Here is a 576,716-nt window from a genome sequence, read left to right as displayed (position 1 = left end):
GAATCATTGCAAAGAAACTCAAGGCGAATTACCCTTTTGCCTAGTTACCTTTCACTTTTGGCAACCCCAAGTGTTCTATTCATGTCCCCATTTTCTATCTCAAGACCAGCTTCACGCACACACACACACATACACACACACACAGCCTTGTGGGATGATTTAAGAAAAAGTATCTTTTCCTATTGCCTGGCTCAGTTCAAAAGTCAGAGAGGCATTTGCACTAATAAGTAAGCAACAGCAAAAAAGCAAAAAATCCAATTTAAAAATGGGCAGAGCAACTGGTGCAGCGCTCTGGAAAACAGTGTGGAGGTTCCTCAAAAAATTAAAAATAGACCTATCCTATGACCCAGCAGTAGCACTGCTAGGAATTTACCCAAGGGTTATAGGAGTGCTAATGCATAGAGGCACATGTACCTCAATGTTTATAGCAGCACTTTCAACAATAGCCAAATTATGGAAAGAGCCTAAATGTCCATCAACTGACGAATGATGGTTTATATATATGACGAATATATATGATGAATATGACGAATGATGTGGTTTATATATACAATGGAATACTACTTGGCAAGGAGATAGAATGAAACCCTGCCATTTGCAGCAATGTGGATGGAACTGGAGGGTATTGTGCTAAGTGAATTAAGTCAGTCAGAGAAAGACAGACACCGTAAGTTTTCACTCATATGTGGATCTTGAGAAACTTAAAAGAAGACCATGGCGGGAGGGAGAGGGGGGAAAAAAAGTTACAGAAAAGGGAGGAAGCCAAACCATAAGAGACTCTTGGATACTGAGAACAAACTGAGGGTTGATGGAGGGGTGGGGGAAAGTGGGTGATGGGCATTGAGGAGGGCACCTGTTGGGATGAGCACTGGGTGTTGTATAGAAACCAATTTGACAATAAATTATATTTTTTAAAAAACTGTCAGTATTAAATGACAATATAAACATTGTCAAGATTCACAGGATTTATGCTCTATTATAGAATTAAAATGATATCTTCTGTGATTTGTCAATGGGTTGCTTCTTCGAAATAAAAATCAATAAACAGATTATCATACAAAAAAAAGAAGATGTGGTTTATATATACAATGGAATACTACTTGGCAATGAGAAAGAATGAAATCCTGCCATTTGCAACAATGTGGATGGAACTGGAGGGTATTTTGCTAAGTGAAATAAGTCAGTCAGAGAAAGACAGATACCATATGCTTTCACTCATATGTGGATCTTGAGAAACAGAAGACCAGGGGGGAGGGGAAGGGGGAAAAAAAGTTACAGAAAGGGAGGGAGCCAAACCATAAGAGACTTTTGGATACTGAGAACAAATTGAGGGTTGATGGAGGGGTGGGGGAAAGTGGGTGATGGGCATTGAGGAGGGCACTTGCTGGGATGGGCACTGGGTGGTGTATGAAAACCAATTTGACAATAAATTATATTAAAAAAATAAAAAATTAAAATGGGCATAGATCTGAATAAACATTTTTTCTAAAGAAGATATACAAATGGGCAACAGGTACATGAAAAGGCACTTGACATCACCAGTCATCAGGGAAATACAAATCAAAACCACAATGAGATATCACCTCATACCTATTAGAATGGCTATTATCAAAAAGACAAGAAATAACAAGTGTTGACAAGGACGTGGAGAAAAGGGTACACTTGTACACTGATGCTGGGAATGTAAATTCATGCAACAACTATAGAAAACATTATGGAGATTCCTCAAAAAAATTAAGATAGAACTTTCATATGATCCAGCAATCCCTCCTCCAGGTATTTATCTGCAAGAAATGAAAACATGAACTCAAAAAGATATATGTACCTCCATGTTAATTACAGCATTATTTACAATAGCTAAAATGTGGAAGCAATCTAAGTGTCCATCAATAGATAAATGGATAGGGAAAATGGAATTATTATTCAGCCATAAATAAAGAATGAAATCTTGGCATTTGTGATGCCATAGATGTACCTTCAGAGTATTATGCCAAGTGAAATATGTCATACAGACAAAGACAAATACTGTATCATCTCCCTTGTATGTGGAATCTAAAAACAAATAACAACAACAACAAAACCAAACTCAGAGAACAGATTGATGGCTGCCAGGGGCAGAGGATGAGTAGGGTGGGCAAAATGGATGAAGGGCATCAAAAGGCACAAACTTCCTGTTATAAAGAAGTAAGTCATGGATGCAATGTACAACATAGTGACTACAGTTAATAATACTATATTATATATTTGCTAAGAGAATAGATCTTAAAAGTTCTCATCACAAGAAAAACTTGTAACTATATGCAGTAATGAGTGTTAAGTAGACATTGTGGTCATCATTTTACAATATATAAAAATACTGAATCATTAGGTTGTATACTTGAAACTAATACAATGTTATATGTCAATTATACCTCAATAAAAAAGTGAGTAAACGTCACTGGCAAGAATAAGATAAATCTATAATCATTCAAACTCTGGTGCAAATTACTGAAATCCTATTGCCTTCCTCCTTTATGTCTATCCAAAACTTCTTCATACTTTCCTCCCTTATGTTTCTCATGGATAAGCTCTGAGTAGCTACTCTTAGGAAGCAGATATGTGTAGACACTGTGTGTACAGGGTAAACCCTGTACACAACGAGTTTAACAAAAGAATATTAAAACCAAACCATAGGAAACTAAGAATAATAATATAAACCTATATTTTATATAGGTTTTTATAGCTTCTTTAACATTCTTTTTTCATTTACCTTTCACACAACTCTTTGAGGTAATATTATCTCCACCCTTTTTTATAGATGAGAGAAAGAAATTAAACACCTTGCTAAAGAAGGAGATCTGGACTTTGAAAACCAGATAGAGAAATCCTAAAGCTAAGTATCTTTTACAATGCCAAGGCATCTCTGGGAAAGATATCCCTGAGATATCTTGGAGAAAGGCATCCATGTTTGTGTTGTGTTTTAAGGCATCTGCTACCATTACATGACAAAATTTGGGAAGTAGCAGAGGTAATTATGGAAGTCTAGATACAAGAAATAAGAAAACTAAGGATGCTTTCAAATGTAGACAAGTCCTTTAATCTTCCTCTTTCTACTTTCTTTTAAGTCTTCCAGATTAAGGGAAGTCCTCTTCCTTCATCTGGATCATTTTAACAACTCCTTCAGTCCAGGGTTAAACGGTCTCACAGCCAGGGTGAAACAACTGGCCTTGCTTTGATAGCAGCACCAGGCTGCTCATAACTGGTGGTTCCATGGCTAGAGGATGTCCAGCTCTGGCCTGTGCCCCTCTTTATGAGTCAGGGGACACCTTAAGGACATCAAGGTGCCCTACAGCAAGTGCTAGGAAAGGTCATCCAAAGAGCGAACCCTTATTAATGTCTCACAAAGTCTTCCACAGCCCTCGAAGTAGTACTTTCATTAATATTCCCATTTTCAAGTGCAAAAACTGCAGAGGTTAAGTAATTTTCCCAAGGTCACGCAGCTACTTATGACAGAGCAGGGATTTTCACCCAAGCATCTGGCTCCAGGGTCTGGGTTCTTAACTAAGCACTCTTAAAAAACTGCATCACACGATGTAGGAACCCAGGTGCATTTATTCTAGGTAACCTAAGACATGGTGGTAAATGAACTTATTTCGCTTGAACAGAATAGGGTACTAAATGCAGAACTGGGGCTAACCATAGAAGTTACAAGCAGATTTCAAGTAAGTATAACTTTCAACTTTCTAAACACAGATGTCAGCCCTGATTGGGATGCTTTCAGCCTCAGCTGTAAAAACTCAGCTCAAAATAGCTCAAATCAAAAAGGAAACTGTGGGGCACCTGGGTGGCTCAGTCCATTACGCTTTCAACTCTTGATTTTGGCTCAGATCATGATCTCACGGTTTGTGGGATCAAGCCCTGCGTGGGGCTCTGCACTGGCAGCACAGAGCCTGCTTGGAATTCTCTCTCTCCCTCTACTCTCTGCTACCCCCATCCCTGCGTGTGCGCGCGCTCTCTCTCTCTCTCTCAAAATAAATAAACTTTTTTTAAAAACTCCTGTAACAGGTCTCCAAATACCATTTAAAAAAAGAAAGAAAACTAAGAAACTGGAGCAGTTTCCTAGAACTAAAGAGTAACTGGAAAATATAAGGGTGAATAGGCATGGTTATATTCAGGTACTAAGATGATATCATGAGCAATCTGTCTCTTTCTCCATCTCTCAACTAGGCTTCCCTGTCTATTCACAGTGTGCTCAGACAGACTCTCACCTTTTGGGCAGAAATATCACCAACAATTCTACATTCATATCATCCTCACAGTTGTCAATCCCTCTGGGAACTCACAGAAATTAGCAGTTAACTCTGCCTGTTGGCATGGGGTAGAGAAATATGAGAGGACTTTACAGAGAAGGTGAGTTTTACATGTATCTTGGTGATGTGCAGGAGTTTCCCAGGAGAAGGATGCGATGTGATAGGCTTTCCTATATTTGAGGTACTGTTCCATACAGCTTCAGTGTACTGGAGCATGTGGAGGACCAGAAAGATGAGGGCAGCTACCTGATTAACTAAAAGCTTTTTTGCATATTGACCAATTTGTGGAATGGCTAATTTACTAAAAAATCACTTTGTCAAACATTCAATTAATAATTTATCAGATGTATTGATTTGCAAAAAATAAAGAAAGAAACCTTTTTGACTACTTATATGAAGTTTACAGCAACTTGTATTGGATCAGTAGTCTTGGCTGACCAACTTTTATGTTGTTTTCAGAATAGTATTTTAAGGAGTATTCAGTTTGTTAATGTCTAAGATCATATTCAGGCGTGGGAGTTGTCTCCTTAGAACTATATTTAATATTCAGAAAAATCTACTTTAATCAATGACCAAATGTCATGTTTCATATGGAAATTTTTTCAGTTTCCACTGATTTCTTTCAACTTTTTCTCACTTTCCTGAATATCTGCCACATTTTGCCTAACCTAATTAAAGACCTTTCTCTTCGGAGAAAGTTTTCACCTTCTCTGCTCAGATTTCATTGTTCCAATACTTAAGATCTGTGCCCTTTGATGTGAGGTTGCTACCTGACCTCAAATTAATTAAAATGAAATAAGATTAAAATTTCAGTTCTTCAGTCATAAAAGTTACATTCCAATGATCAGCATCAAGCCACATATGGCTAGTAGCTACCATATTGAACAGCACAGATAGAGAACATTTTCATTATTGAAAGAAGTCCTGACCCTATCTTTTCTCTAGGATTCTATCTTTGATTCCTTCAGCTCCATGCCCCACAGCTGCTAATGAGCTAGACTCCATTCTTGCCCCTGGTTTCAACTCCCCAGGGCCCTTCTGGGTAGGAAGGGAATTTGGAAAGCAAAATCATCATTGATCATTTCCGTTGTGTCCATTTTCTAGCTTAGCAGTAAGATGAACTGTTCTAACATTTGAAGGGTCCCTGTGTGAAATTTTCTAGGGAATGATCTAGGGAGAGTAGAAGGAAGAAAGAGAGGGAGACAGACAGAGGAAGAGAGAAGGTGGGGAAGAAGGGGGAGGGAGGGAGAGAGAAAGAGAGAAGGTGGGGAGGAAGAGGGAGGGAGAGAGAGAGGGGTCCTCTTGTCAGAAAACTCCTTACTGAAAATATTAATTCCACTAAAAGCATCAAAAGAGCTTTTTTTCCCTTAGAATGAAAAAAAAAAATACAGCTGGATAGCAAAATGGAAGGCTTGAATGAACATTTCAAGTCCTACCTGTCACAAGCCATTAGTTGAATTGCCTAAAGAAATCCCTTGACAAGTATAAGTGCTGTTTTTATGTTAGAGAGCTTCATAATGTTGGCCACAAGAAGAAATTTCTCCACAAAAGCTCTTTCTGTTTAATAAAGTGATTTGTTCCAGTAACAGTGATAATAAAATTGCTGAATTGAAACAGGATTGTTCAATGAAGACATGAATCCAATTTGCTGGACTAGTATGATTACACTTTTATCTCTGTGTTTACTCATTTGTAGAATTGCTACCAGTCTTTTGATATGCAATTAATAGGATTAATCGTTTTCAGGACCAGAAGGCAGTAAGAGGGAATGGAAACTATCCTAGGTGGCCTGGCAGCTATGTGCCCGCCTCTTTTTAAGGCTGTGCACCTTGCTGGCTGTGTGCTACAGAATGATAGGTTGATTGCCTTGCCTTGTCTTTTAAAATGATATTTCTTTTTCCAATGAAAATTTCTTTGAATAATTTTATCTATGGTAATTTATGTTCCTCCCCCACTGTAAGTTCCTCAGGCAGCTGACGGTACAGCCTCATGCCCAGGAAAACGAGGTAAAGATTAGCAACAATTTTCTAAAATTCTACTTTTGAAGTGACCTATCTTCCCCATCTAATCCTATATTAAAATTCTTATTATCACTATTGGTAAATTTAGTAACAGAATAAAAAAAATTTACAAACTATTTAATTCATTGCCTGAAAATTTTTGAAGGCTTAGGTATATCATATTAAGCAATTTTGGTGATAGTTTACATATGCTTAATAGTTCAACATTTCTTTTGGAATGGTGCCATCTTAAATGCTCAAAGGGACTAGTAAAATCATTGGGTACACAAAGTAAGATTTATTAAATACATACTACTTTTTTGTGAAGATGTTTGTTTTGTTTGGTTGATTGTTGGAGTGTGGGTGATTTTCTTTTTGTAACAGATCAAGAAGTCAGTGTCTATCAGCTACCAAAATATTTTTATTGAACTATATTTGACATACAATATTATATAAGTTTAAAGTATAAAACAATGACTTAATACATTTATGTATTAGAATATGATTATCATTGTAGCATTAGCTAGCACTTCTATCACTTCACATAATTATCATAAGTGCCTACCAATGGAAGAATAGATAAAAAAGATGTGAGAAAGAAAGAAAGAAAGAAAGAAAGAAAGAAAGAAAAGAAAAGAAAACTGCTCAGCCATGAGAAAGCTACCAGAATATTTTAAGAACAGACAATTATTAGCAGACACTGGTATCTTTGCCTGAGTTCCTAATAAATAAAGTGTAAGGTAAAGTTTTGTGCTAATGTTTTATAGAGGGTATAAACCCTTTATAAATGAAAAAAAAAAATGAAGCTAGTCAGGGAAAGGGGGAAAGCATATACAAGGTAATATGTTACCAAGAATCACTGATGGCTTAGTCATGCTGAATATCTCCTTATCCAGCTACAGGGAGGATATAGGGAACCACTATGTCTTAGAAGTTTGTCAGAAGAAAGAATCACAAGCAAATGTCCACTGGTTCCTTTCTAACACCTACCGTTCATTAGTCAAAGTTCTGTCACTACAGTGTTAACAACCCTTTGCTTCCCACTTGTGTTGTTTGGTACCTCAAGGAAGTCACTGGGGAATCCAGAGACCCCCTGGGTCTTGTTAGATCAAAATATGGTGACTTATCTGCTGCATTTTTCCATGGGCCCACTGAAGACCATGATGGAGACCAAACACTCATCCACAGACATTAGAAGATGAGTCTGTGGCACTGGAGCTTTACAGTCCCAGGAACATGTCAGCAGTCACTGGAGTTGATTTGGCTGGGAAGCAGGGAAAATAATCAATGACTGGGGGGATAGGGACAGGCAGATGGGACAGAGCTTAACTGGAGCAATGCATAAACTGAGTGTACATAAACTTGTACAACTGGCAAGTTAAATCTTTCTGAAGATTTGTTTCCAAAATGAAGACAAGCATCTTCCCCAGGTCTTGACCAAATGTAAAAATTGTCAAAATACTTGTTTTACTTTCCAAAATGGCATCTCTTAAACAACATTAAGCATTAAATAGAGTATTTACATCATTGTAGCTGGAGTTTACCTGCTATCACTTCAAATATGTGATCTATGTAGTCAAGATACCCTCCCAAAATGTAAAATGGTATAGCTACTGTGGAACACAGTGTGGAATTTCCTCAAAAAATTAAAAATAGAAATACCATATGATCTAATAATTCCACTACTGGATAATTACCTAAAGAAAATAAAAATACTAATTTGAAAAGATATAAGCACCTCTATGTTTACTGCAGCATTATTTACAATAGCCATGATATGGAAGCAACGTTCTAAGTGTCATCTACAAATGAATGGACAAGGAAGATGTGGTATACACATACACACACACACACACACACACACACACACACACACAATGGAATATTATTCAGCAAGAAGAAGAAAGGAGTAGATTGTGCCATTTGCACCAGCATGGGTGCAAATGAATAAACAAACAAACAGAAAGCAGAAACAAACCTATAAATACGGAGAGCAAACTGATGATTGCCAAAGGGGAGGAAGGCTGAGAAATGGCCAAATGGGTAAAGGGGAGTGGGAAATATAGGCTTCCAGTTGTGGAATGAATAAGTCACGAGAACAGAAGACACAGCATAAGAAAAAGAGTCAATAATATTGTAATAACACCGTATGGTGAAAGATGGTAGCTACACCTGTGGTGAGCACAGCACAACATACAGAAAAGTTGAATCACTATGTTATACAAGTGAAATTAATATAACAATATGTGTCAACTATATTCAAATCAAAAAAAATTTAAATACATCCTCCCAAGACAAAAACAGGGATTACTGAGTTATTCATCTATGACTTCAGGGCCTTGAATGTGGTAGAAACTATTGGCGGAATGAATGAAAGAGTGAATGATCAGCCAGTTAGTCCAAAGCATCTGCCTGTCTAGCCCTATCCTTATTCCAGCTCTGCCTGGGTTTACTGAATATGACTAAGACACTGAAAATGTAACTTCACTTTAAAAATAATATTCCAGAGAAATGAGTCAACATAGCGGAGAAGTAGGGGGACCCAAAGTTCCCTCATCCCTCAAACACAAAAGTATTGAGGCCAGAAGACTTGTAATTCCAGGAATCTGGGCTACGGAGTGACAGAAACATCTCCAGAGGCCCATGGGGACAACTTGGCGGGCCAAAGGTGTGTGATTGAGAACTGGGAGAGATAAAACATTCCATGCTCATGGATTGGAAGAACAAATATTGTTAAATGCCAATACTACCCAAAACATCTATACATTTAACACAATCCCAATCAAAACTGCACTGGCATTCTTCTCAAAGCTAGAACAAACAATCCTAAAATTTGTATGGAACTACGAAAAGACCCCAAATAGCCAAAGTAATGTTGAAAAAGAAAACCAAAGCAGCAGGCATCACAATCCCAGACTTTAGCCTCTACTACAAAGCTGTAATCATCAAGACAGCATGGTATTGGCACAATAAAGACACACAGACCAATGGAATACAATAGAGAACCCAGAACTGGACCCACAAATGTATGGCTAACTAATCTTTGGCAAAGCAGGAAAGAACATCCAATGGAAAAAAGTCTCTTTAGCAAATGGGGCTGGGAGAACTGGACAGCAACATGCAGAAGAAAAAAACTTTCTTACACCATACACAAAAATAAACTCGAAATGGATGAAAGACCTAAATGTGAGACAGGAAACCATCAAAACCCTAGAGGAGAAAGCAGACAACAACTTCGTTGGCCTGAGCCGCAGCAACTTCTTACTTGACATGTCTCTGAAGGCAAGGGAAATAAAAGCAAAAATGAACTACTGGGACCCCATCAAGATAAAAGGCTTCTGCACTGCAAAGGAAACAGTCAACAAAACTAAAAGGCAACCAACAGAATGGGAGAAGATATTTGCAAATGACATTTCTGATAAAGGGTTAATATACAAAATCTATAAAGAACTTATTAAACCAAACACCTGAAAAACAAATAATCCAGTGAAGAAATAGGCAGAAGACATGAATAGACACTTTTCCAAAGAAGACATCCAGATGTCCAACAGACACATGACAAGATGCTCAACATCACTCATCATCAGGGAAATAAAAATCAAAACCACACTGAGATACCACCTCACACTGGTCAGAATGGCTAAAATTAACAACTCAGGAAACAACAGATGTTGGCAAGGATGTGGAGAAACAGGAACCCTCTTGCACTGTTGATGGGAATGCAAACTGGTACAGCCACTCTGCAAGACAGTGTGGAAGTTCCTCAAAAAATTAAAAATACAATTACCCTACAATCTAGCAACAGCACTACTAGGAATTTACCCAAGGGATACAGGGGTGCTGATTCATAATGGCACATGTACCCCAATGTTTATAGCAGCGCTTTCAACAATAGCCAAATTATGGAAAGAGCCCAATGTCCATCAAATGATGAATGGATAAAGAAGCTGTGGTTTATATATACAAGGGAATACTACTTGGCAATGAGAAAGAATGAAATCCTGCCATTTGCAAAAATGTGGATGGAATTGGAGGGTATTATGCTAAGTGAAATAAGTCAGTCAGAGAAAGACAGATGTATGTTTTTCACTCGTATGTGGATCCTGAGAAACTTAACAGAAGACCATGGGGAAAAAATAGTTTCAAACACAGAGGGAAGGAGGCAAACCATAAGAGACTCTTAAATACAGAGAACAAACTGAGGGTTGGGTGGGGGGCAGGGGAGAGGGGAAAATGGGTGATGGGCATTGAGGAGGGCACTTGTTGGGATGAGCACTGGGTGTTGTATGTAAGTGATGAATCACGGGAGTCTACCCCCGAAGCCCAGATCACACTGTATACACTGTATGTTAGCTAACTTGACAATAAATTATATTTAAAAAATAATAATAATATTCCAGAGTATAACAGTAGCATTTCCATTTTCACATTTTAGTGGAGATAGGATCAAATATTTTCCACTAGCCTTGAGTCTCCTCCCTAGTTGCTTGGCAAGTTTGCTTCTTTAATTGCCACATCTTGAGTAGTAATTTTGGTATTAGGATATTAATAGGAAAATATCTTTGATATATTACATACCACTCTATAAAGCCACTACAGTGTCATGTGTCTGACTTTAATCAACCACTGAACAATTGCAAAACATTTCTTTTTCCAGGGTATTCTCAGTGTCTTCTCCAGCTAGTGAAGTTCTTTATTCCCACATAGATAATGACCTTCCAATCAAAGTAATAGTGTCTAAAAATCTTATTTATATGGGTACCAGAGAATACAATGGACCAGAAGTTCACTTTTAGTTTACATGCAGCTAGTTCTCACTTTTCACAGTAGTATGAGACCATTAAAAAGACCTTACTAGCTGAAAGCATGTAAAGCAATCTCAATAACCGACAAAACAAAAAAAAATCATGATGGTCCCATAACATATAAAAACTTTGTCTAAGTGTTAAAAACACTCTTAATATAAGATACAAATTATATAATGGGCATTGAAGACGGCACTTGTTGGGTTGAGAAGCGGGTATTGTATGTAAGCCAATTTGACAATAAATTATATTTTAAAAAGATATAAATTATAATAAAATAAAAAATAATAAAACTAGTATTTATTTAATACAGGTGACCCTTGAACAACATAGATTTGAACTATACAGATCCACTTATACAAGGATTATTTTGGTAAAAACAGTACAGAACTGTAAATGTATTTTTCCTTTCTTAGGATATTTTTTAATAACATTTTCTTTTCTCTAGCTTACTTTATCATGAGAAAGTATATAATACATATAGCACAAAGTATGTGATAATCAGCTGTTTATGTTATAGATAAGGCTTCAGGTCAACAGTAGGCTGTCAGTAGTTAAGTTTGAGGGGAGTCAAAAGCTATAGGCAAATTTCCGAGTTTGCGGGGGGGGTCCATACCCCTAACTGCCACACTGTTCAAGGGTCAACTGTACACTGTAATTCAAAACATCAGAAATATTAATGTTTTATTCCTTTGTAAAACTCTAAGAATGGTTTAGCAGTACTTGCTTCCTTCTTTTCATATACAAGTAAGCATCTTTTCTATGCAAATAAAAATAGCTGCTAAATTATAAATAACAATAAAATGCAAATTAAATAAATGGTAAATTCTAAATAATTGATAAACTGTCATATTCCTTTCTAAGTACAAATCAGCTTCCAATCTTTTGTCCTTTGTGATGCCAATGTTGTGAATTATCTCTGAGAGTTCCTTTAATGTGAATTTTTTGCCAATTTCACTTCATCTAGAACTTATTGATCCTTTTCATTACAACCACTTTCCTCATTTACTTTGGTGAGTTTCCCTTCACTAAGCTCCTCTGATTGCATGTTCAAGGTCTCTTGATTAAGGACAGTGTCATCATTCTCTATCAGTTTTTTCTTCTATAATTCCATTTAAGTTTGATTTGACTTTCACTTCTAGGGTCATCACTTTTCATTCTTTGTTGCAATTTTATCTTTGCTGGCCAATTCCCTCTGTTCTATTATACATTTTTATAAAATGCCACTTGGCTTGGTCAGTCTCCTAAATCCACCATGCATCTACCCTTCAACAAGAGGGTGTGTTGTTCACCACTTGTCTCTGGCACCCAGCATGTTGCCTGGTACATAATGAAGGTGCAATAAATAGTGGGGAAAAAAATGAGAAGGCAATACAACTTTGCTGTCTGTGCATGAGCTTAATAACAGATGTTCAATAACCAATCAGTGACAGAGTTTGAAGACAGTGATGATTGGCTACTGATCATAACACATGTGTCATTTTCCTAGTGATTTGTAGACTAAAGAGTTAGCACTGAATTTTATATTTTATGCAATTATTCAGTTAATATACCATGGTAACACAAATTTTAACCATGCTGTTGGGCATTACTAAGTAAACCAAGTAACTAAAATATATTCATATCAGAACCTTGCAGAGTGATTATTATCTATATTTGATATCCATGCCTTCTGAGTCTGCAAGAGAACCACCACAAGATATGATCATCTTAGCCAAGAGATACACAAAGGACCAAAGAACATATGTGACTTTTTATTGCATATACACACACACACACACACACACACACACACAAACACACACACACACACACACCCCCACTAGAGACTGTGCCTCAGCTCATGGATACAGTGGTTAAGTGTATATGTTTTGAAATCTGACAGAACTGAGTTCAAATGCTATTCATTCTCTCATCAACTCAATTTCTTCACATGTTTAAAACTTTACCTCAAGGAATTGTTGCAAGGATTAAGTGAAATAATACATATAATATTTTTAATCAGTGCCTGGGTCATAGTAAGGGTAATTAACTGGTGTTAATGATAAGTAAAAGTAATGATGGTGGTCATCACTGTTGAGTCATGGTGGTATGCTAAAAGAATAATGAAATATGGAGATGTAAACAAGAATAGACCTAGAGTACTGAATTGGAAAAACTTGAGATTTCCAGAAGGCTATTATAGTATAATTTTATAATGAACTCATAGAACATTTACTCTGAAAATCTAGAACTTTAAATAGGTTAAAATACTTCCAATTTAGAGAAAAATGAGCAAATAAGCTTTGACATCCATCCATGCCAAGTCATGATGCCAAAAAAGCATTTATGTCTCCATTGTGAACTTTATCCAACATCCATTTACCAGTTCCCGGTTTGCAAATCCAATTGCTGTAGGATAGGGATTTGAACAGCAAAATTGGCAATGTTTTAAGCTTGTAAATTGGAGCTGTCAGGATGATAGCACAATTGTAGAAAAGAGTTTGAGTTGCCCATTTTAAGAGCTTACTATGAATTTACCTTTGAGCAAAGTGACTTTCATTAACCATCTCAATGTCATACACATTTGGGAAATTTGAAGGTACCATATGCTAATTACAACAGGTTAAATTTACTTAGATTAAATTACAAAAAAATAAAAAGACTAGCATTATTCAAACAATTGAAAAGTCTTTGACTTTTTACTGCTTTATTTCCTAAAGTATGTTCTGTGGAACACCAGTGTTCATTGTGATACAGTACGCGTTCCTCATACTAAGCGGGGGCTGGGGGAGGAAGTTTCATAGTCATATATCTAGAGATTCACAATGTGTATTAGCATACAAAAGACTGAGGGCCCCTGTTGTTTAAAAAACTTTTTAGATGAATCACATTTCCCAAATATACTGACCCTAAAACACTTTTTATTTTTTAAATATTGCTTTCCGGGGTGCCTGAGTGGCTCAGTTGGTTAAGCATCCGACTCTCAGTTTCAGCTCAGGTCATGATCTTGCAATTTCGTGAGTTTGAGCCCCACATTGGGCTCTGTGCTGACAGTGCAGAGCCTACTTGGGATTCTCTCTCTCTCCCTCTCTCTGCCCCTCCCTTGCTCACACCGTCTCTGTCTCTGTCTCTCTCAAAATAAATAAACTTAAAAAAAATAAAAACTAAAAAAAATTTTTTTTAAATATTGCTTTCTCATAGAATATGGTGTTTTATGTAACAGTTTTGGAAAGCTGAACAAAAAGTATAAATGAACTAGGGATTCACATCTGGAGACAATAAAGAGGTTTTAATGGTACTTCTGTGCTATATCCTTGAGCATACACACATTTTTTTACATAAAATTCAGATAGTTTTCAGCAACAATTCACAAATGATCTGCAAATTTACCTACAATGGTTTATTCCTGATACAACTTCCCCTTCCACTCCACTCCATTTCATTGTCCACATTGGACCTGCTCTAGTCCTTAAGAACCACTTTTCTCTTTGGACAGAATTTCTTAAACAGATTTTTTTAATGTTTATTTATTTTTGAGAGAGAGAAAGAGAGAGAGAGAGAGACAAAGACGAGCATGAGTGGGACAGGGGCAGAGAGAGAGGGAGACATAGAATCTGAAGCAGGCTCCAGGTTCTGAGCTGTCAGCGCAGAGCCGGACACAGGGCTCGAACTCACAAACAGCAAGATCATAACCTGAGCCAAAGTCGGACGCTTAACCAACTGAGCCACCCAGGCGCCCCTCATTGGACAGAAGGTCTTGCTCAGTCATTTTAAATGTTCTTATAATTCTCTTCATCAAAAAAAACAATTTTTGGGAGGGAGGGAAGATGGCGGCGTAGGAGGACGCTGGGCTCACCGCGCGTCCTGCTGATCACTTAGATTCCACCTACACCTGCCTAAATAACCCAGAAAACCGCCAGAGTATTAGCAGAACGGAGTCTCCGGAGCCAAGCGCAGACGAGAGGCCCACGGAAGAGGGTAGGAAGGGCGGCGAGGCGGTGCGCGTTCCACGGACTGGCGGGAGGGAGCCGGGGTGGAGGGGCGGCTCGCCAGCCAAGCAGAGCCCCGAGTCTGGCTGGCAAAAGCGGAGGGGCCTGACGGACTGTGTTCTGACAGCAAGCGCGACTTAGCGTCTGGGAGGTCATAAGTTAACAGCTCTGCTCAGAAAGTGGGAAGGCTGGAGGACAAAGGGAGGGAGAGCTGCTGAGCCCCGGGACGACAGAGCTCAGCTTGGCGGGGAACAAAGGCGCTCACCAGCGCCATCTCCCCCGCCCATCCCCCAGCCAAAATCCCAAAGGGAACCAGTTCCTGCCAGGGAACTTGCTCGCTCCGCGCAAACACCCAACTCTGTGCTTCTGCGGAGCCAAACCTCCGGCAGTGGATCTGACTCCCTCCCGCTGCCACAGGGCCCCTCCTGAAGTGGATCACCTAAGGAGAAGCGAGCTAAGCCTGCCCCTCCAGCCCCCGTGCACCTTGCCTACCCACCCCAGCTAATACACCAGATCCCCAGCACCACAAGCCTGGCAGTGTGCAAGTAGCCCAGACGGGACATGCCACCCCACAGTGAATCCCGCCCCTAGGAGAGGGGAAGAGAAGGCACACACCAGTCTGACTGTGGCCCCAGCGGTGGGCTGGGGGCAGATATCAGGTCGGACTGCGGCCCCGCCCACCAACTCCAGTTATATACCACAGCACAGGGGAAGTGCCCTGCAGGTCCTCACCACTCCAGGGACTATCCAAAATGACCAAACAGAAGAATTCCCCTCAGAAGAATCTCCAGGAAATAACAACAGCTAATGAACTGATCAAAAAGGATTTAAATAATATAACAGAAAGTGAATTTAGAATAATAGTCATAAAATTAATCGCTGGGCTTGAAAACAGTATAGAGGACAGCAGAGAATCTCTTGCCACAGAGATCAAGGGACTAAGGAACAGTCACGAGGAGCTGAAAAGCGCTTTAAACGAAATGCAAAACAAAATGGAAACGACGACAGCTCGGATTGAAGAGGCAGAGGAGAGAATAGGTGAACTAGAAGATAAAGTTATGGAAAAAGAGGAAGCTGAGAGAAAGAGATAAAAAAATCCAGGAGTATGAGGGGAAAATTAGAGAACTAAGTGATACACTAAAAAGAAATAATATACGCATAATTGGTATCCCAGAGGAGGAAGAGAGAGGGAAAGGTGCTGAAGGGGTACTTGAAGAAATTATAGCTGAGAACTTCCCTGACCTGGGGAAGGAAAAAGGCATTGAAATCCAAGAGGCACAGAGAACTCCCTTCAGACGTAACTTGAATCGATCTTCTGCACGACCTATCATAGTCAAACTGGCAAAATACAAGGATAAAGAGAAAATTCTGAAAGCAGCAAGGGATAAACATGCCATCACATATAAAGGGAGACCTATAAGACTCGTGACTGATCTCTCTTTTGAAACTTGGCAGGACAGAAAGGCTTGGAACGATATCTTCAGTGTGCTAAACAGAAAAAATATGCAGCCGAGAATCCTTTATCCAGCAAGTCTGTCATTTAGAATAGAAGGAGAGATAAAGGTCTTCCCAAACAAACAAAAACTGAAGGAATTTGTCACCATGAAACCAGCCCTACAAGAGATCCTAAGGGGGATCCTGTGAGACAAAGTACCAGAGACATCACTATAAGCATAAAACATACAGACATCACAATGACTCTAAACCTGTATCTTTCTATAATAACACTGAATGTAAATGGATTAAATGCGCCAACCAAAAGACATAGGGTATCAGAATGGATAAAAAAACAAGACCCATCTATTTGCTGTCTACAAGAGACTCATTTTAGATCTGAGGACACTTTAGATTGAGAGTGAGGGGATGGAGAACTATTTATCATGCTAGTGGAAGCCAAAAGAAAGCTGGAGTAGCCATACTTATATCAGACAAACTAGACTTTAAATTAAAGGCTGTAACAAGAGATGAAGAAGGGCATTATATAATAATTACAGGGTCTATCCATCAGGAAGAGCTAACAATTATAAATGTCTATGTGCCGAATACCGGAGCCCTCAAATATATAAAACAATTACTCACAAACATAAGCAACCTTATGGATAAGAATGTGGTAATTGCAGGGGACTTTAACACTCCACTTACAGAAATGGATAGATCATCTAGACACACGGTCAATAAAGAAACAAGGGCCCTGAATGATACATTGGATCAGATGGACTTGACGGATATATTTAGAACTCTGCATCCCAAAGCAACAGAATATACTTTCTTCTCGAGTGCACATGGAACATTCTCCAAGATAGATCACATACTGGGTCACAAAACAGCCCTTCATAAGTTTACAAGAATTGAAATTATACCATGCATACTTTCAGACCACAATGCTATGAAGCTTGAAATCAACCACAGGAAAAAGTCTGGAAAACCTCCAAAAGTGTGGAGGTTAAAGAACACCCTACTAACGAATGAGTGGGTCAACCAGGCAATTAGAGAAGAAATTAAAAAATATATGGAAACAAACGAAAATGAAAATACAACAATCCAAACGCTTTGGGACGCAGCGAAGGCAGTCCTGAGAGGAAAATACATTGCAATCCAGGCCTATCTCAAGAAACAAGAAAAATCCCAAATACAAAATCTAACAGCACACCTAAAGGAAATAGAAGCAGAACAGCAAAGGCAGCCTAAACCCAGCAGAAGAAGAGAAATAATAAAGATCAGAGCAGAAATAAACAATATAGAATCTAAAAAAACGGTAGAGCAGATCAACGAAACCAAGAGTTGGTTTTTTGAAAAAATAAACAAAATTGACAAACCTCTAGCCAGGCTTCTCAAAAAGAAAAGGGAGAGGACCCAAATAAATAAAATCATGAATGAAAATGGAATTATTACAACCAATCCCTCAGAGATACAAGCAATTATCAGGGAATACTATGAAAAATTATATGCCAACAAATTGGACAACCTGGAAGAAATGGACAAATTCCTAAACACCCACACTCTTCCAAAACTCAATCAGGAGGAAACAGAAAGCTTGAACAGACCCATAACCAGCGAAGAAATTGAATCGGTTATCAAAAATCTCCCAACAAATAAGAGTCCAGGACCAGACGGCTTCCCAGGGGAGTTCTACCAGACGTTTAAAGCAGAGATAATACCTATCCTTCTCAAGCTATTCCAAGAAATAGAAAGGGAAGGAAAACTTCCAGACTCATTCTATGAAGCCAGTATTACTTTGATTCTTAGACAGAGACCCAGTAAAAAGAGAGAACTACAGGCCAATATCCCTGATGAATATGAATGCAAAAATTCTCAATAAGATACTAGCAAATCGAATTCAACGGCATATAAAAAGAATTATTCACCATGATCAAGTGGGATTCATTCCTGGGATGCAGGGCTGGTTCAACATTCGCAAATCAATCAACGTGATACATCACATTAACAAAAAAAAAAGAGAAGAACCATATGATCCTGTCAATCGATGCAGAAAAGGCCTTTGACAAAATCCAGCACCCTTTCTTAATAAAAACCCTTGAGAAAGTCGGGATAGAAGGAACATACTCAAAGATCATAAAAGCCATTTATGAAAAGCCCACAGCTAACATCATCCTCAACGGGGAAAAACTGAGAGCTTTTTCCCTGAGATCAGGAACACGACAGGGATGCCCACTGTCACCGCTGTTGTTTAATATAGTGCTGGAAGTTCTAGCATCAGCAATCAGACAACAAAAGGAAATCAAAGGCATCAAAATTGGCAAAGATGAAGTCAAGCTTTCGCTTTTTGCAGATGACATGATATTATACGTGGAAAATCCGATAGACTCCACCAAAAGTCTGCTAGAACTGATACATGAATTCAGCAAAGTTGCAGGATACAAAATCAATGTGCAGAAATCAGTTGCATTCTTATACACTAACAATGAAGCAACAGAAAGACAAATGAAGAAACTGATCCCATTCACAACTGCACCAAGAAGCATAAAATACCTAGGAATAAATCTAACCAAAGATGTAAAAGATCTGTATGCTGAAAACTATAGAAAGCTTATGCAGGTAATTGAAGAAGATATAAAGAAATGGAAAGACATTCCCTGCTCATGGATTGGAAGAATAAATATTGTCAAAATGTCAATACTACCCAAAGCTATCTACACATTCAATGCAATCCCAATCAAAATTGCACCAGCATTCTTCTCGAAACTAGAACAAGCAATCCTAAAATTCATATGGAACCACAAAAGGCCCCGAATAGCCAAAGTAATTTTGAAGAAGAAGACCAAAGCAGGAGGCATCACAATCCAGACTTTAGCCTCTACTACAAAGCTGTCATCATCAAGACAGCATGGTATTGGCATAAAAACAGACCCATAGACCAATGGAATAGAATAGAAACCCCAGAACTAGACCCACAAACGTATGGCCAACTCATCTTTGACAAAGCAGGAAAGAACATCCAATGGAAAAAAGACAGTCTCTTTAACAAATGGTGCTGGGAGAACTGGACAGCAACATGCAGAAGACTGAAACTAGACCACTTTCTCACACCATTCACAAAAATAAACTCAAAATGGATAAAGGACCTGAATGTGAGACAGGAAACCATCAAAACCTTAGAGGAGAAAGCAGGAAAAGACCTCTCTGACCTTAGCCGTAGCAATCTCTTACTCAGCACATCCCCAAAGGCAAGGGAATTAAAAGCAAAAGTGAACTACTGGGACCTTATGAAGATAAAAAGCTTCTGCACAGCAAAGGAAACAACCAACAAAACTAAAAGGCAACCAACGGAATGGGAAAAGATATTTGCAAATGACATATCAGACAAAGGGCTAGTATCCAAAATCTATAAAGAGCTCACCAAACTCCACACCTGAAAAACAAATAACCCAGTGAAGAAATGGGCAGAAAACATGAATAGACACTTCTCTAAAGAAGACATCCGGATGGCCAACAGGCACATGAAAAGATGTTCAACGTCGCTCCTTATCAGGGAAATACAAATCAAAACCACACTCAGATATCACCTCACGCCAGTCAAAGTGGCCAAAATGAACAAATCAGGAGACTATAGATGCTGGAGTGGATGTGGAGAAACGGGAACCCTCTTGCACTGTTGGTGGGAATGCAAATTGGTGCAGCCGCTCTGGAAAGCAGTGTGGAGGTTCCTCAGAAAATTAAAAATAGACCTACCCTATGACCCAGCCATAGCACTGCTAGGAATTTATCCAAGGGATACAGGAGTACTGATGCATAGGGGCACTTGTACCCCAATGTGTATAGCAGCACTCTCAACAATAGCCAAATTATGGAAAGAGCCTAAATGTCCATCAACTGATGAATGGATAAAGAAATTGTGGTTTATATACACAAGGGAATACTACGTGGCAATGAGAAAGAATGAAATATGGCCTTTTGCAGCAACGTGGATGGAACTGGAGTGTGATGCTAAGTGAAATAAGCCATACAGAGAAAGACAGATACCATATGGTTTCACTCTTATGTGGATCCTGAGAAACGTAACAGAAACCCATGGGGGAGGGGAAGGAAAAAAGAAAAAAAGAGGTTAGAGTGGTAGAGAGCCAAAGCATAAGAGACTCTTAAAAACTGAGAACAAACTGAGGGTTGATGGGGAGTGGGAGGGAGGGTAGGGTGGGTGATGGGTATTGAGGAGGGCACCTTTTGGGATGAGCACTGGGTGTTGTATGGAAACCAATTTGACAGTAAATTTCATATGTTAAAAAAATAAATTAATTAAAAAAAAAACAATTTTTAACTCATATGATTAACTCCTAGCTCAGTGTTGAGAACACAAAAGATATATATGCTCTGGTACTTGGACTCAAGAGCCTTACAATTAAGCAGGAAAAGCAAAACTAACACTGTGAAGCAATTAAAAAAAATAACTCCAGAGGTTTTTAAACAGGATAAAAGATCAATATAAGTTAAGAAAAGTGGAGAAGGCTTTTTGGTGGAGATGGACATAAGCATATGAATAGGATGTAGGAAAGTGTGGTGGGAGAAGGAACAAGATTTCAGAAAAAGGTAAAGAATGACCACAGCCAAATGGCAGGAAGAAGGAGTTAGAGTCAAAAGATGTGGGGAAAAAAGATAGGCATAGCAGTCTGTTTGGAGTAGAGCATTCATGGTATACACAGAAAGAAATAATTTAGGCTGAATACAGTAGACTCCAGGCAATAGAAGGTTCTGATCACCAGATTAAAAATCTGAACTTGTTTAACTAAGCAGAAGGAAGACATGGTCAAAGGACAAGGTCATAAATTTGAACCTAGTCAAAAAATAACCAAATCAATATTCTAGAAAGATTAGTCTTGCAACTCACATGGAGAGGTTGGAGAGAGAAGGAGAAAGAAACCAAAGGCCAGGATTCAAAGTAGAATACTGTTGAAATAAATCATGTATTAAAACTCTTGACAGGTGGGAATAAAATAGGATCTAAAATAAAATATGAATCTACAAATTTGAGGTTACAAATGATAAGATGTGGTGTGAGAAAAGGATAGATTTCAATAAAGCTTCAAAGCTTCTAGAATGGAATATGGGTGATTCTGCAAACTAAGTTTTGGGAAAAGAAGGTAAATATTTACTAAACAGGAAATGAAAAAGCATCTCTCTGTGGCTTTCTAATCTAGTCTTCCATAATTTAATCTCATTTTATATATCCTATGTTATTCCCCACTACCCAGTCATTAATTTAACAATTATTTTATAAGCATCTGTTGTATGCTAAGCAATATTCTAGACACTGAAAAAATAAAAAGATGTGGATGTCACAGTTTGAGGCAAAGGATGGAGATGTGTGATAGATGTGTAAATAAGTAATTAGAGAATGTGAAATTTCTCAGTGTATTTCCTATTTGCAGGTTAGAGGGTGTAGGCACTAAAATTTATTGAGTTCCTAATTTATACTAGGCCTTTTAGATTTGTCTAAATTAATTCCTACATCAACACAAAGAAGTAAATATTGCTTTCCTATTTTTCTTGATAAAAATCACCGCCTACGACCTTCTGACCATATAGAACCACTGAAGACACCAGCAACATGAAACCCCCCTGGAAAAAATTGCTTCCTCTCTGGGTTAACTACAACTACTCAGGACTCCTGGATACATGGCAGCAATCCTTCATTATAAGGAGAATAAGGCTTGCCAAAGCCCTTCAAAGCCTTCAAAGATTCTACCCTAGGACCAAGATCAACTAACCATCTTTCCAGGACTTAAGATGCATGAATTTTTTCACACTTTAGCATCTTGAACTTGGGACAACCAAAGAGGTATCCTATTTTTCTGGTAAAGAAGGATCCTTTTCATTCATCCAGGGGTCCTTGGTATCTGTGTCAAGAGAGAAAGCAGTGAGTTGTTCATGGAAACTGTTATTTTTTTGCTACCATTTTTGTGATATTTTCCGATCATGGAGGTTGCAGTTCACATCCAAATGAACCATCTCTATAATGACTTTTTTAAGCAAGTATAAAATTGCATTGGAGGGGCCCCTGGGTGGTTCAGTCAGTTAAGTGTTCGACTCTTGATTCTGGCTCAGGTCATGATCTCACGGTTTGTGACTTTGAGCCCCACGGTGGGCTCTGCACCAACAGTACTGACAGTGGGGAGCCTACTTGGGATTCCCTCTCCCTCTCTCTCTGCTTCTCCCCCACTTGTGCACTTGCTCTTGCTCTCTCTCTCTCAAAATAAATAAATAAAATTTAAAAAACTGCATGAAGGATTTAGTTTCTAACCCACATTTTATTATCATCTTTACTTTATTAAATACAAGCAAGAAAATGTTTCCTTAACAAGTAAGAATCGTTCTGCAAATATTAAACATTATTTTCAGAAAAACATATTATAATTATTGTGCTATCAGGGTGGATTTTTTTGTTGGTTTTAAAACTTGTTTCTTTACCATTGTTTGCTCACAAAATTGGAGATAGGTAGACTTCCATATTTAAACCTTCTCTCCATACATAAAATAAAATGAGGACACTGTGGCCAAAATGAATTTAACCCCAAAAGTTTCATTTTAAAAAAGTGAGAAATAAATATTAGCAATTCTCCACTCTGGGAAGTGTCAGGCGCTAATGAGCCTAAGAGAGGAGAAGCAGCTTGGCGCATCCACATTTTACTATACAGGTAGCCAACTCAGCTTTTTAGGTTTTGTCACACTGCCAGCATTTTTGCTTGGCATGACTTCAAGGGCTTTATGTGTCCAATCCAAGGCAGCCCCCTTCAGGATACATGAGCCAAGCTAACTGCATGCAAACCAGGCCGGGTCTTGGAATCAGTTTATACAGGCATGTTGTCAGAGAAAGATGTTTATGTGTGTGAGAGTCTTAAAGGACTGAATAGAAAGATCAGAAGCAAGGTTAAGCAGAATGGGGCTGGGAAGAATTCCACATGTCCTTAGAGGACAGGCAGAGGATAAAAGAAGGTACAGTAGGGAGGCAAAAACAGAAGTGCATTCTTCACAGTCTGGCTGGCAAGCCCCGCAACAGTGCCATTCTTCAAACAAAACCTCCCTTGGCCTCAGATCCTACACTGGTCATGCCAGCTCTATTGATTTACACAAAACCTTAAAGACTTTGATCAGCTACCAAAATGCAAACATTTTAAGCGATGCCCCAAAGAAGCTTGTTTAAAAAACAGTTGATGTAAGGGTTTAAAACAGTCCATTAACAATCTCATGTAGAAATGTATATACATATATGCCTACTCATGCATGCTTCTCTGAAGAAGAACATTTTTATAGTCTATTAACAATGCCATGAACTTACTAGACATATTCACTGCAAATCCAGGGAAATGTTCTTTATTTGCAAATCTGAAGTCGAAAGTAAAAAATTAAACACTTCTTTCACTGAACCTCACACTCTTTCCCACCCAAAAAGGGAAAATGGACATCATATTCTACTCACCCATCATATGTGAAAGGGTGATTTGTAGCTGGGTCTATTCAGACCGTAAATTCTTTCACAGACTAGAATTTTAGGATATGAATTCACCACATAATTTTAGAGGCTTACAATATTCAAGTGATCATTTCCATCTTTTTACTTCTTATTGAGTGTCCCAGTGCTTGCCAATCTGATAAATACCCAGTACATTATTACAGGAAAATGGCTGCTGGAAATAATGCCCCACTACACATACTAAATGCCAGCCTCCATGGACCCTGAGGTCTTTCTCGACCTGAAGAATTGACTCAGAGGGATAGCTGGAAAGAGCATCTGGCAAGACTTCTAACTATGAAATAGGCAGCCGGGAGGTCTAATGGTGTGGCTCCTGTACGTTAAAGAAACTACTGGGATGCTTGGATGGCTCAGTCAGTTAAGGGTCCAACTCTTAATATTGGCTCAGCTCGTGATCTCGCGGTCGTGAGATCAAGCCCTGAGTCCAACTTTGTGCTGACAGCATGCACCCTACGTGGCATTCTCTCTCACACTCTTTCTCTCTCTCTCTCTCTCTCTCTCTCTCTCTCTCTTAATAAATAAATAAATATTTTCTTTAAAAAAGAAATTACTAAATAATATTTGTCTGCTTTGAGTCATCTGGACTCTATATTTATGGACCTGGTGAGTTTACAGAGTTCTATTTTATACACATATAAAAATACGTGTTTCATCCATTCTAGTAGAATAATAGTACCCTAGGTCCAAACGACTCCTTAAAAAACACACATATACACACACATGTATTTACTGGTCCAAGTTTTCCTAACAAAGTCACTGTGAATAAACTGACTTAGGACAGGACACAACAGTGACCAAATGTGGTCAGCTGACTTTCAGCTAAGCCTTCCTCCAGCTGGAAAGTCAAACAGCAGGACAGCAACTTCCTAATTTAGAGTGATGCACTAGCCTGAGAAGGCAGGGCAAGGGGCAGCAGAATTTCAGTTCTTTCGTTCTCAAAAGAAGTTCCAAACACTGTTTTATCTCGGTGACTTCCAGCCCTTAAGTTCCAATTGATCTTAAGCCCATGTGTTCTGCACTGAAGTTCAGGGCTACAGAGATGCCAAGAAATTTTAAAACAGATTATCATCTCTGAGCTACAAATAACACAGGCCTTTCCCAGCTCTTTACTGAATAAACTGCTTCCAGAAATAGCCAAGCCCCCTCTGAAACCCACATGGAAGAGACGTACCCTCCAGACTAACAAACACTTAACAAAGACTTAGCCAGGGTCTCCCCTCTGTCAGTTCAAGTTCTCCTAACCCGATTCACCTATATGACTTCCCTTTCACTCTCCTTCTCCAGCTGAGAAAACTTCAAAGCTGCCTTCCTTGAATTCTCTACCTTCTTATGCTCCTACCTATGCTCAGGAGAGCATTAGAATGCACGACCTCCCCCTTCATTGTAGTGCTTGCAAAGCTTTTGCTATATTTAACTGAAGTATTGTGTTGTATGTCTATTTAATCAGCAACATATGCAAGTCCTCTTAAAATTCTAAAGACAAAGAAATCCAGAGTCAACACCTGTTTTCAAAAGGCAGTGCTATAGAGTGGTTAAAAGTTGCTGCTTCTAGAGTCAGGCAAACTTGGGTTTACAATCAGGCCCAGTTCCTACCAGGTAAGCAGCTCCTGGCAAGTGCTGCATCTGTTTGAGCTCTGTGTTTTCATGTACAAAATGTGATGGAACTACCTCACAGGAAGTACTTCACGGGATTGTGGCAGATTATATGCTGTGTGTAAAAAAGAGTCTAGAATTTACATCCACACAAAAACCTACACACAGATGTTTATGGCGGCTCTTTTCATAACTGCTAAAACTTGGAAGCAACCAAGATATCCCTCAGTATGTGAACTGATAAATAAACTGTAGCACATCCAGACAATGAAATATTATTCAGTACTAAAAATAAATGCTCTATCAAGCCATGAAACGACATGGAGAAATCCCAAATGCATATTAGTGAAAGAAGCCGATCTACAGTTGACCCTAGAATGACACAGTGTTGGGGGTGCCAACCCCCTGCAGAGTTGAAAATCTGTGTATAACTCTTGACTCCCCAAAAACTTAACTACTAATAGCCTACTGCTGACCAGAAACCTTGCCAATAACATAAACAGTCAATTAACACATATGTTATATATTATATGAATAAAGTAAGCTAGAGAAAATAAAATGTTATTAAGAAAATCATAAGGAAGAGAAAATATATTTACAGTACTGTCGTATATTTTGTCCAAAAAATCTGCATATAAGTGGACAGGTACATTTGAAACCTATGTTGTTCAAGAGTCAACTGTATATGACATTCTTTAAAAGGCAAATCTATGGAGACAGTAAAAAGATCAGTGGTTGCCAGGGACTGGAGTCAGGGCCACAGATGAATAAATAGGTGAAGCATAGAGCATTTTTAGGGCACTGAAAATACTCTGTATGACACTATAATGATGGATAAATGTCATTATATATTTGTCCAAACCTATAGAATGTACAACACTAAGAGTGAACCCTAAGGTAAACTAATGGACTTTAGGTGATTATGAGGTGTCCATATAGGTTCACCAGTTGTGCCAAACATACCACTCTGGTGGGGGATGTGAATAATGGAGGAAACTATTCATGCATGGGGGGCAGGGAGTATATGGGAAACCTCTGTACCTTTCCCTCAATTTTGTTGTGAACCCAAAACTGCTCAAAAAAAAAATGAAGTCTTTAAAAAAAAATGTAGCCCATGTTTCCCTTTTCATGATTGCAGGACAAAAAAAAAGAAGAAAAACTTTCATGCTCAGCAGCTGCCTCAAGTAGACAAATATGTACAGAGTAAAAGGTTTACATAGAGTTGTTCAGTTAGATTGCATGGGTTTGAACCCCAACTCTACCACTTACTTTCTGTAGATCCTCTATGATTCTCTGCTTCCTCATCTTTCTCATCTCTAAAATGGAGTTAGTAAGAGTACCTATCTCATTAAGTTGTTGACAGGATGAAATGAGAGAGGGCTCGGAAAATGCTCAGCCAAGTACCTACAACACTGATATTAGTTAAGGCAAGCAGACTGAAAGCAGGAACCAGAGCACAGCTGGTCACTAAGGTATTTGCAACCTCATGGGAAGGTGCTGGAAAGGAGGAACAAAATTGGAATGAGGGAGAGAAAGGAGCATTATTGGCCTCAGACAACCAAGAGTTACACACATCCATTAGAAGGCAAGCTCCCTAGGGGTGCCTGGGTGGCTCAGTCAGTTAAGCATCTGACTCTTGATTTTGGCTCATGTCATTATCTCATGGTTCATGATTTCAAGCCCTAGATCAGGCTCTGCACTGACAGTGTGAAGTCTGCTTAAGATTCTTGCTTTCCCTCTCTCTCTGCCCCTCCCCTGCTCTCTCTCCCTCTCTCTCTCAAAAAATAAACTAAAAAAAAATTTTTTTAAAGAAGGCAAGCTCCCTAGATCAATAACTTGATGTCTGCCCATGCAGATGGGGCAGTACAGAAAATACTGACTTTCTTCGTTGTTTTCTCCCATGGATATTCACTCCTATCACTTGTTCTTCCCAGAATATTTCTAAAATAATCTTAAATGAAAATAAGACTTATCTTTATATTTTAAAGCAGCCCATCTGACTCCTATACTGACTGCAACTTGAGGTGGCTAAGTCCTGGGCACCGCAGGGAGCTCTGAAAAAAACCGTGTCCAGCTGATTTGCCAATCCTCTCCATCACCAACCTCCCTCTGTGGCCAAGGCAGTTACAGTTCCTAAGCCCAGCTAACTTCTAGTCTCACATTCTTGCTATTGTATAGAACCTTAACAAATGACTTCATTATAAAGTCATATGAGTGATGCAAAATGGTAACACGTATTTTTGAAGTTTTAAAACTGCCGCCCAAATGCTCAGAATGAATTTATCTCTGATTCCATTTCTAATCTTCATTGGAATACTGTGACCTTAGTCAAGTCTTTCCATCTCTCTGAGTGCTACTTTTATCTGTCAAAAAGAAGGAGGAGGAAGAGGAGGAGGAGGAGGGGAGGAGGAGGAGGAGGTGGAGGGGGAGGAGAAGGGGAGGAGGAGGGGGGAGAAGGAGGAGGGGGAGGAGGAGGAGGAGGGGAGGAGGAGGAGGGGGAGGAGGAGAAAGAGAAGATGAGGATAACTTTTAGACCTAAGTCCTAAACTACTATGATGCACAATTCCTTGACCCCCTATAGCCAAGAAAGAAGGCAGACATTTCTGGTTTGCCTCTGAAACTCTGTGTATCCAACTTGGTCTTAGAAAGGTAGTGTGGGAGCAATGGGTGGCTCAGTTGGTTAAGCATCTGACTTCAGCTCAGGTCATGATCTCACTGCTTGTGAGTTTGAGCCCCACGTTGGGCTCTGTGCTGACAGCTCAGAGCCCCGAGTCTGCTTTGGATTCTGTATCTCCCTCTCTCTCTCTGCCCCTCCCCCGCTCATGCTCTGTCTCTTTGCCTCTCAAAAGTAAATAAACATTAAAAAATATTGGGGCGCCTGGGTGGCTCAGTCAGTTAAGCATCCGACTTCAGCTCAGGTCATGATCTCACGGTCTGTGAGTTCGAGCCCCGCGTCGGGCTCTGTGCTGACAGCTCAGAGCCTGGAGCCCGTTTCAGATTCTGTGTCTCCCTCTCTCTCTACCCCTCCCCTGTTCATGCTCTGTCTCTCTCTGTCTCAAAAATAAATAAACATTTAAAAAAAAATTTTTTTTAAATATTAAGAAAGGTAGTGCAGCGTGGTGGTTAGGCATGTGGCCTCCAGAGCCAAGCTGCCCAGTATGACTCTCAGTTCTGCCACTCCTGTCCTCACCACCTGAAGGCTCAGCAGACCCCTGTGGTCTGACAGAGAGTTGTAGGAGCTGGTGGTTGGAAGTAGGAAGGTCTGTGTGGGCAGGAAGGGTGAGTGTAGAGAGCACTAGGCAGGATACATGCAGTTGTGCCAAACTCCTCTTGGGGGTGATAGGAGAATTAAATAAGCTAGGATCCAAAAGGGCATGTGTAGAGTCATGTCTGGCACAGAGTGAGCACTTCTTAAGCTTTTGCTATTATTATTGGGATACATCAGAGGCTCTCCATAAATACTCACTCTGCTGAAATGAACATCAGCATTGAGCCAGACACTTGACATATGTTATCCATTTAACTGTCTAACAACTCTGAGAAGAAATTATTATCCTTATTTTGTACAATAAATAAGAAAACAGACTCAGGGAGGTATAATAATAGACTCAGAAGAATAAACTGATGGTCAACACCTAAATCCATGCTAAAGTGCAGTGTTATCTACTGAGTAATCATACATATTACATTGCATTTTTATGACTGTCTATAAATATATAGACAATCAGCTATTTTAATTCCATTCTCTAATAACTGAGCATCACTTTAGAAAACTGTGAATAAAGTTTGTTGAGCTATTTTTCTATGAACGTGGAAGTCTCCCATAATATCCCCATGACTCTACTAGGGATAAGAATATAAGCTAATATGGTCATTTTAATTAAGTCTCATATCAGAGTCCAGTCAACATTATTGTCTTTCAATCAAAGTTCCTTGAGTTAAAGTAACAGAAACATCAAACTTGCCTGGGGGGGGGGGGGGGGAGGGTAGAAAGGAGATTTATTATAAGAAAATGGAGAGAGAACCCCAGGGAGGGAAGACAGCCAGTTCTCAGGGGACCAGAACCAGGACCTGCAAAGCTGGCAGGAAGGCAGCAACTACTCTTGGTTCTCTCCCTCTTCATGGGCCCCCACACAGTCTCGTATGTCTGCTTCTCTCTGCTTCATCTTTCTTTGCTGATCAACTTTCTCTGCTTCTTCAAGCACATCCCCATCCACAGCTCCTTACTCAGAGCATTCAAGTTCTGACTCAGGTTGAGACTCTCAGTCCCAATTCAAATTCTCAAAAGTAACCAAATAGAATAGGAATCCCAAAAGATACACATACACACACACACACACACACACACACACACACGTAAATCTAGACAGCTATCTCTAGCTGTCTCTAGCAAATGAATTGCTGCTACTCTGTCACATCTGCATCCTTTATTCTATCAGAATACTCAGGAAATTCTGAGTGTCTTTGAAGGGGAGTCCAGTTCTCAAGTATTCACAGTGAAAAGAGAAAGGAAGGAAAGAAATTTTGAAATTGGACACATTTGAGCTCCCAGAAAATTGCCTCTGAGCAGCAGCTGAGCAGGGGGCTGAGAGTGTGCCTTTATGTGTTGTGTAATCAGATGGTGATGAGGGAGGGGCCCTGCCAGGCAAGCAAGCCAGCCAGCCCACCAGGAGCCCCGGGAATAGGGAGCAGTCTGCTGTAGAATTCTCTCACAATGGCCTGGCAGAAATGGATGGTCCACACAGGGAAGGATCAATTGTAAAAAGTGGAATTAGTCATTCTAAATCATGCAGCTGTGGTCGAAGGGAGCTCTTCTAAAAATCATTAAACAATCATGTATTCCTATTGATTTATTCAAAATACCTTGAGGGAAAGCAGATTAAACACAAGGTAAAAGTAAGCTAATGCAGATTAAATGGATGAAGGATGGGCCAAGAGTTCCCTAGGTAGTTTTTGTACTAATGAGAGGAAAATTATATGTACACTATTACCAGGATAAAAGGGTCTATTAGAGGTCTTTTGCTTGACATATTTATGTATTTCAAATACTAAGTAGCATAGTGAATTAGGTTTACTCTGGACATTTGTTATTTTTATTGCATCTCCAAAGTGATAAACAGAGTTCTCTGTCGAGGCCAGCATACTGCCTCACTCTGGGAAGCCCTGCCTGAATAGACAGATCCCAGTGCCAGTGTGATTCCCTGAATGTCATTTATTAACAAGTCCAGTGCAATTCGACTGCAAGGACAAGGCTTTTAAAATCCAGGAACAAATGTGTAAGCTAGAAGTGGAAATGACCTGCAGTACTCATAATGCCTATGCCCTGGACCATATCTGCAGATATCCTTTCTTCCTCAAGTGAGACTTACTCAAATGCCTATCACGTTAGAAAACCAGAAATGTGATGTGTAAGTTACACATTGTTCTCATGTGTAGTTGATACAGCAGGTGTTATGATCCTCAGAGGAAGAGATGGAAGCAGAGAAATGGCAAATGAGGAGTCCAAGAAACACAGCTATTGAAGATTAGAATTAAGACTGAAAACGTTCTCTTCCCTGGTTCAGGCTCTTTCTGCTATACTGCACCCTAGTGAAATCTGCATTTGTGGTCCACTATTTCACAAAGAGTATTATTATCACTAAATTCTTTGAATGTTTAAAATCAAAGGATTGTTCTTCCCAGCCAGTTCCATCCTTTGTGTTCCTTATGCCCATAATCATCCCTATTTCAGTTGACTAGAAAATCACATTGGCTTCTCATCATCCCTCTGGATAAAAGCAATGAAATTCCAGCTGATGCCCCTCTACTCTTTACTCCTTCAAATTCTGCACCACACCGCCAGCTTAGTCTTTCTAACATAATGCTTTCATCATCCTACTCCCTATTCATAAAATCCAAGGAGATAGGGTCAGGTATCCATATTTCTCTTCTACTCAGTTTGGAAAGATGTCATGGAAGGCTGAGATTTAGGCTGGTTTTAAAAGAGATCACTTGTAAGGGAAGCCCTTCTGGTTGATGGAGCCTGTGTTGGCTTGAATTTTGAGTGGATAGGTCAAAAAGAATGGTAAGAAGATTTTATGGTTAGAGCAGAAGCTTAAAGTTCAGGAGATGGAGGAAAGAAAAATTAACCAGAGGATGCACAAGCAGAAGAGAGCATAAGACTGAGGACTGTGTGTTAAGGACAACTCATGCCATGTAGGTGATATCATTGGCAAAATTCAACTAGAACCAATGGAAACATTAACCTCACTTCATTCCAGAGTAATCACCTTATAAATATAAAGATACTGCATTGGTTTTCAACTCTACAAATTCTCTGACCCCACTTAGATTTTCTAGATCAAAAATATCTAAGAGAAAAACCCACAGGTGTGTGGTTTTAGAAAACTCCACATTATTTTGAGGCATAACCCACTTAAAAGCCTCTATGTATTGCTTTTTAGACTTTTCTATCAGCCATCTGTACTTTTAAGAATTGGTTTAAATCCCTGATGAATATGGATGCAAAAATTCTTAATAAGATACTAGCAAATCGAATTCAACAGCATATAAAAAGAATTATTCACCATGATCAAGTGGGATTCATTCCTGGGATGCAGGGCTGGTTCAACATTCGCAAATCGATCAACGTGATACATCACATTAACAAAAAAAAAGAGAAGAACCATATGATCCTGTCAATCGATGCAGAAAAGGCCTTTGACAAAATCCAGCACCCTTTCTTAATAAAAACCCTTGAGAAAGTCGGGATAGAAGGAACATACTTAAAGATCATAAAGGCCATTTATGAAAAGCCCACAGCTAACATCATCCTCAACGGGGAAAAACTGAGAGCTTTTTCCCTGAGATCAGGAACACGACAGGGATGCCCACTGTCACCGCTGTTGTTTAATATAGTGCTGGAAGTTCTAGCATCAGCAATCAGACAACAAAAGGAAATCAAAGGCATCAAAATTGGCAAAGATGAAGTCAAGCTTTCGCTTTTTGCAGATGACATGATATTATACGTGGAAAATCCGATAGACTCCACCAAAAGTCTGCTAGAACTGATACATGAATTCAGCAAAGTTGCAGGATACAAAATCAATGTGCAGAAATCAGTTGCATTCTTATACACTAACAATGAAGCAACAGAAAGACAAATGAAGAAACTGATCCCATTCACAACTGCACCAAGAAGCATAAAATACCTAGGAATAAATCTAACCAAAGATGTAAAAGATCTGTATGCTGAAAACTATAGAAAGCTTATGCAGGTAATTGAAGAAGATATAAAGAAATGGAAAGACATTCCCTGCTCATGGATTGGAAGAATAAATATTGTCAAAATGTCAATACTACCCAAAGCTATCTACACATTCAATGCAATCCCAATCAAAATTGCACCAGCATTCTTCTCGAAACTAGAACAAGCAATCCTAAAATTCATATGGAACCACAAAAGGCCCCGAATAGCCAAAGTAATTTTGAAGAAGAAGACCAAAGCAGGAGGCATCACAATCCAGACTTTAGCCTCTACTACAAAGCTGTCATCATCAAGACAGCATGGTATTGGCATAAAAACAGACCCATAGACCAATGGAATAGAATAGAAACCCCAGAACTAGACCCACAAACGTATGGCCAACTCATCTTTGACAAAGCAGGAAAGAACATCCAATGGAAAAAAGACAGTCTCTTTAACAAATGGTGCTGGGAGAACTGGACAGCAACATGCAGAAGATTGAAACTAGACCACTTTCTCACACCATTCACAAAAATAAACTCAAAATGGATAAAGGACCTGAATGTGAGACAGGAAACCATCAAAACCTTAGAGGAGAAAGCAGGAAAAGACCTCTCTGACCTTAGCCGTAGCAATCTCTTACTCAGCACATCCCCAAAGGCAAGGGAATTAAAAGCAAAAGTGAACTACTGGGACCTTATGAAGATAAAAAGCTTCTGCACAGCAAAGGAAACAACCAACAAAACTAAAAGGCAACCAACGGAATGGGAAAAGATATTTGCAAATGACACATCGGACAAAGGGCTAGTATCCAAAATCTATAAAGAGCTCATCAAACTCCACACCCGAAAAACAAATAACCCAGTGAAGAAATGGGCAGAAAACATGAATAGACACTTCTCTAAAGAAGACATCCGGATGGCCAACAGGCACATGAAAAGATGTTCAACGTCGCTCCTTATCAGGGAAATACAAATCAAAACCACACTCAGATACCACCTCACGCCAGTCAGAGTGGCCAAAATGAACAAATCACGAGACTATAGATGCTGGAGAGGATGTGGAGAAACAGGAACCCTCTTGCACTGTTGGTGGGAATGCAAATTGGTGCAGCCGCTCTGGAAAGCAGTGTGGAGGTTCCTCAGAAAATTAAAAATAGACCTACCCTATGACCCAGCCATAGCACTGCTAGGAATTTATCCAAGGGATACAGGAGTACTGATGCATAGGGGCACCTGTACCCCAATGTTTATAGCGGCACTCTCAACAATAGCCAAATTATGGAAAGAGCCTAAATGTCCATCAACTGATGAATGGATAAAGAAATTGTGGTTTATATACACAATGGAATACTACGTGGCAATGAGAAAAAATGAAATATGGCCTTTTGTAGCAACATGGATGGAACTGGAGAGTGTGATGCTAAGTGAAATAAGCCATACAGAGAAAGACAGATACCATATGGTTTCACTCTTATGTGGATCCTGAGAAACATAACAGAAACCCATGGGGGAGGGGAAGGAAAAAAAAAAAAAAAAAAGAGGTTAGAGTGGGAGAGAGCCAAAGCATAAGAGACTCTTAAAAACTGAGAACAAACTGAGGGTTGATGGGGGGTGGGAGGGAGGGCAGGGTGGGTGATGGGTATTGAGGAGGGCACCTTTTGGGATGAGCACTGGGTGTTGTATGGAAACCAATTTGACAGTAAATTTCATATATTAAAAAATAAAAAAATAAATAAAATAAAATAAAATAAAATGTTTATCTGGAAAGTCAAAAAAAAAAAAAAGAATTGGTTTAATAGCTGATAGAACTCCATGTTTCAATTAAATCATAAGTTTCCTTAGACAATGTATCTCTAAGTGGCTCTTCTTATCTACAGAACAGAAATCATAACCATATGCATGTGAATAGTCTAGACAGAAACCAAGAGAAATACTCTATTCTTGCTACAAGGATATAAACATTGTCATATTCCTGCCAGGTGATTGCGTTCTTTAAGTGTCCTATGTGTTAAAGCTAAAATCTGAGGAAATAATGCTGTGTTGGCATTTTCATAGCACTTAAACTCCACAGATATATTCATTCATTTGGCCTTTGCTACAGCCTATAAGAGAGTCAAGGTGATATTATTATTCCTAATTTGCTGATGGAGAAACTGAGATTCAGTGATACTGAAAGACTTGTTCAAGTAAGTAGTAACAGAATTTAAACTAGAACCCTTCTTCAGAACTTAGTCATCTAGTCTTTTTTGTTAAAGCATTTTGCCACTTCTGGGGGGAAAGTCATACTTATTTATTGAAAGGATAGTATACGTGAGAATACCAATAAAAGGAAACTAATACCACAACTACAATTTTGAAAATAAAGCCAATATAACAGGAAAAAATATGCATAACATAAGAAAAATGTTTGATTTTGACCCCAAATGCCTTTCTTATCTTCATAATTAACCTAAATGTCTGCTAGAACAAAACTATAAACCTTGGTGTAACCTTTAGTGTTTTTTTTTTAAATAAAACATCCTAGAGTACTTTTTCTTGAGATATGTAAGATTCACACATTTGTTCAAGTACATAGATTCTGATTCAACAGTGGTTCTACATATCTTGCTATTCTCTTAGTATCTTGAGTAGCAGGTACTCCTGAGCAAGTGTTATCTGAAATTCTAAAATTGCTGATCTCTGAAACAAAACATATTTCAGTTGTGGATTTTTAATAAATTGAGATGAAAGTAAAATTCACTCCCATCACCCCTCCTGAGGAACCAAGAACTCTTTTTAAAGTACAGAGGGGCGCCTGGGTGGCTCAGTTGGTTGGGCGTCCGACTTCAGCTCAGGTCATGATCTCACAGTTCATGGGTTTGAGCCCTGCGTCTGGCCCTGTGCTGACAGCTCAGAACCTGGAGCCTGCTTCAGATTCTGTGTCTCCCTCTCTCTCTGCCCCTCCCCCATTCACACTCTGTCTGTTTCTCTCTCTCAAAAATAAACATTAGAAAAAAAATTTAAGTACACAAACTCAAGTCTATCCTTCTACTGTAAAGAACATTTCTTACTACATTTTTGGTAAGGCAATAAATACTCCAGAATAATCTCCAATACATACTCGCAAAGATTAGGCTATTTAATATCAGTAACAAAAACAAAACAAAAAGAGGGAAAAAGAAAAAAGGAAAGAAAGAAAAGACATTTCAAAATTTCAAACTTAAATACATGTAAGACAGTCATAGCAGTATTTTTTGAAAGGAGGTAAATGTTATATACATATTAAATAATGTCAAAAGCATTATCACTTTTTAACGGGCTGGACACAAGTCTAAAAAAAATTCCAATCTGAACTATGGTAAATATTTTTAGATATCCACCTCTAGATTTCATCAAAAATTTAAATACAGATTGGGGCACCTGGGTGGCTCAGTCATTTCAGGGTACGACTCTTGATTTTGGCTCAGGTCATGGTCCCAGGGTCGTGGGATTGAGCCCCAAGATGGGCTCCACGCTTGAGACTGAGATTCTCTCTCTCTCTCTCCCTCTGCCCCTCTCACACACTCCCTCTCTAAAAATAAATACATACATACATATATAATTTAAATACAGATTAACAGCAATAGGATACCCTTCAATATAGTATTTTGATAAAGTATTAAAAGGAGTTAACAAAAATTTCAGGGTGCATATATGTATTAAGAACTAATGCTGTTATCACTTCATTCATTTCCAGATCTTTTCTGTGCTTTTTAGATATCAGCAACACACACATACACACACAACACACAATGGCCTTTATTGTATCTAAAGTTATCTTGGACAAATCTAGATAGTAGAAGCAAAGATCTAAGAAATGTTTGTCTGGTTAAAACTGCTTAAATATCAAAGAAATCACACAGAGAGTAGAAACACCATCCTAACACACATCATCAGTGGCGCAAAACACAAATTGTCTATTCTGGTCTAAGATAACATCCTTTTCCCAAAATCACCAAATCATAATCTGGGCTGCAATACTAATCAAAAAGAAAAATATGTGTTCTCCCCCATTTTGCAATAAAGAATGAGCTTTCAGATGGTGCAATTCAAGAAGGGGCATCAGAGAAATGAATTCTTAGCTCAGGAGGCCCTACCCAGTTGACAGTATCTTTTGTCCTTTTTTATTGTGGGGTGGGGAGGGGGACTGTTTCACTATGGTCATGTAGGTCCGGGACAGGAAAGGGCTTTCTGCTTACTGAAAATAAGTTCTATTCACAACTGTGCTCTTTCAGAGTTTGGCTGTCCACAATTTCTTGGACGCTGTTAGAGTTATAAAATAAACACTTCCAAGATTGTTTTCTTAAAAGTCAGTCCAACATAAAATAAAATGAAAAGAACTTCTGAGTCTTCAGTTCAACATGGGTGCATTTAACTAGGAACATACCTTTTTCTTCCCCTCTTTGAACTTCAGATTGATCTTTGTTTTTCAAAGTCTCAACACTGGCTCATTCCACTGGAGACTTCTGTTTGATGGCTGACTCTATCCTCAACTCTGGGACAACATTTGGATGTCAGTTATTTATTTAAGATCTGAATTCAGGCAAATACTGAGACAGGTGTTTAGGAACTTGAGCAGTGGTTGAGTAATTATAAAGCTTAAATCAAGAAGGAACCTCAAGGGACATATGATCTGGCCAGTAGCTTCAGCAGATGAGGTATTATCCCATTTTAAGCTGGGACACTTGAGGTGTAGAAAAGGTAGGTTCATTTGTTAATGGATGAACAGTTATTTAGTTAAGGAAGATAGGGGGAAAGGAAGATGAGGTGGGGGAGAATTAGATCGCAAATTGTCTGCTTTTTAAAAAATGCACAGCTTCCACTGCATACAGAACAATCCGTGTCATCCATCTACCATAAATTCAATCCTAAAACTATAGCAAAATAAGTGACAACTTGGATTCTAATCTAATCACACAGGCCTAAGTTTGAGCCTTGTTTCATCTATCCACTGGGCATAAGAATGAACAAGTTACTTTTAGAGTAAGAAAAATAACAGAATAGGTATCTCACAAGGAGAGATTACGTGAAAATTAAATAGGAGACTACATGTTAAGTGTTTATCCCAAAGTCTGGCACGTGGTAAATGCCTAAAATTATTAGCTTTTGTTACAAACCAATAATTATAATCTGCCTGGCAACGGTAACTTAATAGTGATTATTTGGAAGCTTCTGATAATTCCAAGACAGGAAGAATTGACTGCCTCCAAACAGGTAAAAAGGAAAAGGAAAGAAAACAGATTTCTCATACAGTAAGTTAGCATAAGCTCCCAATAAAATGGGCCCAGCTGAGGTCCTGGCTGAGGATCCAAAAAGGCTTTACTTGATTTAATGAATCATATGACCATGAGCAGATTTAACACAAAGGTAATGAAGTTTATTTGCGATCTCTTAATTGCATAGGCTCCTTCCAAATCCTTGGCAGAGGCCCTCCAATACGTTCAAGGAGCACTTGGATATTTTCTCTTAAAGAGTTCTCCTGAGTTATATAAGCTTCAGGTCCCCAAAAACTTGAATTTTTTTCCTGCAATGGTGACCTGTTTGTAACTCCTTGAAAACTGAACAAAGCCAAAGCTGATATAATTGTGGGCAGATGTCTTCTTCATTTGGCCTTTATGCTTTTCAAGTGCCTTGACACCAGTCCTTGATCAAGGAGAAAGGGTCAGGTTACTGTTTTGCAGTACCAGAAAGTAGATGGCTCCTTCCAGGAATGTTAAAACCCACAGACTGGGAACAGCTCCAGGGAGTTCTGGATCAGGTGACTCAAACAATGACCTGAAGGAGTTTATTTCAAAATCCACCCAAAGAACTTGAAGTGAACCATTTGTTCACTTAGTGACTACTGAGGAATTAAAATGGGCCATCGTGTGGAACCTAAGAAAGACACTTCTTCCTGGGTAAAAAGTGGTTTTGGAGTCTTCGAGAGAACATGCCATAGTGGCATGAAATACACAAGGCCTGTTCAGGTGAACCTATATCTGAACTTTTTGTTTCATCCTTGAATTCCTTCTGTAGCCCTACTCTCTGACATCCTGGCTTGATCATTAATTTGCAAAAAGGATGCAGTGGGAAAAAGAACAAAACATTGACTGAATTTTCATAATTTGAGCAAAGCATCATGGCAGCACCATATATATCCTGTCATCTCATCACTGCAACCTCAGAAGTACTGCCTCTCACAAAGACACAGAGGCCAAGAGAAGTGGGAAAAGACAGTGAGTGATGGAGCTAGGATTCCAACTCAAAATAAAAAATAAAAATCTAGACATTAAAAATTAAGTTGTTTTCTTGGGGTTTATTTACTTATGGCACATGCTCCATTACCACAAACAGTAACATAAAAAAGGAGAAAAGGGAAACTGTGGGGAATGGAAGGATTTCTTCCTTCACTCTCTTTGACAATCTGGACCTACTCCTTAAAGTCATCTACCTCCTTGGAGTGGAGAAAGGCAAGAAGGTGAGACAGAAAGGAAAAAAAGAATAAAGCAAGGAGAAGGAAAGGAAAGAGGAGAAATGATGGGATAGAATTTTGAGAATGGTTTGCACCTTCCTGGAGTAGTAGAATCCCAAAATCTGGAACTAATTTTAGCAAACTAAAATTTAGTTTTAATTTTCTTTTTTTAGTTTTAATTAATGTTAGTCAATTGGATAATCAAAATTTGCTAGACCTGAGTTCAAATTCTGGTTCCAATGGCATGATGTTGGGCAAGTTACTTTATCTCTAAGTTTTAATTTCCTCTTATGTAAACTGTGTTTAAAATAGTGCCTATTGCATAGGACTGTCAAAGGATTATATGTGTTTATATATGTAGAACATTTTTTAAAGTGCCTGGAACACCGTAAATAATAAATGTTAGCAACCATAATGTTATGGAGGAATTCTCAATTTGACCATCATTCTCTTTACCAATGAAATTGCACATGCAAACTGATATAATGCAAGCATTTGTTCATTAATTCATTCATCCTACAAATTGTAAAGTGTACATCCTGGATGCTGGGGATACAGAATGAAGAAGACAGACCCAGTACATGCCTTCTTGGAGCTCACAATCTGAAACATTCTTTATTCCATCTAAAATGAAGAGAAAAAATGACTAAATCTTTCATTTTTTTAGTGTCACTTCAGATGAACTTCCTTACTATAGTTCCGTTAGTTGATGGTACTAATTGCATATAAAGCACCCAGTAGTTCTCTGCCCGTTTCAAAGTGGTCTTTGAGAAGGGTGTATAAGGTAGCTCAGCAGGGTGCAAGCTGCATGCAATTATTTCTTAGTTAATCCCTTTAGGGATAAGTCTACTTGTTAAGTGTCAAGATAGAGTGTCTAACATGGGGGAGGAAAAGCCTCGATTTGTATTGGTTCATGTGTTTCGTATTGCCTGGTGAGCCTCAGCTCTTCATTTTCAGGGAAGTGTCATCGAAGAGACATCTTTGTGTCATCTAACATGTGTTTAGTGATTACTTTATCTGTAAGTGGTGAAGATCATACTAAACGATTGCTTCCTTTGTCTAGTTAAAGCTGACAGGGTTGTCACTACTTTGGTGATGGATTCAACACCCCAGCTTCTTTTCACAAATATGTCTTATTCTATATCAGAGAAATAGGAACGGTTTGAGAATGGATTTAGCCAGCAGTAGACAAAGGATTCAACATCACATTCTTGGAGTCAATATTAGAAAAGGAAGGTTTACTGAAAGTTTGTCTTTCCTCTATTCCACAGCCTAGAACTTGTTCCCTGATTTTGATGTCAAAGTGGTTAATATAGTCAACTCTTTAAAGCTAATTTTTTTGAAGTGTTCGTAGAAGATGGTTGCACCCCTTCTTCCCCCAATTCCTCTACCCCTTCCAGATAACAGATGTGAATTCAAACAATGCCTCTAGGGTAAGTATTCCTACCTTAATGGGCAAAAATGACTCCAGTGATCGGCATTTTTAGCCAGGATAGATAGGAAATCTAGTCATGGGGAAATGATATTGATAAACAAGACTACCTTAAATAACAAACAGACATAATAATAGCAAAAGAGATGTTTGAAAAAACATTTGAAAGTGGCATTTTTATTATACATACTCCTTCTTGTTTGGAATTAGTTGGAATCTGAGTATTCTTCCTCAAAGCCATTTTAATTACTTACCCTATTTGAAGGTAAAGACAATGCTCAGCTTCTAATACAAGCTAGCTTATCACATAGTTCCTTTTTTTTGTCAATGAATGGGTAATTTCAGATACTGGCATTCCTTGGTTTTTATTTTTCTGCTAAGCTTTAATTCCACCATTTAGTTCCCACCTTGGAAGAAAATTCATGGGCTAGAGTAAGATGGACAAGATCTTGGCAAAGAAATATATTGAAAAAGGCCAGGGTCTCAACAGAATTATGTACCTGGTGCTAAGAAGGGAAGGAGACAAGGAAGTTGCTGAAGCAGGTGGAATAGAGAATAGGAATGGCCAGTCAACCAATCAGCAATGAACAATGAAAAGGTCAGGCTACTTTTTGAGCATTACCATGTCTTTCACAGGCTAAAGTGAGCATTAAAATTCGGAAGCCTTCCTTGCTTCCCCAAATTTAGCAAGAACAGAAAATGGCGCCACACCAAGATTGTTATGATAGTTAAAAATGATTTGAACATCTGGGGGTAAATATGAGGTCACCCTTGGAGCACTGCCATCAACCTGGTCACGCTCACCACCTCTCTCCCCTCCCCTCCTCCACTCTTTCCCCTCTCACTTCATGTATATCCACGGGGCAGTTGCCTGATAAATCAGACAGAATTCTTCAAAAGGCCCCTGAGGGGCTGATAATCACAATAAATATTACAAGTTTGTCCTCACATAGACCTTTCTTCACAAGGCCTTCTAGGCTAGCCAGTTTAATTGTTATGACTGCTCTTTTTTTTCCTCTCTCATATGGGATTGATGAAGCACAGTGGCTTTCCTGAGGTCACCTAGCAGGATGGGGTCCCTACCAGAAGTTTCCACACTGCCTAGAGAATCAGTGATGTTGCAGAACACAGCTCCTCAAGAGCCAACAAAAATATGTCAGTGGGTTTTACAAAGGACTTTTTAATAAAACAATAAAATTCATTCCTGTAACAAGTCATTTTATTGCCTTTGCTATATTATTTCAGTGGGCTCCACCAACACCAAAATAAACCAAATGGGAAACTAAATTTTGTAGTGCTTGCAGCATGAATAATCCTAAGTGGTGATTAACTACTTTCTAAAAGTATAGAATTTTAAAAATAAAATCCACTTTGCCATTTATGTTCTTGAGCCAATAACAATTGGTATGTACTCTCCTAACACAGTGATACTCAACCAGGGGCAATTTTGTCCAGCAGGAGACATATGGCAATGTCTAGAGATATTTCTGATTATCATTACTGGAGAAAAGGTACTATCAAATCTAGTGGGCAGCGACCAGGGCTGTTGCTAAACATCCTGCAGGGCATAGGGGTGGCCCCCCCACAACAGAGAGTTATCTTGTCAAGAATGTCAACAGTGTCAATACTGAGATACCAGTAGCCTACAAGCAGAAGCGAGAATTGGAACTGAAAAGAGAGAAACTGGTTCAAAAGTTTCCAGGTTTCTTCCCCAGATCTGGACAGCAGGCAACTACTCCATTGTTATTCCCACTTTTGCAGTAAACCCTCCAACTTCTATTACATCTCTCTGTATTTCCAAAGCAGAGGCAAAAATATTTTTTATTTTGTGGTTTTTTGACTTTGTGATAGAAAGGGCATCATGCTGTGTATAATCTCTGGGGACTGATGCTTTTTGCTCCAAATTATATTGCTGATGTGTATCTATTTTTGAGGCCAGCTTCAGTTTATTCATTTTGACTGCTATATACTATCCCATGGTACAAATGAACTACAATTTATTTTGATCAATATTCAGGTGGTCTGCAGGCATTTGCTACTATGAACAGCACTCTCATAAACGTCTTATATAAAACTCATAGTGTGCATATACAGCTTTCTTTTCTGCAAATATATATAGGCAAATAGAAAAATATGGAATTGTATGCACCCAGATATTAACAATGATTATATTGTGGGAACTTTAATTATTTCAGTAATATTATTTAATGATTTTCTTCTTGTTCTTATTTGTATTTTCCATTTTTTCTACAATAAACATGTATTTTTTCTAACAAGAAAAATATTTTTGGAAAGAGAGAGACAAACCTAGAACAGATTCTTATCTATATATAGAGAAGAAACTGATGGTTATGGGGTGTAGGAATTGGGTGAAATAGGTGATGGGGATTCAGGAGTGCACCTGTCATGATGAGCACCAGGTGATGTAAGGAAGTGTTGAATCACTATATCGCACACCTGAAACTAATATAACACTGTATGCTAAAAAATATACTTCCTAAAAAGCTACGAGATCAGCGTGCCTGGTTGGCTCAGTCAGTAGAGCAAGTGACTCTTGATCTCAGGGATCATGAGTTCAAGCCCCATGTTAGGTATACAGATCATCAATAAATAAACTTTTTTTTTCTAAGTTGAAAAAGCTAGGAGATTGGCATTGTTTTATACAATGAAAACAGTCAAATATGCACAAATATCTGTAAAATTGATATAATGCTATCTCATTAAGTTTAGCTTAATCCAATCTATAGAACATTCATGAAATTGTTGTTTTGTTTAACTTCAAGTTAGACTTTAACCAAAAGTAATGGGCACATCTAGACTAACCCAATTTCTGAATTTGCCCAAACACATACAGAGTCAAAAGTAGACAAATGATACATAAACTAAAACCAAAAAAATAATGTCATGACAAAAAAAAAAAAAAAAAAAAAAAAAAAGGTGTTAAAAGCCAAAGAAGAGCAACCCTCTGCTTGTCAAGGTCCTTATACTTAATTAAAAGGTCAACTGTATCTCAATAAAACTAAGGGGAAAAAATCCACCTTCCTAGAAAGAAAAAGGCTGCTTAGACTTACAAAGATACAGGTAAGTGGTAAAATGTGAAAGTAAATTTTATATTATCAGATAAATAAAAACCTGCTACTAACAACAAAATTAATTTCTATTCCCCCTCCCCTCCAAAAAAACCCCAGTATAAACAGTACATCATCCTCAAGTTTGCAGTCTGACCACTCAGAATTAAGCCTGGTGATAATAAATCATTACTATTTCCAGCCTATGTGGGCAGGTAATGGCTGAGGGGTGATGCAGTCCCCACTATGTAATTATAATGTAGCGGGAAGTTGCTTGTTCTGCCTTACTGCCTCCTCCCATCCACAGAAAAGGAAACAACTGACTTCAAGAGAGGGAAGCTAGAATGGAGGCTATGTCCTCAAACATTAACCAAGAGAGACTATACAGAAATGGTTTCTCTCCTTGCTCCCATAAAAAGAAACAACACCCTTTCTAAATAAGTTTGTCAAAGAAAACACAGGGGGAGGCCAGAATTTGGCATTTTTTTCTTTAATTTTCCATCTCATTTTTTCTGAGTGGAGAAAATCTCAATGCTTACCTCAACACCAAAGGATTTTTTTTTCCCTTTCTACACCACAGAGCCAAAACCCCCTGGTGTGTACAGTGGTTGGAATTATGTGACCTGAAACTTGAATGAGAAATGTCACACAAGATAAAAAGAGGCATGAGGGGGTGCAGAATGGAAGAGAGGTGTGACTCTGGCAACAATTCATCTCTGAAGTCCAAAAAGTTTTTCCTTCAGAGAAAATGCCAGTCCCACTGGAAGCGAGAAATTATAGAGTGTCAGCTACTGTCAGGTATGCTTCTTTTTGTCATTGTAGAGAAAAACAGGCAGGTGGCAGGCTTCCTGCTCATGCTTCTGCATGAGGTGGTCCAACTGTGCACACAGACACATGCAAAAAGACAGCTCTGCAGCCTGAAAAGATACTGGACACAGAAAGCTCATGGTGTTTGCCAGAGGTCTTAAGGGGATCTTCTATTTCATTCCATAGTAATGCCCTTTTTGTTGACAAAAGTAAATTGATGATAGTCAAGAGGGAAGCATTTGGTGGAAAAATTCTGTTGACCTTCTCAGATTGAATTTGACCACAGAACAGGATACCAGCAGTTGCAGAAATGATAGATTATTGTAATGACTGCCAGAATGGCCTTTTGGCATGTTTAAATGGCAATAAATTTCACCAGGAAGAAGGCAATTTTACTACTTTAGAGCAGTAAGGAAACACGGTGTTTAAGGTGTAAATAAATCGTGGGTCATTAACAGCAAGCATATTCTGTCCATGGTGCAATTCTCAATCAGTGGCTATTCATATTTAATTCAATTACGTGGATTTACTTAGCCAATTATGCTTTTTCGTTCCAGGTCACAGACTTCTCAGGCTGACAATTTTGCTCTTTTCCTGTCTCCCTTATGTCCATAAACACAGCCCTACTTTCTCCCTCATTTTTCCTTCCACAGGTACATAAAACGATCAGGGTAGTTCAATAATGCTAACTCACTGAATAGGCTACTGAGATGATTAAATTAAAGACTGATCTGCCTTGTGGTCTTTTCCTTGGCTCCAAAATCCCCTCCGTCCCTCGCTCATTAATCTGGCTCGGTCCTTCACTGAACTCTGCCATTAAAGGAGGAGGCGGGAGGGAGAGGTGTGCAATGAAGTTTGACATTTCCTCAAAAATGATTGTATTAAAACCCACTTACATTTATAGCTCCATCTCATTTGAGAATGTTAATAAGTTGCAATTTCATCAAGAGAAAGGTATTGGGATCTAATCAAGTCAAAGGCTTGCTCACATTGGTATGGATCATGCTTCTGAAGCATCACTTTAAAAGGTCATTTTTAAATACAGCTTAGGTGATAATTAACAAAGTTCATTAATAACAATATGCTTGTGAACTACTTAAAACATTCGGGCTCCATCTGTATTATCAGTTTGAAGCCAAATTCAGCTCACTTCAAGCCTGCATCAGCTCTGATCACAGGAGCAAAATTCTGGAGACACACTCGAAATCAGTCTGGTCAATACTGCACTCCCGAGAACGAAATTAGGGTTGAAATTGGGTTGGTCAAACAAGAACAATGCCTCCAAAAGTCTATATCTCTTTTTATACTAAGCACAGCGTGGACTGTCCTTTCTCAACATGACTGAAAGGACTGTCCGGGTGATTAGTCCCAAACCTCACTATTCCATCTAAACTCAGGCACCTAGGTTTATTTCTGCTGGCTTTGTGTTTCCTGGAATGTTTACTAAGACCACATTGGAAAGCTTTTCTGCTCCTATAATTTTGTAAACTGCCAGGAACATACCAGTAGCCCCAACCACCTTTATGCCAAAAACACCATTTTGTTTATCTCAGATTAACCCTAGGCGTAGGGAAACTCTGGGCAGTTTACGTGCAACATGGGGGATACAGGATGCTCACCACGTTGAATTACTGACCATCCCAGAATACCTGCAATTGGCTTCCCAAGTAGAGATGGAGGAGAAAAAACAAGAAGATATTAAAAAAGGAAAGCCACCAGCTGGGGAGTTTATAGCCACAGAAAAGAACCATTAATGTAGAGGTTAGAATTTTAAAAATGATTTGTTAAATCACCTTCTTTTATACATGAGGAAGTAGAAAACTCAAAGTCTGAGTGGCTTTCTCAAGGCCAACAGGGTTTGGTGACAAAACAGAAATAGAACAAGGACTTCTGACTCCTAATGCTGACTCCAGTGAACAATATGTAGGAAGAACAAGCTACTGAAAGCACCACCAAGCTGCAGCGCGATCAGCAGACCTAAGAAGCAGCTACAATCCAGGGCCGCAGGACCCTGAGAAAACCTGCAGGTGTCCTCACGTCACCCCTTGGCACAGGGTTCTGTGCTCACAATTCCTGAAAACAAAGGTCTAGTGTGTTTGGGTTGCAGGGGTGGGAATGCAGAGTTTTCCAAGTCTACATGTCGTTTCCAAGGCCCAGGCTCATTTTTGTCATGATTGCTAGAGAGATAAAAAGGAAACCAGGGAGAGCAGGATATTTTTAGACTACAGGACAAGGTTATCTGGCTCTGACTGAGATAAATGTGAAGGGTCAGAACCTTGCCAGTTTTCACTGCAGTAAGTCGAGTTGACCACATGTGAGGAAGACGGAATTTTTATAGAAGTTGTCGACATTTAAAAGCACATAGTCACGTGCAGTGATAAGTCAAGCCTCCCGTGTTTTTAATGGACTTGTCTCCCAGCCTCACTTCGCCAGCTGATGATAGCCTTATCTCCTAGTGCTCAGTTAACACTCCAGCTAGATCTACCCCCAGTCAGGCAGACCAAGGGGAAGTCGGCCTATGCTCCCTTTGTTTACCATCTCTGACTAAGCTAATTGTAGGTTCGTGAAAATGTCCCTGCATGAGAGTAATCATGACCACAGGGAAGGTAATGATGTTGACGACGATGATGATGATGATGATGCTGATGCTAGCATATGAGGTGGATACAGACAGCTTTCTCTACTTACTGACGGGTGCTAAACTATTAAAGCAAATAGCCTGAGATAAGATGTAAATGAAGGAACCTGAGTCAATAAATGACTGTTTACTTCACATCATGAATAAATATGGTAGCCCTACGAACAAAAAAAATTCATTTTCTCTCTGTTTGATTTCTACTTGGTTGGCTTTATGATTTGCTTATTTTGTCAGGTTGATCAGGTACAATTAGTATGTCTTTCTAACAATGATTAATAAGTCTTCAGGTCAACAAAGGGCAATTAGATGTGGGGTACATTATACCAATACAGTGTGAAGGAGACTTATTATTTGATCCTGTGCTGTTAGTCATATGCATGGTGTCAAAGACTCCATCTACACCACAGCAATGAGGGAGAAAAAGCCATTCATTCGAGTGTAGGTAAGAGACCCTTTAGTTTACTGCCAGCACAATGCTCCTGAAAAGGGGATGTTTTGAATTGGCTTTGTGAAGATAACATCTACTGAGCAATTAACACAATACAGACACCGTGTCACATGTTTTATGTGCATTTTTATTTAATTCTTACATTACACCTATATGATAGGTTTGCAAAAACTGCTTCTTGCTCATCCATACCCATTCTCCCTTTTGTCTTCAGCAATAGAACACTAATTTTATTCATGGTGACAATATTGGTAGCTAAAAAAGACATTTTCAGCTTCCTTTATAACTAGGAATTGCCATGGGAATAATTTCTAACCAGTAAGTTTCATGAAGAAGAGTTATTTGGGATTCAGAGATAGTTTCTTAAAGATAGTTATCATCGCCTTTGCCCTTATTCCATTTTTTCCTTCCTTCTGTCTGAAAAACAGATGTAATGGCTAAGCTCCAGTAGCCATCCTGGACCATGCATTAGGACATTAGAAGAGGAAGACAAAAGGAGCCTCAGTAGTTCTAATGAGATCTCTTACAAGGAGAGAAATAAAGATCCATCTCTTTTAAGCTACTGATCTTTTGGATTTTCTATTATATGTAGCCCAAACTAATGCTAGTATAAGAGGTAAAGGTTCTTATCAGGTCCATTATAGAGATTAGGAAATTGAGGCTCATAGTGGCAGAGCTGGAATTTGAGCCAAGGCTGTCTGACTCTGGAGTCTCTATTCTTTTTTTTTTTTTTAATTTTTTTTAATGTTTATTTATTTTTGAGACAGAGAGAGACAGAGCATGAACAGGGGAGGGTCAGAGAGAGAGGGAGACACAGAATCGGAAGCAGGCTCCAGGCTCCGAGCTGTCAGCACAGAGCCTGACGCAGGGCTCAAACTCATGGACCGTGAGATCATGACCTGAGCCGAAGTCGGACGCTCAACCAACTGAGCCACCCAGGCACCCCTGGAGCCTCTTATTCTTAATGCAGTTTATTACTTATTAAGAGCAAATTGAACTGGCAGCCTCCTGCCCTTACTCCTCACACTCTTCACTAGAGCTATCTAGGATTTGTTTCAGCCCTTCAAATCAAACAGACCCTGCTCTATTTTGCTTTAGACATATACATATATTATTTCCTTTGAATGGTAAGTACTTCTCCCTGTTCTTAGCTGGATAACACATACTTGGCATTTAGAACTTGATTTAGACATCACTTCCTGTGAAAAAACTCCCCTGATCCCTCTAGTTTGGTTATGGTTTCCTCCAATATGCCACCAGAGTTCTCTCATTACTCAGCACTTATCATTCAGCATTAACTCCCAATAGACTATGGGGAATGCACTGTGTCTTCCCTTGTTATCTTGTTTACTACCAGATGGAACAGAGCCTGGTGCCCATACAGAGCCAGGAACAGCACTTGCTCCTACCAGCCAGACAAAAAAAAAAAAAAAAAAGACCTTATCATTCATAGGGTGTTAGGCATGTTAGGCAGAGTACTCAGAAAGGTCTTGTCTCAGTAGTGAGGAATAATTAGCCCTGGACTAGACACGGCTCTGGTCCTACCCAAATATATCTTAACTGTGTCCCAGAACAAAGCTGAACAGTATTTTTCTATCTGGCACCCTATCAAACAATACCAGGAATGCAAAAAAGCACAGAAATATGATGTATATTGATACAACAAAAAATGATGTCATAATTATGTATTCTCTCTATAATAAGAGAAAAAAATAAGTTAACTAAAACTGACCCAGATGTTAAAATTAACAGGTAAGGTCATTAAAACAGTTTTTATAATTATCCAAAATTTAAGCAGAGACCTGAAAGGTTTTTTATTTTTTTTAACGTTTATTTATTATTGAGAGACAGAGAGACATAGAGCATGAGCAGGGGATGGGTAGAGAGGGGGGGAGACACAGAATCTGAAAGCAGGCTACAGGCTCTGAGCTGTCAGCAGAGTCCGATGCGGGGCTCGAACTCACAAACTGCCAGATCATGACCTGAGCTGGAAGTCAGTTGCCCAACCAACTGAGCCACCCAGGGGCCCCAGGAAGTTGTTTTTTTTTTAAGATCCAAATTCAGCCTCTAGAGGTTTATGAAAACTATAGTGTGTAAGATGAAAAATACACTTGATGGGATTAGTGATAGATTACCTATCACAAAAGGATATATTAGTGAAGTTAAAGACATAGGAATATTAACTATCCAAAAGAAAACACCAAGAGAAAAGGCATTTTTTTAGTGAAAAGATTATCCATGAACTTGAATAATCTCAAGCAGCCTAATATATGTGTCCTTGGAGGCCCAATGGAAAGGGAAGAGGATAGAAAAAAATTGAAGAAATAATGGCAAATATTTTTTTCCAAATTTTATAAAACCTATAAATCCACAGATCCAAGAACCGCAAAGAACCACAAGCCTAAGAAACTTGAAGAAAACTCTACTAAGGCATATCATAATCAAATTGCTCAAGACCAGTCATGAAGAGAAACTTCAAAAGCACCCAGAGCGGGGGAAAAAGTCACTTCCCATTCAGAGGAAAAGAAATAAGAAAGATGGTGATTCTTATAGAAAAATCATGCAAACAGGAAGACACCAGTATCTTTACAGTATTGGAAGGAAAAAAAAATCAACCTAGAATTCTATACCAGCAAAAATATGTTTTAAAAATGAAAGTCAAACAAATATATGTTCACATATACAAAAGTTGAAAGAAGTATTAGCAGACTCACACTAAAAAAAAAAAAAGATGCTAAAGAAATTCCTTCAGACAGAAAAGAAAACGATAGCCACTGATAATATGGATCTGCATAAAAGAATAAAGAACATCAGAAATGGTAAATATAGGTGTAAATATGTGACTTTTTTCTTATGCTATAAATATCCTTAGAGGGTAACTGTTTAAACAAAATATAAAAAACAGTGTAATGTGCGGTTTTTATAAAGTAAAACTTCTGACAACAATAGAATAAAGGTAGGAAGGGGAGAAATGGAAGTAAGGTTCTTACACTATACATTAGGTGGTATAATATCACTTGAAGGTGGAGGGTGGTAAGTTAAATATGTATGTTGTAAATGCTAAAGCAAGTATTAAAATAACAAACCAAAGAATTATACCTAATAAACCAAAAGAAAGGAGATAAAACATAATCTTTAAAAAAATGCTTAAGCCAAAATAAATCAGAAAGAGAGAGGGGGAAAAGCAAACAAAGCATAAGACAAACAGAAAATAAAAGGTGAAATGACAGACTTAAACCTGATATCACTAATCACGTAAAATGTAAATGGTCTAAACACTGCAGAGATTATCAAACTGCATTAAAAAGAGGAGACTAATTACATGCTGCTACAAGAAACATACTTTAAAGGTAAAGAAACAAATAGGTTAAAAGAAAAAAAATGGAAAAAGATATTCCACACTTAAGCTAAGCCCCCCAAAAAAGTGAGAGTGACTATATTAATATCATACAAAGCAGACTTCAGAACAAAAACTATTAGCAGGATTAAGAAGGTTATTCATGGGGCACCTGGGTGGCTCAGTCAGTTGAGCATCAAACTTTGGCTCAGGTCATGATCTCACAGTTCATTAGTTTGAGCCCCACTTCAGGCTCTGTGCTGACAGCTCAGAGCCTGGAGCCTGCTTCTGTGTCTCCCTCTCTCTCTCTGACACTCCGCACCCCCCCCCCCCTTGCACTCTGTCTCTCTCTCTCTCAAAAATAATAAACATTAAAAATTTTTGAAAAAAATGATAAAGGTCAAGTCATGAAGAGGACATAGCAATCCTAAATGCTTATGTGCCTAATAACATAGCCTCTAAAAACATGAACCAAAAACTGTTGGAACTACAAGGACAAACGGACAAATCCACAATTATAGATGGAGATGTCAAATACCCTTATTTTAATAATTGATAAAACAAGTTTACAGAAAAATCAGTGAGGATCTAGAACACCTGAATATTATCAACCAATTTGACCTAATTGACAATTATAAAACAATCCCCTCAACAACAAATACTCATTTTGCCAAGGGTTCATAGAACATTTTCCAAGGTGAAGACAGCAATGGAGGAATTTAAAAGAGCACAAGGAAACTTCTAGTCATGATGGATATGTTCACTATCTTGATTATAGTGATAGTTTCATGGGTGCATACATTTCTCAAATTATAACTTTTAAATATGTGCAGTTAATCATTTGTCATATCTCAAAGAGGTCACTCAAAAAATATATATGCATGGATGTACATATACACACATATACAAACACACAAACACATATATATACAAATACATACACACACACACACATATATAGCATTATTCTTTTCTAAATTTTTTTTAATGTTTATTTTTGAGAGAGAAAGAGAGTGTGAGCGGGGGAGGGGCAGAGAGAGAGGGAGACACAGAATCCAAAGCAGTCTCCAGGCTCTGAGCTGTCAGCACAGAGCCCAACTAGGGGCTCAAACTCACAGACTGCAAGATCATGCATGACCTGAGCCAAAGTCAGAGGCTTAACTGACTGATCCATACAGGTGCCCCAGTAGTGTTCCTTTCTGACTTGATTGATCTTTTCTGGGTTGATTCTAAGGTAACAGGTAAGATTAACCTGTATACCTCTAAAATGACCAGTGTATGGAATTCTCTATCCTAGACTCCATGAGCAATCACTTGAACCATTTTCTCACTAACATCCCCTATAAAATTTTGCCATATAATTTACGTGACAAATATCCAACAGTAGATTAGTTCTATAATCTCCCATCTTCGGTCTAGATTTATACTCAGGCAGCAGAGTATATGGTGAAAATCACTGCTTGTGTGCACAGGTGTCCGATACCTGGTTTTCAGTCTTCAGCTGATCCTCAATCTTCATGACAATGCTCTACTTCCATTTTATTTCTCTTTCCACCTGGAATGCTTACCTGGTAAACTTTTAAGAAGACATACACATTATCTCTACCAAGAAGCTTTCTCTGATCCCCTCTCAAGTCACAGGAGTTAATCCATCCAAGCTCTATGCTACTTCTGTACCTATTATGTTTGTTTTCTTCCCTATCCTCCTGGAAAGTTAGGACAAAGTCTTATAGTACTTGGCACATTGTAGGTGTTCAATAAATGATTGTTAAATTGAGTTAAAGTGACTATTTTAGCCACTGCCACACCAAAAGGTTTTGGAGAAATCAGGGACTAGAAAGTGAGACACTAAATATTCATGATGTTGACTCCAACTTTCTGTGTGGCTGTACTTAATAGGCATAATTTTGAAATCTGAATGAATAATTCCTAGGAGCCTTTAGTAAAGAGTACAGTATATCCAGCAGAGATAAGTTCTTCCTCCAAATTAAAAATAAAAAATATAGAAATGTCCTTTCTTTCAAAAAATTTAACAAGATCCTTAAAAAATACTTTAAAAATTCATTAATTATATAAAAGTTTCCCCTATCCTCCTCATCTCATACAACCCTGTCCCAATGTGGTTTATTGGGTTTGGGTTTTTAGAAAGAAAGAAAATAGCCTTATACAAGTCAATGATAGCATTCTTTTGGTGACTTGTTGGAGTGTCTCATCAGCTAGAGTGTCTTATGTCTCTTTCTGGTAGTACAGTGGGTCCCTGGAGACAAGAGGTTCTTATTCAAACCCACACTGCTCAGTAGTGTAGGGGCTAAGAGCACTGGCTTTGGAGATGGGTTGCCTAAGTCTTTTGGGGGAGGTTGCCTAGGCTTAAGTCCCAGGACTACCATGTGATGCTGTGTGACCTTGCATAAGTTAATTAACCTCTCTATACCTCAGCTGCATGATAAGCAGTCAGTGGATGTTAACTGTCATAATAAGCACTTAGTAAACACATATTAATATGAGTGGCAGTCCTACAGTAAGAGAAAATATACTATAAGCTATAGTTTTAGGAGCCTAATAAGAAGTAGGTCCTATATAGTTTGGGTAGATTTTCCTACCCAAAAAAATATTTCACGACTCCTATACTTCCACCATAAAAAAATTATTTTGAGTTAAACTGAACTCTGTCCCTGAGTTGTCTTTTAACTATTAGGGGTAACATCATCATCATCACCATCATCATTTTAATCATTATTACTATGTTATGTCAATTTGTCTTCACAACTATCCTGTGATCTCAGGACTCTTTTATTTCCATTGGACAGGTAAGGAAATGGGACACAAGAAGAAACTTTGCCCAAGGACACAAACCAATACTGTGGTGGAGCTAGGAGCCAGGAATTCTGACCTCTGTCCCGATACCTAGAGGCACCATGTCTATTAGTCATTCATTGATGAAGTAAATATTCATTGTCTTCCACGTCCCAGAATCCACGTCAGGCTCCAGACATAAGGGCGCTGAACACTAGGCAGCAGGCAGAGTGTACCCCAAAAAGCACAGAAAAGAAGCATAAAAGGGAGGTGGCTGGGAAGTGTGAGCTACTTAGGGAAATGAAGGAATACAGTTCTATCTTTGGTTATCTCAGGTTTCTTAATGGTCAAACTTAGAATTTCCCGTAAGATCCGGCTTCTGCTTTAGCCATGTGTCCCGTGTTTTTCAGTGTAGCATCTGGAGCCTGTCTGCCCAACTAAAGGTTGGTTCCATCACTTACAACCTATGGCAAGTGTCTGGTCTAAGCTCTTTGGGATCTCACCTCTAAATCAGGGATGTAAACCCTCACAACCTACCTCACTGAACTGAACTGTTGGGAGAATTAAATAAATGAGTCCATGCAGGTAGAGCACCAAAACTTCTCTTTTTAACTTGAACAACTTTTTCCAGAAAATTTGGTTCTGACAGCCCATTTGGTTAATAATTTGGAAGTCTTTCACCCAACCAGGTTAATTTAAACTTCAAAGAAAAGAATTTCCTATTGCTTTCTCCTTGAGAAAAGGAGGTAATGTGCTGTTCTTAAAAGACTTCTAAAAAGACAGTTAAAAATGTTTGAGCAGGGGATGATCCTTTTGAAAAAAGAAGCTTCAGGTCCCTGTGATCTAAACCCATCCTCAGGTCAAATACTCCCCCCTCCCCCCGCAGCTATTTGGAATTACAGTAATAGTTATCTTTGGTTGACTGACCCAACGAGCAAAGAGCTATGAGCACATTCATTTAAAATTAAAAGGAAAAAAAATCCTGAAATCCCTACCGAAATACTGGTTCTGAAAGACTTCTTAAACTCAAAATCAAGCTCAATTAAATTTCACATCTACTTCCATTCCATCTCAGCCCCAAACTTATGCTTTATTCATTTATTATTTATATTAATAATTATTTTTATATTCACTATTTTTATTTATATTTATTGTTTATTTATAGCTCACTCATCATGCAATATTCATCAGGCTATAACACGGGTTTTGATGGAAAGGTGGACTCCTGTTTCATTTACCTTTGTAAATATTTCAAATGGGTAGCCAAAATGCACAATTCCTCCATTTTTACATAAGCTCCTTGACGTGTTGGGTTATGAAGTGCTACAAATTCTTTGCTATGGGTTCCAAAAGAAGTGCTTATTAGAAGTTCCCCAAATGTCTCTCCATTTAAGAAGATACTCATACATAGAGATTATTTCACTCATTATACTCCAACCAGGAACAGGCCTCTCCAAGCAAACTAGAGGGTTTATGTTAGAAAAACTGAGTCACAGACCAAGCAGAGGAGTTAACTGCCATGCCAATTTGGAAAATTTAGTTTGTATTTATCTCTATGTTGACATTAAATCTGGTTTAATAGTATACTCAATCCAAGTATTATACAGGACCACTATAGAGATGGAAAATTCCAGTCACTTGAAGAACCAATGATTACTGAACATTATTTACATTACATTTTATAATTTAATGAAAATTATGTTTGTGCATTTGTCTCCACTCATAGAATGTGAATTTCTTTAACACAGAGAATATGCATAGGTGTTTATGAATGAGTCTGGCAGCTAATCAAAGATCTAGTCACTAACAGTAGGATTTTTTATTTTATTTTACAGAGAGAGAGCCCAAGTGGGGGAAGGGCAGAGGGATGGAGGGGGAGAGAGAGAGAGAGAGAGAGAGAGGGGATCTTAAACAGGCTCCATGCTCAGCACAAAACCCGACATGGGGCTCCATCCAACAACCCTGGGATCATGACCTGAGCCAAAATCAAGAGTCAGACACTCAACCAACTGAGCCACCCAGGAGCCCCAGTAGGATTATAATGTATGAAAACACTTTGTTAGTGAATCAGAACCATACAAAAGTTTGTTCGACTCAAAACTACCTATAAAGAACCAATCCATCCTTCAATTACAAGTACCTTAACACTCTCCACTTGAACATTCTATAATAACAATGTCAGTGGCAATTAAATGAGAACTTACTGAGTAAGGCCTGTTGCAAATGCATTATATTTTCATAAATATATTGGCATTTAAACTTCACAATGTCCCTATGAAACAGATTTTGCCTATTTTTACATAAAGAAACTGCATTTTGCTTTGTAAGTTTTACTCTTTTTACTAAGACATTTGTTGTTCTAAATAAACAATACAAAGACACCACAAGATTTCAAACAGTTCATGTAAGTTATGTATACCCTTTCCCCTTGTTCCCTGGGGAAATTATAAAATTGTACTCTTGGAGCACCCAGGTGGCTCAGTCAGTTAAGCATCCAGCTCTTGGTTTTGGCTCAGGTCATGATCTCACGGTTCTTGGGATAGAGCCCCATCAAGCCCCGTGTTGGGTTTTGCACTGACAGTGCAGAGTCTGCTTGGGAATCTCTCTCTTCCTCTCTCTCTGCCCCTCCCCAGCTTGTGCACACACTCGCTCTCTCTCAAAATAAATAAATAAACATTAAAAAATAATAATAAAATAGTACTCTTATTTCAGGAGCAGCATCTATTCGAGGTAGGCACTTCCACACTGCATTTTGGTTTTGGTCCATGCACAATAAGGAATTATTTTATTTTTACTATAAATGCTGTGTCTCTTTAGCAGGTCTCTTGTTTAACTCTCTCCTTGACCCTCTTTGACTTTTTCATTAGGGAACAGGCAAGTAAATGGGAAAAAGTCAAACCCAACATTTATCCTTTTCAGATATTTTTCTGCTGAGTTTCACATTGGTCTCAGACATTTGTTGAACTATTTGGAACATACCTGGCTCACTGCACACCACAAAAGTTCATCTGAGTTGGCATATTCAGTAATTACAATTGTACAGTGTGCTATTCTAAATGTAATTCCATTTATTTAAAACCACCTGTATGGAATTTAACTAGAAGCTTAAGAAAGAAGATTTAATGACTATATACTCATGATTATTCTGGATAACCAGTATCTAGCACAGTACCTGACACAGGTAGGCACTCAGTAAATATGTTTTTAATAAATGAATATTCTATTACCCCTGATTCTAAATATTCCCTGCCAACTCTGTCTTCCCTTATACCACTAATAAGAACAAATTCCAATCACAGTCCTATTACGTAGCCCTTAAATTAGCACGTGTGTACAACAACCAGAAAGGATGTCATTGCTTAAAAGGATAAAAGGAGCCTGGCCAGCCAGACACACCACTTGAACGTTCTCCGGATCACAAACAGCTTATCCTTTGGGATGAGAAGAGAGAAAAGAGATTAGGAAATGTATTCTCAATTTCATGGACAGTGATCCAGTACTTTTTTGACCACAAATCCCCGAGGACAAGTATTAATTAAAAAGATCATTGCAGAAGAGCTTTCAGAAGAGGACATTAAAACTAACTATAGCTATAGGGAGCAAACATTTTCAACTCTTTCATATTATTTGACCCAAAGGACTTTTTCCTTCTATGTAACAATTGTCTATAAACTTCCAAAGAAACCAAGAGATGATGCTAAAAAACAAGATGGAATATATAATTTTATTTTGCACTTATCTCTAGCATTGTGTCTTAGAGTCAGTATTTCAAACTACTGGTATTTAAATAAATTGTGGGCATGGTTGTATTTCCCTCAAGCTGTCACTTCTTAATAATTGGCCCTGTTTATTGAAAGCTAAAAATGAAGTATAAAAGGAAGAATTATTTTATTTGCAAAGCACCCACTAACTATGGTAGGCTGTGTCCCAAGTAAAATACTTCAGAGTTGATTTCATTGTTAAGTTAGGAAAAAAAAACAACCCATGTATACCTATAAACACTGATTTATTCTCTCTGATGACAAAAGCTAAATTAGTCTAAAAATTATGAGTATTGCATTTGTAAGTACTTCTGTGTTACAACTACCCCCACCTCTTTAATCAATTTGCCATTCCAAAGTAAAAAATGATTTAGGAAAAGCTGTCAAAAAGAAGAGAAAGAAAATCTAATCTGGGTAAGTTATTAAGAAAACTGGTTCTTTGAGTCTTTAACATTTAAACTGTCCTTGGAGATTCAGAAATGAAGGTATGAGAGGGCAGGGGGCAGAGGCTAGAAAGAGGGGCTGGATGCCACCACGAGCACCATCTAGCCCTACGGCAAAGGGAGAGGGAGAAGAATGGGGCAGGGAAGTTACCGGCAAGGGATAAAGAGAAAAAGCAACAGAGACAGGTGGCCAAAAGAACAAGTCTGAGGCATGGGCATGAATAAGGGAAAAGACAAAGGGGAAAATGAAAAGTGGAGGAAAAGAAAAAAAGAAGTAGAGAAGGGGTCACGGAGAAAGAGAGGGAGAACAGAGGGTGCCCGCAGGGAGGAATGAAAAGGAGAGACACCCAGAGAGACAGAACAGCTCCTCCATCATCAGTGTTGCCTTCTTCATCTTCGTCTCTGTTTTTTTCAGATGGCACACTGACAGAAGATTAATTCAAGTCAGCTGCTGAAAATAATTATTGCATTATGGGAGCAGTAATCATTATTTAGAACATGATTAAATATGTCTGCACCTATTGACTCTGCCTATGATTTATGTATTTGTTTAGTCAATAGTCTAATGTAAATGATGTAATTAATTATAGATGGTGGTGTCAGGTCATTGGTGAAAACAATCTGAGGAGAACAAGGGCTCTGTTTTTTTCATGACAGATGCAGAGAGGGGGGGTGGGCTGAGTTGAGGGAATTCCAGGGGAACTTTTTCACGTGTGAATGGCGGCTTGGATCTCAATTTGCATGTTGTCTTTCTCTTGTTCAGCCTTCGTTTAGAAATTGAAATAACTTGTTAAGCAAAGGGGAAGGGAGCACATGATTGCCAAGAGGACGCCTGGGACTTGGGCGGGTGAGGAGGTAAAGAGCCAGCTGCTCCCTAACACAGGGGAGCGTGGCACCATCATTTACCGCTTCATAAAATTAAATGTTTTCCAAATTAAATCAGTAGGCAGTGTGCAGGAGGCCTACTATCTCTAATAACAATTTTTCAATCAATATTACCTTGCCGTCTGAAATCTGAGCCGAGAAAGTTAGCATGGGTTGGGGAGGGCACCCTGGGGGAGGGCAAGGAGAGGAGGTGGAAACAAGGTTTGAGTACTGAGGCTTTCAATCAAACCAAAGGTTTAAAAAATATAGATATATATGCATGGTGGATTCGCCATCACTGTGAGTCTATTCCCCGTAGATTTTTCTCTTAACTGATAATTCGGTCAGTCACATTCCTCAGAGGGAGGTCACAGGTCACCCCAGCCCCTGTCAGGCCTCAGAGAAACCATTTCCATTTTAATGCCACAGCTATAATCTATCAAAGATGTGATGTACAAGATACAATGAATTTAAGTGGTCTTCATATATCACTGAGCTTTCATGCCTTCACCTGGGTAATAGTCTGAATTACTCTCCCTACCTCACAATCTGTCACCCCCAGTAAAATAACTGCCATGCTGGTGTTAATGGCAGATTTGTCCAAATTGGGGCCACAGTAGCCAAAGTCATTCTGCATCATAAACTTTAGCATTCAGTGCTTACCCTGGAAAGGGCCCTGTAGCTTAAAATTCTTCTGTAAATAATTCTGCAGACAGGCTCCGCTCATGTTTTTATTTATAAGCGCTAAAATAAATCTAGCTGGGGCTGCACACAGCCTGCCTTCTCCATTTCCCTCTATCTAGTCCTCCAGTCCTCTCTCTCTCTCAAGCCCATCTAATCTGACCTGTCACTTTTCCCCGAAAGGTGTCTAATAGACACGGGTCTCTTCCTTAGACAATAAACACAGCAGAGTTCAGAAGACTCAGCTCATAGTTAGTGACCTTCTCTGCAACTCAACCATTAACCCTTCTTATTTTACCACTGCGTAGTAAAAGTCCTCTAATTTTACCACTAAGGAGTAAAAGTTGTTGACACATATATCTCCCCCCTAAACTATCCCTGGCTGTGAGACTAGTGCACTGCAAACCTCCAGAGGTAGGGGCTCATGCATCACCTGATTCGAGTAGGTTCATGCATCCCTCTCTGTTTCTATTTATTTCACCAGTTCCATGGTCTATCATCACCACCATCCAATCCACTATTTTACTTGTGACTTTCAAATCAAGGGGTCAAGAGCTGGGTTTGGACCCACTGTCTGAGTTCCAGATGTTATCTATCCTAACCTGGAAAAGATCTGCCATCCCACCAAGGGATCCAAATGATAGAAGAGACTCAACAGTGATTGATCATTTGGATCAAAACCCTTGGATCAGACGAAGAAAGACAAAGAAAGATTAGGACAGTTGGATACATGTACTCCTCTCACCAGAGCTCCTGAATAAACATCTTATGATGGTGCACCGCCTATGTCTGAGAAAGTCAAAATACTTACACAATATTGAGAGCAGACCTTGGTTTCTATGCATCAGTCTAGCATAAGAATAGACTCTAAATGAAATCCCATAATACACTGCAGAATTTCCAGGAAAGAGGCGGTTTTATTTTATTCATAGGTCACCTAGTACTAGAGCCACCCAGTGCTTATAATTCATAACCACAGATAAATGTATGAAGGCTGTTAGTTTTCGAGAAGACTCTCTGCTTCTATGTCACTTAATGGCCTTTCTGTACCTTATTCTCCATATGTGAAAATTGGGACCATTAAGACTCATAGACATTTTACCTCTCAAGGCTATGAAAAGGATTAATGAAGTTAGGTTTATAAAATGTCTTGGGCCACTCACTCTTCCCAAAGGCTATAGATTTCTAGAAATGGAGGCAAAGCTGTCTAGAAAGCTGATGGCTTGGTTAAAAGGCCAAAAACAAAGTCAATAGAATTGAAATTATTTAGGAAAGGTTCAGACAGAACATGGAGCAGCAATTACTCCTTCAGGTTTCAGAACGATTGTATTTAGCAACAACAAAAGAGTCTGGCCCTCCTGTTTCTGATAGCACTTTCATTAAGGTAAACAGTGTATTATTCATGCTGAGGGTTTCTCCAGCAGGCTCTGTTTGCTTCCACTTTATCTGAGCTTCTTTGCAGTGAATTGTAAACTCAGGAGATGTAAATTAGAAATATGCTCCCAGCCAGTCAGAATCAATGAAAGCCCTTTCCTTCAACTAGAAAGAAATTGTAGTAAAATGACGTTGAAGGAAAAAATGTTCTTTCAGTGTTCTTGAACCCACCCTGGAGCAGACTTTATTGGACTCTCCTCCGGTCCATTCACCAAGTATGTTTTTATGCACATATCATATAAACACATACTGTAAAAAGATGGCCTCACTCCTACAGTCACATCTCAACAGGCCTTTGAAGAGAGAGAGCACATCCCACAAGCATCAATATCCCAGTGAAATCACTTTTTCGTAACTCTGCACACTTCTTTGCCTGAAAGATTCTTTAAATTGTTAACAGATATAAAAAAAAATCATTTAACCTGATTCTCCTCTAGAATTTGCACAAAGAATTCCAAAGAATCCCAAAAAGCTTTCCTTAAAAAGATATACCCCGATTTTACCAAGTAATTAACTTCACTTCCTTAACATGGAAAGAACTGAACAAAGAGTTAGCAAATTGTATAGCCCAATATATAGAAAATCATCCTAGATTCTCAAAGAACGTAGTGAAAATGTCCATCTAGGAAGCACCTGTCCATCTCCCCTCCTCCCCCAACCGAACACTGAAAGGACAAGGTTTAAAAAGATAATGAGGTATGTGCTGATAACACTCAGATTTTCTAAAGTTGTTGCTTTTCCTGTGGGAAAATACTACCTTGTAAATCAGGACGGAAGCAAGGTTTCACTGACCCCACATGTGTACACTTTAGTAGTTTACAAAGCTCATCTGAGGCATTCAGGGTCAGATCAGCAAAAACCCTGCCACTCTTTATCTCCCAAAAAGATTTCAGCCAGAAAGCCAGAGCTCTGCACTAGTTCTGAACACATGGATAACCCCCTTAGATCAGTGCTTCTGAAACCTCAATGTGTCTAAAAATAAGGCTGCCAGATAAAAGGATGCTCATTTGAATTTCAGATCAACAATAGTTTTTTAGTACAAATATGTTCCAAAAATTGCATGGGATATACTTATCCTTTAAAACGTTGTTTGTCTGAAATTCAAATTTGACTGAGGATCCTGGGGTTTTCGTTTGCTTGTTTTTTGTGTTTTGTTTTGTTTGCTAAATATAGCAATCCTAGAAACAAGAATTATCTGGATGTTTACAATGTAGATTCTCAGTCCCCAAACTACATAGATTTGGATTTGATAGTTCTATCACAGTGTCAGGAAATCTGACTTTTTAAGTAAATACTATGGATGATTCCAGTGCAGGCAGACTTGAAAACCACTCTTTGAGAAACATATCTTAAATGGTGGAATGTTCCCTGATATACCTTCGTGTATCAGTTGCAAAATGTTTTGAATTTAAAGGTCCTAGTTATTATAACTTTGCCACAGGAAGTCTAATATGTTGGTCCCCTTTCTGAAATCCCAAAAGATAGATAGAGTCCTTGATCTCCCAGAGGGGATAAGCACAAACAATACGAATTTCTGTCAAGGGATAAATGGAGCCTATTACCTCTTACTGGTAATTTTCCTTTTTCACATATAGAATAAACTGATTTCTGTTGCTGTATTTCTTTTGCAACTTGGGTATTATTTACAATAAATTGAATCCTTTCCATGCTTGACATATTACACTGATCTATGACTTTGCTTTCATTTTGTCCTGTTAACTAGAAACCCACTTCATCATGAAATATGTTCCTCACACTTTCCTCCATAGTGAGTAAAAACATTGATAAAGCATCATAAATTGTAGGTCATTTCTCAAATGCTTCCTGTTACAGTGAGGATTGGGAGAAGGAAAAGTAAGTACTGATCAATGGCCACTTGATAAAATTTATGCTGAATGTATGGACAGAAAAGCAATGGATGTATTAGAAGCTGCATTATAAGATGCTTGCTTCAACATCCAGACTTCATTCTTTACTCCATAATGCCAAAGGCAATTCAGCCTCCCTCTCTCTAGCAAACCACCCCCTGCTCCCAAAATAAATTAATTCATGAAAACTTCTAACAGCGAGTTTTGCCTAAATCAACTAGATAACTGAAAAGGAAGTAATATGCCAAGCTACCAGGATAGCTACCCCGTCTCCCCCTTTATTCTGTGTAAATCTTGGGTACATATTGTTTGGACCAGAGATTTGAAAATAACACTGACCCTAGAACACACAATATCTCCAGTGTAATGAGATATACCAATTCACTGTGTGCCAATAAATCCACCAGACGTTTTACCGGTATCATCTCAGGCTGGATTTTACAGGAAAATTTTAATTTTTTTAAATATTTTATTTATTTTTGAGAGAGTGCACACACATGTGGGGGAGGGGCAGAGGGAGAGAGGGAGAGAGGGAGAGAGGGAGAGAGGGAGAGAGAGAGAGAGAGAGAGAGAGAGAGAGAGAGAGAGAGAGAATTCTAAGCAGGCTCCCCACTGCCAGTGCAGAGCCCAACAACCTCGGGCTCAATCCCAGGAACTGTGGGATCACGACCTGAGCTGAATTTAAGAGCTAAACACTCAACCGACTGAGCTACCCAGGCGCCCCAAGGATGATGTCTTTTAAAACCTATTTCAGCTACATTGTTTCCCAGTACTTTTTAAGCCCTAAGTAGAGTATTAAATATCTGAGATCCTTGAATATCCCAAGTAAATGATGCCTTACTTTGCTGTAGTACAATATCCAATTTATCAACCTTTCCCTCCCTGGAAGCTGTGCCTTAGTAAAATTAAAATGTTCTTTATGAGTAAATTCAGTTATGAAAATAAGCACTCACCAATATGCCCCAGTATTACAATGGCACAGAGTACTGAGTCCTAAACCCTGCAATGTTTAGGGTGGCATATGCCTTAGCACAAGAGGCTAATTATTCCTCTGCCAAATCTCCTCAGCCACATATTGAGGAAAATGAACCTGCCTCTCAGGATTGGTATGAAGAATAGCTTATAAAAATGAGTGCGAAACCCTTCGCAAATACCAAATGCCATATGAATGCTAAGTAATAATAAAGATCTGTATGAATGCAGTGAAACAGCCCAACTTCCAGGTGCTTTTTCAAACTGGACACCAACCATTTAAGATTCATCCATCATTCACCTTCAGGCATCCCTTTCTTTATGAAAAAATAAAATGGGCTGTCTGCATTGCAAGGAAATGGAAAAATTGAATTTCAAAGCATATAAGCCCCCCATATCTTGACCATTCAAAGTAATGAGTTATGTTATTTAGTTAATGAAGATAATGCTCATGAAGTAATAAAGGGGAAAAAATACCAATTCCCATCATTATTCTGCTCAGAGGGCGCAAGATTCTAGCTGGTAGATTTTGGAAACGTCATAAAGATACATGGCACATAGTATCACAGGAATAGTCATTGTGCCTATTCTTAACTCCCCCCAAGAAGCCTCAAGCACTGCCAATGTGTGGGAAGAGAGGGAGAAGCAGAAATACAGTGTTCATAAACAACATAACAATGATGATTGTCATTCTGCAGTCCCTTGAAACAAGAAGGATAGAGAAAGAAAGAAAGAAAGAAAGAAAGAAAGAAAGAAAGAAAGAAAGAAAGAAAGAAAGAAAGAAAGGGAGAGTGGGAGAGAGGGAAGGAAGGAAGGAAGGAAGGAAGGAAGGAAGGAAGGAAGGAAAGAAGGAGAGAGGGAGGAAGGGAGGAAGGAAGGAAGGAAGGAAGGAAGGAAGGAAGGGACTCTTCTCCAGCAAATCGTTTCATCCAAAGACATGATTGATTTACTAACACTTGATTTGACAAGTTGTAGTCACTCCTTACATTATTTTTTCCCCTTTGTGTTCATTTGGGGAGCAAAGATTTATTGCCTCTCCTGAAAAGGACCACGGATGCACTAGAAATAAGAATTAATAGGTTTTTGTTTCCCATTGCCCATCTTTATAGAAAAAAATTATTTGACTAGATTCTTAATTATTTTTGGTCCCAAAATACAGTGAATCTTTCTCTATAATACTGAATAAAATGTGGAGATAGAAGCAAACAGTAGTCATGTTGTAGGGCAATGGGAGATGATACATTTAAAAGTCAAATCCTCTCCCTATGTGAAATTTCCTTTCCACACTGTCAATAGCCCCTGTCACTGGATTGTCCTCCTCTTTAAATGTAGTGTGCATAAGTGTGCCACACATATGAGCCATATTGTATGCGGGTTTGCACTGAAGGTACACTAAGAAAAAATTAAGATTTCATTAATAAAATGCCAAGCAATTATTGTTCAATAAAACAAAGAGAAAGAAGAGGCTTGATCTTAGCCTGCACAGATACGAAGTATCTAATAAAGTCCTCTATGAAACAAAAATAAAGCCAGAAGAGCCAGGGACTCTGCCCACAGACGTTTATTCCTGGGTGCAAAAGAAAATAGTGTGTGTTTCCTCCCTGTTCGTAGATAAGTCTAAAGAGAAACAGGTAACGTTTCTTCAACATGCAGTACATGAAACTAATCTTTATGACTACTACTATGTTTTATCACTGGTAGAATAGGTACAACCACCTGATATATGCATATTATATGCACATACGTTCTTTTAAAGCAATCCTGCCTCTGGTTGTCAAAACAGCAGAAAGCCTCTCAGCATTTCCATTATAAAAGCTGATTTTCAGGGATTTATAACTAAACTAAAGATTTCCTTGAAGGTGAAGCAAGAATCACCAGGTCTCAGCTCAAAGCAAAATTTTGCTTTCAGTTTTCTGGGAAGTTTGGTTTGGTCATTATCAAGTTGTGGAAATGCAAAAATAAATAAGTCAAAGCTTACAGGGATCTGGCTTTTTTTGCCTTTTCTAAAAACCCTCGTGGACCTTTCAAATAGCTTGGTTATCTGAAATGACATTTAGTCCAAAATATGGATTTCTTTCTTAAAATGGCTGCAACTTTGACATTTAAAGATTGGTTATTACACATGCATAGAAGCTGCTTCTCCAAAAGATACTTGGCAGTACTGAGCAATATTGTATGTATCGTGCATACTTAATGCCCACTTTCCAAATGACCTCCTCCTATTGCTGGGAGGAGGAAACAGCTCTTAACAGGAATGACAAATATATTACCAATTTGATTACTGTTTTATTATATTGTACTCATTAAAGACTGCTTGAAGAGTAGCATAGATTAGGCAAAAATTACTGAATTTCATGCATGATTCTAAAAGTAATTATTTACTTCCAAAGTAATATTAAATGGAAACCTTAAATATCTTGCCACTGAAGGCTTTTGGAAAACTACAACAGTGGCTCTTTACAGGGTCCAGGGACATAAAAGACAATAAGTAAGATCGGGATAATGTTTAATAAACATTCAAAGAATGAACCATTGTAGTTTTACTCAAAGAGGACATTACATTCCACATGCTCTGCAATGTATTTGAAAATATATAGATTTCAATGAAATCTAAATAGTCTCATTTTTAAAAATAAAATTTAATTCATTCTGACTCTCACTTGCATGGTATTTCTTTCCCTTAATTAAAATACTTACATAACACTGGGAGAAATGGCGTGATCAAGGGGTGCCTGGGTATCTCAGTTGGTTAAGCATCTGACTCTTGACTTTAGCTCAGGTCATGATCTTGCAGTTTGCTGAGATGGAGCCTTGCATCAGGCTATGCACTGACGGCAGAGCATGCTTAGGATTCTCTCTCTCCCTCTCCACTCTCTTCCTCTCTCTCTCTACCCCTTCCCTTCTCTCTTTCTCTCTCTCAAATAAATAAACAAGCAAAAAAAAATATTTTAAAAAGTGATCAAAAAGCTTTTGCAAAGTCATTTGAATACCATCTCCATGACAAATCTAAATCTTTTCTGAATTTACAAAGTATTTAAAAGAATTTTCATTTGAATATCATTGACACACAATGCTACATTAGTTTCAGGTGTATAGTATAGTGATTCAACTCTATACATCATGCTATTACTATGCTTACCATAGCATAGGTGCCATTTTAGACAAATTCTTTTGAAACAAAGACATTACTAGTCAAGACTCAGGAACAAGGCTAGCCTAAGAGCTATGGTTTGACCATAACTAATGAAACTGGTTTGGTTTGTGAGTTTATTCTTTTTTCCTGTGACCCTTAAGCCCAAGCTGAAAGCAACACACACACACACAAAAAGGAGTATGGAAAAATATTTTTTAGAATGGAAGCATGATGGGAATGTATGACTATTTTCAACTCATGAAGCAAATATTACATGCCTACTGCAGGCCAAATTCTGTGCTCAGTGCTAGGATCAAAAAACACTGGTCATCTTCTCAAACTTTTTATGGCCTACAATCAATAAATTTTTATTCTTTTAAGTTAATATTTAAACATAACCATATGCATGTTAGCCTATAACATGTACTCATGAAACTACAAAATGTAGACAAGAGACATTTCAGTTCTTGTTTTTGTTCAACAAAGTTAGTGAGTCTTTGGGAGGGTTTGAATAAAGGGAGAAAGGTGGCTGCAGCATCAGTCAATAACCTGTCAATAACCTGTTTTCTCGGCTATCTGAACTCCTTGGGGGGAAAAAAAATACATCAAGTAAGAATCTGTTCAACTGCTTGACCATAGCATAATGGATAAAAATGGTATATAATCCTGAAGAATTTTCTAGTTACAATGTATGTTCACATACTTTTCCCCTTTCCATCTTCACATTATGTCTGAGATAGGGAGGGTGTGTATTATCATTATTTTGTAGAAAAGAAACTGAAGTTTGGAGGCTAACCACACAGGAAGTGACAACTCCGGGACTGGTCAGGAGTATAGAGACAGTAAGAAACAATAATAATGGGGCCTAAATGCAAATCATTCTGAAGTTTGGATTGTCAACAAATCTTTTTACCTTCCAACAAATTTATGTTTTTGTTTCTTCCATTCGGTAGCTGAGGCTGTTATTCACCTGCCACAATTAAGTCAGCCAAAACATACTGCAGTCAATATTTCTGATGATCTTAGATACTGGTTGAGAAGTAATCAGTTTAACTTCACAGTAAGACGGCTTGGGCATTACAACATTGCTGGCATCTGACTTTTTCTGCCATCAAAGTAAATTAAAACCAAGATATTTGCTGTTGAGGTAAAGAGGGTGTTTGAGTGCTTGAATCACCCAGAGAAGCTATTCATAGGTGTAAAAACTGTTTAAAACATGTCTAATCTCCATGTTACTCAGCCTGTGTACATCATCACTGAATTGTGCAGCAGGATAGAACTGAAGAAATAAATAATTGCAGTAAATTAAAATAAAGAAAATGGTCCATTTACCTCTGCCTTTTCTTGATTCTGCTCTTTAATCTGTAAGAACAGAGGCAGATCACTTATCTCTCTAGAAAGGACACATGGCTGCATTATATATATTTAACATACAGAAACAGAGTGAACACAGATATACAAAGAGTGTGGATTATAGTAAAGTATGTAGAGCATTGAAAAGAACAAAAGACTTACAGTCAAATTCTGGACTCTAGACCTCCATCCAACACTTGCTGGATGACCTTGATCAAATCACCTCTCAGCCTTAGTTTCCCTCTAGAAGAAAATAAAACGTGAATAATGATAGCATCCTGCCAGATCATGAGCAAAACAAAGTGAAAGCGCTTTGTAAACTATGCAAAGGACTGTACACATGTGAGGTATCATTTTTAAAGTATTTTTATTATTATTTTCATGATCACAAGGGATTCTTTTTAAATGTAGGTTTTTAAATGCCTGAGAAAATGGGGCAGTCACAGAACCATGACTTTAAACAAACTTTATTTGGGCGCATGACTGACTGGCAATTGTGTGCAATCATTTTAGCTGTCACAGGCCCAGAGAAATGTGGGAGAGCTCTTCCATGAAATGTTTATATTTCATAAACAAAATGATGTGCTTAACAGTCAGAGCGATGGGAGGGTTCCGGCTAATGCATTTTCCAATGTGTGAGGCAGATTATTAATGCGCTCCAGTAGCTGTTAATTTCAGTTTGCCGGAATGATTTATGGGGAGGTAAAGGAGAGAGACATAATCTAATTGAGATCAGAATCACTGTTCTAGCAGCAAGGCACCAGCATGGGCCCTTGGCACAGCAGAATGATTAATATCTAATAAGCAAATAATCCGTTAAATTATTATAAACATTACTTTTGACAACTCTTTTGTTGGCAAATGAAAGAGGGAAAAAAAAGAAACAAAGAAACAAAAGATCTAAAAATCACCACTTTCTCTGATACTGTAAAGGCAGATTTTGTCAGAACATGGGTGATGGATATCACGACGGATTTGAGTGTTATCAATTTTAAGCACCCTGGGGAGAGATTTTTACCATAACATGAATGACAACTGAACACCCAAAGCAAGATCACTTTTCAGAAACAAAAATGAGTAACACCAGTTCTTAAAGTGTGGTTCCTCTTACACACTTATCATTAGCCTCTAGTAAGTATGCCAGTCCCTTGTCACTATGAAGGTAATCATATGTAGAGCCTAAAAAAGAGAGGTAAACATCCCCTATCACATCAGTTCCTTTTATTTTTTTTTCTAATATTTCTTTTTTTTTAATTTAGTGAAATGTACACAACATAAAATTTACCATCTCAACCATTTTTAAGTGTACAATTCAGTGGCATTAAGTACATTTATATTGTTGTGCAACCATTTCTGTCATTCATTTCCAGAACTTTTTCATTCTTCAAAACTGAAAGTCTATACCCACTGAACAACTCCTCATTCCCCTTCTACCCCCATCTCCAGGAAAGCACAATTTTACTTTTGTCTCCATCTACTTTTGACCTCTAGGGAATTCATATTAGTCTAATCATTCAATATTTTTCCTTTTTAGATAGCATGATGGCTCATCCATGTTGTTCCATGTGTCAGAATTTCCCTCCTTTTTAAGGCTTAATAGTATTCCATTGTATGCATATACCATATTTTGATTATCCATTCTTTGTTGATGGACAGTTAGGTCATTTTCACCTTTTGGCTACCATGAATAATGCTGCTATAAAGATGGGTATATACAAATATCTATTTAAATCCTTGTTTTCAATTCTTTTTTTTTTCAGCTTTATAGGGGTATAATTGACAAATCTGAAAGATGTTTAAAGTGTACAATGTGATTATTTAATATACATATACATTGTGAAAGGATTCCCCTCATCAAGTTAATTAACACATCAATCACTCCACATAGTTATTACCCTTTTTTGGCAGTGGAGATTGGGAGGGATAACATTTACATCTACTCTGTGCTGACAGCTAGAGCCTGGAGCCTGCTTCAGCCCCTCCCCTGCTCATGCTCTGTCTCTCTCTCTCTCAAAAATAAACATTAAAAAAAAAAGGGAACCTCAACCTTATTCATATTATAATTGAAAGTTTGTGCTGTTTTACTAATTTCTACTTCTCCTATTCTCATGCTCCAGGAAACCACTTTTCTACTCTGACTTCAACTTTTTTTTCTTTTTTTAAGATTCCACATACAAGTAATACTGCGCAGAATTTGTCTTTCTGTCTGGCGTATTTCACTTAGCATAATGCCCTTCAAGTCCATTCATGTTGTCACAAATAATGGGATTTTTTAAGGCTTAATAATATTTCATTATATATATATATATATACACATATATAATCACATTTTCTTTTCCTATTCATCCACCAAAAGACACTTAGATTGTTTCCATATCTTACCTATTGTGAATAATGCTGCATCAAACATTGGAATACAGACATCTCTTCAAGATGGTTTTTTTTCTGGAGAGTATAAAAGTCAACTATGGGGCACCTGGGTGGCTGAGTCTGTTAAGCGTCTGACTTCAACTCAGGTCATGATCTCACAGTTCATGAATTCAAGCCCCTCACCAGGCTCTATGCTAACAGCTCAGAGCCTGGAGCCTGCTTTGGATTCTGTATCTCATTCTCTCTCTGCCCCTTTCCTGCTTGTGCTGTCTCTCAGCACAAGAGACCTATCATTATTCACGTTTTATTTTCTTCTAGAGGGAAACTAAGGCTGAGAGGTGATTTGATCAAGGTCATCCAGCAAGTGTTGGATAGAGGTCTAGAGTCCAGAATTATTTATTTTTGAGAGACAATCTCAAAAATAAATAAATGTAAAGGTGAATCTACAGGAGGGAGTTAAGATGGTGGAAAAGCATGGAGACCCTGAGCTTGTCTTGTCCCTGAAACACAGCTAGATCAGCATCAAACCATTTTGAACACCTAGGAAACTGATCTGAAGATTAACACAACAATCTGCATAACTTGAGCCACAGAACTCTATAGGTACAGGTGCAGAGAGGTGAACTGGGGAAAAGAAAAGCTGCAGAGGGCAGGGAGCTTTTTTTGCAGAGAGAGGACAGAGAAAGGAAAAGGGAGAGACTGCTGTGCACCAGGATCATGGAAGAAAAGTACTCCCCCAAAAGTAGCTGGAGAGAAACAGTGAAAACACTCTCAGGAAAATGAACAAGAAATCTGTTCCCCAAAACCATTGATGGGAAGAAAAACAAGGGTTTCCATACTACCAGGATTCTATAAACAGTGGGGCGCAGAGTGTGAAATTTCAGAGCTCTGTGCCTGGAGGTGCTCTGGTGAGGAAGTGGGATGAATCCCCAGAAGCAGGCAGCGGGGTCTGAGGGGTCCGTGTGCCTCACTGGGAGAAGCAGTTCCCCTGCTTGGAGTGCATTTGGTAGAGGCCATAGGGCCTTCCCACAGGCAAAGCTCCCAGCAGACCCGAGAGCAACCATGTTTGCTGGTATTGGGACAAAGACACTAGAGTGTGGTGAAACCTGGTGCCAGCTGTGTGTTGTGGTTTGCCATGATCTCTGAACTTCTGCCACTGAGCAACTGCACAGACATTTTCTGAGGCAAGCCAGCACCCAGCCATTGCTCAACAAGACTCTCCCCTCGAGAGTTGGTGCAGGTCCAAGCCGCAGGGGTTTCTGAAGTGTAGGGTTTTGAAACACAACCCCAGCTGAGATAAAACTCTGGAGGGAGGTGCTGCCTGGCAGGAGGACAGCTTGGACATGGATAGGGTAGAGGTGGGGAGGGGACAGAGGCCTGAGACAAAGGAGGGGTGCTTGATAACTGGTCCATGAGAATATTAAGTTCCTGTACCAGAAACTAGGGAGCTGGGTGAAGTCACATCCACCTCTCCCCTCATCCACATGGGTACATGCTCATGCACACCACACTGATCCACTCCAATAAACTAAGCAGTGCCACCTAGTGGAGAATGGAGCCATTACACCAAGGCCCACCCAAGTGTACCCTCTTAACATATCCCCTAGAAGATCAGCACAAGTATTTCCACCTGCTTAGTGTGTGGACTATAGAGTGCTTCATAATTCCAGTTCTAGGGGAATGTGGGTGTAACTTCATTCAGGTTTAATTCTCTTTGCTGATTTATTTTTGTTTTCTTTGCTTCTGTTTTTGCTTACTGTTTTCTTTCTTCTTTTTTTTTTTCTTTCTTTCCTTCCTCATTCTTGGATACAGAGATAAAATTTAATTTTAATTTTTATTTGTTTTACTTTATTTTTATTGTTTTAAATTTTTATTCTATTTCTTTTACTTCATTTTATTCTATTTTATTGTATAATTTTTTTAATTTTTAATTTTTTTCTTACTTTTTTTTTTCTTTCACTTTTTTCTCTGTTCTATCAAGTTTCCCTAAACAAACAGACCAAAACACACCCAGGATATAGCCTCATTTATTTGATATTTTTGTTTTATTTTTTAATTTTTCAATTTTTATTTTTTACTTTATTTTTTTTCTTCCTCCAAAATGACAAAACAAAGGAAATCACCCCAAAAGAAAGAACAGGAAGAAATGACAGCCAAGGTCTTAATCAACACAGATATAAGCAAGATGTCTAAACTAGAATTCAGAACCACAATAATAAAACTAGCTAGGGTTGAAAAAAGCATAAAATCTCTTTCTGTGGAGGTAAAAGAAATAAAATTTGGTCAGGACAAAATTAAAAAATGCTATAACTGAGATGCAATCTTGAATGGTTGCCATGGCAGCAAGGATGGATGAAGCAGAGCAGCGAATCAGCAATTTAGAAAATAAAATTATGGAGAATAATTAAGCATAAAAAAAGGAAACAAAGGCAAAAGATCACAATTCAAGACACAGAGAATTCAGTGACTTATTAAAATGGAATAATATCTGAATCATAGGAGTCACAGAAAATGAAGAGAGAAAGGGGCAGAAGGTTTATGTGAGCAAATTATAGCATAAAACTTTCCTAATCTGAGGAAAGATACAGATATCAAAATCCAAGAAGCACAGAGAACTCCCATTAGATTCAACAAAACCAACCATCACCAAGGCATATCATAGTCAAATTCACAAAATACACAGACAAGGAAAGAATAATGAAAGCAGCAAGGGGGGGAAAAGTCCTTAATCTATAGGGGAAAACAAATCAGGTTCGCAGCAGACCTATCCACAGAAACTTGGCAGGCCCAAAAGGAGTGGCAGGATACATTCAATGTGCTGCACTGGAAAAATATGCAGCCAACAATTCTTTATCCAGCAGGGTTATCATTCAAAATGGAAGGAGAGATAGAGTTTCCCAGACAAACAGAAAGTAAAGGAGTGTGTGACCACTAAAGCAGCCCTGCAATAAATTTTAAGGGGGACACTTTCAGTGGTGAAAAGACAAAACCAAAAAAGACTAAAAGCAACGAAGACTAGAAAGGACCACAGAACATCACCAAAAACACCAACTCAATAGGCAACACAATGGTGCTAAATTCATATCTTTCAGTGCTCACTCTAAATGTCAATGGACCAAATGCTCCAATCAAAAGACACAGGGTATGAGAATGGGTAAGAAAATAAAACCCATATATATGCTGCTTATAAGAGACTCATTTTAGACCTAAAGACACCTGCAAATTGAAAGTAAGGGGATGGAGAACCATCTATCATGCTAATGGTCGATAAAAGAAAGCTGGAGTAGCCATACTTATATCAGACAAACTAGATTTTAAAATAAAGATTGTAACAAGAGATGAAAAAGGGCATTACATTGTAATTAAGAGTCTATCCATCAAGAAAACCTAACATTGTAAAATATTTATCCCCCCAATGTGGAGCACACAAATATATGAATCAATTAATCACAAACATAAAGAAACTCATTGATAATAATACCATAATAGTAGGGGACTTCAACACCCCACTTACACCAATGGACAGATCATCTAAGCAGAAAATCAACAAGAAAACAATGGCTTTGAATGACACAGTGGACCTCTGATGGACTTAACAGACATATTCAGGACATTTCTTCCTAACGCAGCAGAATACACATTCTTCTTGAGTGCACATGGAACATTCTTCAGCATAGATCACATACTGGGTCACAAATCAGCCATCAACCAGCACAAAAAGATAGAGATCATATCTTGCATATTTGCAGACCACAACACTATGAAAATCAAAATCAACCACAAGAAAAAACTTGGGAAGATCATGCATATTTTGAGATTAAAGTACATCCTACTAAAGAATGAATGGGTTAACCAAAAAATTAAAGAGGAAATTAAAAAGTACATGGAAGCCAATGAAAATGAAAACATGACAGCCCCAAAATTCTGGGATGCAGCAAATGTGGTCATAAGAGGGAAGGATATAGCAATCCAGGTCTTCCTAAAAAAGGAAGAAGGTCTCAAATACACAACCTAACCTTACACCTAAAAGAGCTGGAAAAAGAACAGCAAATAAAGCCCAAAACCACCAAAAGAAAGGAAGTAATAAAGATTAGAGCAAGAATCAATGATAAAAAAAAAAAAAAAAACACAGTAGAACAGATCAATGAAACCAGGAGCTGGTTCTTGGAGAGAACAAACAAAATTAATAAACCTCTAAGCAGATTGATCAAAAAGAAAAGGAAAAGACCCAAATAAATAAATCACAAATGAAAGAGGAGAGTTCACAACTAACACCATAGAAATACAAACAATAAGAGAATATTATGAGCAGTTATATGCCAACAAATTGGGCAATCTAGAAGAAATGGACAAATTCCTAGAAACATATAAAATGCCAAAACTGAAACAGGAAGAAATAGAATATTTGAACAGACCCATATCCAGTAAAGAAATCGAATCAGAATCAAAACTCTCCCAACAAACAGGAGTCCAGGACCAGATGGCTTTCCTGGGGAATTCTACCAAACATTTAAAGAAGATTTAATACCTATTCTTTTGAAGTTGTTCCAAAAAATAGAAATGGAAGGAAAACTTCCAAATTCATTCTACAAGGCCAGCATTACCTTGATTCTAAAACCAAATACCCCACTAAAAAGGAGAACTACAGTTCAATTTCCCTGATGAAAATGGATGCAAAAATTCTTAACAAGACACTAGCAAACTGGATCCAACAATACATTAAAAGAATTATTCACCACAACCAAGTGGGATATATTCCTGGGATGCAGGGCTGGTTTAATACCTGCAAACCAATCAATGTAATATGTAACATTAATAAAAGAAAGAATAAGAACCACATGATCCTCTCAATAGATGCTGAAAAAGCATTTGACAAAATACTGCATCCTTTCTTGATAAAAAAAAAACCCTCGAGAAAGTAGGGATAGAAGGAACATATATCAAGATCATAAAGGCCATATACAAAAGACCCACAGCTAATATCATTCTCAATAGGGAAAAACTGAGAGCTTTCTCCCTAGGGTCAGGAATGTGACAAGGAGGTCCACTCTCACCTCTGTTATTCAACAAAGTGTTCAAAGTCATAGCTTCAGCAATCAGACAACACAAAGAAATAAAAGGCATCCAAATTGGCAAGGAAGAAGTCAAACATCCACTCTTTGCAGATACAATACTCTATGTGGAAAACCCAAAACACTCCACCAAAAGACTGCTAGAACTGATCCATGAATTCAGCAAAGTCGCAGGATATAAAATCAATGTACAGAAATCGGTTGAATTTCCATACACCAAAAATGAAGCAACAGAAAAGAGAAATCAAGGAATTGATCCTATTTACAATTCCACCAAAAACCATAAAATACCTAGGAATAAACCTAACCAAAGAGATGAAAATTCTATACACTGAAAATTAGAAAGCTTATGAAAGAAACTGAAGAAGACACAAAACAACGGAAAAATATTCCATGCTCATGGGTTGGAAAAACAAATATTGTTAAAATGTCGATATTACCCAAAGCAATCTACATGTTCAATGCAATCCCTATCAAAACAACGCCACTGTTCTTCCCAGAACTAGAACAAATAATTCTAAAATTTGTATAGAACCAGAAAAGACCCCATATAGCCAAAGCAATCCTGAAAAAGAAAACCAAAGCTGGAGGCATCACAATTCCAGACTTCAAACTGTATTACAAAGCTGTAATCATCAAGACAGTATGGTTCTGGCACAAGAACAGACACATAGATCAATGGAACAGAATAGAGAACCCAGAAATGGACCCACAAACGTATGGCTAACTAATCTTTGACAAGGCAGGAAAAAATATCCAATGGAAAAAAGACAGTTTCTTCAGCAAATAGTGTTGGGAAAACTGGACAGCAACATGTAGAAGAATGAACCTGGACCACTTTCCTACACCATACACAAAAATAAACTCAAATGGATGGAAGACCTAAACGTAAGACAGGAAGCCATCAAAATCCTAGAGAAGAAAACATGCAACAACCTTTTTGACCCAAGCTGCAGCAACTTCTTACTTGACATGTCTCCAGAGGCAAGGGAAACAAAAACAAAAATGAACTATTGGGACCTCATCAAGATAAAAACTTCTGCACAGTGAAGAAAACAATCAGCAAAACTAAAAGGCAACCGACAGAAAGGGAGAAGATATTTGCAAATGACATATCAGATAAAGTGTTAGTATCCAAAATCTATAAAGAATTTATCAAACTCAACACCCAAAAAGCAAATAATCCAGTGAAGGAATGTGCAGAAGACATGAATAGACACTTTTCCAAAGAAGACATCCAGATGGCTGATAGACACATGAAAACATGCTCAACATCACTCATCATCAGGGAAATACAAATCAAAACTACAATGAGATACTACCTCACAGCTGTCAGAATGGCTAAAATTAACAACTCAGGCAACAACAGATGTCAGCAAGGATGTGGAGAAAGAGGAACTCTTTTGACTCTTTTGCATTGCTGGTGGGAATGCAAACTGGTGCAGCCACTCTGGAAAACAGTATGGAGGTTCCTCAAAAAATTAAAAATAGAATTACCCTACGACCCAGCAAATGCTGATTTGAAGGGGCACAACACATCCCAATGTTTATAGCAGCACTATCGACAATAGCCAAAGTATGGAAAGAATCCAAGTGTCCATCTACGGATGAATGGATAAAGAAGATGTGGCGTGTGTGTGTGTATATATATATATATATATATATATATATATATATGTGAGTGTGTGTGTGTGTATATATATATATATATATGTGTGTGTGTATATATATGTGTATATATATATATGTGTATATATATATGTGTATATATATATGTGTGTATATATATATATATATATATATATGGAATATTACTCAGCAATCAAAAAGAATGAAATCTTGCCATTTGCAACAACATGGGTGGAAATAGAGGGTATTATGCTAAGCAAATTAAGTCAGTTAGATAAAGACATATATCATATGATTTCACTCATATGTGGAATTTAAGATACAAAACAAATGAACATAAGGGAAGGGAAGCAAAAATAAAAAAAACTGAGGGTTGCTGGTGGGGTCTTGGGTGGGGGGAAGGGCCAAAGGGGTGAGGGGCAATAAGGAGGACACTTGTTGGGATGAGCACTGGTTGTTATATGTAAGTGATGAATCCATAAATTCTATTCTGAAGTTATTATTACACTATATGTTAACTAACTTGGATTTAAATTACAAAAAAAAGTTTTTCAAGATGGTTTTGTCTCTTTTGTATATATACCCAGAAATGGGATTTCTGGATCATATGGTAGTTCTATTTTTAATTTCTTGAGGAACCTCCATACTGTTTTCCATAGTGGCTATATCAATTTACATTCCTAGCAACAATGCACAAGAGTTTCCTTTTCTCCACATCCTTGTCAGCATTTGTTATTTTGTGTCTTTTGGTAATAGGTATTCTAACAGGTATAAGGTGGTATCTCATTGTTTGTAGTTGGCATTTCCCTCATTATTAGTGATGTTGAGCACCTTTTCATACACCCTTTGGCCATTTGTGTGTCTTCTTTGGAAAAAAATTCTAGTTAGGTCTTTGTCCATTTTTTAATTGGGGGTTGGGGTTTTGTGGGGGGTTTTTTTGCTATAGATTTGTATGAGTTACTCGTATATTCCCATTGCACAGCTTGCCATTTAAGTTTGTTGATGGTTTCCTTTTCTGTGCAGAAATCTTTGATATAGTCTCACTTGTTTATTTTTGCATTTTTTGCCTTTACTTTTGCTGTGAAATCAAAAAAAAAAAAAAATCATTGCCAAGATAGATATCAAGGAATATACCTCTTATGTTTTCCCCTAGAAGTTTCATGTCTTTTCACTTCTTACATTCAAGTTTTTTTTGTTTTTAATGTTTGTTTATTTTTTAGAGAGAAACAGAGCACAATCAGGTGAGAGGCAGAGAGAGAGGAGATACAGAAGCCAAAGCAGGCTCCAGGCTCCGAGCCTCTAGCATAGAGCTCAATGTGGGGCTTAAACTCACAAACCATGAGATCATGACCTAAGCTGAGGTCAGATGCTTAACTGACTGAGCCACCCAGGTGTCCCTATATTTAAGTTTTTAATCCATTTCAATTAATTTTTGTGTATGGTGTAAGATAGTTTCATTCTTTTGCATATAGCTGTCCAGTTTTCCCAACACAATTTACTGAGACTCTTTTCCCCACTGTGTATTCTTGGTTCCTTTGTCTTAAATTAATTGACCATATCTGCATGAGTTTATTTCTGGGCTCTCTATTCTGGTCTATTTATTTATGTGTCTCTTTTTATGCATTATCATACTGTTTTTGATTACTGTATCTTTGTAATATAGTTTGCAATCAGGAAGTCTGATGCCTCCAGATTTGTTCTTTCTCAATACTGATCTGGCTACTCGTGGTATTTTGTGGTTCCATACAAATTTGGGATTTTTTTTCTATTTCTATAAAAAAAAATACCATTGCTTTGAATCTGTGGATCAGTTGGGGATAGTATTTTAACAATATTTTAATAACATTAATTCTTCCAATTCATGAACACAGAATGTCTTTCTAATTATTTATGCCTTCTTCATGCCTCTCATCAATGTATTATAGTTTTCAGTGCACAGATTTTTTTATCTCCTTGGTTAAATTTCCTGTTTTCAATTCTCTCGGGTATATATACCCAGAAGTGGAATTGCTAGGTCAGATGACAATGCCATTTTTAATTTGATGAGGAACCACCATACCGTTTTCCATAGCCTCTGCACCATTTTACATTCCCACAGCAATACAAAATGGTTTCAATTTCTCCACATCCTTGCCAACACTTGTTATTTTCTGCTGTTTTTGTTTTTAATAATAGCCATCCTAATGGTTCTGAGGTAGTTTCTTCTTAAACAGGTCAAGTTATTTAATCCGCTTTGTTCCTGTCAAAGGGCCCAGTAAAAACTACTTTAGTCTTGGGCCTGCTCAGGGACTTTTGTCCTTTCTACAGTACAATATGTATTTAGCGTCTACATTATGACAAATATAGACCCCCTGAGTACACACCAACTAGCTGAGGAGAAAAAACCATACTGAAATGAGTAAAGAACAGGAAAAGAAACCCCTGAAGAGGTCAGAAGGGAGTATGTGCATTTGATCAGGTGCATGCATGTACAGCCTTTTTCACCACGACCCAGAAATCCCAAAGCTGTTATTAAGAAGGACTCTCATGCACCCTTCAAGCCTTATTTCATCTTCCTCTACTTCTTCTTTAAAAATTCCCTCTGGACCTCTATGTCTCCAAGATTAATCATGGCTGTTTGAAGCAGCACACCATTGCCCATTCCATTTCCTGCTCCATCTCCTCATCCTGATCACAAATCTAAATCAATAGTCTTCCCTAGTGAAATAATTAATTCCTCACTGTATCAGTGTAAAATATCTGAAGTCTAAGAAGAGCAACTCAGACACCTATGGGTGTGGTGGCTCTAACCTCTTGTCTCCCACTCTATTATTGACATTCTCTAGGGCATGGACAAACTCATATCATTTCTCTTTGCCTCAATTTCTTCTTTCATAGAGAGGGAACAACAGAATTAAGTCACTAATTATGTTGAGATTTTTTTTTTATGTTGAGATCTAATATGGAGACTGATGCCTGCTTTGAGACTTTAAGATATCTCTAACATTACAATTAGCATTAAAGCTAATATTAGTAATCTAAGAATTTATTAGCCCAGGGGAAACATTAATAGACTTGGGATTATGAAAGATCTACCAAATAATGGGTAATTAAATATTTGGGACATGGTTTTATATATAATGTACAAATCTCTTCCCAATGATAATAAAGTCATCACAAAATGTCTAGTTAGGTAATACTACCACAGAAGCTGTATGAAATCATTTGTCATCAGTCTGGGTTGTCTTCATAGAGCTTATTAAATCTGAACAATAGAACAGTAAAGAAACAATATCTACATTTCTAATGAGAGAGCCAAATTGGCAAAGCAAGAACTTTCAAGTATTCCTAAAATCTTACTGATAATGCTTTTAGAGATATTCCCAGAATACTATGATAGTATATTTCAACCTTTTTCCTGAAATTCATCATGTAAGATGTGTCTCTGTCAAGAATGCCAGAAGAGGACATCTCTCTTCTTCACACTTAAATTCCACACTACACACACAAAAATGGTTCTAAATTCTTTCAAAACTCTCTAGATGTACACTACGAAAGCCAGCTAAAAAGATAATCAACTTTCTAGACAATCTTTCCATTCTTGCTTCCTCAGAATCCCTGAATAATTCACAGTGACATTTCTCCCTCACAATCACTAAAGGATTGAAGTTGGAAATAATATTTAGAAATCCCTAGCCCAAGCCTTTATATTATACCTCTTGATTATGGGAGAAGATACCTCCTCTAAAGGTTACAGACTGGCCACCATAAAATTCTAAGGATATCATCTTTGCAAAAACTTAAGAGTTTGAGAATCTCCCCTAAGGCCACTAAATCAGCTCTCCCCTAAGGTATCTAAAAAACCTTGTAAATATCAGAGCTTGAAGACACCTTAGAAACATTTTCCAGATGTAGAAGGTAGGGCTTACAGAAGTCACAAAGTTTATAAGTGAAAGAGCCACGACTATAAACAAGAGCTCAAGTCAATCCACAAACCTTTCCACTTCTCCACACTGCTTTCTCACCAATTCTATCTGATTATCACTTATTATTGCTTTTTCCTGCTCATTCAACAAATTTAACTGGTTGAATAAAACACATTTGAACTTAATTCATTCAATCACTGAGCACTTACTACATGCCATGCACTCTGCTAAGCATTAGAGTCAGCACCATGAGTGTGTGGCAGACCTGTCCTCATGCATTTATACTCCAGCAGAGAAGAAAGGAATTAAGCAAGTAAACAAAAGTTTTAAGTAGAATCACACATCATGATAAGTGCTATACAGTTATAAGATAGTCACTAGGAAAAACAAATTTACATTTGGGTGGTCAGAAAAAAACTCTCTGAATAGGTGCCATTCAAACTGAAGTGAAATGTGCAAACATACAAAGAACTGGGAAAGAGTGTTGCAAGCCGACGACTAGCATAAAGGAAAGTCTCCTGGCACAAAAGGACCTGGTGGGTCAGATGACCAGAAGAGAGTCCAGTGTGGCTGGGATGCAGTGAGAAAGGCAAAAAGAGGTATAAAGTGAGGTTATAGAGGGAGACTGAAGCCAGAGCAACCAGGATCATGTAGGCCATTTTATAAGGTTTGGTTTCATTTGAAGAGTAATGGAAAATCACTGAAGGTTTTAAGCACATAGATGATGTGATCTGCTTTATGTTTTGAAAAGATCACCCACAGCAACAAATGGGTAGAGAACAGAGTACAAAGGAGTGAGTATGGAATCGGGAAGAAAAGACAAGGCTCCAGCAATGCCCAGTTGAGAAATGAAGTAGAGCTGGTAAGAGCTGGAGATGTATAAAGTGAGTACAGGAAATACACTAAGGATGACTCTTAGGTAAAGTCATGAGATGGTGCAATCCAGTAAACTGAAGAATTTTGCTGTCACTTTGCTTAGTCACCTGATGGTGAAAACTTCAGGGATGTGTTGCTCTGTAAAGCCAGAGGCATAACTAGAAATTAGAAATATCTATGACACCACCAAGAGAATGACCTAAAGAGGTTCATCCATCTCTCCTATTGCTAAGCATGATTCCCCCATCAATACCGAAAAGAATGGAAGAACATGTCCCTGCATTAATTACAGAGCATTGATTATAATCAGCTCATTTTGGTAATTCCACACCCCTCACTCCAGAGCTTTCCAAATGCCTGCCAAGTAGCCAGCAATTCACTCGTTAAGACCTTCAGAGAGCCTATAATCTAGTATAGATGCACTAAAAATTTAAGTAAGTGGGAGAAAGAATTCTGGACAAGGTGTGCACTTTTGAACATCATCATATAACACACTATCAACATTTTAACACTTTGAACAAAATATCCATACTTTCCTATTTCACAGTTACATACCTAAATGAAAATTTACTCTTTTTCTGCACATAATCCAAATATGCCTAGCCTCCAAAAAAAGTGTTTCATGGTACTTCCGAGAGCAACACCTATATACATTACAATAAAAAAAACACACTTGGTATTTGCATAGAACCATATGTTTTAAAAGCACTTTTACATACATTAGTTTAAACCATCTGGCAATATCAGTTAAGAGAACAGATAATATTATCCTTTATTTTCAGCTGAAGACATTATGGAGAAAAACTTTTGACTGAATTTAAAATGTTTATCTCCTTTGCTCTACTAATTCCACAATTTACCCTAAGGAAATAATTAGAAATGACAAAGACATTTATGTATAGGCTGTACACTGAAGTATTACTAAAAAAGTAAAACACTGAAAACTTAATTTCCCCAAAATAGGGAACTGCCTAAATAAATTATGGTATGTGTGGTGAAATATTATGTAGGCATAAAAAATGATTTTGTTCAAATAGTTAACAATATCAAGATGTGATAATGACATAACACTCCTAAAAGCAATAAGGTTAAAAATCTATATATGTAGTTGTTGGTTCTCAAATTGGCTCCCATCCATTGAAGGCAGGGAGACCCAAGAAAGAGGCAGACAACTCCAGATTGGTAGGTACCAGGTTAATAAACAAGAGAACTTACTTAGGAAGCTTCCCTTAGGCAGCTGCAAGACAAACAGATCTCTGCACCTGTCTGCCAGAATCTTAGAAGTTTATATAGGGGCCTTAATAGGATTAGGCACATATATTGTCCACATGGTCTCAACACATTGCTCTCTCAAGGCTGTGTCCTTGGGGCAGCTTCTGGCATGGGGAAGACAAGTATAACACACATTCCAGGGAAAGGGGAGGGAATGATTGCCTAGGTCCAGCTCACAGGTCAATTAGTAGTCATGTCCTCTGGATTACCTCCTCCAACAGTAGTAAAAATATTTCAAGTGTGTTAAAAAGTAAGTACATGTATATGTCCAGAGAAATATCTAAAAGGAAATAAACCAAAATTAAGAGTAATTATTTTTCAGTGATTGAATTGTGGTGTGGGTTCAGAGAAGGGAAATAATGACCCAAGTTCTCGCAACTGGTAATGATAGTATTTATTGAATATTCCCTAAGAATTTTGCAATAATTAACTCATTTAGTCCTCAGAATCTCATGAGAAAGAAATTATTTTCTCACATTGTACAAATGAAGAAACTGAGGCACAGGTGGTTAATTTGCCCAAAGCAACAAAGTTGCTACAGAGCAAAACTCAAATTAGGACATCAATCTTCTGATTTTACCTCAGGTGTCTTTTCCCAGTCATTAAGCTGATTTCATCATACTATTCCAGCTGAGGTATTACCAGAGGGTATCTATGGTGATGCACAGGAAACTATCCACAATTCCTCCCAGAGAAAATTATTTATTCCAATTTTCAGCTAGCTCAAGAGATTTTCATGTACTTTTCCATTTGCAGGTTACCCACCAAGATATTACGGACCTACTCATGTAAAGCTGTTTCCAGTCAATTCAGAAGGCACGTCTTTGGTGTAACCATTTAATCATTCCCAGATAACTCTAGGGGTTTCCTCAGCATGAAAGACTCCAGAATTTCTGTCATCCATTCTCATCTTTCCACCAATCTACGACCAACAGAATAGAATAGTTTTACTGAATACAAAAAGCTTTTGCCCATTAAGCCTACTTTTAAAAATAATTAGCGACCCAAAGAAATTTACACATTTAATGAAGTCTCTATCAAAACACCAATGGCATTTTTCACAGAGCTAGAGTAAACAATCATAAAATTTGTATGGAACCACAAAAGACCCTGCATTCTAGAAAAAGAAAAGAAAAACTGGAGGCATCACAATTCTAGACTTGAAAATATACTACAAAGCGATAGTAATCAAACAGCATAGTACTGGCACAAAAACAGACACATAGTTCAATGGAACATATTAGAAAACCTAGAAATAAACCCACAACTATATGGTCAATTTATCTTTCACAAAGCAGGAGAGAATATCCAATGGGAAAAGAATAGCCTCTTCAACAAATGGTGTTGGTAAAACTGGACAGCAACATGAAAAAGAATAAAACTGGACCACTTTCTTATACCATACACAAAAATAAATCCAAAATGGATTAAAGACCTAAATCTGAGGCCTGAACCCATAAAAACCCTAGAAGAGAACACAGGCAGTAATCTCTTTGACATAAGCCATAGTAACTTCCTTCTAGATATGTCTCCTAAGGAAAAGGAAACAAAAGCAAAAATAAGCAATTGGAACTACATCAAAATAAAAAGCTTATGCACAGTGAAGAAAACAATCAACAAAACCAAAGGGCAACCTATTGAATGAAAGAAGATATTTGCAAACGACATATCTGATAAAGGGTTAGTATCCAAAATATAAAGAACTTATACAACCCCACAACCAAATAGTCCAATTAAAAAATGGACAGAAGACAAACATTTCTCGAAAGAAGACATCCAGATGGCCAACAGACACATGAAAAGATACTAATCATCACTTACCATCAAGGAAATGTAAATCAAAACTGCAATGATATACGACCTCACACCTGTCAGAATGGCTACAACCAACAACACAAGAAACAGCAGGTGTTAGCAAGGATGTGGAGAAAAAGGAATCCTTGTGCATAATTGGTGGAGATGCAAACTTGTACAGCCACTCTGGAAAACAGTATGGAGTTTCCTCAAAAGTTAGAAATAGAACTACCATACTATCCAGCAATTGCAAAACACTAATTCAAAGGGATACATGCACCCCAATGTTTATAGCAGCATTATTTACAACAGCCAAAATATGAAAGCAGCAAGTATATATGTATGTATGTTATGTATCAGGACCTGAGCCAAAACCAAAAGTCAGATATTCAACAGACTTAGCTACCCAGGCACCCCTTATTTGAAATATTTTTAAAGTTTTAAAGCTTTAAAATGTCTAAGAGTATGGTAGAAAGTTCATTTGCTATCACAAAAATTATACATTAAGTTTTTATTTAAATTCCAGTTAGTTAACATACAGTGTAATATTAGTTTCAGGTATACAATATAGTGATTCAACACTTCCATATATCACCCGGTGCTCATCACAACAAGTTCACTCTTTAATCCCCTATTTCACCCATCTCCCCACTCATCTCCCCTCTGGGAACCATCAGTTTGTTCTCTATAGTTAAGAGTCTGTTTCTTGGTTTGCCTCTCTCTTTTTTTCCCCCTTTATTCATTCATTGCTTAAATTCCACATACGAGTGAAATCATACCGTATTTGTCTTTCTCTGACTTATTTCATTTAGTATGATACTCTCTAGTTCCATCAATGTTGTTGCAAATAGCAAGATTTCATTCTTTTTTATGAATGAGTAATATTCCATTGTATGTGTATACCACATCTTCTTTATCCATTCGTCAATCGATGGACACTTGGACTGTTTCCACAATCTGACTATTGTAGATAATGCTGTCATAAACATTGGAGTGCATGTATTGCTGTGAATTAGTATTTACAAATGCATTCTTTTGCAATTGCTGAATTGTAGGGTAGTTCTATTTTTAACTTTTTGAGGAAAAGTCCACACTTTTCCACAGTGGCTGCACCAGTTTGCATCCCCACCAATTATGCACAAGGACTCTTTTTTCTCTACATCTTCGCCAACACCTGCTGTTTCTTGTGTTGTTGGTTGTAGCCACTCTGACAGGTGTAAGGTCATATCTCATTGTAGTTTTGATTTACATTTCCCTGATGATCAGTGATGTTGAACATCTTTTTATGTGTCTGTTGGCCATCTGTATATCTTCTTTGGAAAAATGTCTATTCGTGTCTTCTCAGTTTTTAACTGGATTATTTGGTTTTGGATGTTGAGTTATATAATTTCTTTATATATTTTGGATACTAACCCTTTATCAGATATGTCATTTGCAAAAATCTTCTCCCATTCCATCAGTTGCCTTTTAGTTTTGTTAATTGTTTCCTTCGCTGTGCAGAAGCTTTCTGTCTTGATGAAGTCCCAATAGTTTATTTTTGTTTTTGTTTCCTTTACCTCCAGAGACATGCCTAGTAAGAAGTTCCTGTGGCTGAGGTCAAAGAGGTTGCTGCCTGTGTTCTCCTCTAGGATTTTTATGGTTTGGGGCCTTACATTTAGGTCTTTAATCCATTTTGAATTTCTTTTTGTGTATGGTGTAAGAAAACGGTCTAGTTTCATTCTTCTGCATGTTGCTGTCCAGTTTTCCCAATGCCATTTTTGAAAAGACTGTCTTCCCATTAGATATTCTTTCCTTCTTTGTCAAAGATTAATTAACCATATATTTGTGGTATAGAAAAATTATTCAATTTTACATTTCCTTTTGGAAAGAAATTTGGTTAAATCTATTAAAATTTTAAATATGTTAACCCTTTGACCTCCCAGTGATTTTACTTCTAAAAGGTAATCATATAAGTATACTTAAAGATATGTGCACATATAACTATATATGTAATGACACTCAATACAGCAAAATTTGCAATAAAAATGTTTTAAAAATTATGAATAGAAAATTAATTATGTATCATAGACTACTTTGCAGTTATTAGAATGATGCGGATCCATGTGTACTGGTATGAAAAGAAGTTCAAGATATATTATTAGCATTGTTATTTATTTCATATATATATTTATTATATATGTATACATATTTCAAATTGTGAATAATTGTTATCTTTGTGAAAATTAAAATTACTGAGGCCATTTACTTTTCTACAACATTTTTAAATTGTCTAAATTATTTACAGCAGCATTTTTACCTTTGCAACTAGAATAAATAATAAAGGAGCAAGCCCCAGGATTTAACAGTTATGTGCTTATCATGCATTTATTATTATTTATTATACACTTTTTATCCTTTTTACATCCTGATGTCATACTGCTAACATAAACTAGACTAGCTATCCATATACACCTATATGATTGAACATCATTGCTCAGTCAAATGCACAGGAGGTATTTTATTTGGGTGTCCTAACAAAAGGAAAGGCTAGGATAGAACACTCCAAAACTGAACTGCTGTCTTCCACTACACTAGGTTGAGGAAAGTTGTAAAGTAAAAAAGGTAATCTAAGTGTGCGCATGATATTTATTACTAGCTAGAGCCTTGGACCAAAGCCTGTTGGGCTCCTATTATGATGAACTAGGCTGGACCATGCAGGAGCCTGCAGATTTATTCAGTTACTTTAGTTTAAGACCTAAACCAGAAAAAAAAAAAAAAAACCATCTTCTTGCCCACTTTCACCCATACCCACAAAGCTTATCTTGGCCACCCACCTTCTCACCTTATGAGAAGGAAGACGGACAAAACAGCACCATCCCTTCTTCCAAAGGCCCAGCATGGAAAATGCCAAAGCTTCCTCCCAATGTGTCCTTACCTCTGAGCCCCAGACTGGCCTAGCTTAGCCTTCCAAGAGTGAGGGCATCCCCCACGTAAAAGATACCTGGAAGCTCTACCTAATCCCCAAGTTTCATGGGGCTAAGAGAAAAAAGCATTTCAAACACAGATCCAAGAAGAAGGCACAGCCCGCATTCAATTGTTTATAATATTTTCACCCTTCCTACTAAAAATCCCAACTAACTGCATTTCTTTTGACAAGTGTGTATGCCTTAGTGTGTGTGTGTGTGTGTGTGTGTGTGTGTGTGTGTGTGTGTGTGTGCATGTATGTGTAAAACGTTGGGAATAGGGAGCTCCTCCTAGTGGTTGGAACACATGGTCATCAGGTTCAAAACTAAAGCCCATATTTTTCTGTTTTCACTTGTTAATTTAGGAATATTTGAAGGGCAATGAAATTGAGGGGTTGAAAAAATGATATCAAAAAGGAAATGAGAGAATGACTGAAGGAAGCAATGGTTGTTCTCTCTTCTTGCATGAAGAACTGAGGAGAATATCAGTCAAACCAATGGAAACTTTGTGTGACAAGTGGATACTTCTGGAAAATCAGCATTTAAGGTTGAAAAAGCCTTTGTCCCAAATCAGTGAGTCAAAATGATATCTATACTTTGTCCCAGAAATTGATAAAAATACAAATATTTATAAGCACTCAATAAATATATTTGTTTAATTTGTTGAATAAAGGGTCTGAAGAGCCAAACCGCCTTAAGAATTGGGTTTGATTCCTAAGATCTTTATTTTCTATTATATTTAGAGTTCTGTTGGCCTAATGACTTTTGGGAGTTATCCATCGGCAAAATTCTCCTGGAGAAAACAACTGAATTTTGAGCTACTTTAAAAAACAATAGTTTTAAATACAAAAATATATATAGTCTCTTGCCTGAAGGCCCCAAGGAGCAGCAAAACCCATACAGCCCATGACAACTTAATATGATTTGAGGAATGTTAAAGAGATAAATCTAAATATTTCCTTCCAGGACTATTCTAACATTTCATTGGATTCACTGCTAACAACTTTTCAAAATCATTTGCATTTTCCTTATAACTTTTGACCAACTGGTTGTTCAGATTAGGATAAAATATAGGATTGTTTGAGGAGGACTTTAATTATGGAAAATCTCTATTATTCTAAACCCTGCAAATTACATTTTTGTAATAAATGGTGCACTAAACTTTCTTTTAGAAAGGAATTATAAATTGAGATAAAATGTTTCCCATGTTTTTATAAGGTTAATAAAAAGTAGACTCACCAAATAAACTCACTTTAACATTAGTGACTATGATAGTTGTGGTCTCAACTATTTTTTTTAAGTTTATATTAAGAGAGAGAGAAAAAGTGCATGCACACATGCACAAGCAGGGAAGGGGCAGAGAGAGAGAGAGAGGGAGAGAGAGAACTCCAAGCATGTTCTGTGCTGCCAGTGCAGAGCCCGATGTGGGGCTCAGACTCACAAACCATGAAATCATGACCTGAGCCAAAATCAAGATTCTGAAGTTCCACCAACTGAGCCACCCAGGCATACCTTAACTTCTTTTTTAGAACTCTCATGAGTCTAAAATGTATAAAGATTTAAAGTCTTGCTAAATCAAGCACTTGAATCAAACTTTGTGGAAGGATTAAGGTGTAGCAATTCACTTAGCTTGTACAGACCATGAGACTCTTTATTCTCTGCTTGTTTGCACATGTACAGATTTTTATTAATGTAATTAAATCAGGAAGCCATCAGACTGAGGTGGTTCTGATGCTTTGGTAGTCTACATAAGCAAACCAAAACTTAAGCCAGAGTTAATGCACTCCAATTCAAGAAAATGAAACCTAAGAACAACCAGTCACAGTCAACCAGGCTTTCCCAAATTAAGTAACCACTTAAGCTATATTATAGCCAATGAAGTCCTTTCTTTGTTTTGCCTCCCCTACCTCCTCTTAGTAGAGTGCTCCTAACCACCTTTGGTTTGGTACTGGCCAATTCAAATTGATGTATATTCAAATAAACTAAAAAGAAAAAAAAAATTAATATGCCTCAGTTTACCTTTTAATATCCTCAATACGGAACTGAAGTCCCTTAAGGAATCACATAAGGTTTTCTGTTCTAATAAAAATGAGTAGTACAGGGGCGCCTGGGTGGCTCAGTCGGTTAAGCGGCCGACTTCGGCTCAGGTCATGATTTTGCGGTCCGTGAGTTCAAGCCCCGCGTCGGGCTCTGTGCTGACAGCTCAGAGCCTGGAGCCTGTTTCAGATTCTGTGTCTCCCTCTCTCTCTGACCCTCCCCCGTTCATGCTCTGTCTCTCTCTGTCTCAAAAATAAATAAACGTTAAAAAAAATTTTTTTAAATAAAATAAAAATGAGTAGTACAAAAGACATAAACTTATTACTCAAGAAAAATCAAATTCCACAGCATAACTTTAGTTTTAATTTAGATGCTACCATAATTTGTCTACAAACAAATTTTACCTTTTGACTCACAATCAACTAATAATTAAACAACAAATATTGATTGAGTGAATACTGTGTATAAGAGAACATTAAATAGGTTAATCTCTATAGTCATGAAATTTTAGTTGGCACCCCAAAGTTAAAAAACAATAGGCAATAAGTACCCTCACAATCTAAAAAGAGATGTCACCATGTCAATTTTTTTAACCTTTATTCATTTTTGAGAGACAGAGAGACAGAGTGTGAGTGGGGGAGGGGCAGACAGAGAGGGAGACACAGAATCTGAAGCAGACTAGGCTCTGAGCTGTCAGCACAGAGCCCAATGTGGGGCTCGAACTCACGAACTGTGAGTTCATGACCTGAGCTGAAGCTGGACGTTTAACCAACTAGGATATCATCATATCAACGGCAGCCCTACTAAAGGGCTGCTATCAACCAGTACTATCGATCCCTATCACGAGAACAACCTATTCTCACTCAGAGAGATGTTTACCAGGTACCAAATTTTTAGCCTCAGCAGTGTAAGTGAGAGAAAGCTCACTGAGAAAGTTCTAATGAGAAATCAGCATGTTTAAGGAATTGCAAATTTACAGACAGGATCTGCTTCTTACCTGGTGAATTTGGAAGGGAGAAAGTAATCAACACATGCAGACAAACCATGGCAAGAAAAGAAAGGGAAGCAGGAATTGGGCAAACTAGGCTCCTAGAGTTTTACACAGCAAAAGATGTTATGTTTCTTACAAGCCAAGTGAATGCCATCAAAGGAAGGTGAGTTTATGCATGGCCTCTTGGAGTGAGCAGATCCCAGAAGACACTCCTACAAGAGTTGAACTTGGGAACAGGAATTGAAGGAAGTTCACAAGAAGTATACCTGGAAATACTTATTGTTCCAATCAGAGAAAGGGGTAGATCCCCAAAGAAGCCTTCCAAAGAGCCCATAAATGTACCCCTGAAGAGACCCAGCATGTGGGTGCCAGGCACTCCACGACACATGACAAAATTCTACCACCAGACCCTTACCCACGTCTGGTGTTCCTTTTATCTTTCTTCCCTTCTCCTCATGCAAACCCAAAAGCAGCAGTAGCAGCACCAGGATTAAAGATGGAGTGGGACTTATGTGGATCCTGAGAAACTTAACAGAAACCCATGGGGGAGGGGAAGAAAAAAAAAAAAAAAAGAGGTTAGAGTGGGAGAGAGCCAAAGCATAAGAGACTCTTAAATAAAACTGAGAACAAACTGAGGGTTGATGGGGGGTGGGAGGGAGGGGAGGGTGGGGGATGTGTATTGAGGAGGGCACCTTTTGGGATGAGCACTGGGTGTTGTATGGAAACCAATTTGACAATAAATTTCATATATTGAAAACAAACAAAAAATAAAAAATAAAAAGATGGAGTGGGAGGGCCAGAATGAACAGTGAAATAACATGCTAGTCTCCCTTCCTCATTCAGTGCCTATGCCACAAGTCAGCCATGACAGAGACTGGAAATGGGCAAGTTTTGGACTGGATGTGAAATGATCACAATGTTCTTTATAATTGAACAATATTTTTTAAATTAATTAAAATAAAAATTAAAAATATTTTTTAAAAAGCTATGCAATCTAACTAAGATGCCAAAGGGACAAGGAAGGAAAAACAAGGTGAATGTCAGTAGTTGGAAGAAAACAAAACCCATTTAATAAACCCATTATTTGTGCAAAACACGTAGCTGGACATAGCAGGAACTATGAGATAAACATGATATGGCTCCAGTCTTTGAAAATCTCAAAGTCTAGTAAGAAAGGGGAGACATATTCATGAATAACTTGAATACAACAAAGAAAATATATGAGCTATAAGATTAGAGCAGTGTCATTGCACTGATGATTCTGTGTCCCTATGAATTTGATCACAACTCTACTCTTCTGTCCAAAACTCTAAAAAAAAAAAAAAAACCTAACCCTATCCTAGGCTGAGAAAAAGAAATGAGGTAATGACAAAATAATTGTTTGTTATAAAAGATATTACAAGGAAGATTTACAAATTAGGCTAAAATTAGTTTTAAATTTTAATTGTCTTCATTTAGCCATATAAATCTATCCTTTGTCACCACCAGTAATTGAGTTATGTGTGAAAGAGAACTAAATGTTATAATTGTTTGAAAGTCAGGGATGAGAAACAAAATTACTACTATTTACAAATAACAATAGTGTGAATACTTACAAAACCTAAGAAAACCAATTGAAAAGAATGATACATCAGTATGAGAGTTCACTAAAGTAGCTATTTTTTTAAAAATTAGTATTGCCTATGCACTAACAACAAACAGCTGGTAAATAAAGTAGTCCCCCCTTATCCACAGGGGATGTGTTCCAAGATCCCTCGAGGATGCCTGAAATGCAGATAGTGCTGAATCTTAGTATATACTATGTTTTTTCCTGCACGGAGGTACCTATGATAACATTTAATTGATAAATTAGGCACAGTAAGAGATTAACAACAACTAATAATAAAATAGAATAATTAGCTGAGTTGGTTAAGCATCCTGACTCTTGATTTCAGCTCAGGTCATGACATGAGTTTGAGCCCCTCATCGGGCTCTGTGTTGACAGTGAGGATCCCGCTTGGGATTCTGTCTCCCTCTCTCTACCCCTCCCCCACTCACGCTGTCTCTGTCTCAAAATAAACGAATAAACTTAAAAAAAATAATTAAAAAATAATAGTAAGCTAAAATAGAATAATTATAACAATATACTATAATAAAAGTTATGTGAATGTGTCATCTCAAAACACCTTGCACTCACCCTTCTCCCTGTGCTGACGTGAGATGATAAAACGCCTACGTGAAGAAATGAAGTACTGGGAATGACGCAGCTTCCTGACGCAGAGTTAGGCTGCTTTTGGCTTTCTGATGATTCGTCAGAATCATCTGCTTCCTGCCAGGGTTGACTAGCGGGTTGCTGAAACTGCCGAAAGCGAAACTGAAACCACGCGTAAGGGGAGATACTCTATAACGGAAGAAAGGACAGCTTACTGTTAGAGAAGATCCTGGAGGAGATACACCGCCGGTTGACCCTCAAACTGAACCTGGACAGTCTACTCACCGCATCCCCTGTCCTTGGGTTGTTCCTTCTACCCACCATTCGCACAGTGGGGGTCATGTCCAAGGACGCAGCCTTAAGAGAGTAATGTGTCGCTCAGATCATCTGTATGGTAGATGTGACTGAACCCATGGGTCAGGCCTCTGATTTAAGATTCTGGCAGGTGGGTGCAGAGATCTATTCATTTTGCTGCCACCCAAAACAAGCCTCATAAGTAAGTTCCCTTGCACATTAAACCTACCATCTACCAAACGGGAGTGGTCTGCCTCTTTTCTTCTGTGTATGGGGGCCTGTTTACAAACCAATACATACACAGTAACCCAAAGTACAAAATATCTAGAAATCACACTAATAAAAGCTGCTGGACCTCGTTTTTTGAAAACTGTATCTTTGTATTGACACAATATTTTAAAAGCATCATGCTATTTTACTGGTGGCTATTTTGTGTGCCATTTTAATCTGGAACCAACAGACTTTGTCAGAACAAAATGCGTGACATATGCTAAGACATGATCCAATCAATGGGGGCGCATAAAACATGCTACTTCACACACATAGGTACCTGCTGCCTGTAGTTCTGTTACTGTTTATATCTGCGTAACACAAGAATTCTGAAAAAAACCATTTTTCACAATTCCCATCAAAAAGAAAAAAATAAATATCATGGTGGGTTTATAATTGTAAGCACTGTATTATTGAATATAGTTCTGACAAGAGAGAACTCCCACTATCATTAGGCATTGATGCGAACCAAATTCCCCACTTAGACTTTTTACATAACTGATGATTGGAAGAATTTCCATATGCTGGCTTCTGGTTCTGCACATTTTAACTCTTCTTTCTCCCCCATTACTCATATATTTCCAGAGGCAGGAGCTGCAGGATGTGTTCATACTGAAATATGATTTCTGTCCTTGTATCTTCCCATCACAAAGTATATCCATGTAATAGGCTGTAGGGGTATCCCTGGAAACCTTTCCTATTCCGGGACTGCTAGGAATAACTTAACTATACATGGAAATTACTCTGAATCTCAATATGTGTCCCATTAAATCCAAACTAAATGATTTCCCAATTCAACTTCCCTTTAGCCAGGTATCAAAATTGCCTGAGGGGCAGTGTAATGGAAAGGCAGCATAAGTTCAACAATGAAGGGATTTGGAATTTTAAACTAATGGAGGTTTAAATATCTTACTGTTGCCTGGTATCATAACCATTTCTGGATGAATAAAAACAGAATCTTTCCTTCTGCACATATTCACCTCCTTCCCTGATTCCTCCTCCACTTGGAAGAGAAGGCAAGGGGACGGTGGTATTTGTCTAGGCCCCATTCTGTTCTTGCTGAGCCAGACTGTTGTCGAGCCAGACTGTTGTCAGGCTCTTGGTTACAGCGATTTTTACACCACAGTATGGATCATTCTGTTTTCTCATGTGATTTTTCCACCTAGTCAATAAAAATAGCTTGTCTCTTCTAAATGTGGTAAACTTTTAAAAGCTCTGATCTTTTCTTACCTGATTATGGCACCCTCCAATCTGAAAACAAGAAACAGCATACATTCTGGTTGTCTCACAGTAACTACTACTGTTTCTAAAACCAAAATCAGAGCAGACACACAACTGTAGTTTGGGAGGCTGGACTTCTACAGTTCCACAATCTGTTTCTCCTGTTAAATAATCCTCAGAGCCTGAAATGGAGAAAAGGAAGGACAGAAGCACAAAATGTATCTAGTTAGCGACATGTTGGGGCAACGAAATTCCCAATTTTCTTTTCTCTACACACTATTCTTGCTATCCAGGAAATCTCATCCATTTCGGTGGTTTCAAACACCACCTATATCTCAATGACTTCAAGTTCTATATTGGAACTTCCTCCTAAGATCAAAATCTATTTATATAATTCTTATGGAACATTGTAACTTACATATAACATGTCTTAAATGTAACGTATTGTCCCTTTCAAATAACTGGTATATATTTCTTAAAAACGAAGACATTCTCTACCATAACTAATTATCAAAACCCAGAAAATAATATTGATTCCATGTTACTATCTAACCTACATGAAGTTGTTCCTATTTTACCAATTATCCCAATAATGTTCTTTATAGGAAAAACAAATCTCTGATCAAATATCACACATTGCATTTAGCTGCCACGTCTCTTTAGTCTCATTTAATCTAGAACAGGTCCTTAGTCTATTTTTTTTCATTACGTTGACCTTTTAAATATCTTTTTTAAATTTTTTTAAATGTTTATTTATTTATTTTTGAGAGACAGAGAGAGAGAGAAAGTGAGCAGGGGAGGGGCAGAGAGAGGGAGACAGAGAATCCCAAGCAGGCTCCATGCTGTCAGCAAATAGCCCGATGTGGGGCTCAAACTCACTAACTGTGAGATCATGACCTGAGCCGAAATCAAGAGTCAGACACTTAACCAACTGAGCCACCCAGCTTCCCCATCTTGACCATTTTTTTAACTTTTTATTTATTTATTTGAGAGAGAGAGAGAGAGAGGGACAGAGGGAGAGAGAGAGATAATCCCAAGTAGGCTCTATGCTTAGCACAGAGCCTGAGTGGGACTTGATGCCACAGCCCTGGGATCATGACATGAGCTGAAATCAAGAGTTGGATGCCCAACCGACAGAGCCACCCAGATGCCCTTACCTCAACCATTTTTAATGAAACTGGCAAACTATTTTGAAAATCTCTCAATTTGGTTTTACCTGAGAATTCCTCATGACTATATTAAAGCTAGATTATTTGGCAGTATTAACATGGAAGTGGTGTTATGTCCACTTCAGTACATCATGTTTAAGAAGCATATGATGTTCATCTGCTCCATTACTGTGATATTACCTTTCATCACGTGGTTTCTCCACTATAAAGTTGCTATTTTTCCTTTGCAGTTAATAAGTATTTTGTAGAAAGATACTATGAGACTACATAAATATCCTGTTCTTCATCAAACTTGTACCAAGTAGCTTCTAACATTTATTGATGATTCTTGCAGGAATCAATATTACCATGACATTTGCCAAATGGTAATTTTTCTGACTCCATCATTCTTTCTGTATATATCATTTGGCATTCTACTCTAACACAGTCTTTCCTTTTTCCTATTTGTTTATATCAGTGTGGTCTCATGAATACCTGTGTTATTCAAGGGGTGAAAAGTTATTATGATCATTTAAATGCTCAGATTGTCCCAGTAGGAGTCATATAGTGCTTGTATATACAACAATAAACCACCCCCCAAAATGATAGAATGAGTGAGCCCTCATTAAATGCCCTATCCAATCCCAGCTTTGAAAGAACTTATTGTGGGACTGTATCTCTGGCATTCTTTCTTACATATGTCATTTCTATGCACTCACAAAAGTAATAGTAAATCATAGGCTAACTGTATTAAGAATGTACTGTGTGCTGGGCAGATTGCTAAGCACTTTCCATGTATTACCTCATTTAATCTTTAAAAAATAAATTCATAAGATGGACATTATTTTTATAATGCCTATTTTACAACTAGGGAAACTACGCTTCATAGAGGTTAAACCACAGCCAAGAAATAGGAAAACTGGGGTTTGAACCCAGGTCATTTGCCTCCAAAGATTTTATCCTCTGAGACATTCTTAGGTCTTAGACTCTTAAAGAGTAGACAGAGACCGTACTTGGTAAACACCCAAATGCCTACTTCCTAGACTTCCTTCTGCATTCAGAAGATCAGCCTAGCGTAGTACTTGAGAGCACAGATACTAGAGTGAGGCCACCTAGATTCTATTGCATGTTCTTCCATTCATGAGCGGTATGATTTTGCCTTCCATGAGCTTCAGTTCCTTTCTATCCAAAACAGAAGTAGTAGTAAGAACACTTCACAGAACTGTTTTAGGAATTGAAAGGGATCATATAGGTGGAACGCTTGGCTTGGCAACTTGGCACATAGTAGGCATACGATAAATATGTTTTTTGTTTTAAATGCTAAGATGGTCACAGAAAATCTCTGCTTGTGATTTTTAACTTTAGCTACACCTGTGCTATGATCATCTCTTTGATGTAGCTTTTAGTGTTTCTTCCAAGAAGCAAAAAATATTTATTGCTGCCAAATGACTGCTATGTTCTGACTTCAGAATGTCTGAGACCCTGAAAGCTTCTACATGAGTATCTTCAGATATTTTGCATCTAGTCCAAATCTGGCTTTCATGAGCCATTAAAATCGAAAGAAACTTTAAATCAAAAAATAAAAGAGACTTTTCCTAAGCTTAGCCTCACATTAGCATGTGAGAGAATCTGCATCAGCAAAAATCTTTTTTTTTTTAATCAACCTAAACCTCTGACTAAATTAATAAGAGTTGAGTGTGACCTTTAAAATGCTAAAAAATACAGTTCCCAGTATAATTCTTGTTCATCCCCGGACCGAACCATTCTCATAGTAAATTATGGCACTAACAGCTGGCTGCCAATGAAGTCAACTATTAATTGTATGTTCGCTGCACTGCCTGATATAAATCAATATGAGTAATGAGCAATTGTCCTCAGTCTATAGATACACAGATCCTACATTGCAAAATAATTTAAGGTTGGCTGTCAGCCTTCTCAGACTAGATGTCATTTGGTCTTTGCTAAAGATACAGCAAAAACGAACACACATTGAAAACCGCCTGATCTGTCTCTGCAGCAAACTTCCAGTCATCTCTATAAAAATGACAACAGAAATGATTTTTGATAGTGTATTAAAATAAATAACTTCTATATCTTTTAAACTCCCAATGGAATCTGAAGAATGGGCCTCAGGGTGTCACTGCTTTCTGATCTCACACTCTCAAAATTCCCTCTGTCCATGTCCTTCTACTTTTCCCATTCCTTCCTATTAAACCTGCTCCCCATATTCACAAAGGCCACCAGCCTCCCTGCTTTCCTGCTCCCTGCTTTCCTGATCTGGATCACCTGGCCGAAGAACCAAGCGGCACTCGGCAGGCACTCGGAGGGAGGTCTTGGCAGGCAGGAGGTTTATTTCACACGAGGCGGGTGGGGCACTCAGAGATCATTCTCAGAAGTCTGAGTCCCGAGCTAGCAAAAGCAGAAGGAACAATTTATAGTCTGTTACTTCCGCATTCCGCATTAGCAGTAATTTGGTGCGCTGTAAGCGGGGTAGGAAGAAGAACCCAGAAGGGGAGTCTTTGGTCCGGGACTGGAATTTCCCTATCAGTCCTGTCCACCATATTGTAACAGATTTTTCCCTATCACCATTACTATCTAGCTTCTTTTGTTTCTCTACCCAGTTTCAATCCCATGGACACTAAGGAAGGGGTAGTGGCACTCTCATTTTACAATTGACCATTCTCACTTTGAGAATTCCTTACACTAAGCCACCCCAGTGTTCCTCATCTCTGACTCCAGGATGGCAGAATATTGCCAGGGAATATAAGGAAATGCCACTGACAGAATCTATCGTACACCCACCTCACCTAACTTTGATAGGGCCTCCATACAATTCAACAATTTTTAAGTGCAGGTTCTGCAAAGTGGCTTCTAGGAGATCCTTTCATAATATGTTGATGAGTATTTAGTGTGGGTGGTAGATTCCATGGTTACTTAAGCTTGAAAACCACTGGCTTAAATGAAGTTAAGCTCTTTTCTGCAGAATTTAGTAGAGCCAGGAGTGCAGTGGGGATTTCCAGAAAGGGATTATATATGCACCATTTCCCAAAATATTTGTCTAAGGAAACATTTTTTTTCCCAGTACATCCATAACTCTAGTATACTGTGAAACAAGTTGGGGTATGATATAATAAATCATCTCTTATTAACTCCTAACACATCTGTTCTGAACCATGTTAAATAGATTCTGGTACCAATTCCAACATGGGGGAGGGAAGGTGCTGCACCAACAAACAATTCTCAGACACCGCCTAGACGTCCTACAATTTAACACAATCCTGACAATATCTATCTAGAGATAGCATCAGATTCCACAGGGTAAGAGTTTAGTCTTACAAGACTGCTCCCCCTCAAACTTTAGATTCCATTTGCAAGCCCAAGTTGTTACCTGTGCTTCTGACCAACTGGCTATAAATCAAAGGTTCCCGTGACCTCCTCCTTGGGTTTGATTAATTTGCTAAAGCATCTCACAGAACTCAGAGAAACAATTTACTTGCTAGCTCACTGGTCTATTATAAAAGGATATGACTCAAGAACAGCCAGATGGAAGAGATGGCAAGGTATAGGTGAGGGCACTGAGCAAGCATGCAACTCTCCCAGTACCTCCATTTGTTCACCAACCAGGAAGCTCTTCAAATGCTTTTGAGTGTTAATAAATGCTTCATTTACATAGATATGACTGGTTAACTGATCGGCCATTGTTTATTTATTCAACCTCCAGGCCCTCTCTCCTCCCAGAAGGTTGGGGGTGTAACATTAAAAGTTCCAACCCTCTAATCACACGGTTTTCCCCACTGGCAACAAACTCCCATTCTTAGGTGCTTTCCAAAAGTCACTGCATTAACATAACAAAAGACAACTTATACACTCTCAATACTTAGGAAATTCCAAAGGTTTTAGGAGCTCTGTGCCAGAAACCATAGAAGACCAAATACATTATTTATTAGTTTATATCACAATATCACACATGTATACTCTAAAAATTCCTGATCCATTCTTACCTTCCTGGTTGTAACAAATGACTTAATTTACACAGAAGCTGAAGACTTCTTCACTTGAACTCTTCAGTTCACCGGCTTTTCCCCTTCCATTTCTTTCTCTCTTTTCTCCTAAGCTGAAGAAGCGGTAGAGGTGCATGCTGGCAACTCACCTCATATCTTAACACTCCATTCCTGTACCCCATCTATAGAAACCTCCTTCATTTAGCCACCTCACTTCCTTACACTTGAATCTCATATCTACAAACATGTCAACACTCATCTTGGCATAAAAATCCTGTCAACCACCTATCTAACTGCCTGTGACCTCTCACTGTCCCCCTTCCTATACTTTGGCCACCACAAAACTATTCCCTGAATGTGCCCTGTACTTTCTTGACTCCGGACCTTGGCTCATACTCTTTAGCCCAGATATGATTATTATCATCTTTCCCATCCTGAGTGCAATTCAACTCAGAACATTCCACAACCCAGGCAAACTAACAAGATCTCTTTTACCTCTACTCATCTAATACCTACCATGTTTTATTTTGTCTTGTATTTTTAGAAGCTATATAGAAGTTTCTAAGTCATATTTGTTGAGCTATAATTTAAGTATATATGTTGAGAAATTTTGACAAATACATACATTTGTTTAATCATGACCATAATCTAGATATATGACATTTTTCCATGACTTCGAAAAGTTCCCTCATGACCCTTGGCAGTTAGTCTACCAGTTAGCATCATTTAATAATGATAAAATTATTAGCTCATCAGAATGACATAAAAATCATAAATGCACATATATTTCAAAGCAAAGCTGCAAAATACATGAAAAAGTGACAGAATAAAGGTAAAAATGGATATTTCCAGTCACAGTTGGAGGTTTTTAAAGTTAATTATGTTTTAAATAATTTTTTTAAGATTTAAAGCAGGGAAAAAAATTGTTAATACTTACCTACACACTTATCATTTGTTTCATTACTTTCTGTAGATCCAAGCTTCCATCTGGTATCATTTTGCTTGACCCTGAAGAAATTTATATATATATAAATATATATATATAGCTTGTCATGAAGATATGCTGGTGACAAATACTCTCACATTTTGTCTGAAAGAAGAAAACTTTTGCTTTTCCAGTTGATAGTTTTTCTAGATATATAATTCTAGATTGACAGCAACACTTTAAAGATATCATTTGTCCTCTGGCATGCACTGTTGCTAACCAGAAGTCTGTTATCCTTTTTCTTTTTTAATGACTTTTTTAAGAGTAGTTTTAGGTTCACAGAATAATCAAGAGGAAGGTACAGAGATTTCCCATATGTCTTCTGCCTCCACACATGCACAGCCTCTTCTGTTATCAACAGAGCGGTATATTTGTTACATCTGATGAACCTATGTTGACACATCCTAATTACCCAGAGTCCGTAGTTTTTATTACAGTTCACTCTTGGTGTTGTACATTCTATAAATTTAGATAAATGTATAATGACATGTATCCATTATTATGTAGTATTTGACAGAATGTTTTCACTGCCCTAAAAATTCTCTGTGCTCTACCTATTCATCCCTCCCTCCACCCCAACTCCTGTTAACCACTGATCTTTCTACTGTCTCCATAGTTTTGTTTTTTCCAGAATGATATATAATTGCAACCATATAGTATGTAACCTTTTCAGATAGACTTCTTTCACTTAGTAACATGCACTTAAGTTTCCTCTATGTCTTTTCATGACTTCATAGCTCATTTTTTTGGCAGTGAATAATATTCCATTGTCTGGATGTACCATAATTCATTTATACTTTTACCAACTAAAAGACATCTTGGTTGCCTCCATATGTTGGCAATAATGAATGAACTGCTATAAACATCATGCATGGGTTTTTGTGTGGACATAAATTTTCACTCCTTTGGACAAGTACCAAAAAGCACAATTGCTGGATCTTATGTTAAGAATATGTTTAATGTAACAAACTGTCAAACTGTCCTCCAAAGTAGCTGTACCATTTTGCATTCCCACCAGCAATGAATGAAGAGCTCCCATTGCTACACACCTTTGTTAACATTTGGTGCTGTCAATGTTCTGGAGTTTGGCCATTCCAATAGATGTGTAGTGGTATGTCATTGTTGTTTTAACTTGCATTTCACTGATGACATATATGATGTGGAGCATCTTTTCATATGCTTATTTACCATCTGTATATCTTCTTTAGAGACCGTTAAGGTCTTTACCTCATTTTTTAATCAAGTTGTATTCTTATCATTGAGTTTTAACAGTTCTTTGTATATTTTTGATAATGGTCTTTTATCAGATGTATTCTTTGCAAGTATTTTCTCCCAGTCTCTGACTTATCTTCTCATTCTCTTGACATTGTCTTTCACAGAGCAGAAATTTTTAATTTTAATGAAGCCCAGCTCACCAATTGTTTCTTGGATGGATTATACCTTTGATGGTGTATCTAAAAAAGTCATCACCTGGCCAACAGACACATGAAAAGATGCTCAATGTCACTCCTCATCAGGGAAATACAAATCAAAACCACACTCAGATACCACCTCACGCTGGTCAGAGTGGCTAAAATGAACAAATCAGGAGACTATACATGCTGGAGGGGATGTGGAGAAATAGGAACCCTCTTGCACTGTTGGTGGGAATGCAAACTGGTGCAGCTGCTCTGGAAAACAGTGTGGAGGTTCCTCAAAAGATTAAAAATACATCTACTCTATGACCTAGCAACAGCACTGCTAGGAATTTACCCAAGGGATATAGGAGTGCTGATGCATAAGGGCACTTGTATTCCAATGTTTATAGCAGCACTTTCAACAATAGCCAAATTATGGAAGGAGCCTAAATGTCCATCAACTGATGAATGGATAAGAAGATGTGGTCTATATATATACAAGGAATACTACTTGGCAATGAGAAAGAATGAAATCTGGCCCTTTGTGGCAACGTGGATGGAACTGGAGGGTATTATGCTAAGTGAAATAAGTCAGGCAGAGAAAGACAGATACCATATGTTTTCACTCATATGTGGATCCTGAGAAAATTAACAGAAGACCATGGGGGAGGGGAAGGGGAAAAAAAAAGTTACAGAGAGGGAAGGAGGCAAACCGTAAGAGACTCTTAAATATTGAGAACAAACTGAGGGTTGATGGGGTATAGGAGAGAGGGGAAAGTGGATGATGGGCATTGAAGAGGGCACCTGTTGGGAAGAGCACTGGGTGTTGTGTGGAAACCAATTTAACAATTAATTATATTAATATAAAAAAAGAAAAATGTAAAAAAAACAAATATAAATAAATAAATAAATAAATAAATAAATAGTCATCACCATACCTAAAGTTATCTAAGTTTTTTCCAATGTTATCTTCTAGAAATTTTATAGTTGTGCATTTTACATTTAGGCCTATCATCCATTTTGAGTTAATTTTTGTGAAGGGTGTAAGGTCTGGATCTAGATTCATTTTTTTTTTCATGTGGGTGCCCAGTTGTTCCAGCACCATTTGTTGAAAAGACTCTTTGCAGGTCATCTGGGTGGCTCAGTCTGTTCAGCCTATGTCATTATCTCTCAGGTTCATGAGTTCAAGTCCCACATTGGGCTCACTACTGTCAGTACAGAGCCTACTTTGGATTCTCTGTCCCCTTCTCTCTGCCCCTCCTCCACTTGCACTGTCTCAAAAATAAATAAATGTTTAAAAAGAAAAGAAAAGACGGTCTTTGCTCCATTGTATAGCCTTTGCTCCTTTGTCAAAGACCAGTTGACCATGTTTATGCCATGTTTATGTGAGTGTTTTTCTAAGCACCGTATTCTGTTTTATTGATCTATTTGTTTATTCTTTCATCAATATCATACTTTTTTCCTATAGCTTTCTAGTAAGTAGGGGTTGTTTGTTTGTTTGTTTTAGTGGCAGAAGGACAGATTTTATCAAGTCCCTCAACCCTAGTTCTCTTTCTCCTACACAGTCTAGGTTCCCCCAGAGACCCCAGATCTGATAGGCAGCAATAAGACCCACTATGCAGCCAGCAGGGGTATCTCTACAGATAGTACAGGGTTTGTGATGTGCTGGTGCTTGCCACCTCCGAAAGGATGTTCCCACAGGATTCATAGCCACACCCAGTATGTGTGGTCAGCAACTCCTCTTTGCCTTATACTTGTGGTAGGCACAGCCAGCCTTCAGAATGGTCTTGTCAACGTGGCCACCTCCAGCCACCACACCAACATAGTTCTATTGGCTGAAGAAATGACCTTGATTTCTGAGGTGGCTGAGGACAGCTTCACTTGGGTCTTCTTTGGTCTCAGGGTTGTGGGAGATGAAGTAGCATCATTCCCAGAGGCTGGCCAACTTGCCGAGTCACCAAGCTTCTCCTCCAAACAACACACAATGGTGACCTTGGGCATAGTGCCCACTAGGAGCACATTGCCTATGTTGAGCTGGGCCTTCTTGCCACAGTACACAAAATGGCCAGTGTAGATGCCATTGGGGGTGATGAACAGCTCCTGCCACTTCTTAAACCAGTACAGATCCCAGAAGACTACCTCGGTGAGGGGTGCACCTCCACCCTGGTCATGAATGATGTCCTTCACGATGCCCCTGATGTAGCCCAACTGTTCTGCAAAGTCCATGGCAAGCAGACATGCAGCACCCTTGCCATGCTTCATGTGGGCATGGAACACTGAGCCAGCATCCTTCCTCTACCCCAGAATTGTGTGGCCCATGGCAGTAGTCTGCTACCCCCATAGCTGGAAGAGCTCTAATAAGTTTTGAAGTCAGGTAGTGTCAGTCCTTTGACTTTCTTCTTCTTCATTATTGTGTTGGCTCTCTAGGTTTTTCGCCTCTCCATATAAATGTTAGAATCAGTCTGTCAATATGCACAAAATTACTTGCTGGGATTCTGATTGGATTTGCATCAAATCTATAGCTCAAGTTGGGTAAAACTGATACTACCACATATTGAGTCTTACTATCCATGAATATGAAAGTATCTCCTCTATTTATTTAGTTCTTTGTTCTTGTTAATCAGAGTTTTATAATTTTCCACATGTAAATCTTGTACATATTTTGTTAAATTTATACTAAGTATTTCATTCTTTGGGTGCTGACGTAAATGACATTAGGCTTTTAACTTCAAATTCCACTTGTTCATTGCTAGCATATGGGAAAACAATTGACTTTTACATATTAACTTTGTATTCTATAACCTTGCTATAACTACTTATTCCAGTCTTTTTGTCAATTCTTTCAGAGTTTCTATACAGACAATCGTGTCATGTACAAAGATAATTCTATTTCTTCCTTCCCAATCTGTGTATCCTTTATTTTCTTTGTTTGTCTTATTGCATTAACTAGAACTTCCAGTAGGATGTTAAAAAGGAGTCATGAGACGGAACATCCTTTCTTTGTTCCTGATCATGGTAGGAAAACTTCTAGTTTCTCGTTAAGTATGATGTGAGCTATAGATTTTTTGTAGATATTATCAAGTTAAGGAAGTTCCCTTCTATTCCTAGGTTGCTCAGAGTTTTTATCATGAATGGGTGTTGTATTTTGTCAAATGCTTTTTTCTGTATCCATTGATTTGATCATGCAGTTTTTCTCTTTTAGTCTCTTGATGTGATGGATTACATTAATTGGTTTTTGAATGTTGAATCAGGCTTGCATACCTGCGATTAATCCCATTTGGTTATAGTGTATATCTGTGGTCTTTTTAATCTTTATTTCACTATACATAATGTGATCTGTTTCTCTAGTTGCTCTGAAAGTTTGCTTTTTGACACTGGTTTTCAGTAGTTTAATTGTGATATGTCTTTATCTTTATATTATTTCCTTAATGTTTATTTTACTTGCCATTTGTTGACTATGTTATACCTCTGGGTTTGTACATTTTCTCAAATTTGGAAAATTCATTATCCTTACTTCTGCAAATTTTTCTTCTGTCCCATTATCTTCTTAGACTAGAATTACATTCATATTAGATTTCTTAATATTGTTCAGCGTTTTTTTTCATATTTTCTTCTATCTTTCAACTTCAATGTTTCCTATTTCTAGATTTTCAAGGTCATTATTTTTTCATATGCAAGATAAACCTGTCTTGCAAATTTTTTAATTTAAATCTACAGTTAACCACTGAACAATGCAGGGGTTGAGGAGTACCAATCTCCTACACAATTGAAAATCCGTGTATAGCTTTTGACTCTGAAAAAGCTTAGCTACTAATAGCCTACTGTTGACTGGAAGCCTTACTGACAACATAAAGAGTCAAGTAACACATATTTTGCATGTTATATGTTATTATATACTGTATGCTTACAATTAAGTGGCTAGAGAAAATAAGAGGTTTATTAAGAAAATCATGAGAGAAAATGCGTTTTCACTACTCTACTGTATCTATTGAAAAAAATACACATATAAGTGGATCCATGCAATTCAAAACCTTGTTTTTCAAAGGCCAACTGTATACTTTTAATGTCCAAAAGTTTCATTTTGGTGGGGTTTTTTAAATATTTATTTATTGAGAAACAGTGTGTGTGTGTGTGTGTGTGTGTGTGTGTGTGTGTGTGTGTACACACACCCATTAGCAGGGGAGGGGCAGAGAGAACAGAAGAGAGAGAGAATCTCAAGTGGGCTCTGCACTGTCAGCACAGAGCCCAACATGGGGTTCAATCTCATGAACCATGAAATCATGACCTGAGCCAAAATCAAGAGTCAGATGCTTAAATGACTGAGCCACCCAGGTGCCCCATTCCATTTTTTTTTTTTATTTTCCACTTTCATTTTCATTGTGTTCATGTTTTCTATTAAATCCTTAAAAATATTTATACTCGCTATGTTGAAGTCTTTGTCTGCTAATTCTATTACCTCTTTCATTTCTGGCTTTGTTCTATCGACTGATCTTCTAGTCATGGTTATGGTCGCACATGTTTTTTCACATATCTAGTAATTTTGATGCTGGACATTGTGGATATTACACTGTTAAGGGATAGATAATTTTGTTTTTGAAATTTGTCTTAATAATAAGATAAACTATAGCATAATCCTTTTAAGATTTTTTGTTTAAACTTTGTTCAGGTAGGTTTAGGAACTTTACTCTCAGACTAATTTAACCTTGTTATTGAGGTATGACTCTTCTGAGGCTTCTACTAATTGCCTCAAGTGTTCAATCAGATCTCTCTAATCTGGCTAGATGGAATTTGGTCATCTTTCTGCCCTATGTGAGCTATTAGATTTTTTTATTTTATAGCCCTCTTATGATACATATTTTTCTTCCTGACTTCATAAACAAATGTAGTGATAGGTATTCACTCAAAGACATTGAGGGCCACCTATGCAGGTTCAAGACACTCTCTTGGTCTGCATTGTTTGTTCTTCTCTGGTACTCTTTAAAAATTCAAGCTATTTTAGCCCCCAATCTTTGTCTCTTCAAATCACTAAATGTAATGTGCCATGTTTGAGTTCCTCCTTTCTCTGCCACCATTTAAAAATTGCCTCTAGAGACTGAAGCATTTACAGGGCTCATATTTTTCTGTTCTTTCAAGGATCACAGTCCCGGACTACCTGTTGTCTCGATTCTGCAATGTCTGAAAAGATTTGTTTATTTTGTCCAGGTTGTTAGCTGTTTATGGTGGGAAGACAAGTTCTATACCATGGCAAGTCCTATCATGGCCAGAGCACATGTATAAAACTTTTTGCTCTATTAAATTTGAATAAATAGGTCATTTCATTGATTGACATTTCTTTTCCAAAATGTTTAATATCCTTAATACATCTTTAGATAAACATGTGCCTAAAGGAAAGAAGCATTTAAAGACAAAGATCTTTATGAGCTTCTCACAATGGATCTAATACGGTTTTCTTACCACAATCATGAGTGCAAAAAGCAAGTCAAGGCAATTTTTATAACAGTATCTTCTCTTGGTTACAAAAGGAAGTTATTGGCTCTCCTCACCTGGAGGCTCAAAAAATCTGAACTCTAAGCACTTTTCTTAGTTACTGACTAGATTTCTATATCCATTTGATTGAGTAACAGGGACTGAGGGAACTAAAATTGATGTTTAAAGGTATATACAAATAGGGAGATGGTAATTTCAGAATTATTTAATATGCATTTAAGCCTCTAATATTTGCTTCCACCTAGATCAGGCAGGTAACCTAGAAGGTTGAAAGGATAAGCAGGGGGACTTGAAGTAAACTGAGGCCCATCTCAAGAGTTCCAACAGACTACGGACATGTGGGATGCAAAATAAGTGTTTTCATCTTTCCAATTATTTAGCCCAAGATAGAAATCTTAGAAATGTAAATATTTTAGTGGCGCCTGGGTGGCTCAGTCAATTAAGTATCCAACTTTGGCTCAGGTCATGATCTTGCAGCTCGTGGGTTCCAGCCCCACATTGGGCTCTGTGCTGATAGCTCAGAGCCTGGATCCTGCTTCCAATTCTGTGTCTCCATCTCTCTCTGCCCCTCCACTGCCCACACTCTGCCTCTCAGTCAAAAATAAATAAACATTAAAAAAAAGAAGTGTAAATATTTTATATGAAATCCCCCAACATATGAAATTTGGAAATTAATTTAAAACTTAAAAACATTCTAAAAACAGTGAGATTTAACCTCCTGGCCACCACTGCACTCTACTGCTCTTCTTCCATTCCTGAAATCAAACATTTCAGGCAACATTAATAATTAGGAGCAAAAACAATATGTAGCAACTCTATAGAGGACTTAAAGGGAAGGTTCAACAGGGGTTGAGATCACCATGTAAATGATCACAAGACATCTATAACAAGAACCTAATACCTTTTGTGGAGAAGGAATGTTCATAAGAGATATCTTGACATTAAATTTCCAAAAGGTTTTTATAATATTCCCATGAAAATCGTTATTAAAATTGAGTCACTTTGAGATTAATGGGGAAGGATAAAAAGCTAACTTAAAAGAAAAAGAAAAAATTGGGTGGAAATAAGTGAGTATGCTTTTAGTAGAATAGTTAGAAAAATGTTAATGGAGGAAAGCTCTTACAAGTTGTTGAGGCATTATACATTGAAAACTAGTAAAATAACTGTAGAAAGTGTAGAAACTTTGGAAAGTTATCATCAGTGCATGAATCAAAAGTGTGAGAGTGGAAGATAAGCTTCTCTAGGGTGAGACATTTGCTATCATCACTTCACATGTTTAAGTGTAGAAATTCAACATTAAACAGGTTGCTTATTCTTCTTAAATATTCTGTTTGCAGTTATAGTAAACCCGACCCAAAAGAGAAGCAGATCTAGAAGAGATGTATGGAAAGCCAAGCTTTCAGCTACTGGGTAACCAAAGAAACATTATCACATTTTTGTCTCCTTTACATATAAAAGTAACTATTCATCAAAATGTTAATATAACAATATTAACGGCATTTTGAAAGCTGTATATAATGCCCCAAATTTAGATAAATTGAATATCTAAATGCAATTTAGCACTTACACATTATTTGTTAGCTGTAGTCAAATACCTGGTTTTATGCATGAATTGAGAAGACAGTTCCTTTCTAATTTCAGGTCATTATCTGGGAATCAGAGCCTCTTGAGGGCCAAGCCCATGGGCTCCAAGACCTTCATCTACTTTGATAACAAACATTTGTGACTTTTTCTTTGCTTCCTATTGTTTTTCACTTTCAAATAAACAAAAAAACCCACTTATTTACTCTTGACTTTTAAAGATAATTAAAATGGTGGTCTTTTGACTCATAGTTTTCTTACTTTATAAGAAAAGAAACAAAAATTTAAAAAGTCATGGCAGTATAATACAAGTTCCTATATTTAACCCAATTGTCTCTTCTTTAATTGAGAGGACTTAAGTTTCCTTATCCAACTTTCAATTTTCACCCAGCTCAAGAAGCTGGCCCACCTGTATCCTGTCACTTGCCCTTTCTAGGCCTGATTCATCTATTAAAGGAGGAATTTGAATTGGATTACCTCTGAGATTCTATCATTCAGTCAAAGTCTATAAAATTTCAACCAAAGGCAAAATCTGATTTGGATTTCCAAAAATAACAGCTTACAATGGAAATTGTTCTCTGAAAGAGTTATTACCTCTTCTAGGAAAAAAAAAATACTTTCAAATAACATTTATATACAAAATTTAATGTAGTTTTCAAACAGATATAAAATAATATTATCACAATAGTATGTTAAGGAAATTTCCAAATATACATAAAAAGTACTAGGCAGAACATCAATGCCCAGTTAATGGACCTACAAGTGATTGCGAGCCTTTCTAGGATTCTGCTGCAGTCAAGAGTACAAAAATATTAAACATCAACCCAAGAGACACAGAGTAAATAAAAATTAGCAAGAGTATCTTACTTTCATTCAAAATTATAAGTTATGCACAAAATTCTAGTCCCCACAGCACAAAAAAGCAAGCCTTGGAGAAATACTATTTCAATAATAAATGAATGGGGTGGCTGAGGCCATAGTCTTTGAGGTTAAACTTTTCTAAAGTAAGACTGCTTAGTTTTAGTGACAAAGGGTGAAGGGGAAAAAAAATCAAAGTTATTATCATTTTAAATGGAATGGACAGCTTAAACATGAACTCATTAATCAAACCCTAGAACACCAGAGTTCCAATTGAAATTGGAAAGAGGTTTTTATAGAGCAAAGGAAGGAAGATAGCTAACATGGAAATTCTTACTTTCAAGAAATGAAACAGACTGGAGAAAATATGTGTGTGTGTGTGTGTGTGTGTGTGTGTGTGTGCGCGTGTGTGTGTGTAATTTCAATGCAATTTGAGATAAGTTGAGATTTAATTTAGTGAAGATGTACCTGTTATTGTGTCCAGAACAATACTAGATATGACAGAAATGTTTAAAACATGGACCTTCTCCCCAAGATTTATAATCTGTCTGAGAGAAGTGTACATTCATGGATTAACAATTCAGAGTAGGCTGCTAAGAGAACAGAGTTATGGTGAGGTATAAATCTAACCTTCTAAACTTTTTTGATGGCATTGTTAGAGATGAACGATGCTTGACCCTTGTTCCTTATGTCACACATTCTTAATGAAAACTATAATATAAACTATAATTTTCTCTTCACCTATGACTCTATATTTCATGAACTAAAAAAATAACCTACAAGAAAATAAGAAACATTAGCAAAAATACAAAAAGGCATAGAAACTAGGACACACATAAGCCCCACAGTGATACACAGTAGAACATTAGTGTGCCAGTCTTCATGGAGGGCCAACACAGTAAGGTTGGCTTGGAAAGGCAGTTAGCTTAGTGATGAAGAATACGGATCACGGAGTCAGCCTGCCAGGGTTTGGATTTTAGCTTCAGCACGGAAAAATTCTTAAGCCTTCATTACTCTCAATTTCCTCATCTGTAAAAGGAGGATAGATATTGTGTTAACCTCACAGAGTGGTTATTGAGATTAAATCAGAGAATCTATGTAAAGCACTCAACACAATACCAGGCATATTGCAAACACTCCTGAAAATATTAGTTATTACTAACAACACATCCTTGCAATATAGACAACAAAGAGTCCCAGTTATTCCATTAATAACTAGTTGAGTTTATAGAGTCCTTTCATTTCTAAGACAAGAGAATTGGTTTGCATACTTGTAAAAAGACAAGTGAAAACTCCAGTAAGAAGCAGAATAAAAACATGTATGAAAAAAACGCATTGTAATACATAAAGTGGTAAACCCATGTGGGTTCTTGCTACACTAACAATTCCTGTGCACCCTTCTGAAGAGATTGACTGCCTATATTTTTGTCTGTTTTGTTCACAGATGGATCCCAGCACTTAGAACAGTGATTGGCACATAATAGTGGTCATTAAAAATAATTGAATGAATATCACATTTCTGTAATTCTGAACTTCATTTTGTTTGGTCTTTTATCTCTCTGAAGTCAGTATAGATGAGGAATCTGAAGGCCTAAAAGTAGTCATGTATACTGTATCGGTTTTCCTTTGCTGTGTAACAAATGATCACAAACAACACCCACTTGTGCACTCATGGTTTTGTAAGACAGAAGTCTCACTCTACATAGCTGGATCCTCTCCTCGGAGTCTCACTGAAAAGTCTCCAGGAGAGAAGTCTTCCACGCCTACTTGGGTTGTGTGGCAGGTTTCGATTCTTTATGATTGCTGAATGAAGGTGTCCATGTCCTTGCTGGCCGTTATCCTGCTGCTCTCAATTCTTGGAGGCTGCCTACATTCCTTCCCACATGGCCCCTCCATAAGCAGGTCACAGTATCTCATCAGCAGAGCCCTTCATGGCCAGCGGCAGGACCCTTCTCACTGTGTATCCCCCACCTGCTCCCCCACAAGTCTCTCTGACATCTACTGCTCATCTGCTAGAGAAAAACTCTACTTTTAAAGGAAAACCCAGATAATCTCCCTTTTGCTACAGAATGTAGCCTAATCAAGGGAGTGATAGCTCATTATAATCAGAGTTTCCACATATACTTAAAGGGGAGGGGTTTATGCAAAGGCCAGGGTCATTGTAAATTATTCTTAGAATTCTGCCTACCACAGGGGCACCTGGGTGGAACAGTCGGTTAAGCATCCAACTCTTGATTTTGGCTCAGGTCATGATCTTTCAGCTCAGGTCATGATCTCATGGTTTGTGAGTTTAAGCCCCACATTGGACTCTGTGCTGACAGCACGGAGCCTGCTTGAGATTCTCTCTCTCTCTCCCTCTCTCTCTCTGTCTCAAAATAAATAAACTTTACAAAAAAGAATTCTGCCTACCACATACACTATATTGTATGGACAAGAATACACTGTCATAATATATTGGTGAATGTTTTAAAAGCAGGTGATAGAACATATGTCTAGGATGATCCTTTGTGTTTTAATTAATGTGCTTAAATATGCAAGAAGAGGGTCTGACAGACCACACACTAATCAATTCACAGTGGTTATCCCTGGGAAGTGAAAATAAATCTCTCACAATAAACATACAGTATCCTTAAAATTAAAACTAATGAAAAAAGGAAATAGAAACTGACCCTTTCCCTATACTTTTTTATCTTTTTTCAGTGCAAGTTCTAAACACTTGTTTCTCCTCCACTTTAACTCGGCTCACCAATAGCACCACAGATCAAGTAAAATAATTTCTTCTCCTTTATAGCATCTTTCTGCAAGAGTTTTACAGACATTTCCTTATGAATCATCTCTGAGTTCTTGCACCATGTTTCCCCAGATTCTTTGCTTAAGGTTCAGAAGACTCTGTCTTCATGGTCCCAAAGGTAACAGGAGCTTATCAGTTCTGCAAACCCCACTCTCCCACACAATGGACTCAACACCGTCATTTTTATCAAGTAAGCAAGGTCTCATCTATGTTTTTCTGCCCAAGGAAGGAAAATAAAACCTCAGAAAACCCTCCAGTTCAAAGAAAACCATTGTGCTGTAGCCGAGCATAACTGCACAAACCACGTTTGCAGCAGTAGATTGGATTAGCTGTATATTGTACAATAAATGAGTTAGAAATCCAAGCAGTAGGTGCGCTGATATTTTGTTGTAAAATCCATGTGTCAAGAAGTATTTGACAAGCAGTATTTCCATACTTAAATTGAGAGATGGATTGAAGCCTGAAAAAAAGCAAAGGGAATGTATTTTGTAGTTGTCTCTTAAATCGTGTTATCCACTGATAGAGTTTTCCCATGGAAAAAGCAATCCCTCCAATATAGAGAGACTGCAAGCCAAGAAAACAAGCTTTAATTAAATCAGTTATGTTGTATCATATCATGTGAACAATAGGCGTCCATAGCAATCTTCCCATGGAAAAATTAAATAAAGCATATTTATAATTCAAATGTATATAAACATGGTTGGGGTACCTCATACATTGCCTGTCACCTGTTCAAAAAACCCTCTAAATTCTAAATATAATGGATTCTTGGCTGGGGTTAGAGATATCAAAAAGATTTTATAACATATTTAAACTTCATTCAGATTTCTACCTAACCTTCTCAAATAAGCTAGAAAAAGTCCAGAAATAGTGGTCTTTTGTCAGTACCAGCCCCAACTGTGATTATCTACTCTTGCGGTTTCAATAATAAATTTCTCATTGTGCCCTGGTATCTCCCATCTTTAACTACCCACACAAAGCCTAGATGGCTTCACATTTTTTGAAACTACCACAACAGCACAACATATAAATCAAAAGCAATATAAGTATTAGCAAAGAAGAGCTAGTCACCTTGAGTAACTTTCCCTAGCTACCTAGTAAGGTTAGGAGTGAGATATATTTTTCAATGCGATAGCACTGTGTGATTGTTGTTACTATGATAGAGATTTTTAACTTAAAAATGCATGTTTCATCTTCAGAAAAATTTCTCATCCAAATCTTTCAAAGATCTAAGCAAACATTCATTATTCTATACATTATTATGTGGAAGTGTTAAAAGCCAAAAGCGCTACATAAAATTTTTTTAATTATCAATATTCCTAGTGTTTAACTTCCAAAATATGTTGGATGCTGAGATAAACTGAATTTTGGGGGGCACTTGAGTGGCTCAGTCAGTTGGGCATCCAACTTCGGCTCAGGTCATGATCTCACGGTTTGTGAGGTCGAATCCTGCTTCGGGCTCTGTGCTGACAGCTCAGAGCCTGGATCCTGGATTCTGTGTCTCCCCCTTTCTCTGCCCCTCCCATGTTCATGCTCTGTCTCTCTCTGTCTCTCTGTAATAAATAAACATTAAAAATTTTTTTAAAAATTAAACTGACTTTTATAGTTTTCTAGTTAACTAACAGGTGGGCTTCAGCATTCTATCTATTACTTGAACATGTTCACAAATATTTCCCTCAACGCTTAATTTACTATGAGAGATTGAAGAACTGGGTTTAGTTAATTGTATAATGTCCCTTTAGGGCATGTAATTAGTAAAAATGGGTCACAAAGAAGCCAAAAGACATAACCACAGCAAGAAAATACAGCAAACAGCAGAAATGAGCCATATGTTTTAATCCTCAAAGTTCCACTTCTCATGTCAAATAAAAATTTAAATAACAGCAACTGAATTTCTTAAACAGCACAAAATCTGGATAATAAAGATACCAGTGAATCAGTCAATATAATGCTAACTGATTAACATTTAAAATCTGAAATCTCAATGGATTATCACAAAGGATATTTCTTTCTCAGAAATATCAGGTTCAGGGAGGAAGGGAGAGCAGGAACTCCATGCAATCATTCAGGGACCCAAACTGATAAATGTTGTCATCTTCAACTATTAGCCATCAGTGTCTCCCAAAGAATAAACATCTAGCCAGTAGCTGAAGCAAGAGGGAGGATGGAACATCATGGAGAAAGTGTTTCTGGATCAGGCCTACAAGTGATATGCATCATTTCTACCCACATTCCACTGGCCTGAACTCAGTACTATGGTCACATCTAAATACAAGGGGGTAGGGCTGGAAAACATGGTCTATCTGTGTGCCAAAGAAGGAAGAAAACTGTGTTGGTAGACTGCAAGCCAGTTTCAGTCAAACTACACATGCTCTCTTAACCCCCATTCACAAGAAAAAAGGAAGAAAACAAACATCAAGAACAATTTAAAAAACTAAAGTTTTCTTCTAACAGGGCAATTTAATCTGGCTTTTCCAGAACTTCCATTTCTCCAAGCCATTTCAGCCCCAACGTTTGTTCTTGTATTGGGCGGTATGTCCATTCATATGGCATTCAATAACAGAAGAATCATAAAATATGGAAATAAAAGGCAGAGGCAAAAACTTATGCAATTCAGTGCTCAGAAGTTTGTGGGCCAACGTGATTTGCTAATCCACAGACTGTGCTCCTGGAGAGGAGAAGAAGGGGGAGTTCACAATCCACAAACCAATTTGTGTTGTTTCTGCAACACTGCAAAAGTGCGACTCATGAATATGCTAATGAAATTGCAATGAGAGTTTTGGCACTATTTCATCACCTCAACTAGATTAGAGAGTAATAACACTATGGGTTTACATGTCTTCAGAAACTGCTGTGGTAGTAGAAAAAAAATTAGATCTGTGATATTTATAATGTAACAAAAATTATAACCATGCTACAATAAAATAATGATAATTATTTTATGTGTAAGTAATAGTTTGCAGCACACACACACAACAGTTCACTACTAAGGTCATTCACTGCTTTCCATGTTTATGCCTCCTGGTGTTAATGTGAGTCTATATTTATGAATGGGTCACATCTCTATGCCTTCTTCCAAAGATAGGAAAGAGATAAAAATAGAAATATTAGGAGGAAATTTTTCATTGGCAAGGCAGGAATCCCCTCTTTGTAAGTATTTAGTACCTTTTTTTATCATTGATTATGGTTCTAAGGACAGAGGGACTAACAAAAATCTATTCTTACTTTTAAATTCCAATTGCTAATGTAATAGTCAAACTATATCCTGTGACTCTAAAACTGTCCCACACTTCAAGCCTATTTAACAGTTTAAAAATGCATTGTTTTAAGGTAGTGACCTATTCAACAGGTTAGGAACTATAGACAGACAAAAAGATTAAAGATTAAATGAAAAGTCTTCCACATCTTCATTAATCAGCCCAAGCCAAAAAGAGGCATCTGAGCATTTTCTCCACATGGCATTGAGAATGCCTAATAGGATCGGTCAGCTGAGCTCACCCCCTGCAGTATCAGAATTTATGCTCGGCCTTCAACTTCCCAGTAGATGTTCTCATTAGGAACCACAAGAAGCAAGAGAAGATATGGAGAATAAAAATCCATAGGCTCCAGGATTTGGAATCCTCTCTGATCTCTAAGAGATGAGGATGTTGCTCATTCCATAAACTGAGGGAATGCTGTGGATTTTCTCACCATGTTTCACAGGCACTTTATAAAAGAAAAGACACTAGGGTTTCTTTTACATTTGTTTAATCAAGAGTGAAAAATGTTTTTTCAGATTAGTAACGACCTATGTTTAAGAGACATGTAGCTTCTAAATACTTTCATAAACATTATCTCAAGTATTACCATCCGTCCATCAATATGAGGCTAGGCATCCACTATTTATGATGTTAAATATCCCAACGTGATGAAGTTATAAGGCTATATATATATATAGATCTTCAGTACCTCTGATATGTCCACTCAGTTTATTATTTCAAATCAATAAAAAAGTTGTGACTAGCTCCAGTGACACTTTCAGAGTATCCCTGACCCAGAATGTCTTCATTTTGAGGACAATTAGGCACTATTAAATAAAGAAGATTTTGCTTTTAAGAAGTTTGCTGGGATCCAAGAAATGGAAATAATTCATTCTAACTGTATATAAATAGCACTGTACACATTTGGGCTTTTATATATTTATATTTGTGTGTGTGTGTGTGTGTGTGTGTACACACGTGCGCACACACACACACACACACACACTCATGGGTGGGGGGAGGATTGCCAAATTGGAAATTATCTTTGAATTGGCATGCACTGTGAGTTCTGTGCTTACTTTGATCCCAAACACACACCTAATCGCCTTTGGTGATACAGGGTCATAAACAAGTTCAAGGTTGGGATTTAGCAGACTGGAGTTCTAGCTCAAAATCTTCTAACTTGTTAAAGAATAATGACTCAGTAATGTCAAAGAGCTCTTTCAACTCTGAAATTCTGACTCTGCTTTTGTTGTACCTTTGGAGACCTGGATTCTAGGGTCCTAAACATGTCTCCACATTTCCTTGGATCTCATTTTGCACAATGGTAAAACTATTTTATATGTGCTTTATCTCACAGGGATAATCCAGGGACATTAGTGTTTCTGCTACATTTGTCAATCTGAAATATTTGAGTAATGATTAGATTACTCTAGGAAGCTTATAATGTGGATAAAACAACCTTAGAAAGAAAAAAACACATAGCACCAGAAAGGATCATTTATATAGAGGTTGATTTATCTTTGTTCCTGTTTAGTCTCTCTTTGGACTGATCATTTGACCAAAACCTTCAGTGGCTTGGTATCAAAAATGACTTCAAGAAATAAAGATTGAAAATTAGAACTATGAAACTACTTAAGGTGAAAGAGTGTTGTGGAGTGGAAAGTAATGTAGAAAAATGCAGGTATATGAAACACTAGGATTTCTTAAATGTATATGTCTACAAAGGAAACTAAAGGATTTCTTTAAAAAGTCAAGAACTCTTAGTTCTAGTTGGACCATAAATAAGTAGCAGATATTCATTCTAACTAAGTAACACTTCCTGAAAAGCAGAGTGTAAATATGATTTGATTTAGTAGCACCATCTAGAATATTTATACTATGTTATGGTTCTTAGACTCTGGGTGCTGAACCCCTTTGAGAATATAATGAAAGCTCTGGATCCTCCCTCTAGAAAAACACACAGGCATGCAATTTTGCATGTAAATTCAGGCCCTACTGGGCCATGGACCACAGGTTAATAACTCCTGATTTACAGTGTTACAGCCCTGTTTATAAAGTACCAGGGCTCTTGGATCAGAAGAGTCTGAATTTGTAGGGTTATTTACATAAATTTGCATACTCTATTCAATCTGCTCTACCTCTATGTTTATAAGATAAATTATTTAGTCTAACCTACTACAATAGTATTCAAATTCAATATCAGTGACATGATATACATAAAATCCTTTAGCAGATTTTTAAACCAATCAATTTAATCACATCTCACAACTGAAGCATAGCTAGAAACACTTTGGCTAAAATGAAGATTGCTCTGTGGGCTTTCATACAGTGAAGCCAGGCACACCCCGGCTAGGTCTTACTGGAAAAAGGCCACAGCCCCTTTCCAATGTTGCATGTACCCCGTGCAGCCCTAGAATGTGATGAAACTGCCTTTGGTAGTTTATTTACTAGCTATCAAAGCTATTCTTTCATTACCTTCAGAATGTAATGGTTATTTTATGAAGACTCATTAAATTTAATGAGATACAGCCATGTTTACTGCTATCCTATAAAATGGTGGGTAGGAGGGAGACCCATCTTCAAACTGACTTGCTTCTATGGAGTACCAAAAATAAAATGTCAGCCATTGCACTGTACTCAGGAAGGCGCTTCAGAATTCAGAAGTCACGCCCAAGAGTCAAAGTTGATTAGGGTCATAATGACCATTGTCGTTCTTATTACAACCTGGCCTTATTAATAATAATGGAAAACTCATACAACTCAATAGCAAAAATACAAATAACTCAATTAAAAAATGGGCAGTGGATCTGAATAGACATTTTTCCAAAGAAGACATACAGATAGCCAACAGGTATATGAAAAGGTGCTTAACATCACTAATCATCAGCGAAATACAAATCAAAACCACAATAAGATATCACTTTATACCTGTTAGAATGGCTAAAATCAAAACGGCAAGAGATAACAGGTGTTGGTGAAGATGTGGAGAAAAGGGGATGCTTGTGCACTGTTGGTGAGGATGTAAACTGGTATCGCCACCATGGAAAACAGGCTGGAGGTACCTCAAAAAATTAAAAATAGAGCTACTATATGATCCAGCAATTTCACTTCTAGGTATATACCCCAAGGAAATTAAAACAAGATCTCAAAGCAATACCTGCACCCCCATGTTCACTGTAGCATTATTCACGATAGCCAAAACATGGAAACAACATAAGTATCCATCAATGAATGAATGGATAAAGAAAATGTTTTATATAGTATGTTATATCTATAAACATGTATTTATGGATATATAAATGTGAAATATATATATAAACATATACATGTATTTATAACGGAACATAATTCAACCATAAAAAGAAGGATATCCCACCATTTGCAGTAACATGTATGGACCTGGAAGGCATTATGCTAAGTGAAATAAATTAGAGAAAGACAAATACTATATGATCTCACTTATAGGTGGAAGTTGCTAAGAGAAGGGTGCCTGGGTGGCTCAGTCAGTTAAGCCTCTGACTTGGCTCAGGTCAAACCAAGGTCAACCATACTCATGGTTTGTGAGTTCGAACCCCGCGTCAGACTCTGTGCTGATAGCGCAGAGCCTGGAGCCTGCTTCAGAGTCTGTGTCTCCCTCGCTCTCTGCCCCTCCCCCACTCGTGCTCTGCTTCTCTCTCTGTCTCTCAAAAATAAATAAACATTAAAAAAAGTTTATTAAGAAAAGTTGCTGAGAGTAAATCTTAAATTTTCTCACCATAGCAACAACAAAAAATGATAATTATGTGAGATTAATATAATTAATCTTATATGTGTAAGAAGTCATCACGCTGTATGCCTTACACAATGTTATATGTCAATTATATCTCAATAAAGGTGGAGAAAAAATTGTAACTGTGAGGGTCATAGTAGTAATATCAATAATAATAACAGCTACCAATTTTTTAAAGATTATTTTATGTTTCTTTATTTTTGAGACAGAGAGTGGGGGAAGGGCAGAGAGAAGCCTGACACGGGGGCTCAAACTCATGAACTGTGAGATCAAGACCTGAACTGACATCAAGAGTTGGACACTTAATCAACTAAGTTACCCAGGCACCCCAACAGCTACCAATTTTTGCATGCTTACTTTGTTAGGCACATTACATATTATCTCACTTAATTTAGCTATGCCGTTAGCCATAAAGCAAGTAGATGCAACATTTTCATATGCAATCTGGAGCCTCAGTACAGTCTAAAAAGTTGGGACATGATGCCTCATAAGAGTCCCGTACAAAAGGCCTAGATCTCAAAGTAGAACCATGGCAAAAACTAAGAAGAAAGTCCAGATCCACTCTTAGGTACAAGTTCTGCCTTGTAATTTTATAGCCAGATCTCACAATGGGGGCATCCTGTCTTAGGGCTCACCTAAACCAAGGGCCACCAGTCTACCAGTAGTGACCAAGAGCTGAAAAGTACTAACGAAGTACCACTTATATCAAGTCTGAACGCATGGAATTTGGAGATAGGATTTGCTGCCTCTGTGGTCCATCATGCTGCAGATGAAATCTTTAGCTGGCAATGGTGATTGAGAGACCATACATTTTAGATGGCAGGCCTTAGAGCAGATTTTAGATTTTGTCATATTTAATATATGAGAATTAAGTCCTATGTTAGAAATCAGGATAATTCCAGAATCTGAGTGATGGGTATATTCATTGCATTACCTTAATTTTGTCATTCATAAAGGGGAAAAAAAAAAAAAACTATGCTGGGCCCTGAAATTAAGTTATATGTCTAACTGACCTTGCTTGTCTCCTCTTTTCTTTACTTTTAACCTTGTTCCAGAGACTGTCCAACTTCAGAGGCACTCAAAGAAGGACAAAGCTGTTTGGAAGGCAGAACAGGAAACTTCCATTGCTCTCAGTCCAGATTCATCCCCCTGAAAAAAATCTTCCACAGTGTATAATGAATACTGACCATCTGGAAATAGAAATATTTCTATTGTCTAACTATTTCCAAATATATTTCTAATTGATTCTAAATATAAGCAGCTTGTCCCTGCAATCTGTGACCTGCATGTGTCCCAGAAAGTTGCATTCCAGAGGCCAGGTAGAAAAACAGTCTTGATGAAGAAACACTAGAACAAAATGTGTACTTTTCCCTTCAAAGGATTTGGTCCAGCCAAAAGGGGAAAGTAGATGAAACAAATAAAAAACAAAACAGTGCTGAGGTATGGAGTCTGAATAACAAATCCTCCCAGTTACCAAGAAAAGTAACAGTGAAGTAGGATGCTTATCTGAAACTTTCAAAATTACACTGAACGTTACCTTAACTTTTTTTGTTTGGGGGGCACCCGTGTGAGCTAATATGATATAATTAACAGTCTGCCAGTCAATTTATTAAGAAAGAAGTTTATAGGAGTGACAGAGTCCCATAAGAAACTGTCCCTGGAAATTACAAATCTTTTTTTTCAGGAGCCAGAAGGAATCGTTCAGCAAATTACTTTACCATGGCTGTAATGGGCATCCTGTGATCTACTCTTACATCTCACTTAGTTGCCACAAAGGACTTCCTAACTGCAGAGATCAGGAAGGCCATTTACATTTGGTGGTGTTAACTGTCATACACACCATGAGACAGTTTTAATTAAACAACCCCGATATTATCCTACTCAATACTTGTTTATTAAATTCTTGTGTGAGTTAGCTACAAAAACTTATTTATCATAGAACCAAGTAGCTATCTACATTTGCTAGGCCTTCTCCTTCTATCATGTTAAACTATATGAAAGTATAGGTGCAAATTAAGATAGGAGTCTAAAATTATGAGAAAGAGTTTATAAATAAAGCATCTTAAAATTATGTGTAATATGTCCATAAAGGGAGCATAAAGCAGTTTAACTGATTTAGAGCCTGAGTTTGAATCCAGATTAATACTTCTGTTAATCTTGGTCAAGTAAGTAATCTCTCTGAGGCTCAGTACCCTCATCTGTAAAATGGGCATCATAATAATACCTACTTCGTATGGTAATTGATAGGATTACATGAGATGATGTAAAGTATGTGAAGATGTGTACAGTCTGTTGCTTAGTGTCTGGTATATAGTGAGCACCCAAAAAGTGACAAATATTGCTAAAATTTGGGAAAGGGAAACTTAAAAGTTATATTTCCAAAAAGTTATTTTTACCATTCTAAGAAATGGGCTACAATCTCTAAGGAAACTTTAAAGGGTAAGGCAAGATTGCCTATGCTTATTCAGATGAAGTTGAGTAAAAGTCTATTCCTGTTTTAATGCAGTGATCTAATTAACCTTTTGCCAGTATTAAAATGACCTTGAGCTGATCTTGTGACCTCAAATGCTTCATGTTGTTGACTTTAAACCAGCTTTTTGAGATGGTCAGAAATAGCATCTGGTGAAATGGACAAAAGGTCATATTCATTTACTTTGTAATAAATAGCAAATATATTTTGGATTACCTGCTTATAAATAGGAAGAAATGCATAAAATTCATTTGTCAAAGCAAGTAAGGTATTACATAAAGAATTCAGAATAAATCAAAAAATTCCAAAAAGGATCCAACATTGATTTTTGGTCTCTTGCCACATATTTATACCAGGAAGTGATTAAATTATTCATTTTTATAAACTAAAGAAATACATTTCCAGCTAACATTAAAATGAAGTAAAGATGCATCTAATTAAACAACACTGATTTATCATCATAAACATTCCTGTCTCAGGCAGAGAAATCACTGAGCTATGATGAAAGGGAAAAGATAAATGTAGCTTGTGGAAATGTCAGAACTGTAGAACTGTATGATTTCTAAAACTCTTTCTTGTTTTACAAATGTTTATGCTTCAACAACCAAAACTCTGGTGACACCCTCCATGTTATCGACAAACTTTAGGGTGAATGGCTCAAAAATAGCCTCTTTGATCAACAGAATCACATTGGGAAAATTAGTTTCAAAAGAGAATCCCAACCATGTATAATATTACACACATTGTTTAACCAAAGCCAGTAGATACAACTACATTTGATTTTTTGTACCTCTTAGTGAAATCTTGAGGGGGGTGGTGGTCACACTATCAGTAGAGCAGGTTTCTTTCTACTCATACAAGTCTAAGTTGAGTTTCATTGTATGTAATAATCATAATTACTCTTGATACAGCAGAAGTAGCTGTATCTTTTTTACTTACAAATTCCATTCATCACCTTAATGTCCATTTCCATTTCAAAAGGACAACAAAAGGAAGACATGAAAGCATTCAAATATACTGTTAATAGGTGTGTAGTCTAGAGTCTTTTTCAAAATGAAATCAAGTTCAAACGCCTGCCTGTCCAGCATTGTTAAGAAAGATTTGTAAAGCATCATCCTATTGGAAATATATCCAGCTTCTCCCTCTTCCCTGTAATAATTGTTAAGCTATTTAGTCAATATCTGGCATCTGTGCATGGTTACATTATGCAGAAGCACTTTATGCCTCCAGTGATCATGTAGGGCCATCACTCGCCTTGTATTCCTCTAAGCTCAAATGTTTAGCTCTGCAGCAGGCTCATTCAGTTATCATTTATATCAGTTATTGGTTACAAACTGATCATTCCAATCCCTCCATTATTAATTTTTGTATTGCCCCTCAGATCACGCCCCATTTTTCAAGCGGTGTTTCAGAGCCTAAATCGTTTCTTCCTGCAAAAAAAATCTAGCCATAAATGCCTACTATTTGTAGTGCATTATCATTTGTAATGTTCTAATTATTTTACATAATCAATAACATCAAGTCCCTTTTCTTGGGGACTTTCTGTTTATTTACATTTTATTCTACACACGTCAGTTTCCATCAAGAGCAAAACCGATTTTCTTGTCCTGCATCTGCTCTCAAGACAACCTTAATTCACCATAAATCTATTTGTGTTCACTACATAGTTAGACCTACTTGGCTATGTTGATGCAATCTTAGGGCCAAACATGTCTTGTTCTGCAAAACAAGACTTAAGTATAACAAAATGTTACTCTGATGATGACCATGGTGACCAGAGGTGGTGTTTTATTTCATTGTTGTTATTTTTGCAGAGGCCTCTGTTTATGATGTGATGCATTTGGGCCTAAGCACATTAGCTGCATTATTCATTGGGTACATTTGTCAGAACATGCATGTGTATAAAGAACTAATGATCCATATTAAATTAATGGCGCTATAAAAAAGAAAAATACTCCATACAAGCAGCTATGTCAGAAACTACAGACTTTGATAAACCATAGAAAGGACCTAATCAGATGAAGCATTGGACTGTTCTGTCTCCAAAATTACATTTCTAGAAATGTACTTGTACACAATGTTGGTTTTATTAAAACAAATTAATTCAGTCATTAAGGAATCATAAGGCAAGTGTCTCATAAGTCAGGACCTCCAGTGTAACAAATTGATTAAATGACTGTGTAATAGTCTCTTTAAACAAATCTAGTGTAACAAGTTAATAGATCTGCTCAATTACCATGCTGGGGTGATGAGGATGTGGGCGACTCTCTCATTAAATCTGGGAGATTGTTCTTAGTTTTTTCCCCTTTTCTCTCTATTTTTCTGTGAGGGCTGTGTTGTGTTTTGGATTTGAGGTTTATTGTTAGGCCTCTGGAAATTGATTGTTCTAATGGCAATTAAAAATAAAAAACTGAATTTGATGCTGCTGACTTCTTCAGTGGATTTGTCAGCCGCTGCTACAGATCGGTGTCCGCCCACGCTTCCCTTTATCCACCTTAAACCCGGGCGTTAGCTGAAGAGTTTCGGGACACCACTACCGCCCCCAGTCTGTCTTGCGTACGTAACATTGCAAAGTCCCTCCGGGATCAGCCTAGCGCTTTCCCTGGTCTAGCAAAATTTATAGCAAAGCGTTCTAACCAGGAAAACGCGCGGCCTGGGGTGGGGGTGGACGGGGGTGGGGGTGCAGAAAGGGGTGGAGCCAGCAGGGGGCACCTATGTTTCTTCTGAATCGAAAGCTTAAAGGAGGTGTCGATTTCAATAGAAACTTCCCCCCCAGGCTTTTCTACACACCAGAGGGAACTTTGCCCGCAAGTCCCCGGGCCTTCTTGGGCATCGCTTGCTCCTTCCCGATCTTCTGACCGGGAGAAAACTGCATCTCAGAAAGCACTTGAAGTGGGGTGAGGCTCCAAGTGCGGTTAGTGTGGACTGAGAAGTAGCCTTGATGGGGGCAGGGGGAGAGCTAGAGAGAAAGAGAGCGAGAAAGAGAGATTTGGAGAGGGAAAGAATGGGTTTTGACCATAAACTCTCCATTGACATTTCTCTCTGGTGAATGTTGAAATCCCGGAGCCAAAAGATGGAGGCCAGCTACAGAGGAGCTCTGGAAGCTTTCCCTCTCCTAACTCTGAGGGTATCTATCCAGGGCTGATTCTGGGGTTGGGACAGGGCAGAGTGACCTCGAGCCTCTTGCCTTTTCCGAGGTGTGGGTGCCCATGACACCCTTGCGCCAAAAGCCCTGGGAGAAAAATCTATTACCCCGCTGCCATTTTGTTAAGTGTTTGCTCCTGCGATGTGACCCTGCCACTTTATCTGTTGGTTTTTATTTTCTGAGTGCATGTTGCCCATATGTTACTCTAATAGTTGCTATAATTCTTGAGCAATGGGGCTCGTATTTTACGGGGCTGAATTAAAAAGAATGCACTTTAATAAAAACCTGAGCAATACACTAATGGCCTGACATTGATATATTTGCATAGAAATGAATTATACGGGCCTGCTTGACACGACTTTTAATAAATGATTGAGGAGGTTATTATAGGGATGCACTTTGGTGTGTGTTAACAGGTTATTTTAGTGCATCCGTAGCCAAAACCGGGAGCAATACAGTCCCGCATACAGTTACAGGGTACTTTTTTGTCTTATATCTTGTGACATTTATTGGGACCAATCCGTTCCCATATTACGGTCGCAAACTATATATTATTAACCATTCGTAACGCTCAATGTGAATGGAATCGGGGGAAATGAAAAAGAAAAATGAATCCACCCCTCCCCCATATGCCCCCCCACCCACATTAGACATCAGGGTAGTCAATAATGAGCGTTTTATACCAGGAGCCCTCATTTCGAAAGTTACAGAGGGCTAGTTACTCTCGACTGGAACCCGGCAGGAAAAGTGGCGGCTCTCCCAGGAACCGCAAGGCGAACTGCTGCTGAGCAGAGGCGATGAGAAAAACCATCAAATGAGAAATTGTCTGGGGATGTGGATGATTCAGGAGATGACCCTCCTGGGTCTGTGGGCACATGGGCCTATGAGAGTCTTTCTGAGCCCAAGAGCTCAGACACTCCTTAGATAAGGTACCCAAGAGAATATATTCAAATACCTGCTTGCATGTGCGTCCTTTCGTCCTGTTTAAATTTCTTTTCCTCTTGTGCGTGTACTACCTAGGAAAATATAAACAAACAATATAAAACTTATTTGTAACCGACAGCGGCCCTGCCTTCCCTCCCTGTCTTTCGAGAGACTGCTCAAAAGCGCTCACCCGCGGGGTTTCCCAGCCAGGACCGGGCAGCGCCCACGCACCACGCAGGCATAGCGCCGCCACCACGCCTCGCTGTTCCACCCGCACGGGGTCCGTGCGCTCGCGGAACAGGGGCGCGGGTGCAAACCTTCACCTCCAGCGGACGAGCCCAGTGGAGGAGGAAAGACCCCCACCCCGAGCCTAGTAGGAGGTGGGGAGAGAACAAAGGGCCAAGGTGGGAAGAGTAGGGCGTGAGAGAACGCAACGCCCCGCCTCGCGCATTTCGGGAGGTGTCGCTGTGCCCTTAGCTAAGGATACCTGCCGTTTCGAAAATCATTTGCGACCGGCAGGGGCCCTCTCCCCTGGCGCCACGCAGGGGTGGGGTGCGTCCCCGCAGCGCCGCACCCGCCGCCAGGGCGTCCAGCCTCTGCCCGAACAGATGTTTTCGTCCCTCACGGAGATTTGTAACGGATGTTCAGGACAGCTGGTGGACGGCGCAGGCAACCTGTATCTGTTCTAGAACATACCTGGTGGGAACTGCAAGAGGAGGGAGGTAGAGGCAGGAAGGAGGAGAGTATGGCCAGGGAAGAATCAGGTGTGTGTGTTATGTATGTGTGAAAATATATCCACACACGCGTGCACACATTTCTCTAAATGTATCGTTTAATAGCCCTTTTTAAATGGTGAGGTCCGGCATAGCTGCGGTGGCCTTTATGGTTTCATCGTAAAGCCAACCAAGGGAAAACAATACTGCGCGGAAGCGAGAGCCGGGCGTCTAGGTTCTGAGCTCAGGGAAGAGGGCCCACACTTGCCTAAGAATTGAGAGACCCGGCAACCGCCGCCCCCTCACTGCGGCTCCGTGACCTCGGGAGACCCGAAAGAGCCGACCATTCCCCCAGGGGGCAGCAGTGAAGGGGCAGACGGCGCTCGGAGCGTCGGAGGCCTGCCCGGCCTGCAGGGGGCGCGCTCGGCCTCAGTGGAGGCAGCCTGGACCAAGATCCTGAACGCCGGAATAAACCGCACGGCCTGCAGAGGGCGCGCCCTGGGCCTCGGTGGGCCGTACCGGCGGGCTTCCGAGGCTCAGCAGTCAGCCTGCAAGCTCCAGGTGGGAAAGAAAGAGGGGTGGCCTATGCTTGGCTCTGCCCTGGACACCCCGGTTTCGTTCCTCTGTGAAGCCACTCTGTCAAGTGCCTCGGCAGGAGTGGGGTCAGTCCTGGGGACGGCAGTGTCAAGGGCAGATAGTACCCCAGGGCTTTTAGGGACCCCCACAAGGGGCTTCTCAAGCCCTCTCTTCCGTGGGAAGGTGTCCTGGACGAGGGTCCCCAACTGATCGCACACCTGGGGCGGGCAAGTGGACCCCACAGGCACCTGCAGGCGTGTGCCCAGTATCCCAGGCTGAGGGGCCCGAGGTGGACCCTGCCCCAGTTACAAGTGAACTGAAGCCAGGTGTGGTGACCAGGGTCTTGAATCAAAAAGGAAGGAAGGAAGGAAGGAAGGAAGGAAGGAAGGAAGGAAGGAAGGAAGGAAGGAAGGAAGGAAGGAAGGAAGGAAGGAAGGGAGGGAAGGAGGGAAGGAAGGGAAGGAGGGAGGGAAGGGAAGGAGGGAGGGAGGGAGGGAGGGGAAAGAAGAAGAAAAAGAAGAAGGACTTCCGTTCAGCTGGGTTCAATAAGGAATTTGCAAAGGCAGAACCCGGACCAGAAAGGGAAACGCGGTGCCTGCCACTTCCGAATTCTCTCGAATTTCCTGGGCATTGTCATCCCCAAAAGAGAGGACATGGTGGGGAGTGTCTGCTACTGTGTGGAAATGAGTTCCCTGAGACCCGCTGTCCAGTGACTGGGTTTTAGCTCAATCCAAACCGTGGGAGGGCCGCAAAGGAGAGAACAGGAGAAGAGGGGGTGTGTAAAGGGGCAGTTGGATGGTGGAGGGCAGCGGCCACAGGTGCCCTTTCTGGCTCTAGGGGGAACTTCTGGAAGCATCCAGAAGCTGCAGTGGCTGGCACTTCCTGGGCAAGAGGGATGTGCGATGCTGGTGTCCTCCAAGGCACCACCCTCTGGCCTCAAAGGAGTCAATAAGCAAACTAGAGAAGCAAAACCGATACATTCAGGGAGCTGTAATTGCCAACGTCCATCAAGTGATGCAACGTCCAAGTGATGCCAACTTGGGCATCACCCAAGTAGCGAACACTACCATTAAACCTCACCCTCCAGATACGCTCTGGCCCTCTTGTCTCCCTTTCCAATCGTGGACTCAGGAACCCAGAGTGTGCAAATTAGAAGAACGGGAGAGGACCCAGCTTGATCCTGTGTATAGGATTTCCGCGTGCGGAGCTCCTTTCAGAGCAAATGGCATGAAGCAGGCAAACAGCGTTTTTTAAAACCGTCTTCCCATTTAATCAAAACGAATTCTGATCTGTCTCCTTCTGACCGCTTCCTGTGATTCAAAGGGAGCCTTAACCCCTCGAGCTCCGCATCTTTTCTTTCCAGGTCCTTTTTGAAGCGGAAGCACCGCTGAGAGGTCCAGGCCTTTAGGCCCTGCGGGGCGTCCCCTTTCCCCTCACCTGGACCGAAAGTTGTGGGAGGCCCAGGCATTCGGGCAGACTACTTCAGCCCCGCCTGCAGACGGGACCTCTGAGCACATTCCAAACGTTTCTCTTAGGAACAGTAGTGCGGGTCCGGGAAGTCTTTCCGCGCCACATGTGGGCCTTTTCGCCCTGAGTAAGCGAAGTTTCCTCATTCTCTTCGCGTATACAGACCCAGCTCTTTAAAGACAGCCTCATTTGTGCCAGTAACAGGGGAGAGGTGGGATCCCGGGAACCAGCTCCGTGAAAGGAGAACAAATCTTCCGCCCACAGGTAAAGTAAGAGCCCAGACTTCAGCTGTGGAACCGAGACCCGCGAACCACGCCACCACTCCCCGAGTTAAAGGACGCCCCCATTTCCAGGGAGCCAAGACCCCACACACGGGGCTTTCCTAGGCTGCCCGGGCTCCTATAAGACAGCTGTTGCTGTAATCCAGCTACATGGAAAAAGTACTGAAGAAAAGGAGCTGAACGATGGCTTCAAGTGGATGGGGGGGCGGGATTAGGGAACTGAGGAGTGGCAGGTGGTGACCGTTTTATAGTCTTATTTAAAAGACCTGAGATCTGAACTTACTCATTGCTCCTAGTCCTTGGGCCCTAAATTTGTTCATGACCCTCTCTCAGGAAAAAAAAAAAAAAAAAAAAGAAAGAAAGAAAGAGAAAGAAAGAGAAAGAAAAGAAAAAAGAAAATTAACCTTCCTCTTGGAAACGGAGGTGGTCATTGGCAGTTGGCTTTCAATACGGAGGCTAATTGGGAAGAGTAAACAGAAGACCAGGAGCTCCTAAATTCCCTGTTCTAGGGGAAAACAAAGGGAGTGAACTAAAGAAAACAGCCTTAATTGTAACCTCAGCCAACAGGTTAAGAGAAAGTTGACTCCAGCCCCCTCACCACCACCTAACTGCAGCAAGTTCTGCTTTAGGCTTAGCTCTCACACAGCCTCTAAGAATCAGTTCACCGCAAAGGGGTCTCTAAAGATGCAAAGGTCTCCACAGTGCATCCAGATTTTTTAGGTACTGAGATAGGCATGAGAGAGACATGGAGGGTGGTCAAGAGAAATGCTTCCAAGTCTTAGAGAGGGGAAAACCTAGTTAAAATATGTAGGACTTGGTTGTATTAATTTATATCATCCTAAATTTTTGTCTTAAAGAAAATATTGCTGGAAATCTGAGTTTGCTGTTGCAGACTCTCTGTCTGCAAAGAGACATGAAATCCCAACTACAAAGAGTATTTTAAATGGGCAATAAGTCCTCCTCTTAGGTATTTATTGCTCTATGCATTATTATAACCCATGTGCCTTGGAGAGTGACATACATTTCTACAAATGATAGTTATACTGAAGATTTTATTTTAAAGTAATTATGTTGTGAGCTGGTAAATGAATGTATTATAATACCCTTACTTGATCTTCCATTTTTCCCTAGGAGAATCTTTACACTGAACTCACCCATTTTCTATTTAAGCTGTTCATGCTTGTTTTTACAGAAATTTATCAGATATTTACATATATACTCAGAGCTAGAAGAGGCTCCTGACAGTTTGAACATCATTTCTCTCTGCTTCCAGGCTGGGAAAAGAGAAAGGGTTGCATTACAGGTCTATCATTTTCATTAAAACCTTCAAGAGAAAAAACAAAAACAAAAAACCCTTCAAGAGAATGCAAAGTTCCCTGTGGCTTCACTGTGTGTGTGTGTGTGTGTGTGTGTGTGCGTGCGCACGCGTGTGCACACATTCAAGAAATGTTCGTTGAATACCCTCTATGTGCCAGGCACTATATAAGGAATACAAAGTAAGCAAGGAGTGTATAGTCCTGTGCCTCTGCAGTTCAACTATCTTGGGTTTCAGTTTTCCTAGAGGTAGTTATAGCTCTTCCAATGTCACCCGCTCTGGTCTTTCATGTCTCTCTGAGGGACATTCTTCCCCTAGGTGAAATGGCACAGCACTATACTCATAAAGAAGGAGAAGGAGGAGAGAAGAAGGGAGAGGGGAGGAGGGAGAGGAAGAAGGAGAGGAAGAAGAAAAGGAGAGAGGAAAGGTAGGAGGGAGGGAGGGAAGAAAGGAAGCAGGCAGACTGTCCACCTGGAAGCCATCGTGATATCCAGGTAGACCATAGGTCTCGGGCTGACATAGTCATCTTAAGGGTGCTGAAAGCAAGGTCCCTTGGAGTCATCCAATTCTGCCTTGCTCTCTGTCTCATGGAAGTTAATGACAATGTGCTGATTTCATATTTGCCTTTACAGTCCCTTTTCTCTGTAATTGCTTTTAACAGAATACCTAGGCAAGCACCAGGATGGCTTCTTACACCAGAGCCAATGAATCCCAAGTCTTCCACTGTACTTGCAGTTTTTATTGTTACCCTGGTGCATGACTTCTCTCTGCTGCTATGTTGGAAGGGGTGTACAAGAGTCGAGTAGTCATGCAGGGAAGAGGAACTTTCTGCCCATCAACTTCAGTTGGTGAATAATGTCCAAGCTCATGCTGGAAAGAGCAAGGAGATTTCTTCTTAATCAAGACTTCTTCAGACTTTGGGGCAGGGCATGGTGGGGAAGGGGAACAAAGCTTCCTTTGCCTTTCTAGAGGCTTGCTGCCTCTCTTCCTTAATTCCAAGTAACCAACAGTAGCTTCCAGAACTATTACACTCTCTCTCTCCTGCCTTCTTGCCACCTTAACTTTCTTGGAAACAAAGTCATGTCCCTAGTTCTCAAAGGAAAGGTAAAAGGGGCAATTCTAAGCCCTCAGTCCCTAACTTGAAATCCAGGGTACCTTCTCTCCTTTGCACCTTTTTTTCTTTTCCTGAGCCAACTCCCACTAGGTTTCCCAGCATCCAACCGGTCTGAGTAAAGTTGGAAGTGTGTTTGGGCCATGTTCCATGGGGAGAGAAATAATATTGCCCTGCAAAGCCAGATTCAGGCTTTTCCCATGTCTGAGATTCCCTTATAGGAAACAGCAGTATGACATGTTTAACCAAATTATACATCTATATTATAGGACAATCATCACCTCTTACATTTATATGCCACTTTATACTTTATGAAGCCCTTTTGCTTTTGAGTTCCACAACAACTTTGTGAGGCAATAATTATGAAGATGACTTTGTAGATGAAGAAATGGAAGCTTATCTAAGTTAAGTGACTTTTGGGGGGTCAAGTTATCATCAAGAAATAGAAACCATTAATAGGGCTCAAGTTTTTTGACCCTGATGAAGTTACTCAAGGCTTCTTTCATACCACATGGGGTTATCCTGGTGGCAGTTTCAAATGACTCCGAGTAATCATGAAAGATGCCTTCCTCAAGAGTCTGTCAATACACTGCTCTTTATTCAGAGAACAGAGATAGGTCTGTTAAATACTGTATTAGTTATCTATGCTACCTAACAAATTACCCTCAAATGCAATGGCTTAAAACAATAAACACTGATTATCTCACACAGTGGGTAAGGAATCCTAGAGAGCTTAGATGGGAGATTCTGCCTCGGGGATTATAAGGTTGCAGTCAAGATGTTGTCCAAGTCTGCAATCATGTGAAGGCTTCACTGGGCTGGAGGGTCTGTTTCACTCCTTGCAGATTAGGGCTGATTGTTGGCATAGGCCTCAGTTCCTCACCAAATGGACCTCCCCATACAGTTGCTTGAGTGTCCTTACAACATGGCAGCTGACGTCCCCCAGAGTGAGTGCTGAGAGAGGAGGGAGCTATAATCCCCTTTATGACCCAATCACACACCATCACTTCTGCTTCGTTCTGTTCGTTAAAGTCACTAAGTACAGTCACACTCAAGAATGGGATTAGATCCACCTTTAAAAGGAAGGATTTTTAGAAATATTTGAAAACTACCACCAGTGGTTACCCTTTAAGTTATATATATATATATATATATATATATATATATATATATATATATATATCTCTTTCTTACTTCTCCTGCCACTTTCACTTTTAATAACCTTTCCTTAGTTGAATCGTTATCCTGCACAAGAAAGCAGGGACCAAACTAGGAGCATCCAAAAACTAGACTTTTCATGATGATGGTGGTGGTGGTAATAATGGTTAAGGAATCCATAGCCTACTGCAGTACCTGGTTGACTCAGACGGTTAAGCATCTGACTCTTGATCTTGGAGTCCTGAATTTAAGCCCCACGTTGGGCTCTTCAATGGGCATGAAGCCTACTTTAAAAAAAAATTCCACAACTTACTATGTGCTGGGCACTGTCCTAAGAACATCTACATTAATCCATTTGATTCCCCTAACAATCCTATGGATTAAGTACAATCATCTCCATCTTACAGATGAGAAAACTGAGGCATAGAAAGGTAGAGTCATTTGGCGAAGATCACAAAACTAGTTAGTGATAGAACTGCAATTCAGTTCAGATAGTCTGGTTTCACAGTCTTATTCTCAACCACTAAGTGATCTCCTGATTGTGGTGAAGACAAAACCTTTCTCAGACCCTCTCATTCATGTGGGACCATTTGGATTTGGGAGAAAATTAGTCAAATCCTTACAGACCAGGCAAGGAGCTCAGGGAGGAAAGAAAAAAAAAATCCAAAGGGGATGGGGAAAGGTTTACAAAACTCAAGAGCTGAGCCAGATCCTCAAGCACAAACCAAAGCTACCCATGATGACTACAGGAATTACTATAAACCATGGACCATGTAGGAAGCTCAGATTGGAGGTATGAAACTTGGATGCCTTTATTTGAAGGTGGTTAGACCATCTGGTAATAAAGTTAACAGGTTTTCAGCAACCTTGCCTTTCTGTGATCTACACAAGCAGATTGGTCCCAAACAATTTACTGGTGATTAATAATTTTTTTCATAATTTTTGTATATCCAAAAATGAAACTATATTATATAGGTGTGCTGGTTTTATTTCTCAATTTGATGTGTTTGTCTCCCTTATAATAACCAAATATATGGGATAATGAAATTTTAACATTTCCTTTGGCTTTACTAAGATAAACCAAGGCAATAACACTAGAGAAGTAGTAGGGCTCTTCTATAAAAATAATACTCACCCATTTTAATTCTGTAGTACAAACTCTCTCCCTAGAATAAAGAAAGGATCCATCTTTGAATGTATATTCATTCAAACTAGCCCTTAGTATTCAAAATATACTAAAATAGAAGCTCTAGATGGGGCTTCTGCTTCAGAATTCTGGCCAGGCTCCAGTAGATATTAAACACCACAGAGACATTATGCTCTACTTTTTAAAAGTCTTCAAGTGTGGTACTCAATGAAAATGTTTTATTGAAGCCAGAAAACAAATGACACATATCTAGACATTTCATCTTTGGTAAGCATGATCTGTTGGATCAAAGAAGAAGACTATAGAGTGAACTGAGGCTCTGAGATAAACTTTCCTGTTTGTGGAGCAACCCCAAGCCAAAATATGGAATGCTGAAGGCCAAAATTCAGGAAAAAGCCCATCCCTTTCTCATCCCCTCACATCATTCCTCTACTCCTTCATCAGACTTTACATCAACTGGGAAGAAGGGTTATATCATTCTGTTTCCTGCAGATCTGAAAAAGGACTGTTAGGAATATTGTATTTCTCTGTGAGCTTGCAGTCTAAATACTGCAGAACAAAATACGGACTTTCCTGTCAAAAAAGGAAGTGTACTCAGGAACTGGCTTTTTTAAAAAAGTCGTACTGAAAAGGGGAGAAGAGTATTTCTGCATGTATCTGTCTGTGTGTGTGGTAAGAGCAAGGAAATTTAGTGCAGACAAAGCTCTTCAAATTAGGTTAAAATAGAGTTTATAGATGAAATCTACTGCTTACCTCTGTTGTTATTACATGATCTTACTGTCAATGATTAACAAAGGAGCCACTGTCCCTTTAAGCTATTCAGTGCTATGAGTTCCCAAGTGGAATTTCACCTCTCTAGTGTGTGTGTGTTTGTGTGTGTGTGTCCACTGATGGCCAGCTTAAAGGACAAGACAGTGCAGAACTAGCCAAGTTGATGCTGGTCTAATAACATAGTCATGTACATGACATTAGGCTCCAGAAGTTTTCAAATGCGCACTCAGACTCTCCTGCCTAGTACATTATTTCCAAGAAGAGCTGGCCTCCAGTCCAAACTGCCTGCACACTAAGCAGTGATGAAATGCATGTCTTTCCAGAAAAGAATGAGTGGTTTTCAGTTCCCCCTCTTCCCACTGTCTCCCAAGGAGTGAAAGGAAAAGTGGATTAAAGTGCTCACAAGCTTGGAAAGCCACTCACTTACTATACGACAGTTTCTGGGAAAGGCATAGTACTCTCAGTTACAGAATCATCTGAATATGAACCGAAGAGAAGGTTAAGCACCAATGGAGAACTGAACTTGGACTTTGGGGACTGGGAAAATAACATGTAGAAGCTGCAAATTATAAATCCTGCTGGGACATCTGAGAGACCTAAATAGGGTCCTCCCCTTCCATTCTATATCCTTCACCCAACCTCAATAACTCTCTCTTTTTTAGAAGAAGAAACACTATAAAACAAAAATGAAAAATCATTTTTACCCTTCCTTTTACTACACACACACACACACACACACACACACACACACACACACACAAATCCTTGTTTCTCTTATTTTGTTTCCATGTTGACATTTTGTTGGCTGCATTTTTAAAAGTAGAGGTTGACTGCAAGGGCCGGAGGAGGGGGGCAAGGCTGGGGTGGGGAATGGGTGATGGTGGTCAAAAGCAGAAAACATCTGGAGATGTAATGTACAGCATGGTGACTACAGTTAACAATATTGTATATTTGAAAGTTGCTAAGAGAGATCTTGAAAGTTTTCATCACAAGGAATAAAATTGTAACTGTGTGAGGTGATGGATGTTAATTAGACTTGTTATGGTGATCATTTCACAATATATGCATAATACAAATCATTATATCTTAAATTGATACGTTATATGTCAACTGTTATATATGTTATATCTCAATAAAAGTGGGAACATTTTAAAAATAAAAGTAGTCCATCAGGTCACTTGCTGTTACTTTGTTTTTAAATCATGACCCCTTTAGCTGTAATGACTGGTTGGCAGCCTTAATCAGATGCTTATGGCTGGTTAATGCCATAAAAATTTGGAGTCAAAATGGAAAATGATTCTTACTCTGCCTTGCCTGCCTCGGCTTCCCCACCATGCTAACTCTTTAAAAAAAAATTCTTATTGCATGTACATAGAACTAAATCAAACCAACCAGTATAAAGGAGTACCTAAGTAAATTGTCCCCCACGCACGTATCCCTTATTCCCAGTCTTATGGGACCAGTTGCAACTGGTGGCCAGCTGGAATCCTGGGTGAAAGTAAATTAACTGGAAACGTCAAATCACTGCTGCAGTCAACTGGAAAAAAGGAACAAATACCAGTGCAGCATGGTCCCAGAGCCTGACTCTGGCTGCCACCCACACAACTGAGAGCACTTTAGTGCAAGCATGAAGACCGTGTCTGCCCTATGTATATGTGCCTGTAGGACGGAGGCTAGGCCACCAACTTCACTTCTCAGATGCTCTCAATGTAAACATGAAGAGCTCAGAGGGAATGCTTCCTAAAGGAATTGGAAGAGGTGTCTTCCCACATTTCTAACTTGGAATAAATACTGTAACCCTATTTCCTTCTCGAAAGAAAGCTTCAGTCTTGGTTCCAAGTTTTCTATGATTGATATTACCATATTACTATTACTACTACTACTACTAAATAATAATAATAATACTTATTATATTCCAAGATTAGCATTTCTAATTATCTTGTAAATTTTTGTTTTCTTAGGAAGAAGCAACAAGTAAAAAGTTGCTTGCCTTTTCAAAGCAGAAAAGGGTAAAAAGTAGTAATGAAGTTGATAAAACACTTTCATTGGTTGCAAATTAACCAGTAATAAAGCACACAGTTTTACAATAATAGATTTTCCACAATGCCCTCTCCCTAGATTCTTTCATAAAAAGAGAGAGAAAAGAGAGGAAGAGAGGAAAGAAGGAAGGAGGAAGGAAAGAAGAGGAAGGAAGGAAGGAAGGAAGGAAGGAAGGAAGGAAGGAAGGAAGGAAAAAATGAAATTCTTATTATAGCTAAGACTCAAATTACATCACCCCAGCACAGCAAAACCTCTTTTGAAATATCTGCTTCTCTATAGGATATACACCTCAGTCTTGCTAAGAATGCAAATTTGGAACTTTAAAACCTTTTGGGAACTTCACAAACTAGAGAAAAGAAACAGGGCAGATTTGCATCCTTTCTTTCCATTACACCATACCATCAAGAATATATTCTATAATAATTTCCTTCAGGCAATCTCATTCCCAGTTTTCACAGTTTTTTTTTTCCAAGGGAGCAAAACAGACCCACACTTTCTTTACCTAACGCTAGCCTGAAGAATCTACTGAATTCTATTGATTTTTCTCTCTTTGAACACAAGCTCATTAACCTGAAACACTAAGGGGATAACTATATTTCACTGAGCTCTAACTGAGTGTCTGAAAACAAAAAGATCCCAAGACAGTGATACAGCCCTCTCCCTAGGATTCCTTTTTTTCCACCCCTGCAAAAATTCAGCTACAGAAGCTGTGACATTGATTCCATAACCCTAAAGACTTTCGCATAAGTTAGAAGAAGCTTTCTTTAAATTCATCCTTTTTTATTGTAGTGTTTAACAAAATCAAGGTTCCTGTCTTTCCACCAAATTCAACATTCTTCCAAGCTACAGGGGGTGGGTAAATGTTAACATCAAACAGCAATGCTGTTGCCCCAGCAAGCTTCACTGCCTCCTCTCAGCTAAGCGAGCTAGGGCTCCACTAAGGAACTATCTTGGATATATGGAAATGAGGCCTTCCTAAAACCCTCCAGGGACTCTCTCCAGAAGGAAAAAGCGATCAGGAAAAAATTAGACAACACAGACATCAGAAGCAGCCTTTTAGACAAGTCTCTTCAAGAAGCCATAGGAGTGGGGCTGCATTTCTTTAATCTTTCTAATCCAAAAGAATGAGAGATGCGACCCCATAAATAAATAAATAAATAAATAAATAAATAGCAGCTATTTTACCCAAGAAACCAATATAACAATTTTGTGGTCTTGACTTTTGAGATCTCTGGTGAGATCAGATGATCTGTACCCTTCCATTCAAGGCAACAGACGTCTTCAAACTGTTTTTTAATTTGATTTATCCTTTGAAACAGAAAGTGCATTACATTTAACTGGTCTTGCAAAGGGGGTTCTCTTCTCTTTACAAACCGAATTCCTTATATAAATTAATAAAGGTTAAAGATGCTAATATATCACCATTATTAGCTTAAAAAAGAAAACAATATACATAGTCTATAGTATTCTTATGATACAAAACACTTCAAATTCAATTACAGCAACTAAATGGATTTTTTGTTTCTGACCCAGAGCAGTTGTAACAATTCCCACCATCTACTTTAACACGCATTTTTATCAGAAAGGAATTAAATTAAATACAAGCTATTGTAGCCCCTCCCTCCCCAATACTTTCTTTAAATCACTAATAAATAGCAACAAACGACTGTGCAATTTCAGAGAGGAACAGAGAGACAGGTCTGAGGCCTTCCCTGGTTCCACGTCTTCTACGTCAAGTCCTGGAGGCTGGAGCGGGGCGCGGGGCCAGGGGGTGGTCAGGGACCAACAGGAAGGGACAAAGGGAAAAGTGAGATTGAACAAATCCAAACCCGGGAGAGGAGCGAGAGGAGAGGGGGTGGAGTAGGAAGGTGGGGGGGGGGGGACATTCTTCACTGCGCTTCCCAAATTAAGTTCAAAATAAAAGGAAAACGTGTGGTTTGAGTAGCTCTTAAAGGGGGTAAGGGTGAAAGAAGGAGGGCCGTCTTTTTATACCAAATTCAAAAAGGCATTTTACATTTTAAATATTCACAATAAAGTAACTTCTAGTCAGTGTGACTCACGATTTATTTACAAAGAGCCTTCAACAGGTTGCTTTAGTCGGCACAGCACTTTGTGGGGGGCCCATCTGGGGCGGCCGCCCGCCCGCATGGCTCTGCGGTCCCCGCGCCGGGTGTGGAGCCTCGAAGAACACCTCTGGGCGCCCCCGCCCCGGCCGCCCGCGGGGCCTCGGGCGCGAGGGGGCGGTGCGGGCCCCGCGGCAGCTCCCGCCCGGGGGACGCGTCTAGGGGCCCGAGCGGGGCTGGGAGGGTGGCCCGAGGCGGGTTTCGGTTGCGTTCTCTATGCAGTGCATTTCGTGGACTTCTCTGCCTTCTCCTCCGCCCCCGAGTGTCTCTCTCCCCCTGCCCCCCTCAACTTGTAGGTTAAAAAAATAGATATGTACATCTCAGAAAATAGCAAAGGGCCCCGGCAGGGGGCCGGGTCCTCGGGGCCCCGAAGGGCGGGAAGGCGGGGCGCGCGCGGTCCCCGGGGCGGAGGCCCGAGGCCGGGCAGGCGCCGGGGGCAGCGAGCGCTCAGGACGAGCTCTCGGTCTCGGACGCGTGCAGCAGGAGGCCGCCGCCGCCGCCGCTGCTGGACTTGTGCTTCTTCAGCAGCTGCGTGATCTTCTCGTCGTCCGAGTTGGGGTCCAGAGGCTTGTTGTAGTCGTCGTCCTCCTCCTCGTTCTCCGAGGCCCCCTTGAGCCGCTCGGTCTCCGAATCCTGCTTCTTCTTGGCCGTGGCCATCTCGGCCGCGTGCTTCTTCCTCCACTTGGTCCGGCGGTTCTGGAACCAGACCTGAGGGCCAGGAAAGGGGAGGCGAGGGGAGACAGTTGGGGAAGGAATTGAAGGCCAGCCGCTCCGGGCACACGCTGCTTTGCCCACTTGCCCCTGGTCGTTCCTGCGGGCGGGCCCTTGACAGCCCGCCACCTTCCCTCAGAGACCTCCCTTGTTTGGGCCGCCAAAGTCCGTCTCCACCGCCCCAGCTCCCTCCGGGTGTCAGGCACCGACCAACGGCCTGCCGTTGCCATAGCGATAGGAACACAAGAGTATTGAAGTTGTCAGTGAGCGATCTCTCAGAAGAGAAAAAACTTGGACACTGAAAATAAGTTCCCCTAAAAATGAGTCCGCTTTCCTCTCTCCAGTCGGAACGCGAGAACTTCTCACCTTCCTAAATTTGACTTATCATGACTGTGATTTTATTTGCTATTTACTTTCTGAGATTAAGACTTTCAAACAGCCTGAAGTGTACTTGCTGTTTGGTGTGATTTCCGGGAGAAAGCACAGCATTCGCCCCCATTACCTCTGCTCTCCTTTTCACGTTTGGATATTTGTCTCTTTCACGTATCTCAAGGCTGAATCCACACAAACACGGTAGGTAAACGCGCCCCTCCCCATTTACACTTGTAATGTACCATGTAAAGTTAAAAAAAAAAAAAAAGATTTGCTAAGACCGGAAATCTCTAATCACTAATAATAATCAATATGAATGCATGAAAATATTGAATAGGTTAGCCAAAATCATCACAGAAGTTTGTGTGTGTGTCTCTCTCTCTGACTTAAATGTTTTTCATAAAACCAAATCAAGCTAGAATTTTCATTAGTTATTTTTTAAAAGTGAAATTTTGCTAATTACATTACTTCCCACTGTTAGCATGCCTAGTCTTTCAAATATTATTTTAATTCATTCCTCTCCAAGACATGTATTGTATATAACAAATATTTTAAGCCTATTCACAATGTTTGAGATCATGTTTGGTATACATATTTTAACCTAAAGCATCAGCCATAAGCAACCAATTTCCCAAACATTATCCTCTCTTTATGCATCTCATCCATTTTCTCATCCGTTATGTATTTTATCTAGAGAATCAGAATTGTGAAGAAAGCGATTTTTATTTTCCTTATACAGCTATAATAATTCACTTCCAGCCACATAGACATATTTACGGTGACAAATGAAGACTTCCAGATTACTGTGGTAGGCTCTGTACCAACCACTGCAAAAATAATTTTAACTGTGATGGTATTCTAATGGTCACATACAAAATCACTCCTGAAATGCGTTTTATGATGCTTGCCCCCCGGGGGAAATACACTCTAACCAGCAGACGTGGCTAACAGTTATTCCTACTTAATTTAAGAAGCAACAATATTACTAATGAAAACAGACACTCTCTCCCCCCCAAAAAGTCCCAACTATAATAAACTGAAGAAGAGAAACAAAAGGGAATACAGGAAATATAGGAAACCATTAGATTTCATTTACCTTGATGGCTCAATCCTTTTATTTTTCAGGGAAAGATTTCTCAGATTTGATTCCCTGGAAATATACTGTATAACTCAATTATAAGATGTGACATTTTAATTATAAAATGTCACAGACTGTAACATATCTCACAAGTGTTGATAAACTTAGAATTCTTTCATAATACAATAATAATGTCAATTCATTTGGAAAATTGCTATTCCAAAGTTATGGCCTTCAACTAAACTAAAAGTAGATTCATCCTTGCAAAGTGGTTGGATCCTGTGGATATTGTTTTAACCTGCTAGTTAATATAGTAGCTCTATCAGGTTGATTTACATCAGGAAATCATATAACTCGCGGAGCCTGAATTGACAAACAAAAGCTTGAATATCCTTACAAATAGAATAAATAGGAGCTATCTAACTGGCCTGATCTATTCTCAGGGCTGATATTTCGGTAATGCTTTTATTCTCTAATAATGGCGAGTTCCCCCAGCACATGCTGCTATCTAGATTAACCTAATTTCAAAGGCGGGGGCTTGATTCCTTTTGTTCATCAACAGTTTGCCCGCCTGGAGACCCCAGGGCCTTTGTAAGCCCCACTCCCACCCCTTTCGCTGATTTCATCTTCCCCCCTGGCTCCTCAGATCCGCACCCCCGGGCGGCTGTTTGTTAGAGGGTTTGCGTGTGTGCGTGTGTATGTGCGTGTGTGTGTGTGTGTGTGTGTGCGCGCGCGCGCGCGCTGGGGATTGGGAGGACATCCCTCGACGTTTGCAAGGTCCACTCACCTTGACCTGACTCTCCGTCATCCCCAGCGAATAGGCCAAGCGAGCCCTCTCGGGCCCCGCCAAGTATTTCGTTTGTTCGAAAGTCTTCTCCAAAGCGAAGATCTGCTGGCCCGAAAACGTGGGTCTCGTGTGTTTTCTCTTCCCGTCTTTGTCCAACAAAATGGATCCTTGATCTGCAAGAACAGATAAACAAGGGAAGGGGAAAAACGATCGGTTACAAGCGGCTCCACTGAAAATAAACGAAATCAAAAAACAATGTTTTTTGGAAAGCTTATTCTTCGGCAGACATCAGAAGTATCTGGCGCTTCCAGCCCCACCACGCGTCTCTCTTTGCCTTTTTACGCCCACCTGTTTTTAAAAGCCGGGTGTGTTTGGAACAGCAGTAAATAACCTTCTACCGAACACAGACGTCAAACAGAAAGGGAGCGCATTGCTGAAGTTTGCCGGAGTCGAATCGCCAGGACCGAGTAAATTGAGATGCGGGGGAAAAAAGCCCTTCTCGCCTCCCAGTCCAGTCGGTGCTCGCTTGGCCCCGGGGACTTTGCATGAGGATGGCTAGTTTTGTTTTGTTTTTCCTTGAACGCTTTCCTAACCTGTGTGGGCACAACAAAGGGCGCCTTGTTTTTTGCACACAAGAGAGCTAAATCGCCCCCAAGTCTAACTAACGCCGCTGCGGCCGAGGGGGGAGGGGGTGCCGCCTTTGTTGGCGGTCCCTACTTGGCCATCAAAACGAATACAATAAAGTCTCCCCGACACCCTCACCCTCCCAGGCCGCCCTCAGTCCCGAGGCTTCCCAAGGGAGACTCCACTTGGCTCCCGCAACTTATCTTAGTTACTGCCGCTCAGCCACACCAAAAGAGGTCTGGAGACTTAATGGAAACTTGGAGCACTTGGTCAAAAGCAAAGAACAGAGCAAGAAAAAGACCTGGGCAGGGCCTCGAACTTCACCTGGAAGACTAGGAGCCTCCGCGGCGGTGGCCAACTGCCCAGATGATTAGACTGCGGGACGCCTCGGTTTCAAACAAGGTCTTGGTGGCATGTGCATATTCCCCAGTCCTTCTCCCGCCACTTCGTTCTTCCTCTGGTTCATTTTCGTGTTAGGATGTTGAGGGCCACGATGCCTCTCAATATGTTCAGGCTCAAGGCGTCCCAGCCCTTCGCCACCCTCCCCCCCCCCCCACCGGGGGGCCGAGGCAGGTGAGAAAGCTGAGGCCCAGAGGAGAGGAATGGCCCGCATTGACGGCGCTTGCTCCTGCGCCTGCCGCTGGCCTGTCTTCAATGGGCTCACCCGGCCCGAGTGTACTGGAAAGGGGGAGGGGGGGTGGGCTCCTCTAAGGCAAAGAGGTTAGGTGGGGACACCCTGGGCCGAGACGCACAGCAAATACATGCGCTCTGCTCAGGGCTGTGGAGGGCTTGCCGCTGTCGTTCCCCACAGATTCTCAGAGAAGCCAGTTAGGCTGGCGGAAGGTGGAGTGGGGCCCTGGCCGATAGGCGGGAGCTGAGAAAGCAGGGGTGTAAGCGGGGGCGCAGTGGCCTCTCCTGCCCTTCCCACCTCTTAAACCCAGGCCGGGCCTGAGTTTCCCCTCAGGCTGTTCCAGAGTAGCCGGGGCCTCGGAGGACACACACGCCCAGTACCGCGTTGTTTTCAACACGGACGCACGCACACCCGCTCCGCGAGGCTTGCTGGACACTTGGAGAGAGGGGGGCGCTTGGACGCAACCACGCGAGCTCAGGAAAGCCAGAATCCCTCAACGAATGCCCTGACCCAGCCTAAATCGTGCGATTCTGGGCTGCCAAACTACTAGGGAGCCAAGAGAGTGCACCGATCCCCATGCATACCAGGGGCCAGGACCCAAGAGCGGGCAGAACACGCACAGCTGGACTCAGGGGATCGTACTCACGAGGGGTGCAGGCCAGGCGCGCGTCCCTCCAGGGTGGGCTCTGCATAACTCCTGGCCAGAAGATGGGCGTCCGGCCGGGCAGCTCGGCCAGCGGCTTGGGGTACCGACCTACGGCGGCCACGGCCGCAGCGCTGGGGCTGAAGTAGAGCCCGGGCGGTGGCGGCGGCGGACTCAGGCTGCTGAAGCGGGGCAGGCCGGCCAGCAGCCCCGCTGGGGATGAGGCAGCGGCTGCTGCAGCCGCGGCAGCCGCGGCAGCCGCCGAAGCGGAAGAAGCGGAGGTGGACGAGGAAGAGGAGGAGGAGGACCCCGAGGGCGAGGCGGAGGGCAGGGCGGCCCCTGAGGCCACCGGCATAGAGGGCCGGCTCAGGATGTCGTTGATGCCGTGTGGGGTGGCGGCTGAGAGCTGCTGTGGGGGGCTGCCCAGGGACGAGAGCCCCCCCGCGGTCGGGGGCTTCAGGCTGCCAGGGTTGTGAGCGCCCAAAGGCGGGGAGGGCGACGACGAAGAAGACGAGGAGGACGAGGAGGAGGGGGGGCCGGCGGGCAGCGGGGGGTACGCCGCGGGGTACAGCGGGGTCTTCATTTCGGCCATGCTGTGCAGGGCAGCCAGGGGCGGGCTGCTGAGCAGGAACGCGCTCTGCCGGGTGCCCTCCATCGCCCCCACCGCTAACATCCCACGGCCAGGCCGGAGCCGGCAGCCACACAGCGAGGGCGCCGGTCGGCGTCCCGGCGGGGCTCAGGAGAGTGAGAAGTGCCGAGGGCGCGAGCGTGGAGTTGCTCCGCGCTCCCGGAGGCGACCTGCCAACTGGGCCGAGAACGCCGCCGCCGAGAGTTGCTCTCGAAGCTGCGCAGCAGAAATGTCCAAACACGCCACTGGAGAGGCAGTGGCTCGCGGAGATCAGGGGGCGTCCGGGCGCGTTTGGATGTCCTTTCGCTCCTGGAGTTCCTGGATGCAATCTTGGTCTCTTCTCTCTTCCCCACTTTTCCTTGCTTCTCAATGTGCACTACTTCTCATCTTCTCCCCCCAGAGAAATAAGCAAAACAAAACCCAGGCCGGCCCCAGAGTTTGCAACAAAGTTAAGAGTCACCGAATCTCCGCTTTGATGTTGGAGTGTGGGGACTGGATCGCTTTCTTTGGGGAGGTTCAAAGGACTCCAGGTTCCGCCGGACGCGCTCCTCTAATCTTACTTGGCTGCTCTGCTCTTTCGCGGCGAAGCTGATTCGCACTTGGCGCTCGCTGCGCGCCGGGAGAGAGCGCATCCAGCCCGCGGGAGGATCTCGCCTCTGCGCGGACTTCCTCCGCCGGTTCTGCCCGGGGCCGGTGTGCCAGAAAGGGCAGTGCCACCAATCCCCGCCGCTCCCGGATTCGGCGCGCCAACCCGCCTTCTCCTCTGGGCCACTGGGCACTAGAGTTACAATATTGAAAAGAAAAGCGGGGAGAAAAGAACAGAAAAGAAAAGACTAAGTGCGAAAAGTCTGACGGCTTCGGTTACGGCTCCGCTCGTCTGTCCACTTCTGCAAACGGGCCTGGCGACCCCCGCCCCACCCCCCCAGCACCCTCTCTTCTTCTCACTCTCCGCCTTTGCCTCTCCTCTCTCGCATTTCTTCGCGGCTTTACAGGCTTCGTTCTTCTAAGCCCTGTCCTCTGGCCAAGCTGACCCTCTCCAGCGCTTCCACTCCCTCTCTCTGTTCCCTCCTCTCTCCTCTCTCCCTCCGGGCCTGACAGTTCAGATGAAGCTCTCAAAGGTAATAAAACATTTGCATCACTCCCTACCCTCCTTTAGCTGGGGGACAAAAAGGAGGGGGAAGTGGGGGTCCAAAATGAGAACTTTGAGGGACGTCACACGGAGGCGGCCGTGAGGGGCGGGGCCGAGGAGCTGGGTGCAGGCCGGGGGCGTAACCACCGTCTCCAATTGCGCGCAGCCTGGGGCCTCGCGTCGCCTACTGGGCGCGCCCACCCCGGAGCGCCGAGCTCTCTGATTGGCTGAAGAGGACGAGCCGTAGTGCCGCGCCCGCTTGGTTCCCGCCTCCTCCCGTCTCCGTCCCTTCTGTGGGTGGGGCCAGGGGGCGGGGCCTGGCGAGTGGTGCGGTTCCGCCTTGGGGCCAGGGGACGCCTCAATTAATTGTGTTAAATAAAATGGAAAAGTGGCGGGGGGAGCAGAGACGAAGAGGGTATTACTTTTTAAAGAGAAGAATAATGAAAACCCAGACCTTTTATGGAAAAGCAGTTCATATTCTTCCCTCGCCTCCCCCCTCGCCTGCCCGCGTCACCCTACCCACCCCCCCTTTCCCCTACGAGCTCGCGACGCCTCACCTCGAACAGTCTGGTCCCTTGTAAAATGGAGCTAATGGAGCGGGCAGCCGGCGCAGCCCTGGCCTAGCTCCTTCTTTTGAAGGGATTAATTAAAGGCCATCTGGGCTCTCTCAGAATTGTGTAAATTAATTTGTTGCTCCTTAAGCCTATAGATGTCCTTAATCCCCTAGTAGGCCGAAGGATCGTCCTCGTCCATTTTTGCCACCTTCCTCTTTCCCTCTCTGTTCTTTCTCGGTTACTTTTCTTTTCATTCCTAGGTCCCTTCGCAATGTTACAATTTATAGATTTACTCAACACACAGAGAACGGAATCAGTTTAATAGGAATATTTGTTTCTCATGTGATGTTTAGACCTGAGAGGAGTGAGCTCTTTTTTTTTTTTTTTAATTTCCTTCTTTTGATTATTGTTGTTATTTGTTCTGAATTTACACGGGAGCAGAATCTCCAAAATTGGAGTCTATATACAGAAGCATGTAGGTACCCCCTGGAGACTGTAAGTGTTTGAAAACCATCTCTGAACCTGTAGCCCCTTGCCCTCAACTCCAGGGTTGCTTTGAGAGATGGAGATGTCCAGGCTTCCAAGCTGTGGTGATCGGACGTCTAAGATTTAGGAGTTGGAGAGTGGTTTCCTTTATTCCCTCTCTATCTTCCATCCCTGGTCCCTAGTAAAATGATCTTGAAATTGCTGGCAGGGTTGAGCTGTACAAGTGAGAAGGAGGAAGACCCCTGAACATTCTGAGATTTCAGGATGTTGAAGTAACACACCATTGAGGGGTGGTCATTAGAGCAATTTGGATGAGATCATCAAGTCCAAACCCAATTCTTAGAAAATAGAAATAAATATCTCAAGAATAAAATTTGAGTGGCATGACCCATGGGTGGAGTTTGGCTGTGAGTGCCAAAGCACTCATATGGGTCAAAGCCCCAAAACCCAGGAGGGCTTATTCCATTTTGATAACCCTCATTTCTAACACTTTGCTTTTTTAAGAGTGGCAGCTTGAGCTTGAGATTTTTTGGTTTTGGTTTTGGGGGATTTTTTTTTTTTTTTTAGTTTTTTAAGTTGTCTTTTAAAAATGTTTTTGTTTACCCTTTGACACTTTTATTATTCATTTCTGAAATCAAAGTAATTTTGTTCTTACTTGGTTCCCTCTTTCCTCTCCACCCTTCTGCATTAACTTCAAGACTGAGCTAAATCCATCACTTCACAGACATTAAGAATCTGACCTGCGGGAAGATGAATTCTTTCCTCCGCATGGATTATGCTGAGTCGGGCAAGATGAGAGTTCCTGCACGGACCGTCTACATTTTCTTGCGGGGATGTTCTGCTGGGCCGTGGGTCTAAACCCCAACACCCTGCCGTTTTGGCCAGAAGACTGCGACAGAAGGATGAGGTAGCCCCGGCCCCTGTGGCTTAGCTGCTGGGGCCCCTCCGCCTCTCGCTTCGTTACAAACGAAACTTTTTCTTGCCTCGAGAGATCCCAATTGGCGGTGACACACAATCTCCCTCCTGGACCCCGCTACTGGGCCACCAACGATCTCCTCATATTCCACCAGGACACCGCATTCTCAAGAACTAGGTAGGAATGGAGGGGGGAGGAGGCTGGTGATCCCCAAATATTTCAATATCCAAAAGAGACTTCCCCTTTATTTCATGTAAATATTGTGACCTGGGAAAGAATTGGATATTTTTCTTTTTTACGTGTAGTATCTGATATGGGGAGGGGTGAAGTAAATAAACAGAAAACTGAGAGAGAGAGAGAGAGAGAGAGAGAGAGAGAGAGAGAGAGATTGATTCAACTCAACCAACTCGGGTCAACTGACTTTGGTAAATAGTTGCAAAGCTGGGTGCAAGGCGGCTCCACCGTTTGCTCTTACTTATCATTCACATTGAGGAGTTAAAATAGCGGCATTTTTTCTTAACTGTTACAATAAACAAACTCTGGGGTCTGTGTACCTCGATCCCCGGGGGGCGGGGGGTGAACCCTGGGCGCCTGAATCCCGCGTGGGGTCGCTCATATTCCAGGCGCACGCTGCACTGAAGGAAAGCGGGTGCCTCCAGCCTGGTGCTGGTTGTCATCGATCTGCTCCGTCTGTCTCCAGCTGGGAGTGGAGAGAGCCAGAGGCGTCTTCAGAGGGGGGTGGTCTGCTTCTGTCACTCGTAGGGAGAGATGGCCCTGCCCCTGCAGGAGCGTTACCACCTTGGGGGCTGAATGTTGGAAGAGCGGATCCTGACACTGACCAGGGAGGCCAGTTTCTGATTCGCGCGGTCTTACACGCAGCTTACAAACGCCCTAGAGAGTCAGGACTTTCCCTAAGGGGACCCCCAGGACCAGCACGCCTTTCTGCCCACGACCTAGTAAAGTCAGACATTTCCAAGTCCAGCTAGGAGTAGATGCTAGGAATAGAACGTGTAACACGTGGTCGCCCCCTCGCATCTCTGCACAGTACATATATTGCGGGGGGGGGGGGGGGGGGGCTGTGTTTGAAAGCGAACGATTTGCATTTTAATTGAAAAATTAATGAAAGAGTGAAGCGTGTTGGCATATTCTGAGGTTGCAAAAAGAGCTAAAATGGTAGGGATGAGGAAGGCGACGCGCCTCCCTTGACTTTCTTGAGCCCCTGAACAAATGGACCTGTTTTCAAGTTACTGTTGTTCGCCTGCTGCTACTGTTACGAAGCCTGCGCGATCCTCTTGACCACCCTACCCCTCGGTCTAACCCTTGACTCAGAAACGCCTAGCGCATTTTGATACTTTTGCTTTAAGTTAAAGGAACAGCCACTAAATTCAGGGTAACTCGCAGAAGGAATGCAAATGAAATCTCAGCTAAATGTACTAAAATCCAGCAGTCGGGAATGAATGGTAACTCTTCTTCCCCAAATATATCAAATGTCGGGGTACTCAAATGTAGCCACAAGAAGCCTATTCTATACTCGCAAAAGGCCCGGGACGCGGGCGGGAGGTGGCGGGTATGGAGGGAATTACGTGTGTGTTTCAGGCCAAAAACCTGTCTGAAATGTGTTTGCTTGAATTGCCTAGATGACTTCTTTAATGACTCCACTTCGCCAGCGAGTGGGGCCTGTACCGGCTGAACCCGGAGGCTGGCTGGGTTTATGTTAGTGTTGTAAGAGGGGTCGATCCGGCGGCTAAGTACAAACACAAGGGAGAAAGAAGAATGTCCGCAAGCTTGAAACAAGCTGGTCTCCGAGAAGGAGAGCAGGGGAAAGGGAGCGCATGTCTGTCCTCTTGGCCTCCTGTAAACGCTGTGAGTAGGAGCTGGACCCTTGGTTGCTTCTGCTGACCAGCGACTAGAAAGATGGTTTGGGAAGCGTTGGAGCCGGGAGGGGGCCTAGAGCACTGTAGGATCCTGCGGTCCGCGCTCTCCCAACGAGGAGACCAACACAAATATGGGAGGGAAGCGACTGGGATAGATGTGGAATCCACTACCCAGGAGATCTCGAACCCCAAGCGAGAACATCCCTCAGGGATCTTCCAAGCGGTAGCATGGCCCTCCTGCTGCACAATCGCAGAATATGTACTCAGTTCTCTTGGGGGATATGTGCACTCTGAAGGGAGGGTTCTGAAATGTCCCAGAAGATGGAGAATATAGAGCCCAGAAATGCCCGCAATATCAAAACCCAAATTCAGGAATGAAAGAGTAAATGCAAGAAAACACCAAATACCTACTGGTCTTGAACTTCAGCAAAGCACATATGTATATATATGCATATGTGCATATGCATATGGGTGTGTGTGTGTGTGTGTGTGTGTGTATAAAATCTCCTCCCCTCCGGCATTTTCCGCAGGGACCCCTTGACTCCAGGGAACCCCTTTGCTTAGGAGTATATTCTGGAAAACGGGATCGGGTGTGGAAATCATGAGCTTGAAGGAATGTCTGTAGATTCCTTCACGTTCCTTAAGGAATAAAGTGCTGGTCCGGTGTGATCCAGCAGATTAAACAGTGTCTGGTGTGAACAGCCATGAAAAACTTTCACCTGTATAAATAACGTCCACTGAACGTTATTTAGGTAATTTTAAACGAGTCTGTAAGTTAGTTTTTCTTTATGTCCTGCTTAAAGTTGTTGCCTCTGACTTGGGTGTGTCACACACGTGCGGCTCCTGATTCTTCGTGGAGAAAAAGTTCTTTCATTTGAGTCGTTGCTTGGTTTACAAGTGTCTGGGTCCTTCTGAAGTCCCTTTTAAAGAAACCCTGAGCAGCTACCGCCCTCTTGTGGAAAAACTTCTTAGCGTTTCGTTCTGTGTAGGGAAGACCAGCCTCCCCGGTTAAGTGCTGGATTTATTATCTCAGTGAGGCGGTCGGCCTTTGTTTCACAGCAGCGTTCGTTGATTAGCATTTACTTAATTTTTTATCGGAAACGCCAAATTCATAAAATGAAGTGTGGGTCTGACAGTTCTAGCTTTTTCAAATAGCAAAAGCTCTCTAAAATGAACATTTAGATTTTAAATCGTTCTTCCTCTCCTACCCTTCTTTACGCTCCATTATTTGCCGCAATGGTGATATAACAAACTTCTATTTTTATTTCTATTTTATTGAAATTATTTTAATTTTCTACTTTTCTTCCCCATTTACCAAAACAATGCTGTGCCCACTACAGAACACATGGAAAGTGGAGACAATTATAAAAACACAAAGAATGGCCCGTAATCCCACCTTCAGGGGCAAATGCTTCTGATATTTGGCCAATGTGCCTGCTATCTTTTCTCCAGGCTTCACGCTATGCTTTGTTTTAATGGTTGAGATCATATTGAGTATATAATATTGTATCCTTAAGCCCATTTTAATAACCTGCTTTATTCACTTATTGAAGCATATACAACTCAGCACTGAAGTCTCCCAGACTTAGTCTTCTGTGAAGTGAAGGGCCCTGAACATGTGTTAGAGAGACCTGGATCCAACAAAAGTAATCTTGCACTGCACAGAGGCAATGTGCTCCAGTGTCAGTGTTTCTGCCCTGATTCTTCCACTCACCATTAACCCCTTCAGCTCCTCAGGCACTTTGCCATTAGTTCTTAGAATTTTATGATATAATAATAATAATAATAATAATATAATAGCTAACACTGAGTAAACACTCTGTGTTTGAGTACTTTACTGTTCTGAGTACTTTATCATATAAATTCAATAGCAACTCTGAATCTCTGAATTAGGTACCACAACTGTCGCCATTTATAAGGATGGGAAAAGATGATGAAAATTAAAGCCCAGAAAAGTTAAGTAACTCACTTAAGATTACACGCTACTAACTGGGGAAGATGGGGTTTAAACCCCTGGCAGTCTAGCTCTAAAATCTATTCTTTTAACCACCATTTTAAACTGCCCCTCTGACAAATAAAAAAAAAATTTAATGCATATGAAAGCAGTCTGAATATTGTAAATTGGTAAGCAAATAGAAAGTGAATCTTGGCATATTCCATCACAGAAAAAAAAAACACAATTCACATTTCTTAGATAAGAAAAACATTCAAATGGGTTTGGGAGCTTCTTGAATTCCTTTTTAAATTATTCAAATAAAAATGTATTTCCTAAAAATATTAGGCCTTAGTTTACACACAAGACAAATATTTGCGTTTCAAAATAATTTTGATTTTAGTAACTTTTAATTAATAGATTTTATTTTTAGAGCAGTTTTAGGTTTTAGGTATTTTAATTACTTTTTAACTTTAGTTTTTTTTTAGCATACATACACCTCAGCTTCCTATCTTTGTTCCCTGTTCATAGATTTGGTTCACAGATGGTATAGATTGTAGTTTAAAAAGCCAGTCAAAGGCCAAGTAGCCTTCAAAATAAATCAATCATCCTGGCCATTTTACCCTGTGAAATTGCCAAGGATGTAGGTATCCCCTTGGTCACCAAGAATATCTCCTGTTACTTGGGATACTTGGGGTGTCATGGAGTAATGAGCGAACTGAAGTGGTACTAAAGCCATTTTACATCAGTACAGTATAGCTATCAACCAACCAGAAGTGATACTCTGTCTATTAAAATGAATGTAATGTTCATCAGCCTGGAATTCAGCAACGTTAACAATTTCTGATTCATGCTCTATAGCCTCCTAGCTGTGATAGTAGGTAAGTTGTTTTTTTTTTTTAATAGAAAACTGGCACTCTTGAAGAGATACTGTGTCTAGTGCATTTTCCTCCCTAGGATTGTCTTGTAGAGGTGATCTTGCAGGGATTGTAAACCCCTGCATATATATGGATGAGGTTTCCTCAAAGGATGTGGACCTTCCTCATCTTAATTATTAATGGGAGAGCAGGAAGGAAGAAAGAAGGAAGGAGGGAGATACTTGAAGGCAGGCCTTAGATAATTAGAAAAGAGGAAATGTTTATCTCAGTGTCCCTTGTTTTGGTGTGGATTTCGAGCTCTCCAAGGTGTTTTTAAGGGAGAGGTTAAAAATAAGCACTATCACCAGAGACAAAACTTAATCTTGGAAGGTGGAAACCCTGTGAGGAATCCCAAATTGACGATGAGTACATTGTATAAATTAGTTTATCTAGTTTTATGATACCCATTTTTACACTTCAATTTTCTCTGGACTGTTAGCAAGGCTTTGTTTAAATGTTCTAGTGTGGTCTAAGAATTGCTCCTAAAAAGTACAAATCCGCTGTCCGTGTTTGGACAGAATATTAGAGATCTGTGCTTCTCCGAGGCTGTCTAGGTCAGCTATCCAGGTACTTCTCCCTGCCAGCACAGAAGCATTGGGCCACTTTAGGAAGGAGAGCACTAGCGTAGTCTAAGATGTTACAATTTGTGTTTTTCATATTAATGTGCAGTCCCCTGACAGGTTAAGAGATAACAAAACAATGAGAACAAGGACCACATTGGTTTAAAACAAGGTTGTCAACCCTACTAAAACTACTGTTACCTTTTTATAACAAATATTTGGTAATGGCTCTTTTACTACTCTGAAATTATATTCATAGGTAATGTAGTCTACCCACCCACATAATTTCCAAAAAAAATCAATACAGAGCTTGACCTATAACACAAAGGAGAAATAAAAGGAAAATTATTTATAAGGATATAATATATAATACTATATGTAAATGCACAGGGACTGTCTACACTGAAGACAATGAAATAATCAGACATACATATATATAGAATCATAATAAATGCAATCACTGCAAATACAGGCTGATTATGGAGTTTCATATATTTTTTTAATATATAAAATTTATTTTCAAGTTGGTTTCCATACAACACCCAGTGCTCATCCCAAAAGGTGCCCTCCTCAATACCCATCACCCACCCTCCCCTCCCTCCCACCACCCATCAACCCTCAGTTTGTTCTCAGTTTTTAAGAGTCTCTTGTGCTTTGGCTCTCTCCCACTCTAACCTCTTTTTTTTTTTCCTTCCCCTCCCCCATGGGTTTCTGTTAAGTTTCTCAGGAGTCACATAAGAGTGAAAACATATGTATCTGTCTTTCTCTGTATGGCTTATTTCACTTAGCATCACACTGTCCAGTTCCATCCACGTTGCTACAAAGGGCCATATTTCATTCTTTCTCATTGCCACATAGTACTCCATTGTGTGTATAAACCACAATTTCTTTATCCATTCATCAGTTGATGGACATTTAGGCTCTTTCCATAATTTGGCTATTGTTGAGAGTGCCGCTATAAACATTGGGGTACAGGTGCCCCTATGCATCAGTACTCCTGTATCCCTTGGGTAAATTCTTAGCAGTGCTACTGCTGGGTCATAGGGTAGGTCTATTTTTAATTTTTTGAGGAACCTCCACACTGTTTTCCAGAGTGGCTGTACCAGTTTGCATTCCCACCAACAGTGCAAGAGGGTTCCCGTTTCTCCACATCCTCTCCAGCATCTATAGTCTCCTGATTTGTTCATTTTGGCCACTCTGACTGGCATGAGGTGATATCTGAGTGTGGTTTTGATTTGTATTTCCCTGATGAGGAGCGATGTTGAACATCTTTTCATGTGCCTGTTGGCCATCCGGATGTCTTCTTTAGAGAAGTGTCTATTCATGTTTTCTGCCCATTTCTTCACTGGATTATTTGTTTTTCGGGTGTGGAGTTTGATGAGCTCTTTATAGATTTTGGATACTAGCCCTTTGTCTGATATGTCATTTGCAAATATCTTTTCCCATTCCGTTGGTTGCCTTTTAGTTTTAGTTTTGTTGATTGTTTCCCTTGCTGTGCAGAAGCTTTTTATTTTCATGGGGTCCCAATAGTTCATTTTTGCTTTTAATTCCCTTGCCTTTGGGGATGTGTCAATGATTATGAAGTTTCAAATATTATTAGTGGCAAGGACATTTGTGTGTTGATTTTCAGAAATGGTGAATAATTCTTGAATGAAACAAAGTCTGTCCTTCCCTTAGTTTGCAATGGAAGTTACCTTCTTGGGTAAGTCAGTGTTTATTGAAACCATATAAAAATTCTTTGTGTTTATATATAAAACAGTGAATTCTGGGCTCAATAATAAGTAGATTTTTCACCTACATAAATGTTTATTGGGAAAATTGAAATTTTTACTTTTTGCATCAATATTCCATGTATTATAGGACATCTCACCTCCCTGGGCCCTGCCCATTAATGACGTATTGCTCCCTAACCAATCTGACAAGGGAAAAGCATCTACAGATTTGCCAAATTCCCCCAATGAAAATCACTGTTTAAGAACTTGAAACACCTTAGAAAGCATACATAGTAAGATTACATAGCATTATCACATATATTTCATTTAATCCTCCCCCAAACCCATGAAAAGTACATCATTACTGTCATTTATTGATGAAAAAATTGCAGCTCCAAAAGGAGATGTGAAAACTCAAAGCCATTCACCACAGCACATCTTTATCATCTCCTGGACTCATCAATCTGGAACATATAGACAGATGGAATAAATGATAAAAGTCTGCATATAACCCAGAAAATTCCACTGCACCTAACTTGGCTCTCTAGACCTGGACTGTGCAATACAGTAACCACTAGCTGCAGGTGACTATTTAAATTTAAATTAATTAAAAATAAAATGAAAATTAAAATGTAGTTCCTTAGTCACACAACCACATTTTAATGCTCAATAACCACATGTGACTAGTGGCTGCCATATTGGACAGAATATTTCCACCATTGCTGAAAATTTTGCCAGGCAGCACTGCTATATTATTCCAATTTATTGTTAAACATTCTATTGCCTCCATAAGGCCCACTCTCTCCTCTAAGCTGCTAACAATCTTACACACACACACACACACACACACACACACACACACTACACTCAGCTCTTTCTCCACATCTTGGTTTATGCTGTTCTGTGCCTAGAATGTCCCTATTTTTCACTATTGCATCTATTTGCTTACATTTTTATCTCCCTACCGGACTATATACTTCTTGAGATCAGGACCATACCTTATTCATCTTTGCATCCCCAGTACCCCACACACTACCTGGCACACGGTCGGAGCCTATCCTAGGCTCAATCAATACTACCTTGCGTGCATTTTCATTTTGATCTTCATCTTTCAGGGTAACTGAAAATGAAAATACATGTGCTCCCGTATAGAGTGGATATAACTACAATTAATCTTGAAATCCAGGTTATGAATTAGATTTAAATGAAAGTATTTGGCATTTACTAACTCCCGTCTGTGTGCCCAGTACTATCGTGGAAATTTAGTAGATATAAGAAGCATAGGTCTTGCCCATGACAGTCCATTGTCCTTGGAGAAACCAAGTACATACAATATTTGAAATGCCTGGAGATAATTAAGCAATATTTAGTAGAGTTTGTGATTTAAAAGTGTGAAATGTTTCAGGAATACAGAAGTATACAATGTTATTAAAGAGTGGTGCTTGGAAGAGAAAGCTTTTTGAAAAAGGGCCAGTCACTTACATTGGGTCTTAAATGAAAGCAAGATTTGCATTAAAAAAAAATGAGAAAGAGAATTTGGTTTTAAAGAGGAGCATTGTATGTAGAAAGAGAGCATGTAGTCAAGAAATCAAGAAAGAAATGAATGTGATGTTGGCAAGGGAGGAGATGATACAAAAATACATTGTAGCATTTACTAGGTGCTTATTTTGTGCTCTTGACATAAATGGAGAGATGAGGAAAGGGCATTGCTTCATAGAAGTGGACACTTTGAGTTCTTACTGAAAATATGAGCTTTCCTCAAATTTCCCTCTAATTGTGCCAAATATTTGTGTTCTTTCCATTGGTGTTTACCTACTATTCCCTGGATCCATTTTTGCAGGATTTGCCTGCCCACACCTCAGTCAGGTGGGAAAAAACCAAAAACCAGAATGGAGTCATATGACACTGGATCGGGCCAAGGGAGAAACCAGAAGCACCTCTCCCAGCCCCATGGGATAGTTAGACTTAAAACACGTGGAGATAATGTACTGAAATTAGTAGTTAAGGATGCTAAACCCCACAGGAATAAGAACAGAGAGATTCAGGGTTCCTAAGCCACATTTGAGAATCCTACTCCAGGAGTCTCAGCCAAAGACAAATAAAGTTGTTCAGACCACTAAGGAACAAATGTCATGTCATATAAACAGCCACAGTTCCCAGGTTTGGGGCCTCTCTTCAGTTAGGAGTAGCCTGGATTAGGATTAGGAGTCCCAGAATAGCATGGGTTATTTAATCTTGGAAGATCTAATGTTTCTCATCTTCAAAACATTGATGAGTGAAGGAGAGAGCTGACTTAGGTCATTTCTATGGTGCCTTTTGATGCCCATATTCTATGGGTCTAATAATCAACCAACATCCAGGTCTATGCAAAAGAGCAATCTAAAGGCTGACATAAAGCAGACTGCAGGGCTAGAACTAGGAACCCAGTGAGGAATCCCAACAGCGTCCAAAGAAGGGCAGAAATGAAAATACTGTTCACCAGCTGCTGTGGGTTGGCTTCCAGAGGGCTGGCTTTCTGGGGGGCTGCTACTCGCTGGCTATATGCAATTTCTGCACTTGGAGCAGTGCAGCGCACTTGTGATCACAGCTCATTTAGGCACTCACTTTTAACTTAATACTGTTTACATTATGCTGATGTATTACAGCCACGTCAGTCTGCACAGCATTTACTTCTCCAGCATTCTAAGACCTGTGACAGCGGTGGCTCATTCCTTAAGAACTCTCCACCATAATTCCTTCCCAATTATTTGTTCTTTAAAAGAATTATGTTACAGGCAAGAGATCTCAAAGACTTACGAAGGATGGCATCACTGCTTATCTGCAGTTTGGAATATGAAGAGATACATGGGCAGATACAAAGATGTTTCAAATATTTTGAGAAAGAATTCAAAATATGTTTCTACATTTTAGATGCAAATCAAGCCCAGAAATGGAAGCAAGGTGTGATATTAGAGTTTCATAAAATAACTTGCATTTCTAAAATTTCTGGAATATTGTGAGCAGAAAGAGCACTTTATTAGAAATTGGAATCTTAGGGGGCGCCTGGGTGGCTCAGTCGGTTGGGCGTCCGACTTGGGCTTGGGTCATGATCTCATGGCTGGTGGATTCGAGCTCTTTTTCGGGCTCTGTGCTGACAGCTCGGAGCCTGGAGCCTGCTTCAGATTCTGTGTCTCCCTCTCTTTGCCCTTCCCCCACTTGCACTCTGTCTGTCTCTCTCAAAAATAAATAAACATTAAAAAAAAAAAGAAATTGGAATCTTAGGTTCTAGTGCTCAGTCTGGTTTTCCTCGTCCTTAAAAAAAACAAAAACAAATTAAAACATATATCTATTCAAAAACTTTTATGCTAATGTTCACAAGTAGTATTATTCATAATAGCCAAAAAGTGGAAGCAACCCACATGTTCATCAACTAATTGATGGATAAATAAAATTTAACATATATTCACATAATGGAATATTATTGGGCAATAAAAAGGTATGAAGGACATGCTTCAATATGGATGAACCTTGAAGACAGTATACTAGTGAAGAAGCCAGTCACAAAAAACTGCATACAATATGATTCCATTTATGTGAACTGGGCAGAACAGGTAAATCCATAGGGACAGAAAAATAGATTAGATGTTTCTTGGCAATGGGATAGGGTGAGGAAGCAGAAATGGGGAATGACTGCTAATGGGTACTGGGGGTTCTTTGGGAGATATTGAAAATGTTCTAAAATTAGATTGTGGTAATGGTTGCATGACTCTGTGAATATACTAAAAACCTCTGGATTCATTCCTGGGATGCAGGGCTGGTTCAACATTCGCAAATCAATCAACGTGATACATCACATTAATAAAAGGAAAGATAAGAACCATATGATCCTGTCAATCGATGCAGAAAAGGCATTTGACAAAATTCAGCAATCTTTCTTAATAAAAACCCTCGAGAAAGTCAGGATAGAAGGAACATACTTAAAGATCATAAAAGCCATTTATGAAAAGCCCACAGCTAACATCATCCTCAATGGGGAAAAACTGAGAGCTTTTTCCCTGAGATCAGGAACACGACAGGGATGTCCACTCTCACCGCTGTTGTTTAACATAGTGTTGGAAGTTCTAGCATCAGCAATCAGAAAACAAAAGGAAATCAAACGCATCAAAAATTGGCAAAGATGAAGTTAAGCTTTCACTTTTTGCAGATGACATGATATTATACATGGAAAATCTGATAGACTCCACCAAAAGTCTGCTAGAACTGATACATGAATTTAGCAAAGTTGCAGGATACAAAATCAATGTACAGAAATCAGTTGCATTCTTATACACTAATAATGAAGCAACAGAAAGACAAATAAAGAAACGGATCCCACTCACAATTGCACCAAGAAGCATAAAATACCTAGGAATAAATCTAACCAAAGATGTAAAAGATCTGTATGCTGAAAACTATAGAAAGCTTATGAAGGAAATTGAGGAAGATATAAAGAAATGGAAAAACATTCCGTGCTCATGGATTGGAAGAATAAATATTGTCAAAATGTCAATACTACCCAAAGCTATCTACACATTGAATGCAATCCCAATCAAAATTGCACCAGCATTCTTCTCGAAACTAGAACAAGCAATCCTAAAATTCATATGGAACCACAAAAGGCCCTGAATAGCCAAAGTAATTTTGAAGAAGAAGACCAAAGCAGGAGGCATCACAATCCCAGACTTTAGCCTCTACTACAAAGCTGTCATCATCAAAACAGCATGGTATTGGCACAAAAACAGACACATAGACCAATGGAATAGAATAGAAACCCCAGAACTAGACCCACAAACGTATGGCCAATTAATCTTTGACAAAGCAGGAAAGAACATCCAATGGAAAAAAGACAGTCTTTTTAACAAATGGTGCTGGGAGAACTGGACAGCAACATGCAGAAGATTGAAACTAGACCACTTTCTCACACCATTCACAAAAATAAACTCAAAATGGACAAAGGACCTGAATGTGAGACAGGAAACCATCAAAACCCTAGAGGAGAAAACAGGAAAAGACCTCTCTGACCTCAGCCGTAGCAATTTCTTACTCGACACATCCCCAAAGGCAAGGGAATTAAAAGCAAAAATGAACTACTGGGACCTTATGAAGATAAAAAGCTTCTGCACAGCAAAGGAAACAACCAACAAAACTAAAAGGCAACCAACAGAATGGGAAAAGATATTTGCAAATGACATATCGGACAAAGGGCTAGTATCCAAAATCTATAAAGAGCTCACCAAACTCCACACCCGAAAAACAAATAACCCAGTGAAGAAACGGGCAGAAAACATGAATAGACACTTCTCTAAAGAAGACATCCGGATGGCCAACAGGCAGATGAAAAGATGCTCAACGTCGCTCCTCATCAGGGAAATACAAATCAAAACCACACTCATATCACCTCACGCCAGTGAGGGTTGATGGGGGGTGGGAGGGAGGGAAGGGTGGGTGATGGGTATTGAGGAGGGCACCTTTTGGGATGAGAACTGGGTGTTGTATGGAAACCAATTTGACAATAAACTTCATTTATTGAAAAATTAAAAAATTAAAAAATAAAATAAAAAATAAAACAATAAAAATAAATAAATAAATAAAAACCTCTGAACTTTAAGTGGATGAATTTTATGGCATATGAAACATACCTCAATAAAACTTTTTTTTTTTTAATATGTATTCATTTTTGAGAGACAGAGACAGTGCAAGCAGGGGAGGGGCAGAAAGAGAGAGAGACACAGAATCCAAAGCAGGCTGTCAGCACAGAGCCCTGTGCGGGTCCCAAACCCACGAATTGTGGCATCATGACCTGACCTGAAGTCCGACGCTCAACCGACTGAGCCACCCAGGGGCCCCAAACTATTCTTTTAAGAGAGAGATTGTGGGGCACCTGGGTGGCTCAGTCCATTGAGCATCCGACTTCAACTCAGGTCATGGTCGTGATCTCATGGTTCGTGGGTTCAAACCCCGCATGGGGCTTTGTGCTGACAGCATGGAACCCACTTGGGATTCTCTGTCTCCCTCCTCACTGCCTCCCCTGCTCATACTCTCTCTCTCTCTCAAAAATAAACATTTAAAAAAATAAAAAAGAGAGCGATTGTGTAGAAACACCAAGAGGAAAATGCTCCCTTTGGTCAGGAGTCATTGTCATCTTCACCTAAGGAAATTTGCTGGGAGGGAGACGACAAATTGCCAGTAGCTAACAGAATAGATACCAGAGGACACGCGCATGGGAATGACTGCCTTACCAAAGGAAGATTAAAGTAAAACATAATAACACAATACGAAACAATGACCTCAATTTACTTATTCTCCTTCCAGGTTTGCCTTATGTGTCATATGTAAACAAGATGTAATTGGCTTGCAGAAAACAATAAATATGCGTTTCAGATACCTTTTACTGTTTCAGAATCATAGAGTCCATAAATCAGTACCTGCCTGCCCTAGAGACAAAGAAAAGATATGCGGAGGATTAAAGCCAAGAAGTTCTGATGTCCTACTGGGTGTTAATTCTACCTCTTAAGATCTGACTATGAAAAAGGAAGGCAGAACATAAGAACGCTATAAAGATTTAGAGTTTTTCACTCTTCTCCATAACTCACACTGTAAATACGCTCATTAGGACATTCACTAGAGCAAGAAAATTAAGATGTTGTTGCAAGGTTCTGTATAGCAGAATCTCTGCCAATTAGGATGAACAATCCAAGTCCATATGCTTGTTCTATAAAGCTCTGTAATATCAAGGTACTCCATCCTGCCTCTGCTTCCTCAGAAATAGACTATATTCAAAGAATAGTAAAAGGGAATTAAAAATACTTAATAGCTTAATCACACTTAGTCATATATTTGTCCAATGCAGATACTGGTTTGCTGGTGATATAGGTATAAGGCATTATCTTGAGCCAAGAAAATGAATCAGATATTTAATGGGTATGTGGAAACAAATTTTCTTGTAAAATTACAAAAATGCAAGCCAATAGTACACTAAATTATAATAAAGTTTTTTGTTAAAATTCTGAGCAGGAATGTTGTACACTATATATGTATCCTTTCCCTGGAAGGATTAGGTATTCTGCAAAAGAATGCTTGAATTCTTTTGCAAAGAATACAGTGTTCATTCTTTTATAGATAAATATACCTTGTAGGCTAGTCTACAGAACAAGGGGATGAATTTTCCCCATTTCATTATTTCTATATATTAAAAGCATGGGGCAAGAGGTGAGACCCTAGTTATCAACTAGCCAGTTCTGTCTAGATATCTAAATTAAAACTGAAAATGCCTTATAGCAGAATATCAGGTCAGAAGCTTAAATCTCTGGAGAGTCAACAGGAGTAGTTCCTACTCTATCTAGCACTACAGTGCTTTATCAATGATTCCTTTTGAAAAGTAAGGCTTTGTCTAGGGTGCCTGGGTGGCTCAGTTGGTTAAGCATGCCACTTCAGCATGGGTCATGATCTCACAATTTGTGGGTTTGGGCCCCACATTGGGCTCACTGCTGTCAGCACAGAGCCTGCTTTGGATCCTCTGTCTCCCTCTCTCTCTTTCTGCCCTTTCCCTGTGTGCACACTCTTTCTCTCTCTTTCAAAAATAAATAAACATTAAAAAAAAAAGTAAGGCTTTGTCTTTGGTTAAAATCAAAAGTCCCTGGGAAGACTGAACAATAAGCCTTAGCAATCATATAAGTCTGGACGTAATGAATTTAGCAGGGTATAGGACTTCTTGGCTACATTGAACATCTAAGGGCTGGGGAAAGAGACCATGCTGGAGCAAAGAATCTTTACAAAAGATGGAGTAAGAATAAGGGAGTGGCTCCAATAAGCCTTGACTTCAGAATTACAGAAGTGGAGAACTAAATCACAGAGCTCCCAGGTGCCACATCATTCCAGGGAGTCAGGAGATATGCACAGGAAGTAGAAATATAAAGCCTTTGTACAGTTTCCCAAAGTTAGTAACTTAAGCACACTTCCCCCTCAAAGCCTAGGTGTTCTGTGTGCTTATATTTAGGGACAGCAAGTAAGGATGAAACCTGGCAGACTTCCTACCACTCTTGAGCAGGTCTTGGGGAGAGCTTATCTCCCAGCAGGGCATATTACCTGGTGCGTGTGTCCCTGTGTCCGTGTGTGTGCACTGGACAAAGTGGACATGCGGAGGGGGGAGGCTATTTGGCCTTCCACATACGAAGGGCTTACGTTTAGACTTTGTTAAGTTACTTCCATAAGAGAACATGTACACAATCACAATCATATACGCCAACCTATGAAAGAAAAAAGACAATCATCTTTCAATTTTAATCCTGTGTCCCATTACCCAACCACATAGCCTTTGTAGAATCTACATTAATATTTTTAATAAGTCTTATAATTACCCTGTGAATAATAAAAATGCATATGTTAAACATGCTAAATTGTTGAAGGTAAAATAGACCATAGTTTTCGTAATCCCATTTTGGAATTCATTTATCCGTTAATATACCAGGAACTTCAAACACTGGAAGCAGCTTGTGCCCCTATCAACCTTTGACAGTTTCTGATGTGATGGGTCAGCTGCTAGGAACAGAGGCAAATAAACTTAACTTCTGGGGTCTGCAGTAATGGAAAAGGGGTAACAGAATTTTCCTGGTCTAAGAAGGGACCCTGGGACTCTAGTAAAAAGATTCTTAGGAGTATCCCTGGCATTATTATTTGGACACTATATCACAAATCTACTTCTGTTTGAATTATCCTAATATTTTCATTTAAAAATGAGTCATTTTTAATTTTTTAAAGTTGTTATTTAAATTCTAGTCAGTCAACATATAGTGTAATATTGGTTTCAGGTATACAATTTAGTGATTCAACACTTCATACAACACCTGGTGTTCATCACAAGTGCTTTTTTTTTTCTTTTTTTGAGAAAGAGAGGGCGCAAGTGAGCAAGGGGCAGAGAAAGAGAGCATCCCACGAGAGGAGAAAGAGAAGTGGGGCACACCCGGGGCTCGTGTTTTACCTAAAACGGGGCTCTTGGTCACCCGATGTGGGACTTGAACTCACGATTCAAGTGATGATGACCTGAGCTGAAGTCAGATGCTTAATGACTGAGCCAACTAGGTGCCCACAAGTGCCCTTCTTAATCCCCATCACCTGTTTCACCCATTCCCCTCTCCCACCTCCCCTCTGGTAACCACCAGTTTGTTCTCTGTAGTAAAGAGACTGTTTCTTGGTTTGCCTCTCTCCCTCTTTCCCCTATGCTCATTTGTTGTTTCTTAAATTCCACATTTGCATGAAATCATGTGGTATTTGTCTTTCTCTGACTGACTGATTTTGCTTTGCATAATACTCTCCAGCCCCGAGTAATTTTTTTATTTAGATAAATACGAATTATTTACATAATTTAGATTTATTGTTTAGATAATCCAGAACACCAATCCTCCCCTTGACTTTAAGGATATAGAATATAGTCTTGTTCTAAATCAGCTAGTTGCTGAGAGGTATAGCACTTCTTAAAGGAGCCTACTGATAACTTGGTTTGTATATATAAAAAGATAACTAGCGATGCAGGGCAGAGGCTAACTGGTAAGTACCATGCCAGTGGTCTGGTCAACTAGGAGTAGTGATGGGAGTTCATTGGGAAGAGAACCTCTGGTCAGAGAGAAAGTTGCAGGTAAGACAGAATTGAATCTAAGCTGGGCCTTTTCACTTTTGAATATGTTTATGTGTTGTCCCCTAGGCTGCTTGTGCAGTTTTGCAGAAAGCCAGAGGGAAGAAAATGCAATGAAATAGAGTGAAGTTTCTAAAGACTGGGTATAAAAAGAAAGAAAGAAAGAAAGAAAGAAAGAAAGAAAGAAAGAAAGAAAGAAAGAAAGAAAAAAAAAAAGAAAGAAAGAGAACGGATGTTTAGGGTAGGAGAATAGGTAAAAAAAACTTCCATCAGGTAAGCAGGAAATGTCCATTTGATGGAAAGATTTGGGGAAGAGTTGGTAATGTGAGAAGGGAGGAAGTCAAGAAAGTTGCCAAGGTAAATATGTGAAAGGATCAAGAAGAGGTGAATAAAGGGTTACTTAGCGGTGGGGTGGAGCTACGACTGCACGAATGCTTTAGGGTCCGATGTCCATGACTGCAGCCACCTCCCCAGGACCACTCGTCCTGCACTAGAACCTGGACTGTTGAGGGATTTGTGGATGGCCAGCACTGTGGCCAATGCTGTGGAGGCAAAGGACTGACCCTTGAATCCTTTTTCTTATTGGTCCAATAGTTGGTTCTATCTTTTTAGGGTGGAGGCATGGGCTTGAGGAAGACAGCCTTCTCAGCCTGGCCAGATCTCAGACTTTGCAGAAACTAGAAGTGGCCCAGTAAATGTGATCATCTTTATTTGCACTTTTTATAAGAGGTATAAAAAGTACTGTTGTAAGTAGCTTATTGGCAACGCTCATCTCTTCCATCAACCAGTTAAAATGCTGTTACTGTTTCTCACTTTTATTATATCAGAATAGTTTAAAAAGTAAAGCTGTGCCCTTGATTCAGGATTGCTGACAAAAGAGTTACATTTAAACCTGTTACTCAGGGAAAATACCTATTGGTTTCTCCTAAAGAGCTTATTATAATGGTGATTCAAGATAGAAATTCCCAATATCCTCTGACTCCCAATCAAGATTCAATTAACAGGAAAGGAGATGAAACATGAACTAGCTCTATAACAGACTCACATTGCCTTCATCTCCATAGTTAATTGATGTATCACATAATGTACCTCTTTCAGGACCTGAGCTGTTCACCTGCAGAAAGAGTGCCCCCTGGTACTATGTTTGTACACTGCACTGATTACGATGTGTAGCTTTTTTTTTAATCACAGAGGAAAAGATTTATCTATTATGTATGACTGAAGCAGACCTACTCTAAGCTATCTATTATATCACTTCATCCTGACCTTTGCTTCCAAAATTTGTCTAGTAAAGCAGCATGCACCAACAGGTGCTCCTTTCTGTAGTTAGGAGAAACTGCCAATTATTTAAAAAGAGATATATTTTCCTGTCAGTTGATTCAAATGCATAAAAAACCCAGTCACCCAGATGACTAAAGATGCCAAGTCACAAATGTGATTAAATTCTGAGTGAAGTGAAACATTATTCAGCCATAAAATACACATGGCCAAGCGAGTCCTAACTCCTCTGTTAATAGGCAGAGAACTGTTGCTGGAACTTGTACCTGGAACACCTGCTACAGAAGCCGGGCAGAGGGTGATGGGACTTATATTTTTAGCCCTAACACCACAGGTACTTGAAATATGGTATGTTTCCACAGCATATTTTGACACTAATATTTTCCCTTAACAAAGACAAGATAGAGTTCGTATCACGTAACTCAGTTTAATGCTAGGCTTAGAATAAATTAGTTTCACAAATGGAATTTTAAGTAAGAGTAAAAGCATTGTCAAAAAACAAAATCACAGCACAAGAAGATTCCTGCACCAATGGAATGAAATCTAATAAAGGCGAGTGTGCACGACACACAGGAAAAGAAAAGCAGGCACCCACCAGCATGGGTCAGGAAAGCACAGACATAGCCGAAACCGACCTGCAGACATGAGCTTCCAAGATAACTTGGCCCACCTTATGCACACGCAGCTGATGGTCCTTGAGTGGCAGGGAGCAAGGTGAGTTGCTCAGATTCATCTTTCTCATTTCTGAGTAAAAGTGAAAAACACTCTGAAATCCTCCTTTGAACTTTCCCTCAGTCCAAAGTGCAAATTCTCAGTTTAGAGATTTGAACCGTGACATTTCACATTGCAACCCAGGGCACACACACATGTGGAGAGAGATGGTGTCCTCTAATGTTTTCTATTCTATTTTATGCTATATCATTCTTTTTAAGTTCTGATGAAGACACATGTTATGGGTTGAATTGTATCCCACCCCAAATTCCTATGTTCACATCCTAACCCCCAGTACCTCAGAGGGTGACCTTATTTAGAGATGGTATCTTTATAGAAGTCATTAAGTTAAAATGACGTTATCAGGGTGGGCCCTAATCTGGGATGACTGTTGTCCTCCTAATAGGGGAAATTTGGACACAGAGACATGCACAGAAGGAAGACGATGTGAAGAGACACAGGGGGAAGATGGCCGACTGCAAACCAAAGAGAAAGGCCTAGAACAGACCCTTCCTTCACAGCTTTCAGCAGGAACCAACCCTTCCAACACCTTGATTTCAGACTTCTTGCTTCCAGAACTATAGGATGATAAATTTCTGTTGCTTAAGCCACCCAGTCTGTCGTGCTTTGTTATACGTCAGCCCCAGCAAATTAATACAACACACTGAATCAATTTCATGATCCATTAATAGGCCATGAATAGCAACTTGGAAAAAATGCATCTGGTCTCACCACCCTCTCCAGCATCCTCTGTCCATCTTGAACATGTGTGATGACAGAGAACTCACTACCTTTCAAGGCTGGGCATTTCATCTCTGGATATCTCTGACAATGCCCAAAATCTGATGTCTGTTAACTTTGTCTCACAGCTCGACTGCCATCTTTTGGTCATTCAGTGAAGTCAGATTTCTCCTTATCATGCCAGTCTCTCACCTGGCATCGGTATTCTGGGGCTACATATTTGTCCCAATGCCTCCTGTATATTCTCTGCTTTCTTTCAAATTGTTTTCTTCCTGTCCTGTGAATGGATACAGACCTATGTCTCTGCCTTTTTTGCTGACCTTTCCTGCAAAGTGGGATCACCTGCCCTTCTGCTGGCCGACACCCAGCCTGTTCTAAAGGCTCGGCCTATCCTCACCTTTACAAATCATTTTTTGATCTTGCCAACTTGGGGCAATCTCTTCCTTGTCAAACATCTAATGCTTTGTGGGGCGCCTGGGTGGCTCAGTCGGTTAAGCATCCGACTTTGGCTCAGGTCATCATCTCACAGTCTGTGAGTTTGAGCCCTGCTTCGGGCTCTGTGCTGACAGCTCAGAGCCCAGAGCCTGCTTTGGATTCTGTGTCTCCCTCTTTCTCTCTCCTACCACTCCCCCCCCCCCAACATGCTCTGTCTCTCTCTTCTCAAAAATAAATAAACGTTAAAAAATTTAAAAAAAAAATCTAATGCTTTGTGCTAAATAGTAATTAAAGATGGGCTTGTTTAGGCAAATGGAGTTTTGAGAAGTTACTGAATTTCTCATTTAATAGAGAGAACTTGATGAAATGGCAGCTTCAAGCACCAGATCCTGGGTTGACATACTGGAGTTAGTACCTCCTAACCCCCTTCCTTTGTTCAAATCAGTTTTTCCCTAAGTCTTTTTTTTTTCTTTTTTTCTTTTCTTTTTTAAAGTAGGCTTCACATCCAGCATGGAGCCCAACACAGGGCTTGAACTCACGACTCTGAGATAAAGACCTGAGCTGAGATCAAGAGTCGGACGCTTAATTGACTGAGCCACCCAGGCACCCCACCCAAAGTGTCTTTTTTTTTAACGTTTGTTTATTATTTAGAGACAGAGAGACGCAGAGCATGAGCAGGGGAGGAATAGAGAGAGGGGGAGACACAGAATCCGAAGCAGGCTCCAGGCTCTGAGCTGTCAGCACAGAGCCCCACGCGGGGCTCGAACTCACCAACCGTGAGATCATGACCTAAGCTGAAGTCAGTCGCTTAACCAACTGAGCCACCCAGGCGCCCCCCAAAGTGTCTTCTAACCAGACTTCTCTCTAAGTAACTAGAAGCTCTGAATCAACAGGCCAGGAAAGAATTGCGTATTCTCATAAATCTGAAAGTAGGTTGCTGACAGAATTGTGTAGACCCCCAAAGCCTCTCTTCCCATCTGTTTTTTCCCTTCTCCTCTCTCTGTCCTTATTCTATGCACCACCTTGTATGATCTCTGCCCCTTCTGTGGCTATGAAACATTGATGCCTCTCTCACCAGGTCTCTTACTTGAGCTCTACACTCACCTGTCCAATAACTGATCTCATAGGCTCCTCAGACTCCACATCTCCAACACTGAGCCAATCATCTTCCTCTCTTCTTCAGTATTTCCCACCTCAGGGAACAGTCTAATCATCCACCCATTTGCTCAAGCTGGAAACATGGATATCACTGTAACTCCTCCCCCGCCCCCTAGTCAGCAGGCATAGCTATTATGGATTCCACCATCTTAGTATCTCTTGAATTAACCTCTTTGCATCTTAAACTCTGGCCACTGCCCAAATTCAACCTTTCAGCATGTCTCACCTAGGTTACAGCACCACCCTCACTTGGTCTCTTTGCTTCTGTCTTCCTCCGTGCAATTCATGTTTCCCCTGCAGTGTGAGTAATCCTTCCCAAATATGAATCAATTATATCATTTTTGTACTAGTCAGTGTCCAGCCAAGGAACAAACTGCTCTGAAAAATAGATGTAATTTCATACTGAAACTTGATTACACAGGTGATGAAGGAGCCTAGAAGTCAAAGAAAGGATGGAGAGGCAACATACAGATTAGGATCAGCAGAAGAAAGACCCATTACCACCCAAGCTTGGGGGAGGGACAAAGGGGAATGTGGTTGTTACTGGAGTCCAGAGTCTGTGGTCAGTCAGCACAGGTGGGAATGACATCCAGCCTGTGTAGTGAGAGACAAGGCCACACAGCAGGTATAGCTGCAGCTGGCAATGCTGCCTAAAATGGAAAGAGTTAAGAAGAAGCACTCTGATGTCTGCCTTCCCACCACCATCCAATTTTCCAACAGGATTTCCCTTTGGCCAAACCCAGCCAGAAGCCAACAGATGCTAGAGCCTGGGAAATGCAGCCTGCAGGGATCAGATGGGGAAGTACAAAGGAAAGGCTATGAAAGGATCTGGGAGCCATCAGGCCCAGCACTAGATGACTCCCTCCCAGAAAAGTGAGTGTCCCATGCCTAAAGCCTTCAGCGAAAAACACATCTGCTTGCTAGGGAAGACAAGGTCCTGTACTCTTACTTTGGCTCCTGCCTGTCTCTTTAGGGTCACCTTTTACCAAGCCTATGAACCCTGGCTTACCCACACACCCACAGCAGTGCTCCCAGCTGACTGTCTACCTGCAGTTTTCTAACTATGCTAAGCTTGCTCACCACGAAGCCTTTCTTACTACTACTCCCCTGAACTGGAACCCACTTGCTAACCCTTCCTCACCTTCACCCACCAGCTCCCACTTAACACCACTTGTGCTTCCATACACCTGCCAGCTCCCTGGGAAGCCTCCCAGAGCCTCCCACCTCCCACTCTCCCCTACTGGGTGCCCTTTCTATGTGTTTCCATGGCACCCTGTGCTCATCTCCAGCATAGTATTACCCCTAGTTCCCCAAATTGTCACTTTTCCGGTCTTCCTCATTAGAATGCAAACTCTTTAAAGGTAAGGACATTTTCTTATTCTTTCTCCCTCTCAATACAAAGCATAGTGCCTAATACATTTAGTAAATACTTGTTGAATAAATGAATCAATTTGGTTTTAAAGAAAGTTATACTTCACTTAAGATGACAGGGCCAATTCAACTCAAAACTTATGACTTCATTTTTCAACCACAAGGTTTATTTTTAAAATTTACTCCAAATATTTTTAATACTGGAAAAAGTTTCCTTTCTGGATACCAGGGAGTCCCTCCCAGATATTTTTGGAATATGACTTGAAAACTGAAAACCACCTAAAAATAGAAACTAAGAAAGCTAAAGAGTAAGCAGCATTTTAATATTCTCCAAGCTATTTAAGGGTATCATTTTTTTTAATGAATAGTATTTTTCTTAAAAAAATTTTTGTTCCAAATCATAGTAGGGCAGTTGTTCTCAAAGAGTGGCCCATGGAACCCTAAGAGTCTCAAGACCTTTTCAGGGGATCCACCAGGTCAAAACTATTTTTATAACAAAACCAGGACATCTTGGCCTTTTTCACTGTGCTGACATATATACTTATGGTATAAAGGCAGTGGTGGTTAGACTACTGTTAACTTAAAATGAATTCAGGTCATGGCACCAAACTATACGAGTAGTCATTTCGTCCTTCACCACCGTGCACTTATAGATAAAGACAAACTAAATAATGACGTTTTTACTTAATAATGTCCTCAAAGAAGCTGTAAAAATTTTCAATCTTATTGATATTGACCTTTGAGTAAATATCTTTTAAAGATTCTGTGTAATGAAATTGGAAGTATATGTAAAGCACTTTTGATGCATACCAAAATATGATGGTTGCCTTGACATAGAGCTCGTTTGTGGTTAACTTGTGAGCTGAGCTATACACTTTTCCCTCCCTGAAAATACCATTTTTACTTGATAGAACAATTGATAGACAAACAGACTTAGGTATTTGGCAGGCATTTTCTCAAATATACACAAGATAAGCCTTTCACTTTAAGGAAAACAACTGACAGTATTTTGTCAATGATAAAATGTAAGATGTCAAGCAAAACTTCTGAATATTTTATTTGCCACCATTAGCTTGACCACTTTTTAATATTCAAAAATTTAATTTAATTAACAATTAAAAACTTTAGATGACATTGGTGATTGGAAAAATGATTCCTGTTGTCACCATAAACTTTTAAATTACCATAAACTTAGTGGTTTAAGCCATCACAAATTTTTGCTTTATAGTTGTGTTGGCTAGAAGTCCAACACAGGTCTATATGGACTAAAATCAAGGTAAGGCTGTCTGGAGGCTTCTGGGGAAAAATGGTTCATTTGCTTTTTCCAGATTCTAGAGGCTTCCTTGGCTTGTACCCTTCCTCTGTCTTCAAAAGCAACAACAGAGTGGGGCGCCTGGGTGGCTCAGCCAGTTTAGCATCCAACTTTGGCTCAGGTCACGATCTTGCAGTTTGTGGGTTTAAGCCCCGAGTAGGGCTCTGTGCTGACATCTCAGCGACTGGAGCCTGTTTAAGATTCTGTGTCTCCCTCTCTCTCTCTCTGTCCGTCCCCCACAAACTTTCTATCTCTCTCTCTCTCAGAAATAAATAGACATTTTTTTAAAATTAAAAAAAAATACAGCAACAGAGCATCTCTGACTTCTGCTTCTGTCATCGTATGTTTTTCCTCTGACCCTCTCTTCTACACCTTTCTTCCGCTTTTAAAGACCCTTGTGATTACATTGCACCTACCTAGATTATCCAGGCTAATGTCCCTGTTTTGAGCTCAGCTAATTAGCAAACTTCATTTCATCTGCAAGCTTAATTCGCCTTTGCCATGTAATCTAACATATTCACAAACTCTGGGCGTTAGGGTGTGGACATCTTTGGGGAATTCTATCTACAAGGTAGTGATTTTAACAAACATGATTTTTTTTATATTTTAAAATGATGTGTATCAACATTTGAAAGATCTGCATAATTTAGTGAATCAACATTTTTGAAATGGACGAATAATTGATCTTCAAAATCATGCATGGGTAAAAAGATCCATTCAAACTGCAAGATACATGGATTTCAGATTCTAGAGTACAAAAATTTTATTGACATGGTTTCAGATTCTAAATTTCATTCATCTTTTAGAAACTAGTACTTGTTGAGTTTTGATGTGCCATCAAGGAAGAATATATACAATTATCTGAAAAGGCTACTAAGCCACTCCTCTTATCCAATTACATATCTGTGTAAGCCCAGATTTTCTTCATGTAATTCAACCAAAACAACAGTATATTGCAACAGATTGAATGGAAAAGGAGATAAGAGAGACTAGATACCTTCTGTAAAGCCAGACTTTAAAGAGGGTTACAAAAATATAGAACAATGCCACCCTTCCCACTAATTTTTTTGAAAACATGATTATTTTCATAAATATGTTATCCATATTAACATGTTATATGTCTATTATTGTTACTTCTAAATGGATTAATAAATTCACATTTTTAAGTTCCTAGTTTTCATTTCTAAAACAATGTATATTGATAGACATAACTTACATAAGCAAATGCTTTTTAATTTTTTAATTACTTTATTTTTTTATTTTTAAAAGTTTTTATTTAGGAGGCACCTGGGTGGCTCAGTTGGTGAATCATCCGACTTCAGCTCAGGTCATGACCTCGCGGTTTATGAGTTCGAGCCCCGCGTCAGGCTCTGAGCTGTTAGCTCTAACGCTCCCCTGCCTGTGCTCTCTCTCTCGCTCTGTCTCTCTCAATAATAAATAATAAACATTAAAATTTAAAAAAAAAGTTTTTATTTATTTTTGAGAGAGAGAGAGAGAGACAGAGACAGAGTGAGCAGGGGAAAGGCAGAGAGAGAGAGGGAGACAGAGAATCTGAAAGCAGGCTCCAGGCTCTGAGCTGTCAGCACAGAGCCTGACATGGGGCTCGAACTCACAAGCTGTGAGATCACGTCCTGAGCTGAAGTCAGATACTCAACCAACTGAGCCACTCAGGCGCCCCAGCAAAAGCTTTTTTATTTTTTATTTTTAATTATTTTTTTTTAACGTTTATTTATTTTTGAGACAGAGAGAGACACAGCATGAATGGGGGAGGGGCAGAGAGAGGGGAACACAGAATCAGAAGCAGGCTCCAGGCTCTGAGCCATCAGCCCAGAGCCCGACGCGGGGCTCGAACTCGCGGACCGCGAGATCGTGACCTGAGCGAAGTCGGACGCTTAACCGACTGAGCCACCCAGGTGCCCCAGCAAAAGCTTTTTTTAAAAAATGTTTATTTATTGTGTGAGAGAGAAAGAGTGCGTGCGTGGGCATGCGAGCAGGGGAGGGGCAGAGAGAGAGGAAGAAACACAATCCGAAGCAGGCTCCAAGCTCTGAGCTGTCAGCACTGAGCCGACATAGGGCTCAAAACCTGAGCCAAAGTCAGACACTCAACCAACTGAGCCACCCAGGCACCCCTGAAGTCCTCAATAATTTTTAAGAATATAGTGGAGTCCTGAGACCAAAATGTTTGAGGACTGCTACACTAGAGTAACAATTTTTCTAGTAAAAGAGAATATGTGATCTTTAAATTATACTCTGTCTTGGGATGTTTCCTTATCCTCTCATGGCCCCAGATTCCTCATCTATTACCTAGAGAGAGTACTGCCTATCCATGAAAGTTGTTTGGAGGCTCAAAAACAAAAATAATGTATGTAGGAGGGCTTTTCAATATACTGTAAATTGTCTTATACAAATGACAGCACTAAAGGAGAACTTGATAGGGTAACTTTATTTCTCCCTCCAGCTTCATCATCCCCACTCTCATTTCAGCTCAAATACAACCAAGGTAAAATCATAATTTTTGCTATAAAAATACAAACTTACCTTATTCTTCTTCCAATCAAACTGTTACTCCCAAAACCTTTCTCCACAGATATCTTATACGTTCTCTGTTCTAATTATTTCTCTACTCAATTCTATACCTTCCTCTATTTTATTTATTAATATTTTACAATATTGTGTATATACAAGAATTTGTATGCTCAGTGACTGACTTGTGCAATCAATAATTCATTCAATAAATATTTAAGTATTTACAAAGTGTCAGGCTCTAAACAAGGCAGTGGAGATATAGCCAGAAAAAAACATACAAAAATCCCTGCCTACAGAAGCTTATATTCTAAAGGGGGGAGGGTGAGATGATAAATAAGTGAAGGCCAACACTATGTCAGAGGGTGATATGAGCTATAGAGAAAAAGAAGGGACGGGGATAGAGAGTGCAGGGCATTGGTGACAGAAAGAAGGGTGGAATAAATTATGTAACCAGACAAAGGCTTCACTATTATAATGTTATTGAAGATAATATCTAATGCAGTTACCATGGAGATGGTTCAAGGCAAAGAAGACGTCAGGCACAAAGGTCCTGAGGCCTAGTATACAGCAAAGGGTACAACAAGGAAGTAGGATACCTGTGGAAAGTAAAGTAGGGAAACAGTAATAGAAAATGTGTAAGAGACATAGTGGTGTGGAGGAAATATGTGGTGAGGAGGAATTCCTCTAGATGAGGAATCTGGGGCTTCCCACATCACTATGAAGAGGTTTGAGCAGAGGCCTGCATGACCAGATTCAGGTATTAAAAGAACCATTTTGGCTACAGTGTGGAGAATAAACTGTTGAGCAGCAAAGACAAAGAAAGACCAGCTAGGGGGCTTTGGAAATGATACAGGAGAGAGATCCAAGTGGTAACCATGGAGATGGTGGAAGGTAGGCAGTCTAGATATGTTTTGATGGTAGAAACAAAAGGATTTGCAGGATTGGGTGTGGTTTATAAGAGGATGGCTAAGGATTTGGCCTGAGCAACTGGAATAACAGAGTGGCCTTTCACTGAGACGAGGTGGACTGAAGGAGGGCCAGTTCGGGGTGGGGGGGGGGGGTTGGAGGAATAGCAGTTGTTTTGGACATGTTTATTTTGAGGTTCTTTTTACATCCAAGACGAGGAGATAGTCAAATATGAGTCTGAAATTCATGGGGAGAGGTCTGAACTGGATATAAATTTGGGAGCATCTAAATTTATATGACATTTAGAGCTACTTTGAGACTGAATGATATTATTGAGTTGATGAATATGGATAGAGAAGAGAAGAATTTCAAGGACTGAGACCTGAGCCTTTAAAGTCAAGAATCCAAGGAAGAACAAACATGAAAGACTGAGGAATGACCAGTGAAGTCTAAGGAAAACCTACAGATTTCTGCGATCTGAAAGGGAACAAGCATATCGGGGGGCACGGAGCGTGTGGTGAGCCATGTGAAATGCTGCTGATAGGTCAAGTCAGATGGAGACTAAGAATTGACACTCAGATTTAGCAAAGGGAAAGTCATTACTGACCTTGACGAGCACAGGATGGTACTGGCAGAAGCCCTAATGAAGTAAATTCAAGAGAGATTGTGAGGAAGGGAACTAGAAGCAGCAAATAAAGATGACTCTTTTGAGAAGTTATACTATAAAAAAGAAACAACATTAGGAAGAAGGAGAACATGAGATTGAGAGGTTTTGTCTCCTGGGATTTTTTTTATGGAAATGTTTCTAAGATGTTTATAGACACTTTATTCATAATTCTTTGTATGAAAATATACAAAGAGCCAAGGTAGGACATAGATGGGTTTTACTCTTGATTTCTCTTTTCATAAACATGGTTAGCAACTGTACAATAAAGAAGGAAAAAAACCAAGCCTTACAAAGAGACCGATACCCCATCCCCCGACATGCAGCTAAGAGGCAGATCGTAATTGGCTTCCGACTTTGAGCACAAATGAACCCAAATGGATTCAACTTTACTGAACTATGTATCGTTTATTTTGTTACTGAAATAAGAGTATCAGGCAACTGGAAATCAATGAATTGATTTAAATATTATGCAAAAGATGGAGCTATTACTATGGGCACATTTTTATGATTTAAAAATCACATTTCAGCATTTTCCTTATGTCAGGGGCTATGACAGGGCAGCATTGATTAACACATTCAGACCCAATCATCAAGAAAAAGACTTGGAACTGCAAATTTCTCTTGTAAAAGATGTCTTCATAGGTACAAACCAAGTTCAAAGTTATTAAATAATGACCACTGGGTTTTGGAGTTTTGGGGCATGTAATTTGTTTTCAAACTTTTTACTATGAAAAATTTCATGATATGCAAAGGTAGGGAGAATAGATAATGACCCTCTCCTGTCTGTATATTGAGGACCAGCTTCAACTGTTACCACCTTGCAGCTAAGCTTCTTTCTTTCATCTATGTCCTCTCCCACTTCTCTCTCCTCCAGCATTGGATTGTTTTGAGACAAATCCCAGACAACCTATGATTACATCTGTAATTATTTCAGTGTGCATGTCTAAAAGAGGAAAAAGACTCTTTTTAAAAAGCCCATTGTATTTTTCACTATATTATCATTTTCACACCTAACAACTAGATAGATTCCTTATTCCATCCAAAAATTCTTCAGTTCACATTTTCTCAAATGTCCCATAAATGTCTTTTTATGTATAATTTATTTGCATCAGGATCCTCACAAGGTCTACAAATGGGCACATCGTTTTGGAAAGAGACAAATGGATATTTTTAAGACAGTTTTGCAAATTACCAGCTCTTTAGTGTTATGGTAGATAGTATAAAATTCATTTTGATTGAAATGAGAACAGTGTATTTTTTTTAATATAATTCAATGTAGGGTGTAACGAATCTTCCAAATATTGAAATGCATTTTCTCAAACAAAATAAAAGGTGGAGATACGATTTGGGGCTACCAATTACAAATACATTCATGATTGACATGAAAGTTTTCAGGTGAAAACTTACATCTTATTTTTTTAAAAATACATATTTCTTTTAGTTGTCATGGTTTTGTGTTGTAAGCTGCAGCCGATCCATTCTTCCAGCTGTACTAACATAACCAGCTGAAACATCCTTTAGTCCTTTTCAGTCCAGTCCCAAGAAACTATTCACTTATCCTTCAAAAAGAACCAAAACAAAGCAAATAATCATAATCACATGTTAGAAATTTCTGTGTAAGTAAATTACGACCGATTCTGGTGTTGGGGGGATTGGCTACAGCAAAACAAGGACCCTATGACCATAACACTTAAGGTATTAAGAATTACGCCAATAACTACTTTAAACATAATTGCACTAACTTACTGCTTTTTACTGTCACTATTATAGAGTGTCAGAACTGGAAGAACCTTAGGGGTGAAGTAACTGAGGCTAGTGACTTGCCTTGCATCAAACAGCAGAAAAGCTGGCCCCCAAACCCAGGTTACCTAATTACTAACCCAATCCTTTCTCCTGCTGCGATGTCACACTGAGTCCCTAATTGCCAGATTGTTTCTGATTCAAAGCCACTCCTTTTCTGTTAAAAGTGTCCCCTCCTCTTCGTGGATTAAGACTTGGGAGAACAACTTTTAAATTGTCATTTGTCTTTATTTTACTTTCTACAGTTATTTCATAGAACGCTGTTAACTATTTGAAACGGTTTGTTTTAATTTCGCAGTTTAATACGAACTTTGTTTAACTACATAGCCCTACTGGTTATTTGCTTCTCAGTTTCTATGAAGTCCTTTTAGCCAAGATGGAATGAGATCCTTGTGCAGTTTTCAAAGTTTAGTAAATAATTATTCTCTTCAAGTGAAATTAATGTTTATCTTTTAAAACAGTTAACTGTCATATTTATAAGTCTGCACAAAAGTATAGCATACTACTTAGCAATTTACTTCACGGCAAAGATACATTGTCAATAAACTATGAAAAATAGTTTTAAAAAGAATACCACATAATTTGTTATAATAGCTCCCCCTAGTGAACATTCCCACTATTGTTTTTTGAACACTATTTAGGGTTATTAATTTTAATACTTGTTACTGTTTCTTAGAAATTTTCTATCATGCATGCAAACAAAAGTTGTGTTACCAAACGGTCTTTTCAGCCTTACATATACGCACAAGAATTAACCCTATCATCAGAATGGTTTTCAACTAGAATAGTATAATTTTTTTCATTAAACTTAAAACAGAGAAAATGAAAAAGAACAAAAAATCCAGCAATATGATTGATAATAATAACTGTGATTTACTGAGGATTCACTATGTGCTACACATTCAGCTCAGTACTTAACGTGTTTTTTTTTTTTTATTTAATCTTTGTATCACTTTATGCTGTTAATACTATTACTAATCTCATTTTACAGATTGGGAAATGAAGTCTTTGACCTAAGGACATAAAGCTAGCATGTGACAGCTGACTGTCTGACTCCAGAGTCCCTACTCCAAGGTATTAATCTATTCCACTGGCACAACTACAAGATAAATTACATCTCAAATCTGGTTTTTCTTATAATAGCAAACCTGTTTGCCACATTATTTTAATTTTTTTAAATGTTTATTCATTTCTGAGAGACAGAGCACAAGTGGGGGTGGGGCAGAGAGAGAGGGAGACACAGAATCCGAAACAGGCTCCAGGCTCTGAGCTATCAGCACAGAGCCTGACATAGGGCTGGAACTCATGAACCCTGAGATCATGACCTGAGCCCGAGTTGGACGCTTAACTGACTGAGCCACCCAGGTGCCTTCTGCTTGCCAGATTATAGCATTACTTATCCACTGTACTTTGCTTATGTCAGAGAGAGACCCAAAGTCCTCCTGCCTCAGGGTTATGATTCCTCCTTTCTGCACACTCACCTGAGTCTATTGCTGCCACCTAGTTAAGAAGTAGTAGTAACTAATTCCAGAGCTGGGGCAGGACACATACACGATGAGCCTTGAACATCTTGTTATGTATAAAAGTAAGGAAATGCTAAAAAAGAAAAAAAAAAAAGAGGATTAAGTAATAAGAACAGTGGTACCAGCTTGAAGAGACTTCTGGTCAAACCTGGGACCATTTGAGCACAAAAATGATTCATTGTAAACTTTGAAAAGTTAAGAATTCATGAGTTCAAATTAATGCTAGATAAACAAGTAAACAGATTAGAAAAAGGGAGGGTTCCTGGGGCACCTGGGTGGCTCAGTCTGTTGAGCATCCAACTTCGGCTCAGGTCATGATCTCTCAGTCTGTGAGTTCGAGCCCCATGTCGGGCTCTGTGCTGACAGCTCAGAGCCTGGAGCCTGCTTCAGATTCTGTGTCTCCCTTTCTCTCTGCCCCTCCCCTGCTCATGCTCTGTCTCTCTCTCTGTCAAAAATAAATAAACATTAAAAAAAATTTTTTTTTTTAAAGAAAAAGGGAGGGTTCCTGCTGATACGAGAGTTTTGAGGGCAGACTGGTAAATGTGGAGGGACTGCAGGAATTAAAAAATGATTATTTTACAACCATCATTGTGAGTTTGAACCAGACAAGAAACACCAGTAAATTCCAAATCTAAAGGAGAAATTTTGATGAATAGGATATTTGCATGATTTTGAAGTGTCTTCTCACCTACTATTTGTTAGTTGCAAGGGAGGAAAATAAAATAGAATTAACACAGTGGAGAAATCAGACAACAGCTTGAGCTGGTGATCAAACAGCATCACCAGTGAAAAACAACTGGACATCATGTGCCTCCAGATGTGAGACCCTCAGAAAAGCATGTCATGTATGTAATATTCTTGTTGAGAATGCATAACCTGACTATGACCACAAGGAAACATCAGGAAAAAAGGTGGTGGATGTTCTGCTTTTTTAAAGGCTGGGGAGGAGGAAGTATATTCTTTAAAATGGTCAAAATCACAAAAGACAAAGAAAGGCTGTGGAAACCATCAAGAGTCAGGGGCTAAAGAGACTTGAGCTAAATGCAATACCTGTTTCTAGACTTGATTCTTATGGGAGGGAAAAGTGCTATAAAGGGCATTAGAGGGTCAGCTAACTAATAAACAGGAATGGTAGATTACACAAAAGTGTGGCAACAATGTAAAAAGAAAAGTATTTCATCAATGCAAACTCACTGAACTTGAGCATATATATATCTCTACTGTTAAGAAATATACATAGGACGCATATAGGGGTAACTATATAGGAAAGTTAGAGGTAAAGGGTGATGGTGTACATAATTTAACCTCAAATGGTACAGAAAAAGGGGACGTGTGTACATACATATGGGTACAGAGTTTCAGTGTTACAAGATGAAAAGTTCCCTGGATGGATGGGGGTATGGTTGCACAACAATGTGAATGTACTTAATGCCACTGAACAGTATACTTAAAAATGGTTAAGATAGTAAATTTTACGTTGCGTGTATTTTACTGCAATTAAACATACAGAGAGAGAGAAAGAGAGAGAGAGAGAGACGGGGTAGGGAGAGAAAGAGAGGGCAAGCAAATGATAGAGCAAATGGGGTCTAATGCTAAGAATAGGTGAATTGGGGTAAAGGACATTTGGATGTTCTTCATATTACTTTTACTTCTGTAATTTTTCTGCAAGTTTGAAATTTTTCCAAATACAGTTTTATATGTAAATAAAGTAATGGCAACAGTCACAGCTACCTCCGTAGCGGCTGGAGATGGCCTCTGGGACCTGCCACCTGTGCCCAGCCAGCCGTGGCCCTTTCTTTCAAATGTCTGCCATGAGGCCCAGCGACCAAACCGACTGCATTCTTTAAATGAACTGCCTGGCTCCCTGCGGCCTGGATAAGCTCAGGGAGTGGGTGTAAGGTAAAGAGCTCTGGACAAGGAGCAGAGGAGTCTGCGCGGCTGGTTTTGGCTCCGCCGTGTGGCCTGAGCAAGTCACGCCACCTCTGGGAGGTGAACCTGCCAGCCTGGAATTTGTCTAAAGTCCCTTCTATGCTTTTGTGTTTTACACCCACCACTTCTCAGAACCGCCACCGATGAAGCAGTAGGCAGTATGTCTCTATAATGTTACAGCCACAGAGGATTTGAAACCTTCCACGTGTTACTTTTTTTTCGTGCTTCCTGCCTTTTGGTGTTTTGGTTTCTGGAGCAGCTAGAGGTAAGGGTGTGTGCGCGTGCGCGCGCACACACGCACATCTAGAGCGATAGTCTATCAGGAAAGACAACATCTTAAATGTCATCTTAAATGATGATATTTAAAAATGTGCAGCATTGAAAAAAATGGGTATGTTGGGACAGACACAGCCTGGAAGCAAGTGGTAAAAGAAATACAGTTTCTTCGGCATGGTCAGTAAAATGTAATTTGAATTTTATATGCCCTTTAAAGAATATCTGAACAGAATTCACAATACTGCTTTTAATAAAGACCCAAAACACTAAAAAAAAAAAAAAAAAAAAAAAAATCTGTAGCATGACTTCACAACTAAAATGTCTTTCATTTTGTGAAATCTTTGCAGTTTGGAAGTCGTTCCAGATCCATGTTCTTATCTTATTTTTTGAAGAACTCTGTGAGACAATGGATCAGGCAACATTATCCCCATTTTAAAGATGAGTAGACTGGTTCTGTGAATCCCACAACTCATTTGTGGTGGCTCCTCAGAATCCCAGATTTCTGATCCTGTGTTGATGCTCTTCTCCCAAATTTCAAAACCTGTGAGATTTCTTTCCTACAAAACAGGCCTGTATGTTTCACTGTCATGAAAGACAAAGAAAGACTGAGAAACTGCCTTCTAGGATAAAGAAAACTAAAGAAGCACCATGACTAAATTGAGTATGCGGTTCTTGATTGGATCGCAAATTAGGGAGAAAAGAGTTACTGTTATAAAATACATTATTGGGACAGTCACCAATTGTTTCCTGTTAAAATCTCAGAATTTGATAATAGCACCATGGTTACATAAGGGAATGTCCTTGTTCTCAGGAGATAATACTGAAGTACTTAGGTATGAAGGGTCATAATCTCTAACCTACTCTTAATTTGTTCAGGAAAAATTAAAGAAAAGGATAAAAAAATACTGTGTGTATTAGTATATTATAATAGTATTTATTACAAATAAAGGAATGGCAAAAAGGGTAAAATCTAGAAGTTCTGTGTAATATTTTTATAATTTTTCTGGGATCTGAAATATTTTTCAAGATAAAAAGCTCAATAAAATAAATAAACAAGAAAATATCTGAGATAAAACACTCTAGGGGCACCTGGGTGGCTCAGACGGTTAAGCTTCTGACTCTTGGTTTCAGCTCAGGTCATGATCTCACGGTTCGTGGGTTCGAGCCCTACTTCTGGCTCTGCGCTGACAACCCAGAGCCTGCTTGGGAGTTTCTCTCTCCTTCTCTCTCTCTGTCTCCCTGCTTCCTTGCTGTCTCTCAGTCTCTCTCAAAATAAATAAATAAACATTAAAAACACTCTAAGAAATTTCATATTGCTCTTTCTATTATTTTTATTACAATAATAATAGTGCTGTTTCTATGATTTTATTACAATATACTATCTTCATCTGTCATTATTGAGAAATGAAATAATTCACCGAAATCACTTTTCTAAAACACAAGTGAAAACTAAAGGGTAGACCTTTCAATGCCTATATAAGTTTTTTTAATGTTTATGAGAGAGAGAGAGAAAGAGAGAGAGAGATAGCATGAGTGGGGAAGGGGCAGAGAGAGAATGGGAGACAGAATCCGAAGCAGGCTCCAGGCTCTGAGCTGTCAGCACAGAGCCCGATTCTCGGCTCGAACTCAGGAAACATAAGATCATGACCTGAGCCAAAGTCAGACGCTTAACTGACTGAGCCCCCCAAGCACCCCCTATATAAAATTTTTAAACAAAGTTATAAATATATTAACATATTTATGATGTTCTTAACAAAATATAAGGAACATAATTTATTCTGGATGATTCTGGGTATTTTAGGGGCCAAATGCTCTAAATAACACAGTGGTCATAACTGTTACTTTGGAGGTTACATTCTTTTTGCATGTAATCTACAGGACACCTCCACCCCCAACCCTTCACCTCTGAGTCCTGCTGGAGAAGCTGCCATTATAAATTCAAGGTCACCAACTGTGCTACCGACCATCTATCTGTAATCTCTAATTCTACTTTCATTTTCGCACTCTCCTTTCAAACCACTGAAATCTCCCACCACAGCCAATCCACCAAAACAGCTCTGGCTATGGTCACCTACAACCTCTTGGTTGGTAAATCCATGCATATTTTCTGATCCTGACTACTTATTTCTCTGCAGCATTTAACTGAGCCTTTCCATTCTTTCTGAGACCATCTCCCCTCACTAGTTTTCATGGATCTAAACTTTACTGATTTTTCTATTTCTACTATCATTCTTTCTTCATATCCTTGAAGGAAAAGGTCTTTTTTTCCCCCTATGTTTTGGTTTTGCTTTTTTGAAAAATAAACTAAAGCATTCTTTGTTTTATTTTAATGTTTATTTCTGAGAGAGAGTGTGACACACACACACACACACACACACACACACACACACACAGTGCGAGCGGGGGAGGAGCAGAGAGAGAGGGAGACACAGAATCTGAAACAGGTTCCATGCTGACAGCACAGAGCCTGACATGGGGTTCAAACTCGCAAACCGTGAGATTATGACCTGAGCTGAAGTAGGACGCTTAACTAACTGAGCCACCCAGGCACCTCTGTTTTGTTTTGTTTTTAACTGTTTAGCTAATATAAATTCTCACAGATAGAGATGGGTGGGAAGAGAAAGAAAAATGGAGTTAAGCACAGGGAAGAGGAATGGGCAACAGTGTGGAAGAAAATATAAATATTTTATCCAAAAATGGTGTATATTCACAGACACATGTCAGATTGGAAGGAAGTATAAGGACATGCAAGTACAACTGGACCAAACTTCCACTCCTTGTGCCTAGTACTTACCAATGAGTTCAAATACAGGTGCCTTGATTTGAAGTAAAGGTTGGAAGAAGCCTATTTTGGTGGATGCTATTTTACCTGGGAAATGTGTGTGTGTGTGTGTGTGTGTGTGTGTGTATGTGTGTGTGTGTGCACACTCCAGGGCTCTCATATATGTATTAGAACTGACCCATATTCCTCCTCAGTTCTAATTGAGTAAAAGGAAATGACAGGAAGTAGAACTGGCAACGCTTCATCAGGAAGTTCTCAGCCTCCCCAGCCCTTCCCCATCTCCTAATACTCCCTAATACTCATGGGGAATAGTGGGAGGAGTGGCTGCCTGGAAAGGCAAGGTCTTCTGTCCAAGGCTTGGGAGTAGTGATGGGAGTAGAAGATTCCAGTAATCCAAACAAGAAAAGTGTCACTATTTAGCAAGGATTTACTCAACAATCACTACTGTGCAGTTTCCAGATGCTGTTCAGTGTCCAGTGGGGAGAGAAAGACGTAAAAAGGTGCTCTAATGTACTGTATAATAACAGTATGTCCACAGGATAGTAATGGGACATGGCCCTCTTCTCTCCAGAGTTGTGCAGTTAGGTAAAGCCTCTGTATCAAGGTCACTATTGAAGGATGAATGACGACTTCACTGAGCAGGAATTGAGGAGTTGGATTGGCTCAACTTTCTGTACCTGAGAGTCATAAAAGGTAAGGAAAAAAAAAAAAAAATATATATATATATACATAATTTTGGTATGTCACATGGGAAGCTGGTGGCAGATCCAAAGGACATGACAAGGAGAGGGAAAAGTTCATTCTATGATCATTTTAATGCATTTTCACATTCAAACAAACTTATGTAATAGATTATTACGTTCATATGGAGTGTTTAAGATAAACCACAGAACTTTAAAGGAAGCCCACTATTTTTTTTAAATGTTTATTTTTGAGATAGAGATTGAGAGCACTAGTGGCGGGGGAGGGACAGAGAGGGAGGGAGAGAGAGAATCCCGAGCAGACTCTGCTGGCTGTCAGCACTGAGCCCCACATGGGGCTTAGACTCATGAACCGTGAAATCATCACCTGAGCTGAAATCAAGAGTCAGACGCCTAACCAACTGAGCCACCTAGGTATCCCCAGAAGCTCACTATTTTAAGTACTTCAGAGTTTGTCTGCCAACATCCCTGGCATTTCTTTCCTTGACCCTTCCAGGTGGGTCCCTGATCATTAGCAAAGCAAGGGGAGATATGCAATAAATAGTTCTGGGCTTGGTACTTTGTGCCTCTTTTTTTTTTTTACATCAACATAACATTTTAATATTTATGTTAAATCTATTTCTATTGCATACCTTTACTTCCTTTTATGTTTGTAATGTGTTTCATGCAGAGATCAGAGACATAGCCACTCACAGTTTTTCAACTTCCATATAATTTCCCTGTATTTTTCCTCTTCACAAACTTTAATCCATTTGAAATTTATTTTTATGTATTTACTTTAGTGCATGGTATTAGGTATGGAAACCAAATAGATTTTTTTTCTCCCAAACTACCAATTTTCCTAATATATCCTATTATTTTTCCTGTTTATTCATGGTACACCCTTCATTGTATGCCAACTCCTTTTACATTATGGATTCTGTCTGTGGCCTATTTATTCTCTCCAAATGGAGTTTTCTTTGTAATTGCACGCAAGTTAAAGTCAATTGAGTAAAGCAGTCCCCTTTACAGTAGTAGTCAATCAGTGTTCTTTACAACCAGTGGACTGACTTCTGCCTCACTTGGATGAAGAAGAATTGAAACAGACCTGTGGTAGCTCCCAGAGTCAAAGGAAAAGCTGAACAACCAGACCGCAAGTCCAGAACCCGCTCAGCTCCAGGGCTCAGGGTGGCAGGAAACAGGATGCTGTGCAGAGCACCAGCTCTGGGATGAATGTGCATCCAGTTTCGTGGCCTTTGTGTCACCCAGTCAGAACTCAGACTGCAGGGCACCAAACCAACAGAACCAACAGAGCCAACCTGGGTAACGTGCTCACCTAAATCCAACCAATGTTACCAGAAGAAAAGAAAATGAATGTCAAGGAAATTACTACATGTAACTCTCCAGGGACCCCCCATAAACTGTGTGCACTCAACCTATTGTCTCAGACTGTGCTACCTGGGAGGAACCAGACTGATTCTTTCCAATACTAGATGTTACAGAGAAGGCCGAGACCTGCCTGATGTTGCCAGTTCTTTGTGGACAATGATTTTCCTGGATTCTTATAGGATTTCTTCTTTGTCATTAAAATTTTCAATTCTATCAATACATTCAGGCATGCTACCTTTTTTCTAATAATTTGCCTGGTGCATGGTATTTGCTCTTAATTTGCAAATTGGGGTCTTTGTTTGGATCAAGAAATGTATCTTCTTTGATTACTGCTTCTGTGGTGATTCTGTCATCCTTTCTGAAATTCCTCTTATGAAGAGATTAGGTCTCTTCCACCTGTCCCACTTAAAGCTTTCATAATTTTCATCATTTTGTCATTTTCTCTGAGTGTTGGACAATCTCTCAAATTTACCTTCTGTTTAACTAACTAGACCTTCTACAGAGTTTTGGCATCATATCTAACTAGCCCTTTGGGGTGGATACACTGCCTCAGGTGTCCTGCTCACTCCCATAAGTAGATACAAATAATACACCATATCCTTTTGGGTTTAGTGACTTGCTTTGCCCAAATGGAACTCCCTTGGGTGCTCAGGTCCTTGCTCGGAGTGGCCAAGCACCCTGTGGGCTCTACAGTTCTCTGGTCCTACTGGTGGGGTTGCAATGTTATTGTTAGGAAAGAGGAGGAGATAGGTCCAAGTGAAGCCCATCCCTACATTCCTGTGGAATTGCAAGCTGTTGGGCAGATGATATTTGCCTCACAGTGTTGTGAAGGTTACAAATAATGTATATAAAAGTGCTTTGTGAACATGAAAATGCTTTTTAATTTAGAACCATCTAGTTTTTTTTTTTTTTTTTAGAACCATCTAGTTTTTAAACTATGAAAACACTCCAGTTATGGGGCTTTACGTAATAGCACTGTCATCTCCCTAGTAAGACTTGGGAGTGAGCAGATTGATTGGCTGAGAGAATTGGGAGCATCCACCCCTTCCCAATAAGCTATTTGGAACTTCCTGCTTCTTTGTAAGGACTTGGACCAAGTATACCTGGTGTCTTTAATCTACCTAGCACTTTTTCCTCCTTTTTGAACTAGCACCAGCACTCAAATGTCCCTTTCTAGATTCACCTCCTCCTCATTACCAATGGGCACAGTACAAATGAGGCTAACCACATACCCATTCCAAAGGTGGGCATTTGACCCCACTGGGGCCAATAAATGTGAATCACTTTCTGCTACAGTTGGTAACCGGTGGAATGGAAGCCTGGAATCATTGATGACGATCCTTGCCACCAAAGGAAAACCCTGCTGGGGAATAGGATCAGAGCAAAAGAGAGCAGAACCAAGGCAGAGGAAGGGATGGACTTCCATCTGAGTGCCTGGGCCATGCAGTATCCGAGCATGACCTGCCCTGGCACTTTCCTGTGTCCTAAACCTACCAAGTCCCCTTTTGTCCAACCTTATTAGTGTTGATATTCTGTCATTTATAACAAAAGATTGCTAATAACACAGGCTACATATATATTTGGTCCTTTGTTGAGATTGCATTTGCAGTGTGTAGAGGAGGAAAAAAAAGAGAAACTGGAATTTAAACTAGTTTAAGCTTCAAGTCCTGCCACTTATCAGTTGCTTCACATTGTGGTGTGGTCTGAAGGTCTTTATCTGCCCCTAAATTTTGTACATTGACATCCTAACCCCCAAGGTGGTGGTATTAAGAGCGAGGGGTGGGGAGGAAGAGGTTTGGAACATGATTAGGTCAGGAGGGTGGGGCCCTAGTAAATGGAATCAATGTCTTTATAAGAGGGCCACAGAATATGTTTGCCTATTCAATCATGTGAGGACACAGTGAGAAGTCAGTCTGCCACCCAGAAGAGGGCTCTCACCTGACCACACAGGCACCCTGATCTCACACTTCCAGCCTCCAGAACTGTGAGAAATAAACTTGTTGCTTATAAGCTACCCAGTCTATGGTATTTTGTTATAGCAGCCCAAACAGACTAAGACACATTAGAGCAGTCATTTCTGAGCCTCATTCATTATCTTTAAAATGGTAAGATTCTGGGGCACCTGGGTGGGTGGCTTAGTTGGTTAAGCATCTGACTTCAGCTCAGGTCATGAACTCGCAGTTTATGGATTGGAGCCCCACGTTGGGCTCTGTGCTGACAGCTCAGAGCCTGGAGCCTGCTTCGGATTCCGTGTCTCCCTCTGTCTCTGTTCCTCCCCCGCTCGCACTCTGTGCGCACTCTCTATCAAAAATAAAGATTTAAAAACATTAATAAAATAAAATAAAATGGTAAGATTCTACTTCTCAGATCTGTTTGTGTATCAAATGTGAAATATATTCGAAAGTTATATAGCAGTCTGAAAATGTAAGTTATTAATGTCTAATTACGTTACTTTGCCTCATTCCAAAAAGAGATATGATGCCTGCTTTTTGTCATGAAAATTGATGTTAATTAACTGTTCTTTAAAATCAGTTTGTGTTAGACCAATGGAATAGAATAGAAACCCCAGAACTAGACCCACAAACGTATGGCCAACTAATCTTTGACAAAGCAGGAAAGAACATCCAATGGAAAAAAGACAGTCTCTTTAACAAATGTTGCTGGGAGAACTGGACAGCAACATGCAGAAGGTTGAAACTAGACCACTTTCTCACACCATTCACAAAAATAAACTCAAAATGGATAAAGGACCTGAATGTGAGACAGGAAACCATCAAAACCTTAGAGGAGAAAGCAGGAAAAGACCTCTCTGACCTCAGCCATAGCAATCTCTTACTCGACACATCCCCAAAGGCAAGGGAATTAAAAGCAAAAATGAATTACTGGGACCTTATGAAGATAAAAAGCTTCTGCACAGCAAAGGAAACAACCAACAAAACTAAAAGGCAAGCAACTGAATGGCAAAAGATATTTGCAAATGGCATATCGGACAAAAGGCTAGTATCCAAAATCTATAAAGAGCTCACCAAACTCCATACCTGAAAAACAAATAACCCAGTGAAGAAATGGGCAGAAAACATGAATAGACACTTCTCTAAAGAAGACATCCGGATGGCCAACAGGCACATGAAAGGATGCTCAACGTCGCTCCTCATCAGGGAAATACAAATCAAAACCACACTCAGATATCACCTCACGCCAGTCAGAGTGGCCAAAATGAACAAATCAGGAGACTATAGATGCTGGAGAGGATGTGGAGAAACGGGAACCCTCTTGCACTGTTGGTGGGAATGCAAACTGGTACAGCCACTCTGGAAAACAGTGTGAAGGTTCCTCAGAAAATTAAAAATAGATCTACCCTATGACCCAGCAATAGCACTGCTAAGAATTTACCCAAGGGATACAGGAGTGCTGATGCATAGGGGCACTTGTACCCCAATGTTTATAGCAGCACTCTCAACAATAGCCAAATTATGGAAAGAGCCTAAATGTCCATCAACTGATGAATGGATAAAGAAATTGTGGTTTATATACACAATGGAGTACTACAGGGCAATGAGAAAGAATGAAATATGGCGCTTGGTAGCAACGTGGATGGAACTGGAGAGTGTGATGCTAAGTGAAATAAGCCATACAGAGAAAGACAGATACTATATGTTTTCACTCTTATGTGGATCCTGAGACACTTAACAGAAACCCATGGGGGAGGGGAAGAAAAAAAAAAAGAGGTTAGAGTGGGAGAGAGCCAAAGCATAAGAGACTGTTAAAAACTGAGAACAAACTGAGGGTTGACGGGGGGTAGGAGGGAGGGGGGGGTGGGTGATGGGTATTGAGGAGGGCACCTTTTGAGATGAGCACTGGATGTTGTATGGAAACCAATTTGACAATAAATTTCATATATTGAAAAAAGAAAAAAAAATCAGTTTGTGTTACCCTCCTAGCTAAAAATTCAGGTATGTCTTTAATTCTTTCTCATTTTTTCCCACTGATGTTTCTAACTAAAATAACAGGAAAGCTTTATTATCAAAATATGTCCTGATATAAACGGTATAATGTCTGGGTTTTGCAAGATGAGGAGTGGCAGGGTAGTGGGTAAGGGTATATACTCAAGAAACTTGACCATGAGCTGATCATTGTTAAGACTGGGTAACTACATGCATATTCATTATACAATTTTCTCTACCTTTGTATATGCTGGAAATTTTCCATATAAAAATGTAAAAATTCCCTGAAACTCTAAGGTGGCAAACACCTGTCCAAGAAGACTTACTAACATGCAGTTCTCTGATTCTGTAACATATATTCACAATCTTTAAAAAAATTTTTTTTAATGTTTATTTATTTTTGAGAGAAAGAGAGAATGTGTGAGCAGGGGGCAGGTGGGGCACAGAGAGAGAGGGAGACACAGAATCTGAAGCAGGCTCCAGGCTCTGAGCTGTCAGCACAGAGCCCGACGTGGGGCTTGAACTCACAAACCGCGAGATCATGACCTGAGCCGAAGTCAGACACTTAACCGACTGAGCCACACAGTTGTCCCTCTATAACATATTCAAATGTCAGGTCTGGTTTTTATCAGTGAAATCTTATCATTAAACTTGCAGAAATATAGTTTTGACAGATAATCCAAAAAAATGACAGTGAAATACCCTAGCTAGAGCTAACAAAGAGAAAAGCAGAGCTTGACAATGATGATGATAAGAGTTTCTCACAAATATAAACATCATCATTATCATTATAACCATGTCTAGAATCATAACACTTAATAGACACTGCTCTTGAATTGTTTTGTGTTCTATATAATGCTTAACTGTACCTATGTCTTTATTGGAAAAGAATCTGTGGAAATATATGAGAAAATCTGTGGAAAATATAAGAGAAAAAAAAAAGCAAAGAACATTCGTAAAGGATATCAGGACTTCCTTGAAACCAAAAGACCATGCCCTGCCTTCCAAAAGTTCTACATTCAAACTCTGCCAGATGGGTGACCATCTAGCCTAATCAGTAGGGTATCAGTCACCATGTAAACCAAAGCTCGTGTGGCAACCTTGAAAGAATCTGGGATTTGAAGTTAAAAGCAGTGGATTGAAGTAGCTCAACTATTTACTACTGGCTCTTATTCTTGGGCAAGTCATTTAACCTCACTGAATTTTAGTTATTCATCTTTAAAATGGAAAAGATATTAATCTCCATCTACAGGAATGCCAAATACAGCACAAAGAGGTAAAAGAGCTTTGTATGCTGTGGCAGTCTGACTACTTATTGGTTATTTTAGTCATTATTGCTATTAATATTATTATAAGAACATTTTCATGGTAAAATGTTTGAAAGTAATATATTTTTTAAAGTTTATTTATTTTGAGAGAGAGCATGAGTGGGGGAAGGGCAGAGAGGGAGGCAGAGAGAGAATACCAAGCAGGCTCTGCGCTGTCAGCACAGAGCCCAACATGGGGCTTGATGTCGCAGTGGCTTGTGAAATCATGACCTGAGCTGAAATCAAGAGTCTGAGGCTTAACCGGCTGAGCCACTTAGGTGCCCCTCAAAGTAATATAATAGAGTGTTCTGAATGATTTTCTTAAAACTTACCAAATTCCTCCTGCTAGAATTGAAGTATATTCTTCTTAGGGAAAATAAATGGATCCATTCATCATCATTCATGGAGCATCCAACTGAACTAAGGTCCACATCAGTCAAGATAATAGAGTGAGATCAAGCCCCCCGTTGGGCTCTGTGCTGATAGCATGGAGCCTGCTTGGGATTTTCTCTCTCTCTCTCTTTCTCTCTCTCTCTCTCTCTTGCTGTCCCTCCCCCACTCATGCTCTCTCTCAAAATAAATAAATGAACTTTAAAAAAAGAGATTATGTAACTTTAAAACATTTTACCATGAAAATGTTCGTATAATAATATTAATAACAACAATGGCAAAAATAACCAATAAGTAAGCAGTTGGGGTGATAGAGCTGGCAGGAGAGACAGCCTGAACTGTAATCTAAGTCTCTGAACTTCAGGTTGAGGTCCACAGCATCATACTATTTATAAAGAGAAAAAAAAAAACCCATAATCAAGAGTAATCAAGACACCATATCTCTATACTATTGTTTACCAGATTGTGTCCCTTGGAATACAAATTTCTCAAGATGTTAATAAATGGTACACAGAAAAGGGTTCCAGTTCCATGAACTGTATTCGATAATGTGATGTTGAGCAGGACTATTTACAAAAAACTTTGCTCTAGTATAATATTATATTATAAACTAAAAAAAGAGTAGAATTTCCCCCCAAATATTTGATCATTAGAACCCTTATTTTAGTAACATACTCCAGAGCCAGATGGCCTTTGTTCAAATGCTCTCTAGTAACTATGTCATCTTGAACAAGTTACTTAATCATTTTATGCCTCCATTTATACATCTAAAAAGTTGAAATAACAAAGGTACCTACTTTATTGGGTTGTTAGGAAGACACAGGGAGTTTACATATGTAAGGTTTGGAACCCTACCTGGCTCATAGTAAACACTAGAAATGTCTTTGCTGTTGCTATATTGTTGTTGTTGTTGTTGTTGCTGTTGTTACTATTAGATTGTGTTATTGTAATTCTAAGTGCTATTTCAGAGGACTACACATTAACACATCGGTTATCTAGATCAGATGTAGCAGCTGGCAAAGCAAGTCTAGGTCAGAAGTTACCCAACCCGGTGGATCCTCAAACAATAGATTGCCATCCCTCCCACCTGAGATTGCTCTGCAATAGAGCCCAGGAATTTGCATTGATTTTTAAAGCACCCCAGTGATCAACAGATCACTCAGGTTTGGCAGCCTCTAATCCTATCAATGGCATTTGTTGACACTTCTCACTTAAGGCCTGTATTTCAAAACTCCAGGAAACTTTCTCTTATCAGCGTGTGTGAATTTTACAGACTCAAGGGAGAACAGAAGGGACAGGCTGGAAACCCAGCATGTGCAGTGGACTTGTCTATGTTGCCATGGAGCGAACAGTCTGTTAGCAAACCACTTTGGTGTTGCAGACGTTTAAGGCAGCTCTAAGGAGACCCAGGCGAGGCCTTCCAAGAGGTACAGGGTAACACAGAGAAGGGCAAAAAATGGATCGGGGTTAGGAGAAAGGGCAAAGATAAAATAATTTGTACAAAAGATAAATGCATTTCACTGTTGGAAGACATGGGCATTTCCCCTGCAATCCTAACATCAATGAGTGATAGTGACTGTCCCAAAGTCCTACCCATAGAATAAATCATGAGACCTCTAGATTTTTGCCTATTAAGGTGAAATATAGTAGACTTTTAATTTGTATGAGCCTAACTGGCATGTTCTCTTTATATGTTTAGGGACATTTGTATTAATATTTCTGTAAACTACACAGCTTTGAATTATTTCCTTTATTCCAAGCGTAAGCCACTCCACCTAAGTTCATAAAGCACTGAAAGAGTTACAGGAAAAAGAACAAAGTGTACCCACTTCTGTGGTCACTTGCCCTTCTTTCTGCTAAGGAACCCACAAGGCACCATTTATAGCCATTCCTAACTGGAGTTTGACAGGATGTTCTTGGGTTCACCCTAGAAACAGCCAACTTTTCTTATCAGTTGAACTAAAACATCACGTTAGGTCCCCTGGTCTGGGTAAATAGATTTGGTCTCTACCTTTAAGAAATCTGTATTATCTGTCATTCTCTTCATCTTCATTGGAAATAAATAGATTGACCTGAAAATGTTATCTTTTATGGGGCACCTGGGTGGCTCAGTCGGTTAAGTGTCAGACTTTGGCTGAGGTCATGATCTCATGGTCCGTGAGTTGGAGCCCCGCGGCGGGCTCTGTGCTGACAGCTCAGAGCCTGGAGCCTGCTTCAGAGTCTGTGTCTCCCCCTCTCTCTGACCCTACCCTGCTCGCACTCCATCTCTCTCTCTCTCAAAAATAAAATAAACATTAAAAAAAATTAAAAAAGAGAAAATGTTATCTTTTCCCACACATCAACAAAGAGAAACGTCAAGATACTTTAAAAATTGGTTTCATACTATTATGCTATTCTGTAAACTGACTGTGCCTATTTAATGTATTATGGAGGCTAAATTGATTGTGGTATTTAGACAGTGAGTTGATTTAAATTACTCTAATTCAAAAAATATTATCTATCTGCTCAGCACAATGTATTAATATAAGGTTTTATGTATCACTTAAAGCACAACTGGAATTGAACCCAACATGGGAGAAGTCCCTGGCTTCAGCTAATATGGAATTATTTTATCCTCTGCAGAGCTTACTAACTAGAAGGTACATGAAAGTTCTTATATTGATTATTATACCATAAATAATGTTAAAATAATGGATTTTCCCCCTTAGCACACACATATTTTCTTTTATTCCTAATGCAGTGGTAAGCAGAAAGGACACTTTCATCCAGCTACTCCATATGGGCTCTCATCCAACAAAAGGGACACAGACACTAAAGAATAATCCTACAAAACACTAAATATATCATTTCCCATTAGCACAGCACACATCCTATTCCTGGTAGTAGAAATTAGGCCATGCTAATGTGAGAGCCCTATAACAAGAGCATAAAAATTAATACACATTTCTACAATGAGTTTCAAGTTTCTAAGAATCAACGAATTCTCTTTTTAATATTCTAACTGGCTTTTGCCGAAAAGAAGAAAGAATAGTGTGGTGATTAATTTTGTGTCAAGTTGACTAGTCCATGGTACCCAGATATTTGGTTGAATGTTATTCTGGAGGTTTCTGTGAAGGTATTTTTTTAGATGAAATTAACATTTGAATCAGTAGACTTTGCAGAAAGCAGATTATCCTCCATAATGTGGATGGGCCTCATCCAATCAGTTGAAGGCCTTAATAAAAAAAAGACTGACCTCTCCCAAAAAGGAGGGACTTCTGCCAGCAGACTACTTTTGGACTTGAATTGCAGCATCAACTCTTCCCCTGGTCTCCAGACTGTCAGCCAGCGTGTAGATTTAGGACTTACCAGCCCCACAATCACATAAGTCCAAGAACCAATTTCTTAAAATAAACCCCCATCTCTTTACTTCTTGATTAGATAGATAGATAGATAGATAGATAGATAGAGATGTCTATCCTATTGGTTCTGTTTCTCTAGAGAACGCTGACTAATACAAATAGGAAAGGGTTTGCAAGTAATACTTGGAAGTAGGAATATGGGAGGGAGTAAGAAATGAGCCCGAGAAGGAAGAGCCAGCTCCCTAAGCAGCTAATGCATCTGTAATGAACTGGACAGACACACAGATATCAGAGCAGTTGAGGCACCTTCCAGCTGTGACACAAGGCTTTAAACCCAGGCCAAACCACTCTTCCACCAGCCCACAGTAAGAGAGAGCTCAGGATGACTCAGCCCTGTTTACAGCAAAGGTTTTCACTCTCCCAAATTGTTCCTTCTTTGTTTCTTGAATATATTCAAGAGTGGGGGAAGAAAAGTAATGTTCTCTTTTAGGTTCTTGGCTGATACTCTCCTGTCATAAAAAGAGATTAACGGGGGAAAAACAAATTTAATTATGTGTACAAGTATAAACATACAGGAGCCCCACAAAGTTATGAGACTCAAAGAAGTGACCAGAGCAGGAAGGTTTTATACCTTTTAGACAAAAAAAACCCAATAGATTTGTGAAGAAATGACAAGACAAAGGGGTTTCGCTAGGGTATATGGCCAACAAAACATAGCTGACCCTTGAACAATACAGGGTTTGAGGCACCTTGCACAGTTGAAAATCAACTATAACTTCCAACTCCCCAAAACTTAGCTACTAATAGCCTACTGTTGACTGGAAACATTACCCATAACATAAACGATCAGTTAACACAGATCTTATATGTTACATGTATTACGTACCATATCCTTACTATAAAGTAAGCTAGAGAGAAGAAAATGTTAAAATCATGAAAATCGTAAGGAAGAGAAAATACATTGATAGTGCTGTACTGTATTTTTAAAAATACACATGTAAGTGGGCTCACACAATTCAAACCTGTGTTGTTCAAGGGTCAACTGTATAACAGATATGACTAAAGTCTATCCTCATTTTATGGATGAGAACACTGAGGCTCAGGGTTTTATTCAAGAGATTTGCCCCAATCTCACTGCTGGTTCTAAATCCATATTGGCTATCAAATTCCAAAGCTGATATTCTTTTTTTTCTTGGAGAGAAAGAGAGAGAGAGTGTGTGTGCGAGTGAGTGAGCAGGGGAGGGGCAGAAGGAGGGAAAGAATCTTAAGCAGGTTCCAAGCTCAGCAGAGAGCCCGATCTGGGGCTTGATCTCACCACTGTGAGATCATGACCTAAGCTGAAATCAAGAGTCAATTGTTTAACCAACTGAGCCACCCAGGTGCCCCCAGAGCTGATATTCTTAACTACTACAGAAAACTGTCTCCTGAGATTCTTTTTTTTTTTTTAAGTTTATTTATTTTGAGAGAGAGAGAGAGAGAGAGAGCAAGCAGGGGAGGGGCGGGGAGAGGCAGAGAGAGAGAATTCCAAGCAGCCTCCACACTGTCAGTGCAGAGCCTGACTTTGACTGTAACTCAGAAATCTCGAGATCACGACCTGAGCTGAAATCAAGAGCTGGACACTCAACCGACTTAGCCATCCAGGTGCCCCTCTCTCCTAAGAGTCCATGGGAGAATGGGATACAAACAACAACAAACAAAACAAAACAAAACAACAACAACAACGAGCACTTCCAATTATGATGGAGAGTTGAAGGGAATTTGATATCCTCACGAATCTGTGTAAATTCATTGTTCAAAATGTATAGGGCATCTATCAGTAATTGATAAAACCAGAAAAGCGAAAGTAAGCACATCTCTGTAAGGAACTGTTTTTGGTGATAAGTGTTTAAATGCATTCAAATGTTTAAATGTGATGATTATTTAGATCACATGATTTAGTGCAATTACTTCCCAAAGTAGGTTCTGAGGAACAGCAGTTCTGAGAGACTCTCCTTTCTGAAAGAATTCTAGGGTTAAAACATTTGGAAACTATTGTTTATCTTTAGAAATTCACAAAGAAATTCACTTGCAAATAATTTTGAGAAGCTCTGAAATAAGAATGAGTATTTAACTGTCAAGCCAACATGTCCCAAATTTATTTGCCTATGGAACACTTTTTGTTGTGACACTTGTTAACATCCTTTAGGCACCTTTAGTAATCCTTTAGGATTGCTGTCCTTCAAACATGTTTTGGAAAACGTAATTTTATAATACCGAAGGAAACAAAAGTTAACTCTTGCTGAGCACTATTATTCATGTTACCTAATCCTCACACCCCCATGGCTGGTATCTTTGGATTTTGGCCACTTATTTGTGTTTGAGATTTCATTAAACAACCCTTAAATTCTCAACTTAGGCAACACCTTCACCACTGAAGTGCAATACATAGTGCTATCCATAGCTGTTTATGGAAGCATTTGTCCTAACTGCAGTTCTGGTAATTGAATGATCAACAAATGTCAAATTGGCAATTCAGAGAAATTCTACAGTTCTCAAACAAAGCTAAAGAACAGCAAAGGAAGATTCAGAGCCTTGAGGTGGATGTTGATGGCTGTTGTGGGTCATAGCAATTGGATTTGTGTTCTTTAGTCTTTAGTTTCTAGAGAGCCTTTAGCTTTCCCTCTCTCTCTCTCTCTCTCTATCTCTCTCTCTCTCTCTCATTCTAACAAACTCACATTAACCTTTCCTCCCCTTGAAGTTTTGCTCTCTCTCCTTTCCTTCAAAATCAAAGAATAATCACCAGTTGCTAATCTTTCACTCAGCCCACTGCAGGCTGGCTCCTGCTCTAATACTGCAATAAATTGACTCTGACAAAAGTCACCCGTAATCTCCTAAAGCAATTTTATGGCATTTTAAAGCTTTTTAATGTGAGAAATTTCAAACATAATTAAATGCGCCAACTGGTATAATGTGCTATTTGTCCCATGTACCCATCCCCCCCTCCCCATTTCAACAATTATCAATTCATGGTCAAGCATGTCTCACCTGTACCATTGTTCCCTCCCCTCTCACAGTATTTTGAAGCAAATCCCAGACATTATGTCATTTCATCCTTAAATATTTCAGTATCTATCTCTAAAATATAAGAACACTTTAAAAAAAGCATAACCACAACCTTAATGGCCTTTTCTATTGCTTCTTGCACTCAGCCTCTCTGCATCATCTGAATGGTGCCATGTTCTTTCTTCTTGAAACGTTTTTCTCTCTTGTCTTCCTCAGCGGTTCTTTCTCCCGGTTATTTTATTTCTCCCCATGGCCCTCCTTCTTCTCTAGCAACTCTTCCTCTGCCACTGTCACCCCTGTATCTCTGCCCCACTTTTCAATAGCAGCCCTGCCCCCTCCCCCGGTACTGTCCTTTTTAGCCTATTTCAGAGCTTCTCAAACTTAATGTGAATAAAAATCACCTGGAGCTAAAATGCAGCTTCTAATTCATTAGGTGCAGTGTGAGGATTGAGATTCTGCATTTCAACAGGCTTTCAGATTCCAGCTTTGATGCTGATTGTATTAGTTATCAATTGCTGCCAGCATGCACATTACTCCAAAGTTTAGCAGCCTAAAGCAGCAAATGTGTTATTTCACACAGTTTCTGATGGGTCCCCAGTCCCGGGAGTTGGATGGGTTTGGATCAGGGCCTCATAGGAGACTGTAGGCAAAATGTTGGCAACGGCTGTAGTCATCTAAAGCTCAGGTGGGGTTGCGGCAAGGGTAGCTCATCCACATGACCCTTGGAAGGAGCCCTCATCTCCTGATCATTGGGTAGTTCTAGTGTCCTCAGGACATGGCAGCTGACTTCCTTCAGAGCCAGTGATTCGAGAGAGCAAAAGAGAAGCCGCAACATCCCTTAATGAGCTCTCCTTAGAGGTCACACTCTGTCATTTACACAACATCCTCCAGTTACACAAGCAAGCCCTTTTGTTGTGGGAGGGGACTACACAAGGTCATGCATACCTGGAGGTGGGGACCTACCTGGAGGCTAGTTTTCATACTGGTCTGTGGATCGTGCTCTGAAGAGCAAGACTTGACACAAAATCCGTGGAAGGTATTGTTGTTGTTGTTACTCCTAGGGCATCAGATTTCATTTATATATAAATAAATCCTAAATTTTGTATCACTCCCTAATTTTCTTCAGAGTTCTATACTTGTAACTGTCAAATGGGCATATCTTGCTCTTGGAGAAGCACTTCAAATTCAGTATGCTCCAAAATGAACTTGTTTCTGCCCACAAACATACCCCTCCTCCTGAGCCCGGTCCTCTCAGCATAAGATAATCACCATCTACACAGGTGTTCAAGAAAAGAACCTGATAGCAACTCCTTTTGTGTCGTCTTCATACAGTTAAGTGGTTGCCAAGTCCTGCGTTTTTGCCTTCTAAATAATGCCATTCTTCACCAACATCATTGCTCCTGCCTTAGGATCAGACCAACTGGCCTTAAAACAATTTTCCTTAACTATGATCAAACTATTTACTTAGTCACCTAAAATTCATTTGAAGCATTCCATATATGTTAGGCAAGTGTCAGCCCCTTTTTAAGAATTTCTGCATACTTTCTGTTTCTGTGGGGGAGAGGGTTTCTATTTCACCTACTATTTAGCTTTAAGGATTTTTAAAAACACATTTGTCTAGAACTATGGGTTGATGGAGGGAGGTGGGTGGGAGATGGGCTAGATGTGTGATGGGTACTAAGGAGGGCACTTGTTGTGATGAGCACTGGGTGTTGTATGTAAGTGATGAATCACTGAATTCTGCTCCTGAAACCAACGTTGTATTCTATGTTAACTAAAATTTAAATTAAAGTAATAATAACAATAATACCACATTTGTCTAAGGACATTTCTAATAACGTTCTTGTAGTATGATTTTAAATCACATTGATGCATTTCTGCACAATATGATGCTAATCTCATTCTGAATATGTATGGTTTTTCTTTTTTCTGTTTTGAAAATTTCAGACACTTTTAACTCATCCAATGATGCTGCTTTTTATTTTCAAATTTTTAATATATTTATCAAATCTGTGATGCTCAAAACCAGTATGTCAAATGTTTTCAATATTCTTGCCTTGTTTCAAACTTTTTTTCCTGATCGTACATATATATCTTTGCCACAAAATGGATTTATTCTGCAAATTGGCACAGGCTCAATGCTGATTTCTGATTACTTCAGCCTAATGTGCTAAAAGTAAGAGTAAGAAGATGGTATGGATATATCCAGTGCAAATTTAGCACACTCCTTTGTTTTTCATACTATCTAAATAATAAAGTGGTGCTGGATTTGAAAATATCTATCAATTTAAGTAACATCTTTTAGCCTAATTTTTTAAATAAAAATTTTTAAAGTAATACAGTCCATTTTTTTTCATTTGAAAGGTACATACAAGTTTTTAAAAACCAGTCATAGAGCCAGATTATGAACATTAGAAGCTCTAAGCACTGAAAAGATTGCTTACCCACTCCCAGTATAATTCTATCTAAACCACAAAAACACAAAAATTACATATGTGTTGATTTTGAATAGGTTATTTCTGGATTTTTCTGAAGCAGTAATTTGAAACCAAATTTTTCTTTCTCCTTCCTTCCTTTCTTTTCCTTCCTTACCGCACCCCCCCCCCCAACACTCCCCAGCCTTCCTTTCTTTCCTTTTCTCTTTCTCTTTACTTTTGTGTATGTGTCCTATTTTGCTACTGTCCTAACTGCAGGTTTAGTTTACCTACTGTGAAATCCATTCTTTTCCACGGCCCCACTCCTTGGCTAAGCAAATACATATGGAACATCTGCTATGAGCCAGGTGTTGTATCAGGTGCTAAGAATACAATGCTGGGCAAAAGAAAACCAGTGCCCATGCTCTTGGAGCTTATGGTCAGGCATGGGTGTTAGTCATTAAAAAAATAATCCTATGGATAAATACAGAATTTCAGACTGTGATAAGCACCTCGAAAGGACAAGCCAGGGTGCAATGAGAGTTGATTCCCTCCTAATTTAGGAGACTGTGCCAGGAGATTGTGCTTTCCTGAGAAGGAGATTTTTTTTTTTTTTTAAATTTTATGTTTAAGTAATCTCTACAACCAACATGGGGTTCAAACTCACAACCCTGAGATCAAGAGTCTCATGCTCCACTGACTGAGCCAGCCAGGCAGCCCAAGAAGGAGATATTTTAGATTGAAGGTATTACTAAAAGGAGTTAACTATGCAAAGAGAGAACGGACTGAGAGCAGCCCAGATAAAAAGAACAGTACATGCAAAAGGCCTGAGGCATGAAGGACTTGCTGTACCTGATGATCAGCAAGGAGGCCTGTGAGGCTTAAGGATGAGGGGAAGGAGATCTGGAGAGGCAGGTGAAGTGGGATCTCGTACAGCTTTGAGGTCTCGGGAAGGGTCTTGGTCTTTATCTTTCATTAATAATTAAAAAACCACTGAAGGAGGTCAGGGAAGAGGAACAATAATATTTGTATTTTTTTTTAAATATGCCTCAGGCTGCAGTGTTATGAGTGATTGGGAGGGGAGAAGAGTGAAACAGATGGACTCTTAGGACAAAATCGACCAGTCATGAAGATAGCTTGGGCTGAATTGCTGGCATGAGATGGGAGATGTGGGACACCTGACGTGCTTGCGGAGGATACAGTAACACTGGAAAGTGACTGATTGCATATGGGGGCAGTGAGGAAGAAGGAGGTGTCAAGGCACAAAGAGTGGTCAACCCGAGGACAGAATCTACTGAAGAATTTACACATGTAAATACAATGATAATTTGGGTGTCAATTATGTGTGAAACATTTTCTTGATTTTTTTTTTACAACCTTGGGGTACCTGGCTGGCTCAATCTGTAGAGCATGCAACTCTTGATCTTGGGGTCATGACTTTGAGCCCTACCTTGGGTACAGAGATTTCTTAAAAATAAAATTTTAAAAACATTTTTATTTATTTATTTATTATTTTTTTTAACGTTTATTTATTTTTGAGACAGAGAGAGAGACAGAGCATGAACAGGGGAGGGGCAGAGAGAGAGGGAGACACAGAATCTGAAACAGGCTCCAGGTTCTGAGCTGTCAGCACAGAGCCCGATGCAGGGCTCGAACTCACGGACCGTGAGATTATGACCTGAGCCTAAGTCGGCCGCCCAACCGACTGAGCCACCCAGGCGCCCCTTAAAAACATTTTTAAAGATAAAATAAAATTTAAAAAATCTTTTACAACCTTGGAAAGTAGGCATTATCTCTATTTCTTAAAGAGAGGAAACTGAAAAACTCAAAGAGTTTTTATGCCACAGTAGCCACTAACCACACTTGGCTATTTATTTTCAAATTAAATTAAACTAAAAATCAAGTTCTTCATCCACACTAGCCCCTCTGCACATACTCAATAGCCACCTTGGATAGTAGCTACTGTATTGGGCAGTGCTAAATTATAGAACATTTCTATTCTTGGAGAAGTACTACTAGGCAGCTTGGTCTAAGTAATTCAACCTGACCCAATAGGTGGTAAGTCATAGAGCAGTGGTTTAAGAGCAGATCTGTTTGACTGCCAAGCCTGCTCTTCATACCAGCAGGGAATGGGCAGCAAGAGTGCTGATTGATTCTGAGCGAAAGGTGTCCGAGACCAGGATTCACTGAGGATGGCCTCACCTGGCCAGAACCAATCTGAAAATGGGCATGAATGAGCTTAAGCTTTAAGGGGCCAGGTAGATAGCTCTGGTTGAAATAGGAACTGATGTTGTAGGAAACAAACAATTTCTAATTTGTTGACTTGGTCTACCCACAGTGAGTATATAATTCATAGTCTACTTTTGAGAGTACAAGGGAGCACTATTAATAATTATGCCAGACAACAGGCAAAAAGCAGGACTGCACTGTGACACCTTGTCACTCTGGTAATCAGGCACCCTGTGTAATATAAATACACAAAAGCCATTTTGTTTTATTTTTTAATTTTTATTTAGTTTTGAGAGAGAGACAGAGTATGAGTGAGGGAGGGGCAGAGAGAGAGGGAGACACAGAATCTGAAGCAGGCTCCAGGCTCTGAGCTGTCAGCACACAGCCTGACGTGGGGCTCGAGCCCATGAACCCTGAGATCATGACCTGAGTCAAAGTCAGATGCTTAACTGTGGGAGCCACCTAGGTGCTCCAGGCAGAAGTCATTTTAAATTTACCTTCATTTTTTTGCAATTCTTATGTAATTATTCTCTGAGAATAATTAAAAATGGTAAGGAACTTAAAAACACATCAGTCCTTTATTGTTCAAGGAAAAATGAGTAATTTTACAAATTAAAGGTATAACAAGAGTCATTTTTATGTCATTAATCTAAACAAAACTGCCTATGTAAAGTGACCAGGAAAATGTGCCACTGAGAAGCAATGTTAAAATGGGAAGGAAATGCAACTTTCTTCATTCAGCAGTACCACTTGCTTGCTGAGTGTTCTTAGAGAACTCACTCAACTTTTCAGCACCTCAGTTTTCTCATTTCTAAAATTAATTTTCTATTGCCATATAACCAGTTGCCCCAAAACTTAGATGAGGTTTAGCTGGGTAGATTGGCTCAGGGTGTCTCACGAGGTTGCAGTCAAGGTGTCAGTGGGGACTGCTGTCATCTCAAACAGGAGCCTTCAGTTCCTCCCTCCAGGAGTGTCTCCATATGGCTGTTCCTGACATGGTTGCTAGCTTTCCTCAGAGCAAATGATCCAGGAAAAATTAGGGAGAGCAACCAAAATGGTTGCCACCATGCCTTTTATAACCCAATCTTAGAAATGATATAGCATCACTTCTGCCATGTACTGTTGGTCACACAGACCACCTGGAACAATATGAGACGGAAACATTTAAGGGGGTGAATACCAAGAAGCAAGAAATGGGGGGCCATATCCGAAGCTGGCTACCACAGGTGCAAATTTGTTTTGCTGGGCCTTTTGTTTTGCTTCAAAAGTATAACAAAGGCAGAGTGGAGAATTACAAATGATTGACGAGTAGATTCCAGATAGATACTTGATAAATTATACAGTGCATTTTTCTCCTGAAATCTTACAGAAAGAAGTCACTGCATGAGAACACGCCGCCCCTGCCACTCAGTTACAAATCATACTTTGAGGAGTCATTTGGGGATGCAAGAATGAAAGAAAAGAAGTAAAGCAATATATACTACTTGGACACATTTCATTTAGTTGAAAAGTTAACCAAAAGCAAAACTTTATTTTTATTTTATTTTTTAATGTTTATTTATTTTTGAGAGAGAGAGGGAGAGAGAGAGGGAGAGGGAGAGAGGAGGGGAGGCGCATAGAGAGACAGAGACAGAATCTGAAGCAGGCTCTAGGCTCTGAGCTATCAGCTTGAACTCAGGAACCACAAGATCATGACCTGAGCTGAAGTCAGATGCTCCACCAACTGAGCCACCCAGGCACTCCTAAAAGAAAAACTTTAAAAGAGCTCAAGTGAAGACTGGCATATCTCCTTTTGAGTTCCCTCCTTTGAGTTCCCTCCTTTTGAGTGAACACCACATAGAGAATCACACAGCTGAAGAGGATCCAGAAGATAATCTATTACTAGTCCAACACATAGCCTTCAGACCCAGGAAGTTAATGAAACTTATTCAAGTTAGATAGCTGATTCACTGCAGAGGCAAAAAGCAAACATGGCCTCCTAATTCCCAGTCCAGAGTTTGTGCACCGCTTACCAATAGGGCAAACTTGACCTGCTCACTTAATTGCTATTGCTTCAGTGTCTTCATCTACAAAATGGAGATAATATTAAAGCCTACCTTGTTAAGGTTGTTCTGAGCATGAAATTAGCAAAGGTATATAAGTTAACATTCAAAAAAATGTTTCTTATTGTTAGTATATTATTTACCATTGCAAATGTAAAAACAGTAAACAGGGCCCTTCTTTAACAAAGAAGGGCCTGGCTTATTTCTAAGCCTGGTGTTTAATCTTCTGTCAAGACAGCTGAGCAAGGATCTTAACTGGGTCAGTCACAGGGTTTGGAGGCTTTAGGAAAGGGTTAAGATCAAGGCAGAAAAACAAGTCCAGCTCAAGCCTCCAATGCAAAGGAGTCTAAGAGAATATCAGTAGGCATCTTGGGAGACAAAGAGAAGAGAAGTGGATTCAACTGGGCAAGCAGGAGATAGTTGTGTATTTATTCCTGTGCTGGGATAATACTCTCTGGAATGATTTTGTATATTCCTCATTCATGGTTTTGTGGGAAATCCAGGTTTTTAATGTAAAAAATCGTCATTATATTTACATTCCTTTTATGTTTACATAAAGTTATATGGCAATATATGATTTTAATTTTGAGTACTAATTTTTAAAAAGTAGTTAGTTCTAACTATATGATATTCAGGAAAAGGCAAAACTAGTGAGGAGAGAGGCATGAGTTGGCACAGTATAGAGGATTCTTAGGGTAGTGAAATTATTCTGTATGATATTGTAATGGTGAATACATATCATTATACATTTGTCCAGACCCATAGAACATACACCAAGAGTGAGCCCTAATATGAACTATAAACTTCGGGTGATAATGACCTGTCAATGTGGGTTCGTTGACAGTAGCAAATGTACCACTCTGGCATGGGATGTTGACAGTGGGGTAGGCTGAGTAGGGTGAGGGGAAGGTCACAAGGGATATATGGGAATTCTCCGCATTTTCTGCTCGATCTCACTATGCTCCAAAACTGTTCTTAAAAACTGAGGTCTCTTTTTTAAGTAATTTTTTTCTTTTTAAGATTTTATTATAACTTTTTTTTTTTCAAAAATACAAGGAGAAAAAATAGAACGAATCCATCAGACAAGCTTTAGTAATTATCAACACATAGCCAATCTTGTTTAATCTATACTCCCACTCACTTCCCTCCGCCCCCTCCACCGGGTTATTCTGAAACAAATCCCAGCCAACAAACTATCTCATTGAGCCAAGTTAATTTCAAGGAGCTGAGAAAGATTGAATCAAGCATATTAGGGACTCATGAAAACAAGTTCTCAAAGGCCCTTACCATGTAATAATAGCTAAAAATGGAAATTTATTTTAAATAGAAACTTCAAAATAACTTCAACTTATATTCATTCACCTAAGCTAATAATGTGATTTTTTTTTTACTGTATTTTGCTTTTAGATTTTTTTCCTTTTATGTCTAAACATTTTTGGATGGTTTTTCTCTAAACTCATAGTATGTCCATCTTTTTTAACCTCCAAATTTAATTTTTTCTATACCTTCTAAACAAAATCTATTCATAAAAATTGAAAAATATCATGACCACTATACTGACAGAATGAATAATTTACAAAAGCTCTAAGAGAGAAAAAACAGAACACTACAAAATAGTGTCTAAGTTGTCTTATGACTCTTTAATAAATTTTAAGAAGTAAAACCCATGCTTTTACTATCATATTTTCTTGGCACCAGGACAGTTCTTCATGGACAGGGTTCTCATTTACCACTCAAGTAAGCTATTATGAGGCACAACTTGGCCAACACTCCTGGAATGCTGAAGTCAGTGACCTGAGCTTCCTCAGGGACGAGCTGAGTAACTTCATATGACGTGCTTAGGAAGACTTACAACAATATCACTCAATAAGTAAGGGCAGGGCTGTAGATCTTCTTTCCGATAAATATTATTACAGGTCATATTGCAATAAGGATCTCCATTTAAACATGGTATACTTAATACCATGTTAATCACTACTACCTAGGGGATTCCACTAAAACTATAGGAAGGGAATTTAAAAAGATATAAAGTCAAGAGGATAAAGAAAAAGGGACATGAAATAAAGAAAGAAAGAAAATGGAAATGAGAAGAGAGCAGAGGAAATGTCAGCAACATTTTGGAAACCAGAAAGTAGATAGATGAATAATAACTGAGGCGGCAGACCAGAGAAAGCTGAAGTTTACTTGTGCCAGGGAGAAAAGCCAATAAAAAGCAAGGTATTTCTCACACAAGGCACCCGCGCCCCTAACCCCTGCCACTGAAAAGACATGATAACACCATGCTTGCCTGCAAATGGGAATTTGGGAAAAGGGTGAAAAACTGAAGGATTTATTGAGATTCTACATAAGGAGCAAATATAATTATAAGGAGTTCAAGATCCTCATGCAACTCCTTTGTAATTAGGCTAGTACCATTCCCTCCTCAGGCAGAAGACAGGTTGGTTCTCTTTGAACCATGGAGTCCATGGACTTGGAGACACGGTGAGAGCAGTGGGGAGGGACTGAACTGAAAGCAAACACAGAAATTTACATCCTCAAAAGTGAGATTTCCAAATCTGCTCCCCTCAACACCAACATCCATATGGCTTCAAGAACATGAGAGGCAGATTTAAATCCATGGCAGATGACTGAAGAATTTCCCTCTGGTGAAATTGATCAAGTCAAGAAAAAAAAGGGATACTGATAGTCGATACCTTGATCATGCAGTATGAAGTCCACCATCAAGGCCTACCATGCACAGGGATGCCCAGCAGAGTTGCAGGGGCACTGTTGCTGGCTGCAGGGCTTCAGAGCCTGGTTCTCTGATTGTCCCAGAGATTTGTTCAGCTGCTCAATGGTCTTCCACAAAATCTCTTCTGTTTAAAGCACCCAGAAGAAATACTGAACAATGAAAAATGGAATGATATTCAGACATTAAAATTACAAAGTTCATCGATATGCCCTTATATACAAACAGCTCGAACATGTATTGTTAAACAAACAAACAAAAAAGATTAAAAATGATGTGTAGTATTCGAAAATAAAATAACATAAGAAGGGCCCTTGGATTCACTGGAATAAACTAACTTGACAGGACTTCAAAATATCACCATATGTTGGAGTCAGGTTGTCAAAACGGAAAGAACTAAACTTTAGCATAAAACAGACTTGCATTGAAAGGGTAGATTTGCTCATTACTAGCTATGACGTCTTTGGCAAATCTTTTATCCTTACCTTCTCTGAAGGTCAGTTTAGGCACAGGTAAAAGAATGACATATCTGGTGCTGTCACTGTAAGAACTGAAGCTCTGGGAATAGTGCCTGGCCTGTAGTAGGCTCTCCCTAAGTGGCACCGCACCTAGCTAGGTCCCCCCTTCTGTCATCACATAGATGAAAAACCCTAAACCCCACGTTAGTTTGCATTGTGGGGTACTGGAGGAAAGGGGAGGAAAGCTGGAAGAGGTCACAGGACTGCATCAAAGCTGTGTGGATAATTGGCTGTGGAACCTTAGCATTATGAAAAAAGAAAATTGGCTGGCATTTTTTTCCTTCCATTTTCCTCATCCCCCAGAAGTTCTAGCAAACACACTATAAAATGCACCACCAATGGGGCTCCTGGGTGGCTCAGTCGGTTAAGCGTCTGACTTCGGCTCAGGTCATGATCTCACAGTTTGTGAGTTCATGCCCTGCGTCAGCCTCTGTGCTGACAACTCAGAGCCTGGAGCCTGCTTCGGATTCTGTGTCTCCTTCTCTCTCTGCTCCCCCCCCCCCCCCCGCCACTTGTGCTCTGTCCGTCTCTCAAAAATAAATAAATGTAAAAAAATTTTATGTAAAAAAAATGGACCACCTGTGCAGCGGGTAGGCATGGGTGACTAGAAGAATATGGATTGAATAGCTAGACTGTCAGAACTTGAGGTTGTGTGAATCAAAGTGCTACTTAGGATGTAGTGTAATGGATAAGCCAGGAAACCAGCAACAAGCAGATTCATCCCACAGACACCACCAGACTCCCCACAGCCCAGCCATAGATGTGACACTGCCACATGATGCCAGTTACTTGAAGGTCTGCTTCAACTAAGACTTCTAAAGTAGAATTAGGAGAAAAACTCTTGTGTAATCCAGTCCCTAAGAGTTCTGCTTAGGAAAATGCTTACGATATACTATTAAGTGAAGAAAAAAAGATTAAAAGGCAGCGTATGGAGATATATGTATTTGTGTGTGCATGTGTGTGTTTCCATAAAAGACTAGAAAGGAATATGCCAAAAGATAAACAATAATTTAAAGTTTAAAGCAAGATATCAGAAAAATCCAAATCCTGGGGAAAGAATAACCATTCTAAAGGGTAAGAGTTAATAAACAAACCAACCAAAACCCCACAAAATTCACTTCAATTTTGGGAAGAAAAAAAATCAATGTAATCATCCTAACAACAATGAAATAAATAACCCTTAGGCTGTTAGTGTTCTCTTCATCTCATCATTCATGAGACATGCTGATTTGTAGACTTTGGTTCTTGGTTTAGATAATGATCTTTCAGATTGTTGCTGGGTGTGTCCGAAGAAGCCAGCAGGGTAGTGAAAGTGGGAACCCCAGTGTCCCACAATTCTCATTTTTGATTCTCCTTTACACAGAAAGCTGATACTGCAGGTTCAGACTTCTCCTTATGTTGCAAGGCTCAAGAAGAAAACAAAGAAAACTTTTGCTAAAAGATATATTGAAATGCGTTTGAAGTTAGGCTGTCCTTATCTGCTTTTAACTTCCTCCTGGAAAGAGATACTGTTTGTGCTTAAGCATTTTTCACAGCAGCAATTTAAGTGCGGCATTTTGAGCAGCCTGTGAAAACAGGAATAGCATGTTTAAGGGGTAACATCCTACTAGATATAATTAAAATAACACCTTTTTTTTTTTTTTTTTAACCTGTCCAGTGGAGCCAATTAGGTATTCTGATAGGTAGAATGCCTGGATAAAATTGCTAATTAGAATAGTAGCAAGTCTTAAATACTAGAGTATATAGGAAGTATTTATTGGCTAAGCTGATGAATTCTATCATATAATTCATTCAATTTTATGGATGAGAAAACAGGCTTATGGAGATTAAATAGCTTGCCCAAAGCCACATGTCAGGAAGTAAAAGAGCGAGAATTACAAACTAGGACAGCCTGCCTGGGAAATGCTCCTAACCACTGGATGGCATGGCCTTACCAGAGCCAGCTTTTAAATTAAAAAAATAATAATAATAAAGTAAAATTTTAAGTTTGAGAGAGAGAGAGCATGAGCAGGGGAGGAGCAGAGAAAGAGGGAGAGAGAGGATCCTAAGCAGGCTCCTGGCTATCAGTGCAGAGCCCGTCACAGGCATGGATCCCATGAACTAGGAGATCATGACCTGAGCCAAATCAGGCATCAGATCTTAACTGACTGAGCCACCCAGGTGCCCCCAGAGCCAGCTTTCAGAAAGTTAACCTAAAACAGCTAGTTGTTTTATCAGCAAAATGTGTTAATTTGGGAATAGCAGAGGAATTACAAACAATTAGGAACAAACCAGCTATAGCATAAGTCATAGGCAAATCCAGAAAACAAAGATCCGGGACCACTCTTTAATAGAACAAAGGGGTGGTGGTGCCAGAGTGGCTGTTATAAACAGTCCATTGGAGTAAACTTGGAGTTTGAAATGTATTGGCTTTTCATCAGCTGAGTTGTGACTGCCTCTCATTGGCTAAATTGTGACCCTAATTGGCTGAGCTGTTGCCAAGGGAGGAGAAAATCTTCCCTCCTCCTGGGGTGGTAGTAAGAATGCTAAGTATGGGGGCGCCTGGGTGGCTCAGTCGGTTAAGCGGCCGACTTCGGCTCGGGTCATGATCTCGCGGTCCATTTGTTCGAGCCCCACGTCGGGCTCTGTGCTGACAGCTCAGAGCCCGGAGCCTGTTTCAGATTCTGTGTCTCCCTCTCTCTGACCCTCCCCCATTCATGCTCTGTCTCTCTCTGTCTCAAAAATAAATAAACGTTAAAAAAAAAAAAAAAAAAAAAAGAATGCTAAGTATGTCTCTTCTTCTCGGGTCTGCAAAGGGCTACAAGGAGTAGTAGGTGTGAGAGCTCCCTCTTTCTGGCCTCCCAACTCCATTTTATTTATTTATTTGTTTGTAATGTTTATTTATTTATTTTGGGAGAGAGAGAGAAAGAGAGCAGTGGAGGGGCAAAGAGAGAGACGGAGAGAGAGGATTCCAAGCAGGCTCCATGCTGTCAGCACAGAGCTCGACCGAGCTCAATCCCCCAAACAGTTACATCGTGACCTGAGCCCAAATCAAGAGTCAGAAGCTCAGCTGACTGAGCCATCCAGGCACCCCCAACTCCATTCTAAATGAGGTTTCTTTTATTTGGTTTCACAAAACTAACCACCCAAAATGGTTTAAATGGTCGGTTCACCTTTTCTTCCCACCTCTTGGTTTCCCATCCCCTCCCTCCACCACCTTCACTACTGCCTGGTACACACTGACAAAGATGGTCAGGGCAAGTCTAGAACTATTGAAAAGTTTATCCTCCTCAGGTCAGATGGATTGATGTCAGAAAATAGATATTTTCCTTAAAGTATGTCTATTTAGAACACCATTTAAAATCAGTCAGGAGGAACTTGCTCTTAAAAGTAATACCATAAGGGCACTCATGCATCTCTTGATCTTGGGGTCATGAGTTCAAGCCACACGTTGGGCATGGACGCTACTTAATTAAAAAAATAAAAATGAAGTAATACCATAAAGCATTTCTAAGGCAATGATTGCATGTGTAGGGTGTGTGTATGTGTGTGTGTACATACGCATGTTAATTTGGGAAATTTTGGGTTTCTTGATATTCAGTTTAGATCGATACCTTGAACACACCCTTACAAAGTACATCCAGAACTGAGGAGCAGAAAGTAATAGAATGGAAACAAAATTAAAGAACACATTGGATTTATTATGAAATAGATTGTTTATTTATTTTTTTTTATTTATTTATTTATAATTTTTTTAAAATGTTTATTTATTTTTGAAAGAGAGAGAGAGCATGAACGGGGGAGGGTCAGAGAGAGAGAGAGAGACACAGAATCTGAAGCAGGCTCCAGGCTCTGATCTGTCAGCAGAAAGCCCGACGTGGGGCTCAAACCCACGAACTGTGAGATCATGACCTGAGCCAAAGTCGGATGCTTAACTGACTAAGCCACCCAGATGCCCCAGAGAACATTTTGTTTAGAAAGAGTAAGTGGAATGAGGAAAAGGCTCAAAGATTACCCGTAAATAGAAAACAGAAAAAAAGTACTTTAAAAGATCTTGTACAAAATGTACAAGGGAATCTGATTGAAATGGTTATTCTGAAAGGGACAAAGTCAATTATTCCATGTAGACAAATAAACCAGGTAGATATGCTGCATGGTGAATTCAGACTGGATGTCCACAAGTTCAATGGCTTTGGTGTAAGACTGACTGGTTTCTGAGAAGTTGTCTTCTGAATTCTAAGAATTCTTAACACAGAAAACAGAGTAGGAGCAAGTCATGGTTTACTAAAAATTATCTTAACCTTTTAATTCACAAGTGTTGATGAAATGTTTTTAGCAAGGTTGCCACACCAATAAGAATGGTTTCACTAAAAGCTTAAATTGATTTGAAACCCCATATCTTCTCAGATTTTTGCTCATATTTAATGGATATGTATAATCCAACACAAGCACTTTACACTATAATTACTGAATATTTTATCAGTATCCGTGATGAACAATAAACTGCAAATATGTGTTTTGAAAGTTAATAAGTATGTTTGCCTTTTATTAATCAATGTTGGGTTTTGCACATAGCACATATATTAAAGGAAGTAGCATCTGAAAATGTCATGAGCTCCAGAAGGGCAGGAACCATGCTGTTTTGTTCACAGAGAAGCTGTACATTGTAAGGGTGGGCTTTAACAAGTAAATGCCCCAGTTTCATCCTGCCACTGACACCTTCCAGGAATGTGACCCTGGTGAATTATTCAGCCTCTGCTTGCGTATCCAGATGGATGATCTTACAAAATGGGTGATGATTAGTAAAGTACTGTTATGCCCAGAATTCGTGATCCCCAAAGACCACTAGGGAGCCGAGTCCGATGCAAAAGCAAAAGAGCCTTTATTCGAGCTAGCTCAAGCTCAATCCCCTACCTGCACCGACGCAGCGGTGAGATACCGAGGAGAGAGAGCGAGTTTCAAAAGCACAAAGGTTTTATAGGGGTCTAGGGGCAGTTGGTGAGGTAATGGCTGTGGCCTCAGCCGATTGGCTGGGGAAGGGTCGTGGCCTCGGCCGATTGGCTGGGGAAGGGTCTGAGTCCTGTTACGCAGGTCGCTGGGCGTGTTTTGATCAGGAAGTTTGAACGGGTGAGCGGGAGGTTACTCAAGGGGAGGAGGCGCGGTCTGAGGTTTCTGCGATTTTCCCGGAAAAGGGGTCATGTCGGGGACATAGTCACTCAAGGTGGAGAACACAGAACAAGATGGAGTCCGCCGGCGTAGGCCCGCCCTTTCAGTACCTACTCATAAGAATGCTGTGAGGGTTACATGACTCGTGTGGAAAGCATTTGGAGCAGTGATGGCACAAATGAAGATCAGCCTATCATTCCTCACAGCTGTATCCCCATCCAGGCTCAAGGTAAATCCTTGTTGGCTGAATAAATGAATGTCAAAGAATCAATTCCTTTTTTTCTTCTTTTGTATTTTTTAATGGATATAAACTGTATGGAAATTACATGGTGTTGAGATATAATAGGTACTCTTTACTGTCAATATGTATAAAGATACAAGATCTTTCAGAGTAAAAGTAGTCTAAATTAGGAAAATCACAAATCAACATATACTCTATCCATCTCAGTTGCAATCACATTGGTTTCTGATGAGATATCTTTTATGGTTTTATAGATGAAAAAAAGGGCCTACAGTTAATAGAGTACTATAGAAAGTGAGAAAGTGAATAACCTAGTAGACAATTAGGTTATCTCAAGACTTAAACTAGGTATTTAAAATTAAAGAGGAGAGGAGTGGTTGGCTGGCTCAGTTGGTACAGTGTATGACTCTTGATCTTGGAGTTGTGAGTTCAAGTCCCATGTTGGGTGTAGAGATCACTTAAAAATAAAATCTAAAATAATAATAATAATAATAATAATAATAATAATAAAGAGGCAACGCTTTGGACGGAATCTGCATAGTCATTTACTTGATTTAAATAAATTTGAAAATCACAGAAATGACCCTAATTTTCAATTGGTAGATTCAGCCAGTGAATACTTGTTTTTAATTTTTTTAAATGTTTTATTATTTATTTTTGAGAGAGAGAGAGAGAGAGAGAGAGACAGAGCATGAGCAGGGGAGGGGCAGAGAGAGAGTGAGATACAGAATCTGAAGCAGGCTCCAGGCTCTGACCCAGGACTCAAAATCACAAATCTTGAGATCATGACCTGAGTCAGACCCTTAATCAACTGAGCCCCCAGGCGCTCCTAGCCAGTGAATACTTAAATTCAGATAGCCAGGAGCCACCCAGGCTGAACCTGCAGCACAAATAAAATTCAGTGTTAGCTACATGTCGTGCTCCATTCCCGGGAAATGTGGGAGTCCTGTCTCCTACTGTCCACAGTATCAGAGTACTCAGGAAATGTGCTTTATAAATATCTCCAAGTGAATTCAAATGGAACAGAACCTCAGAGGCAACATTTTGTACCGTTTCTCTTTTGTGCAATGAGTTGCTGGGCTGAGTTAATTTGGATTGCCAAGTCAGAAAAAAAGATGATCTGAACTCAGTCGGGTACAGTTTGCCAGATAAAATAGAGGATGCCCAGTTCAATTTCAATTTCAGATCAACAGCGAATATTTACTTTTGGTATAAGTATGTTTCAAATACTGCATGGGACATACTTATACTAAAAATAAGCGTTGTCTATCTGAAATTCAAATGCAACTGGACACCCTGCATTTTTATTTACTAAATCTGATGATCCTATTTTCTGCTCATAATAAGCACATACCTTTTTATTTTAGCCACTGCTCCTCTATCCATTCATGGGGGAGGGGAGGGAAGAACACTAGCGTAAGAGGCAGTGGAAAATATTTACTATTTGTTTTGGCTTTGATCACAGAGAAAATAAATGGAGAAGGACAAAAGAAAATAATAGCTATGTGATTAACATGTTTGTCACATTAGGGCAGTCAGCTATTTTCTAGTGGCAACTAAAATTTGTTCAACTGAGACTACTGGGCCCTTCAGAAATGTCAAGTTCTCTGTGGTGGAAGAAAGAGAAAAGGGAGAAAACGAGGCAGGAGACCATGAAATGGATACGATATTATAATTCTCTCAGAGGCTGAGCCTGTAGGTGGATGCAGTGCAGGGAGGGAGCAAGAGCCACCTGACAGAAGTTACCTCAGCGGCTTTCAAAGTTTGGTTTCACTGAATATATTTAACTGCAAACATGGAATAATGGCTTTTTTTTTCCCCCTTTCAATCATTTTTTTTTTATTTAATTTAATTTTATTTTTTTTAACGTTTATTTATTTTTGAGACAGAGAGAGACAGAGCATGAATGGGGGAGGGTCAGAGAGAGAGGGAGACACAGAATCTGAAATAGGCTCCAGGCTCTGAGCTGTCAGCACAGAGCCCGACTTGGGGCTCGAACTCACGGACCGCGAGATCGTGACCTGAGCCGAAGTCGGAGGCTTAACCGACTGAGCCACGCAGGCACCCCAATCATTTTTTTTTTAAATAAGTTCTGGGGGCGCCTGGGTGGCTCAGTCAGTTGAGCATCCGACTTTGGCTCATGTCATGATATGGAGGTTCCTGGGTTCCAGCCCTGCATTGGGCTCCCTGCTGTCAGCGCAGTGCCCACTTCAGACCCTCTGTCCCTCTCTCTCTGCCCCTCCCCCACTTGCACTCTCTAATGAATGAATGAATGAATGAATAAATAAATAAAACATTTAAAAATAATAGTGAAAAAATAAACACTGGAACAGACCCATAGGGTCCAAATTCTAACTCCACTATTTAACAAGCGCCTAGACTTGAGTTACAAACACCTCTCTACAACTTACTTGGGAATAGCAGTTCTGATGAGTATGTGAGAATTCAGTAAGTCCATAAAAGGCACATAACAGAGCCTAGTACACAATGAGGATTATATGATTGTATACAAACTCTGGATTCTCAAACGTATCTTCTGGAGTAGTGCTTAAAGGGTCTAGATTTTAGGGTTCTCCTAATCTGATTTGATTACCAGCTATGTGACTCTTGACAAATTGTATAACTTTCATAAATCGATTTCCTCGTCAATGAGGAGAGGTATAATAATACTTTGGTCATAAGAATTTGGTCAGTTAAGAATTTTAACTGAAATAATGCATGCCATTTTTTAATATGTTCCTTTTTTTAAGTTTATTTTAGAGTGAGAGAGAGAGAGAGAGCACGAACAGGAGAGAAGGGCAGACAGAGAGAGAGACAGAGTGTGAGTGAGGGAGGGACAGAGAGAGAGAGAGGGAGACACAGAATCTGAATCAGGCTTCAGACTCCAAGCGATCAGCACAGAGCCTGACGTGGGGCTCGAACTCATGAACCACGAGATCGTGACCTGAGCTAAAGTCAGACGCTTGACCAGCTGAGCCACCCAGGCACCCTATCTGATTGTTCTTTATAGTTAAGAGTCTGTTTCTTGGTTTGCTCACTCTCTCTCTTTTTTCTTCTGCTTGTTTGTTTTGTTTCTTCAATCCTACATATGAGTGAAATCATATGGTATTTGTCTTTCTCCAAATGACTTATTTCACTTATAATGCATGCCATTATTGAAGGTTTATAAATGTTAGCTGTTGTTGTTGAATTTTTTCCTTCTCTGGCATTCACAATGCTATAACACCCTGATTCTGTTCTTACATCTCCATCCTTTGCTTGTTGCCGCCCTGTATTCTTTCCTTTTCCTTACCCTGGTCAGGAAGCCTTTTGCACACTCATCCAGTGTCTCCACTCCAGCCCCCCCACCCCTTCCATGCTGGCGATTCCTGTCTGTTACCTTCAATTTTTGTTCTTCCACTTATACCACAGTCTCATACAACTTCCACAACCTCAACGTTGTTACTTCAGAGAATTATTATTGTCTCAAAACGTTCATGTCCAAATAAGATTCTCAGCTCTCGCCCACTGCTAAGTTTCATTGGGGTTACACAGGAAGTAGCAGCTCTTTTCAGTGTCCCCGCTTTTGGCAAACACTGTCATTCTCTAGTGGTCTCTGAGGTAAAAACTTTGGAGTCACCTTTGACACATCCATTTCTATTATCCTTCATGTCCACTTAATAACCAAGGCACTAGGCCAGCTCCCAAATACCGGGAAGAGAAGTCACAATCCCTGAAAAGCAAAAACAAAACTACCGTCTTTACAAAGATACATCTGACAGGAAAACAAAATTAGTTATTTAAAATCTATACCCCACCCCATACCCCCCTCCTCACACACCCCCTCCACCCTTCTCAGGAGGGTGGATATCGGTTGGTAATTGGAGTGTAGTTGCTTGTCATTTTCAAGATAACGGCTTTTGCATATTTGAAATGGTAGGAGTAGGAAGCACAACTGAGAGAGCTGAGATAAAGTTCAAGTGTACTTCATGAAAAGAGAGATGGGGACCAAAAGGGTGGATGATACAGAGGTGGAGCTGTGTCAGGGGAACGCTAAGGAGACCACCGCAGTGACAAGTAGCCAAAGATGAACTTGGAGAGAAGACAGAAATTGTGTTGACAAGAGTGGGATGTGGATTGGATCTGTGAAGGTTAACTTTGTGTGTCAACTTATATGGGTGCCCAGAGAGCTGGGAAAATATTATTTCTAGGTGCATCTGTGAGGCTGTTCCCAGAAGAGATCAGCATTTGAATCCATAGACTGAGTAAAATCCACACTCACCAATGGGTAAGTATCATCTAATCCTTGAGAGCTAGCAGAACAGGAAGGCGGAGGAAGGTGAATTTGTTCTCTCGCTTGAACTAGGACATCCATCTTCTCCTGCTCTTGGACATTGGTCCTCCTGGCTTTTGGGCCTTTGGACTTGGGTGGGGACTTATACCTTTGATCCCTGGCTCTTGGGCTTTTGGACTTACACTGAGACTTACACCATTGGCTCCTCTGATTCTCAGGCTTTTTGGGTTTGAACCAGAACTATACTGCCTAGCATCCCTAGGCTTCTGGCTTTCAGACAATGGATATGGGGAATTTTGGCCTCCATAATCCCATGAGTCAATAATTTATAATAAATGCCTTTCTGCAGATATAGATCTTATTGGTTTTATTTATCTACTATAGAATCTTTTCTTTTTTCACAATCATATTTTCCATTTCCAAGAGCTCTTATTCTTTTTTTCCCTTTTTATTGTTGTGATATAATGCTTTCTGAGAAATACATATATTTCTCAGATATATTTGGTCTTCATCCATAGTTTCTGAAGCCATAAAGGTGGCATGGGTGTCTTGTTACTAATGAAGGGGATTTGGGATCCCACTGGAGGGTGGGGGCTAGGTGCCAGGAGGACCAACCATGTAATTATAAGGTTGGGCCTTCTAACCTCACCCCCTGACCTGCAAGGAGAGGAGAGGAGCTGGAGGTAGAATAAGTTAATGGCCAGTGACTTAGCCAATCCTGACTATGTAATGAGGCCTCCATAAAAACCTAAAAGGACTGGATTCCTGTGGCTCAGGATGGTGAACAAGTGGAGATGTGTGGAGAGTGGCATGCCTGAAGAGGGCACAGAAGTGCTGTGCCCTTTTCCTATACCTCACCCTATGTATCTCTTCATCTGGCTGTTGATTGGTAACCTTTATCATACCCTTTAGTAAGCTGGTACATGTTAAGTGTTTCCCTGAGTTCTGTGCAAATTGAAAGAACCAAAGAAGGAGGTCCTGGGAACCTCTGATTTGTAGCCAATTGGTCAGAGTATAAGGTAACAACTGCAAGTCCAGGGAGAAGACAGTTGGAACCCTTAATCTGCAGCGGGCTGGTCAGAAGCACAAGTAACAACTTGGGGCATGAGAATAGTGTCTGAAGTGGAGGGTGGGGGAGGTTAGAGGCAGTCTTGTAGGACTGACCCCTCAACCTGAAAAAATCGGTGCTATCTCTAGGTAGATAGTGTCAGACTTGGGTTGAATTCTCAGACATTCTGCTGGTGTCTGAGAATTGCTGGCTGTTGGAAGGGTGCTCCCCCTTCCCCAACACTGGAATTGGGTCCAGAAACCAAAAAGAGTTTGTGACACTAGAATAGCACTCCCTTCTTGTTTCAAAATTCTCCGCTAGGTTTTTTTTTAAATTTTTTAAAAGTTTGTTTATTTATTTAGAGAGAGAAAGCACGAGTCGGGGAGGGGCAGAGAGAGAAGGCGAGAGAGAGAATTCCAAGCCGGCTCCATACTGTCAGTGCAGAGCCCAATGTGGAGCTCGAAACCATGAGCCATGAGATCATGACCTGAGCCCAAGTCGGATGCTCAACTGACTGAGATACCCAGTCTTTTCAAGTTTCTTTTTTTAAGTTATTTATTTATTTTGAGAGAGAGAGAGAGAACACACAGGGGAGGGACAGAGAGAGAATCCCAAGCAGGCTCCACACTGTCAGTGCAGAACCTGTCTCAGGGCTCAATTCCATGAATTGTGAGATCATGACCTGAGCTGAAATCAAGAGTCCGACGCTTAACAGACTGAGACGACCAGTCTCCCCTCTTCTAGTTTCTAAATTACCTTTGCCAAGTACCACTTAGATATCTATATTTTTATTTTGTAGCATACTTTTCTTTAAATGCCTGGTGACATTTTCCCCCTTCATATTAAAGAACCAACTAGAAATATTGGATTGTGATACTGCCCGTGGAAGAGGTTGGTCAACCAAGGGAATTTACATTAGAGAACTGGATGAGATGTAGGCGATTTTTTTCGCCTTGGATTTTTTTCCTCTTGGATTTGTCCACTATCTTTAGAAAAAGTATTTGATATTTGCCAAGCATTCTGTGCACATGGATGAAGAACAGGCATAATGAGATGGAGTCAATTCTTCAATACATTGGTTTCTAATGTCCATTTTCCTTTTTTCTTTTTTTTTATGTTTATTTATTTTTGAGAAACAGAGAGACACAGAGTGTGAGCAGGGAAAGGGCAGAGAGAGAGGGAGACATAAAATCCAAAGCAGTCTCCAGGCTCTGAGTTGTCAGCACAGAGCCTGACGAGGGGCTCAAACTCACAGGCCAAGCTGTGAGATCATGACCTGAGCTGAAGTTGGACACTTAACCAACTGAGCCACCCAGGAACGGCTTTAATGCCCATTTTCAGCTCAAGTCTCACTCCCCATCCTGACAGCTGGCATATCATTAAATAATATGCTCCAAGGCATACTATTAAAAGTATGCTATAGAATATTATGCAGTACATATACATGTATATACTATGTAATGTATATAATGTATATATTTCTCTGTGTGTGTGTGTGTGTGTGTGTGTGTGTGTGTGTGTGTGTCTGCAAGGAAGTCCACCAAACAGTTAAACAGTAGTTTTGTCTAGGAAAATAGTATATTTTCAGGAGTTACTATACACTCTAGATAATACAGTATTGTTTAACTTTTTAACTTTCATGTATCATTTGTAATTGGATAGGTGTGTATGTGTGTGTATGTATGTATGTACACAGATTTAAAAAAATCCAGGGGCACCTGGGTGGCTTGGTCAGTTAAGTGTCCTACTCTTGATTTCGGCTCAGATCATGATCTCACCATTTGTGAGACTGAGCCCTGCATTGGACTCTGTGCTGAAAGTGCACAGCCTGCTTGGAATTCTCTCTCTCCCTCTCTCTGCCCCTCCTCCACTCATTCTTTCTCTCTCTTTCAAAAATAAATACATAAATTTAAAAAACCCCACATATTAGAATTTCACTTGGTTCTTATCTCCGAATCCCATAAAGTGCCTCGCAGAGTGTACTGACATTTGTAGGTGCACAATAAATATTTGTTACATAAACAGATGAGTATCTATGGAATGAAAACAGATATGCATTATTATTGTTTCTAAAGTATAATTTCCAAAAATCATGAATCATGAATCTCATAAAAATATGAAACAAACACGTCAAAGATTTTATTTGATGCATTAATTAATGAGGGAGCCAGAAAGATATTAAAATTAGTTCAAATGGGATTTTGACTTAAAATGACATATTCTCTATCAGAAAAAATTCATTTACATTGTCATGAGCAAGAACCAAGTCCATGATTATTAGTTTTCCACAAATCAACTTTCATCTCTACAGAGTTATAAAATAGCCTAGGTGATCAAACACAATTGCTATTGACTGAATGTGTGTCTCCCACCCAAATTCATATGTTGAGACTGTACCCCCCAATGTGATGGTCTTAGGAGGTAGGGCCTTTGGGAGGTAATAAGGATTAGATGAAGCCCTGAGGAGAGTCCTCATGCATGGGATTGGTGATTTATGAGAGCCATTAGACAGTTTGTTTCTTCTTTCTGCTGTCTGCCAAGTGAGGATCTGAGAAGTCAGCAGTCTGCAACTGGAGAGCAGGCCCTTAAAAGAACTGGACCAAGTTGGCACCCTGATCTTACACATCCAGCCTCCAGAACTGTGAGAAATAAATTTCTATTGTTTATGAGCCACCCAGTGTGTGGTATTTTGGTTATGGCAGCCTGAGATGTGTAAGGCAACAAAAAAGGTGCATCCCTCTATAGTATCAGATAATCTCCAGTGGACCTGCTAGGCAGTGCCCAACACCCATGGCAAGGACAACTAAATATCTCTTTTGCTTCTTTTTAGGGGCACCTGGGGGACTCAGTCGGTTAAGCATACTGGGTGACTCAGTCTGTAAAACACCCAACTCTTGGTTTCAGCTTAGGTCATGATCTCACGGTTTCGTGATTTAAGCCCCTGCTTGGGATTCTTGTCTCCCTCTCTTTGTCCCTCCCCCACTCGACTGTCTCTGTCTCTAAATAAATAAGTAAATAAATAAATAAATAAATAAATTCTAAAAATTGAGGCATCTGGGTGGCTCAGTTGATTGAGTGTCTGACTTCAGCTCAGGTCATGATCTCACGGCTCATGAGTTCAAGCCCTATATCGGGCTCTGTGCTGACATCCCAGAGCCTGGAGCCTGCTTTGGATTCTGTCTCTGTCTCTCTCTGCCCCTCCCCAGCTGGTGCTATGTCTCTCTCTCAAAATAAACATTAAAAAAAATTAAAAGAAAAACTCCTTTTCTCCTTTCCAAAACTTGTCAGTTTTACCTGACACTGCTATGTTAACAATCATTGGTCTTGATGTTTTGAAAGAAACATTTATGAATCTCTCTTCTAACATGTGTCAATGATTCCATAGTTTTGAGTAACTTCTTTAATTCACATATATGCAAATTGATACTATTCATGCATTCTTTTGACAAGACTGCCAAGTGACAAGGCTGTCTAAATTTGGTTTGCAAGTAAGGCAATTCAAGGTTTTGTCTAATGAAAAGTTCAGTGTCCTTGTAGAACATGCTTTTTTATTGCACTACTAATCTCCTCCTCAAAAATGCTGGAAATAACTTGGCACAATCCAGTTAAAGTCATTTTGGCATTTGTTTCCTAAACACAACAGTACAGTATTTACAGTCTGAATGATATGTTGCTAAAGCCAGGTTTGTTGACAAAAACACACACTGAACGGTATTCGGTCTTTCTTAAGTATCTTAGGTTAGCGACCATTCCTGGCCCACCCAGATATTCTCATCCGTTTCCTGTTCTAGGCTCTTTCCAGCTGCCTGGAGGCTATAGTCCCTCTCCACCTCCAGAAGTTTAAACACAAGAAAATGCATCAAATACTCCATTATCAAGGCACCAATTATTGTTAAGGGGACAGAGGGGATTAATTTAATCTCTGCAATAATTTGGGATATTAATATTAATTTGGGAGCATATCAAATCTCTTAAAATATGATAAGAATATTTTTAAGTAAATCGGATTATAAGAGGGGCAACAGACAATAGGTATTACCAGAGATACATCTAACACTAAAGGTCTTTTGTCATATGCAGGATTATAATAGATTCACTTATGAAATAAATTGTTAAATATGCTTGCTGAAGATATTTTCCAAATAAAAAATTAGGCCTCAGGGCACCTGAGTGGTTCAGTAGGTTAAGCACCTGACTTCGGCTCAGATCGTGATCTCACAACTTGATCTCACAACTCGGCTCGTGAGTTTGAGCCCCCTGTCAGGCTCTGTCCTGATAGTTCAGAGCCTGGATCCTGCTTTCTCCAAAAAATTAATGTAGCAAAAGGTATTTTTGTTTTTTGTTTGTTTGATTTGTTTGTTTTTTTTTTGCTATGAGAATATATAAATGTGGAAACGTTTTTCAAATTTTTGAAACCTTAATAATATATAGTTATATATTGAATAAATACCCTTTACTGAAAAGAAATAAATGCATGTAATTGGGACCATCTGCAAAAATCTAAGATATGTGATCCTAACTAACAATAGTCAATCTTTAAAGTGCTATACTTCATTGACTCACTTAAACCATCATTTAAAAAACGCACTATTATTTCATGTACGGTGAAGAAAAATAAAATGGCCAATTAAATATGACACAGTGTTTTCTTATCACAGCAACTGTAAGACATACTATGATTTCAGAGAGGTTGAAAGGTAAATAAAAAGGGAGTCTTAGGGGCACCTGGATGGCTCAGTGGTTAAGCGTTCAAATCTTGGTTTTGGCTCAGGTCATGATCTTACAGTTTGTGGGATGGAGGCCCATGTTGGGCTCCACGCTGCTTGGGATTCTCTCTGTCCCTCTCTCTGCCCCTCCCAAACTTGCTTGTGCTCTCTCTCTCTCTCTCTCAAAATAAATAAATAGGCATTAAAATAATTTTTCAAAAGGGAGTCTTAGATGAAATACAGTTTTCGTTATGTTTTCCAACAGACATGAACTGTATCTTTTATTTCTGATCAGTAAAGAGTTTTTTACAGATATATCTTATGGCTATTACTACATCTTTTCAAATTATTTTTTATTTTTTTCCTTTTTTCTATTGAAGTATAATTAATACACAGTATTATATTAGTTTCAGGTGTATAACATAATAATTCAACAATTCTATACATTACTCAGTGCTCATCACAGTAAGCGTAGTTACCACCTGTGACTATATTCCTTATGCTGTACTTTCCATCTCTGGAGGTTTGTACCTCTCAATCCCCTTCACCTATTTCACACAGACCCCCATCTACCTCCCCTCTGGCAACTACTGCTTTAAAAGTCTGTTCGTTTGTTTGTCTCTTGGCTTCTTTATGTGTTCATTATTATTGCATCTTATTAGGAAATGCTGCCTATTGTTAAAGTGTAAGTAAATACGAGTTTGTGAAGAAAAACCTAAGTGAGAAAGAGCCAGTGGCAGCAACTGTGGCACCTAGTGGCCGGTGCCCCACAGAGAAGGTGCAAGCCATGGTGGTCTGTCCCAATGGGTCTAGCAGCAGGGGCCTCCGTTGGCTGGTTGTGGGTATGGCTTGGACTCCAGTCCTGGCCGCTGCTTAGCATCTTTTGTTTCTAGCAGTTTCTGCGTGGGTTCTTTAGCTTTCCCAAGAGTTCTGTGAGCTTCTTAACCATTTAGTAAATTCCTTGTCTGCCTAAGTCCGCCAGACTTGCATCTAAGAACCTTGACGGATACCTCTGGATCTCAGCAATTTGTTGACAGAGATAATTGATATAATTTGAAACAAATCAGTGATTCAGCCTCTTGAAGGGCAGTTAACCAATCTCCCCCACTTCTCTAAATGACCACCTCCAAAAAGATGCAAATCCAGCCAGATTCAACAGTAACAACATCGTTGAACCATGCGATGTTGAAAGCACACGTATACCTATTCTTTTAGAACATAACTTATAAGGCTAGAGAGGGAATATACTACCTATTTTCCAGAAGAATTAAAGTACCAAAATATAATTTGCTGAGAGTTACTCTGACTCCGTACAGAAACTAGAGAAGGAACTCTGCAGTCACCATATCATATAAAGGCTACACGGTAGTAATGGATTCCAGTTAACAATAGGGACTGCCAATTTCGTTCATCTTACTACCACTGGAGGATAAAGCAAAGATTTATTAATCTGACAAGCTAATGATTTCTTTGTACCTATTTGCAAAGTTGCCCTACCCCATTTTTTAATCTCTACCCACCTGGGCAAAGTAATGTCAGCATGTCCTTTTTGCTTCAAGGTATTCCGGGGTGTTGTGGCTTCAGTGAATTTAGAAGTTGAACATTGTTCTTGACAAATACAGCTTTTATTAATATAAATGGTAATCACAGATAATACTTGCATAGTCCTTCAATATGACCAGATAAGGTTATAAGTATTTTATATGTATTAACCAATTTCATCTTCATAAGACTTCCAGGAGGGAAATATGGTTACCCATACTCTCATTGTATACATGAGGACACTGGGGCACAGGGGGTTAAGTTACTTGACTACTGGCACAGGCCGGTAGGTGGCACAGCTAGAATCTGAACTCAGGTTGGCTCCAGAATTCTGTGCTTAGTTGTTAGAAGTTGCCCCCTCTTAGAAGTTATTTATTTCTGTTACTACCTATTTGTAATACACAGTGGACCCAGAAGAATTTGAAGTACAAAAAACCTAGGCTTCAATCCCAAACCTGGGCAGTTTACATACTGAACCTTGGATTTTTTTTAACTTGAAAAATAGGAGTAATAATATTTGTCCTACCGAAATTATGGGTTGTTGAGTAGAATAAATAATGTATGCAAAGGCGCTTTGTGAAGTGTTACATGAAGAGCTACTACATAAACTTTGAATGGTCGTGTCAGTTAGCATATGGCTTCAGCTGCATGTGATGTTCCGTGAAGTAAGGAGGGTTACAGCTAGAAGGCAGTAGGGTTATGACTGGAAGGCATGGCCGCCCCTACGTTAAACCTGTGTGTCTAACTGCACTACTGCGCTTGCCCCTCTGATACTCAGTCACTATCATACCTGATGGTACACTGTTGTTTTCCTGTGTTGTTTCCTTAAAAATAAGATTGCAAACATAAATTATCCTTCAGGGATTTCCCACAAATGTTTCTCTAGTAGGCCTATGTTGGAAATTCCTACCTGCAACTTACAGACTGGCAGAGGGCAACAGAGAAAGACAGGTCAAGTGAGGAAAGCTATAACAGTGTGGCAGAGGAAGATTTCCTGGTCCCCTGGCAAGTTGGGGACATTCCAGTCAGGTGCCTTTGAGGCTCTAATGTGGAAAGCAGCTCAAATTCCCACACAAGAGGTATGTTTATCAGTCTGGGAACATTCTGAGGATTCCCAGGGAAGACAGTGATAACAGGTCTCTCCATCTCATCCACTTACCACTTCAGGCAAGGTCTGTCCATCTTTGGGTAACATAAAACTAAAATCAAAACCATATAAATAATAATGTTAGTACTCTCTCTCTTTCCCCTCTAGCAAATCCCCTGCTAAGGGTTATAAATCATTCCAATATCTCTAACGTAGAAAATCTATAAGCCAACCGAGAAGTATTGGCAAAATGTCTCCTGTGTGATTAGTCCCTGCATGTGCTTGGGGTCTACATGATGCCCTTTAGCAGATTAAACTCTCATAATAACAGGTGAAGACTTAGAAACCATTACCTGCCAGATTTTGTGTCACTGAACATAAATGTAATAAACTTCAAGAACGTAAGCTCCTCAAATGAAAAATGGAAGATAAAAATGAAAAAGCACACCTGAAACTAATGTAACATTGTGTCAAAAAGAAAAAAAAAAGACACCAAGAAAGCCTGAGAACATAGAGCTCAGTAAGGCCATGGTTGACTATATCATAATATATCTTAAAAAAAATGTGCAAGCTATTACTGGAATCTCTTAATATATATTAAAAATCAATCTTTCTCGGGGCGCCTGGGTGGCTTGGTCGGTTAAGCGTCCGACTTCGGCTCAGGTCATGATCTCACGGTCCGTGGGTTCGAGCCCCGCGTCGGTCTCTGTGCTGACAGCTCAGAGCCTGGAGCCTGTTTCGGATTCTGTGTCTCCCTCTCTCTCTGCTCCTCCCCTGTTCATGCTCTGTCTCTCTCTGTCTCAAAAATAAATAAACGTTAAAAAAATTAAAAAAAAATAAAATAAAAATAAAAAAATAAAAAATATCAATCTTTCTCTTTTCATATAAAGTGAAAAATGACAAATGAGTACCTATCTAATTCTAAAATAGACCTTTTTACAAAACCCCAAATACCATATACCTTTCCCTGGTTATGCTATACCCCTGCCACTCATTCATTTTTTCATTCACTTCTTCAACAAATGTGTTAACTATATGGGGGTGTGGGCCAGCACTGTGGCAATGGCGTGGCCTGTGAAGATGAATAAACTGTGGTTCTCGCTGCCTGGACTCAGTGTGATCACTCGATGAGAGGCAACAACTATAACAAAGAAGTGAAAGAAATGACTATCTTAGCTGAAATCCAGGCAGTAGGCAGGGCTTAACGAAGGGTGAGGTAAAGTGGTAAACAAGTCTGTTTTGGCCGTCTGTACATTGTTTCCACTTTTCCTAGGTGAGGGAATACCATTCCTCCTGTACTGTACTTTTTTCCTCTGTTGTTTCCTCCTACTGCATCTCTCACTCTTTTTTCCTCCTAAAGCAAAAGGAGAAGGAGGTCAAAGGACCTCTTATTGGGTTGACCAGGGAAAGGGGTTAGAGGAAACATTTCAGGTACCTTGCTATGCTAGGTCCCCCTTTATTGAGTCATGGGGGAAAGGAAGGACTGGATTCTGGAAATGTGAGACGTTAGTTGCAGAATCATGTGTGCGCTGGAAGGGACTGTAGAGGCCATCTTCCTTAGTATCCATTTTATAGCTGGGGGCATTGAGCCTTCATGACTAACTCAAGCCAATGACATCAGCGAGACCACAACTCAGGCTTCTTAACTTCCATGAAAGCTAGAATGGACCAATGAAGCATTTCTAATGCCCCTTTTTGCTGGGTAGGGTGAAGGAGCCAAAGATGGAAACTTCACTGCTGTCTTCAGCAGCCTCTGCAACCCTATGTTCTTGACAAGCACGCAGTCCTTCATTTCTGGTCCTCCAGAGAAATGGAGGACAGTTGATTAACCTAGTCACCCCATAGCTCTGTTCCTTGAAGAAAACCACACCACGTCTATCACTCAAATGACTTTTTTCATAGATTTTATTATTTTTGTTACCCCTCTCATAAGTCTGATTTCTCTATATCCTTTTGAAAATATGATGACCCAGTCTGAACTCAGAGCTTTCAAGATTTGTTTGGTGAAACAAAATGATGTCCTTGTGCTCTGGTTTTTAATGCATTCTACTTTGACTTTTTGGTTTTGCTTCTTATTAAATTTTCAGAACAACAGCTACTTATTTTCAACATGTCAGTAACGACCTTGAGAAATTTATATTATTTATTTCTGTTAAGGATGTTTTCTTGAACGTTGTTCCGTTTGTGTGATGGCCTGTCTCCTCCCCGCCCACCCCCCCTCGCCATTTGTCAGCCTGTCAGTAACAACCAGGTGGTGGATACATGTCAAGAAAACTAATCACCTTCTAACAGGATTTGGAACGGAATTAATGCGGATCTTGTGCCCTTCCTGTTCCAACTTTAGCAGCCCAAGGTCCAGGACTGCTTACAGATTAGCTGGCTGGTAACTGCGCCCCGCGGCGTTTTAGGGTCTGGGTTCTCTCTTCAGACCCTAGGCAGGGAATTTTGTTAGATCCAATATTCGAGGTCCTCGGGGACAGAGCTTGGGTTTGTGACTGAAACGGGCCAGTCCATCCTGGGACGCCCAGCGGCGTAAATCCATCTCTCAGCATCTATTTTCAAGGTGATGACACCAGGCTAGAATGCCGCGAAGTCAACGAGTCCATCCTGCCAGACAAGTTTCCGCTTCTGGACGCCTCTGGGGCTCCGACACGCCACGCCGTGGTGTGCGGGGCTGATGGGACCCTGGTCATTGGAAGGCGGTAGTGCATAGTGCTGTCAATATTTACCAGGCGGCTTCGAGTTGTTCTTCCAGCCCTCCCGGTTGCTCGAAGACGAGGTCTCCAAGGTCTCAACTCCTCCTTCTTGCTAATCAGTGTGCTCGTCCCTCCTCCACCTCCCCGCCCCTCCCCTTTTCTCCAGTCCGCAGGGCTCCCACCTTTTCTCGTGGCCTCCACCTGCGTGCGTGCAGAGACCAGGGTGGAGCCGTGGCGGGGGCGGGGGGGGGGAGGCCGTGACGTCACCTCTCCGCCACGGAGGCGGGGCTGTGGGAACCGCAGTGCAGCGCAGAGGGGCGGGGCGGGGCGGGGCCTGCGGCGCGTGACCTGGCTGCGGGAGGCAGGAACCCGGAGAAAAGGTGTAGGGGGGCCGGGACCAGCAGCCTCCTGAGTCCGGGGGCGGGGCGGGGAGTGCCCAGGCTGAGGCGGCTGGCGTCCGATGGAGTGCTAAAGCGGGTCACGCTTCCTCCTTCCCTCCCCGCCCCTTCTTCTCCTCCCACCTGGGCCTCGGCGTGGAGACGCGCACCTGGCAACCGGCTGCCGTGCTCCGCCGCGTCCCCGCCTCCTCCGCTCGGGCCCGGTGCCCCGAGCCCGACCCCGGCCCCCGGCGCTCGTCTCTCCGCCGGCGCCGCGCTCGCTGGAGGCGGCCTCGAGCGCTCGCTCGTTGATGCCGTTTTGGGGGTGACCCGACGCGGCGGCGGCGCCTCCATGGTGGGGGCGTGTTAGTGGCCGCGGCTCTGTCGGACGTCGAGTGCGCGGCTGCGGGGTAGCCGAGCAGCCCGTCAGTGAGACGCCGCGCGCGTTTCGGGTTTCGGGGCGCTGGAGGAGGCCGCCACGGCCGCGCGGGAGCGGGAGATGTTGGAGCTGAGGCACCGGGGAGGCTGCCCTGGCCCCGGGGGAGCGGTGGCGCCGCCACCCCGCGAGGGAGAGGCGGCCGGCGGCGACCACGAAACCGAGAGCACCAGTGACAAAGTAAGTGGAGCCGCGAGAGGCGCACACCTGCGCCCGGGTTGGGTCCTGGTTTGGGCCGGGACACCTGGGAGCAAGGGTGGGGCCCGAGGAATGTGTGGGGAAGCTGCAGGCTGCCCGCTGCGCCTTCCTCCGGCCTGGCAGTATTTTCTCCTTCCTCCAGTGGGGTCGGGAACCCGGACGCCAGAGCCGGTGCGTTTCCCAGGATGGCCACGACCGCTGCCCAGGATAGCTGGATGATTCGACTTGACTACAATTTAGTTTCTTCCCGTGCCAGTCCCCTTCTTGGCGTCTGAAGCCGACGCTGGAGTTAGCTGGAACCTGCCACCTTAGGAGGTGCAGATTTCTAGTAGCTGCCACCTAACACCTCTTCTCGATAGGGGAACAAAGTTAGGAAGGACTAAAGACGTGCACCTTCGTTTCTAACATGTCATTGGATCCTGGCGCTGGAGGCTTGGCCTGTTGAGCTCCTCCATTAGCACTGTTTCGTTTCCTGTGCCCTTTCTCTGCATGATACATTGGGAGGGGGGGTGTTGGGGGTGTGTGTATCATACTCGTGACACGGTTGTAATCCTCCAGCTTCTTTAGAGTCCCAAGACAGTGCAGCTCTTCTAGTGGATTTCATTTGACCTGATACGGTAATTCATGAGGACTTTTAACTCGCATTCTATTTAAAGGTAGCAAAAGAGTCAAAGCTCAGCGTATTCCTTAATACAGTGGTCCAAGTAGGAATTTTGGGAAAACAAAGCACTTTTATGACCTTTTAGACTAGGTGGTTTAGGAAATTGGGCCAGAGAATAGATTGCTTCCCAAAATCTGTTTAGACAATTCCATTGTATTTTAGAAGCTCAAAGCTCTTGAACTATTCCTAGAGGCATTCTTTTTTAGAAGCAAGCATCGCAGTTTGAATTACAGAAGTGAAATAAATGGATTGCCCAAGGTCAAATCAGTGGCCTTTTGGAAGTAGAAGTGTTTCCTGATACCCTTTCTTCTGGTTTGTCCTGTTGCGGAGACCCACTGGGCAGTTCTGATTTGTGGAGGGTTCCACCTGCAACTTGATGTTGGTGAACTTGATGTAACTCAAGTTACAAGGCCTTGGTAGGAACATCACAGGATATCATGAAATAATAACTTTAACAGTGATTTTACGAATGAAACCTTAGAATCAGTGGGATGACAGATCTTTTTATTTTCTACCTTTGATAGCAGGTAGAGAGTCTGTGATAGAACGTATGTGTCAAGGAATTACACAAAATATAACAGTTTTCAGTTACTGAAGGTTGGTGTTACAAAGCTAGAAACAGTGGGCTGAGAATAGTCTGTGAAAACTGCCTTGGAAACTAGACCAAAAATAGAATTAATTAGGTTGGGATTTGTTTTGTTTTAGCACTGGTATAGTTTAGGATCAAGGAAATACCAGCTTCGCCATGTTGACTTCCTTAACCAGCATAAGCTAACAAGCTTTTAATAAAAGAAAACATGTTCAGGAAGCCATGCATAAAATAACTTTCGAATTAATTTAGTTTCTTAACACCCTAATGTATTTAAAATGGAAACTACTGTGGTTTGATTTGATCATTAGAACTGTTGTCTCTATCTATGACTGGGTTACCTTACTGCATACTCACTTATTTATTTATAAACACTGCACTATTGGTTTTCATTAATATGTACCCAGCTGGATTTCGTTTTTTGAGAGTAGATGTTGCCATATGCAACTCATTCTGTCAAGATTCCTTAGGCAAGGATGAGCATTTTCAAACTGTCTAAAATATTGCTGCACTTTTAGAGTTTATCACAAGGAACTCTTGACTGGGCAAGCCCTGAGACATTGAACTCTATCCTCTATCTGTTCTTTATTATCAGGGTGTATGCTTGAATGCACCTGTCTTTCCAGGTCAAGGGCTGTTTTAAAAATAGCTTGCACATCAGAGGCGGGTTAATATTTGGTCTATTTAAACTGTTATAAGTCTTTTCTCTGTTCAAGTTGAAGTAAAGGCGGAACTCTTGGGGAAATAATGAAGTATTATTATATTCTGCTGTTACAGTACACCCCTAAGTCATTTGTAATGGTGTTGTTAACATGCCTTTCTCATTGTTCAGGACCTGGAGACATGCTGGGAGAAGGATCCTGTGCTCCAGAGAGTTAGCAAGTGAAAAAGCGTGTCTTACCTGCAGGGGAGTGTTTCCAGTTGTTAAAATACTGGAGTAATACTTAAAAGATGACAAGACCGCCCCCTCAAGGAACCTCCCAGCAGACACATGAGTTAGATTTATTAGAAATATGAACAAGGCTAATTGCGAGCACAGAGGGCATAGTTGCACTCTCCATGGGACAACTGGAAGAGCTTTAAAGAGGAGATGAGGGTTGAGCCTGGAATGAAAAGATGCCTGGGGACGCACCAGGTGTGCAAGCATTGGGGCAGGGCATTCTAGGCAGAGGGCATGAGGAAACTGTTTCTTGAGTCAGCATTGCAGGCACTGAGAACTGGAAATAGTTTGATGATCCTGGAACATAAACTGTGTATGTTTGGGAGGTGCGGCTGGGAGCTTGAAAGTCTTGTGAAGGAGGTTAGGCTTTATTTTATGGACTCTGGGAAGTAACTGGAGGGTTTTTGCAGAGGCATTAGCTAATCACTGCAGCAGCAGCCTGGAAAAAGCATTAGAAACAGGAGATACCTGTTGCAAAGAAACCAGATAGGCGTGTATTGCAAATGTGATAGATGTGAAGTGACAGGGCTTGTAGTAGGTCTGGTAGGGGCAGGGAAATAAGGGTTGAGAGAGAAAGTATATTTTAGATAATGATTATGGGACCTAGACTAGGGTGATCAGAGTTAAGAGTAATACAGGAAGAACCTGCTGGCAGGTACACTTTGATCCATAACTTAAGAGGCTTTAGGGGAAGAAGCAAAATTTTGGGAGTAGTTTTGCAGGTTGGGAGTTGGCATGAGTGAATTGGGTTGTGCAAGGTTCGTCATTCTCTAAAATAGAGGTGATTCGGGGCGCCTGGGTGGCTCAGTCGGTTGAGCATCCAACTTCAGCTCAGGTTATGATCTCACGGCTTGTGAGTTCGAGCCCCACGTCAGGCTCTGGGCTGACAGCTCGGAGCCTGGAGCCTGCTTCTGAGTCTGTGTTTCCCTCTCTCTCTGCCCCTCCCCTGCTCATGCTCTGTCTCTGTCGCAAAAATAAATAAACATTACCAAAAAAAATTAAAAAAAATAAAATAGAGGTGATTCAAGGTAGTGATGGAAACTGAAATGAAAAGTTCGGGTCTGGAAATGTCAACTTTTGATTGGAATATAAGAGGGGAGAAAACTGAAAACAGAACCTTGGGAGGTGCCCATGTATAGAGCAGAGTTGTATATATAGGAAGGGAACCAAGATAATGAGGTCCTGGGGGCTCAAGGAAGGATATCTCATCAATAGTATTTAGGAATGAAGAGGAGGCATGGAACAGAGAGTTTAGCAGAAGGTCCTAGAAGCTAGGTTTTAGGTTGAAGAATGTGAGAGGTAGAGTACTGGTGGTTATTGTTAGAAAGTGCCATTGAAGGGGCATACAGGATAGCAGTTAGAGAAGACATTCAAGTGAAAATCTCCTTTTTCAGGGGCACCTGGATAACTCAGTCGGTTTAGTGTCAGACTGCAGCTAAGGTCATGATCTTGCAGTTTGTGAGTTTGAGTCCCACATCCGGCTATTTGCTGTCAGCGCAGAGCCTGCTTCAGACCCTCTGTCCCCCTCTCTCTGCCCCTCCCCTGCTTGTGCTCTCTCTCTCTCAAAAATAAACAAAGATAAAAAAATTTTTAATTAGAAAAATCTCCTTTTTCAAAGGAGGGAAGATAGGTATTTGTATGAAAGAAGTCAAATGAGAGTCAAGATGCTGATGAGGATGGGCAGGCTTTAGAACAGAAACAGATGGGTGTGAAGAATACAGATTAGAGTATCCAAGGAAAGGAAAAAAGGAATGGAGGGTGGATGCAAAAACATTTTGAAAAGCAGAAGAGAGTAGATTAAAATGTTTGATGCTTTCACTTTTCTCAGTAAAGTAGGGTCTGAGAACCATATAGCTTCAAGGGATTTTAGAAACAATTTAGTTCAACCCAATCTATATATACATAATATACTTATAATGTAGATAATAAACTTGCTCTAGAGTGTGGTTGTTATTGCCCAGAATAACCTGGAGCAAGCAGCAGAGCTGGAACTAGAAGTCCTTGCTGACTAGGACCTGTTGGGAGTTTATTTTAGAGAGTATGATATGAAATGACCAAGAGGCAACCAATAGAATTATCACCAGTGAAGATTCAGTTGAGGGGCACCTGGGTGATCCAGTCAGTTAAGTGTCCAACTTCGGCCCAGGTCAAGAGGTTGGTGAATTTGAGCCCTGCATGGAACTCTGCTGACAGCTCAGAGCCTGGAGCCAGCTTTGGATTCTGTGTCTCCCTCTCTCTCTGCCCCTGCCTTGCTCATACTCTCTCTTTCTCTCTCTCAAAAATGAATAAACATTAAAAAAGTTCTATAAAAAGATGATTCAGTTGAACTAAAATAACACAAATTTGTTATTTGTACCAAATTAACATAGTTCTTAAGTCAGTAGTAGTAATAGTCATAATAGTTGATACTTGTAGACTGGTTTAGAGTTCACAGAGTACTTTTACATTATTGAGGAGGAAGACTTTCCTCTGACCTTCAGGGTCCTTCTAGCTGGACTAAGAATGAAATTGACACAAGACAGATTAGTAGGAGGAGGACCTGGGTGGCTCAGTTGGTGACGCATTGGACTATGGCTCAGGTCATGATCTCATGATTCATGGGGTTGAGCCTTGCATTCCTCTATGCACTGATAGTGTGGAGCCTTCTTGGGATTCTCTCTCCCTCTCTCTGTCCCTCCCCTGCTTGCATGCTACCCCTTTCATAAATCAATCAATCAATCAATCTTAAAAAAAAGATTAATGGGAGAAAATAAAATTTAATTTTATATGTCCAGGGAAGCAAGACAGACATGGAAATTCCAAAGACAGGCAACATGAGGTATGTAAGGAGAAGGGGGTGTATAAGGAGAGAGGGGGTAGGGATCTGGAGTTTCAGAGGGAAGAAATACAGTTCACAGGAGGATGAAGAAAAGCAAATGTTGGCAAACAAATGTTTGCTGGGCCTCTGAGAAACAATAGGACATGGAGGACTTTGATCAAACAGGCCTTGCTCGGCTCCTCTGTATCATACCTAGTTCATAGTATAATGTAGCTATCTATGGTGATAGCTCTCTACCTGAAGCAGGGCTTCCTTCTATCTAAATTCTTTTTAGGCAGTTGGAGTGGGGGGAGGCAAAGAACTTTTTCTGAATCTGCTGGGTTTTGATTGCTTTTAATTCAAAATAATCTTCCCGCCAAAGTGGCTCATCTTGGGGCTGCCTGCTCTTGGCCCCTATAACGTCTTACCTTACTTACTTGCACCTCACAACAGTTATATATGTGTTAGGAGTAGCCCCATTCAATAGCTGAGAATAAGAAAGGCACTGAGTGTGATTTCAGCCTGGGAATGCCAGGTCAGGAATGCCAACGGAATGAGCAAATCATCGAGGCCAGATTGAAGTGGCTGACCACACGTTAGGGTAGGCAGGGAAGTGGACTGAAGACCAAAGTAGGTTATTGAAGCTCTGGATGGATTGAGAGGGATTGAGCAGTTGGAAGTCAAGCTAAGAGCTGATTTCCTAGACCAAAGTGAGAGAGAGGGGTGCACATGGAAGTCATGGCTAGTAAAGAGGGGCACATGTGGAATAGAGGGCTGGGGGACAAGGTAGGGCTGCTACCTTGGTACAGATTTTGGTTTGTGAGGTTGGGTGAAACGATCTGGTCAGTTAATTTCTGTCCTTCCCTATTTCAGATGTGTGTAGTTTCTTTCATAAACAACTATAGTTGTTTTTTTTTTTTTTTTTTAATTTTTAGTTTTGGAACTTGTGTTTCTATAAATTCATCATTTTACCACACTTCATGATGGGTTTGTCTTAGGATCACCTGTAGGTGTAATAAACATTTTTTCTTTTTCTTTTTTTTTCATTTAAATCTAGGCTGTTAATAAATACTAGTATTTAGATCTAGACGTCTAGAATACTGTTGAGATTGATACTCCCCAGTTGTTGATCAATTATTAGTCAGTATTACCACCTAAATAATTGTTCATGGTTTTATTATCATTTGCAGCATATTCGTTTTATTTAACAACATATTTTGAATGCAGGCTTCCCAAATATTACCAACCTACGAATTGATAACACTAAGACAAAGGTGAGTTTATGGGTTCCCATGTTGAGGGAGAACAGCACCTGAACAGAGCTTTGACAGAGTCATGGAGTGGGAAAGGTTAGGTTGGATTTTAGTGAGAATCGGCAGTTTGACTTAATGCAGGTCTTTCAATGCAAGGACTTGTTTGGGACTGAGTAAAGACAAAAATAACAGTTTGGGGTTGTTGGCAGTAGCCACACAAGGATTTTAAGACAAGGGTTCAAAGAATCTTAGGAAGAAACTTGTTGATGCTTCCCATTAAAGAGTTAATGTGTCTTTCAGAAGGTCTTTTGGTGAACAGTGAACTGTAAATCAAGTGTCAGGAATAGTAAAGTTTTGCTAATGTAGACAGTCACATTTTATTTATTTTATTTTATTTTATTTTATTTTATTTTATTTTATTTTATTTTATTTTATTTTATTTTATTTATTTTTTTAATGTTTATTTATTTTTGAGACAGAGAGAGACAGAGCATGAACGGGGGAGGGTCAGAGAGAGGGAGACACAGAATCCGAAACAGGCTCCAGGCTCTGAGCTGTCAGCACAGAGCCCTGCGCGGGGCTCAAACTCACGGACCCGCGAGATCATGACCTGAGCTGAAGTCGACTGAGCCACCCAGGGGCCCGACAGTCACATTTTAAAGTCATGTTAATGTAGGTAGTAAACTGTGTGGAGGTGAGGGCGGGTAGTTTGTTCTCATACCTTTAAATGATGTGTGCTATTCTTGGGACATCCCATATGAGTTTTTCCTTATTGTTTTGTGATCTTGACTTTCAACAGTTTATTTTCTTAATATTTTGAGAAATTTTACCATAGGATGTCCTCAGCTATATCAGGCTTTGGATGTGTACTGCAGTGGACTTTTTGAGGCAAACAATATTTTGTTTGGCACAGATGTCCTAGGGAAATGTAGCACAATTTAAAGTAATACTCTGGAAAATTATCTCCTAGAGAAAAATTAGGATGTATACATGTAAAGTATGATTATCCTTCATGTTTATATATGTGCATTTTTGTAAAGCAGACTTTCCTCTGTTTCTTCATGGATAGCACAGCTAAATACAAAGGTTTTTTCTGCTTGTTTTTCTTTAACTGTTTTGTGGTTGGGAATGTCTTTTTAAAAAAATACAGGTTTTGATTTAGTATAAGGAAAGTATGTCACTTAAGAATTTGTATACCAGATGTATTTTGTGAGGCTTGGCTTCCTTCTGTGCATTTAGTAAATACTTGTTGGATGCCTGTTTGGGGTTCTGATTAAATGTCACCTTTTTGTGGCTCTTTGTACCTTTGAAAAAGGGGTGAGGCCAGGATTTGTCTGTTGCTCAACAACTAATTGTAGAATATACTGATTTCTTGGACTGTGGACTTCAATCGTATGGAATAAAGGTAGTAAAGTAATCATAGTTTGCAAAATACTCACTTGTACATAATGCCAATTTCAATCTCTTAACAATTGTGTAGACAAGGGAAATAGCCTTGAGCAAAGCTAAATTCCTTTCCCAAGGTCACACAGTGTTAAGACCTAGGATTTACCCTAAATTTTCTGTCTAAAAAAACGTAAAGGAGAAATTAGGTATGTGGTCCTAAATTTAAAAATTAATTAAAATATTTACTTAGGAACTTTTTTACTCTTACTACTTTCTGTGATTTTTGAACTAATTTGGCCTTTCTGAATTTGGTTAGAATCTTTTAGCTCAAAATCTATAGTTCTGTGATTTTACTCACATTGATTTTTGAACTAATTTGGCCTTTCTGAATTTGGTTAGACTCTTTTAGCTCAAAATCTATAATTCTGTGATTTTACTCCAGCACCTGGATTTAACTCACACAAAATAGTTTTTAGTGTTTCCTCACTTATTTTGTGATTGATTAGGAGAAGAAATCATTTGTTTTTATTTTATAGCTGTTTACACTTTGATTCATTTAGTTGGGAAATGTTTCAGAACCTATTTAATGAGAATGACATCACATTTTGAGTGACTCCAGAAAAGGAACTAATTTCATTAGCAATCCATTGGTTGTTGGTCACATGCCAAGTTTAGTTATTTTTCTAAGCATTTACTAATTTTCTTATCCACGGGGAGAGGTCAAAGTTGTTTTTCATGTCATGTCATTGAATGTTTGTTTGCTTAAGACTCAGAACTATCTGCGTTGTGAACTTTCTTTTAAATATAAAATTGAAATGCACCGAAAGGGAGAAACAAGAGTCCAGTCCAATGTGAGGAGCTCCTAGCTATAGAAATTTCAAGTTCCTTTTTGCTAATTTGGTGGTTAGGGAACCAGCGATACTTTTCTGTTCCTGGCTATGCTTGCAATTCCCTTTATTTGCCAGGATCCATGGCCAGCTGTTTAAGAGCTTTATGTAGGTCTGATGAAGCCAATCTGACTTCTTCATCTGTCTGGCCCAGGTGGGACCAAACCTTGGCAGTTAAGATTGGGCTCAATGCCACGTTTCTATTCCAAGCAGGTTATTTGAAGACAGTGTGGTGCTGTGGGGCAGCAAATGTTTATTAAGCCTACCGGGGGCTTAACATTTTACCTTGAAATGCAGAAATCCAGATCTGGAAAACAAAATTGGACTCCTGTCTCTTTCAGGGTTTTGGTTTTTATTTTCTTTTCACCTACTTACTGTGTTTGTACATGAACTGTTTCTGTGTTGTCTTTGAACAACTCTGGGACACCATTCATGTAGGGCTTAATGTAGATGGTGTCCCCTGGAATTCTACAGGTGGTGGTACTACTTATAAAATTGTTATAAATAAATATAGTATCGGTACGAAAGTATCATGATACAAGGAACCCCTTAGGCACATGGCTAATCATACCTTGAATTTTGTATTCAATATTTTCTTCTCTTGATAGGTTTATAAGATATTTGTATCCCCAGTGTATTGTTTAGTTTTGAATTTTTTCCTAGCTTTTTATTATAAAAGTGTCTAATAATGTAGAAAAGTTAAAAGGCTAGTATGGTGATCATCCATATAGTCAGCACTTAGATTTAACAACTGTTAAGATTTTTGACAGATTTGCTTTATCTTGCCATATATGCAAATATTTTGTTAATGAACCATTTGAAAATAAACTGCAGACCTCATGGCCCTTCACTCCTGATACTAAATCATGCATGTCTTAAAGACATTCTCCTTTGTAACCACAATACCATTATCACATCTAAAAAAATTAATAACTTTCTTGACTAAAAGGGATCCATATTCATATTTTCCCTTTTGGTGCCAAAATGTCTATTGAAGATTCCCCTCTTCCTTCCCCCCTCAAACCAGGATCCAGTCAAGGTTCACATATTGTAGAAAATATCCAAGGACAGGTTTAATCACTCTTAGTGCATATACTTGTTTTTCCCTCCAAAAGGCAAGAAGAGCTGTAAGCATTATTTTTCTTAGCCATGAAAGAGTGATGTCCCTTTGGAGAGCTCAGCACTACTACATGATCTCAGATAAAATGCAAATTTGTGGTGACAGTAATATTCCACATTTGAATACAACTCCTCAGATTTCTAAGTTATTTTGTATTATCCCATGGATTTCATCTTCAGGGATCTTTATTCCTAATTTGGAATTTAACACTCATATAACTGAAACCATAAGATCTAGTACAATTTTAATGTATAATAGAGTTGGGTGTCATTGGGGAAAAATCAGAATGAGCCAAAAATTTAGCAAACACTTAAAACAGGCCTGGAAACTAGATCAGATTTGAATATTGTAGGTAGCATTATAGGACTGGCAAAAAATAGAGTAATGGTACTGCAGATTGGGAGAATCAGCTTGATTCCGTTTGGAGATGACTGGTCACCATTTACTCAGGACACACTCGCTGAGCTCCTGGTTACAGGCATGGCAGTGGCGGACAAGACTCTGGTGGGCGAACCCGAAACCTAACTGTGTCCTGTAAACTGTGGCAGACCTAGGCTGCCTGAGGGACATGCAGGAGCTACACCACTGCTCTGAGGGGCTATGAATTTAGTTGTTGGTTGCTGCTCTGCCAAATCACCACAAGTCTATCTTCCAGTTTCGGACATCAGAAGTTCAAAATGGGTCTCCCTAGGCCCAAATTGAGGCATTGGCAGGGCTGTGTTCCTTCTGGAGGCTCTAGGGGAAAATCTGTTTCCCTGCCTTTTCTAGCTTCTAGAGGCTGCCTGCATGCCTTGGCTCATGGTCTCTTCCTCTCTCTTCAAAGTCAGCATTACTGAGACCTCTTGTTTCTGTCATCACATCTCTGACTCTCCTCTCTTGCTTCTAAGGAACCTTGTGATTATATGAAACTCACCTGAATAATCCAGGCTAATCTCCCCATCTCAGGGTCAGCTGAGTAGCGAATTTAGTTCTGTTACTTTAATTCACCTTTGCATTGTGACATATTCACAGGTTCCTCAAGACATGGACATACTTGGGCACCCTTATTAGGCTTTTGATAGGCTCCCTGAAGAAAGGTTTTCTAGAAGTGATATCAAAGCTGAGAACTTTGGGATAAACAGACACTAGCCAGCAAAGCCAGGCTCAGAGGAGGGAAGCACGTTACAAGAGCAAAATGTCATGAGAATAAAACTGTTCATTCTGGGCATGCAGGAAGTTCAGTTCTGCAGAGCATGAAGTGGCATGGTGGGCATGCCGAGAGCCCTGGCTGGAGAATACGAGGCGGTTGGATCTGAGCAGTGGAAGTTCCTGGAAGATTTTAAATGGATGATTGACATAATCAGATTTGCCTTTTACTAAGGCATTTTATGTGCTGCTGATGCACATTGGGTTTTCTCTGATCCCAGCATTGGGATGCACTAAATAGTGTAACACCTGATCAGAATAGTATGGCTGTGCACTGGAGCATACAGTCACCTTTTTCTTTCAGTGGGGGACTAGAACAGGGCTGCAAAGATTTGGAGGACCAGTCTTTTCCTTTTCAATTCAAAATTAGAAAAGGCAAAGAGGCTTTATCGATCATAATAAGTTCAGGATAGGACCATAGAACTGATCATTGAGATAATCAGATTTTTGTAGAATATAAAGTCCTCTGACTGTTCATCTTCGTCACAGAGGTCTTGAAGACCCTGGTACCCCACTCTTAGTTCACAGTACTGCTGACTCACTAGGAAATAAGTTGATTTAGTCTCCCTCCCAAGCACAGATAGAGGCAATTTTGTCCAGTGTTCACTTCTTGTCCTGGGAGAAAGCAAAGGAAATCCGTGTGTTTATGGACAAATGGAGGAACGGAGAGAAAATGCTGAAATCGGGAATATAACCTAATGTTATTTCAAGTAAAAACTGTTCAGCTTCAAGATTTTTAAAAGGCCTCCTCCTTTTATGCACAGAGCTCTGTGTCCTTTTGCTTGGTTGCAGTTTTAATGCTAACTAGTACAGGGATCACCATGAACCTCAGGGGACCAATAGTGGAGAAGCTGACCCTGACTGACTCACTTTTTAGGGGGGATCTGATATAAAAAGGTTGGAAGCTTTGAGTGATTTAATACATTATCCTTTGTTGAATTCTAAACTGCTTACTTACCTTCATTAGTTTAGAGACTTTGGAACCATGATCTTGAGTAGACCGGCGCCCATTCTCTTGTTCCTGTCTTTTCAGTCCCCAGTATTGGGAAGTACCTCAGTTCTCTTTCCCTGACTACTGGTTCACCTGTGGTCTTCAGGAGTCATCATGATCTATAAATGACATACACTAAACCATACTGACACTGCAACATTTTGTAAGTTTTGACATACGCATGTATCTGTGAATTCATCACTATAATCAAGATTATAAACATATCCATCACCACCAAAAGTTTACTTCTGCCCTTTTGTGATTCCCCCCTCACCTCCAGGTAACTACTGTGCTGCTTTCTAGCACTTCAGATGAGTTTGTATTTTCTAAAATGTTTGTCTAAATTGAATTCTATGCGTATGTGTATGCATATAAACATATGTATGTACATTTTTATCTGGCTTTTTTACTCTGTAAATTATTTTGATAGTCACCCATATTATTCCTTTATATGATATAGCCCAACCTGTTCTTTTCCCTGTTGGACATTTGAATTATTTCCAGTTTGGAAATATTACAAATCAAGCTACTGTGAACATCTGATGTACAGTCTTTATGTGGATATATACTTTCATTCCTCTTGGGCAGATGCCTAGGAGTGGAATGACTGCATCATGTGATGGATGTATATTTAACTTTTTTTTTTTTTTTTTAACATTTATTTATTTTTGAGACAGAGACAGAGCATGAACAGGGGAGGGGCAGAGAGAGAGGGAGACACAGAATCTGAAACAGGCTCCAGGCTCTGAGCTGTCAGCACAGAGCCCAACGCGGGGCTTGAACTCACGGACCATGAGATCATGACCTGAGCCGAAGTCGGACGCTTAACCGACCGAGCCACCCAGGTGCCCCTGTATATTTAACTTTTTAAGAAACTGTCAAACTATTTTACAAAGTGGTTTTACCATTTTACATTCTTGCCAGCAGTGCATGAGAGTTTCAGTTTCTCCACATTTTCTCCATCAGTTTGGTATTGTTTTTAAATTTAGCCATGCTCATAGATGCATAGTAGTGTTGTATGTGGTTTTCACTTGCATTTCCCTAATAACTAATGATGTTGAACATTTTCATCTGTGTATTGCCTTTGGTGTATTGGCTATTCAGATATTTTGCCCATGTATTTTGAGTGGATTTTTTAAAATTAAATTTTGAATTATTTATATATTCTGGATGCAAGACTTTTACTAGATAATGTGATTTGCAAATATTTTTTTCTAGTCTGTGGCTTGTTTTCTTGCTCACCTAGTAGTGTCTTTTGAAAAGCAGAAAGTTTTAATTTTGTTGAAGTTCTGTTTGTCAATTTTATCCTTTATAGATCACACTTTCATTGTTATATTTAAGAAATCTTTGCCTAACCCAAGTTCTCAAAGATATGTACGTTTTATAGTTTTATGTAAATGTCTGTGATCTATTTTGAATTAATTTTTGTAAGTGATATGAGATATAAAGCAAAGTTCTTTCTGTTCCCTTTTTAACATATGGATATACAGTTGTTCTAGCATCATATTGAATTACCTTTCAACTTTGTTGAAAATCAGTTGACTGTATGTGTGGATTTATTTCTGGACTCCTTATTCTGTTCCATTGATCATTTTTTCTATTATGCCCATACAACAGCTTGATTACAGCTTTATAATAACTCTTAAAGTAAGTCTTTCAACTTTGTTCTTTTTCCATGCTGCTTAGGCTCTTCTAGGTCTTTTGCCTTTTCATGTAAATCTTAGAATCAGCCTGTACATGTCTACAAAGAAAAAAATGCCTATTGAGATGTTTATTGGGATTGCACTGAATCTGTGGATCAACTTGGGGGAGAATTGTCCTTTTAATTTCCCTCCTGTGTGGTTTCAAATCAAAGCTATATTGCTTAGAGCTGTGTAAACATGGGCACTTAACCTTTTGGATCCTAAATTTTTTCACCTAGAAAATGGAAATGATTATTTACCTACCTCTGTGGTAATGTGAGGGCTGTTAAATAAGTCCATATTTTTAAAGTGTTTTGCTCTTATTTTCTAAGTATACTTTTACCGTAGGAATTGGATTTACAAGATAATAAACTTATTTCTTTGACTTTTATCCATCATTTCTCAGACATATTTTCTTTAAAAAAAAATTTTTTTTTCTTAACGTTTATTTATTTTTGAGACAGGGAGAGACAGAGCATGAACGGGGAGGGTCAGAGAGAGGGAGACACAGAATCTGAAGCAGGCTCCGGGCTCTGAGCTGTCAGCACAGAGCCCGACGTGGGGCTAGAACTCACAGACCGCGAGATCATAACCTGAGCCGAAGTCGGCCGCTTAACCCACTGAGCCACCCAGGCGCCCCTCTCAGACATATTTTCATTAACGTTTAATATTTGGAAAATAGTAGTTCTGCATAGTCCGAAGCCTTCATTTTATGTAAATAAGTGCAATGAGGTCTCAAGCATGGTAACTTGGCCAAAACTACTCAACTAGCAAGAACAGATGAGAACTTATTTTAATCTTAAATGTTAGCATGAGTTGACAGACTCAATTCATTCAACACATGTTCATGTAGTGTTTCATAAAAGCCAGCCACTGGGCAAGTTCCTTTGCTGACCTCTTAGGATTTGAGAGTGAGGCCAGTGAATGGTATTTCCTCTTCTCACAAAGCCTGTGGACTACTGGAAAATAAAGACAAGCAAACAAATAGTTTTGATGTAAACTAATATGTAAAAATTAGAGGAACTGTGGAAGCACAGTTGAAGAATGGCTAACCTGGAGCTGGAGGTGAGCAAAGACGTTTTCAAAGGAAATAACCTGGAAGCTGAGGTCACAGGCTGAGGGGACAGTAGCTAGATGTGGAGATGGGAACTGGGATGAGAGCAAGAGAGAAAGTGTGCAGTTTGTACTTTGTACATAGAACAAACATCTGCATTCAAGAGAGTATGGCACTGTGAAAACTGGGGAGTCACCAAAGAGGGGCTGGAAGAGCAGGGTCTCATCATGAAGAACAGTAAAAGCAATGCTAAGTAGTTTGGCTTTGTCCCGGTGGCCTCAGGCTGCAGAGTGGTAAAATCAGATTTGCAATTTAGAAAGATTATTTTTATGTTGAAATGAATTTGAGAGGCAGGATAGAGGGCAGGGGGATGAGCTATGTGAGAGGGGATGATGTTCAGCAAGGACAGAGCAGTGGGTGAGGATGGAGATGGGAAAAGATGAGTGACGGGCTTGCTCCTAACTGAATGGGTTTCCAATATTTGAGTAGCATAGCTCTAAAATATCATTATTTTGGAATCATCTTTTATTCTTTAGTTATTAGAATGGAATCGAAAAAGCCTAGTTAAATCTTCAGAGTTTCATTTTCAGTTTCTTTAAGGTATATAAAATAGAAATCAGAAGCTTAATTAATAAAAATAAAAGCAGGGCAGCTATCTTGAGAGTGGGGGGGGGGGGGCAGTTGTGGCGCATCACCATTATTGCCAAGTAGACTTTAAGGTAGCTTGCTGAGAGCTTTGTGTTTGGAAGAGCACAGTTTGAGTTCTAGTCCAATGCTTTTAATTTACGAGGAAACCAAAGGCTGGGTTTCTTGTATTTTCTTTCTTTAGTTTTTTACATTTATTTTTGAGAGAGAGAGAGAGACAAAGCATGAACAGGGGAGGGGCAGGGAGAGATGGAAACACAGAATCCAAAGTAGGTTCCAGGCTCTGAGCTGTCAGCATAGAGCCCTACATGGGGCTTGAACTCGTGAACTGTGAGATCATGACCTGAGCTGAAGTTGGCTGCTTAACCGACTGAGCCACCCAAGTGCCCCCAAAGGCTGAGTTTCTTAACCAAAGGGTCAAGTGATTTGCCTTTCATCACAGTAATAGAGTAGAGGTGGAATTAGTGCTGGCAACTTCTGATTCCTAGTCTAGTGCTGTTTTGCAACATGGTGATGTTGCCTTAGGGAGCCAGGTCCATTAATCACCATCTCTACCACCACTCACACCACACCTACAACACTCTGGGTTATTGAAGTTTAAAAAAAAGGGTGGTAGGGAAATGGAAAAGAGAAGTGATGTGTTCCATCATTCTAGATGTCAGGGACCTGCTGGCATGTCAGACTGGCAGCAGTGCCCTGACATTTTCAGGGGTTGTTCTGTCTGGTGGGTTATAGTCATCAACATCTCTCTCTGTTTAAGCTGCTTTGAGGACAACTGACTCGGTGTTGCAGTGGGAATTCAGCATGTCTATTTCATTTGTTTTTGGTATGATGACACATTTATTTTAATAATTGTTTAATAAGAAAGTTATAGTTAGTAAACAAAAAGTTTATTATTGCTTTACAAAACCTGTGAAAGTGTTCTCCCGAGGCTAAAATTTTATTGGGTAAGCTACTTAATGAGGAATTGAAAGACTTGATTCAATCATAATAATAGCTTCCTACTTCTTTGACTTTACTGAGTCCTTGGTGTTGTATTAAATGCTTCCATTCTTTGGATGAAGAAACCGGTAAAAGGGGTGATGACGTTTACCAAAACTTGGTTGCTAGTAAGGGCTCAGTTCGGTTTGAGATTCTGGAACATTCTGAATTCCTAGGCACTCATTCCTTGGATCACTTCTGGCCCAAGGTTCTGCTCAGTGTTCTTTCTGCTTATATTCACCTGTAAATATTCCCTTTCCTCCAGCCCAGTTCAGCACCTTTGCCTCAGTTTCACCCTCTGTAAACCACTCTCCCAAAGCACATGTACGTGTAGCACTCTTTACTCGAGGTTGCTGGGGGTGGAGGGTGGTGGGTGTGGGAGAGGGGAGGACATAGGGGTGGAGACACATTAGAGCTGAATCAACAACTTTAAAACAATGTTTGATAGATCTGCTCTTAAAATTCCTTGGTCACTCAAACCCTGGAAATTCCACAGTGACCACCTTTGTCAAAGGCTAGAGCATATACACACAGCTCCTGTACATGTGTTCTTAAAGGTCAGTTTGCATTTTAAATAACTTTATAAAAAATATTACCATCGAATAAAATGCTTTTGATCATAGTTTATGTATCCATAAAACAGGTTATAATGTCTGTTTGACCTGCTTCACTGAGGTTGTCTCTTGAGGATCTAATAAAAATGAAGGAAGTGAAAATGGCATATATGCATATATATATATATATATATATATATATATATATATATATATATATATATAATATATATGCACGCCAGTGTAAGACACTCTTTTGTTGATGGCTTTGATTGTAACCAAAAGGAAACTGTGCAGTTGATCGGAATTAACATGTTCTCTCAGTTAAGTAGCAAAACAACCAACATTTGACTCTTGTTGGTAGGTTTCTGATTTAAATAATATAGGAGCTTCTATTTGTGTCTTTTGGTTAAATTAATCCTTTATATTGATAGATTTTAGCAAAGATGATCAAACTTTCTAACAGGAAGTACAATAGTGCTTGGTTATTCAAAGTTCTTTTTTTGTTTTAAGTTATGTAACTGAGATTTGACACACTGAGCAATAAGTTAAGTACCTTGGCAAGCATGTACTCTTTTCGTTTTTCAATTTTGCAAAGTGATTTTCGTTTTTCTTTAATTTTAGGAAACAGATATTGATGATAGATATGGAGATTTGGATTCCAGAACCGATTCTGATATTCCAGAAATTCCACCATCCTCAGATAGAACCCCTGAGATCCTCAAGAAAGCTCTGTCTGGTTTATCTTCCAGGTATGGTTAGGTGAAGATGACTATAATGGGTGCTCAGAAGTTGTGCGGTTATGCCGGTTGATGTAATAAATCTCACTTTTTCACAGTTTTGGAACTGTGAAAGAGAGGGTTTATACTTTTTCACCAGATATGCTGCATGGTACTAAATGCTTGATGTATATTCTTTCATTTAATCCTTACAGTCCTGTGAAGTGTGAGAAAACCAAATCTCAGAGGTTATCTGATGAAGGTTACAGAGCTAGGAAGGTGTAGACCCGAGACTCTTGTCCTAGTTTTGTCAGATTGCTCAAGCCGCTGATCCATTTACCACATCAGGTAGCCTTTCTTGGTATTGGAACGTCTAATAAAGAAAATTCCATATTCTCTGTTCCCTGTTTTTCAAATGCCAGACATAAATAGGTCATTCTTTTTCTTTTACTGAGCTTAAATTATCACCCCAAACTCCACAACCCTTTTATCATTTTATGTTTGCTATATTTTTTAATGTTTGATCACCATCAAGATTCAGCAACTTTTATATTGCCCTCCGTTGTATACTTTAGTAATATGAATTATAAAAGTTACAAAAGCAAAATAAATGTAAGCTTTATCCAGATTAATGTGTGAAATCTTAAATGTTGGTATACAACAGTGTTTTTCCAGCTTTTTGACTGTGACACACAGTAAAAGACATATTTTACACCACATCCCAAGAGACACAGAAATGTATATTTTAACTGTTGCAAAAATGTTATGAAGCAATTCTTGCTATTGTGTGTGATACCCTCTGATTTATTTTCATACTGTTCTATATTATGGAACAAAAAGGCTAGTTGTGACTTACTAAATTGGTTTTACTACCTGTAAGTCATAACAAAAAACACTGGTTAGTCATATCTAATAAATGTAATACAAATTTTTCTGTTTTTTAATTTCTAAGAGATAACCATATTAGAATAAATTGATTCAAACAAATTTTCATATTTTTTAACCAATAGAATAACTTTTTGCTGTCCATTATTGAAAACATGATTGTTATTTTTATAGTTCTTGATCCTAGTTTTTCTGACCTCATTCACACATATACATTTGCTTTAAAATCTTATCAGGTCTATTTCAACTCTGAAATTATTTTTAAAAGCTTTTTAACGTTTGTTTATATTTGAGAAACAGAGCATAAGTAGGGGAAGGGTGGAGAGAGAGGGAGAGGGAGACACAGAATCCAAACCAGGCTCTGAGCTCTGAACTGTCAGCACAGAGCCCGATGCGGGGCTGGAACCCACAAACCATGAGATCATGACCTGAGCCTGGACGCTTAACTGACTGAACCACCCAGGCGCCCCTGAAATTTTTTTATACTGATGTTATATAAAAATGATGCTGGGACGCCTGGGTGGCTCAGTCAGGTTTAGCATCTGACTCTTGATTTCAGCTCAGGTCATGATCCCAGGGTTATTGAATTGATCCCCATGCCAGGCTCTGCACTGAGCATGGAGCCTGCTTAAGATTCTTAAGATATTCTCTCTCTCTCTTGGGGCGCCTGGGTGGCTCAGTTGGTTAAGTATCTGACTTCCGCTCAGGTCATGATCTCACGGTTTGTGGGTTTGAGCCCTGCATCCAGCTCTGTGCTGACAGCTCGGAGCCAAGAGCCTGCTTTGGATTCTGTGTCTTCCTCTCTCTCTGTCCCTCCCATGCTCATGCTCTGTCTCTCTCTGTCTGTCAATAGTGAATAAATGTTAAAAAAAAAAAAAAAAAAGATATTCTCTCTCTCTCTCTCCTGCCTCCTCTGTCCCCCACTTTGTCCCTCTCCCCCACTTGTTCTCTCTTACTTTCTCTAAAAAATAAAAAAAAAATACCTCTAAAGAATGATTTCTTTAGTGTGTCATTTATATTAGATTTTTCCTTAATGTTGAAGGGTTTTTCCCTAGTGTAAAGTAACAATAGCAAATAATAGCAGCTGCTATTTCTTGAGCATATGCTCTGTGCTAGGCACTCCTCCAAGCACTTTACACATACTGACTATTCTCACAGCAACCCTGTAACAGGTTCAGTTATATAGACCTATTTTATAAATGAGGAAATTGAGGCACAGAAATGTTATATGTCAAGGATCATGCAGTCAGTAAGTGATAGAACCACATTATGAACCTAGGTATTGTGTTCTGTTTATAAAACAATTTGTTTTGGGGCACCTGGGTGGCTCAGTCGGTTGAGCGTCTGACTTCGGCTCAGGTCACGATCTCACAGTTTGTGAGTTCAGGCCCTGTGTCAGGCTCTGTGCTGTCGGCTCGGAGCCTGGAGCCTGCTTCCGATTCTGTGTCTCCCTCTGTCTGCCCCTTCCCCGCTCATGCTCTGTATCTCAAAGATGAATAAAAAAAAATTACAATTAGTTTGAAAAAATGAACAATAAGTAATATATAACAAGTTTCAGTCTTCTCAGACTTTGCTCTAAAGGTTACATGAATGTTTCAGACTCTATCTTAATTCATTTTAGGCTCTTTTTAATCTAATACCCAAAATGGTCTGTCTTGAAAAAATTTAGAAGTTGTAGATGCATAGAATTAAAAATATTAATTGCATTATAAAATTACATGAATTGCAGGGGGGAAAAAAAAAACTCTTGTAATCTTCCTGCCAAAACATTGACACCTAAAATATTGTGATGTTTACTTTTTGAAGTTTTTTTTTCTTCTGCGTTGTGTGTATTCTGTGTGTGTGTGTGTGTGTGTGTGTGTGTGTGGTGTATAATATAAAAATAGCATTGTACTGTTTCTTACCTTCTGGTTACATTTTCATTCTGTGGTATTAGAAACTATATCATTTTTTTAATGACTTAAATTTTTTAATGACTGCATGATATATTCCTTTGTATGACTGTAGTTCAGTTTATTCAACTAAACTAAAATTGCTGGGCGTTTAACTTGTGTCCAGATTTTCACAATTAAAACCAACTCTGTATTAAACATTTTTCTTTATAGCTATGTTAAGATTTATGCTCTTTTTTTTTTACGTTTATTCATTTTTCAGAATGAGAGGGACTGTGCAAACGGGTGAGGGGCATAGAGAGAGGGAGACACAGGATCCGAAGCAGGCTCCAGGCTCTGAGCTGTCAGCACAGAGCCCAACTAGGGGCTCAAACCCACGAACTGCAAGATCATGACCTGAGCCAAAGGTGGACGGTTAACCCACTGAGCCACCCAGGCAACACTAGATTTATGCTCATTTTTAAGGCTTTAATATATCATATTAAATAGAGCATAAGGTGTTGAAATTGGAAGAGGCCTGAAGGTTTTTAGGCACTTGGCACATTGTCCCAATTGACCTGTGTGTGGGTCTTGTGGAGATGAATAGTCACTTAACCAGTTAAGTCTGATTCTGTCCATTAGTGAAGCTCTTCTTCAGCTATCATCTCATCCAGGGGCAATGCCCTGCTCCCCCTCACCCGAAACTGCACAAGTGGACATGTGCATTGACTGGAGACATTTTAGGTTGTCACAAGAGATAGCACTACTAACAGATAATGGGTAGAGGCCGGGGAGGATGTTAAACATCCTATAGTACACTGAACAGCTCTTCACAACAAAGAATTCTCTGGCTCACAACGTTATTAGCACTGAGGTTGAGAAACCAAGGAAACATACAGGCATAGCCTTATACTGGGTGCTCTTGTACTGTATCATGCCATTTTCCTTCTCTCCAAGAACTTGCACACTTCCTGTCCAACCTCCAATGGCTGGTAGATGGACTTTCTCAAAAACTTTTCTTGCCAGATGGCCCACAAAGTACTTATTTATTCTTGAGGAGTGTCTCTGTATACTGATTCTTGGCTCAGGTGAACTGTTTTGCCAGCCCAGGTTCTTGATGACTCATGATGTTTGTGTCCCTAGGAAAATATTTTTTTTTTTAAACCTCGTCATTACTTTTGAAATAAAAACCACTTAATATCTGTAGTGACAGTAAAACATTGTACATCTCGTAACTGATTTGAACAATAAGTATATGACAACTTTAGATAACCACTTGTAAAGAGACTCCTGAATTATATACTTTTTAGAAACCTCATTTCTAGCTCATGTAGTTCTGGAGATATGGGACTGGAATGAAAATCTCCTATATTGATTCTGAGTTCCTTTTTCCAAAGCAATTGTGAGGTGATAACTTGGACCTGAAATCAAGGCTGTCTCTAATGTGCTCATTGTAGCATGGTAAAAGAAATCAATAATTTGAATTCAGAATCAGGTTTTCCTCTGGTTTTTGGTAATAGTGATTTTTTTTTTCCCCTCATATCGTGCTCTGTTTTGAATTCAGTGGTTCTCCCTTAAAAGATGTCTTTCAGTCACTGTATCCATGGATATGTATAAGTATGTTCTTTTATTTTCTTTGTATTAAGTATTCTTGAGAGATTTGAGGAGTCTGTGAAAATAATTAAGAGAATTAGTCTTTCACCTTGTTGGGGGAGGGGAATTTTTCTGGGAAGGGAAATAGGTATATAAAAGATAACTAGGTGAAATATGTTTCTTGATGGCTCAGGTTTTCAGTTATCACGGAACTTTTGGATGGTAGGAAGAAAGTAGGTCTTCTGTTTAAGATCTCTGGTTCTCAGCAGCTACCATCCTCTGAAGTTCAAAGCCAGAGGCGTCTAACAGAGGTACATGTGGACATTGGCAACATCCACCTAGGCACTGATTGGTGACACTTATGTAGTGTCTGTCATCTTCTATGGGTTCTCAACAATTCTGACTCTGAGGATCAGTTATACAGGAGAGCTAAATACGCTTCTGGGTTTCATGCAAACAGGACGGGATCACTATCATTATCTCTGTTATCATTAGAGACTGGTTTATGGTCCATTATGTACCTTTGACTAGCTCTGTGACCTAGCCCAGTTCCCAAATCTATTCATTAATCCATAAAGAGTTATGTATATAAAACTCAGTGGAACCTTTCAGCTCTAACAGTTTTTGACTCTCTGCTCATTTCGGTTCAGTCCTAAAGCCGAGAGTCTAGTGAGAAATTTATGAGCCGCATAGTTTATCACACAGCAGAGAGAAGGAAAGTCGTGTAAGTATAATGTGACCACCTCATGAGAAACCGTGGAAGTTAGGTGAAAGAGTTTGGACTTAATGGTGTTGACATTTTAGACCTTGAGTACAGAAATGACCTCATAAAAGGGATATTTAATAAATATCTGGAAGATTGGTGAGAGCAGGGAATATAATCAATATTTGATAAATGGATGAAGTCAGCTAATTTTTTTATAGAGAGGAGAATGAAAGCCTGTGCTTAGAACACTGTGTGTGCATGCGTGTGTGTGTACATATATGTGTGTATGTATATATATATATGCTACTATCCTTTAAGATGAATCCAGGTATCTTGTATCATAATTTAAATGCTGCCATTTGAATTAATAGACATAAGAAAAGTCTTAAAACTTTACTGTGAGTATAATGTAAAATGAGTGTAGAATGAAGAAAAGCAGGGGGAAACAATTTTAGATTCAGAAATATCATCCATATATAGGTGTTATTAGAATCCTTTTGGTTTTACACAGTGGCTGCTGACATTTTTCATGACATGGCCAAAGAAATAGTGACAGTATCTGTCAAATATGCTGGGGGTGAAACGTGAGTGTCCTGGGTGTGAGGGGAGGGCTGTTGGGCACCCCGGGCCCTTCCTAACCGCCAGAGAGGATTGAGGGAGATGAGTTCTCAGCCTAGCCAGACATTCAACAGGGAAGGCCTGCTCTAAGGAACAATTAAAGGCCCAACGATGAGGAAATAATGTTGTGCTTTTAAGACTCTGTGTCTAAGTGCAGAAAGCCAGCAGCACACTTAGAGCTCTAGGAGAAAGTGATCATCTGTCTGGCCTTGCCCTCAGTGACTGACCTGCTTGCGTTCTTCATTTCACTGAGATTTCTGTGCTCTGTAGTTGTGCTTCTGTATTATCCTTTCTTTACTTTCTCTCATTGGAAGTCTGTGTTCTCTGTCTATACCACCTTAATAAAATCATTGTTTTTATATACCACCCCAAAGGATAGATCATGGTTTTTTTTTTTTAAGTTTATTTATTATTTTGAGAGAGAAAGTGTGTGCATGCATGCGCTGGGGAGGGGCAGAGAGAGGGAGGAAGAGAAAATCCCAAGCAGGCTTGCACTGTCAGCACAGAACCTCATGTTGCTGACACTCAGAGACTGTGAGATCATGACCTGAGCTAAGATCAAGAGTTGGCCACTTAACCGGCTGAGCCACATAGACACCCCTTAAAAAAGTGTTTTTTAAGTTTTTTTGTTTATTTGGAGGGAGAGAAGGATAGATCATCTTTACAGAGGGCTTTTTGCACCTGCCTTCTTCCCTTCTGAATGACCCTGGTGGGGTGTGCACATATCCACATTGACCACCTCACTTCCTAGCCTAGTGATTCATCCTCATTCACACTGAACAAAAATTAGTTTCTTTCTTTGGCTAACATAATTTTACACTTAATTTAGCTCTGAGCGAGTGAACAAATGCTGTTGGTTAGATTTTTGTTTTTGTTGTTACTACAGGTGAAGTAAGGGATTCTTTTTTTTTTAAATATTTTATTTATTTTTGAGAGAGTGCAAGTCAGGGAGGGGCAGAGAGAGGGGAGCAAAGGATCTGAAGTGGGCTCTGCACTGACAGCAGAGAACCCAAAATGGGGCTTGAACTCATGAACCAAACTGAGATCATGACCTGAGCCGAAGTTGAATCCTCGACCAACTGAGCCACCCAGGTGCCCTGAAGCAAGGGATTCTTAAAGTATAGTTAGGGAAAATATGAAAGTCTGATAATACTGAAACCACACAAAAAATACATTAAATACTAACTTTATAAACATTTTCTTTATAGGTGGAAAAACTGGTGGATTCGTGGAATTCTTACTCTAACTATGATTTCATTGTTTTTCCTGATCATCTATATGGGATCCTTTATGCTGATGCTTCTTGTAAGTGTTTTACATTTTTCCAAGTATCTCTTGCTTTGTTTTTCAGCACTGATATGATTGAAGTAATTTGAACATGTCATAAAAAATAAAGTAGTTCAAGATTTGGTAACAACAAATTTATTTCCCTTAAGCATTTTCTTCTTCATGAAATTATCTGGACCAACCTTTCCTGTTTGCAAAATGGCCATTCAGTGTATTCACTCAGCAGAGATCAAATATATGTAATACATAGTATTAGAGATTGCTAACGACTTCACACACTCATGACATCATCATATGGGACTATTAGCTAGATCCCTAACTTGAAAGAATTCAATCTAATGGCAGAGATATATAAGTAACCATATGAATAAATAGTATAGTAAATAAGTGGGTAACTTTTTGGGAGATCTAAACCAGCCTGAAAGAGAGCAGAGAGGACTTCCAGAAGAGTTTATGCCAAAGTTAAACCCTGAAGAAGGGGCTGGACAGGAGAGGGCCTTCCAAGGTGGGGATATCATAAGCAAGACATGGGGGTAATGAGAGAGTGTGGTTCGTTGGGGGATTTGCAACTGGTGCCTTTGGAGGGTGTCTAGGGATGAGACCAGAGAGGTGAACAGAAGCCATTTTGGGAGTGTGGGATTTTGTTGTGTATGGGAAGTCCAACAAGTCATGAAGCCAGACAAGTATTTTAAGATTTTAAATCATTCGTTTAGTAAATGCTCCCAAGATGCCTGCTATGTGCCAGGCATTGTGCTGCTTCTGGGGTATGATACAGCAGTGCTGAGAAAAGCACACATGTCTCTTCCCTGGGGAGTTTACTATCTGTGCTTCAAAGAACTGATCAGAAATATAATTACAGGGGCACCTGGGTGGCTCAGTCGGTTGAGCGTCTGACTCTTGGTTTCTGCTCAGGTCGTGTTCCCAGGGTTGTGGAACGAGCCCTGCTTTGCGCTCCACGCTGAGCGTGGAGCGTGCTTGAGATTCTCCTTGTCTACCCCTCTCCTCTGCTTGTGCACGTGCGTTCTCGCCCAAATATACATATAGAGAGAATATATTTATATAGGATAGGGTGCTGTGAGAGCAAGGGGGGATCTGGAAGACTTTCCAGAGGCATCCTGTCTAGCACGTGTGCTGCAGTTTAAAGTTTGAACAGGTGGGGGGTAAAGGGGGAGCTTGGGGACAGGAGTGTCACAGCAGAGGATTCCTGTTTATGAAAGCCTTGATATCCAAAGAAGCGTGAAACATTTGGAAGTGGTGGGAGTGGGAAGGAGACCTGCGTTTGTTTAATAGATTCATCAAGCACTTGAGGGTGCTGAGTGTGTTTAGCACAGGGAGAGCCTTGCTCTCAGGGATAGGCACAGTGTCCCTCTTTTTTGTTGTTTCTTTTTCATCTCATCTCCTTTAGCTGAGCCTCTCTCACCCTTACCACCTCGCTCTCTGGCTGCTCCAACCTGTCTGCTCCCCTCCATGCCCAGTCCTATTCCTAGTGATAGGCATGGGCAATATGATACGGTTTTCCTTTCAGTCTATAAAAGAATAAATAAGTTTTGAAGTGAAATCAGACATGATTGGGGAAAAAAATCCCATCAACTCCTGACCATCAAGCCCTTTCACTTTCTTTCTGTTCCCTCATTAATTTTGTACTTCCTTGGGGGTATCAAGGTAACAGGAGTGAATAAGAAATCACCTTCTCTGTTCTGTTTTTGCTGACATCGTAAAGAACTTTTTCTCACAGAAAAACAGTGGATAGTGCATAGGACCTCTTTAATGTGAGGCCAGAAGATGCTGAGTCTAAAAACCAGGTAGGCCGGTGTGAGCACGGTCCCAGTGTGACTCCAGGGAAGGGCCCACTTCTTTTCTTCTCAGTGTGCACCTATGGAGGGTTGTGAGTGCCAGTGAGTTTGGGCCTTTCAGGAGTGAGTGGGTACAGAGCACTTCTCAGTGCTGTGCGCTGAGTGATGGGCCAGGGGACAAAGGGATTGGGTGATAGCTGACAGCTTGGTAAGGCTTTGTGGATGAAGGGACCTTTCATCAGACCTTGAGGGTCTGCCAGGGTGGAGTGAGCACCGAGAGTAAAGGTCCAAATGGCTAGATGTGTCAGGAAAAGGCAAATGATGTCTTTTTCCTGGAGCATAGGGCCTTTGAACTTGGAAAAATAATTGGAGATCAGATGCTAGAGGGCCTTGCAATACTGTGTGAAGAAGTTTAGGATTTATTTGTAAAGGATTGGGGAGCCATTGGAAATATTAAAGATCATTTAAATTATTATTCCCCTTTAGGAGGTAATTTTGATCTAAGACATTGTAAAGCACCAGCATCCTTGATACATGGACACAGGCTGGTCTGGTGGGCTCTCTGTGAGTAAGTTACATTGTTCTCCAAACTAAACCATTTGGTGTGGTAACTTGGGCCAGAATTTGCAGATAGAGACTAATTTTCAAGCACCCTTTTATGAGAAAATTCAAAACACCTTTAAAGATATCCTTGCATATTTGGATTTTGGTTTTTTAAAAGAGAATCATAAGCATACCTAAAGTACTTGAGCTTTCTTGTTTATATTTTCTGTTATGAAAGGAAAATACCATTTTAATATGAGTTCTGTTTCATTGGTGAGCTTAATCAGAAGAATATTAAAGATCGAGTTAAGTAGATTTGAACTGTTACTGCTCTTACTTAGGTTTATTGTAATGCATGCACACATGTACCATGCATACATACACATGTTGTATTTATGATACGTATATTAAGGAAATATGGGTGGATATACACATATGCACACACTGTTGGTACTCAATTGTGATACTACTTTTATGTGATTTCAAGTCTTACTTATGCTCATATCCCTAACTAGGTCATTTATATTTTGAGAGGCTTGCATTTGCCCTACAATATCAGCACTCGTAAATGATTGATTCAAGAGAATTTTATTAAAAACTTATTTCTACCAAATGATAGCTACTACTTTAAGACGGAATCATACAGGAACTTTTTTCTTCAATCTTCTATTTATAGCGCTTACATGTTGCATTCGTAGCTTGCAATCACACTTTTTTAAAAAACTTTTTTTAGGTTTATTTATTTCTGAGAGAAGGGGAGACAGAGAGAGAGACCAAGCTTGAGTGGGAGAAGGGCAGAGAGAGTGGGAAACAGAATCCGAAGCAGGCTCCAGGCTCTGAGCTGTCAGCACAGAGCCCGACGCGGGGCTCTAACCCATGAACTATGAGATCATGATCTGAGCCAAAGTCGGATGCTTAACCGACTGAACCACCCAGGCACCCTGGAATCACACTTTCTAGGTGATGGAATTACTAAAGCATACTTTGATTTAAAGGCAGATAGTGTAAGAGGTTCTCACCTTCACCTTCTTGGAAACTCCTATAGTAAGTTTTAATTCACATATATAATTTAGTTTTAAGTAGTTTTTTTTTTTTTTTTTCCGTTGTGAGAGTTATAAAAGTGTGTTAAAATTACTTCAGGAAATTGTTAATTTTTTGAAAATCACCCCTAGCCCTATCATCAACTACCAAAACTCAATTAATACTATTTGATATATTTTCTTTTAGTCCTTTTTTTCTTTTATGTTTTAAAAATCATGGTTGTAATCATAACATGACTAGAATTTTGTATCCCGCTCTTTTAAACTAAGTATTTTATCAAGTGTTTTGTGTTGCTCCGTCTTTACAACCATCAACTTTAATACATTCCTTGACTGAATGGAATGGAATGTATCATAAGTTATTTGAACCGCTGTGTTATTTTCAGACATTCGGGTTATGTTTTGGTTTTCTCTATGGTGAATAACACTATCCTGAACATAATAGAATGTAAAGCTTTTTCATATGCAGGATTATTTTCTTTGAATAGATTCCCAAAGTGAAAATAGGCATTTTTATTTGGATAACCCATAAATACCATAGTTCAAATTCAACATATCCAAATCTGAACTTCCCTTCCATCCCCATCCATTCTGCATAAATATGTCTCCTTTCCCAAAAGCCTTCTCTGGTGTTATTCTGTGTTCCTCTGACTCCCTTAGCCGCCCCCCACCCCCCATTTCCTCAGCCACCAAATCCAACCAGTTATGCTCCCTCAATGTCTTATTCCTTGTACTCCACTTCCCTGCCGCTGGCCCAGTTAGAGGTTCATCTACACTCAACTGGATGGTGGCATCTTGCCTGCCTTACTGTCTCTCTACTCTTGCTGCCTCTCCAGTCTGTTCTTTCCACCTCTCCTGGCCCCAGACACACACATCTGATCACGTGTAGTCCTTTGTACTGTTTGCTGTGCTTCTTGTCTCTCTCTGCTTCTCACCCCCATCTCTGTGAGTAGGCAACTCTGAAATACTTGTAGTTCCCTAACATGCCTTGTCTTCTCCCATATATGTGATTCTGTATATCTTTCTCCTCTGTCCCAACTGTGGCCCAACTCTACCCACCCCCCCCCCCCGTTTTGTTTGCCCATGCTTATATCCATGTGGCAGTTTCCACGTGGCGTTGTAGCCATTTGTGTCCTCCTTGACAAACTATGCCTCTCTGAGGACAGATGTCCTGTATTATTTCTCTGAATCCTCAGTAACTAGCAGAGTAGGCATTTAAATATTGGTGGTTGTTGTTAAGGCTCTTAAAACATTTATTGAGGCAACAGAGTCCTGCCAGTGTGCACGGCTACCAGTATTGGTGACCTGGAATATCAGTTTCTGGGTGATCACCCAGCCTGGAAGATACACATATATTTTAAGGATTTTAGCTGTACTGTTGTGAACCCCCTGTTTTCTGTTTTCCCAGCGGCTCTAAATTGATTCTACTTGCAAACTGTAATTGACAATCATATAAATATGTATGTGTGTGCTATTAAAAGTAGTTTTATTTCCTCTCAGTAAAATACCATGTATAGTGCTAATGGTTGTTCTTGAGCAAATGTGTTCATTTAGCAAATAGAAATTGCATCAGTGCATTTGATATTTTAAAAGCCCTTGGTTCTATAAATAGTACAGGCTTTGCCATTTTATTTTAACACCTAGCATTGTCCTCATTTTGTGATTATTTAAAAAAAATAACTTTTGACACATTCAAAGCTTATTGAAGGACGATATTTGAATTTCTTCTTGTCTTTATATTATAAAACATTAATGACTTCTTCTTAAAATAACTATTTATAGTAGTTTGACCTAATATTTTCTTAGCACATAGCTGAGGGGACACAATTGCTTTAAGTATGTGATTGGACATAATAGGTATAATGGAGAAATATAGCTTAAGAATATCCTGAACAGTAGGTTTGGGAAAGCTGATTTTGGGGGAGCTTAAAAGGAAATACCCAAGTATATTCTTGGGCAGAGTTTGGTAAGCTTTTTGAGTATAGAAACAGGTAAAAATATTTTAGGCTTTAAGGAACCACATATTTCTCTGTAACATCATTTTTAGTTTTTGTTTTTAACTTAAAAAAAAAATATCCATTCTTAGCTTGCAGGCTGTACAAGACCAAGCCCTTGAGTATACTCTCCAGAGGCTGAAGAAGTCTGCTATACTCATAAAGATTTTAATCTCTTAGCTCGTGGTAATAAGTGTTCAACTTGCCACTTGTTTTTCGAGTCTTGGAATTGACTTAAACCAAGCATTAGATATGATGCTGCATCCTCAGGGATTACCTGTACCTAAGTTGGTGGATACAACAGTTTGAAGGACTACTAAGTAGACCATCAAAAAAGGATTCATAAATATAAAACAATTTGTTAGGAATGTATAAAGAACACTGTGCAAACAGAATTGCATAGAATAAATTGACCGGGTGAAGTGGCTGCAAATGTAGAAGGCTATTTATAATTTGCCAGTGTAACTCCACTTAGATGTATCAGACAGATATGCAGCTGGCTATGTGAGAGTTGCCACGGCTGGAAGAATGAAAAGACCATGCCCAAACCCTGCTGGGTGACAGGGTGAAGATGTTTTAATTACAGTCATTTGTTTTGACCGTGTCTTTATCCTTGGAAGGCATACCAGGATGTATGGTTAAAAATAAATATATACAGGGGCGCCTGGGTAGCTCAGTTGGTTAACCATCTGACTCTTGATTTTGGCTCAGGTCATGATCTCACAGTTCATGAATTAGAGCCACATTAGGCTCTGCACTGACGGTGCGGAACCTGTTTGGGATTCTCTCTCTCTGCCCCCCCCCCCCCCCCCCCCCCCCCCATGCACGGGCTCTCTAAGTAAATCAGTAAATGCAAACTTCCACATATGATACTTTTCCTAGGGTAACTCAAGAAACAAAATGGACGAAAAGATTGTCCATCTTAGTACTGATGAACTCAAGAAATGAAGTAGTAATGAGAGATAAAGCCTAATCAACCATGACCAACAAGACTGTATCCCTCAAACTTTAAGCTACACTGCGACCTCCCACCCTAGGATGGAGCTTTCACGTTTTGGATAAACTTTCATTTGCTTGCCCCTTTGAAATATCGCTTGATTTTATAGACATTGACTTACTGAATTTTTGCTACTGACATTTAGAATAATTAAAACTGGGCAGGCTAAAGATTTTTTTAAACACACATGACATAAGAAATGACTTATTAAATGATTAAGCACAAATGTAAACACTAAGAAATGTATGTTAATGTGTTCTCTTGGTTTCAGGTACTAGGCATCCAAGTGAAATGCTTCCATGAAATTATCACTATAGGTTATAGAGTCTATCGTTCTTATGACCTGCCATGGTTTAGAACATTGAGCTGGTAAGTAATTTAAAACTGTTTCAGATGTGAAAATCTGGTTCTTTTCTAAAGTTTTTAAAGGAAGCACCCTGATGAGTCAGTATCACACAGTTGACCTTCTAGATTGATTTTTGGAGAAAGGTAAATAAAAATAATGCAATTGGATTTTGATAAGAAGAAAATCACCTTTAACTCTCCTTTTCTAACACTACTATTTTCATATGTCATCTTTCAGTCTTTGTAGAGATACTTTATATTTGAATGTATACACTATTGACCTCTTTTTTTTAAACATTTTTTAATGTTTATTTTTGAGAGAGAGAGTGTGTGAGAACTGGGGAGGGGCAGAGAGAGAGGGAGACAGAGGATCCAAACAGGCTTTGCACTGACAGCAGAGAGCCCAGTGTGGGACTTGAAGTCACAAACTGTGCAATAATGTCCTCAGCTGAAGTCGGACTTAACCAACTGAGCCACCCAGGTGCCCCTGCGCTGTTGTCCTCTTTAAAAAACATTGTATTGGACACCTTTTTATATCCTTCATAATTATAATTTTAATAAAGTTTCGTTTTGTAAAATGTTAGAAATATGTGTAATCTTTTGCTTTCTTTTGCCTCAGTTGAAATGAGACCACACACAGAATTAGATTATTTCTGCAGAGAGTGAAAGATGAGATATGAAAATAGTTGTGAGTTTTCTGTTTTGTTGAGTGGTCAGTGGTTTATTCATGGGGAAGAAAGCCCATGATGAATGTCTGTCCCCCCCTACCCTTCCTTCCCCACTACTGCAAAGCTGGCCCACCTCCTTGTAGGCCCTGGGGGCAGTTAGAGGAGAGACAGCTCCTCCCTTTGTTGTTCCTGGTTTGATCTTGTCTTCAGGCCCCAGGCTGGTGACCTGCTACTGGGAGGGTTGTTAGAGAGAAGAGTAATACTCTCTGAGGGGCAGTGTGTAAGGCAGTCTTGTAAATAGCACCAGCAGTTACCAGCACTTGAAATACTGTGTATGAACCATGCATGTAAAACTTAGTTTAAAAAAAGGCATGCGATTTTAATATTTAAAGTTTAATATATCTTTTTATAACTTTTCAGTTATAATTCTCAATTATCAAGACCTTGACCAGGAAGGAAACATGATAATATAATAGTTCATAATGAACTTAATTGACCATGCCTTTGAATATAGCTGTTTGATTAGTATCAGCGAGAGGGTCCAGTGTCTTAAGAAAACAAATGTATCACCTTTGGGGTTTAGAGTAGTCAAAAAATAGTTTCTAATTTTTCCTTATGGCAAGTTTTTTCACGAAGGGCAAAATATATGGGAAATGTTAGATTAAGTAGTTGGAGAAAAATTAAATGCTAAACCATGCAGGATTGATCAATTCTAAGAAAAAAAGACATAGGTCAGGATGGGCTCCAGTGATTGCAGAAGTCTTTATGGAGAAGGTGAGAAACAAACTATCACTTGAAATAAAGACAAGTTTTGGATAGAGAAGAGTGCTCCGCAGTGGGGAAGCATCACCTATCAAGTTCTAGATGAGGGACTAGGAGGAACGTGCCACAGAGGCAAAGACATTCCTGGCCTTCTTGAGCAGAATAGTGGGGGGAAAGTTGGATTGGTGGACTAGGGCAGGCCTTGATAGCTTTATGGAGGAGTCAAAGACAGTTTCCATTGTAGGAGAATAGAAAAATGGTAATGCAGCTGATAGAAATGGGAATACAGTACTTTACTTTGAAAACTGTGGGGTCTAATTCCATCCATGAGGACCAGAGGGAAATCGCTCCTTTCCTCCTCTGCTCTCCTGGCCGAGTAGGACTCTGCCCTTCAAAGGATGAGGCACGGAGGAACTCTGAAGCGGTGCTTCCCAGCCTTCTTTCCTGGCTCACACAAGTGCCATCAGTCAATTCTCATGGGTTCTCCTTTCCCTGGGGGGAAGGGATATATCAGAATTGGGTGGAGGGACAGGTGATTTACGCAGTTTTAAGAAGTTTCTCTTAGAGGGCTGCCTGGGTCAGTCAGTTAAGCATCCAGCTTCGGCTCAGGTCATGATCTCACGGTTTGTGAGTTTGAGCCCCACGTCAGGCTCTGTGCTGACAGCTCAGAGCCTGGAGCCTGCTTCAGATTCTGCGTCTCTCTCTCTCTGCTCCTCCCCTGCTGATGCTCTGTCTGTCTGTCTCTCTCAAAAATAAATGAACGTTAAAAAAAAAAGTTTCTCTTAGAGATTTTTACCTGCTGCCTGCTTCTATCCCCCACTACTTCCTCTTAAGAATCACTGTGCAACTGGGGGCGCCTGGGTGACTCAGTCGGTTAAGAATCCAACTTCTGCTCAGGTCACGATCTTGCAGTTAGTGGGTTTGAGCCACGCGTCGGGCTCTGTGCTGACAGCTCAGAGCCTGGAGACTGCTTCAAATTCTGTCTCTCCCTCTCTGCCCCTACCCGCCTTGCACTCTGTCTCCATCTTTCTCTCAAAAAATGAAAAAACATTAAAATTAAAAAAAAGAATCCGTGTGCATCTGGAGTCCATCTGGAACATGGAGGAGGGGGAGAAAGACACCAATATGCGTAATGCAGTGAGGATGGGTCAGAGGTTGAATTGCCTCTTCCTGCTTTCCCTATTGATTTCCTCCTCACGGCAGGTGGGAATTTGGCTTAGAATCTCCACTATTAAAAAACTTTAGAGCTGTGAATAGTTGAAAGTGGATTTTCATTATAAAATACTGTGTGTGTGTGTGTGTATCTGCGTGCATGTGTGTGTGTTTATCTGCATGCACACGCGCGCGCGCGTGTGTGTGTGTATTTGGGTATGCATAGTATTTTTTACATTGTTTCCCAATCTCTGGCACTAGATTTTGAGCTCAGTAGAGGCGTGAGCTGTATTCAGTAAACTTTTGTTGACTGACACATTTGAAATTAAGTTTAAAAGAGGAAAAAAATGTTTTGGTGGAATATCCTGAACCTGTGTCCTGAACTTAGTTTTTGATCTTTGTGACATCATCAAAATATAGAGAATAGTTTTGCTGAGTTTGAGAGGGAAAAAAAGGCTTCAAATATGAAAAAGCTAATTGTGTTTCAATTATAGGTACTTTCTACTGTGTGTAAACTACTTTTTCTATGGAGAGACCGTAGCCGATTATTTTGCTACATTTGTTCAAAGAGAAGAGCAACTTCAGTTCCTCATTCGCTACCATAGATTTATATCATTTGCCCTCTATCTGGCAGGTAAGGAAAATAGTCCGTATTGGTATGTAGCTGATATATATTACATGCTTATTTTTACTTAACATTATTTGAATTTATGACATCTTCTATTTGTTACATTTTAATCCAGTTCCATTTTTATTTGTTCCATGTATAAAAAGCTGTTGCTTTCATCATGGTCTTAAACAGCAATTACTCCTTCATGGTGATTTAAAAAAGGACCTACTTGCTTAATACTCCACATATTTGAAAATTTTCTTTGGAAATTGTAGTAAACTTTTAAATACATGGATTGATTGTTAACCAAGTATGATTTACAAAGAAACTTTTACATATATATTGCTTTATTTATATAGTATTGTGGTATTTAGTTTTACTGACATGGTTTATTATATATTCTTTCTGTACATGTATATATCATATATATCATGATATATATATATATATATGATATATATGATATATACATATTTGTTTATAGTACACTGTACCATTTGTTTTTAAGATTTTAGATTAAGAATTAGATACTAGGATAAAATTAGAATTAACAGATATTTCTTTAATAAAAGTTAATCAATCATAAAAAAATTCTAAAAACTTGATTTAGATACATACTTTTTATTTTTATTAAAACAATTTTTTTTAACATTTATTTATTTTTGAGACAGAGAGAGACAGAGCATGAACGGGGGAGGGGCAGAGAGAGGGAGACACAGAATCCGAAACAGGCTCCAGGCTCTGAGCTGTCAGCACAGAGCCCGATGCGGGGCTTGAACTCACAGACCGCGAGATCATGACCTGAGCTGAAGTCGGACGCCCAACCGACTGAGCCACCCAGGCGCCCCAAAACAATTTTTTTTAATGTCTATTTAGTTTCAAGAGGGACAGAGTGTGAGTGGGAAAGAGGCAGAGAGGGAGGAAGACACAGAACCCGAAGCAAGTTCCAGGCTCTGAGCTGTGAGCACAGAGCCCTACGCAGGGGCTCGAACTTGCAAAACGTGAGATCATGTGACCTGAGCCAAAGTCAGATGCTCAGCCAACTGAGCCACCCAGGCGCCCCAGATATGTACTTTTTAAAAGTCAGCTTGCCAGTGTGAGTCTTGGCTCTACTACTTACTAGCTAAATAAACATTGGGAAATTTAATTAATTTATCTGTACTTCAATTTCTTTGTAAAGCACTTAGAACGATACCTGGCACTATTTAAATATTTGTTGTTGTCATTACTTTCTTCTTAAAGGAGGATATGAACTTTGAGTTTTTACTTTAGCTCTTACAAGTTTTTCAATAAATTCTTTTCTTATTAGCACAGTTTTGGAAACTGAATACAATACGGATGACTCTTCATTTCTCATTAAACTAGAAATATGAAGAGTGTATGGAGAAGTACGTCCAGTCCTTTAGAAGTATGTCATTGTATTCAGTTTTTGTGCTGTTCTGCATGATGCTCTTGATTTAATAAAGCCTTCTTCAGACCCTGGACTTGATTTTGTTTCTGGATCTAGAAACCCAGAAAGTGAAACAGTCTGAAATGAGAATAGTGGTTGTTAGAGAATCATTTTTGGGATGGGAGGAACCTACATTTTCTAAAGAGTTTTATTACTCTTTTACATTCAGGGGTTTTTTTGGTGGGTTTGTTTGTTTTTGCTTAGTCCAGTTTTCTGTTACTTTATTTTTAAAAATTGTTACTGATACATCTAAAGAAAGTACATGCCTGAAAGAGGATATTGAAAAGCATTTCTTTTCTTTCATGGGCAAGAGAAATTACTCATTTTAGGTAGTCATTCAATTTTAAATTCGAATCAGTTTCCAAGAATCATGGTAATAGAGAAATTAATGGTGACTGAAAACAGGTAGAATTTGGATAGAAAAACATTGACTCCGATTCTACGTTTACCAAAGCACATTTGTGACATTTTTTTCTTGGTAGGAACTTTGAGTAGTTTATCTCACTTATCAAACTAACAGATTTGATTTACACTGTTAAATGTAAGTTGCATTTGGGGATAGATTCTTTACTGCTACAAGAGCAAAGAATACAGTGCCTTTTTACTTTGTATTTAGACTGGCAAGACTTTATTGGTATTTTAAATTTTAAAAACAATATTAGCAAAAAGTGTCGGCAGTGGCTTCTGCTGCTGAATCCAACAAATTCACATTATTTCATAATATCAGTCTTGTAATTACTGAATAACAAAATGATGATTAATGAAAATAGAAATCATTTGTATCAGTGTATGTCAGCACAGAGCCCATACATTTCCATTCTTTTTATTTTTTATTTTTTTTTTATTTTTAAAAAAAATTTTTTGACGTTTATTTATTTTTGAGACAGAGAGAGACAGAGCATGAAGGGGGGAGGGGCAGAGAGAGAAGGAGACACAGAATCGGAAGCAGGCTCCAGGCTCTGAGCCATCAGCCCAGAGCCTGACGCGGGGCTCAAACTCACGGACCGCGAGATCGTGACCTGAGCTGAAGTCGGACGCTTAACCGACTCCGCCACCCAGGCACCCCTGTATATTTCCATTCTTAATACAACTTTTTGTTTTTCTTAAACTTAGAACTGCTTCATTTTCTCTTTTCCACATCTATAAATTTCTTTTTTTTTTTTTATGTTTATTTATTTTTGAGAGATAGAGACAGCATGAGTAGAGGAGGGGCAGAGAGAGAGACAGACAGACAGACAGAATCTGAAACAGGCTCCAGGCTCTGAGCTCTTAGCACAGAGCCCGATTTGGGGCTCGAACTCAGGAACTGTGAGGTCGTGACCTAGGACAAAGTCGGATACTTAATCAGCTGAGCGACCCAGGCGCCCCAGCACATCGATAAATTTCTGTATAGGAATCCTTAATATTTCTTTTGGGTCTGTTCCATGTCTGTTGGTAGTTTTTACAAATGTTCACACAAATCTCTTTTCCACATCTATACATTTCTGTATAGGAATCCTTAATTCTTTTGAGTTTGTTCCATGCCTATTGGTAGTTTTTACAAATGTTCACACAAATCAGTGTATCAATTTCCTTTTTTCCTCAAGACCTCTGTCTTAGAAACCTCTGTAGTCTGGTCTTGTCTGGACTGTCTGCTTGTGGGCCTACTGCCTAGGTGTCCTCATGATTTGGCCTTCTCATTTCTTATATTTCACATCTTCCAGTTTCTGAGTTGACACCCTTATTTTGCTGAAGCATGGCCTCCAATAGTTTCCTGTGAAATGTTCATAGATGCTAAATGTTTTATGTTCATACATTTCTAAAAATATTTTCATTGTCACAGCTGACTGCTTCTGCTAGGGCTTGCACTTGTTATTAGTAGACTGGTACTTAGCACTATAGTCTAGAAGTCTAGGCCTTACCTTTGCCTTCTAGAGATCTCTGTTTACTTTTTTCTGGAAAATACTGCTAGTCCCTGATTTCTCAGGTCTGCTAAAATTTATCAAGTCTGTTTTCCAGCTTCAAAATTTTGTAGCCATTTCTCTTCTGTTTTCCTTGACGTTTCGTCAGTTCTCTTTGCTCTCTGGGTTTTCACTGTAATTTTCTTTTCTTTTCTCTTCTTTTCTTTTCTCTCCACAATCAATGTTGGGCTCAGTATTCAGTGAAATCTCCCTCCTGCCTCAGAGCGTTATTTACAATCTCCAGAATGTCTCCAGAAGTTGGCCAGTACTTTTGCAGACATTTTCTAAGTATTAAAGCTTATATGTTTATATCCTCTCCACCCTCATTTTTTTAATACAAATGAGAACAGGTTTTTACCTACCTGTTTTTTTCCACTTAATGCAGTTTGTGCATGGTTTGATATCAGCACATCTGAATCCAGTTTTTTCATATCTGCAGTTACATCTGTATTGATGTGTGTACAGCAAATCTGAGGTAGAATGTCATAAAATAAGGTGCCTACTGTTTCCTTTTCTTACTTTCCCTTTGTGGTTTGCTATAACTAATACTTAAGAATAACTTCTCCTTTGAGTGGGTGAAGACAGTGTAATTCATTTTCTTTGTTTTATTTAGCTCTTAATTTTTAGTAATTGTTTGCTTCATATGCTAAACTTTCTGGCTCTACTTTTCTAAAGTAAAATCAGTATTTCTTCCTTTTTTTTCTGACTTAATTTCTGCCATAGAAATAGCTTACCGCTTGCTGTTTTAGGCTATTAGAATCATAAAAACTCATCAAAAGCCATTTTTTCAGCAAACGTATGAGTGCTTTCCAAATCCTAGGTACCACAAATGGTGTTGAGGATATATAGAGGGAAAGGAGGTTGATAGCATGCCTTCTGGGTCTTGAAACTGGTGAGACATGACTCCTCTAGTCCATTGCTGAAATGTGGACAGGGACCTCGAAGAGCATGAAGGGTAAGGAGGACTTTACTCTGCTGGAGACCATAGAAGGCCTTTGAGAAGAGATGACAAGTGTCATGAATAGTAAAGAACAAGCAGACATTTGCTAGGTGAATAGAGGAAAAGGGCCTTCCAGGCAGAGGAAAGGTGCAAAGGTTGGAAATGAGAGAGGATTGCATGTTCTGGGCCGCTGGCAGGCATTAAAGGTTGGAAAGGAGGTGGGAAGGAGCCACGTCTTGAGAAGCCTTGTGTATCATGGGAAGGATTTGGACTTTATCCCTAAGAAACCAATGGAGAATTTTAAATTAAGAGATGATATAACTAGATCTGTAGTGTAGTGAAGGATGAGTTGGGAGACATTAATAGGATGACCAGACAGGAAACTGGTACTGTAATTCATGCTAAATATAAGGAGGGCCTGAGTTTGTATTTAATACTAAGAGGGTTGGAGGTTCCTGGGTGGCTCGGTCAGTTAAGCATCCAACTTCAGCTCAGGTCATGATCTCATGGTTTGTGAATTCGAGTCTCACATCAGGCTCTCTGCTGTCAGCACAGAGCCTGCTTCAGATCCTCTGTACCCCCCTCTCTCTGCCCTTTCCCTGCTCGTGTTCTCTCTCTCTCACACACAAAAATAAATAAACATAAAAAACTTAAATACTAAGAGGGTTGGTTATATATTAAAAAATAAAAATAACTGTGGGCTATTCTTAGAAACAAACTGCTCTTTATTTTTTTTTTAATGTTTATTTTTGACAGGGGGGGTGTGCTTGGGTGGCTCAGTGGGTTGAGCATCCGATTTCAGCTCAGGTCATGATCTCACGGTTCGTGAGTTCGAGCCGCATGTCAGGCTCTGTGCTGACGGCTCAGAGCCTGGAGCCTGCTTTGAGTTCTGTGACTCCCTCTCTCTCTGTTCCTCCCCTGCTCATGCTCTCTCTCTCTCTCTCTCTCTCTCTCTCTCTCTCTCTCTCTCTCTCAAAAATAAATAAACATTGAAAAGAGAGAGACAGAGTGCAAGCAGAGGAGGTGCAGAGAGAGAGGGAGACACAATCTGAAGCAGGCGCCAGGCTCTGAGCCGTCAGCACAGAGCCCGATGTGGGGCTTAAACCCACAAACCGTGAGATCATGACCTGAGCTGAAGTCAGGTGCTCAACCCACTGAGCCATCCAGGTGCCGCCAAACTGGTCTTTATAACAGTCTATGAAAAATTGCTTTTGTATCCCAAATTATTGGCTAAAAATGTACTTTTTGTTGAGATAATCGCCTGTTTACATGTAGTTGTAGGAAGTGATAAGAGCTATCCCTTACACACTTTGCCCAGTTGCCAGCAATGGTAATATTTTGCAAAACTAAAGTACAATATCACACCAGGATATTGACATTATTACAGTTTTATGAATGTAGTTTCCTAATGCAACGTTGTAGTAACCTAGGAGCTGCTGTGTTAATTGATAAAACTTCTAATATAAATCATGCATAGTATTCTGTATCTATTATCATTTTACGTGTGGCCTAGATGTGGTCCTGTTAGAACATAAACAACCTACTTTGTGTCTCTCTTATTTTTTAAATGCCCAGTGCCTAGTGCAAGGCCTGGCATTTATGTTCCCAATACATACTTTTTGGATGAATGGTCAAGAGGCCGGGAACATGGACATTCACACCCAGTGCTTTTTATAGATATATTTTCAGCGTCTGTGTTTTGCTTGCCACATCTTGAGGCCTTATTGGTGATTCTTGAAGTAGTTAACAACATTCTTGGGCTTAGTCTAGCAAAGGGAATTTGACTTTAAAACAGGAGTGAGGAAATAGAAAGCATGCTATGTTGAGAATGTGTACTTTTTTCTCAAATTATGCTGTGAAAATCTTTGGAATTCTTTTTGTAAAAAAATATTCAAAGGAGTCCTATAAGAATTTTAGTTCTTCAGTGATCAAATGGCTTTGGAAGGTGTAGGTCTTAGCAGATTTAAACAGCAGATGCAGCCCAAGCTATTTCATTGATACTGAATGTTATTAAAATAGAATGTAGGTATCTCCAGGTCTGACCCCCTCACCAAGGCCCATGAGACTAAATGACCTGTCTAATATCATACAAAGCAACTCACTGACAAAGACCCAGAAAGTCATTCTGACATTTAGATAATTTTGTTGTAAAATGAATTTGATTGGTAGCGAAGAAAAAATTAGCAAGGCTGAAAGTAATAGAAAAAACATTTTCTCTAGGGTCTAAACACATTTTTAAAAAGCTCTTGGTCATTTGGATTTGGGGCTCTTTAGGAACCAGAGCAGCCATGTGATTATGTAAATAGTGATGAGTGAATAAGCTTAAGATGTTTGACTCTTAATATCATCACTGTAACATCTCTTTAGCTGACCAGTGATATGCATGTTATTTCTAGTACTTTTTTTGCTTGAAATGTATGCGTGTATGCTTGTATTTTGATCTATAAAAAAACCCTAAAGGAGAAGGTGTGACTGGAACATAATACTTTGAATTCAAGAACATCAGTAGACTTGTAAAATTAAATCATGGCTAAAGTTAATGCATAATTAAGAATTTTTTCCCCAGACATCCTAGATATCTAATTATCTCAAAGGGTGTTGATGAAATCTTGAGAAAGACATCACAAACAACTGTTCACAGAGGACTCTACCTCCAAAACCATTTACAGTTTTTGAGTTAAAGACAGAATCTGTGCACATGCCAGTGTTGTTCTACACCTTAAACTCAACATATAGATGATAGAAAACTTTCTTTGTCTAAGCTAATATAATGGTTGGTTTGTGTGACAGTTTCTACAATACAGATTCAGTTAAAACTTTTTAAAAACAACTCAGTCGAGTCTAATGTCTCAATATGGGCCACATAATGCAGTGGGCTTCTGATTTCACGTAACATGATATTTGAAATGTTTTGAAAAATTTGGCCACATGAAAGAGTGAGAAAGAGTCATTAAGCTCCAATATTTAATCCTGGGTCCATCTTAATGTCTGTTTTTTGAATTAAGGACTACATGTATTGAATTGGTTAATCACCAACAGTAAATTTTAGAAACAACTTCATTATGATTTCTGTCTCTTCAGTTAGATTCTGACTGAACTCCTTGAATGGAAGTGCTGGTCATATTCATTTTATTCTTTTTTTTTTTGTATCTGGCATATCTTCACTGTTCAATAAATATTTTTTGATTGTCCATTTTTCTGAAATTGCCTCAATCTCATCTTTATGGGCTTTTTAATGCCTTTTTTCTCCTTTACTTCTCCTGACTCGTTTAGAAATCTCATTCATTTTCTTTTTGAATATATTTCTCTCCAGTCTTTTGGGTAATTGGATCTCCCTAACTACCTGGGGACTCTTTGATATACTAGACAACAGGATGTACACATCTTTGTATGGACAGCACTAGGTGCAGTGCTATGTACATAAATGCTGACCAGTAGTAGTAATTAAACATAACTATAGGGGTGCCTGGATGGCTCAGTCTGTTAAGTGTCCGACTTTGGCTTGGGTCCTGATCTCACTGTTCATGGTTTCGAGCCCCCTGTCAGGCTCTTTACAGAGAAGAGCCTGGAGCCTGCTTCAGGTTCTGTGTCTCCCTTACTCTATGCCTCTTTCCTACTCATGCTCTGTCTCTCTCAAAAATAAACATTAAACGTGGCTACAATGAACAAATCAGGAGACTAGATGCTGGCGAGGATGTGGAGAAACGGGAACCCTCTTGCACTGTTGGTGGGAATGCAAACTGGTGCAGCCGCTCTAGAAAACAGTGTGGAGGTTCCTCAAAAAATTAAAAATAGATCTACCCTATGACCCAGCAATAGCACTGCTGGGAATTTACCCAAGGGATACAGGAGTGCTGATGCATAGGGGCACTTGTACCCCAATGTGTATAGCAGCACTTTCAACAATAGCCAAATTATGGAAAGAGCCTAAATGTCCGTCAACTGATGAATGGATAAAGAAATTGTGGTTTATATACACAATGGAATACTACGTGGCAATGAGAAAGAATGAAATATGGCCTTTTGTAGCAACGTGGATGGAACTGGAGAGTGTTATGCTAAGTGAAATAAGTCATACAGAGAAAGACAGATACCATATGTTTTTGCTCTTGTGTGCATCCTGAGAAACTTAACAGAAGACCATGGGGGAGGGGAAGAAAAAAAAAAAAGGTTAGAGAGGGAGGGAGCCAAAACATAAGAGACTCAAACTGAGAACAAACTGAGGGTTGATGGGGGGGTGGGAGGGAGGAGAGGGTGGGTGATGGGTATTGAGGAGGGCACCTGTTGGGATTGTTGTATGGAAACCAATTTGACAATAAATTTCATATTTAAAAAAAATAAAAATAAATTAAAAAAAATAAACATTAAAAACAAAATTCAAAACAAAACAAAACAAAAAGCAAGCTCCAGGCTGTCAGCACAGAGCCCGATGTGGGGCTCAAACCCATGAACCATGCCCCAAGAAATACTATTTTTAATTGGAGATGTAACCATTCAGATATTGTTTATTAATTAGGAAAAAAAAGTAAAACTATGTATCCAAATGGACAAAGTTATTCTTTCCATAGGTTTATTGAAATATAGGATAATGTATTTTTTATTAAATTTTTTAAAACGTTTTTATTTATTTTTGAGAGAGTGCAAGCAGGGGAGGGGCAGAGAGAGAGGGAGACACAGAATCTGAAGCAGGTTTCAGGCTCTGAGCTGTCAGTACAGAGCCCAATGAGGAGCTCGAACCCACAAACTGTGAGATCATGACTTGAGCCAAAGTTGGATGCTTAACTAACTGAGCCACCCCAGGCACCCCAGTATAATGTATTTTTACACATTTAAGCATAAAACATACACATAGCTTTATGGTTGTGTATGAAAAAATAAATCTATGTGTTTCTTTTTCAGATTGTTCTTTAAAAATAATATTCCTTAGATATTCTAGGAAAATATACCCTCACCAAATTCAGAAAATTATATTATCTTAATGTATCTTAAGAGTCAGACAATTATAGCCTTTATTAAAGCACCATAAAAAGCTGCATGTTACTGGTGATTTAACAGTGAAATTGGACCAGGTAAAAGTGAGTTACTAAGACTGTCCTAGATAAAAATCACCATTAGGAAAATATCGAATAATTCTGTTAGTGATTTTGTTTGAAGAAATGCTTAAGGGTGAATGGTGTTATATGATCTCAAAAATGAGAAAACCATACATGTGAGAGTGGTATTTGTGAGGCAATAATTCACAGTTAATAATGTTGAGAAGTTCCCACGGTTGTGCTGGGAGAGTCAGAGGGGTCCGTTTGGACAGAAGTAGAGCTTCCAGAAACATCTGTCTTGTCTCTGCTCAGCTCTTACCCCATTAGCCTCTACACCACGTCCAATTTACATTTGCCTCTAACTGTGAACCAATAGCATAAAACAGCACAGAAATTGCATTGTTACTTGAGCCACAAAATAAGTCTACCTGTTAGAGAATAAAATCTTAAAAGCAATAATAATTACTAAAGAGGTTCTTTATGCTACTGGTGATTTCAAAGCCATGAATTTCATGTTTTAATCTGTACCTCCTCCCAGTTTCTTTCTTTGTCTCAAGAAAGTGACCTAGGGCTTTCAGTTGTGCTTCCATTTGAAAATGTTCCCATGTTTATCTTGCAGTTCAGTCAGTCACATTAACTCCATAGGTGACACATAGGAGGTGAGATAGGATCTGGGAGCCAGTATGTATTTTCTTCCTTTGTCATTTTCCTTTACACTGACATTTCGAATTAGCTTTCAAAAAATAGCTAAAGGAAGCTGCTGGTTGATTATTTACTCTGGTCAGTGTAGTATCCACCTTGGTTGCTCTAGTAGGTAGAATGGCCTTGGTAAATATAACTTAGATATATGAAAGCTAGTGTTTATTTCATATGGGATAGATTACCTGACAATTCGTTTTCTATCTTGGGGAACTCACAGTAAGGATATCGTAGAATAGAATGCATGGATGGCTACTTAACTGAAGTTAAACTTAATTTATGTATTTGCAATATCTACTTCTGTAAAGGAATATTTCTCTTTAGAAGTTTACTGATATCTTAGGCAAAAAGTGCTTCCCGTTGCCTCTCCTTATTTTGTATATGATTATTTCACTGAATTAGGTATAATTTTTATTTAGTAAAATGTTATTGTAATAAATTTGTGGGATATAAACATAAACCCAAACACATTTGCTGCTTGTAAATCTTTAAGTTATTAAGAATATTATGGGGGCGCCTGGGTGGCTCAGTCGGTTAAGCAGCTGACTTCGGCTCAGGTCATGATCTTGCACTCCGTGAGTTTGAGCCCCACGTCGGGCTCTGTGCTGACCGCTCAGAGCCTGGAGCCTGTTTCAGATTCTGTGTCTCCCTCTCTCTCTGACCCTCCCCCATTCATGCTCTGTCTCTCTCTGTCTCAAAAATAAATAAACGTTAAAAAAAAAACAAAACAATATGTTTTACTACAGTTATAATATGGTTCCGAGAAGTTTCAATTCATTCTTAACCTGAATCTTACTAATAAGGATTTATGGAGCCACATGGCTCTTCAGAGTCTGTAGGATCTGAGGGTTTAACTGTTCTGTAGCCCTGTGATTTTCAGACAGTTAATAAAGTCCTTTGTGCATTTTTCTTCATACATAAAATGAAGATAATAATAGATACTTACCATCATAGGGATGTTAGAAGCATTAAATGAGGTGATATTTGTCAAATGCTTAAATGAGAGCCTGAAACATAATAAGTGTTCAGTAGATGTTAGCTGCCATATAATTAGTATCAATTTTTGGTCTTATGTAGAGATTAAAACATTCTGTACATACACCTGATGGACTGATAAAGCAAGTAAGTTTTTTTTTCATAATAATACTTTGTGGTTTTTTAATATAGTTGACACACAATATTATATTAGTTTCAGGTGTACAACAAAGTGATTTGATAAGTTTATACCCTATGCTATGCTCACCATAAGTATAGCTACCATTTGTCACCATACAATGCTATTACAATATCACTGACTATATTTCTTATGCTGTGCCTTTTATTCCTGTGACTTACTCATGCCATGAGTGGAAGCCTATATCTCCCACCCACCTTCACACACTTTGCCCATTCTCCCACCACCTTCCTTCTATTAACTGTCAATTTATTTTCTGTATTTGTAGGTCAGATTCTGGGTTTTTGCTTATTTACTCATTTGTTGTTGTTAGATTCCACATATGAATATAATTATATGGCATTTGCCTTCCTCTGACTTATTTCACTTACCATAATACTCTAAGTCTGTCCATGTTGTTGCAGTGGGAAGAGCTCATCCTTTTTATGGCCAAGTAATATTCCTGTGTGTGTGTGTGTGTGTGTGTGTGTGTGTGTGTGTGTGTACACACACGTATATAGCCACATTGCCACATATTCCTAACCTGTCTATTGATGGACACTTACGTTCCTTCCATGTCTTGGCTATTGTAAATAATGCTGCCATAAACATAGGGTGCATGTATCTTTTCAAATTAGTGTCTTTGTTTTCTTTGGGTAAATACCCATTAGTGGAATTTTTGATTCATGTGGTATTCCTATTTTTAATTTTTTGAGGAACCTTCATACTGTTTTAGACAGTGGCTGTAACAATTTACACTCCCATCAACAGTGTATGAGGGTTTCTTTTTCTCCATATCCTTGCCAGTGCTTGTTATTTCTTGTCTTTTTAATTTGAGCCATTCTAATGGGTATGAGGCGATAGCTTGTTGTGGTTTTGATTTGCATTTCCCCGATTTTAGTCATGTTGAGCACTTTTTCGGTGTGTTGGGAAAATGTCTGTTCAGGTCCTGAATTTTCTTAATTGGATTGTTTGTGTTCTTTTGGTGTTGAGTTGTAGAAGTTCTTTATACATTTTGGATACTAACCCTTTATTGGATAAATCATTTGCAAATATCTTTTCCCATTCAGTAGGTCTCCTTTTATATTGCTGATGGTTTCCTTTGCTGTACAAAAGCTTTTTATTTGGTAGTCCCAGTAGTTTACTTTTGCTTTTGTTTCCCTTGCCTTAGGAGACACATCTAGAAAAATATTGCTATGGCTGATGTCAGAGAAGTTACTGCCTGTGCTTTCTTCTAGGATTTTTATGATTTCAGGTCTCACATTTAGGTCTTAAATCCATTTTGAGTTTATTTTTTTGTATGGTGTTAAGAAATGGTCTAGTTTCTTTTGTATGTTTGCATGTCCAGTTTTTCCCAGATCTGTTTATTGAAGAAACTATCTTTTTCCCATTTTATATGTTTGCTTCCTTTGTCATAGATTAATTGACCATATAATCAGGAATTTATTTCTGGTGTCCCTATTCTGTTCCATTGATCTGTGTGTCTGTTTTTGTGTCAGTACTATACCGTTTTGATTACTGCAGCTTTGTATAGTATATCTTGAAACCTGGGAGTATGATACCTCCAGCCTTTTTTTTTTTCCCCTCAAGATTACTTTGGCTATTTGGGGTCTTTTGAGGTTCTATACAAATTTTAGTATTATTTGTTCCAGTTCTGCGAAGAATGCTTGGTATTTTGGTATTTTGTTAGGAATTGCATTGAATCTGTAGATTGATTGGGGTAATATGGACATTTTAACAATATGAATTATTATGATCCATGAGCATGGAATATCTTTACATTTGTTTGTGTTATCTTCAATTATTTTCATCAGCGGTTATAATTTTCAGAGTACAGGTCTTTCACTTCTTTTGTTAAATTTATTTCTAGGTATTTTCTTCTTTCTGGTGCAACTGTAAAATGGTCTTGTTTTCTTAATTTCTTTTTCTGCTACTTCATTATTAGTGGGTAGAAACACTATTGATTTCTAGGCATTAATTTAATATCCTGTAACTTTACTGAATTCATTTATTACTTCTGGTAGTATTTGGGTGGGGTCTTTAGGATCTCCTGTATATAGTATCATGTCTTGATCCCCGTTTAACCTCTTAACAAATATGGATGCCTCTTCTTTCTTTTTCTTGTCTGATTGCTGTGGCTTGGACTTCCAGTACCATGTTGAATAAAAGTGGGGAGCATGGACATCCTTGTCTTGTTTGTAATCTTAGAGGAAAAACTCACAGTTTTTCACATTGAGTGTGATGTTAGCTGTAGGGTGTGTGTGTGTGGGTGTGTGTGTGTGTGTACACATACATACTCTGACCCTACTTTGTTGAGACTTTATCATTAATGGATGTTGGGTTTTGTCAAATGCTTTGCAACTATTGAGATGATCATATGATTCTTGTCCTTCATTTTATTGATGGTGGTGTATATCTTGTTGGTTGATGAGTTAATATTGAACCATCCTTGCATTTCTGTAATAAATTCCCCTTGATCCTGGTGAATCTTTATAATGTATTGTTGTTGTATGTGGTTTGCTAATGTTTTATTGGGGATTTTTGCATCTGTGTTCAGGAATGTTGGCCTGTAGTTTTTGGTTTTTTTGTGTGATGTCTTTGTCTGATTTTTGTGTCAGGGTAATGCTGGCTTTGTAGAATATATTTGGACATTTTTCTTCTATTTTTTGAAATAGTTTGAGGAGAATAGGTATTAAATGTTTTCTGAATGTGAGTCTGTCTAGTCCAGAACTTTAATTTTTTGGTAGTTTTTTACTAGTGATTCAATTTCTTATAATCAGTTTCTTTAGATTTTCTATTCCTGTTTAGTTTTAGAAGATTGTGTATTTCTAGAAATTTATCCATTTCATCTATCCATTTCTTCTAGATTGTCTTATTCGTTGGCATATAATTTTTCATAGTATTCTCTTATAATCCTTTGTGTTTCTCTAGTTTTAGCTGTTACTCCTCTCTTGTTTCTGATTGTATGTATTTGGGTCTTTTCTCTTTTTTTTATGAGTGTGGCTAAGGATGTATCTTAATTTTGTTTATTTTTTCAAAGAACCAGTTCTTGGTTTCACTGACTTTTTTTCCTACTGTGGTTTTTAGTCTCTATGTCATTTATTTCTGCTCTGCTCTTTATTGTTTCCTTTTTTCCTACTCACCTTGGGCTTTGCTTGTTCTTCTTCTAGTTCCTTTAGGTGAAGGTTAGGTTATTTATTTGAGCTTTCTTCTTTCTCGAGGTAGCTCCTTATCACTATGTATTTTCCTCTTAGAACTACTTTCACTGTGTTCCAAACATTTTGGATCATTGTGTTTTCATTTTCATTTGTCTCCATGTATTTTTTTTTTAATTTCTTCTTTGATTTCCTTTGGCCCATTAGTTGTTAGGATCATATTGTTTAGCCTCCATATGTTTGTGTTGTTTCCATTTTTTCCTTGTGATTTACTTCTAGTTTCATACCATTGTGATTGGAAAAGATACATGGTCTCAGTCTTCTTAAATTTATTGAGGTTTGTTTTGTGGCCTAATATGTGCTCTATTCTGGAGAGGTTCCAAGTGCACTTAAAAAGAATGTGTATTCTGTTGTTTTTAGATGGAATGCTCTGTATGTATCTCTTATGTTTATCTGGTCCCATGTGTCGTTCAAAGGCACTGTTTCCTTTGTTGATTTTCTGCCTGGATGATCTACCCATTGATGTAACTGGTGTGTTAAAGTCCTTCAATATTATTGAATTACCATCAATTTTTCCCTTTGTGTCCATTAATATTTGCTTTAGGTGCTCCAGTGTTAGGTGTATAGATGTTTATAATTGGTATATCCTCATGTTGGATTGACCCCTTTATCATTATATAATGCCCTTCTCTGTCTCTTGTTACATTCTTTGTTTTAAAGTCTACTTTGTTTGATATAAGTATTGCTATGCTGGCTTTTTTTTTCCCCACTTATGTTTGCATGGTAGATGTTTTCCCATCTCTTCCCTTTCAGTCTGTATGTGTCTTTACTTTTTTTTTTTATGTTTATTTATTTTGAGAGAGAATGAGTGGGGGAGAAGCAGACAGAGAGGGAGAGAGAGTCCCAAGCAGGCTCTGCACTGTCAGCACAGACTCTCACATGGATCTTGATCCTACAAACCAGAAGATCATGACCTGAGCCTAAATCAAGAGTCGGATGCTTAAATGACTGAGCTACCCAGGCACCTCCCCCATATGTATCTTTAGATCTGAGGTGAATCGCTTGTAAGCAGCACACAGATGGGCCTCTTTTCTTTATACATTCTGTCATCCTATGTCTTTTGATTGGAACATTTAGGCCATTTACATTTAAAGTAATTGTTGATAGATATTGCCATTTTATTACTTGTTTTCTGGCTGTTTTTGTATCTCTTCTCTATTCCTTCTTGCTCTCCTTCTTTGTGATTGATAAGTTTCAATAGTCTTATGTTTGACTTTCTTTCTCTTTGTTTACTGTGTCGATTACAGATCTTAGGTTTGTGGTTATCATGAGACTCATATATAACATCCTAAGTAGCAGTCTACATTAATTTAATGGTCATTTAAGTTCAAACACATTCTTTAAAAAAAAAAACAACAGAAAAATAAACAAACACCTTTTCTTTTCCTTTCTTTACTCCCCCCGCCATGTATTATATGTATGTGATCATATTTTACATCTTTTTATTCATAATTTTCTTATGTTTACTTATGGCAATTTCTTTTCTACTTAAGGAGGCCCCTTTAATACTTCTTGTAAGACTCTTTTATCTTCTGTTTGGGAAACTCTTTATTTTTTCTTTAAATTTAAATGATATACTTGCCAGATAGAGTATTCTTGGTTGTATGATTTTTTCCTTTCAGCACGTTGAATATGTCATGCCACTCCCTTCTGGCCTGCAAAGTTCCTGCTGAAAAATCAGCTGATAGCCTTATAGGTTTTCCCTTGGAGGTTTCTCTCTATGCAGATAACTTTTATTCAGCTGAAATTCAAGATCTGTTTTTTCATGTTCACATATTTGCAAGAGACTAATTCTCTTAATGCAGGGGATGTTTATTGAATTTATGTCATGGAATATAGTAGGCATTTTGGAGAATACAAGATCATTTCACTCAAGAAACTTTTATTTAAAATGCTTATTATAAGGGGCACCTGGATGGCTCAGTAGGTTATGTGTCGGACTCCTGATCTCAGCTCAGGTATTGAGCTCAGGGCCTTCATTTAGTTCAAGCCCCACATTGGGCTCCAAACTGGACGTGAAACCTACCTAAAAAAAAAAATAAAAAAAAATAAAAAAAATAAAATGCTTAATATGAGTAGGAGAGGGTGACCTATGAGTAAGTGCTAAACTATATCTAGAGGTGGTTCAGAAAATTGGCTTATGTGAGCTCAGTGAATCTTACATTTTGTAACAAATTGCACAAGCGCATGTGTTTTGTTCTTGAACAGGTTTCTGCATGTTTGTGCTGAGCTTGGTGAAGAAACATTATCGTCTGCAGTTTTATATGGTCTGTATTAACTATTATTCTGTAGTCACTGTGTATAATAAAAACACTCACCTTTAATTTTTTTTTTCTGTAGTGAGTAGATCTAATCTGCTAGTTGGTGTTTTGCCTAATGTGGGGGCATTTCAGTTTTGGTTGACTATTAAATACAAAAGGTTTAAGTTGTAAAGTTTTTGAAGGTTTAAAAATTTTAACTGTTTTCAAAGTTTCCCAAACTCTTTCTTTGAATATTTTCAAAGGCTATAAAATGAAAATCAAATATTTGAAGCATGTTCATAGTCTCCTGAACAGTTAGTAAGGAAAACACATACCATGTTTTTCTAGAGAAAGTATCTATGTTTATTTGTTGTTAGCCTGAGCATAAAGAGAACAGAACATATATTTTCTTGGTAGTTGTGGTTAGTCACACAGTTGATTGCATAATTCTTTTTGCCCTAAGGTTTTTTTTTTGCACTGTATCATTGAAGTATGTTCAGTGTTTAATGAAATTTATCACTGTGCATTATGAACTTATTTTCTTAAAAGCTGGCTAATTATAAGATTATAAAATGCAAAATATAGTATTTAAATCTGTGAATTTATGTGTTAGGCTTATTTTGGATTTGTATATATTTCCTATTCTTTATGCTTTGCTTTTCTCCATTAAGACATTCTATTGAGCATCTTCACTGGGAAACTAGAATTTCTTACATTTCTAATTTCTGGGGATCTTGAGAGGAGATTAAAATTCTCCATAAGAATCTAGAAATCATCAAGACAAGTTAGAAATAATAGAATGTGCTATGAAAATATAAATGGTGCCTACTGAAAAAAATTAAATATACATTTTGAAGAAACCAGATAAAGAAATAAGATAAAAAGAATTGGATCTTTTATACAGATAAAAAACAAAACAAAACAACTAATATATTATTTGCCAAAATGGGAAATAAGTTATGAATAAATCAAAATATTAAGAATTATGAACATTTTATAAATTCTAATCAAAATTGTAAGACAAACATATAGAAACATTAGTTTTTTTCATTCATATTGTCCTCATACTGATGATGCTAAAAATTACTAAAGTGACATCTCTCAGGCTAGATGGACTTGATGAGACACACAAGTCTTTGAAAATCTGAAATCAAATACTGTCATTGAATAGTGCTGTGAAGACCAGTTTTCGAGAATGAAGAGCTGGCACTTAAGGGTAATTGGTCCCTGCTGGTTTGAGTTATTTGAAGTCAGAAATAACTCCTAATGGGAAAAAGCTACCATAGTGAATTCTGAAAGAAAAATCATTTTCAGCATTTTTAATAACTGCAGAATGCCAAGGAAAATGTTTCTCTCTCAATTCTGAAACAACCACCATAACTTTCTCATTATCATTTTTAACTAATGACTCAAGATTATTGTATATTTTGTATATGTTTTTAAATTTAGTAGTGTATCAATACTGTTAGCTTTCTATTTGTGTATGAATTAAGATTACTTTGTTAAATGTCTTCATGGTTTTAAGGTTCCAGTAGGCACCAAAATGAATATAATTTACTAACAGCATTTATTCTGTATGACCCTACCTTTTAAAATTTGACTGAAAGTCATGCTAGAAACTTGTGTTTCAAAATTGCTGTTGCTCCAGGGCTGCACTGATGAGTTGTGTTCACTAATTGTTTTGTTCTTGGGCTATTAACAGTTCGCATGGACTCATGTCACTTTACTGATAACAGTTACCCAGTCACATCTTGTCATCCAAAATCTGTTTGAAGGCATGATATGGTAAGGGGACAGTGTTATGCTGCTTTGTATTTATATCCTAGCCTTTTTAAAGCTCTTTCACATTGGACAGTGTCTTTCAGATTTCTACTAAAATGTACTCTCTGTTGTTGCTCTATTTCATTAAAATGTCTTCCTGAGTTTTGCTTACCATTTGACATCTGAAGACAAATGCTTTGTTAACAACTTGAAAACCCTTCTTATTCGGGTTCCAAATAAAATGCAGGAAGTCTTCCTAAAAGCTCCCACAAATTAACATTTTCGGGTGTTACTGCACCTTAGTGTGCCTTTTTACAAAGCACACATAGACTTTAAAAAGAGTATATTATTTTTGTGGAATGCAAAAAGTACATGAACGTTTGCTTGTCAGCAAACAGAATGCTGGCAATGTATTTTCTCTGGGTGAAAGTTGGGTAGGGTTTACTCTGCCTTTACACAGGAGTAGGTGTCCAGATTTCAGATGGAGTTACTTGCTACATAGCAGTGCCTTGCAGATTCAGAAAGCATTTTTGTTTAAAATTATGAAAGTTATTAGTTAAAAATCAGAGTGGAGAAAAACTTACGCTTTAAGAAATCTGACCATATTTTCCCTGCATTCTTTTAAGTCCATTAATTAAAATCTTTTACAGTTGATAGGTTTTGTCAAGATAAAACCCTTCACAGCTCTGTGTTTTAATTTGTTTATACTGAGGTGTGTGTATAAAGATTGTCTTCTGTATGCAGACTTTTAATTGATGGGGAGCAGTTACTGAAATTAGTAGGTTCCGTACAATTAGTAGGGTTTCATGTAACTATAGGCTAAGATAGAATTGAAATTGATAATTATTCCTGAAAAAGAATTTTTATTAAGAGCTTGGTATAAATTTATGAAGATTATACTGTGTCTAAACAGATGACTTATTTCCATTTTGAAAGACCGCTTTTTAAATTCTTTGTTCTATTTATAACTTGTTCCTCATAAAAGTAAAATTTAAAAGTCTATAGCTATAGAAATGGATTGCTTAATATTAAAATTAAATTGATTATTTAATATTTTCCTTAGCAATATTCTCCTGGTATGTTAGTTTATTTATAGATTTTGCTCTGCTGAATTGCTTAATGGGAAAATTTACTTGATACTTATTGTTTCTACTAATGTTTTGGCAAGTGTTATGTTCTGGATGAGGCTGCAATATAATCCAAAGGGCTATTGCATTGGTTCAATATGAGTCATAAACCTATATAAATGTTTGCCACTTAATCATATGGACTTTTTTCTGATTTTTTTTAAGGTTCCTTGTTCCAATATCAAGTGTTATTTGCAATGACATAACTGCTTACCTTTTTGGATTTTTTTTTGGGAGGACTCCATTAATTAAGGTAATGGAACAACATCACAAGCAAGCCATTACCATAACCTTAAAGATTAGCCACTGGAGAAGATCTCCAACAATTTGGTGCTGTTGCACATTTTTATTTCTGAGGTGCTTTGATTTTCCTTAGCTGTGTTTAACAGCCATAGTGTAGAGGCAGTGAGCCATGTTTCCCAGTGATTCCATGTGGATTCTTAGATAACCTGTTAGCTCCTCAGTAAGGACCTGACTCCATCATTTGTCCTCTGTCTTGTGAAGAAGGCTCATTTCATCTTTCTGCTGGTTTCTTTCTGTTAGCTATAGTGCAATTCTTCTTCATTCCCCAGCAACCCTACAAACAAGCCTTTCCTAGACTCTGCTCTCCCCTGTCACTGTCTTCTCTATCACCTCCTTTACCAAATTTTTTTTAAAAGTGTACACTTCATCACCTTCCCATAGTCCTGTCCACTTGTAAGACTTTTACACCCAAGCTTATTTTGAAAAAATTTGAGGCCCTACAATAAAATACTGATAATGCATGTAATAAGGAAAGGTTAAGATAAGGGAAAGGAAAATACATGTGAAAAGACCATGTTGTTTTGCCTTAGATTTGGTTCTACTTACATTCAGTGGAGGCAAAGAAAGAAATGAATTAATGAATTATACAGTGCTCATTTTGGGGAAGAAAGAAACAAACTGATTCCTCATGGAAAAATAGACCTTTTACTAGAACTGATTACCTTTAAACAAACTTTTCATGTTGGGGCTTTAGATAGGGTTCTCCCCATTCATGTATTGTCCAAAGTCTTTAATAATATCCCCACGAATATTTTGGTTGGCTATTTTGATGTTACTGTATGAAGGCAGTTTGGAGGGACTGGGACAATTGTGCAGATACAAAACCTGTTTGTTAAGAATGATACAAGAGTAGCTTAAGTGTTCCCAGAGGAACACATGGATGTGCCTGTCCTTTAAAAGTCTTCCATAAGTTCTTCCCCATGTAAGAGTCCAGCAGCATACAGCATCAGGCTGAGCTATAGGGAGGGATACAGCAAGCAAGGTATATATATATATTTTTAAAAGTTTCTAAAGCTGCTGTAGCATCAGGGCAAGTGATTAAATATTCACTTCTGTACCAGATAAGTTTTTGGCTTAGAAAGCCTTCAGAGAGGCTGTTATGGTTGTAGAGGAGTCTTACTGTTTGATTTTGGACACAGATTTCTAGTGAATTTACCAGGCTGGATTAGTTGTATGATATACCCATATGTGATTAAGCAAGTTAACCCCTAAATCAGTTTTATATAGGTCAATTTAATTTGAGAAGTCATCTTTAAAATAATCAACAGGCACTTTTGAATTTGAGTCAACTACTTCATGACAGTAATACTGAATCATCCTAGGAAATTGTCTCTGTGGCAGAATTGTTATCAGATTTGTCAAGAAACCATTTCTGTCAACACTTTGGCTTTGGGTTTTATGAACATCATTAGGACAAAAGGTCTATAAAGAGATCATGTAGATTAGCCTGTCACCTGTTTCTGTCTGCAGAAACTTCTGTCTGATATTTATTTGGCTTCTGTCCCCACCCATCCACTGAAAGAGTCATCACAGAGGCCATCAGTGATCTCCCCATACATCAGTCCTTATCATATAGGGCACCTCAGGCAGTTAGAGCTGTGCACTCCCAAATCTTTTCCTCCTGCCCCTGCATCACTGATTTCCAAACTTTCCTCCAGATTTCTCTGCCTGAATGCCCCATTGACTGAGAAACAATAGCCGGAATCTGAAACAGTATCTATTATTAGAAGCACAACATGTTCCTTTCTTCATGGAGACAGACATAGATTGTGACCCAAGGGAGAAGGATATGTGAATACTTGTGGAGCAAATACTGTATCTGGAGTGTTTTGCCATTTCAGGAAGAGGTCTGTTGAATGCATGGCATTTTTGAGAATATATGAAAATCTCATGTGCTGCAATGTCTGTGTTTTGTTATACTCATTCTTCTATTTTTTGTCAGTAGTAGGTCAATACAGACCATATGTACTTGGAATGACTATATCTCACCCTTATTGCAAGAACCACCCTATTGTGGGGGTTTATATAAGCATAAAAGTCATGGGACGATGATTTCAATATAGAGTTCATAGTTCTTTGGGAGAGAAAAAAATAAATTGAGGTTATTTATACAGAAACATATATTCACAGTTTGAGGGTCTAAAATGTGTTAGATATTACTAGAGAAATTTGTACAAATAAATCGGGATCATGGAATGAAAGAAAAAGGTTTCCAAAGCCATTCCATCAAGAAAAAAGTACGGAGAGATGTATAAGGTATTGTGGGAATTCACTGAAAACAATTTGCCATATGTATTTGTGTGTTTTGTGAGTGTAGTAACTTTTTAATTTTATTTGGCCTTTTTTAGTTGTCTCCTAAAAAGACTTGGGAAGGATTCATTGGCGGTTTCTTTTCCACAGTCGTGTTTGGATTCATTGTGAGTTTTACTGAGATGTTTATTTTATTTATATTTTGAAAATGGTGGCAAATTTATCAATCTATTTTGAACCTAAAAAAATTGAACCACAAAATGCTAATAATGTATTTATTGAAACCCATTAAACAGAGCCAATTCTGTACTCCAGTAGTTCTCATCATGGCCTCATATCAGAATTACCTGGGGAGAGGGGTGCCTGAGTGACTCCATTGGTTAAGTGTTCAACTCTTGATTTCAGCTCAGGTCATGATCTAAGGGTTTTGAGATCAAGCCCTACAATAGGCTCCCTGTTGGGTGTAGAGCCTGCTTAAGATTCTCTCTCTCTCTCCCTCTACCCACACCCTCCCTCTTAAGTAAATAAGTAGGGGCGCCTGGGTGACTCAGTCAGTTAAGCGTCCAATTTAGCTCAGGTCATAATCTTGTAGTTCATGAGTTTGAGCCTTGTGTTGGGCTCTTTGGTGACAGCTCAGAGCCTGGAGCCTGCTTCGGATTCTGTGTCTCCCTCTCTCTGCCCCTCTCCTGCTCATGCTCTGTCACTCTCTCTCAAAAATAAACAAACATTAAAAAAAAAAAAACTTTAAAAATATGTAAATACATACATACATACATCTTAAAAAAAAAAAAAAAAAAGAAAAATAGAATTGTCTGCGTTGCTTATACAAAATATATGTCCCAGCCCTATCCCGTCAGCGGACTCCCTGTTAATTCTGACGTACAGCTAGATTTGAGACCCGCTGTTGTGCTGTTGTGTTTGGCAGTTTCTAACAGCTGTTCTGCCTTATGGGGGACACAGGGACACAGGTGCTGGGACAAGTGGTGGCTTTGAGAAAAGCAGAGAATATAAACGATGTTGAAGAACTCTGTCTCCTTAATGCATGCTGGCTAATTGATTTAGTGGGGGTGTTTACTGCTATAAACCCAACTTGCAGGAAAAGTTTGATAAAAATAATTGACATTTACTTTTAGCCATGCATAATAGATATTAACATTTTAATAATTAGTGTACAATTATGGAATTTATGTTTGTATTAAAAGAGGTCTCATGAGAATTAATAAAGATACAGTAAAATGGCTGGATAGAAGTATGCAAAAAAAATAACTGGTTGGAAGTTTAATTTTTAAAGAGTCTAGTCCCTGATAGTTCTAGAATATATTCTGTAGCCAGATGTGGAATAACTGGTAACAACATGGAGCTTTGAGAGGGAGCAAAATACAAATAAGTGGAAATGTGCCAGGTTCCTGGATGGGAATACTACCATAATTGCCCTGTTTAATTCGTAAGTTTAGTTGATTCTCAAGAAAGTGGCAATAGAATTGAGTAAAATTATTCTGATGTTTATGTGGGAGAATACTGATGAGATAATAATTGATAAATAGAACAATGAAAAGAGATCCAGGCTTGTCCAATGTTTTTACATCACAAAGCAGGTATAATTAGAATATTAAGTTAAATAATACTATAAGAATGTGGTATTAGTATCATTAAAGACTTATTTAGAAATACTACAAGAATAGCCATATCATTAGAAGAAAATAAAGAGCTACTCTATAAGAATATAATGCATGACAAAGTAACAAGGAAGGAAATTACATATATTTTTTAATAAATGATTTTGAGTAAACTGGTTGGAATGGTTGGATTAAATCCATTCCTAGTGTCATATTTGTACATTTGTTAACCATTCTTCAGCAATATAATGGGGCAAATGGCTGCAGAATAAGAGGGTAACTGTTGTCTGGCAATTTAAATTTATAATGAAATATTTTATGTATCTTCTCCCATGGCTGAGGATAGCTAGTTTTAAAAATTGTAGTGATATGGCTATAAGAATACTTCAGTAATAGTTTCCTGGGTTGGTTAAAAACAATGGTGTTTTTCACTTATTAGTAATTTTGAATAACCAGTTGTTTATTGTTGAAATTAATGTAACCATAATTTATGCAGTAAACTTCAGTCCTGTACTCTCTCATCCCTTTATAATTGTTAGCTTCTGCTAACATTCATTATGTGTACTTTAAAAAAGTAAAACCTTGCTGTAATACAGCAGTTTTCTTTTTCTCTCTTTCCCCTTCCTTCTTTTTGTTGTCATACAAAGATTGTAAGATCACTGATTTCCAAAACCTTTTTCTTTTCTTTCTTTCTTCCTTTCATTCTCTCTGTCTCTCTCCCTCTCTCTCCCCTTCCTCCCTCCTTCCCTTCCTTTCCCTCCCTTCCTTCCTTCCTTCCTTCCTTCCTTCCTTCCTTCCTTCCTTCCTTCCTTCCTTCACGGAAAGAGGCAGAGGGAAAGAGAGAATCTTAAGCAAGGCTCCATGCTCAGCACAGAGCCCAATGCTGGGCTCTGGGATCGTGACCTGAGATGAAATCAAGAGTCAGATGCTCAACTGACTGAGCCCCTCAGGCGCCCGGAAAACCTTTTTGCTTTCTAGTGGCTTTTCAGAGTCTTTTATTGGGTCATTTATGACCATCTGACTTTTAAAATACATAGCAAAATGTGAATGCAAAGAAATTTTGGCATTCTGTCTCTGGTCTTTCTGACACATTATGATAGTTAAGAAATATGATAGATGGACAGATTTTTTTCATTCAATGTTTCATGGACTCCTGCTTTGTTATTCAGGCTGCCTACATGTTATCCAAATATCAGTACTTCGTCTGCCCAGTGGAATACCGAAGTGATGTAAACTCCTTCGTTACAGAATGTGAACCCTCAGAACTTTTCCAGCTTCAGAGTTATTCACTTCCTCCCTTTCTAAAGGTGGTGTTGAGACAGGTAAGATAAACATAGTTAAGGATCCTGCATCCCAAAGTTTAAGGTTCATTTAAAAATAGGACTAAACTTTTTCCAAGAAATCAATTTGTACAGAATTTTAAATTCAATGATACAGAAGTGGTATCACTGTCTACTTAGCATCAATAATATTTTCTATTCCCTTGTGACTTCCCTTTCTCAAACGTAAAATGAATATTACTATCACAAACCAGTTGTCTCTTAGGAATTTACTTGATAGTTTGATTACTGATGGTAATTTATCTTGTATTTTTTTGAAAATATTTTTCAGTATTTCTTAGATTTCTACCAATCAAATGGTTTACAGTGAGCTTCCCTTGTAACTGGTATGAATTGACTCAATTTAAAGCGTAATTAAAATTCAGCAGCTCAAATTCCCTTCATTTTTAGGGGACCTGTACTATACAGAAAGCAGCTGCTTCTAAGAAATCAGTTTACCTTCAAAAAGCACACTGTTGGCATTTAAAAGCAATACTGACATCTCTCACTGAAGGATGTTGACAAGCTGTCTGGTAGAACCCTGCTGATCCATGCCATCAGGACTGGTGGTTGGTTGGTTGGTTAAAGTGGGGATGAAACAGTTGGGTGTGTACTGTGTACCTGTGTGTATCTGAAATATTTTTAACTAAAATCCACAATTTTGAGGAGCAGATTAACCAGTAAATTATTTCTCTCCTTGAGTGTTCAATGCACGGATTCCAAGAATTGTTTTCAGTGTCCAAGCCATCTGTTATCTGCTGTAAAACTTTTTGACACTACTGATCTTTGCTTTGGGGTAAGGCCTTCACTTTGAGAATGGGTCCAGAGATTGGTGGTCTAAAGAATCTTTCTTAAACCACAGTACTTATGCACTGTCTACAACTTTTAGTTTCAGTTTCTTTAAAATGGAGCAAGAACCAAGCATTTACAAAATAATTAGACTGTTGAATTCTTCTCAATTTTTGTTATCTCGTCTCTGAATCTTTTATAACTGTCTTGCTGATGCTCAATTTGGTGGTCTTTTTGAAAGCAGGTTTGAGACAAAGACCAAATTTCCTTTTATTTTGTCATACAAAATTAAAGTGAAATAAAATACAGAATTAAAATATATAATTACAAAGTTCTACTGGTAAGAAACAAATTCAGAAATCAACTCAACCGATTCTTAGTAAGCCTACAGCTCAAGTGTTGTAGAAGTTTCTAGATAAACTAGAGTATCCTATCAACTGCAAGAGTTGAGTGTTCCAAGTGCTGCCAGTATGCCTACGGAGGGAATGGAGAGTGCTGGCTACGTAGAGAATGGTATTGAGAGCGTGCAAAATATTTTTCTCCCACGATCCTGAAAGTTTGTGAAGTTAACAAAAATGTGGCAAATGGTTTGACTTAGTATTTATATCATGGTTCTTAGTTTAGGTGGCATGCTCAAATACAATTTTATTGCAGTTAAACCCTTTCCCCCTTTTTTTCTGTTTAGGAAACAGTGAGCTTGTATCCTTTCCAGATACACAGCATTGCTCTTTCAACATTTGCGTCATTGATTGGCCCTTTTGGAGGCTTCTTTGCCAGTGGATTCAAAAGAGCTTTCAAAATCAAGGTATGTGTTTAGAATCTTTGTTACATTATTAGAGAATTAGAGAATGTAATATAGTTGTAATTTGGTTTTCCCTTGGTCTCTCACATTTAGCCTCTGGGCAAAAACTTTTACATTCTAGTTGTTTCGGCCTCATAGAAATGCTTCCTGGCTGATTTTGGTGTATTCTATCTCATTAAATTTTGGTCAGGTCAGGTTAATACATTTTATTTTTAAGTTTTTTTTTAAGTTTATTTATTTTGCGAGAGAGAGCAAGCACGAGCAGGGGAAGGGCAGAGAGAAGAGAAGAGAATCCCAAACACACAGGCCCTGCACTGTCAGCATGGAGCCCAATGTGGGATTCAAAGTCACAAACTGCAAGATCGTGACCTGAACCAAAACCAAGAGTTGGATGCTTAGCCGGCTGAGCCACCAGACGCCCCGTGTTAATACATTTTAAAATGTCATGTCCACCTCATTTATAGAATGGCATGTGTCACTTAATGTTGGGACTTCAAGTGCTCATGCAAGAATCCAGCTATGAATTGTCTGAGGTTTAGTGTTATGCCATAGTCTCCCTTAAAGACACAAGCAGGAGAGCCTTTGCATATGACCATTCATTCTACTAGCTGTGGGCTCAGTAAACTCTTTGTGTAAATGGAGAAATCATACATGTATTAATCGTATTGCAGCTACTGAACTCTGAACTCTGCCACTATAGTGCAAAAGCCCTATGGGCAATATGTCAATGAATGGTTATGACTGGGTTTTAATAAGACTTTATTTACAAAAACAGGCAGTGGGCTAGACTTGACCTGTGGGACATAGTTTGCAGATCCCTGTTCCAGATACTTAAAGTTATCCCTATGTTTTGTTTAATTTAGGTTCTCATAAAGTGACGTATGTTTGCCCTGTTATCTCAGCTGTCCTCACATGCCTTCCCTAAGAGTGGATGTTGTGCCATTAGGAGTCAGAGTGGCTACTGAAGGTGGGGTGAACAGGGCAGGCCTCTCTGGAGGAGGTAGCATGTGAGCAGGGGTCTGACAAAAGAAGAAGGATGAGTCCTGTAAAGAAATCTAAGGAAGAGTGTTCCAGAAAGTACAAAGGAGACAAGGAGCTTAGACTGAAAGGGAGCAAGAATAGTGTGTCTATGGTAGAGAGTAAGTGATCAGAATGCATAATTGATAAGGCCAGATCCCACAGGGCACATAAGCCAGGGAAATAAAAAAAAAAAAACAAAAACTCAGTGAACACTTGCAGTGGGGAAGATACTATGTTAGGTGGAAAGCAGTATGCAGAAGTGCATAAGATGTCTCTGTTCTCAAGATGCTCACCGCCTTCTAGGGGAGATAACACACGTCCACAGGGAACCACAATAACAGCTGTGCGTGAAGACTGTCCTGTAAAGCCTGCAAACAGCAGAATGGAGTTGAGTTAATATGGCTGTTTTGTGCATTGGTTAGTAGGGAAGAGAAGGAAGGAGATGTGTTGGCAAGAAGTAACCAAAGAATTTTTCAATAATTGTTTTAGATAGAGAAATATTGCATTTAGAATGATACTTTCTTCAGCAGTCTCTAATTCAGGGTTTCTTGTTGAATGATGATACTATTTTGCATGTCTGAAATGAAGGTATAACAACTGTTTAGATGTTTTTTGGTTGCCTGAGTAAACTAGAAGGGTGATCCATCATTTCTATATCCTCAGCACTCAGACATGTGGCTATGTCTGTACAGAGCCCATTGGAGAGATGTACTAACCATTCCCTCAGTTTGGCCATTTAATGGACTAATGTGTCCCATGTGATCTATTTTGATTTTCTTTTTACCCTGAAACTTAAAAAAAAAAAAAAAAGAATATATATTATAATAGCAAAATATTTCAGAGTAAAAACTATTAAACATGAGTTAGAACCAGTTGTAAATCTGTCAACACTAGAATAGCTCCTTAAATAACTTCTGGTTAAACAGGAAAAGAGACTAGAACAGTATTAGATTAGTAATAGATGATAGCGCTTTTTATTTAGAAAAAGCTGTATTAGCTAAAAAAAGTGCTGGATTTAATTAATATTTAATTAGTGTTACTTGTATGTTGCTAGTCAATTTGGTAATCATTCCAACATCGGTGCGTATTTGAAAGATGTGATTTTAAGTTTTTAGACATGTTACAGTAAGTTTGTATTAAGTGGAAAAATCCTGTAGTATTTTCCTGAGAGCCCGTGGTCCCAAAGAGACATTTCCAGGTAGGAGTTTTATAGCAGGTGTTTTTTTTTTTTTAATGTTTATTTATTTTTGAGAGAGAGAGTGAGACAGAGCATGAGGAGGGGAGGGCCAGAGAGAGAGGGAGACACAGAATCTGAAGCAGTCTCTAGGCTCTGAGCTGTCAGCACAGAGCCTGATGTGGGGCTAGAACTCACAGACTGTGAGATCATGACCTGAGCTGAAGTCGAACGCTTAACCCACTGAGCCACCCAGGCGCCCCGATAGCAGGTGATTTTTGAAAATTTACTCATATGTTTGTTTCTGAAGGATTTTGCAAACACCATTCCTGGACATGGCGGAATAATGGACAGATTTGATTGTCAGTATTTGATGGCAACTTTTGTGCATGTGTACATCACAAGTTTTATAAGGTACTTTTCGATTTTTAAAAAATGTTTTATTAGATGATTTGAGTTCTCATTCCCATAGGCATTAGTTTGAGTTGCTTTTTCTGTCAGTGGTAATATGTAATATCAAAGGGGAATGGTGGCCCATGGAGCTGTCACATCTTACTGCCCTGAGAAGTATGGTTAAATTAAAGTTATGTTACATATATTTGAACAACTTAAACAATAGTGTATGTCATGGTCTTTAATAGGACCAAGATAAGATCTAGTTAATGTGGATAATACTGGATTGAAATATTAGAAAATTTAATTTCTCATTTTCTGTGGTATTACAATGGTGTTACATTTTCTTTTCAATTAGTGAATACTAATTAAAAAGGAGGAGGACATAATAATTCATCCAGTCCCCCAGTTATTGCTTGAGTGCCTCTGATGCATTGGGGATTATTCTAGGATGTATCACAAAGAGAACAAAACAAAGTTCCTGACCTCAGAGCTTTTATTCTTACTGGGGAGTTGGAGGGAGAAGTGAAAGATAAACAACTAAACACAGCATTTTAGGTGGTTCTAAGTGTGATGGAGAAAAGTAGAGCGGGCTGAGGATGATGGTTGTGGGGGTGGAGATGTGGGTGAGTGGGAGGGTATTGCTGTTTTATAAAGGGTGGCTTATTCTTGTTAAACCTAAGGTTTTGGATCTGCCCTAAAATGCCAGCTTGGGGTGTGAAAGCAAACCACAGCAACCACACATTAACTTTATTTTCCATGGTCTCTACTAAGTGCCTGACCACAGAACACATGTATTTCCTTCATAGAGTATCTGGAGTGAAACTCATATTTGTAGATCCTTAAATACACATTTTAAATATATACCCTGAGCAGTGTAGGAGTTTTTGTATTAATCTTTATTTTTCTTGAGCAGTCTTGTTAGGAGTTTACTACATTGATCTTTCAAAGAATCAAATTCTGGCTTTGTTAACTTCCTATTTCATTGATGTCCACTCACATCGTTCATTCCTTCATCTTTCTTTAGATTCAATTTGCTATTGCTTTTTGAACTTCATGAGATAAAGCTTATTGATTTTCAGTCTTCTTGCCTAATAGAGTCATCTAATACTGTAAATTCCCTCTTAAGTACTGCCTTATTCTCATAGTATATGCTATATTTGTATTTTCATTATCAGTTACAAAAATTTCCTGATTTCCACTAGGATATCTTCTTTGACATGTGCTTTATTTAGAAAGGTGTTGATTACTTTCCATGCAAATGGAGATTTCCTCATTCTCCTTCCTTTATTGACTTTTGCCTTAATTCCATTGTGGTCAGAAAACATACTCTTTATTTTTTCCTTCTTTTGGTGGAGGCTTGTTTTATGCCGCAGCATACCATCTATGCAGGGATGTGTTCATGTGCACATGCAACAAGTGTGCGTTCCACAGTTTGGGGACATAGGGTAGTATGTGCCAGTTAGGTGAAGTTTAGCTACATCTTCTGTACTGATTTTTGGGGTTTGTTTTTTCCATCTCATCATTCTGTGAGGAAGAGAGCTTGGTCAGAATCTCCCACTGTGATTGTAAATTTACCTATTTCTGTCCTGTCAGTTTATGCTTTATGTATTTTGATGTTGTCTTAGGTATATACACATGTAGGACTGTCCTGTGTCCCTAATGAATCGCTCCTAAGGTCATTATATAACATCCATCTTTATATACTACTTGCTTAAAGCCTATTTTGTTGGATCCTAGAAGAGCTGCATCAGCCTTCATTTGGTTAGTGTTTATATAGGGTTTCTTTGTCTAGGGTTTTATTTTTAGCGTTCCTTTATCCCTATATTTAAAGTGTGTTTCTCTTCTAACAAACATATAGCTTGATTTGTTTTCTTATAACCAAGATGACAGCCTTTGTCTTTTTAATTGGAATATTTAATCCATTTATATGATTTATTTACTGATATCTTTGAGTATTAGTATTTAATGCTCAAATCCTTAGAACTCTATTTTCAGATGGTAGCAGCTTTTAGGGCATTAACTCAAACTTTTTTTTTTAACCTGCTATTCTCTCCATAGAGAAGAGTCATGCTGAGCCATGTTGTCTACCATTTGAAAGCAAATATTTAGACTATTAGAAATACAGGGCAAGTGCCAGGATGCATCTAGCTGGGAGCACCTGCTGACATAATTTTGCATTTAGCTGAACTTGCTAGAATACCCTTCCTTTTCTCTGTGGGTCCCTACTCTGGGTTTGTTATGAAGTTGCTGAATCTTTTGAAGAGATGTAAGACAAGCTGTGCCCTGACTTGAGTGGACAGTGGCTGTGAGAGACATATGGCCACATTTTTGGCAAACGAGCCACGTGCATGAAGGTAACCCATGGGATGGCTGATCTACAACATCGTGCAGTTTTTTTAATCAAAGATTTTTGTTGTGTTATCCCTGCATAGCAGACATTTCTTTGCTGCTGGGTTTCCTATTTCCTGTAATTCCATTTGAACTGATAGTCCTTACATGGGTAACTAAATTTATGATTTACAGTATTTCTCAGAATTCGGTGCCATTCTCCATTATCATTTATGTCTTGCTTTTTCCCATTGGATTTTACTAATCTCTCTTTACAAAAAGTAAACCATACTCTCCTTTACTGATTCAAATAGACTGTAGAAATTGCAAAGAACAATACATATACATTAAATTCTGAATCAGTTCATTCTGAATTTGAGAGAATGACACTTGAGAAGATCACACAGGTATAAACAGGTTGAGTTCTAGCGTCTAAGGGGTGGGAAAGTTACAATCCCCTGACTGCAAAAGTGTCACAGCAGGGAGAGGGTAGGAGTCCTGTTTAGAACCTTTTCTGACTGAGAGTGTGAAGGGCAGGAAGAGAAGGGCTGGAGTGGGGATGCTGGAGGAGCCAACCCGAAGATTGCTGAGGTTGCTGCTTGAGGAGAGGCCCTAGGCTGCCCTTGGGATGTCCCCTGGAGAGAAGGGTGAGGGCATCACGGGCCGCCTTGGTGTTGCTTCAGTTCCAGCCAGGCTTATCTCGTCACCACAGGGACTGCTGGGGGTAGGGGTGAGGGGGGCAGGCTGTCCGCCTCCTTTTTTCAACTAGAAAAGACTCACTTTTGTTTCTTATATTGGGGCTCACCTAAGACTTTCTTTGGAACAAAGGCTGTGGCGTCTACTGCAAATCCCGGGTTGGGGCTTTTGTGCTGGGCCAGCACCTTTGTGCCCTGTCTCTTGAACATTCATAATTCCCCAGGGGCATTTCTTGAAGTTTCTTCGAAGCTAAATTTAAAAAAAAATTTTTTTAATGTTTATTTTTGATAAACAGTGAACAGAGTGTGCGTGGGGGTGGGGCAGAGAGAAGGAGACGCAGAATCTGAAGCAGGCTCCAGGCTCTGAGCTGTCAGCACAGAGCCCGATGGGACTCGAACTCATGAACCGTGAGATCATGACCTGAGCTGAGGTCTGACCCTTAACCAGTTTAGCCACCCAGGCGCCCCTGAGGCTGAAAAATGTAAAGTATATTTTCATGTCCTCTTTTGGCTTATCTTCATCCACCAGGAATTTTGATAGTTTTTGTGTCTTGTCAGCTGTTCTCACCTTGCAGTCAGGTTGCCCTTTTGAGAAGTTTTGTAGAACTTAGATTTGCATCCCCTAAACTGCCTAGTGTCATTCCTGGGTTTTGTGTTGGTGCGTTCTTCCCAAATCTAGACTGTATGCCTCTCAGTGCAGAATGTTTCTGGGTTTTTTTCCTCCCTTTGCCACTAACATTGGGCACGAAAGTGAGCTTGGTCAAGTAAAGATTGTCACTCTGTGCTTAAGTGCATGATTTATTTTCAGTTGGGGGTATATGCCTCTTTGAGCTCTCTTAAAATAGCCTGAACTTGGTCTTCTCCGCTTTGTCCTCAGGGGTCCAAATCCCAGCAAAGTGCTACAGCAGCTGTTGGTGCTTCAGCCGGAACAGCAGTTAAATATTTACAAAACCCTCAAGACTCATCTAATTGAGAAAGGAATCCTGCAGCCCACCTTGAAGTTATAGCTGGGTCCGGAATGGGAAGGACTGACAATAAGGAATTCTACAGAAAAGCACTGACAGATGAAATTTTGTAATTGTACAGAAAACTGGTTGAAAATGCAATGGATTGAAGTTTTAAAGACATGAATGTTTCTTCTCTAAAATTACTGTGAATATTTAACCAACACTTGAGCTAAGTTATGAAATGAGTAACAAATGATCAGCAAAAGATCCTGTACTTTTTTCTAAAGAGTATTTTCTGATGTAAACTTCCTTCCCCTGACTTGCCTACATTTCATAATGTAGAAGACTTTGTGTTTTAAAGAGTCAGACAGAAAAAGAATAAAAATTGAGGATGTCTTAAGATTGCATCTGGCATTGTGCCCTTTGCACAAATATTTACTTTTGTACTTGGAGTTGCTCTTAATTTTAACAAAATGTTTTATGTAAGGCACAACAGGAAGTTAGTTCTCCTGTACTTCCTCCTCTTAGTCTGAAGTTGCTTCTGAAGGGCTAAGTTGGATCCAAAAAAAAAAAAAAGAAGCTTGTCTGCTTTTCAAAGAAGTAATCATTTGCCAGGGAAAAACATTCCACTTTTCGGTAGGTTCAAAAAGAGCAGACCTCAAACTCTACTCCTGATAAAATTGTTTGGAAAAACATGACCTTGCAAAAAATTTTCAAGAAAAACAAAGGAGAATTGTGCTATGAAGAACATCATGTACGCATCCTCCACAGATGACAGGAGCTCAGGAGGCAGCATAAGACAGTGATGCGTGACACAGGCCACCTCTTGGTCGAATTCTCTGCTTTTCCTCATTTCCCTCTAAACTGATTTCCATCAGTTTTGCAGCCTCAAGCACATACGATCGATATAGAGGGTGGCAAGTAGGGGTGGAGGCTGAAGCACAGAGGGGGTGCAAGAGTAGCCCTTCCCCAGATTAGGGCCTGCCCACTTGTGTCCTGGGTGCCTCCCTGCTGGTGCCTGTGAAGCCCCCCGGACACTCACCCGGGAAGAAGAAATCTGCCTGGAGACCCAATCCCCGACGAACTCCGTGGGTACAGCCAATCTTTGTTCCATTCCTCTTTCACATCATGTCATCAAATCCGAGGACAACAGCTCGTTATTTTTTTCTTCCAAGAATGAAAATCAAGCAGAAGTGATTCTCATCTTCAGAACAGAAAGCACATGAATGCCAAACCTTTCCTTTGTTGGACTGGACACTGTAACCGGATAAGAAATGTGTTGTCATCAGTGAATGTAAATAAGCTGCTGTTGCTGTGTGCTCTCTCTATCCGTATTTATTGTATTGAACAGTTGGCATTAAACCTTCAGAAGTTGCCTAGTGCTCCTTGGCTAACTGTTCAAAGAGGAGAAATAGATATATTTTCAAGAATGTTTTGCTAATGAAAAGAGTACTATTTTTGTTTAAATCCGAAATAAATTTCAGTTATTTTATATTTCCGTTCTACTACTCTGAGATAAAAGATAACATATCTGCTTGGGATCCATGGATGTAAATCTATAACTAGCAGCTTCATCCCGTGCACCACACGATTATAGTAGATAGAATTAAACTCCGTACCAAGAGTCCTGTTTTTTGGTTTTGTGTGCGTGTGGCCAGTTCATCTGCCCCGGAGGTGCTCAGTCAGTGTCATTTCACTCTATCCTGTAAGAACCTAGCACTGGCACTGGGGATGTTATTACAGGAGGGAATTTTTCCTTTCAAAGGCTACCTACAAGTTCATGTTTAGCATCTCTCATTTGTATTTGCCTAATTAAAAGCTCCAGATGTTGATCCTAAAAGAATTTAGAGTAACAAAGTTTAAAAAATAAAATGAAAACATTTGTAACAGGGAACTTTGAAAACTTGGTGATTGCCCAATTAAGAACTGCTTGGAGGCACACAGTTCCTTCTGCATTTTTTTTTTTTTTTAAAGTGATGGGTGAGGCGCTGCGATACAGAATTATAAGAGCATTACTGAATACACGTATTATAAAATCAATATTATAAACAAAATACTATTAACAATAAAATATTAAGCTAGAAATATTTGGGGTCACAGTAATAGCTTCCCTCAAATATGGTTTTAGAGGTGGGTGAACATTATTCTATGTGTAAAAAATTAAATTCTTTAACAGAGCTCTAAAGATTGACCTTTTTAGTGTACTTTTGTAGCATGTATATTAAAATAGAATATATTTTAGCAAAAGATTGCCATAAAACCCTGACTTCGATAATTTTTATACTTGCACCATGAAGAGGGCTTAAATTCCAGTGTAGGAATGTGGTGGCAGAAAAAGACGACTAGGGACTTCCTTCACAGTAATGGCTAATTGTTCCAAATCTGCTATCTTTGGAGGTACTCTAATTGTATTAATTGCTTGACTTTTTAACCTGTGGGATGCAAATATTTCCTCAGTGCTTTTCCCGTAGTGGTGGTGCATATACATTTACTGTCTGTGAATAAAAAGACCACACCCATATCCCCCCCCCCCCCTTCCTTGGTACTTTGGTTTGAACAAAGTATCACTTTGTTCAGTGAAAAAAAAAAGTAGAAACTGGACATATACTGTATATGGGTGGGAGATAGCTTATGATTTGTGTCAATGAGTTCTCTGAACCTTTTACTGAAACTGAGATAGGAAAATAAAATTGAAACAAATCACATTTTAACTTTGTTGTGCCATTTTCTCATCAGAGAAGAATCATTCATTCAGCTGGTGTTTACAAAGTGACAGCTGATGTGTAAGCATCGTGTACTGGGTATATTCCATCACCAACAGTGACATCTTCAGGGCTGGGATATGTGGTTCTGTGATGGTAGAACGTGTGTTTGTTGAGAAATGATGTCCTCAATAGAGGACTGAATTTTTAGGATATTTTCCACAGCTTATAATTACACATTTATTTTTGTGAACCTCTGATCCGGCTTTAAGCTATATGGACGCTGAATAGCGTCAGTTTTTTTTTTTTTTTTTTTTTTTTTTTTTTTTTACGTTTATTTTTCAGGCAGAGAGAGAGCATGAATGGGGGAAGGTCAGAGAGAGAGGGAGACACAGAATCTGAAACAGGCTCCAGGCTCTGAGCTGTCAGCACAGAGCCCGATGCGGGGCTCGAACTCACGGACTGCGAGATCATGACCTGAGCCGAAGTCGGACGCCCAACCGACTGAGCCACCCAGGCGCCCCAATAGCGTCAGTTTTGATCAGCCATTGTGTTCCCGGTGTTTGGCTCCCATGCCCGCACTCTCGAGGCCCTCAAGCTTCTGAACAATGATTGAGTGTGGAGTCTTAAGACCCAAATGTGTCCATTCCTACTGATCGTTCTTGGATAGCCCCTCCTCACCTGCCCCAGTTCTCATTTTGCATAACTCTAAGATGGATGTCATTTTTCCTAGTTCCTAGGGTTAAGTAAAAACTCATATGAATGTACCATGATTTTGTCCAGCATAAAGGAGCTGATTAGTAATCCTTAGTTTCCTTTCTTCCTATCTGCTCATCTGTTGCCCATATCCAGTGCAAAGTGAGTTTGGTAGAACTGACCAAAAAGGTAACCACATTTGGCCACTTACGATTTAGGTGGTATTAACATGAAGAGTCCCTTGAATGGTAGACAGCCCATCTAATTCAGCAAACCTAGAATGTTTCCCAGACATCCAGCCCCAAGAACAAGAACTGTAGTTCTCTGCCTAGTGACAAAAGTAGGTAAATACTATATGAGGTGGATGTTGATTGGGGCAATAACAAATGTGTAAACCAGAGTGGGGAAATGGGAGACCACCATTCTGGCCTCCACAGAGGATCTGTCTGCCCTATAGACCATCCACAGCCAGTTCTTGCCACCTGTTCCAGAAACTTTACAAACTTTAAAAGTCAGGCCTTAAGGAGGGTCTCCATTTGGGATGCTGTGTGTTGTGTCCGCAAAATGTCTAGACAATTGAGCCAAAATCAGATACCTGTCCTGCCTTAATCCCATTGTCTTCCTTTTCCTGTGGAAAAGGGGAGAACATTCTTGAATCATTAGATAACATAGAGACTCAGCATTGATGAATGGAATGTTAGATAATGGTAAAGTGAGTTTCTAAAAGGAGCTGAGAAAATACAGCTTGGTTCTCTGTGTACAAAGGACATGTGGTTGTAGAGCAAAAGCCTTGTTCAGATAGAGAAAATTATTGAGGGATGGTCCACCCAACAGTGTCCTCTTAGAGAATGAAATCTCAAACTGCGCTCTGTCAAACTTACAGCACAACAGTACGGTTTGGGGGCATGAGCTCTTACCCTTCTTTCCACTGGGCATCCTGCTTGAGTCTGATGGGTCCAGGTGGCTTTCTAATAAAACCTGTGCAGTGTCAAACTTCAGACAGGACCTAAAAGAGCGATAAGTTTGGAGAACGTCTTTGAGTACTCTACTAAGTATATTTTTGATCAGTTTTAATCTCAAAAAACTTGTGAAGAAAAGGAACCCAAAGGCTTCAGCTAGTATAGGTAAGACACACAACTGAATTGCCAGCAATTCCATTTGCTTTTGGTTTTTCAACAGCTTTATCAAGATATAGTTTATGTACCATAGCATTGTACAACCATCACCACATCCAGTTTGAGACGATTTCCATCACTCCACAAAGTTCCCTGGTGCCCATTTGCCGCTAATCCCCACTCCAACCCCCAGTCTTAGGCAACCACTACTCTGCTTTGTGTGTCTATAAATTTGCCTTTTCTGGACATGTCATCCACGTGGAATCATACAGTAGGTAGTGTTTTGCGTCTGGCATAGTATTCTTGTATGTATCAGTACTTCATTCCTTTTTAGGAATACAGTATTTTGCTGACCTACTTACTAGTGGCATTTGGGTTAGCTCCAATTTTTGGTTATGAAAAATGTTGCTATGAATATTTGTGGACATGTCTTTGTGTGGTTATGTCTTCATTTCTCTCAGATTTCTAAAGGTGGAATTGCAGGGTCATATGATGTTCATGTTTAACTTTTAAAGAAATGCCCAAGCCATCTAAAGTGGCTGTACCCTCTTACAGTCCTGCATGCAGCATACGAGGGTTCCAATTTCTCTACAGCCCCACCAAAACGGCACCGGCTATCTTTTTAACGGTAGCCATTCTCACTGGGATATAGAGGTGTCTCACGGTGACTTCAGCTGCATTTCCCAAATGGCTAATGGTGCTGAGCATCTTTACATGCGTTTATTTGCCACTTGTAGATCTTCCCTGATGAAACGTCCGTTCGTATCTTTGCCCATTTTTACATGGGATCGTTTTTCTTCTTTTTGAGTTGTAAGAAATCAGTATATGTCCTGGATAGCAAACCCCTTCTCAAATTCATGACTTGCAATTATTCTCTCCCAGGCTGTGGTTTGTCTTTTTGGTTCTTTTTTCATTCTTAAGACTTTTTTACAAAAGCAGTTTAAAGTAAAGTTAAGGGGAAGTTACAGATATTTCCCATTAACCCTTAGCTCCACTCCCCGCCCCCCGCATTCCAGCTATCACCAGATTCATGGCGTTCCTATTATTTACATCCCAACCAGAGTGGTGCATTTGTTACAACTGATTAAACTTGGACTGACAGATCATAGTCACCCAAGTACACAGTTTACACCAGGGTTCATTTTGGGTGGTGTACATTCTTTGGACTTGGAAAAATGTATGATGATATATACCCACCATTATGGTATTATACAGAGTATTTTCACTGCCCTAAAAATCCTGTGCTTCTCGTTCATTCCTCCCCACACCCCTAATCCCCAATCTTTTCAAGAATCATAGTTTTGCCTTTCCCAGAATGTCCTCTAGCTGGAATATAGTTGGAATCGTACAGTATGTAGCCTTTTCAGATGGGCTTCTTTCACTTAGTAATATGCATTTAAGCTTCCTCCTTTTCATGGTTTCATAGCTCCTTTATCAGTGCTGAATGATAGCCCATTGTCTGGATATATCAGTTTGTCCATTCACCTACTGAAGGACTTCTTGGTTGCTTCCAAGTTTTGGCAGTTATGAATAAAGCTGCTGTAAACATCAGTGTGCTGTAACGTCAGGTTTTTGGGTGAACATAATTTTTCACCCCCCTTGGGTAAAGTTTACCAAGAATTATAGTTGGTGGATCACATGGCAAGAGTATGTTCAGTTTTGTAAGAAACTACTAAGCCGTCTTCCAAAGTGGTTGCACCATTTTGCATTCTTACCAGCAGCAAATAAGAATTCCCATGGTTTCACCTCCATGCCAGCATTTGGTTTTGTTGATATTCTAGAGTTTAGGCATTCTAATAGGCATGGAAGTGTTTTGTTTTGAATTTTCCTAATGATGTATGATGCAGAGCATCTTTTTTTTTTTTTAACAAGTTTATTTAAACAACAAGACATTTGACTTGAAGGGAAAACGACTTAGGATACGTTTCTTTTAAATTTATCCCTATTTAAAGACAGACTGCCCTACATGTAACAGCTATGTACAAAAACAGTTATAAAACTGACCTTGGTTTTACAATGGGAAATAAGAAACATTAAGTTCTCCAATCGAGCAAAGTGAGCATTTCTCTGTTGTTCTTTATTGGTTAAACAGTGAGAGCAAAATAACTTAGTGGAACATAAAGGTACGATCTGAATGAGCATGCCACTAACGGACAAAAGAAGTATTTCCATAGAATCCGTATTTTTCCCCATCCCATTTCCATCTAATATTGATCAAAACATATCACTGGCCATTTAGTTAAAAAATGCAATATGCTTATGCACATATAGTTACTTTATGTACAATAAAGGAATGGAGAAGGGGAAAATGAAAGAATAGAGAAAATTATCCTGTAGTAGTCAGAATGTGGTTAGAACCAAACTGTGGTTTTCTAACTGAGAATGTCTTCTTGGTCTGGAGGAACAGAGTTCTGGAGTGAAATAGCAGGTTCACTTTTTGGTAGACACGGCCTTTCTGCCATTGGGACACATCATTTGTATCTTCATCCTTCATCCTCAACTGTGCGGGTGTGTCTTTCATTGATTGGCTGCCCATCCAATCAGAATCTGATCTGCCTCATCAACAAACCCTTTTAAAGTAGCACCAGCCCAACTTGCTTCAGAAACCCACAGTTTTCTCATTCCGTATGATAAAAGAGCATACAGCTATTTTCATCTGCTGAAATCTGAAAGATGAAGAATCCATGGGCTTCTTGTTAGCCATGGTGAGTGCGGGAGTCTTCTCAGCTACTGCTTCACCAAGGAGGTCCCAGGTCTGCACGCGGTGACCACACAAGCAGCAGGACCCGTGGCAGAACAGCATCTTTTCATATGCTTGTCGTCTGTACATCTTCTCTGGTGAGATGCCCATTAAGGTCTTTGATCCATTTTTCTTCTAATGGGATTATTTCCTTACTGTTAAGAATTCTTACATATTGGGGCGCCTGGGTGGCTCAGTCGGTTAAGCATCCGACTTCGGCTCAGGTCATGATCTCACGGTCTGTGAGTTCGAGCCCCGCGTCGGGCTCTGTGCTGGCAGCTCGGAGCCTGGAGCCTGTTTCAGATTCTGTGTCTTCCTCTCTCTCTGCCCCTCCCTGTTCATGCTCTGTCTCTGTCTCAAAAATAAATAAACATTAAAAAAAAAATTAAAAAAAAAAAGAGTTCTTACATATTTTGGACGACAGTCCTTTATCACATGTGTCTTTTGCAAATATTTTCCACCACTCTGTGGCTTATCTTCTCATTTTCTTGACATTATCTTTTGCAGGACAGAAAATTTAAATTTAATTAAGTCCAGCTAATCAATTCCTTCTTTCATGTTGTAACTTCTTCTTTGATGTTGTAACTATGATGTGGTTACCATGTGGTAAGTGGCTATTCTGTAGCTGCTATGATGTAGTAACTATGATGTCACAACAACTTAGATGTTATCTTCTAGGTTTTCTGTTATATTCTAGATTTATAGTTTTGCATTTTACATTTAGGTTTACGAGGCATTGAGGTAATTTTTGTAAAAGGTGTCACATCCGTGTCTACCTTTTTTTTTTTCTTTACATGTGGATGTCTGGTTGTTCCAGCACCTTCTTAAAGTTTATTTTGAGAGAAACAGGGACAGTGCAAGTGGGGGAGGAGCAGAGAGAGAGAGAGAGGGAGAGAGAATCCCAAGCAGACTCTGCACTGTCAGCACAGAGCCTGACACAGGGCTCGAACTCACAAAACTGTGAGATCATGTCCTGAGCCGAAACCAAGAGTTGGATGCTTAACCGACTGACCCATCCAGGTACTCTTCCAGCACCCTTTTTATCTTTGCTCCATTGTATAACTTCTGCTCCTTTGTCAAAATCAATTGACTATATTTATGTGCTTCTACCTCTGCACTCCGTGTTCTGTTCCATTGATCTGTAGGCTTATTCTTTTGCCAATACCACACTGTCTTGATTATTGTAGCTAAGTCTTATTTACAGCTTACTATATGTAAGCTTGTGACTTATCACTTACCTTAAGTAAGTCTTCCGACTGGGTAGTGTCAATCTTCCAACTTTGTTCTCCTACAATATTGTGTCAGCTATTCTGGGTCTTTTGCCTCTCCATATAAACTCTAGAATCAGTTTATTGATATACACAAACAATCTGTTGGGATTTTAATTAGGATTGCATTGAATCTATAGATCAAATTGGGAAGAACTGATTATTCTGACAATATTGACTCTTCCTATCCACGAACATGGAATATCTCTACATTTATTTAGTTCCTTGATTTTATGTCTCAGAATTTTATACCTTTCCTCATAGAGATCTTGTATATATATTGTTAGATTTATATGTAAGTATTTCATTTTCGGGGATGCTAATGTAAATAGCATTGTGGTTTTAAGTTCCACTCATTCATTGCTGGTATATATGAAAATGATTGGCTTGTGTATACTATCCTTATATCCTGCAACCTTTCTATACTTATTAGTTTCAGGAGGTTTTTTGGTTGATTTTTTTTTTTTTTTTTACTTTCTACATACAATTAATTATGTCATCTGCTAACAAAGACAGTTTCATGCCTTTCTTCTCAAACTGTATATTTTTATTTCTTTTTGTTTTATTGCATGAGCTGGAACTTCTAGTATGATTTTGAAAAGGAGTGGTAAGTGGGGGGACATCCTTGCCTTGTAACTGATCTTAGTGGTAAACCTCTGAGTTTCTCACCATTGGGTATGATGTTAATTGTAGGTTTTGATTTTTTTTTTTAAGTTTTTAAAAAATTTTATGTATTTATTTTGAGAGATGGAGAGAGAGAATCCCAAGCAGACTTTGTGCTGCAAGCATGGAGCCTGATATGGGACTTGATCTCACAAATGATGAGTCATGACGTGAGCCAAAATTAAGAGCTGGATGCTTAATTGATCCATCTAGGTGCCCCAATAGGTTTTTTATAGATTGTCTTTACCAAGTTGATGGTGTTCTCCTCTATTCCTATTTATTGGTAGATTTTATCATGAATGAGTGTCAGATTTTGTCAAGTTGTTTTTTTGCATCTGCTGATATTATTTAAGAATTTTGTTGCCTTTGTCTTATTTTAAAGCAGGCTCCACACCTAGAGTGGAGCCTAATGTGGGACTTGAACTCATGACACTGAGATCAAGACCTGAGCTGAGATCAAGAGTCAGATGTTTGGGGCACCTGGGTGGCTCAGTCAGTTGAGTATCCTACTCCTGATTTCGACTCAGGTCATGATCCCAGGGTCATGGGATCGAGCCCCATGTAAGGGTTCATGCTGAGGATGGAACCTGCTTAAGATTCTCTCTCTCTCTCTCTCTCTCTCTCTCTCTGCCCCTACCCCCTGCTTGCACATTCTCTAATAATAAAAAAAGGCCAGACACTTAACTGACTGAGTCACCCAGGCACCCCCCTTTTTTTAGCTGGTTGATGTGATGGCTTCTATTAATTGATTTTCAAATTGGAACCAGGCTAATGCTGCATACTTGGAATAAGTCCCACTTAGTTATGGTGCATAATTCTTTTTATACATTGTTGGATTTGATTTGCTAATATGTTTTTTGAGAATTTTAGCATCTGTATTCATGACAGATAATGGTCTATAGTTTTCTTGTAATGTTTTTGTCCGGATTTGGCATTAGGGGAATGCTGGCCTCATAGAATGAGTAGGAAGTATCTGCATCTGATCTCCAAAAAAGATTGTAGAGAACTGATAGGATTTATTTCTTAAATGTTTCGTAGAATTCACCAGTGAATCCATGTAAACCTGGTGCTTTCTGTTTTGGAAGGTTATCAATTATTAATTCAATTTCTTTAATAGTCAAAGTTTAGCAATTTGCTTTGGCAAATTATATCTTTCATGGAATTGGTCCATTTCATCTAGGTTATCAGATTTGTGGACAAGAGTTTTTCATAGTTTTCCTTTATTATTCATTTCCATGGGATCTGTAGTGATGTTCTTTCTTTTCCAATATTAGTAATCTCCCTCTTTTTCTCTCTGTGAGTAGCCTGGCTTATACTGATTTTATTGATGTTTTCAAAGAATCAGCTTTTGGTTTCATTGATTTTCTGTGATGATCTGTATAAAATCTGTATTGATTTTTTTAATTATACTGATTTCTGATCTAAATCTTATTATTTCTTTTGTTCTTCTGCTTATGTGGGATTTAACTTGCTCTTCTTTTTCTATTTCCTAAGGTAGACCCTTAATCGAAATTTGGTATTTTTTTCTAATATATACATTCAATGATATAAATTTCCTCCTAAGCACTGCTTTCACTGCATCTCACAAATTTTGATAAGTTGTGTTTTCATTTTCAGTTAGCTCAAAATATTTTTAGATTTCTCTTGACATTTCTTCTTTGGCTGATATGTTTTTGAGAAGTGTGGTGTTTAATCTCCATGTATTTTGGGATTTTCTTGTTATTGATTTATAGTATAATTCCTTAGTGGCCAGAGAGCATTGCATGATTTCTGGTCTCTTAAAATCGTTAAGATGTATTTTATGACCCAGAGTGTGGTTTGTTTTGGTGAATGTTCCACGTGAGCCTGAGAAGCATGTGTGTTCTGCTGTTGTTGGGTGAAACAGTCTCTAGATGTCAATTATATCCAGCTGACTGATGGGGTTGAGTTCAACCTTAACCTTACTGATTTTCTGCCTGCTAAATCTGTCCATTTCTGATAGTGGCAAGTCGAAGTTTTCTACTATCATAGGACTTCAAGGAGAAATAGATGAATGCACTTAGTTTTTGCCTCACATAGTTTGACACTCAGTTGTTAAGTGCATGGCTTGACTGTCCTAACGGTATGTTTTGAAGTTTGATGCCTTTTAATTTTGATGCTATTCAATTAGTTTTGTCTGCTGAGAATCCTGTGAGCAGTGTCAAGTTCAGCCAGGAAGATGTGGATCACGCAGACCTTCTCCACGTCTCTGGGTGCATGTGCATAGTCTCATCCAAGAATGTGCTTGGTTCAACCACACAATTCCAGGCTTATGGGGCCATTAGCTCACCCCACTCACTCTTTGCTGAGATTGTCACTTCCACTGACAACTTTACTGCGCTCAGGATTCATCCACTGTTTCAAATCTAGTGAGTCCTCTTTGACAGCTGGGATCCTCACAGTTCTGTCCTGCCATTAGCCATAGCTGAAAATTCTATTTTGTAGAAGGAAGAGAAGAGATAGGTCTTGATCCAAATATAACATCCTCAGCTGAGAATCAGTGGCCAAGTGTACATACACATTCATATTAAAAATATACAAATGGGGCACCTCAGTGGCTCAGTCGGTTAAGCGTCCGACTTCGGCTCAGGTCATGATCTCACGGTCTGTGAGTTCGAGCCCCGCACTGGGCTCCATGATAACAGCTCAGAACCTGGAGCCTGCTTTGGATTCTGTGTCTCCTTCTCTCTCTGCCCCTTCCCTGCTTGTATGCTTTCTCTCTCTCTCTCTCAAAAAATAAACATTAACAAAAATTAAATAAAAATAGGGGCACCTGGGTGGCTCAGTTGGTTAAGTGTCCAACTCTTGATTTTGGCTCAGGTTATGATCTCATGGTTTGTGAGATCGAGCCCCACGTCGGGCTCTGTGCTGACAGCGTGAAGCCTGTTTGGGATTCTCTCTCTCTTTCTCTCTGCTCCTCCCCTACTCATGCAGGTGTGCTTTCTCACTCTCTGAAAATAAACTTTAGAAAAAAATAATAAAACCAGTGCCAAAAGAACTTCATAGAAGTTCTAAATGAGAGCCTTCAGATATACCATCTGCCCTCCGAAGAATGTGCAGGTTACCTGGGGAGACACTGTGGAAGGTGCTGAGATTGTGGTCTACACGAGAGAGGCCCCTCACCTGGCTGGAGCTGGGGAGGGAATGAGGAGGAGAGGTGGCAGGAAAACCCAAGCAGGAGCTGAGACTAGTGCATTCACAGGCTGCTAGTGCAGGCTGTCACTGCCACCTACTTTCTAACCAGATACCTTCTTAGAAGGTATACTAGAAGGTGGTCTGTCTCTAAATCAAAGAGACATTCTAATGAGGGTCTACATGTGACAAGAAGGGGGAGTGCAGGTTGGTTGCTGCTCCCTGAGAGTAAAAACCGATTGGGTACACTGCTGGCGGGAATGTAAAATGGTGAAGCGTTTTGGAAAAAGTTTGGCAGTTCCTCCAGATGTTACACATAGAGGTGCCATATGATCCAGCAATTCCAAAAGACATCAAATGCCCGTCTACACAAAAACACTAATGTTTATAGCAGTGCTATTCACAAATAGTGAAAAAGCGGAAACAACCCAAATGCCCATCAAGTGGTAAGTGGATAGCTTATAAAATACCCATGCAATGAGCTAAACTACTTGGCAATAAAAAGGAACAAAGTTCTGATACATGCTACAATACGGATGAATCTCAAACATATGTTAAATGAAGTAAGACAGTCACGAAAAACCACATATTGTATGACTGCATTATACACAATGTCCAGAATAGGCAAATCTGTAGACAGGAAGTAGATTCCTGGTGGCTGGGGCCCGGGACAGGGAGGGTGGGAAGTGACTGCTAATGGTATGAGGTTTCTTTTTGGATGATAAAATCAGATTGTGGTGATAGTTGCACAACTCTGTAAACATAATGAAACCCATTGAGTTGTACACTTTATTTTTTTAGATTTTATTTTTAAGTAATCTCTTTACCCAAAATGGGTCTCAAACCCCAAACCCCGAGATTGAGTTGCATGCTCCACCGACACAGCCAGCCAGGAGCCCCAAGTTGTACACTTTAAATGGATGAATTTTATACTATGTTAATTATAGCTCAATAAAATGGTTTAAAAATCTGATTTTAGGAGCCTGAGTGGCTCAGTTGGTTAAGCGTCCGACTTTGGCTCAGGTCATGATCTCACTGCTCACAAGGTCAAACCCTGCATTGGGCTCTGTACCAATAGCTTAGAGCCTGGAGCCTGCTTCGGATTCTGTCTCCCTCTCTCTGCCCCTCCCCTGCTCACACAGTCTCTCTCTCAAATATAAAAAATAAATAAATAAAAAACATTAGAAAATAATGAAAAAAATTAAAAATCTGATTTAGGAATCTGTAATGATGGGATCTGCAGGGGAGCTAATTCTGGGCCTTGGGAGGGTCAGGGAAGGACTGCCAGCTCATTCCATAATGAGACCCCCTCACAGGTTGTGCCACCTCCCTGAATTGTCTGATGGGCAGCTGTGAGGGGTGGGGCAGTGCTGGAATATTTAAACCTCCCCAGTTAGGCGAGACTAGAAGAAAGAGGGCAGGCTCTCTTCTCGGGTGTTGCTGCAGAGATCCTAAGGCTTCTACCATGGGCTGGTGGGCAGCTGGCTCTCCCTGTGGGGAAAGGGTGCTTTGGTCAAAGGTGTCCTCAAGAGTTAAGGAACTTGGAATGTTTAAGGTCAAACCCCAGTGAAAGTTTGAAACATAAGTGTTCAGGCACGTGGTGAATTCAACACACGAAAAATTGAAGACTTGGACAAAAGCAGATTCTGTTAAGGCTGAATACCCACAACATTATGCTAAGTGCAATAAGCCAGTCACAGAAGGACAGACACTGTCTGATTCTCCTCACATGGGGTCTCCAAAGTATTCAAACTCATGGATAAGTAGAGAGTAGAAGGGTGTCTGCCAGGGTCTGGGGTGAAGGTAAGAGGGAGATGTTGTTCAACAGGCACAAAGCTTTAGTTGGGCAGGATGATCAAGTCTAGGGGTCTGCTGTTCAACGCTGTGTTGACAGCTAACCAGATGGTATTGTACACTTCAACATTTGTTAAGAGGGTAGATCTCAGGTTAAGAAGTCTTCCTAAGGGGAGCCTGGTGACTCAGTTGGTTAAGCATCTTACTCTTGGTTTTGGCTCAGGTCATAATCTGGCAGTGTCAGGAGTTCCAGCCCTGCGTTGGGCTCTGTGCTGAGAGCACAGAGCCTGTTTGGGATATTCTCTCTCTCTCTCTCTCTCTGTCCCTCCCCTGCTCACACTGTCTCTCTCTCAAAAATACATAAACTTAAAAAAAAAAAAAAAAGAGAAGTCTTCCTACAATAAAAATAAAAGTTAAAAATTGGGGTGCACCTGGGTGGTTCAGTCAGTTGAGCGACCGACTTTGGCTCTGATCTTGTGGTTCATGAGTTCGAGCCCCACATCAGGCTCTGTGCTGACAGCTCAGAGCCCACTTCAGATCCTCTGTCCCCCTTTCTCCGCCCCTTCCCTCTGCCCCTTCCTCACTTGCATTCTCCTCCAAAATAAATAAATATAGAAGATAAAAGAAAAAAAGTTAAAATCGGTAAGTTCAAGATTAGTAAAGATGGGGGTGGGCTGCCCCTAATTCTTTCACTCAGCAGATTCACTGAGCAGCTGCTCCGCCAGGCACAACTGTGACCAACACGGATGCCCATCTCAGCCTCTGTGTAGCTTACGCTTCCCTGGGGAGACACCACATAGCATCTGGCCCGTCTCACTGTGGTAGATGCTACAGGGAAGGACAAAGCAGAGGAGGGTGGAGATGGAAAAATCAGGGGCTGGCAAATTGAGATACTGTAGTTTGGTCAGAAAAGGCCTCCCTTACAAGGTGACATCTGAAGACCAAAGTGGCTGAGGGAGGAAGAGGAGCACAATTGGGTTAGGATCCTCACAGGCAGAAGTTCAAGTCTGGGCACAGATGCGCAGGCAGAGCAAAGCGAGTGTGGGGGCGGGAGCCCCGCTGGATTCAAGCAAGGAGGATGCCAGCAGCCCAGCTGAGAATCACAGGGGTCAGCAAAGGCAGAAGCAGCCCGTCCTTAAAAGGAATTCACTCACACTGTATCTCTGTAACCGACTAGAACTCAGTCGGTTAAGCATCTGACTTCGGCTCAGGTCATGATCTCACGTCGGACTCTGTGCTGACAGCTCGGAGCCTGGAGCCTGCTTTGGATTCTGCGTCTCCCTTGCTCTCTGCCCCTCCCTGGCTCTCTCTCTTTCAAAACTAAATAAACATTAAAAAAAATTTTAGAACAAGGAAGATGAAATTCAGTGGTGTTGACACCTCTACAGAACAAAGGCAGGCAGGCAAGCAGGCAGAACAACATTTGCAGATGACCAAAACCCAGCCTGGAGGGAAAACAATCGTAGCAGAAAAGAATTTTCCGGTAAGGCTTTGCATTCTATAGAACTAGAAGAGTATGAACTCAATTCCTATCAAGGATGAGATGATAAAATAACAGAATGGTATGACAGTGAAGATTGCAGAGCTAAGAAAACAAATGTGGCGAGTGTCATTCTTACTGAATTAGAAACAGCACGAAGTTGAACAGACTTGCTGGAAACTGAGTTACACCTCCATGAAGGCGAGCCTCTTGTTTAGGACTAGAAAGTTCTTGAAGAGGGCGGTCATGACATTTTTGAATCATCCTCAAGGCCCAGCGGCAGAGGTATCAGCAGGAACACAAAAGCCACCTTTGGAGAAGGCAAAATACATCTATGTGGGTGGATCCAAATTTGAGCCAGACGCACACTTGATAGCATTGCTCAAGTAGATCCGTTCCTTCCTTTTGTGCAGAATCAGCCTGCAGAGCCAGACTGTGATCCTTGGTTTTACACCAAAGACTCCTCAGGTTGGCCTTGGTTCCAGGGTTTATTTCTCTCTAATGAGGTTGCAAAGGAGTGGCTTCCTTTTATGAGTAGAAGTAGCACTTAAGGTATAGCTTTTGTTTGGAATTTGAAGTTGTGCTTGAGGGCAAGTTAGTCAACACACAAGTTGTTTGTCTTGAAATAACTGTCCTCTGCTGCGGGATGCAGCTTACATCTTTCCCTGGTAGAGCAGGAGGAGCGACAGCTGAAAGCCAAGGTTGAATTTCTAGTGTTTTATTTTCTCAATAAAGTATGACATGATTATGCATGAATAGTGAAAAAAAATCTTAAGTACATTTTCACGGCAGTCACCACTCCCGCCCCTCAGGAAAAAAAAAAAAAAAAAAAAAAAAAAAGGAAACTGGGAATGGTTTGTAAAGAGCTTTGGCCTGGGAGTCCAGAGCTTAGGCTGAGAATGAAACTCAACACCAGCACAGCTTTAGGACCAGCAAACACCTCTCTGAATCCCTTTCCTTTCGGGTTAAATGAGGGTTTGGGGCAGTGATTTCTAGGGCGACACTTCCCACACTTAATATTCTGCCTGTTGTGGATCTAACTAAAGATTAACAACCTGCCAGTGGCTTGATTTGGGCTTTTAGAGATGTTTCAGCGCATTCCTTTTATGTTCATATTTCACATTAACACACTATATCGAGGACATATATGTCAGGCACTACGTGTCCTATATATATGTTACCCAATTTGATTCTTACAACAATTCTCTGCGGGCAGGTATCATCCTACAAAATTTACATGTGAGGAAACTCAAATGCTGAGAGATAGCCCAATTTCACTGCAAGTGTTAGAATGGGAACTGAGCCCCCAAGCTGGCTTTCTGCCACCCTGTTCCTCACCAGTATATTGTGAACTGTACCTAACATGAAAATGTTACTATTTAGTTTTTTTTACTTGATCAAAACTTGAAAGTCTTGGACTAAAGAATGGACTAAAAAAAAAGACATTAGAAGACCTCAGAGATGCGCTCTTGGGGTCTGTGTTGTGTTGAGCCATGGAGGTGGTATTCGGATAGCTGGGTGTGGCCGCCAACAGAGGGTCCTGTGTGGCAGGGCCTGGTCTTAGACTTCGTAGGTTTCAGGGGGAGCCCAGTCGGAAGACCCAGGCCTAAACTAGGGACCTTTTTCCCAAATGAGATTGTGTACATGCTTCTTTGCAATTTGGGGAGTATCCTCACACATCTTTTCCTTGGACCAATACTTCTGGTTCACAGAACCCTAGGAGTCCTGAGCCCCTTTTGTGGGGTCTGCAAGATGAAGATTATTCTCACAATACTAAAACATTATTTGCACTGATATTTGTACTTAACTGAGGTACAGAAGCAATGGTGAGTTAAACTGTTGTAATGTAAGCACGAATCAAGCCAGGGGCACCAAACTGCTGGTAGGAGTCATGATATTCTTTACTTCAAGCACACTCTATTAAAAAAACAAAAGTACCCGTTTCACTTAAGAATGTCTTTGGAGAAGCAGTAAAATTTGCTACTTTTATTAAATCTTGAAATTTAAGTTGTGTGACATAAAATGAGAAACACCCAGAAGGCACCCCTATCCCCAAGTGCAATGTTGGTCTGGAAGAAAAGTACTGGGTCAACTGAGCTGGGAGTTGAGCTAGCTGCTTTTCTCACTGCACACGGTGTTTATTGAAGACCTGACAAACTGGGGTTCTTTGGCAGAGATGTTCTTGAAATTAACAAAGTGACCCTGTTGTTTCAAAGAAAACAGCAAACTGTCGCCAATGATAAAATTTTAGGTTTTAAGCAAAAGTTCTACTTTTAGAAAACTTGTATCCACCATGTGAGTTCAACTTGGAATTTCCTTAGAGACTGCTTGTGATAATTTGATATTATAAATGATTTTTAAAATATATTTTGTAGTGCAATATGTCAAATACTTAGAAGATCTACACACACTTCAGTAGTAGTAGTCATGTAGTTCGGTACATCAGTGAACCAAGATTTTCTAAATGATCGATGTGTGGGTAAAAAAAAGATGGGTTCACAATGCCAGATGGACCAATGGCCTTTAAAGTAACAAAGTATCAAAAGTTCACTGATGTAGTTCCAGACGCCATAGAGTCATCAAGCTTTAAGAAACAAACTATTATCTTTAAAAAACAATAATCTGGAGAGGCTATTAAGAATCCCCCTTCTCCACATACCTGTGTGAGGCTGGATTTTCCTCATATGCTTCAACCAAAATGAAGTATCACAAGATTGAATGTAGACGCAGATTTGAGAATCCACCTGTGTTTAAGTAAGCCAGACATTAAAGAAAATCGCTAATTGTAATAAACAGTTCCACTCTTCACTAAATTTTTTTTTTTTGGTTTAGGTTTCCCCCCCGCATTGAAATATATAATGGTTTTATCATATTTTATTACTTTTTATCATTTTATTACTTTTATTATCATTACTTATAAATGAATACATGTATTTTTAAAATCTGTTTTGATTTCTAATACAATACTATTGATTGATGCAAACCACATAAACAGAAACGTTAGGGTCCTTGATGGTTTTTAAGGATCAAAATGCCCTACGACCCTAAAGTTGAGGAAGCACTATCTTGACCCCTCCCTCCTCACAGGTAGCCATGGACACAGGAAAACCTGATGCACTGAGGGCACTTCAACAGGGGCTTCTCAAGTTCACAGGCTGGGGAACCACTGCAGCCTCCAACTCTCCACTCCTACCTCCAGGCTCTCCAAAACACCAGGCTGGCTCTCAGTGTGGTAGCTCGGCTTGGTGCCATTTCTAGCAAAAGTCAAAAGGAACAATAAATAAAAAAGAGCTTTGCAATGGGTGGGGAAGATGAGAACAGCGATAAAGCAAAAAAGACTAAGTCAATGCTAGACCTATTCTGTTGGCCTGGTTCCTCTTCGATGCTCCAAACAGGCTAAAATGAGGGGTGCGGATGTAATTTTATCAAAGAGGAGAGGCAAACAGCAGATGCAGGACTTAGTGATCATTTGCACATTTGTTCTTTAAGCCCTGAAGAATTTCAGCACTGCTCATCTTCTTGAGGTCACTAGAACTAGGAATATTGCATTAAAGAAATGGTAACTACCCTGTTTTCTCTAAGCGGCTGTTGTCTTAGAAGTTCTCGGCCTTCCGATATCTTTGCCTCTAAAAGGAGTTGCACTGAGGTGGCATTTGTAATAGGCACTATATCCTCAAGTTTGGGACACTGCTGTTCAAGCTTCAATTGAACTGGGATTTTGTTAGTTATCTTCAGAAAGAGGAAACATGAAGTTGCTAACGTAGCCTATATACATATAAAAAGTGTTTTCTAAAAAAAATAAAAGTGTTTTCTATAGTCTTCTTTATTGGGAAGGCAGTTTTAAAACTAAGTAAGCCAGTGGCCAAAGGAATGGATTCGTGAGTCCTTAACTCTTGAAGACCGAAATGTAAAGACTAGCTTATGACAATAGATGCTGTGCTTCTAGAAAAAGGGCAGGATACCAAAATATTCCTGATACGAATATGGTAGGGGGAGGAGACAGATGATTTACTGTTGGTTACTTTTCCTAATGTGATGGAGACAGAATAAGGCTCAGTAAAAAAGAGCCAAAACTACACGATGCAGACTTTGTCCCTGGGTCCATTCAAGTTTGTAGGCGTGTCTCCAGAAGTCACTTGCCTCTCCCTGTGGCCATCCACACACACTCATCAGCCCCAGGAAGCCAGCACAATTGGGAAGCTCAATGCAGAAAGCATTTAAGGACGGATCAAACCAGAGCTTGAACCAGACCCTCACAACAAGCATTTCTGTAAGCAGGAGCTTCTGAAAGATAGATTCACGACTAGAAAAGAACTATACAAAGTTGAGGGACTTATTTGCCTTCTGTTTTGTTTTTCCTTCCCTGAATAAACTGGCTTAAAAACAACTTTTTTTCTTTGGGTGGTAAATAGTAGGTATTTATTTGAAATGAAAAAAAAAAAGTACCTGGACTACTGCATTTAATCATGTATTGTAATTGTGTTACTCTACCTTTTTGCATCAGAGACAGATATACAATGAACATTCAGTTATCACAGATTGCACACTAGATAGTAAATCTTCAGGCCTTTTACATAACCACCAAAGAACAGATATTGGATTCTGCAGTATAGTACAAACGTCCACAATCAATCCAGTCTTAGCCAGTATCTTCAATTTACTTCTGTTGCTGTACAAATAATTGGCCATTACTAGGGCTTACAAGTTAATAACAGGACAAAAAAATATACATTGCACTGACACAAAAAGTCAGCTGTGTTAATAGTCATGCAACAAGTAACCAAACTTGCTGAAATTAAAAATACTTTCTAAAAACAGTTTTAACGGCATAAATAGTTTATACACAGTTCATTTACCAAAACAAAATGTATTTAAATGATACAAAGCAAAAATAAGTTTCTACCAACTTTATACATAAGAAAGTGCAAAATAACTTATCTAGAGTGTTTTGCTATTATCCAGACGGATGGCTGCTATGGGCAGCTATTTTCCTCTTCAGAAGCATGACATTACAGTTGCACACTATACACAGACGTTAGAATAAATGGGTGGATGGATAAATGGATGAATGAACAAATGAGCTACAACGATCAGGCAGGGCCCTGTGAGGTACTCTCAGAGAAAGAATACAGGCCACACAAAGGTGGATGTACATGCTGAGAATATGCGTCGGTAAACAAATTTCCATGGAACACAGAAAGACATCCAGAGAAACGATTAGTTGATGTATGTGAGTGTACTTGCATGTGTGAGTGGTTTGTGAGTTCTGCATTAGAAAGCAAAAAGAAAAGAAAGTCCACCGAATAAAACAGTTGCCCACAGCACCAGCTGCCAGAGGAAATACTATCATGAGGGTTTTGGTTTCCACCTTCTAGTTATGGAAGTTGTGTCGGAAAGTTTAAAAGTGTTCATCCCATATAACTTCATATTACATAGAGGAATAACCTTTAAGTAACTACATACACACATTCATATATTCAAGTCTTTAAAGAACACCTCTGCCATTGGGTTTGGGGTAAACACGGTTCATAGACACGAGGAGGACGCTTCTTTTAAAAAGTGTAGAATAACACTGCTACAACTCATCTATAGGGCCGGACAGGGGCGAAGCCCACGGTTACGTGATGGCACAATTCCTGCCACTGTTGAACATCCAGCATTATTTATTAGAATTGAAGTAAGATGGTGGGCAGGGAGGGGTGTGGGGGAGGGGAGTAAGACAGGAAGGAAAACAACACAACTTTTCTTCAAGTGAAAGTATTAATGCCGATAATCCTTTTATTAACAAGTGTATTTGAACTTTTAGAAATGGAAGTGTATTAATCGATTTTGATATGTAATCATAAATAGACTGTAGGCTCAAACCTAGGTAAATAAAGGTTTAAATTTAGTAAGCATAAGGCACTAAAGCAGCCTTTATATTTTCTCTTGGAGACCTAGTTATCAGGAAGAACAAATTTGTTCTTAAGCTGGTTTCAGCCCATTAGGTACAAGGTTACTATTGTACCAATGCCTATTTTTGAATGCATGTGCATATATGTGCATTTTAGTGCATAAGTGTGCCTGTCACCAGGGCCTAAAGATGAAAAGTTGGGAAAGCCAGAGCCACTGTCCTTTGTATGATACCTCCATGAGCATGTGAAGGTCTGTCCTTCCTTGCTTGGGCCATAAATAATTCTACATTTTTTTTCAAATCACAGGGCTTTTAGAATTGTTCATAATATTATCACTAAATATCTGAAAATGTTAAAATCTAGATTAGTTGTTTCATTTGTTTTATATATATATACACATATATATATGTACATAACACACATTTAAAAAAATCCCACCACCAAAGCCTTTTTTTCTGTAAACTAAACTTCTCGCTTAGCCCCAACCAGCTTTAGTCTCCCTGGATTTGTGTGTTCTGTATCCAACTAGTAGAACAAATTAAATAACTAAATATTAAAATACTGTAATTATATTCATAGCAAAAACAAAAAAATAGACATTGATACAGTATAAATCTCACTGTTTTCAGGTAGATGGCATTAAATGGTAAAGGTTAATTATAAGCAGTTCTGACATGATCCAGTTTTACAACAAGGTTTATACGTTAATTCTGTACACTTTTTTCATGTTTTACCCTTTTTTGAAAATAAGCTATAGTAGAACATTAGTGTCACCAAAGACACATACTTATTATGTTCTATGCAAGAGAAGCTAATTTGGGTTACATGCAAAAATATTTCCATTAGTTGAGGCAGGGCTGTTTCCTGCATTGCATCAATCACGTGACCACCGACCGCTATGCAATGCTACGAAGTTACGCTATGGCCACACAGCAGTCCGGACAGAAGTTTACAAGGGGCCTTAGGACACTGGAACAACACTGAGGTGGCACACGGCCAGGTGCAAGATGCCCAGCTATTTCCAGGCTATCTCATGGCAGGACTCTTATTCTCCCACACTGTTTCCTAAAGAAGGTCCACATTATTTTGGTTACTAGCCTAGTTTAAGTGGAGATACTGTGGGCAACTTGAAAGAAAGGACATCGGGCACAGAGGCTGGGTTTGAAAGAAGGGAAAAAAGACCACAGATAATGTCTTTGAGGATTTAAAAAACATATTTATAATTAATTTGTGAGAGATGTCAGACAAACCGTAAGTAAGTAGTTCACTGAGTTAGTGGTTTAGTTTGAAGTCTCATGTTACAGACAGTTAAGTCCTTATTTAGAAAAAAAGGCCTTTATACCTATTTACAATATACACAGTTACTTGCAAAGAAGTCAGATTTACAACCATTTTCTAAAAGCCTTTTTTTGTTGTTGTTGGTGGTGGTTTTTCCAAATAAGGATGAGTAGATCTATAAAAATGAGACGCAAGAAAAGACAGTTAATATGTGAGGATTTTCTCTTGGAGACAGCTACTGGTAACAGGGAGAATCGGATATTGGAAGAGTCGCTCCTAGGAACCACCTTCTGTTCTTCTTGTGCTGTTCACCTGAACAGTGTCTGCCCCATTACTGCACTCTACACCCGCTTGTTCACTGATCCCTTTGAATTCAACGCTTCAAACACATGGCATGAAGAGAGGCGTAAACGGAGACTGTTCTGATGCCTTCTGAGCTGTGAGCCGTGCCAGGAATCGGGAAGGGGGTCTACAGACCGCGGTCTGCAATCGGCTTGTTGAATCTTCAACAATTCCGAGGCCCATCCTCTGAACCCCTCTCATGCTGTAAATTGTAGTAACAGTTCTGACACACGCGCACCGGGGATGAGATTTTCAAGCGTTTGATTTCTGACTGAAACCGACTGCACCTAAGGGAAAGGCAAAATCAAGTAGTTACAGGTACTCTCCGTGGTTGATCACGGCACTGAGAAATACAAACTTAAGAATTGAACAGAAAGCTTGTGCTATAAAGCCAAAGACCCACTGGTTTGTGTCATGTGGCTGACCCAGGACCAAAACAACCTGCCATATTATTTGTTTCCATCTATGAAGAAAAGTAATATTGAACCAAGAAAAGCTATATACTTGACTGGAGAGAATTTCCTTTTTTTTTTTAAAGTTAAGATTTTCCTACAGGGCGAAGCCAAGGGGTCTAACCAGCTGTGAGGCCATTCTTCCTGTGTGACTGCTTCTCATGCCCTATGAACTTGGGAGGGAAGCCAGTGTCTTTACTTGGAGCTTGCCTTTTTCTCGGGGCAGAAGATTTACTACTCGTTTTAAAAGACTCTTACGTCACTATCAAGTTCCTTTGGGCTTTTAAACACCCCGTGATCCACTCCTCAGTCATTTCTTGAACAGTAGTTTGGCTTTTCTGTCTAGTCCAATTGTTTTCATTTTCTGTTTATCCTGACAGAATTCCTTGAAGAAGACTCTACTTACGAGGTGTTCAAATTCTTTAAAAAGTATTCCTATTCCTGGAATAAAGCAGGGTATGACCTTGGATGTGGCATTTAATCACTCTAAGCTTGCCTTTTCACAAGACTGAAATAGAGAATTGTACTTCATCCATTAATCTACCAGTAAAGGTGTCCAGGGAATAACTGAAGTGCCACCATGGTTAGGAGTTTAAAGGGCTGTTCCTGGACTTTGAGGAGACACTCAGAAGCGCTAGGCCCCGCCCAGACAGCTCTTCCTTCCATGCCTGCTCTATCATAATCAATCACTGTTAGCTGGTTGTTCAAATAAAACCTCCATCTAACATCTGATAGCAATGGAAAATTTAAAGAACTACCTACCTTTAAACAATATTTTGAAAATTAAACAGTTCAAAGAACAATGTGTGCCAGTGTACAAATGGGGTGTTGACTACCACAAATTCCTAGATTACTAGGTTTTATAGAGTGTGCTTCTCAAGCACAAGACAGAATCCTCTGCCAATCTCATAGAAAGTCCCATAAGGAATAATGGCTGGCACCGACATTGTGGCTACTTGATCTTGAATCAGACTTCCCAAGAAAAAGGTTTAAGGTATTAAGTTGGAAAATAAAAACAAAAAAACCAAACCAAAACAAAAAAAACTATAATAACATCTTTTACTGAACACCTGTATTGCCAGACTCCACACTTGGTGTTTTGCAAAACTCATGCACATGATTTCACTGAATTCTCTCAACACCTCTACGAGGAGAGGTAGAATTATCCACATTTTTACAGATGAAAAATATGCTCAGAGAGGGTTAGTAACTTGCCTGAGATGACAGAATGGACAGTAACCTAGTGAGCATTTGGTCAGTGTAAACCCAAAGACCACCGCCTTTTCAATAACTGGCTCAAAAACAATTATCCAGTCCGTGGTTTCTGTGAAAGTATCTCTACAGTAAAACAATGTAAGCCTTAGAGACTTCTGCCTCCAGGATCCTTTCCCTTTTCTGTCACGTAAAGTGAGAACTGTATATGCATAGATGGGACCCCAGTGCATGCACAGATGGGACTGTACATGCATAGATGGGACCCCATAGATGGGACCCCAGAAATGGCATCCAAATCAACCATGGGGGGACAACTGGGAGATGAGAAAGATCCCCACTACACACCATACCTCCAAGTATACTCCAAATGTATTTGGATCTAAAACCCTAAGCATGAAAAACAAAACCCCAAAACTTTTAGAAGAAAATAACCAAGGCTGTCTTTATGGTTTCAAGACAGGGAAAGCTTTCTTAAGCCACAAAAAAAGGAAAAATCACAAAAAGTAATAAATGTGATTACAACAAAATTAAAACTTATGAGACACTCCCTGGATGGCCCAGTCAGTTAAGCTTCTGACTTCAGTTTAGGTCACGATTTTGCGGTTCGTGAGGTCGGGCCCCGCATCGGGCTCTGTGCTAACAGCTCAGAGCCTGGAGCCTGCTTCAGATTCTGTGTTTTCTTCTCTCTCTGCCCCTCTCCCGCTAGTGTTCTGTCTCTCAAAAATAAATAAGCATTAAAAAAACAAAACCAAACCCTTATGTGAAAGAAAAAACGTATATAAAGTGAAAACGTACATCACAGACTGGCGGAAGGTATCTGCAAGATGTAATGAAAGACAAAGAGCCCAGAACAACTAAAGAACTCAAGTGGGGGGGTGGGGAACCCAAGCAAACCTAAAAGGACGATGGGCCACATCAGCTGAGAGGAAGTGCCAATGCCCTGTAAGCATATGAAAAAAGGGTCCACTTCAGTAGCACTGCAAGTGGAAACCACCAAGCTCTGCTGGCTACTGGCCTGGCAAAAGGGAAAATGTATGGCAACTGCAGGCATGGGTGAGACCTGGGAGAGCCCGCATGTCCTGCCTGAGGTGGCGTCAACCAGCACTGCAGTCCTGGAGAGTGTGTGACATGTGGCAAGACCTAGCGCAGCTCAAGAGCACGTGTACGATCTGTCATTCTGTCCTGGGGTACCTCCTCTATGGAAACTCCACTGCACATAAAGAGGGCATTTACACAGATGTGAGCTGCAGTGCCGTTCAGAGTATGGGTAAAATGAAAAATTCCCGTAAGGGCCCATCAAAAGGGAAGGAGATAAACTCTGTATGTCCATACAAAAAAATCTAGGACAACAGTTAAAATGAAAATATTAGAATAGTTATTTACATGAGTGACTTCAAAAACAATGTTGAGTAAGAAAAGGGAAGTTCAGGGAAGGTACAGAGAGTATGCTGTATTTATGTAAAACGGAAAACACATGGTGGTTTTTATGGAGACAACATGCGCTCAAAGTATAAGACACGGAGAAGTGTGATTGGTAAGAGTGAACATCCATAATGTTTTATATGCAAATCTGATGGAAGAGTAGCACCTTCTTTTCTGAGTCATGGGGGACCACGTATTTGTAATGATTCCTTCCATATTTTTTAAATGTTTATTTATTTTGAGAGAGAGAGAGAGAGAGAGAGAATGAATGAATGAATGAATCCCAAGCAGGCTCTGCACTGATACTGCAGAGCCTGACGTGGGGCTCCAACTCACAAACCGTGAGATCATAACCTGAGCTGAAATCAAGAGTTGGATGCTGAATCGGCTGAGCCACCCAGGTGCCCCTCCCTATTTTTCAATATGACAGAAATACTTCACAAATGTGATAAAAAAAAAAAAATGAGAAAGTGAAGGCTGGTTTAGGCTGACACAACACTGTGGGGTAGGGATCCTGGAGCAAATCAGAGAAGCTCCATGCAGGGCATAATTAACATCTCATCTTACTTCTGGCAGAAGAGCTGGCCGCAGTTCCTGCAATGGTGCCGTCTTTCTGTGAGAGAGAACCGCACGGAGCAGCCCGAACAGCTGTCACCTCCTTCATCCTTCACCCAGTGGTCAGCAGCGGAACGGCCTGGCTGGTCACTCACAGACCAGCTGAACACTCGGCCTCGACTATCGCCAACGAGGATCCTGCTGTGATCCCTACAGGAGACACGACATGACACGACACGGAGTCACCTCAGGGAAGGCCTCAGCACAGCCACGCGGCTGAAAAGCTCTTTCCGTCACTCTTGAGGTTCTCCAGTTTTCCGTGGATGTGTGTGCTGGGGTGGGGGCTGCGTGTATGAAGAGACAAAAACAGAACTGAGCCCCAAATGTGCACTTTCTTCTCAACTCTCTGGATCAAACTTGCTGTAACCTCCAAGAACAGATTTTAAAATCCACACGCTGGCAGGTTTCTTCTTCTGGTTCATCTGTTTAAGCAACATCTGATATTGCAAACGAAATCTCTTTTCCCCACAGACTGGTCTGGGGTGTTTGGGCCTGGGCTAAGCAAATGACTCAGTGGGGAGGAGCGGCTGGAAGGGAATGGCACTTACTTGGAGACGCCCAGGGCGGTGATCTCTGCCGGGTGTGCGTTGTCCTTCCGATCAAAGGCCGTGTGCATAGTTAGCTTACTCCTGAACACCAGCTGACGTTCCCACCGGTACCCTGGAGTGCACAAGTACAAGACATGACCCACTGAAGTCAGGGTGCTACAACACACAGTCCCACTTCCCAGTAGCTGCTGCGTCAACTTGAAGGTGAAGCACTCTAGCTTAACACCGATAATGGGCCAGGGCAGAGAAGACCTCATTCGAAAAGATAAATGCAGAAATGAGCAGATCTTCAATGCAAGAAGATCGAATTTCTCCAACTGAGGACCTGAGCTCTAACAGGCAAAACCCGCAAATACGGTTTTATTTATCTATCTGTAATGAGTAACTTGACCATTTTCAAAAGCTTTTATGGTTTGCGAATGAATGAAATTTTGGGCGTCAGGTGTTCTTTAAGAAATGCCCAACATACAGTAAATAGAATCTCAAAGTCCATTTCACATAAGAAACTTAAACGGCTGTCTCTGGGTGGCTGAAGTCACAGGGACAGGCACAGGGACAGCCAGAGTCCACTGCCTCACTCCACCAACCTGCACACCCCCCACAAAGAGCAAGAAACAGACACCAGACTGCAAGTTACCAGGCTTCAATCTGCTGTAATTCCGCACTTCAATGGGATTGGGGTGAGGGTGGTTAAGGGGCCCCTGCAGATGGGCTCTGGCCTGGCCCTCTGAATAGTTCACAAATATGAAGCCATCCTTCTCATCCAGACTGAGCTGGTCAGACCAGCGCCTGGAGTCATCGGAACCACTGTCAGTGCACCAGACAGCCGTTGCTCTGCAGGAGGCTGCCCGGGGCCGGTGGCTGGTGCTGCTGGGCTGGCTAGGCGTGTCCTTGGGATCCTGGCTGGCGCTCTGCTCATCTGCTTCTGAATCGCTGCTGTCCTCGTCCTGGGCTTCCTGCCCTGGGTAATGCAATGGGAGAATTAGAAAACATACACACACACACACACACACACACACACACACGTGGTGGTCAGATCCAGCTTTGTCCCACTGGTATTTTTCCTCTACCAGTTAAGACACAATACACAAGATATTTTAAGGTAAGTTTAACAATAAAAGAAGGGGCACCTGGCTGGCTCAGTGGGTTCAGCGTGTGTCTCCTGATCTCGGCTCAGGTCGTGATCTCATAGTCATGAGATTAAGCCCCATGCCAGGGATCCTGCTTGGGATTCTTTCTCTCTCCCTCTCTCGCCCCTCCCCCGCTATCTCTTGCTCTCAAAAAAAAAAAAAAAAAGGAAAAGAATAAAAGGAAAAATTCCCAGAATTTTCAGCTAGATTCAATATAGCAAAAGAAAAGAAAAAAAAAAAAAAAAAGGTAGAAATTCTGAATCCAAAAGAATGCTTTGGCTAAAATTCTTAGCTTGACAATCATTCTTTACCAATCTGGCCAAAACCTGACTCTGTGAATTTCTCAATGCCTGCCACACACTCCCCAGCAAGGTTCAGCTGGGCAGCAAGAACTCCACTCTCCAAGCAGCCCTACTCCTCCTCATGGCTAATCCACATGTGCCCTGGCCCTGTGAGACGCCTCTTCCCAATCTCAGTGCTTCCCAATGTTACCTGTGGATTCCTTGAACAGCTATATGCCTCTTGTCTTTGAATTCTCACCCCAGACTATTATTTTTGGATAATCTTTCTATAAGACAGTGGCCAGCTTGCGGGAAGGGGCCCCAAGCACAGTTCCTTCCATATAGCAGTCAGTATAAATGAAAATCTAGATGAATCAATTATTGACGAAAGCTTTAATCCAAGATTTTGTGGGTTTTTTCCTTCTTTCCAGTGTTATGCATTTCCTCAACCCAACTCCCTACTCTCTTGTGATAGAGTCTGCTGGAGGGAAGATTTGTAAGAAATAAAAATATAGAGTTATAAAAAAAGGAGAGCAAGAACAAATGTGCAGCACCAGCCCACTATACATTTTTTTTTTTTGGCAAGACAGTTTGCCTCCCTTGTACTGACACTGGTAGTCTAGTTGGCTAAGTTGGGTGATTTGTTTTTCATTGCAAAGGCTTATAACTATGAGCTTTAAGGTCTTCTTTGACAAGCAGTCTTCAAAATGACTTTGAGGGGCGCCTGGGTGGCTCAGTCGGTTAAGCGGCCGACTTCGGCTCAGGTCATGATCTCGCAGTCCGTGAGTTCGAGCCCCGCGTCGGGCTCTGGGCTGATGGCTCAGAGCCTGGAGCCTGCTTCCGATTCTGTGTCTCCCTCTCTCTCTGCCCCTGCCCCGTTCATGCTCTGTCTCTCTCTGTCTCAAAAATAAATAAACGTTAAAAAAAAAAAATTCAAAATGACTTTGATTTCCAGTGCAACACTGGCTTGCCTTCCCTTTTGCCCAGATAACTGCTCTCATGCCATGCCACTCCCAAGTTGTTGCAAGTCAATCCTTCCCTGTGGGCAGCTCTTCCCTCTGCCATGCTATCAAACTCTGTCCACAGTATGAATCTCTAAAAACAAAGACATAGGAGATAGAAGTATCTCTCCTTCCTGAATGTGACCTCCTTCTTCACCTTGACCTTCTCCTTCCTGAGGTATACCTCCTCCTTCTACCTCACTTTTTCATCTCATTTTCTCACTTAAAACCTTTGTTAAAGGAAAGGACCCACTTTTCCTTGGACCGCTTAACCCGGTGTCTACACACAACAGGTAACCCCAAATACTTACTGGATTGAACTGAATTTTTATGCCCCCAAACACCCAGAAAACCTTTTTAATGGAGCTTCAACGGACTATGTAGAAATTTACATGCTTTAAGGTAATACAATCATAAATGCCCTGTCCACTGGATCACGTGTTTTCTGGCAATGAAAGTAGAAACTATTTTCGGCTTACAAAGGGAAGTGATTTATGCCTTTCTGATAAGACTTTCCCCTTAGTAACCCCTTCATTTCGTCAAACTCATGCTGAACTCCCAGCGTACAAAAAATTAATCATGGGGAGACAACCTGAAGGTCAAAGTTAAAATCCTGCTCCTTTCCAGGACGTCTCTTGAACCAATCGTTCTAAATCAAAGGAGGGTAACCTCTCTGGAATGGAGCAACCCTAAGCGGATCTCAGCCTGGGTTCACGGCACTGTTTCCAATCATTCTGTGTAGCAATCATTTCTATCTTCCTTTGGAAAATCTTCAAGTGTTTCACAAATCACAGATAATAAGAGTACAGAGTGCCAGGCTTCAGTCTGAATAAAAGCCCTTCTTCAGCAGGGCTGAAGAGTGGGGATTCTGGTCTGCCTCCATGAATACTTTGCCAACACGATGCCACCCTGTCATCCACACTGAGCCTGACAGGCAATGGGTAAAACAGGTCTGGGACTGAGGGCCATCTGACTTGTCCACCACTATGTCCCCCCGATCTGTTTTGTATTTTCAGAGCTGAAAGTCCAAGCGTTTGGTACTCTGGGAAGCTAGCAACCATATTTATTATGGGATGAGGAAGCCAACTACAGACACCAGCACACCAAGAACTGCCCAGTGAACTGGAGGAACGTGTGCACGCCTGCCCTCCGACTTCACACGCTAGGGGGCAGTCGTGCTTCGGGCATCAATGCCCCACCAGCCTCAGGCTACTGTTCATGTTGTTCGATGTAAATTTATGCAGAGTGACTTAAAAAAATACGAAAACTATTGAATAATTAAAAAGTACTGAATACCTATTTGTGCTTCTGGACAGTCTTCCTGCATTTCTAGGACTTCAACAGGCTCAGGAGCTGGTGTTTCAGGAACTTGCAAAAATTCCATTCGCCAAAACTGAATTTAAGTATGAGAATAAAAAAGTTAAGCAGCTTAAGGGAACAATTTACATGTTATTGGATGAAGATGAGCTCTTGGGGTTAAGCGGATATCTTCTATTATTATGTATAATTAAATTTCCCTCTATCTTGAAAAATGTGGGAGAGGACTGTGTACACACGCTGCTTCCAGAACTGGGTTCCATGAGATGTTAATGGATGTTTCGTGGCAGAGGGAAAAGGACTGTGGTCAAGTAAGTTGGAAAAACATGGCTCAACTAAGCACATTTTATTTCCTACAAAAACCTCGGAGAGCCTTGCACACACACCAATATATGGTCTAGGTCTCCAAGAAGGTATGCACTAAGCAGGACCCCCAAGTGTATCTGGCCACGGAGGTTTTTCTTAAGGCCTCATGAATGGAGTCATCTGAAACACTGCCACGGAGACAGCGTATGTCGGGGCATGCCTGTCGTCTGAGGCGCAGGGTGTGGTGTGGCGGGGACTGGGAGCCTCATTTCTCTGAGCCTGTGACTGTGACTACAGGGCAGCAATCAGCCGCCCTGTGCTTCTACAAAGAGCACAATTAAAGAAAAGAGGCAAAAAGGAAAATCTCCTGAGACAGAACAACCCAAGCATTTGAAAAGACTGTAAAAGTAAATACTCCGTGGATTAGATTTTCTGCAGAAGTCCCATACAAAGAAACCTACGAAAAGGATAAACTAGAATTCAGGCAAAATCATCCAGAACTCTAGACAGGGATTGGACAATGGGAGTCCTCTGAAAGCACTTTCCAGCTCTGTGATTCTCTGCAGAGAAGAAATAGTTCCTGTTTTCCCTAAGAAGCCATCTGAGAGGCCAAAAAGCCAATACTTTTGCAATTTACATTTAGCGATCCATGGTGACAGGGAAACCCTGTTCATGCGACGTTGGGTCAAGCCGTCCATCCAGGGGTTAAGAGCACTAACAGATTGACTCAATGGGAAGGAAAGGGGCCAAGTCACTGACGTTCCCTGCGTCAGAGAACACAGAGGCTGAGGCTTGAGTCTGAGAGTTTGCTCAACGATACTACAACCTGTTCAGGGGGTCTTTCCACCATGGACAGCTTCACAAGCTTCAGGTAAACCGGGACAGCAAATATCTAGTGTGTTTCCTCACAGAGGACTTACCCGGACCACGCCATCTGAGTGTCCCGTTACTATGACGTTCTGTGTATCCCACTCGTTCATCTCCGACACGCAGCAGCAGACAATCTGCTGGCTCCTGCCTGTGAACGTGTTCACACTCACGATAGGGTTCCCGTTGATGCTCCACACGTGGATATACGTGCCAGCGCAGGACACGATGTCCCCCTGAGAACGTAAAACAGCCTCTTCACTCTCTTTGCTCCCTGCACATCACATTCTGGGTTCAGAAGCAAAGTAAATCTTCGGCCTACCTCTCAAAAAACCTTTTAGTTCTTCGACTGGTGACTGGGGAATTTCTGTGCTCGCTGAGCAGCCTCTTAAAGAATTCATGGTGTAGGGGCTGCTGCAGTCGAGGCGATCTCACATGGAGACAAAGGTAGGAGCCCTGCCACACGCTCAGCTCACGCCCCAGTGCACTGCGGAGTCCTGGCTCGCTCCACAGCACAGCTGCCTGGAGCCTGAGGAGGTGATGCACTAGCCTGCTGCCTCCTGTCCTTTACAAAATCTATGTATACCTTTCACCCAGAGGCAGGAATCCACCTCCGCTTAATTTTACAAAATGAATCCAATCGCCAAAACGACCAGGTAGAAGAGAAATCTTTCAGTCTAGATAGAAGCATATCTCCCTCTTCAATAAATAAAGATGAAAGGTTGGTAACATTGTAACATCCTATTTTATAATTTGTATTCATTTTATTATGAATAAATGAATGGGGGAAGGGATGACGAAAAAAAAGGAAATTAGAACACAGGTCATTTCTTGGCAAACTGAATAAAACCTTAGAGTCCCTAAGCTGTTAAAACTCAGGTTTTTGTAGGTTCCAAAGACAGAAATGAACAAGCTTGTCCCTTAAACTGTACCAGCTGGGCTGTACCCAATCTGATGAGAATATAACCCAGTACTGCTAAAGGGATTAAAGATACTTCCTGAAGCACCTACTGAGTGTCAGTTAGTGTAGAGGACATTTCAATGCAGCCTTTCAACAACCTGCGAGTCAGCTCTTACTAGCCTTGCTGTAGGGGGATCAAAGTCAGGTGCAAATAGCTTAAGTGATTTACTTGCCTAACGTCACAGGATAAAGATTTGAATCCAGCCCTTTTTGGCCCTGAAACTTATGCACCACACCATGCTGCCTCTCTTATCCCTAAGACAGCTTAGATGTCACAATGCCAGGCACTGACTTTAGAATGACCTGGTGAATTTCAGTACAACCAGCAGGTACACGAGGACCTACAGAAATAGGAAGATGGTCATCCAAAGCAGGGAGAAACTGGAAGCTGAACAGCAGCATCGACTCAAGAAAAAAGGGAAGGGGGAGCCAAGGGTGGCACGGTGAGGCCTGGGGCCTTCCCAAACCACCCTCTGTGCTGGTCTTGCTACTGTTCTTTTCCTCCTCTTGCTCTTCTTCTACCAAGACGGCAGAAGCAAAACCCAAAGAAAAGTGATACTTTGCCAAGCATTGCTGTGTCTACCCGATTCAGCCACTGAACCACTTCTGACAATGAGCGTCAGCAGCTGTGCTTTAATTAACGGCCTCAGTCTCTGCAAGAGACCAGAGGCTGCCGCACCATTCTGCACCAGGCAAGACTCTCTTGTCGTACTCCAGGGTGCCTCAATTAGAGAGCATTAGAGCAAATCCTGTGGCTATGAGGGCTGAGCATAAGAAGAGGAGGTAAAGGGCAGTTGCAAGGTCGCTTATGCCCAAAATGCAGACTGAAGTAAAGCAGACTTGATACTGGCTTCAAAAACAGAAGAGAAACAGAAATCTTTTTATGCATTACTAAGAGGTTACAAAAGCACTGTAAAAGGAAAAAAAATCAAACACATCTGTGGTCTGTGCAGCAACTACTGCAATCCATTGGGTGTATACTTGCTTGGCTAACAACGGACTATAAATAAAATTCTCTGTATTTAAGAACAACTCCAAAACAAAGTCCTCAAAATTAAGCATTTGACTCAGAGCAACAATGCCAGATCAGAGCCATTCTGTTGCACTGATGTTTTCGTAAAGCTCTGAGGTACAAAGGTTTGTAGGACCAATCCAAGGTACTATCTAAAAACACCTTACATCTTTGGAGAGGCTGGGTGGCTCAGCTGGTTAAGTGTCTGATTCTTGATTTCAGCTCTGGTCATAATCTCAGGGATTGTGGGAAAGAGCCCCAAGTTGGGCTCTGGGCTGACAGCATGGAACCTGCTTGGGATTCTCTCTTTCCCTTTCTCTCTACCCCTCTCCCTGGCTCATGTTTACTCTAACTAAATAAAAACTAAAAAAAAAAAAAAAAAAAAAAAAAAAAAAATAGGGGCCCTGGGTGGCTCAGTCAGTGAAGTGTCTGACTTTAGTTCAGGTCACGATCTCACAGCTTGTGGGTTCGAGCCCTGTGTTGGGCTCAGTGCTGACAGCTCAGAGCCTGGAGCCTGCTTCGGATTCTTTGTCTCCCTCTCTCTCTGCCCTGCCTCTGCTCAAGCTCTGTCTCTCTCTCTCAAAAATAAATAAACATTTAAAAAATTAAAACAAAATAAAAACACCACACACCATACACCATATACCAAAAACTGAATGGACTTTTACCCCTGTGTATACTCCCCACTCATGCCAGGTCTGATTGCTTTTACTATTATCAGACACTATACATGCCATTCACTAGAACTAAATTTCTTTCTTCTCCTTTTTCTCTGACTGACTACTAGGTATCTGACTAAAAGCATACTACTTAGTATCTTCGGGTGGAAATTAAAGATGGAGCATTCCTCAAAAGCTATCTGTGTGGGTGACGATAGGATGTGGCTATGTGGTGTCACACAACAGGACCCCAAGGCAGTGCTGAGGGCAAGGGAGGGAACGAGCATACACAGCAAAGAATGGTGAGCCTGGGGAGTTCTGGTCAGTCTGCAAGGCCGATTTCTGTATGTGGGCATCACCAACATATGAATGTGGTCACTTGTTCCTCAGACACAGAGACCTCAGTCTTTGTATGCCTACCTTAGCTTCCTCTGCTTCCCCACACATCTTAGCATGACTATCCTCCCCTCACCCCCCCCTCAGGAGGGCACGGTCTCCACAGGTGACTCCGAGGCCAGTGCATTTATTTCATGCTGACTCACTTATTTATATATAAAATACTGATTTTTGAAAAGAGATAACATCCTTTAGTAAGTCTGGGATAACTCTGAAAATAATTCTATAACAATTCTGCTCTTGTTTGGTTACCCAAATGTTACCCTTTTCATTTTACATAATAAAGAATTTGTATTTCACGAAGAAAATTTCAACACACTTTTAACATTCTTAACAAATCCTACAAATTCCTTGCTTTTAAAAAAGCCTAGTCTAGAATGTTTTGAACCAAATCTTGCTCTTCAGAGTAGGTAGCAGTGGATTGATTTTAAAACAAAATTATCTGAGTTACAAAGTTTAATATCTGTTCACTTTTTGTATAAATCAAGGAAAACGTAGCAGCATTTATAGGATGAGTGCCTATCAAGTTAGAAAACAGAGTCATTTTTTGTTTACGTTAGCCACAAATACTTAATCTCCTAACCATAAACCAAGTGGGCAATCGACTACTTACTGTTAATTCATTGATACAAAGAGCAGAGACTGGAGCTCGATGGCCTCGGAGCTGGGTTAGAAATGATAGTTTGTTCAGATCCCAGATGATGCAGGTTCGGTCACGGGACCCGCTGACGATTATGTGATAGGCTAATGATGCTGTGGCACAGGTGACAGTATCAGTGTGGCCGAGTAAGGCCTACAAAGGAGAACAGGAAAAAGCCAGGGTGATCACAGGGGCTGTACTCTGTGGGGGCGCTCCAGAAGGTCCTGGATGCACTTAGGAATGACAGGAGCACGTGCCGGGAGCAGCAGTGTCTGGAAAGTCTTCATTCTCCTGTGCCAACTAGCTTCGCCTCATCCCACAGGGAATAGAGAGGTCTGGAGGCCTCTGACCTCCATTTTTGCATCACTTGTTTTCTGGCCCGGGGCTAGTATCTTAGAAGGAAGGGAGCATGGCAGCTGCAGTCCAGTCTGGGTTTCTTTGTATCATTTCTACATGGAGATGTATCAGTAATGGCCCCCAAAGGACTGAATTTAAACTCTGTGTTGTTTCTTTTATGCCACTATCTTCTGTTAGTCTAAGGAACTACAATTGAGTGAGTTTCTAAAAAACGGCACAAACAGTGAGGACTGCATGGTTATGGTACATGGAAACATAAAGGGAAAAATGTGGTTCTGATGAGTCTGCTGAACTCCTGTTACTGACCTGGAGACATGTGCACCCAAGAGATCCCTCTTCAGACTGGAAAAAGAACTTTTGTCTTTGGTTAGAATATGAAGAGAACTAGGACCCAGGGAAATGGCAATGTGGGAGAATGAGCATTTCAGAGAAAAAGATTCAGATTACTGTTAAGAGTTCTTGAGAATTTACTATTTAAATAGTGAGTTGCTTTAAATGTTTTTGTCATACATAAATCCTTTCTGAATTCTTAGATCCCAAAAGGCTGTTTTACATAAGAAGTATCTTCTACTGAGGGATTACTGGCTGGTCCATGAGCTTCAGAGCCTATTTTCTAAACTGAAAATATTGTAAGCAAGAGAGTTTGGATAGCTGACTACATTGTCAACCTTGTATTTGCTCTTGTTGATACTATGTATTTTTTTTATGTGGCCTACCTTTAGACTCTGCAACCAATGAAGTTTCCTACCTATACACATGACTGGTGGTATCAGTACAAGGGGTTCCACTCTTTCCACAGATATTTAAGACACCACTGTCCAGGTCAGGCTTTAAAACAGCTTTGGAGGCACACAAAACTGAATTCACATCCTGGCTTTACCTCTAAATGTGACTTGGGCCTGTGTCTTAACCTCATCAAGCAGTGGTATTTTCAGGCGTAAACAGGGATTATAAACTACCTTGTAGAATTGTGAGGACTGGAGTTTTACATTTTTAAACACCCAGTACAATGCTCTGAACATAACAGATGCTCAATAAATGACAGATATTACTGTTACACTGCCTTTCAAATTTGTATCCTAAAATACACTTAGATGTATACTGCATTAAAAAAGCTTTATGGCAAACTCACCAACAAAACAATTATTAAAAGATGATGGCTTAATTATAAAAGGTTTCTTGCTTTAAGAAAAATTTTATGAGAGCCAGTACATAACAAGTAATCAAATGATAAGTGAGGCAAGAGGAAAATAAAAGAATCCAAGAGTTACTAGTTCAGCTGAATGGAAATCACCCAGAAAGAAAATTAATATGAATCAATAATAGCAAATTTAATTTGGTTTGGAAAAATCCAATTTACATACAATACCGTTGACTCTGAACAACATGGGGATTAGGGGTGCTGACTTCTGACACAGTCAAAAATCTGTGTATACCTTCTGACTCCCCAAAAACTTAATTACTAACAGCCTACTCTCGACTGGAAGCTTCACTGATAACATAAACATTTGATTAACAGATATTTTGTATGTTATATGTATTTCATTCTTACAATAAGGTAAGCAAGAGAAGAAAATACTAAGCAAATCATAAGAAGGGGTGCCTGGGTAGCTCAGTTGGTTGAGCATCTGACTCTTGATTTCAGCTCAGGTCATGGTTTCATGGTTGTGAGATGGATCCCCATGCTGAGCATGGAGCCTGCTAGGGATTCTCTCTCTGCCCCTCCCCTGCTTGCGCATGCACAAAATAAACAAACATTAAAAAATGTTTCTCAAGATAAACATTAAAAATAAAAGAAAATCATAAGGAAAAGAAATTACATTTACAGCACTCTATTGGGTTTACCGAAAACAGTCTGTATATACGTGGGCCAGGGAACTTCAAAGCTGTGTTGTTCAAGGCTCAAATGTATTATACTTAAATGTATTAAAAAATTTATTACCTAAAGACGTCTTGCTTCAGATTTTAAAAAAGGACCAGCTTAGATCATTTTTAGAAACAGTATCTTCTGATTTCATTTCCTTTTTTTTTTTCAAAAACCATTTCTAACAAAAGAACATATATTTTTTGGTTTTGTCCTTTATATCTGAAGCACCCTGGAATTAAGGAAGCTTGGTAGTTTCTCTAAGGTGCAGGCAGCCGAGATGGAACATGCCTGTCTTCCATTTGTTACCTGTTTGAGAGTGAGGGTCTTAGCCTTTTCTTTCGAGGTGCCCATCTCCCAGACACACACCACTGTGCTCGTTCCACCTGTGATGACCAGCTTGGGGTTGGGGCAGATTGCACAGAGAATCTGGCCCCACTCAGACAGACACTCGTAAACAGTCACTACCTGTAAAATAAAACAGACGTGAGACACACATGCCATCAAGAACCACAAACTTCTGAAGCACAAGGAGAACACTGGGTGAAGGAGAACCCCTACGTGGGCACCTCAAAGGCAAATGCCCGTGTACATTCTGGGCTGGATTCACGTTACCAGCGTTTCCACCGAGGCTCCACCCTGAACTGCCCCTATAGTCTCCTAACTGCAGCTGCTGTTAGAAACCATAAAAGGCCTTTGCTTATAGTGGGTGTCCAGTTAGTCGAGTCCGGTAAAATGATGTTCTGATTATGTGATGCTGTGTGCGATTCAGGGGACAACCTGGTAGAAAGATGTGTTTGCTGTATCCAGTTGGAGGTAAGTGGAAATCACGAGTGCTGCTGTTTAATGAGAATGCTAACTAAATGGAATCGTGTCACAGTGCAATACACAGACTTGCGCAAACTAGATCCCTCCTGAATGCAGAGAGTGAGCACAGGGCACTGATACTACGGGACACAGTGGCTGCTGATGGGGGGGGGGGGGGGGACAGGTTTCCTATCAGTCATTTAAGAGAAGTGGTAAGTGGGCCAGATGATGACCCACCAAAAAGAGGCTCTTTTAGTTGTCAGCAATGTTGAATACCTGGCTGGCTAGGACCTCCTGGAGGAATTCTTTGAGTGGGAGGGAAACTGCTAGAGCCTGGTACACAACTTTTCAAAGGAGGTTTGCTCTGTAGGAAACATATCTTTGTCCACTACCTCCTTTATCCTGATCTGATGCAGCAAAGCTCTCCCTTCCTCTGGGCTCTGGAAGAGCAGCTGACTAGCCCTGGGCTTGGGCTCTTCCCACCCAGTTCAAGCAGGATATCCAAACCACAAAAGAGCAAGATTAAATGAGCAAGAAACAATGCAAACCTTGTCTGACTCATAGGTTCCCAGCCTGCAGCTGAGGTCTGCATAGCCCCAAGCGAAAGTTTTGTTCCAGGTTGGTGGGATAAGAACCTTATTCTGTTCTACTGCAAGAATGCCTTTATCTGTACACACTATTTGTCCCACAGGTTCTTTAAGTTCTATAAAAAACAAATCAACAGATTAGAATGGGGACAAGGAAAATAAACCTTGTAATCCCATATATAGGAGATCGTTATCTCAAATACCACAAATCAAGCATCCTGACACAGACATGAGGACAAAATGACCTTAGAGGAGGAGCTTGGCTTTTGAGTCTTTTTGCTGGGTGGCCAGTCAACTGGGACAGGTGCTGCAGGGCTTCCTTCCAGCCCTCCTATCTCCTGACACTCTTGGGTTTGGCTCCTAGCAGTCAGCCTGTCTTCTGCACAGAGTAACCTGGGATGCTCTTCAGAATGCCATTCGAAGACCTTCAACCAAACTTGGCCTTCAGCAACTCCAGCCTTAGACTGGTGATATCCAGCCTTAGACTTCCTGGTCCCCCAAGAGGCCTGACTCCCTGCTCTTCACTGGAACACTGCTGAGCCCACCAGTGCTCTAGAACTGTCACTGGCAGTGAGTGGAGCTGGCACAGGGCAGTCTGGGTAGTGAGCCAAAATGGCATAGAGCTGGTAGCCTAACCAACTAACCAGAATCTGATGCTCCATTTTTTGGATCTGTGTAACAGTGACAACTATTACGATGCAAAAACATTTTTTCATTCTAAGGGGGAAAATATCTACTTGAATAAGTACTTTTAGATAACTCCTACCAACATTAGCTAGCTAAAAGACACTTGTAGTTGGCATATTAAAAATGCAGTCTTTTTACTGTTATTTCTAAACTGGCAGAACAGGTATAAATGAAGATTACAGAGGTTTTTCTACACCTATAATAATAAAGTTGAGCTACAAGATTTGGTATATTAGGAGTTTTCACTATCTTAGCAGGGTGGAGAAACCTGTTTGGTACTTTTAGTTTTATTTATTTATTGATTTTATTTTTAGAGACAGAGGGAAAGAGAGTATCTTCAGCAGCCTCCTTGCTCAGCACAGAGCCCAAAGCAGGGTTTGATCTCACGAACCATGAGATCATGACCCAAGCAGGAAACAAGAGTTGGATGCTCAACCGACTGAGCCACCCGGGTGGCCTATTTGATTCTTTTTGATGAAAAATCCGATGGGCCAAAAAACCCAAAGCAAAACAAAAGGAAAAGGAGAAAATCTAACAAGTATTTGGTGATTTATCGCAAGAAATGTAGCACTTATTACAAATGACACTACCGTTGAAAAGCACATTTGTTATTGATAAACTAGGATTCCTCCGGAATCATGAATCAAAGGTTGACTTCACGTCACCTCACCTTTTACAGGCGTTAGAGAAGGCCTCAAGTTGTCTAGGTGATGGAAAAAGATCTTGTCACTTGTAGATCCCGGTGGGGCAGAGGTGCCCGTACTGTCTCCATTTAGTCGGCTCCTCACTCGCTTTGGTGGATGAGGTTTTTTAAATAACTGGTAGGAGAGAAAAGAACACATCTTACAATGTAAGCTAACATTTATTGAGCCCTTTAAAAAAAATTTTTTTTTTTTTAATATTTATTTTCAAGATGGAGCATGAACGGGGGAGGGTCAGAGAGAGAGGGAGACATGGAATCTGAAGCAGGCTCCAGGCTCTGAGCTGTTGGCACAGAGCCCAATGCGGGGCTCGAACTCATGGACTGTGAGATCATGACCTGAGCTGAAGTCGGACGCTCAACCGAGCCACCCAGGCACCCCCATTTATTGAGCCCTTTTTATTTTAATTTTTTATTTTATTTTTTTTCCTGAGGTAACAACTTTTATTTATTTTTAATTTTTTTTCAATATATGAAATTTATTGTCAAATTGGTTTCCATACAAACACCCAGTGCTCATTCCAAAAGGTGCCCTCCTCAATACCCATCACCCACCCTCCCCTCCTTCCTACCCCCCATCAACCCTCAGTTTGTTCTCAGTTTTTAAGAGTCTCTTGTGCTTTGGCTCTCTCCCACTCTAACCTCTTTTTTTTTTTCCTTCCTCCCCCATGGGTTTCTGTTAAGTTTCTCAGGAGTCACATAAGAGTGAAAACATATGGTATCTGTCTTTCTCTGTATGGCTTATTTCACTTAGCATCATACTCTCCAGTTCCATCCACGTTGCTACAAAGGGCCATATTTCATTCTTTCTCATTGCCACGTAGTACTCCATTGTGTATATAAACCACAATTTCTTTATCCATTCATCACTCGATGGACATTTATTTAGGCTATTGAGCCCTTTTTACATGCCAGGTGTTACGTTTTCATTTTAGTGAGGCTTCATGACAAACACTAGGTACTCTATGATCACGCTCTACATTTGAGGAAAGAATTTTAAGGAGGCTCAGAGGGATGCCACACATCTTTCATCTTAGTAAGTAGGGGCGAGACCATGTGCTTTTTAAAAGCTTGGGTTACCACCATACTCTAGGTCACTCTGATTTGGTAACTTTTCAGGAGTAAATCAATCTACAGTTAACAATGACTTTCCAATGATTTTAAAAAGTAACCAATTCTTTATAAGCCAGACACCTTTCTGTACCACTGAGGGCACTCCTGTACTCCTGCTGTCGGTCAGGGCTGGGCCAAGTACAAAGACTTGCCATTGTTCTGGAGTGTTCCCAACCATCAAGCCTGGAAACCTCCAGGTTGCTTAACAAGAAGGGAGTCCAGGGGAGCCTGGGTGGCTCAGTTGGTTGAGTGTCCAACTTCAGCTCAGGTCATGAACTCGCGGTCTGGTCCATGAGTTCGAGCCCCGTGTCGGGCTCTGTGCTGACAGCTCAGAGACTGGAGCTTGCTTTGGATTCTGTGTCTCCTTCTCTCTCTGCCCCTCCCCCTCTTGCACTCTCTTTCTCAAAAATAAATAAACATTAAAAAAATTAAAAAAAAAAACCCAAACAAGAAGGGAGTCCAACAGAGACACCCGTGGCAGGAACCAAGAAGGCTAGCTACGCTAAAGTGCGGAGCCTAGGGCGCTTGGGAAAGGCGAGTGGTGAGAATGGCTCAGCAGAGCAGGCCTTTCCCCCAGTGCTGGTTACTCCTGGTGTGCTCTGGATGATGGGGAGGAAAAATGGTATAAAGTCTCTCAACAGGGGTTTCCTCATCATGAGGGTGAGGGAACAATATAGCATTTGGGTGTCGAGTGACTAAGAGCTTGGTCTTTCTGTTCAGGTTCCAGGTAGCGGTCAGAGCAGCTAGGGCAGGGCCGGTTCCAGGCACTCCCACAGCATGTACTCTCATACCAGAGCACTGCTCATGCCTGTATCAATAATCCAATCCGGACCACTACTATCTGTTCCCTCAACTATTAAGAGCTTCCCAGGTGGTATTCTGCCCCTAATGTGGCTCCCCTACAGTGTATGTATGAGACTGTAGATAGAATGATCTTTAAGTTTCTATTTTAATTCTGGTTAATTAATGTACATGGACAGAATGATCTTTAAAGGATGAATATGGCCATGCCATTTCCCTGCTCAAAGTCAGCACTGGCTTTGTACTGGCATTGGGATGAAACCCCACCTCTGTATGCTGGGCCCCCAAGACCCCATCTTCTTCCCTGACTGTGCTCTTCCCATCCTCCTGCCAGATGCTGTGTAGACACAGGAACACCTGCCCCACACTAGTCTGTGAGGGGAAATGCTCTTTGAACAATATTTCTGTTCACCTGGACTGCAAAAGGGAGGAGGAAGCAATAATCCAGGAACCTACTGAACCTACTGGGTGGCATGGCTCTTCACTTAGCCTACACTTATTATATGGTCATTCATCATCTATAGCAATATTACAGCTTAAAAAATGAAACTAAGAGCATCAATGATGAAAATATCCATACCTGTTTAGGGATCTGACCAAAGTTATTAATGAACCCTATGGTGGCTGTCTCCTTTAGTGGATCATTTATGTTGTAGATATCCACTTGACCCTCATAAAAAAGATGGTGGAAGACATTTACAGCTTCTACTGCAGCAGGGCCTTGCTGTTTATAGCCAAAGATTAAGTCAATCCACTCATGCAGATGGGCACTCACGTAATCACATTCCAAAGCCTGTAATTTCAAAACATAGGTTCAGTCACAGGCTGACTTTTATTACTTGTTCAGAAAGCAAAAGAATTGGCCAGTGGTCAACAGGAACTAAAATAACTAAAAAGTTATAAGAACAATATCTGTAATTTGAACAAATGGGTGATGTCTTGCTCAAGGTCCTCTCTTTGTATTGTGGTCAGTGACCCAGGGAAATCCAAATTCAACTGCAAAGGGTACTCCCGTTACCTCACGATGGACTCTGATGAATTCCCGCGGGTCCCCTTTTGCCCACGGTGGAAGGATAACATCGCCAAGCTTGGTGCCATTTTGTTTACAGCCTGTGCAATTGGATAAATTAAAAAGAAAATGAAAGATGGGATAAACCGTACTTTTACATTAAAGTAGCCAAGAAATACTGGCTTAGATTCATTACCTGAACTATGGAATTTTACCACCAGAAAGAACCCTCTGAGATCATCTACTCTGATATTTCTCTCAGTCTGCTCCTTAGAGAATTCCATCAGAGAGATTATGAAGTGTTAGCAAAACTGAGGGGCCCGCCCTGTCAAATGACTTCAGAAAATGCTGACTTATGCAAAGTTAAACATGTTTCTTCCTGCAAAACTCCTCAGAGGCACAGCCCTTCTCTAGGAGGGATATTAGACACAACATTTCTGAAGCGTAACTGACCACAGGACTCCTTTTTAATGAAACATTTTGTGAGGCTACTGTTTTGAGGTTAGAAAAACTGCTCAAATTCAATCCCCTTAGGACTGCACATTTGGAAGATCATTAGCAATTTCTCTCAAACCTTCTTTTGTTTGGGCTTTTCCTGAATGCTTAAAGCCTGGTGAGTCATCAGCAGTTAACCAGTACTGAGTTTCTTGTCTTAATGTTTTGACAAAATTTTGCCACTCATATGGAGGCTGCTGAAGGAATACCTAACTTCTCAGTCACTAGGGAGTTGGAGGGCTCTCTTTGCTAAGGAGGAAATGAAAATACCAGTCTTCCAGAAATATTTGCAATGCATGTCATTTCTCCTATTTCTGATTCTTAAACTCTTGAGAGAGCTCTGCAGAACTGACACATATTTTGCTCTAAGGATTCTTATTAAAAAACGAAGATCTGAAATCTAATTCTTTGGTGTTAGTATATCAGTAACAGAAAAAAAAAAAAAAAAAACTTCTGGAAAAACTACAGGGCTAACCTGGGAGAAACAAAAGTTGTGACAATGCATACAGGTGATATTTATTCCATGGAAACTGTTACTTTAAATCATAGACAATCTGAAAAATATTAAAGAAACTGTTTGCTATAAAATCTATCCACAACAAAACATATTAAGTGGAACTGGCAGCTCAGGAAACAGGTCTTTTCATTTTTTGGAAGAACAAAAGGTTAACTTTAGCTTGTAGTTTTCTTAGATACAAATCAGATGATCAATGACTCAATGAACAGTAATGTTGACTCAACGGCAGTTGGTTAAATAAACAGTTACATGAGAAATTTTCAGAAGTACAATTGTTCAAATTCTAGAACACAAAGGCAGTTCCAAGTGAGGGCCAATAAAAATATTTCCCGTAAAAACAATCTTGTTTTTGTCACTGTTATTTGATGGCTTATTTATAATGTGGTATGGAGTGAGAACCACAAAAATCAGTTTACTGTTTAAAGGAATGTCTTTACTTGGTTGGAAAAATTGCCAGATGACTTAAGAAAAAAAAATAAAACAATCAAGTTATTACCATCTCTCCCCCTCATTCACACCTCCAGTCCACTCCTCTTGAAATACCAGACCCAATTTTTTGATAAGAAGCAATAATTCCCAGACTTGACATATAATGTACTCTTCAAAAAAATATGCTTATAATCCCTAATATTTAATGTGATACAATTTTATTTCACCAGAAATATCTGTAATTTTAACATTTAAAGAGAACACTCTTTAGTATACTCTTGGTCTGATTCTGGTACTCTGTAGCTCTCCTCCAGGTACATCTATATCGAGGGTACAAAAAGAAGACATGGGGGGAGGATGGGGGGAATCGCTACACATCTCAGAACCAGGGCAAAAACCCAACCGCTCTTTTTTTTTTTTTTTTTACATCATTTACTTTCTTTTTTGGGTAGAGGCCAAACAGTGTTTTGTTTTGTGTTTTTAATTTAAGTGAAATTTACTTAATATAAACTTAGCCATTTTCAATTGAACAATTCAGAGGAATTTAGTACATTCAGAATGTGGTGCAGCCACCAACCCTATCGAGCCCTAAAACATTTTCATCACCCCACAGGGAAACCTGGCACCCATTAAGCAGTTGCCCCCCATTCCTCCTGCCCTCCTGTCTCTGGGTGACCACCAATCTGTGTTCTATTATAGATTTACCTGTTCTGGATATTCCATATAAATGGAAACAGACATTATGTGATCTTTTTTGTCTGGCTTCTTCCACTTAGAATAATGTTTTTGAGGTTCACCCATGTTATAGCGTGTCTCAGTAATCCATACTTTTTCATGGCTGAATAACATTCCAGTGTATGTAGATTCCACAATTTGCTCATTCATTGATAGGCATGTGGCCTGTTTCTACTATTTGGCTACTGTGTGTAATGCTGCTACGAATAGGTGTGTATATGTACTTGTTTCAGTCCTTTTGGACATATATCTCAGAGTGAAATTTCTGGGTCATATGTGATCCTGTTTTTAACTTTTGAGAAACCACCATACTGTTTTCCACAGCAGCTCAACCATTTTACATTCCCACCAGCAATATATGAAGGTTCTACTTTCTCCACACCCTTGCTGGATCTTGCTATTCTTCCTTGTGTTGGTTTTTTTCATCACAGCCATTCTAGTACATGTGAAGTGGTACCTCACTGTGATTTTGATTTGCATTTCCCTAATGACTAATAATGGTGGGCATCTTTTCATGTGCTTATTGGCCATTGACCTCTTTTGGAGAAATGTCTCAGGTCCTATGCCCATTTTTTTTTTTAAGTGGGTTATCTTCTTGCTGTTGAGTTGTAAGAGTTCTTTATATTTTGGATACTAGACCATTATGAGATATATCATTTGCAAATATTTTCTCCCATTCTGTAGGTTTTCTTGTCACCTTCTCCATAATGTCCTTGGATACAGAAGTTCTACATTTTGATTAAGTCCAAGTCATCTTTTTTGTTGTTGTTTGTGCTGTTTCTTTTTTAAAGTTTATTTATTTATTTTGACAGAGAGAGAGAGTGCATGTGCATGTGTACACACACACACGTGCGAGCAGGGGAGGGGCACGGAGAAAGGGAGAGAGAGAGAGAGTTCCAAGCAGGCTGCCAGTGCACAGCCTGACATGGGGCTTGATCCCACGGACTGTAAGGTCAAGACCTGAGCCAAAATCAAGAGTCGGACGCTTAACTGACTGAGCCACCCAGGTGCCCTGATGCTTGTGCTTTTGATATCCTATCTAAGAATCCATCGGCAAATACAAGATGATGAAGACTTTGTTCTGTGTTTTCTTCTAAGAGTTGTACGGCTTTAGCTCTTATATGCAAATAGTGTTTTTTAAAGTGTGTGATTTCATGGAGGAAAGATGATTTATTATGAAGGTGAGCATGACAAAGAAAAGTGACTCTTTTTTAATTTACTTATTTAAAAGTGGATCATTTAAGTTGGATTTGTAAGTGGGCGGGGCTAAAACATTTTTGCAACATAAAACTGATCCATTGTTTCTGGAAGATTGGGGCTATCTCTTTCTTTGTATACCTCTCCATATTTTTTTCTTGGAAAGTGGTGTCCCCAGGGAGGAGAGAGTAGCATTCTTCAAAGGTGAATTATAAGTGAACACAGCAAAACACTAATATACATCTGTATCCAAATGCTGTGTATGCATTTGTTGTTTTTCCCTGTTCACCATCTGTTCTATTCCTTTAAGGAGCCATCACTCACTCCAACTCTAAGGTCCAGAACTTGGTGTCTTTAGCTGCTCAAAGTTGAGCTCCAGTCCCAATCAGAGATAATGAGAACCACTTTTAGGTTTTATGCTGGGGCTATTGAGAGAGTTTCATGATCTTTCCCATTAGACCTGAGGCTCTAATTTCACAAGGTTAGAACTGCCAATCGACAAATAAATACAAATTATTTAAAACAATTTTTAAAAAGAAAAATTACTCAGGTGTTATCAGATATGCACATTGCTCTGAATCTTCTGTTAATGAAACTTTTTGAGGTAATAATGGTTTACACGTTGAACTCTTAAATTCGATAGGATATGAGGTATGAAAAATATATCAAAACAGAACAGTATCTGGCAGGATTATTCTAAAGTGGAAACAATGGAATATGTTTTAAAAGAAATACTCAGAAACCTAGATCAGCAAACTGTGTTCCAAGAAACTATAGCCAAAATCAAATCTACTTCCTGAAATTGCTGGATTATATATATAAAGAGAAGAGAGTGCTGATGAAACCTCTCTCCTTTTTATAAATGTTGATTTGTCTGTTTCTAGAAAATACTACCCTAACAGGATATAGAAGAGAAATATTCTAAATTTCTAACTTTAAAACATATTAGTATGCAAGCTGAGAATGCCTCAGGCGATACAGAAGATTAAAAGAATACACTGGGGAAAAAATAATACATGAAAATTTGAGTATATCATTTCAGCAATAATTTCAATCATAATAATTTTTTTTCTAAAGTTTATTTATTTTGAGAAAGAGGGAGAGAGAATCCTAAGCAGGCTTAGCACTGCCAGTGCCAAGCCCAACAACGTAGGGCTCGATCCTATAAACTGCGAGATCATGACCTGAGCCAAAATGAAGAGTTGGACACTTCACCGACCGAGCCACGCAGGCGCCCTTCAATCACAATAATTTTCAAATAAAATTTTACTTCGTCTTTGTTTTTTATTGAAATAACAATATTCTGACCATTAGATGTAATCTGGTCAATTTGTAAATTTTCCTAAAACTCTACATCTGAAACAGCTATTTTGAACATAACTCTATTTTTCTTTTTATATTTACTCCACACACTCGATTATAGTAAACAACAGCTGCTAAAACCACAAGGAAGTCTTTTCTTGTCAGTGTGTACTGCAGATAATAGTCAGGAAAGTGACATTTCTATTGGTTAACGTTCCTAAGACGGTGCCACAGCCATACGTACCTAGATCAAAGTTGTTGGAATTGAACAGGAATTCTGGTAAGTAAAAAAACTCTGGGATAAGTTCTTTCACATCTGCCATGTTGTGCTTTGATGCTGAATACCAGGCCTCACGTACACTGTGGAACATTCGGTCAGCCAGGTCAAAGTGGCCTCCCTGCAGGCGGAATGAGAAGACACCTCTCTGTTAGAGAACCATCCCCACCTTACAGCTTCTGTGAAGCTCAGGCGCTTGAAAAACCCACATAAATACATTTGGTGACAAATTCATTTTCCCATCATCATCCCATCGTCTCCATCATCCTGCATCAAAAATATAAAATTTTAAATCATCATGAAAAGAAAATTAATCCAATCCTTTTGGGGATATTCTTTACGAAGAGTGCTTAAAGTAAGTATATATTTTGTAATCAAAGTGAAATCCAAATAAGACTTTAAAAATCATTAAGAAATTAGCTTTTGGTGAGAGGGCAAGAGTGTAAGGAAATATGAATTCTTCCATGGTTTGATGATGCTCTCCTAAAAAAGAAAAGATTCTAATGTAGCCATGTATAGCCATCTATATATGTGTGACTAATTTTATAAGTTAACATGACATTCAAGTTCTCACACTGCCAAGAATTAGGTGAAAAACTAAGAAGGTGATCAAAAGAAGTTATAGATACAACAAATTCAAATAGAAAAGGGTTTCTTTCGCTAACACAGCCTCATAGATACACCATCCTTTCCCTCAAACTCCTTATTGCTGAGTTTTAAGTGAACACCGTGTATCTGTCTTTCTGATGAAGCTCATTGCAGGAAATTGCCAAAGTCCATACGATTCCACCAAGGCCTGCCACCTCTCTGATGTCATCCTCTAGGACTTTCTCCCCCCACTTACTCTGCTTCAGACGCTGGCTTCCTTGCTGCTCCTAAAACATCTCAGGCACATGACTGACGTGGGCCCTCGCATGGGATATTCCTTCTGCCTAGAACACACTTTCTCCAGATGTCTGCATGAGTAACTGCCTCACGGCCTTCAAGTTTTTGTTCACATGCCGCCTTTCAAAGGGGACCTACCCTGCCCAGTCTATTTAAAACTGCACTGTGCCTACCCCTACCTCCTACTCCTGTGCTTTCCATCCCCCTTTCTCTGATCTGTATTTTTCTGATAGCATTTATCATATTTTAAAACACTTTACAATGTATTTATTCATTATCCTTATCTGTTTCCCTCAACTAAAATATGTAAGCTCTACAAAGTAGGGCTTTGGTCTTTACCCACTGATATCTTCCATGTACTTAAAACAGTGCCTGGTACACAGTAGGTATTCAATAAATATTTGCTGAATAAAGGAAAGAGAATGTGGAGAAAAGCAATTATAATGAAGAAGACAGCAAATGAGCTAGACTGTACTACTCTTTTTTAAATTTTTGTTGAATTCAACCAGTCAAGGCTGAATTCCATATACCTGGCTGGAAAGCACATGGTAGGTACTTGCTTCTTTGACTAAAGGACCCTGGCACTTGTTTACTGTAAACAAATTCTAGTTAACGTATCAATTTTGATACAACGACATTCCACTTGAATTATGTTTGACTATTTTCAGTGACTAAAACGTCATAGGGCTTCTTGTAAGACAAGACAATGACATAAAAAAAAAAGTGCCACAATTTTAAATAGAAAGAAGGCTTGAATGAAATAGAAAAATACTACATTTAGAGTTTTACCTGCAGCCTTAAGAATATCTGAGTGAAAGGCTCCATTCTTACTAGGTATGAAGCCACAATCATTGCAGATGAATAGTGGGTTCCATAGTGGTAAGCTGGAGTTTCTCCTGTTCAAAAAAATTAAAGCATGATTGAAAATAAAAGAAGAGTAAATATGGAAAGTAAAATTGGTATTAATAGGCTTGAAAACGTAACACACACGTGAGAGCTATGACACTACACACAATTGGTATCGGCATTTGTAGTGTGGGAACTTTATGGCACCGCTACTCCTCACTTACATACCTGGCGGTAATCCATCCAAATTAAGTAGAATTCAATGCCTTTCCCCACAAACTTAGCACATTTGGCAATTCATGTTTTGAGGCTTACTGTAACAGATAAACCTTATTAGCAAACTATCTTCCACTAAAGCAGGATTTTGACTTACAATTACTTTTTATGAGGTTCTGGCTTTGCAATGATGTATTTCCAAATTGTCTACGAATATTGTGCAATTGTTATTACTCTCCTTAGCAGGGAATAAAAGGTCCACACGTGGAATACTGTTAGGCTTAGTTTTTCTTTCCTTTGTTTGTTTCCCCCATTTGAGGGAGACACATGATAAAAACTGAACATAATAAATAGTAAGTATACTGTTTTAGGAGGTAACCAATTATTATTACCACTATTTTTAAAGCAAAAGGGTTCCAAAAAGTGCATCAATAAGTTAAAAGAGAGTTTAATAAAGGAAACTATAATTCCTGGCTAAAATATGGTTAGAGATAAAAGCAGATGATCTGATGGAAAATCGCTGCACTACACAAAGCAGACATATTTAGTTTTTGGCCAGTACCTAATAAGCTACCGAAAACATGCCTTCTAAGCACGGCCATCAGTTGGCATGCAAAATCTGACAACTGTTAATATGTGTGCATATATAACGTATATAGATATGATGACATATAAGCAATTTGGGGAAAGATACAAGAATGTCAGACTGTTAAATAATGACTTACTTTTAAAACTGAGGTAAAAGTCCAATGAAGAGAAAAGTTACGTACCATTAGGATCTTCCCAGTCTTTATATCGCTTCTTATATTGAGCTAATCGTTCATCTGTCTGTGCACCCATTGGCTTAGCCAGGTTTCTAAAGGTCTTGGGATTAGTAAGGTCTACCTCCTAAAATACAAAATGAAATCCAATTCCAAGTTACTATACACCCTTTGTTGTGACCAAGGTAGACATGGTGGCTATAGCAGACAATGATTTATACATGTTTGTGGTCACACTGGCAGAATGGGGCTCCAAAATAATGCCATACACCTACTGGTTATCCATGCTTTACAGACAGACACATGGCAGTTTGTCAGCTGGTTCAGTATGAAGACAACTACTTTGGAAATTAAGTGTTCACAGAGGAAGACACTCAGGATCCAGGTCTGGAGAGGAGGAATAAGGGAAAATCCTTTCCAGTCTTGGCAAGGAGACAGCAGACTTAGCACAAAGGCCCTGATTCATCTTTATTTTCATTACCATTCATAACTATAGCACCAAATATCTTTTCTGTTCTCTTCCTTTCCTCCCCCATTTCACCCCAACTTCCTTTCTGAGTATTTTCTTCTTAGAGGTAATCAGGAAGTGAAATAAACTAGAACACTCAGGACTCACACCATGGCCTGGTGTGATGTCCCTCTCTCTGCACGCTAGACCATGTGACTTCCAAATAAGATGGGATCTTTCCATCTACCACCGATTATTTTGAAAGCTCATTTAAAAAGAAAATTTTTTTTTAATGTTTGTTTATTTTTGAGAGACAGATAGAGTGCGAGTAGCAGAGGACCAGAGAGACAGGGAGACACAGAATCCGAAGCAGACTCCAGGCTCAGAGCTGTCAGCACCGAGCCTGATGTGGGGCTCGAACTCACGAACTGTGAGATTATGACCTGGGCTCAAGTCGGACGCTTAACTGACTGAGCCACCCAGGAGCCCCTTGAAAGCTCATTTCTAACTAACCTAATTCATATACTTAGAAGGGAACCAAAATTTACTACCTGAGGGTTTTAAAAGTAAAAATGTAAAATATATACCAGGGGCAATTTATGTCCTTTTAAAGGGTATCATGACCAACCCATTGGGCCATACCTGTACTTTAAAGGCTTGGGCAGGAGAAATGAATCCACATCCATGAATACAAGTTAAGTTAGTATACTTGTCCTCTCAAAATTGATATGCAAAATCAAAATACTTTTTTGGTTAATTCAGCAAACATTAAATTTTATGTTAAGTACAGGGCACTGTTCTAACAGTTGGGAACTGAGAGATATTTAAGATCATCTCTGTGCTCAAGGGACATACATGTGGGAGCTACTTTTTCAATGGTGCTGTACTGATAAGGTTTTTAAAATCTCTCTAAACTGTGAGGATCATTCACTGAGTAATTTTAAACAGAGCGATGACTCAATTAAATTACTGTTTCTGAAACTGGCTGCAGTATAGAGGACAGAGGGACACCAACCAGCAGATACAAATTAATTAGCACTTAGGAAAACCAAATAGATATTATGAATATCTAAGAAGTTCATCAATGACCTAAACTTTGTAAAAACACCTCCAAGCTAAAACTCTTCTCATCTTCTTGAAATAAGTGCCTATTGAGCACTTTAAATTACAAAGTAAGTAAAACATTTAAGCGACTGAAGTATCTTTTAATTTCTTTTGAAAATGTGTTCCACTTACACAAAAACGATTTGAGATTTACCTCTGAGTCGTAATCTGCAAGGATCCAGGGGAAGACAGGATACTGCATGAGATCATTATAGGATCTGCCAGCCAAAGTGTTCAAGTGCATCAAATACTGGAAGTTGCTGATTTCACCTCTCTTGGGAAAGATAAATAAAGACTCATTTTAGGACAATTATTTCCATTACGTTCACTTAAAAAAAATTTATATGCAAAATAAGAGAGAAGACAGTTTCCTTCTTAACAGATTTTATAACATTTGTTTTCCTAATAAGAAGAGCAAAATATTTTTCATGTACATATCTTATGGATTACTGAATGTAATAATATGAATGAATGAATAAGTATATGACTTATACTATCTAACTATAAATTATGAATGAAGCTTATATTTTCATTAAGCCTACCTCCCATCTTTGAGTCACAGACTTCTCTCCAACCAAGGTGCTAAGCAACCCAGATCTAAAAGCAAGAAATAATTAAATTGTAGGCCATATCATTTTAAATCTGAGTAATAATAAAATTGAAAAATTTAACTGGTCCAGGAATTTTTCAAACTATGTAAGACCTATTATTAATGGGTCATGAAATCAGCTAAGTGGATGGTAATCAACATTTTGCATTTTTTTTGTTTTTGTTTTTTTTAACATTTATTTATTTTTGAGAGATAGAGAGAGACCGGGCATGAACAGGGGAGGAGCAGAGAGAGAGGGAGACACAGAATCTGAAGCAGGCTCCAGGCCCTGAGCTGTCAGCACAGAGCTCAATACAGGGCTTAAACTCACGAACCATGAGGACATGACCTGAGCCAAAGTCGGATGCTTAACCGACTGAGCCACCCAGGTGTCCCTGTAATCAACATTTTGAAATATGAAGTAACATGGAATTAAACTGAAGAAAACAGAATACTGAAAGACATCACATGCAGTAAGGGAAAGTGCTTGCAGACAATTTTTAGTATTTGTAACTCAGTTTGTGAGTCCTGGGATGCAATGTAAAGTATATTCTTTTACTAAGGGTCATGGCAAAAGTTCGAAAAACAATGATCTAGCCCAACGGTCTACCTTTTACAATGATCCCTATGTAAACACATTTAAGGACATTAAATTGGAATAATTGAAATAGTATACAATATTCTGCACATACTAGGTGCGTGGTGCATTTCCTAAAAGAGATGTTGAAGAGTGAACAGAAAGATGAATATTTTATGACAGGAAAGTCATTGCTATTCAGATCATTTAAAATTATGAACTTTCTTGGATATCAGACTTTCCTAGAATGCTGTAAAACCCTTTCCAAGGTTTAACAGTTTTACAATATTAATAATTAATGATTTGAAGATTGTGAGTTACTCATTGAACTGGTAGGAAAGCACTTAAAAGTATGTATTTTATTGACTGAAAGGAAATTAATGGATTTGTCAACCTTAGTTCTTAAACATATCCAGTTCAACAGTATGGCTAACACTTTCCACTTCTAGATAAGTTCTTCCTATCATGCAAATTGAATGTACAGAAATTCTCCCTGGAAAAAGAGCTATGTCGACTCCTCCACTTTATAAGAAAGGGAACAAGTGAAAAGGTTAAAGTTGGAAATGAATTTCTGCTTCTTGCCTTTGGGCTTTTAAAATATGTTTAAGAACTGCCAACTTGGCACAGAAAGTAGCAAGAACAATGAAATAAGTTGAAGATTGTCTAAGCAGGTAAAAGTATTGGCAATTTAATTACACATAGAAAAAAAGGCTCAATGTGCTGTAACCAGGCCTTTTATTTCCTGTTATTTATCTTAGTAACAACACCAATGATCAGGAACAGAACATGATCTGGGCTTAACAGCAGCACATTTTTACCATTTGTATTTGCTAAACAGCTAAAGAAAAAGAAAAGCAACAACTTAAAAGAGAAACATACAAACTTAATATAGTTAGATGCACACAGACTGGAATCAAATTTTATTTATGAATTATAGAATCCCCAGTAAAGTCTGAAGTCACTTTCTTTCAAGCTGCATTCATTTGTAGCCCCAAAACATTGCTTCTTTTCCAATGGATTATAAAAGGCTACCAGTTCCTGAGTGACTAAATGGAGCTGGGTAGTTGGATTTTTAAAATGGCTGTATCATCCACAAGGACTTTCTAAGATTAAAAGCAGCTAAAATAAGCATAAGGAAGTTTAAATTTAAATTGTTAAAAAAATTAAGAGGAAAACTGGGCAATTTGCTGTAACAAATATAGCAAGCAAAGGAGTAATATATTATTATAGAAAACCCCCATACAAATTGATAATAAGAACTCAGAGAAAAGGTTAAGTAGACTTCTTGTAGTGATCATTTCTCACTTTACACAAATATCATATCATTATGGTGTATACGTGAAACTACTATAATTGTGTGTCAATTATATCCCAATTAAAAACGATCAAATCTCTATCAATACTGCCAACAAAAAAGAATTCAGGGAAAAAAAATAGGCAAAGTTATGGATAATTCGCAAATGGTGATTTTAAAATTAAAAAAAAAATTAATGTTTATTCATTTTTGAGACACAGAGACAGAGCATGAGCTGGGAAGGGGCAGAGAGAGGGAGACACAGAATCCGAAGCAGCCTCCAGGATGCAGGGCTCAAACTCACGAACTGCGAGATCATGACCTGAGCCGAATTCGGATGCTCAACTGACTGAGCCACCGAGGTGCCCCTAACAAATGGTGATTTTAAATGGCTAACAAACATATTATAAAACTCAAGATTACTAAAATAAAAGATACGCACGTTGAAAAATTGAGAAAGCATTTTATAAAATTAGTAAAAATGAAAAGATAAATATAAAAAGCTGGCAAGCATCTGTGAGAAAAGTAACCTTATCCACTAAAGGTGGAATATAAATATGTATAATTTTTATGGAAATCAAGTTGGTTTTGTGTACCGAAAGCCTTAAAATTCACACCTCCCTCTTTTTTAACTAAGGGGACTTTACCCTAAAAAAATAATGAGCAATCACACTTGAACTATTAGAATAAGGAAACCAGAGAAAGGTAAAATATCCAAAAACAAGAGAATGCTTTAGACATACAATAAATACGTAGTCAATAAAAGTAATATTTCTGAAGAATTTTTTAAAAGCAGTGGGAAACGGTTACCTACAACAAAGAATGGAAAAAGCAGAATAAAAATCTGTGTTTATAACAAAAAACTCAATTATGCACATAGGACTACACGCATGCTTAGAAGGCTTGCGGAAATCGACCAAAATTGAGTGCTGATCTGACACGAGTGAACATGCACTCCGTTTCTTTTTCCTTTTAATTTTCAGTATTTAGTTTTCAGTATTTCCCAGGAGGGGAAAACACTCATTAAAAATATCAACTGCTACTATGCAGATGCACACCGTCCTGATTTCACTATTAAACTGACACAAGCAGCAAACAACCTACCCCTGCTCCACGCTTGTGTTTGGTCGTTGCCCAGACACAGACTCTGAGCTGTCAGTCAGAGACGGCACTACGGCCAAAAACCTGGAAAAGAAAAAAACAGCATGTCAAAGTCAGGATCTAATAGGAGCCTCAAAAAGGATGATTCATTTAAATCTTAACAGCTGCATTTACCCCTCCACTACCTTTTCAAAGGGAATACACAATAACTGGAATACTCTGTTACAAAGCCAAATACAAAGGGCCGCAGCAAAATCTGTCATTTTGGATTTTAAACACGCTGTCACATTACTGGAAGAAAAGCCTTCTGACACTGATTCACAGAAAGGGACTCAACTTAGCGAAGTCCTAAAAAGTGATTAACAGCTAAATATTCATATGGCAGCGAGTAACAATGACAGCTAAACAAATGACAGAACAGGGACAACACTAAACAAGTGAAGATACATACAAGATGAGCAACTTTATGTGACACACATGTTTTTCAGAGTTACTTACAATGTCGATAGAAGTATTTTATTTATTATTTATTTATTTATGTTTATTTTGAGGGAGGGAGGGGCAGAGGGAGAGGGGGAGAGAAAAAATCCCAAGCAGGCTCCGTGCTGTCAGCGCAGACCCTGATGGGGGCTCAATCCCACAAACCATGAGATCATGACCTGAGCCAAAATCAAGAGCCGGACGCTTAACCAACTGAGCCACCCAGGCGCCCGCACCATAATTATTTTAAAGGCAGAAGAGGGTTATGGGAAAATTCTTAGAATGGATGCGGACCCTAAACTTGGTATATACACAGAAATTTCTCAGAGAAAAACAAACTCATCTCCTTGTAACAGCTGCTAACTATGAAGAGCAAATAATTTCTTAGTGTTGAAAACAACATCGCCTGTAGAAGTGAATGAGACAGATAACTAAAATTTCAGCCATTTGATTAGCTCTTCCCATATGTAAAAGGAATTGTGGATTACCAATCACCATCTACACCCACTTTAAGAACCACCCTCATCCCCAGGGGCCCACAGGTAATATTACTATACTGCAATGATAGGCAATGTTGCTTGGCATCAGACGTTCCTCACAGAAGTAATGTGAAATATAAAACTTCCGTTATTAAAGGGCTTGCTAGGATCTACACCACCCTTCAAACAGTTTAGAGAAGGTCTCTTATATCTGAGATCAGTTCATAAAAGCCTTTCTCTTCATATATCCAACAGAAATATTTTCCAGCACCATGTATATACATAATGCTTTTGAAAAGGTAAATTTTAGCTTACCAAAAGTAAAATATGATTAGGTTAGATTAACTTTTATTTGGCTATGCTAATTTTTTGAGGATGAAAATATCAGTCTCCCTTGCAAGGCCAGAGAAGGAGTCATATGAATATAATTTCTAAGGCAGCTAAGTCTCTGCACTCAGTAGCAAGGCATGGCATGATCTTCTTTTGTGGTAAATAGGAAAGAAGCCTATTTTGAACCTGAAGTACGATTTTTTAAAATTACTGTTTCATCATCCTTTTACAATGAGAGACACAGGACCCAATGGTTAAAGTAGCTTTTGATGATATCTATAGTGACCAGAAAGATGAACAGTATTTCACAACAGAGTAGCATCATTTTAAAAGCTAATTAGAAGAACCATGTTTCCAGAGCTTGGCAAAAATGAAACATTTTTTCAAAGAAGCTAATTTACTGATCTAAATCCTAGACTTCTAAAACTAGCTTATCTGGTACCAGCTTCCTTTCCATTCCTTCCCATGATAGCATTATAAAGTATTCCTAATAAACAATACCTTTGATAGACTTTATTTCTAATTCCTTTCTGAAAAGCAAGGAGGTAATTCCGTCCATCTCCAGAGAAAACTTCCACAGCAATAGGCTGAAATGATCAAAGAGAAAACATTAAGAAACATCACAAAAAAGGTTAGATATTAACTTTCCCACTATGAATATCTATATTGTTAAAGAAGTTAACTTTTTGACTGAAGGACACTTTTAAAGTCATGAATTCCCAGCAGATTAAATTACAAAACAAACAGAGCCAATTTGTTCAGTTCAATTTGTTTCTGAAATCTTTAACAGAATAATGGTAAAATAAAGTAATTTTAAAACTATAATTTAGGAAAATTATAGTGAAAATGCAATTTTTATATTAAAACATATATTTATATAAACATATATTTATATGTTTACATATTTACATAGTTATATGTTGATTTGGATGCTACAGGGAAAGCTGTGAGAACAAAGATATCACTCAGGTTTTGTTAAAAAAAAACATGTATTATACAGAGTTGTGCACCCATGTGACATGAGTTTGCCTATCATAAAATCATCTAAGGAAATACTCTAAGGGATAGTGTGGATCCTATAAAGGGTTTTCATGGCAAGTATGGGTTTTAAAGTATCCTCTGAATAGGAGTGCCTGGGTGGCTCAGTCAGTTAAGCATCTGACTTCGGCTTGGGTCATGATCTCACAGCTGTGAGTTTGAGCCCCACATCAGGCTCTGTGCTGACAGCTCAGAGCCTGAAGCCTGCTTCAGATTCTGTGTCTCGCTCTCTCTCTGCCCCTCCCCTGCTTGTGCTCTCTCTCTCTCCCCAAATAAATACACATAAAAAAACATTTTTTTTAAATAAAATAAAATATCCTCTGAATAAAGGAACATGACAAAATGTTCGGTACTACTAAAACAACCCACCTGCAGGAGATACCGCCTTTTATGTACTTCCTTGATATCTTCATATGCAAAAATGCTGCATGTTCTTTTGAGTTGACTGGGACCTTGCCTGGCTCCTCTGGGGATAATTGGCTCATGCATACTATAGGCAGGCAAGAGAAACAAAGATAAACAAAACACAGCAAGAGATAAATTCACTGTTCAACAAAGGGTATGTTATTTTTAACATCTGAATAGGAGCAGGCAACAATATATCAGAATACTGATATATGTTTAAGTTATATTTAAACATATTTAACAAAAAAGCATGTTTAAGAGAATAATGTATCCACTGCTCAGTGTACAAAGAACCCTCTTTGATGATATAATTTTAAAAATCCCATGTTACAACTTATCTAACAGGCACAGCTGGTACAGTGTGTAGTCCCCCATAGTTTTAGAGGCCCAAGAAAAAGTTTTAATTTTTTTAATTGAAAGAAAAAAATTACACTTTTTGGTAGAAGAAAATGGTTTAATGTATAATATTAATATATTCATCTTTAAAGCAACAGCCACAAAATATAATTTTTAGTATTTTCATATGCAGCCAGGGGCCCATGAATGTGGCCCTGATTGTTGCTGACAGTAATTATCTGAAACATCTCCTAGGAATGGATCGCAGAGGCTGTGTCTACATTCGACAGTGTTAGGTATTCAAAATGTTAAAGAGAGAAGAACATGCTGACTAAGCTTTAAGATTTTTGTGCTCCTTCTGGCTTTGTCTGTCTTCTGGGTTTCTGTTACCCACTGTCATCCCATCACAGGACTGGCAGAAGAAAAGGAAGACAGACAAAACTCACTTTATTCCTGCCTGTGCTTTTGTCACACTGCTTCAAGGCGCAGAGGACATGGCCGCTCTTCCATTTGTTAGAGTACTATGAAGCCACCTGCATTTCCTCTACAACTGTGTCTGCACTAAAATTAAAAAAGGACAGTTTGCAAATTCTAAAGTTTATACACAGAATAATACAAGGAATTTGGGGTCTACTGCTATGAATGCAGAACAATTCATTTTATTTAATTTTCATTTTGATAAATAAGACAAGTGTTTTCTTACCTTCAAATAACTATTCCCCTTTGTGAATATTTAATGACAAATGCACACAAACTGAAAGATAATGTTACTCAGAACACAAGTTTTGGATTAAAACAACACTATGTAAATACATATTGTTTTCTCAAGATAGCTGTACTGTGTCTCTTCATTCATTTACTTACTTTGGAGGTAAGGTTTCAATATCTCTTATTTCCCTGGTTGCTGTCATTGTAAATCCATCAATCACATAAAAATGCTCTTTACCAAAAAGAAGTAGCCCCTCACTTGTATCTAGGCCCTGGACCCGAGCACAGCGGTACATGTGTTGAATCTATAAAGAAAACCATAAACATTCATTAAGAGAGTTAAAAAAAAAAAAAACCCAACAACCCTGATAATTTCTTTTTTGATATAACTGAAACAAAATGTTTTGAAAATATGGATCTAGTGGGCAAACAGGATTTTATCGAGATGCACTCTGTTACGGTTTCCCCTGACTTAAGCACATTAAACCTGAGTTTAAGCATGTTAAAAAGAATCAGCTAAAACTGCAATCTGATTTGCACTTGAGTTCAGTAAAAGGAGACAACCATCTAACTCACATCCAACACCTATCCATCCAATCCACTTCTCCCACTATCCACAGAGTACTCACCGTGTGCCAGGGACATCTGTACTAGGTTCTAGAAGCGATGAACAAGTTAGATAAGGAAGGAGACAGAGACAATAAACTTGGCAGAAAAAAAAAAAAAAGAGAATTGAGGTATACATGTAAGGAGATTAGGATTGTGCTCTTTGTGAGTCAAGAGTGCAAATGGTCTGTTGATCCCGACAATCCTGAGTGAATCCCCCCAGTCCTGACACTTAGTTGTGGATTTAGCCAACTTTCTTAATTTCTCTGGGCCTCTCTGTCTGCATTTGTGAATTTCAAATCAACACTGGCTTGTTGTGAGAGTTACAGAGATAACATACGTAATCGTGTTAGAGACTGTTGGTGATCTTCTCTTTTATGCAACTCACTTTCGTCTTTTTACACAATATCTCCCAGAATGGGGACTGTGACATTTGTCCCTATTCGCTCCCCACCTGGGGTCCTGCCTGCCTGGCAGACTGCTCTGCCATTGTACAAAGCCAAACTTGGCAGAAGTTGTATTTTCCTCATAGTCAAAAAGAGTTGCTAAATCTCTCAATGTAAGTATTGTTCTCTTTCCAACGGGCAAGATCTAGTTCCTTCTTGCTTAAACTCAGTTCAACATGAGTCAAGGAAAAAATATCAGCAACCAATCTAGAGTCAAACAAATGTCAGTCTGAATATACTTCTTGCACTATTTAAACGTAAATCAATTAGAGCAAAAACTGTACTTAATGAGATTAAAAGTTTGAAAAATGAGTGTTAGAAAACAGATTTTTCTAAAACATGCAAACGTAGTCAATTTTCAACACATCTGAACTACTTTTATAATAAAAATGTAGAATGTTATAGGAAAAAAAACCAATACTTTGAAAATCATTCTATTGTAGTGTAAGATACAAACACAAAAATGTTTTTTGTAAGTGCATAGCTTGGTGAATTTTCAAATGCTAAAAATATGACACAGCCAGCATCCAGATTAAGAAACAGAACATGACCAAGACTTCAGAAGCCTCTCTTGTGCTTCCTTCAGACCTCATGTACTTTTATAATTACATGATTTTTAAAAACATTTTCATTCAAGATTAATTAAGCCATATATTCAAACAGAATTTTAAAAATCATACCCTAAGTTCTGGTTATACCTTAGTGGGTAAGATTTCAAGGGTTACACTAAGGCCTAATATGAGAGGCAAAAAGACCACACTTTAAAAAGTCAATATTCACAACATGTTTAACTCACTCATTCCTTCATTTATTTATTCTTTTATTTACTCAACTAATCACTTCTTCCTTCAGAAGTTTATTGGGTATCTATTAGGTGATTGGAACTGTGTAAGGCAATGGGGATTGGAATAAGAAACACTGCCTGGCTATAAGGAGCTTCCTGCCTATGGGAAGAGATAGGCACAGGAATATTCATGACATGATAAAGGAGAACGATACATACAAGGCACTGTAAGAGCACAGGGGAGGGGTATCCAAGCAAGCCTGAGCTGGCAAGACAATCAAAGAAAGCCTCCTACATCTGAGTATTAAAGAGATCATGGGAAATGAGACTGTACCAAATGGGAGCCCCCAGGATAGATTATTATGCACGTGATGGAAAGAGGGGCATCTTGGCAGAAAACACAGTGAGTAAAGCACAGAGTAAAGCACTAGTATTATGGATGTGGTCAACTGTGGGGCACAGAGTGCTGCTTATAAGCTTACTAGGCTTATAAGGCAGAGTTAGTGAAGTGAGCCTGAACAGGTCAGCAGGGTGTAAGAGGTCGGGAGAGAAGTAGAAAGGTAAGGCGGTCTTCTGCGAGTGAAGGAGATGGGGCTTAAATATAAGCCTGGGGATGATGACATGGATGGGCTGAAGATGCTTGTACATGGTTAATGGAACTATGGAGGTGTTTAAAAAAACAAAACAAAACAAAACAAGACCAGATTACTGAGTGGGTTGCGTGCATGGGTTTGAAACAGAAAATTATGGCAATAAGTATAGTCTAATAAAGGGTACAGAGATAGAGAGAGTAAACTAGGTATCAATGTTAATACTGTATTTGATGAAGCTTTGTGCTGTTTAGTGTGTTCAGATAGGTCAGAAAATCCTGAAAATGACAGATGTAGAGTACTGAATCCAAAAGGCTGCCTACTATTCACCCTGTATTTCATTTTAGGGGCTAAAATATTTATCTTCTGCCACCAGATAAATACCTATCAGTTAGTCTTGTAAAATGGAAACAAGTCACTTAAATACAATCCTTACTTTTTAGAAGCACAGTACCTTTTCTCCTTCCTCCAACAGGCGCAGTAGGGTAGCATTGTCTGTTTTCTCCTCCTCCTCTATAGAGCTGCCCTCAGCAATCTGGTCTTGTAGTTGCTCCTGGCTCTCCTCATCTCCTCCATCAGGTGCGGATCGAGACCGTTTTAGAGGAGGCTTGACCAGACCTATGGGATAATAACCATGAGAGCCATGTGACCTTGCAGGGGCCATTTGGGAAGCAGTTTGGGCTCAGGCAGTCTCTCCCACATATTTCCGAAATGAGGGAACTCTGAAAGGTACAGGGAGGCAGCACAATGCAGTGATTGAAGACATAGGCCCTAAAGTGAAATAGTTATGTGACCCTGGAGAATTATCTATCTGCTTTCTCTGAACTTCAGTTTCCTCATCTATAAAACTGGGACAAAAATACCATCTATCTTAGAGGGCTGTTGGGAGGATTTAATTGCTTATTCATGCTTAGCATCGTATTTAATAGTAAATACTAAATAAGTGTCAGATGATGATAGAGAGCTTAGCATAATTAATAGTAAGAATGGTGTTTCTTATGGACAGGTGTCATTGAGGGGGTATCATAAACAAATGATCAATCACTATCAGAAACAAAATTAAAGACAGCAAGTTATAAATATGATTATAAGAGATCCCACCTACATGGAAGGCCCAATGAGGACTATTTCAAGACTTATGTAACAAGCAGCAATATGGTCATTCATATATGAATCAAGGTGATCAAATCATCACATCATTAAAAAATACAATTCTTTAAAATACAGGACAGGTGACCTAATTTGCAGGTTAAGGAAACATTCTACTGTCTATATTTTGAAAATTTTATTAATAACCACAGGAGGTGACATTAAAATTAATTGATGAGATGCCAAAGTATGAGAAGCACTCAAAATACACTCTAAACCCAACACTTAATTAAATTAATATTCTATACTTGTCCCAAAAAGTCATGTTACACCCACCAATGATAATTGTGCTAAGAATGTTGCAAAAGCTTAAGTCAGCCTTTTAGAATCTTATCCTTTGAGCATGAGTTATCAGAGGTTCTGCTCTGCCTTGAGAAGAACCTTCTTTTTATATATGAAAGAGTATAAGTAAGCAAGAGAGATCAAGTCCTGCTGAGAATATCCACAAGGGAGAAAAGCTTATATATATACATTATATATATATATATATATATATTTTTTTTTTTTTTTTAAAGTTAAGTTCTACGCCCAACGTGAGGCTTGAATTCACAACCCCCATATCAAGAATCAGATGCTGTACTGACTGAGCCAGCCAGATGCCTCTATAGTTGCATTATTTTTAATAAATCAAAACTTCCAATTCTATGTCTAGCATAATACCATGCACAACACAGTAGGGACACCAAAATTTGTGGTTTTACCTCCATTGGAGATTAGGAAAATGAGGCCAAGCCAACTCAAGTGCCAATGACCCAAACACAGGTCATCTGACTAACTCTGAAGTATACCTTAGCTTATATTCAGTAAATTCAGCTTTGGACCCACTTGCGTAACTGTGCTGGGGCAATGTCAAGAAAATTAGAAGACTATAAACCTTGCTCAACTACTACAAGTTTCAAGGATTCTAGGAAAATGTTAGATTACGAAATACTTACGAAGTCATAGTCACAATGAGAAGATGAATATTATAATAATAAGAGAGACGGATCACAATTTTGATGGGGTGTTTTGTTGACATGGTCATATACTATGTTTTTTAATCAACTGGATCTGAAATTTATTTTTAATTTGAAGTCCTCAATTTATATTCTGAGGCTTTGTTTACAGAATATGCCAAGACTTTTGAATTTATCATGAATCAGAGGCTTAAATGAGTTAAAACAATGGACCGATTTACTTATTCAATATTGACTGAATCCCCATTTTGCATTGGGCATGTGCCAAATGTCATTGGTGAGAAGAAAAAGGATCTCTTGCCTCTGAGAAACTTATGTTTAGAAAACATAAAGCAGTGAAAAACACTGAAATTGCTGTAAGAGATATGAGCAAAATGTTCTCGGTGGACAGGGAAGTTGGAAAAGGCTTCAGAGAAGGAGGATTTGAAATCTGACCAGTGTCTTCAAGGTCTGGTGGGGTTTGTTAAGATTTAGATCATGGAAAAGCTGCAGGAAGGGGGGAGGGGGGCACACATATATAAAAGTACAGAATCAAAAAGTTCATGTCCAATTCATCATCTCAGGTATGTTTTACTACGCTCATAAAGCACAGATTTGGAATAATCTGTCTTAGCTCATAGGAAGAAATTTCTTACCTATTGTCTAACATGCACTAATAACACATTTAGTAGTTGTTTTAATTTTATAAATATTTATTTGGTTATCAGGGCATTGGATTAAAGTATCAGGTAACACTGAGAGTTCTGCCAAATGCACTAAAAACAAACTATCAGGCCAATAGGCACATTCTATCTATCTGTAGGCAAGAAAGAAGAGCCAGTCTCTTTAGTTCTAATATAGAAATCAATTTTTAAGAAGAGTGAAATTGTAAAATATGAATGGATACTTTTATCCCTAGGGTTGGCCCTACTCTTTGCAGTAGCTCATATTTTCATAAAAATTCAAATGTAAGAGACGATCCAAAGTCATTTTTAACTAAATCCAAGAGGAAGGCTGACCTTTGACCTTAGCAATAGTATCTTCGCCATGCTCTGGTTCTTGCTGTGTAGCTTCACCTTCTGAACTCTCCACAATGGCGTCCTGGACAATGGCTGGATTGCCAGAGGCTAGTCGCATGTAGTATTCTTTACTGTCATAACTTACAGCTCTTCTGTATCGAGCAGGTTTCTAAGAAATAATGGAAGAAAAGGATTCAGGTAGTTATTTTCAGAATTAAAATATAAGCTTCCTAGGGAAGGTATGGTGTCAAGACTTCATTATGTGTTACCTTTTTAAAGGGATTTTTGATAGACTATATTTATACACAAAAAATCCATACACTTTTGGGTTAAGTTTCTCTACTTTTAAATTGTATTGGTTTTTAAAACATACATAAGTTAAAAAAACATTATTAGCAGTTTTTCTTCTTGAAATAGAAATAAATCACCTCTAGTCAAATAATGTTTTCATGTTAGTACTGCATGGCCTCACTGTAGTAGATGTATTAAAAAACCTTCTTAGACAGTAAAGAGAACACCCAGTGTTGGAGAGCATCAAGTTGCAAGAGGATGTCTGGTTTGTGAGGAGCCTGGAACTTTGCAAAAGAAAGTTAAATAGTCAGGCCTAAAGGCCCATCCATTCAGTTGGAATCATCTGTGCCTGTGTTTATTTCAGATATCTGGAGGTAAAGACTTAGAACTGTACTGTTCTTCCCCATATTCCCAGTTATCACTAAAATTCTAGAAATTTTAGAGCATTCTGACCCAAGATGGAATCAACCAGCTTTAGGCCAGATGGTGCTCTTTGGCTGGCCTGCCCCTCCAAGCTGATACATTCAATTTGCTAAAACATTCCTGTTGTTTGTTGTGTAAAAATAACATGATCCATAAGTCTACTAACTGAGTATATTAAGAACATATATAAGTCCATCTTGAAAAAGAAATTTATTACCTAGAAACATTAGAAAAGATATTTTTGGAATACGATTCAAGAGCGTTTCTTTTTCAAAATAATTAATGTTTAACCTAAAAATAAAGTCTCCAATTGACCCAGACCTTTTTTCTTTAAAATATAATGGAAAAAATAAGGTCTAAAATGTCCTACAAAACTGTAAAACCACAGGGAGAATATATGTATAGAAGTTCCTCGATTAGAATGAGACCCAGACTTTGGATTAACAATTAAAAAAAAAGATGGAGTTTGAATCATGCTTTAAAACCTTCCCTTTCTAAACATTATTTCACTTTTCCTTTCTCATGAATAAGAATAGGTAATTAAAAATATTCCGTTGGCTTACTCTTCAACTCAAGTAGTCAATATATATTTTCCACTATAATGCTTTTTCAAGCAAGACCTTTTTAAACAAATGATTTCCAACTTAAGCGGAAAATAAATGTCCAATTGGAATATTTAGACTTAAATACTGAACCTATTTTGAGATAAAAAACTACATAACTGAAGCCACAATGCCCTTCCTTTAACTTTAGGTACAGAGTCAGGAGAGCAGCAAGCTAACTGAGGAATGGTATGCAATAAATGGAAAGTGAAATACATAACATAGGAAACCATTAAAATGAGGTAAAATAATATTACAATGATGGAAGGACCAATCTGATAAGCAAACTAATAATACTGCAATAGTTTTGAAATGAAAGAAAGGTAGTAAACTTTGTAGTGTACCAATTCTTCTACGTTAAGTATAACAGTGTTATCTTCAACTCAAAATTGTTCTTTTAAAAAGATGAAAGCATAGTTAGTTATGGGCAAGACAATGAGTAGATGGGGGAACATCTACTTGGTTAAGGACTTCAACTTGGAAATATAAGCCTTATTCCCTAAATATTTGGAGGTAGTTTTCTGTGTTCTAAAGAACCACTTTTTTTTTTTTTTTTTTTAAACTGAGTAAGATACTGAATCTTTCTGGAAAAAGAAAATAATTGTATATTTTTAAACTTATAATTAAAGTAAGCTAAAATTTTTTTTTAAGTGATCTATGTATATCTTAGTTTTCATTAAAGCCTTCTAGTTGAAAAAATAATTTTTAGAAGAGGATACTTCTTATATTCTCAAAATACACACTATTTAGTATCTGGAGGAATTAAATGAGTAAATGAAAAAAAAAGTTGAGGGTGTCAGGCTGCCCATTACTAACATGCGTCAGAACTTGTTAGTTTATACGTGAAGCAATACACATTTTGTGGTGAGAGCAGCGAACACTCAACCTGTTAGTGAGCAGCAGACAGGCCCTAGAAAGCTAATTAGAATAAAGCCGAGAAAGACTAGGACATCTCTCAGCACGAATGACACCAACCTTTCAACTCTAAGGAACTTACAAGAACAAATTGAAAGTCAATCTTTTATGTTAGTCTAGTCTACCATGCACTAAAAAAACAAAAACAAAACAAAGAAAACTGCAAGTATTTTGCATTCTCTTATGGTAATTTGTGTTTTACCTTTTGAGGAATGATATCATCAGGTGTCTCGGGCTGTTTACTTGGGACCTCAGACTGAAAACAGGGTATTAAGTATAGACACATCAGAAAAAAAAAAAAAAAACAAACCAAAATAACAACAACATAAAGAACACTACAAAAATAAAATTTTCCTGAGGATTATATGACATATGGAAGACACACTCAAAATTCATGCGATTATCATTACTATTTTTTAATTATCCAAAGTAGTTTTAAAGTAAAAACTACACTAAAATTCTCAAGGCTAACTGAACAGGACTAACTGAAAAATCACAGACAAAACCTCAGCATAGGCGGCCAATGTCATGGATGATAACAGGCAAGTCTATATGGCTTCAAAAGGAAAAAAAACAGAAAACTGGATAATAGAATCTAATGCTAGCTATTACCTTCCACCTGCCTTTCACTGTGCTTATCCTTACATCTGTTTCATAACGGGAGTAACTGGTTTACACCATTATCTCCAAAACCCCACACCACAGAAATCATGAGGTGCTTTCCTCCCATAAAAGCCCAATGCCCTACTTTCTTTACTACTTTCCCACCTACAACCCCAGAATGGCTGAAAGCAAAAGGGAGACTGGGCCATCAGTCTCCAGGCCAAAAGTTTTGTAAAGAGCACTTCCAAAAATATTAGGTGGCAGCTATATATTTTATTCTCAGAATAAAATCTCAACTAACAAGAAGGCAATTTCTTTTGAGCTGTCGTGTTGGGCTTATGCATGTAAACATACATGGATAGCTACATACAGACAATGATACACCCAAGAACTACTCCCAATTTTTCTTCCTTCTTATCTGGAGTTGATTTCTAGTACCTTTCCCCACGGTAAACATGTGTCAGCAAAATGACTTCACAAGGGTTTCTTCCCTAGGCAAAACACACACTGGACTACTGGGCATTCTTTCAAATACTTCACATGGTTTTAATAAATGTTTACCTTTAAAAGCAAACTTTTAAAAGCATACCTTGTAATGAAGAATAATCTTTAAAATATATATCCATGATCTCTATCTTGGTAAGGGTACTGGCTACACGAGTATAAAATACACACATGTGAATATACAATGGTACTTAAGATTTGTATATCTCAATGTATGTAAAATTTATGCCAATAAAAAAAGAATTATAAACAAAAACTGAATTCTAATTATTGATATGCATGTGGAATATTAAGGGGTGAAGGGTACTGACTCTGCAACTCTCTCTGAAATTCATTAAAAAAGACTAAGATAGATTGCTGGATGTGTGATAGACCAATATAGCAAAATGAACAAACTCCTATTGGCAAATGCAACTTTGATGTCCACTATTTATCACCAACCAGAATGCTGGCAGGGTCTGAAATGCACACTCTTTATTTTCCCTGCAGCATAGGGTACAGTGCCAGTCTAATACATACTTGCTCATTGATCCACTCACTGAGGCTCTTGTTTCACTACAAGGCACAGCATTCAATCAATAAAGAGATATGCTATACCAATAACTTTAATATTATCATACCTCTCTTTTACTAAAAAAGCAAATAATAGAACACTTGTTTGAGATTATTATTCTATGAAAATAAATTCTGTGAAAATAAGGAGACCACAGAATTAAAACCTGGTTTTCATATCTAAATACAATTTTTTTTAAAATGGCAAAATATGGAATCTTATTCTCCTTACTTAGGATTCAGAGTAATGACACAATTGCTTAAAAGCCACTGGATTTTATATTTTCATCATATCCTCTGCTCACATCTTAACAACATCTACAACTGACATTACCACCTAAAATACAGAATTACAGGGGCACCGGGGTGGCTCAGTCAGTTGGGTGTCCAACTCGTGATTTCGGCTCAGGTCATAATCTCATGATTTGTGAAATCGAGCCCCAAGTCTGCTTGGGATTCTCTCTCTCTTCCCCCTCCCCCACTCACGAATGTACTTTCTCTCAAAAAAAAAACTTTAATAAAAAATATAGAATTACAGTGCAATTTAGCATAGCTGTTTTAGTAATGGAAATTATCCCAAAAGGAAAGTCTTTTTTATTTTTATTTTGAGAGAACAGAGACAGAGACAGTGTGAGTGGGAGGGGCAGAGAGAATCCCAAGCAGGCTCCTAACTGCCAGTGCAAAGCCCAACGCGGGGTTTGAACCCACAAACCGCAAGACCATGACCTGAACCAAAATCAAGTCTGATGATTAAACTACTGAGCCACCCAGACGCCCCCCAAAAGGAAAGTCTTAAACTTCAACAGCTCTCAGTTCCTACGGGATCCTTTCAAAAGGCTGGAAAGAGGCGTCCGAGTAATTTTGTAGCCCGAAGTTTATACTCCTTTTCTTGAAGAGCCCTCTCCCAAATTATAGAAGTTTTAGGCCCAAATGTCATAATTTGGCTCTAGCCCTTTTTACTAGAAAAGTTTCAGAATTAGGAAAATTCTACAGAATGCTAAATGAGAAAGCAATGGAAAAGTCTATAATTTCAGGAGAAAGAGTGCTGATATGTCCATTCATTCAACACTGATTAAGTTCCCGATACTCTGTTAGCATTAGAGACACAAAACCTAGCATACTGTTTCTGTCTGGAAGAAATTCACTGTTCACCAATAATGTCACAAAACCATCAAAGGTTAGAATCTCTTCTTTTTCAAAAGTGATTCAACTTCTGAGGAACTGTCATCCTATATACTCACTATGTCTTACTCTACTACTTACTGGATGCACCCTAGAACTTCTTTACGTTTTGATGCCTCCTCTGTGTAACTGGGAAAACAGTACTAACTATACTTCAGAGGACTGTGATGAGATGTAATGAAACTGCACGTAAACTGCTCTGCAGAGCATCAAGCTCACTGTGCTTCGTAAGCACCTACTCTTCTTTTTTGATCTTATGATACAAGTCAGTAGGAGAGCAGCTGCTTCTATTTTTTGGAATCTTCTTTGCTGTAAACATTGCCAGACTGCATATTCCATAAAATAAAAGTGGACATTTAATGGCATTTTAAATTTACAAGAATTCTGAACTGGCAAAACCAAAATAATTAGTCATTCAGAAAATTTCATCACAGCAGATTCAGATTAACCTTGACTCGTGAATGGACTAAGCCACATAAATTCCACATTCTGTAACTGTCTCCCCTTCCCACCTGCTCTTTCCTTTTCTGTAAATGTATCTGCAGCCTTTCTTGACTGCCTTGTATTTCCCAATATGTAACCCATCTGGCTGAAAAATAAGTTCCATATGGTACATACTTATTTCTGAGACTGTTTAGATTTCTTAGGATGGTGAACGCTTTTGCTTACGTAAAATGCTAATGATACTAAGGTTGTAAGTGTGAACTTCGAATAGGTTATTTTGTTTTTATCTGATACGGAAGTTTAAATATACTTCTATAAAGTTGAATGACACTGTTATAAAGAAGGAAAGGAATAAACAATATAAAAATATGGTTATATAAGTAAAAAATATGCCTCAAAAGCATATGCCTCAGTTAAATAAAAATAGTGGGTTTGTCACATTTTTAGGAGAGCATATTTGTCTTATATTTTAGTATTCTTGAATGGATTCAATTTAAATGACTGTTGACTCAAGAAATATTTTATCAGATTGTTACAGGCTTAAAGTCTTAATTATTCACTTGAAGAAAAGATTAAGAATTAGAGACTGTATTGCTGGTTTGCTCAGACAAAAGTAGGTGCTAGTGAAAGGCTGCAAAATATGGGTGGATTTTATTTTTTTTTAATATAGTGTACTAGTATTAGAGATTGTGGTGCTTTAAGTTACAGCTGTACCAAGTATAACATTCTTGACAGAATGGAATAGCTCTGGGAAAAGTGAACTTTAGGAAGTTATGTTGAAAAATCTTAACTATTTATTAGCAGGTCTAAGACCCATATTCTTTAAAAAATTTTTTTAAACATTTATTCATTTTGAGAGACAGACAGCATGAGCATGGGAGGGGCAGAGAGAGAGAGAGAAGGAGACACAGAATCTGAAGCAGGCTCCAGGCTCTGAGCTGTCAGCACAGAGCCCAACACAAGGCTCAAACCCACGAACTGTGAGATCATGACCTGAGCTGAAGTCCGATGCTTAACCCACTGAGCCACCTAGAAGCCCTGTATATTCTAAGAAGTATGAGAACAGTAGTGAAATCAGTGGGTACAAAATAAATAGAGCCAGGGTTTTGGCAGGAAAAAAAGGGTCACTGGAACAATGCAAGCTTCCCTCACATTATAGAACGCAAACTACTTATTAGAAGATCCACGTTCTAAGCTTCTTTTATAAATCTTAGTTTCTTTAATTGTCAAGAGAATCAAATATCAAGTCAAGAATGTGAAAGTATTTAAACCATGAAAGGTTTTGAAATGAAGTTTTTAATACAATATAATAAAACTTCTACAGTTGGTAAGTGTTTGACTCTAAACATTTTTAGAATTCTAAACATTTTGTATTAACCACATATCCAAAAGCAAACCCCAAATATACTTTAGTGATCTGTAGTGATCTGGGTTTCTAACTGGGTATAGGAGTTTACACTAGATTTATTTCAAAGACAGCTAAATACTGGAGTGAAACACAGCATGGAATACATTCCCTTGAGAGAGAGTCACCATTCTGTCTTCATGAAGCATAGTGTGATCAGATCCTTGGGGAGGAGGAAAATCTTAGAAGATGCTTTTCCAGACTGTATTTTTTTAAAAGCTACAATTTTAATTTTTTTAAATTTAAATGAGATTAAAGGAAGATGTAAGAATTTTTCATCAAAAAGGAGTATAGATTAAGAACAAGTCACGAAACAGTGGTCTAAAAGTCAGGAATTCTCTAGAGCTGTTCTGGTCTAGAATGGCAGCCACTGACCACATGAAGTGTGGCTAGTCCAAACACAGGTGTGCTCTCAAGTGTGAAATATGGACTTCATTTCAGAGACAAGGTACAAACACAGGTAAAGGCCTCATAAATAATGTCTTTGCAATTGATTAAACATTAAAACAACAGAATGAAGAAGCTGGATAAAATGACAGGTGAGACCCCCTTTCAGCTTCCAAAGCTGTGATTCTACAATAAACATGAGTTTTCTAAGGACAAAAGTGTACTTCGTTTTGGAGGCAAAGGATTATTAGTGGACACTGAAGAGTTGAATTACTATTTTGAAATGTTAAGAGGGTTTTCAGAATTGAACTCAGTGGATTTTATAGTCTTATGGTTTCTCTTTTAAACTTGTAGTGGCTTTCTTGGGAAAGTATACTTTTCTTCTGTTTGTTTGCTTGTTTTTGTTTTTAAGTAGGCTCTACACCCAATGAGAGGCTTGAACTCATGACCCGGAACTGACTGAGCCAGCTAGCCACGCCCAGGAGAGTGTATTTCCCTAAACTTAAAAACACGATTCCTGTGCCATCATCGGCTTGGAAGAAATTTTTCTAGTCATGTGCAAAAGTCTGAAGAAAGGCTTTGGAAAGGGTGACTTCTCTGAATAAAAAGAACTTCTGCCGTGTTTTAAACCTGTGGAGTCCGTGATGAAGTTTCTTGATACACAGAGAAAGATAGATATTCAGGCTATTATTCTTTAGCTGTTGTATTTCTTCAAAGGATACTGCTTAGTGCCACTGTTTATTTACGTAAGTCACTCAGAATGCTTTCTGGCACACAAATAAGCACCACAGAAGTACCTCTCTAATTTTAACCAACTGAGTCCTAACAGCTTTTGAGATGGGACTGTTACTTTCTCCATTTTAGGCACAAGGAAACGGAAACCTGGCGTGGCTCGTGGCCTGTCCCAGGTCACTCAGCGAGTGAAGTGGCAGAGGCTGGCTGGAAACCCTGGCAGTCGGCCCGAGAGCCTGTCATAGCGTCTCCTCGCTGCCTTGTTGCACTGCTTCATCCCACACCCACCACCCTGTGTTATCAATCTGACACTGTTCGGTGAAGTTCCTAAATTAGAGATTTTAGGTAAACGACCTGAGAGGAGAATGCTTGCCAAGAGGAAAAATTTTTTAAGAGCCATTACGAATATTTAACTCTGAATACTCACCGCCACGTTGGTCTCTTGCTCCGTTTCTGGCACATAAGGGTAATGGTTATAAAACATATCATTTCGCACCATTTTTTTCCTCATTCTGCAGGGCCCTTCTGTCATCTCCAACATCCATTTGTCTAGATGGGAACCGATGGGGGGGCCCCACAACCCTCGCTCCCGCAACAGTTCGTACTCGATCTGGCACCACTCCTCTGTCACGTACTTCAGGGCATTTTGCTGGCGCTACGGGGAGGGGGTCCAGGTTGGTTTTCAAGCAAAAGTGGGAGCAATAATTAAAAGTCTACAAATAACTTAAAACCAAGTTAATATTTGGAAACAAAACCAGTATATACCATTTCAGTCAATAGTATATAAGTAAAATTACATTTATTTGTTGTTCTATAACAATAAAATTGTTAAAAAACATCAGGCTACTAATTTTGTGAGAAGGTACGGTTTTTATGGTGGCCAAAGTGATTACTTTAGCACCAAGTAAATGACAGATACGTACAAGGCAGAGTGTGCAGTGCCTTATGAAAATACACTGAAATGATTAGTTCAGTGTAAGTTAATGGATAAACACAGTAATTTAGGGATGAGTCCCCTTCCCACCCTCAAGTTATAAAACAGGTAGGTACTAGAACCTGGATAGGAGAAAATCTAGTGAATCAGATCAAGAAATACTGCCAGCACACCACATTACTGGTAAACTTGGTAACATTTCCAAAAATTTTAGGTAAAGAATATAAACATGCAGTTCTGGTAAAAAACTTGATATTCATAGAAGAACAAAAGAAAAACCATTTTCAGTTGGCCACTGGGATCGATCCAAACCACTTTACTTAAAAGAAAATTTCTGAATTGGTATAACTTCTTGGTATATATCAAATATCAAGACATATAGCACATTAAAAAAATTTTTTTTTTAATGTTTATTTATGTTTGAGAGACAGAGAGTGAGCGGGTGAGGGGCAGAGAGCGAGGGAGACACAGAATCTGAAGCAGGCTCCAGGCTCCAAGCTGTCAGCACAGAGCCCGATGTGGGGCTCAAACTCATGAACTGTGAGTTCATGACCTGAGCGAAGTCGGACACTTGACCAACTGAGCCACCCAGGCGCCCCAAGACATATCGCACATTTAATGATTGATGGAATAGAAGAATACAATATCAGTCTAAGAATAAAGATCTCTTTCTACAGCTAACAGGAAGATTACAGAATGAATAATCTTGAAGTTACATAATATTATAGTAGTATTTAATGTATTCTTGGTGGGGAGGTCAATACCCTGTAACAAATAGCTAGTGTATGCTCCTAAAATAGTAGCAGTTCAGCATTCAGAAATCTTTAATAGATCTAAATCAGCCATTTTGGAAATAAAATATTTAGGATAAGTTTTTGAGTAATCATGAATTCACCAAGAGTATTTCACTGAATTTATTTCTTACCAACATAATCACTAAGTGACTATAAGAAAAAAAATTATTTCATCTTCAAGTTTTTTTTGAATTTTAAGAGACTTTTCAGAGACAGATATGTACAAGGCAGAGTGCATATTTTCATAGTCTCCTTGTTAAGTCTGAGACAGATTTTCTTGTATTTTAATATTTATTAGGAACAACACATGCAATACATCAGTACCATTGACATTAATGGTATTGTTGTGATTTCCAGTTTGTTGTTTTTTGCAATGCCATCTGCTTCTAGAAAGGTCAAATTTTTCTGTCTTAAAACCAATGGCCAAAGTAGCTGGCAGGGATAATTTAAAACATCATCTGATGATGAACGCAGTTCAGCAACTTACTCTTCGGATTAAAAAAGTATCATGAGAAACAGTCTTTTCTCAGTCAAGGAACACAAAACAAACCTTTATTATAGTTACGAATTCTTACCTCCTGATATTCCTTATATTGTGTATCTACTAAGTCACGGACAACAGCAATATGTGTAAACATCCACTGAGAAATCTCCTAACAATGGATGGAAAATGAGATGTTAATATTTCATGGATTGCCTGGAAAAATGCTAACTAGCCTTAAAATAATGTCAAATTATTTATTAAATTAATATTCTGCTAAAGGCACAACTACAAAATAAACAAAACCCTAAAAGATTAATTATCTGATGAATCTAATGGAGGCTTGCATGATGGACACAGATCCACTCCCAGCCCTCCCCTGCTCAATGCCCCTTCAAGGACATGCTTGCTCCTACAGCCTTTGAGAGTGCCATCAGCACCTTCAGGGATCACCACAGCTGCAGAGAACTGCCAGGGAACCCCAAACCTAATGACGGGGTGATTTGGAGGCAGGCAAGTTCAGCTATTTCAGCTCAGTACAGGTCAACTGGGGCAGGCCGTTTTGGCCCCAAAGCTCCACTTAGGTCAGTTGAGGCCAGACCTGCCTTGTAACCTAGTGTTTCCCTGTGGTCAATTCTGCTTCCTTTCTTACCCTTCCACAAATATGGACCACAAGGGCACCTGGTATAAACACCTTGCACCAAACTCCCTCTAGGTGTGCTTCCTGGAGAACCTGGCCTAACACATGGAATGTGTGAATGATACATATTGTTCCTCTCAGACCCTCACAGCTGCCTAAGATTCTGGGATGGTAGAGGAAGTATGATGAAGAAGCAATTAACATAGGTAGAGGAGTTTTGAAAAAAATCAATCACAGATATATATGACAAGGTACTAAAGAACAAAGAAACCATTTTGTTCTGCTACTGCTTTATAATTTATATAATTATCAGTAACAAAATTATTGGAAGTTTGGAAAAACTGGGAAAGATTATCCACGGTCTGATCACAGATCAGTATCTGGATGTCACGTCCAGTTATGAAGTGGTTGTGCATACACAACACTCAGAACGCAATTTTATCATAGACAGTTGGGAGACGTTCTCATTATGTGGGTTCTTTCCTTCTCTCTTCTAAAGCAACAATTCACAAAAGTTGTACTTCAAATCGTATGCTTGTACATGTTAAATGTATTGTATGAAACACTACAACTAAACCTTGAAATACAGATTTCTAATAGTACCATCGATGAAGCTAAACAACGTACCTGGGTGGAAAGACTGTGTTTGTTAAGACCACTTTCCTTTCGATTCCTTCTTGATCCTGTTAACTTGGAAAGACCAAAACCACTGCTCACGCGGGACAATTTGGATTGCGTGGTGGGCGCTAGAGCTTCTCCTCGACTTATGCATTTCTTCTCGTGGGCTGTGAAATTAAAATTACATGACTCTGCAATTTCTCCATGTATTTCTCAGTCTTACTTTTAACACTTTTGTGTCATGGTTACAAACCACAATTTTGTAGTTATGAAGAGCAGCTGACGTTACAGACACAGACATTCTCTTAGATATTAGACATTTACATGGATAACTGCTTGGGAATTGCCGTACTAGTTGAATTTACATTTGGCTGAAGCCTCACAGCTCTGCAGTAATACGCAAACTTACTTTAACTGCATTCAGTTTCTGTGTTAACAACAATTCACAACCCCCTACCTAAAATATTTGGTGCTGCATATACTCTGGAATGTAGAATGTTTTGGATTTTAAAAAAGTGATACGGTACATACACTATATATTATATAGTACCAACAGAAGGTCAATGACAGTAAACCATAAAATGAACAAATTAATATTTCTGCAGCAAAATGTGCGAATATTTATACTAAGTAGGATAAATCAAGATAGGTTAGGCTTTGCTAACAAGTGATTTTGGGCACCAAATTCCTGAAAAAACCTTGGATTTTCAGGGTTTTTTGAATTTCAGAATTACAGAAGAGGGATTATGGATTTGTAGACAAGATGGTGACCATAATGAACATCTGCAGGCAGAGTATTATTTACAAATTTATAAATGGCAGAGGGGTAGGTAACACATCTCAGATTAAAAAACAAACAAACAAAAAAACAACAAAAAAAAAACCTGAGGGAAAAAAAGCCAAATCTCAACATAACCATTCTAGAATGGCTGTTAACTTTCACTTTTGCCACCATAATATCCTTTTGGGATAGTTTTAATTACATATCTAAAGTGTACCCATAGACAACAGTCGCATGTAAAATCTCTTGTTCATATCATCTCTGAGGACTCTCTTACCCAGATGATTCTGCCAACACTTTAAACCAGCTTCTTCAATGAGCGGCCTTGCTATAGCTATGTCCACATGACCCCTTTCGTTCACAGGTAGAGTGACTTTGAAAAGCTCCTCCAAGGCTTGTTTCTTACTATGAATTAATTCAGTCCAAACTCTGTTGACAGCTTTTATAAGAAGCTGACGCCCTAGGAAATGGAAAAAAGCAACTTATCAAAAACACAATATAAAGGTAGTTAGTAATTTTCTTCATGTTTTACATCTAAGAATCTCATCTAGGGTACTTAGTTGTCAAAAAAAAAAAAAAAAGCTTCATATCATATTAAGCTCAGTAAAAATTATTATTCAGATAACCAAAACAGTGGTTGGTTACTTGGAGAACTTAAGAAATATATATGTTCATGGGGCACCTGGGTGGCTCAGTTAGTTAAGCATCCAACTTTGGCTCAGGTCATGATCTCATAGTTCGTGTTTTTAAGCTCCACATTGGGCTCTGTGCTGACAGCTCAGAGCCTGGAGCCTGCTTCAGATTCTCTCTGCCCCTCCCCTGCTTACACTGTGTCTCTGTCTCTCAAAAATAAACATTAAAAAAAATTTAAAAATATATATTCATATGTATGCAAAAGACTACATTTTTGCTTATAAAACTAGAAATTGAATACACAGAAATTTTATTGTCTAGCTTCTTCTATGTAAAAACTTACCCCCATTTAAAAATAATTTTTAAATCTATTTAAGTGGAAAATTAAGTTACTTGTTCCTAAATTTTCAAAAGGAAAAAGAGAACAAATATTTGAAAAGAATATTTATATTTACTATTAAATTGCATCTTACTAAAGGATTCCTTGCTAATTTGTCTGACTCCTGCTCTAGACCAATCTTTACCAAGCATCAGAGTCACCTGAATGGCCTGTTAGAACAGACTGCTGGTCTCCATGCCCAGAGTTTCTGATTCAGTAGATCTGAGTGGGGCCAGAGAATCTGTTTTTCTAACAAGCTCTCAAATGATGCTGATGTGGTTAGTCTGCTTTGAGAACCAACATTCTAAACTGTTAGTTCCGTATGGGGTGAAAACAGTCACTGTTCCTCAGTGTCTGGGCTTCAAAATGTGTTAGTGAAAGCAAACAGAGTAAATTAATGCTTAAATGAATGAAAGAGTGAGTGTTGGCCTTCCAAAGGATAAAGTCATATGCTAAACCACCACACTGTATGGCTGGGGAGACCAACACTACTGTAGTTATCTGACTTTTCTATGGACCAACATGGAAATTAGAAATCAATCCACCCCAAAGACTTTAATGCACAATACTTATAAAAATCAGTGGGAAAACTAGATTAAAAGAGAATAAAAACGGTAGTAGTGGGGCACCTGGGTGGCTCAGTCAGTTAAGTGTCGGACCCTTGATTTTGGCTCAGATCATGATCCCATAGGAGATCAAGCCTGGAGTTGGGCTCTGTGCTGGGCATGGAGCCTGCTTGAGATTTTCTCTCTCCCTCTGCCCTTCCCCTGCTTGCTCCCACTTTCTCTTTCTCAAAAAAAAAAAAAAAAAAAAAAGAAGAGTAGTGACAACCTGTCTCAAGCAGTATTTGTCTCTAATGTGACATGTCTGACACTACCAATAGGCAGCTCTCTTAATGGCAAATGCCAAGTCAGTATTTGCACCACTAGCTGTGCAAAGGTAAATAAATATCAAGTGTCCCAGTGTTACCATGAAATGCTGAGGGCTAGCAATATCAGCAGTTAGTGGTTTACCCATCTTGGCATAAGGAAAGCTACAGCTACCAGGTTGATTTAGATGTTGGTGGGCATATAGGTGTGGATTCAGGTGTGACCTACTGGGGGGCTGGTTGTCAATGCTGACAGTTTCTCAAGGGAGGTTTTTAAAATTTTTTTAATGTTTATTATTTTTGAGAGACACAGAGAGCGCCAGCCAGTGGGGGAGGGCAGAGAGAGGGAGACCCAGAATCTGAAGCAGGCTCCCGGCTCCGAGCTGTCAGCACAGAGCCCGATGCGGGGCTTGAACCCACAAACTGCGAGATCATGACCTGAGCCGAAGTCGGACACTTAGCCGACCGAACCACCTGGCCATCTCTTAAGTGAGTTTTTTTGGAAGAGGGCAGGGTATATCTTAAAACTTGGAAATGAAGGAGTGGGGAGAGAAAAGGAAGAAAACATATTGAGGCAATTACCTTCACTAATATCTTGGCTGTAACCACCATCTGGTTCAATGTCAGAGGGTATCATAATGTGCCATGTAGTCATGCGGGCTTCTGCTTCCAGTCCGAACCCATCCACGTTGCTGAAAAATTCCAGTTTAAACTATATGAAGGAAACGACTGTAGCTGAAAACCATAATGACCAAGTATACCTCTGCAGACACAGGTAAATGCAGGCTCTATTACAAAGTTCCATAATTGGCAGACAGACATTCAGCAGATGCACAAAACAGAACTTCCTACTTTAGCATAAAAATGCCATTTAAAGGGGTGATCTCACAAACCCACTTGACTAACTGTAATTAAAAAGACACAACAGCACCGAGATGCCTTCTGATCACTATTAACATTTTTACCTAAAAATTATAAAAAGGTCATTTAAGAACATTCTGCTCATATGTCTATGCACCACCTCCCTCCAGTCTCTTATGCCACCATTTTTGCTTCAGTGGCAGTCAATTACTTGCAGTTTCCCCTAAGTGCCACATTCTTGCCTCCTCCAGGGCAATCATACAGATGGCTCCTTCTTTCTACATCACTCTTATCCCCTTTGGAGGGCTAACCTCCTCCTTAACCATGTTCAAGTTGTAATTTGGCAGGTGTCTCCTCCAGTTAGGGGCATGTGTTCCATGCTCCCAAAGCACCATGCTTCTAGCACAGGACTTAGCACCCTGACCAGTCTTGCTTACTTTTCTATCTTTACTCCTAGACTGCATATTCCAAAACCCCACCATGGGTTCCTTCTTGCTCACATTTCATCCCAGTCCCTAATTCAATGCCCGGCCCCAGCAGACACTGAATACGTATTTGTCAAAGCAATCAATGGAAAAATACTAATTTCACCCATTTAACATATACCACTGCATCTATTTATTGCATTCTTTTCACCTCCCTTAACCTCCAACAATGTGTATTTTGTTTATTTTAAAAGTAAACTTTGGGGAGCCTGGGTGGCTCAGTCAGTTATGCGTCTGACTCTTGGTTTAGGCTCAGGTCACAATCTCATGGTTTGTGGGTTTGAGTCCTGCATCGGGCTCTGTGTTGACAGTGCAGAGCCTGCTTGGGGTTCTCTTTCTCTCTCTCTCTCTCTCTCTCTCCTCTCTCTCCTGCTCTCTCTACCCCGCCACCACTCCCGCTCTGTCTCTCTCAAAATTAAAAAAAAAAAAAAAAAAGTAAACTTTCTTCTTCTTTTAAAATTATACATGTGGCAGCACCGGGGTGGCTCGGTTGGTTAAGTATCTGACTTTTGATGTCGGCTCGGGTCATGATCTCATGGTTCGTGAGATGGAGCTTTGAATCAGGCTCTGTGCTGTCAGCTTGGGATTGACACTGTCTCTCCCTCTCTCTCTGCCTTTCCCCTGCTCACATGCTTTCTCTCTCTCAAAATTAAGAAATAAAAACTTAAGTTATATATGTGACATAAGGTGATTAATGACCAATTTAAAGATACAGAAAATTAAAGAATACTCATTTTGTTGCAAAAATGTAACCCTTGTCTTTCATATTTTCCACAGAGTTTTAAAACTGAGATTTAAAAAAAAAATGTTACTATCAAAAAAGTAGGACAAAGAGTTCTGGTGGAAAAATACCAAAGATAAATTCAAGGTGGCAAACCGAACATTAAAAAGTTACCTTCCAACATGTAGATTAATAAGGCAGTGAGCCAGACAGCTAATGAATTCCTGGTCGTGGTTCCCAGGTCCCAGGATCAAGTTCCTGTTTACAGTCAGGACCCTGAGCGAATCTAGGAGTGCCACTTGCTGTGGAACGGTTTTGTGTGCCCGTGAGAACTGGTACAAGATGGTCCTATTGAGGCAGTGATAAACCGCATCAAGTGACAATCCCTGTGATCTTCTTTTTGACTAAAGATAATGAAAGATACTTTATTTAGTAGAATGGACAGAAATAAAAGATCCGCGTATCATTCGCACAGAAACATTAGGTTTATTATGTACCAAATGCCATGCTCAGCACAGGCGTGCTAAGCTACAAACCAAAAAGCTTTTGCTAATATGAGGTTCAGATCCCAAGAGAGCCATATACATAATTTAGTGAGAGGAGAGCTACACCCCCCAGTGAGGAGAGCTGCTACCACTCCTGTGGGCAGAGCAGCCTGCCAGAGGAGATGAGGAAGTGCCATCCGGGGAGAAGGTCCTACCACTAAAGTCGTGTGAGGGGGAGTGATCTCCACTCAAAATTACTGAAGAAACAAACACAACAAACCTAAAATGTTAGTAAAAAACTTCTTTTGACATTCTCATTTCATTTCCTCACTTGCAAAGTTTTCTCTTTGGCATAAATACAAATTTAACGCTTAAAAAAATTCTTAGGTCACACGAAAGAATCTGTGCACCATATGCTAATAACACACAATAATGGCATTTCCCAGTTTCCACATTAAGTGTTGAGTAAGATTAATCACTTGTGCCAAACCAGGCCAACATTCTTTAGTCAAAGAACACACACACACACACACACACACACACACACACACACACATACTCTAAAATGACATCTTCAAAGAACTACAGTGAATTTTGTGAAGATTCAATTACAAGGAGAAAATATGCCTTTAATATCAACTCTTCCTGCTCTCTAAATCTTTACACACAAATATATCATACTGTAAAAATAAAACAAAAAAAACCTCATCAAATTGTCCTGACTTAAGGTATTTAAACCAAAAGGAAGCTATCTGGGTGGCAAAGAGCAGTGTCAGTGGGGAGGTCAGGGAGAGCCCACAGCTTGAGGGAACTTAGGCAACTTTACAAGGGACACACTGGCACCAGCTATGGGTAAGGAAGGGAAGGGCTACAAATTGACAGTTTTTATTCACTTTCAATACGGTGAGCTTTATGGTAAATGTTAACGTTATCTTATTAGTTACATTTATTTCCAATAATTTTGACATATTAGGAAAAGTTTTTCAATAGGAAAACATGTACTCTAAAACTAATAGTGAAATTGGGTTACCTGTGCAATTAGTTGAATTATAAAATCTATAAGAAGTTTAGATTCTTTGTTGAACATGCCTTGCCAAAGCTTGTCCACCACACGTTGTGTGAAATAAAACACATTGTTCACCAATACCTGGTAGCTTCCTCCGCTGGTAATAGGCAGAGATGCATCTTCCCCTAAATTGAAGCAGGGAAAAAAAAATATCTAAGAAAATTGATATCAACCAGCATAAGACCAGAATCTCAAACAAATGAGGCTAAGGTAAAACGAATTCATCTACTACATTTAGAAATAAGACCACTAGCTCTAATGTACTACTTTAAGAAAATGATGTTCATGGCCAGAAATCATGACAAATGTTGGAAGAAATCATTTCTGCAGGATAAAAGAGTTATGGATTCAAAGTGTGAAGTCTCTTATTGCTTTGAGAACATCTGTGATGAGCAAATAGTTCCTCAACTTAAAATGGTAGTGACAGAGGATCTCTGAGAAAAAAGCTGTCAGGTTATTAGTTGTGAATCGATTCTGTGCGACAATAAAGGGTAAAACAAACAGTCAAATGAAACTCAAGTTTTGATTATACCTTTAAGCACAATGAAGTACTATATGCATTAAAGAGGTTCACAACAACTGTGAAAAATAAACTACAATCAGCGCTGGTGGGGCCAAGAGGCACCTTTCCCTCCCTACTCCTCCCTCCACGATTACCTTCACTACCCTTCTCTTCAAAAAGCTACTGAGGCGCCTGGGTGGCTCAGTCTGCTGCGTGTCTGACTCTTGATTTCAGCTCAGGTCATGATCTCACGGTCATGGATCAGGCCCCAGGCCGGGCTCTACACTGAGCGTGGAGCCTGCTTGGGATTCTCTGTCTTCTCTGCCCCTCCCCACTCTTTCAAAATAAATAAACTTTTTTTTTTTTTTTTTTTTTTTTTTTTTAAAGCTGCGCAAGTGCCTTCAGTGCACTTGCTGTGTATGTACTACTTCAAGACTAATCCTCCTAACCAAAATTCCCTCTGTAAGCCCCTCCTTTTTAGAATTTCTGGAGCCCCACTGATTGTGATTATTATTCCCACCTAACTCTAACTCCATTATGCAAAACTCTTCATTTTATGCCTCTACATAGTAAAACTGATACTGTGTAAGTTTTTCTCAAGTAATAAAAACAAACACAAAAGTTTGACCTGACACTATGCTCTGAGAATTGCATGTTAAGACAATACTAAAGATTTCTTGGCAGATTTACTCTAAAACAAAACAAAACAAAAACAAAAACAAAAAACAAACTTTAATAGCATGGAAGTTCTTTGATTAATATTACTGGGAACTCAAGTAGCAAATATGTTAAATCTCTCCTTTTCTTTCTCCTTTAAATTCTATCATTATTTTACATATAAAAATTAGCTCCACTGTAAATGTATCCAGTTTTGTATTTTTACTGTAACTAGATACAGACATATAGAAAAAACACCTTTATGTGTTTTGAATTTATGTACTGGGTGCCATCCTAAAGAATAACATATACATACCTCTGACCTAACAACTCTACTCACAGGTATATATCTAACAGGCAGGTAGAAATATTGCACACCCATGTGGCCCATAGGAACAAGCAGCTTTATTTCTAGCCGTTTCAACCTTGAAACTACTAAATGTCCAACAACAAAATGGATACATTTTTATATATGCATATGACAGAATACTATCATATTCTAGTGATGAAAATAAATGGACTCTTGCTACAGGCAACAGCATGGACAAATCTCACAAACATGTTGAGTATTAGAAGCTAGACCACAAAGAATACATGTTGTATGATTCCATTTATAAAGTTCAAAAGCATGCAAAATCAATCTGTTGTTTTAGAAGTTGGGACGGTGCCTCCGTGAGCAGTAACTGTGCCAGGGCAGGAGGGACGTTTCTGGGGGTGTCTGTAATGCATTCCTATCTGAGTGCTCTTTTTCTTTTTTTTTTTTTAATCTCAGTGGTCTCATACAGGCGTGATGTCTGGGTGGTAATTCATGGAGCTCTATGCTTATAAGTTGTGTATGTATATCACAGTAAGTTAAAAAGTACTAGATAGTCACATAAATATAACTTGTTGTAAGACAGTCTTAAAAACATTTTTTTCTCTTCCCTTGTCCTCTTCCTGCCACCTGAGTGTACAGATGTGGACAAGCAACTTAAAACACTTCCTGTTGTTGACTCTCTATCCCAGATTAAAAGGAATGAGCTATATGGGCTTGTTGCTCATTACAGAAAAATACCAGGAAGAGGGAAAAATGCACAGAAAAGATAAAGCTAAAAAGGAGATACACTTGGGGTTTAGATAGAGAAGAAGAATGATTATAGGTACTTTCATAAAGTGAAAATAAGACATAGTATTACCCAATAAGACATCAGCTGCAAGCAAATGGTCCATCACACTATCCAAAATATAAGTCTGAAATTCTTTTTGCTGAGTTCTTGTAGATCTTTCAGGAGAAGCCTAATCAGTAAAATTTACAATTAGAAACAGAACCAATTAAACAAAGATAAGGGCTCAATCATAGTTATATTATTAATACTTACATAGTTACATAAAAAAACCCTACTGGGAAATAATAAATTATGACATGAGATATAGTAGACACCCTTATGCTTTTTTTATTTTTGTGACCACAGAATTAAAAAGAAGCAAAAGTAAAGTATCATCTTTTGAATCCAGTCCTCCAAAAAGATTCTAAGTATTAAAAGCATTTAATAAATACCTGATAATCTATTAGTATACTTCACTTCCAAAGACAGTTGGCCATTTATGAGATACAGATAAAATAAATCATAAAGCCATTAAAACAGATATAAAACCTCAGGGATCTAGGAATCAAGGGGGCAAAGTTGAGGGGGAAGGGAATATTAATATCAAAATGTTAACTAAGCACACAGCACACAATTTAGCTCTGTGCTTCCACAGTATCGAGGAGAAAAAAAGATGATACGGTTTACAAAGCTTTCTCTTATCTGTAAAAAGCAGCACACTAGACTGTCAGCAAGGATGTTTACCTGAAGTTGTTCTTAGAGGAAGGTTCTCTAAGGGTTTTTAAAAGGACGACAATGCTAACCCTATCCATAATACCTTTGAGAATGGTTTTGTACAGTACAAAGATGATTTTAGAAATGATATTGAATAAAAGCTTAGGGCACAAAGTTAAACTACAGTCCTCAGATGGCTTTTCTGTTATTAGGGTAATATAATCCAGGTGCATAACTGGCAAGTATCTAACCTGAGAGGTGGGTGGCAGACCACTGGGAGCCTAGGGATGAAAGGTGGAAACATCCTTCTGTCGTCCTCAAATGCCAGTGGTTTCAGTTGGCTTTTGGTAGGAGCTGGATATGGAACAGTTCAACAAACTGACACAAAACTGTTTCTTAAAAAGAGATCTGTATGTTTTGATACCAGCAGAATAATGATGCTTTGCAGATCCGTGAATACACACATCTGGGACTATGGTTATGATGTTACAAAAGTGGGCTTTAGAACACTGTTTTGCTTTATGCATTTAAAATTAAATTCTGCTCTATTTTAAAAAATCCATTTCTTTCTATTCTGATTTTCAAGGTGGTACTCAAAAAGGGTTTAAGGGAGCAGTTAAAAATCTAAAATCTATATTCAGATCAAAGATCTTATTCTAGGGATTCAAAAACCAACATCTCAACCAAAGCTGCAACAAGCATTTCTCTGTTTTGCTGGTAAGACATATTTATTTTGTTTAAAAATAACAAAATGTGGGCCTAATAACAGTTAAAATAGTACTAAAGTTTAGAAATTTGGTTTGGGATCAGAATAATTTGGGGAAAAGTGAAAGATAGGTCATATTGTTTTTAATCTTAATAAATTTTCCTGTGCAGTTGGAACAGATTAATGACAATGGTCAGCAGTAGAGCTGTGGCCACGCCCTGCCAATTTCTCATGTGGATGGTACAGTGAGAATTCAACGCTGTCAAATAAAGAGAAAACAGCAGATTGATTAGATCTTGGAGGATTACCTTATAATCAGATCAGAGACCATGTTTTCAAACAGCCTGAGCAGATCGAAGTTTACTAAGGAGTAAGGTTCTCCATTCACAGGAGGATTTAAACCCCCCGAAGACAACAGTGTTCATTCTGGATCATCATAACTCAAGGTGGTTGGTTAATGGGATAAATAATAATGGGTAGGGTTTATCAAATCTTAACTAGACAAAGTTTGGAATCTGCAAACAAAGGGACCATAGTACACAGAAAAGTAGCTTCATCAACAATATTTATCTTTACTTAATTAAGAAACATTCTTTTGAATTAGGCAAGGATTTAAGGCTGGCTCAGTCACCAGTAGGCATTTAATCCTCTGAATCCTCTCACAGAATCTATTATATGAGTGATTATGACCCAGAATTTAGGCTTGTTATTGGCTCTAATTGCTGAGTTTAAATGTTCTTGCTGAGATTTATTGTAGCCTAACTTTTAAAGGATTTAAGGCTTAATGAATGAATGCACAGCTGTCTCAGAGGCATTAAAAAAAAATTCTATGGAGTTGCTATATGTAAAAGACAGTGCTTACTTTTATCTCATTATCTCAGTCTGCAAAATATCTCTTTGTACCCCATTTTAGGGAGATGGTTACTAAGGCTGAGTGGGTAAGTCACAACTAGGACTCAAACCTCAGTTTCTTTGATGGCAAAATTCATGGCCTCCCCTGTTATACTATACTCTTCCAGTTCTACCAGAAGTCTCCGTATTGAAGTTAACAAATGCACAAAAACAACTCTGCTACAGTCTCATCAATCTTCTACATCAATCTGGTCAGCTGCACCAGATACCTGGGACGAGTTCAGGGCATGGGGAGGACAGGGTGAGCACTATGATCTGCTCCGGTCTGTGGCCGTCACATGTCTTCCCGGTAAACACAGGGAAGCCAGTCAACACCAGTATTCAGAGAATCACAGCCTTCTTTCTGCAGCCTGCAGACACCATGCAGAATCTATGCGCACAGGCCAGCCAGCCCAGCGGGCCTGCTGGTCTCGACGAGAGCAGTGCAGCTTTGGGAGGAAGACCTTTGGTGTTCGGTGGTTTGTGGACAGGCTGAAGCTCTTAAGGAAGAGGTTTCGAGCTTCTTCATTCCAACTGCAGTATTCCTCTTAACTGATTTCCTCCCTTCTGTCAGTTACGGGAGAGGGCTCTCTCTGCCCCCTTTTGCCACTTTTTGTTTGTTCATTGTCCTACAGTCACCCAGGGTGGATCTCAGACTGATGTGAAGAGAGAAGTCTTTTAGAAGATGGCTACAATAGAGAGCTGTGAACTCCTGAGAGCACAGAAAGGTACTTATGGTATAAGCCCACCCTCCGACCCTGGGCTGCCATGGTGGTGCTCACATGCAGCAACGTCACCGGGCCTTCCGTAAGATGCCTGCTGGTGACAGGTACTGGTGGTGACAGACACCGGTGGACGGGAGCAGGGAGAAGAGCTCCTGGACACTCTGGTATATGCCAGCGAAGGCCACTTCGTTTTCTGGGTAAGCCTTACATGCCAGGTTCTGTGTTATGAATCTTAAATGTATTCTCTTATTTAATTTAATTCTCACAGCAGCCCTCAGAGACAGGTTCTATTTTTATACCTTGTGAAAGATGGGCAAACTCTAAGGGGTGAAGAGAGCGGAGAGGACACAGCTATAACCAGCACACATTTAATTTCTCAAAAATAGCTTTTGCTGGGTGATTTACATATATTTAACTCCCGTAAAAATCATACAAGGGAGATTAGTATGTAAATCATTCTCCAGAGAATGGATTGAGTTCATTGAGACAAAAGTGTTTATATAATAAATAACCGGCCCAGAATTCAAAACAGGTCCTTCTCACTCCAAAACCCATGCTTTTTCTACTGTACCATACTGCCTCCCTTGTACACTCTGGCTCGCCTACACAAATGGGAATCTTTTATAATCAAGTAAGTAGATGATCTTGTGGTGAGATTCCGGCAATCCTAAGACTGAAGATGGCCTGCCTCAAACGTATCGAACTGAAAATCAGTTGGATCAAACCCCATCCTTCATCCAGGTAAGTGGTAAACATACAGGATAATTCTCTTCTTGAACAACATTCAAAATCGTGTGCTTGCTGTTTTTTACACCATCAAAGACATAGAGTGCAATAAATATGCTCTGCATGTTTATTCTATATGTGTATAGAAGAATTGGAAGTTCCTCGAAGGATTAAGTTAATTTTTAAAAGCAAATGTGTATCTCTCTTATTAGATGTATCACATCTTCCTGTTCGAGAGCTGCCAGGATATAGTTATAGTTAAATGATTAATATTGAAAAGAACCAAAACTCTGTGCTAATTCTGTAAGAGATGAAAGGACATGTGAAAGGTGGTCCCTAACTTTTAAGGAGCTGATAATCCACCTGGGAGTTTCCATCTTGACATCCCCCAGTTTTCCTTGAATTCTAACCCCACCACCCCTGACTCCCCAGTCCAATCAGACACAATTCTACCACAGGGCAGATTACTGTCCACAACAATGAGAATGCTACCTCAAGGTTAGTACATGTTATATCAAACTTTTTCTTTGAGAAATATAGAAAACCAAAATAAAAGACAATTATTTTGCTTACCCATGGCTAATTAGCTATCAGGGTTCCTACAAATCTGAAAAGGCTATTAATGGATATATCTGTCCATATCTCCCACACATGTGTATTTTAGTATCTGGCTCAGTTATGCTTTCTGGCACACACCTCTTCTGAACTTTATTATCTTGTTATTTTCTGATCACCATTTCATTTTGCATAGAATGCTTCAAATTCTTACCTGATGTGCTAAGATACTAGCCATCTATCTTACTTCTTAAAGTTTCTAACAAGGGCAAGTTCTACCAGGCATGCTTTTAAACTCTACCATGTGAACTGCTGATGACATTTACTATTTTTCTACCAACAGTAAACACTGTGGTCCTGGTTAAAATGCTTAGCATGAATAGTATTTAAATTACATCAGCAATTTCTTTTAGTTGACCAAAGGGAGAGAGTTTCACATGAATAAGATAAAACATCTCCTGTGGTTTTAAGGTTTCAAATAAAAAATTAATTGTATTAGCCACTAGAGGGAGCAGAGAAAGTGCAGGTTCAGCTACCAAATGGCTGAGAACATGAGGGAAGTTCCCCAGAGAGAAGAGCAGTTATAGTCTTCAGAACTGAATCTTTTCACAGGATGGTATTATTTTCAGAGTCCTGGAATGCACTACTTGACCCTGCTTATATGAATTGACCAAAAAAAATATGAATGTACAGGCAACTAGTTATATATTAAATTCTCTTTCTAGGATCTTTTGAAAATTTTCTAGGTGAACATTTGGTTTTCAGGCATGGCCAATTACTAGAGCCAGCAGTACACTTAGGGCTCATTTTCTGATGCATCAGCTGATTCATATCACTTACCAGCAGAACAGGCAAGTGCAATGGGCTGTCTGCATCTCCCCCAAATTCGTATGTTGAAGCTCTAACCCTCAATGTGATGGTATTAAGAGATGGAGCCATCAAAATGTAATTAGGTTAAGATGAGGTCACGATGGTGGAGTGCCCATGAGATTAGTGCCCTTTTTAGAGGAAGGAACACAAGAGTTTTCTCGCACATGAGTGCATGTGCGCGCGCTCTCGCTCGCTCTCTCTCTCTCTCTCTCTCTCTGCCATGTGAGAGTATAACAATGTAGCCATCTGTAAGCCAGAAAGAGGGCACCAGAACCTCACCAAACTGGCACCCTGATGTCAGACTTCTCTGTCTGGAACTGTGGGAAATAAATGTCTATTATCCACGCCACCCAGTCTATGGTATTTTGTTGCAGTCTGAACTAAGCAAGGAAGCAACCTAAAACTTTGCTGCCTTGAGGAAAATTTAATAACTGTATATTAAGCACCTACTATGTGCAACGCACCATATCTTATGGTGCAGAGGATACCAAGAGCAATAATACCTGGTTATAATATGAAAGACGGAGAGAAGTAGGGAGTTACACACTGAGGAGACAATGACGCTGTAAGTGTTAGAGTATGTGAGAGAAGGTGCTGGCACACTAAGGACCATGGGCCAAATCCAGCCCATGTCTGTCTTTGTAGACCGAGTTTTATTGAAACACAGCCATGCTCATTCATTTATGTACTGTCTATGGCTGCTTCCTAGCTACAATGATATACTGGAACAGTTGTAACAGAGATTGTATAGCCTGCAAAGCTTGAAACATTTACTATTTGGCCCTTCACAGAAAAAGTCTGTCAATTCCTGGCCAGGAAAGGATAAGAAAGGTTTGAATTAGGGACATGCTTATGGGAGGGAACAGAAAGTAGAGAAACAAATTGTTAGGGTATATAGCATGTCTGGGATAAAAAATTCCCATAGTCCATGATATGTTCTGCCTGTATAACCAAAAGAATTTGAAATCTGAAAGGTATCTGGCATAAAATATGCTTGGTTATTAATGTTCTAATTATAAAAACTGAGCAAAAGACATGTAAATGCATTTTTTTGTCCTTACCTCCAACAAAAGATCAATTAGCGGAGTCTGCTTGCTGGCAGGAGTAAGACAGAGATTGTCTATTATTAAGACCCGCATGAAGTCAAAAACAAACTTTTTAGCTGGGTGATTGGTCAGATATGTCTTTGTGCCCACATTGCAGTACTCTGACTGGCTTCTGTTCATCCCTGTGTCTGCTGCAAAGGCTTTAAATTCTTCTGCTGGAGATCCAACTTCATCATCAAGATCAGTCACCTGGTAAAATCAAGTGGAAATACACACGAGTCATATTTGATTTTATGTGATATTTTCACTTCCATGTTTCCTAAAATCCAAATTATAGCAGCAAGAGTATTTTCCTTCAATATTTACCTCCTACTAGGCTATTTAATACATTACTTCACTGCTTATTTGACTATCACTTCAAGGTAGTAACTGGGAACCAGATACATGTGTACTTAACACATGCTCTTTCTAATATTAAAGTGACCAGCCACTACCCGTGTATCTGTTTTATGTTGAATTTTATCTCTACTATGGATAACTGCACTTAAAATAATTGAAATGATGAGAATAACTATATTTGCATATTGAAATATACCTATGGAGAAGTCAATGTCACAGAATTTCAAATTAAGATCTGGCCCAAGGGGTGGCATCTAAGAGCTGATCTATTTTTGCAAATTAAAAAAAACAAAAAAAAAACCCCAAAAAACAGATAAACAAAACAACAACATAACCAAAGCCAGTTTGGAGCCAAGTGAAAAAAAAAAAAAAAAAAAAAAGGACCAAAAGACAAATGAGAAGCTGCTGACAAGGAAAAGACATTGAGATAATACTAAAGGTCTGTTTTTACCAAAACATGAGGATTTTAAAATTACAAACAAGCCAGGGTATTAAGATCATGTGTTTTACTTGTCTTTCTTCCTAAAATCCCCTACAGTTTTATAATGAATGTTTCCACCTTTATACATGAAGAAAGGGTAGTAGGAAGAAGGTAGTTTATTCCAGGTCCCAGAATAAGTGGTAGAATTAAGAGAAAACATGAAATTCTGAAGTATAGGGAATACTGTCTTTAGGGCTTTGTTTTAAAGGACAAAAGAAGTACCTGTACTACCTATGATTATATTCTAATAATTTGTTATTACTACAGAATATAAAAAATAAAAGTTGAATGAAAGGACAAACACGGATTTCATTTTTGTATAAAAACAGTCAATCCTATAATTAATTTGTAAAGACTAAATCCAGGAGATGCTGAATTCCTGAGGTAAGGAAAGCAGAGGTTAAGTTCACTCTGACCGGAGTTCTGTAACTTGGCTACGACATTGCATGACACAGCTTTCAGCATGTAAAGCAAGAAATGGGTCCACAGTGACTCAGAGAGGGAAGTGATTAACCAGAGACTTACGAGAATATGGTAAATAAAACCAGAAGTAGAGTTCACTGTTATTTTAGAGGAAAGCAGAAGGAGAGTGTGGGGAGCAGACACCAGAGAATAATGTAAGAGGTGAGGTAGAAAGTTAGGAAACTAACTTGGTCAGAAGCTGAAAAGACTGGCAGGAAATCCCTGCCAACCACTGGAGCAGACTAATCCCAGGTAGACGTTCCCCCCACCTTTCCTACCATCTCTGAGTAAGGACGGATATTGAAGGGGAAGACGGTGGCTGCTAATGCACACAGGAAGTCAGGGCTCATCCACATGGAGGCCAGGTCAGGAACGTTGTGATATAAGTATCTAAAGAACTGCATCAGGGTCACGGGGTATTCCCGGAGCCAAGACCCCTCTTCTTCTGATTGCCAAGGCTGTCATGGGGACAAGAAAAGAAATAATACGTTAGAAAAACTGACACTGCTACAAATCACTTTAAAAAATCCATTACTCAACTTCTTTTCTAAGACTGGACATGGTAATGGTTCACAATGCTTATGAACCACATTCACGAGCAAATATCCGTCAACACATCTAGAAATAAGCTAAAACAGACACAGTACTCCTAGAAACTGACAGGACGTTTGTTCACTGGCATAGTCATAGCTCAGTAACTTGAGTCAGTGGTTTTGACTATTTATCATTATCAACATGAGAACAGTTGGTGCCAACAGTGGCTGTGTTATCCACAAAGCTGTCCTATCCTCCATCATGCTGCCATTATGTTAGGAGTAACACGAAAGATGGGGAAGTTACCTCACCTTTCTGAACCTCACACTGTCATATGTAAAATGACAACAATGCTTGGAGCCATTATGCAACCATGATATTATGATTTATAATACAAAATATATACTTGGGTCTTTGTCCCATCTCATTCTTGGCACAGAGCTACTAAAACCTTTGAAATGTCCTAAGTGAGAAAAGCCATGAAGGTGTCTTTTGTTAATTATAACAAACCCCTTGGGGTGTCTAGGTGGCTCAGTCCGTTGAGAGTCCGACTCTTGATTTTGGCTAAGGTCATGATCTCACAGTTGGTGGGATCGAGCCCCACAACAGGCTCTGCATTAACAGTGCAGAGCCTGCTTAAGGTTCCCTTTCTCCCTCTCTCTCTGCCCCTCCCCAGCTCGTGCATGCTCTCTCTCAAAATAATAAATATTAAAAAAAAAATCATAACAAACCCCTTTCAACCACATCTGAGTTAATGTTAATGATAAGATTTTTGGAAAACCCCTAAAGATGGAGGCTTGGCAGGGAAACAACCACATGAATAGAGGACTGAAACTTTCATCGCTGTACTAAAGCCCTGTACCCTCTAACTTCTAGGAAGGAGAGAGGGTGTGGAGATTGAGTTCAATCACTAATGGCCAATGGTTCAATCATGTCGATGTAATGAAGGCTGAATAAAAACCCTAAAGGACAGGGTCTGGAGAGCTTCTGGCTTGGTGAACACACAGAGGTGCTGGGAGAACAGCAGGTAGAGAGGGCATGGGAGCTCTGTGCCCTTCTCCACACCCTACCCTCTGCAGCTCCTCCACTGGCTGTTCCTGAGGCACATCCTTGTATAATAAACTGGCAATCTAAGAAGTAAGATGTCTTCCCAAGTCATGGGAACCTCCAATTTACAGCCAATAGAGCAGAAGCACAGGTAACAACATGGACTTGTGACTGGCGCCTGACGTGGTGACGGGGGGCAGTTGTGTGGGACTGAGCCCTTAACCTGTGGGATCTGACGCTGTCTCCAGGTAGACCGCGTCAGAACTGAACTAAGCTGTGCGACATGCAGCTAGCGTGGCAAAACCCACCACACAGTCGGTGACCAGAAGTGTCAGATGTGAAGTAGTGAGGTAGCAGAATATTGAGAGTAGAGGAGACACACAGGAGTGTGTTTTTCCTTCGGAGCAATACAACAACAATAACGATGATGATAAAAAGGGAAAAAGGATATATGGGAACAATACCTATCTTTTGCTAGTTGCCCAGAGAGTGACTTTTTTAACTTAGATTTTTGTATTTATTTATAAAAAGGAACTAAAACAAGACCCCAAGCATTCTAAATTAATAAAATAGCAATGGTCTTTTCTAAGATGACATAAGAATAGTTTTGACTAAAATTAGGTTTGTCGGTACGTGTGATCCAAAGAGAGCTAGTAATTCCTCTTACAATGTGATCTTAAATTGTGTAAACAAATTAAGTCGTTACTCACAGTGTTCCTATAAAAGAAACAGGACATACACCTTGTCACTTACTCTTTCAATCTTTCATATCCAAGTTAGAAATAATTAGAACAAAAACGAATACAAAATAAAACCAGTGCTGACATTTTTAACCTTTAAATGAAGGCGATTTTCAAAGTTCAAGTAACATATTATTGCAATGACATATACTATTAATGTATATTTGTTATATATATACATATATGTTAGAATATATATAACACTAATAATATCCATGAACACTTACAAAACACTATGTACCAGGCACTCTTTTATCAGTGCTTTGTGTATATATTAACACCTCATTAAATCCTCACAGCAATCCTAACAGGTAAGTTCTGTTATCACCAGCATTTTATACATGAGGAACCTGAGGCACATAGAGGTTAGCATGTCTTAAGTACCAGGTATGGGATTTGAACCCAGACAGGGCTCCAGAGATCATGGTCTAATAAACTGCACAGTGAGTCCCTACAGTAGAGATAACTAAAAGGAGAGACTGTGCAATAAATAAACAGCCATGTTATCTAAGGATTCCCCTATTGATAAAAATGTATCACAGGCAGGAGGAACGACCAACAGGTTTAAGTATCTCTGTAAACTTACTGAATTCAGCATGCTTCGGAGCATCCCCAATAATAAAAAAGCAGCTTCTGTGCACACGTTATGGATAGAGGAGACCACAGTTCCACTTGAGGCAGGAACTCCAAAGATAAATGTCCAAATAGAATCTAAATCAAACTGTAGAGGTCAAAATGAATGAAGATTAGCCACTGTCCATTGTTTTCAGCTAGAGACCCTCACATGTTCTAATATTCTAAAACTTCTTTGAGACTGATTAGTTTTTTTCAAGGTGAGCAATGATGGAGAGGGATAGAGATGTAGCACTCCTCCCTCCTCTAAATTTTACAAGTTTGTAAATTTTTACATTTATAAAGAAGAGTGAATACTATGTATCATTCTGGCTTCCCCATGCTAACAGGAAACAATGTTTTCTATTTTTTTTCCTCCAATGAAAACAAACAGAAAGAAAATACATGCTAATTAGCTAGGAGATGACATTATACCACTAATGATTTTAAGCAGGATCTTTTAAAAAAAAGCACACAGAACTTCCCCCCTCCCTCTTTTGGCAATGTTCTAATTCACATACAGGTAATATTTCACAAAATAAAAATCAGTTTAGGAGACTTATTCATAGAGTTTTATATAATACTTCATGACTATGGTGTCATGCTTATTTTGAAAAATTACATAACCAACCAAACTCTGTTAAGCCCGAATCCGTATTCTGACTTAATACAAGGGTACATACTTTCTTTTTGTTTAAAAGGTTTTGTCAATTACTAGAATCATTTGATTTAGCACTTGGAGTTATGACAGAAGTACAGTTGAGTTTAAAACTAAATTCCCAAGTCTTTGCAGTACCACAGACCAAAGCTACACAACAGTCCAAAATAGTCTTCAGTTAGGATTCAAGTAAAGTCTCAGTGTTTTCCTATTGTGGACGTTATCTATCATTAAGAAATTAAAAACATTTTTGTAATCAGAATTTGCACTAAGAATCCTATCCAGTAAACTCACGGCACATAAACTGCTCTCTTTATTTTTAATTCTATAGAAATGACATTATACTTCTAGATAACATCACAGAACTCGAATTCTTCAGATCTCCATTTAAAACACCATCCAAAGTCTTTATGCGTATGGAATCATAGAGAGTAATCATTTAAAAAAAAAAAAAAAAAAAAAACAAACCACAGAGGGAAAAAAGGACTTCTTTTTGCTAAAGTTTTCTATGGTAGCTTCATATTTTTCTGTCCCAAACCAAATCCTACATGTGAGAAAGGAATGGAATCCCTTTGGTTTTATTGTGAGCAGCCCATCATCACCCTGTGGGGGTTTTGCGGCACGTATAATCACACTTCCACCTTACTAGATAATTCCTACCTGGCAACCCTGCTTACACCGGCTGCTGATGACAGGCACACTGACCTGCAGGTTCTCAGGCAGCTCACTAACTGGCTGCTGCAGAAACAGTGCCATGAGGAGAAAGTAGAGAGCAGGGACATTAGTGTGTTTAGGAAGGAAGGACTGAAGAACTGGGAAACCAGGAAAATGACAAGCATCACGGTTAATCTCCCTGACCGTCGATCGCCCGCCAGCACTCCTGCCCACGTTGAATCCTAAGAGGAGAGGAAAGGTAACAGTAAGTACAGTAATCAGTAATCGACTGCCGTGCTGTATTAACAAAGAAAGGAGTAATTCAGTATATGTGACATTTCTATCCAGAGTATTCATGTTAATAAAGGCAATTAACTACTCCACCGTTGAATTAATCTTCCAGTTACAAGTTGACTTTACTATCTCTGATTTCAGCAAGCCTGTCTATTAGAACACAGGTCTTGAAAAATAGCTGAGACAATCGGATACAAGAGAGAATATAAATTCCACTCATTAAAAGAAGGACCTCGGGGCGCCTGGGTGGCGCAGTCAGTTAAGCGTCCGACTTCCGCCAGGTCACGATCTCGCGGTCCGTGAGTTCGAGCCCCGCGTCGGGCTCTGGGCTGATGGCTCGGAGCCTGGAGCCTGTTTCCGATTCTGTGTCTCCCTCTCTCTGCCCCTCCCCCGTTCATGCTCTGTTTGTCTCTCTCTGTCCCAAAAATAAATAAAAAACGTTGAAAAAAAAATTAAAAAAAAAAAAAAAGAAGGACCTCAAACGAGCTCTAAAAAAAATTAAAAAAAAAAAAAAAAAAAAAAAGAAGGACCTCAAACGAGCTCTAACATTTCCCTAAGAAGAAAGTAAAATTCAAAATAGTCAAAGTTAGGATGCTACAAAAATGTACCTTAAAAAACTAAAACTTCTATATTTAGCATATAATTATAATGAACTACATTCAGTTCATATAGGTCATTTGTCCTGAAGATCATATTAACCTAGTTAACTTTAAGTCATCTACAAGTTTTGAGACAAGACAGAATAAATAAGCAAACTGATCTGTAATTCCATTGGGACATTCCCCAGCGCTCCTGGACTGTGGCTGTCTATGCAGAATTCTTCCCAGAAACACAGCTCTACCAGGACGGGGTCAGGGCTTGCGGACATGGCTTACGCAGCATCAGCCTTTCTAGCAATCTTGCTCCCTCCATAACATAACTCATCAGGACACAACTCCAATAGTTAGTTCTTCTCCCTCCCCAAATCTAGCACAGTGCTCCGAACAGAATAAACGCTGGTCAGAGTTTCAGTGTAAAACTTGTGTGAAGGGCAACCAAGAGATGAAGGATTGATTTCTACTCTGGAGCACTCTGTATTTCAAGTGAATATTCATTTTTTCCTTCCAATTTCTTTTTTCTAGGATGAAGTAAGCATGTAACTTGCTACTATTTAAAATAATAAAAGAGAAATTTGCATCCAGCTAGCTTTTTAATAATTTCATCCTAACCAACTGCTTCATGAGTTGTGAATTAATCTTCTGATGTTCGTCTAATTAAAAAATTGTATAGCAATTTACCGACCTCTTTCCCATATCATCTCATTTCTCACACACAATGAACATGTGAGTCAGAGATTACTATTATCCTTTCTATAACATGGAAAATATGCAATTTGTTCAAAATCACAAAGTTGAAGATTGCTGCTGCTAGGATTTGAGCTGATGTCTGTTTTAGAGCCTGTGAAGTTACACGGTGTCCCCTGGTCTTCTTAATGACACTGCCACATTTCTGAAAGACCTGGCCGCTGGTGATTTTTGCCTACAGTGAATTCTCAATGAAATCACCACTATAAAAAAGTCTTGAGCTTTAAGAAGTCAGAAGACATAAAGTGGTATTTTATACATTAAATAGGAAAATTAATTTTGAATAAACTGCAGGTCCTAAATGAAAACCAATACCAACATTCATTTGCCTTTCTATTTTTCCCTATAATTAATCTTAAGGAATACTTAACATGTTATTAACAATTAAACATTAATTTAGATTCAAGTTACAGATGTGGAAGGTATTTTTATAAAAAAAATTTGACAAAAACTACCAAATGTGAAGAAAACAAAGACATTAGGTTGCTCATCACATCAGACAGAAAGAGAATCAAATGATAGGACGCGTATCTGTAATACATACACCTATATGTGTGTGATCACACAAGTATTCAGGGAAAATTTAGTTAAATTGAACCAAATTTAAATTACACTTAAGTTCCTAGATTTCGCTCTGAGAACAAGAAGAGCATATGCAATTTGTAAGCAGGTATAAAAGAAGACAAATTCCAAGGCATGAAGTCAGGCCAGATATAGAAAAGGCACCTTTTTTCTGATACTACAGACAAAAGAACAGGACCAACACTTAGAAGATGGTTACTCAGACACCAATACTATCTGACTCAGGAACCTTATGCATGTAACAGTCTTACTTTCCTAATTAGAGAAATTATTCCTTAAGTTTTACTTACTAGCTTTATTTCATATGAAGTATAACAAATCCATAAAATATACACCTGATTCCATAATCATGAAGCTCAAAAGAGATGAAACATGTTAAAGAATTTTGTAAAGCACAATGTGCTATATAAACCTCAGGTGTTACTACTGTGGTTTTTGGCCTTCAGGGGGAAGTGGTGCTCTCTGTTAGTGTTTGAAACTCTCATACTCCACAGAACTCACATTCTGCTGTGCCTTCCATTGCTTGCTCTCTTAGTAGCTATTATTAAGGTCAACAAGTGCAGTGTCTTGCTACCAAACTGTTCCTAACAATAACATTTGTAGGCTATATCCCTCCCCTAGAGTCAATGTAAAATAGTCATTGTTTTTAAACCATGAAAGTGTCTATAATGATAATGTCTAATATATATTTCAAAGCCATCAATTTTCTCGAGCAATCATTTCACCGTAAATTCCTTTCTTCATTACAAGGTTTCTTAAGACATTTTCCAATGTGAAATAACAGTAAAATAATCTTATGTTGTAAACCCAGTCCTGTATCATTTTCTTTGACATATGGATCAGATGCAGGCATCACTTAGGTATTGATGCTTTTACTTTTTTTTTTTTTTTTACAGATAAATCACATATTCAATTTGGATCCCTAATTTTCCCACCTGATAAGGGTAAACAGGTATTTTTGATCCTTATTCCAGAATATAACTATATATGATTTTAAAATGTAATATTATAAAGACAAATGTTTTTAAAATATATATTTCAAGAATTTAAAAAATACTTTATGAATTGAATGACTATGGTTTTCAATAAAAACATTATTTTAAATATATATTTTCTAAAATGAGAACACTAATATGAATAGAAATATAGCTGCTCAAATGAATCTAACATAGGAAACTGTAATTTTCTAATATTACTTAAATGCTCAGTCCCACATTGAAAATAGCACAGAACTAGCAAGCAGAGAATAAGGAAACTTGGCTGAAACCTCGAGCTAATTAAATCTTTGAGAGGCAATATCATAAAACGGTTAAAAGCACGGGCTTTTGATCTAATCGACCTGGATACAAATGTTGACACTTAGCTGACAAGTGACTTCATACCTATGCTTGGTTTTCTCATAAGTAAAATGGCTATGATAGTATTTATACCTCATAGGACGACCATGAAAATGAAAATGTTTAGTAACTGGCACAGAACAAGCACTCAAAATACTGATTATTATTAACTGAGTTTGGATGATTTGCTAATTACTTACTTATACATAAGAAAGGGAAGTATACAACAAAAAGATGATAAGGAATTCCCTTGACTTTTCACATCTTGAATATCCTGTCTAACTTCAGCTTGATTTGCACTTAAAAATGCAGAATTTGAAACTTTCTAAGCTGTTCATTCATTCATTCAAATTCATGACTCTTAATGGTTGTCAGATGAACTAAAGACTGTAAGCTTTCACAAGATTTAAAAACAAAGTACAACAGCTTATTTTATAGCAGCTGATGGTAAAAGTCCCATACCTAATACAGTTCCGATCTTATTAGTTAAGACAGAATCTGTCTGTTCCAGCCACCCTCCACCGCTGAGTCCTTCCTTAAACTTGATGAGAATGGACTGATTACTCAGCAGCACGACAAGAATCCTCATGGCTGCTGTAACTGTGGTGGAGTGCAAGTGTTCTTCCATAAACATCATAATCCAGTCGAAGCCCAGTGTCCTAACCAGTTCTTCACAAGCTCTGTGTAAAGGTAGATAATTAAGAAGAAGAAAAAAACAGAACATTAATTTCAAGTGTTAGGATTTCTAATTTAAAAACATACATAAGTAAGACTAGGTTTTGTTCTCAAGATACTATAAATTGCAAAGTTCAAAAGATCTATTAAAAGTAGCAATTCTTGCTATTGTCTACTATGAATTAACTAGTGATAACCACTGGTACCATCAATTCTAAAAAGATCTTACTTACTGCAAATTAATGCTTGTCTTTTCTTTAGATGTATAAACTAGTTTTAGCAAGATATCTAGAAGTCTGTTCCTCAAAAGTATAAGATTAGCAGATACAAGACCTCCAAAGTCTTCTTCAGTTCCTACAATGAAAATATATACATTAAATTGCCTTAGTAGATAAACCAGTATAAAATATATAACACTGTTCTAAGAAATCTCACTGAAAATTACACCTTTTAGAAAACATTTTCTCCAAAAATAAATAAACTTAAAAAAAAAATTTTTTAAAGGGAGGCTCAGTTGGTTAAGTGTCTGATTTTGGCTCAGGTCATGATCTCGCAGTTCATGGGTTCGAGCCCCATGTTGGGCTCTGTGCTGACAGCTCAGAGCCTGGAGCCTGCTTTGGATTCTGTGTCTCCCCCTCTCTCCGCCCCTCCCCCACCTGCATACTGTCTTTTTTTCTCTCTCTCAAAAATAAACTTAAAAAAAAAAAAAAAAGGAAACATTTTCTCTAGGAGTACTTTAGAATCCTGAAAATTGTTCATTTATATTTGACATGATCTAAACAAGCAATAAAAGACTGTAAATCTTTTCTTACATTAATATTTCTCCACCACCACCAACAGAGGGGAAATTAGTCACGTGAATAAAAACAACAATCCAAATCCTTAATTTCCAGTTTCATTTTGAAGGATATATATAGTTAAATTTACCAAATTTAAAAATGAAAAATAGGAAGCATAAACTATTCAGTAACTGTAATAAAGGAGACTTTGAATTAAATAGCACAGAAGAGAGGCAAAGGCACACAAGTGTACAAGAGAAACTGGAAAAGCAAGGGAGGGAGACAGAAAGCTTATGGTTCTCAATGGCATGGTGCAGCCTTCTGGGCCCAGCCGGGACACTGATGGGCTATGGGCTGGTAAATCACAGTCCCCAGGCCTTCCTTTATTCCAGAATTGAAGTTCGGGCTACATTAGTTATATGTTTTTACTTGTTTGGGCAAGAGACACTTTTTGCCTTTAAACATTACCTTTTAAAATGCTAATTTTGTGCCTTAAACATTGGTAAGGATGCCTCAAGCTTACCTAGGGGAACTCAAGATTCCCTTCCCTTCTAAGAGGGAAGACTGGTATTTGATAAATTGCTTTGTTGAAAACATACCATACAACCTAAATTGAGATAAGAATCACTTCCTTTCAATTATTTCCTTTTTGAATTACTTCTTTTCAGGAAAATGGTGATCCAACAGAAATGAAAAATTCTCCTTAGATTTATATCTAGTTTTCTGTCAGTTTTGTTTCTCTTAATTTTCAAATACAGTTTAAAACAATAAACTCTGAACTTCCAGCTTAAGTTGTTTCCACTCCGACTGATGCTTTCTTCCACAGTGCACTACCCTTTTATGCTATTTTATTCTCCACTGATTATTATATTGCTCTTCAGCATTATTCAAACCATTTTATTTTTTGTAGGTGTATCCTGAATGCTATATAAACTACTTCAAAGAAAAAACTATGGTTTTATTTGGAACATTATATTATAGTTAATGTAGTCTTCAGTTCATATCAAATAAACAATAAGTGTCATATACTAACAAGACCAACAGTGTGCTTCTGACTTTCTCTATTATTTCAAATGGCAATGAAGTGATGAGAATACCAATGAACTTGGCGTATCAACAGAAATATTTGCTAATTTATACATCCCCACTACTGTACTCTTCTCAAAGGATATTTTACACTAGTTGTGCTAATTGAATTCAACAACTAGCAAGAAATATGGAGACTAGAGAAATATTTGTCTCACATCTTTTTATACTTGAAACAAGTGTTATATATTTCCAAAGATTTTTAAAGTACTTTCAATAATATCTGTTTACTTGGCTTATATTAATTCAGAACTAAGATATAATCTGTGCATATGAAAGAAAAATGTAGTGGTTAAAAAAAGCTTACAATGTTGGTCTGGATTGCCTGGGTTCAAATAGAAGTAGTATGATCTCAGGTAAATGTCTTTTACTCATCTTTCTAGGCCTCAGTTTCTCCCCTTGTAAAACTAGGAGAGCAATAATACCTATTTCATAGAATTGTTACAGGAATATAAAAAGCAGTTAAATAGTACCTGGCAGACATTAAGCACTCAGTAAGTGTTATTCATTGATTTTGTCTTCTGCTTCTCATCCCCTGCTAATTCGCTTTACCAAAGAAACATCAACATTGTTCCAAATGAGGCAGTAGATGAGTGGTCATCAGCAGTCTTATGTTCTGTTAGGATTTGTAGCAAATCATTCAGCCTCTCAAATCTTAGTTTCTCTTTTGAAAAACGTGATTACAACACTTCTCTTCTTATTCATGAAGCACTGTAGAGGCTGTGCTCCAGGCGGTATAGCCAACATGGAGGAGAACACCTTTGTGAGGCACTGACTCAACAGTATTTTTCTCCCCTGCCCAGGTGGATAGTGGCGTAAGGGAAGTCATTTATGTGACACGATTTTGGAACAATGTAACATTACAGGTAATAATGTAAGTAATGCTGACAAATATAAGATATTGTGAATTTAATTATAAGTCAACCTAAAAGGTTCTTCCGGAGTGCCTGGCTGCTCAGTGAGAAAAGCAAGTGACTCTGGTTCTTGGGGTTGTGAGTTTGAGCCCCACACTGGGTTAAGAGGTGACTTAAATTAACCTAAAAGTAAATAAAAATAAAAGGTTCTTTCAATGCTTCCCAAACAAATCTCCTATCCTAGAATATATAACAGGAAAAATACAGAACAAGGGGGGGAAAACATACACCACATGAAGAACATATATGAATAAAAAACATGCACCAAATTAAAAAAAAAAAAAATGGTTGTCATGGACCCCAAATCCCGCAACTTACGAAACTACTTTCATTTTATATTTACATAAAAGATTCTAAGTAAAATGTTTTTTTCTAAATGACTACTAAATCTTTAACAGGAAGACAAAAATAATAGTTATACAACTATAATTCACACTAGCAAGTGCTGTGTTTCTAAAGAAATGTATATAAATTTTAAAAAGTCAATTAATGCTCAAAGATCACAGAGTTGAGGCTCCTAGGGAGCTCAGTCAGCTAAGAATCCAACTCTTGATTTCGGCTCAGGTCATGATCTCACATTTTTAGAGTTTGAGACCCGCATCCAGCTCTGTGCTGACAGCAAGGAGCCTGCTTGGGATCCTCTCTCCCCCTCTCACTCTGCCTTGTGCCTGCTCTCTCTCTCAAAATAAATAAATAAACTTAAAAAAAAAAAGCCACACAGAATAGAGTTTGCTATTTAAAGGAACACTGCTATGAATCCTCTAAGAATACGAAAGATTTAATTAATATATTCTATTTTTAAGTTTGTTTTTACAGTGATTTGACAACTCTGTATGTTATGCTATGCTCACAAGTGCACCTACCATCTGTCACCACACAACACTATTATAATACCACTGACTATATTCCCTTATGCTGTACCTTTCATCTCCGTGACTTTTCTTTTTTCACTGCTTTAAGACTGTGTTTTTAATTCATGTATAATTAACATCCAGTGTTGTATCAGTTTCAGGTGGACAATGACTCAACAGTTCTATACATTTTTCCATGCTTGTCAAGGTAAGTATGCTCTTTATCCCTGTTATTTCCTCATCTCCCCACCCACCTCCAGGGAAGATTTTAAAGTAAAATCCACACCCTATTAAATTCCATAGGTAATTTTGTACTTCTGCATATTGTACAGGCTTAAAGACAACTGCGAAAGACCAGAAAAAGCAATGTAAGGAGAAAAGTAATATAATAGCATCATATGTAATTCTAAATTGTGCCAGAAAACGGGGCATGGTAATTACTTTTCAAGCCCCAGACTTAGCTCACCAGTATCAAGCTTCTCTTCATTGTTTATTTCCATAACTACAAATTTCTCACAAACTGCAAACGTTGGTAAAGTAGAAGAAATAAACTGGCCAAACCTTTAAATATAAGAAAAAAAGTTACAGATTTTAGATTTTTCTCTGCCCGAAAAAAACAAAAATATAAAGAAAGAAAACACAAAGAAATGAAAAAGTAGTACTCCTTGTTTTAAATAATCTCTTACAGACCTTTAGGTGATTGCATTTGTTTTACTTCCCCTAGGACCATCTCAATTAACATTACCTGTAACAATGTTTTAAAATAGGCAAAAATATATTCCCCCAGAAATATGAGTCCTTTAATGTACTAACCCTTTAATGCACTTTGAGAACCAAATAGTATGATCCAAATTAAAATGTCCTAAAAAAATAAAATAAATAAATAAATAAAGTCCTAACATTATCTATGTGGATCAACTGTAGCCTAGTAGACAAGAACCTGGGTTTTGGAAACACAGGTAATGTTAAAATCTTGGCTCTATCAGTTTTTAATCTTGTTACTTGAGGCAAGTAGCTTAATTTCTCTGGGTTTTAATTTCTTAATCTGTAAAGTAGAGAAAAATAAAAAACTTGGTAGGTTTCAGGGATAATTTTAACAAAGTGATCATTAAGAGTTCCAGAATGGAACTATTTAAATCTAGATTTAAATAAATGTTGTTAAATGGCAATAAACAATTATCTCCAAAATAATTTTTAAACTCCAGTTTTAAATCTTTTGCCAAGTTACAAAAATGTCTTCAAGGTAAATGAATATCAAAGTGAGTGATTTACATGCTACACGAATCAGAGACTAGTCTACTGGGAATACTCTAATCAGTCACTCTGATTTTCACCTGTGATACCTGGTTGATTACATGAAAACAGTCAAACTGAGTTTAAACAATTCTCTATTCGGAAAATACTTTGGTTAGACAGCTTTTTTCTTCCATTTTTGGCTAAGATGGGAATTACCAGGTGGTAAGTAAAACTATTCTACAGATAATCCATAAATATGCCTTAAGCCATTTCTCATTAGCAGCAAAATAATACATCATATAAAAGGTTTGAAATATACAAAAATAAAATATCACCATCTGTCTGGGTGATAGAAAATAAATATATAAAAGAGATGGCATGCCTGCTACAGGGTGTGTGTGTGTGTGTGCTCATGCACAGGTACACACTTGTGCACATACACTTGAGAAGTAGTAGGGGTTAGGGAAGACGTACCAAAAATTGCTATACTGAACACTTTTATGTCCAGGACAAACTCTCACTGGGCTCAGTCCTACATATTTTCTCGTTCACTAATGACAACAACTGGTTTTGCTTTATAAAGGCAAGGGAATATTTTTTGTGCTTACAAGTATCTTGAATGTTAACATTATAGGTATCACACAGGCCTAAGAACCAATTTCGTCTCATTCATTTTAATCTCATTGGTACTTTTAGTTAATAAACAGACAGATGCAGAAGTTGTCACTACCTGAGCAGATCATTGCTGTTGGGAAAACCTTGCAGTAAGAAGCTCAGCACATTACTAATGGCAGCAATGGTAGGCTGGGATAAAGACATATCTCGAAGAGTCAGGAGCAACTTGGGGATTAGCTGGAATTCCCTCATTAATTTGGCATTCTTTGAAGCTTCACTAGAAGAGAAAGAAGACTTCATATGGTCTGTGCTTATCATCTCTTCTATAATTGAAAAATAAACTACACAGATATTAACTAATACCTGGACTCAGTGAGCAGCTCAATAAAGTGTTCAAATAAGGAAAGATGAAGTTCATACGGTGCATGGAGCCAAACCTACAATAAAAAGAAAGAAGAGTGGTTGGTATATTTAGGGCTAAGAAATACCCAAATGACTATCCAACAAACATAAATGCAGCACATAGAACTTATTTCACTTATATAGCTAACTGACTATAACCACCTTATAAATTTTTATTTGGTGAAGCCCTATGAAACTGTTTGTACAGAAGACTTCTGGTTCTCTTCATAAAGGATTAATTGCTATGGAATTACCCTCCTAAACAACTGGAAAGGCAAGATCTATAGAAAGCTTATATGGAAATCAGTGACTGAATATTATTACTGAATACTGAACACAACATACGGAAAAGAATGAATACTGAATGCTGTGCATTGAAGACAAAGACTAAGTGACCGAAATCTCATGTGGGGTCCAAAATTGGAAATAACCACTGCAGAACTGTACACCAAACAATTCCTGGAACTTAACAAAGGTCTGAGACTGGTTTGCACTCCCACCAAAGAGTGGGTAGATTTCATAATACATGGGGAGTTAGGTAGAGGCCTTAGAAGTGAAAAACTGAGTATTCGTGCTAGACTAAAGGTAACTCTAGGGCCACCCTAACAAATCCTAATAGTGTGCATCAAAAAGATAACTACAATGCCAGAGCAAAGTTCAATACTTTTATAAGGGAAAACAACGAAGTCTAGCACTTAATGATGTAAAATTCAGTATACAATAAAAAATTACCAAGTATGCAAAGAAAAAGGAAAATAGGACACATAAGTAGGAGAAAAATCAATTATTACATATAGCCCAGAAATGACAGATGTTAGATTATTATGACTTCAAAAAAGCTATTAAAAATATGCTCCAAGGGCACCTGAGTGGCTCAGTCAGTTAAGCCTCTGACTCCTGATTTTGGCTCAGGTTGTGATCTTGTGGCTCATGGGTTCAAGTGCGTCAGACTCTGCACTGACAGTGTGGAGCCTGCTTGGGGTTCTCTTTCTCTCCCCAGCTCTCTGCCCCTCCCCCGTTCCAGCTCACTCTCTCTCAGAATAAATAAATAAACTTTAAAAAAAATAAATAAAAAAATAGGCTCCACATGCTAAAGAATGTCACCAAAAATCTGAATATGGGAAGGAGAAACAGAAAAGAACCAAAGATGCAAAATGAACTTCTACAGATGAGAAGTAAAATATTTAAAATAAAAAATATACTGGATGGAACTAACAGCAGATTGGACACTGCAGAAAATAAATCAGTGAGCTTGAAGACACAACTCAAAATCGAGCATGAGAAAAAGAATGAAAAAGAAATTACTAGATAGAGCATTAGAGACTTGCAGGAAAATACCAAGTAATCTATCACATATGTAATTGGAGTCCAGAAAAGGTGGTGGGGAGGGCACAAGGAAAAATAGCTGGAAAAATAATGCCTAAAAAATTTTGAATTTGATAAAAATGACAAACTCACAGATCTAAAAGTCAACAGACTCCAAGCAGAAGAAATATAAAAAAAAAAAAAAAGGAGTGACTGACATCTTTAAGGTATAAAAAGAATTTTGAACAGTTTACTAGAATTCTATTCTATGCAAAAATACCTTTCAAAAAAAGAAAAAAATAAAGACTTTTTTAGACGGAGAATTTAAGGCTAGTAGGCACTATGAAAAATGTTAAAGGAAGTTTTTCATTTAGAAGAATTATATAAGATGGAAACCTGGATCTATACAAAGGAAAAAAATGCCATGAATATTATATATGCAAGTAATTATGTATAAAAGAATTTTTGAATGTCTTTAAAAGATAACTATTTAAGCAAAAATAATACAGAAAGTATTGTGGAGATCCATAAACATATAGAAGTAAAATGCTGGACAATAAGAGCACAAAGGACAGAAGGAGAGAAATGGAAGTGTATCTTTGCAAGGTTGCTACACTCTAGGTAAAGTGGTATAATATACTTTGAAGACAGACTGAATCATTATAGAGGTCTATTATAAATTCTAGAACAACCACTAAAAAAGAAAATGCCTATATTCTATCACCAGTACTTTACTTTTATCTGTCAAATGCTGTTTTAAAAATAGGATGAATTAAGTATTATAGACGATTATGGCTTGCACTAATTAGGAATGCTATATGATGCCATAAAGTGTGCAAGGTAATTTAAAATGAAGCCAAAACTTGTCAAACAACTAAATTTCTGATGTTTGTATTATAAGATTTTAATCAGATACTTAAAACTAAAAGTAACCCATGATTTAAACATATCAGTTACCAGATGAAAACAAGCCGGGCTTCATTAGGTAGGTCTCCTTAGTACTACCAGAGTTCTCTCTGCATACCTTTACCTCTGTGCTTTCACAAGTTTTTAATCGTCTATTTATTTGCTTTTCTCTTCTAATGGACTAAATGCCTGGAGGCAAGGACTCTATCTTTTATTTTCACATCATTAGCACCTAACACAATGCCCGGCTCAAAGATGCTCAGTAGGTATTTTCTAAAAGAATGAGAGGTTTGTGTATTATAGTTTTAAATATCGGGTTGAGAAATGTATACTTTATTGTGTTGGAAGGGAAATCACTGCAAGTTTCTGAAGAAGTGATATGATTATGCCTCAGAAAGAATGAGGTCAAAAGATCTATGGACAGGCTGAGGAAAGGGGGAAAGAAGTGATAGTTATCCTAGTAGATAAGAGGAGTTGATTAGGGCTTAGACTAGGATGTCAAAGTAGAAACAAAAAGGTCAACTACATGAAATATGGAAGTACAGTCTATAGGACTTAATTTCAGACTGTTTATAAACAGGGAAGAAGAAGAGGGATGATTTTTCAATTTCAAGCCTCAGTGACTAGGGACATGGTGGTATTATTAATAGAAACAGAAGTTAGAGGGAAGAACTAATTTGGGGAAGGATGGTTAAGTTCAGTTTAGGTGTTGCTGGGACATAAAACGAAAATGTTGAGCGAGAGATCGGAACTAAGTGTGGAAATTAGATGTCAAGCTAGAGATTCAGATTCGGGGCTCAACTTTGTAGAAGATGAGGCTATGGGATGGGGTAAGAACCTCAAAGAAAGAAAATGATAAAAAAGATAAAGACAGTGGACGATTTTATGTAAAATAATGAAAATTCCAGAGCCAGAAAATTATGGGGAAAGCAGTGAGAAAGACACAGGAGCCAGGACAGTGCTGCCTGAGGGCGAGCAAGAGAGCTGAGTGCTGTGAAAAGAGGGAGACCCTGCATCATTTGCTCTGGAGCTGTGGGTACTAAAGATGGAGTATAGAGCCAGGCTGCTAATACACTTCCAGATAACGTTTCAGGAAAGCAATTAGGGCACACAGCCTGTTTGTTAGGGATTTAAAATAACTGACAAGACAGAGCTTACAGTATTTATGAGGCAGAAGAGTTCCAGCCTAGACTTTACAGCTAGCACACATTAAGTACTAGGCACCACTGTGGGTGGCAGGGATATAGATGGAGACATGATCTCTCTACACATGAAGCCAACAGCTCCACAGGGGGTTTAAATAATAGTTCAATACTAAACTATTATTTAATATTAAACTATGTGTTTAATACTAAAATAAATATTTAAAAGTTAACTCTATCAACATACAGAATAAGAAATGGATTCACTGACTATATATTACCAGTTAGTATTCATGTACATACTTCGAAATCACAGAGTAGATCCTGGAAGGCAGTTGAATTTGGAATAATGGAGGTCTCATGTCCACTATCAACAGTTCCCACCAAGGAAAACGTTAGATGGAGAATGTGGCTGTTGAGGAGGGAACGTTTCTTCTTAAGCAGCATTGCCAGCAACTAAAAGGAAGCAATACCAAATGCTTGATCAGTCATCACAAACATACACACACACACACAAACACACGTGGGAGACCTCTATGTAAAGCAATTCCTAAGACTTCTAAGCTGACTTCTATATTTTTATTATGACAATAGAACATTAGAGAAATCTGAAATGAAGGGTAATCCCATCACTATCATTAAAATATCTTTTACCTTTTCAATTCATATATATGTAAATTGTTGCCATCATATGCATACAATTTTTTCTCTTTTTCCATAACATTTTATTGAAAGGATTTTTCTTTTGCAACATAGACTTTATGATTACAATTTTATTTTTTATTTTTATTTTATTTTATTTTTTTAACGTTTTTATTCATTTTTGAGACAGAGAGAGACAGAGCAGGAATGGGGGAGGGTCAGAGAGAGGGAGACACAGAATCTGAAACAGGCTCCGGGCTCTGAGCTGTCAGCACAGGGGCCCGATGCGGGGCTCAAACTCACGGACCGCGAGATCGTGACCTGAGCCGAAGTCGGCGCTCAACCGACTGAGCCACCCAGGCGCCCCTATGATTACAATTTTAAAATGGGTGAATGTGGGGTGCTTGGATGGCTTAGTCGGTTAAGCGTCTTGACTTCGGCTCAGGTCAGATCTCACGGTTTGTGAGTTCGAGCCCCACATCGAGCTGTCTGTTGTCAGCACAGAGCCTGCTTCCGATCCTCTGTTCCTTCCACCCCACTGCCCTTCCCTGCTTGCACTCTCTCTCTCAAAAATAAATAAACATTAAAAAAAAATTTTTAAAAAAGGTTGAATGATAGGTTCTGGAATGGTTTTAGAATCATTAGTCATTCTCATACTGTTGGAACATTTAGATGGTTTGTATATTTTCATGGTAAAATATGCCACAACAATCATTTTGAAAGTTCTGCAAAATAAAACACTTACCAAAATAGTGTGATTAAATCTACAGTAAACAGTAAAAAGTTTATTCACTACTAATGAACTACCGGCTACAAGTTAGAAAAGGCATTTGTACTTCACCTACACTAGAGGGATTTAATCTTGCTCCAAATACTTGTTTCTCTTCTGACAAATCACTTTCTGCCTAAACCTAGTAGATTGTGAATATATGAACACTGTATATATTTTAAATCCCACATGACTATTCAGGATTAGCAACGGCACAGATATTATACAGTGGCTCTCACATCCACTAGGTAAGTAAAGGCGGGGATAAAGACGACCAGGTGTGGAAGGGAGAGACAAGGAAAACAGGGAAATCTCTGGATCTATCACCCATCTGGCAGTCTCTAGAGCAGCTGGCAATATGACCCTATTTCATTCCACTCCTATTTCCATAGAGGAACATAACTCCAAACTAGCAAATCTATGAAATATATCGAAGCTATACTGAGATAACACAGCCTAATTCAAGAGTTTAGGAAGTGAGATTTGGTGCAATAGGTTAAAAAGCTTGAGCCAAAAGAAACAATTCATCTTCTCGTTTGAAATACATTAGTTTTACTAAAAAGTACTGACTTTTAAAGTTTACTTGGATGAGATCATTCTTCCAGAGTTTGAAAAAAATATGTATAATGAAAATTGAGAAGATTTTTTTTTCAATGCCGAGTAAAGTGAAGGCAAAGCTCTATGGTTACAAACCTGGTAGCCCTTGATTCTTTCCATTTCTTTGCTGGCTAGTGGGTTACTCTTGACCACACAAACCAGGGCCTTGACTGCTGCATAGAGCCCTTCCACATCAGAAGCCATGGCCACCAGACCCAGGATGGCTGCAGCTCCACCAATGTACTGCAAAGTAGTGGCAACAGGCTTAGGGACAAATGTTCTTACTCCTGATCAAAAGATAGTGAAGAATAATTAAATTCCCCATGTAAACAAGAACTGAATAAATCATCTTAAGAAGTATTTAATTTTAAATTATACTTAAAAGTAAATAAACACCTCTATCTTAAAACAAAAATTCTAAAAACAAATCCAAGGTAGGATGTGGAAGGTAATAAATGCGAATGTCTACACTCTCAGAGATGAGGTGGGAGTAAAGGAGTGAGTAGAGAAGGGCTGGGTTTGAGAGCAAGCCCAAAGGTTCCGACTGTGTAGCTTTGGACACTATAAAGAAAAAGCACAGAGGCACTGGGAACACATTTCTGAGGTGAGTGAGAATGCTTTATTAGGTACTGCTGGGGAATAAACTTGGGGAGGGCAACAGCACTTTAACTCTGAACTGGGGAATGGGATGCGGATGTCATCCAGGCAAGGACCAAGTATTCCCAAGAGAAGCCAAGCTGGGCACCTCACTGACCATCACTCAAAGCTCTCCTAGTCTGAGTAACACTGCATCAGTGACCCTAGGAGAGCATAATCATGTGGAAACACAGGCCTAGAACTAACTTCATGTCAACTAAAAAAGACTGCATCTATATTCCTAACCTTGTTTTTAAAAAAAGGCATTGTTTGAATGTTGTTTGTCTACTAATCAAGATTGAGTTTTCCAAAAATTAAACTAACATGTGTTTTATATTTTTGTATGCTTTGCAGCATGCATAACACTTGCATATATTATGGCACAAAATTTTGAAAACTACCTTGTAAGGTAATTAGGACCAATATTACTAGCTTACAGATAAGAAGTTGAAGTCTAAAGAACTCAAATGTCTGGTGTAATGCCACAGAGTGACAGAATAGGAGCTAGAACCTCAATCTTTGAATTCTTCACCCACTGGTCTTTCTACTATTCCATGTGCTGCTATATTTTTGCAAAGGACATAGTTCAGGCTCAGTAAATACTTGCTGTTATCAAATAAAGAAAAACCACTATGTGCCTTAGCATAAAGGAAACTGCTTTATCACGCAGTGTAGTTAAAGAAAAAAACCAAAGTTAAGATATGTGCATATCGAGGCAATAAAAATTGCCAATGTCTGGTAAACATGTAGGAGTCTGACTTGCATAACACTAACTTTCTGCTAATTTAAAGAGAACCAATATTATGTATTGATTTGTGTGTTAAATATAGAATGGCTGGTTCTGAATTCTGAATCACCTGACTGGATTATATCTCAGGATTCTATCTAATAAAAAAAAATCAACTCTTTTTAAGCAGACATCAAGTATAAGGCTCTGCAGAATGTCTACCAGCTCTAATGTTTACTATAGTTGGATTCACTGTTTACACTCCAAAGCTCTTACGTCTACCTCACTTCCAAATAATAGATACACTCACGGGTGTCACCAACACTGAAGAAAACTATGCAATTTTCATCAATATTTCTCTAAGTCTTTACATCTGTCCCTAAATGTAAGTGTGAAATTTACCTTAAAATTACACAGAAATAGTCAGCGTTCATCAGTGCTGACAAAAGGGGGACAAAGTTAATGGGATTTTTAAAAAGATTATGATTTTTAAAGTTGACTGGAGTTTGAGATTGTTACATTAATCTCTAAATACTGCAAGAACGCTACAGGTTGGCACTATAAAATGTGAATTTAAACACCTCTCCTCCTGTGAGGAAAAGTGAATGCAGATTTGAAGGTAAATAAAGAAGTTTAAAACAGTAAGACAATCTGACTCACCCAGGTATCCAATCAGAGTAGCCCCAACTGTCCGTGCAGGCCCATTAAGATGTCCTGCTGAATTGTGTATCAACTTCACAGGAGTGGCATTCTCATGAGAGGAAATGCCTAACTGAAGAATAAGAAAGGAAAAAAAAAAAGAAATGTAACTATAGAAGAACAGTCTGAACATTTTATTGGAAAAAGAAAAAAAGAAAAAAAAAAAAAAGACCTGACTGGTACCATATCGTTTCTTTCTCTCCTTATCAGAATACTAAAAACATGGGCATTCATGTTTTTAAAATGTATGAGATCTTCCAATGGGTAGAAACTCACAGAAAGTAAATTAAATACAATCTGCTCAGATAAAGATGGTGAGGGGGCCTTGGAAACAGTTTCAAGGGTCTTTCTGAATGAAACTGTCATAGTTTAAAAGTTCTTATCATTCACTGCCTCACAGTATTTCTGATTAGTGAACATAATATTAGCTTCACTTCATTTCTAAGTAAACGTCACATAAATTATTCACGTGTTTACAGATAAAACATGCCTATAGAAAGGACATGTTAAGTTTTGCACGTGTACACACTCATACACGTTATGAGCTTTCAAAGCAAACGCAATCCTAAGACTTTAATTCTACTGTTACCTGTAGAACTAAATTTACGTATAGTTCATGTTCTCTGGAAGATGGTACATGTATTTACAGATAAACGACTGTTAATACTTACTGTTCCCAAATCCTTTCCTTCCAGTCTGTTGGTCTCCTTCCCCCTGGGCTTTGCCTCCCCTAATCAGCCAAAACACCTTGCCAAGCTCACTGATGGCACTCACATCACTAGACCCACTGGTCATCAGTCCTCAGTCCTAGTCTTTCTTGACCAGACACATTCGCCATGGCAAATCATGGATTTCCACCACATCCATCTCTCCTAGTTTCTCTCCTTTCTCGTTAGCTGTAGCTCCTCACTGTTTCCTGCTGGTTCTTCTTGATCTCCCCAGCTCCACAGTCCTGGATGTTCCAGGTCTCAGTCTGTCCCTTTCCACATCTATCTACACTTTGCTGAGAGCATCCAGTCTTGTGGCTTTAAATACCACCTCTGAACATCTATGGTTCGAATCTCTCCCCTGAACTTCAGATTCATATTTTCAGTGGCTTTGAGATCTCTACTAAGGTGTCTAATATGCTGCTCAATTTTCCCAAAACACAGTTCTCAATGTTCCTCTCAAAACTGCTCTTCCTGAAGTTTTCTCCAAATCAGAAAAAGTAACTCTATTTTCTTCACTGTTAGAGCAAAAAACCTCAGAGTTATCCTTGATTCCTTCCTTTCCCTCACATTTCACACCCAATCACCAAAACTATTAGCTTGATCTTCAAAACAGACCTCAAATCTATTCATTTCTCATCACAGCCACTGCTATCACCCCTGTTCACAAACCCATCATCACTCATACGAATTATTACAAAACAAAACTACTCACCTTTTTCCTACCTTTGTCTCCCTTCAATCTATTCTTAATAGAGGTCATAGTCACCCTGGCTAAAAAGTCAGTCACGACATCTCATTCGTTAGGTCTGGAACCCTATAACGCTTCCCATGTCACTTAAAGCCAACACCTTTACCACTGCCTATAAACCCTAAGTGGTCTAGTGCCCATTACCTGTTTGAATTCCTCTCCTACTACCCGGCTTTCTCTCATTTGCTCTAGTCGCACCTGCCTCCGGGGCAGGCATGCACCCTCCTCAGAGCGTTTGCACTTGTACTGCTGGGACAACTCCCCCTGCCCGCCTCCCGCCCCCGATGCTGTGCCATGCCTATATTTTCATGACTTGCTGCCTCACTTCTCTCAAGTCTTCTCCAATTTCACCTTCACCATGAGGCCTCCTCTCATCATCCTATTTAACACTATAAACCGATCACTTTTTCCTTCCTTTATTTTTTTGCAGAGCACTCTTCATCTTCTAACATATCCTATGATTAGGCTATTTTCTTAGTTATTATCATTTGTCTCTCCACTACCATGTAAGAACCACAAAGGCAGGGATTTTCTCTGTATCTTCTGCTGTGACCTAAACCAAATGATACCTGGCACATAGCAATTATTTTCTTTAGTTATCTGCAGTTCAATTTAACTGCCAAAAAATATATAAGGATTAATATAAACCATGCACTTAGAAGGAAATTCTCACTTTTCCAAATTAAGCTAATTATCTAAGCATGTTTTGGCTTAAACCCAAAGCCAAGTAAAACAGATATAAACAATACATAAAAGGCATTATTTTCAGGGACTACTCATACTTGGGTGCTACCTGTAACAAAGCTCGGAAACACTGCTCCTGAGAAAAGCAGCCACAGTTTACTAGGAAATCATTCTGCTTACCTGCTTAGCGATGGCTTTGCTGTCCAACTTGTTGTACACTTTCCGGATTCTTGCCACCGTTAGGGAAGACACAGAGAGTGCATAGAGGCCAAATGATACCTTTTCTTCCGGTACTAATGACACAGGAGATGGGACTACACCTTCAGACTTTGCATCTTTACCTTCAAAAGAAGAATGATCCTTTTCAAAACTGTCACTATTTCTCCTATCCTAACACAAATTTTTTATTCTTACTATTTTTAAATGGGTAGAGTTGAGAATCTATTTTTTTTTTTTAAGTTTATTTGTTTTGAGAGAGAGAGACAGAGAGAGCATGAGTCAGGGAGGGGCAGGGAGAGAAATGGGGAGAGAGAATACCCAAGCAGGCTCCATGCTATCAAGCATAGAGTCTGATGTGGGGCTCGAACTCATGAACCCGAGTTGAAATCAAGAGTCAGATGCTTAACCGACTGAGCCACCCAAGTGCCCCAAAAATCTTTTAAAGTGGAACAAGGGAGCTAAACTTAAAAACTATTCTATTTAAGTTTTCAGCTATTCATTTATTTCTCTTTAGAAAATAGAGAAAATCAGCTAGTCATAGACCTTTACATTCCAACTTTTATTCTTAAAATGTGTTTTACAAACAGCATAATGTAAGGGGAAAGAGTTTTAACTGTTATCAAATCACAAAACATTTCCTCAAGGATCAAAGGAGAAAGAATGAACACGAGTGGAAGGCCTGTAAACTCTGTAGCACCAGGTATCCTCCCTGACAAGAGTGCTCAGATGGGCCTCCCTATATTCTTCTAAACAACGTAAAAAGTTAAAAAAATAAATAAATAAACAATGTAGCAGAGGAGTTAAGAATACAAGTTTCAGACCTAGGTGGCTTAAGTTTGAATCTCTGCTTTTATCACTTAAAAGATGCATGACCGACAGATCTCTGGGCTTTAGTTTTTTCATCTGTAAAATCGGGATTAGAAAAACAGTACGTAAACACCAAAGTTTGGAGGAGATGAACAAACATTTATGAAGAGCTCCAGAACAACTATCTCCTTCATGTGTATTAACTTATTTGCACATACTGATGCTCAGTGTTAGCTATTACCAGATGCTATCTAAATCAACTATGTGAGTAACAAATTACTTAGCCACAGGATTTTTATCACTTACTACACTTATCCCAACTCTTCTGAGAGCTTCGGGAGAATGAGAATAAGAGGATGAGGGCATCACTTGCAAAGAGTATTACAAAGGAATCACAGCTTAGTATCGGTTCCTTTGACTCTACCTTTTGGGAGAAAGGACAAGAGTGGACTGTAGGAATAAAGGAATGAAGAAAATATTAGTCTAATGTAAAAAAAAAATATGTGTTTGTCTTTTCTGGAAACACCTCTCCTTCTTTTAACCAGAATAGATACACTTTAAAATGCTTTATGTAGTAAGAGAAATTATAGAAAGAAGGCTGTGGTTAGACTCTTAGAGGGTACGCACATCTTGGAGCCAATAAGATAAACTAGAAAATTAGTGATGGGGCATGAAGACAAAAATCAGGAAAGAATAGCATGATCAGTGGAGGAGAGCATTTGGAACAGGAGTGAGTGGTGAACACTATCACACTGAAGCAAAGTGAAGGAGAAGGCTTTTTTAAAGATAAACCTAATGTAGAACCGTATATACGCCCTACATGTAAACCTGTACATACACATGTACATGCACTTATTCATGTATCTACATGGCAGGAGATAAGTTTTACACAACTTTAAAGAATAAGTTACTCACATGGCATACATACGGCCTGAAAGCTTCCAACATAATTTGGTCCCAGTTCATAAATGGTAGTAACATTTGAAGGAGGTAAAACTTCTTCCAGAAAATGCGTGGGTCCCAGGCGCCAAACCAGTGAAGCAATCTGGCGCTGGGCAGGTGGAGTGCCAACATACGCATAGACTGTGCTGACCACTGGTGGGTTTGCAGAACCCGAACCCCCAGGGGTACTGTGAACATAATGTAGCTGTAAGAAGAGTGAAAGCAACGTGTGAGATAGAACAAAAAGAACCCCACTTTCATCAGGAAAATAGCTACTTTTTGTGTATAGCTTCCAATTCCCAAGGTCATCCAACTTTATAAATGTACAAAAGAGGCTGGGTTGAGAGCTATGAGGAAGGCCAAGATTCTGGAACCTGATATGGAAGAAGGATTTGTTATCATCCAACTCTCAGATATAAACTATCTAACGCCAGAAAGGGCAACATCAAATAGAGAGTTACTGTTACTGTCTGGGTGGTTTCCATATCAAATTAATGATGCTTGCATGAAATTTTGGGGTTGATATAAAAAGAGAGTTTCCCTACTATAGAATTCAAATAGTCTTGAAATTATCTGGGTCACCTTCAATCTGAGTCTGTCAACTAAAATAATTCATGAAGAGTGTTTTATAATGGGTAAAGTGCTATAGAAATTATAAAAATTAACAGTCTATTATATAATTTATACACACACATTTTAATCTTAACATAAAACACATTCTCACACTAGTGTTTACTGACAACTTGCCAAAATTATCATTCAATTCATTTAATAATAAATAGATAAAGTATAAGAGATAATCAAGAAATCAAGTTGTTTCTTGTGGTACAGGCAGCTTTCTATCGCTTGATAGTATGAAGGACATTTCGGTTGATCGTTCTGTTCTAACAACTGTCCTAGCTTCAGATCACATCTATCGTTCCATATGTTACAGTTCCCAGTGATGTTAATAGCATGAGTGTGGAGACCAACACGTGGCCTAAAGTTGGTTTCACAGGACTGTTGACTTCTAACAGGCACAGTGATGATGATGATGATGTAAAAAAAGTCAATGAAAAATCTCCTACCTCTCGATTCTAGAAGCTGAGGACATTTTTATTTTAAAAAATCATAAAAATAACAAAGAAGCAAACTCCCAGAGAATCTACAAGCCCATTTCAAATGCAATCATGTGTACAAAGGAAAAAATTACTATTCCCACAGAATGCATTTTAGTGTTTATCATATTGAAACACAATGTCACAATAAGATATTAATGAAGGAAATGTCTTCAAGGAAGCTGTCAATTTCACTGCCTTTTAAACTTTAATTCACACAAAAGGACAAACTTTGCTTTTGTTGCTTCTTTCAAGTGATAATCGCTATAAAAACAGATACTATCCTTTAGAAGCTAACGTGTGATTTCAACAGGTTGCTAGCTGAGTTCTATCGAAAGTAACTAGCAGCATTCATCCTGATGCAAAAAAGGAACTTTTGACTCTTTATTGGTTATTTCAACTCTCTCGCCTCTCTTCTGAATATTATGGTGTATCTATATCTAAAGTAATACTTACACACTCATTCATTCAGCAAACAGTAATGGAACACCTACTACTAATTATCAAGGGACTAATCTGGGTGATCTGAGAACAAAGAAGACTAAAAACAATTCCAGCTCTGAAAGAATATAGAGTCTACTGGAACGCATAACAACAATGAAGTGTGTTTCATAGGTTATTTAGGCATCCTTCAACTGGTTTTTCTGTTGTGAAGAATCACTTAGCAATCTGGCTCAAGCGCTGACATATTCACTAACTTCTTTAGTACCCTGAACCTCTTCTTTCTATTCTTCTCAAATAAAGTGATATGAATTAGCCAGCCACATGACTCTTAAACATATTGTTCAAATGGGTACTAAAGGTCAATTTAAAATTAAGACAGCAATTTAAAACATACCCCCTCGCAAACACACATACACAGAAACACACCTACCCCTAAACTACCTGGTAAAGCAGGTTGACTTACAAGCACGAGTCTGCTTACCTTCACAGTGTTAACAAGCTGTCCGTCAATATAGAGGGCTGCAGTACTGTTTTTCAGCATGCCTTTGCTCATCACCAAAACCAGATGATGCCACTGTCCCTCAACTATAAGTTCCCCACATCGGAAGCGGGCACAGCATGGGAGAATCTCATAAAAAGAGGATTCTTCACTAAAATCATCAACTAAAATAAAGAGGAAAAAAGAAATAAAAAAACTCAACACCCTCATTCTAACAATTACTCATATATAGATCTTGACTTTATGTTCAATGATGTAATATAATGATGTAATATTATGTATAGTGATGTAAATGAAATATACATGATGTAATGAAATGTATATAATGATGTAATGATATATAATGATGTAATATAATGATGTAAATGAAAAATATATAATATAATGATGTAAATGAAAATACCCTATCCATTTAACAGCTTTATCTGCAGGAAGAAGTAAAACCTGAGATCTATTTTGCCGTCTTCTGCTCAAGATATAGTTATAATCAAATAAAGTTATAATAGATGATGAAATAAATAAATAAAACAGATAATAAAATAAAGTTACAGGAGACAACAAAAAGAGGCTAATTGATTATTACCTGTCATAAAAGGTCTGTTATAAAAAGTCGTTTTAAATTCTCATTTGCCATGCATTTGGTTACAACATTGGTTAGAAAATTAAAAATTTTACTCTTGCTATATGCTCTGCTCAATGATACAAGAGGCCAACTATTTGTTCTTAGTGTGCGGCTGTACTGCTCTGGCCCCTGCCTGATGACAGCTGAGAGTAGGGAGGTGATTTATGGAGTGGAAAGCTTTATTTGTTCATTCATTCATTCATTCCTTCATTTCAAAATTTTAATTCTGGTAAAGTGAACATACTGTGTGTATAATACAGTGATTCAACAATTCTGGACATTACATAGTGCTCCTCATGTTAAGTGTACTATTCAAACTTCTCCTATTATACTCATCCCCTACCTACCTTCCCTCAGTTAGTTAAGAGTCTGTTTCTTGATTTGTCTTATTTTCTCCTTGGTTCCTTCATTTTGCTTCTTACATTCCACATGAGTGAAATCATATGGTATTTGTCTTTTTCCGACTGACTTATTTCACTGAGCTTAATGCCCTATAGTTTCCATCCATGTTGTTACAAATGGCAAAAACTCATCCCCTGTTATGGCTGAGTAATATTCCATTGTATATATATGTATGTGTATGTGTGTGTGTATATAAATATATATATATATATATCACATCTTCTTTATCCATTCATCTATTGACAGACACTTGGGTTGGTTCCATTATCTTGGCTATTGTAAATAATGCTGCTATAAACACAGGGGCACATATATCTTTTTGAATTAATGTTTTATTTTCCTTTTTAAAAATTTTTTATTTTAAGAGAGAGTATGTATGCAAATGGAGAAGGCGCAGAGGGAGGCAGGGAGAGAATCTCAAGCAGGCTCCACACTCAGTGCAGAGCCCGACATGGGGCTCGATCTCCCAACCATGATATCATGATCTGAGCCAAAATCAAGAATAAGACACTTGATGGACTGAGCCACCCAGGTGCCCCTAATGTTTTCGTTTTCTTTTCGTAAATATCCAGTAGTCGAATTATTGGATCATATGGTAATTCTATTTTTAAGTTTTTTGAGGAAAGGTCATACTGTTTTCCACAGTGGTTGCATGGAAAGGTATTTTTTGATCCAAGTTTCCTGCTTCCCCAGACAACTCTGATTATTTCCTAACATTCTGCAATCACTTCCTGACTCCAATCTGGTTTCTCTCTGCTATCCAGTATGTTGCCTGATCTTGCCAGGAAATAAGGGGTCAATATTAATTCAATCTTAATGTTAAGCTAATTAAAAATTAATTTAATTTTTAAGCATTCAAGAAGTGATGAGACAACAGTGTATATCCAGATGTTAAAAACCCACTGCTCCACCCTCCCCACCAAAAGCTTTAAAAACAGCTAATCTGTAACCATGTAACATACAGCAGATTCACCGTTTTTCAGGATAAGTACATACAAGGAAATACACTAAAAGATAAAACTTTATACGAAGAAAGAATTGCAAATAAAATACTAATTTTTAGAATCTTAAAATATCTGCATATACTGACAGGCCAAGATTACATTTTAAAATGACAATTCAGAATATACATCTATTGATGAATTAAGAAAAGCAGAATCTAATCGATAGGTGATCTGATACAGGAACAGAATTGAACAACCTAGATGAAAAGCGGGGTCAAACAGCTTTGAAAGGTCTACTATATAGACCAAAGGATGTGAAAGAAAAGATAAAAGGTATGGGTGAAACCAAGAACTCTTCCCTTTCCCTTCCTGTTAATAGACTGAATCTTCTCCAGAATTGTAGAAGATTTCACTCACAAAAATTTTCTGAGTTTCACATTCTGGATCAGGCTTAATCTAAGCCACATCCAGCATTCAGTGGTATGTCAGGAGATCTTGGTGAGCCAACTGGTTTCTGACAACTCTTAATTACCTAGGCTTAATGGGCTACAGCTGTTCAGAGGATGGATCCTTGTAGTAGTAACATCATCTAAAGCTAATGTATCTATTCCTGTAATTTCTAGTGATACATGGACTATAGTAGTCTTGCAAATTACATTTCATGAAAGTGATATAGAGTTAGAAAACATTCTCCTAGTTTAAGGAAATATCCCTAGACCCATTCCTTAACTTTTCCATTAAATTCTATTCTTTTTCCAAATTCCCCATTATTATTCACTTATTATTTTCTCATCATTTCCCTTTCTCATATTTTCCTCTTTTTTCTTGTTCGTTTGTTCATTTGTTCATTCACTCATACTTTTACAGAATATTTTACATGTTTTAGGTGGCAGGGCTGCCTAGATTACTAAGGTAATAAATTACATTGTGTAATATAATTTACCACAGTTCTAGTAGGGTAACCAAAGACAAATATAAAGAATTAAAATCTTGGAAGTCCAGATAACTGAAAAAAAAATTAAGTAAGATGGGGCACCTGGGTGGCTCAGTCCGTTAAGTGTCTAACTTCGGCTCAAGTCACGATCAAATGACTCTTGAGTTCGAGCCCCGCCTCGGGCTCTGTGCTGACAGCTCAGAGCCTGGAGCCAGCCTGCTTTGGATTCTGTGTCTCCCTCTCTCTCTCAAAAATAAACAAACATTTAAAAAATTAAAAAAAAAATTAAGTAAGATCCATGACAGTGGGCATAAAAGGAAGGGGAGATTCAAGAAATATGAAGGAAGGGGTGCCAGGGTAGCTCAGTTGGTTGAGCAACCCACTCTTGATCTTGGCTCAGGTCATTATCTCATGGTTTGTGGGTCTGAGCCCTGTGTCAGGCTCTGCAGACAAAGTGAAGCCTTCTTGGGATTCTCTCTCTCCCTCTCTCTCTCTCTCTCTCAATATAAGTAAATAAACATTAAAAAAAAATATGAAGGAAGCACACGTAGTAAGACTTAGCAGAAGGGGTGATATTGAGATTTTTAGCTGGGCTAAACTGGTAGTGGGGAGTGTCATTTAGCAAGACAGGAAAACAGAGATGCAGGTTTTATAAAGAAGAAACATTCCATATGAGCTGTATTCATATGAATGTCTAACTTGCAGTTAAAATATGAGGAGACGGACACCGAATGGCTCAGTAGGTTAAGCATACAACTCTTGGTATTGACTCAGGTCATGATCTCTCAGTTTCATGAGTTTGATCCCTGTGTTGGGCTCTACACTGGCAGCACAGAGGCTGCTTGTGATTCTCTCTCTCTCCCTCACTCTCTGCTCCTCCCCACTCACATCTCTCTCTCTCTCTAATAAATACACTTAAAAAAAATAAAAAATGAAACAAAAAATGAGAAATCCTGGGATACAGACAAACAAACAAAAATTAATTCTGGAACTGCTGGGATTAAAAAGACCTAAATTTAACAGACATAGATTTTTTTTTTTTCTCTCAAGACAGCAGGATGAGTACAAAGACTAAAGATGAAGCCTTGGAGAATACTAATTTGAAGTGGAAGATGGAAAAGTGTTGAAGGAAAAGTATAAAAAGGAGGTCAAAAGAGTGGGTATCTGCAAGACTGAAGAGAGTTTAAATTAGGAGGAAAAACATCAACAGGATCAAATAAAGTGTCCTTGTAAGAATTTTAAAGCAGTGACACTGTATTGATGCCTGCCTCTGTGCTAGTCATGAAGAATATTAAGAAAAAAGGCCTTACCATCTAATTAAGCTAACATTCAAATATGTTTGAATACCAATATGTGAAGCAGTATGTGGTATTATTCAGTTAATTAAAAGGTAAATTTAGTAGATGATCAAAAAAGAGGTATACTTATATTACAAATGCTTATATTCAGAGCAAAGAACATTCAGTAAACTGAAAGTTATATTTTATGTTGTTTAAATCATTTAGGAAGATATTCATGAATGTCTTGAGTTTGAAGTTCTGTTGGATAGCAACGTAACATTATGGCATGTCGGAGAGAATTAGGATTATTAAATGGTACGTATTAAGTCTTGAAGGTAAGTGATGGATAAAGTAATTAAAATGTTATTGTGTCTAGCACAGAGTGGCACATATGGTAGGCAGGTGCTCGATGAATATTCATTAGTTAAGCAGAATTCATGGTCAATGAAAATCCTTACTAAAATATATCAAACAAGCAATCTGCTTTCCTAGTGAAAGCTGCGATTTCTTGGCAAGTAGAGATGACTCTTTATTTTAGGAACTATATCCATTGTTTTCTATCTAAGTCTCTTTGAAAAGTGCCTTAAAATTCACTGGTAAACAATATTCAACATTTCATATAACCTGTTCTGTAATAGTTTAAACTGGAAAAGAATTACTAGCTGGACATTAAAGATGAGTATTATAATGATGTTTAATACTTTTAATGTTTACAGGAAGCAAAAAGAAACAGATACTGACCATAGTTTTGGAGTAGTTCCTCTTTGGTGGAGACAATCAGAGATCGGTCTTTTGCTGACAAAACGACGGCAAGGCACACGTAATGCTGCTCAGAAGAATTTGCTCGGCGCACAATAGTAAGAAGTCTGACAGGGTGGTTATTTGGAGGAGAACTAAAATGTTCAATACAAAACCAGCTAGAGTAGCTTAAGCCAGATGGAGGAGGGAAGAATCTTTCACCTAAAATAAAAAGAGAAAAATAACAACGAAAGAGTGTGTTGATTCGTATGTACGTTTTAAAGAGAAGGCAATAAACTCTAAAGAAAATAGAGCCTACTAAAAAACAACAAATCTCAGGAGCAAAGTAAGTAATATTTACCGGAACCAATGCCGCTGACCACGGCCCCATCGGTAAGACCTGTTGTGACAGCATTGTTTGTGGGGGCATTATGGGGGGCCAAACTGGGCAGGAACAAGCAGCTATTAAGAAAAGACAATGTACATATTAGAGATCAACCATTTTCTTCTCTTATCACTATGGGCTTACCATAGTGAAATAAACTGCCATCATTTCAGGGTAACTTGAGCGAAGAGATCATGGAATAAATCTGGATGCCTAATAAAGTCCTTCCCTCATTTTAAATACGTACAAGTGCTGAAAGATATACTTTACAAAGTCTCCAATGGCATCACTTTTATTTTAAATTAAAAAAAAAATCAAAGTATAGGTCGCATATGGTAAAATGTACCAATGTACAAGCATGTTCAAGACACCTGGAACCATTTCATCACTGCAGAAAAATTCCCTTGTGCCCTTTTCCAGTGAGTCATCCTCTTCTGTTCTGATTGGTTCTGACTATTCCAAAATAGGTTTTAATCCACCATTCAATAATAACCCATGACAGTGTTCTTAAAACACAAATTATATATAGTTTTACGTATAGTTTACATATAATTTTAGATTGGTGTATATGAATCCCACAGACAACTAGTATAGACATAGATCTATCAATATTAGCATTTGTGTCTGTTTTGAAGCTCATGGATTTTATAAGTTCTTCTAGATTCTCCATAGATTCTTTATTGTTGCTTCTGCTACTATAGCATTTTCTGCCACTTGAAATTACTCATTTGATGTAATAGTCATTGACTATTTATGATGTTTAAGGTACTAAACTAGGTAATTTATGGAAAAGGATGATGATTAAACCCAAAGAGCTTCTAATATAATTTTAATTTGCATATGACCTATTGTTCTAAATCAAAGGTTGACGAACATTTTCTGGGAGGGCCAGACCATAAACATTTTATGCTTTGCAGACCAGAGAGTTTGTCATGACTATTCAACTCTGCCATTCTAGCATGAAAGCTGCCACACACAATACTTACATAATTGACTGTGGCTATGTTAAAATAAAACCTTATTTACCAAACAACAACAAAAAAGTTTACAAAAAAAAAAAATTGTACCATGGATCTTAGATTACTGACTCCTTTAACATATCAACTTATTTAATATAATAATTCAAAATAATTAAATCTAGGGGCGCTTGAGTGGTTTAGTCGGTTAAACATCTGACTTCAGCTCAGGTCATGATCTTGCCTTTCGTGGGTTTGAGCCCCGTGTCGGGCTGTGCTGACAAGCTCAGAGCCTGGAGCCTTCTTTGGATTCTGTATCTCTCTCTCTCTGCCCCTCTCCTACTCGCTCTGTCTCCCTCTTTCTCAAAAAAAAACATTAAAAAAACATTTTTAAATAAAAAAAAATAAATGAAAATAATTAAATCTAAAAACCTTAAAATAACATGCTCAAAGAACTCAATCATTTGGGAATACAAAATATATAGCATATTTTAACTAAGTATTTTTAAAACCAAGGATCGATTTGTCAAAGGCAAGTAGGAGGCATAAAATAATACAATAAGGCTTGGCTACCCTGCAAATTCCTTACCCAAATCCTTCAAGGGATGTGTCAAATTCAACAAAAGCTGGAGTAACTGATGACCCATGAAGTCTGATGTCATGTGGGGTTGTCATGGAGACCAGACACTTCACCCTAGTTAGGGGTACAGTACTTCCTTCTGCAGATTTTACCAGGCTCTTGCTTATCCGGTAATGGTTATCTTCATGTAAGCTGAAAACATTATCAGAACCCAGGCCTTCCATAGATGTGATCATGCTACCTGTAAGTCAAAGAAAATCTCTTGGGAAAAAATACCATGTAGATTTTTAAAATAATTGCTTTACAAGGTTGACTTATTTTTAAATACCACTCTTTAGTTTCAATATATGTAATAATTTTATTCTTACACATCAAAGCTAATATCCAGTTTTAATGTATTTTATGCTCATTTTTCAACTTAAATAGAATGTGTGTCCTTTTCTACTTATTACTAAAGAGATAAACACATTGCAGGATGTGTTGTGGGAAACTACAGAGTACAAATAAGAATAAAAATTTCCAGTAACCACTATCCAAACCACTGTTACAATGTAATTCACTTATAAATTACAGATCATGTTTTTAAAAACCAGATTAGATTATACTTTTATTTCACAAATTATTATTTCTCTTTCACAAGAAAGCACAATATTCAAGAAGGATTACAATGGAAAGAGATGGGTCATCTTTATTAAAAAAAAAAATCAGAGATAAATAGCAAAAACTTGTTTCTCTCCCATTTTCTCCCTACTTTTCACTCTTCCCTTACAACCATTACAATCAAATATGTAAACACAAAATTAGTTGAATTAAAAAAATCCTATATGCATGCAGATGGTGACAGTATGAAGAATAAAGAGAGAAATTTTAAACAAACTGGTCTATTTTTTAGGAAGATATTACAAATGTAATGAATGGAGAAAATATTCTCTCTCAAGATAAACCACACAAATGTAACTGTTTTCTCTCTTATCTGTGCTAATGCTTTAACTGTGCTAAGCATTCAGGCAACTCTAGATGTATTTCAATATTCTCTTAGAGAAAGGAACTATTTTTGTTTCTATGCTTTGCGAAGGAAATCACAATTCAATTCAAACTGTGTTAGTACAAAAACGACAGTAACAAAAAAGTATATACACATCTAGGGGAGGGATAGCGATAGATAATGGAAAACTGAAATACTTTCTGTTTGCTAATAAAACGACGCTGGAACTCAAAACATCTTAGCTTCCAAAACACAGCATTCACTAATCACGGATGATGAGTGGCAGGGGGTAAAAAGTTAAGACTGAAATAACAGTTGGTGGGTGCTTAATCTTTGGCATTCTCACCTGAAAGAACTCGGGGATGACCCACATGATCACTACATCCTTTCAGGGCGGCTGTTCTACTTTCTAAGTTTTATGCTTTCCTGCTTCGCTAGCAGTGGTTACTTCAATCCATCCAAACAAACGCCAATCAGTATGGCTAACAATTATACAGAATGAATCGTAAAGGGAAAAAACCCAAAAACCACAGAATTCGCTTTGGGAGGAAAGGTGGTGCAGGGTGCAGAATTCTCCCGTGGCTGGGGTGGAATCTGCTGGGCATCTGTTCACTGCCACGGTCCCCGCCAGACTGGTAGGCGGGCGGTGCCTGCACTCTGGCCGCCAGCAGCCTCCCAACAGCCCAAGGCGCAAACTCCCCTCGGGGGCACCTCCTCAGCAGTGCTACCACATACCTGTCTACCCAAGTGCCATCTGCTGCTGCTGGCATTTCAGCCCGTCTTCCCTGCGCTGGCTATTGCCAGTGTGCCAGATGTCAAGGTCCACAGGAGAGACCCATCTAACACCCCACTTCTCCTTCTAGGATCACCTTTCACCTCCACTTCACTCCAGAGCCACAGGTTAGGCATGGTCCTTTTCTCTGTTCCACTCCTCCAGTTTTTATTGCCACTGTCTCCCCCGCCCCCCAGTTCACTCCTTTTCTCTCACTACATTTGCTTTTTTGGCCTACTTGTTATTCTCCAGTCCAGTGATCGATCCCTTTTCTCCCAGCCTGTCACTGGCCACCTGGTCTCACACTTCTTTCCCTACTCAACCTATACTCCTTGATATATCTCTCTCTTCAACGCCTTTTAACAGTATTTTTGACATCCTATCCTCCATATCCTCCTGCAGGAGCTGTCCTGCAAACCTGTGGCCTGTTAGGAATCTAGCGACCACTCTAGTTCAGGCGGCAAAGGCTACTTGAAAGAGGCAAAGACATTATGAATCCTCTGAGAAAGAGGTACTATCTCGTCCAGGCCAAGTGTTACTCTGCTAGTCATTCTCATCTCCTCTGGACCCTGCTTACATCGTGATTCCTTGTTCACCCCCAGCTGCCCCTTCTTCAGACAACCAGATTTTATGTTTCCTCATTTAAGTAACAACAATCCCTTTCCTTTCCTTTTTTTTTCACAGTAAAACTTGTTGAGGTAGTATTTATTCCCTACATGATTTTCATCTACAAAATAACCAAAAAAGGCAGCTTCAAAGGTCAACTTACTTCGCATCTCTGGCTCATAACTCAGTGAACTTGGTTTGTGGACCCTATATTGTTTTAGCAGTTTTTTGTCCCAGGCACCACAATTTAATGGACTTGCCAAACGTAAAAACTCCCTAAAGAAGAGAGAAAGAAAGCAGTTATTCCTTGATTGAGAACATTACGTAATTCACAAACCAAACACAAAATATGGGATTTGATGAAGTATAACAGACTAGTTAAAAATATAAAGCCAACCCAAACAATTATTATAAAATAATATATGTTAATTTTACATGTGAATTACCTACCACTGAAAAGAGAATAGAATATTGTAAAGGGTTAAAATATGAAATTTGGGGAACCTGTTCTTCTAAAATGTGATATGCAGAAATGTAACGAATTGTCTAGGAATTACACAAATAGGAGTCCTTCGTATCCAGTCATTTGTAGCATCATGTAAAAGTGGGAAAAAGGTATTTCTCTGAAATTTCAACTCCTTATAGCAGAAAAAAATTAGGTCAGGTACCCTTTGCCAGTTTTTCATGTAGAGTATAATACACGATTATTTTATAACCTTACAGCTCATGGCTCATCAATAACGCAGGTATCTATATCTTCATGTGACATTTGGTTCTGAAAATTCATTCACTGTGAAAACGAGCATATCCACTAACTAGGCAGTATAAGTTATCTAATAAAATATTAGTATTAAGTATGAGATAAGATCTTTCTGTCTCATTCACTCTATTTTTAAAGCAGATTACCAAAAATAATCAGGGGGAAATCTCCATGCTCTTTTTAATACTTTAGGCCATCTGTAAGATGATGGACAAAGTGAGTAGGAATGGCCTCATTTATCTTGGTACAACGTTGCCTGATTCAATACTATTTAGTAAATGGCTTTTTCTTAATCCACCGTTAGATTGGAGCCAGTTAAAAAACATAAATTACAAATAAAGTCCAACCATTTTTAAGAAAGTCCTTAAAAGCTTTATGAAAAAGGACTACTTTAACAGCAGAAAAAAATTATAAAGAGCTGCTTATATCTGAAAGTGACAAGATACAGGAGTTTATTTTTTTTTGTAAATAAGGAAAAGATAACTTATACTTTAAATCTTTTTGGCAAGGTAGTTTCAAAGAAAATATTTTTTTAAGGTGTTTTATCCCTAAAACACACAGTACTGCTTCTCTTGCATTAAAAAGATTTAAATATATGTATCTCTTGAATGGCTAAACTCTGTAAGGTGTATCTATACCACAGAATACTACTCAGCAATAAAAAGATTACTGAAACGTAACAATCTGGATGCATTTCTAAGGCATTATGGTAAGTGAAAACAGTCAATCTCAAAAGTTCATGTACCAAATGATTTCATTTACATAACATTCTCAAAGTGACAAACTTACCGAGATGGAGAACAGATTGGCAGTTTCCAGGGGTTAAGAATGGTCGGGGTTAGGGGAGTGGATATGATAATAAAGGAGTATCACTATAGAGATGTTTGTGATGCCTTGATTGTGTAGTGGGCATATAAACATGTGATAAATAATAAGACCCACAGCATACAAGGATACGTTGTAGCAACGTGAGTTTCTTAGTTTTCATGTATTATGGTTGTATGAGATGTAAACGCCGAAGAAACTGGGAACACAGAACCTCTCTAAATCTGTAAGTAATTTAAAATTAAAAAGTTCAAAAAGTATTTAAGAGAAGCTTTTAATTTTTTTTCAATGTTTGTTTCTTTTTGAGACACAAAGAGCATGAGGGGGGAGAGGGGCAGAGAGAGACGGAGACACAGATTCTGAAGCAGGCTCCAGGTTCTGAGCTGTCAATACTGGGCTTGAACTCACAGACCATGAGATCGTGACCTGAGCCAAAGTGGGAGGCTTAATTGACTGAGCCACCCAGGCGCCCCTCTTAAGAGACTTCTTACACATAAAAAGTTCTCAAATACAAAGTAGATGTAAGTCATAAAGACATGACTTTATTTTTATTTTTTATTTATTTATTTAAAAAAAAATTTTTTTTTAACGTTTATTTATTTTTGAGACAGAGAGAGACAGAGCATGAACGGGGGAGGGGCAGAGAGAGAGGGAGACACAGAATCGGAAGCAGGCTCCAGGCTCTGAGCCATCAGCCCAGAGCCCGACGCGGGGCTCGAACTCACGGACCGCGAGATCGTGACCTGAGCTGAAGTCGGACGCTTAACCGACTGAGCCACCCAGGCGCCCCAAGACATGACTTTATTTTTAAAGGAGAGTTTGCTACATTCGAGTGGAAGAAATAACCACTCTCTATTTTCTAATAACTGGGCTTACCTAAGACCAATATTTTGAGCACTTTGCCCATTTTTATTGTTTTTGTTTTGCCCACTGATACTTGGATATATGTGTACCATAGCAAGAACTCTTGAGTACCAAGACTCTAGGAACTGCCATTACTACCTGTGGCTTGTTCAACGGCGAGAAAGAGGACACACTGACCTCAGCACCATGGGCTCCAGAGCCTGAGAAGCTAGTCGTTCAAACATCCGCTGGAGGGGCGGGTGCAGTGAGTGGTCCTCGTCTGCCAGGGCGGCACTGCACCGCTGCAGCAATCGGGCGTGAAGGCCAGCTTCACACATGACCTGCTGGTTTCTCTCTGTGTGCACCAGGGCTTGTAAGATATTTGCCACAGCAAGTTGAAGGTCCAGAGCATGCTGAAGTGAGAGAAATCCATGCCACCAGGGCATTCTTAGGAAGAAAGGTGACAGTTCTCTCCACATGAAGCACAACTTGTAATAGGAGGTCTCTACACATTTCAAATTCCCTTCAGATGAATTAAGAAGCTGATGCAGAGTGATCTAGCAATTCAAACAAGGCTAGGCAAACGTTTCCTATCCTCATTTCACCGGAAGCATACCCAGCTGGACTCCTCTCTCCTCCAAGTCTTTTGTAGTAAAAGACTATCTAATAGTATTTTAATTTTTATAGAAGTAGTGAATGTGAGGTCTTTTACTTCATGAGTAAACAACCAGTGTAAAAGAAAGCCTTAGAGGTTTTGTGACACTTTAAGCCTTAGAGGCCATACAACATTTTAGCATAATTAGTCACTGAAGCTCCCATTCACCCAAACTCTTGAGTGCTACAAGTCAAAACATAAATAGCCTCAAAATGGTATCTTCAATTGTTTTTTCTTTCTGTACGATTCATTAACAGTTTCCACTGATAAGCAGGACTTAGAAGGAGAAACAATTATTTTAGCACTAGAAGTAACCATCTTGGCTACATTTGTAGCAAATGAACTGTATTCTAAAACATATATACCTACCTCACAAGAAAGTTAAGACTCAAGTTGAACAATCCTATTTTTTCCTCTCTGACTTTAGTATGTGATACGGAACCATTCCTTATCACTCTGTCTTGGACCCCAATCCCTTGCTTACACAGTCATATTCACATCCTTTTACTCATTCGTTAAGATGGAAAGGAGCTAACATATCCACACTTACTTCTGGCTGTGTCACTGACCCAACAGAGGCCAGGAGGTCCAGCATAGCCAGCATGGCTCCGGGATGAATGATGACAGCATCAGAACTCTGGAAAGATGTAGTTGCCACATGTAGTTTCAGGTCAGCGACATTTTTAGGAGGGTAAACAGGGGGAGTTGAAACAGAATGATATGCATGCCTGTAAAAAAGAAAGAAGGGTAATTTAGCATTAAATTCAAATACATTCTCTGTTCCATTTCTTCATCTTTTGTTAACTTTATCCACTGATAAACAAAAACCTTTGTAATTCAAGACTGGGTTACAAAACACTTTAAGGATGGGATATGAAAAAGCAATATATTATCAATTCTTAGAGTTACATACAATTTAACCATCAATTCTTCTAGACTATGTCTTTACCACTTGTCACTGGGATTGTTTCATTAGGGAAGGGCACATGATGACCAAAGTTAACACTCCTCTCTGATAAGATTTGAAAGTGCTAAGAGAGTAAATCCTCAAAGCTCTCATCACACGGAAGTTTTTTTCCTTGTATTTATTTGAGATGATGGATGTTAACTAAACTTACTGTGGTAATCATTTTACAACATGGGGTGAGGCAAGTCATTGTGTTGTATACCTTAACTTATAACAGTGCTCTATGTCAATCACGTCTCAATAACACACACACACACACACACACACACACACACACACACACACACACACACACAAAGAAGAATGACACCTGTATCAGAAGATACAACAAATAGGTGAAATCACAGTGATTCAAACTCTAGGAAAGGTGAAAGTTCTGATAAAATATGATGAGGGTATAAATTGAATGAAGTCAAATCCCTCACTAAGATTTTCTTTTGAAATTACCTATGTGTTTGTAACCTTTCCCTAAACTGTGGGCAACATAAGCAAGAACTAACAAGATCTGGGGCGCCTGAGTGGCTCCGTCGGTTAAGCAAATGACTTGAAAGCTCAGGTCTTGATTTTGCAGTTCATGGGTTCGAGCCCCACACTGGGCTCTGTGCTGACAGCTTGGAGTCAGAAGCCTGCTTCAGATTGTGTGTGTGTGTGTGTGTGTGTGTGTGTGTGTGTGTGTGTGTGTGTGTGTTTCTTTCTCTGCTCTTCCCCTGCTTACGCACTCTCAAAATTAAACATTAAAAAAAAAATTACCCACAGATGGTCACGTTAAGAAATAAAATGCCTTATTAAGAAAAAACAGGGGCGCCTGGATTGTCCAGTCGGTTGAGCATCCGACTTTGGCTCAGGTCATGATCTCGCAGTCCGTGAGTTCGAGCCCTGCGTCGGGCCCTGTGCTGACAGCTCGAAGCCTGAATCCTGCTTCTGATTCTGTGTCTCCCTCTCTCTCTGCCCCTCCCCCGCTCATGCTCTGTCTCTCTCACTCTCAAAAATGAATAAATGTTAAAAAATTTCTTTTTTAAAAAATGAGCTGACAACATCTATAACTGGGTCAAATTGAGTCAGGGATGGCTCAGAATCTTGGCCACCTGACAATATATATGTTAAGCATCAAGGAAGTTTTCCTTTAGCTTATTTGGAACTACGTTCACATTCTTTTGCATTAATTCACCCCTGAAAATATTCATCACAATTTTTAAAAAATTAGAAGGCATATTTTTACATAACAAGCTTCTATGAGATAGAAAGCCTAGCCATGTCCTGAACATTCCACGTTTCTTCTCATCAATGATCTCCACTTTCTATTTCATACTATTCTTCTACAATTCATGAGTTTTGCACATTTTGTATCCTGGCACTAGAAAACAGATGCTTGTGGCTTTAGCCTATGGGAGCTCTTTGTTCCAATGAATTGGTTTCAGCATAATTTGTCTATTGCTGAGCTCTGTCACTGGGAGCAGTGCAGTTTCAGCGCTCTGGCACAAGAGCAGCTTGGGAAACAGATGCTTTAAGTCAGTGATTTTGTCGCAAAGATCTGGCATTGCCGTGGCTGGTTTTTTTTTTTTTTTTTTTTTTTTAAAGTACCATTCTCTTTTTAACAGAGATTCCAGGAAAGTATTCAGCTCTACTTATATAAAAAAAACACACGGGCTCTCCTAGTTTATTTAAAGTCAGCATGTCCTCCACCCACTCATTTTTTTCAACTGCTTTTTGTTTTGCCGTTTTTGTTATTTAATTTCTAAACTTACTAGGATAGATTTCTAAATGTTTATTACCAATAGCTATCCTCTTCCTATGTTGCTTCTTTTATTCTGTGAAATATTATGATCCCATCTAGAAAAAAAGATGATAGTGTAGTAGGAATTCTGAACTATTAAGAAATTTCATAAAAGCTGTTTATCATTACACATAATTTGAAGAAAAACCAAATTCTAGTTGTATACTTTAGTCACAGTCCTTCCAAAATTATTTCTGAGTTGCCAGATTTAATGTAGATTGAATTTAAATTATGGGTATACCCAGGAAGGAGGCTTTGTGCCTTCAGAAAACAAACTCTTTATTAATTAATATATACCCATTATACCAGTACCTTTAAAATAAGTTTATTTATTTGGGGGAGAGGAGAAAGAGAGAGAGAGAGAGAGAGAGAGAGAGAGAGAGCGAGCGCGCGCGTGCGCGTGTGGGCACAAGCAGGGGACAAGTAGAGACAGGGAGATAGAGAATCCCAAGCAGACTCTGTGCTGTCAGTGCAAATTCCAACATGGGGCTCGATCTCACAGATCGTGAGATCACGCATGACCCGAGCCAACATCAAGAGTTGGATGCTCAATTGATCGAGCCATCCAGACACCCCACAGTAGTATGCCTTTTAATCTTATATAAGATAACAATACTCTGATATAAAAATTGCATTCATTCTTCTCAAACTGGGAAAATACTGTAAACACTGCTAAATCTAAAACATGGTATTTATTAAGTAAAATTAGGCCTATTTTAACAGGCATTATATAATATTATTAATACTTATTTAGCGACTTAGGTATCACCACAGGTATTATCATTTTTAAAATTTAGACATGCTAGTAAGTTTATTAAACGGATAATCTCAAGCAAGACCTACTCATTTACAAACGCAGGCTAAAACAACATTTCAAAATTTAGTTAATTTTTATGCTGCCATTACTTTTAAAACTTAGAAAAATTGCTACTTAATATTTCAATCTAAATTTTCATATATATTTAAAATTTACCTACCTCTTTGGGGAATATATTCTTGAATATTTAAATTCTGAATATGCTTTGCCTTAATTACCATCAAGTGTGTATAGACACTGAGTAACAGATACCATGTTTGAATAATAACTAGTACTCGCCACCTTTTTCTCCCCTGCAGATATATTATAGAAAACCTTGGTTTTTATTTTGTATTTTGTTTTCGTCTCCTTCCTCTAACTGTGATGAAATATCGTTCAGCTATAATTCTGTTCCATTATTCTTTCTGAATAATGAATACTAATGAAAAATGTTATGAGTTTTGGTTTTCTAAATACTATAAGGTTTCTTAGGCATTCCCCCCCACCACCAATTCTTAAAAAAAAGAGAAGAATCTCCAGCATTTTACATACCAGACAAGAATCACAAACTCAAAACTTCCTTCGTGTCTGAATATTCCAATAAGCCATAAAAACTAATACGTTGTTGGTTTCTCCCTTGGCCAATAAAAACAACATATTTTGCCACAAGAAGAAATGCCATGAGCTGATGTAATTTGTTGAGATGTTCTAGAGATATTCTAATTTCAAAAGTTACCATATCTGCATGTGAAAATAAAAGCACTGTTTTATTAGCTCATGATTCTTATCACTGAGCAAAATCTATGTAACCTGACCAGAATGGCAACCTGAAAATGTCAACACTGACCTTACTATTAGCATGAACAATATTGGGAACTTCCTTGGGGTAAAGCCAACCTGAGAGCCTAATTAGCATTCCCACAGAAAAGATTCAGTTAAACAGGACTGTGGATTCAGTGAAGGTTTCCCCCAAGTCAAAGATATGGCATCCTCACATGCAGCTGTGTTGCAAATGATGACAAAATATTCTTGATCTAAGCTCTTAAATAACTCTCTATGATATGGAATAAAATTTCCCTTTGTCAAATTATCATTTAAATAAAACAGTTCTGATGAATTTCCTTTCATGTGTTGCTTTAATCTATGAATTTCTATTGAAAGTATTTTATAGTTTTTGGTTAATACTAAAAAATGGTTAAATGTTTTTAAACACAGCAATTTTTATACCTTTACCCTTCAGGGAATCATAAATGTGACTTTTAAGAATGAAAACTATTTAGTAATTAAAACTATTTTTCTAATATCCAATATGTGGGATAGTGAGCACACGTGAATCTTCAAACACTAAGAATACCTTTTACTGCCTTCATTTTAGCAACAGAAGATACTGTATCAACTCAAATTGATTTTATGGTTTCTTGCATTAAAAAAAAATGTTCTTAGAACGACAAAAAAGGAATAGTTTTAAAATAGAAATACACTGAACAACACTAAATTTGTTTAAGACTATTCTGAACTCTTCTATGATTTACTGTCAGAAAATGAGCTGTAAGCTTCAGTGCAAACATAAGAGAAAAAGGAAAATACAAGTCCATATATCTGATGAATATTACTACTGAAATATATTGAAATACAGGATCTGTAATAAATACTTTTAATACAAAAAATCCACTAACATTCGAGTTTCAAATCCTGAATAATAGAGATAAAATTAATCAATAACATAGCTGAACCTCAGTATTCATTTTTAGAAAGCTACAATGGAAGAATATTAATACAAGACCAAAAGACTTGTACTTGGTTATGAGAAAAACTGGGGAAGGAAGGGTATTGGTTTCAACTGCACAGACTATGATCATTTTAAATATAGGTTGCAAATGGAATCTTAAATGGATCTTAATTGTACTCTTGTCAACCAACTGCTGGTTCTTTATATTCATAAGCTTTATATACAAGGAAGACTAGATCAGCTTAGAAACAGATATACACAGAACCAATGAAAGCAACAGCTAGGTTAGTTTTTTTATTCGTTTTTTCCAAAGGCTGGCCATGACAAGTCTCCACAACAGTATCACATTTCAACTGGTTGAACCTGATTAAGAAAACACACATTTCCTTGCCAGTGCTGTGATGTTCATTTTGGAGTAATGGTAAAAACTGAAGAATGCTTCCTAGCACCTTTAAAGTAAAAAGAAAAAGTACTCTACGTAAAGAAGCACTAAGTCCTCATTTCTAAATTAATTTTGATAAAAGATACACTGCTCTCAAGGCAAAATGTATATTTCACTCTAAATATTAGAGTCAAATGACAAAATTCTAAATGTCCCTCATATCCTCATGGCATTAACACATTTTGTGCTCATAAATATACTCAGAAGTTGACAATTCTAAAACCTAAAAAAATCTGAAAGCCAAAAAATTTTTGTACAAAGCACAATCACCACATTTACACATAATTAAGCACAGGGAAGAAAAAAACCACACAAATAAAGATTGACTTCCATTATAAGATCAGTACCTTTTCCTGGACAAAGCTGGTGTACCCCAAGGAGAGGGGAGAGAAGACTCACTTGTCAGGCAAGGAGGGATCTGTTCTGCACGACTACAGACAACAAAACAGACAGGGTGGTTTAGAGAGGTTAGAAGAGAACACCAGGTTGGCAGTTGGTTAGTTTCACAAGAAATACCAGTAAAAGTTTAATAAGGAACACCCTCCATACTCAGCAGGAACAAGAAACAAGACTACAACACATGCACTGAGGGAAACAGAAAAGCATGCTTAAGGCAGATGCTTATCCATTAATGTTACACTTAACACATTTGTTAAACAGAGTGTCATAAGGCCTGCTTTTCACAAAGTAAACTAAAACTGAGGTACACTAACTAGGATGAGTAGAAAAGGGGAAAGAGGTTGAATCTACAAATACAAATCTCAATTTCAAACAGCTTATTCCTTGAATACTACACCATACTATGTTTCTTTTTAACAATATATACGCATTTTTAAAAAGTAAAAAACTGGAAAACAGTGTTTCTTACATTACTTGTATTTTCTTATCTGAAGAGTAAGGTCTAAGAAATATTGTCAAGAAGCAAGAAACATCTCTCAGTAGATATTTCAAAGTAGATACTTCACAGTAAATGATATAAAACCTATTAGAAGCTATCCACATAGAGTTACTTGCTTTACATATGGGGCCAATATAGAAAACATTTCAGTTATCTCATGAAATAAAACTATGTTAACTTTAAAAGTGATAATGCGTGGGACAAATCAGCACCATGACCACTCTCACATTATCTTCAAGCTGAGAACGCTTTAATCACTGAAAATAACTAATTTAAGTAAAGTGGTACTCCTATGATCCACCTTAGAACCCTGGAACTCCCTCACATTGTAGATATTATCACAATATATTGTAGTTGTTTATTTATGTGTCTGTGTTTTAGCTAAAGGACAGCCACGTCTAAAGGAGTCTTGTGCTTGAACTCTCAAAATAACATCGTGTGGAGCAGTTGTTCGTAAAGTACTTTTTAATGAACGAATAAGTAAAGAAATCTGATAGACTCTTGAACTATCATCGTCTCTTATGGAACTATATTCTTTTTCAAGGATCATGAAATATTGAGAGTGATTATGAATGCTGAGAATACATTCTCCGTCTGGAAATACATATAATCATAACCACTGTCTCCTGCTGATAACTAATATCTTTAAGTCCGGATATACCTAATGTTGAGAACAGAGGAGAAAGAGAACAATAGTAAATACCAGCATTAAAGTAAACTTTATAGAAACTTACTTTAAGTACATCAAGAGCTAACTGACCCTAGATTTACAAATAATACACAAATGTTCATGCTGAAAACCTTAACATCAGAGCAACAGTAATATTCGCAAATAAGTGATAAACAAGCAAATAAAAGATTCATTTTCATTTCCTTTCAAGTTAACTTATAATTCAATCCTTAATGCTGAAGTCACACAGAGCATCCCCTTTAATTCAGAGCAGAGCAAAGCCATACCTGTCAAAAGAATCTGTAGCTACTTTGTAGAGATAAATAAAGAGTTTACTGCAGTGCCGTAAAGTGGGTGACACTGTGTCCATCGAGATTACATCTTCCTCCAAAAGTCTTTGAAATGGCTGTGTGTTTGAGGGGAAGACATTCATGGGGCTTATTTTTCTTAGGTCTGAGAAGCAGCCAAGAAATCGAACAGCATCTGCCAACTTCTCATACTGAATCTCTGTTTTGAAGAAATGAGAGTTGGCTGGCTCATAGCGCATTGCTGCAGTCAATGTGCAAAACACAGTGTGGAGAAGTTCAAACACTTGATTCTGGTTCACTTTCTCCCAGCCATTCTTGGGTGGTGAGCTCAAAGACCTTTCCATGGCAACAAGCAAGGATGTAATGTACACAAATCCTCCAACTTTCCTAAAAACTGTTCTTGAACGATGGCTTTCTCGAAGGACTGATAGGAGGGCCTACAAGGGATAAAAAAACAAAACCCCTTATAATTCAAATTAAAGCAAAATACATGAATGTCAAAAGGGAACATGATTTCTATGAACATACAACAGTAATGTTTTTGTCATTTCCCATTAACCAGCCCTATAATGCATGTCAAATATTTTACTAATTAAAAAATACCATTTTACACAAAAATAGACACATAGATCAATGGAACAAAATAGAGAACTTAGAAACAAACCCACACTTATATGGTCAATTAATCTACGACAAAGGAGGCAAAAATATACAATAGGGAAAATAAACAGTCTCGTCAACAAATGGTGCCAGGAAAACTGGACAGCAAACTGCAAAAGAATGAAAGTGTACCACTTTCTTACACTGTACACAAAAATAAACTCAAAATAGATTAAAGACCTACTTTTGAGATCTGAGACCATAAAACCAAAACAAAAAACAAAAAAAAAAAACCACAGGCAGTGATTTCTCTGACATCAGCTGTATAAACATTTTTCTAGACATGTCTGCTAAGGCAAGGGAAACAAAAAGTAAAAATTAAACTATAGGGACCATATCAAAATAAAAAGCTTTTGCACAGCAAAAGAAACCATCAATAAAACAAAAAAGACAACCTACTGAACGGGAAAAGATATTTGCAAATGATTATCTGATAAGGGGTTAATATCCAAAATATATAAAGAACTAAACAACACCAAACCAAAAAATGCAATGTAAAAACGGGCAGAAGACATAAACAGACATTTTTCCAAAGAAGACACACAGATGGCAAACAGACACACGAAAAGATGCTCAACATCACTAATCATCAGAGGAGAGCCAAGATGGCAGAACAGCATGGAAGTTTTTTTGCATCTCTCATTGCTGAAATGCAGCCAGATCAATGCTAAACCATCCTGCACATCTGGAAAAGTGATCTGAGGATTCACACAACAATCTGCACAACCTGAACCACAGAACTCGGCAGGTACACAGCGCGGAGAGGTGAACTGGGAGAGAGAAAAGCCGAGGAGGGCAGGGAGCTGTTTCTGCTTCCGGAGAGAGGTCGGAGATGGGGAAGAGTATGGGAAAAGCACCTCCCCTCCAAAGCAGCTGGAGAGAAAGTGGAAAGTGGAAACAGCTTCAGGGACTGAACAAAAAAAGGGAGAAAGGAGAGGGTTTAAATTCCATCAAGACTTTATAAACAGGAGGAGTGCAGAGTCTGAGGCTCCAAAGCTTGATACCCGGTGGTGCTCTAGTGAGAAGGGCAAATCCCTAAGAGCAGAGAGCGAGGTCCGAGGGGTCCACGGGCCACAAGGGGAGTGGTGGTTCCTCTGCGGGGAGGACATTTGGTAGAGGCTGTGCGGCCACCCCACAGGCAAAGGTACCAGCAGGCCCCGGAGAAAAACCACATTCGCTGGTGTTGGAACAAGGACGTTAAGGGGGAAGCCTGGTGCTAGATGTGTGTTGTCATTTTCCATAAACCCTGAAATGCTGCTGCTACAAGATTGCACAAACTTTTTCTGAGGCGGATTGGCACCGAGCCAACAGTCTCTGGGCACTGGCAGAAGCACAATCTTGTAAATGTTCCTGGAGTCGGGCCACACTCGCCCATTGCTCAGCAAGACCCTCCTCCAGAGAATCTGAGTGGGTCAAAGCCGCAATTCCTCAGAGGAGAGGGGTTGGAGGGGGAGCCAACATGGCAGAGAAGTAGGGGGATCCGAAGGTCCCCTGTCTCTCAAACAAAGCCGTCTTGAGGCCAAAGGACTTCGAACCCCAAGAGTCTGGGAAGAAGAGGCAGAGTTGCTTCCAGGGACCCACCGGGACAACCTGACAGGCCATAGGTGGAGCACTTCAAGGATCAGACAGCATAACCACAGTGGAGGCGGTACTTGCCTACATCATACCATGCCCCTTGGCGCCTGGTAACTACATATCTACTAGAGTGGGATTAACGCTGATGAACCAGATAGCCCTTGCTCCAGACAAGCTCTGTTGCATTGCCTGGTTTAATTCTTGGACAATTCTTACTATATAGATACATTCATCCTTTTCTTCTTACTTCTTCCCTCCTCTAGTCTGGTTACTCTGCTTATTGGTCTGTTTAAGCAGACATATTTAATCCATTCTCTTGATACATGTTCTATACCTCCTTCCTTATTTTCCTTTCTCTCTCTCTAGATTAAGGCTATAGTTTCTATGCCTGGTCAATTTTTATTTTTTCTTTTTCCCCACCCTGTTGTTTCTCTCTTTGTATGGGATAATGCCTCTTCCATCAGCAATGCCTCCACCCTGTTGTCTACTGGTAGCTGGCGTTTCTGGCTTTTTGTTTTTGGGTTTTTTGTGTTTGTGTGTTTTCGTTTTCTGTTTGTTTTTTGTTTATTTGTCTGTTTGTTTTCCTTTCCAGGGCTACTTCGACAATCAAAGTACACCTGGTGGAGGGTCCAAAACATCACTATGAGTAGGGAAATAAAGTAACCAAACTCACAATAACAGACAGTAAGTAACTCCAAAAAACACCTCCTGAAGGGCCAGGCCCTAGACAGTGTACGGCCCCTCTTTAATGTAGTAGTGCTTGCAGAAGCAGGGCACATAATAAGCTTTTAAGACACATAAGGGACAGAAAACTAGCCAAAATGATGAAACGGAAGAATTCTCAAAAGAAATTCCAGGAAGAAATGACAGCTAAAGAACTGATCAAAACAAATAGAAACAGTATAACTGAATAAGAATTTAGAAAAAATAGTCATAAGATTAATTGCTGGGCTAGAAAAAAGCATACAAAGACAGAAGAGAATCTATTGCTGCAGAGATCAAGGAACTGAAAAATAGTCGTGAATTAAAAAGTGCTGTAAATGGGGTGTAAAATAAACTGGAGGCAGTGACAGTGAGAATTGAACAGGCAGAGGGGAGAATAGGTGAATTAGAAGATAAAATTATGGAAAAAGAGGAAGCTGAGAAAAAGAGAGATAAAAAAATTCTGTATCACAATGGGAGAATTAGAGAACTAAGTGATTCCATGAAATGCAACAATATCTGTATCATAGGAGTTCCAGAAGAAGAAGAAGAGAGAGAAAAGGGGCTGAAAGTGTGCTTGAACAAATCATAGCTGAAAACTTCCCTGATCTGGGGAAGGAACAGACAATGAAATCCAGGAAGCACAGAGAACTCCCTTCAGAGGTAACTTGAATCGATCTTCTGCATGATGTTATCATAGCGAAACTGGCAAAATACAAGGATAGAGAGAGAATTCTGAAAGCAGCTAGGGATAAATGGGCCTTAACATACAAGGGTAGACACATAAGGATAGCAGCAGACCTATCTACTAAAACTTGGCAGGCCAAAAAGGAGGAGCAGGAAACTTTCAATGTGATGAACAGGAAAAATATGCAGCCAAGAATCCTTTATCCAGTAAACTTGTCATTCAGAATAGAATGAGATATAAAGGTTTTCCCAAACAAACAAAAACTGAAGGAATTCATCACCACTAAACCAGCCCTACAAGAGATTCTAAGGGGGATCCTGTGAGACAAAGTACCAGAGACATTGCTACAAGCATGAAACCTACAGACAACACAATGACTCTAAACCCGTATCTCTCAGTAATAACACTGAATGTAAATGGACTAAAAGTTCCAATCAAAAGACAAAAACAAAATCCATCTATTTGCTGTCTACAAGAGATCCATTTTAAAACTGAGGATACCTTCAGATTGAAAGTGAGGGGATGGAGAACCATCTATCATGCTACCGGAGGTCAAAAGAAAGCTGGAGTAGCCATACTTATATCAGACAAACTAGATTTTAAACTAATTTTACACTAGATTTTAAAATAATTATGGGGTCTATCCATCAAGAAGTGCCAACACTTATAAATGTCTATGCACCGAATTCGGCAGCACCCAAATATATAAAACAATCAATCACAAACATAAGCAGTCTTATTGGTAAGAATGTGGTAATTGCAGGGGACTTTAATACTCACAACAACGGACAGATCATCTAGACAGAAAATCAATAAAGAAACAATGGCCCTGAATGATACACTGGACCAGATGAACTTGACAGATATATTTAGAACTTTCCATTCTAAAGCAGAATATACATTCTCCTTGAGTGCACATGGAACATTCTCCAAGATAGATCACATACTGGGTCACAAAACCTCAATAAATATATAAGAAGTGATATCATACTATGCACACTTAAGGATCACAGTGCTATGAAACTTGAAATCCAACACAGGAAAAAGTTTGGAAAACCTTCAAATGCATGAAGGTTAAAGAACATCTTACTAAAGAACAAATGGGTCAACCAGGCAATTAAGGAAGAAATTAAAAAATATATGGAAACAATTGAAAATGAAAACACAACAATCCAAACCCTTTGGGATGCAGCAAAAGCAGTCCTAAGAGGAAAATACATTGCAATCCAGGCCTACCTCAAGAAAAAGAAAAATTCCAAATACAAAATCTAATGGAACACCTAAAGGAACTAGAAGAACAACAAATGCCAAACCCAGCAGAAAAAGAGAAATAATAAAGAGCAGAAAAAAACAATATAGAATCCAAACAAATAGTAGAACAGATCAATGAAACCAAGAGTTGGTTTTTTTGGAAAAATAAACAAAATTGATAAACCCCCAGCCAGACTTCTCAAAAAGAGAGAGGACACAAATAGATAAAATCACAAATGAAAATGGATTTATCACAACCAATCCCTCAGAAATACAAGCAATTATCATAGAATACTATGAAAAATTATATGCTAACAAACTGGACAACCTGGAAGAAATGGACAATTTCCTAGACACCCACATACTACCAAAACTCAAATGGGAAGAAATAGAAAATTTGAATAGATCCATAACTCGTAAAGAAATTGCATCAGTTATCAAAAATGTCCCAACAAATAAGAGCCCTGGACCAGATGGTTTCCCTGGGGAATTCAACAGATATTTAAAGCAGAATTAATACCTATCCCTTTTCAAGCTGTTCCAAAAAAACGGAAGGAAAACTTCCAGATTCATTCTATGAAGCCAGCATCACCCTGATTCCCAAACCAGAAAGAGACCCCACTAAAAGGAGAATTACAGGCCAATATTCCTGATGAACATGGATGCAAAAATTCTCAACGAGATATTAACAAATCGAATTCAACAGCATATAACAAGAACTATTCACCATGATCAAGTGGGATTCATTCCTGGATTGCAGGGCTGGCTCAATATTAGCAAATCAATCACTGTGATACATCACATTAATAAAAGAAAGGAAAAGAACCATATGATCCTCTCAATAGATGGAGAAAAAGCATCTGACAAAATATAGCATCCTTTCCTAATAAAAACCATTAAGAAAGTTGGGATAGAAGGACATACCTAAACATCATAAAAGCCATACATGAAAAGCCCACAGCTAATATCATTCTCAATGGGGAAAAACTGAGAGCTTTCCCCCTGAGATCAGGAACATGACAGGGATGTCCACTCTCACCACTGTTGTTTAACATAGGGTTGGAAGACCTAGCATCAGCAATCAGACAACAAAATAAAATAAAAGGCATCAAAATTGGCAAAGAAGAAGTCAAACTTTGACTTTTTGCAGACGACATGATACTCTACATGGAAAATCCGAAAGACTCCACCAAAAGACTGCTAGAACTGATACATGAATTCAGCAAAGTCGCAGGGTACAAAATCAATGTACAGGAATCAGTTGCATTTTTATACCAATAATGAAGCAACAGAAAGAGAATTAATGACACTGATCCCATTTACAATTGTACCAAGAACCATAAAATAAAGGAATAAACCTAACCAAAGATGTAGAAGATCTGCATGCTGAAAATTATAGAAAGCTTATGAAGGAAACTGAAGAAGACACAAAGAAATGGAAAAACATTCCATGCTCATGGATTAAAATGTCAATAGTACACAAAGCAATCTATACATTCAGTCCAATCCCAATCAAAAATTGCACTGGCATTCTTCTCAAAGCTAGAACAAACCATCCTTAAAATTTGTATGGAACCACAAAAGACCCTGAACAGCCAAAGTAATATTGAAGAAGAAAACCAAAGTGGGAGGCATCACAATCCCAGACTTTAGCCTCTACTACAAAGCTGTAATCATCAAGGCAGTATGGTATTGGCACAAAAACAGACACATAGACCAATGGAATAGAACAGAGAAACCAGAATTAGACCCACAAATGTATGGCCAACTAATCTTTGACAAAGCAGGAAAGAGTATCCGATGGAAAAAAGACAGTCTCTTTAACAAATGGTGCTGGGAGAACTGGACAGCAACATGCAGAACAATGAAACTAGACCACTTTCTTACACCGTACACAAAAATAAACTCTAAATGGGTGAAAGACCTGAATGTGAGACAAGAAATCATCAAAACCCTAGAGGAGAAAGCAGGTAACAACCTCTTTGACCTCAGCTGCAGCAATTTTTTGCTATACACATCTACAAAGGCAAGGAACTAAAAGCAAGAATGATCTCATCATTGGGACCTTATCAAAATTAAAAGCTTCTGCACTGCAAGGAACCAATCAACAAAACTAAAAGGCAACCGATGGAATGGGAAAAGATATTTGCAAATGATATATCGGATTAAGGGCTGGTATCCAAAATCTAAAAAGAACTTACCAAACTCCACACCCAAAAAACAAATAATCCAGTGAAGAAATGGGTAAAAGACATGAACAGACACTTTTCTAAAGAAGACACCCAGATAGCCAACAGGCACATGAAAAGATGCTCAATGTCCTTCATCATCAGGGAAACAGAAATCAAAGCCATAGTGAGATACCACCTCACACCAGTCAGAGTGGCTAAAATGAACAACTCAGGAAACTACAGATGCTGGCGAGGACGTGGAGAGATGGGAACCCTCTTGCATTGTTGGTGAGAATGAAAACTGCTGCAGCTGCTCTGGAAAACAGTGTGGAGATGCCTCAAATAATTAAAAATAGAACTACCCTATGACCCAGCAATAACACTACTAGGAATTTATCCAAGGGATACAGGGGTGCTGATGCATAGGGGCACATGTACCCCAATGTTTATAGCAGCACTTGCCACAATAGCCACCTTATGGAAAGAGCCTAAATGTCCTTCAACTGATGAATGGATAAGGAAGATGTGGTTTATATATACAATGGAATACTGCTTGGCAATGAGAAAGAACAAAATCATACCATTTGCAGCAATGTGGATGGAACTGGAAGGTATTATACTGAGTGAAATAAATCAGTCAGAGAAGGACAGATATCATATGTTTTCATTCTTATGTGGATCTTGAGAAACTTAATAGAATAACATGGGGGAAGGGAAGGGGAAAACAAACAGTTACACAGAGGGAGGGAGGCAAACCACAAGAGACTCTTAAATACAGAAACAAACTGAGGGTGGACAGGGCGTGGGGGAAAGGGAAAACGGGTGATGGGCATTGAGGAGGGCACTTGTTGGGATGAGCACTGGGTATTGTATGTAAGCCAATTCACTAATCATCAGGTAAATGCAAATCAAAACAACAAAATATTATCTCATACCTGTCAGAATGGCTAAAATAAAGAACACAAGAAATAACAAGTGTTGGTGAGGATGTAAAGAAAAGGGAAGACTCATGTGCTGTTGGTGGGAATACAAACTGGTGTAGCCACTGTGGAGAATAGCATGGAGGTTGCTTAAAAAATTAAAAACAGAAATACCATATGATCCAGTAACTCCATTACTGGGTATTTACAAAAAGAAAATAAAAACACTAATTCGAAAAGATGTATGTACCCTTGTGTTTACCACAGCATTATTTACAACAGCCAACATATGGGAGCAACCCAAGTGTCCATCAATAGTTGAATGGATAAATAAGATGTGGTGTGTATATATGTAATGGAATATTAGTCATAAAAAAGAAGATCTTTCATTTGCAACAACATGAATGGATCTAAAGGGTATAACGCTAAGTGAAATAAGTTAGAGAAAGACAAATACCATAATTCATGGAATTTAAGAAAGCAAGCAAACAAACAAGAAAAAAAAAGACACAACAAAAAGAGACTCAAATAGAATAAACTGGTAGTTGCCAGAGGGGAGGTGGGGGGGGGGGGGTGGGATGGGTGAAACGGGTGAAAAGAATTAAGACTACACTTATAGTGATGAGCACTGAGTAATGTATAGAATTGTTGAATCATTATATTGTACACCTGAAACTAATTTAACACTGTGTATTAATTACACTTCAATTAAGAGATGTATTAAAGGCAAGAGATACTTTTAGGAAACACTGTCACATATTTCTTTTGATAGAATAAGGCTACATCCAAATCCTGATGGAAAAGTTTTCCTATGTCTTTGATGGATAATGATGTCAGTAAATTCAGTGATATTTACAAAGTAATTGTATTAAATAAATAAAATACACATTCTAGTATAATTTTACACAATCACGAACATTTATAACTGTGTATGTATGCAAACTGATTTATTCTAGAAAGGATCAGAAATCAGGGCAGCCAAGACCGGAAGTATTTCAACTCATATAAAGTGACCATATCCTGATACTTTGGAAAGAGGAGTCACTTCAAAGGGCTTATTAGACAGACTCTCCTGCAAAGTGAATTAGAGTCTGATAGCTGAAAGCATGCTCTTGCCCAGAATAGCTCTAAGTACTGTGAAATAAAACCTGAAGGTCAAACAAGTAAAACAATCTTTTAGAACTATTTTTCTCTGAACTGCCACACTTTTTAACTTAGTTTAATATTAAAAATAACACATTATAAAACTGCCTAACATTTTGTTATGTACAAGACACTTCTTTCAGTTGTGTATTATCTTATTTAAACCTCTCCATAATGCTGTGTGCTAGGCACTATTGCTATCCAGTTAAAATTTGGTTCAACACGGTTAAATAACTTGCCAAAAATTTTACAACTTACACAATGGCAATGAGGGGATATAAACCCAGGTGCAATGATGCCCCTACTCGTGCACCTAACCATGCCACTTACTGCCTCAAACAACAATCTGAAATCTGTGCTGACACATGGGCTCCTTTTCACTCTGTTTCAGCCGCTGGAACACCATGGATATTTAATACTACCTAACACGCAGTTTACAACCTTTCCAATTATTATTCTTGAAAAGGTCATTTTATTAAAATGTTTCCCATTTCTAATGGTATTTGAAGAAGAGAAATGGTAAATATTAATACATATAATTACCCTTTCAAAATATACTACAGAAATTATATATAACTATGCCTTAATTATTTTAAAATATACAATCTGTATATATAAAATTCTAAAGTACAATGTATTCCTTCCATTATTCTGCCAATAAATTTCCATTGTAATAGGATCTGATAGTATAGTTTCCACACCTTGTCAAATTTAATAAACTGTACTTACACTTGCAATATCAACTCATATGACCATAATATTTTGTAACTTTTTTTATTTTTAAGCATTTTATAATCTAGCCTGGAGATTAAATGCTACAGTCAGAATGCTCGGGTTGAAATTCTGACTCCAATGTTACAAAATGTTTTACTACAGTCAGCCACTTAATCTTTCTGTGCCTGGGTTTTCGCTTGTATAAGGGTAGTAATGATAACTTTCTCCACAGGAAGTACCTGCAAAGCGTTAACAAAGTGCCTGATATAAGCCCATGACCGTCATCATCTTTAAAAACACACTGGGGAAACAGTACAAGTATTATTGTATATAGAAGGAAGGGTGAGTTCAGAGGTAAAGTAATATTCAGAAAACTGTATCACAGGTTAGAATTAGGCTTAAGCGTTAGAAAAACAAATGACTGAGTTCAAAAGTCCTCAGTCCAGTGGTCTGTATCACATACTTCTGGATAAGTTCATCTCCTACTACCTCAAAACTGGTACTCTCCTGGCACTCTGACATCATCACAGCATAATCTCAGTATTTGAAAATTTTCAAATACTGCTAATAATCTAATATGCTGCTGAAGTCAATAATTAATGGTAAGGAGCAAACCCTAAAGATAAAATGAAATGTTGATGGTAGGTGGTTGTTAGACACAATCATCAGCTATATATGAATCTGCAATAAACATAATGCATATAATTCAAATTTGTGCACTGACAGAATCATAAAATACTACATACAGAATTTTGGGTTTCTGCCCCAATAATTACAAATTAAATCAATAGGTCTGTGGTTGTGTCAGCTGAACAGAGGCACCAAGAGGCAGTTCTGAATGCAGCGAAAATGGGAATTGAAATCGAGGTCCCCCCAATCCTCCTCACCCCACACTCCCTCCTGTCCTCAAAGCAGTGGAATGTTAGAGCCAGCTCATACTGGCTCTTGAAAGGCAAGTGTTATATTTTTGGAATTTTGTGTGCTAGTTGTTAAAACACAGCCATAATTAAAAATTAAGGTCTATAACTTACAACTAAATAAATTATTTAATTAATTTATTTAAATATTTTTATTTATTTTTGAGACAGAAAGAGATAGAGCATGAACAGGGGAGGGGCAGAGAGAGAGGGAGACACAGAATCCGAAGCAGGCTCCAGACTCTGAGCTGTCAGCACAGAGCCTGATGCGGGGCTCGAATCCACAGACTGTGAGATCATGACCTGAGCTGAAGTCAGACACTTAACCAACTGAGCCACCCAGGCGCCCCTAATAAATTATTTTAAAAACAAACTAAAAGTAAATACTCAAAACTCCTCACTTCCTACTTATTTTCTATATTTTACTATTACCTGTACTCTTTTTTAAATTTATTTATTAAAAAAAATTTTTTTTTGGAATGTTTATTTTTGAGAGAGAGAGAGAGAGAGAGAGACAGAGCATGAGCGGGAGAGGGGCAGAGAGAGAGAGGGAGACACAGAATCCGAAGCAGGCTCCAGGCTCCGAGCTGTCAGCATAGAGCCTGACGCGGGGCTCGAACTCACGAGCTGTGAGATCATGACCTGAACCGAAGTCGAACGCTCAACCGACTGAGCCAGCCAGGCGCCCCTTTATTTTTTTAATGTTTATTTGTTTATTTTTGAGACAGCAAGAGACAATAAGGTGCCGTGGGGGTGTGTAGAAGGGTCAGAGAGAGGGAGAAAGAGAATCCCAAGCAGGCTCCAAGCTGTCACACACAGCACAACACAGCGACTGATGTCCCAAACTGTGAGATTGTGACCTGAGCCAAAATCAAGAGTCAGACACTTAACTGACTAAGCTACCCAGGTGCCCCTATTACCTGTATTCTTAAGATACTTTACAATGGGGTGCTATTGTGTGTCTCTTCCCAATCCACATTCAGTAACACATTAATTGCCTGAAACAGGTCACCGTGGCAGTAGTCACATCATGGAAGTCAATAAATGCGACACATTAGGATCACCCCCCTCGACCCTGCTCCAGTCTAAGAGTTATTCCCATTTACCAGAACAACGCTGCCTTAAAGTTACAGGTCAGCTGCTTACTTCTTGGTAACTCTATCTACTAATGTTTTACAAACCCAATTAAAAAGGTACCAAGAAAGAAGGAAAACGTTATGTTTAAAAAGCTGACCACCTTAACATCTTTTGAAGGCACTTATTTTTTTCTAAACAATCCTTTCTGACATACAAATGTTCCTAAATATTGACACACGTGTAAATTCCTTCTTGTCTGTGAGTTGTGCTCAGATTAATTGTGTTTTAAAATAAAATGCATAGTGGTGCTTGGGTGGCTCAGTTGGTTGAGCATCTGACTCCTGAGGTCATGCTCTCACAGTCGTGGGATAGAGCCCTGCGTTGGGCTCAGTGCTGACAGTGCAGAGCCTGCTTCAGATTCTCACTCTCTCCCTCTCTGTCCCTTCCCTGCTTACTCTGGCATGCACACTCTCTCTCTCGCTCTCAAAAAAAATTAATAAACGTTAAAAATATTTTTTTAATAAAATAAAATTCATTTTCAAAACAACTATCAAAACAGGATGAAATGTACACAGCACAAAGAAAAAAATAAAAACTTATTCCTGAGAAATTCATTGCATAAAGCAAAAGTTAATGAAGGAAATATATGATTCTAGAAGGTAGGTATACGACCTGTGAGGTCTGTGCCAGGAATGGGGGAAGGGTGTGAGGAAAGGATGTCAGAGGGGAAGGAGACAGAATCCTGAGGACCCTGGAGGCCAGAGAAGATACTGGCTTTTCTTCTACGGCTATGATTTTGGCATATTATTAGACTTGAAGAAAAACTACAGGAATAGCTTAGGATAGTTTTAAGTTATTAAAAAATAACCACAGATTTTAACAGTAAAAGAACAGTAAGAATAGTAACAACACGTTATTCAACTTACCCTTAAAATGTCGGTCTTCAACTGCAATTCTGTCGGTGGGGCTGAGTGCATTAACCCCAGGAGAGTGCCCATGTCATCCTCCCCGTTTGGGGACAGCACCAACTGCTGGATAATCATCAGGGCATGCTGCCGGCACTGAGGGTACTTCACGATATTATGTGCACATCTCGCACCTCCAAATTCCCGGAAAATTCCTTGAAAGAGAAAAAAGAACAACATGGGCTAACTTAAAACATTCTAAGACAAAACAGATGAATTAAAATTTGATCTTTTTGTAGGAAGAGTAACTCAAAAGAATGCAAATAAGATGCACCCAACCATTTCCCCTTTTAAATTACAACACAAAACTGCACTGTGGGATGTCAGCAAAGGCATAACCAAATCCTCTCTAGATGTCTTTAATGCAAGAATAACACCCTAAGTTCACCATGTTCACATTCTCCAAATCTAGAACATACAGAAATTCCACAGGTAGCCTCCAACGAGACCCAATATTTTTATGTAAAGGCTTTAAGCTGAACAATAATAGAAATCAATTTGTGTAAAAAGCTCTCATAGGAACAATAGCCCAAATAAATGAGATTTAAACTGAATGAGACATTCAAAATAGTAGCAAGAAAGAAATGGAATAAATTATTCTACAATGAGTAACATTGCAAGGAACCAAACTTTTCAGGTAAGTCGAGCACACGAATAAAAAAAGACAAACTCTATAATAAAAAGCAATCACTGTACTGCTCCAAAGCCTTGTAGATTGATTCTTCACCCCTGTTATACAGATGAGGAAATGAGACATACAAAAGTTAAGTAACATGGCCAAGTTCACACAGCTAGCAAGTGTCAGAACAGGATTGATACCTAAAATAGCCCAGCTTTAAAGCTTTATGCTTTTAGAGTAGCTGGTATATGCCACTATTACAATAACTTATATCAAACAGTTTAGTATTATTTGGTTATATGTTTGGTCCCCATTAAACTTGGGATTTCCTCCAAGTCTGTATTTTTATAAATGTTTCCTGAGTGAAAAGATGTCAGTGTATTTTGCTGTAGCAGCCACTGTCCTCTCAACTTAATGACTTTCTCTTTGCAAACTTTGTAAGAAGTGAGTGTTAAAGTCATGTGCTGAGGTTTAACACACGGAAAGCCATGTATTTACTTCCAGGTGGCCAGTTAGTCCTCATTACATAATCATAATGGCTATTATTTTCTGAACACTTAACTGTGAGCAAAGCACTACGTGCCCAAGATCACATAGCTAGTAATATCTTTCTTAAATTACCTACTGAATTCATTCAACTCTGTTTTGGCATTTGCCAAAACTGTATTTAAGTAATGACATATAATTATATGTTTACATCTTTTTCTATCCGGTGGTAATTCCTTCAGGGCAAGATCATCTTTGTATCTCTAACACTTAGCATGGTGCCAGGGACACACGATATATTTTAAATATGTTGAATATTGAGTTCCTTTGCATACTCAGGCAAATAGACATGCGTGTGTTCACTAGCTCACTTATTTGTTCGCTCACTCATTCATCCATTTGTGGCTTCCCATAATACTTAAAATACAATTCACATTCCTTGGCATGGCCTAAAAGGCTCTCTATGATCTGAACCCAGCCTATTCATCTCGATTCATCTTCCCAATACTCTTCTCGAACTGTATTGACATTGTTGCCTGACAGATTTCTGATGTTGGCTAAAATTTCAAGTAATCTTTTTTTAAGAGCAAGAGCGGTATTTTACAAATACAAGTGGACTGTCAATGGATGGGCAGAAAAGAACTAAAGAGAAGTTGAGGCCAAAGATAAAGACTTAATAAATCCATTTTACCTGGGAGAAGCAAATTTTATTAGAGAATCACTTTTCAATACTTCCTTAAAGATGTAACATTATAATACTTCAAGTTGAATTACTAAAAATTAAGAAAATCATCATAGAGAGCAGATATTTTGGAAAATATTTAAGCAAAATCATTCAACTAAGAGTATAATATGTAAATAAAAAAAACAACCTATTTCAAAAACAAGGCATACTATAAACAGCAATAAAATATAAGAACATATTTTGAAATAATAATGTTACATACTTTGTCAATAGACTTATAAAGGTTGAAAGTCTTGCATTTCTACATAGGATGGAACCATCACTGAATCAATAGTTTTTTCTATAAGTGATAAGGACATTTCAGAAGCAAGAATCATTAGAGAAGACAAAATCAGAGAGAACACTCTCCGAAAGCATTTGCTAGTAGCCTGGCTAGTCACCTGCATTTGTGTTTGATCCTTGAAGCAGCACTGTCAAGGTCTCCATAACCAACAAAGCCAGGTGTTTTTGGTCTTCAACTGAACTATTATTTCTTGAGTCCCCTAGGAAAAAGGATCAAAGGTTCAAATCACAAAAGATTGTATGCTTATTTTGTTTTTGATTCAGGTTTTTGATAATTTAATTATTTCTTTAATATTCACTTTTACCACTAATGCAATTGATATAATGCAACCTTTAAAAATGATACACATGTCCACCGGCTACCAAAATAAAGTCAAAATCAGTGTTCACAGGTTTTATTTTGGTGTGGCTAGAAAGTCACAACTGTCTAACAAATATTAAAAAGGAAAATGTCAACACTGGGTGATATATGAATTGCTGAGTCACTAGATCATTCACCTGAAACTGATATAACACTATATGCCAACTGGAATTCAAATAAAAACTTAAAAAAGGGGGGGATGCCAAAGTTAAATGTATTTTTCTCACAAAGGATTTCCTAATCAAAGCAGTTAACAAGAGGATGCTAGATTTTAAGGCACCAAAGAGAAAGAAAAGTTTATGAATAGTGCATCTATTCAAACTATATTAATTCAACATATTTAATACTTAAATGCCAGAAACTGCTATGCTTTTATCGGATTTATTAGAAAGGATGAAAAATATCAAATTTACGGTACCTAAATAATAATACATGTGTATATACATAACATCACTAAAAAGATATATATATATATATTTTTGTTCTCTGTAATTAAAAACATTTTGAGGCACCTAAACTTTCCAAATCTTTCTCGGATCTTTTTAAATTCCCTCTTAGAAGCAGAAAGTAGCAGCCATGAGTCATGTGGACCATGTTTCCCTTAATTTTTACCGTAAATTCTTTTCTACTACAATGGCCCCTGCTCCTTCCCAATTCCCTAACAGAAGTTGAATGAACAAGTTAACCGTGTGAATTATTTGCAAGGATATCACAATGCAGATGAGTAAGTCATTAAATCTATAGCCAAATGAATGGCAAAACATGAACAAAACATGCTGCCCAAACCCTTTTATCATAAAAAGTGAATGGAAAATGCTTTACCTTGTTCATTTAGTGCCTGAGTTGGATCCTTCAAGAGAGCAGCATATTTGTGCAAAAGGTTTACCATGACCTCCAGAAGGCCCACCTCCCTGAACACATCTTTAAATATGTAGTCATGTCGTGTAAACTTAAGAAGCGTCTTCATTGCAATAATGCTACAGTGGTAAGAAGAGCTAGATTTTAAGAGGATGCTAACGCTAATGAGTTCTTTACAAGGGATATAATTCAAGCTAAAAACAACAAACTCCAGCATCTCAAAGTATTTGCTTTGTACTTCTGGGAGCTTAGAAATCTTTTCTGCAAACTGTGACAGTGTGTGCTGTGACTCCAGGATGAAGTAATTGGCATTGTCAGCCATGTAAATATTTGTGATGGCATCAAGAATGATTTGGGCAAGGAAGTTGGTTTTTGCTTTTAAAAATGCATTCTGAAGAACTGCAAAGGCTTGGATGTTTCTCACACTGTGACCTAAAATGGAAAACAAGAACACAAAAGTAGGTATTATGTGACATTTTAAATCGTGGCAAACTAGTCTATTTAAACAGATCATGAATTGTAATATTTATCAACTATTTACTAAGAACACATCCCGTTTTCACAAAAAGTCTTAAATTACTTACTAATTAGCTTCAGTCATTTCATTAAAAATAACAATACTGATTAAACTTTTAATGCATCATTATGAATATTCCAATTCAAGAATAGTATATGTTGAAACGTTAGACTGTTACAGAGAATAAAGCATGTTATGTAAGCACAGGCTTCAGAATTTGGAAATGTGCAGGGATTTCACTTCTTATTATCTGCAAGACAGACCTGGTCTGTAAGAACAGTTACCTCTCAAGAAAAAACCTTTAGCCTGAAGCCGGAGGCCAGGGAGCAGCAAGAATGCAGGCAGGAAAACAGGGGTCTGAAAATTCTCTAAGTTCCAGTTTTCCCTTTATAATTACTACACTAGAACCTCCATAAATTTTAATTTGAAAATTTATTTTGTTTTCAAGCTAGAAGTGCAATTTCTTTACGTATATGTTTCTTAAAGCGATTTATGGCTAGCTATTAGCTATATTTTTAAACATCTGATTTTCAAACACACCAACTTAAAAAAAATCTGTATACATGGCTCTTGTGAGGCAAATTAATAAAAATAATTATACAGAAATTAACATGGAAAGTATGCGAAGCACCTGAAAACAACTGTTTGCCTCTAAAAACTGTCCCCAGCCCCACAACTATTAGAAGTATAGGTCATTTGTTAAATGACCAAAAAATTAACATAGTGTCAAGAAATTAACATAGTGCCTTAAAGAAAAAGCTGGATTTTTAAATGAAGACAAACAGGGACGCCTGGTGGCTCAGTCAGTTTCGGCTCAGGTCATGATCTCAAGGTTCGTGAATTTGAGCCCCACGTCATCAGGCTCTGTGCTGACAGTGTGGAGCCTGCTTGGGATTCTCTCTCTCTCCTTCCTCCTGTTCCTCCTCCACTTGTGCTCTTTCTCTCAAAATAAATAAATAAACTTAAAACATAAAAAAAAAAAAAAAACTAAAAAGAAGATAAACACAGAACTAGAAAAACTAATCCTGGCTTGGACATTCTTTTTAGTATATATACATATATATATTTTAACGTTTATTTATTTTTGAGAGACAGAGAGCGAGCGGTGGAAGGGCAGACAGAGAGGGAGACACAAAATCAGAAGCAGGTTCCAGGTCTGAGGAGTCAGCACAGAGCTCAATGTGGGGCTTGAACTCATGGACCACGAGATCATGACCTGAGCTGAAGTTGGAAGCTCAACTGACTGAGCCATCCAGGTGCCCCCTGGCATGGACATTCTTTAAAAAATGAAAAGGACTGGAAGATTTAGTATTGTTAAGATGTCAATTCTCCCCAAGTTGATTTACATTCTAAGTATTCTCAGTCAACTCTCAGGCTCAGGCTTTTGTTTTTTGTTTTCAAAATTTGACATGATTAAATTTATATGGAGTTCAAAGGATATAGAAAAGCCAAAGTGATTTTGAAAAAGAAAAACAAAATTAGACAATTTAAAATGACTCTAAGACTTATTTTAAAGATACAGTAAAAAGAAAAAAAAGATACAGTAACCAAGAAATTATAGTTTTGGCTTAAGGACAGACACACATTGATCCATGGAGCAGAACTGAAAAAGAATCCCAGATATATGTTTGTACATGGTCTCCCCCCGCCCCCTTTTTTTTATTTTGAGAGAGAGAGGTAGAGAGAGAGGGAGGGAGAGGAAGAGAGGAGGAGAGACAGAATTCCAGGCAGGCTCTATGCCATCAGCACAGAGCCCCACATGGGGCTCGATCTCACAAACCATGAGATCATGGCCTGAGCCAAAATCAAGAGTCGGACGCTTAACTGACTGAGCCACCCAGGCACCCTATACATGGTCTTTTCAACAAAAGGTCTTGGATACCCATACTGGAAGAAAAAAACCGTATTCCCTGCCATATACAAATATTAACTTAAAATGCATCACAGATGTTCATATAAGAATCAAAATATGAAACTCCTAGAAGAAAACACAAATTTTATGGATTTTGGGTTAAGTAACATTTTTTCAATCTGAGGTCAAACCTACAAAATATTTTTTTTAATGTTTATTTATTTTTGAGAGAGAGAGAGAGAGCGAACATGTATGCACGAGCTGGGGAAGGGCAGAGAGAGAGGGAGACAGAGGATCCAAAGCAGGTTCTAGGCTCCACGATGACAGCAGAGAACTCAGTGTGAGGCTCAAACCCAAGAACTGTGAAATCATGACCCGAGCTAAAGTTGGACACTTCACCAACTGAGCCACCCAAGTGCCTCCCTACAAAATATTTTTAAAATGATAAACTGGACTTTATCAAAATTAAAAGTTACATTCTTCTAAAGATGCCACTAAGAAAAAAAGGCCAAGTTAAGATCGGCAAAACATACTATAACACAAAAAATACATGTATCTTATAAAAGATTTATCCAGAATATCTAAAGAACTCTTAAAATCCCAGAATGAACAATCCTATCAAACACTGGGCACAGAGATCTGAACCCAAGTAGAGATACAAATGGCAAATAACACATTAAAAGATGCTCAAAATCATTTAGAAAAATGTAAATTAGAAAACACAACTAGATACTACTACATACTCACTAGATTACCTAAATTAAAAAGACTAACACCATTAGTGCTGCTGAGGATGTAAAGCAAATTTTCTTACATTGCTGGTGTGAGTACTTCAGAAAACAGTCTGGCAGTTTCTTGTAAAGTTAAATATTCATTTACCATATGACCCAGCAATTCTACTGCTTGGTATTTACCCCAAAGAAATGAAAATATATGTCCCCACAAAGACTTGCTTCATATAAATGTTCACAGTAGCTTTATTCATGATAGTTAAATAAATGCTGTCAATTGGTGAATGGGTAAACAAATTGTGACATATCCAAATGAAATACTACCCAAAAAAGGAACTTCAGATACACGAGATAATATGAATGAATCACAAAAGTGAAAGAAGCCAAATACAAAAAACTACATACTCTATGACTCCAGTTTATGAAATTCTAGAAAGGGCAATACCAAAGGAGATCAATGGTTGCTAGCAAGTTGGTGGGAAAGCAGGGACTGAATGGAAAGGGAAACAGGTAAATTTTTAGAAGGGTGGGCATATTCCATATCATGATTATGGTGGTGATTGCACAACCATATGCCTTTATGAAAATGCATCAGATTCAACACTAAAAATTGACAAATTTTAATATATGCCAATTATGTCTCACCTATTGACCAGAGAAAAAAGACATTCCATACTCTCTTTATGTGAATAGAGCTATCTCCTTTAGTCAGCACAATAACCCTACAATGCAGGCCATGGGATATAGCTATCTTTTGAGTTATAACTGAAACTCAAAATGATCTATCCTGATCCATTCATTTTATAGAATATTATATTAATTTTTCTGAAGAAGAAAGTGATATTTAGAAAGGTTAGATAACTCACAATCATATGAATTCTGATTCTTAGGGCACTGTCCTGTCTAGTTAACCTTGCTTTCGTTGACATTAGGTCACTGGATTCTCACAGTTAACCCTGCAAGGTTATGTACTTTACTATCCCAGTTACAGATGGGACAATATAAGTAAGACATACGAGGAAGGTTAATTTTGCTGCATTAATTCTCTCATTGCAAAATTATGCGAATATAACCAGCTATTATACCACTATCATGATCGGATTAACCAAATGAAACAATAATAAAGTTTAAAATTGGAAGAATACTGTGAAATATTTTTAAATTGACTCAAATAGTTGTAGAATAATCAAGCTACAGTCTGTAAATTAGAACGTTTTTGAAAGTCCTATTTTTTTCTTAATAATTAAATAAAATGAAACGCTTAACTACTCAGTAAGATATGCCTGGATTTCTACTTACTGCACAAAGACTCACTTGAAGAGTTCTGTACAACCTAGAGACTGACAGTACAAGTCACTGTAGGAAGTCTGTCTGACAACTCCAACCTAAGTCATAACTTTTCAACAGAATTTTCTCCAGCGAATTAAATTTAGGACTTTCTAGTATATCCATTTATTCTCACTGAAGAAAAAAATTTATAACCATTGACTTCTATGTCATAAAATACATAGCTAACATACTGTGGAATTTAAACAATCACACATGTTGATATTTTCTGGCTAAATTTTATGCCCAAATATCATAACTATATTGAGTATTTAGTGACAATCACAGGAAAGAAACTATGAGAGGCCTTGAGGCTTATTAGATTCCATAACAGTTATTATGCATTTAAAATAATAGGGCACTTGGGTGGCTCAGTCGGTTAAGCATCTGACTTCAACCCATGTCATGATCCCCCGCATTGTGGGTTTGAGCCCCGTGTCAGGCTCTGTGCTGACAGCTTGGAGCCTGGAGCCTGTTTCAGATTCTGTGTCTCCCTCTCTCTCTGCCTCTCCCTGTTTGTACTCTGTCTCCCAGAAATAAACATTAAAAAAAATATTTTTTATAAAAAAAAATAAAATAAATAAACAGTAAAACTAGCTTGCACTCTTAGGTAACTAAATGTTATTAACTAAACAAGGTTTCTTAGTAAAAGAATCACTAGATAAGGAGTCAAAGTTAGGAAATCTGAACTATAAAATTTATTCTCTGACCTGAAAGAAATAATATAACTTCTTTATACCTACATTTGCTCAGTTTTACAATATAAGCACTTGCACCTTATGCTTTCTATTTATATCTTCTAGAGAAAAACATGGCAATCAGCGTGTTACTCAAGTTCCAACCATGTAAATTAGAAATGCTTTAGCATGCCAATGTTCAAAAAAGGCATGTTCCGACTGTTGTTTGAATGTTAAGGTGAAATATTAAGATGTAAATTTCACTGATGTTATAATATTTTCATTATATATACATATGTGTATATATGTGTATGTATGTGTGTGTGTGTGTGTGTATATATATATATATATATATATATATATATATTTGAAGTATTTGATCTGCTAAAGACTGTCACTTAAGAACTTGCACCATAAAGAAACCATAAACTCTAATGAAAAAAAGCATATTACCTTTACACATGTAACATAAAGAGAAATCAAAGTCAAACTAATTTATTCTGTCTCTGTTTCTCTGAGTGGCTCAAAACAGGGGAAAATAACAATCAAAAAAAAGGACTCACCTTTGCCTGCAGGCTGAGGTACTGCAAATCCAGGCAATAGAAAGGGTGCCCCTGTGGTAATACCAGCTGGTTTTAGTTCATTGACACCATATGTTGTTAGGGAAGTTATCAGATTAACCAGATCTTTCAAGGCATCTTTGGATTCTGCTTCTTTTGCTTGTTCCAATCTAGGAAAAGTATGATTTAGTAAATATTTTTTCTCTCTTGTTGTATTTTCAAATTTAACACAGAAAGAAAATTTCATTTTGTACATGCAATAATATATAAAGCACTCCAAGAGGTTTCATCGTACAAGTTTTCCTATATAAAAACATACTATTTTTTAAAATCTATAAATTTTATTATAAGACATTACACCATAATGAAAGAAAATTATATTAAATAGTCTAAAGACCTCATATATAAGTGCTGATTTTACATTTAACAGTGTTATTTTAGATAGCTCACTTTAGCCTTTGGTAGAAAGTATCTACAAAATAAAAGAATTAGGGGCGCCTGGGTGGCTCAGTCAGTTAAGCAGCCGACTTCGGCTCAGGTCATGACCTCGCGGTCCGTGAGTTCGAGCCCCGCGTCCGGCTCTGTGCTGACAGCTCAGAGCCTGAAGCCTGTTTCAGATTCTGTGTCTCCCTCTCTATGACCCTTCCCCGTTCATGCTCTGTCTCTCTTTGTCTCAAAAACAAATAAACGTTAAAAAAATTTTTTTCAAAATAAAAGAATTACATTAAATCTCTCTTAAGTTTCCTAAATTTCCAAGGTTATGAAGTTTCACTGTTTACAGCCAAAAATTTTATTAACCATTTCTTTCCAAAGACAATTTCTGAGTTAACTTTCAAAAATTAATTTCTTGGAAAGTTTTAAGTCTTTATCTGTATTCATTAATTAATTCAGGTACTCATTAGAATACATTAAATAGTCCTGAGAGTCTAACAGTTTTTTATTTTTTTTTAAATTTTATATTTATTTATTTATTTATTTATTAACGTTTATTCATCTTTGGGACAGAGAGAGACAGAGCATGAACGGGGGAGGGGCAGAGAGAGAGGGAGACACAGAATTGGAAGCAGGCTCCAGGCTCTGAGCCATCAGCCCAGAGCCCGACGCGGGGCTCGAACCCACGGACCGCAAGATCGTGACCTGAGCTGAAGTCGGACGCTCAACCGACTGAGCCACCCAGGCGCCCCCTAACAATTTTTTAAAACAATGTTTCTTTAAAAGAACATTTGGAGTCATTATGGAATTATTTCTTGACTGTGGCTTGAGAACACAAAATGGGGTGCAAAACTATCTTTTTTAAAGAGTAAGATTTACTGGGGCTTCCTAATAGAACTAATTATTCTCATTAAAATAAAACTGGAGAGGGGCACCTGTGTGGCTCAGTCAGTTAAGTGTCCGACTCTTGATTTCAGCTCAGGTCATGATCTCAAGCAAGGTTCATGGAACAGGGCCCTGCATCTAGCTCTGCACTAACAGCATGGAGCCTACTTGGGATTCTCTCTCTCCCTCTCTTTCTGCCCCTCCCCCCTTTCTCTCTTTCTCACTCAAAATAAATAAACTTCAAAAAAAATTAATAAAGCTGGAGAATGTACAAAAGTAGAAAAGAAATATGCTTAGGCTCATAACTTAGACATTTTGATATGGTTTATGTACTTTTTTATTGTAAAAAGTTTGGTCTTAATAGTAGTTATTTTTATACCATATAAAGAATTTTATAACCTGTTTTTTCCATTTACCAGTGTCAATACAAATGCTCTTCCATTTATATAAAATCTCTTTACATATTCTTTTAATGGCCATGAAGAGCCAACCACAAATTTGGGGAGAGAGAGAGAGACGGGGGACGGCCAGCAGAAATCAGAATTCAGAATCATTAATATGCATAAAGTTTTGCCTACAATATTCACAATTATATTTTTAGGATTAATAAACATAAGTGAAATTATTCTATCAAGAGTATCGACATTTTTGAGGCTCTTGATAATATCTGACCAACCTGTGTCCTCAGAGGATTACACCAATTAACACCCTCTAGTAATGTGAAAGGCTTATTTCATCAACTTTTATGTCCTCCTTTGTAAATTAGGGTATATATGCAAAATTCTCTTCTGGGAAGTTGCCTAGTAGTACTGGCAACTGGGTTAAACTGGTGTCACATATAAGGAGTTTACAAAATAGTACTGGTTTACAACAAACCAAATGATTTACAAGTAAGTAAAGAGCCAAAACAACTAATGAGGCATGAGTATTTTCTTCCTAATAAAATTCCAACCAGCCATTCTCCCAGGATATGTATAAAACATTTGGGGTGGAAAAGGGGGCTAGTGAAACATTTTGTTTTATATATACATTTGTAAGGTCTCATTCAATCTACATAATTATTCTTATTCACTGCATTAATAAACCATTGGTATAGTAAAATACTAAAAATGTAACTGAGAAGCGTTTACACTTTACGAACATGTTCATTAGTTCATCTAAGCTCTTTTTCCTCAGCTACCAAAGAGTACGTACACTTTCACACCTAACCACTGACTCCACCAAGTTTGTAGCCCGCATTTGTCAGTTTAAACTCACTTTTTGTACTCTGTTGACAGAACAGGAATAAAAAGAAGTGATTAAAGTCAAGGGGATAAAGTATACATTAACTAAATCATTAATTCCTTTTTTTCCATAACCCCAAACCACGCTGTTCCCAATGATGAAAAAAACTGACTAGACATTTAAAATGTGTTCTTAAATTGTGGGATTTTACCTAAGCAAGAGATCACAAAGGAAATTATATCCTTGCCATATCCGAAAATCATCCAAAAGAGTTTGGGAAACATCACTGGAATCTTTGAGGAAACAAGAAAGCCCAGCAAACATTTCAACAATTTCTAGGGGAGACAGGTCATCTGATTGCTGCATATTCTGAACACATGTAGATAAACATTCTTTTTCTGTAAGAATTAAGAATTAAATACATATTATTTATGTCAATTGCTTAAGAAAATTTTGATTAACTGTGTTTAATAAAACATTAAGTGAAACATTAAGTATTAATCTATGAAATATTATAAGATAAATGTTACACATTCTAAAAGTAAATATGATATATATATTCATTGGAAAAGCTCTGCCTCTAAGTAGTAAACAAAGGGTAAAAGAGGAAATGTTGGAAAATAGTTGACATTTATCTAGTTTTTACACCATATTTGGATATTTTTCATTAAACAAAATGCTGCCAAATGACATTTTTGAGCTTTTATATTAGTATAGTCAAAGAAAGAGAAAAAAACCCTATCTTCTATGTTTAAAAATAAAAATCCATAACTAGTTTAAAAGCTAAAATTAGAGTGAATATGGACAATGAGATACAGAAATACTTCGGGAAATAAAATTTTTTAAATTATGCTTGCACTACTTGTTACTCGTTTAAAGCAAAGTTGTACCTATTACTGACATTGGGGATTGAAGGCTTTTCAAAAAAGACTTTCTCATATCTGTAATGAAATTTATTTGTCTAAAAAAACCCAGTGTCATATAACAAAGGCTAAAAAGATTTAACACAGAAAAGGAGGCAAGAACATTTAATGAAGGATTGATGTTAGGTGAGTAAAAAAGTTGTATTAAAAATTATTTTGGGGGCGCCTGGGTGGCGCAGTCGGTTAAGCGTCCGACTTCAGCCAGGTCACGATCTCGCGGCCCGTGAGTTCGAGCCCCGCGTCAGGCTCTGGGCTGATGGCTCGGAGCCTGGAGCCTGTTTCCGATTCTGTGTCTCCCTCTCTCTCTGCCCCTCCCCCGTTCATGCTCTGTCTCTCTCTGTCCCAAAAATAAATAAAAAACGTTGAAAAAAAAAAAAAAAAAAAAAAAATTATTTTGAAGGATTTTCAGGAAAAAAAATATATAATAAGTGAAGTATTTGAGATGGTACATTGTCTTCTATTTAGACATTTAAATGTCTACAAAGACATTATAGCTGACACTTATATAGGACTTGAACAGAATGGATAATTTCTCCTTAGTGCTGGTAAAGAATCTACCTAATTTCATTTATGCTACATTGGATACATAGTTATCCATTTATGAAGTATCTTCAGAAAGGCTTTAAACTACAGTATCTCAAATATAGTTTTTTTTTCATAGAAGAGTAGGAAAGAATAGGCTGACACAGAACTTACATTATGATTAAACATTTACATGACAATGAAATTATTTCAAGTCTGTATATATCTATTGTTTGGAACATATAAAAATTTCTCACATTTGAAATGCCTCACAAACAAGAATATTTTTTTTTTCTCCTGGCAAATATAGTTTTTAATTTAAAATAGAACCTTTAGAGAACTGAGAAATAAAAAGCAATCTGTCATCATATGAAGAAGAGAAAACTGGAAGAAACGTAGAGCTCCTAAAATGAACATAAAGAAATATTCACCATGAATATACTTCACTACATTGACACTAAGACCGTGACGGGATATGGTCATAAGGACTTCTCCAGCACTCTTCCTCCACGGCAGGTTGTAGGGAGGGCACCAAGAGGTTATTGCACTGAATAAAAGCTGGAGATCATCTTTTTGAGCCAGCTCCTCCGCCGGAGAAACAAAACTGCAGAGTTTCACTAAGATCTAAAAAACACAAAACATATCTGTATTTAAATAAATGAACGGCTGGGTAAAGGGAGGAGCTAGAAAAGGACTACATCTGATGATTAAAAACCCTGAGAGTTCAGGGTTAGTATTAAGTGATATCATTAAAGCCACAATGATGGGTTCTCTACCTTAGGCAACATTAAAAAAGACACCTATAATTTAGAAGTGTGTTATGGTAAAACAGTAAGCCAGCCCTACTTTTATCAGCTCATTTAAAAAAAGAAAGAAAGAAAAAAAGAAAGAAAGAAAGAAAGAAAGAGAAAGAAAGAGAAAGAAAGAAAGAAAAGCCTTCTGTGTATCTATTCCTCTCCCTGGTATTTTTGCACACTGACTCTTTGAAACAGAATAAATCAACAGTAACTTTCGAGGTCAACATTTTAGTTTTCTAATTTGGCTCTTTAGTTCTTAGTTTGTCATAGGTGAGATGGAATTTTCTTCTCTAAAATGGACAGTTTTTTGGAGGTAAGAAAGTAAAAACAGGGGGCACCTGGGTGGTTCAGTCGGCTGGGTGGTTCCAACTTCGGCTCAGGTCATGATCTCACAGTGTGTGAGTTTGAGCCCCCTGTTTGTGCTGACAGCTCAGAGGCTGGAGCCTACTTCAGATTCTGTGTCTCACTCTTTCTCTGTCCCTCCCTGGCTCGCACACACACACACACACACACACACACACACACACACTCTCTCTCTCTCTCTCTCTCTCCCCCTCCTTCCCTCCCTCCATCAAAAATAAATATTAAAAAACAAATTTAAAAAAAAAAGTAAAAACAGGTCTTTAAAAATACTTTCAAATTGTTACAATTTCTATACAAGTAGAAAGGGGTATTACAGTAATAAAATCATCCTAATTCAAAAGTGTCTTTCAATTACATCTAGTAGCCAAAAATCTTCTATGGCCTGGCTTTCGAAGAATATTCAAAACTTCTTAAACTTTAAGATGAAAACATATTCCTTAACTATGATTTGCAGAATACACATTACACAAGTGCTCAAAGCACTAAGAGCCACTACTTGCAGAATTCAGCTAGGGTTTTTTCTCTCAATGCATTTCTGTCTTTTAATCTTGACTCAGCTTCAGGAAAAGTGAACTTTTCTTCTCTTTGCTAAAATTTCTCATGTAAATATTTTTAAGTATATATACTATAAATAAAATAACTATAATTTACGTAAATTTTATTCTCCTGAAAGTGCCTAATGAAATTTGAGTATTTTACGATCTATGGGGAAACTGCTAAGTAGAAAAAAATAATTTTACATAGTTTTCATCTGTGGAAGCTAGGTTTTACCTTTCCTACTTCCTTCAATGAAAAATTTACTTCAGTACAAGGGCTTTCTAATCCATAGCTACCAAATTATCAGGATGGAAAAAAAAGGACTAAGAAAGAATTCAGAGAAGTAATATGTTTACAGCATCAGTAAATACAGGCATTCTACCCTCCGTCCCCCAACACACACACACACATACACACACACACACAAATGGTTGGAGAAATTATTGCCTACTAACTTAACATGTATAATAGGTATTATATTTTCCCATATGTATTGAATGCAACAAAAAAAGATAATATGAAAAAAATAGTCAACTGTAGCATCATCGATGCTCATAAAGGTGTATTATCAACTATGTGATTAGAGAGATGGATGCCATTAGAGATGGCATCTAATCTGTAACATAAAAACAAACCCAAAAATAAACTACTGTTTTACAAATCAAATCTTTGTTCTCAAAAATGAACTGGATTTAATTCCTTAAATTTGTTGACTCTAAAAATAACTAGTTCTTAAAGAGCAGGAAGAAACAACACCTAGGGACTTAATCAACACAGATACAAGCAAGATGTCTGAACCAGAATTTACAAACACAATAATAAGAATACTAGTTGGAGTTGAAAATAGATTAGAATCCCCTTCTGCAGAGATAAAAGAGGTAAAAGCTAGTTATGATGAAATAAAAAATGCTATAACTGCACTGCAATCTTGAATGGATGCCACAGTGGCAAGGATGGATGAGGCAGAGCAGCAAATCAGTGGTATAGAGGCCAAACTTATGCAGAATACCGAAGCATTTGAAAAGAAGAGAGACACTAAGGCAAAAGAGCATGATTTAAGAATTGGAGAAATCAGTGACTCATTAAAAAGGAACAACATCATAATCATATGGGTCCCAGAAGAGGAAGAGAGAGAAATAGGGGTAGAAAGGTTATATGAGCAAATCATAGTGGAAAACGTTCCTAACCTGGGGAAAGACACAGACATCAAAATCCAGGAAGCACAGAAGACTCCAAGTAGATTCAACAAAAACCGACCATCAACAAGGCATATCATAGTCAAATTCACAATATTCAGGCAAGGAAAGAATCATGAAAACAGCAAGGGAAAAAAGTTCTTAATCTATAAGGGAAGACAGATCAGGTTTGTAGCAGATCTATGCACAGAAACTTGGCAGACCAGAAAGGAGTGGCAGGATATATTCAATGTGCTGAATAAAAAAAAAAAATATGCAGCCAAGAATTCTTTATCTAGAAAGGCTGTCATTCAAAATAGAAGGAGAGATTAAAAGTTTCCCAGACAAACAAAAATTAAAGGAGTGTGTGACCACTAAACCAGCCCTGCAAGAAATTTTAAGGGGGACTCTCTAAGGGGAGAAAAGATGAGGGGAGAAAAAAACCCACAAAAGCAACAAAGACTAGAAAGGACCAGAGAACACCACCAGAAACTCCAACTCTACAAGAAACATAATGGCAATAAATTCGTATCTTTCAGTACTCACTCTAAACGTCAATGGACTAAATGCTCCAATCAAAAGACATAGGGTAACAGAAAACAAGATCCATCTATATGCTGTTTACAAGAGACCCAATTTAGACCTAAAGACACCTTCAGATTGAAAGTAAGGGGACAGAGAATCATCTATCATGTTAATGGTCGATAAAAAGAAAGCCGGAGTAGCCATACTTATATCAGACAATCTACGCTTTAAAATAAAGACTATAACAAGAGATGAAGAAGGGCATTATATCATAATTAAGGGGTCTATCCACCAAGAAGACCTAACAATTGTAAATATTTATGCTCCAAATGTGGTAGCACCAAGTATATAAATCAATCACAAACATAAAGAAACTCATTGATAATGATACAATAGTAGGGGACTTCAACACCACCCTTACAGCAATGGACAGATATCTAAACAGAAAATCAACAAGGAAGCAACAGCTTTGAAGGACACACTGGACCAGATGGACTTAACAGATATATTTCAGAACATTTCATCCTAGAGCAGCAGAATATACATTCTTCTCCAGTCTACATGGAATGTTCTCTGGAATAGATCACATACTGGGAGACAAATCAGGCCCCAGTAAGTACCGAAAGATCAAGATCATACTGTGCAGACATTCAGACCACAACTCTATGAAACTCAAAATCAACCACAAGAAAAAAATTGGAAAGGTAACAAATACTTGGAGACTGAGGAACATCCTACTAAAGAATGAATGGGCTAACCAAGAAGTTAAAGAGGAAATTAAAAAGTACATGGAAGCCAATGAAAATGATAACACCACAGTCCAAACCCTCTGGGACACAGCAAAGGAGGTCATAAGAGGGAAGTATAGAGCAATCCAGGCCTTCCTAAAGAAGAAAGGTCTCAGACACACAACCTAACTTTACGCCTTAAAGAACTGGAATAAAAACAGCAGATAAAACTCCAAACTAGCAGAAGACAGAAAATAATAAGGATTAGAGCAGAGATCAATGCTATTGAAACCAAAAAAAAAACAGAACAGATCAATGAAACCAGAAGCTGGTTCTTTGAAAGAATTAACAAAATTGATAAACCACTAGCCAGTTTGATCAAAAAGAAAAATGAAAGGACCCAAGTAAATAAAATCAAGAATGAAAGAGATCACAACCAACACAACAGAAATAAAAACAATAATAAGAGAATATTATGAGCAATTATATGCCAATAAAATGGGCAATCTGGAAGAAATGGGACAAATTCCTAGAAACATATAAACTACCAAAACTGAAACAGAAAGAAATAGAAAATTTGGACAGACCCATAACCAGTAAAGAAATTGAATCAGTAATCAAAAATATCCCAAAAAGTAGAGTTGAGGGCCAGATGGCGTTCCAGAGGAATTCTACCAAACATTTAAGGAAGAGTTAACACCTATTCTCTTGAAGCTGTTCCAAAAAATAGAATGGAAGGAAAACTTCCAAACTCTTTCTATGAAGCCAGCATAACCTTGATTCCAAAACCAAAGACCCCACTAAAAAGGAGAACTATAGACCAATTTCCCTGATGAACATGGATGCAAAAATCCTCTACAAGACATTAGCCAACCAGATCCAACAATACATTAAAAAAACTATTCACCATGACCAAGTGGGATTTATACCTGGGATGCAGGGTTGGTTCAATATCTACAAAACAATCAATGTGACATGTCATATCAATAAAAGACAAGAACCACATGATCCTCTCAATAGATGCAGAGAAAGCATTTGACAAAATACAGCATCCTTTCATGATAAAAACCCTCAAGCAAGTAGGGACAGAAGGATCATACCTCAAGATCATAAAAGCCATATATGAAAGACCCACCGCTAATATCATCCTCAATGGGGAAAAACTGAGAGCTTTCCCCCTAAGGTCAGGAACAAGACAGGGATGTCCACTCTCACCACTGTTATTCAACATAGTATTGGAAGTCAGCCTCAGCCATCACACAACACAAAGAAATAAAAGGCATCCAAATTGGCCAGGAGGAGGTCAAACTTTCACTCTTTGCAGATGACATGATACTCTGTATGGAAAACCCAAAAGATCCCACCAAAAAATGGCTAGAACTGATCCATGAATTCAGCAAACTGGCAGGATATAAAATCAATGCACAGAAATTGGTTGCATTCCTATACACCAACAATGAAGCAACAGAAAGAGAAATGAAGGAATCGATCCCATTTACAATTGCACCAAAACCATAAAATACTTAGGAATAAATATAACCCAAGAGGTGAAAAATATATACACTTAAAACTATAGAAAGCTTATGAAAGAAATTGAAGACACAAAAAAATGGAAAAAGATTCCATGCTCCTGAACAGGAAGAATAAATATTGTTAAAATGTCAATACTACCCAAAGCAATCTATGTATTCAATGCAATCACTATCAAAATAACACCACCATTCTTCACAGATCTAGAAGAAACAATCCTAAAATTTGTATGGAACCAGAAAAGACCCCGAATAGCCAAAGCAATCTTGAAAAAGAAAACCAAAGCAGGAGGCATCACAATCCAGGACTTCAAGCTGTATTACAAAGTTCTAACCATCAAGACAATGCAGTACTGGCACAAAAACAGACATTCAGATCAATGGAACAAAGAACCCAGAAATGGACCCACAAACATATAGCCAACTAATATCTGACAAAGCAGGAAAGAATATCCAATGGAATAAAGACAGTCTCTTCAAGTGGTGCTGGGAAAACTGGACAGCGACATTAAGAAGAATGAACCTGGACCACTTTCTTACACCATACACAAAAATAAACTCAAAATGGATGAAAGACCTAAACATAAAACAGGAAGCCATCAAAATCCTCAAGGAGAAAGCAGGCAAAAACCTCTTTGACCCTGGCCACAGCAACTTCTTACTGAACACGTCTCCGGAGGCAAGGGAAACAAAAGCAAAAATGAACTATTGGGACCTCGTCAGACTAAAAAGCTTCTGCACAGAGAAGGAAACAATCAGCAAAACTAAATTCCCAATGGAATGAGAGAAGATATTTGCAAACAATATATCATATAATGGGTTAGCATCCAAAACCTATAAAGAACTTATCAAACTCAACACCCAAAAAACAAATACTCCAGTGAAGAAATCAGCAAAAGACATGAAAAGACACTTCTCCAAAGAAGACATGCAGATGGCCAACTGACACATGAAAAAATGCTCAACATCACTCATCATCAGGGAAACACAAATCAAAACAATGAAATACCACCTCACACCTGTCAGCATGGCTAACATGAACAACTCAGGCAACAACAGATGTTGGCGAGGATGTGGAGAAAGACGATCTCTTTTGCCCTGCTGGTGGGAATGCAAAGTGGTGCAGCCACTCTGGAAAACAGTATGGAGTTTCCTCAAAAAATTAAAAATAGAACTACCCTACGACCCAGCAATTGCACTACTAGGTATTTATACAAGGGATACAGGTATGCTGTTTCGAAGGGGATCACGCACCCCAAGGTTTATAGCAGCACTAGCGACAACAGCCAAAGTATGTAAAGAGCTTAAATGTCCATCAATGAGTGAATGGATAAAGAAGATGTGGTATATATACACAATGGAGTATTACTCGGAAATCAAAATGAATGAAATCTTGCCATTTGCAACTACGTGGATGGAACTAGAGGGTATTATGCTAAGTGAAATCAGAGAAAGACAAATATCATGACTTCACTCATATGAGGACTTTAAGATAAAAAAACATGAACATAAGGGAAGGGAATCAAAAATAATATAAAAACAGGGATGGGGGACAAAACATAAGAGACTCTTAAATATGGAGAACAAACAGAGGGTTACTGGAAGGGTTGTGGGGGGGGGGGGATGGACTAAATGGGTAACGGGCATTAAGGAATCTACTCCTGAAATCATTGTTGCACTATATGCTAACTAACTTGGATGTAAACTTAAAAAATTCTTTTTAAATATAAAACAAAAAATAACTAGTTATTATTCAAAGGCAAAAGGATTTTCAGAAATAATCTCATGTAATCCTTTCATTCTATACAATAGAAAACCGAAGAGTCTATATCTCATTCCTCTTCTCCCATACACTAATCACACCTACTTGCAGGGACTATGTCATTAAGGATAGCCAAGTGCGGCAGCGAACTAACTGGCCATATCAACACACACACACAAAACAAATAAACAAAAATCTAAACAAACAGAAAAAAAAATGCCTACATGAAGCAGTCCCAATTGCTAAGGTTCCAGGAAACCATGTGTCACATAAGATAAACACAGGGATTTCATCTATCATAAACAATATGTTTTCTGAAAACATTTAATATGTTTGTCTCCATTGGTGTTTGATAGCAGTGTCCGGCCTGTGATGAGAAACTAAAACAAGGAAGTGACGCACTACAGGACACTGGACTAGGCAATGGGAAGAGCCAGGCTCCCATTCCTGCCACACATCTGCTATGGATCACAGCCTCAGCTATTAGTTTCTGTAACCAGGTTTTTTTGTTTTTTTTTTTTTTTTAATTTTTTTAAATGTTTATTTTTGAGAGAGAGAGAGAGACAGAGACAGAGCATGAGTGGGGGAGGGGCAGAGAGAGAGACAGAGAGAGACAGAGAGAAGCAGACACAGAATCTGAAGCACTCCAGGCTCTGAGCTGTCAGAGTAGAGCTTAAGGCGGGGCTCGGTCTCTTGAACTGTGAGATCATGACCTGAGCCAAAGTCAGACACTTAACTGACTGAGCCACCCAGGCACCCCTAGTTTCTGTAACTGTAAGTGGTGACTTTCATTCATTTAAATTCTCTTGGAAGTTCCTTTTGGCTGTAACATTCAATGGTTCCAATATGCTAAAATGAATCCACAATTAGTTGGAGACATCCACTGCATTCAGATACTGAAAACATTTTTTTAAGTTTTAGAAGAAATCTTTGCTATACTTATTTAGTATTAAATACATAAAAGTCAGCTTACATTTATTGTCTAAGGTATTAATTAGTTGTTTAGAAAGGCTTTGTGGAAATAGGGTTTACTAGTCTAATAAGCAAAGACTAACCCACTGTATTCATTAGCAACGTCTTAAGCAGCTTCAATTCCTATGGGATTTACTCCTTTGTTCATTTCTATTGCTTTTCTCACCCAATCTAATTCAGGACTCAGATAAACCTAACGTCTACTCCTATTTCTGCCATTTGCTCTCATCATCATTTTTTAGAAAAACAAAACCTCTGAAGTCATGGGCTGTCTTACAAGTTATATGAGATAATGGATTCTACCTAGCCACTAGCAAAAAGTATCTAAGAAATCCAATGTTCAATAAGTATTTGTTGAATTAGTTCTTTATTGATAATCCTGTCTTTTCCTTTCTAAAACTGCCTTAGTCTCCCTCTCTCCAGTCCTTTCATCGCTCACACGTCCACAAAGCGCTGCAGCAAAGACCCCAGTACCGTGAGATGCACTCGTCATCGGCACCCAGCTCCACCTTATCTACTGCAGACCCACTGCTCTGTGCTCCCTCTGCTACTCTCACTGATGGTGGTGGCTGCGGTGGCAAGAGCAGCCATCACAGGGACTTGTAGGTCATGTCTACCACATCCTGGGAACAGCACCATTGCTCTGTGTATTATTTCATTTAATCCTCACAAATCCCTTTGGGTACGTATCATTTATCTTTACTTTAGAGGTGAGAAATCTGCATCTTAAGTTATATAATTTCAGAGAACTGGACTCAAACAGGTGTGGGGTTTTTTTTGTTAACGGAGGTAAAAACACGTAACACAAAATCTATCACCGTAATCCTTTTTGGTAACAGTAGTGTTCATTACATGTACAACAGATCTCTAGAACATTTTCATCTTGCAAACCTGAAACTCTATACCCACTGAACAAAACTTCTTGTTACCCCACTCTCCAGCTCCTGGCAACCAGCATTCTACTTGCTAGGAGTTTGGGCACGTTGGATACACAATAAGTATAATGATACAGTATCTGTCCTCTTCTGTCAAACGTGATTTTAAAATACCTGGCTCAGTCGGTTGAGTGTCTGACTTCAGCTCAGTTCATGATCTCATGGTTTGTGAGTTCGAGTCCCACGTTGGACTCTATGCTGACAGCTCGGAGCTTGGAGCCTGCTTCAGATTCTGTGTCTCCCTCTGTCTGCCACCAACCCCCCTACCACCACCCGCATTCTGTGTGTCTCTCTCTCAAAATACATAAACATTAAAAAGTTTTTAAATATTAGTCCCATGGACAGACTATATTCCAAATGCGTGTCGTTGGTCTTGAAAATTTTCTCCCAAGGAAGGATATCAAAATGATGGCAAAATTTCTAGGCTAACTAACAAAGGTCTATTTAAACCTTGGTTAGCCACCAGTGCTATTAAAAGTCTGAACAGTGGCAACAGTGGTAAAGAAGGATTTTACAAGCAGGGAGCAGAGGAGGTGGCAGCAGTCACTAAAATAAACTGCCTTTTACAAGTTAGAGATTTATAGGCTAGGAATCCTATATTTAGACATCAACAAACAGAATTTCTTATAAGAAATATTACCCCAATGTAATATGATAGTCAATAAAAGTTTCTCTTGCTTAGCAGTTCATTTTAGAGATTGTATTGCTGTATCAAAGGAAAGCTTAATAGATGAATCTGTTCAGAGAAATAAACTTGTTAATGGCTTGTTCCATTATCCTCAAAAGAAATGTTCAGAGTCAAGAAATGTGACAATTATATGAGATAAAGTCAATAATAAAGAGCATGGAATACCATAAAAAAAAAATGGAATAAGCAGAACATCTCTTTAAGGAGTGCACCTGTTTCACTTTAAATAGACTGGTATTGATGGCCAGGCCAACAGCACCTTCCATACCTGTACAAAAACTTTCTGGAGTAGTCCACGACGTTCTGCTAGAGGTAGCTCATTCTGTGCACCTCCAACTGCCTCAGGCACATGTGGAAGGTCAAAAAACAGATATAAACATTTAACCAGGGTGGAAGGCACTGACATCGTTGTCATGCAGTCCACGGTTTTCTGGAAAACAAACCAATAAATAAGTGAATAGGGAGACAGACAGACATAATTGGAACAGCTAAGTAAGTTCACAAATATTAATCCAGAATCTAAATCATTAACTCACAAATTTTAAGCCAGAAAATTATATATCAAAATAACTTTTTAAATGCCCGAAAAATTAAAAAATGACTCCATGCTGACAAATACTCATTTTCCATTTGGACAAATCCGCTTTAATCAGATATTGAGATGGGGCTCCTGGGTGGCTCAGTGGTTAAGCGTCTGACTCTTAATTCCGGCTCATGATCTCACCATGGTGAGATAGAGCCTGCATCACACCCATCCCTGCTGCCTGGCACTGGGCATGGAGTCTGCTTAAGATTCTCTCTCTCTTCCTCTACTCTCTCCCACTCACACAAATGCACTCACTCTTTCTCTCTAAAAATACATACATATGTGTGTGTGTGTGTGTGTGTGTGTGTGTGTGTGTGTGTATTGAGATGTGTTTGTTATTTATTAGATTTGCTATTTTTTTATTAAAAGGCAGCATGTTTCAAAGCAAATGAACTTTTGGATTTAGAAAAAAGAAATTCAACCATAAACTTGGGCAAACTAACTTTGCTGGACCTCAGTTTCCTTTCCTATAAAATAAATATAATGACAATAGGTCTTAGAGTTAATGTAAGCATTATATAACAAATCTGAGATATATTAAGCACTAAGTTATATATTAGTAGTTGCTTTGCTATCACTTTTATTATTATTAAACATTCTTGGGGTTGGAAGGACACTTGAAGGATACAGGTAACACTGAAAAATCTGTGTATTATTTTCAACAATTTCTAGAGGAAGAAAGTCCACCTTCTTATGGTGAAATTTCATTATTCCTAAGAAGTATGCTATAATAATTGCCAAATTTTTTTCATGGTCCAGTTTGGAACAAAAAATTTCATACACTGGAGATCAACAGGCTGGTGTCACCTTGTCACCTGTATTTAGTTTATCAACTTTTTAATCAAACATTCACTGAATGCATAGGGTATGTCTGGCAGTATGTTGGGAACTGGGCAGGAAACGACAAAGCACCCCTGCCCTTCAGAAGACTGTGGTCTATTAGCAGAAACAGGTTATCAATAACTATGAAAAAGGAATGATCAACACTACCAGGAATGAAGAGGAAAAGTATAGAAATTAAGAGGGGAAAGATCACCTGAAGATACATAGAAGGTTGAACTATACGACACACTATGTTTCAGGAACCTGAGTCCAAAACTGTTAACTCCTAAAAAGCCACAATAATAATGTCTAATCTTTAATGAGTATCAATTATAAAACAAGCATAAGGCTAAGCGTTTTAATTATCTCATTTATTCTTCCATCAACCTTATAAGGTAGATTCTATTACTGTATGATCCTTACTTTATACATGAAGCAATTGAGGCTCATCATTGAGATACCCTGCCTTAGGTTAAAGCTGGTTAAGTGGTCCACAAGTGTATATGCCCAGAGACCTATGTATCATATGGTCTCCCACTCTGGTCTGACTTTTATTTTGCTGGCCTTGGAGAACCAGTGAAGTATTACAAAGCAGTAATGGAACCAGATATCAGAAAATTCGCTGGTGGTTATATAGATCTAAATTAGATCTAAAGAGCAAGAAGGCCAGGGTCATTAGGAAACTAATACAGAAAACCATATGAGAGATGGGGCTTGAACTAATGCAGTAGCAGGGTGATAGAGAGGTGAGAGGACCCAAAGAACAATCCCTTGCATAATCTGGTCCTTAGTCTAAACATCCAGTAACATTTCCTGCCTCTAAATATTTCAAAAACCTTTTGCTGTTCCATGACTCATTATTTCTAGATACCCTATGTCTCTATACATCTGATGCTCAGTTTAAATGTCTGCCCATGTCTGAAACTTTAATTCCTCATCTTTCCTCCCCCCCTCACCTACAAAATTTATAACTCTCACATTTCTATTTTCATAGCAGTACATATATCCCATGACTGCATTTTATAGTACTGTCATTCACTCCATCTCTGTCATCTACATGTTGATTCAGGACGTTTTAGTCATCTCTGTATCTCACTGCTATCAACAGAAAATGGCATATAAACATAAAAGTCAGCTCAAAATATAGAGCACTAAATTTTCTCTTAAAATACCTTTTGCTAGTTAGATTATTACTAGCTTTCTGTTTTCATTAGGCAAATTGGTATGATTTTTCAGTTTCATTTTATAGCAGAGTATAAGCATAACTTGGTATCCAAACTGATAATTGGCAACATTTGTAATTTTTAAAAAAGTGATTAGGTTAAGGGTCATCTAGGTGGGTCAGTCGATTAAGCATGTGACTCTTGATTTTGGCTCAGATCATGCATGATCCCAGGGTCGTGGGAATGAGCCCTGCATTGGGTCGAGCCCTGAGTCGGACTCTGCACTGGGTGGGGAGCCTGCTTAAGATTCTCTCTCTCTCCCTCCCTCTTCACCCCACTCCCTGCTTACGATCTCTTTCTCTCTCTAAAAAAATGTTTTTTAAAAAAGTGATTAGGTTAATCCATATTTCCTGACTTTCTAGTATGTGTCAGATATTCTGGTAGGATACACTTTCTGTTCACACCTGAGAAAGACAGCATCTACAAAGAATAGGAATAAGACTTAGAAATATCACAATTAAAATGGTTACTTTACATGCTATTTTAAACCAAACCAAATTTTGGTACAGTAATATGGCGGCATTTATAGCTAGCATCAATAGCAAATAGAATTGATATTTTGATAGGTTTTTGGTATGGTCACAGATACATGGAAACAGTTGGCCACTTTAGGACTATCTGAAGGTGACATAGGATAAATAAACATCTCAATTTGCCCAGAATTTAGGAGTTGTCTGGGATGTGGGGCTTCTGGGCCGAAATCTGGCAAGTCCCAGGTACATCAGAGCAACTTGGTCTGATTCCTTTTGTGATGTTAAGAAACAAACAAACATAAACCAGCAAACAAAAAAGGGAAACATTATTCTAAGGGGAAAAAAAGCCTAAGTGCTACTACTTTAGGCTAATGACTAGCTTCAGGATATGGTTACTAAGAAATATGCATCGTTTCTGCTGTGGCCGACCAAGGTATATGACTCATGTCACAGCCACCTCTGTAAATTCCATTATTAAATGATGTGAGTTGTTTGAATCATAATTTAGACAAGAACCATTCTCAAGACAGGTACTAACTTTGATAGGTAATTCTACTCTGAGTTTTAGAAGGGTGAAACACATCTTTCTTTTTTTGTTGTTGTTAATGGTTATTATTATTTTTTTTTTTTGAGAGAGAGACAAAGAGCACATGCACACAAGTCGAGGAGTAAAGAGAGAGTGAGAGAGAGAATCCCAAGCAGGCTCCCCGCTATCAGCGCAAAGTCTGTTGCAGGGCTCCATCCCACAAACTGTGAGGTCATGACCTGAGCTGAAATCAAGAGTCGGATGCTTAGCTGACTGAGCCACCCAGGTGCCCCTGAATCAAGTTCTTTCATCCCCAAAACATCACAGGCCAAAAGTCAGGTATCCAAATAGCTGATAACTGAGTACATGCAACAGAAATTATGGCAGATGATTAAAGGTGGTTTAGAGAGGGGGAATAAAAGGAATCTCCAGAATAAATCAAGCGGGAAGGCTATATATATTATCCTGAAAATGTCACTATTCCCCTATTTTCCATAAAATTTAGAAGAATTTACAAATACTTTTCATGTCATTTGTTCCTTATTAGTGAAGTAAGGTCAAATGATTCTTCTAAAGCAATTTCCCTGATGTGGGTTACAGAAGTGTTGGTTTTGGCCAGATGGAGCCAGAGCTCCCAGGCTATCGGCCTACAGTCCCAGAAGTCCATTGCTGTGCCCCACATGCTGTACTAATGGTATCATGCTCTCTGTGTGTTATGACAAAGACAAAATACACCATTCAAGTTAGGCATTTCCTCAGGTGTAAAATTTGTAGTAACATAAACCTCCTCATGAGATGTTGTGAGAAGCATGAAAGCATATGTTAGAAGGATTAAGAATATAATGATTACCATAAAATCTTATTTGGATATGATGATACATTTAGTTTCACAAAATTCCAAGAGGATAAAAAAGGAAGTCAAGTTATCAAACATGAAAACAAAGAACTTACCTGACCAGAGGATGCTAACAAATTAATTGTTGTCAGAAGCATCCAACCTCTACTGGCTTCTTCACTCTGATTGATTTCTAGGAACTGGACTATGGCCCGACTTGCAGCTTCTATAAAACCAAAGGAAAGCCATGAGGTGGGGGAAAATCATATATAAAGAAGTTCTTCCTTATAACCTGTCAAAAAATGATCATTTACGAAGCATGTGCTTTAAATCAGCACTATTACATGCTCTATGTAAACTATGAGAAAAAGAGCAATATTTTAATGGTGTATCTAGGCCCTTACAGCATTATTATCATATTAATACAGAAACACAGAAATCAACCTCTATATTATAGGGACAGTTACATCATGAGCTAGTTGAAAAGAGTCATGAGAAAGGTAAAATTTGAGCTAAACGTACCTGGCAAACAAGGATATGTTTGTCTAGGAAGTGGGAGGGAAAGCAGGGAACAGAGAGATTAAAAGCACAGAATTAAAACAAAAGTGTAAATAGAAGACTGAGCCTAATATGTAAGATCAAGACAAAGAACTTTAATAACACTGGGTTAATATTCTACAAGAGCATTTTGAGAATTAGAGTCTACTATCAACAGTAGTGGTAGAAAATTAAAGTCAAATTATGAAGGAAAGTAATCTAAAGGCTGTATTTGACTCTCTGGGCAAGAGAAAGTAAATGTAGTTTCCTGAGCAAAGTAGATGATAAAAGGATTACTCTAAGACTCTTCACTAGTGAGTATAAGACAGACTGGAAGGGCAGAGACTCTGGTGGACAGGGAATAAATCAGGAGGCTGCCCCAGGGATACACACAAGGGGTGACCTGAGCAGCAGCTGACAGTAGGAACGGTGAGTGTCAGTCATAGAACTGCACTGTTGGAAGAATCTGTCAACGTAAATTCAGTTGATTACGCCTTTAGAGGTAAGGATAAATGGACAAATCCTTAAACTGTGCACTTCATTTCATCAGCAGAGTCCATCAATTTTTCTATCAATATATGGGATGAATTAAAGTTGTCAGAAAAGGTGTGCAATCTGTTCACTTACCAAAACCAACCTGGTAAGTTGCTAATGTACACTTAACACACATCATAAAAATGCAGAATAAACAGAATTTAGGTTGCCTTACAGGTATTTTTTTTCTTCCATTTAAGACAATCAAGATAAAAGTATGTCATCAAATAATTGAGTGAATACAAGACTTACATACAATGCTGGGCTGGGCATATTTTATCTCTATATACTTCCATTTGAAAGAATATTTTAATAGGAAAAAAATTTTAAATAGCTTACTTTTACTAAGTCTTAACTGTATAACAAACACTGTTTTAAGTATTTGAAGATTTAACTTATTCAATCTTTACAAGAACCTTATGAGTTATTTTCTAGTATTATACCCCTTATAACAATACAAATTGAGAAATGGGGAGGATGAGTAATTTGCCTAGAGCCACACAGCTAGTCAGTGACAGAACTTTCATTCAAATCCAAGCTGTCTAGCCTATAAGAGATAAAGACAGTGATAAAAAAAAAAAAAAAAAAATCTGAAAAACGGAAGCCAACAGAAGCCTGGCTTATTTCTAGTATTTCAATATCTTAAAAGTGTTGAAATTATTGTATTCACATTTTCACTGATTTGTAGCCTCTCCTCCCTCTCTAGAAAATAAACACCATGAGAGCAGACTCCTGGTCCACCTCACTCACTGCCAGACCCTAGTGTAAGGCACGTCACTGGCACTAAGTGGGTGCTCGATACACATCCGTTAAACGAGTGAATAAATCAACCCAGGGAGATCAAAGAAGGACAGTCTCAACTTGTTAGGAACATCAAGAGTGCCTGAATTACTATGGATAAGAGAGATTCCTGGACGTTTTGAAAAGGGGAGTAATAATATGAAGAAAGCAATGCTTAAGGCTGGTTAAACTGGGAAGCTCTCATTGGAGATGGAGCAAAACAAAAAAAAGAATACCACTGAGAAACATTCTTTGGCAACTGTGGTTTGAGATCACTGGTAAAAATTGATCTGCAAATTTTTCTTGCAAACCTGTAATGGACCAATTTGTTATGTAACATAAGCCCTTCTTCCTTGCTAGGAATTAAACGCTCCTGTAAGGAAGACGACTCCTTTCTAGTGAGTAAAATTGTCAAAGGCTGACATGCTATGCTTTCATTTCCATGGCAGCTTTGGTGTCAAACTGTGTATTTCCAATTTTTTAACTCAACATACTAAAAATCTACTTGCAGTCTTCAAATGGATTATTCCACAGTGAAATCAATGTAACAAAATTCTATTTCATAACAACAACAATAACAACAATAACAACAACAACAAAACACGGACTGGTCAATACCACCTATGCTTCTGAAAGAAGGCAAAAAGAAAACAGATGGTGGAGAACTAAACTGACTTCAAGAGACAAAATTACCTTCCTGGTACAAAAGCTAGTGAGCTATAGATAAGACACGTTTTGGGTGAATCTGAATACCACCCATGTTTTTTAACGTAACACTATTAATGTTAAAAGAAAATTGGACAAAGATGTATTTTCTGCTATTCGATAAGTTGTCAGTTATAAACAATGAATGCTAATACTTATTTTAAGAACCGAAACACCAAAAATGTACTCTTGGCTTGCAACAGCTCTATTTGAGTAATAGTGGGCATTTGTGGTTTCTCTTGTTTCGGTTGACAACAAATATAAGGTATTCCTCAAGATAAGAAAGGACAAATAATAGATTTTTAAAAAACCCCTCAATGTTCAATGGATTGCTGAGCTGATTAAATAAGTGAAAAAGATCAAGATAGTGTAATTATTAATAGTATCTAACAACTTTACCAACTTAATAATAACAACTACTCTTTTTTGAGAGGTATGTGGAGAAGATCTCAATGACAAAAGATCTTTACATAACAAATGTATTCATAAGAACAATTTTACTCTCACCTACTTATTTCAGTATGTTGCCATTCAAAACACTTTAATGGGATCTCCTACTTTGTATTTAAATGAGTCAAGAAGCTCATTGAGAAAGTATTTAACATCAAGGGCTATCTTTAAAAAATTATATATACTAGAAAGTAATTTTAAACTAAACCTATGTAAATTATAGAGTTTCTTAAAACTTTGAAAGAAAAACAGTTCTAGTTAAAAAAAAAAAAAAGATACTGCATTAGGATCTTTTAATTTTGCTCATATTTAACAAATACAAATTTAAATGATTTAAGGTTATAAGAGTTAATGAAAGGAACATATTAACCCATCTTGAGAGTTGCCAATCATTTGATTCAAGCTTTAGCTTTCACACTGCATTTCAATACATATAGTTAACTGAAAAATACAGAAATGGAGTTAGTAGAGCTCATTATTAGATTAAGTAAGACTAGAAGGTAGACAATTTTAAAAGAAATTTAAATAGAGAATATAAGTGATTTCAGTCAGACAATATTCAGAACAAACAGAATGCAAAACCTGTTAACAGTAAGTGCGATTCAATTTTTCTTTTGCATTTAAAGCACATTTTCAAACTTATGCAACAGGATGATAATGTGAGACATGTTAACAGTATTATTACATTTTTTTCATTAATGAAGAAACCAAGCCCTATAAACTCCTTCCCATCCCCAAAAAACTTCCAAAAGTTAGTCAGAAAAATAGTATTAGAACTCATAGATAGCTTCCATGCTTTTTTTTTTTTTTTTCATTTGATGATACATAACCACACCTGGCAATGAAATTACCTGAGGGTGTTGTGGCTGTGAAATCCTTGGAGGACAGCGGGACACACTGTTTTTCTGTTTAAAAAAAGAGGCCGGGTTGTCTACTTGGGGATTTACTACAGTATACTAATCCCGCCACAAGATGCTGTATAAAACATCAATTGTGGCCAGCATTAACCAGCTTCTCCCATCACCAGGACACTGCCCATAGGAGATCACACCACTGTATTTAACAGCGGCACCTATCATGCAACAACGTCATTAAAAATAACCTGAAAATACTATTTTTAGATGGGTGGAGATTTTTTGCTTCAGTGACTTAAAGTGACCAAGTGCCCTTAGACCTAAGCAGATTGCATAGCTGGACTTAACAAATAACTACAATAGGAAAAATCTTTAGGGGTGCCTGAGTGGCTCAGTCAGTTGAGCATCTGTCTCCTGATTTTGGCTCAGATCATGATCCCAGGGTTGTGGGATCTAGTCCTGGGTTAGGCTCCCACTGAGCATGGAGCATGGGGCCAGCTTAAGATTTTCTCTCCCCCTCCCTCTGCCCTTCCCCCACTCGCACACACTTTCTCTCTCCCTCAAAAAAAAAAAAAAAAAAAAAAAAAAAAAAGTAAAATAAATTAAAAAAAAAATCTTAGGCTATACACTGTACCTGATATGGCCACAAAATTATAAATTTTCTCAAATTAGTTGAAAGTCATTACATATTTTTAACAAAAGCCACATGGAGGCAACAACCAAGAGAGAATTACATTATGGGAGACAGAAAACTAGAACTGTCAAGATGCCCTAATGTATTACACATCAGTCTATGCATCCATTTTGCATACTTCCATTTTTACTAACTTCTGATGGACAGATTCAAACAATAGAAATTGCAGATTAGCGTATCTTCCTACTGACATACCTGCAATCCATGTTCAAAGTGATCTGATAAAACGACTTGCTACATGAGTGGTAATTAGGTAACAAATAAAATAAAAAGTATTTCACACCAAATTCAGAGGAGTCTTAAAAAAAAATAATCTTGCCATGATGCACAACAAATACAGACAACTTTCAAATGAATAACAGAGGGCTCATTTTACCTTTTTTTTTTTTGGAGAAAAATTATGTGCATATAAATTATTGCAAAATTACTTTCAATGATAACTTTCTTGAAATAAAAGGTTATGTAAGGTATCAAAAGTAGCCAAACTTATAGACACAAAAAACAGAAAGATGCCAAGGGCTGGGAGAAGGAGGAGATGGGGAATTACTGTTCAGGGAGTATAAAGTTATAGTTACATAAGATAAAAAAGTTCAAGAGAGCTCCTGTACAACATTGTGCTTAAAGCAGACTGTGTTATGCACTTAAAAATTTGTTAGGAGGGTAGATCTCATACATTTTTTTACTGCAATAAAAATCAATCAGAAAATAAGAATGGGATATATAAAAGTTAAGATGATTCAGAATGTACCTAGATAAAAATGTGATTTTTTTTTCTAGAAAAAATCAAAAGATCAAAAAAATCTCCACAAAATCCCCATTTTTGATAATGACACTGACTGAAAGAAACTTCCAACACTCAAGACTATAAATAAAAGAACAAGGATTCCCACAGCCAGGGTTCTTTAAGACTGAAGAAGGAGATACTCCAAAACAATGCTTTTCTCCCTTACACATCAGTTAAGTCTGGCTTTTCTAACACTACTCCAATTCTCAATGCATTTAAAAAAGTAAATAACCAAACAGAAATCCTATATCAAAAATCAGTAAAATATTATTGAGCATCTCATCTGTAACAAGGAGTCTTCTAGGTGATACAGGGCTGAACACAAGAGACAATAAAATTAAATAAATAAACAAGTTACTTTCAGATGACAAACTTCTAGAGGAAGTACTTAAGATGACTGAATAAATGCTGGTATGGGGAGAGGATAAAGAATCTGGGATAGGGTGATCAGGAAAGGTTTCTTTTGTGGAAGTAAAATCTACAAAAATTGAATTGAATCTCAATGCAGTGGATTCTGAAGTTAATAAATTTCAAAAGTTTAAAACTAAAAATTATATGGAATTACATGATCTGGAAAAATAGATCTTAAAAATATCTGGAAAATAAGAAGTCATCAATGGAGGAGGAGTGCAGGGGGCTCTACCTATGTTTGCAACTTCCTGTAAGTCTATAATTATTTCAAAATAAAAAGTTTAAAAACACCTTGTGTAACTATTACTATATTTAACAATGATACACCTTGTACTCCATTTAAGATACTTTTCATTATGTTGAATACACTGAATCATTACAGGATTTAGGAAAAGAAATCTCCAGTGCAGAAAAGCGTTTTTCTATAAACATGCAGATTAGGTATTTAAAAAGACAGCAACAGAAAAGCGACCATAGTTACACTTTGGGGAATATTTTATTCTAATCTAGGGATATTACTCAAGTAAGAAAATGCAATGACAAGAGTCAGCACAGAACAATTTCCCTTCATGTTACCTGTTTAAAATAGCTAAGAATGCATAAAACACACAAATCTTATATTTAAGACCAACTTCTCACTTCTACAGGAACAACTGAAATCAGGAAAGATAAAAAGGATGCAGTCCCACCGTGGGTGGAGAAGGGAGAAGACAGGGGTGGGAGGTGACCTTAAGCTATCTTACCACCTTTGACTGGACTTGCTTCCAAGACTGCAAGTATAATTAAAATTATCTCACTTTAAAATCTACACAGCAATTAATACAATCCACTATGTCTGAATAAGAGATTTAGTCTCTCAATCTAAAAATATTTTAATGGCTGTTGCTCCAAAGACCCCACAACAGGCTCCAGTTAAAGATAGAAGGTTGTGCACCTGCATTTATCTCTGCTCTCTCCCAAAGCCCCACTGCTGTGGACTGAATTGTGCTCCCTTCTGCTCCAAATTCCTGTGTTGAAGCACTAACTCCGAATATGCTGGTATCAGAGACGGAGCCTTTGGGAGAGAATTAGGGTCACACGCAGTCATGACGGTAGAGTTCTCTTGATGAGGTTAATGCCCTTATAAGAAGACACACCAGAGCTCTCTTTCTCCAGATGAGGCCACATTGAGAAGGTGCCATTTGCAGTCAGGAAGAGAGATCTCACCAGAAACCAATCATGCTGGCACTCTGATCTTAGACTTTCAGTCCCCAGAACTGTGAAGGAATATTTCTGTTATTTAAGTCACTGGTCTATGGTGCTTTGTTATGGCAGCTTGAGCAGATTAATACACCCACTAAAATGGTTATAAAAGGATTTTTCAAAAAGCCTAAACCCATAAGGACAAAGAGAATAGGAAAGATGAAAGCAACATTTTGGATACTAAAATAGCAGAGGGGTTAGTGGTAACTGACTTAGCAAACTCTAGAATCTTAAAGCAAGTGCAGGGAAAATGGAAAAGCAACTAAACTACAACAGAGCCCCAAGAGACTCAGGAACTGGTGACACCAGGTAGCTTTGGAAGCAGAGGTAAACATGGGGGAGTGTACATAGAAGGCTTGTGAAAGTTTGTTAAAGACCAGTGAGACCTCCAGATCCTACTATGTGGGCACCAGACTGGAGGTTTGTTCACTAGAAAGAGTGAGGGAGCATGTTGAGGGCTGGGGCAGGGGTGAGGCCACCACACCAGGCACAGCTGCAGGCTCAGAGAGATCAAATAGAAGCTTACACACTGAATGCTGAGGGTCCTCAGACCTTTCCCCTACTTGGCTTCTAGAATGCCGAGAGGCAGACATGTATCTTCCAAGTACAAACTGGACATTCCTCACTGGGGACTCTGCCTAGCTCGGGGGAGAAAGACAAGAGAACAACCTAGCAAGATCACACTGGCCCACAGTTTCAAGCCCCACCCACAACTGCAGAGCTACCCAGCAGCTTTCTATGGCTCCATTCTTACACAGGAGCAGATGGCCCAGGAAGTTCTCTAACCTAAAAGACAGACAAAAGCAAATTAACAAAAAAGGCAACCTGAAAGAAACAGAACTAAAAAGAGAATATATGAAAGAATAGCCATCAATATAAAAAGAAACTCTTAGGAATTAAAATTATAATGTCACACACACACACACACACACACACCCCCCAAAAACCTCCATAGAAGGGATGGATGGAACTTTCTTAGCAAGTAGAGTCAAAAACCAAAAATATGAATAAAAGAAAATAAAATGAGAAGGACAGTCCTAGGGGTACATCTGACTAAAAAAGAAAGCTGAGTGGAGGATATTATTACACAAACAATTCATGAAACTTTCCCAAAATTAAAGGATATGAATTCCCAGACTGCAAAGTCCAATGAGTACTCAGCATAATGTATAAGAATATCTGCTCCAAGGCATGTTATCATGACATTTTGGAATAGGAGGGCCAAAGAAAGGATCCTAAATGAGCTTTTATATGTATGTGTGTATATATATATATATATATATATATATATATATATATATATATACACACACACACACACACACATATATATATATGTATATATATAAAAGCAGGTCACAGAAAGAATCAAGAATCCAGTTAGCTTCAGATTTCTCAATAGCAGCGTAGGAGTCTAGAATATGAAGGAGAAATTATTTTTAAATTCTGAACATAAAATGATTTCCAACCTAGAATCTGATACCCACTGAAAGGGGGACACGATAAATGTAATGCAAGCTGCAAGATTTTGCAAAATGACCCTGAGAGTTCACCTCGGGCTGCCTGGAGAAGGATCCAGCTAAGACATCCCCTCCTATGTCCCCAAGGGAGTTGCTAGACCTAACTCAACTTCCCATGACACTGGTAGCTTCCGCTCTCTTGGAGGAGGGCCTATAACTTCCCCTGGGCCCCAAAGTCTCCTGGGGCTAATCAGCTAGCATCTGCAAACAACTGCTATACAATCTAACAGATATTCAAATCCAGTACTCAAACAGCCTAAATCATAAGCAGTTTGTGTATTTCTTCACTCATAAGATTGCATTTGTGCTTATACTTTAGAAATCCAGGGCCATCAGGGATCTTCCAAGCACTTTTTTTTTTTTTTTTAATGTTTGTTTATTTTGAGAGAGAGAGACAGAGCATGAGCAGGGGAGGGACAGAGAGAGAGGGAGACACAGAATCCGAAGCAGGCTCCAGGCTCTGAGCTGTCAGCACAGAGCCCGACGCGGGGTGTGACATCATGACCTGAACCGAAGTTGGATGCTCAACCAACTAAGCCACCCAGGCGCCCCTCCCAAGCACTATTCTGTGACATAATGCAGGTGGCAGACTTGCTCCTTCTTTTCTCTTGCTGACCCCTGATTTTATAAATTTCCCCTTTCAGCAATAAAGCTATGTGATGTGTTGTTCTAAGCCCCAGTAACCTGAAAGGTTGTCAGTCTAAAGACATCACCTTTCTTGGTAAACACAAAGGAAAGCATCTTACATAGGAATAGTCAAAAATTTTTTTCACTCACGGGAACTTTAAAAAACAAAACAAAAACAAACACATATACACACATAAAACCCCAAACCAAAGATAACTCCCCTGCACTTTTCTTAGGGAGCTGCTGGGAAAGATGCCTTTATTAAGGCAAATTTTTGTTAACACAATTTTTTGTTAAAAATGAGAAAGTTAGTTTGAGAAAAGAAAGATGCCAGGAGATTCAGGAAACAGAGGCTCCATCCCAAAGAAGTAGAAAGGCATCCCAGATGACGTGAGTGGAAACGTATGAAGGGCAGCTATGAGTCTGGCCTAGAGAGAAACTACCATGGGTTAAAGCAAGCCAGAAAGTTCTGGAAGAGCTATTTGCAAAAAAAGACGAAACTGACAGATTACCTGATGCTTTCAATCATATTGAGGGGAGATGTAGAAAAACATTTAGAAATAGGGGATACATGTGTGATGAAAATTCAGAAAACTAGCAAAAAAAAAAAAAAAAAAAAAAAAGAAAGGCAATTATTAACTTAGATGGAGATGGGAGGGAAGTTTTTAAGAAAAGAAACCACAGCGTACCATACGGCTCATCTTAAAATAGTGTTTTCAGTCTATACAAGATAATATTGATGTAATCAAATTATGACAGAACAATATTGGAGGGGTGGGTTTAGGAAGCAGGTAGGTACAGGTAGTGGTAGGGAGCTTAAGAGAGTGAAAGCCTTATTTTCTTTTGTGGGAAATCAAGATGGTATCTAAATGTGAAAAAACAAGGGCTCATACTGTAAATGTACATTATTTAGAGACACAACAGGTAAATGTAAAAAAAAAATTAAAATAGCTGAAAAGTGACTGAGAAATGGAGTTGAACAAGGACAGTGGAAGGGAGATCCTGTTTTCAGTAAACCTTTTAACTATCTGACCCTTAAAATTATGTGTCTGGGGGGGCCTGCGTGGCTCAGTGAGTTAACCCTCCGACTTCATTTCGGATAGGCCACGATCTCACAGTTCATGAGATCGAGGCCTGTATTAGGCTCCTCACTATCCACAAGGAGCCCACTTAGGATTCTCTTTCCCTCTCTCTCTGCTCCTCCCCCACTCGTGCTCTCTCTCCCTCTCTCTCCCAAAAATAAATAAACTTTAAAAAAACCAAAAACTATGTGCCTATATAATAGGCACATTATTTTTATTATTATTACTATAATAATATTTATTTTATTATATTTATATATATATTATATATATACAATATATATAATATATATAATATATATATAATAAATATAATTATATTTATTATACATATTATTATTATTTTAATAAAAATAAATTAAAAAATAAGATTAAAGGGGTGCCTGGGTGGCTCAGTTGGTTGAACATTTGACTCTCGATTTCTAGGTCATGATCTCATAGTTTCATGGGTTAGAGCCTCATGTCGGGCTCTGCACTGACCACGCAGAACCTGCTTGGGATTCTCTTTCTGTCTGTCCCTCCCCTGCTCGCACACTCTCAGTCTCTCTCAAAATAAATAAACTTAAAAAAAAAAAGATTATATAACAGAAACATTACTGTTACTGTTGGAAAAATAGTAATTTGATGGGCTGAAAAGATAAATGATTGTTCAAGGGGACATTATAAACAGAATTTAAATTAATTTATCAGTCTAATATAATGCTTTAATAAGAAAGCTATCACTCAACCATTACAAAACCAAAATAACAAAATAAAATATTCTTGACAAACAAAATCAAGATAAAAATCGGTCGCACATATTGCTAATTTAAAAAATGACTAATGGTAAATAACATCAAGAAAGTGTATTTTAATCATGAATAAAGGGATGTTACTCTCTGAAGTTTGAAATTACCTAATCATGAATAAGAATACTTATTCAGGCAGCATTCATAAAAAAGTTTACTGTATGTGTAGATCACAGGTTATAAAGGCCCAAAACAGTTTATGGTCTACTAGGAAGATAAAGACACACACACAAACACTCGTGGTGTTGAGAAACCAAGAGTAGCTCCAAACAGAAAGTTTTTTCTTTGATTAAGGGAGTCAAAGACATTCCATCAGAGAAGTATGATTTAATCCAAACTTCAAGGATGTAGACATACTGGGATGGGGGATGATTCTCACTTCTGGGTGAAGCATCATAAGAAAAGGATAAAAGTAAGAACACAGATATGTTTGGGACTATAAGCAGCTCGGTTTGGCTGATATATAGAAAAGAAAACAAGAAATAAAAAAAGGCAGACTAAAAAAAAAAAAAAAAAAAAAAAAAAATACATATGGCCAGATCCTGGGTTTGCCTTGAATGTCACCGTAGGAATTTGGATTTTGGTCAGAAGGAAACAGTATTGTTGGGGGAACGGGGGTGGTAGGTCCAAGGACAATGGCCTTGAGTACAAATGCTCCACTTGGGATATGTTGAACCAATCAAAGCAGAGAGTGACTATGAGAATGGGAACAGGGACAGGGGATTAAATTCCACATGGGGTGGGGAAGGAAACTCACGTGGATAAAACTGGGTCAATTTTCTGTTTAATTTTAATAGCACTTTTTTACCAAACTGCCCATTCAAATAGCTTTTGCTGGTTTCAGTAAAAATACCTGTGGATTTGTTTGATGCTCTCCTTCGAATTTCTGTCACCATCAGTCGTGAGACTTGGGTTGTGAACTGCAGAAGGTCAGAAAATTTTTCTGTCATCGTATTTGGCGGAGCATTTCCAAAAACCTGGGATGAAAAAAATAACAATTTTACTGAAGCATTGTAAACTTTTGTCTTTCATTCTGTGCATTTCTAAGTGGGAATGACTTGAAAAATCAAGTCAAAAAAGTATTCTTACACAGCTACTTTGAATAATATGTTTAAAATACAGCTCTTTCAATAAATTACACCTAGCCACATTTCTTAGTATATATTATGTAATCTACTGAATAATTAAATAAATGAAATCTTAAAAAGCCAAAAGTAGTTATCTATAAAATGTGAATCAATCTTACTGATAAACTTTAGAAAGCATAATGTTTCTCTGGGGAGATCTAAATTAAAAATTTAGAGAAAAATGGCAAGGTTCTTTGATGGGGTACCTAGCATATACCAGATGGTGAAAAGCAGGGATTTATCTACGGCTAAGTCCTAAGCTGAATACAGAATTCACTAAATTCATGTTATATATAGCTCAGAATTTCTAAATTCTAACCACAACAATTCCCAAAAGAAGATGGTTAGGAAAAAGACTAGAATAAAGAAAATGAATAATAAGGTCATGATATACACTTAATGAAATACATGAACTTTGGAATAAATAATTCTTAAAGATAAACCAGTGTGGGTTCAGCAAAGAGAACAAGAAAATGAGACCTGGATTGACGATAATAGGAAAAGAAATGGTATTATAATGGCGATATAACTGGATGTATCCTGAAATATTGTTTTAAAAAATGTTCTTTGGGGCGCCTGGGTGGCTTGGTCGGTTAAGCGTCCGACTTCGGCTCAGGTCATGATCTCACGGTCCATGAGTTCGAGCCCCGCATCGGGCTCTGTGCTGACCGCTCAGAGCCTGGAGCCTGTTTCAGATTCTGTGTCTCCCTCTCTCTCTGCCCCTCCCCTGTTCATGCTCTGTCTCTCTCTGTCTCAAAAATAAATAAACGTTAAAAAAAATGTTCTTTATAGCTAAAAGAAAATCCTGTCTTCTAAAACTATTATAATAGCTCTTCATTATAATACTAATCACAGTATTTTTTATTCTTAGCTGGTCAAATGTCACTACAAAGGGAGGGAACATATCTTATTCATCTTTGTATTTTACCTTGCCTTAATTTACAGGGATGTTCCCTAAATATGTATGTTCATTATGCTGTCCCCCACCTCCACACACAACAAATTCCAGAGAACATTTAAGTAGCATTGAAGGACACACAAACTATAACATAAGAACATAAACTAAAAGTAAGAAAGAGGGGCGCCTGGGTGGCCCCAGTCGGTTAAGCATCTGACTTCGGCCAGGTCACGATCTCATGGTTCAGGAGTTCAAGCCCTACACTGGGCTCTGTGTGGACAGCTCAGAGCCTGGAGTCTGCTTCAGATTCTGTGTCTCCCTCTCAGTCTCTCCCTCTCCCCCTCCTCTATCTCAAAAATAAATAAAACACTTAAAAAATTAAAAAATGAAAGAAAGAAAACAAGAAAATAAAGCCAAGCCTAGGAAATGGATGAGAAAAGAGAGACTAAAAATCTAGGACCAAAAGACCTCTATACTTGCCATGTTTTGGTCATAAATTTTGGTTCAAATATACAAAAAAGAAAATCTACTCAATAACATAGTTCACAATGCTCTTAGGTAAGAAAAACGTATATTTAACAAAGTATCTCTATTTTCATACTCCAGTGTAAAAATTTCCTTCAAAGGATCCTTAAAAAAAAGATATAATTCATAATGTAATATTCTTATAACAGAAATATGTTTTCTACATTCTTACAACAGACACTATCCTTATAACCTCTCTCAAACTGAGCTGAACAAATCAATTTTACAAGACATACTTTTGTTCGGATATCTAAAGGCTGTTCATTAACTTGACACCAGAGTAATTTTACATTATCTCAAAGAACAAATAAACTATACTTTTCAAGACCTCAATACATTGTTTTTTCTGCCGAGATATTGATAAACGTAGTGTGTTTACAGCTAAACTGTGTCACCTGTAAGACCCATATTCTTTCACAAACTGGAGCCAGATTAGAAATTGAGAAGCCAAGGGGCACCTGGGCGGCTCAGTCGGTTGAGCATCCGACTCTCGATTTTGGCTCAGGTCATAATCTCACGGTTTGTGGGATCAAGCCCCAAACCTGGCCCTGTGCTGTCAGCCCCCAGACTGGGGTTCTCTGGGAATTTTCTCTTTCCCTCTCACCCTGCCCTTTCCTACTCTCTGTCTCTTCTCCACTCTCTCTTTTTCTCCATCTTTCCCCCCTTTCTCTCTCTCAAATAAACTTAAAAAAAAAAAAAAAAAAAAGAAATTGAAAAGCCTAATGACACATGCTTTAAATTTAAATTTAAATAATGCAGAATAGCCATTCTACAGAGATGTATGTAACTGCTGTCTATAAAAATTATGTTTCTCAGGCAATTAGGCCTTTTGTCAAATTGACCTAAATTAGGCAAATATTTCTAAGACTCAGAATATAGAAATATATATTTTGTTCCTAAGAATTAAGAGCTATTTTATTCTGAAGAGTTATTAAGACAACTTCATAAAATAGATCATTGCTTAGTATAAGGATATGGTTATTCAAGCAGTCTTCATGCTAGGTGAATAATACATTGTTAAAAATGCAACTTACTTTTCACACGAATCCTGATTATTTGCCGCTTTATTTCCCTAAGAATCTTTTTCAAAAGATAGGTCTTGCTTGAACTGACCACTCCAAAATCACTATTATGGAAAAAGAGTTAAGTCTTATCTGCTAATCTGAAGTGAACAACTATTGCTTCTTTGACATAAGCAATTTTTAGTCTACTGATTCTTTCATTTATTCACTCATAAATATTTATTACTCTCCTACATATGTTTGGAGTCATGAGTACAAAGGTAAATAGAGAGTTGTGAATACAAAGGTAAATAAAGCAAAGAGGATTCCTGTGCCCATGGAGTTCACTTTTTAGTACAGGACACAAACATTAGGAATGAAAATTACACTGGTGATATGTTATAAAAGAAGTAAACAGGGTAATGGGAGGGGAATGACTGCCTGTTGTGGGGAAAGGCTGTCAGAGAAGGTCTCTCTCAGAAGAGGCTGACATGGTAGGGTGACACTGAATGATGAGACAAAGTCACAATTCAGACTGCCTGAGAGAGAGGGTTCAGGCAGCGAGAAGAGCTGTGGTAAGACCTCCAAGTGGATGCAGACTTGGGTAGGTGAGGAATTGAGAGGCTGATGAGGCTGGAATGTTTTTTATAAGATGGAAAATGTGCACTAAAATGCGTGCTACAGAGGATAGAATATGGAGCTGGGAGCCAGAGGAGGCCTGGGGTCTTCTCACCCACAGAAACTACAGGTCCAATTCTTCTGGTTCTCCATTTCCCCATCAGCCAAGGAAGAGAACTAAGCAAGAGACTGACAAGTAATACATTCAACTCAGAAGAAATGAATTCTACAACATACACGTGAGATTCATAACTCAGAATAAAAGAAACAAACAGCAGCGAGGAATAAACATGCCATCTAGTAAATTCGATAAAAAATAATAGTTACCATGAAATGAGCATTTATAATGTGCCTAGCACTAGTCAAATACTTGACATGTAATGCCATTTAATCTCATAAAATCCTATACAGTGTCCTCGTTGTATGGATAAGGAAACTACTAAAGCTTAGAGAAGTTAAACAACCTAACCCAGGAGGTAGTGGAGACAGAATTTAAAATTAGGTCTGATTCCAAGCCATGTTCTTAATCGCTCAGTACTATGTTGTCTCAATTAAACTCCCCATGAACCCTATCACTGTCACTCTATACAGTTTCATCTTAGGAGAGGAACAGCATGCATAGACTCCTTTTCAGAAGAGTCATTTTGAATATCCACCTTGATTACAGAAAGTTTCCTGGCATTTCCTCACCTAAATATTTCTGACATACTCAGGGAGAACAAATTAATAGTGTTATTTAATGGCATGCACAAAACAGGAACACAATATATATTTGTTGCTGAGTGAAGTTACTCAAAAATGTATTAAATACGATTAATAAAAGAGAGGTTGGAACTTTTATAATGTTTTCTAAAATGGTGTTTTCTTTCCTAAACATATGTAATATCTAAAATTAAGTTACAGAGTAATGACCATCAGTAGTCTTGGAATAATTTCCGGATTTTAAAAATTAATACTGAAGATAAAATTGTATTATTTCAAATTGTTAATGACTCCTCTCATTAATATAAATAAATAGGAAAACACGTATATGCTCCTTATTTCTAAGAAGGACCAAAAGTCAGGAGAAAAGAAACTGAGATGGCTCAGTCCCTTTGTCTCCTTTGGGATATGCCTGCCTCATGAGAACATGCACTCTTATCTGTTCTGCATGGGGCTTGTAACTGCCAAGTTTTGCCAACGAATGGGTAAGAAAATATAGCTATTTCAGATATGAATTTAGTAAATCCTTCGTGGCACAGACCTAAGCTACATTCTCCAATATCAACTGTATTGGTATTACGGTATAAGTACTAAGCTGTATATTTGTAAACACAAAGATGTAAAAATGTAAATAGTTCATCTGTCTGACTCCAGATCTCTCATTTGGTTCTAAACTTGAGTATTCTTCCTTTAAAGCCAATAATTCAAAAAGTAAAGGTCAGGGCAGCTGGGTGGCTCAGCTGATTAAGCGTCCGACTTTTGATTTCAGTTCTGGTCATGACCTTGCCGTTCGTGGGACAGAGCCACACGTTGTGCTCTGCGCTGATAGCGTGGAGCCTGCTTGGGATTCTCGGTATCCCTCTCTCTGCCCCTCCCCACTCACATTCACACTCTCAAAAATAAAAAAAATAAAAGTAAAGCAAGATAAAATAAAAAGTAAAGGTCAGTTGTAAGGGATAAAAAAAGAAAAACAACATTCAATTTAGGTGCTTTTCAAATATAAATAATTCAAAAACAAGGGAAGTTTCTAAAAGAAGACCTAGTTAATAAAATTATATTTTAAAAGACAAAATGAAGTGGGCCCCTGGGGTGGCTCAGGTGGTTGAGCATCCAACTTCGTCTCAGGTCATGATCATGCAGTTCAAGAGTTCAAGCCGCACATCAGGCTTTCTCTGCTGTCAGCGCGGAGCCCACTTCGGATCCTCTGTCTCCTTCTCTCTCTGGCCCTCCCTTGCTCACTCTCTCAAAAATAAACAAACATTAAAAAAAATAATAAAATAAAACCCACAATGACGTCTGATAACATATGCCATGGTAATTAACAATGGCAGTTAATTTTTAGAGGACTAAAATGTCATTCATTTTTGAATAGTTTAAACCAAGTATTTTCTCAATAAGCTTTTGTTCTTACGACTAAAACAGTTAATTATTTTTAAGAATGCTGGATAAACGTTATTCAGTTATTCTCAGACTCCGCCAGAATCTTTCAGATGGAGAGAATCCGTGAGAGGGAGGACAGCAGCAGCCTCCTTGCAGGACTGTGATAAAGACCACAGGAGGCAGCTGACGACCTCAGCGTGAGCCCTGGCCCAGAAAAAGGACTCAACACATGTCATTTCTCAACGTGTGTCTCTTAAAGTCAAAAATCACATACTGAAATAACACTACTGACCACGTTTTAAAAAAAATGATTCTGTAGATAGATGAATGCCCATGTGTAACAACATGGTTTATTTACAATTTAGCACGAATCAAGCAAAGTCTCAAAAATCGATAGTATGATTCATTTTTATTTATTTTTTTAATTATATATATATATATTTATTTATTTTTGAGAGACAGAGTGAGACAAAGTGAGAGTAGGGGAGGGGCAGAGAGAGAGAGGGAGACACACGATTGGAAACAGGCTCCAGGCTCTGAGCTGTCAGCCCAGAGCCTGATGCAGGGCTTGAACCCACAGACCGTGAGATCATGACCTGAGCCGAAGTCGGATGCCCAACCAACTAAGCCACCCAGGCGCCCCAGTATGATTCATTTTTAGCAATCATGGTAGGAATTCTAGAGCCCTACTGAGCTCTTTTATCAAACCTACTTCTTAGCAATAGAGAATGTTCGTGTATAAATGGTTGAACGTGAAATAAATATGGCTATATATTTCAAAACTTAATGGATGGGATGTCTTATCTAAAGACAATTGTAGTTTGTTAATAATAATCCAACAAACACTGTTTATATATTTTTTAAATTGGTCACAATGTTCCAGAAATAACTTCCAATCTTTTCATTAGTTAAAAGCTGACTGACCTTTATGATATTTAAATCACTCACTGTTTTAGAGACATAAGGCAATGCATATCTATGTGCTTTTACTCAGGCAATTAAAAATTTTTGACTTGACATAGGTCAATGGAACAGAATAGAACACTCAGAAATGGACCCACAACTATATGGCCAACTAATCTTTGACAAAGCAGGAAAGAATATCCAATGGAAAAAAAGAGGCTCTTCAACAAATCTGGGAAAACTGGATAGCAACGTGCAGAAGAATGAAACTGGACCACTTTCTTACACAATACACAAAAATAAATACAAAATGGATGAAAGACCTAAATGTGAGACAAGAAACCATAAAAATCCTAGAGAACACAGGCAACAACCTCACTGACCTCAGCCTTAGCAACTTTACTAGACACATTGCCAGAGGCAAGGGAAACAAAAGCAAACATGAACTATTGGGACCTCATCAAGATAAAAAGCTTCTGGACAGTAAAGGAAATAATCAACAACTATAAAAAACAGCTGTGGAATGGGAGAAGTTATCAGTAAATGGAATATCTGGTAAAGGGTTACTATCCAAAATACAAAGGAACTTAGTAAACTCAACACCAAAAAAAAAAAAAAAAAAAAAAAAAATCTGTGAAGAAATGGGCAGAAGACACGAATAGACACTTTTCCAAAGAAGACATCCAGTTGGCTAACAGACATGAAAAGATGCTCAACATCACTCATCATCAGGGAAATACAAATCAACACTATGATGAGATACCACCTCACACCTATCAGAATGGCTCAAATTAACAACACACAAAATAACAGATGTTGGCGAGGATGTGGAGAAAGGGAAAACCTCTTGCACTGCTGGTGGGACTGCAAACTGGTAGAGCCACTCCGGAAAACGGTATGGAGATTCATCAAAAATGTTAAAAATAGAACTACTCTATGATCCAGCAATTGCACTACTAGGTATTTACCCAAAGGACACAAAAATACAGAATCAAAGGGGTACATGTACCCCGGTGTTTACAGCAGCACTATCAATAATAGCCAAACTATGGAAAGAGCCCAAATGTCCATCGACTGATGAATGGATAAAGATGTGGTATGTATAATGGAATATTACTCAGCCATCAAAACAAATGAAATGTTGCCATTTGCAATGATGTGGATAGATGCAGAATGTATTATACTAAGCAAAATAAGTCAGAGAAAGACAAATATCATGATTTCACTCATATGTGAAATTTAAGACACAAAACAGATGAACATATGGGAAGGGGTAAAAAAAAAAAAAAAAGATTGAGAGTGAGAGAGCAGGAAACAAACCATAAGAGACTATTAACTATAAAGAACTGAGGGCTGATGAAGGGAAGTAGGTGAGGGATGGGCTAGATGCGGGATGGGCATTAAGTAGGGCACTTGTTGGAATGAGCACTGGGTGTTTGTTGTATGTAAGTGATGAACCACTGAATTCTACTCCTGAAACCAATATTGCACTATATGTTAACTAAAATTTAAATAAAAATTTGAAGAAATTTTAAATTAAAAATAAAAATTTAACTTGAAAGAAATGACAAACATAGGACACAAGAGAACAGTCTAAGCAATACAGCATCTCAAGTCTACTTTAAAAAAAAGACAAAACACAAATATTTATATGATTCTTCCAGTCTAAGCCTCATGTGGGCTGGCTGTAGAAGCCTAACTGATGAAATACATCGATACATATGTAGAATATTACTTATTAATTTATGTTAATATCTGAGAATAACAACTGTCCTAACTATCCTCCACATTATCATCACTTTGTAAATGTGTGTAAGTCTGAGAGAAGGAAATAACCTCAAACTATTCAGTGGGCAATAGTACAGGGCACTGAGGTAAAACAAAAATAAAAAGATTAGAAAAAAAGAAACAAACAACTTCCCAGAACTGATTCCAATAAAAATTAATGACTGTTACCTCACCAGGGCTTGAAAAAATGGCTTGTCCATAATCAGTTCTTTCCCTCGTTTTCAAAACAGCTATTTTAAACCTTTCCCCACTTCTCCTCGTGTTCCTATTCTACCATCTCCTCCCTGCATCATTCTCAGCCTCTTATTTCATAGATTAAAAAAATGAACATCCTCTAGATGTATTAATGTTTGCACCCTCTCTTCTATTCTACCCAACCTGATGGGTGACATGTGAACTGATCTCACTATGTTCCTCCTTGTACTCCTGCCCTTCTGCCTTACCAGCCCAGCAAAACCTTAATCCCAATAAACAACGTACCTGTCTGCCTCCTCTACTTTTACTTACACACCTGCTACTGAGTACCTGCAAGAGAAAAATCACACACCCACAAGGATAAGATCCAGTACAAATTTATCATCTCCAACTGTTACTGGACCCTCAATATCCTTCAATTCTTTTACTATCCCTTTCAACTATCTCTCTCATTTTCCTTCATTATTATTCCAAACCATCACACTTTCCTTAAGCCCAACTCAACTTACTCCAAGGCTCTTAACCGACCACATCTTCTGTTGATGACTACAAGAAATCAAGGTCATCAAGCAAGATCTTATTCAACTTCCCACCTCCTTAACTACAATCATATTCACACCCAACAAGATGTGCTCTCCTCTAGGATGAAATAAGTATTTTTCTCTTGCTGAAGACTCACCTGTCCCCCCCCCCCCCCCCCCATAATTTGACTCCATGCTCTCCTCCCTCAATCAATTTCATTCTTGGAATTTTCCAAATTTCCTCCTCTGCTGGTTTCTCCCCTTCTCTTTACGAACCTGGATTTCCTCCATCTTTACAAACAAAGCAAAACACTGAAAACATCCAGAAAAAACCCACCCTTTTGTAGCCAAGTTGACGTCCATCTATCTCTTTTGTTCTCTCTTTTTTCAAATTTCTATAAGCCCGGTATATTATTTACTGTCTCTTTTCATCTTCCATTCACTCCTCAACTCGCTGTTTTCTGGCTCCACCATTCTAGTAACTTACTACTCTCTCTTTTCCTATATTTACCTTTTGAACTCCATAATCACCCCCTCCTGATCCCTTTTGTGCTGACCAGCTCCTATTCTGTATTCTTTATGGGTTCCCCTCCTTTCATTAGACATTCGTACTCTCCATGATTCATCCTTAGCCTATTGCTCTTCTCACTTGGCATTATAAGCCATGAGCAATCTCTATCCCCTTCCAGCGTTTCAACTACCCCATCTGTGCCAGAGTCCAAAAAGCACATATCCAGCCAAATCCCCTACCTGAGCTTCCAATTGCCTACTGAATACATCCACGTGGGAAGCTTGCAAATAGTTCAGACTCAATGATCCAAACTGAATCTATCTTTTTAATCTTTCTTTCTCAACTACTGGGAAAAACATTCACCCAGTTTCCCAAATTAGAAAGCTAGGAGAGAGCTTGCCTTGGTTCCTTCTACTCTGATTCTATTGCTTAAAATACTTCATTGGCTCTCCATGCCTCCAGGAAAAAGTATTAGCTCCTAATACAACATATAAACCCATCATGACAAGCCTCCTATCAATCTTGACAGTCTTATTTTGGCTCTTCCTCACATAAAATCAGTTTCTTCAACTCGTTATAGATGCTGGCACATATTAGAATGTTTGTTGCCTTTCATCTTAACTCATACGTTAGCCTCTTACACTAATTACTTTCTTTGTTAATTTAGCCCAGTTAATTCCAATTGCGCTAATGCTTATCTTTTAATGCCTCATGAATCACATCACATTCTTGAAGGAGACTTCCTTCCCCAGATCCCCACATACTTAAAGACAACTTTCTTTTCAGGGGTGCCCTTCAGTGCTAAAACAGCTAAAGGTCACAGCAGCATTTGGCAGCGCAGAGTGGTGGGGCATCTAGAAGCCCTATGGAACCACCTGACCTTTTCAACCACGTACCTGTATACCTTCGATAAAAGTTTAAAAATTATTTTAAATAACCCCACCAAGATTGCTCCATATAATCAACTTGACAAAATACATTTAAAAATTAACTCTATTTAATAGAGTCCCTAGAGCCTACATCTATCCTCTTTCAAAATCTCTTACAGAAAACCTGCCAAACAACAAAGCAAACTGAGATGATTGTGTAAAGTATACAAAACACTTGGGCAATTAATTATACCATTTGGTGCAATAAACCATCAATTCAAAAAACAATGGAAATAACAAGTAGTAATTTACAACCTATCCCTCTTCCAACACTCAACCCAACCATTATAAGAACATTTTACAGAATGCTCTGTCTTCCTTTTATCTATTAGAACTAAATGGAGTTCACTCTGACCAGGCCTCAGATCAAGTCGCATGGCTTGAAAGCAAATTGAAAGGAAGGTATGAAAACATCAAGCTTCTTAAAAACTCATTCTATTATTTTCTTCCTACCTGTAATTTATTAGAAACTTGAAATTTCTGGAGTGCCACCCAATCCTGGAAGGCCTGGGCTTGGCAACCTGGACCTACCCTGTTAAACACTGGCAGCATCATGTACAGCTTCTCCTCTTGTTCCTTCTGAGTCATGTGCCGGGGAGGGTGGCACAGCTCAGTGAAGAGTCGGCGGAGGTGCATCAGTCCTAAGGCATTGTCTTGGGGGCTGCACTCCTCCTGCCTCGGTCGCCCCATGATCCTCTTCACCATGTTCATCTTGGCTGGTGGGTGATAAACTCTTCTAATTCTGTGGGAAGAAGTTCATACACAAAGTGTCATCATCTTGACCAGGTCAAGAGCTTAGAAAAGGCCAGAAAAAACACAAAATTCTATTTGAAAGTTCTCTTCTACTTCTTTAAATAGAAAAGGTAGAGAGGCAAAGGTAATTTTGATAAGTCTCCCTGACAAATTAGGAATCATGGCACCCAATATTCCTACTGGCTTTGACACAATTTATACAAAATGTAAAATATTAATTGAACAAGTATCAAATGTTTCCAATTAAACAGTCATTATGAAGCACAAAAAATAAAGGGATCACATATCTTACTACTAATATGCTGTTTAATAGCTGAGTATATATAAAAGAATGAAGACTAGAAAGTTCACCCTCACCTCAAACATCAAAACAACAATGAAACCCACCCCTCAAAACATGAAGCTTTTTATTTATTTTTAAGTTTATTTATTTATTTTTGAGAGACAGAGACAGAGAGAGAGAGAGAGAGAGAGAGAGAGAGAGAGAGAGAGAGAGGCAACAGCCCAAGTAAGCTCTGCACTGTCAGCGCAGAGCCTGACGCGGGGCTCAAACCAACCAATCGTGAGATTATGACCTGAGCTGAAACCAAGAGTCAGATGCTTAATTGACTGAATCACCCAGTCAATTGAATCTACTGAATCTAGGTCAGTCAACTGAATCTACTTTTAATTATTTAATTTTTTTTTCTATATGAAGGATTACAGTTTGGGTACCTGTTTGAAGAGTCTACTTTGTTACAGTTTGAAAACATGCAGATTAAAACAAATGATATCCCAATATATTTTACAAATCATAAGACAACAGTAAATTTTTTCATATAACTGAAGACCACTTTTTCAAACCGTACTTTGAAACCCTTTGGCAGGTCATGTTAATTCATTTAGTGGATCGTAATAAGCATTAAAAAAATGAAACAGAAGAACACATATAGTATGGTTGATTATTATTCCATGAAACTTATTTTAGGTAATTCATGCATACCAAATCACAACATAAAATGTATCCCTGGCTAGAGCTGCAGTTAAAAAATAAATAAAACAACCGCTGGGTTAGAATATGTAATAGAATCAATAACACTAAGCATTCAGGAAGAACTATCAGCCCTTTTCAACTACCATGAACTGCGCCAGCAATTAGCCAATTTCAGACACAAAAACAGGGCATCTTACAAAAGAAACCAGGAAAGTTGGGAGGACACTATGAATATACAGAACTTAGATAAAAAGCAATTTGCTTTCTAATCTGTAGAAAAGCAGGAATAGCCTGAAGATTAATTTTTAATTTTGCTTCATAACCACATAAGCCAGTAGACCATTTCTTAAGGAATGAAAGATTACTGCAAGGCTAGAGCTTTACTTACTAAACTTCTGTCCACTGATTTTTAAAACTCTAAGAACTGGCATCTTAAACATGCTTGCCCCTGAGAATTTTGAGTGAATTCCATATTGGCCACGGGTACCTGGTTATGCACTGTAGCCGACTGCAACAGGAGGCATGGGGTGACTCATATTAGGTGAGGAGTAGACAGACACTGCCTAGAGAGCTCTGCCGAGGGCTCATCTGTGTTGAGGGGCTGCTGTGCAGAGAGCACTCAGTATATTCTGAGGGGTCCAATCGTGGGGCAGGGTGCTAAGACACACAGGCAAACGGCCAAGAGAACCTCTAAACCACAAAATGAAAAACAAAAGGTAGTTTAGTTCAAAGCTGTTTAACATATTTCATTCTTGGAAAATACGTAAGTCCTCCAGTTATAAAGATTTCAACAAATATATTCAAATAGCCTATGTGGTATTTACAGTCCTGGAGAGTCCCAGAACAAAAATAAAATTTGAAGTAAATTATAAAACTTATGGTAATTAGCTAACATTTTAGATTATGCTTATCTCTGTTCTTTTTCCTTAGCCCATATCTAGAGTTCAATAATCTGGACAGTCCTGGCGAGGATTTAGGAGATTCACGTTCCCCTAACACTTCAAAAAGTTTCTTTAAGCAAAAGATCCCAGCTTTCCAAGGGATCCATGTCATTTTTTAAAAAGTCACATAGTACTCTAAATTAGAGCCTCCAAGCACTTTCAGACCTTCTCCTTTGCTCTTCATTCTAACTTAAGCAAGTGGATGGAAGAGAGGATTAACTCCACCTTTAAGCAAGGCCCTGAGACAAGAGCAACTTGCTCAAAATCTCACAGTAATAAGGAACTGGATGAGAATCCATGCCTCCCACCTCCCGTTCAAGTACCCTTCCGGCTTACTCATATTCACGTGCCTATTTTAAATTATTCAATTCTTGGAAACTGACACTCTAGCATGTTTGTTTATCACCAAGCAGTGGTTACAATGGGAAAGAAATCTTTGATTTTTCTTAAAAGTCTAAACTAACAAACTTTCATTAAAAAAAAAAAAACCCACACTATCACATAACGACCAACATTAACTAGATGCAATAATGCTATTGTACTGTCTCTATTTAAGATTTATCTGATACAAAAGGATATATATCAATCAGCTAAGTAGGTTTACTGGTATTTCTCACTGAGATAATTGCAGTAATGGAAAACATTCAGATTCCTCTTTTTTCTCCAAACTTACCAAGAAACACTTAAGCATATTAGATTGCTGGTTCATTGCTTTATTTCCACTCCAATATTCATATTTAAAGTAGCATTCAGACCAAGAACTATCATGTTTACAATACTCCTCAGCAGTGAAAGACTAAAAAGAATAAGCATTTTTCAGTCAAACCTGTACAAACATACCCGTATGAAATAGGTAACTTCAGGTGAACCCCCTTGAATCCTGGGTTTCTCTCATTTGTAAAATCTTTCCTCACAGCCTTTTGGTTATGCATACTAAAAGAACTTCATTTCTATTACGTGCCAAGCACATTAGTTACACTCAACAATTCTTTTTTCTTTCTTTATAGCTTAATCACGAAACATTTAATCCTTTTCATTTACATTTTTAGTTACTTCAGCAAGGAAGGAAAACAGTTTAAGCCTTTACAGTACTAGGTTTTAGAGATTTACACAATGATAAAACATTAACAAAATATTTATTCCTTTGTTAGATGCTCAATAAGAGGCTTATAAAGTAATATAGAAGAGATGCAAAATATAATAGTAATAATAATAATAATAATAATAATAATAATACACCACAGAATGATTATTCTGGAGGTAATGTTATTAGAGGTTTTCAAAATATTTATAAAGATTATTCTTTATAAGAACTGGTTTTCTAATACAAACCCTATTTTGTTTCACAAGGGAAAAGTGTTTGTACTGCCATCCTGCCAACAGGGGGTTATTTAAATAGCAATGAGATAATTACTGCAATGAGCCCAGACAGTATTTCTTATTCTAATCTCCCATGTTAATGCTTGAAAATCCCAGATACTTTAACCTTCTCCCCACCCCCCACCAAAAGTCTTTAAGAAGTCTGCCATTATTTAAATTATAGAAGGGTATAAAACAAAGAAATAGCCTACATTAAAAAAAATATATATTTGTCAAGTAACTAGCTGCCTCTGAGCAGCTCAGCTAAAAGCTTAAAATAGCTTTTCTAAATAGCCCCTTAATTCCACAAGAGAAAAAACAAATATCTCACATTGCTAAGAGAAATCAAAGAATTACTAGCAATTTCTCAGCTTTTTATTTTGTTCTTAAACTTTCTGTGGGAAAAAAACCTATTTTTTTTTTTCTTCACTGTAAAGAGTACAAGCAAAACTTCTTACACTTTCGAAGAGTAAAGGACAAAACTTGGAGAGGTTCCCCATGAACTGGGTCTATAACCCAACAATCTAACATATATGTACACCGAAAAAGATCTATTAAAAAAAAAAACAAAGAGAGAAAAAGACCTACAGATACAGTCCTAAATTAGAATTTAACTTTTCTGCCTGTTGGAGCATTTTTTGCCTTACAAGGACACTTGTTATCAGATTATAGCCTCATCTGTAAGATATTATAAGGTCAGCGACCTCACTTATATGGCAAAATATAATTACTTAAGACCTATTCCCAATATCCCTTCATCCTTCCCAGCCCATCTGTATACTCATCATCCATACACATACTGGACAACTTCTCAAAGCATCTTTTTGCTGTGCTTAATTTTCTCTCTTCATAGGCAAAAGCATATTCCAAAGTCAAAAGCAACTCCCATCCATTTAAGAACATTTCACATATGATTTCCAAGTACAAGCAGCCATTTTTGACATCTCCCTGACACCATTCTTGAACCCCTACTTCTCACAGGCTGCACTGCTGTTTTGAGAGCTCCAAAGGCAAATTTACTCTAATAGTTAAATGGCAGTTGGAGTATTTGATATGATGAATCCAGTGTAATTAAATTATATTATGGAATAAATAAATAAAATAAATTTTATAGGCTGACCTGAAATCCCCAGCACTCTCTGAAAGTGTATTTTCATGCAAATTGCATTCTGAATTTTGTAAAACACCCACAAAAGTATATAGCACGATGCTTCTGTAGTTGAAGGTTGCCTAATACCAACACATTTTTGCATTCTACATACCTCCACTTAATTCTAGTACAAGCCAACAGCTCTGTCATCATTTACCAATATCCTCAGTGGATGGCACAGTGCACTGACCTCAGCAGCGAGATGCATATTAGCAGGTCCCAAACCTTCAGGGCCATAACCCTAAACCTACCACCACTAGGAATTTCTCTACTTCTCAAATTTCAAATTGTGAAATCTCACTCTAAGATCCTAATTTTCAAAACCTCTGCCTTTCTCACCCCCTAAACCTGTGGTCTCTACTGAAAATGATACACGTCAGAAAGTCATTTACATAACAAAAGGAAGAGGAATGTCTGAGAAGGAATAAATAAAGGTAAAATAAAATTTTATTATTCTTTTTCTTAATTCAAGTATAATTAATATACAGTGTTACATTGGTTTCAAGTATACAATATAGTGATTCAACAATTCCATACATTGCTCACCAAGATTAGTGTACTGTTGGGGTACCTACATGGCTCAGTCAGTTAAGCATCCAACTCTTGATTTTGGCTCAGATCATGATCTCATGGTTTGTGAGCTTGAGCCCCATATTGGGCTCTGCATTGACAGTGTGGAGCCTGCTGAGGATTCTCTCTCCCCGCCCCTCCCCTGCTTGTTCGCACATGTACTCTCTCTTTCTCACAAAATGAATAAACTTAAAACACACATTAAAAAAAAAAAGATTAGTTGTACTCTTGATCCCCATCACCTATTTAAAGTCTTTTTTAATGTTTATTTTTTGTGAGGGAGAGAGAGACAGACAGCAAACGGGGGAGGGGCAGAGAGAGGGTAACAATCCGAAGCAGGCTCAAGGCTCTAAGCTGTCAGCACAGACCCCAATGTGGGGCTGGAACTCACGAACCGTGAGATCACTACCTGAGCCAAAGTCAGATGCTCAACCAACTGAGCCACCCAGGAACCCCAATCCCCCTCACTTATTTAACCCATCACCCCTACCTCACCTCCAGTAACCATCAGTTTGTTCTCTATAGTTATCAGTTGGGTTTTTTTTTTCCTTTTTTCTTTGTTTTGCTTCTTAAATTCCACATTATGAGTGAAATCATATGGTATTTATCTTTCTCTGACTTATTTCATTTAGCATTATATCCTCTAGCTTCAACCATGTTGTTGCAAATGGCAACATTTCACTCTCTTTTAATGGTGGAGTAATATTCCATTGTATATATACACCACACCTCCTTTATCCATTCACTTATGGACAGACACCTGGGTTGCTTCCATATCCTGGCCATTGTAAATAATGCTGCAATAAACAAAGGGGTGCATATATCTTTTCAAATTAGTGTTTTCATTTTCTTTGGGTAAATACCTACTAGTGAAATTACTGGATCATATGGCATTTCCAGTTTTAAGTTGTTTGAGGACCCTTCATACTGTTTTCCCTAGGGGCTGCACCAGCTTGCATACAGTGTGCAGGGATTCCCTTTTCTCCACATCCTTGCCAGCACTTGTTATTTCTTGTGTTTTTGATTTTAGCCATTCTGACAGGTATGAGGTGATATCTCATTGTGGTTTTGATTGCATTTCTCTGATGATTAGTGATGTTGAGCATCTTTTCATTTGTCTGCTGGCCATATGTATGTCTTTGTGCAAACATGTCTACTCATGTGTCCTGACCATTTTTAATTGTATTATTTGTTTTTTTGGTGTTGAGTTGTGTTAGTTATTATGTTTTGGGTTTGTTTGTTTTTTTAAGCTTATTTATTTTGACAGAGAGTGCAAGTGGGGGAGGGACAGAGAGAGGTAGGGAGAGAGAGTCCCACACAGGCTCCATACTGTCAGTGCGGTGTCTGCTGTGGGGCTCAAACTCACGAAGCATGACATCATGACCTGAGTGGAAACCAAGAGTTGGACGCTTAACTGACTGAGCCACCCAGGCGCCCCTATATATTTTGTATATTATTAACCCCTTACCAGATACAGAATTTGCAAATATCTTCTCCCATTCAGTTGGTTGTCTTTTTATTAAGTTGATTGTTTCTTTTGCTGTACAAAAACTTTTAATTTTGGTGTAATCTTTGATTATTCCTAATTGATCTAAGAATTGTTTTTAAAATAATAATAGTAATACTGTATTGTGAATTAATGAGATGAATGACAGCAATCTCATAAAGGGACAGGAGGGAGGAATTAGGAATAATGTAGTAAGATACCTGTATTATACCTTAATAATAGTGTTACTTGTAGGCAGATAAAGATTAGTAAAAAATTCATACTCTAAGGCAACCACTAACTTGTTAAAAATAAAAGTAATTGATATGCTGAGAGAAGATAAAAGGAAATTATGTTAAAACCAGTTAAAACTAGAAAAGGCAGAAAAGAATGGGGGAAACAAAGAACAAATGCAGCAAAGAGGAAAATTAAAAATATGACAGATATTAATCCAACTAGATCAATAATCACTTTAGATCTGAATAGTCTAAATGCACCAATTAAAAGATACAAGGCTATCACAGGGGATTAAAAAATACATCCCAACTACATGGTGTCTACAAGAAAGTCACTTTTTTGAAAAAAATTTTTTTAACGTTTATTTATTTTTGAGACAGAGAGAGACAGAGCATGAACGGGGGAGGGTCAGAGAGAGAGAGGGAGACACAGAATCTGAAACAGGCTCCAGGCTCTGAGCAGTCAGCACAGACCCCGACGCGGGGCTCGAACTCAGGGACCGCGAGATCGTGACCTGAGCCGAAGTTGGACGCCTAACCGACCGAGCCACCCAGGCGCCCCAAGAAAGCCACTTTAAATGTAAATAACAGTAAAGCCTTCGATTGCAAGTAAGTTGTTCTGTGAGCATCCCACAAGATGAGCCAACATTTCTAATAAATTTTAACTTGACAAATGAGCGATGTCTTGCAATACAAGTAGTACAAGATGCCAAATGTCACATGATCACAACTGAGCCAATGGTTCTTCTCTCTTTCACTGTGGGATTGTGGGTGATATTCTCCCATGCTCAGATGCTTGGTATCAGGCCGTGGTGTCTGGCAGAAATCAGTGATTTTTCAGAACACTGGAAGGTGCCCACAACTGACACTGGTGTATTTTTTGTCACTTCAAAGCACCTATGGACACTCTTTTGCTTTTCCATACAAGAATAAGCTTAGGAATGCTTTGCTTCATTCTAGGTCAGGCTACCTGCAGGACACAGACCCTTTCCTCTGCTGCCTTATTGCCAGTTACACTAAATACAATATATGACAAGAGTTTAATACTGTACTGTAGTCAACATCTGCTAGTGATAGTGAAAGTCATCTTACACAATAACCCTCCTTTCTGTTGTCTCCCTCACACCAGCCACAAAGATTTTTCAAAGGTAAGTGTGGGTTGATTTGTTTATTTTTCCTTATATTTTGTATTATATTACAGTATTGTAATCATTTTTATATGAATATTACAGAGTTGTGGAATGAATCATCAGAGTCTCCATTATTTTGTAAGGGGAAATTCACTTTGATACACAAGTGCTTTGGATTACAAGCATATTTCTGGAATGAATTGTGCTCGCAAACCAAGGTTTTACTGTAATCAGACAAGTTAAAAGTAAAGAGATGGAGAAAGATACACAATGCTAACTTCAGAAGAAAGCTGAAGTAGCTATATTAATTTTAGACAACAGTCTTTAGAACAAGGAAAAATATCAGCGATAAAGAGGGTCATGACAATACTGACAAAAGGGTCAATTCTCCAAGAAGGTAACAATCCTTAACATGTATGAGCCTAACCAAGAGTATCAACCAACGTAAGGCAAAAAACTGATAGAATCAGGGGTGCCTGGGTGGCTCAGTCGGTTGAGTGTCCGACTCTTGGTTTCAGCTCAGGTCATGATTTCATGGTTCGTGGGTTTGAGCCCTACATTGGGCTCTGCACCGACAGCATGGAGCCTGCTTTGAATTCTCTGTCTCCCTCTCTCTCTGCCCCTCCCCTGCTCATGCACTCTGGCTCTCTCTCAAAAATAAATAAGCAAACATTTAAAACTGATAGAATCAAAGGGAGAAAGAGTCTTCAACAGCTCTCCTACAATAATTGACAGATCAGGGATCAGGTGTGCAGGAAATCAATAGAGACAGTTTACTGAACAGTACTATCAATCAATTGGATCCACAGTTGATATTTATAGAACACTCTATCCAACAAGAGAATACACATTCTTCTCAAACTCACATGGGACATACTTCAAGATAAATCACACATTGTGCCATAAATACCCTTTAAAAATTTTAGAACAAAGTATGTTCTAAAATTACAATGGAATTAAACAGAAAATCAGTAACATAAGACAGCTAGAAAGGCCAAATATTTAAAATTAAATAATACCCCCTTATTTTATTTTAGAGAGAGAGAGAGCAAATGCAAGGTGGTGAGAGCAAAGGAAGAAAGAGAATCTCAAGCAGGCTTGAAGCTCGGCACGGAGCCAAACACAGGGCTTGATCCTAGGACACTGGGATCATGACCTGAGCTGAAATCAAGAGTTGGATGCTCAGCCAACTGAGCCACCCAGGCGCCCCAAATAACACACCTTTAAATAACACATGGAAGAAGTATCAAGAAAAATTTACAAACATTTTGAACAAAATGAAAATACAACTTGTCAAAATGTATAAAATACAGTGAAAGATGTTTTTCGAGGGACATTTGTAGCACTCAATACATAGATTACAAAAGAAAAAAGAGCTAAAATTCTACCTTAGGAAAGGAGAAAAAGAAGAACAACTTAAACTTCAAGAAATGGAAGGAAATAACAAATTAGGGCAAAAATCAATGAAACTAAAAACAGAAAAACAATATAAGGATAAAAAAGCTGTTTCTTTGAAATAATCTATAAAATTAGTCTAAATCTCATTAACATGTGACTGGTATTCTTGCCTAGAGCATACCTTCCTAAAGCTCCTAAATTATCTCCTGAAAAACAAAGGAGATATCACATCAATTCTGATTTAAAACCTCTGTTGATTTCCTTATTGCCTAAGAATAAATTGAAATACCTTAATCTAAGTCCTTAGACACTCTGGTCTCATGAATACTTCCAGCCTCCTCTCTTACTAAGCTAATTCTCTTGCTGTTAATTCTGCCACACTGAAAGTATCTCCCAGCCTGGTCGGGTTTTTAGTCCTCTGGGTGTTTGTGTGTTACCTGCCAAGGATGTCCCTCCTCCACTTTTCCTAGCAGGCTTAAAACAGCTCTGAGGTCACTTTTCAGAGAAGTTCTTTCTCAAATCTCTAGCCAGAGTGTGTTATGCTACATTTTATCCTACCATGGTACTTTAATGATAGTCTATTGTAGAATATTCATCATTAAAAAGTATAGCATAGTGGTTACACAAATTTTGCAGTTAATTGCCTGGGTTCAAATCCTAGCTGCAGGAGCTGTGTAACTTGACTAGGTTGGTTGCTATCTTTGTGCATCAGATTCCTCACGTGTAAAAAGACAGTAACTATCAGAACCCACCTCGCAGTGTTTTTGTAATGTACTTTACCAAATGAGTTACCACAAGAAAAGCACTAAAATTAATACCTAGCGCAAGAGCTCAGTGACAGCCATCAAGACTCATTCTACTGCAATATACATATACCAATATTACTAGTTACTCCCATTAGTCTGTAATTTCCTCATGGTGGGAACCAAATTTCAGTTAACTTTGTATTGAGTTCACAGTAGATAATGGGCGATTGAATATTAAGATTAACTTACATATGGTCATACACCTGGTATGTGAGAATATCAGATTTTATGTCCAGATATTCTGAATGTGCTAGTTTTACTATTCCTCACACAGACGAAAACATATTACACATAAAATTCTTAAGAACTTATAGTGTATGTATCCTAGTTCTCTTCCTATAGAAAATCTTCACCGTTCTTAAACATCTCCGGGGAGGGGGGAGGGGGGGGATCACATCAACAACCACTTACCTTTCAAGTTACCAACTTCCTCAAAGATCATTTCTCCTTACTTATCAATTTCTTTCACTAACCTACAAATTCCCTCAAAGCCATCTGCACTTCTCAAATCCTTAACACCTAGCCAAGGATTTAATACACAGTAGAAATGAATCAATGAACAAACGATTCCCACAGCTTTTAGGAAAGTATGAATTTCAAGGCTTTTCATTATGTTTTCATTATGTGGCCCCCGCCTAGATCTAATAACGCTATTCACCTCCTACCCTTCCACTTTACTGCTCCTATACCTATACCTCCCTGCTATGCCTTCACACTTCTATGCCTGCCCACACTCTGAACCGTGGGGGGGGAGGGGGGGGCGCACTCCAGGGCTCTAATTTACCTATTAATCACACTTTAGATCCCAGTTCAACTGTCCCTCTTCTAGAAAGCATTACCCAATCTCCCAATTTGATAGAGATGCTCTCTTCTTTGTCACCATACAATCCTGTGTATATCTTCATCACAGCATTTTTCACACTGTTACGTAACTGTTAATTTGGTTTTTTTCCAACACTGGACAAATACAAGATTATGGAAGGCAAAGACCATGTCCTATTCAACTTTCTCCCACATGGGCGCTTGGTGGCTCAGTCAGTTAAGCGTCTGACTCTTGATTTCGGCCCAGGTCATGATCTCATGTTTCATGAGATCGAGCCCTGTGTTTGACTGTGCAATTAACAGTATGGAACCTGCTTGAGATTTTCTCTCTCTCTCTCTCTCTCTCTCTCTCTCTCTGTCCCTCCCCTCCTCCCCACATGCCTGTGTTCTCTCTCTCAAAATAAATAAATAACCATTAAAAAAAAAAAAGAAACTTTCTTCCCCCAACATTTAACCCTTGGCAAATAAGAGACAGGTAACAAATGATTGATAACTAGTAAAACTTTCTCCCCCAACATTTAACACCTGGCAAATAAGAGACAGGCGACAAATGACTGATAACTAGTAAAAAGTGATCAATGAAAGTTTACAAGTTGAATGAACTGGAGGCAGCTCAAGCCAAAGGTAAGTTAAAGTGATTTAAAATAGGCCACAGAGGGAGAAATTTTTCTCTAAATTCCTTATCTGTTTATTTTAAAACAAGAAGGTTTAGTAGAAGACAACTTCGTTCTTTATGGTTTGTTTAAATTCAATTTTATTACTTAAAAAAGTAAACCATTACCATATGACCATTTTTGCTCAGAGGTGTTGGGTACCCAAAGTGTATTTTTTTAAGTAGTTAGGGGAATCTGATACAAATTCAGAAGGTAAGAACTGAATGGGAAGGTAGGGGCAGAAGGGACCAAAATCAGCACTAATAGAGTTGGTTGGTAAGCAGATGATGACAGAATGCAAGGCAGGAAGCCAGAATCCTCCACAGGGAACAGACACATCAACAACAATCCTGAGGATGAGAAACATGCAGGAGAGGAAGTCAGCTTACCACTATCAACAACAAGTCATTCCTGCGTGAGTGGGAGTAGACGCTGTGACCTGAAAGCAGGGAAAAGGAAAGGACAAACACAAAAGATGGTGCAGAATTGTATTACTAAAATCGTACAAATGAAATAATAATGATATCGATGAAAATAAGAATGGGAAAGTAAGTGTCGACTTCTTTGCAGACTGATTATACAATGATGAAGGCTTTAATTGTGAATTATACTTTGATTTCTCTCAAAGTATCAGAGTTCATACATTCAGGTAAATTTTGCTCTATCCCTCAGTTATCTTTGAAGGCTATGTACACATAATGCAGCTGACATGGTTCAAAACAGTTTTTAAAATCCCTCTTGAAAGTTGCTTCCAGAACATTCTATAAGCCAAATCCAAAAATCCATGTCATCATGTGTCACCAGAAATGGAATTACCCAGCTTGCTCATTTGCCTTAGTTTCTAAACTTCCTCCAAATAACTTTTGCCTATTACTAAATATCAAATCCTTCCCAAAGACTGAAAATGCACCACTAATAATCAAAAGAATGCACTGCAGACTCTGCAGCTGATTATAGGGAAAATATTCTAAATAGATTCTGAGCAATGGCAAGTGTCTGTCCACGACATGCAAAGCCCTGTGAGAGTACCAATCCTCCATGGTGGGGCTCTATTTATTTTTCTAAAATTCCTAACAGATCAGTACAACTTCCCTGAAAAGTGACATGACTGCTTGCAGTGGCATACAGTCAAAACCCTTTGCAAGGCAAAAAATGTTTCTCAAATTCTGCTGTATACCTAATTTTGCAGCTTTGTCTTCTGCAATATCCCTCCCCTCATTTTATGCTCATTGAATGTCACCTACCCGCTATTCCTGGAACATTAGAATTTCAAACCCTTCATGCTTTCCCCTACCTGGTCTTTCCTCTGCCTGAAATGGCCTCCTCAGGCATTTCTGCCCAGGAACCTCTGATGGATAGTTCATGATCTTACTTATTGTAGTAACGTGATCACGGATTCAAATAAATATTCATCATGGCATGCCCTATCTCACCCAGGTCTCTTTCTGTTCCAGCTACCTAGCTCTGCTTTCAACAGCTTATATTCACCATGTCCTTGCCACTAAAGCTATTAAGAAAGTAATCTGAAAAACAAAACTTTTAAAACATTTGTAAGAAAATGTTAGAAAATATCTTTATAACCTCAGGGTAAAGAAGAATGTCTTAAAAATAAAAAACTACACACAAAATTAATCTTATCAAATTAAAACTTAATAACTTCTGTATATGAAAAAATCAACAGAAAGAAAGTAAACACTAGCCACAAATTAGGAATGAAATATCTGTAATACCAAAATGAACAAAAAAGCAGGTGAACTAAAATACATACAGGCTACAAATCACTGAGAAAAGCAAACCATGCAATAAAAAAATAAATGGAAAAAAGACAAATTCATCCAAGAAAATGAATGGCCACAAATCTAAGAAAGGCTGCACAACCTCATTGGTAATAAAGGAAATGAAAATTTATAATTTTCTGATGGATTCTTGAGTTCTGGTAAGAATGTTTGTTCATTTACCCTATGTGTAGGTCTATGGCACTATCATCCACCCATCCCAAATCCACAATATTCATTCTTAACACCTAGAAAAACACGCACTGGTGGATCCACATGAAGCTTCTCCACCAGGGTTGAGCCTGCAGCCAACAGCCAACAACACAATGTGATCCCACCTGGGGCTATTTGTCAACCTACCACAGGTAGAGTAAAAACATATTAGGATTCATGGAGGGTATTTCCTGGGGAACAGGCAGCTCCACTACCATTTTTATAAATTGAACCTGGTTTGAGATCAGTGACCTACATATTTTTAAAAAAATAAAACTTAGGAATTTTTAAAAATAGATACATTTTTCTGCTCTATTTTTTAGTGTTCACTACATACTTGACATACTGAAGATGAATTAATAAATGTATTATGGATGGCTGCACGGATAGTTACGTGGGTAGAGTGAGGCAGGAAATCTTCCTGCTGACACTTTCCTTATTAACTTTTCCATACATTCCTCGATCCAAATTATTTTAAATATTCTTTATTCATTTAATAGAGATATATGAACGAAACACTTATAAAATTTATAAAATCCTTAAAGAAACCTACTGTATAAAAGGCGGGTCCTGATATGAAATCTTACAAACAAAAAAATTACTTGTTACTGGATATAAGCTTTTGCTAATCAGGGTATTATTGTTTCCTTTCTAATTTTTTGCATTAGATATTCTTCTACAAATGAAATATAAAAACGTATTGACACTCTCCTGAGTGGTACATTCTCACTAACGGGGTTAAGGGAAGGGAATTAAGGAGTGAAGGGTGGAAGGAAAAAAGAAAAGAATAAGAAAACTGTTAGGATGTCCTTGGAACCACAGTAGAGGGGATGGCCACCTTGCCAGCGCAACCCAACGAAAAGCCCCTAGTAGCTGCCAGAAGAATTGGAGGTCAACCAATCACCGAGTGACAGCACGACCTGACTCGGAAAAAGGCCCACCGGGACCCAGAACCGGAACCGCTGCGGCTTAAAAACCCCACCCCACCACACCTGGGTGCGACTTCCCTGACTCTTCTCTCTCTCTTTCCCTGAGTCAGGGAACCTCGCCCGAGACCTTAGTTCCCAAATAAAGCCTTTGACTGCTAAAATTTTTTAGCTTCTGACTCCTATCTTTACCCTGCCTTACACCTGACCCTAACAAAACCTGTATTTCTCTATTCTTCCAATACCAACCAACACACAAGAATGATTGCCACAAATAGCCATGTCCTAATTACATCATTTCACTGTTGATCACATGTAGCCTATTTTAAAAAATACCTTTGGGGAAGAGTAAGAGAAGAAATGCTATTCTTAACAGTTAGTTATCTAATACATTTTATAAATCCATCCAAAATATTGACAATATTTTGAATATACTGCCCTTTATTCTGGGGAAATAAGTTAGTAAAGTGAATAATTTTGCACAGTACAACTCAGTTTACCATATTTTTCCTATATTAGTTTCATCCTCCTCTTAGAGGGAATGCCATCTAATGATATATATAAAACTATATAAAATACTACTTTAAACAAATTGGCCCTGACCCCCTGATGATGTACAGATGACTGCTCCCTAGGTCTGTTGATTTTTTTCAAACATGCTATAATAAAGCCTAACTCTGTTTTGGGGAAACAAATCTAAAAAAAGCACTGACTTTTCTTTCAGACCAGAGGATCAAGCATACCCAGCTGTTATTCTCATTCTGCTCATCTCTTTACATGTTTTGCAGTTAACATCTCAACTAGAGCTGGGGAACAAAAGTATAAGCTATACAACTGAAATCTCCCAGTTCAGATATTTAAATAGCAGGCTTAGAGCATTTGGAGATGAACATTAAATATAAAAACTATTTTACTTCAAATGTCTAGGCTTTTGAATCTAACTGCTTAAACAGAAAATACAATCTTATAAGAAAAAGAATTTTCTATAAATGAAGGGTATAAAGTTTCATTTTGTTACTTAACTTCCTCCTACGAAGTATAGGAAACATTCTAAAAATCACAATTTGGATTGGGCAAGATGTTCTAGGCAGGGAAGTGCAGCACCCAGACTTGGGATTCAAGAAAATACAGATTACTTTGCAGCTTTATTTTTTTTCTGAAATTATATAAAAGAAAGTTATTCTACAGTCATCCCAAGACACTTTTGTTGACTTTGCTAAAAAACCAAAATTTAGGACTTCAAAAAAATGGGGGAGAAAAGAGACCCATTAAGTAATTACACTTAATTATATTTAAAGAAATGGATTTGGAATTGCTTTTTTTTTTTAAGTTTATTTATTTTTGAGAGAGAGAGGAGAGAGAGAAGGGCAGGCAGAGAAAAAGGAGAGAGAATCCCAAGCAGGTTCTGCACTGGCAGCGCAGAGCCCCACACAAGGTTCGAATCCACGAACTGAGAGATCATGACCAGAGCTGAAATCAAGAGTCAGACACTTAACCGACTGAGCCACCCAGGCACTCCTGGATTTGGAATTCTAATATAATTACATTTAAAGAAACTGATCAAGAATTTCCAATACAAATGTTTCATGGATCATGTTTCTACTTAACGTGTTAAACATAATATAAATGTCATTAAGAGGTAACAACGAAACTTGTCAAAACTTAATGAAACTTGGGTATTATTTTATATTTATTTTCTATTTTTAAAAAGTTATTTTTAATTTTTTTTAATGTGTATTTATTTTTGAAGGAGAGAGAGACAGAACATGCAGGGGAGGGATAGAGAGAGGGGGACACAGGATCCAAAGTGTGCTACAGGGTCTGCGCTGTCAGCACAGAGCCCGATGTGGGGTTCAAACCCACAAACCGTGAGATCATGAACTGAGCTGAAGTCGGACGCTTAACTGACTAAGCCACCAAGGCGCCCCTATTTTTTTTTTTTTTTTTTTACTTTACTTATTTTGAGAGAGATAGAGACAGCACGAGTAGGGGAGGAAAGAGAGAATCCCAAGTAGGATCCACACGGCCAGTGCAGAGACCAGTGTGGGGCTTGAACTTACAAAACTGTGTTGATCATGATCTGAGTCAATACCAAGTGTGGCACTTAACCGAGTCACTGAAATGCCCCTATTTTCTGTTTTTTTAAAGTAGGCTCCATACCTAACACGGAGCTTGAACTCACAACCCTGGGATCAAGAGTTGGATGCTCTACTGACTGAGCCAGCCAGGCGCCCCAAATTATGTAATTATAAATTTTGAAAATAAACCTCTGCCAATCATGGTAATAAAACCAGTGGCCGGCTAAGAATAAACAAATTGAAATGTATGACAGAGCTCAGAAGCAGACACATGCTTGTATTAGGAACCTAGTGTATGATGAAGGTCAGAAGAAAGGATGACAAACTGACTTCTACCTAAAGCCATATACAAAGGTGGATTCAAGGTAGATTAAAGACCGAATAATGAGAGATAAAACTATAAAGAGAAGAAAACAAATGAGGATATCTTTATGAATTGGATAAGAATTTCTTAAGCATAAATTCAAAACTACATTGCATATGCAAAAATAAAATGTCATCATATGAAAGATTAAATATTTTGGCTCAGCAAAGAAGATGATGAACCAAGCAAAAAAGCGAGATAATTAATGGAAGAAGATACTTGAAATGTCTAAAACCACAGGGATTGTAATTTAGAATTAAAAAAAAAAAAAGAAAAATATAGCAATCCCAATTAAAAAAAGATATGAACAAGCAACCTGGAAGGCCAAATGTAAAGAAATGTTTTAATTTACTTAATAATCAAAGAAATGAAGACCAAATAAGGAAATGTCACTTTATACCTCTTAGCTTAGTTATAAGCAGCAAGTTAGGAAATGCCCTGTGTTCCTGGACATGTGAGTAAGACACATATACATGACTTCAGGAAAAACAGACTGGTAGAGGACCTAAAGGCAGTGTATGGGTTTTTTTTTTTTTTTTTTCATTTTTTAAAAATTCAGGTATAATTGACATATAATGTTACATTAGTTTCAGGTGTATAATATAATGATGCAACAATTCCATACATTACTCAGTTCTCATCACGATAAGTGTACTCTTGATCCCTTTCACCTACTTCACCCACCCCACCCCCTCCTCCTCTGGTAACTACCTGTTTGCTCTATACATTTAACAGTCTGCTTTTCTGTCACTTTTCTTTGTTCGTTTGTTTTGTTTCTTAAATTCCACATGTGACTGAAATCACATGGTATTTCACTTAGCATGATACCTTCTAGATCCATCCATGTTGTTGCAATGGCAAGATTTCATTTGTTTTTATGGCTGAGTAATATTCCATTGTACACACACACACACACACACACACACACACCACCTTCCTTATCCATTCGTCCATCGATGGACACTTGGATTGCTTCCATATCTTGACTATTGTAAATAATGATGCAGTAAAGGCAGGGGTTCACATCTTTTCAAATCAGTGTTTTCATTTTCTTTGGGTAAATACCCAGTAGTAAAATTCCTGGATCATGTATTTCAATTTTTAAATTTTTTGATCAACCTCCATACTGTTTTCCACAGTGGCTGCATCAGCTTGCATTCCCACAATAGTGGACAAGGGTTCCCTTTACTCCACATCTTTACCAACACTTGTTTCTTGTGTTTTTGATTTTAACCATTCTGACAGGTGTGAGGTGATATCTCATTGTGGTTTTGATTTGCATTTCTCTGATGGTTAGTGATGTTGAGCATCTTTTCATGTGGCTGCTAGCCATCTGTGGGTCTTTGGAAAAATGTCTACTCATGTTCTCTGCCATTTTTAATTGTGTATGTATACAGACACACATACATGTGTATATGCATATATATCTATGTATGTGTATATACATACACATATATATGTATACACATACATATTTGGTGTTTAGTTGCATAAGTTCTTTAGATTTTTTGGATATTAACCTCTTATCAGATATATCATCTACAAATATCTTTTCCCATTCAGTAGATTGTCTTTTTGTTTTGTTGATGGTTTCCTTCGCTATACAAGAAGATTTTTATTTTGGTGTAATCGCAGTAGTTTAATTTTACTTTTTGTTCCCTTTCCAGAGGAGACATATCTAGAAAAATGTTTCTACAGCGCATGTCAAAAGAAATTATTGCCTCTGTTTCCTTTCAGGAATTTTATGGTTTCAGATCTTACATTTGTCTTTAACTCATTTTGAATTTATTTTTGTATATGTTGTTAGCAACTGGTTCAGTTTCATTCTTTTGCATGTGCCTGTCCAGTTTTCCCAACATCATTTGTTGAAGAGAGAGCCTTTTCTCCATGGTATATATTCTTGCCTCCTCTGTCATATTGACCATATAATCATGGGTTTATCCGGACTCTCTAGTCTGTTCCACTGATGTATGTGTCTAGTTTTTTACCAGTACTATACCGTGTTGCTTACTACAGCTTTGTAGTATATCTTGAAGTCTGGGATTGTGATACCTTTAGATTTGTTCCTTTTGAAGATTATTTTGGCTGGTATTTTATAATACTTCTGTATTTAGTTAAACTAAGACCAAAAAAAATTGCTGTTTTATATAAGAACTATACATTTACATTAAGATAACTAAAATCTGGGGCGCCTGGGTGGCTCAGTCAGTTGAGCATCTGACTCTTGATTTCGGCTCAGGTCAAGATCCCAGGGTTATGGGATCAACCTCCACACTGGGCTGGGCAATGAGCATGGAACCTGCTAGAGATTCTTCCTCTCCCTCTGCCCTTTTTCCCCACTCTCTCTCTAAAACAAAACAAAAAAAATTTTTTTTTAAGAAAACTGAAATCAAATACTTAAATAAAAACCATTTCATTTCTTAAGTTTCAACTGAACCACATTTAAATCAGATACAAGTAGGTATTTTTTCTAAAGTGATTCTTAGCCATTTCTCAATCTAGCCTTTTAAATTCCCTTTAATCGTGACACTTAAAAATTCCTTTAAAAAGATTTTATCTGCTCTGCAAGTAACAAGAAAAAAATTTACATGTGTAGGAATATTGGGCTAAAACTTTTAAAAACCATTTGTGATTCTTAGAATGGTACAATGTCTGGATAGACTTCATCACCTTGGGAATGAAGGAGTGACTTTTAGCCAGTGATGGTGATTTGGCACGTATAATAAACCTTAAGGAAACAGGATCTGGCTCACAGAGAGAAGAGCCAGACCACCAACTTCCCTCAGATCCAGAAAGATCTCCAGTATTAGAGAGAAAAAAGGAAATAAAACTGGGTTATTACGTCAAAATAAATTATGCAGCTTTTAATGACAAATCTGAACTTCTTCTAATTCTCAGACAAGACTACCAACAATCTCCATTAACAAAAACTCACACTGGGAATACCAACATGGTTCTGTAGTGGTCAATAACCTAGATTTGGCTTTAATAAAGGAGAGCAACTTCTATTAGTACTTTGGAGTCATTACCACTTTGCCATAATCTCCCTCCCATTCTTTCTATGGCTATATAATAAGAACTATGGCTCGAACTGACGACTTTTGCAGTATAATATTCTGAATTAAGAGTAAATTATAGTATAGGGAACCTGGGTGGCTCAGTCGGTTGTGCATCTAACTCTTGATTTCACCTCAGGTCATGGTCTCACTGCGTGTGACTTAGGACCCCGCATCAGGCTCCACACTGACAACAGAGCACCTGCTTGGGATTCTCTCTCTCCTTCTCTGTCTGCCCCTCCCCTGCTTGTGTGTTCATCTCGCTCTCTCTCAAAATAAATAAATATAAACTTAAAAAAACCAGAGTAAATTATAAAGTATCATCCATTGTGCCAGGTAGATCCTTGGGATATAGTGGTGAATATCAGTAACAATTAGCACACATGGCGTTTACCACTTGTTCTGAAATGACAACCCTTTTAAGAATGACATGGTATCTGATCTCACAGAGCTTAGTCTGGGTGTGATACAGGCGAAGCATGGGATACCAGTGAAGCACAAGGCACTAGGGGAAAAGTACAGCAGGGACCCTAACCTAGCTGCATGATGGCAGGGCTATGGAGAAGAAAAGCGTCAGGGAAGGTAAAGTACACTTGTAAAAGATTTTCAACAATAGGGGAAAAAATAAAAAACAAATGAAATTCACTGGCCCATGCACAGGCTATTCTAGCCAATCAGGTTTGTGCAGCTTTGTTCTCTGCATGTTAATTCTTCACACGAAAACTTTTCTACACATTGGTTTGTAATCAGTTTTTCCAAGTGGAAAACACCAGCCATTCTGCCCTTGAATCATTTTGAGAGTCTGAAGGGACAGCAATTAGTAGCCAGTGCTGGAGTTAATCCCTAAGGAACTTTTGTTTCCTGCCTCTGCATCAGTTTTTGTCTAGGAAATACACTTAAAATCCACAGCCAAGTATAATGCTAGATGTTCCCACAGAAATTTATTCATTTATTTCCTACCACAAAATAGTATAATGAGTACTTTACAGATGAAGAAACTGAAGTTCAGAAAGGTTAAAGAAACTTGCCAAAAAGACCCAATAACTAGAATTAGCTGAAATCTGAATTCAGGATATGTTATTCCAAGTCTAGTACTTTCCCTATTAAATGGAAGCTGTCTCTTTGTTGTGAAATAATTTTATTTATGAAAGCAACTGTGATTTTATTTTCTAGCTATTCCTAGCAATGATAGTACTATTTGTTCTTCCCTAAAACATTTGGACAAAATTATCCCAAGTATTTTCATCCCCAGGAAGTTAAAAACACACACATGCACAAAGCCCATGTTTACTCTGTGTATCTTCCACCAAGGGTGTAACCAGACTAGCAACGAGAAACATGATTCATGAGTAATATCTTGGCAGAAAATTCTTAGTATCTCTATAGATACATCTGACACATAAGGGAAATGCCACCTACACCTAACTACATTTTCTTTTCCTTTGAGCTTTTTATTCTCTTTAATTGAAGTGTTCCCTAATCCTCACACCATGCACTCAACCACATAACCCCAAATGTAGAATAATATTCAGAATATTAAGGAAATAATTTCCTGGTAGGATTCATCAAAGAAAAATACAAATAAATGAATATTATTAGCAATTACAGACAACAATATATTATGTTACTTAACATGTTCTGAGCAATTTTTCTCATTAAAGAGAAACTAGGAGATAATAGCCATAGAAAAAATTTATTCCAACATCAATAGAAACCATTCATCTCATTTCTTCTGTGAATAAAATACTTTTTTTTTTTTTAATAAGGTGACACTTTGACTTAAAAGAAATTCAATCCCATAGAGGAATGACATCATATGGTATTTGTCTTTCTCTGACTTACTACATTGCACATCTGGAACTAATATTATACTGTCTGTTAACAAAATGGAATTTACATAAAACTTAAAAAGTAAAAATAAAAAAGAGAAACTCAAGTGTCATAAAGTATTTTCCCTATAAATGTAAATGTGAAGTATTTCCGCCTTGTCTAACTGTTTTTACCTTGTTTCTAGGCTAAGCTAAGTGGTGTGGTAAGGCCAGCTCATACCAGTTTACCTGAGCCGATGGCTAAATTTTCAGATTATTGTGAAAAGCCAGTTGTCAAACCATTAATAGACTGAAACCAGCCATGGTGAGAATATTTATACCAAAGAAATCAACATATGCTAAAAGTCAGTGTTTCTTGGGGCTTTTTACTAGATGGCACAGTTAAACACTAATCAGCCCACCACTGTGTTCACACCTCACTAGCACTTCAGAAGCTTATATTTTATTTACTTCATTATGTCTCTTCTTTTTCTCTTTCAGTTTGATTTTGCACTTTTATTTATGTTTTCCCAAGGCCTAGCCCTGAAGATATTTAGACTTAACCTCAAAAAGTTAGGATATTATGACTAAGGATCTAAATTAAAAATACTCTTTCACCAAAATACTCTCACAGGAAATGTTTCCCTAAATCCTTATCTGATTGGCCTGATTTAACATACTCTGCTACTTTAAGGGCAAAGTCTCTATTCTTTGTGGAGTTGCTAAGAGCAAGTTATTATTCCCTGATATGAATATTGTGCTTAGTTTATTCATGTGTTTCTCACAAAACATAAATTTAGGGGGCGCCTGGGTGGCGCAGTCGGTTAAGCGTCCGACTTCAGCCAGGTCACGATCTCGCGGTCCGTGAGTTCGAGCCCCGCGTCAGGCTCTGGGCTGATGGCTCGGAGCCTGGAGCCTGTTTCCGATTCTGTGTCTCCCTCTCTCTCTGCCCCTCCCCCGTTCATGCTCTGTCTCTCTCTGTCCCAAAAATAAAATAAAAAAAAACGTTGAAAAAAAAAAACAAAAACAAAAACAAAAAAAACATAAATTTAGTATCAATACTAAAATATCTATTGTTTTTTGTCTAAGAAAATAATAGATTATATACAGTGTTGTATGTTCAGAGACCTTTTGCATTAAGTATGAATCAAATTATGCAAAAAAAAAAAAAAAAGAGGATATAATCTATTAGTCCGCTTTTAAGAAACAAAGCTAAGAGGTTGTAACTTCTGTAAAGGCAATGAGAACTAAATTAGAACGTTTAAATGTTCTCAGTATGTGATGTAAAATTTCTGGCAGATTCATAAAAATACTGCAGCACTGATGGAAAAGCAATAGACTTGCAAGAGTCAAGGATGGTAGTAAAAGCGTTCTGGAGTCAGTAAGACAAGGGTGTTCAACTCTGTCCCTCCACTCAGTATCTATTCGACCTCAGGAAAATTAATCAAACTACCATTAAGCCACGTTTCCTTTAACTGTGAAATGGATATAACTATGGTACTGGCTTTATAGTGCTGTTAAAAAGGAATGTCAGAATACATGTCGTGTGACTATCACATAAGTAGATAATCAATGTCTAGTTATTACATAATTAGAATTAGTTATAGCTAAACTAGCGAATGACTCTGAATTACAAAAAAATTATTTTAATGAACAAAGTTAGAGCCTATCTGTTCCAAATTGTTACATCTAGTGTGTGAGAAATATGGTGGGGATTAGAGCTCAACCTCCCTTCTACCCTGTTTCTATAATGTGCCTGCATGTATTATAGAGGCTATAAATCAAATGGCAGGGTTTCCAGGCTCCTATGTGAACAGGTGCTTGTTGTAATTTAGGTTGAGCCAATCAAACTTACTTGCCCAAATTCTGAAAGGCAAGAGTGAAGCAGAGACCACACTCTTGCTGACATTTACATTTTTACCTGCAGTGTTAGCAGAGATCTCTGTATCCAGTAGGGAGGCAGGGTATGACACATCCATTTGGCTGGCCCATAATACTGACCATACAGCAATACATGTCTGTAGAGCAAACAGCAGTAGAGGTAGCTTCCTAAAATGGCACTGAGAGGGAGTATTCCAGAGGTAAGGCTGGCAAACTTTTTTCTGTTAAGGGCCAGATAATCAATATTTTACCATGTGCAACAATTCAACACTGTCATCGTGGTGTGAAAGGAACGATAAGTGATAGGTAAATGATAAGTGTGGTCATGTTTTAATAAAACTTTATGCATGAACACCGAGATTTGAATTTCATATAATTTTTAGGTGCCACAAAACATTCTTTTTTATCCATCCATTAGAAAATATAAAAACCATTCTTAACCAGAGGGTCACACATAAACAGTTTTGAGCAGATGTTGCTTATAGGCCATAGTTTGCTAATCCTTTCAACTGTATCTGGATCTACAGAAAAAGCAGATCCGTGGATGGTCCAGCTCTGCGGTAGAGCACTAGGAAAGGTTTGCAAAGGTCAAGACCTATAGCCTAAATCTGTTTGTTCAGCCCCTTCCTTCTCTCTGTAAGCCATGAAAAACCTGCAGTAAGTATCTTCCTGCTGTAACGGGCTAGCACGGATTCTGTTCTTTGCAACTAAATCCTGACTGATTTATAGTGCTACAATACAACCTTAAATATCCAGGGTTCCAATGGTCAATTATTTCATAAATGTCATTTTTATAGTTATATGAATCAGGATCAAAATGACAAATTATTGCTCTTTGCTGATAATGTCTCTTAAGCCTCTCAACATGGGTCTCAGTTTTTACAAGGTACAAGAATTAATTCTATATTGCCTACTAGAAGACCTCATTTATTTGCTTAATAATCTATTCAACAAATATTTACTAAGCAACCACTATGTGCCAGGCTCTAGGTGCTAGGAACACAGAGGGGGAAGAGAAGCCTACTATGTGTCCTTTTGGAGTTTAAATTCTGGTAGGGAAGAGAAAAAAAAATCAATACATAGGCCTGGTAGTGAGATGGCTATGAAGAAAAATAAGTAAGCTTTGAAAACAGAATGTTCCCAAGGTTGCTGTTGGAGTCTGCATGGTCAAGGAATGCTTTTCTTAAGGGTGAACGCCAGAACAGAAATCTGAATGAGGGAGTGATCCATAAGGATTTCTAGAGGAAGAATTTTCCAGGCTGAGGGAAAAGCAAAATCAAAGGCTCAAGGTAAGAACGTGCTTAGCATGGCTGAAGAACTGTAATGAGGCCAGTCTGGCTAAGGCACAGCAAGAGGAGGAAAATGCTAAGCCGTCAATTGTCTGCATTGTGATTCAGGATTTACTTCTCATTAGCTGCCTTACATCAACTGATGCCAAGGTGACAGCTCTGTGAACCACCTTCTCCACTCTGCTGCTTCTCCCCACTGTTTTCTGCATAAAAAGTGTATCTGTGTCTTTTCCTCCAGCCTCACCTTGCCTACCACTCTGTAGTCCAGAGGCCATGGGCTTTGCAGGAGTTCAGTGCTGTTATTCAAGATGTTTTCACAGTTCCTCAACTTGTTCTAAAGTTCAGTGTCTACCAGATCTTCTTGCATGCTGAGGCTTGGGCCTGTGGTTTTCTCATTTCACCAGAGTTCAGAGATTTCTTCCCTATTCTTTATTTAGTTTGTTCAATTGCCATTAGGGAGAATAGTTTTGTCTATTGTAGATAAATTTAGACATATTTGTTAAGAGTAGGTACATCTAGGAGCGTCTGGGAGGCCTAGTCAGTTGAGCATCTGACTCCGGATTTTGGCTCAGGTCAAAATCTCACGTTTTGCAAGATCGAGCCGACGTCAGGCTCTGTGCTGACAGCGTGGAGCCTGCTTGGGATTTTCTGTCTCCCTCTCTCTCTGCTCCGCCCCACATGCACTCTCTCTCAAAAATACATAAACTTAAAAAAAAAAAAAAAAAAAACTATGTACATCTGTAAATGAGGAGAACTTAAATTTCTCAATTCCCTTTTCTTTTTTTTTTTTTTTTTCCAATTCCTACATTTTTTATTTCAATCAACAGACTTTCCTATTTGAAAATCTAGATCACTGAGGTGCCTGGGTGGCTCAGTCAGTTGAGCATCCACCTTTGGCTCAGGTCATGATCTCACAGTTTGTGAGTTTGAGCTCTGTGTCAGGCTCTGTGCTGACAGCTCAGAGTCTGGAGCCTGCTTCAGATTCTGTGTCTCCCTCTCTCTCTGCCTCTCCCCTGCTCACACTCTGTCTCTCTCAAAAATAAATGTTAAAAAAAAAAACAAAAACAAAAACAAAAAAAACTGGTTCACTGAGGTCTATAGATTATAGATCACTGAGATCAGTAAACAGATAACTCTTGTTTAAAACATTTTTTAAAATGTATATCAAAGTATCTAAAAGAAATACAAAACTAGAGGGAAACCTGGGTGGCTCAGCTGGTTAAATGTCCAACTCTTGATCTCAGCTCAGGTCTTGATCTCAGGGTCATGAGTTCAAGCCCTGCATTTGGCTCCACACTGGGCATGGTGCCTACTTAAAGATAGAGAGATAGATAGATAGATAGATAGATAGATAGGACTGGAAACTACAATAAATTTCCACCATACTTAGATTCAAGCTAAGAAATGATAAAGGCAAATTGGTGTCAAATCCAAATGAATACCCAGTGAGAAGAGAATAAGTAAAAGGTCAAAACAATACAATATATGTTAAGTAAATATAGCATTATTACTTTCAAGAACAGAAGTCTGGTTATGTTAATAAAGGCTTACTTTGGTTTCTGATTCAAGTAATAGTCAAAATGTCTTGTACCTACTATAGAAATGATTTGGATAAAAGTACTCTTCTGAATCATCTAAAGGTTCTTTAAAAATGTCAGTTCTTTTAAACAAGTAAAACATCTTCCTCAATCTCAGTTAAATAATTCAGTAAGCCCTTTCCCCATAAGTGTAAAGTTGAGTTTAGCTCTTACTAAATTATCAAAAACACTGAATTAGTGAGTTCAAGTAATTACAAAGCAAGCGTGCAAAAATTTTGTATGTGTTCACTTTTATTTTCTTATTTATGAATACTTTCTATATACAAGTACTCTGCTAGGTGTTAGTAATAGATAAGTACCCTTTAGGGAAACACGGTTAAGCTAAAAGTTATTACAGAAGTGGTAACTGCTAAAATAAACAGTAAATAAGTAAACAAGAACTATCAATATAAAAGGTGACATTTGAACTAAGTCTTAGAAACGGAGCAGGAGTTCATTCAGCTGACAATGGGCCAGACTTTAGTTACAGCAAACAGACGGTATGTACAGAAGAGAAGGCACAAGACATGCTTATGTGTCCTTCTAGTAGCCCGGCATAGTTGGAGCACAGGGTGAATGTCGGGAAAAACTGGTGAGCCTTGCACAGAATAGGTAGACATGGGCAGATCATAAAAAACCTGACACACTAGGAGAACAAAAACTCTTATTAAGCAGGATGATAAAATATGTTGAGAAAATATGTCTGAACACAAAGTGTGGAATGGATACTTTAATGATCCTTCAGTAATAAAGGCAGTGCCAATGGAGGGAGGGGTGAGGAGCAATGGCATGGGAAAGAAAACATGAGAAATGTCACCAACACAGTGTTATCATGTGAATATATGATATCATGTGAATATATGATATGATATAATATATCATATAACATGTGATATATGATAACACAGTGTTATCATACTGGAAGACAGGATGTCTTTCGGTATCAGAGGGAACAGAGGAAAACAACTGAGATTCCTAGCCTGAGTAATGAATAGGAGTGTCATTAGCTAAGTTAGGAAATACAGTAAAGAAGAAAGAAATTAGTGGGAAAGGGGTGCCTGGTGGCTCAGTTGGTTAAGCATCTGACTTTTGATTTTGGCTCAGGTCATGATCTCCCAGTTCGTGGGATCAAGCCCCAAGCTGGGTTCTGTACTGGCAGCACAGATCCTGCTTAGAATTCTGTCGCTTACATCTCTCTTTCTGCCTCTCCCCCACTTGTGCTCACTCTCCCTCAAAATAAATAAAGAAACTTAAAAAAAAAAAAAGAATTAGTAGGAAAAACAAAGAGAGACAAATTTGGCCATGGTGGAATATAAGGGCTAGGAGAAAATGTTAACCAAAGCACACACCCAGGACTTGGGTTCAGAAGAGGAAAATGCAGATGCACACACCCAAATAACACATCCCAAACAAGAAGTACTATACCACATAATAATCAAAGATCTTTTTTTAAAAAATTTTAATGTTTTATTATTTATTTTTGAGAGAGAGAGGCAGAGCATGAATGGGGGAGGGGCAGAGAGAGAGGGAAACACAGAATCTGAAGCAGCTCCAGGTTCTGAGCTGTCAGCACAGAGCCTGAAGCAGGGCTTAACTCACGAATCGCAAGATTGTGACCTGAGCTGAAGTCGGATGCTTAACCAATTGAGCCATCCAGGTGCCCCATAAGCAGAGATCTTCAATTATAGTGACTATGAAGCTGTTTTCTATTTTCTAAATGGTAAAAACTTTTAGGCATAGCTACAAAACTTTTTTAAAAAAAGCATTTTTAGTCATGGAAGATTTTTTGGAGTTTAAAATATGCATTGTGTAAAAAAAAAAAGATACTGAAAAGACTATACAATAAAAAGTAAATATGCCACCAATGGCCTCCCTAGAGTCAATCTTCATTACCAATTTCTTGAATGTCTTTGCAAAGATATGTTTATACATGTGCAAGCATAAAAATGTATACATTCTACTCATGCTCCTTTAAGTAGCCAATGATAGCACCAGAAATCTAGTCAATTAAAAATGACGTTTTGCAGGGCACTTGGGTGGCTCTATCGGTTGAGTGTCTGACTTAGGCTCAGGTCATGATCTCATGGTTTGTGGGATTGAGACCTGCTGACAGCCTGGACCCTGCTTTGGATTCTCTGTCTCCCTCTTTCTCTGCCCCTCCCCATGCTTACACTCTTTCTCTCTCTCTCAAAAATAAATTAACATTTAAAAAAATGGTGTTTTGGGGTGCATGGGTGGTCAGTTGGTTAGGCATTCTGGTGACTTTGGCCCAGGTCATGATCCCACAGTTGAGTTCAGGCCCAGTATAGAGCTCTGTGCCGTAAGCAGAATCCACTTGAGAGTCTCCCTCTCCTCTCTCTACCCCTCCCCCTCTTGCACATGCTCTGTCTGTCTCTCTCTGTCTCTCAAAATAAACATTTTTTTAAAATGGTGTTTCTACTCACAATTTGTAATTTTTGCCAATAAATTTAATTCCAAAACAAAACCCCACAAATTTCTCTTCCCATACACTGAACTTTAGGGAATTCCTTGGATAACAGGTTCTGAAAGTGTGAGCACAATAAGGCTCATTCCCAATGGTACTTTACTCAAGACTCGCAATCTGGGCTCCAACTGGAAAGGGTGGGGGGCGGGGGGAGATAATGAATCATTCTCTAATTCAGAACATTTTGCCAACATGGATAGCCTAGGTCCACCAATCATCCCACACATGAGGGATTTCTAACCCTGCTTGGACACTGGAATCAACTAGGGACCTTTAAAAAAGATTTTGATGCCCAGGACATAACCCATTTAACCCCAAATCTCTGGGGCTGGAGCCCAGGCATTTTTTCTTTTTCAGTTTCCCTAGTTGATTCTAACATGCACCCAGGATTGAGAACCACTAACCACAGACACTAAAATCAGATTTTAAGGAGGCTGCCTTCAGCTTTTTAATCTTGTTACTAGATAACGTTCAAATACGGGAAATAAGCTTTTAAAATTCTTTGGGGCAAAAGTGACTCGACATCATCAAGTGTTCCCAACACAGGACAAGGTGACACAGGAGATGTCCCAGTGCAGCACTCCACAGTCTCCAACTCACATTCTCTGGACGAGGCTGGCAGTTCAGGATGAATCTGCTCTAACCGCATTATGGAGAAACAAGATCGAATGCCAGAAATCTCTGTGGATCAGGAAAAGGCTCCACTTAGAGACAACCAAACTTGTATTTAAATTCAATAACTTAAATCCAGATACAATGACCACTGCTTGGCTGCAAGAAATCAGAAGTGAATTGACAAATCAAACTCCCAAGAAGTGGCATAGCCAAGAACTCCTTTCAGAGGGACCCCGGCCACATGGAAGAGCTTAGGTCCGTGTTGTCCAACATGGCAGCCACTAGTTATATGTGGCTATTTTAAACTTAAATTCAAACCAATTTAATTAAATAAAAAATACTATTTGTCAGATGCACCAGCCTCATCTGAAGTACTCAACAGCCATATGTGGCTAGTAACTACCATATTAGAACCAAATGTCACAGAAGGATATATTAGACAGTGCTGGCTTGGGGTAAATGAACCTCTGAAACTGCATATTCAATCTGTGGACATACACAGATTCTAGGAAGACGGTCTATGACTTTTATTTGATTCTCAAAGGAGACCATCTACGATTCAGTTGTCAGTGGCCCAAGCCCACAGGGGGTAGGAAAGAGCTCTTCTTCCAAAGAGTTACCTCTTATAAAAAGCATTTATTAACAGTAGCACTTCCCGCCCACAGACATAACCTTTCAACCATCACGTTAAGACAAGTGGGACTATGATTAGTACAAAATGTTCTTCCACTTCATGATGTTGTCATGATCCTGGGGCTTCACTGCTTTCTCTGAAGAGCAAAACTAACTGTAAACCACAACCAGAAAGATATACCTCTTTTGCTTTATTCACCATCTCCAAGCTAGTGGTATAGCCGAGATTCTTTACCTGCCTTTCAAACCCAAATCCTTGCTTTTGCAGCAAAAGGAATCACAACAAAGTATTACTTATAGAAAGCTAATTCCACATCTCACAGACAAACAGAAACAACAGCCTTCCAACAGCAACTACAGAATGCTGTTCCATAGAAGAACTCCAAGGACACCGACATAAACCTAAGATTTAATGCTTAACATGTCATTAGGAACTTACACAAAAAACAAAGTCAAGGATCTCCTAGGTGAGCTCCCATTACGGATAAACCATCTGGGTTTGAAAAAATGAACAAACACTTCTAAATAGACTGCATGTCATGATGTGATGGCTGCCTATTCAGCTACACTCAATTTCTAGGATAAAATCAACTGTTCAACTAATTTAAAAACCTATCAGCTCTCACTGTGATTCACTGTTCCTAATACATCCCTGAAAAAGACAACCTCCCTGAATATCTTTGTATCTTAAGTCAAATAAAAATGACTGAAAGAAGGTATGCCCTTTATCAGGGAAGGAAAGACCCATCTAAACCAAAAGACCTCACATGAACATGAATGAAAGTAGAAGGCAAAACATATCCTCAATGTAAGACAAGACCAAAGCCTGTCTTATAAATTATGTAGGCCTGATGTGTGAACTATAAGGTCTGTGTTTATCAACATTTCATATTCACATATTATTAAACTAAGTATTTAAAAACCACTAAACTGGCAGTTTATTATCAAGTGAAACCTATATTTATCATGTCCCTGGCAATCCGTTACTAGGTTATTTATTACAGAAAAGGGGTTGGCAAATTATGGCCACGTGCCACATCTGTCCGCATCCTGTTTTGTGAGTCTTCTTGGAACAGAGCTACATCACTCATTTATGTATTGTGCATGCCTGCTTTCATATTACAAGAACAGAGTAGCTACAACAGAGATCACATGATCTAAAATATAGACTAGTCCTTCACGAGAAAAAGTCTGCTGATCTCTGAATTTGAGAAATCACTTATGATTACACAAAATCTAACACAAGTTTATAGCACTCAATTCATTATGGACAAAAAATGGAAACAATCCAAATGTCCTTCAACAGGTTAATGGATATGCAAACGGTGGCACAGTCATCCAACTCAATAATAAAAATGAATAAATTATCGATGCATACAATAGCTTGGATGATTCTCAAGGGCATTATGCTGCATGAAAGAGCCAGTCTCAAAAGATTTACTTGCTGTATGATTCCATTTACATGACATTCTTGAAAAGGGAAAGCTAAATTGATGAAGACAAATTTGTGGTTGCCGGGCATTAAAGGTGAAGGGAGAGACTATAAAGGGACAGGACAAGGAAGTTTTCAGGGTAATGAAACCATCCTACTACTAGTGGTAGTAGTTACACTAATCAGTATATGTACCAGAATTCATAGAGCTGTATACCAACTGAAGAAAGATAAATTGTATTTTATAATAATTTTAAAAAATAAAAATTTTATGGATTAGCATAAAGAAAAACAATAAACGAACAAAACAGTCTCTTAAAAATTCAGGGCAAAGAATGAGAGTTTGCCATAGAAGATCAGATCAAAGAGAGTGGTCTGGGTCATGATATTCTCAGGTTTATTCCTGGTTTTACCATTGATTCATTATAAGATATTAAATCAGCAACCCATTTCAGTATTCCTCTAGGATTTTGGTGCATACAGTTTGACAGGTGATATCTGAGGATGAATATAAAATCCTCCACACAATATTTCTTCTGTCAAATATGACGTACTCCATGAAGAAATACTGTAATTCAAGTTATCTCAGAGTACCTCCATTTTGCTCTTCAGATTAGCCATAAATAAATATAAAGGTGTGTTTTATATCATAGTTGTCAGACTTTTTTTTACACACTCACATTTTCTCACTCTGTTCTCAAGGCTCTTTCACATCCCCAGCTGTCTAGAAAATCTGGTATCTTATTCCATACATACACCAAAAGAGTACCACGTATGTTTTAGTTCTCTAGACATGCTCTGCAATTTTCTTTCTGGCAACCAGATATGCAGATTACCCATGAGCAGTCTGCAAGCTGCTGCCCAGAATTAATCAGAAGGTAAATCCGGTATCTACAAAATAATTTTCAGGGGAAACCAGGGGTAAGTCTTATCCTTTCACAGGATTAACAATAAAAGCAACTTACAAATTATATATTTTGTAAATGTAGTAAGATAGATTTAAAAAAAAATCAAACATGAAAAACTGGAAGATTACGGAGATCTTTGTACCGTTAAGAACATTCAGACGAATTGCTTTCATTGTGTATAATTAACAGACCGTATCAAAAGTTAAAACCTGAAAGACAGAGAACTCAGGAGTGACCACTAATCTATAAATCATTTATATCAATATCAAAGAGAAGAAAAAAATTTTTTGAGAAGAAAACAATTTTAAGGGCAAAATAAATGTTTCATCATGACAGGAAGTACATCTATCCAAAAGTCTCTAGCTTTTTGTGGTGATTTTAAAATGTCAACACATTCTTAGACACTCCTACCTTCATATGGAGGAATCCATCTCCCTTCTGAAAGAAAACTCACTTGTATCATATACAATGTGGAGAGTAACACTATGTAACTTTCAAGACTAGGTCATTAAAAAGCATTCAAGTCCGAGCTCTGCCATTATAATAATTCCTCTTTCAGGTCTATTGTCAGGATTAGAGATAACATATGCTAAGCCTTTTACTTGGTGCCAAAACATTAGAAGCTTAACAAACAGTTTCTAAACAACCATTTACAGTCCTCAAAATCTCCTGGAAGATGTGTATTAAAGATGAAAAAAGTTCATTATGTTGTTATATGAATGAAAGTCACAAACGGCTGAGGTCAAAACAAACCACAAGGAGCATAAAGACCTCTAGAAGAAATTCGTGCTTTCCATCAGGGTGAATCAGGTAAAATGCCATTTTTATTAGGCCAGGAGGAGTAGAGTATCCACAAATTTATATGGTTAAACCTGACAGTTATAAAAAGAAATTGTAGGTGACCACGAAATATTATTGAAGAGGCTTTTTTTTTATTATAAACTAAAATAAATTTGTATTTCACAAATCATGGTATAAGAAAAACTGAAGCCAAATTTGCTACATAATGGTACAGTTTTTAATAGGCATTTTAATATTCAGTTATTAACCCAGCCTCATCTGAGATCAAACAAAAGTTAAGTATATCTGTATCAGCATTCTGTATCAGAAAGATCACTAGGAGGTACTGACAGTGAGGGAAGTGATGCAGAAGAAAGCCTGAAGAATAATTCACAGATTTAGTTTTTAGTGGAATATAAAACCATGTTTTTCAGTGAGCAAGAAACCGCTTTCTCCAATTCAGACAAAAGATGAGTCTTTTAAAAATCAGGAGAATGACTGGAAAATTAGCACCTTGAGAAAAACGCAAATTCCCATTCATTAGAGAGCCAGATACTAAATAGTTGCCATGAAGTGAACATAGAGAAAAGAATGCTATTTTAAATGTTTATTTTTGAGGGCACAAGTGCGGGAGGGGCAGAAAGGGAGACAAGGATCTGAAGCGGGCTCCTTGCTGATAGTGAGGCCTGAACTCAAGAACCATGAGATCATTGGGGCGCCTGGGTGGCGCAGTCGGTTAAGCGTCCGACTTCAGCCAGGTCACGATCTCGCGGTCAGTGAGTTCGAGCCCCGCGTCAGGCTCTGGGCTGATGGCTCGGAGCCTGGAGCCTGTTTCCGATTCTGTGTCTCCCTCTCTCTCTGCCCCTCCCCCGTTCATGCTCTGTCTCTCTCTGTCCCAAAAATAAATAAAAAACATTGAAAAAAAAAATTAAAAAAAAAGAACCATGAGATCATGACTGAAGCCAAAGTTGGACACTCACTTGACTGAGCCACACCCAGGTGCCCTGATATTTTAAATACGTCCATGGTAAAAAGGAGAAAACATTATAAGCTCCTGTTATAGTTATTATTTTAAAGGGCAAATTATTCTGACTTAATTAAATTCAATAGTAATGGAAATATTATAAATATCAAATATCTTATGCTTGAAATCATATTTTTACTTATTTATGATACTAAACTTTTAGGTACTTGTTGAATCCTCAAAACAACCCCATGAGAGAAGTACTACTATTACCCACATTACACAGAAGAGAAAATTGAGGCATAGAGAGATTAAGTAGCCCATGCTCACAAGACAAGTATGCAGTACAGCCTTCATTTAATCAGGCTGTTTGGCTCCACAGTTAGTGCTCGTAACAACTTCACTATACCACCTCTCATACTCAATTAACTTCATTGCGTTATCTCTTAGATTAAACTTTATAGGCCTGGATCCAAATATGGTCCATTTTTTGTTACCAACCCTGACAATCAAGGCAGAGGACTGAATTAAAGTAAACTATTATTCTCAGAAATGGTATGAAAAAAATCTTTGACTTTTTAGTCTGTTAACAGTTTTTCACTGATCTTACCTTATCTATAGAATAACAAACATACCACAAACCAAGAAATTATTGAAAAATCATTTGCAAACTTGAACCAAAGATCACTAACAGGGACAAAGACAAACATCTACTGGTTTGTGAAGTATTAATTGATGACCTTGAGCCAGACATAGATATGGAATGGACAAGCAACTGCGGGAATGAAAAGAAACTTGTTTTAAATACCAAATACATGGGCAAAGCCTCAAAGATGATCTATAAGTATTCTGGGGACTGATGTTTCAGAAGTCACTTGATCATTATAATGTTCTACTCTGGGTGTAGCAAACTTTGCCTATTGGCAAAATTCATCCCCAAGACTGCTTTTGTAAATAAATTTACTAGAACATACAGCTATGCTCGTTTGTGTTGTCTAAGGCTGCTTTTGTGCTACAAGAGCAGGGCTGAATAGCTACAACAGAAATTATAGGGGCCACAGAGCCTAATACTATGTAGCCTTTTACAGAAAGTTTGCTGACCTCTGTTACACTTACCAACACTGAACAGAAAATAAATGGAAAAAACATGATCTGATCTCTAAAACAGGGATTCCTGGGGCACGTGGGTGGCTCAGTCAGGTAAGCATCCAACTTTAGATGCCTTCATCATCTCGGGGTTCTTAAGTTCAAGCCCCGCATCGGGTTCTGTGCTGACAGCTCAGAGCCTGCAGCCTGTTTTGGATTCTGTGTCTCCCTCTCTCTCTCTGCCCCTCCCCCTATCTCTCTCAAAAATAAGCATTAAAAATTTTTTTAATGAAAAAATAATTATTATTTGACATGCACGTAAGTTAATATCAAATTTATATATTCTATGGCTAGAGACTTGAAGTTGAAGGGCTACCATATTTCATCAAATCCAAGATACCACCAACTGTAAGACTTACTATTTTACGTATCAAGAAAAAAACACTGCCAATTAAAAAGATGACACAATTTTCCAGTATCTACTGCAAGATGATTCCAGTGTCAAAATACTGCACATAAGAAAAAAATGTGTATCTTAGAACTGATGAGACATTTCATTCTACAATGATACAAATTCATACATAAAAGGTAATAGGGCTGTGATGCACCTACTGGACAAGATTTTCCACTTTATCACAGGGTTCTAGAAGGGATAAGGAGTTTCTCTGTACCATTTTGCCAATACTTCAAAGAATCAAGAAGTATTAATAGAGAACAAAGGTCAAAGGTTTTGCTATCCCACATGTAAGGGACTAAGTAAGAAGGTCTACTGTAAACCCCACCATACAATACATGCCCTTCTTTCAAAACACTGGTAGCTGTACTTGAGCACATCTAGGTGACAGAATACTGAAATAACACATGTGGAATAAATGTCTTTCCTTTGATATTAGACATATGATCCCATATTTCAAAGTAACAGAATACCCCTAGAGTATTTTCCAAAGCAGAACACACATGAGGAGAGTCTGCTTGAGTCACTGCTTTTATTTGGAGGAAGGGAGAGAAAAAAGAGGGGTGGGGGAGAGAATGAATTAGAAGTAGACTTCAGAGATTCAAATTTAGCATTTTATCTTTGCCTTCAAAGCATTAGATTACCCAATTTTATATCTGACACTGAATATGTAATTGAGGATTATATAGTAATAATTACAAAGCTTTAATACATAAGAGTAGAAATAACTTCTATAATACTGTTTTTTAGTTCATTCTCCTACTCATGAGACTTCAAAAATATTTCAATACAAAACTTTATCTTAGTGTTTCATTACTTAAAAAATGACCTTCTTGGGTCTCGTGGGTGGCTCCGTTGAGCATCCAGCTCTTGATTTCAGTTCAGGTCACGATCTCATGACTGTGAGATCCAGCCCCACATCAGGTTCCACACTGGGTGTGAGGTCTGCTTGAGATTCTCTCTCTCCCTCTGTCCCTCCCCTGCTTGTGTGTGCATGTGCGTGCACGTGTGCTCTCTTTCTCTCTCTCTCTCAAAAAAAAAAAAAAAAAAAAAAGGACCTTATTTAAAGACAGAAGAGTTATGACAATCTGAGGAAATGAGGACAAAACTACTCCATGAACATTTAGCAAGTAACAGTTGTCACATATTTAAGAAACTATGCCACACACAAAATGTTATACATCTGTATCTCTCTATTTCTGTCTACCTAACATTATTTACAAATAGTGCATTAGGGGCGCATGGGTGGCTCAGTCGGTTAAGTGGCCAACTTCAGCTCAGGTCATGATCTCTCAGTTCACGAGTTCGAGCCCCATGTCGGGCTCCATGCTGACAGCTCAGAGCCTGGAGCCTGCTTCAGATTCTGTGACTCCCTCTCTCTGCTCCTCCCCTGCTCATGCTCTCTCGCTCTCAAAAATAAATAAACATTAAAAAAAATTTTAAAAAGATAGTGCGTTAAATATAGCACCTGTTTCAAACACCTCTCCTGTTGAGAAACACATATAAACAAATTAAAAGCAAGGAAAAGGAAAATAAAAGAATGTTGAGTATTTATACTATATACCACACACCATCCTAGGCACTTCAGATAAATTAATTCATTTAATCTTCAAAACAATTCTGCTGTTACTCTCTTTAGCAGATAAGGAAACTGAGGCCCAGAGAATTAAAATTCCAAAGTCACATAGCTGATACAGGTCGCTTATTCATTCAACAAGTGGCTGGAGATTTAAATTTCTCATTTAACTATACCACTGACAAAATAAAAATAAAACAAAACTTGTCTTTAGAACATAGTAGATAGAAATAAACCAAACTTTCTGTGCTGCAGTTGTTGTTGTTGTTGTTTAAGAAGAAAACAATGTTGCCTAAAGGCTAAAGTAACTAGGACGTCACAAAGGACCTCATCTACTGCGAAACTTTAAATACCATCTACGTATCTCATCTCAAATCTCTGAGCTCCAGGACTATAGAGCTGCCTGCCATCTGACGGTCCACTGGCAGGTACAACAAAATCAACGCTGTCAAAAATAAACTCTTGATTTCCCTTCTCACTGACCTCCAATCTCATTTAAGAGTATTACTGTTCACTGGTCTGCTCAAAGCAAAAACCTGGGTATTGTCTTTACTTTCCTTCATGTTAGGTCCCACTGGTTCTACCTACGAACTAGATGTCAAATCCATCCTCTTCTCTCCTACCACTCTAGATCAAGCTGCCACCATGGCTCACCTGGACTGCTATAATGCCTTCTTACTCTTCTCCCACTTTCTCGCTCGCCTATTTTCTCTTTTGCAGCCAAAGAGCCTTTTTGTTTTGGTGAACACAAACTGTAATACAGAACTGCAGAACCCTTTAATGGTTTTCAATGTGTTGAATAAAATCCATACTCCTTATAATAGTCTCTTAAACTCTTTCATATCATCTCTTTCTACCTCTCAAACTCCATTCCACTCTCCCCCTGGACATCTCCAGGCATTCTTTCAACTCCTCATTCACCAACTGTTCACACTGCAGGGCGTTCCCTCTTCCTGTAAGCTCCTGGCAGGAATAACTCCTCTACTTCTCAGCTTCAAGGTCACCTCTCCTGACAAGCCTTTTCTGACAATGTAGAAGTAACTCTGTCTGTCTTCCCATAATTCTATCACTTCACCTTTTTCATTTCTTCCAAAGACAGCACTGGTTGCTGTTGGTAAATATCTATTTATCTGTTTATTACCTGCTCTCTACCAGTTCATGAACTCTAAGTGGACAAGAATGTATGTCTGTTCTCCTCACTGATATATACCCAGCACCTAGTAAAATGCCTGGCACACATTAGCAACTGTAATTTTTCTTGAAAAAGCAAGTTACGTGTATTAGGCTAAAAAGACTTTAATTTTTGTACAATTAATTTGTGTTTTAAGCTACAAGTTTAAAAAGCTATCCTTTTCTCACTGAAAAGCATATAAATACAGTTTACATATAGGAGGAGTTTGACTTTTTGAAGACCTGTAATAAGTCTTAAGGCAGTGGATTCTGTGTCACATTCATTTTACAGGCAATATAGAACTTAAGGGGAAATTTTCTTATTTCCAAAATCTAAGTGAAAGAGCAATAACAAAATTATGAATATTTAGATTAGCTCACCTAACTGTGCAATCTAGTCACTTTATCAAAAACAAGTAAAATATTTTAATAAATGCATACTTTAAATATGTATTTCCACTTATTATTTTTTTAAGAGAGGTTGTTTTTTTTTTAATGTTTATTTATTTTTGAGAGAGAGAGACAGAGAGAGAGACAGAGAGAGAGCATGAGCAGGGAAGGGGCAGAGAGAGAGAAGGAGAGGGAGAGTCCCAAGCAGGCTCCACACTGTCACAGCAAAGAGGCTGATGCAGGGCTCAATCCCACGAACCTCGAGATTATGATGTAAACTGAAATCAAGAATCGGATGCTTAATCTAACCGACTGAGCCACCGAGGAGCCCCAAAAATGTATTTCCATTTAAACAGATGTATTTCATAAAGAGGGAGAATGACCTATTTGGGTTGGGTCCAAGAGAGAATCATCAATTATTGTTTGTTTCTGTAGTAGTTACAAAATATATCCACAAATTCTTTGATACTCCTCCCTTCAAAGGTAGAATTTCCTTTTAATTGTGAGTTAAATTTAGTGATGTGTTTCTAAGGAACAGAATGTAGTGGCAGTGACTGTGTATGACCATATCATAAAAGGCACTGTGGCTTCCTCCTTGCTCTCTCTCAAATCACTTGCTCTAAAGGAAGTTGACTTCCACATCATGAGAATACTCAAGTAGACCTATTGAGGGGTCTATGTCAGCAGAATTGGTTCATGCTAAGAGCCAGCAAGAAATAGGCCTTCTGACAACAGCCATGTGAGTGAGCCATTCTGGAAGTATCCCCCCTCCGACGCCCAAGCAAACCTTCAGATAGCCCCAGCCAACATCTTGATGAGTAACACCTCTGAGAGATTTTTAGCCAGACTCACCCAGCTAAACCATTCCTGAGTGGAATGCCTGAGTGCCTGACCCATAGAAACTGGGAGGTAATAAATGCTTTGATTTTAAGCTATTAAGTTTTCTTTTTTCTTTTCTTTTATTTTTAAAGAGAGAGAAAGCATAAGTGAGCAAGGGGCAGAGAGAAAGGGAGAGAGAATCCCATGAGGAGCAGAGAGAGAGAGAGGGTGAACACAAACCCGCAGTGGGGCTCGAACTCTTGAACCTGTGAGACCATGACCTGAGCCAAAGTCAGATGCTTAACTGACTGAGCCACCCAGGCACCCCTTGTTAAGCTATTAAGTTTTAGGGTAATTTATATCACAGCAATAGGTTACTAGTTCATTCATTCATTCATTCATTCATTCAATAAACATCAATCTGTGCCTATTATGTCCCAGTCACCATGAGCCCTAGATAAAAGAGGAAAAATACGACACTATGACTAAATAGAGTGGACAGAAATTAAGTAGTCGGGCAATATAGTAAAAGTGCTCTAAAAAAGGTAAACCCAAGACCCAACAAGAATACCTAGCACACAGTATCAAATTTCAAGAGGGAGAGAAAAATGAGAAGTTCGTGCAAGAATAAAAAGTGGATGTGGTGTGTGTGTGTATATATATATATGTATGTATATATATATATGTATACATACGTATGTATATATGTACATAAGTATATACGTATGTATATATACATATGTATGTATGTATGTATATGTATATATAGTAATACATATGTATATATGTGCATATATAGTATATATATGTATATATGTATACATATGCATATGTATATATATGCATATATGTGTGTGTGTATATATATACACACACAAATATATATACGTGTATATACTATATATATGTATACACACACACACACCACGTGAGGGGTGAGGAAAGCCTAAGAGATGAGGTATGAAGGGACTGGAGGTATAAGCACCAGCTGGGTAAAAAAAAAAAAAAAAAACATGTTCTATGACACACTCTCAGCTTTACCTAAAGACAATAGGGAGACACTGAGAATTTCAAAAAGCAGAGTAAGAAAATCAAATTTGCATTCTACAAAGCGGACTCTTGCACTACAGTAAAGCTCAAGTGGAGCTTTGTCTAACACACAGTTAAGAGGAAATCGTAGCCATTCAGTTTAGGTTGGATGATGGCCCGGTATGTTAACAGCCAAAAGAACAAAAAATAGGAGGTGAAATCAATAAATACTAAGAAGGTTTAAAAACAGAATTTTGTGATTCTATTTGAAATTAAATGTCATCAATACCTCAAAACTGGAAAAAAGGAAAATCACAGTAATATAAAAATATTTAGAATAAAAGAAAATCTTAATTGGTATATATCACATAGCTTCTAAATTTAAAAAATCACCAGCACATTCTGAAATGGAAAGTGAACTGTAAAATTGCCATTGTCCTTAAAAAAAAAAATGGAGCTAGAAAGTCAATATGATGAAGGTGTAAGTGACTTTGCATCATTCTAATTCACCTAATCTAAAACCATAATAGTCATTTACAACTGATAAGCCCAACTCTGTATATTTCTAACATTTTTGTTTTACCGCTGGTATCAAATACAGTTTTCCCCCCCCTTTTAACATAAAAGGGCTAGGAAAATATTGTATTATCCCTCCTTGAGTATATGAGTCAGGCATGTCAGAATATAACTCACTGTTCTTATTTGGCTCAAAAATTTGATTTTGTTTTTCTAAGGCTAGACTCAAACTCTTCAAGACTTCAGAGTCCATAAATTTTCAGTACAAGAACTGGCTCTAAGCTACAATGTAAGCTCCTTTAGGTAACAGACCATGTTTTAAAACATCTGTTTACCCCTAGCACTGATCTACTCTATCTAGTCACAGTAGAAATTTTAAAATAGCAGAAATTCATTTATAGCAAACTGTAAAAAAGGTTAATTAACTTGTATTTTCTTAGAGAGGTCTACCTTTAATTTATAATCCAGTATTCTTGTTACAAAATAGATTTACTTCATAAATCCCAAATGATTTAAGGACTACAGTTAAAATATAGAGGGGGAGAGTATAAACCTGCTCTGAAAAAAGTGTAAAAACAAAAAACTTGTATATCAACAGAGAAAGAAATAACTTCTGATGTTCTAATTTTCTAATTTTTGTTGCAGTCTGAAAGAAGACAAAATTAAGTTAGAAATTTATAACATAAAACAAGCCTAATAAACATTGTTATTCAGATCTGGCTTAATACTTAAGAGTCTGCCATCACTAGCTCCTTATTGAAAATGTTCCTCACAAAATACAAATTATTTTCTTTTATAAAATTCCTGAAGAGTTTCACCACCTCCACCACCACCACCACCACCCCCGATCCTCCTCCTCCTAAGTAGATTACTTCTGGAACTAAAATAAAATGACATTTAACATGAAATTAAAAGATCACTTACTACATTATATAAATAATTGGTCTTTCCAATTCTTTTTAATCTCTGTGAGCAAGTGCAAGCATCATTCGTTTTCTGTCTTTATGCTTTTCCCTCTAATTTCCAAAGAAAATGCAGCATCAATAACTCCAAATTTGCTTGCTTTAGTATTAATTTTCCTGGCACACTAACTCCAACAGGATTCATTATAAAGTTGATATCTGCAGTTCTTGTTAAAGTACTGTCAACTAAATGAAACTACTAAAGGCAAAATTTAAAGATACATACAAGAAAAAATCTTAAAGGTTCACATTAAGAATGATAAACTAGTCAATCAAAAAGAAAACCTTTAATACAGTGATAAAAAAAACAATGTCTGGCATTAAGGATGGACATAGAGTGCAATGGAATAGACAGCCCAGAAATAAACTCTCACATACATGCTCAGCTGATTTTCAACAAAGGGGCCAAGACCATTCAATGAGGAAAGGACTTCTTAGAAAAACAAAAAAATGGTGCTGGGAGAACTGGATATCCATATGCAAAAAAAATGAAGTTGGACCCTTACCTTAAAGCACACACAAAAATAAACCTAAAATGGATCACAGATCTAATTTAAAAGCTAAAAGTATAAAACTTTTACATAAAAACATAAGAGCAACTCTTCATGACCTTGGATTTGGCAATGGTTTCTTAAATATAACACCAAACCACATAGCATAAAAAGAAATAAACCAATTAGAGTTCATCAAAATTAAAAACTTTTTTGGATCAAGGGGTACTATGGAGAGTGAAAAGACAACCCATGGAAAGGAGTAATATTTGCAAATCATATCTCTGAGTAGGGTTTAATGCCCAGGATACATAAAGAAAAGGCTCCCACAACTCAGCATCAAAAAGATAACCCAATTAAAAAATGCACAAAAAACCTGAACAAACATTTCCCTAAAATAAACACATGAGAAGGTACTCAATATCATTAATCATCAAGAAAATGCACATCAAAACCACAGTAAGATACTACTTCACATCCACTAGGATGGCAATGAACAAATAAATGGAAAAAAACAATTGTTGGCAGGGATGCGGAGAAACTGGAATCCTTGCACTTGGCTAGCAAGAATGTAAAATGGCGCAGCCACTAGGGAAAACAGTGCGGCAGCTCCTCAAAGTTTATTAGAGTTACCATATGACCCAGCAATTCCACCCCGAGGTATATACCCAAAAGGATTAAAAATGGGGACTTAAACAGATATCTGTAAGTCAATGTTCATAGCAGTTTTCACAATAGTAAAAGGTAGAAATAATAAACAGATTATTCTTTTACCAACATACAATGGAATATAATTCAGCCATAAAAAAGAACAAAATTCTGATAGAGGCTATAAAACGGAATGAACCTTGAAAACATCTTAAATAAGTCAGACATAAAAGGAAGGACAAATACGATTACACTCATGTGAAATTATCTAGAATATTGACATTCATAGAGACAGTAAGTAAAACAGAAGTCACCAGGGGCCAGGAGAAAGGAGAATGGGGAAGTGTTGCTTAACGGGTACAGAATTTCTTCCTGGGATGATGAAACAGTTTCACAAATAGATTGGTGATGATGGTATATGACGTTTGCAATGTACATAATGCCACTGAATTATACACTTATTAAATATGGTTAAATATTTAATATGGTTAAAATGGTAAATTTTAGGTTACATATATTTTACCACAAGTCTTAAAAAATAAAAGAGGAAAGATCTTAATTGCACACACAAACCTGTACGCACAAAACACAATGTGTCTGTCTTCTGCTTTTATCAAGTGGCACAAAACCAATCGCTTAACATGCTGTTTTCTACTCAGAAATGCTACTATTTTCCAAAAACTAATAAAGAACTTCTGTTTCATAATAAACTTAATCCTAAATTATATTTGATGTTCCTCATCCACTAAAGTAGAGCCTTATCATATATTTAGAGGCAACATGTTAACCATAAAATAATCATGTTTTATCACCATGCAGGATAGCTGTAAGAAAAACAACTTTAAAAAAAAATGTTATTTATTTATTTTGAGAGAGGGAGCGCACACATGTACACGAGAGCAGGGAGGGGCAGAGAGAGAGAGAATCCCAAGCAGGCTCCATGCTGTTAGCACAGAGCCCTATGCAGAGCTCAAGCCCACGAAGCGTGAGATCTTGACCTGAGCAGAAATCAAGAGTTTGGACGCTTTACCGACTGAGCCACCCAGGTGCCCCTAGGAAACCAACTTTTTTGTGGATAGGCTCTACTTTTTAGAAGAGAGATGAACAACATCACAAACTAAACCAAAACATGACGACACAAAAATGACAAGAAATGTAAAATACAAGCAAAAGGTAAAGTTTAGTTCATCAAAACAAGTTCACAAGAAATGGCCACAGGAAAACCAGTGAATACAGGCCAGTGCAGCAACATTCCCCTGTGACTATGCCAGTCTTCTTTATCCACTTCTTGCCAGCAAGTATTCTGTCTTGCCATGATCACTACCACTGCTATTCTCAGTGAAAAAAAAGAAACCAAATGTGGACTTTACTTATACAAAAGATTAATAATCATTAAGAATTCACTGGTTTTCCTTCCTACTTCTGTGAAAATATTTTCTAAAGAATACTGATATTCTCAGCATATGGTTACTGGTAAGTGGCTGGTCAGCTTCTACTTAAAGAGGAAGGAAAGCCATTTGAAAATTCTAATGTTGCAGTTCAACTGGGTTTTGATGCATTGAGAATGTTGTTTTAAAGGGAATACAGACCCATAAAATGAAAAGAAGAAATCCCAGAGCCCTTGTGATGTCTAGTCATTCTTTCAAACTAATCATAGACTCTGATAAACTGAAAATTAATATACCGAATTAATAAAACAATTTCCATGGAGGCTATCAAGTGAAAGCAATATAATTCCAGTTTAAAATAATTGTAGTACAAGGAAAATTCCATTAAGCAAATTAGAATCTTTGAGTGTTTTCCGTGTTATGTTTAGATGCTGGCTAGCAAACATCTGTAAGTTGTCCTAGGCTCACTGATAAAAGGTACTTGCAGCTCCTCCTTTAATAGCTATCTATATGTACACAGTAAACAGCGTTTATTTCGATCCAAACTAAGAGATATAATTTTTAATGCGTTCATCGACCAGACTTCTTTTGAGTTATTTTCACTGATGCATGCCACAGTAGTCTCTAACCTATTATGTTTCTCACCTTTTTCCCATGTACTTCAGATATGTGGACATGGTGAAGTTACAGAAGCCTGAAAGAGGTCAGGTCTGGTGCCAAGACCATTGGAAAGAGGCCAGAGAGCCCGGGAGGCCAGTTGGCCAAAGCCTGTTAGGCTAGGTCAATCTTCCCTCCTTACAAAGATAATTAGCAATAAACGAAAACCCTGAAATCTAGATCATTTGGCATAGACGTTTTAATTGATACTGAAGCTAGATGATAGGTATGTGTTAGTTTTATAGATGGGTGAAATTTTTGCAATAAAAAGTTAAAATAATTAAATTGGCATATTCTACATATGAAATAGATTACTATGGTTCAGGCTTTAAGATGTAAAATTGTGGGTGATACAGCACAGAGAATTATCCCTATTTTTCTGGCATAGACAACCACCTCATTTCTTCACTGTTACATACAGCAAATTTATGTTCAAATTCATTATGTTTTCTAACTATAACTCAAAATGCCAGCCTACAGAAGTCATTAATAAATTTGACTACATAACAAATTTTTTTTTTTAATTTTTGAATGGCAAAAAACACCATAAGCAAAGTCAAAAGGCAAATGAGAACACTGGGAGAAAATATCTGCAAACATATGTAGCAAATAAAGAGCTAATGCTCCTAATATACAAGGACTTTAATAACTTTCGGAAAAAAAGACCAAAAATCCTAAAGAAAAATGGAAAAAAAGACATGTATAGATATTTATGTATGCCTATATATATATGAGTCATATATCTGAAAGATATAAACTTAACACGTAAGAAATATGCACCTTAAAACCTCATTAAAATACTATTTCTTCACTCTTCAGATTGACAAAAGTTAAAAGCTTTGACAATACGTTCTCTTTGTAAGGCCGTGGAAAAACAGGTGCTCTCATATACTACTGGGGGGAACGCAAACCAGTACAGGTGCAGTGGAAGGGGATTCGCTAACGTGTAGCAAAACTGAATGTCCATTTACCTGCTGAGCCAGGTACCTGAGGTCCACCTCCAACAGTAAAAAAGACATGCACGAGGTTGTTCATTGCAGTACTCTAAAACTGCAAAATTACTGGATAACCACAGAAGACAGGACAAATAAACTTGCATACATACACACAGAAGAATGATGAGGATCTCTGTGAACTGATACAGGGTACATTTTTCAGTGAAAACAGCTAAGTGCCAAAGTATTTATACAGACACCATGCATGCTTGTGTTAGAAAAAAAGGAAATAAGAAAAAATACATGTCTGCTTATTGTTGCAAAAGAAATATAAAGGATAGACAAGGATAAACAAGAAACCAATGAAGTTAGTTATCTATAAGGGTGGGGTGTTGTTTTGGGTTGTTTTTATGGTGGTATAGGTGAAACAATTCTGAAATCATTTTAGATGATACTCATTTAGGGTAAATGAATAAAAATGCTGATATTGTTAAGTGCCAGTGTTCTCACTATACAGAAAGGGAAAACAGAGAAATCTGTGAACTAATACTTCTAAAATATATATCCATGTTCAAACATATATCCATGTTATGTGAGCACATGCATGCAAATGTGTATACACATATATATGTTTGTACATATAAAGATACATATATTTTCTAGCTTGGTCCCCTAATAAAGGGCCCAGAAGCAAAGATATCCAGCAGCAACATACATACTAAGTGTCCAGATCTTGGCTCCTATTATAATTTCCCAACCCCCACTCCTAGGAGAAATGACTCATTCTAGGGACAGAGAAGATACAAGAAGAGTCTTATTAATGATGAAAATAATGAAGTACTTGAAAAGTAAAAAATAAAAAATGTAAAAGGATACAGGAGCCAGCACGGAGAAAGAGGATCTTACTAGTGAGATTTGGGACAATTTGAGAACCAAAATATTTAAGAACGGTAATGAATTATTAATCATTGAGAAACAAACAGGAATCCAGAAGTTCAGTAATTAAAACAATATAGACAGATTTTATTTTTTTATTTTTTTTAAAGTTTTTTTTAATGTTTATTTATTTTTGAGACAGAGAGAGACACAGCATGAATGGGGGAGGGGCAGAGAGAGAGGGAGACACAGAATCGGAAGCAGGCTCCAGGCTCTGAGCCATCAGCCCAGAGCCTGACGCGGGGCTCGAACTCACCAACGGTGAGATCGCGACCTGAGCTGAAGTCGGACGCTCAACCGATTGGGCCACCCAGGCGCCCCCATATAGACAGATTTTAAAAAGGGCTCTTACTTGAATAGAATGTTGAGTAATCACTGGTAAAAGTAGAGGAAGTACTGGAGTTGGAAAAAAATCATGTAACAACCACACCAGTAACAATTGGTTGAAGCAAGTTATCAGTAGACCCTATGCAAAGGGGATGAAATTTGGATGAAGAGTAGGGTATTGTAATTGTCTTAAAGTATCTCCTCACAGATTCCTTATTAATTGTAAGAGAGTATAGTAACTATATAGTGAAGGAATCAGACAATGAAACAAACAGGTGGTCAAAATGTGTACCAAAATGAGGAACAGATGGGCTCTGTATACCTCCAGATATGATGTGCTAAGAAAGACACAACCCTTATGTAGTATTTCATCCAGGAATGCATAACTTGAATCTTATCAAGAGGAAACATCAGATAAACTGAAGTTAAGGCACACTGTTAAAAAGAAAAAAGTTGGGGGGGCGGGGGGAAGGGGATAACTATGTTCTCTGAAAATGACAATGTAATATAGGACAAAGAAAAGTTGAAGACCTGTTACAGATTAAGAGATACTGAAGATATGACATCTATGCAATATGGGATCACAGACTAAATTCCGTATTGGAGGGGAAGAAGTCTGCTTATTATAAAACACATTTGATCAATTGACAAAATGGGAAAATGGCAGATTAGATTAAAGTAATACAGCAATGCTAAATCAACTAAAGTTTTTTAAGACTGCTCTATATAATTATCCTTATCCTTGGGAAACCCACACTAAGGTATTTAGGACTAAAGGGCTATGATATGTTCAATGTAACTTTCAAAATGATTCAATGAGAAGAATACATACATGCATGTATATTTATACATATATACACAGAAACATTTATTCACAAAGTGAGTAATAAAGCATTTGGGACAAAAGGTTAACAGGTAAATCTGAACAGAGGGCACATGGATGGTCTTCATATTATTTTTTTGGTCTTTTTATTATTTTTGCAACTTTTCTGCAAGTTTGAAATTCTTAAAATTATGTTCAAAAATCTAACACATTATTTTTCTCCCTAAATTTTATTTTTTCTTCTATAATTTCTACACAGCTAAGCAGGAACAGTTAACTAGTCATCCAGGTAGAAACTTGGCAGTTAACCTAGACTACCTGATGGTTTCAGTTCATTTCCTTCCTTTCCTTCAACTCCCACACTCAAAGGGAGCATATCATAAAAGAGTATCTTTTATATTTGTCGTTTTTTCTCTAATAGTGAATAGGGTTAGAAAATAATTTAGCATCTCCCATTAGATTTACTGCTACAACCTACTAGCGATCCCCCTTCCATCAGTCCTCACTCTAAACCACTCTCCACACTGCTACAGAGTGCCCAAGCCCAAATCAAATCTGATCATGTCACACTGTATTTCTCACTTGGTCCTGAACATAGGTAGGAAAGCACTTACTAGATCAACTTAAGAATCCCAACACTGATAAAATGTATTACTTTGGATCTTAAGAAGCAAATAAGCAAAAATTACTGCCTAGAGGCTTAAAAGCTAGTATAACAAAATTGTAAACTTAGTCATGAAAAAACTGCAGGGTCTTGTTGGACCCAGTCATAAACTAACTGCTATGAAGCAGTATCTTAGACAAGTAACACGGGATAAGACCTCTGGAAACAGTAGAGGTCATTAAAAGCAATGAATGAAAGAAAAAGGTAGGAAACAGAAGGAAGGGTAGGGTAGACTAATTAAAGGTAGGGGAAGGATAAGTAGTGAAGGTAAGGGAAAGAAAAGGGAGAAAAAAGACTATTCTCTAGGTTTTCATAGTAAAACAGATTTCTCTCATATTAAAATATCAATATTTTGAGAATTAACTAGCCCTCTCTCAATTTTTCCTAATTGAAAAGCAAATTGAACATAATCAAAGTTACTTATGTCTTTGTGAACATCTGACATTTTATCAGAAGTTACTTGAAAGCAATATTATTCATCATCAAAGTATATTCTATGAGTACTAAAAATATTTATAAACAAACACAGAACCATGTTTTTACCACTTTCATTTTGTAGATTCTTTAATTTTTCAGTTCAAGGCATCAACATGTAACTACATATAAAACTGTATATTTTATACATATATATTGTATACAAAAGTTATAAAACTGAAGCTTTCTCACTTATGGTATCTATACAATTATTCTAATACATATAGATACAGGCAAGGCATAAAATCATGACTCCAAATTTTCCCTTAGAAATTTGCAAGAAGCAGTACAATATATTAATATACCCCTTTACTTCCATAGAAAACCTCGTAACATACAAAAGGTCTAATGCACACAACCTCATTTGTTTTTCTAATAGCAGCCAAGTTGACCTGGGCTCACTATGCCTCTCTACAGTCAGTGCAGAAAATTCAAAGACTTTTTCATTCATTCAACTACTCAGCCAAAACACAACAAGCATCTATCCCTCTAGGTACTGGGTACTATGATTCCACAACCCTCTCCTCTCTTTACCAAGTAAATTGCCTGCTACTATCCCTTGGTGTCATATGAATTCCCTTTATTCCCTTTAACCTCTTTCTTTTCTTGTTCTTTTCCCAACTTCTGCTCCATTAACCTGAAAGAAACCTTCCTTATTCTCATTTGCTAACCTCAACCCAGTAATAACTACTTCCAGTCACTATTCAATTCCCCTATAAATTTTATCATATGTATCTCATGTGGCTTCCTGCTCTATGACAGGAATTATTTTCCAGTTTCACTAGACAGGCACCAGAAAGGAGTAAATGCAGAATGTGGATTGCTACAAAAATATTATTCTGGACTCTCTTAAAAAGGTCACTATCATTAAAAAAAAGAAGAAGAAGAAGAAGAGAAAGGAGAAACTAATTTGGATTTTTAAAGAGTAGAGAGATATAAGCAAGTGTAATATGTGGACCTTAACTACATTGTTGTTTGAAAAGATCTGTAAAAGAAATCTTGGGGATAACTGGAGAATTTGGATAGGGACTGGATTTAACATGACAGTACTGAATTATTGTTATTTTGTTAACCCATGAGAAAAATATAATGGTCACACAGAGGAATGTCCTTATTTCTAGGAGGCACACGCTGAAGTATTTACAGGTGAAGTATTATGATGGCTGAAATTACTTTCAAATGGTTCAGCAATGCCACCTCTCCACCTGAAATGTATATAAACACAATGACAATGTATGTGGCAAAACACTGGCAATTATTGAGTCAAGGTTGAAAGTATTTGGATGTACACTATAGTTTCTATTAAACTTTTCTGTAGGTTTAAAATTTTCAAAATGCAAACTCTGGTCTAAAAGGAGAGGGATAAAACCACTGAGAAATCTCCACCTGTTTCTAGATTTCTTGTTTTTTTCGAAAGAGCAGAAATAAGAAATTTCCCATTGGTCTACAAAATGCTAACTGATAAATCTTAAAATGGGTTACCACTCTAGCCAGGTTGTAAAGATACACAAAATTACAACCTTTTCTTTTTCCTATATAAACAAATGTATTCTACATCACCAGTACTTTAAACTTATGTTACCAAAGATGAAAATCTGTGGTGGTGCTGCACAACTCTTTCCTTAAACTATGTAGTTTACAGTCTCCATCAGAACATCTTATATTGAGGTAAACAAAAGTTCATGAAACAAAGTATATTTTCATAATCTGTGAATTATTTGTATGTACCTTACACAATCTCATAGATATTCTTTTCCTTTCTGCTAATTCTGTGATAGATAGTTTTTTATTCTTGAAAGATCCTACTACTCTCAGAGGCCCAGCTCTTTGGCAAAACATGCAGAAAGGAGTGTAATGAACCTTTAAAAAAAAAAAAAAAAAAAAAAAAAAGGCTGACAGCACCACATTTTTCGCTGGAATACACATCACAGAGGGCACTGTTTAAATACTTTTAGGACCTGGGGCACCTGGCTGGCTCAGTTGGAAAAATGTGTGACTCTTTGTCTCAGGGTTGTGAGTTCGAGTCCCACACTGGGTGTAGAGATCACTTAAATAAGTAAAACTTTAAAAAATATTTTTAGGACATATGATTCTTCAAACTACAGTTATCATATGACTAAAATATTCATTCACTGAATTCAGAGACCATTTTCCACCATTAAATTAGACCAGGGGCACCTGGGTGGCTCAGTCAGTTAAGCGTCCATCTCTTGATTTTGGCTCAGGTCATGGTCTCACAGTTGTTAGACTGAGCCCCGTGTTGGGTTCTGTGCTGAATATGAAGCCTGCTTGAGATTTATTCTTTCTCCCTCTTTCTCTCCCCCTGCTGCCTCTCTCTTGCTTGTGCTCTCTCAAAATAACAAAACAAAATTAAAAAACCTTAGACTTCAACTACACTCCCATTCCAGATTTACAAACTAGGAGCTATGGAAAATAAGACTGCCACAAAATCTCAATACCCATAAAGATAAGAAAAAGCAAAGAGCTTATTCAAATCAATAAACTTAAAACATAATAAAACTTAAAATCTCAAAAATTTTCTCATGGAGTTTCTTTCCTAGCAAGTTAGAATTTAGAATGTGATAACCAAGATAATTAGCTATTGGGGGCCAAGAGCTAGCCAAACTTAACACCCACAACTGACCACTATACACTAATTAAGAAAGCAAAGGAAACCATTTGGCAGAGAGACACAAAACAAGAATATAAGCAACTCCAGAAAAAGAAATGGAGACAAGTGACAAAAACACTCAGTTCTTCAGTTCTGTACTTCTTGTGCTTGAACTGTACAGTATTTGGTATCAGGGTAATTATTCTCAAAATTATTTTCTAAAACAAAGCAAAACAAAACAAAGTTATAGACATCTATGTGGGTACAGAACTTCCAAAGGAAACAAAATAGCAAACTAAATATCAAAAATATAATGGGGATATAGCAAAGCCTGGGATTCAATTACTCACAAATCAATAGATTCTTCCTGAAAATAGAATACTAACCTTACACAGGGTCACCTGAGAAGACAGAATAAATCATTCTGCTCCAAACATTTTTTATTAGTATACGTTTTCTTACTTTCTTAACAGTATAATTAAATACCTGAAACTCACGTTTAATATAATGAATATTCACAGGCTACTGTCTTCAAACATAAATTCAGATATAAGAAGAATGATTCACATTCTTTTACAGAAAAGAAATAAGTGATGTCATTCCTCATGTATAAGAGAAGCAGGACAGCAGAGCAGGTGAATGCCTGACCCTGGAGACAGATTCCTAGGTTTGAATCATGGCTCTGCCATTACCTCATCCTGTGACTGTGGGCAAGTACTTCTAGTGCCTGTTTCTAACAGCATAAAAATTAGTAAAATAATAGAATTAATCTCACAAGATTGTGGTGAAGAATAAATGATGTAATACATGAAAAACCTAGGAAACAGTAAATGTACACTGCTATTAATATTATTATCTATTATCATTAACTATTATTCAAGGGAAGGGGTGGATTTCATTTACCTATGATATTACATATATATTTTTTTAACGTTTATTCATTTTTTTGATAGAGACAGAGTGTGAGTGGGGGAGGGGCAGAGAGCAAGGGAGACACAGAACCCGAAGCAAGCTCCAGGCTCTGAACTGACAGCACAGAGCCTGACACGGGGCTCGAACTCACGGACGGTGAGATCATGACCTGAGCCAAAGTCAGCCGCTTTAACCGACTGAGCCACCCAGGTGTCCCTACCTATGATATTATAAAAGTGAATTCCTTGAACAAGAATTCTTTAGCAGGCATAGGAAATGAAAAACATAAAACTGATCAAAAAACCAGGGGAGACAGGGTGCCTGGGTGGTTCAATCAGTTAAGCATCTGACTCTTGATTTCAGCTCAGGTCATAATCTTACAGTCGTGAGACCAAGCCCCTGGGCTCAGCGCTAAGCCCGATGGGCTCAATGCTAGGTTTGGAGACGGCTTGAGATTCTCTCTCCCTCTCCCTCTGTCCTTCCCCCGCTTGTGTTTGTGCACACTCTTTCTCAAAATGAATAAATAATATATAGATATATTATAGATATATAATATGTATTTTAAAAATAAACAGGGGAGATAAATTTAAGCCCACATAAAAAACTTAATTCTATCACATGGCCTCTGCACCAGTAAACTAAGAACTGTTCTTTAATGGGGGACAGCTTGCCTTTTCCTAAGATTTTGTAAAAGCTTTCCTTCAACAACCTCTGACCCTAAAAGGAAGGCCTTATTCCTGAATACCCACTTAGATACAGCAAAGCATCAGGCTAATCTACTGATGTTGGAAGAAGGTAAAAATATTTGAAAAGATTTTTTTTGACATTAAAAGATTTTAAAAAATAAACCAAATCTTAGCCTCTGATCCCAAAAAGTTTGCGTTTTGAACCATGACTGGTTCTGAGATAACTTCAAAAATTCATCCCTACGGGGCTTTTTGAAACATCTTTTTTTTTTTTTTTTTGGACGAGGCAATTACATAGTTAAGAAAGAGCTAGAGATACCATAAGGAGGAAAACAACTCTTGCGTCATGAACACATGACAATGTGATTTGCTTCCTACAAAACATGCAGTAAGACCAAATATAAAAGATCCAAACTGAAAGGTCAAAAATTATGGGGACAGATACTAAGAAGGGAAGGAGGAAAAATGGAAGGGAGAGAGCACAGACCATTATAAATTATTTCAGCTCTTTGGAGCGGTAAAAAAGAACTAAGTATCTGAATGTTTATTTTAAAAATCAAGATACTTTAAAAATTGAAGAAAAAAAAAAGAATGTGTCCTTCCTTCTCTATATGTTTTGGAACCATTCTTTAACTCACTTTCTACTTCAGCATATAGACATAGTCGTAACTATCCTTGATTCCATCAAAACATACTGGATCTTTACTTTCCAAAAATAATTCTAGGCTAGGCTTTTTGAGGTTCCTCCTCCACCACACACAAAGAAAATAATAAACCAGCTTGAGAGATTATACTTCAGATCTTCTCCCGTTTCCTCTCTTCTTTCTATATCATTTGTTGTATAACACTTCCAAATTACAAACTCCTAAGGAGAGCAGTGGCCTTCTTCATTTTCATTTAAATAAAACACACACAAAAATGTGCTCAGACAATGTAAAGCTGACACCAAATTAGGACCACAATGTATGTGAACAGGAGACTTCCTCTTACTTCCACATTTCCCTCAATTTAGGCATAGATCCTTCTTCTACAGGGAGAAGGAATTTAGCTTGCAGGGTCGGGGAGGGGCAGAGAGAGGGGGAGACAGAGAATCCAAAGCACCATCTGCACTGACAGCAACAGAGCCTGATGCCGGGCTTGAACTCACGAACAGAAACGTGAGATCATGACCTGAGTGGAAGTTGGATGCTTACCCAACTTTGCCACCCAAGCACCCTGGAGTTTAGCTTTCTTAGGATGTTCCTAAGTGGCCACAGTCAACTCACAACCACATCAATACACCTAATGGTGCCTTATTAGCAGAGATCTTCATAAAACAGGAGCAAGGGGCAATCCTACCACAGGTAAGAAGACCAGCAATGACAAGTCCTGTATAAAACTGTAAAGGGAATGGACATCCCTTCTCCCACTCCTTTCCCCCAGGTCAAAACAGAACAAAAAAAGGGGGGAGGGGGGAGGAGTGGCTAGTGGTAAAAGTTTAAGAAGAAAACGAAAATGAAAAGTTGACATCCTTGTGTTACAGATACATTATACCACATACGTATGTATTTGGGGACTACAAAAAAGCTCTTGAGACCTACAGCAAAAACAGCACACTTATTTCTCCAATCCCTTCCTGCCTTCCTTAGTCAATAATTTAAGCAATGGCTCTAAACTCATATCCTTTTAGGCAAACTCTATTCTGCCTTTCAAAAATAAAGCCAATATGCTAATGAACTGTGTAATCAACTAAACACGAAGGTTTTTGCATTTTCGTCGGCAGAACACTGTTTTGTTGATATTCTAATCTTAAAAAACTCAGAGATAAAAATGATTTAAGGCCATTGTTTGCAACAATGAATGGGAGTTAACATAAATTTAGCTTTTACTTACAATGTGCCAGGTACAGCGTTAAGGACTTTGTAAGCATTACCTTGTTTAACCCTTATGATACTTCTATTAAATACTATTAGTACACTCAGTTTACAGATAGGAAATAAGAAGAGAAATTAAGAAATATGTACTAGGACAAAGAGCTGTAAGCAACGACACCATGACTGAAACCTGGAAATATGACTGAGTTTGGTGCCTTAACCAAAACATGTACTACACTGCAGTTCTCACTAATATCTGCTTTTAAATCTTTATACAATATATATTTTTTTAATTTTTTAATGTTTGTTTATTTTTGAGAGAGACAGAGCACGAGCGGGAGAGGGGCAGAGAGAGAGGGAGACACAGAATCCGAAGCAGGCTCCAGGCTCTGAGCCGTCAGCACTGAGCCTGACGTGGGGCTCGAACTCATGAACTGTGAGATCGTGACCTGAGCTGAAGTCAGAGGCTTAACCGACTGAGCCACCCAGGCACCCATTATGCAATATTTTTAATCACACTATCAATAAAGATCAATACATAAACTGTCCTCAAAACAAGAGCCAAATAAGGGATACTTGCGGTCAAAAACAACTCAGAGATGGAAGTCATAGAAACCTCTAGCTCTAGACAATAAACCAAAACTCTAAGGCGGAAAAAAAAGTATCACAAAAGGGGATATAAAGTGTGATAAAAATGATTTATATTTCTGGGGCACCTGGATCGCGCAGGTGGTTAAGCATCCAACTCTTGATTTCGGCTCAGGTCGTGATCTCACGGTTAGTGAGGTGGAACCCCACATCTGTGCTGTTGGTGCAGAGCACACTGCATGTGCACACTCTCCCCCAAAATAAATAAACTTAAAAAAAATTCATATAAAAAATGATTTCTAAGTCCCAAACTTAGGGTATCATTTCTTGAAATAAAGAAAAACTGAATTAAAATTTAAAATCCCAATAGTCTAATTTGTAATGCTATTTTAATTTTCAACTTGCATTTTTTTCTAATTATAAAAAATTAAAAATTTGTATTTTAATCTTCACGTTAAACATATCCGCACTTTTCATACTGTATGGAGTTCAATTCCTTGAACTTTTTAAACTCTCTCAATATATGTCTCGGGGCACCTGGGTGGCTCGGTCAGTTAAGCGTCTGACTCTTGATTTTGGCTCAGGTCATGATCTTATGGTTTGCCGACAGCAGGGAGCCTGCTTGGGATTCTCTCTCTCTCCCTCTCTCTGCCCTTCCCCTAATTTCTCTCTCTCTCTCTCTCTCTCTCTCTCTCTCAAAATAAACATATAAACTTTTAAAAATAAATAAATTGGGGCTCCTGGGTGACTCAGACAGTTAAGCGTCCGACTCTTGACTTCAGCTCACGTCACGATCTCACGGTTTTCTAAGTTCGAGCCCTGCATCGGCTCTTGGGATTTTTGGGATTCTCTCTCTCCCTTTTTCTCTGGCCTTCCCCAACTTGCATGCTCTCTCTCTCTCTCTCTCAAAATAAATAAACATTAAAAGATAAATTTCTGTTGCTTAAGTTATCCAGTTTGTAGTAATTTGCTACAGCAGCCCTAACAAATTAATACATGTAGCCATTGAGAACTAATACCTACACTTAATTCAAAATAACTTTTGTTGGCAGTACCAAAACTAGCCTTAATACAGGGCTCAAGTAGACAGCCAAGGCTTCTAAGTCTTAATTCTGAAAAAAAGATGTTGGTCGTATCAGAAATATCTTAGACCACAGATTTCTTTTTATTTTTTTTTAAGTTACCTGGGACTCCAACAATCCTGTAATTTAATCCACTCATTTCAAAAAGTGATACTGCTGATGTGCCAGGAGCTTTTCTGTACACTTAACATATAGTAATTCCTCACAAGAAACCTGTGAGGTATCACTATCACCAATTCCATTTTTAAGATGAAGAAAACTGATGTCTTGAAGTTAAGATCATGCAGCTGGTAAGTGGCCCAGATTCAGTAAACTGAGGTGCACAAAGAATAAGTGATTTAGGCAAAATCATAGTTAATAGTTGAGCTGAGACTAAACCTAATGGTCCTTTCCCTTACCTTCAAATCTTGTTTTCAGAAAGTTAAATAGAAAAGCTTTTCTTTTACTTGCTGTATTAAATTTTGTACCACTGCAACCTTAGAAATATATATGTGCAGGGCACCTGGGTAGCTCAGTTGGTTAAGCATCTGACTCTTGATTTCGGCTCAGGTCAGGATCTCAAGAGTTTGTCAGTTCGAGCTCCGAATTGGGCTCTGCACTGACAGTGTGGAGCCTGCTTGGGATTTTTCTCTCTCCCTCTCTCCCTCTCTCTCTCGGCCCCTCCCCTGCTTGAGCTGTGCACTGGCTCATACTCTTTCTCAAAATAAGCTAAAAAAAATATGTGATTATCTATCTGCCCTCCTCTAAGTATACAAACATGGGTTACTCATTTTCTTCCATCTCCAAACCCTAAAATACTGCCTTTCAATCCCTAATGTTTTTCTTTCATCTATATTAATCATTTTTATCTACTAGAACTCACATTTTCACTTCTACACAGTTTTGGAAATACAGCTTAATGTTTGATCCCAACTGAAATACAAATACTCCTAGAAAGGGTAAGCCTCTATTATTAGCCACGTGTATTGTAGGAGGAATAAATCAGATCCTTTTTGGACAACAGGCTTTGAAACAAAGATGGGAAGATAGCCATTGCCAAGTTTTAAAATGACCCTGCCCCAAAGCACAACTTGCTTAGGGACACCTGACTAAAGAATCAGAGTCTGTTCTGGGAAATCTGGGATAGGGTACTTAAGCGTTCGTCAGCCTTTCTTTGGGAGTTTGAAGTTTAAAATACAGAGTGTAGGGAAGTGGTGAAAACCATGCTTCCCATGACAAGGAATGGAAACATGAAGAAAGCCAGTTCTCCAAAGATAGTGACACAGACGCACAGGAGAAGCGCCACACTGACAGTGTGAGGGAAACCTGACTGTCTTTGGTTTCTGGGTTCTTCTTGTACAGCCCAGCTGCATTTCCATGTCCCCAGAGCTTTTGGTATCCCCTGGGATATATCCAAAGGCCTGATAACTTCCCCTTTCTGTTTAAGATATTTGAATTGTGTCACGTACAATCAATAGAGAACTAACATGGTCAAAAAGGTATCCTCTCTAAAGCTGAAGAACATTATTGAAGGACTAATAACCTCATGTAAAAAATGTTTCAGTAACAATAAAGCAAAGTAAAATACTAAAACTAAGGCAACCAGATAGCAAGAATACTCTCGAGTCCCTTACAACGTAGCTCATCATTTAAACTAGTCACTCCAAGGAACTACAATACAATAGGTTAGAGTTCCAAAGCTTGTGCTTACAACTAGATTTTTCCAGGGGAAAAAAAGAATGAAAATGATGTTTTAACAATACGATTTTATTCTATGTAGGTACCTACAATAAAAGTAACAATGCTTTAAAGCTATAATTGAAACTGAAGATAATTTATTCTAATATATCCTTTTTGGTGGGGGGGAGGGGTACAGAAAACTACAAGCCATTCAGGAAAGGTTTGCCTAAGCTTACCCAGCCATCAATGGGAAAGAAGGCTTGAAACCCAGCTCTTCTGGGGCAGAGTTCAGTGGTCTTGCTACAATACAATGATGCAAGAAAGACTATCATGATTCTTGCTCTTGGCTCCTTATTCGACAGACAAAACAATCCTAAAACTGACCTGATTCTCCGTTCTGGGCTGGCATGAACCTGCGTAGAAACAATAGGAATGGCAGGCACTTTCTTCCTGAAGCAGATGTGGAGAAGTATTATACCTGTGATGTAAAAAAAAAAAAAAAAAAAAAAAAAAGTTTATTTTCAGAATATGTATTGGCATAATGAGTCATTCATTTTCAACTGATTCCCTCTTTGTCTCCTTATTTGTGGCCAATGATTTAATAATGGAACACATGACAATGACTTATTTAAGACAGATAAAATCTGTCCACAAAAAATATAGTCATTTAAATCTGGTCTCTCTAAACCATCTACTAAGACCAGGAAAAATTATGCAAAGAATCAATGACAACACAGTTACTTAGTGGCAGGGCCAGGTTCAGAACCTAATTCTTCCCCATTTCCAGTCCAGTGTTCATTTGTACATCACAGATCACACTCTTTTTTTGCTTTTATGAGCCAAAAAAGCAAAAAGTTCTTGTTAGTTCTCTAGGTATATTTGTCAAGTATCTGAAGCTAACTGTAGTTTGCCCTAACTTAAAATCAGAAAACACTGCTTCCTACTTAATGGTTATAACCCATGCTTAAGTTGTTAAGCATGCCTTCTACAGGACATTCAAAGGTTTGTTTTATTTGGGGTGCCTGGCTGGCTCAGTCGACAGAGCGTGAGACTCTTCATCTCTGAGTTATATGTTCAAGCTCCACACTGGGTACAGAGATTACTTTAAAAAACAAAACAAAAAGTCTGAAAAAAATATTTTATTTACCATTCAGTATTTCAATATGAAAATCCTAGTATATGAATCATGAGATCTAGGTTCTGGTCTTTCCTAACTCTGTTCTCAACAAATTCTATGATCTTAATCAATTATTTCTTTAGTCCCAAAGTGCCTTTATTCAAAACTGAGGAGCTTGGACTAATTCCCATGGGCTTTCTGTCTGCTGTTCTGATCAACTATTTGTTTTTGTCATGTATTTGTTAATCTCTCTGATCATATTACAATAGTTAAAACATAACCAGAAATACTGCCTTCAAAGAACACCTTGTTGACTCGGTAGGTAGAGTGTGTGACTCCTGATCTCAGAGATTACTTTTAAAAAATTAAAAGAGTTTTACTTAAAAAAAAAAAGAAATACTGCCTTCAAATATACAGTCCATTATCATTCAAAAGTCTCTGCAATAATAACCTAGTTTTGCTGTCCATCTCACCCAGCTAGTAGTGGAAGGAAAAGTATTTTTCAAAATCTCCCTCTTAAGTAGTTTCTAAGAAAAATCCTGAATTATTTTCCCAAGTCATTCATTCAGTTATTCATCCAACAAGTAGTTCCTGAGTGGCTTGACAAATGGCAGACACAGGCTTAATCAGATAAAAGACTAATAAAAGAAGATACCTCTGGTATAAAACTGAGTGACATTAGGAATTCAAGTGGCAGTAAGGGAATAAGCAGAAGTGATGACGTGTCTTCTAAACTGTGACTTCAGAATATGCTTCCCCTACTTTCTAACTTATTGTTACTACAAGAGTTATTTGTAACATGTTTTATTTTATTTATTTTTTAATTTTTTTTTTAACATTTATTTTTGAGACAGAGAGAGACAGAGCATGAACGGGGGAGGGCAGAGAGAGAGGGAGACACAGAATCGGAAGCAGGCTCCAGGCTCTGAGCCATCAGTCCAGAGCCCAACGCGACCTCGAACTCACGGACCGGACCATGAGACTGTGACCTGAGCCGAAGTCGGACACTTAGCCAGCCAGGCGCCCCTTGTAACATGTTTTAAATTCAAAGGACAATAATAGAGGGAACACCCAGGTACCTGCTCCTCCCCCCACTGGAGAACCTAAATAGAAGTTAATGGTAATGTTTTCCTGACTGGCTCCCCCCAGATCCATGCCCCCACCTCTCTCATCCCTTCTGTCTGCTGCAACTGCTAGGCTATATTTTATCGTTACTTGATTTTTTAAAAGATTTAAAACATATGTATATATCCCCCAACAACATAGGGTTTCATTTCGTTTGCTGTTGAATTCTGTGAAAATGGTATTAAATAGCTCTGGTCTTCTCGGTTTGACTTTTTCATTCAGTATTACGTTTTAAAGATTCATCCAGTTGCTGCATCAGTTGTAGCTCATTCCTTTTACTGTAGAATAATTCTGCATTGTATAAATATATCATAAGTGAATTATCCATTTTCTTTACAATAGTATCTTATTCTTCTCCCAAGATTTTTTTCCTATTATGAGCATTTCTGTTACAAAAGTTCTCATAGGCATCTCCTATGGCCCGTGTGCCAAAGTTTCTCTTAAGTTTCTGCCTAGTAGTTGATGAATACGTCTATGTTCAATTTTTCATGAAGATGCCAATTTTTACTTTCCCCAAAGTGTGTTTAGGAATTTATAATCCCAACAGCAACAGGTAGTTCATACTGAACCACATCCAATACTTAGTAATGCTAAGTTAATTTTGGGGTGTAAAATGGCATAGAATTGTGGCCTAACTTTGCATTTTCCTGTTGATGAAAGATACTGAGCATTTCTTCAGATTTATTGGCTAATTCACGTTTCCTCTTTTATGAAATGCCTATTCAGACATTTTGCCAATTCTTCCTCGGCTGTCTGCCTTTACTTATTATTTCCTAGAAATTTTAGCATCTTTGATGATTATTTGGCTTTACCCACTTTAATATTTTAATATAAATTCACCAAGGGTAAATGCTTTGACATGATTTCAATGCATTCTAACTGCAAAATGCAATATAATTTCAAATATCAGGTTTACCCAAATCACAATTTAAATCACACTTTAGGGGCACCTGGGTGGCGCCCAATTTTTGATTTCAGCTCAAGTCATGACCCCCTGGTGGTGGGATCAAGTGCTGCAATGGGCTTGTGCTGAACATAGAACCTGCTTAATATTTTCTCTTTCTTTTCTTTTCTTTTTTCTTTTCTTTCTTTTTCTTTCTCTCCCTTCCTCTCCCTCTCTCTCTCTCCCTCTTCCCCTCCACTGCCTGGGTACGCACGCACTCCCCTGGGTCTTTCTCTCTCAAGTAAAATAAATAAATCACACTTTAGGCAGAGTTCTTATTTTGACTTTGACATTTTACACATTTTTATTTCATGCTCTGGTTGCCTCTAATTTAGAATAAGTCAGCTATATTGTCAACAGGTTGAGTTTGAATACATGAATATGCACACAGGTATGAAAACTGAATTTCCAAATTAAATTATATAATTCAGAAGACCACAGAGATTCCAGACTTGACTAGACAATTAGCTTTACCTCCTTGGCTTAAATATGTCTTTAAGAGCCTACAATTTAATGAAAATTCTAAGGACCTTATATTCATACTTTTTGGCTCGAAGATCAATGGGAAAAAAATTTTTCCAGAGCCCCAAAAGTGTTTTAAGAATCCCTGCCCGGAGCGCCTGGGTGGTTCAGTCGGTTAAGCGTCTGACTTCGGCTCAGGTCATGATCTCGCAGTCTGTGAGTTCGAGCCCCGCCTCGGGCTCTGTGCTGACAGCTCAGAGCCTGGAGCCTGTTTCAGATTCTGTGTCTCCCTCTCTCTGCCCCTCCCCTGCTCATGCTCTGTCTCTCTGAAAAATAAAAACATTAAAAAAAATTTTTAGGGGAGCCTGGGTGGTTCAGTTGGTTGAGTGTCTGACTTCGGCTCAGGTCATGATCTCGTTGTCTGTGAGTTCGAGCCCCGCGTCAGGCTCTGTGCTGACAGCTCAGAGCCTGGAGCCTGCTTCAGATTCTGTGTCTCCCTCTCTCTCTGCCCCTCCCCCACTCATGCTCTGTCTCTGTCTGTCTCTCTCTCTCTCTCTCTCTCTCTCTGTCAAAAATAAATAAACATTTAAAAAAATTAAGAAAAAAAATTTTTTATAATCTCTTCCTAAGTGTTATACAAACCAATTAGACTGAAGAGTAACAAAAACCTAAATGTCTCAAAAAAAAAAAAAAATTTAACAAGCATGGCTACAGCCCTCCTGTTGCTTCTCAGGACTCCTGGCAGATCACCTAATCTGCATCATTCAAGAAAAAAAAATCAAAAGCCATCTAAGATCTGAGTTACTCTACATGTTGTCCTTGATTCCTATATATATATAAGCAATCAGAAGAGAACTTCTAGAACCACACTTACCCACTTACCAAAATCTACAGATTTACTCTTCTACTATGCTTGAACTTTTTGGGTCAAAAAGTCTAACTCCTCCACTTTGAAAATAGATATCATGCCCCTACCTTTCAAGAACATTGCTCTAGTAAGGCCCAATTCTCTCCTCTCCATCATCAATTTCCTAATTTCCTCCATACTATGAAGCAAACCATTTGTGTGTGTGTGTGTGTATTTCCAATCATTAGAAAACAAACAATAACAAGGAACCTTTGAACCTACCATCACCTCTCTAGTTTCTGGCTAGTTTCTCTGATTCCTTTTTTGCAAAAGGTCACAAAAGAGATGACCATACTCTGTTTCCAAGATTCTTCAATTCAAATTGAACACATTCTAATGAGACTTTTGCTCCCCAATATGCCATTGAACTTGAAGGTCACCTACATATTATTATTGAATCCAAGTTCTCATCTTTCTTGACCTATCTACAGCCAACTGGTGTGACTCATCAAACCCTGATATCTTCTCTATCTGGCTTCTAGAACAAAGTTTCTCCTGGTTTCATCCTATCTCACTGGTCTCTCCTCACCTCCTTGGCTACCTTCTCCTCTTCTCACTAATCACTAAAGTTCAAGTATTTACCCTTTCTCCATCCAATAGCAAACTGTACTGACTCTGTCTACAAAATGCATCCAGATTCTGACCACCTCCCATCATCTAAAGACTTTAACCAGAATAAGTATCATCTGTCACTTGGATTTTTCCCATAGTTTAGTAACTGGCCTCCCAACATCTACCCTTGCCCCACTTCAGTCCTTTCTCATCAAAGCAGTCAGAGTGATCCTGATAATCTTACATAACTCATACAATGTAACATCTGTGCCCAAAATCTCCTAATGGCTTCTCATCCCAGAGTAAATGCCACAATCTTTAAAATAGCATAAAAAGAACCTACATAATTCGGCCCCTATTACCTCTGACCTCATTTCCTACTGACCTCCTTGCAATTCCGTATTCACGCTAGACATACTCCTGCCTCAGAGCCTTTACACTTGCTATTCTCTCTGCCCAAATGCTTTTCCAGGAGATGATTATCTCTACATGCCTCACTCCTACACTATCTTCAGATCTTTGCACAAATATTTGTCTCCTGAACTAAATCTTTCCTGTCCACTCTTTTTAAAACTGTAACAATTTTACTCCCAGCATCCCTAATCTACCTATTTTTCTCCAATGTTATTAACATAAATTTATTTCACTTCTTTCCTGTTTGTCTATATCCTCCCACAAAAACATAAAACCCACAAGGGCAAGAGCTTTGTTTTGTTTGGTGCTATACCTTCAATGCCTAGAAAGGGTTATGGCACACAGTAGGCATTCAATAAACATTTTTTTAACGAACAAATAAGTAATTACACTCTTAGGCTAAAAATTACAATCTTCCTGAGTTTACAAAACAAGAATATCTAATCAGGGGCAATAGATTTTTGATGTAAAATAATCATTCTAGTATTTCAACAGTTAAGTGATAACAACTTGAAAGACTTCAATAGGCATTGTAGCCAATACTTCTAGAAAATTAAAGTAATCGCTGTAGTAAATAGTTCCCCTCCCCAAATCAGGTCTTAAATTCTAGCTGTCCACACAGTGACACTTATTTTCCACTAACTGCTGTCATATTCAACAATGGTTGGCTGGCAGAGGCACAACACCAACACACAGGAAAATATTACAAAAATGTTCATTCCAAACTGGTTCCAGACAAAGAACCATACTCTTTATAAATAAAGAAACTCTAAAAATAAAGGGCAGATATTTTTAAGTGTTTTAAATATGTGGTTTGGAAATAATTTCAGACTTACATAAAAGCTGCAAATATAAGAATTAAAAACCACCACTATGCCTAAAGTCACCAATTGTTAATGTTACCCTCTTTGTTTTATCATCTGTGCTCATGGATTCTCTTGCACTTCCTTTCCATTCACACGGACACACACACTCACACTATTTTTCCTCTAAACAAACCGAAGATAAATTATATAACATCACAGCCCTTTGCTCCATTGACTCACTATGCATTTCCTAAGAATAGAGATATTCTCTTTTATAACCAGAGTAATCTTCAGTAATTTGAACAGTGTTACAATGTTTTTATTTTCTCTAGTATCCACATCCCCAATTTTTTCAATGGGTCCTTCAATACTATCCTTTTATAGTATTTTCCCCCCATCCAGTATAGGGTCAGGTGGTGCAGTTACTGATTATCTCTCTTAAGCCTTCTTTAATACAGAACATTGCCCTGTCTTTTATGACATTCAATTTTTGGAAGAACACAGCTCCATCCCCCACTTTTTAAAATGTTTTGATTTTTGAGAAAGAGAGCATGTGCATGTGCGTGTACACACAGGGGTGGGGCAGAGAGAGGAGGAGAGAGAGAATCCCAAGCAGGCTCCATGCTGTCAGTGCAGAGCCCGAGGAAGGATGGCTTGATCCCATAAATCATGAGATCATGACCTGAGCCAAAATCCAGAGTTGGACACTTAACTGAGCCACCCAGGTGCCCCTCCCTCCTCTAAGTAGAATGCTCCTCAGTTGAGTCTGTCTAATGTTTCCTCATGATGAGATTCAGGTTATGCAGTTTGGGCCAGATTACCACACAGATGATGGTATGTCCCCTCAGGATGTCATATCTGAAATCACATGGTAGTCATTTGCCCCACATTGTTGTCACCAATGTATAAACCCAATTTTGTACCTTGCAAATAATAAGTCATTTGTTGGAAGACACTTTAATACCATGGAAATAACCTTCACCTCATCAACATGCCCCCTCGATTTTGTTATTTCTTGCCCTGTCTTATCTTTACTATAATGGCTGCAAATTGACGATTTTCCAGCTCTAGAACTTAGAATTCTACTGTAAGCAAGAGACCTCCCTTCTCTACTTATTCATTTATCAGTTTATTTACTATGAATAATGATTCCTATTTCTACTGGTTCATAATTAATTATTATACTTATTTATGATTAAATTAATACAGACTGAATGAACCAGTAGGAAACCCAACAGGCTTCTTATGAAATGCTCCCATTTAAAAAAAAAAAAATTTATTTTCTAGTACATAAAAAAAGAAAAGGATACAAGTCACCTGGTATGTACCCTGCCCAGACCTGCAATCAGCCAATTCTCTGAAGATCTCTGGTTCCTCTGTGCTGGGAACAGTGGTACAGACCAAGATTTGGGAATTAAGTGTTCTCATTGTTCTTTTCTTCTCAGCCTTTTTGCTGGAGTTACCAGGAAATATACAAATGCATGTATATATATATATACATATATATATATATATATGTATGTATATGTATATATGTACATGTATGTGTATATATACACGTATGTATACAGATATATGTGTATATACATATATATACATATATGTGTATATATACATATATGTGTGTGTGTGTATATACACACACACGCATACAAATATATGTGTACATACATGCCACATGTAGATACACATTTGTGCACACATATACATACTAGTTGCAAAAATAATGACTTCACATTAATACCTTTAATTTCAATCCATCTCCACAGGATTAATTTCTGCCTTTCCCCTTTCCATATTTGCACGTCCCTCCATCCTCAGGCCCTGGCTCCAATAACCTAAATATTTAGCCAATGCATGATACACCTAAAAATGACCCAGAGCTGCTTTGCCTATGTCACTACAAAAATAAACTCTAGTAGAAAGAGTTCAAGATTTGTTTGCAATCCCTCCCTCTTCCTCCACCCAAGTTGAGGGTAAATAGTCAAATACTGTGTTAATGAATCATTTAGACTCATTCTTCCCTTACAATATAGGTATAGCACTAGATTAAAATACAGACAGGTTCATTTATTTTAATAGTTTAAGATTTTTCCCATCCCTATCTTATTTTGAATATGGAAGATAACATGCTTTGTTTTGAAAAGTCAATATATAAAAAGATACACTTTGGGGGTGCCTGGATGGTTCAGTTGGTTGAGTATCTGACTCTTGATTTTGGCTCAGATCATGGTCTCATGATTCGTGGCATCGAGCCTGGTGTCAGGCTCTGCTCTGACAGTACAAGGAGTGCTTGGGATTCTCTTTTTCAAAAATAAATAAACATTTTTTTTTAAGATATACCTTGAGGAGGGTCATTCTCTCCCATAAATCTTTGGTCCCATGGCCTCCAACCACCCCTACCTTTGCAAAGTTGAGCATGCATATATCTATATCTATATCTATATCTATATATCTATAGATATAGATATAGATATAGATATATCTATATCTATTTCTATATATATCTATATATATATAAAACCCCTCACCCGTTTCTTAAATCAAAAGATATCAAACTATATATGTGTGTTTACTCTAACCAGCTCAAACCAGACTGAAGGAAGCTCTTCCCAAAACATGGTATGAGACCAATAATTTCTTAATGCCAAAACCAAACGAAGACATTAAAAAAAGAGAAAGAGACTAGAAATCTGATATCCTTTGTGAAGACAGATGCAAAAAATTTGAACAAAATATTAGCAATATATAATAGAATTATCACATCATGACCAAGTTGAGTTTATCCTGGAAATACAAGGCTGGCTCAACAGTTGAAAAATTAATATAATTCACTATATCAACTGAATAAAGAAGAAAAAACATATGATAATCTCAGTACAAAATAAGCATTTGACAAAATCATCCATTCATGATTTTAAAAACTCTTACTAACCTAGTAACAGAATGCAACCTAACCTGATAATTGTCATCCTTAAAACAAACACAGCAAATACCTATTTAAAGGTGAAATTATGAATGCTTTCTGTCTTTAACATTATATTGGAAGTCCTAGCCAGTGCTACCAGGTATAGAAAAGAAATAAAAAGCATACATTACAAAGGAAGAAATAAAACTTTTTCCCAGGCAACATGACTATATAGAAAACCCCAAAGAATCTACAAAAACCCTACTAGATTTACTAAGGGAATTTAGCAAGGTTGTAGTATACAAAATTCAATATATAAAGATCATATTTCCACATATCAACAAGTAAAAATTACATATATACATACTGTCATTTGTAACAGCAACCAAAAAACATGAAATACTTGGGGATAAATCTAACACACTGTGTGTTAAGATCTGTACTCTGAACACTACAAAACACTGATGAGATAAATCAAAGATGACCAGAGTAAAGAGAGATATAACATGTTCACAGATCTGGAGACTCAACATAGTTATCACTTCTCTTCAAATTTATCTATGGATTTAACGCAATCTGCATCTGAATTCTAGTACTTTTTTTTTTTTTTTTAACTGACAGGATTATTCTAAGCTTTACACAGATAAGCAAGGAAACTAGAAGCCAAAACAATTTCAAAACAAACAAGAAAGTCGGAGTACTCATATTACTTGATTTCAAGACTTACTCTAAAGCTACAGTAATCAAGACAATGTAGTACTGATGACAGGACAGACACCTACATTAACGGAAAAGAACAGAAATTCCAAAAATAGATGCACACGTGTTGTCTACTGATTTTTGACAAAGATGTCAAGCAATTCAATGGAGAAAAAGACAACTTTTCACCAAATGGTGCTAGGGCACCTGTATCCATATACAAAAACCAAAACCAAAACCAAAGAATCTCAACCAGCCCATACATCAGAACATATCCAAAATTTAACTCAAAATGAAGCATAGATCAAAATGCAAAATGTAAACTATAAAACTTCTAGAAGAAAACAGTGCTAAATAATGTTGACTTTCGGTTAGGCACAGAATTCTCTGAACAGAATTCCCTGAATTTCTCAGCACAAACCACAAAAGGAAACGCTGTTGTCAGTGTTTCTCTCTGTTGTCAAAACTTCTCTCTTCAAAACACATGGTTTTAAAAATGAAATAGGGGTGCCTGGGTGGCTCAGTCGGTTAAGCATCTGACTTCTACTCAGGTCATGATCTCACTCACAGTGTTTCAGTTCGAGCCCTGTGTCGGGCTCTGTGCTAACAGCAGAGTCTGAAACCTGCTTCAGATTCTGTGCCTCCCTCTCTCTCTGCCCTCCCTGGCTTGTGCTCTGTCTCTCTCTCTCAAATATAAATAAACATAAAAAAAGAAAAGAGAAGCAAATTCAGGGTGACTGGCTGGGTCAGTCAGTGGAGTCTGAGCTCCCCAATGGGGGTACAGTTTACTTAAAATAAGTAAATAAACTGTTTGTTTTTTAGAAAAGAAATAAATCCACAAACTTGGAGAAAGTATTCATAAAATATGCACCACAAAAAAAGACAATTAGATCCAAAATATATTAAAAACTCTTATGGCTCAATAATAAAATAAGCAACCTAATTTTAAAAAGAGCTAAAGAGGGGCACCTGGGTTGGCTCAGTTGGTTAAGCATCAGACTTTGGCTCAGGTCATGATCTTGAGGTTTGTGAGTTGAGTCCAGCGTTGGGCTCTGTGCTGACAGTTCAGAGCGGGGAGCCTGTTTCAGATTCTGTGTCTCCCTCTCTCTCTCTCTCTGCCCTTCTCCTACTCACGCTCTGTCTCTCTCCCTCAAAAGTAAATAAACATTAAAAAAAAATTTTTTAAGAGTTAAAGATGTCAATACTTCTTAAAAAGACAGATATAGACATAGCAAAGAAACACATGAAAGGTTGTTCAATATTGTTAACTATTCATTAAAAGCAAATTAGAACCATTTTGAATAATACTATGAACATTAGCTTTTTGTGGACATAAGCTTTCATTTCTCTTGCATGTATACCTAGGAATGTAACTTAAGAGTTCATAGAGAATATGTTTAACTTTATAAGAAACTCCTCAATTGTTTGCTAAAGTGGCTATACCATTTCACCAGCAATGTATGAAAGGAAACTCCTAGTTGCTCCAAATCTTCACCAATTCTAACATTAGCAGACTTTATTCCTAGCCATGCTAGTGTGTGTGTAATAGTATCACCCTATGGTTTAAATCTGCATTTCCTTGATGACTAGTGATGCTGAGTATCTTTCTATGTGGGATGTATTGGCAATTCATATATCTCTGGTGCAAACCCTTTGTCTATTTTTTGACAGGGTTCTTTGTCTTATTATCAAATAGTGAGAGTTCTTAAGATATTTTGGTTCAAATCCTCTGCCAGCTATATGCTTTGCAAATATTTTTCCTGGCTTGTGGCTAGCCTTTCATTTTTAAAAATAGTACATTTAAAAGTTCATATACAGAAAATTCACTTAAAATTTGTTCATTTTTCTCTAAATATACTTGAAGGAATGTTTATTTTTTTAAAAAAAAGATATAACTGACTGCTTTTTGGGAGGTGACAAAATCATTGTCAACTACTGAATAGTCTAACGATGATACAATCCGGCCCGCACATACTAAAAACTGGAAAGTACATCCTTTTACTTCTAGTTTAGAGCTCTTCATAGCATTGGGTCCCTATCAGATACCTGACACAAAACCTAAAATTAGAAGAGAGAATAACATGTTGAAAGCCTCCTTCCTGCAATTCTTTATTGCAACTTGACCTCTGAATTATAGACATTTCAGAGTAAGATATATTATACTTTTTGTTAATTACAGTTTTATTTTGTATTTTTAAAGTTTATTTTGAGAGAGACAGAGAGCGAGCGAGCAAGGGGAGGTACAGAGAGAGGGGAGAGAGAGAATCCGAAGCAGACTCTGCACTGCCAGCACAGAGCTCAATCTCCGAAACTATGAGATCATGACCCGAGCCAAAATCAAGAGTCAGTCGCTCAACCAACTGAGCCACCCAGGTGCCCCTGTTAATTATAGTTTTAAATTAAAACTTTATGTTGATGAGAAAAGCAAATTCAACTTTAGTGTAAATACATGAAAAACTAATTTATGCAGTGACTTTCAAGAAGCATCTAACTCCCAAACAGGCTAAAAAAAAAAAATTAAAAACCACAACACTTTTGTTGACAGCACAGATAGCTTTATATATAAGTACTGCTTATTAGTCCTTAAATCATCCTAAAACTCTCTAACGTTAACTATAAGAAACAAAAATTTTATGCCAACATTTTCATATTAATAAAGGTGCATCCTCAACAGAATATGAAATGTCAAGTAGTACACATTTTTTGAAGTAAAACAATAAAAGTTGCTCTCCACAACACTTAATCTTCTTTTCTCCTAACCCATGCCCCAAAGATAATCAACCATAAAATTCTGGTATGCATTTTATAAACACTTCCTATGCTCAGATGTGTGTGTGTGTGTGTGTGTGTATGCACATATACATACATATATACATACACACATGCCTTCACAAAGGATATATTGTGTTTTAGCATTCTATAAACCAAAATAAAAACAAATTTTAAAATAAGGTCTTTATGGCTGAGAAACTGTACAGCATGAAATCTAAATGGGAAAAGATCTGAATCTAATTAAGACAAAAACATTTCGAAAACTTTTAGAAAATATTATTAAATTTTGGGAACTTGCAGACCACATTATTACTTCTGTAGTAGACACTTCTTGGAGTGGCTAGACAGCCTACAATCCTTCCCTTCTCTGTGCCATGATGAATGGCCTTGAAGGAAAAGATCAGAGGAAAAACCAAGGAAAGATTTAAGGAATGGCTATTTGGGAGGGGGAAAAAAAAAAGGAAGGGCTATTTGAATGAACCTCTTACAATGGTGCCATACCCTAAAAAATTCCTCACCAGAATCCTGCTACTACCAAATCAAACAAATCAAAATGTAAAGGCTCTTAATAATCACTGGAGAGATGGCTCAAATCAGAGATCAAGTCATAAATCCTCCTGCAGCCAGCCTAGTGCTTGCCTAGTGAGTTCATGAAAACAACCACAACCAGGTGGTAGGAAAAGCAGTTATGCAAGAGATCAATTACACTAAGATGGACCTCAGCTGCTACTACTGTCCAGGATCCATTTGCCTGAGTTCCCCATAGGCACTACTTCTTAGCAGGCAAAATACTGCAAGCCCCTTGGATTATAGAAATGGTGATGGCAGTGGGTGGGGGATGGGTTAAATAGGTGATGGGGATTAAGGAGGACACTCGTTGGATGTGGTGTTCAATCACTAAATTCTACAGCTGAAATTAATACTACATTGTATGTTAACTGGAATTTAAATAAAAACTTAAAATTTTTAAAAATATTTATTCATTGTTGAAAGAGACAGAGCACAAGCGGGGGGGGGGGGGGGGGGGGGGGTGGAGGGAAGGGGGCGGGACACAGAATCTGAAGCAGGCTCCAGGCTCTGAGCCATCAGCACAGAGTCTGACATGTGGCTTGAACTCACGAACTGCGAGATTATGACCTGAGCCAAAGTTGGATGCTTAACTGACTGAGCCACCCAGGCGCCCCTAAATAAAAACTTTAAAAAAATGGTGATGGCTGATTCTTTCTATAAGAGACACCAATTCTGAAGTTGCTTTGCCAGCACCACTACACAAGATTAACCGAATGTCCCCTATAAATCACATGGCCTTTGATCTAAGCATTCACTTCAAATGGCAGTGAGTGGATGCTCAGGGCCTCATATCAAACAGACTCTTCTTCAGACACAGCTGTGTCCCTAGTAGGAAGAAAAGGCTTCTTGAAGCTTCGTGTACCAGTTGTTGCTCCAGCTAAAAACTTCTGAATCTGGGATGCTGCGGCCTACAAGGCTCTGAACCACCAACCAGTAACTGCTGTTTCCTATCTCCAGAATACAATGGCTGAGGGAAACAATGATTTTCGTAGAGTGATTTCTGCTCTCAAAGTTTTGCCTTTTATCTCAAGAACTCTGAAATCTGCTGATCTAGAAGTTTTAGTACCCAATGAGGAAATATTTATACCAGGAAACAAAATAACTGCTTCACTCTATTGAAAGCTGAGCTTATCATGTTCAGTTTGATTTCCTCGCGACAGTAGAAAAACAAGAAAAGCAAAAACAGAGGATACAGAATTGGCTGGGGGTGACTGTCCCTGACTAGCAAGGGGAGAAGAGATTGCTACTATGACTTTGGGGCTTGGAAAACCATGAGAAGAACTCAGGGAGATCTGGAATATATTCTTACAATACTGTGTACACGTTAAGGTTATTGAAAGACTATCACAATTCTATACTGTTGGAATTACCAGAGGCTCAGACCCTTTCAAGAATGAAGGATTAGGAGGCACCTGGTGGTTCAGTTAGTTAAGCATCTGGCTTTGGCTTGAGTCATGATCTCACAGTTTGTGAGTTCAAGTCCTGAATTGGGCTCTGTGCTAACAGTGCAGAACCTGCTTGGGATTCTCTTTATCCCTCAGTCTCTCTGCCCCTCCACCCCCCCACCTCTATCTCAAAATAAAAAAGATATGAAAAATAAAAATAAAAACAAAACAAGAAGAAGAAAGGACTAGGTCAGCTTGTTAGGAACAGAACCCTGATAAGCCAAGATACTAGCAGAAGGTACAAAATCTGAAGTAAAACAGATTAGGGTGTATGCACTGACGAAAAGCTAAAGATTGAAGCCATCATTTATATCCTTACTAGTCACTGGTATATAGTAAGTACCCCATCTTTCCCTTTAAACACATTTTCTTTTTATTTCCCTTTCTTTTCCTCCAATCATGCAAATGACAATTTAGCAGTAATTAAATTTAAGTTGTAAAATATCAAGAATCACAATGAAACCAGTGGCAGCAGGCTATCACCTAGACTCAGTATCCCTATGGCCCTGCCTCTGGATGTGGTACCTCAGCTTGCATGGAGATTTTCTCCCACTAAAAATGCATCAACAGATGGGACAGCAGGGTTATCTTCTGCATTTACGTAAGTGGGGAGGAAAAGGAGGGGAAAGAAAAGAAGGGGAAAGAAAAGAAGGGGAAAGAGATTAAACTACTAAAGGCTGAGATATTCTACATATTTCCTAGGAGGGCTGCCCCACTTTTGATTTCCCCTTCTTAGGGGTGGCCCCCAGCACACAAGCATAGACTCCTGGGGTTATAACTATGCCTCATAATGCTCCCTGTCTCTGGGAGACAGATACCTGGTCTGAACAGGGTAATTTAATCCTTTCTTAT

The 576,716-nt window shown here is 38.5% G+C and overlaps 4 protein-coding genes and 1 pseudogene across 16 annotated transcripts; 1 reads left to right on the top strand and 4 right to left on the bottom strand.

Annotated features, from left to right (window-relative positions):
• Positions 1–104,306: 104,306 nt before the first annotated feature.
• Positions 104,307–105,083, bottom strand: LOC109275264 (60S ribosomal protein L8-like; annotated as a pseudogene).
• Positions 105,084–140,077: 34,994 nt separating this feature from the next.
• Positions 140,078–145,359, bottom strand: NKX6-1 (NK6 homeobox 1). The gene is made up of 3 exons (XM_019465468.2): positions 144,583–145,359; positions 142,682–142,854; positions 140,078–140,441 (listed from the first exon to the last, which is right to left on the bottom strand). The coding sequence occupies exons 1-3, from the start codon at positions 145,250–145,252 to the stop codon at positions 140,181–140,183; spliced, it is 1,104 nt and encodes a 367-aa protein (XP_019321013.1). The 5' UTR covers positions 145,253–145,359; the 3' UTR covers positions 140,078–140,180.
• An 83,614-nt stretch (positions 145,360–228,973) lies between these two features.
• Positions 228,974–229,842, bottom strand: LOC128776457 (uncharacterized). Its single transcript, XM_053900710.1, has 2 exons — positions 229,633–229,842; positions 228,974–229,561 (listed from the first exon to the last, which is right to left on the bottom strand). The coding sequence occupies exons 1-2, from the start codon at positions 229,840–229,842 to the stop codon at positions 228,974–228,976; spliced, it is 798 nt and encodes a 265-aa protein (XP_053756685.1).
• CDS1 (CDP-diacylglycerol synthase 1) lies at positions 229,473–300,332 on the top strand. The gene is made up of 13 exons (XM_019465451.2): positions 229,473–230,104; positions 247,472–247,599; positions 254,448–254,544; positions 261,165–261,262; positions 264,315–264,454; positions 281,069–281,127; positions 282,803–282,885; positions 284,154–284,241; positions 286,640–286,708; positions 289,327–289,479; positions 290,951–291,070; positions 293,572–293,675; positions 297,558–300,332. The coding sequence occupies exons 1-13, from the start codon at positions 229,988–229,990 to the stop codon at positions 297,685–297,687; spliced, it is 1,386 nt and encodes a 461-aa protein (XP_019320996.1). The 5' UTR covers positions 229,473–229,987; the 3' UTR covers positions 297,688–300,332.
• A 17,358-nt stretch (positions 300,333–317,690) lies between these two features.
• WDFY3 (WD repeat and FYVE domain containing 3) lies at positions 317,691–561,645 on the bottom strand. Of its 13 annotated transcripts, none has more exons than XM_053901418.1 (69): positions 561,529–561,601; positions 553,482–553,613; positions 503,561–503,763; positions 501,879–502,089; positions 491,103–491,226; positions 483,099–483,152; positions 479,358–479,467; positions 475,045–475,206; positions 465,197–465,389; positions 463,532–463,718; positions 460,783–460,949; positions 455,081–455,548; positions 453,996–454,097; positions 451,727–451,920; positions 438,962–439,419; positions 437,454–437,537; positions 431,949–432,126; positions 430,942–431,156; positions 428,479–428,591; positions 425,962–426,193; positions 424,393–424,493; positions 424,035–424,253; positions 419,094–419,275; positions 417,045–417,276; positions 415,284–415,444; positions 412,923–413,034; positions 410,996–411,186; positions 409,195–409,347; positions 405,500–405,573; positions 405,252–405,413; positions 403,752–403,846; positions 399,889–400,009; positions 399,443–399,660; positions 395,431–395,666; positions 394,087–394,221; positions 391,449–391,637; positions 389,853–390,086; positions 383,695–383,794; positions 381,325–381,485; positions 379,984–380,213; positions 378,325–378,434; positions 376,140–376,322; positions 375,091–375,248; positions 373,918–373,995; positions 372,042–372,269; positions 366,008–366,061; positions 363,575–363,743; positions 360,926–361,089; positions 358,202–358,350; positions 356,966–357,086; positions 356,060–356,145; positions 354,273–354,353; positions 351,251–351,305; positions 350,863–350,982; positions 349,166–349,283; positions 348,123–348,229; positions 346,416–346,569; positions 341,506–341,597; positions 341,068–341,280; positions 338,544–338,691; positions 337,148–337,302; positions 336,102–336,260; positions 333,545–333,724; positions 329,957–330,139; positions 328,710–328,806; positions 325,639–325,962; positions 325,002–325,113; positions 324,406–324,603; positions 317,691–321,036 (listed from the first exon to the last, which is right to left on the bottom strand). In XM_053901418.1, exons 4-69 carry the CDS (start codon positions 502,056–502,058, stop codon positions 320,913–320,915), a joined length of 10,647 nt encoding a protein of 3,548 aa, XP_053757393.1. In that variant the 5' UTR covers positions 502,059–502,089; positions 503,561–503,763; positions 553,482–553,613; positions 561,529–561,601; the 3' UTR covers positions 317,691–320,912. The 13 variants fall into 13 exon arrangements, with proteins under 13 accessions (XP_053757393.1, XP_019320899.1, XP_019320888.1 ...); XM_019465354.2 differs by lacking the exon at positions 553,482–553,613 and adding an exon at positions 514,014–514,063 and having other exon boundaries at positions 561,529–561,589; XM_019465343.2 differs by lacking the exon at positions 553,482–553,613 and having other exon boundaries at positions 561,529–561,638.
• Between the last annotated feature and the right edge of the window lie 15,071 nt (positions 561,646–576,716).

This window comes from Panthera pardus, unplaced genomic scaffold, assembly GCF_024362965.1.
Source record: "Panthera pardus isolate Hobbes unplaced genomic scaffold, ASM2436296v1 HiC_scaffold_13, whole genome shotgun sequence".
Taxonomy (NCBI): domain Eukaryota; kingdom Metazoa; phylum Chordata; class Mammalia; order Carnivora; family Felidae; genus Panthera; species Panthera pardus.
The sequence above is the reverse complement of the archived record's forward strand: the minus strand, read 5'-3'. Positions and strand labels throughout refer to the sequence as shown.

What these genes read in the sequence shown, in the direction of transcription:
- NKX6-1 (XM_019465468.2), bottom strand. Translation starts at nt 145,252, where the DNA reads ATGTTAGCGGTGGGGGCGATGGAGGGCACCCGGCAGAGCGCGTTCCTG. An exon ending in GCGCCTGGCCTGCACCCCTC is followed by an intron (nt 142,855 to 144,582) that starts GTGAGTACGATC and finishes CTGTTCTTGCAG; the next exon opens with ATCAAGGATCCATTTTGTTG. An exon ending in TGACGGAGAGTCAGGTCAAG is followed by an intron (nt 140,442 to 142,681) that starts GTGAGTGGACCT and finishes CCTGGCCCTCAG; the next exon opens with GTCTGGTTCCAGAACCGCCG.
- LOC128776457 (XM_053900710.1), bottom strand. Translation starts at nt 229,842, where the DNA reads ATGGAGGCGCCGCCGCCGCGTCGGGTCACCCCCAAAACGGCATCAACG. An exon ending in GTCTCCACGCCGAGGCCCAG is followed by an intron (nt 229,562 to 229,632) that starts GTGGGAGGAGAA and finishes ATCGGACGCCAG; the next exon opens with CCGCCTCAGCCTGGGCACTC.
- CDS1 (XM_019465451.2), top strand. Translation starts at nt 229,988, where the DNA reads ATGTTGGAGCTGAGGCACCGGGGAGGCTGCCCTGGCCCCGGGGGAGCG. An exon ending in CCGAGAGCACCAGTGACAAA is followed by an intron (nt 230,105 to 247,471) that starts GTAAGTGGAGCC and finishes CTTTAATTTTAG; the next exon opens with GAAACAGATATTGATGATAG. An exon ending in AAAGAGCTTTCAAAATCAAG is followed by an intron (nt 291,071 to 293,571) that starts GTATGTGTTTAG and finishes TTGTTTCTGAAG; the next exon opens with GATTTTGCAAACACCATTCC.
- WDFY3 (XM_019465333.2), bottom strand. Translation starts at nt 502,058, where the DNA reads ATGAACATGGTGAAGAGGATCATGGGGCGACCGAGGCAGGAGGAGTGC. An exon ending in TGAAGAGAAGCTTGATACTG is followed by an intron (nt 400,010 to 403,751) that starts GTGAGCTAAGTC and finishes TTTTCATTGTAG; the next exon opens with GAACTGAAGAAGACTTTGGA. An exon ending in CTGTCCAGAAGCACAAATAG is followed by an intron (nt 325,963 to 328,709) that starts GTATTCAGTACT and finishes TGCATTACCCAG; the next exon opens with GGCAGGAAGCCCAGGACGAG.